Source organism: Thunnus albacares, chromosome 6 (genome assembly GCF_914725855.1).
Source record: "Thunnus albacares chromosome 6, fThuAlb1.1, whole genome shotgun sequence".
Lineage (NCBI taxonomy): Eukaryota > Metazoa > Chordata > Actinopteri > Scombriformes > Scombridae > Thunnus > Thunnus albacares.
Genome location: NC_058111.1, coordinates 21,257,649 through 21,800,337, shown reverse-complemented (window position 1 = coordinate 21,800,337; position 542,689 = coordinate 21,257,649). Strand labels below are relative to the sequence as shown.

The following is a 542,689-nucleotide window of genomic DNA, read 5'->3' as shown; positions in this document are numbered from 1 at the left end:
GGCTGCTGTAACGTTAGAGTCATCGGAGTCGTTGGAGTCACCTGAGGACAAGTGTAAATGACAGTCATTAGAGTTGTCACATGAGGCCAAATGTTCTCTCCCCATGTGCACAGACCAACGTCCTGGCTCAACTTTGACCCACCGCACTTGCTGTAACTGTGCACACTCACAGTTTTCCTGTGTAATGAGGGATTATTAACAGCATTAAGGGCTGCACTCACTTTTGTTTTCCCTCCAGATAAAGTGGTAGCTAATCTTGATAAACCGTTGGCCTGTATGATCATCTGACTGATGATCATTCGTTGCCCCATTAGACCTATTTTTAGCAATGTCATCGTGTTCAGAGATCTCAGCAGTTACTTTGGTGAGTACAATGTTATCATAACACATGGTTAGAGGTACACATTTTTTTAAAAGTCAATAGTCTCAAAAGAGTCTTTTTCTGTGTGTTTTATGTTCACGTCCAGTCGGCCAAGTTCCTCAGGACTCCTGCTGCAGGTGTCATCCATCTTGAGTTAAAGGATAGAATCACAATTTTTAAAGTTTGTCCTAAAACCACAGTCAGGTTCACAAATGATCATTGAAACAAGTTTTTCTTGCTGTAATCATTCCCTCTGTTAATACTGGCCATTAGAAGATCCCTTCATAATGCACTTACAATCTTAGTGATGGGGGACAGAATCCACAGTCCTGCAAAAATGTATTTACAAGTTCATCTAAAGATTATATGAAGATTCAGTTTCCCAAATTAGTCAAATCACATCAATATGTCTTAAAGTTACAGTCTTTTTAGGGCCACACTCCCTCTTTTTGTTACAATCCTTCCACTGCAGCTGAACAGGAAAACACTGTCCGTTGAGACACAAAATTGATTTTTTTAGTAATTAGACTGTAACTGTGGTGGATATCCACTTTATTTGACTAACTCTAACTTTGGAGGGGATCTTATAATGGCCAGTATGAACAGGAGGAATGATAACAGCGAGCAAAACCTCTTTCAGTGTTCATTTGGGCACCTGACTGTTGTTTTAAGACAGACTTGAAAGATCCTTTAAAGATCAACTCCACTTCTCAGTCACTGTCCAGATCACTATGCTCTCTCTTTGTATGTGCATTTGTATCAGTAAAATCATTCTCCTCTCTTGTCTTTTCTACCTTAATCTCTCCTGCTTGAAATTCTTGCAGTCACTTCCGTAGTCCTATAGGTGAGAGGTCTCCGCACAGCTGCTCCGGGTCACATGCTTTGTCAGATTGTTAACACATAATAAGCCCATGCACTCTTGTAAACATCAAAGACGGCCTTTTTTCCCTCTGCAATGTCCCCTCTGTTGTTGCTTTGAACACATACAGTATACCATTACTACTGCTGGTGTGAGACGATGGAGCATTTCTTGGAAGATCTGTAAATATTATCTCTCTGTCACACACACACACACAATGCACACACACACTTCTATACACACACACACACACACAAAAACACACACATATATGCAGCCAAGGCCCTGGCATGTATGAAAAGAACTCTTTGATGGTGCAGCCCTCACTCATTTGCCGTTTGAGTTGGCATTGGCAGAGTTCTCCCGTGGTCCCCTGGCCCCAGTACACGCGTGCACACACACACACACACACACACACACACACACACACACACACACACACAAACATGCACGCACACATGTACACACACAGCCCTGAAAGCTTCATGGAGCCTGCAGGGAGTCAAACTGCTCTCACCTGTTGTCTCTGGCAGCCTAAGAGGAGACGATTAGCGCCCAGCACTGACAATATGCTCTTTGTTCCCCTCTTTCTCTCACTCTCCCTCTCTGCCATCTCATACTCGCAGTCTGTCGCTTCTGCCACTGCTCATTTCTCCCTCTGCCTGGCCTTCTGTCTTCCTCTGTTTCCACCTCTCAATGTCTCTCTGTCACTCTTTGTCTGTGCGTCCATCTAGCTTGCTTACTATTTCTGTCTCCCTGCCGCTTTCCCTCTCGCTGCCTCTATCCGTCTCTAATGCCCTTGTGGCCATGGGAGCAGTGTGTGGAAAACAGTTGAGCACTTTATCAGAGATCATCGAGGTAATCCCTTGCAAATTCGCTCCGTGATGGCGCTGCGCACATGTGCTGCAGAGATCTCATCACCGGACCAATCATAATGGCCAAAGCCAGATTTAACTCATTTTGCCGTGCCTTGATATCAAGATTTGGAGGTCAAATGTTTTAAACATTAGAATCAACGTGCAGTATGAATCAGACTCCAGAGAAATGTGTGGTTCACAGCACATGTTCCATTCTGAATGCATTAGCATGTATTAGTGAGGCCCGGTCATCCTTGACTGGCATCTGTGGGTGAGAGGGTATAACAGAGCGGTGCATGTGTCCTTCTCGCCAGGAAGAGCATAGAGGCCGCAAACAGCTATGGTGTGACATTTCCATCGGCTGGGTCACAGACGTACAGCTGTATAAAGTGGCCTTTATGACCAGAGGGGAAGACCTCTGTGAGATCTGGGTAAGTTGAGCTATAGCGTTCCTCCGTACATAGAAAACATAGTGGACAGCATTGAGGGGATGGGCGAGGTGCAGAGAGGAAAGGCGTGTCTGTCGGCTCAGTATCAGCTACACTTAAGAATTAAAATAGCATTCTTAAAGAGTCTCCCTGGTTTCAGACTTATTCAGTGCTGTTAAAGGAAAGAAAAACTTACCCAGTAGTGTTTAAAAACAAAACTGTTAAGAATTAACCTTGCAGGTTTGGGTCATTTTTGTTTGGGAGTATATTTTTCTCATTTTGAATTACTGGAAACTATAACTATGAGAGAACATAATGCTGAAACTGTGACATCAATAGTAAATATCAAGTTTTACATCAGAATTGGGGGGGAAGTGGTTTCTTTCTACATTTCTGAACAATTTTGTGACCAACTCTTTATTACTTTTTGATTAGTTTTACACTGTTCACACAGAGGAGGAGAAACATATATTAATACAACTGATTGAAAGATGATTGCTGAAGAAGAAAAAAGACGATCTAAAAGATATTTTTGAGCTAATAATGTGGACACTGTGTCTGTGCTAGTGATCTACGCAGTCTGTTAAAAGTATAACCACTGAAATATATGAGTTTTAATATAAGTTTACATATACCTGCAGGCACTGTGCATGAAGCAAAAACATGAAGAAAACCCAAAGACCATTCCAACTTTATTTGTTGTTTATCTGGCTGTTAGCATGGAAGGTTTTGTAGATAATCTAGACCAGTGGTTCCCAACTTTTTTGGCTTCTGACCCCTTAAAATAAAGCAAAGTCTACCAGGGATCCCTCATTACATGTTGACATTACATGTCATACATGCATGTCTACTAGTTAAATGAAAGAGTTTTTTATTTGAGTAACTTTTAGAGGCTTGAGTTCAAATACAATAATTCACAATAAATAAAGCAAAAAAATTGTGTGTCAGAAATGTTTTTTTCTGTTGACCTGTCCTGTCCTATCATCTCACGACCCCTTAGATTAATCCAGCGACTCCTCATGGGGGCCTGACCCCCTGGTTGGGAAACACTAATCTAGACCAACGGTCTGACGCATCCTGAGATGATTCATAAGTTAAGAAGCATGAAAAAATCCACATTTCTGTTCATTTTTCTGGCATTCATCAAATCTTTGCTTTGTTTCTCTTGTGAAATACTGGAGGGTTTTATTTCTTTACAGCTCAAGAAACTGTTTAAAAAAAAATAAATCTGAGAAGGCAACATCTCTCTGGTTGAAGTACTCACAGCTCACAGACACATGCAACCTGTGATAAGAAGGTATTGTTTGACTATAAAAGGTCACTGACTGTAAACCGCTGCTCTATAGACACATGTAGCATTCATAAACAGACCCAATCATATATTAAATCAGGTCAAGTGAATTAACACATTCAAAAAATGACCAAAGTGTTCTACAGAAAAAGTAAAAATACATTTAGACAATTAAAATGAAAAAAAAGATAAAAAGCTTGAGTCAAAAGAAACACTTACTCAACTAACTGTGCTTTTGTTTCTTTTGGCGCGTCTAAAACAGCAGCATAGTGAGTTGGTTTAAATTGGCACCGGTGAGCAGCTGGAGCACAAACACTACCTGTCAGCTCCTGGAGGCTTGAATCGTCCTGCTGTGGCAGCCTGAGACATGTACGTATGCCCTGATGCTGACAGCATGTTATCAAATGTGAAGTAATCCATAATGTCCTATGCTGGGATGTCTTTCTAGCTGACAAAAATGCCCTTTTGAATTCCCCTGACAGAGTGTGAGCTGTAGGGATGACCCCAGAGCAGAGACAGAGAAAAAAATTGTATCCGAGCCGTCTCTCTGTAGTTCTTCCACTATCTATTGATGTCAGTGTTAGGGGATGACAGAAGAAACTCGGCTGCTTCAGCTGGCTGCAGAGAGCATTGGCAAGTATTGTAGAAGATACAGACCTGCCACCACTATGACTAATACATGGAAATACGGTTCAAAATCAGTCAAGTGTTCCTTCAAATGGAGCATGTCTCTGGGCTTCAGGGTTCTGGGAACATCAAACTCCTCAAACTTTCAAGAGATGCAGTGATAGCAGGGGTCCTAACTATTGAAACACATCAACAAGTTTCCTTGGAGGCGACGTTCAAACCACCTGTAAAAATGTGGTTTTCACAGTAAATGATCTGGAGGCTGAGGCTACACAAGAGGAGGACTGTCTAACCTCAAGAGATATTTTTAAAGCTGCATGGGTTATATACCTGCTACATGCTATGAGTATAAAGACAGATTGTGCTGAATACTAATGTGGGATTTCTAGTTTAAATGTAAAATTGGAGCTCTCATTTGCCAGTGCACATAATTTAAGTCTACTACAGCACTGTGAGATTAAAGCCACTATGTGTAGAATTTGAAAATTTCTGATTTTACTGCCCCCAGTGGTAGAAAACTGTTAGGGCACGTCAACTTTGCCTGACAAACTCAGACTTGCAAAAGCAGTATCTTCTTTTAAATCACTTTTGAAAACACATTTATTTCAAAAAGCATTTGAATAACCTTTATTAAATATTTAATTTTAGATTTATTTTTTCTAATATTGATTCTGAAAATGTATTTTCACCTTACTCCTTCATCCAATTTGGGTAGATGTGTCTGCATGTGGTTGGTTGTGCTTGTAGAGCACTTTGTAATCTCAGGTTTTGATAAGTGTTATATAAATAAAGTTTATTATTATTCAATTTCATTATGGAATGAAAGATTACAGTGTAGATATGTGACAGTTTACAGTAGACAGCTGGTTTTTACATGGACCTGACCAATGATTGATAAAATATGTAACAGATAGACTGCACAGTTTTACTGAAACTGTCTCATCTGCAAAAAAACAAAAAAACCCAACATATTCCAACAGAATAATCTGAAAGTTGCTATATTCAAGCATTGTACACACTGATACTTTAACGGTTATCTGGTGATATTCTATATTTTTCATTTTGTTAAAAAAAAAAACCCATCAAAAGACAAATAATTAAATGATTCTAATACTAAAAAGTATTGTTTGTGTTGCCAAAGTTGCCAAATTACTATGTGCCATAGTCCACTGTTGTCCAAAAACTATTAAAAACAAATCACTCAGCCACACTGCTGCACTGGGTGACATGTTTCTTCATCACCATGAACTCACACAATGTAGTTTATTCTGAATCATTCTTCATACATCATAAATAATCACTAAAGCACCAAATCACTGCCCCAATGAATGCACTATTTACTCCTGTTTGAGTCACATTTTGCTAAAACTACACTGAAGTTTGAGAGAAAAGAGCTGTTAGAGGAAATTATTTAGCCTTTTTAAAAAAAAAAAAAAAAAAAGAGAGAGAGAGTGTTAAATGGTGACTTGTTTAAAGATTTACGTCAAATGGGCGTAGCACTGCTGAGGAAGTCAGGAAGTCTTGAGAGACAGATTAACACACTTTTTTGATTTTGGTATTTTAATAGGATTTGCTGACAATTAGAAAAATATTGAAAGCAACCAGCCTTATCCTTTAAATCATGTTTTTTATTTGAATCCAGCAAAAAAGGATTCTCTACATAAACTGCAGTCTTTTTCGTCTGAAGTGGAGCCTCATTGAGTGCCATTAAATGCTACTTTCTGCTGTCGCCTAAACACTGAGATACACAGGATTTGTCTGTCAGCATCAGTTGTCTCATACAGTTTAGGGCTAAGCCATGTCAGCCTTTGTCAAACAGGCGTATCGGTCATTACCGCATCTCTATATCTAGTGTTTGTGGGTTGGACTGCAGATGGACGACACCAGGAGAGGCAGTAGTAGCTCAGACCTGCTCAGTAACAAACGCTGCCCCTGTGAGCTGTTAGGAATACGGCCATCGCTGTGCTTTAGGGCTTCACTGATGGGACATGACAGATTGAGTCCCCCCTATGGATTGGGGCCTCCCTGCTCTCAGACAAGCTGGAGTTTTATTGGACTTCACTATGCCTCCCTGTGGAACCACGTTGCCCAGCAAGACCTGGACCACTCCAGCCCCTGATTGGCCAAGAGTCCCTCAGCCGTGGGCCAGGGCTCTCTTAGGCCAGGGGAAACAGTTCAGACACGTGCTGTAAATCAACAGGCCAAACTGTTCAGACACGTGCTGTAAATCAACAGGCCAGAACAATGACACCCGGGGAAGCTGAAACTCTCCTGTCGGTGAACACGCATCATAACTCACGTCTGCTTAACCTGCATCTACACACACAGAAACAGGGCTTGGTCTGAAAGGGGAGTCAGTGCTCAACTCTCGGCTGAAAATCTTGAGCCAAACTGAAAAAGTTACATTACCTTATATGCACTAAATCGGTCTTATGTGACTGCTGAATGCAATGTGAAGAATGTTGCTTTCAGAAAACACAGCTATCTATCAGAAACTCACTTACAATATTAATGTTTTTCTCAATCCTCGAGACACAAGATTCTCCATCCAACAGCTGTGATAGATGAGGCATTCTTGTTAGTACAATTTATGCTGAGAAGCGAGAGCAATCAATATTTTAGATCTTCCTCCGTCCTACTGTTGAGACTGAGAGAGTTTGCTGTGCTGGCTGGAGCTTTATAGGATCAGGAACACAGTTAAGTACATTATTAAATGTTGACAGACTAAGCCTTGGCTGATTAATGCCCTGCAGTGGCAGCTTTCCCAAAATCATATCACTACACTGACATGCTGAGACAATGTATGTCCCTTGAGAGGCAGAATATATTCATCCATATGCTTAAGGGAGATGTCAGTGCTCATATTTATTGCTCTGTCCAGTCAGTATTAGTGTTATTAACAGGTTTATCCCACAGTCTAAGGGCATAAAATAAAGAAACTACATTGTGAATTTAGTCTGCACCTTTACCAAAGATAAGGAATCATTTCATCCAGGAGAAAAAGCATGTCAGGAAGCCTCCTAGTATGCACAGAGGCAACAGACTTATGTAGATAAGTCTGATTTCATGCTCTGTTAACGCTCTTCGTGTGGTCTGCAACTTTTGGATGTTGTCCCACATTGTTGTATAATCAGTTAAGAGATACAATTTCACAAGTGAGTGCTACAAGTAGTGTGTGAGATTCTCCCCAGTGGGATAGTTTTGGAGGAACAAAGTGCTGAACATCAGCTTGATGTTACCAACAAACATGCAGCTCAAGACAAAAATGACTACAAACCTGACTTTATTCTTCTCACCTGTAAACCGTATCTTAAAGGATGTGGCTGGAAATTTTCTCTACATTCCACATTGTTTAAAAAGCTGTAAACACTGTAAACTGTATGTCTACGTTACACTGAACTACTCTCCTGAGAGTTACAATCTTATCGCTGTTTTTTCTTTGAGACTTTGGAGACATTTCTTAACAAACTACCATGACCACAATATTCATCATGAAGGAGCATCTTTTTGTTGTTGTTGTTGTTGTTGTTGTCGTCCCCTACACTCCTTCCCCCTTTAAAGTGTCTTCTGGCATTTGCCAGGTCGTCATTGTAAATAAGAAACTGTTCTTAATGTCTTGTCTGGTAAAATAAAGGTTAAATAAAATAAATGTCACCCAGTCCAACAGTGTTGCTCATAGTTCTTGGACAACAATAGAGCTCTACGGCACAGACGAATAAGATATTTCAGGCTTTGGATACACACACAATACTTGTAAGTAGGATCAGTTTATTGTTGGTTTGACTCTGCCAATGAGATTTGTTGACAATATGAAAATATAGAAAATTGCCAGCCATATCTTTTAACACAGCATGCTTTTATCTAGATTTCTACACACTTGTGAGCTTGAGAGTTACACCATGTCATCAGCAGAAAATGGACCATAAACCAAGAAAAGAGTCCTTGGCTATGTGATGAACACTGAGTTTAATTTATTCTTTGTTCAGCTCTCCATCAATAGGAAACCCTAACATACCAAACCACAGTGAACAACATTGTAGAGGTGATGAGTGTCAGAAAATATATGATTCCCTCTCCTCCTGCGTCGTGTAGGGACTGATTTGAATTATATCGCCTTCTATGTGAATACCTCAACCCACAGCTTTGGGACCACCTTGCAAAGGTACGCCGCCCTTTATATTGTTCTATAATGTCTTGTATTTGTATAATTAATGATCTAAAACATTTTCAAGCTACAGAGATCTAATTGTTAATCTCGGAAATGCAAATAACAAAGCAAAAGTAGCCAAAAATCAGACTAGTAGTAAACTGTTTTGCCTGGTCAACACTCAAAAATAGAAGTTTTTAAAAACCGGTTAGAGATATTTGCACACACAGTCCTCCTTAGCAAACAGACAACATAAAATTCCTGAGAAGTCTCACTGGAAACACTAAAAGCCTTGTCCGTTGACCATATCTCTCACTCCTCCACACGTCAAATTCATTCAAGGTTTTTCTTTCATGCCCACTGCACCGAGGAGGTTGTTATGAGTCAGAGTTACCGGCTTGAAACCTGAACATCAGAGTTTTAGATCTTTATTATCTCTGAGATCAGTTTTCTGGTGTACAGTTTAGCATAGGGGCGCTTTATCTCACATCATCCTCCCTACAGTGTGTCTCCTAATCTCCCCCGTGCCTCAGTGTCAGATGAGGGCATGAAGCACACAAAGACAGCAGAGTTAAAAGGCATAAACCTCATTTCTCTGCATAGCACTGATATAATTACAACCAGATTGATTTTGACTGAATTCAAAACACTCGAAAGGGTCACTGCTCAGACAAGCCGGCCCAGAAAAAGACACCTCTGGTATTTTTGCTACTTGGGACATGTTTACAGAAAAAACTTGCAGTGCACTTATTCTTCTTTGACGCACATGGGAGGGTTTTGGAGTCGAGGTGTTACTGTATTTGTTCCACAAGCAAGAAAGATTAATGAAGCAAGGTCACCTGGCAGATAGTGAGTTTTTATACTCTTTGCAAAAATCAACAACCCAGAGTGGGTAAATGCACGGAGAGACGCCCGCTCTTGAGCTGAATAAAGGTTTTCTGTAGTTTTATCTGGTCGGAAATCTAGTACAGGGATCCAACTGTAGCTGCAATTGTCAATAGTTCCCTTTGGACTGGGCACGGGTAATTATACACCATTTGATGTGGACATTTTACTTATTCCACAAAAATACAAACATTCTCTGTGCAGTAAGTCAAAATAGGAAAGATTTAGCCAAATGTAAACTTAATGTGTTGTTTTTCCAGCTCCTAGGAGCTCTCATTTTTGAGAAAAAGGGGGTAAGGTGAGATGGGATTAAAATATCAAATAGGCTTTTGGGACGATTACAAAAGAAACAGGATTTTTATACGTCCTCTTCAGCAAACCAAAGTAGGCTGTGTCTGTTGGCGGCTGGTGAATGTGCGCTCTATGTTCTGACAGACAGAAGAATGAACTGCTTTATTACCTCTGCTCTGGGCTGCCAATCATTATAGGTGTCCCTCACACCACTGCAAAAACAACCAGACTGAAACGTATTAAGATATATATTTCCATTTGCACAGATATTCATTGTCGTCTTGATATTATAACCGACTAACAGAGAATGGATTTTGTAATCTCCAGCTTCATGCCATGCACGTCTGTCATGCAATATTTTCAGTTTATTTGCCATGGAAAATCCACATCCTCCCCCATCTTTTTCACCTCCTTAGTGGGAGCTTCAACCGCCTCTTCACTCCACCCACTCCCAGCGTCACACTCCCAATCTGACTCAAATCCCAGCTGATGTTTTATCACCAGACTCGCACCAGAAAGAATCCTGGAGCCAGCTGCTATCAGATGGTTTTGGTCTCTGCCTTTCTTCTAACTTTCATTTCCAGCGTTGATAAGCATCAAATACTATTTTCAACAAGTCTTCATACCTAAAGGACAGAATAGATCGTTTGTCAGCATAATCCACAATGACCCGACCGTATCAAATGGTCTTCATCAGCAGATGGAGTTTGCTCAGTTGTCATGGAGATGAATCTGTTGATATGTGAGCTCAGTAGCTGTTAGGATTACATGATCCAAAGCACCTTTAGGACTTCCTCTCCATGTTGGTTTACAAATTAAGCATCAAAATTCATTTTTGACCTTTGATATAGTAGTTTGACAAAACAACTCAAGGTCCATGTACTAGCTAATAAGCTCCGGAAAAAAGCTAGTAAGTGGACTTTGAGTCCATGATTGTTTTGTCCAACTATACTATAATACTTTGAGTATGAACAGCAACATCCTTGTTTCATCTCCCAATGCTCTGCTATCTCATGAAGAAATAAAAATGCCCCAAAAATGTCAACAAAAAAAAAGATACACCAAACTACGTGGTTCAGATTGGCTGTTGGTGTGAACTGCAGCCCCTTGTCTCAACATCACATGTGTTGTTCCACCAATCATTCACCACCTTGCACTTCATGAGCTGCAATGCAGTCCTACTTTATGTGAAGATATCTGGATGAGTGATGGTAAAGTTACAATTCACTAAAGAAAAACTGTACATTTTAAGGAAAATGGTATCTAGATTTATTGGCCATATCACTTCAGTAAAACCATCTCTTGTGCCTGCATTGCTAAGTTTACTCAACCCATATCTCTTGGAATATGTCCATATTGGGCAATTCTGCACCTTGCATACCAGCGTTCAGAGCCAATGCAGGGAGCAGAGTGCCCTTAATTTAGTGAGGCAGAGCAAAATGTTTTTGTTACCTAACTGGAACTGTACCTTAACCATAGTTTATTTGCCATATTTATTCAGCGTTAATCATACTGTTCTATACTTGCCGTGAACTGAAAGCCAAGAACTTTAGAAATGTTGGCATTGGGTGTTTTCAAATGGTTACTTTCTTATAAGGTGGTTTATATGTTGTGATTAATTGCTTTATTAATGCTTTATGGGTCATGAATAAGAACAACATTTGGGTTACAAGTTTTTTTTATCATAACTGCAGGCCTGATGGCTTATTATGAAGTGAGGATTACCCTTTATAAATGACTTCATCACTTTTTAATAGGCCATCAAGTCTGCAGTTATAAATGTCAGTAAGCCATTTATAAATTGTCTGGGGTGTCTTGCTTTATGTAAGCCATCTAGATTACTTAAAAAGATAAATAAAGTTTATTAGATATGTTTCACAACCTGGCAACTGAAAAGCTATTATTTATAATAGCTACTGGTCTATAAATCATTAATATTTATAAACTGTTAATAAAGCAGCCACTACTTATAACTTACAGAGGCTTCATAAGCACTTTAATTAAAGGTGATGCCAAATATAGCTTAAAAGAAAGAAGTTTGACAACAGCTAGTGAGTATTTTTAAATCTTGCAGCTAGTCTCTGAAGCATCCATGGAGGGTAGGATCATTCTCCTCAGGGGCCTGTACTTGCTTCACTGTAGCACTGCTGGCACAGGGGCAGTAAGGTGATCTACAGGCTATCAGCAGGCCATCAGTATCATCTGGAGTATCTGTGTCATCTCTGGCATGTTCCAACCCAGGAGCCAGATTCTGTCTCCATTTCCATTACTCCATCACGAAATCAAAGATGAAAGATAGCTGCGTGCCCGGAAAAACAGACAGACAGTCCAACATCGGAGAGGAGAAGTGATCTCCTTCGTTTGAGTTTTGCAATTAAGTCTTTGTTTAATCCCTGGCTGCTCAGTGTGTTTCCATATGCCACCCAAATTCCATAACAGCGCTGCTTTATGCGGCGGCGTACTCTGCCAGCACTTATCGTATCAGCACACGACTCAAGGGAGCCAAGTGTTTGTTAAACCTCACATTTTCAGGCACGCTCAAACACAAACTCATTCTCCATCAGTCAGTCAGATGGCATTGGCCTGGTCTTGCATAAAACAAAAACCTCGAAATCTTAGACAAGTATCAGAACAAGGCACAAGTCTGTCTAGCCTGCCCCCCCCCCACTACCCCCTTATACACACACACCCCACCCGCTGACCCCCACCACCATATGCCAAAAATTATCATACAAGTTTCTCTTTGTATCCATATTTAAACATGATGGAGAAGAATTGAGCCTTTATATGAGGGGGAGGTTGTGTGTTTATCCAGCAGCGCCAGCACCAGGAAACAAGAGAAAGCCCCCATTGCTGCTGGTGGAAGCAGGAAAGGGTCGGAGACTGCGGGGCTGGCGGGAGGAGAGGTGAATGGAGACGGGAGAGAGAGAGAGAGAGAGAGAGAGAGAGAGGGGTAGAGAGAGAAGGAGGAAGAAGGAGAAAGAAACTCTTTGAGTGACAGTAATTTAGGAACCTGGACTTTTTATGATTTTCCTGCTTTTGGGAAAACATACAGACTTCTGGGTACAGCACTTGAGACCAAATCAAAGACGTCTTTTACCATCAAAAAGTGTGTGTGTGTGTGTGTGTGTGTGTGTGTGTGTGTGTGTGTGTGTGTGTGTGTGTATGTTTGCATGTCTGTCTATTTGTTTATAACATGCACAGAGATGCATGTAAAATATGTACATAAAGTCACAGAATCACCAACCAATCGCTAAACAAATCTTGGAGAAAGTTTTTCAAATTTCAAGAAAGTGAAATTTGTTCAATCTCTTGTTGAGAATAAGATGTGAACATGAGACCACTTTCATATCTGTAAACTAAAAATGGGAAAACACAATCCGACACGTATATTTTGTTTAGCTAATCTGTGCATAAAATTAGGCGCCAGACTTTTTCTTGACCAGGAGAAGTTGCTAGGCAACCAGCGGAGAACACTTCTGTTAAGCAAAATAAATATAACATGTTAATTAGTGAGCATTAGAGATGCTGGTTCTCCAGATTTTGTAACCTTTGGCCAGAGCCAGACTAGCTGTTTCCCCTGTTTCCTGTCTTTGTGCTAAGCTAAGCTAATCGCCTATGAGCTGTTAGCTTCATATTTAGTGTACAACTATTAGAGTGGCTAGAGCTGAATGATAGCTCGAATTCATTTGAGTTTTTGTTTTTGCATGATATATAAAATGTGAAAATCAGGAAAATGGATTATAATATGTATAAAAAGGTTATTTTTAGTCAAAAAGTACTGTAGACGGTAGCTGGCTAAATTAGCCAACCTTAGTAAACTGTGACAAGACGTAATTAGTTACATTCAACAACACTTTAGTGACTCCAGGCGACTAATTGTCTCTGGCTATCTCAATGTAATATTCACATCTATGAGAAGGACAGACTGAAAATGACTCTGCACACTGTGCTCTGTGCTCTCGGTTTGTGTTAATTTATTAGGTATCATTTCTGGTTACAAGAGTTGAAGTGCTGGGAGTCAACTGAACAGTTTCCAGATCAAACTTTGTTCACTTCGTCTCTACCTGCCGGGTAGCTGACGCCAACCAGCCGCAGTCTGCAGATATCAGGCTGATGTCTTGTAAAGAAACACAAACAACAGCAGATCAATAAGTGAGCGGACCTTTCTGCTCCATCTGTACTGAAACTGATTATTTAACTGGAGGTGCTCTACTCAGTTGAGGCATCTGATACTGGCAGCCAATAGCTGTGTGGGATAACCTGTGTTTTATGTGTAATGATGATAGCCTTGCAGGTGGTGCAGGTCTTTTATTATTCTTGTTCAGCTGTCGTAAAGAAATATCATGTTTCAAGCCTGCATTTTTCAGACAAACATAAATCGTTTGCTTGAAAAACATCAAGACTTGATTTTTTGACCATATTACCCAGCTCTAAGAGTGGCATTGATCTTCACCTCATCTAACTCAACAAGAAAGTGAATTTCCCAAAATGCTGAACTATTTCTTTCTAGCTTTCTGTGTATGCATTCATGTGCAAACACCATGCTTATTTCTCGACATATTCAGTATGTTCTCATCTTTCAGTATATCCTTCATGTATTTGGCTAAACAGCAGTTAACTTTTTTATGCGTAGTTCTACCACATGAGGCTCACACCATAGTTGTAAACATTTAGATTTATTAGATCCTGTGTCCTCAGGCATCACATGTTCTGGAGTCCCATTAAAACTTTTAATATCATCATCTCAAATGAAGAGGCATCCTCCTTGTTATTCTTCTGTTATTTCCTTTAAAGCAGCATTGAGAAAATAAGATCATAGCCTCTTAAAGCCATGAAGATTGAATGATGAAGAAATACTCTGGAACTGCGTGCCAGCACGTTACTGAGAGGTGAACATGAAAATGTAGGAATGCAGGGGTTGGTAAATGGTCCTACTGATGGATCTGTGTTTTCGCTGTGTCAAAATGGGCCGCCTCATGACCCCTCTGGCCTTGGTTCCATGTTCGGGCCGCTCAGGAAGGCCTGAGGTTTGGAGGTTTCAAACCACAACGACCTTCTCGCTCCTTTCGCTTCATTTTTGGGCTTTTTATTCCGAAATGAGACACTGGATAAATTACGTTGACTATGAAGGGCCCCCTTGTTCACTTACAATAATAAAGAAAGGATACCCTGGTGGAGAACCGTGCAGTAATTTCGCCTGTAAGTGTGTGAGTGTGTCTGGCCTCAAGAGTTGGCTGAGCGAGACAGAGCGAAGAGAGGAGAGAGCGGGGGAGAGCCTGTCTCATTTCCTCCATGATGGATGAGCCTATTAGCTGTCCAGTGTTAGCGCAGGCTTAGCCTTACACCTCGGCCGCCATTGCCTCGTGGCAGACGCCACAGCAACCAAAGGCAGGAGGAAGGAGAAGAGGAACTGCTGGAGACGACACGAGAAATGGAAATATTTCAATGAACCTGGTGCACTTATCTTTCCTTTCACATGTGTGTTGATGTGGTCGTTTATGACAGTTTGACACTTGATGTATATTTGTCGTTTATGTTCCTTTACCATTTTATATTTATGATTGTATTTAGGCACATTTAAGTCCTGTGTTATGAATGTTTGGTTTCCTGTCAAACATCAGCAGACTTTGACAAAACCGCTTACACTCAAGGTCCATTTACTCGCTTTATCTGGAACTTTTGTCAGACTTCGCACAGACTTCATCAGCAATAAACATATTAAAATAAACATGGACACTCAAAAGAGACGGTCAGAGAGATGACAGAAGAATAACAGTAACAAAGTTATCACAGAATAGGCACCTCATTTAAAGTTAAGGTGAAAAGCTGAGTTTTAAGTTTTGATTTTAATGTCAGCAGGGTGATTAATCCAGAGAAAGGAGGCACGTTATGAAAAGGCCCCGCAGCCCGCTGACTCCTTTTTAACTAGGAGTTCTGTATTCTGAGAGAAGCGATAAATGAGAGAGAATAACTGCTCCGTGTGTGCAGTATTTGGTCTGACAAAGTCTGTGTGACTGAAAGTTTACACAATAAACCGGATTAAGCATCAAAGTTTATTATTGACTAAAACAACCACAATTCATTGTCCACTTACTATCTGTTTACAGTGCTTTCAGTTGTATTACAAAGTCATGACTTCATCCATATCACTTCTAGGACTTTCTGTCACGAAACCACAACAGTTACTGAGCTTGCATGTAAACAGATCCATCTCCCTGACAACTGAGTAATTTCATCTGCTGATGAAGACCAGATGATATGGTTGAAAGCCCATAAAAAAGTTGGTAAGTGGACCATGAGTTGGGATTGTTTTGTCAAAAAAAAAACAAGTGTGTTTGCAAGTGCACCCTCTTGTTGGTGGTAGGAGGTAACTACGTACAGTTACTCAAGTATACTACCTAAGCACAACTTAGAGGTACTTTACTTGAATAAAACTTTTTATTACCTTTCAGTTACCTTAAGTTGCCTTTTTATACTACTTTATACTACTACTCCAATACATTTTGTAGGCAAAGATTATACTTTTCACTCTTCTACATTAATCTATGTTTTTGACAGCTTTTGTTACCAGTTACATTGCAGATTCAAATGATTAATACAGAAAACAATCAACCAATAAATGACACGGTAATATTATAGACGAGGACATCCAGCAGTGTATAAAGTAGTTACACATAGCCCCACCTTTATTAGATGCAACATCAAAGTACTGCTTACATATGAATACATCCATAATATAATAATATATGTCCTTCTGAAATGGGCCATTCTGCATAATGAGTACTTTTACTTTTGGTACTTTGAGTACATTTTGATGCTAATATGTACTTTTACTTAAGTAAAACTTTGAATGGAGGAGTTTTACCTGAAGCAGTGGTATTACTACTTTTACTTAGACCTGGATTAAGTGATTTTTTTGGCCACTTGGGGGCAGCCAAAATAAGTTGACATAACATCGTCTTTTAAGTAGATATGTTGCACTTGTTAGCAGTTATTTCTTTACACATCCTGCAGTTACAGAGCAACATTATTGTTAATTTTGAGCCGTGTTTCCCCAACCACCTGGTTGATGAAAGTCCAATATTCACTCTCTTTTTGCTCTGTTTTTGTCTCCACCAGCTCCTGAGGGAAATATCTGGCTCATAAGCTGCTAAATACTCCACTATGTTCACCAGCTGGTCGCTAACTGTGTCTGTTTGCTGTTTGGTGCTGAGCAGGTAGTGTACAGTGGGTTTTTAGAGCTTTTTCTCTGAAAACAGCTTCCTACTGCAGCCGAAAACGACACTATGAGGGCGGTGAGGGTGAATCAAAACAGCAAAGTTGTTGACTGGACAGCTAAACAATGAAACTTCTTATAAAGCTCCCTAAAGTCAAGAGGAGCTACATAGTCAGGTGATAATTCTCTGTAGGTTCATCGCTATGAGTATTGTTAGTATAAAAAATATTGATTATAGCCGCTTTAAGTAAAAAAATCTGAGTACTTCTCCCACTTCTTCTCGTGGGAGTTTTGGTATCTCTGGAAAATATTTTTCTCCCAGCTTAAAAGGCCCTCACACTTCTTGTCACACAGAAATGTGTAAGCCGTGTAATTAATAAAGTTAGAAGTGAGACTCTATTCTCACATTTAAGTTACAACTTGCAGACTTTGTCAGATATCACGTCTGGCAGCAGCAACACATTAGCACAGAGGATCAGTCCGTCTCGGGACACATTCTTATCCACATTCATAGGAGCAAATGCACATATGCAGACATCCCACCCCTCCACACACACACACGCACATACATACACACACACACACACACACACACATCTCTACATTAACACATACACACACCCTTCAGATGTGGACTCTTTCCAGAGGAGAGTCCACCTGATTCCCTCATCCATCCACAGGTTATAAATAGGACTCGTTTGACGTACCAGCGCGGAGGCTTTCAGGGTGGGCAGATGGGGTTGGGGGAGGAGGGTTTTTAGAAGGCGATGGAGGGTCAAAGATAGTTGATATCCCTGTGCTTGTCCTCTAACCGCTCTCACTCTCTATATAACCCCCCCACCCCACCCCACCCCCTTCTTCTCTCTGCTTCAACCCTGCCAGCTTTCTTTCACATGCAACTCTGCACTCGCTTTCTTTCTTTTTCTTTTTTCTCTCTCTCTCTCTCTCTCTCGGCCCAGCATGTGTTCTCCCTCACTCACTCTGTGTAACATGTGTCACTCGCACTCTCTCTGGCATGCGCTCTATCTCTCATACACACTCACTCTCTCTCTCTCTCTCTCTCTCTCTCTTACTCTCCAACTGACAGCATGTAATTGAAATGGTCAAACACATGAAAACATGACAAATGGCAAGAGGTATTTGTGCCTCATCATCATCATTGCAGAGTCTCTCTTACGCACCCCTTCAGCCGGAGCTCGGTTGACAGCTTGTAATCGAACTGCTCAGACACATGGCAAATGGCAGGAGATATTTGCGCTTCATCATCATAATTATAAAGGACCCCTCCTCCTCTACATATCTGCACACTTGGCTGCGGCACAGAATGAGTCAACATGTGTTAAAATATGAATTATGGCTCTTTGGCCTGCACATATTGTATTTCTCAACAGAGAGTCCCTGAGAAACGGGATATGCAGATTAGCGAGATTAAAGAAGATCAGTTAGATTAAGTCTAAGTGAATGGAGAACAACAAATTGATTTTAAACCCGTCTTAAATCTGAGCGTATAATTTATGACTCGCATTGTTTGATCACTGCTGATCCACATCTGAAGTGAAACAAGCCCGGAGGATCAAACTTCCTGGTGCCATGTTGGAGGTTTGTGCTGGTAAAAAAAACAAGAGATAACACAGGAATCAAGATTAAAAGGGAAGGTGACATGCTGGGCCGCCGACCTGGGTTTTATCAACAACAGTAAGTCCCGACAGTTAACAATGGTTAGGTCACTTAGTGTTGCCCAAATCAACCATTACTCATTAGATATATAATAGAGATTTATAAAGCACTTGCAGAGCGGAGACTCTAAGCTACTCTTACATCCTCTTTTTTTAACATATGTCAATTGCAGGTCACTTTTATGAGATGTGCTGTTGAGATGTTTATTTTAGCTTGTTCCAGTGCTTTCAACCACATATAATGGTAGAGCACATGATAACTGAAAGCTCAGGAGAAAAAAAGTTTGTAGGTGGATCTTGTTTTTGTCAAACTGAATAAAACTTCATGCTCAACTTTTTTGTTTACTGGTTTTTGTGTCTCACTGTCTCTGCATCTATTGCAGTATCAGTTTATTTTCTCATCATCACAAGAGATCATCACACGTTTTTTAAAGATTATTTTTGTCCGTTTTGCCTTTGTTATTTGATTTTCTTATAAAATATCTCCCGATCATGATATATCCTTTTAAAATCTTAAAATAACACAACTTGTATTATCTTGTGATTATGGAATAATCGTTTCATAAACTCATTGTAACCTAAAATAATTGTTTTGATTTGCAATAAGATTTGGTACCAAAACCGTCTGAGGAGGTTCAGTTTAAAGAAGAGAAAAAGAATCACCTGATACTTGAGCAATATAATATGCTGCTCAAGGATTAATCTAAACATTATTTACTGCAAAAGTTGTATGATAATAAGGATTAAGAAGCTAATACAAAATGAAAAAAGTGCTTACATCTACTAAACAGCATTACCATTTATAGTTTAAAAGAAAAGTTTAAACTGATGACAGGAATATATTATACTAGAGGTAAAAGTCACAAGTTTGATTCAAGTTCCTCCAATTTGTGGTGTTGATGATTCCCTTACGCACATGATTGAAAAGTGATTAGATTGAAAACCAAGAATGGATAGAAACACCTGTACTATTTATTTTTCAAAGAGCTGAAAACATACAAGATATTGTGTGGGATGGCATTATTTTTTCTTCCCTCATTTATAAGAAATTATTTTTAAAACATTGGAGAAAAAGGCAGAAGCCCTTATTTACAGCCCTTATAGACATAGTAAGAAGTGAAATATTAAGTATGGAAGAAATATGAAGCCCTATAAGATCTTGTGGCAGAGCTGAGGAGTGTTGGCACCAGTTGGGACCACAGGACAGAGAACTAAATGCAGCGTGACATCAACCTATGATATGTCCCTATTATTTTATACAGTTTAACAGGAATTATGAGACAGCTTCCTCTAGTTAATGAGATATTGTAACCAAAACCTTGTGCTGGAAGGCATGAAATTGAGTAAAAATAATTATGTAAAAAAAGGAATAATTATTTTGTGATAATGAGAAAATGAAACCTGAGAAAGAAATTCACAGATGTCCCTCTGTAACACTACACCACCCTGGTGGGGGATCCCTCCCTTAACTGAAAGTCTAAAATTGGTGGTGTTAGGTAGTTGAGGAAAGACTTTTTAGCAGAGCTTTGTTGTGTTTTTAACATGACTTTTGTGCTTTGATTTGTTTCCTTGTTTGTGTTTCATTCAGAGTTGCATTCATTTGCTTTTTTGATTGATTTTTGATGAGTCACATGAAGGTATTCTGGTTTTCTACACATGATTGTGATGAAATTTGACAAAAGTTGTGTGTATTGCAGTTATTACAGCTCAGTATTACAGTACAAGATTGCAAAGGTGTTCCTGATATTTTGCCCACCACACATTGATCACATTGCACTGTCTATTTGTGTTGTGAACTTTTTTTGATTGAGGGATCAGTTGAATCACGATCCAAATAAAGAGCAGCGGTTTGGGTCTTTTTATTTCACAGCGCAGCACTAACCATCGCTGGCAGAGGCGAAACCATAGCGTCCTGCTGCTTTGTTGCCGCTAACTCATGTTGATAATGATTTGATAACACAACACTACAGACAATTACACGCACAGGAATGTCAGCGGAGAATGCGACGTCTGGAATATCAACAACTGCTCCCTGCTGCCAAATGCATAATCAAGTTGTTTTGGTATCTACCAGCTATCTAAAGCAGCCATCTTTCAGCTATCCTAAGCAGCTATCTTATGTCTCTGTCCCCTCCGACATCAGACGGGGACAGGACAGTGAGAGGCAGACAACACTGGATACACTGATAGCGCAGGGGTCTTGTTTTCCCATGTGCGTTGCCAGGATGTGATGTATAAATAGGCACTAGGCCTGCTTGTGTGTGAGTGCAGGCTCAAGTTATGTGACTATAGCTTGATAGGGGCTGTATGTGGTTGTGAACGGACAGCCATGGTGGGTCGGAGCTGTCGGTGTCTTCTCATGTCCCCGAGATCTAAGAGGCCTCTCTCAGGAGGTGGTGACGGGCGGCAGAAGGGCATGGATTCAGAGTATTTTGGTGTTAATTGAGCTTATTGGCCTGCTATTCACAGCCTTGACATGTGATTGATTTAAAGGCTAGCGTGAGACTGCGACAGAGCTGACCTCTCCTGTGGCGGCTCCTTAGATATGGCCTCGGCACTGCACAGCTGTGAGGAAATAATCCTCTCCCTTCATTTATTCTTTTTTTTTTCAAAGATGAGCGAGCAATCTGCCCTCGTTCAGTATTTTATTGGTTTTTCCAACAGTACAGAGAGAAGGAGAAGGGAAGGGAAGGAGAAGAGGGAGAAATGAGAGAAATGAGAGGGCCTGGCAGGGGCTGGGACTTGAACCTGTTCACCATGGATGGTTTTCATACTGGTGCACTAGTTAGAACAGCAGCTATTAAACATGAACCAGGACTCTGTTTATGATTTTTAAAAAAAAGGTTCTGTAACTAAAATCCACCACTATTGTCTAAAACTGCTGGATTTCGGAGGGTTCTTCTGTTACTTTTAAAATATTTGCTTTGATTTTGGTGTAATAAGAATGCAAAACCATTCTCAAGCCATTTGGGTGAGAGGATTTGAAAAATTAAAGGAAAGAAAAATGACACTGTCACGTCACAGTTAATATAAAGCTACTTCCGGCAGCCGCATAGTTTAGCTTAGCATAAAGACTGGAAACAGGCAGAAACACCTGGCTTGACTCCATCCAAAGATAATAAAATACACTTTTTAAGCAGCTTTTAAGAAAATTAACACATTATATCTTGTTTTGTTTAATCCGCTGCCATTTTATGAGGGTTTTTGTGTACACAGCTTGAGGCTGAAGCCGATGTAGAAGTACCTTAAAGAGCAATGCCACTGACAGCCGCTACATGTTGGCTCCAACTGACTCACATTTAAGAGTCATTATGGTGTCAAATGCTAAATTCGGACCGTCTAATAAGTGTGCTGGTGGTCATTTTGGAAATGATCGCTCCATTAATAAAATTTGAAGACTTACAGTAGCTTTAATGTCGGCCATATGGGCGTCAATTGACAGCTGTGATTGACAGCTGGCTCACCTGCTGCTCTGGGACTCGCAGTCTACAGTCTATGGTTTCCAGCCTTTATGCTAAGCTAACCTGTTTGCTCCAACTACATATTTACCGCACTGATATTAGAGTGATATCAATCTTCTCATCTAACTCTCAGAAAAGAAGCCAATAAGTGTATTTCCCAAAATGTCGAACTGTTAGTTTAAACTGATGTCAAAAGTCCAGATATTGAAATGATTTACACTGTTTTCTCAGTATGATCTCAAATGCCCAGAAAGCAGGAGGTTTAGTGATCATATTTGAAATCCAAGTAAACCTTTCCATATTTTTTCATTCTGTAAGTATAGTTTCTAAAGCTGATTGACAGGCCTTGACAAAATAAATAACAACTGCAAGTGTTATTTCAAGTCAGATATGCTACTTGTTCCTTTAACCTTGTTCACTTCACCCCCCCCCAACCCCCTTCAGTCCAATTTTAGTCCTTCCAGCCTGGCTGACAGTCTAAAGTCGTTCACTAGCTGCACTCCCATCCATAGTGAAATACAATCAATCCCAGCACTTACCAGTGCAGGACGCCTGCATGCGGAGAATTCATATTCTGGGAAAGTTGAATATAACATCTTCTCCAGTTATACAACCTTGGCAAACAAGCATTGTTTCTTCCACTATCCACCCACAAATATTTGAACAATTCAAACAACAAAATGTCATTGTTTAGGCTCTTCTCCCCTAAAAACTTTATCTTTAAATATTTCTAAATCATCTGACCTCACTTTCCCTCTGCACAAATCTTCAACCATTCAAAACGCCCCCACCACCCTCTCCCTCTGCCTCTCCACTACGGCTGTATGACCACGCAGTAGTATTGCTTTCAACTGCATTGCTCCCCAAGGACATCCAAGAGTGGACGTGAGTGTGCCCAGAAAGTTCAGCCTTTAAAAACAAAGCAGAGACTTTTAACGGTTGCAAATTGAGCTCTTCAGCTTTAGACTTCCAGTGCAAACACACATATCCCCACATATCGCGTGCAGACATGCATATACACACACATATGCGGCAAAACACAATCACATCATTATTTTATTCCACTTTGGACATGGCTAAACAAGGGTTGTACATTATAATCCATATTTCCTGAACACATTTTTATCTTTCTCTGCATTCCCTGCTAATACATACTGTATATAAACTTTCAGGACACTGTTGATACTTTCACAAATCCCTCTGACAGGAACTGCGAGACCCCATTTATTTTCGAAAATCTCTCAAAAATGTTTTGCTCTCTTTGGCACCTCACGCTCAGGACATATTTACAGTGGATATGTGTGGACACACAGTGAGTCCAGCTGAACCAGTGAAAATGTTGACATTCAGACTTCATGACCTCTCAAAAGTATGGATAAACATCCTGTAGTTGAAACGCAGGGATACTCTGAACATATTTAATTCACCTAAGTTGGAAGTTCTGTGAGAAAAAAATATATGTGGATACATCACTGAGGTATATTGCAAACACAAATATACACAAATCCTGAAATACTTTTCTTCCCATTGAGAACACTTGGTGGATATTTGCTCTTCGTTGCTGCTGTAAACATCTGTAACTCTATTTTTGTGTTTCTTTGTTTTGTTTGGTTGATGCTTCAGCTGCAGGACTGAAATCCTATAGCCCTCATTCCCACAGGGGCCATTTTGAACTTATGTCACAGTCAGGGTGGATAGTTCAGAGTAAGTAGATGCCAGCTGTTGTGTACCAACTGTTTAACTATTATGTCTAGACAACCTGTTATTATTCTCTAAGACTTATTTAACCTATTTCTCAGTTAAAAAACACAGATAGTTAGAATGGATATATGCTGAACGTGCAAAATAATAGGGACCCTTGTCTTTTCATGGAGTACACTGATGTAAATGTCATGTAAAGGCTATTATTTACTTTCCCTTCGTAAATCTGTATAAGTAATTGGCAAGATTGCAGTTACAGGGGTTTTTTTTAGTTTTGAGCTGCATAAGGCACTGTAAATATGGTCTTTTTAATACATGCAGGTAATTATAGCCAGAATCCAACATTTCCAACTTGGTAATGTCATTAGAAAGCGTAACCATTTTTTTAGACTGGTGACTTTATTTCTTAAAGAGCAACTATAGTGAAAAACCTGGCAACTTTTACCACATATGCTCTGACTTTCAAAGAGTTCAAAGAGTTTAACTGATGTTAATCTGTGTGTTTTTATGGATTTTACAGATTGTAGTGAGAGCAGAAAGCTCCTCACTGAGTCTCTCTAGAACCCCGACCATCTCTTTCTTTACCCGTAACATAACTATTTTCAACTTTATGTCTAAACTTAACCATCTAAAACTAAACATCTAAACCTTTCGGTTTGGCAGGCCTATAACATACTGTTACCACCCCATAATAACCCTGGTGGGATCCTAGTGATTTGCACTGCTTCTGGTGTGCGTCAGGTCCCCCCTCACACTCTAAACAGGGGACTGTAGGAAATATATCCTATTTATATGAGGCATCATCTGGCAATTCATAGAAACTTTTTTAGCAACAAACATCCACTGTCCTTGGAAAAGAGTTGGCAACACTGTTGAAATGTCGCCTGTAGCCAGCTGGTAGCTGAGACAGACGACTTTTACATTCAACCAGTTGTTGTGTTTCCACAATTGTTGTTTGATTTATATGAATTACACACTCAGTCCTGAACTAATGCTAGTTTTATAAATATGTCAGTCTAGATTCAATGTTTAGCTACATGATATATTCTAATACTATAAAGTATACACCATGTACTTGTTATAGGTTGACACAGTAGTATTTTGGTAGCACAAGAACAAGAAATTACTACTAAACTGATTGTTTACTGTAAAGAAAAGATCTGCATGGGCTCATGTATATCTGCAAGGCTTTGGAACAGCACTACCAATTTAAAATCTGAAAACTTCCCAAATAGCTGCAAAATTGTTTTCCAAGGATCTGTTACTTTTATTTCTGTGTTTCGAGCTGGTATTTCACTTTTTTCCAGCTGTGAGTAGCTCCATAGCTCCTCCACTGCTGTGCATTGCACTGCGGGACCATCAACAAGACACTCATAAATCAAGTGGCTCTAGTATCCATGCTGGCATTATTAAGTATACTTTGCACAGATTCAAGTGTGAATATAGAACCAATGAAGGCAGTGGATCTAATAGCTGGATTGTCTTGGATACATTCATATTCAAAACACTGTTATAAATAGTAAATAAATAGTTATTCATATGCAAATGCATTTCGACAAGATGTTTGTGACTTTGTGATGACACAGCACCATCATATACTTGTTTAATTTCGGTAACGTTGGCTTTCTGAGGATATGACAGCGATGTCATTCTTGCTACCTGCCCCAAGCTGTAAAGGACATTATCTCATTTCAAAACACTGGAGGATGAGGAACGCAGATGGACTGAGGTGATGAATCAGTCCCATTCACTCAGTCACCTAATAGCACTACATAAAATTACATAACAGTAAAACCGGGACATGTGTGCACCCTGTTCTTTCATTACAACAAATAACAATTTCAAATTGCAGATTTGGAAAGAAGCGAACAGTGTCACTTAAACAGACACCATATAACTCTGCAGCTGTGATTAGAAAAACAAGAAAACTAAAAGTCCAACGGCTGCTAACTTTCACTCGTCTCCTGTGTCTGCTCATTCTTGTAGCACGGCATAAATTACAGATTATTACTACACAATATGAACAAAGACATAATTACATGATCCAAGGCTCAACAATTCACCATTATACTTGCTGTCAAAGGCAGTACACTGGGCCAGATATATTGCTTTAAGTGTGAGGTGTCTCTTATTACATCCATAACAATCTCAGACAGCCCGTGTCTCTGGGATAGTAATGTCATGCCGGGCTGTGGCAAGGCTCTCCCATTGTTCTCCACAGGATGTTTATAGCTTTGTGCCTGATATATGATAACCAATAAGTAAGAGGTAGTAATTACAAGGCCCACACTCCAACGGATCGCCTGATGAATGCGTGAAATAAAAGATGGGGGCTCTTTGTGGAGGCTAGTTATTACAAAGACATACAGAGACTTGACGTGCGGCAGCATTGTGTGCGAGAGAGAGTGAGTCAAGGGGAGAAATAAATAGCATATATCAATTTCTTCCACCAAATGGCAAAGTAAATAGCACTGACCTTCTTAAAACAAATCAGCTGCAAGCCAAAAAGGTCCAAGTCAAAATATTCAGTTGCACATATTCCTACTCTTTCCCCATCCTCTGTTCAGGTCATGAAGAAATAACAAATTTAGGTGAAAAAAAACACACACAAAAAAAGCACAATGGACTTCTAGAGCCCCGGACACAGAGCAGCGGTGCGGTCAGACCTTGTGTCTCCTGTGTTAATCAGCAGCACTGTGCAATTGATTCTTTATGGATGTCGCCCCAAGGAAGAGGAGAATCAAAAGCCACCTAAACTTAATGTACTCAGTCGCTCATTTATAAATAGACCCAGTAAGTGGAGTCACTATGGATTAAAGGGCTACTTTGATAGTTTGAGAAATACTGTACGCTTACTGCATGCTCTGTCTTGTTTGAGAGTTACAGCAGATGAGAAAGATCGATGCCACTCTCATGTCTGTACAGTAAAAATGAAGCTATAGCCAGCAGCTGGTTAGCTTAGCTTAGCACAAAGACTCGAAACAAGGGGAAACAGCTAGCCTGGCTCTGTCTAACAGTAACAAAATTCGCAACATTTACAGCAGGTTATGTGCCGAACTATTTCTTGGCTGGGCTCGGTCACTCCCTGGAGTGTGTCTTGGCAACCTCATGGTCATGACAATTTACTGCATCCAGCCAAGAAATAGTCTGGCACATAACCCATAAAACCACAACGTGTCATTGTCAGAGTGAGGTTAGCTGTTTCCCTCTATTTCCAGGCTTTGTGCTAAACTAAGCTAACCAGCTGCTGAGTACAGCTTCAAATTTAGCACTCAATCATGAGAATGGTATCAATCTTCACATTTAACTCAAAAGTCCTTTAAGTAATAAAATATACAAAACAGTTTTTTTGAGCAATTCAAACATTTCTACAAGTCAGTTTGCTTTACTGAGCTCTTAGTTTAGCCATCACAGATGCAGACTGAGGGTCGATTAACCAAAATCGAAACTGCTTCATGAGTCAAACCATGATCCACCAGTGCTCCCACCTTAAGAGGCGTTGTGACTTGGATACTAATGTGCCCTGATATGTGCTGCTTACCTTGGAGAGAGATACCTCTCTGATAATAATCTGAGGCCTTCTAAGGGCACACTAAGGCTTCTCCGGGACCTCTGCAATGACCCCTTTTCTTTGAAGTGTGAACTTGAAAAAGTTCAAGTGGGGAGGCTGCTGAGTAGTTATGGAACTTCAGTCAAAGCATTTCTACTTGATTCACCAAAAGCCTCAGCGCTGACGTACAATGCGATATCATCTCAGAGTCTGGAATGTATTTCCTACCCCGCTCGATCAGGCTTAATTTGAAGTTGGAAGCTTTTTTTCTTCTACCTGACGCCAGATCTGATAAAGCAACACACACAGCCTTCATCTACCTCAATTTGTCTTCTAGAAAGCATAAGAAGAAGAGATTTCCTTTCATAATGCAGAGGTATATTTCGCAGTCTGATAACGTAAAGTACACTTTTAAGTGGCAGTATTTTCACACCTCATTGTACAAGATCAAAAATTGTGGGAAGAATACATTGGTCTTACGGGAATAGTTTGACATTTTGGGAAACACTCCTATTTGTTTTCTTGCCGAGTTAGACGAAAATATCAATGTCATTCTCATTTCTGTACGGTAAATATAAAACTACAGCTAGTAGCTAGTTATCTTAGCTTAGCATCAAGACTGGAAACAGTAAGCCTGCACGTTTAAGCTTACTAATTAACATATTATATCTTGTTGTACAATGACAATTAATGGTTTTACAGCCAGATAATAGTCTATCTTTTCAGATTTTTGTACAGTTTTTGTACAGACTAAACTAACGAGATATAATGTGTTAGTTTTGATCTTCAGAGGTGCTGTTTGCAGATTTTGTTACCTTTGGACAGAGACAGGCTAGCTGTTTACCCCTGTTTACATTCTTTACGCTAAGCTATGCTAGCTGTTGGTTGTAGCCTAATACTTGAGGGGAAAAATATGAGAGTAGTATCAATTTTCTCATCTAACTCTTGGCAAAAAAGTAGATAAATGTATTTCACAAAATCTCAAAATTTCTTTAAGAAATTTGGATTTTCTGTGTCTCAGTTCATGTGCAATAGGCTACCACAGCATCGTGCTTATTTAACACGTTCAACATGTCAGCATTGATGTAAATTTTAGAAACAAGTCAGTGTCTGACCAGACTTGAGCAAAACTGTCTTCAACAGACAGTTTTAACACAGGGGCTAATATAGACAGTATGCAGTTGACAGCCAATTCAGTCCTGCAGGGCGAGAGGCCAAAATCCTTGAGTTCCACCCCTGTTTGAGAAAAGATCAAATACTCAGTGCAACAGCTGTGGAGCTGTAGGCTCTCCCCATTCAACCACTAGATGGAAACAATAGTCCTCTGCTCAGCACAATCACTGTTGCATTCACTTGTTGCATGTTAAGCCTGATTCTGTGCACTGTTTTGTCTTTTTTTTCCCCCGTCATGCCAATTCAAATCATCTTATTTATGGATTCATTATGTGTGTGTCTTTGTGTTTTTAGAGAGACCATCATCAAGCGGTTCACCTCCAAGCACTTACCCAGGCTGAAGTGCCCCTTAGCAAGGCAGTAAAATCCCTACGAGCAGCAGGAGTGCTTCTCTTTAGAGGAGAGAGCTTGTCCTGCAGGGCTCAATAAAGTTTCACGTTATACTGCATGAAAACATTAGAAGAAATGATGACAGAGTTATTATGAGTCAGCCACTGTAAAAACACCACTGGGACTATCATTTTACCAAAGGAGCGCATTATTTTCTGCAACCTGGAGAAAAATAAACTACTCACTGCTTGACTCAGAGCAACAGAAGCAGAAGCTTTTTCTTCCATAGTGCCAATAATTAATAAGTAAAGGATAAAATTCATTTCAGCTCAGTGAGTACTGTACTTAAGCCCAACTCAGAAGTACTTGTACAATGCTTAAGTATCTACATTTTGTGGCACTTTATACTTCCAACCCATTACATTTCAGAGGAAAACTGTACTATTTACTCCACTATACAGTATATTTCTAACAGTAATTTTGCAGCTTAAGATCTTAAAAATCTGCATTAAGTATATAAAACATGAGTAACTGATATATAGTAAATTTAACCATCCAACAAACATTAAAATGCTGCTTTTATGTTGATGCATCCAGCAGTGGTGTAAGTAACAAAGTAGGATACAACTGTACTTGAATTTGAGGTGTTTTTACTTTACTTAGTATTTCCATTCATTACACTTAAGGAGGAAATACTGTACTTTTTACTCCACATCATTATCTGACAGCTATTGCTGCTCACATGTTAATACATCAGTAATAATAATAATAAAATGTTAGAATTGTCACTGTTATGAAATATAACAGTGACACAGGCCATCGCACTGCTACGTACATAAAGAGTAGAATACTTTTACTATTAATACTTATATGTTTTGATTATACTTGCATACTTCCACTCAGGGCTGGATGGGTAAAACGGGCAACTGCCCCAGGGGGCCCATAGCTCATTTTGGCCCTTGGACTCCCTTACAATCCAGCCCTGCTTGTATAAGTACACATTCAAGTGCAAGACTTTTACTTGTCGTACTGTAGCAAAAGATGTGAATGAATGAGTAATAATACTTCAAAAAAGCCAGGGGCTCTTCTGCAAAAAGAGCAGTGGTGGAGAAAGTATTCAGACAATTTACTTAAGTAAAAGCAGCGATACCACACTGTAAAAAATACTCTCAATTACAAGTCCTGCATCCAAAATAAGTAAAAGTATGCAAGCAACATTAGCTAAAGCTCAAAAGTATAAGTACGCAGTGCAGAAAAATGGCCCCTGTGACTGTTGTACTATTGAATTATTATTACTGATGCATTAATGTGTAAGTATCATTTAGTTGGTTGCAGTAGAGCAAATCTGAATTGATTTATAGTCTGTACTTTTAGGTAGTTTAATCTATAACTGTGAAACATAGCCTATTTATGGCTCATCAATGTTTTATATCATAAGTCTCAATCTGTTTAAAAAACTAGTCACTATGGCTGTGAAATGAATGTAAATGATGGGTAAAAACTACAGTATTTTCCTCTGAATCGCAGTGGAGTAAGTAACCTGAAATGTAGAGTACTTAAAGGCTTTAAAAAGAGAGTCGGCTGCTTTCTACTTCTGCTTTAATGCATGCAGGACTTTTCCCTTTAATGGGGTAAAGTAAAGGCTCTGGTGCTGTCTGAAAACTCACAGCAGAAATAGAGGTATTTGACCATCCTCCAGCATCTGTCTGATAATTTTCCTTGTGTGGTGCGCCGGGTGAAATGTGGGCGTCACGGAGCGCCCACCTCCCCCCCCCCACCTCCCTCCCTCCCTCCCCACCTCCTCTCCTCTGTGTCTCCCTGACTGGAGTCCCACTGAGCGGCTCTCAAACTTCAGTGTCGAGCCCGAAAGCGGAGGACGAAGAGCCGGAGCCGACAGACAAACCGACAGACAGACAGTCAGACCCGCAACAAAACAGCACCAACAAGCCGCTTTCATATCTCCTTTTGTTTTTCCCCCCAAAAAACGATCATCAAGCTTCGGTTTAAGGATTTACGCGCAGCTCTCGGAGTTTGATTTTGATGATTTTTCCTCCATTGTTTGTCGAAGTTTCCGACTGTCACGTTTCAGTTACGGACCTTTATCTCGACTATCTGTGGGATTAATCGTTTTAATTCAACACTGACAGATATAAACACTCATCTGCTTCGTGTGTGCAGCTGTTTTTCGGAGTGTTTTCTCCTCTAAAGGAGCGCTAACGGTAAGGCAACATTTGGACCACCATGGGGAAATAGCGGGGATCTCTCTGCAACCGACCCCGTTGCTTTTTTGACTGCTTCATGCTCATTTTTTAAAGACAGAGCTCACTTTTTTGACTAGAATAATGAGCATGGATGGTTGTCCGTTGAAGGTGGTGATTTTTCTGTGGTGTCTGCTGGTGATTTCTGGCTCCAGCTTTGAGATCGGCTCCTACGACCTGGAGCGAGGCAGACCGGCCAAGTGCGAGCCCATCGTGATCCCCATGTGCGAGGGGATCGGCTACAACCTGACCCGCATGCCCAACTTCATGGACCACGACGACCAGAAGGAGGCTGCCATCAAGCTGAACGAGTTCGCCCCTCTGGTGGCTTATGGCTGTGATGTGCACCTCCGCTTCTTCCTCTGCTCCCTCTACGCCCCCATGTGCACGGACAAAGTGTCGACCTCCATCCCCGCCTGCAGACCCATGTGTGAGCAGGCCAGGGAGAGGTGTGCACCCATCATGAAGAAGTTCAGCTACACCTGGCCGGACTCGCTGGACTGCTCCAAGCTGCCCACCAGAAACGACCCCAACGCTTTGTGCATGGAGGCCCCCGAGAATGAAACCAGAACTGAGGGCAAGAAAGGCGAAGGCATGCTCCCGGTGGCCCCTCGCCCCAGGCAGCCGGGCACCAGCAGCGGACGCTCACCGGGCAGCATCGGCTCGTGTGAGAACCCAGACAAGTTCCAGTTTGTGGACAAGAGCCAGTCGTGTGCTCCGCGCTGCTCCCCCGCCGTGGATGTCTTCTGGTCCAGGCAGGACAAGGACTTTGCTTTCATTTGGATGACAGTGTGGTCCATCCTGTGCTTCATCTCCACTGCCTTCACCGTCCTGACCTTCCTCCTGGAGCCGCACCGCTTCCAGTATCCCGAGAGGCCCATCATCTTCCTCTCCATGTGCTACAACGTCTACTCTGTGGCCTTCATCATCCGCTCGGTGGCTGGGGCTGAGAACATCGCCTGCGACCGAGAGCACGGCGAGCTGTACATCATCCAGGAAGGGCTGGAGTCCACAGGCTGCACCATCGTCTTCCTCATCCTCTACTACTTTGGCATGGCCTCCTCTATCTGGTGGGTCATCCTCACCCTCACCTGGTTCCTGGCAGCGGGGAAGAAGTGGGGCCATGAGGCCATCGAAGCCCACAGCAACTACTTCCACATGGCCGCTTGGGGTATCCCCGCTCTGAAGACCATCATCATCCTGACAATGAGGAAGGTGGCAGGGGACGAGCTGACAGGGCTTTGCTACGTAGGGAGCATGGACTCGGGGGCGCTCACCGGGTTCGTCCTCATCCCTCTCTCCTGCTACCTGGTCATCGGCACCTCCTTCATCCTCACCGGCTTCGTGGCTCTCTTCCACATCCGGAAGGTGATGAAGACCGAGGGCACCAACACGGAGAAGCTGGAGAAGCTCATGGTGAAAATCGGCATCTACTCCATCCTCTACACGGTGCCGGCCACCTGCGTCATCGTCTGCTACTTTTACGAGAGGCTCAACATGGACTACTGGAAGCTGAGGGGGCTGCAGATGAAGTGCGGCTCGTTCAGCGGTCACAGCAGCGACTGTTCGCTGCAGACGTCCGTGCCAACCGTGGCCGTCTTCATGCTGAAGATCTTCATGTCGCTGGTGGTGGGCATCACCAGTGGCGTGTGGGTGTGGAGCTCTAAGACCCTGCAGACCTGGCAGGGCCTGTGCAGCAGGAAGCTGACGGACAGGACTAGTAGCAGGAAACCCTGCAGCGGCGTGAGCTGCGGCAGCACGCACTGCCACTACAAATCTCCTGCTGTGGTCCTGCACATGGCCAAGACTGACCTGCACTCAGACAATCCTACACACGTCTGAGACAGAGCGTGCACTGACACACACACACACACACACACACACATACATACTGCCAAATGCAAACACATTCACTGACACACACACTCAAACACAAACACACACACCTATGCCCTGTGTAAGGAGCTGCTAAAAAAAACACTTTATAAGAAGAAGAGTGGTTGAATTGAACTGTCAGTTACTCCTCTGCTGCTGCCAAGGGACACGCAGGTACAGGATGAGAAACTATCCATAAACAGTATTCAATGCATAAAGGGAAATGTTCAGTATTGTTACCCATATTTTTCTGTTCCTTAGTGTTCTGTGCAGTAGACATGCCCAGTGTTGCAAAGCAAAAAAAATACAAAAAATGGGAGGCATCTTGGGAAATATTCTCCTCCATGAAAGTGGCATGATTAGCTGTATAAATCTGTATAAATGTTTTATTTATTGTAAATATATTTAATTTAAGTTCACCTTGGCTCTTACCAGATTATTGTTGTTTAGATGCATTTATTAAAGGTCAAGGGAAATAAGGTGCCTTTTATGAAGAACTCTTCTGGTTCTGGCCTTTTGGAGGATAATAAATTTGTGGAATTCATGTTGAACTCTCTCACTGCCTGGTGTTGTTGTCATTTCAGTGAACGTCTCACAGTGTCTCATAACGAATATTTAACCGTTTAAACTGTTTAAATAGTCACAAATGATTGTTCGTTTCAGTCTTGTTCTGATTTCCTTCCTAACCCCCCCCCCTTCTCTCCCGCAACACTGCCACCAAATGTGTTGTCTTCCAAGTGCATGCTGCTTCCCAGAGGCGTCCCCAACAATAATCCTCAAAGAGAATCACTGATGAATAGAGTGACAAACCGTGGCAAGAATTAATGTTTGCATCACCGCCTTTAAAATGCAGGAGCAGCTTGCGGAAGAATATATTTCATTAATGGCTGTTTTAATCCTTCCCGAGAATCACTGTTGTTGCCCCCTCGCTGCTCTATTTGATCCCTGTGAAAACACTCAGCACTTTGATCTGAGAGGACAAATCTGAAGTGGATTTCAGCCTTATTACGTGGTTTCACTGACGGATTTAAGTTTAGCACAGGCACTCAAAACTGTGGTAGATTATTAACTTAATATACATGTGTTTACATGTGGTTTATAGTTGCTTGGTTGAATTTGCTTATGCTACTGACTGAATAAAGCCAAATTCCACTACACGGAAGATCCAAACTTCCATATTAAAATATGTGAATTTCATAAACTAAGCCTGTAAGATTTGGCTATAAAAAAACAAACTGTGTACCATTAATTCTTCAAGTCACTGAATCACTGACTGATTCAGAGAAAAACTATGCATAACATTATTTTCATTAAATAAATACCCAACGTTGGGTCTTGCAACTAACTTCTCAGTAATAAAGTCCATTTTATTATGCACAAGAGCCACCATGTTCTCACATGGTCCATAAAAAAGTGAAAATAAATAGCTTTTACATTACGGGACTTTAACAATTTAAGTGCCAGTGTAAATTGCAGCCACACAGAGCAAGTCACTTCACAAGCAAAACACAGTGGAAATTACAGTGTTTGACAAGCGGTGGAATTGATTGTTTATTATGTCTGCGTGTAATTGTGTGCTGTGTCACTAACAGCAGCAGCAGCAGCAGCACATGGGAGTGATAGCATGGAAAAATGTGATGACCAGGAGCTTGTTTTCATATGCAGCGTCATCACATTACTGGAACCTCCGAGTGTGAAGCAGCAGGCGTGTGCTCAACTGACATCTCCAGAGGTTAAAAGTTGTTTTGTTTTCATTTTTCCACCGTTTACATTCCAGCAAATAAGATTCATGTTCTACAGCCCGCGCCACGAACATGTTAGGATTCATTTACTAAACACACACGCAGGGCTAGATCAAAGTTGCATTGTGTCTCTGTAGTAAATTAACCACATTTCCACTTGTGTGAATCTGTTCAACGCCTGAGTTAACTTAAATTACTTATTCCTTCCTCCTCCAGAACAAGATGTGGGTTAACTACCAACATCCTCTCCTTTTTGTTTTCATTACTCAGCCATTGTAGATGTTGTCCATGGCTTGGCAGGCGAGCGCTGCGAATCCTGGACTCTGACACTGTGTGGATCACATTTAACTATTAAATAGGGCTGTTTTGCTTGGAGAGCGCTCGCGGCCGGAGTCTCGGCTGGTGGTGTTTCAGCCACATGTTCCAGTTCATGGGCGCCTGAACAGGGGCGCGTGCTTCCTCCCCAGTTTACACTCCAGTGACATGACCCAGAGAGGCCAAACACTTGCTGTGTGAGACACAAACCAGCTTGTCCCACCTGTGCTGAGCTCCGCTGATTAGATAGGAAGGAGGAAGCTGCAGAGGGTTGAGGACATGGGGGTAGTGCAGAGGGCAAGTTTGTCTTCATCCTTCTGCAGCAATGCTTTATTTCACCTTTTTTTTCTCTTCCTTCTCAGCATTTCTTTTTTCATTTTCCTGCCTTTTCTGCAATTTTTTTTCTATTTATTGCTGAATATGACTACGACAGGTTTTAAAAATTACAAAGATCAACAAAAAATGACTTGTTATAGCAGTAACAGGATGTCTTTGCTCTGTTTCTTTTTCCACAAATATGAATTCTATCACTACATTTCCAGGTCACTGGCAGCTATTTTTAGCTTCTCTCTTTTGCAGAGGAAAGGAATCACACAGCACTCAGATAGAGGCAAGAAAAGAGGTTCATTCCAAAAACAGAGTTTGTTTGAGCTGTGGTTCCTTTGGCGCCAGAGATGTGGCTGCCGGGAACACCTTCCTTTCACACACACGCTCACACACACACACACACATGCACACATGCACACACACACACACACCTGAGGTCTGCAGTGCTGGAGCAGTGCCAGCCAATCAGCACCAGGGTTGTTGTGAAGAAGAAGACCCCACCCCATCTTCCAGTAATGTCCAATTTCAGGAGTAAGTAAGCTCAGTCTCGCTCGAAAGATTTAGTTTGGCTGAGTCTCCACGCTGTTTTTCTTCTCTTCTGGCTCAGAAGGTTAAATAGTGTCAGTCAGTCGCACTGAGCAGCTAGTTTGTCTGGGCCAAAAGTGAGACTACTCCCAGAAAAGGCAACACTTTTCCTTATAGCTTTCTCAGGAATATTTCATTGTGTTGACCGTGAGCCGAACAGTGTATTTATTGATTCTGTAGCCATACAGAACAGGAATATTTACACAGGATTTATACAATTTGTTTTTTATAAAAAGGCGTAAAAACACCTCAGCAGTTATCTCGCTTTAGCTGCTGACACCATGTTTTTGTCTGCTGAGGAGAAATCCGTCCATCTGGTCATGGGTCTGATTAAAGGCGATCATTATGGCATCAATGCGCCTCCCTCATAGACTTAAACCCCTGCCCACCCCTGAGGGGAAAAAAAGAGAAAATAAAGCATCCTTCATTACCCTGCCCTCCCTCCTTCTGCAGTCCCTCACCCCCCTTGAGCACTATCCCTTTCCTGTGCTGTTTTGATGTGTAAATGAGCGCATTGAAAACCTGCAGGCCCCCAAAGAGATGCTTTCCATGAAAATACGGCAGTCAGAGAGCACCAGAGTTCACACAGCTCACCACTCCTCGCAACTGGACTCCAATCAGACACCCAGTCCACCGCTGCTGTCTAGCCTGTTATAGCAAGACACAAACACACACAAAATCACACACACACACACGCTGACTCATATGATTATGCTGACATAAACATTCACATGGTGACCTCTGAGATGAATCCGCTCCAGAGGTAAAAGCACACGGGCGAGTGTGAGAATTTGGCTTTACAGTGACTTTTTGTTGAAATGAGGATACAGTGTCAAGTGTCTGAAGTGGCTGAAGAGATACAGCAGCTGAAATCTTTCCTGTAGCATTTATCACGTCAATGAAATGAAAGCACACAGTGAGAGATTAAAAGTTTTATTGTTTTGGAGTACAGAGGATTGTTCATTGTCTTGGAATTTCAAAAGCACAACAGGGGAAATACTTGAAGGTTTTTTATACTATTCAAAATAACACGTTATAATTAATAGCAACACTTCTATCAGGAGATGACGTACAACTCAATAAATCAAAAATCCTCTTTGTTTTCCCTCTTCATTTTGTCTGTGAGCCATCTTTCAGTATTCATTTTTCCTTCTCAGATTACAGTGTTTCTGGTTGCTTTTCTAATTTTTCTAAAATGATCTAAAAACGTCTAAAAAGTGTCGCTACCTCGAAACAAGATTTTGTAAACTGCACCAGAATAAAGGTGACACTTGACTCTGGAAAGTGTCTTAAAACAAGGTCTTTGTATTAGAAAGACAAGAGATAATTTCACCCCACTTGCAAATTTTGTTCACTTACTTTCACAGTTTTTTTTTTTTCTGCAGTGTGGATATTCTAACCGCACTTGATCTGAGTTGAAGGACGTAACTTTTCAGTCTCAATCTCCAGACATCATCCTTTCATCTTGATCTGAAGAGGTTAGAGACATGATGACTGGAAGGAATATCTGCCTGAGTCTAAATCAGAATGAACTTTTTGCTGAATGTTTAACTCAAAAGAAAAAGAGGTTTAAAATTGAAATAATGCAAACATACCCTCCAATTAAAATGTGTTAGAACAAGCACTGCAGCTAATACAGTAAGCAGTTGCACTCGAATTACATATATTTCAGAAATGTAGCTGGTGCTTTTGATTAAATGAAAAGTTTTGCTTCCTCATCTTAACAAGGAGCCTGTGGGTCATTTCCACACACAAATGATCAAAAATAAGAAAGAGAGAAAGAGAAACTTTTTTTACATTAAATTTTCCTACAATACAATCATAAGTAGTCATTTTACTGAATGATCCTAATGACTTGTCAGGGCAGCAGATCTTCAGCAGCTCACATGCTAAAAACACAACTTTTCAGATTACACTTCGACACCCCCTGCCAGCACTTCTTCACATCTGAGCTGTTTGTTTTGGAGGGCAGCACTGGCAGTCTTTGATGACATCTTGCACCGCATCATTTATGGTAAGTCACTTTGGAGAAAAGCTTCTGCCAAGTTAACGTCCAAGATGTCAAAGATGCAGAAAGGTCAAAATGGATGTAAATGTGTTGCAACTCAAAGTGCTAACAACGAGAGTAAAGGCCGGGAAGATTATATTACAAACACAGTTCAGGAGGAGAAAGTTTCAAGAAAAAAGTTTCCAGCTTTTCGCTGTATCTTTTTTTTTTTTTTTTTTTTAGTGTTTTTTCATGTCCTTTGATCAATAAGCAGAAGACAGAGAAGTAAAGCTTTCTCATCCCTCTGTACTCATTCCTGTGCTCTGTCTGCCTGTGGCTGAAGGAGAGATGAATCAGTGAACAGAGGGAGGTTCCACCGCTCGCTCTCGCTCTCTGAAGCCAACAGCATTGCTGTGATCACTGTTAATCTCCTTTGCCACTCTGTTGCCATCTCCTCAAATACATTCATCTCATTTCCAATAGTGTTCACGGCCTCTTCTTCCTTTCTAATTAGGCACCGTCAAGATTTCAGAAGTCACCCTTTGGTGTTCTGCAGCAGGCGAGATCGCCTTTGAGCTAAGGGGTCAGTGATGGCAAGTATTTGTTTGAGGGTTAAATCACAGCAGGCCTTTCATCATTTTGTTATGTTGCACGATCAGAGGCTTGGGATTATGTAGGTCAGACGTTGGAGAGTGAGAGCGCCCCTTTTGTAGCTGCCATTTTTATTCAGTTGCTAGGCAGCACCCGCTCTAATCTCTTGTACCAAAGAGTGTCTCCCCGGAGAAAAAGAGAGGGAGCAGGAGTTACAAAGGACGCAAAAAAAATGTGAAAACAGCATCAACAAAGAACACAAACCCGTGCAAAGACTGCTTTTAGAAGCACTCTAAAGGGAGGGAGTGGAAAAGGAAAGGATGTGGGAGTCTGAGCTCGGCCTTGAAACCTGCTCTGGCCCTCCTGAACATCTTTAAACCCCTGTGGTTTTGTTTGAGCCATTGACTGGATAACCAAAGGACGATCAACCAATCACATAACTGCAGTGCATCACAATGTTCATTCAACATCCAAATCCGCGTCGCCTTGCAAATGCAGGAAAACATAATTTCAGTTTAAGGGCACAAAAACTTAACTTTGGAGTTTAGCTTTTAAAAACACTTCATCTTAAATGAAAAATTGTTCCAGTGGAAAGCAGTGAAAGCAGGACAGACGATGTGAGTCACGATTTGACAAATGGTCTGTCAACGGGTACCAAAACAGAACAGAACAGAGCCACCCGGATCCATGGATGGGTCGTCTGGCAAGTGTGTCTGCTGTCACACCGCCGCTGCACCCCCATCCTAAATGTGCTCATGTCACGCTCCGCCATCAAAGGCTCACCCCTCGGCTCTGTGTTCTGAGAGAGGAGGCACAGCCCTCCTCCCCCCCCACGCACTGATCCCCCCCCCCCCAACCAGCCCCAGGCTCGGTAAGGATCTGCTATTCTCCCTTGCATTTCACACTCTTTGATTTGGAGTTTTGAAGTTTGTTCTTGTCTGCCTTTTTTTCCTCTTTTTCGACTTGGTTGTGTTTCATATTGACTGTCTTGATTCATGAAGTTTCTGGATGACGTGTGTTCTGCAAACTCTGAAGTGCTGATTCTGATGTTGCCTTTAATGACGTGTAATATACCTGCTTTTAAGCACTCAACTTAGTAAATTAGTGAGATTTGGTGCCAATAGGCAGATTGTCTGTTTCCAGAACTTTTATGCTAAGTCAAACTAGTTAAAGTTTAAGCTAAGCTAACCAGCTACTGGCTGTAGCTTCATATTTACCCCACAGACATGAGAGTGGTATCAATCTTCTCAACTAAGTCTAGACAGGTTGTTGCTAGATTGGATCAACCGGAGGGACGATTTGCGAATCTCTCGTGAGATTTGTACGTTTTGTGTTTCTTACCCTAACCCTAACCCTAATCCTAACCCCAACCACACTCGCAAGAGTTCGTCCCTCCATCTGATCTAACTTAGCATTTACTCTCTCGACATGGAAGCAAAGAACGTTTTCCCCAAAATGTTAAACAATTTCCTTTGAGTGTCACATTTACACTCATGTATATGCAGTAGACATGTGACTGAGTGAGTGGGACACATGTAGCAGTCTCAAACAGAGGAGTGATTTTACTCGACCAGACCATCTGAAGGTATAAAAGTCCTTTGTGAAGTAGCTCAAACGTTTGTATGGAGGGGTGTAATGGGCTAATTACGGAGAAGCTGTGTGTGTGGGGAGTATGGGGGGTGGAAACTGTTATAATAGTCCTGGTTTCTGCTCTCAGTTTTCTTCAAATGAACATGTTAATTAACTCACATTTGTACTTTTTAGCACAGTATAATTAACCGGTGAGGTTGCCCAGGTTTGTTTGTATTTTGTGGGCAAAATGAGACTGAAAATTCAACGGGACAGTCCGGGGCAGTTCAAACACATTTGGCCCAAAAATTTCCTATCATCAATTAAGCTCTTTTTCCGGCCAGGGCTGTTGACTCAGGCTGATCACTGTACATTAGCCAGTCCGTGTAGTAAAAGGAACCAGCTGGGGCCACACTCACTCTAACACTGGACCTTTTGTCAAGGACTCAGCCCCCCTACAAGTAAAATAAAAACCTTGTTGCATGAGAGATACTCTTTGTGTGGAGGCAGACATTGTTCCTATTGTGGCATGTCAAAGCTGACATGCCAGGTCCAACATGGTGCTGAATAAACTGTGGTTTGTGTACATACTGTAACTGTAGGCTGTGGAAAAGGAGCAAGGCAGCGGTCTGTGATGATCTTGGCAGCCGGCGAGGATTTGGCATGCAGAGCAAGAGCTAGAGCAGCAGCACCACATGCAGGCCTTTCCCTCAGGATAATAACTGCTTGTGGAGCAGAGAGGGAGAAAACCTGCAAGGATCAGCCTTCCTGTTCACACCCCATCATGCATGAGCTGGCAGGATCTTTGTGTTGTTATGGTCATGAGACATTTCCTGTGTGTGTTTTGGGGTTGCATCTGGGCTTGTTTACAGCCCAGGGTAGAGCCTCATTAAGTGGAACATGGTACTCGGCGGATGTGGGGGGGCTTAAGTGCCTATTAGTGGGGCCGGCCTGTAGCCCCAAACCAGAACCCAACTGGGCCAGGTGCTCCATACTACAGATTGGTTTCCACAACACAGCCAAACAGGACTAAACAGGGCTTACTCATTAGAAAAGTGCGCATCATTAATTTCGACCATAAATCCCCCCTCAACAACTCTGCATGTTTTATCGTCAATGATGATTTGTCAGATTGGACATCTAATTTAAGGGATAATGCTCACAATATTCCATATTTTTGTTTTTGTCAATAAATCCAATGAAAAGACCAAAACCAACAATTCGTATTTCTCCGTACTTTATGACTTCTATGACTACCCTGTCTGTGGCTCTGATCCCCAAACCCACTGGTTCCTGCTGAAGACATAAATCTTCACAAAAGGTCACAAATATATGGTTTCTTTTTTTTAATATAATTTTCTAAAACAGCTGGGCACTGTAGTTTTTACTAAATGTTACCAAAACAGCAGTGAACAGTGCGTTTGTTGGGGACTATTTTTAGCTGTGGATTAATACACATTTGGTGTTCCCATGAGTATTTAAGACAGCAGTATAGTGTTTGTGGGTGTGTGTGTTCATTGTAGGTGTGTGTTCCACCCAGTGGAACAGAATGGCTCACTGATGTGTTTTTAATCATTTTTGGACAACAATAGAGCTCTATGTCACAGGGGAATATGCTATGTCAAGCTTTGGATACACAGATAATACTTGTTAGTAGGATCGTTTAATTGGTTTTGGTCTTTTTATGGGTTTTGCAGACAATATGGGAAATACTGAATATCACCAAACATATCCTTTAAGAGGGAGTTCATTGAACGGTGTGAGCGGGGACACTAGAGCCAGAAATATGACTGATAACAGTTCGAGCACACTGAGGTGTCCTTGATTCATCCTTTTTCTGGTTGTGCATATGCAAGTAGCCGTTCCTCATTCATTTTTGCGTGCACAACTATGAGACCCTCCAAGTTCACAGGCCCCTCACGGAGCAGCGGCTACATGAATTCCTCTACAACTTCAGTGTGAAGTGTCCTGCAAAGACCAAAGCCTGGCAGCAGAGGACAAAGCAGAGAGGGATTAGAGTCCCCCGCCTTTCTGCTCATGCACACCCACACCGTGTAACACTCAACATAATCAAACACTCACCCAGTGTGACACACAACACAACCAAACACTCTTCTGGGGCTGTGCTACTAAAACAAACCCTGCGCTGGAACCCCAAGGGCTGAGGAGAGCGGCGGAGGAGCTAAGGAGGCGGATGTGAGGGGAGGCCAAGAACTCTGGGTGTTTATGCTGAACAGCCAGAGAGTGGGAAACGCACGGAACACGATCCCCATGTTTTCCTTACCCCAGCTAATCCGACAAAACGACAGAGGGAGCAGATTCCCTTACAGAGAAAGCTGCCACTTAGATATTTATCCTCGCTAAGGCAAACATCTGGCCCCGGCGGGCTCTTTTCATAGGGCGATATGAGTGGGTGTGATACTCGGCTACATTTATTTGGGTGTGAAGTTTTAATTAAAAGTGAAAGCGATGCCAGCCGGCCAACCCCCCCAGCTTTGTCTATCCTCAGCTTCATCTGAGCGTGGAATTAAGAGAGGGAGACATAACTAGAGAAAAAGAGACAGACAGATGGCAGGAAAAGAAGAAAATAGACAACGAAACGCAGAGACATCCAGAAGAAGAGATACAGACAGGAGATACAGAGTGATTTATCCGCTCAGGAGGTGCTCATGGTGTGAATTTCCCTTCTTACTGTTTGTTTTCAGTAGCAGTCAGATGGAACAGCCTGAGTTACAGACAAAGTGCCCGTTGCCCCCACACACAGAGAGGAGGGCGTATTGCTTACAGAAAAATCTGCTTACTCTCTAGAGTCTGGTTTTCCAGAAGCAACCATGTATGCAAGATCACCTCCATCAACTGGCTTAGAGCGCATTAAGGATCTTTCCAACCCAGAACCAGGTATCAGGGAAACTAGGAGACAATTCCTAACATCCATCCTGTTTTGTATATCTCACATGTTCCAGCATTGTCTTTGTCAGATGGTTGTCCTCTTTAGACGTATTATTGCACAATCAGAGCAGCAGTTTACGAGTGAGACTGAGCTCATATTGTGTTTACCAATCGCCTCCGGATACAAGCGCTGGGGCCTCATTTATGAGCTGGCACATGGATTCCCTCATCACTTTACATTAAAAAAAAAGCTCATTGTACGTACACCTTGTTTATAGGAACACAGGTAATAAAGCTAAACCTTCCATTTATCAGTTGTAATTGCCCCAGGAGACAGAAAGTGTGTGAATGAGCCTTGGTGCCCCTACGTGATAAATGTTCCAGACTACTTTTAATTAAAGCTGGAGCTGTTTTGCTGACACAGAGCAGGAAACTTTTTTACATGTGTCAAGTTCAAGTTTAAAAAAATAGAAATGTAGATTTCTGTATGTAGTCAAGATGAAAAGTTTGCTTACATTGTTTCTAGGTATTGTAATAATTAGTCATCAGACCTACCATGCACGCGTGAGGCCAAGATAGGAATAGTTTGACATTTTTGGGAAACATTTGCTTTCTTGCTGCAAGTCAGAAGATTGATACCAGTCTAATGTCTGTGTGGTATATATGAAGCTACAGACAGCAGCTGGTTAGCTTAGCTTAGCATAAAGACTGGAAACTGGGGGAAACAACTAGCTTGGCTCTCTCCAAAGTCTAAAAATACGTCTACCAACACCTCTAATGTTCACTGAATTACATATTGTATCTGATTTGTTTAAGCTTTAAACAGTTTAAAAATAACAAGTTGTGGTTTTACGGGGGGGTTGTGACTTGTTCTTGGCTGGGTGTAGTGATGTGTTGGAGTTTTGTTGTTAATGTCACTTTTTGTACACATTCAACAAACAAGATTTAACATGTTAAATTAAGCTTTACATGTGCTGGTAGGTAGATTTGGTTAAATTCAGAAAGAGTCAGGCTAGTTGCACAGCTTATAGATTGGAAACGGGGCTGTTTCCAATCTATAAGCTGTGCTAAGCAAACTAGCCTCATTTAGCAAACAGATACTGTCAGCAAGAAGGCTAATTATCTTATTTCCCAAAATGTTGAGCCATTTCCTTATGGTATTAGATTGGGATTACGTGCATATATGATCAGATAAAACTCTAAGATTGAGCTTCCTTTCACTCAGCAAGGGCGTAGGTTTGATTTTAACTTTGAGCAGGGACATATTTTGTCGGACGGCCAAAATAAACTGTGCGCTTGCTCTCTATCTCTCTTTTCTCTTTCATATGCACACGTACACACATAAAAAGCTTGACTCTGCAAAATGTTTACTATATTGACTATGTATTTGCTCATATAACTTGCTTGAAACAGGACTTGTATCATTATTTTTCTTCTGATTTTAAGCAGATATTTACGTTTAATTTGATTTATAAAAAATGGAGACTAAAATGAACATTTAAGATTAACAAATGATAGATTTTCACAATTTATGTTAAAAGTAAATCACCTGTAGTTAATGTGCTACTCTGTTAAAAAACAACTATCTGCTGTAAGACATCTTTAAATTTCATCTGAGATTCTGCAGCTCTGTTCTTGAGTTCTTCAACATTTTGTTGATTTTGGCAACAAATCAAGTTTCCTTCAACCAAATATTGGATTCATTACAGAACATCTATATTAGATCAGTGAATACTGACACTTCAGTTCTTCTGTAAAAAGGACCTGATGACTTATTTCCACTTTTCGCCAACAGTAATAAAGTTGTTTGATAAAATGACATCATGTTTGAGCGATGATCACAAATGAGCTAAAAGACATTAAAAACAACACCTTGAATTTAAATATAATATCAACTGATTAATGTTAGTTTTGTCCAGTGGAGATATTTTTAACTCCATGATGATTGAAACATCGACTCTACTTCTGCCATGAAGTTGGGGGTTGCCAGATCATCAAGTCGGTATCCCCATATCCACCTTTCACTCTTAATTAAAGCACTCTAAAAAACACAAACCTGGCAACTCTGCATAGATCTTACCAGTAATGTTATGTGGAGTCAACTTGAATGACAAGATTGTTTGACATCAGTACAAATATTTTTAGGGACAATTCAGCAACACCTTGACATTGGTAGGGACATGTCCCTGCCGTCCAAACCCAAATCTACACCTGTCCTCACAAGAAAAAAAAATCGGAACAGACATAGAATCGGAATTCAGCTGGCAAAAATGACCTATAGTTACGTTTATGCCATCTAGCGGGCTGTAGTAATTATGACCCGGGGAAATGGCATGGCTCAGATGGGAGGTTTTTCATATTAGGAGGAGGCGGGTTAGGTGGATGGCTAGATGGATGGATGGCAAAAAGTGGACTTAGCTGCAGGAGACCACTATTTGCTTCCTGTGTCCTGAGTTGGGACAGTTTTTTGTGATGTTTACTTTTGCCATGATGACGAAGGTTGCCAACTTTAAGGAGATAACTTTAACCCGCACCATATTTCAAGTGATCATTTTAACACAAACCATGATCCTAACAAAGTGGTTTTTGTGCCTAAACCTAACCAGACCTTAACCACAGCGTTATCACACCATAAAACATCATTATTTTTTACAATTAGGCCTCTTGCCGATAGGGGCAGAATATTAGAAAACGCTCCTATGGGTCGGTCTGGAGTGCAGGTACAATTGACCTTTGTGGTCATTTCATATGAGGATGTGTTGCACAAATCTACTCCCAAGCAGAACAGACTTTTTTTCCCCCTGATCATTCAGTTTCTTTCTTGCACTTTTAGACTCCAACTCCCAGACAAGCCATATTTTATTCCTTACCTTATTCTTGTAAAAGCTAAAACTAAAAAATGTTTTGGTAGGATCCTCTCACACAATTATCCTCGGGCTCATTTTCTTGAGTCTCTGAAAAAAACACTTTCCTCGGGACGTATCGCTGACAGATGTCCAGCGCATGGATGAATTAATGAGTTTCACCCCACCTGACTGTCTGCTGCGCTCTTTGCTAGAAAGAGTCTGGCCTATCATGTGTTACCTGGCCGTGCTCTCAGTGTGAGAGGATGTTAATTGGCGGTGAGGCGCCAGTCTCTCCCCCACCCCTACTCTGGCGTCAGTCAGTGCCAGGAAAGGTGGCATAAAGCCTGGCCTCGGAGCACTCCAGACTCTGTGGGTCCAGAGGGAACATGAAGGCATGATCCAGTGTGTGAAGGCCATCCCTAAAGTGTACACCTGGCCTGAACTTGTATACTTGAATGGAAAACCTGCCCCAAGCGCAACACAGGGAACTTTTTCTTTCGGGAAAACTTTGAATAAAAGGGTGAATTACTTTCAATTTAAAAGCCAGAGTTGCTCAAAGAAAAACTCCTGTCTCCTGCTTCAAGCCGTGCAGAGTTCCCTCCTGGCTGATTGGAGTTTACCCAACATGTGCGTGTATGTATGTATGTATGTGTGTGTGTGTGTGTGTGTGTGTGTGTGTGTGTGTGTGTGCGTGTCTCTCCTGGCTCCTGTCTGCCGTCCGTCTGCCTCCCCTGGATTGGACTCCTGTCGCCTTCGCAGTGAAGGGCCACTCAACCTGGGTGGATATTCTTTCCCTCACATCTGCTATGAATTTACCAGAGCCAAGCCATTCAAAGGCTCCTTTATGGAGCCGTCAGCAGTCCTGTGACTGCTTCCTATTAAGACACATGCACACTTAGTACGCATGCACACCTTCACACACATACATACAGTTCACACAGGTTGGTACTTGTCTTTTTTTAGTCCGTCTTTCTCTTTTTCTGCCCTATTGTTGTTTTGTCACAAACGCACACATACACCTCCAGTTTCTTACTAAAACCAAGAATCTGAACTTAAGTCAGCCCCAACAGCTGCAGCCTTATTTCTTCTTTTTTTTTTTTTTTTTTAAAGTGAATCGCCCGTGCATGGTGGAGCGGTGCAGGGGTGGTTATTGGGCCATTACACACTTTAATCTATTTATTGCTGTCACCCCCCCCCTCCTCACTAGGCATATGCACACTCCAGAGAAACATGAGCTGTGACAGCAGCAAGGCCATCGTGTAACTTTAGATAGATCTGATGTTGAGAGAAAAGAGAGAAAATTTGAATGTGCATTAACTGTATGTGTCGTGATCAGTGTTCAGTTCTGCTAAAAAAGATGCTTTTAGGGAAACAGAACCTGGTCTGGTGTGTCAGATTTTATTCTACATTTGTTATCTTCAGCTAATGAAGCAAGATTTTGAGAGGAATAAGAGACAAAGATGTTCACCAGTTCTGCTTTAAAAAAAAAATCCTTATCAAGGACATAAAAACATCAGGTAATACTTAAGATTACTAACTGCAATGTACAGCTTAATTATTCCCACAGTGTACCAGTACAGCAGGTACCAATACATACATGCAGGGAACCAGGGATGAAAATATGAAATTAGGGAATAAGGGGTTAACTATCTGCATAGGAAGGTAAAAATGATTTATACTGTAGGTATTTTTAACTAATGTGTACCTATTCTAACATTATGGGGTACATTATGACCTACTGAGCAATGATTCAGCATTTGGGAGGAACTTAAAGAGAATTACCTACAGTATAAATTCTTTTTAAGTTCACACATTGTTACCCCCTTATTCCCTAACTTCACATCTTGTTCCCATGTACCGACATGTATGTAGTGGGGGGAAAAATGTATCAGTAGCCTACATACTGTACTGATACAGCATTAAATTACAATTCAATTGGGAATAATTAGGCTGTACATTACGGGCTGTAATCTAAAGTGTTACCAAACAAAATGTTTTAAAATCATTTTGAATATTTTGATCATCATTTTGAACTTTGGACAGACTGGCTGTTTCCCTCGTTTCCAAACTTTATGCTAACCTAATCGGCTGCTGGGTGAAACCTCATGTTTAGTGTCATTCAAAATAAAACATTTTGTAAAAAGACACATTTTCTAAGCGTAAATAAGATTCAGACAGAGAGGGTAAAACTGAATTAAAGGTAGATCTGTGTCAGGTGCATGTGTTGTTAGAGAACTCATTATAATTTAGGAATATATTTTTTAAAAATCACTCCATGTACCTACTCAAAACAGTAGGAGGAATTTAATTGGCTTTCTATCATCCACTGCTAAGCTTTACAAAGAACTCTGAGATATGTATAAGCCTATTCAACATCTTGGATCAGTGGCTTGACTGAACGGTAAGATGAAGCCTCAGTATGAATCATGAAAGGCCTCAGCCCACTTATTACGTCTACAAGTTTGACTGCCTTTCATCTTCCCCGTAGCGAGCTCATCCAATTGTTGTTGCTGCCATATCTGGATCCCCGAGTTCAAAGAAATCCCTGGGTGATTCTGAGATTATTCTCTCTGGTAGTTTCTCAGTTTGCCTTTAACATTTTTTTTTTTTTTTTCAGATTTGTGCATTCATGTAAATCTTAAATTAACATATTATTGATAAAGAAGGGATACCCTACATTTACCTGTTTGATGAGAAGCCATCCGGAGCATATAAGCACTGCAAGCGGGTCAAGTGTGCGTCTTGGCACTGACGTGTGCGGTTGCAGTCGTAGCAGAAGAGGATGTATGACTGATATGTAAATGCTGCTGTTTGGAGTCTGGTCTACAGGAAGACTCAGACTGTTTCAGGCGAGTGCAGGATCCCCTTTGGGATGAGAGCTCTGTGCTCCCACGAGAAAAGCCATCCTCTGAACTCCTCTGTTTCTGCACTCACTCGCTTTTCCTCCCCTCTTATTTTGGTTATATCATCAAAGGGAGAGGACGCACATCAGTGGAGAAAATTGGGGTAGAAGGCTCTGTTTTGTGTATAATGCATTAATAATCATTTGTACTTGCACTTAAAGCAGCAGGGAGAGAGAAATTTAGGGCATGTCGCCGCTGCGGTCATAAAAGTTGATTTTGGCACTCAGTTTTCAGGTCACCTTTATGCTCTCTGAATGATTATGTTACTTCTCTTTCCCCTCTCTGTTCTGGCAGACTGTCAGGATTTTTCTGTCTCTTTCCCCCTTGTCCTCGTTTTCCCCGTGCGCGTTCCTGCAGCTGCCAGTGTGATAGACTATTGACTGAGCTCATTCTGAAGTGTGCCACGATATGACATAAATTGAGTTCACGCTTGCAGCTCAAAATTCCCTTCATGCACCGCAACACCAACTCCAGCAGGAGAGCCTGACTCACTGTGTCATGTTGTGTGACGGCACTGGTGGGACAGATGTCAAAAATGCAGGAAGTAGGTTTTAGTATAACCTCATCTCAGGCTGAGGACCCGTTCAAAATGTAGAATGATATTTACAAAGATTTGTTCCCTGGAGTCATCCAGGATGAAAGGTAAAGATGGGTGACAAACTGATGGAAAGAGCAACTTAAGAGTGTCGCAGTAGAGTCTCTGCCACTCTGTTGGAGCGATGAACACAATTCTTCCGGGAGATATTCCTTTATTTGGTGTTTTCATGGCGGTGATGGAGAACGCTGTCTAACATGCCGCACTAAAATCTCTGAGGTTCAACTGGGCTGAAATCTGGTGATTGTGACAAAGAACAGTGGCAGATAAACAGCCAACTTTCAGCAAAAAATATTTAGACAAATAGTTTTCACTTATTTGTTTGCATCAAACTTTGGTTTGGTTTTTCACAAATCTGCTAAAGACAAGACTCGTCCCCAATAAATATAACCTTGTAACATCTAATACTGGCTCAATGTGAAGAGGGAGGCAAACTGAAGGTACTAACTAATAAACATACTAGATGACTAACACAAACACTAACACTATGATCCACTTAATTTAATGACACAATTTCCCCTTGAATTCATACACAGTTTATTCACCTGGCTGTGGCCTATTTGACCATATCAGGCTTGTTTCTCACACATTTCACAACACAAATAGGTTTCTCTCTGACAGAAATGATTACTGAATTTAAACGATTGCTGAAGTAGGCCACTGTTTACCATGTGTCATAGGGCAACACAGACCATACGTTTGCCAATATTTCTTTTTTTTTGTCAAATGAGTATAAACATAAGCTGCGGTAACATTTTTAGCCCTCAATAAGAAACATAACATTTATAAATTAAACTTTCCTTTTGAATAATTGAAAGAAATTAAGAAAAAACACTGAAAACATACAGGCCTGTGTTTCCACCGTGCCACCCAGTTAACAACACAGAAAAAACTGGCCCATTAAGTTAAGTTTAAGTTAACTACTGACCTCATCAAACCATTCAGCGACCCCACATAACCTGTATGGAAGCATCTGCATTTGTTATGTTTCTCCACTCATTTTTAGGTTTTTTCTAAAGGTATGTAGAGGTTGAAAAACACTGAAATTCAATAAACTGTGTGTCAGCTAGGGCAAGAAATATATTTTAAAAAAAATAAATTAAAAAAAAACAAGAAACAGTTCATTCACTGAGGGGAATTTTCTTGGATGCATAAACAGGAAATATTTTCAACGGTCAACTCTAAGACTTTCGACATTTTGGTCCATTGATCCAATCAGTCAAGAAGACATTACTCAAAACTCAGCTTTTTATAACTCAGCTGCTTTTAATGTTTCCTGTGCTACCTTGTGTTTTTAGTGTGTTTTTAATTATCTAAGATCTTTTTTTAACTTGTTGTGTAAAGCGTCTTTGAGTATCTTCAAAGTCGCTCTATTAATAACATGTATTATTATTCTTATAATTCAAAAAGGGACATAGGGAATGTAGAATATGAAATAAACAAGGAAAGATGTTACATTAAACTAGCTTTATGAATGCTTGAAACACTATAGAGGATGTCATTAGATTAGATTAAAGATTAGTATTAGTGTATTTGTTCACCACTGTATGAGCACTACTAAAAGGACAAAGGGAGCATAAAATAAACCACTATCGGATGATTCACCTCTCCTGTAACATGGTCACAGTGATGTCAGATTGGACTTGCAGCACATCATGTCTGCTGGAATGAGAGTGTGAAACACACTTGTTCCTTCCATGCCAGATGCCCTCTGCACCGACTTGGACCTGAGGTAAATATTTGCTGGGTGGGTTGTTCCGCTCTGCTCCCGTGCACACACCCAGCATGTGGATGGCTCTGTCATACACTCCTGCTGTCAGTTTGCACAGGGTTCAAAGATTAGTCTGAGCACGGCCAGTGTTTGCTTGTTAAAGAGCGAAGAGAGCACCTGCTGCTGCTCCCGCTTTGACCTGTTGAGTCAGACTTTGTGATATAAAAGCGGAGACCACTGACGGTGCTTTTTAAAAAATAAATCTCTATTATTTCTGAATGGATATTAATTTATCCAGACAAGTAAAATCAATGACACATGTCCTGAATTGACCTTGTGTTGCTCAGTAATTTGTCCTGTCAAACCACATCCATTTGCAACAGCAACAAGTTAAACACACACACAGTGAATTATTTACAAGTATTACTTAAACCACTGAAACATGCTGAGAGACAGCTTTGGTCTGGGCTGTTTAAAAAAAATCATCATCCTGAGATTATGTTTCTGTGTTACAGGTACAAAGGAGATCATTTGCACTGAGCCACCACATGATGTTTAATAGGAATTAGTTTATAACGTCTCGTCTTTTGAGACCCTCCACATGTCCGAGGGAAAGCTTTGCCTAGAGTGAAGACCTCCACACCCAACTTGACCTGTTTATTAGAGGCTGCACTTCCATCAGAACAAGCTTTAGTGAGAGAAGACTGGCCAAATTCTTGCTTAAAGAGCAACTTGCAGGTTGAATTATAGTTTGCGTATCATGAAAATGATATGATTTTATTAGTTTAAAGAGGACATATTATGCACATTTGCAGGTCTATGTTTTTATTCTAGGGCTCTACTGGAATATCTTTGCATGAATTAAAGTTTAAAAACTCCTGATTCATCTTATACTGACCCTTTACACAGCCACTCAGTTCAGCCTCTGTCTGAAACAGGCTGTTTTAGTTCCTGTCTCTGGCCCCCCTCCCGATGAGCCCACTCTGTTCTGATTGGCCAGCTCCTGGAAGCCGCCCCTCAGCAGACATCCGCCAGCTCCTGCAGTTACGTCAACAAGTCATGAAACAAACTATAGCAGTAGGATTTCACTACTTTTTCCTCATTCTTTACTTGAAACGTCAACTTCTGAAATACATCTGTACATGTTCGAGCCAGAATCCGATCCGAAATATGTGAGTGGACAATGCAAACAACACATGGAACAACCTCAGCTTAAACCTTAGCAACCAACAACAGACCTGCGCAATGAGCTGACATCAGCTTGTCAGCAAGGTAGAAAAAAACATTGCAAATGAAGCATTAAGAGCAGGTTGAAGCCCTGGTTTTTGACTTATAGGGAGCATTTTACATACATTCACCTCAAGTTTTGGAACTATGACCATGTTTAACAAAGATATCCAACATCATAACGGAAGATAAATAACAGAAAATCACAAAAAGCATGATATGTCCCCTTTAACGAGACATAAAGGCAGAAATTTTTCATCATCGTGAATAAGTGTGTTGTGTCTGAGCCTCAGCTTGATAAGCATCCCATTGGGTTATGTCTGACCAGACATATGAATAAAGTTGTGAACTCACACCTGGTCCAGTTTGGCAGTAACAGATTATTTCTGCTCGAGAAGAGATGATAAAAAGGTTACAAGAAAAGGCGGAAAGCAAATATGAGATTTGTTGTCAGCTAAACCCTGAATTAACTGTCTATTCACTGTATACAAACAGTCGACACTACTGGACAAAACTGGAGCATAATTCAAATTATCTTAGTTAACTATTCTCAGTCACAATTATGTTACATACTTACATGAAAATGTTGGAATGTGACTATGTTTAGTAATTTTACTCGTGCTGACGGAATTGTACTGTATATGGATTTTTGTATGGTTTTATTTGATCATGTTAAGTTATTTTATGTTTATGTTGTGATGTTTAAATCCATAAATATAATTAAATAATTAAGAGAGCAGGGTTATCAGAGCAGGTCAGTGTTTTTCTCTTTGACAGAAGTCAAACTGGCTGCTGGAGTCCGAACCTGTGACCTGACACTAAAATGATGACAGCAGACCAGACTTATTCTTTCTCTACATTAATACAGTCACAAATTCAAAATACTGTATCAAACATGTGCGATAAACACATACAGCTGGTATCCAACTGTTCCAGTTACATTTTTCACGCTTCACATCACAAATTTAACCAACATGTGAGAAACAAGTGTGAGAACAGTGCTGTAGTCTTCAGTCGTTCGAGGTCAAAAGTTCATCTAACCTGAGACAAGAACGCACAACCTTTATACTGTGGAAAGAAAAGCAACACAAAATTACTGACAATACAAATTTTTACATGAAGCAAGACCATAAATAAGATATAGACAATACAGTGCATTCAGAAAGTATTCAGACCCCTTAATTTTGTTATGTTGCAGCCTTAAGCTAAAATCATTTCTATTCATTTTCCCCCTCAAGCTACACTCAAAACCCCATAATGACAAAGTGAGAACAGAATTTCAGAAATTAATTAAATTTATTAAAACTGAAATATCACATTGACATAAGTATTCAGACCCTTTACTCAGTACTTAGTTGAAGCACCTTTGGCAGTGATTACAGCCTCGAGTCTTCTTGGCTATGACGCAACAAGCTTTTGACACCTGGATTTGGGGATTTTCTGCCATTCTTCTCTGTAGATCCTCTCAAGCTCTGTCAGGTTGGATGGGGACTGTTGGAGGACAGCCATATTTAGGTCTCCCCAGAGATGTTGGATTGGGTTCAAGTCAGGGCTCTGGCTGGGCCACTCAAGGACATTCAGAGTTGTCTCTAAGCCAATCCTGCGTTGTCTTGGCTGTGTGCTTTGGGTCATTATCCTGTTGGAAGGTGAATCTTCGGCCCAATCTGAGGCCCTGAACGCCTGAGCGCTCTGGACCAGGTTTTCATTAAGGATATCTTGGAACTTCGCTTCGTTCAGCTTTCCCTCAACTCTGACCAGTCCCCCAGTCAGCTTCTAAGCTGGGATGGTATTGGGCAGTTGATGAGCGGTGCCTGGTTTCCTCCAGACATGACGTTTAGAATTGAGGGCAAACAGTTCAATCTTACTTTCATAGACCAGAAAATCTTTTTTCCCCCCTCACAGTCTGAGAGTCCTTTGGGTGCTTTTTTGCAAACTCTGAGCAGGCTTTCCTGGGTCTTCCACTGAGGAGAGGCCTCCTACTGGCCACTCTGCCATAAAGCCCAGATCGGTGGAGTGTGGAAGTGATGGTTGTCCTCCTGGAAGTTTCTCCCATCTCCACACAGGGTCTCTGGAGCTCAGCCAGAGTGACCACTGGGTTCTTGGTCACCTCTCTTACCGAGGCCCTTCTCTCCCAAATGCTCAGTTTGGTCGGGTGGCCAGCTCTAGAAAGAGTCCTGGTTATTCCAAACTTCTTCCATTTAAGAGTTATGAAGGCCGCTGTGCTCTTGGGAACCTCCAATGCAGCAAAATGCTTTGTAGCCTTCCCTTCCCCAGATCTGTGCCTCGATAAAATCCTATCTCTGAGCTCTGCAGGCAGTTCCTTCAACCTCATGGCTTGGTTTTTCTGATATGCATTGTCAGCCATGAGACCTTATATAGACCGGTGTGTCTGCCTTTCCAAATCATGTCCAATCAATTGAATTTACCACAGGTGAACTCCAATCAAGGTGTAGAAACATCTCAAAGATAATCAAGAGGAATGGGAGGCACCTGAGCTAAATTTCAAGTGTCATAGCAAAGGGTCTGATTAAAAACGGGTCTGAATGTGCAAAAATTTCTAAAATTCTGTTTTCACTTTGTCATTATAGGTGTAGATTGATGAGGGGTAAAATGAATTTAAACGATTTTAGCAAAAGACTGCAACATAGCAAAATGTGAAAAAGGTAAGGCGTCTGAATGCTTTCTTAATGCACAGTATATCTAACTATGCCTGCACTATCATTTGTGCTACGTGTTCGTGCTGCATGTCAGCATATACAGTCATCGATTGCCTTGACCTGAACAGGGAGTGAAAGTTGGGTGATTAATGCGTGTCTCAGCTATGTTTCACTGCGTAGGATGCACCGTGTGAGGAATGAACAATCACATGTTTCATGAGTTTGGAAAGACCCTGATAGATCCACCGAATGTCCAAAAGTTAATCTATCATGCCTGAATTGTATTTTGTTCCAGTTTTACCACAAATTCTTGAATGCTAAAGACACTTAAGAGTAAAGTGATACACTTCTCGGAGTTCATTAGTTCTGCATTCAAATCACGCAGAGTTCATTTTAGGATATAGCACTGTTCAGTTGGTTTTGGCTCCATTTTCCTAAAAGAGTCAGCAGTTCTTCTAACAGAAATAACAACAAAACAGACAGAAAGCGGTGATATCTCTCCAACAATCTGCCATTAACTTCTTTTCTTCAGGGTCAAGATCATGGACGCGCAAACCTCTTTCTTCTTTTAGGACTCCAAATGCTGCGGTTACAAAGTTTTAAGGGATGGATGGACAGAAACGTCAAGCAGCATTCTTATCTTTAAATTACTTTTTAATAGGGGGATGATTTAAAATGTAATGACGCAAAACGTAGCATTCCAAAGTGAAACATCATTTTAGCTTCATTATAGCTGAATGCAGCTGCCACCGTGCTCGCCACTGTCACTAATCAAGTGCAACGTTTCCACTGACTTTTAATGTCTCTGACCTCTTCTCTGATCCATCTTAGCCTCTTACACCTGTTGCCAAATTACAGATGGCTCACTGGCTGTCAGCAGGTCACTAGACATTTCAGAAGATCTCGCTGTCCTGCTTGCACTCTCCTCTGCTCCGGACATCACAGACGCACACTTCATTTTGGCTGTTTAACCATGGAACTGTGTGGTTTTCCATAATTTACCTTAAAGGGCAAATTTCCTTGTAAGGAGCTCCTTGTGAAACTGGCTTGAAATCATTATTTTGGTCCATAAACAACCTTATAAACCACATTCAATGGCAGTCTAGACACTGTAATGGCCTTGCATAAATATGTGGTGTTTCTGGGGTGTACAGCTTTCTACTGGCCAAGCTGGAGTTGTTCATTCTTCAAATTTGGTCAGGTCAATGAAATAACGATGTTGTGACGTGAGCAACATCTTGAAAAATGTCCATAACCACTTAATGTTGCACTTTATAATGACAATATATTGTAATACTGGATCAGTTGTGTGATTGAGCCCAACGGCAGCCAACTTCCACCTTTTCCGCAAAAGATTTGCACAGAAGTAACTCATCCCTCTCTGTGAATAATGATCTCATTTGTGACAGTTTTGGCTTCATCGCATCACATTTCCAGCCGATTCTGCTTTTCTTTGATGATTCAAATGTTCTGAGAAAGAGTCGACACCAGAGAGCAAGAGATCCGTTTGATATTTTATTAAAAAGTAAAGAAGACACCAGTCAGTGGTCACGGCTAGCCCGTTTTCCTCCCCATTCGCCTATCACAAGGTTTACATATGGCAGTGATGTCTGTCTGACCTGGGGACACTCGTAAGCTCAACACAAAATAAAACAGGGAGAACTACGGTCTTCGTTCATAGCCTTTATTGGAAATTCTTTACATGTGAATCCTCTGAAAACCTGCCCGAACCCACCTTTAGAGACTATAAATATATATATAAAAAAGGAAGTGTAAAAGACTTTTGCAGTTCCTCCAAGAATAAAGAAAGCATTTACAGTCAGGTCTCATCTTGAGAAGGGCAGTCACTTTTTTTGCTTGTTGGTTGAAATGTCAAGCAATTATAAGAGTGATTGTAACGATTGCTGATCATGTCAGGAACAAAGCCGAATTAAAACAAAACAAAAAAAACTGAGGGGAATTAGTGGCAAAGTAAAATCAGTAAAGTCTCAATGATAACAGCACTAGAAAAACACAGGAGAACAGCACAGCACAGACAGAAGAGGGCAAACCAACCACTGCATATATATATATATATATATAGATAGATATATATACACACATTGCTGGCAACCTCACCAATAAACTACACAGAAACTTCTGCACGTTCAAAAGTGTTTGGAAAGGTTGTTTAGTGGGTGTTGTGTCTGATTTGAAGAGTTGCTGCAGCAGTTTTCCTGCCCTGTGTGACTTTAAAGTAAAGCAGCTTCGTGTTTACTCACAAAATTACTCCAAAACAGCCCAAATTTATCAGATCTATGAAGCTCCCACACAAAGCAGCGACAGCCGGGTGTTAAAACGGTGTCACTGAATTACCTGGGAACTGCTAGGAAACAGTTTTCAAAGTGCAGGAGTAGAGCGCCACCTGGTGACTCTGCTGGGAAACCTTCATGAGTCTCTGAGGAGCTGGTTTCACTTTTACTATATGTCACAAAAATCCATTTAAATGAACAACAAGGGGCGTTTAGGGGTTTGCTTACAAAATGCACAGGCGACTAATTCAACTATTTCTGCTGCGACAAATGTGTAAAAAGAAATATCTGACATGTTCTCTGTATTGACTAGGAGAGCCCCAGTTGAACCTTGCAATTTATTGGATGTGATTAAGATCAACTAACAAGTCTCATTTACAATACCAAATAAAATGTGCAAAAAATATCAAATATTCAAAATGCCCATTTTCTTAACAAACATCACATTTGTTGTTTTTAAACACTGTTTACAAATGTTTATGCACATAATTTCAATAAAGTGTGGTCCTGCAGCTGCTGGCATAATAGTTGCACTTTACACAAAAAGGAGTGCAAACTGATGGAGGATTGAGGTACCGGTTCTTTTAAAGTGGCAGGGCACTACAGAGGAGGAAGGCTGCTCAGCTCTACACCAAGAGTCGGGTCGCTGTTTTTGAAAACACCTTGGCACCGAGAGCTGAGGTGAAACTCATGTCTAGTTGTGTCTCGACCCGGCTTTTGACAAAACATCTGAGCTTAGGCTGGAAAGAAAAACTAGAACTAGTAAAATCCTATTATGTTTATCTATAAAGTTGCATTTGACCAAAAATATTCCTGGTGGCAAAATGCTTTGTACTAAGAGCGATTTTCAGGTGACAGGAAAAATACATATCGGCCATCAGCTTTGTTTTTTTTTTTGTTTTTTTGTGTGTTTTTTTTTTAAGAAAGACTTTCTGAGTCTGCACATAGGCTTTCAGCTACATCGACACCATCTCTTTAACAAGAAGTTTAAGTCAGTGAAAACACGATGAGTTGTAACAGAGATGTGGATGGGACAGACGTTTTTTTCAGTGAAGTGATGGCTGTGACAGACCTCTGATTACACTCCACGAGTGTTTGGGGAGAGTAAATGTAAAAACAAAGCAGTTCATGACAACATTTTAAACATTTTTAGTCAAATTAAACACTTGTGTGTGTGTGAGGTTGTCAACTTGGAACTGAAATTCAAATCAAAGAGTCTTAAGAGCTATAAGGACCTCTCCATTATCTCAAATGTCTCATTTTTCTTGGTTGAAAAAGAAAAAAAAAAAAAAAAAACAACAAAAAAAAAACATCACCAATATTTAACATGTTACAAATATAAATCAGTTTTCTTTTGTCATTTTTCAAAATATGAACATAAATTCAATAACACAAAAAAAAATGTCCTTCTGAGGATTAAGTCCCGCTGGCTGAGGGAGGAGGAGATGGAGGGCTCTTGATCATTTTTAGAAGAGCGGGACAGAAATTTTAAAGCAAAGAGAGAGACGACAAAACGAAACAAAACAAAAAAAGCACCCTGGTCTTCATGAGCGTTTTCGTCTCTTGGAATGTCGCTGGCTGGAGCGCTCGTCGCCACTGCTCGCCCCCCCCGGCATCGTCCTGGCCCTCCCGCTGCCGAGTTCTCCGTGTGTCCCGCTCGCCGTCACTATCCTGCTCCCTGTAATCCTTCCTGCCTGAGGTGGCAGAGGTCCGCTTACTTCTCCTCCTGCCATCATCATCCTCCTCCTCCTCCTCCTCCTCATCCTCCTGTTCTTCCTCACTCTCGCTCTCCTCGTCTCTCCGTGCCCGACCATTTCTGGTTTTCTTCCTGTTTGATTTGCCATTCTGCATCTTCTTCTTCGGTTCTTCTTCCTCCTCTTCCTGCTCCTCCTCCTCTTCATCTTCCTCGTCTTCCTCCTCCTCCTCCTCCTCTTCCTCAGATGTTGCAGCTTGGCTGATGCGTTTACGCGAGCGCCGGCGGAGGTAGCTGAGGCCAGGCAGCAGCTTCTGGAGCAGCTCGGTGAAGGACTGCTCCGTCTTGACCATACAGGAGAGCACGGTGCTGCCCTGCCGGTTGTACTCCTCCGCGTTGGAGAAGACCAGTTTTATGTCTTCCAGGAAGTCCTGGGCGTGCCGGTACGAGCCCTGGCTGCACTTTCCGAGCATCGTCTGGAAATCCATGGGCTGCGTGATGATGTCCAGGTAGTCCTCGGCCTCCTCCGAGGATACAGGCTCCCTGAGAGAGGAGCAGAGCATGAGATAAGGACAATGTTGGAGACAAGGTCACAATAAGTCTTAATATATTTAGGAGACCCAAAAGAGTTAGGATTAATAATCCTGCAATACTGACGTTTTTAGACTAAATAGCAACAACCTGTTCACTCTAATCTTTCTGTGACTCTTTGACATATTGGTATTTGTGACATAGGGTGTAATAATAATAACAACAACAATAATAAATTAATATATTTGTCTCATCCTGAAAGATAAGCAGTGTATTTGATCCTTTGAGTTGCTACAAATGAGACAAACAAATCACATATCAGGGCTGCAGACAGTAAACCTTTTACTTTGCTTCTGCTTCTCAGTAAAGAATCTGCCCAGTGCCATTTCAGATTTTTCACTAGTTGCACCAGTGACTGATACATAATAATCAATGTTTGATTTGGGTCTCTGCTGTTGCATACTGGAATAATTATAATTGCAATAATATTGGATTGTAAAAAAAATAATCCATGGGCCAGGTTTTGTGAAATACAAACCTTAACCACGTACACACTGAGGGATTGAATTGTTAAGACATAATAAATAAAGTCTCATCATCATCATCATCTTTGTTGTTATTAGGGCTCCAGCGACGAAGCTTCGCTGCGGGAGCTCTATTGTTTCTGTTCTCATTATTATTTTTATTATTTTTCTCTGGTAAAAAGTGTTTGTGCAGCAAAAACCGTAAGACCTTGAAACACCAAAATTGGCAGGTGGGTTGGAAATTCCACCCACTACTCAGGCACATAAAATGACACTCATTGACCTCAAGGTGGCGCTGTAATAAGTTTACGTTTTCTCAATTATCTCGAAAAAGGCTTAGAGTCAAAATTCTTTCATCATTTTAATCTCTCAAATCATCTACATCTGATCTTCTGCTCAAAAAATGTCAAAATGTCAAATTTCGCCATCTCGTCAGAAACTGCTGGGCCAATCATCCCAAAACTGATTCAGGATCATCTACAGACTTCACTGATCTTAAATTGTTATAGAAATTTCGATACGTCAGTCTGTTTCAGTTATACATGCCAATTGATTTTTGTCAAAATAGATACAAATGCAGTCATGTGAAATCCTCACTGAGGGTCACAAGCTACATCAAATGTTTCTGAAAATGGATTTTATTTTTTTTTATATATATATATATATATATATATATATATATATATATATATATATATATATATATATATATATATATATAGAGTGATGAATTATTTTAAAGAAAATCAAGAGTTTCGCTTCTTGTCAATTAAATAAGAAACAAGCATCCAAATGCTCGCAATCTGCTTGGATCCCCATCGTTGCTGCTTGGGGCTATATTTATTATTATTACTGTATACGATAAAAAGAAATTGTGTAGCCACCCTCAGAAAACTACAGCAGTAAGAGACCATTAGTGGAAGCCTACAGGTACAGGTGGAGTGAACACTGGTGACGCAAGGAGATTTTATTGGCCAGAATAAATGTAACAAATGACTCAGAGTCAGATGATCTTTCAGCAAAAGGAGAAAAATATTTTAGTCCAGGAGTAGAACAGCAGTCAGTCAACTGCAGCAGCGGAGCAAATAGCAGCTCTTTACTTTAAATAGTTTCAAAAATAAACTCGAATTTAATTTTGTCACTTGTCAAAATTTTGAACGTGGTCATCTGCGCCGACTGTACATTCAAACATACAGTTTGTTGTGTGCTCACCTGAAGGGCCAGCTGTAGCGGAATTTCATCAGTTTCTTCAGGATTTCCTCGCATCTCTCCAGCTCCAGCGCCTGTCTGCGTACTCCTGATTGGGAACTCTGACGCACCTGCAGAAACCGCACACACAAGCTACAATTAGTACAGAACAGTAACAAAATCTAGTTATATGAAATACAGATCCACTCTCTTGTTCGTGTATTCTGTTATTTTTCTAAGAAGCAAGTTGTGTTTGGTGTTTCATACCAGTTCATCGATGTCTGCAGGGCTGTTGGGGCCGGTCCTCTGCTTGCTGCTAGAGGACGACTGTTTCTTAGATTTACTTTTTGAACTTTTCTGCCGAGAAGAAGACTGCTTGTTTTTCTTCCTTGGTCTCACTGTAGAGAAAGGGCAAGGAAATAGGAAGACAAGAAAAAAGTAGAAAGCAAGTTAAAAAAAAAACAAACAACTCCTGTAGAAAAACTGTTCAATTTTATTAACCAATCCTGACTTAACCGTGAGAGTCGTTAACATTTTGGATATGCTGAAATTCTGCTTGTGAAATCCAGGAAAAGTGCCACCATGCACATACAAAGCAGACGGTCACACAATCACGCTACAAATGACAAAAATAATCACTTCTTAGATGAATTACAATCCTCTCTTGAACTATTAAGCATCAATGCACAAATCTTCGTCATCATTAAACTTGACGTGCGGGCCTGAACTGACAGACGGGATCATCCTGCCACATACTTTAAGTGAAGCCAGAGTGAGACATGGCTTCAAAGCAAGATCCAGACCTGCGCTGTGCTACATGACAACACACAGACAATAGAGACGGGGAGAGGACAGGGCCAGAAAGTCCCCGTCAGCATTCCTCTCATTCCCAAAACCTCAGCACCAAGGACCCATTTTCCAAAACAGTCTCACTTCTTAAAACCTTTATCTTTTTGGAAAATTTATTTTCAACAGGCTTGCAGATCTTTCAGTATTGCACTGCTGAACAAACTGTGAAACAAAAATAACTGAATCTCTGTGTGTGACAACGCTGCAGCTTATAATGTGTAGAGCACTTTGGTGATCTGTTGTGTATATTATGTGGAGGTGCCTTGTCGTTTTTTGTTGGTATCGTAGTTGTCGATGAATTTCTGAACGGACTAATAAATATCTATTATTGATGACACCGGGATTCAAATTTTGAGTTGGTCCCTATATTTTGTCAATAACCTGAAAAGGCTTTATGATTTCCTCTCACTGATACTCACAGCTGTGCCCCATGGCTTTGTAGTCATTCTCTTCCTCATCCTCTTCATCTTCCTCAGAGTCATCCTCTTCAGACTCCTCCTCGTCATCATCTTCTTCTGTGTCTTGGTTATAGTTCCTGCAGAAGAAGACAGCACATGAATGACATGAGTGTTAATTTTGAGGTTGTTGGGGGGGGGGGGGAAGAAGTAACATGAACTCTAATGTTACCCGAGCAGCATCTTATATGGACGATGGAGAACAGTGACAAACCACAGTTACCTTGAACGGGAGCCACGTCTGGCCACAGTGGGCTGGCAGGCCGGGCACAACCACTCGCCGGCAGGTATGCGGTACAGCGCAGGTCGCAGGCAGAACAGGTGGAAGGCCTTGTTGCACTCGTCACAGAGGATAAGTTTCTCGTCGTCACCTTGAAGAGATCAGAACCAATCACAAGACTGAGCTAAAAGGAAAAGCTTTAATGTTCTGGTCTTACCAAGAAATCACTCAGTATCCTAACTTTTCCTGCTCTTCACTCCCTGAAAACGTCAACAAATATCTCGCACAATTCTGTGTTGCTGTGCAAGTGTCCAGGATTTTATCTTCCATCTTATCACTACAGTTTCACCTGTTGGCCTGCGGAGCTGCCAGCGCTGTATGTAGACCTGCCTGACACTACTAGCCTGTCTTGCTCTGTGCCTGCTGCTGCACCGTTTGGATCTGGGCCTAGACTCCATCAGCTGCAGCACAGATGGACGCTGCCTGAGCGCTAGACAGGGAGCAGAAGATTGGTTGGGTTGTGCGGCACCGATTCACTCAAACTGTGGTCAAATGCTGACATATAAAAATGTCAGCATGCCGTTTTCAGTTATATACACCAGTTGTGGTGTGGTGTGTAGTTTTATTGAGATGGTTTATTACATATTAGGTATGTAATATCCAGTCGGGAAACGAAAACCATGTTGCAACAGAAATCTTCCTGATGTCATGATGCTCTGATTGGTTGCAAATAACCTGTAACGCACGTTTTATTAACCCTTTTGTAAGACTAGATGACCGAGACAGAGGTCGACATTTGTAACATTCCGTACCTTTCCTGCGACAGACTTTGCAGCGGGCGTTCTCTGCAGACATGTCCCACTTTATGCAAGCGTCCAACATTCCCAGCAGCACATGCATGCGGGAAAAGGTCTGGGCCTCTCGGATAGCCGTCTTCCACTTCTCTACCGCCGTTGCTACCTAAAAGGAAAAGTTCAATGTATCATTTTTAAGAGATTACTCTGAGGACTGGAGGCTACTTGAGCTTTTTTATGGATCGTGTCACTTATGAAACACATACTTAAAACAGAGCCAGAACACTAACTCCATTTTCTTACCTTGGCCTCCTCCGCCAGCCTCTTCTCCTCATCAACCTCTTCAGCTTTGCTGCTTTCTTCTGCTCCTTGCTTTTTCTTCTTTTTCTGTTTTGGAGCCATGAATCCCTGCAGGAACTTTTTGATTACACAGGCCTGAATGGTGATGATGCACTCTCCAAACTCTTTCAAGCTCTCCTTTTCTTTCAACTATATTGAGGGGATGAAACAAACAAACGGTTATGAATTATAACTACAACATTTCATGCGCAGTGCAAACACACGAGCCATCAAATCAATGACAAATTTGATGAAACATCAGCTATTTCACGAAACAATGACAGACAAAATCCAGGTTTCAATCACCTATTTTACTGACAGACTAGTCTACGTAACCAAAATACCAAATCATTTTAAATCAAATCTATGCTTCATGCGTACAACCTTGAAAAGGACGCATACATCAGGTATTGATAGAAGGTTGCACATGATCACTCAACCACAACATAAAGACATTTCTCACTAGCTTCATGTTCTACATTGATCTTCACTCAAGACTAACATCATATATTTCAGAGAAAACCATCACCTGATCTTCGATGTCGACATTGTCATCCAGGTATCCCAGGCCTCCCTTCTGGAGTCGCGAGGCTACTTCCTGAATATCACTGCGCAGGTATTTGAGCAGCTCTGCGTAGCCATCACAGGTCCTGAGGCCCATTTTGCCCTTACGGGTCAGATGGATGGAGTGGAGGATGTCCTGGTACCTGAAACAGGGAAGGAACAGCTTTGTCTTCAGCTTTATATTCACTCCGTCACTGCCGCTGCTGCTGCCTTGGTAAAAACAATATAGTCTATTCTAGATGGGAGACTTTGTGCTACTGTTCTTGTCAATGTTAAACCAACATTGTAGATGCCTTGTATTCAATTTATTTTCAATCTAATCTTTTCTCCATCCTAATACAAGTTTATCACTTAAGTTCCAATACAACAAATGCCAATTTCAAAATAAAGGCTTTTCTGTTTTAACAGGAAACAGAAAGATTAAGTTTTAAACATCTGTTGAATCACTTCAACAGATCTATGACAGCTGGTAAAAATGGACTATGCTTCAGCAGTTCAGTAGGAATGGATGGTTTCATGCTTGTTAAACTAATTATAGTGAGAGTGCATTCACCTGCTTTGTATCTTTGTCTTCAGTTCACTCTCTCTAACCCCCTGAGGATGAAGACTTTCCAGCAGTTCATCCAGCTCAGCTGGGTTGTCACATATGAACCTGTATTCAGAAGTAGGACAGTTAGTAAGCAGAGGAGACTGTAAAAGAAAAGCATGGAATTAATCAAATGAAAAAGAAGACGACAGACAAAGAAAGACAGAATCTCTTACCAGAGGTTCTGTCCCTGTTTGGGAACTGTAGTTTCTATACAGACATCTGCTGCTGCTCCCTGCTGGGCGCCTTCACTAATAGCACCGTCTACACTTCCATCATCCTTTTCAGCTCCTACAACACAGACCATAATTAACCATCTCAAGAATTAAATATGTACATTTTAATGACTAAAAAGCTGAAAAAAAAAAAAATAGCATCAACACATACATTACTATTTATGTGTTGACACACAAGACTGCCAACCAAGAAAAACTACACAGACACCAATGTTTGAGTTTTAAAAACATCTGTAACAACATCAGCCAATAATCAATTTCACATAAACATAAAAATTTCATAAAACTTGATAACTTAAAACTTTAAGTACCATACCTTGTGAATCTTGAGTAGCAGCCGGCTCACCGTCCTCCTCCTCCTCCGCCGCCGCCGTCACTGCCGGTGCCTCAGGCTCAGCTGGTTTTTCCTCAGGCGGAGGGGTGAAGCTGTAGTCGATGCTTTCGTGCACCCAGCCTTTCTCAATGTACAGACCGGGAACCACATCAGAGAAAAGCCAGTATCTGGACAAAATCATAGAGCGACACATGGTTGTGATTGGCTAAATGTATTTAAGTTATTCTATTTATTAATTAAATAGGACATTTCAGCCAGGGGTCCTCATCAGTTGGCCAGTGGAAATAATGTCAGGTTCCCCGTTTGTGTGCAGCACTAACCTGTTATGATTTCTGTCTGTACCCAGTGGCGTCCTGCGCATCACAAGTCTGGCTTTGGTTATACCATCCTGAAAGTTCCTCTCTGCAGCAGCCCTCTGTTTACGCATGCGCTCCTCCTCAGCCTCCTTCTCCATGCGCTCTTCAGTGAGATAACACAAAAAATAAGAGTGAAGTATACCAACTTAAAAAATGTCTGACTTTTCTCTGAATGAGAAACAACTACATGTTTGAGTGCAACAAAGCTGCCAGTTAAACACTTTTCAAAAAAATCATACATTTTGATATTTGGGGGAAAAAAAGGCATACTTTGAAATATTCTGAAATAACTGTTCCACTTCCTGCTATGAACTTTACCTTTGTTCTGTCTGTCCATCTCCTCCTTCTCCTTCTTGGCTTGCATGGCCATCAGCCGCCGGCTCTTCACTGAGCTGATCATGTCCTCTGGCTCCGGCTCCGGCTCCACCTTTACTTCCTTTTTGCTCTCCTTCTTAGCTCCCCCATCTTTTTTCTTCTCCCCTTTGAGTGCATAAAAAAAAGCCAGAAAAACAATAAGAAATTATGTTTTGTTATCAACTCGTAACTGTATTTACATTTTGGGGACATTGATAAAAAAAAGACTAATGAAAAACTAAAGAAACTGAAGATTTTCTTTTAAAAATGGATAATAAAAGCATATTCATATTTAATGCATGTTTTGTGGGTATTATATAACCTTTACACTTCTAGTATGAAATCTTAATAATCGATTCACTACTACAGGCAGAGCTCTCTGATAATTCTTGCCTACCTTTGACCTCCATCTCCTTTTGCTTCTTCCTTTCAGCCTTCTTGCGGTCGTTGACCTCTTTGAGCATTGCCAGACGCTCTTTCCACAGCTCGGCCGATCGCTGCTGCATTGAATCGACGTGGTCTTCTACTGAGTAGGTCATGAGGATGCGGTGGCACAGCGCCACCAGCAGGTTGACCTTCTCCTCGGGGCTAAGTTCAAACACTTCAACTGTCTCGAGCTTCTCCAGGAATTCACTTGTCACCACGTCATCAAAGCCACCCAATGCACCAGCGTCCTCTGATCCCTGGCCGCTCTCCTCACCGTGAGCGTCACATGGCCGCAGACACAACCGAGCCAGCTCCGACACTGAGTGCATGGTGAGGGGGATCTCGGATAAGGGCATGTCGAGCTCACTGTAGCCTTCTGCCAGCTCGTCCTGCAACAGCGTCTGGAGCAGCACCACCAGCACGCGGTTCAGGTAGAGGAAGCCTGAGCGTTCCCCAGCCAGTGCTTCCATCAGTGCTACTGCTGTGATGGGATACTGGTCATCTGGCATCAGCAGCCCAGCATAGGCGTTAAGGAAGTCCACAACCATAGCCACATCGCCAAATAGGGTGTTGGGCAACCCCTCGGGCATGTCTACAAGCTTGAATGTGGGCAGGGTCTTGCCACCTTCGATCTCCTGGTCCTCGTATCTGCGTGATTGTTCTCGACGGACCAGCATCTCCTTCTCGCGTCTCTCCTTGGCTTTTTCTCGCAGTTTCTCTTTGAGTTCCTCACGCTTCTTCTTCATCTCTTCCTGCCTTTCCTCTTCACTCATGGCTGCCCATCGCTTTTTTTGCTCCAGCAGCTCCCAGCGTTTCTGCACCAGTTCCTTGAGCTCCTCGGGTAGTCTGCCCCGGTCATCTGGCGACAAGGTCTTTGCGGCCTTTGAGATGAGGGAGGAAAGTGAGTTCTTTTTATCCTCTTTGCCCTTGTTCTCCTTATAGTAACGAAGGAGGTGGAGAGCCATAGGGTGCAATGGTTTCCCCAGCTTAGGTGTACCCATGCCAGTACTACGGGCTCGCTTCTTAGGGCTGCCAGCAGGGGTGCTCTTAGCCAGATGCAGCAGAGTCATCTGCTTCATCTTTGGAGTTTTGGCACCAGCTTTCCCATCCTTTTTAGAAGCTTTGAGGACGTTGAGCTTCTTATCACCGCTCTTTCCAGTTTTCTTTCCTTCTTTCTTTTCCCCGGATTTTCTGCCTGATTTTGGAGTGGATGGAGTCGAGCTTTTCCCTTCTCCTTTTTTAGGAGTTCCCGAGTTCTTTACCTTGAGTGGGGAACCATTCATTTTAATTTTCTGGAAAAGACAGACAACATGGGCTAATTTAAGCAAAGCTTTAATTTTTTAGGGGATACCCCATAATCATTAGGTTAAGTCTTTAACCAAGTCTTCATGTGAATATACAAACCAGCTAACCTGCATGTGGCCCCAGATGGTAGGACTAAGGGGCATCCCCAGAGCGTCTTTCTTCTTCTTCCTTTTCTTCTCTCCCTTCTCATTTCCTGAATCCTCTCCAGGTGTGTCAGGGGTCTTCAGCTTTTTGCTAGGTTTACCCTCAGGGGATGTCAAGCTCTTGCGCTTTGCTGAGGGATTCTCCGCTAAAAACTTCAGACAAACAAGAGTGTGAGCAAAGAACAAGCAATATTTTTTTTTTTTTTTTTTTTTTTTTTTTTTTAAAATCAAATAATATGCAGAAAATGACCATGAGTAAATTACCTTGTGTGGATCAAGAAGAAAGTCACTGAATTTACTGGGCAGATTAAACTTTTTCACCAGTTCATCTTCGACCACCCAGGGGGCACTCTCTCCCATGCCCAGCCTCAGAGCGTAGTGCCTGATGAAGTAGCGCATGATCTCCTTTGTTGGAGGGCGCTCCGTTCTGTAAAGACTGTCCACTGGGACATCACTGATCACCTGCAACAGAAGTCAGAAAGATTCAATGTCATTTTCTTTTTTTTGAAAAAAAAGCTAAAAGTCTACATGAATCTTAACAGATCATGAACCCCATGTGGCATTTTAAAAGACCAGTTACAGACAAACAAATAATAATCACACAGAAAAACACATAAGTAATAGACTGTCATGGGTTACAAGACAAGACTAAAACTTATCTGGGACCAGCAAAGAAAAGTTTGGACTTTTTTTGATTTGTGACAACAGGATACCTTATCCTCATTGATGAGCTTCACGTCATATTTATGGGGAAGGAATTTGGGCATCGCCCATCTCTTCCTCTCTTCCTTCATGGCAGTGGGAAGTTTCCTTGGTGAACGTCGTGCTCTGTCACCTGATAAGAAGCAAAATATTACAGAGATTTTACTAAAACATTCAGAAAACAGCTGGCAAAAAAGTTAAAAGGTAAGCAAAAACACATGTAAAAACATGAACACTTTAGGTCATTTTCCAAAGATCATAACGTCCCCCATTCTTAACTTCATAAAACACTGCTAGCTGTGAACTTAAAAAAATACAAAGTAATATATTTCTACAGTAAGTCTGTTTTTTGTCCATGCTGTGCAACTACATTTTTAATGTGCTTGGTTGTTAAAGTTTGCACTCACTGAGACTCTCCCTCCTGTTCTCCTCCTCACGGGGAGGAGGTTCCTTCCTCTGGTTCTCCTGACTAGCGTTCTCCTTGTCGCTGGATGGAGAGTCACAGGCACCTTCAAGCTTCTTCTCCCCTGTCTCACCCTCTGAGTTTTCTAGGGGATGAATCTTTACCACCTTTGCTCGTAAACTTTTGTCCTTCCCCACCTGAATTGAAAAAAGTGTTGAGAGCACAAATGGTCATGAGCTTCATAAACAATGTTACAAAACAACCAACCTATGAGACAAGTTTACAGATTTAAAAGTCAAACTGACCAGGAAGTCACATTCTTCACCAACAGCGTACTTGGTGAGGATTTCCACCCATGCCATTTCAACCAGTTTGTCTAAAGACACTGTGTTGTGGTGGACCATCTCCAGGATCGGCTTCTCGAACCACTGAGGATATTCCTCCTGAAGCCTGCATACAGAAAATGGTCAATCATTTCTACAAAAAAAGTTTTAACAATAGAAATATATTTTGTGTGTGTGTGTAATATAAACTTGTTTCATGCAACCCCTTCATACTGTGCTAAACTTTGTTCAATAGAAAGTGAAACACAGCCTTTACAAACATGCTCAGCAACCAAGGCCACTGCCACGTCAGACATAAATTAATCATGGGTGCGGTGCAATCTATTCATCACGTGAGTTCTTTCACATTGTTTGGATTTCTTTGATGCTCCAGATTTCCTCTAACACTGCAATCATCACAGGGACCAGAGCATTACATAACAGGGCAAAAAAAGGGCAAGACTGGCCAGCAGGGGGAGTAAAAATCTGTTGGCTAATTAGACAAGAGCTTAAATACAGCTTGTGACCCTGAGTGACTTGAGCTCTGGGCAGCTGAGCATTGCTCTGTCTTTGCTGTGACATCTCTCTTGGCTACACATGGAGTTTGATCCACATTCCTCTCTCTGACAGGACATATACATGCAGTGTATGCACACCTGGTTGGTGATAAGTGAATTGTCGACAGTGGGGAAAGATTATCAGTTGAACTACTAATCGTTTTACTGTTTTTTTCCACTTCACAGATCACAATAAAGGAACCTTTACCAGGACATTGCAGATTCAAGAATGACTCAATCACACACCCTCTAAATAGAATGAGAGGAGGAGCACCAGATTTATCCAATCATAGCAAAGCAGCAAGCCTTGTGACCTTCACTGGAAGAGTATAGCTCTTTTGTGATACTACTGAGCTACTGTAAGAGAAGCTAATCTGCAATTAGAACGAAGTGTTCTTTTGTGTAAGTGCATCTAAATAACCAGCAGGAGTATAAATATCAGAGATGAACGAGAGCCAAAGTTTTGCTGGACATGCAAATCGACGCCATCCACTTCACTGTAACTGTATATTACTCACACATACACAGTTTCATTATGAAATTTACAGCCTATGCAAAGTCTAGATAGTCTGTACACTTTAAACTATAATCAGCAGAGTCGGGGAGTGGCTCTTATTTCACAAGCTGGATGGAAACGTGACTATAAAACACAAACTCTGGATTTAATACTAACAATTCGGTGACTTCTTGTTCCTCCTCCCATGCTTCTTTGTGCGTCAGCTGGTTGCTCCCGGTGCTCTTGCATGTCCAGATGCGCTCACCATACCTCTGCAAGCGTGCCTCATACTCTCTGTAGACATTTTGTCAAGGAAGTTACAATATACATGTGAAAACAACATATATCCCCCTTGCTGAGCTATTTGCTTAACAATCACGGACAAGCCACCCATGTTCCATTGTTAACCAATTAGTGTCACTGATGTCAGTGCGTTATAAAGAGACTGAGGCCAGGGGGCACCCACCATTCACAAACACTATCTCCATTACAAAAACTTCATGCATAGTTATACAATACTAAACAACAAAAAGGTGAGAAGATTATGTAATGAACAATGCAAAATAGGAAAAGGTTAGGGAGCTGTGAGAGAATAATGATGATCCACCAATGCTGGGGAAAAAAAGTACTGACAACATTAAATGACTAGAAGTTCTCTGTTAAAAAAAAAAAAAAAAAAAACGAAAAAAAAAAGAGTCAACAATCCTATGGGTAGTTGATGGGAGTTTGGCTGAGCCACCTCTGATGAACATAAAAGCATAAAATGAGGTGAACACGATTGCAATTTCTAAAAGTGAATGTAGATGAGTGTGAAAAAGTACACAGAGGCCTGTACTTTACATACTGTAGCTGTTTTTAAAAAGGAAGTTAAGAAGTAGACACTAAGTCATACTAACAACAAATCTGTACCACAACAGGAACCCCGATGTAAATACCATTTATAATAACAGCTTAGGAACACATAAAAATGTCTTTAAATGGCTACTTTTACCACTACGTGTGTCTCATCATGTAGTCATAACTGGCTCCATACTCTAGCTGACAGTTGCGGACCTCTGACGTTTAATGTTTTCATAGAAACGCCTAAACAAGAAGGTAAAGTTACCTAACTATTACACAAGAATCAACCCATCCTATCTACCCAGAAAAAATACTGTGTTGAATCAGCAATTAGTCGTGTCTGTTGTCCATCTCGTCAACTCCGACGTTGATAGCTGACTGTATCCAGCCGGTGAAGCAGACGACGGGCTATTGTGACATAATGGGACAACTAATGTTAGTTAGCAGCCTGCTAGCAGCTGACAGCGGGGCCGTAAAGGCTGAAAGTGAAATGACGGCTTTTAGCAGCTCTCTACGTTTCACTGAGCGTGATAATTGTGCTATGTGCCACACAAATTCACATTTTCAGCTAGCTAACTGAAATAGCCAGCTAGCTACAAAGAGCGGTGTCAATATAATGAGCTAGCAAGCCTGTCATCCAGGGTAAAACTGTGCACATGCGGGGAAACACCAAATCCAGAAAATGTCGGGTAACATCAAATAGTTAGCGTTAGCCAGCTAATTTCTGTGCATAGGACTGAAAGGGTGAAGCAAGGTAGACAAAGACATATACATCAGCAGAGACTGAGCATCAGCATCATGTTTTTAAAGGATACTCTTTGTTCCTGAAGGCCTCCTTGGTGTGCTCGATGATGTACACCTCCTCTCCCGGGCCTGGCGGCTCGGCTAGCGGCTTAGCTAGTGGGTAAGGTTTCCGGCCCAGAAGCGGTGCCATTGCAAACTCCACAAATGGCACTGGTGCCAAAAGATATAATCAGATCTTCTAGCGACAAACTAGCACAATAATATATAAAAGTATGTCCTTCGCATGTATCCAAAGTGCAACGAAATAATCAGCCTAACGATAGCACGTATCACGTTACCGCCGGCAGGCCCGGCGCTCAACGTGGAGCAGCTAGCGGAGCAGCTAGCCGAGGCAAAACAATAACAGAGCGCTTCTTGCCTCCCGCCTCACCGCAGCCGTCTCCTCTCCTGTAGCAGCGGCGTCATGTTGGGGTTTATACACAGTGTCTTGAGATACAAAACAGGTTGATAGACGATAGTTGGTAAACTTTTAGCTCCTCCGGATGAACGTGAAAGGATTCAAACCGCACCGAAATCAAACTCGCAGCCGAAGCAGGAGAGGTCTGGCGCGCTGTGCAACTCCCAAAGTCTTTGCAAACTAGGCCTGTTCTCGCGTAAGTAATTGTCTTTGTTGCATTTTCATACTGTCGGAGCTTCTTCGTATCAGGTAACAACGCTAACAACTCTCGCGAAACAGTAACCGGGATCAATCAAGAGGTTAATTCCTTGTCGAAATGGCGGGAGTTTTTAGTCCACCGGCACAATTCCGTCCACCCTCAGAACTCCGTTTCCCCGGCAGCAAGCAGCGTCGCACACACGGTCCGCCCCCTCTCGACGCTCATTGGCTCCCTCAGTGAAGCACCCTCATCGAATTTATATAACGCAACCTCTCATTGGCTGACATGGCCTGTCTATTGTCAATCTGGGACAGCCCCATTCAAATTTCCACGCCCACTCGATAATATAAATTAGCGGTCAGCTGATGACAATAAAGATTATATGATCCATTTAACTCGTTAAATACTAAAAACATATTGCAATTTTTAGATCTTATGTTCGTTGAGACTGAAGTAGGCTTTATTTATCTATGAATTATTACATCACCCATTGTCTGAGCTCCGTTTTGAATAGGTCTGATTAGACAATAGGACAACCTATGTATAGGCCTGCTTTCATTATATCACAGTCAGAATCTGTTTATTAGCCAGTACGCAGCATACAAAGAATTTGTCTTGGCGTTTGCTCCCACAAACACAACATAGAAGAAAATATAACAAAAGTAAGGTGATACTAATAATAATGTAATAAACAAAGTAGTACTAAAATCAAATGACAAATTTAAAATATATTTACAGAATTGAATAGTACTAGTTTTGAAATGAGATATAAAACTTGAAATGAATATTGATTGTACAAAGGGAACATGGACTGCGCTACGGACCAAGAAATGGTGACATGCAAAAATTAAATGTAACATGATATGTAGAGTGATTTGCCTCAAGATATTATGGTGAAGAATAGATTCCCAACAATGCAGCATCACTGAATTGAAATGGAAAATAGCATTTATTATGATTTACAAAACATCTTCAGTTATAAACATGGGCAAATTATATTATAAATATAAAAAAAAGGATTTTATTCTTGCATGTGATAAGCTAAAACAAGATCTGTTCCAGGAAGGGCATCCAATTTATATATAATGGCACATCTAAACATTCATCTGCATAAAGCTATACATTTAACACCTTTTCAAAATGTTCTGTAAAACTAAAAAAAAAAAAAAATGATAGGATTTGGAAACATGCATTTAACAAACAAAGATCTAGCAGTAAGTGCTTCTTTTTGTCATTTGCAGAAATGTAATGAGTAATATTTGCGTATTTAAGACAAGAGAATCTTAGAATAATTTTGAAAGCTTAGCTAATTTGACAACAACTGAGGACAAGTTCTGTGTGCATTTTGAGAAAGCGATTATAAATAAGCTATCTCAGTACAGCATTTTCTCCTGTGCAAATCTTCTTTAAAGGAGGAGCTCCTGATTCATCCAGTTCTTCCTGTTGAATGAGAATAAACATAATTAGACATGTTACATACAGTAAATATTAGCATGGTTAGTTTTAATTAACATCAATTATACTTCATGTACCTGAGACAAATATGATTTAATTTATATTTAATGAAGGAAAGTGCTGTAGTCTTTCTTTAAATCATTTTCAGAAAGTGAACCTGTATGTCTGGGGTGCTCCGTCTGGCAGCTCCTGATGAAAGAAGGTCCTCCTTGATCAGAGTAGGAGGCTCATCGGCCCCTTCCTGTCCAGAGTGAACTGGTTCTGCATTCACAGGGAAATCATGGCATTATATTACATTATATTCTCATTAATTCAGCTTAGACAGTGAGGGAATACAGAAAACATTGATAAAAATATGTAAATTAGTTTGTTTTTATTGTTCATAACCAATACTATCAATTAAATACAGCAAATTGAGTGAATAAATCGTTAAAATCAGGTTTTATTTGTTGGCTTCATTGGTGATTACAGCTGTGACTCCCTGATTTCAAACTCTAGGAGTAATAACATTATGTGCACTGACATCTATTGTGTGTACTTCTTTAAATTCACAGAAATAATGTGGTGCATTGAGTTAAAAGATGCTTGACAGAGCCATCAACATACCATCCACACTCTCCTGGCCTAGCATTGGTGGCTGAGAGTCTTCAGTTCGGAGGCTCGAGGTATGCGGAGGGCTGACCTGCTGCGAGCTGGAGGTGCTGCTGCTGTTATCCATCTTGGGCTGGTAAACGTCCGACAGAAAGCTCTGGTTGCTGTTTTCATCTGAAGCGGAGAGCACAGGAGGTCTACTGAACATCAGGTGACAGCTTCAACTCTTGCATGAGTTTGGAGATGTGATATTGTGTCTTTTAGCTTCTTGACATACTGTATGTACATCATTATGCGTACAGTGGTTCCAGTATTTTCACCAAGTAATCTTACCTTTGAAAATATTTAAAAACAGCCACAAGACCAGTGGTGGAAAGTAACTCAGTACTTTTACTCAAGTACTGTACTTAAGTATAATTTTGAGGTACTTGTACTTTACTTGAGTATCTCTATTTTATGCTACTTTATACTTCTATTCCACTACATTTCAGTGGAAATTTTGTACTTTCTACTCCACTATATTTATTTGACAGCTTTAGTTACTTTTCAGATGAAGATTTGACACAGTTGATAATATAACAAGCTTTTAAAATACAACACATTGTTAAAGATGAAACCAGTGGTTTCCAACTTTTTTGGCTTTTGACATCTTACAAGAAGCAGTGTGTACTCTAGGTCCAAAACTGAAAACAGATTTGTGTATCAGAACTTTGTTTTTTCTTCTTTCCTCCCCCATTAATCATCTCACAACCCCTTAGATTTATCTGGTGACCCTTTGGAGGGGCCCGGCCCCTAGGATGAGAACCACTGGACTAAACTAGCTAACTGTATATAAAGTAGTTGAAACTAGCTCCACCTCCAGCAGCTACAACAGTAACATGCTGCTTACACACTGATGCTTCAGTGTTAATAATGTAATATCATATATAATAATACATCAGGGACTTTTACTTGTAATGGAGTATTTTTACATTGCCGTATTAGTACTTTTACTGAAGTAAAGGATCTGAATACTTCTTCCACCACTGCACATGACTCACCAGTGAAATCCAGTAAGGAGTTAGTGTTTTCCAGCACGACATCTTTTAGTCCTCTGACATCTCCACCTGTGGATTTGGTGCGATATATCTGATAACAGAAAGTGGATTCTCAAATTAGACTATTTATTTTTTTTATAAGCCAGGTAGATTCATAAAAATCTGTACATGACAGAGACCCCCACCTGCTTTGTTTCTGTCACTGGCACCCACTTGAATATGCGCAAGGATGTGTCCCCAACTGTCACCCATTTCTTCTCCCTGGGGATGAAATGAGTTTGACTAATTTTAGACAGGAGCTCAGTTTAGGTGTAACACTATATAATCTGCTTTAATCTGTAGCATGACATCCAGTATACATGCTTATGTTTTCTCTGTCCTCAGCAGATATGGCAGCTAATCAGATATCCTACACTGCTCACTTATACCGCTGTGTACATGACATGAGCATTTAAAGATGATGAGAAAAGGTCGCACGGTGTTAATTAATTGTCATTATGTTGAGACTACAGGGCTGTCGTGTGATATGTAGCGCTCAGCATGTGAGGCTGTGGCCATATTGACAGCTCTCGGCGGAAAAACTCAGCTAGCCCCGCCTCTTCTGTCAAACGGGAGCGCTGATTGGTCAGCACCTCCGTCAATCATCTAACTTTTCCGACTGAAGTTTGTTGAGCGACGCAGCAGATATCAGCCCGCGGTGTACTAACACATTTCCCTCCATATTGTCACCCACACAGCTTACATACCATTTGCGCACTTTCTCGATGGCCGCCAGGACCTTTTTAATGTCATCTTTAGCCCGACTTCGGGTCTCAGCGCGGCCTGATCGTCCCGACATCTTGATGCTGTTATGATTCATCTACAGATGCATCCGAAAACTTCCAAGACCAAGCCCCAGTTCTCAGTTACAGTGGTAATCTCGCGAGATTTTATAATGTCTGGGTTTTTTTTCTATTTCAAGGTTCACCCTCCTTTATCTGCTCATACTGTAGGTACTGTAATGCTAGGATTAATACATTTGGTGTCTTTAATGATGTATTTTTTGATTATATGTTTATTTTTCTGAGTTGACATAGTTGGAAATTTCTGTTGACAGTATACTGTACAGTCTACTCAAGTTGCTACTTCAGTTTTGAGGCTGCTCTATACTTTCACCCACTACAATTCAGAAGGAAATATTGTACTTTTTACTCCATTACATTAAGCCTGTTTGACACGTGTAGTATTCAGATTAAAGGATGGGTTCACATTGTTTCAAGTCTGTCTTAAAACAACAATCAGGTGCCCAAATGATTATTAGAAGATTCCTTCATAACACACTTACAATGTAAGTGATGGGGGACAAAATCCACAAGGCCCCTCCTGTATGAAAATGTATTTAAAAGTTTATCTGAAGCTTCAGCCGCCCAAATGAGTCAAATCATGCAGATATCTTTCAACGTTACAGTCTTTTTAGTGTCAAAGTCCATATTTGTTACTATACTTCCACCACAGCTCAACAAGGAAACACTGTCCACTGAGAAACACTGAGGAAACACAAAGAGGGAATTTGATGCTAAAAGACTGTAAATGTGGCAGATTTGATATGACTAACTCAGACTGCTGAAGCCTCATATAAGCTTCAGATAAACTTTTAAATAATTTTTTGCGCAAGATGACTGTGGACCCCATCATTTAAGATTGAAAGCACATTTAAAGGGGATCTTTTAAAAGTCAGTATGAACAAGAGGAATGATTACAGCGAGGAAAACCTCTTTCATATGTGTTCATATGGACACCTTTAAGACAGACATGAAAAAATGCGACCCTGTCCTTTAATGTTTTTACGTAAACGTTTAAAATACAATGCATGAAAAATTAAACCTGTTGTTTCCAAACTTTTTGACTTGTGGCCACATACAACAAAGCAGTGTCTGATTTAAAAAATATATATTTTCAACCTTTATTTTACCAGGAAAACCTCATTGAGATCAAAAAATCTCTTTTGCAAGAATGTCCTGGCCAAGAAAGGCAGCAACATAAAGTTTCAGACAACCAACATAAAAACAAGTAATGCAGACAGACCTATTGTTAGTCATTATAAAATAATAATATCATGAATAAAATTACAGTAAAAGAGAAAATAAAAATACAACCTTGATACTTGAATTCGACAGAGAAACAGCAGCAAAGTGAGGCATTTAAAACCTCCCAGCAGGCCCACTGACACTATTTTGGGGCCTTGTCACGTTTCAGATGTTTATGAGTCGTTAGTAGTTCCACTTAAGTCTGATTTCCCCTTTTCACTTCTCAGGTTGCTTCACTTTTCATAATTGAAAAAGGTCAAACACATCACAAATATAAAGATCAGAGAATATTCCAAAAAACAGATACAGATTTGTGTCACAAAACATTGTTTCTTCTGTTTATTTCCTCCCCCATTAATCATCTGAAGATGTGAGCCTTTGGAGGGACCTGGACCTCTAGGTTGGGAACCACTGGACAGAACTACATAAGTGTATGTAAGGTAGGTAAACTTGGCAACACATTGATCAGCTAAAATGCTGCACATCATTAGCCTATTAACATTCTAACACTGTAATATATGACAATATTTCAGTCACAGCAGACACTTTTTAAAGAATAAGCATTACCTTTGATACATCTAGTGAATAATATTGCTGTATGTTAGTTAAAATACTTAAATAAATAATTAAAAGAGTTAAATGCAGGAGTTTTACTTGTAATGGAGCATTTTTACAGTGTGGTGTTGGTAGTTACTAAAGCACTTCCTCCACCACTTATTTTATCTCTGTGATTGTGACTGTGCCATCCAGAGATAATTTTCACAACCTGGCAACCTGAAATGCTTTCTTAATAGTGGCTAATAAGTGATTCATAAAGCACTGGTAATCATTATTCATTAACCATTAATAAAGCCATTGGTTACAATTTTTAAATATTGCATAAAAAGTGCCATCTGAAGTTGTTTAAGTGTGATTAATATTTTATATTTTATGCACTGGAATGAAAACTTCAGGTTTGTCTCTCTGCTTTTCTATTTCTTTGTATTAATTTTTCTTTACTACTGTGTGTATTTAAACAACAGCTTGGTTAAATGTACACCAGTTATGCTTGCTGGTTCCCATGTTTGACCAGCTGAGGGTAGCCTTGAGCTATGCAGCCATGCAGAGCAAACAAGGCTCCTCCTGTATCGGAGCTACTTCTGACTCATGTAACACCTGAAAAAGGAAATGAAAATCTATCATGTTTCTTTTTTTGTGATCAAATTTTTATCGCTCGTACTCCATCCTTTTAATATACACACTATGTAGATGTAGTAAAATAATAGTAATAGTATAATTGATAGTGATAGTTTAATAATATAACCACATATATCAACATATAGTGTATATTGTGTGCCCCACATTTTTCCTGTCAAACCAGCAAATTAGATACATTGTTGTTTGGTTGATAATGACAAGAAAGAAACATTACATTACAAACATTAAATAGTAATAATTTGGGGCGACAAGGTATTTCTAAGTAAGTGAGACAGAGTGGAAACTGTGCAAAATGTCTAGAACAACGTAGTCATTCATACAAAAATCTGTGCGAGGACAGGAAGTAAATCTCATATGGATGTTTTCTGGGGGTTGAATAAATTAAATGTATCATTTCCTATATCAGAGTTTTTGTAAGTATTGTTCTGCCAGCCACCATTTGCCTCTTTGTGCAGACTGGGTGTCTTTAATCCTCCCAAACTTTACCCCTGTTTTTTTTATATACATATATATATTTATATTTGTTGCTTTGGGTAACTTCCTGACACTTATTTCACCTGCGCCAAAGTTTCTCTCTCAGCTTTACATGACATGAAACATCTTTCTCAGGCCAGACTTACGTTAGACTTCACATTCAAAAATGAGAGGATCAGCCTTGTGTTTGTTGAAGCCACTTCTACAACCCAGTGTTTGCCATCTTCTTCACTGACACCGGTAGGTTTTTTTTTTTACTAATCTTGGCTTCTCTCTCTCTCTCTTTTTATTGAAACAAGTACACAACAAGTTTACAACACCTTGCGTATAAAACTTGTGTCTACAAACATGCCAGCGGGACTAAAAGTTGTAATAAAAATAGAAATAGTTGGCTTTTTTTGTTTGTACGTTCAGATATTGAAGAAATGTATTGTTAGATATGGACAGTCAGCTCTGAAAAGAATTTGGATTTGTGAATATAAAATTTGGTTAAAAATATTAAACAAATTATTTATTAATTCCTGTCATATTCACTTTCACTTCTCTCCATATTAACTCTCTGTAGTGATCACCTGTGCAAACAAGGAAATGGTCAATAAAAGGAGTGGACAACAAAGGACATAAAGTACATGTGAAAGGCGTTACAACACATTTACATCTCTTTCATTAGTTATGTTTTACATAATTTCAGGCAGACGTCAGCTGGTCAGTCAGTGTTGTTCTCAGAAACGTTATTTAACAGTCCCTAAAGAGCTTCTAAATGATCATGAAGAAGAGGACACAGTATGCTATGAGAAAAAATTGTTCTGATTTTATCTTCCTATATTCTCTGTAATGATGAGTATTGGGTGAAATGTTGGGATATTTGTTATTTTGTTGTTTTTCTTCCATGAAGGGTCTGAGTCAGAAATAGGAAACCTTTTCTATTGTTTAAGAATTGAATTTTGTTCCTTGTGTATTTTTTATTTTTGAAACTGTGACTCTTTAATGAACTTGTGGATTGCGAGTCCTTCCTATCGACTTAACTTTAACTAGTTAAAACGTAGGTGTTAAGTCTTACGTTTGAGGGCAAATAAATACTTCTGGTGTCTCTTCCTCCCTCATGAAACTATATCCAGAGCTCCTCATCTGCTGGAATGCAGAGACGCTCCAACTGAAACTATTGTGCTTCACATTTCCAACCAGTCTGTCAAACTGTTCAATCAGAGTTTGGTTTCTAAGTCGGCTTCGGTGTTCCTGTGTGGACTGCAGCCACTTAATGTCTGATGTAATACATGTTGTAGTTTTTGTCTTCTTGTTTGTGTTTTGTCATTTATGTGAAACAGTGTACGTCTTGAAACAACTAAAAACACTAGCTTGTCCACCATAAAAGAGAGTATCTAACTGACATTAAAAACTGGATGGCTGCTAACTTTCTTCAGTTAAATCCAGATAAAAGTGAGATCTTTATCATTGGCTCTGACAATAGATTTAAAATCCTCACTTGGCCCCTTTTCCAACAACAATAAGTCTTCTGTCAGAAATATTAGTGTTTGAAATTTGTATTAAGATTGTCCAATCCTGCTTTTATCATCTAATGAACATCGTTAGAATCCGTTTATGTCTGAGCTTCAGAGACACAGAAACCATCATACATGCTCTCATTTCCTCATGTTTAGATTACTGTAATGATCTCCTAACTGGCATCAATCAGAAAACAATTCTCCAAATTATACAGAGTGCAGCAGCCAAACTACTAACAAGAAAAGAGATCATATTACGCCCCTCTTAATGTCTCTACATTGTTTACCAGTTTATACCAGAATCGATTTAAAGATTTTACTAATGACTTTAAAGCACTTCATGCGCACTTCAACGTGCCCAACGAACTCATACATGCAAAATCAGTATCTTCATTTCTGAAAACACATTTCTTCCAAAAGGCTTTTGAGTTATCTCTTTTAAATATTCCATATATCTTCACATTTCTTATTTTCATTTAGTATGTTTATTTTTATTGTTTTGCTTCTAAAGATGTTTTTTCTTCAACCTTAATCCCTCAATTTTGAGGAATATGTCTTTTGTCATTTGTGTCCTTGTGAAGCACTTTGTAATCTCTGGTTTTGATAAGTGCTATATAAATACACTTTATTATTATTATTATTATTATTATTATTATTATTATTATTATTATTATTATTATTATTATTATTATTATTATTATTATTATTACGTAAATCAAAATCCAATTATGTGTGAGTTAATTATGACAATAGGCTACGAGTTACAAGAAGACTGAAGTCTTTAGTGTATGAAGATGACTCCCTTTAACAAACAGCTGTGTTTTCACGCTCCAGATGTTTAATTTAAAGTTGCAGCAGACTGTGGCTTTTATAATGAGGGCTTTATATTGGGAGTGGAAGCGGAAGTCGCGCGCTCCTCTCACCCTGGCTGACTTGACTCCTCATACATGCTTGACTCTGGTGCCGCTCAGGCTGCTCCTGTCATTGACTGGGGTGTTGGACAGAAAGGCCAAATGGTCCAGTGAACGGGGCGACAGCATGGACAGCTGCCCGCCATAGTTAATGCAGCTTTTATTATTTTTTTACACTCTATATAGCCTGTTTATCGGCTGAAAGTTTATTTTCCTTTCCCCGCTGCTGTGTTTTCCAGTCACAGACGACAATGGATCGAGTGAAAAGCTCCATGCAGCAAGTACCCAACGCTATCCCCAAAGTGATCCGCCGGACAGGAGGGGCCAACAGCCTGGAGCTGGAGAAGGAGAACTTTGAGAGAGGGCAGGTATGTGAGCGTCTTATTCAATTAAAATCGTTTTCCTCAAAGCGTGAGATGAAGGTGCTGTCTGAGAGGCGCTTTAAACGGTGGGAGTATAATAATCATGTCAGGACGTTTGCTGTCAGCTCCTAAATTAAAGCATGCATTGTGAGATCATGTCTGAAGTCAGGAAAGGAGCGCAGGACCCATTAACATTTTTGTACTTTTAAAATGTTTTTATTCAGCTTATTTTCACAGTAAATCCTCCAGTTTTGATACTTACTGTGCCTGATCAAGATCATGGCTTATTTCAGTGGTAACTTTCACTGATGTCAGTCTGTGATCAGCAGACATACCAACGAGTCCACTGTACAACAACAAAAGAGCTGTTGAAATGTAGGTCAATGGCCTTTTGAATTCAGATAACTGCTGTTTAGCCTATCTGCTGGATAAACCGGACCAGAGTGAGGCAAGCTGAAGCTCGGTGGGAGCAGCACCATGTATGACAGGCTGTCAGTGCCTTATGGAGGTCACTGATGATAAGATCTGGGAAGTGCATCACTTTCAGGCCAAATAGCTGCTTTCCCCCCCTGTGTTTTATGTTTAGTTTCAGTGTAAAGGCTGCTGATTAATAATAAATACTTTGCATGAAGGTCTCTCCCAGTGAGCATATGTATGTATGTATGTATGTATGTATGTCTGTATGTATGTAGGCTGCTGTTATGCTGTGGTGCCTGCTGCTTCCTGCCTGGTGGTCTCCCCTCCCCTCCCCTCTCCCCCAGACCAGGCACAGGGGAGGGAAAGTAGGTCAGATGAATCAAGGCAGACAAACTGCCGTGGTAACGCTGCAACATGCTTCTCCCATTTACAGCGGCTGCTAAATTGAACTGTGCAGTGAGAACAGCCTAAATGTGCACAGCAGGTATTTGGCAATTCTGCGCCTAGATGGTCGCAGCCCCCCTGCCCCACGCCCCCCCCCCCCCCCCACGCCTCTCCCATCCGGGACAGTAGCAGTGTGGATTAGAGGCAGGGTGAGACGCATGCGTGGCTTTATGTGTTCCGAGCCAATCCTGGTCACTAGGTCACTGTCAGGCTCCTGGGATCACATCCTCTGGAAGCGACATAATAGATGAACATCTTCTCGTGCCTCGTCGGCGTGTGCAGTTCTGCTATCATGAGGCCGCTGGAGTAGGATTTTGGCTCTGACAGTGTCTTGCATATTTAACACTCTCAATTGTCTGAGTCCACTTAAATGAAGCAAAGAGCTCTGCAGTTGATCATCAAGGCGAATCAGCTCGCTGCTACAATTAAGGAGGGTTAAAATATTCATGCAAGTTGAAACAAGCCAGAGTTTGATTTGCTGTTATTTTATCAGTGTCCTGACATGACTAAAGTAGCATGACACATTCATCTGGGTTGTTCTTGACTCTAATGGTGCCACTTTCCCCTCTGTAAAGCTGTAATGATGTTATGTCCTCCTGTTTTTTTTTTTTTCTTTCTCGTGGTTGATTTTTGACCGTGGGTCCGGTGCTGTGGCAGGCAGCGCAGGAATCAATGAATCTGCTGTCGACTTTACAGGGGATCAGCGGGAGATAATCTCATCTGATCTGTTGTGCTCTAAAGCTGCCTAAATCTGCAGTGTGGCTGGTTTTCACCTCCTCTGCTGAAAAGCAACTGTCTGTCTTAGACTTTTAGATTTTCTTTGCATCTCCAGCCAAAGTGCACTTGGTAAAAACTGAATGTTTATATTGATAAACCAATGTTAAATGGACAGTTTTTCCAGATTATTCATGTGCTAAAAAATGAGAAAAGTGTGCAAAAGTGGTTGTAAAGACATTTTTCTGGAGAGACGTATGTCAGCTGTAACAGTAGATTATACAGTATCTGTCATCTCGTCTGCAGTCAACATCAATATTCTGCAGTTACATGAACTGACAAAACACAGCGAGGTCTCTAGTTTCTTGGCTTTAAAGCTTTAGGTGTGTAAAATCCTGAGAACTGCTTGTCTATCTCTCTTAGTTAAGTTGGGTAAACAACCAGGGTGTGTTCAAAATCCTCTCTGTCACAGTGTCCGCACAGGGTTATAAAAAGAACAGAACAGGGCAGCCAGATAGCACACAGCGCTCGCTTTTAATGACATGTTTAGCCTCATAATAGCAGCTGACTCTTTAATTTAGAGTTTAGAGGGGGGATTTAACCTTTGGTGTGTTTGTCTCGGGCGTGTTTTGGTTGTGTGTTCTTTTGTGCTCCCAATAGCGGTTAGAAAAACCAAGTTTGTACTGAACAACACAGATTTTATAATCTTTATCTTAAGGCTCCAAAATGTCGGGGATGTCTACTCTTTCCTAGATTGCTAAACAGTCCCAGAGCTGGCAGAGGCCAGAGGAGGCTTTTCATTTGAAAGCTGGTGTAGGTAGTAATCTCTGGACCGATATGAACCATAATTAGTGCTTGTGGGAGGCTTCTTGGGCACCAGTTCCTCAGCTGGGACATGCAGTGTGAGCCGCTGAGTGACACCACATTGTATGTTACATAATTAAGGCCTTAAAATAAGACTGCCTGCCAGCCTCCTCCTTCTCCTTCACTTGTCCATATGGAGGGCTCGCTCTGCTGTTTGTATGTGAATGCATGTATGTGTGTACAGTATGTGTGTGTGTGCACCAGGATTAGGGTCCACTCTTTAGTGCTGTTTGGTGCCCTGGCAGCTGTGGAATTTAGGGGAGGAGCAGGGCCGTGGCCCCCGGGCACGAGCAGGACTCAGCAGGGCGGACGTAGACAAGCATTTTTTAAATCTCCCTGTCTCTCTGCCTCCCTTTCTCCTCTTGTCTTTTGTCTTTCTCATCGCCCTGTTGCCCCCCTCCTCACTCTACTCTCATTGTTTTGAGTCTCCCTCACCTCCTTTTACATCCTGCAATTCAAAATGCAGGGAAGTTATAGAGGGATATCCACATATATGCAGTACACACACAGACAAGCATGCAATCATGAAAGAGAGACCCATTAAAAGCACTGAGGCAGCAGAAACAGCAGGCGGTGGTTTGTGGCCTCATTGCACCGACTGGCCGTGGAATAATAGAGCTGGACATGAGTGACAGGTCAGTAAGTAGAACAAAGTGCACCGATGAGTTCCTGGCGGCGTTAACAATGGCTTTGATTTGCAGATTGTTTTGGAGTTTTCTTCTGTGTTGGGCAGCACAGTAAAAAAAAAAAAAAAAAAAAAAAAAAAAGCGGAAAGGAAGAGAGACAGAGATGGAGTGTTGCTTTTTGTTTCACATGCAGCCGAGGTTAAAAGTCAGACCGAAACCTACATCATCTGTGTTAGCGTGTGCTATGCAAATTAGCCTGCTTCAGTATGAGTGGCCTCACTTAAAATAATCATCCAAATGAAAAACAAAAACAACAACGAAAAAAACAGTCGTCAGCTGTATGGCGATATGGTTGAAATCAACATTACTGCATTAACAAGAACATCTTATGTTATTGATCTATATCAGGTGATGGTAAAAGTATGCAAAAGCACATAAAAAAATAATTAAACTGATGTTTTGTGATGCATTACATGAGATAGAACTCTTTATATGTAAAATAAAACTTTACTTTTTGATTTCTTGCTTAGAATCACGAATTTTGACAACAGAATTATGTAGAACGATCACCATGATATGACTGTATATCAGGATATAATTCCACTATAATTCAATAAATTATCATTTTGAATTGTTACCCAGCGCCAGTGCTGAATATGCCAGCTCACATGGGCTACTGCTAATTTATACAACATGTCAGAAAGAAAGTGAAATCTCAATTATGGCTAAAACATGCACACAGGGGCACAAGCAGAATTTCACCTTTTGTAATCATGTAGTCTGATGTAATGCAGCAAACTGCCTGAAATCATTCATAAGTGGAATTAAACACTCTTGTAGCACGTACAGATGATGCAGACGTGGGTGGTAGGTTTCAGTCTTCTTCAGTGCTTCCTTTTTGTATAACCTCATACATAAGCAGTGATTATGTGGTTTTTCCACCCATCTGATAAGGAGGCTGATGTTAACACCCTCACTCCAAAATATTTAAACACTACAAACTCCAAACTGTGAGCATAATTCTTCATTGTTTTGCTTTTTTTTTTTTTTTACTGGAAACATGCATAGCTATCAATGTGCAGTATACTGCATGTCGTAACCTCTGGATCAGTCTTGATTCAGGGAAGAGACACCTACGCAGGAGGACTTTACCCCCTGTGTCCAGGGTTCAGCTTGATTAACACAGACCATGTTTTGTCTTGGCAACACAATGGAAACAATCAAAGGACTTTACCTTCATTAGTACAGCTACCTTTTTCTTTTTACATCTTTATGGAAAAAATACATCATCATTATATGTCATGTTGAAGCAATTCAGTGTTTCCACAGTTAGGAATTAGTCACCTTTTTGAATAGATTTCTTAGCTTAAATAGAGACTTAAAGACTTACATTTTTCTCTTGCTAAAGCAACAAAGAAACAGCTACTTAAAACATACTTTTGCCAAATTTGATGTCACCATTTCATGAAGAAATGTGTGATATTTGTCTATAAAGTGAACATTTGTTTCCAGCATTAAAGGGTCAAGTTAGCTGGAACTTGATTTTGGGTTGAGACGGTCGGGGAGGAGCTAACACAGTGTAGACTCTGAACGCACAAAACAAACAATGTAGCTATATTAAATTGCACTTCTGCATAATCTGTGTACAGGATCAGAATGAACAACAGGTTTTTTTTTAATACTTAATACACCTGAGTTATGAGAAGAAATGTACTTTAGTTCATAGGTAGTAACACTTCAGAAAAAGGTTCAGAGGTTTTGAGAGTCTGAGTCAAATGCCATGCAGGCAGAGACAGAGTGGGACTGTTGTATGTGAGAAATGCTCTGTGACGCTGCCCTCGGCGAAGGGCCCACGTCGTACCAGGAAGTGAAGAGCCTCTGTGGAAAAGAGCTGGCATTGTCTTGAGACAGACTGTTTATGTTCAGCAGCCTGGAGGTATAATGTGCAGCCCCGATGGTATAATGAGCAGCATATTGATTATTGTTGCCGGCGCGGCCTCAGTTGGTCAGCTGATGGCCTGTGACTGTATAGAAAGGCCTTTTTAAAACTGTGGCTTGGATGAAAGATGGACTTAGTGAGCGTATTGTCTCTGGTGGGATCAAGAGTAACATCATTATCCTTTAACAAAACCAATTTTCATTAGAAATAAATAGTAATTTCTTTCTTTTAAGCCCCATAATTGGATGATTTAATATAAACACAAACTCAAGAAATTCTCAAATATAAGTGACATATCAGATAGCTTCTAAGAGATTGATTACAATTGATTACAGACATTTCTCAATACTCAATACAATGTGCAGCTAGGAACGACATATAATCCATATATGTATATATAATACGTATATACTGTACACAGTATATGGCTCTGCTGGTCAACCTTGAGTCCTTCCATCTACATCTCACACTTCATGTCCTGTCATTGAGAAAAAGCCTTTCCTGGATACTGGATGTCTCTGACAGTCTCTTGCTTATAGATCAAGGCCTTCGTTGAATGCCGGAGGAAGAATTCATTTTGTGAACGATGGATACAAACATCCCACCTACACAGAGAAAACACTGTCTCTAAGGCGGGGGAGGAAGTCAGCATCTCTGTCTCAGACTGGGTCCATATTTAAGTTTAAAAAAAATCCAAGAGTGTAATTTTTATAGATGGGAAAATATAACTTCAGCTGTAATGGCAAACAGATGTGACTGCTCTATTTTAATTTCTGGTTTGATACATGTAATATATTTTATTTAAGTAACACTGTAGAAATTTACAAAATTGATGTTTTATAATGCGTTTATAGACTAAATTCACCAGGCTTGAAAAAGTTTATAAATGTGGAAAATGGGGTGATTTATAGAGTTTTGCTGGTGGATGAAATGTGTGTAATGAAAAAGCTGTAAATAGAAAACATGCTGCATCAGGCTCACACACACACACACACACACACACAAAGATATATTTTATTGTTTTTTATATTTTGTTATTATATTTTATATGTCTTTATATATATTTATTTATTGTTTTTTCTGTAATGGAGCTTCACAGTCAAAGTATTTGACACAATTGTACTTTTATAACCAGAGTGACAATAAACATCTTGAATCTTGAGTATAGACGAGTTTGGCTGACAGTCTCAGGGAAACCAGATGGGGGCATCAGTTACCAAGAATTGCTCTGATGGTGAAAGCTGAGCTTTTTTCCCCCCTTTAGAAACTTGCTCATTTCAAGGCTGCATGTGTTTTCCAAAACCACAATATCACTGCAGTCTGGATGAAAACATAAACATGCAGGTATTGACATCCGAAACAGGCTTCAACTGTGTGCTCACAAAAATGTTCCATCACAGCATTTTCTTTGTGGTGTTGGTAGGGCTGTAACTACCTATTAACTATTATTTTCATTATCGATTAATTGATTAGTCATTTGGTCTTTAAAATGTTAGACAATGGCGATCACCGTTTCCTTAAGCCCAAGATGCAACCTAAAATTTCATGTTTTGTCCCAACCAACAGTCCACAACCCAAAGATATTCAGTTTATTATCATGGACGACTAAAGAAACCAGAAAATATTCACACTTAATAAGCTAGAATCAGAGAATTTGGGCATTTTTTTCTTAAAAAATACTTAAATGATTAATTGATTATCAGAATAGTTGGTGATTATTTTTCTGTTGATCGACTAATCGTTTCAGCTCCAGTGGTGTTACCTCAGTAGCTATTTACAGTCACAATTTGTATACAGGCGTGTGGTTTTGTCGTGGTGTTTGTGGTAACTGGGGGGTGAGCAGGATGCGGTGGAGGTTGAGTGGTTCCCTCAGCTTTTTCTTGCAAATGACCCTTTAATCCATCACCTCAGAAGATGTTTGCCTCTCTGCTGCAGGTGAGGTGCAGCAGTCGTGATCTCACTATCTGTGCAACCTCCTAATGAGAGGAGCAACAGTGGACGTTCAGCTGTTTTTTCATTTCCTGGACACCCCCCCCCCCCCTCTCTCTCTCTCTCTCTCTCGCTCTCTCTCTCCCCCCCCTCCCTCCTCCACCACCACCACCTCCCCTCTTGCAGGACCCCCAGCGGGTCCCCGGACCCCAGTTTGAGAACCACCGGGGTTGTTGAGCCATCCCACTCGGCAGCAGGCCCCATGCTACTATTGTCTAAGAGGAGAGCGGGCTATTTGCAAAATAAAGATAGCCTACTGTTCAGCTCGTAGCCGCTATGTGGGCTGACACATGGGCAGGGTGATTTGAAGGGGAAGCAGCGTTGAAATGTACGACTGTTACCGGCGGAGCTCCGCTGTGTTTGTACTCCCGGACAGCTCGTCTTCTCGGCGGTCGGATGCTGGAAGTGGTCGCCGATAAAGGGCGCACGTACTGGGCTCGTAGAGAAAGGAGAAGGGACGCGGAAGGAAGGAACGAAGGAAGCATTTTAATACCAAATCGGGACACATGTTGAGCTAACGCCCCCCCTCCTTCTCCTCCTCTCCTCCCAAATGCATTTGTTGCCTCAATCGCCTTCCCGTTACTAATTACTCCGCGTCAGGATAAAGCAGCGGATCTCGTCTCCGGCTCTGAGGATCCTCGCTGTGTTTGGGGGGGACCATCATGGATCTCAGTAAGATTGTAAGTGCTGGACAACATTTGTTTTCTTTTTCTTTCTCTTAAATCGCCGACAGCAACAGACAGACCGAGGCTTTGCATGTATTTTTTTTTTTTTGAAGGTGGGGGTGGTGTCCAAGAAAGTCCTGTTGCGCGCGTCGACACACACGCACGCACGCACACACACCAGGGGCTGTTCGCGCGAATACACGCAAGTTATGCTCTGTGCAAGCAGGGACTTGTTGTTGCATTGGAAAAAGGAGGTTGTGCTCCAACAATGGGATTCTCAGTAGAGTACTAAACCCAAAATCCACTGAGCATGTTCCAAAAAAAAAAAAAAAAAAAGGTAGCACATCTCAAATTTCCAAGAAGGAGGACAAAATAGTAACATTTCTCTTGTTTATTTGGCTGACATCACTTGTTGTCTGTAAATGTTGCAGCTAAATGTGGCTTTGGGAAGTTTGTTTTTTGTTGTGGAGAAGAAGAGCATGAAGGTCTGAGGAGCAAGCATTTATTCTAGTGGTTTGCAGGGTCCTTGAAGGGGGTCTTGGCTAAAAGGAAGAACAGTCCACTGCAATGTTGTGGAAATCATTAGAATGAGACCTGCATTGTCATTGCCTCATCCTCACTTACAGTGTAGACAGGCTGTTAAAATAAACCAACAACCAAAACCACCACTAAGAACAGGTTACTATTATTATTGTTGAGGCATTTTGCAGCTTTAACTGGGTCTATTTTAGGGTCCGAGACATAAAAATGTGTGAAATGTGCGGCTTTGTTGCCCCAGAGCTCTCCAGCTGGAGGTGAGCGGTGAAAGTTCAGCTAAAATGTGACATGAAAGTCAGTTATAGACGGCGTTAATGTCTGTTGCAGACAAACTCAAAGGCAGACCTGCTATTGTATGCTCACTGTATACACAAATTCAAGAGTGTATTAATAGTCCAGTGAGATGATAGATTGTCTTTATCACAGCCAGACTAAAACAATATTTAACCATGTGGACTTTAGTACATATTTGCAAGCTAAATAATCTCACACACAGGGTATCTTGTGCACATTTGTCTTGGCTTTGACTCGATGTGCTGTGAATGATGCGATAGAGACTTAACGGGCGGACAAAGTGTCCAGAGTGTACTTGAGCAGGTGCACATAAGCCAAAGCAACAAGACCAGCCTTTCACTGCCAACATGGATTGGATGGGTGTACTTTTAGCCCTTGTGTAGGTGTGGGGGAGGGTGGGTGGGTGATAAAAGCACAACCAGAGTCCTCTTTCCAAAGGGAGACTCTGAGAAGTTTGTATGGAGGAGATACTGTGAGGAACAAGAAATGGCGCAGAATGATAGTAAAAGAGGCATCGGATGCAGGCAGTCTCTTTTGATAAGTGAAACAGGAAAATCGCTCTCTGATCACTGAAAGAAATCTCAGCTGCCTACATGAAGTCAGTCGGGGCATGTAGTGCAGACATGGCGTAGGAGTAGTGATGGAAATTCTCCACCAGCGGATCTCCATTAAGCTGCAGTTTTTTGGGGTTTTTTTTCTTTCTTTTAGAAAACCTCTCTATGTTATCAGGAAACTGCTCAGCGCTGTGCATCTAACACAACTCCTCAAGGCTGTTCTCACACAGTGGTATGAAAACAAAGTCCAGTAAGATGAAAGACTCTCAGCCAACAGACTTTACATTCCCATAATGCATGAAAGTTAGTGATGCACAGTAGAGCCTAATGGATTTAAGAGGATGGAGGAACTTGATTGCATCAAAGCTTTCTTCAGAGATGCATGATGTTGCCCTTTTTTTCTACAGATATCAAACATACAATCATTTTCAGTGTGGCTTTTAGAGTGGTGCTCATACTGACACTTCTATTAGTTGACTCTATCGAGACCTGTTTATATTGCACCTGTGAGACTTTGTGTGCAGACAGATATCTATAAAAGTTAGTCAGGACCCGTCGTGATTCATCACTGAACACCACTGTGAATCCAAGTGTCAGCGATCTCTCTACCTCAATGACCTCAACTCAACTGCAAGACGTGTAACGGTTATTTCAGGCTTCCTTTTCTTGCATTTTTGGATGCATTTTTCCTTTTTATGTAATAGTTAGCAGTGGAGACAGACAGGAAATGTGGAGAAGACATGCAACAAAGGTCTCCAGCTGGAATAATACCGGGAAACTTGCAACTACATTATATGCACCTTAGCCCTTTACTGTTCCCCCCTCAACAAAATAGCTTTTAGAAGCACACAGAGAGTTAAATATTAACTTCATTCATTAAACATTGGCTTGTAACAAGTAAATAAAAACAAAAATACATACTAATTCATTTATGATCAACGAATGATCATCCACTCATCAGATCAGCTCAGGCATTGTTTCCATATTGTGCACCACCAGTGTTATGGATTAGATATGACACATGTATAGAGTAGTAAACTGTTTCATCTCTCAAAAACAGGTCTATATTTCAAGAGTTTCACAGCTGTGGGACGGTTTAATTGGTGTCAGATCACTACACAAGCTACCATCGAGTCCTTAAGGAAAACACGCCCACATGCACACACACACACACACACACACAGACAGCCTCTGTGTGTCACGCATGTTCATTGTTGGCGGAGTGATGAGCAAGTGGGCCGAGCAGCCTCACCGAGCTGCGCAGATGTTCCTTCTTATAATGCGTCTTCGTGACATCACCGGTCCTGCTAGAGGTAGAGCTTCTTATTAGGAGAGGCTCATAAACCTGCCATGGGGGTGTAGGCCTGAGAGTTTAATTATGCTGGAGCACAGCCTTCAGCATATACAGTATGTGTGTGTGTCTTTAACAAGCTGCTGTCCTCCCACCTCTGCCCCCAGGAACAGAAGCCCGGTGCTCTCAGGTCACAGACTCTAAATATCCCGAAGCTCTATGTTTTCATGCTTTTTAATGGGCTCTTAAGAGACAGCGTCATCCCACTGGGCTTATCTGCAGCATCAAGTGCTCTGTTATTATTGGGATAGATGCTGCACAGTGCGTTCTGTGTAAAACGAGCCCCTGGGTACAGACTGACAGGCTTGTATGTGCCTGACAAGTCAATTCAATCCATCAGATGTCATGCTGTTGCACTTAAATATGATTAGGCTGTGATGCATGGCTGATAGATTTTACCTATGGGTAGAAATATTAATTGACAATGCAGATTCTGCTCAGTACTTCTCACTGTGTTGGTAATGATGCAGACTTGCGTCGGTTGCATTCAAGTGAGGCTTGTATAACACGACCTCTGTGAGTTTGTGATTTTTTCCTTCTCACAGCTGCGTCTTTCCCTCTGTTTTGGTCGAGCACATGGGAAAAAATAGCCGCTCTAAAAAAGACCATCTTTTCCACTACCTTCCTCTCCTCCTCAGTGCCAGCCGGGCTCCTTTCAAGAGGTGTGGAGTGACTGTTCTATGAGAGCGGATGTTCATGTCAGATGCAGCACGTAAAACGGTCCTTAAACAAGCAACACAGAGGCCTCTGTTCAGTTCGGTGACCTTTTGAATCCAGTGTGAGTTGCACTTGGAAAAATGTTTGGGCTCAAAACGCTTTTCCACTTATTATCTGATTTTTGAATGCATCTCGTAAATGTGCCGTTTCTTGCTGTTGTAACTTGTGGTGAGGGGTGTGTGTGTGTGTGTGTGTGTGCGCGTGTGTGTGTTTGTGTGAAATGTGCCGGGGTAAGGCTAGCTTTCGGTTTCAAGTGTTTATTTCGGTCATGGATGTTGTACCAAGAGGGGAGCTGTATGATTTCTGAGGAAATGGACATGTATTTTTAGCTGGTCAAACTTTCCTGTAGTCTAATATCATCAAAGTACGAAAGCAATACTGATGTAATCTGGCTTAAACAAACCTTGAACATAATCAGAAAACATTAAAGCTGCTATAATCTATATTTTTATTCTTAAAATGGATCAAATTACTATGTGAATGTGTAAGGATCGCTCACAGTGATGAATTAATTCATAAATAATCATTACCCAACTTTGGGTTGACTGAGGTTTTTAGCTGAAGGGGGAAAGACGGGGGTGGGTGGTGGAGCTGGGCATTTTTCAGCAGGCAGGCAGGAAATGGGCAGTGCAGGGTGTGCCAAGACAGGAAGCCTGACTGAGAGCCTGTAACCCCCTCCCCACCACCACCACCGCTGCTACCACCACCCCCAGTGCGTCAGCCTCGGTGACCATGCCTCCACCACTGCACCTCAGCATTTTACAGTGCTGCTGCATTCACAGGCAGCCCTGTATGTTTCCTGTTTTCATCCCTTCCTCCATCCCTTTCTCCGTTTACCCGCACAGTAGCTGGACAAGCAGCAGTGTTGCTACTCGCCTCCATGTTGTGAAATCTGAATCACCAATCAGTTATACTGATACCTCAAGAAGATAAGATGCTGAGGTGCAAGCATGCCAAAAACATGAGGAACAAGAGGAAGCTCTGCACACTTTGTCCAATGCAAGTATTTAATTGTAAAGTCAAGCTTTTGGTCTCCTCTTCATCGGGGCAAATGTTTGATAAAAGTGAATCTTAGTGCTTCTAATGATGTCAAAGCACATGCAGTCCACAGTTGTTGTTCCCAAGATTGAAATACAGCTCCAAGCTCCATATGCAGTATATAACATATCACTAAAACTGAAGAAAAATCAATACAGAAAGCAGTCAGGAAGTCAAGGTAATGAAAATGCATGTCTGAAGCAATAAAAGGGGCAGGAAACATACTCCTAAATGCAGTACCTACAACTCCCAAACACATCAGTTCACTCAATCTTTAGCAAAATGCTCATTTTAAAGTCCACATTAAAACTTCAGGATGTACATCTAGTGCTCTATTTGACAAACATATACCCTGATGAAGATCTTGGCTTTATGATTTAACATTTATCAGTAAGGAAAATGCTACAAGAGCCAGTCAGAAATGATCATTTGATAAATGTGTAGCTCTATTCGGGTTGCAAAGTCTATCATGGGTGCTCCCGACTCCGTGTCCTCCTCCCTCTAGACCTTAATGACTGGGGTCAGTTAATCATAGTACTGTAACTAAGATTAATCGCTCCACTCCCATACTAAATCATCAGGGTCACATAAGGATACCTCCTCCGCCTCCTCGGCCATGAGAATCTAAATCCATTGAGAACAAGCGTTTCCGAATTTACTCTGCCCCCCTTTCATTTGGCCCTGGTGAGGTTCTCCACAGTCATTTTCTCATGATTGAACACTACTGGCTGCGTCGTTATTAACATTAACATAAAATGTGCCACAGCAGAGACAAAAACTATCCAAGAGCGCTGCTGTCTTTTCTCTGCCACCATCATGATGTGATGACATATCTCCAGGACTTGCATGGAAATCAAATTTCCAAGGCATGCATTAGTCACATGCTCTTGCGACTCGGTCAGAGGGATGGCGAAGTGAGTTAACGAGTGACGGTTGTTTCATTTAGGAGGCAGAAGATGCTTCCTCTCTCTCTCTCTCTCTCTCTCTCTCTCTCTCTCTCTCTCTCTCTCTCTCTCTCTCTCTCTCTCTCTCTCTCTCTCTCTCTCTCTCTCTCTCTCTCTCTCTCTCTGCGCTGGCCCTTCAGTGGACACAGCCAGGCTACGATCAGCATATCAATGCCCTGCTTTCTACAGAAGGGGCCGATTGGGGCTTGCCAGGACTGACTTAACATGCTTTCAACACTGTATCAATAACACTTTGTTTGAAATGAAAGCTGTCGAAAAAAAGACGTTTCTGTAGATACCAACATGCAAAAAAGCAGTTTTGTGTTCAGTTGGGAAAAATCTTTATTATGACTGTGTTTAAAATGAGAGATGAATGAAAGGAAGACATGAGGGAGGATGTGCAGAAGGAAGGAGTGTAGCCCACCCCCACCCCCCGTGGATGCAGTGACGTGGATCTCAGTCCAAATAAACCAATGAGAGACCCCCCTCAGGCGTGATCTTTGCTCTTTATCCTCATAATCGCTTCGCACCTCTGATTTTAATGCCTCATCGTTTCACTTCGTCAGCTGGTCTGCGTGGCCACACTGCGAGGAGCTAATAGGCTATTGATGCATCAATGCCAGCGAGCCACCTCAGCCAATGCCAGGAGTCCTAGGCAGCTGGCCCTCTCATTCAACCCAAACACAAAGTACAAAGTCTCACTGTGGGCTAATTGGGTCATCCTCATGTGGGAACCAGTTGCACTAGGAGTTTCTCAATCATCCCTTGATTTGCGTGTGTGTGAGTGAGTAGCAGAGAGAAAAAGGGGAAGCAGAGTAACTTGAATCAACACACCCATGAAAAAAAAATAATCAAAAATTGATCTAAATGTGACATTAATATCTAAAACATCACCTGATATCAAAACTTAAAAACACCATATCAGTGTAGTATAGTGGCCATCTTCACTGCAGTGACTCTTCTTGTGAGGATTGTATGAGATGATGTCATGGTTGTTATTTTGACTGATTAACAACCAGAACAGTGACAGGAAATGACACAAAAGTCACTTCCCTATTTCTGTTAATGCAAGGCAAAGGGTCAACACCACATTTGGGCTAAACTACACACTGAAACAGATTTTTGATATAAGCTGTGTTGGAGGCAAGGTGTCAAAAAGACGCCCTTTGATAATTGTCCTTTTATCTTGTACTGAAAAAGCTCTGGCCAAGTTTATGTGCTTGTGGTGGAAACCATGCTGGTATGATTTTTTAAGTTGTGTTCACACACATTCAAACTGTTAACTCAAATGCAACAGGACTCAAATGGGGTTTAAGTTCTCAGGCATCATGCTTGATTTCAGGCATAGAACAATTTTAAATTCATATCATACTTAATTCAATATATTGTACATATTTCCTCCTGGACAACTTTTCAGGCTCAAAAAACTTCTCTTGCTTTAATCCCTGAATGCTGGATCATTAACTTGGGTAGTTTGGTCCGTTTGCACAGGTGTGAATGATGCCAGTAAAATTCAAATAACTACACAATGTGGCAATATTTAACTCACTCCTCTAACAACTGGTAGTGTTTTATATTAACGTACATGCATTGTTGTGGGTATATGGAGACATATGTTCACAGTCTCTCATGTTTGGAAAACCTTGCATAACCAAATAACCGAGGGCCAAATCCAGCCGCAGATGTTGAGCAAAAAACAAGTGAATTCCTGATCTTGGAAACAAATAAATCTTCGAGTGCCACCTACTCATCCAGCTTTTTCAGTAGCTTTCCACTCGATCTCTTGGTCTTCATCATGTTCCATCCTTAGATCATGTGATGACAAGATTGTGAAATGGGGTTGAGAGCTTTTGGAAAAGGTAGTTCGTGGACCTTGAGTTGAGATTAAACAAGTAAATAACAAGTCTTCAATTCAATTCAATTCGAAATACTTTATCCCTCAAGGGGCATTTTGAAGCAATCAGGTTTGGAAACACAAACACACTCAAGAAGTCCATTCACACATGTAAAAACATCTAAAAATGTAAAATATGTCAGGAAAAGATGTTGAAAGACACAACGGTTAAGGGCGAAGGCCAATACGGAGAGATGGCCAACAATATCCAACACTGCAAAGACACATTATGTCAAAAAATTGAAAGTGTAAAAGCATTAATCAATCTATAGTCAAAGTTGAGTGACCATCTCTTAAAATAATAAGTCTTAGAAGCAAACATCCGCCTGTTTGTTTGACATACATACACGTAACCTGAAATGCTTTTCTGATGCCATCAGTTTAAAGTAGTCATAGCGTCATTAATAATCTTACATGCTGTTTTAAGGTGCGTCACGGTGTCTCTGTGTTTTGCAAATCATTTTATAGGTTAATGTCACCTTTCGCTCGGTTCTTGTCTGTATAATGACGCTCTTATCACAACGCTGTATGTGTTCTTACAGGGATGAAGATGAGATAAGAAGGTAAATCACTGTGAATAACACTAACAAGGACTTGATTCCAAGCTGTACTTACAGAGACATTACTGGAATTATGCTAAAAGCTGCCAGAATCTGCAGTAAAAACTAAAACTTTGTCCAATAATTGATCCACTAGTGAGTGTGTGGTTTTTGTTGAGTGCAGTGGCTTACTTGGAAATAAGAAGTGATAATGAATTCAAACCACATGCTGAAATTCAACTTTTCTCCTGTGGTTTGGACCAGAGGAAAACACCGCTCGCTATGTTTGACCTTTTACAGTACTGACACACATCCAGAGTCTCGGCTCATGCTGATGCAACAGGACAGGTGTTGTACACGTTTTAATCAACATCCTGCATGTTTAATGACAAATAACGAAAGCATGTTCAGTCATCATCCGTACAACACGCTATGGTTGACGTCTCATCGTTGGCAGGAATATGAGCCGAGCGCAGACGGTGTGGAATTTTTAATGTCAGATATGTTGGAACAGCAGCCAGCTCTGCATTGCTCCGGCTCTAGTCTGTCTTCATTCTCCTTTCTGCTATAGTGACTCCATCAGACTCGCAAATTAGATTTTTGTGAACACAAAACTTGTGTTTGCCAGCTTGCGCGGCCTGGTGATGATAGGTCATGCAGATTACACCTTCATGGTGTGTGAGGGGATGTCTGAAGTGTCATTGTTTAGACGAGGCAGAAATTTGAACCAGATTAGGGTTTTTTTTTCTCTAATCCTGACTTTGTTTTTTGTTTATGGATCTTGTATTTGAAGGGATTAAGATTATTAATAAAATATTTTCTGGACTGAGATTCAAAACACCTGGTAGCTTGTTGGTGTCTTCGCTGTTTGGATGTGTTGTATCAGAGAGCTGTAGTAGATATAGTCATTCAGGAATTTAATCATTTTTGCACACTGATCCTAGTGACACTGCTCCCAAGTTGTCCCTTCTCTCCTTCCCTTCATTCCTGCCTCCTTCCTTCCTCTCCCCTCCTCCTGGCCCGTCCTCCTCCTCCTCTAGTGATTCCTCACGATGAACTTCCAGTCCTGACAGCTCACATACTGGAAGAGGAGGAGCAGACTCAGGACATCTGTGGGAAGTGAGATTACGAAACAGGCCTCCTGTCCTCTTCTGACCTCAGCTGCCACACTCACAGTTCATTATACCGTATCGACAAAATGCATGTTTGGCTTTATTGTCTCCACATCAGCATTTCAGGCACACAAAACCTAGTTTTGAGTTGAGAGCTCGGGATGTATATTTATTTTTTTTTCCCCCTTTCATGTGCAATGTGATATGCCAGCCAGATGCTGCTGCAGAACACCTTGTTTTGAAAGCCATCTGAAAGGGCTTAAGCTCTCAAAAAATGCAGACCTGGAATTTATCGAAGGGAAAAATTTGCAGGTTGTTTTTGAAATGTATTTCACCACACAGCTTCTCTGTTTAAACGCCTGACACTTAAGAACATGTAAAGGATTTTCAGCCACACTATTGGTGCGCTTGGTCGGTGCGCTACGTTGGTCCAGACTGAAATATCTCAACAACTGTTGGATGGATTGCTATGAAATGTTGTGCAAACATTCATGGTCTCTAGAGGATAAATCTAATGAGTTTGGTGATAATCTGACTTTTCCTCTAGCGCCACCTTGAGGTTCATATTTGTGCGTCTCAACAACTGTTGAATGGATTATGAATTTTGTTACACACATCCATTACAACTTTATAAGTTGGTAATAACTTTGGTAAACTAGCACATCTACTAGCATGGCTGTAGACCTGTAGTCTTGTTTATACCAGGCTGTTTTCTTTGAGATGATATTTTCACTCTATAAAATAAATAAACTAAAAATGAAAAAGACTGTTCAGGTTTAAGCAACAGCTGTCGCCATTTCTTACCGAGGGGAGTCACTGTCAACGTTACCATCTCTGCTGCCGCTAACGCTACCATCAAAACTACTGATGGTCGTATTTCAGCCTGTTAAAAACAAACACGACTACCGCAATGTGTCTCTGTGATATGGGTTGAATAACACTTTAATTTGAGTGGTTCAGTTTTAGCTCGGCCTTCACCTCACAGCACAGACAGACTGCTCTCATCCATAAGTGAGTGATTGTTGGTGCAATCTGCCTGCTTCCAGACGTAATATTAACATGTTTACCAAACATTAGTTCCTCAGAATTGTGAATGCGGGCTTCTGGTTGTTTTAGTGTTTTCTTCCTGTCCTCATTCTGGAAAGAAACAGTAGCTTATTTATTTATTTTTAAGACTTAACTAGAAACAGGATGTTTTCTTAATGGGAGCATTAGAAGTGAAATCACACACTATTTCGACATCCTGCCCTCTTACACGGTCTTCTGCTTGTCTGTAATTTGAGATGATGACTGCAGGTAAAGAGAGATGTGATGGTGTATGTCTCATTTCACCGAAGCCGGTGGAGCTCATCAAAAGGAGAGAGGAGCTCGGGCTTCTCGGCTGCTGCCTTGAATACCAACTCTGCAGAAAATGGGTCAATCACCTTTTACTCAAACTTTGCTGCTTCCCCGCTCCCCAGGTGGTTAGAAAAGGAAAAGCAACTTTCTGAAAGGTGGAAGGGTGTCAGGTTTTGAAATGAAACGCTTGACACTTGAATGTTTTTATGATTTTATTTTTTTCCTGTTAGTAGCGTTTAAAGATAAAAAAAAAAAAAGGCTGTGGGCTGACTTATGTTCTCTGTTTCTTTCCTCTGTTCTCCTCTGCCCTTCCTTTCCTCCTCTCTACAGGCTGTCAGCATCAATAAGGCCATCAACACACAGGAGGTCGCTGTCAAAGAGAAGCATGCCAGGAATATCCTCATATTGTCTGCATGTGTGTATGTGAGGAGAAGAAGTGTGTTATCCAGATTCCCGTATGTATGTGTGTGTGTGTGTGTGGAAAGTGGAGTGTTCCTTCATGACTGGAGGGTTATGTTAGTGCAAGATCAAAACAACAAACTTAGTGTAACCCCAGCATCTACATGTGGCTCTGCTGCAGAGCTACTTTAGTCATGTGTGATACAGAACACAAAGCAGACAGAGAGGAGTGCTGTTTACAGTTTTCCTCCATTTCTGTTTCATCAAACACACTAAAAAGCTCAAATCTAATTTAAAAATCCTGAGGAGAGGGGCCACTAAATAGAGTGTATAAGCCTCGTTAGTATGATTTTTTTTTAAATGTATTCATTGACCTATGTTATTGGTGTTTATGTTGAAAATGAAAAAGCTTGTAATTTGGGTTTTAAAAATAAAATTTCCAGTACAAGCGCTCTTCAGTTTAACCATATTTTATAGACAGACTCAGCAGCTCGTTTGGCTTTTCTCCCATCTTTCTCTTCATGTTTTATTACCAAAACTTAGTTGAAACTGGCAACATACAGCATATCATATGTTTCCAACTACTGCAATTTAAAGTAATCAGATGATGATGACATAAAACTTGTGGAAATCAGTTTAAACAATTTTTTAATTCTGGGGTTTTTTGGAGTGATGATTGGTTTTGGAAAAGAAAAGGATGATTCTCAAGTATATTAGAGTTGTATCCATGTGAAGAAATGGAGAGTGACAATAAAAATAGACGTCCAGATGGGGTAATAGGGAGAAAAATAAATTGGGGGAAGGAAATGACAGAGAAAAAGAGATGATGATGTAATATTGGTTAGGAGTCATACTAAAGCCACAGAGAAAAATGTCATGCCCTGTAAACCAGCGATCCTTGACTGTCCCTGTTACCCTGCATCTTGGGCACCCATCATGAAAAAGGTGCCCACACTTTCTGGGCGGCGGTCAACCGGCTTCCTCTCTCCAGCAACGCGGTGCTGTGCTGGAAGTTCTGCCACGTCTTCCACAAGCTGCTGCGAGACGGACATCCAAACGTACGTAAAGACGACATAACACCATTTCCACTCGCATATCAGAAAACATCTTACCTGTCGTCCCCCCCCCCCACAGTAACTGGTTTGAAAATCTTAACAGCCATCCACTCAATACTCAAGCTAATGATATGTTTCTCTTCATCTACATTCAGTTAACTATACCTGCTCCTTACTTCTCTCTGTTTCTGCTTCCATCCTTCCAGGTGATCAAGGATTCCATGAGGAACAAGGCTGATTTAACTGATATGAGCAGGATGTGGGTAAGGAAGGACACACAGATTATTTCATTGTGCGGTCACAGCACGCAGTCATGAGTGTGAGGAATACACTGACGACTTTGTATCTTGAATATTAAAAGATGAAACATGGTTGAATAACAGGAGGAGTTGTCATTATAAAAACCTTTTATTTCCATCTTTAAAAGGAAAATCAATACTCTAGTTGTGCGACGCCTCTGGCCGCACCTCAATTGTGATGTCAGAACATGTTTTTGCTCTGTTTGGCCGAGCTGGCCGTGCCGCCTGTTAACGAAGCGGGGGCGGTGTGGAAACCTGCTTACATTGAGCACAGGCAGCATATGAGGAGGCAGGTATGACGTTTGATCTCTATCAGCTTATGATCAAACAGCAGCTGGCGGTGGACATAATATCAGCTTTTCACAGATGTTAATGTTGGCAGAGAGTAACTTATCCATTTGAATTCAGCCACGACAAGAATGCGTTTATTAGTCTGCGTTGTGTATGATGCTGCCGCTACATGTGGTATCTTGTTTACGTGCCGCGCAAAACCATCTTTCCAGGTCAGCATAAGCGGCACGTGCCATTTTCTATGCCGAATTGAAATGTAGAGGAAATCATAGCCAACTTGGTTTTGGAGAGCCCCTTTTGAAAGCAAACACCTGCACTGACGTCACTTATTGGAGCGCAACATGTCTGACAGTTGGACGTGTGGCAGCACTTTTCTGCTGTGTGTGAATCACATATAATTAAAAGGGAGCTCGTGTTTTGGTGAGTAAAGCCACCAGCTGTCCTCGTTGTCGTGGTCATCACATTACAGCACATGATTCTGTCTAGTCAGCCTGCTGCCGTTGGAGTGGAGTGACAGACAATGTGACTGTCAGAGCTCACAACACACATGGCCTGCCAGCTACATGCTGTGGCAGTAATATTATATAAGCTAGTTTCTAGCTTTTTCTGTGTGGAATCCCTGCTCTCACCTGTTTTTTTTTTTCAATGATGGGACATGCTTCCTGTATAGATTTAAAGTCTGATCGGATACAACGTTTGCATTGAGTCTCCTTCGAGTATTGATGCCGACATCTCTGTTGAAAGTGACGGGGTTTGTTGTGTAAGCCTGCATAGACTCCATCAGGCCGCTGAATTTCAACAGCCGCTCTTCAGTTATGTGTCAACGTTGTCTTGGGTGGAGATCCTGTAATTTAACCTATTCCTGGATTTACTCCGCCCCAAATTGTTTTTTCATTAGTCAGTTTTTTGCTGATGTCATCAGGCAGGAGGATACAGGAAGTTTGGTCCCTGTGACCGGGGTTGTGGCCTCACTTTCCTGTTGTGTCATCGCCACCCGCTCTCCCAGGCTCGAGGGAAGAGGAAGTGAGAAGCAATTGGCTGCATAGCTATATGGCAGTTCAGCTTTATCCCCCGCTCTCAGATCCGAGTTATTTTCACACAGATTAAAGTGAACTGTACCTTCTCCAAACTGAGCTGTGTTTTTCAGCGCAGTAGGAAGACAGAATCGTTTTACTGCTGTGGTGTAGTTCAGTCCTGCAGTATGTAAATAGCTCGCTCTTTGCGTGTTTATTGAATGCTGCCTTCAGCCAAAGTGCCGCAGTAAATTTCCTTGAAATACCAAAAGATTTGCTTCCTCGGTAACCAGCAAACTTGCAAATCTTCCAGGAGGAGGAGAGATTGTTTCCTACCTTTTATCATGTCTTTTTTTTTTCTCTTGATGTCTCTCTCTCACTCTCTCTATCGCATCTCCCTCCTCTTCTCTCCCCCAGGGTCACCTGAGTGAAGGCTATGGGAAGCTGTGCAGCATCTACCTCAAACTGCTCATCACCAAAATGGAGTTTCACATCAAAGTGAGTTGGCCTGGCCTATAAAACCAAGCGCCAGTCTCCCTCATCACACATTATCTTTGTCTCAGACTCTCTTTTTAGTGCCAGAGTGTCTCTGCGGGGGGCCTGCTTCATAGAAAATTCTGGCTTTTACACTAATGGCCTCACAAGAATCTGTAATGTAGCCTTTTTATGAGACAGCTGAGCAACAGTGGTGGAGGGACCAACACACAGTGTTGATGCTATCACAGGAAGATGTGGTTAGTTGTTGCTCTGCTGACGGCTGGATAAGTCTTACCCAAGGGTGAGGGTTGTCTTTGCCAAGACGCCACTGGAGAATCAAAGGAATTATGTGACTAAACCCTTTGATCAGCTTTGATTTCACCCTTTCTGTGCCCAGTATTTGCTAAATTTGTCTTCATAGTCACTTACACGTCAACATACTGATTGATCTGTAAGCGGATCTAAAACAACTGTTCAGCCCACAGAGGTAGAAGTAGTGCACAGTCTCTCCTCACACACTCGATAAAGGTCAATTAATCAACAATCAGCTCCTGTAAACACAGTCTCATATTAACTTTTAACCTACCAAGAGCTAGCAAGCTAAGAGGAACGTCTGCCTGGATCCTTTTTACTTGCAAAATAATCATTATCTAATGTTTACTTGTACAGCACTGTGCAAAAGTTTTAGGCACTAAAAGTAAAGTGAGAATGCTTACAAAAATATTGCTATAAATTGTTTTCAATTTATCAATTAACTTCTTACAACGTTGAGTAAATGAAATCAATATTTGCTGTGAGCAGCTTTAAAACAGCTGCAGTTCTCCTCAGTACACTTTAACACAGTTTTTCATGGTAACTTGCAGGTAGGTTGTTGTAACCACCCTGGCTCTGTGGGGGCCATACCATACCATCTGTTGCAGGACTCATCATTCTTCTTGTCGCTGAAAATAGTTCTTTATGACTCTAGCTGTATGCTTGGGGTCATTGTCATGTCATGAATAAATTTGGGACCGATCAGACACCTCCCTGATGGTATTGCATAATGGATAGGAATCTAAACATCCAGGGTGCTTAAAACTTTTGCACAGTAATGTATATTCCATAGAAATATGGCTCCTTAACTGATAATACCTTAGTGAGAGGTCTTTTCAAGAAAAATGCAGGCCTATATGTTTTGTTTATTTCTTTAAATTAATTTGAGAATTAAATAGATTCATAACACTGCTTAGGATTGTAAGTGAAGGCTAACAAAGTTACAGCTTATTTTAATACTAAATTGGCTAGAAATCACTTGTATGCAGATATATGATCTCTGTTGCACTTTATTAGATTAGAGACGTATTTTATGAGCTAATCCACTTGCAATAAACAGTGGCCTGCTTCATGAACGGCTGATTGAAAGTCTGTTGTTGACTTAGATTTTCTGTTAAACTGCCTCCTATTTGTGTTTGTGAAAAACAACAATTGTAATTAAAGCAAGTGTTAGAATTCACACATTAAAATTAAATTGCTGGTAGGTTTATGAGATTTAATTTCAGCACCATCAACTGTTCAAATAACACGGTGCAACATGGTTTTAATGCTCTTCTCATGTGGGGGCAGTATCAGATGTAACAAGGTTATATTTTTTGGGATTTACACAAGCATTATATTTATTTTGTTCTCTACAGTAGGTTTGTTAAAAATGATGTAAAACTTTTGATGTAATTGTGGAAGTCAAAACTTCAGCTTTCATCAGGGGCCAAATATATTTGCTGGAGGGCCTGATTTGGCCCACAGGCCGCTATTTGCCCAACACTGCCTTATGATGTGTAAAATATTCAGTACAGAGAAAGTTACATCTGTCACCTGACCACAGGGGATCTTTTTTCGTCTCTTTGGTGTCCTCACACCTGCTCACTACAAGGAAATAGCATTAAATGTCAAACAGTATCAAGCTAGTTAACCGTGTAGGCAGAGAGAAACAGGTATAGTTTGCAAGTTTTTATGCTGCAACTTAAATCCATTGTGACAAGCAGCCAGTCAACAGCCTGTTTGATACATAACCAGGGTTTAGTTTTGATTGGATCCATCTGGTGGGACAAAAAACACAGTAGTGAACACATACAGTACATTTACTTGAGAGATTCAAAGGGTTTCATCTTAAAAACCTACCGGCCAGCAGAGGTGGAGGAAGTATTCAGACCCTTTACTGCAGTGTAAAAATACACCATTACCATTAATAGTTGTGCATTGAAAATAAAACTTAAATAAGTCACTTAAAGACCGCACCCACGCTTGTTTTAAGACATAAAAATACTCTGATGCACTGCACTTGAGGCTTCCGATTTCCACATCACACTATGGTAAGTTATGTAAGTTGCACATTGGACCACAACTGGTCACAAAAACAGGTTGTGACATCACAAATCATGCTTGTAGGTTCACACCTTTAACTCAGATTTAAGATGAGCGCAGATGAACTTTCCACTTTCAGCAGATGAAAGTTAAAACAGCCTTCAAGTGTCAAACTCTGCACACACATCATTCTGCACAGTGAAGCTCAAACATCCAACTGAAGGCACAAGAAGAAAAACTTTTTTTAGTGTAAATAAGTATTATTGGCCCATGTTATTATCATACCAATATATATCAGATTATTTGATTATTATTACTTATGTATTTACATGTAGCATTTAGCTGTTGTAGTTTTAACTAATTTGAACCATTTTTTTTATATTGTTGAATATTTTAATCTATAACGGTGCATCATTGTCATATGATTTATATTAAAAATCTCAATCTGTAAAGCAACTAGTTATTAAAGATGTCATATAAATGTAGTGGAGAAAAAAAGTACAATATTTCCCTCTGAACTGTAGTGGAGTAGAAGTATTAAATGCTACAGTAATTACATAAGTACAGTACTCGAGTAAATGTATATAGTTATATTCCAGCACTTCAAGCACAACAAGACAAATTTTATCAGCATGTTATTGGGATGAAACATCAGCTTCTGCCTGTAAACGGACTTGTGCTCGTCTCAGATGGACGTTGGGGTCGCTGAACTTGTTATTTGAGCTTAAAGCCGTCCTCTTGTGGTCTTCTCTTTCAGAACCCTCGTTTCCCCGGCAACCTGCAGATGTCAAACAGACAGCTTGACGAGGCGGGAGAGAATGACGTTAACAACTTGTGAGTGTGGCCTGTCGGTTGCTTCTGCTGTTGTTGGTATTAATATGGTTATCATCGTTGTGGTTATAAATGGGGTTTTGTGTCATTTCTCAACTACGTAGACAAAAGTGTGAAATGAAATGAAACCGGATGAATATTCTCATCATGATGCACCAGAGCTGACGTTCATGTTACAAATGAGCCACATGAAGCTATTCATCAAGATCAGGATCGCTGTTCAGCACAAGCTGGTGGAAAAAACAGTTTGACAAATTCAAATGGTGAACATATTCTTGTATTTTAATGAATTTAATAGTCATGTTTAAATGTTATTATCTCATCGAAGCTTATTCTTTACACTGCTGTAAAATCACAAAGCTGAGATAAAAAGTCTAATTACATCTAGAGCAAAACAAAAAAGGTTTTCAGAGACCTGAAGAGGTAAAAGTATCTTGTATTTCACAAAGGAAAAAAATCAAACATTTGAGGAATGTCAGAAAAAAAAAAACATTGTGTAACAGAAAGATGTTTTCTTTCTTATCCCTTTAATCTACTTGTGACCGCTCCACTTTATTCCATGTTGGGTAACCGCTGTATTAAGCAGTTACAGGTGCCTGTTATGTTAGATATTTCACTGCAGCTGTGAGCATGACTCAGCCAATCAGAGCACACGGAGGCATTTATCCAGCGTTGAGCGTCTGCCTGAGCGCCGTGCTGTTCAGGAACAGGGAACAGAAAAACAACCAGCCTTCAAATGGAAAATCCCGACCCGGGCCAGAATATGTGCCTAAACTGGAAATCACGTTTCTTTCTTGAAAACGGACATGTGTGTCTGCTCAAAAACGTGTGATTTATTTTTTCTCTATCTTTCTGTCTGTCCTCCTCCAGCTTCCAGTTGACAGTAGAGATGTTTGACTATCTGGAGTGTGAGCTCAACCTCTTCTTGGGCGGTAAGTTATTCTGGTCCGTCTGACTGTTTGCTCTGCGCTACCAGCTGCGCTTATCTGAGGCAAAGCACAACGTTACACACGGGCACACAAACGCACAGATTGATGCACATGAGTTCACACTTGACAACAGACAGGAAGAACACAGTCTGAGCGATAGGTTCACATCTGTAACGGGGCACAGAAATAGACAGTTCCACAGACAGATGTGGACTGATGATATCAGCAGTAACGTCAGAGCTCCACCTCATCTGACTCAGTCTGCTACAAACCTATTAGTGGTTACGTACTGGAGCCCTGTTGTTGTCTGAGTGAGTCATCCCAGGTCTCTTAAAGTATGGACGGGACTAAAAATAGACAGCCGGTATGTGACCAGAGGAAATGCTGGAAAAGCTGCGCTCTCCTCCATTCATAAATGAGCAAGAGGAAATTACATTCTGGTTTCTATTTATCATGCCCTTCACTCTGCGTCCTGATGATGACTATCTCCTCCTCCTCCTCCCCTTTCTAGAGAAATGAAGACATCCACTAGAATTTAATATCAGCATTAGCGTCATCTCCGTAAACTCATATCTCAGCCTCAGTGTTCATGTTAAAAAAGGCAACTTTTCCTTCTCGTAACTGTGGTATTTTGAGCGACTCAGATGCTGGATGTGATCTTAAAATAATAAAACATTAGAGTCTGTGTTGGGTGACCTCACACCCTAATTTCAAAGGCCTTGTCAGCTTCCTCCTCTGGTCTGGTGTATTTTAAAAGAATCACGTCATTTAAGGGGTAAAGAGACCAGGCCTGAGGTGTCTGTGTGACTGGTTGTGTTTCTTTGTGTGTGTTTGTGTGTGTGTGTTTTCTAGTTGTGCAGGAAACCACACCTCTGCAGTGCACAGAGGCTCTCAAGCTTTAGGGAGGGTGTGAGCAGGGCGGCAGGGAAATGAAACAGGGGCGTAATGATGGTAGAGAGAGAGCCAGGGGGAGTCAGACAATCATGTTAGTGTTCAGGTTTCTGCTCCATTTTAAACCCTTTTTTCCTGCCTTTTTTCAGTAAGCATGAGTGAATGGTGTATTGCTGATTAATTGTAGTGGCTGATTGAGGCAGTGAACAGAGTCCGGCAACTTAATTGATTAACGAAAAATTCATGTCTCTCTGTTTTTGCCTTAATAATCACTGATGTGTGAATGTGTGTGTGTGTGTGTGTGTGTGTGTGTGTGTGTGTGTTGTTCCTGGGTGTGCATTTATTGACTGGGTGTGTGTTTCTCTCTCCACTCCCAGTATTCAGCTCTCTCGACATGTCTCGGTCGGTGTCTGTGACGGCGGCGGGCCAGTGTCGTCTTGCCCCCCTCATCCAAGTCATCCTGGACAGCAGCCACCTGTATGACTACACCGTGAAGCTGCTGTTTAAGCTGCACTCATGTGAGTGACACACACCTCTGTTGGTCAAACTGCACAACTACAGGCTCAGTAGAAACAGCACTCAGTTAAAGTTGTTCAATGTTTCTGGTGAAGAAGTTTTTTATCTCCAGTCTTGGTGATTTGACATGTGTTGACTTCAAGCAAAAGGGAAATGCCACCTATTTTAATAATAATTAACTTACAGTACATCACAGTTTCGTTAGTCATTTTTTTGTGTTCCAAGATTCACTAGACTCTCCCATCTGCGCAAACTCTTTGTAAATCGCTCGTTTTAACCTGTTGAATGCCACCTCTTCATGAGGAGGCGAGTATGTAGGATTTTATTATAGAGCATAATCAGCGCCCTTGAATTACCATATAAGGCTTCATTCATAAAAATGTCACCCAGGAGTAAAATGAACACTTCGGAGCTTCAAAGGCAGCAGACAAAAGCATAACAAATTTTGCAGGGTCAGTAGTCATATCTCGGGAAACAATTAGAAAATATGATTACACTACCAACGACAGGTCATTAGAGCAGAAATAAAAACAGAGTGGAGGTCAGATATGCCGATAGGAGGTCAGTTATGCCAATATGCCAAAATATACCAATTAAATCTCAAAAATCTCTCTAAAAAATCTACTTGGCAAGCAATGATGATGATAATATGGTAAAAAGAAATTTTATTATTATTTATTTTAGTCAAAGAACAAAGACTATAATACTCATACGACAGGTCTGGACCACTCTGAATTTTGTTGAGAAAATCGGTAAATGCCACAAATTCTCTTAAATCACTCATACGCACCACTTAAATCTGGTCTGGAGTGGCTCTTGCATGAGGCCCAACCTCTGTTAATCAGCATTGGATTTAGCTGATGAGTTTCTAGCTTTACCTTCAGCTCTTAAACATCTTCAGGTGTAAAAATAATGTGTTAGAATACTTAGAATGGGTGACGCTTTTCTTCAAAACATTCAAAGACGACATGCTCTTCTCTGATTTTAAGAATTTCTCTGACCCCTTGAGCTCATGAAATCTTTCACAGCTCAGCTGCATGAACTCTAAAATGCATCTCAAAAAACCTTCTCTCAGTTTCTGAGAAGCTGGCGTTTTGTAGATTTGGAGGCTTTCACCTGACAGTTTTGATATATTCATCCACAAATCCCATCATCCATGTGTGCACTCAAGCACAGATATATTCGTTTCACCTGAACACTTTACATGCCCAAGCACTGATGTGTGTGTGTGTTTTGTGTGTACTTGCAGGCCTTCCAGCAGACACTCTCCAGGGCCACAGAGATCGCTTCCAGGAACAGTTTAAGAAGTATGAACTTCCACTCGCAGTCACACACACACACAGGCAGAAAACCAGTCAGTCACAGTTTCACTGGTACTCTCTGTGTGTGACCCAGAGGACTGAACTTTTAGTACCATGTTGAATGAATTTTCAAAGTCTAAACCTCACTCTGATTCTCTCACCATTCCCCTTTTCCTTGTGTCTGTGCTTATCTTTCCTTCTCTCTGTTTCAGATTAAAGAGTCTGTTTTATCGCTCCAGTAACTTGCAGTACTTCAAGAGGCTGATTCAGATCCCACAGTTGCCTGAGGTGAGGACTGGCTTTCGTAAATCTTAACTTTTTCCACATATTAAACACACCTAAGCTCCAGGTTGACCCATTAGGGCTGATTCAGGTTAACCAATCAGTTTAATCATTTTCCATTAAAAACCTCTGTTTTTTGATAGTATAAGTTTATTTGCCAGTTATTTATAAACCTTTCAACTATACTTGATTGGTGCTTTTGGGAAACTGCATTATGCATGTCCCTCTCTTAATGCTGCAAAAGTTGAAAAACATTCTTATATAATAAAAAAATGTGTGATTGTTACAGAATCCTCCTAACTTCCTGCGTGCATCGGCTCTGTCGGAGCACATCAGCCCCGTGGTTGTGATCCCGGCCGAGTCGTCGTCCCCCGAGTCAGAGCACGTGGTGGAAACAGACGACCTGGTGGACACCGACGTCCCTGTGCTGCCGGTAAATAAACCAGACAAGTATCTCTGAATGGTGCCTTCTTAAATGCAACCCATCTGTTCTGTGAGCTGCTGTCTGGCTGTGTGCTGCCATAATCAGCAATCAAAAAATTCAGAGGGATGTTTTGATTGTGGGAGTATTCAGAAGGGAATAGATGCTAGCAGGGAATAGTCTCCCATTTGAAACAGCATATTTGTTACATTCTTGCTAATCCTACTATATTTTTGTTAGCATGTCATGATATTGACGTTCACATAACTGGCTGTTGAAGCTGAACTTGAGAATATTTGTCTTCTTATGTAATGCGATTATTAATTTTGGACCTTCAGAGCAGTCCAGCTGCAAAACACCTGGATGATAGACAGTGCATGAGCTGAATATTGTTTTTAGCAGTGAATTCATAACCAGGTGTGTTAAATGTAGTTCATTAGATGACATGGAGCTACAGGAACATATATTTGGATATACAAACTCCAGTATGTAATGATTCAATGACATCAGGACATGTTAAGTTTTACCAGTATTAAACATTCTCACCCAGGCTCCTGTGGAGACAAAGTTTGACGACCTGTTTGGCACCTCGGCTGCTATTGACCCATTCAACTTCAACAGTCAGAACGGCATGCGCAAAGACGACAAGTAAGGCTTGAAAATGTTACATTGTTATATGTGTATTTGTATTGTATAGCTGTCATAACAATTACAGTTAAAGGAGGAGAAGAGAAATTATTCTTACATACATTTGCACCAAAAAATTAGGTACACCTGTCTTTTTTACATCTATTATCCACTGATCCCAAATTTACTTTGCCGCACAGATATGGGTTTTCAGTTCACTACAATACAAAAATAGAAACAAAGATCATTAAGCGTTTGATTGAGGAGAGATGTTTTTCTGTGTGCATCAGAGACCGTCTGATTGAACAGCTGACCAAGGAGAACAAGGCCTTAAAAGAGGAGTTGGTATCTTTCAGGCTGGAGGTAAAGAGAAGAATTATTTCCCGTTATTTATCTCAGACTCATATCTCAACAACAACAAAAAATTCATCACCTTTTTCTCCATCTCTGTCTCTTATTCCTACTCTGTTCCCTTTCCTCCCTCCCTGCCTCTCTCTGCATCCCTCACCAGAGTGGTCGGTTGTGTCAGGCACTGCGCGGGCGTATCAATGAGCTGGAGGCGGAGCTAGCGGAGCAGAGCCACCTGAGACTGCAGGCCGCAGGGGAGAGCGAGTTCCTGAGGGCAGAGCTGGATGACCTGCGGAGGGTACGAGAGGACACGGAGAAGGAGCAGCGGAGCCTGACGGAGATAGAGAGTTAGTACTTCTATCAGCTCGGCATTATTACATATTTTTACTGTATTGATACAATTCAAGTAGTGTTGAATAAAATGTAAACACAATGGATGCTGTCCCACTTTTACAGAACAGGGACATGATATTAACTTTCTTTGGACACACTAGTCCATTAAACGTCCAGTGAAGACTTCCTGCTTCGTGTTTTATCACCTTCATTTTCTGATTCTTCCATCTGCTCCTGGTTATATCAGTGACTCTACTAAGTAGTGTGGGCTGCAGATTTGGAAGTGTAGATGTATTTCAAGGGTAGGCTGCTTCCTCTCAGAATTTAAATTATTTAATTGTTCCAGTGTTGGAGAAAAAAAATCTGTCTGTACTCAAAATTAAGACCAGAAACTAAACAGGGAGCAGCGATTTAAAAACACTCATCCTTTAATTTCTCACAAGAGACAAAAAAGAAGTAGAAAACAATAAGTGGTGATTGGATAAAAAGAATTTACCAAACTAGGCCTTTTATAGCTTTATTGCAACAACAGTTTAACTGCAGTTTCCTCACATGCTTCCGTCATTTACTGTCGCTTTGCAGAAAAAGCTCAGGCCAATGAGCAGCGCTACACCAAACTGAAGGAGAAGTACACAGAGCTTGTTCAGAGTCACGCAGACCTGCTGAGGAAGGTGAGAAAAACAGCTCTTGCATCATAAAATGTTCATAAAATCCTTCCCTTATGTCCTTGTGTCCTCCTATAAAAACTTTGAAGTTAAATTAAGTCCTGTCCCTGTAGTGTCCTTTTTATATTTCCTCCAAGCTGAAGGTCCAGCCTCTGTCCTAAATTATGTTGGTATGTATCTCTGCACGTCTGCATCTGTGTCCCATGTGCTTCTGTGTGTGCAGAACGCAGAGGTGACCCGGCAGATGACGGTGGCCCGGGCAGCACAGGATGAAGTGGAGGAGGTGAGGAAAGAGATGCAAGAGAAGGTGAAAATCGCCCAGGAGGCTGCAGACAGACAGGTGAGGATGACACACATTTTATATAAGCACCAAACACGCATACTTTGATAGTGACTGCAGGGAGCAAGTAACCATAGCTTTGACAGGGAGGAAAATACGAAATAATCAGGTAAAAGGTGGATTTTTGGGGTAATGCAATTATTTGGCTATAAAAAGACTTTGGCATCTTCTTGGAGAAATATTGTCTTTATGGAGCTTTAAACTTAAAGATTTTGGTAAGACTAAGATATAAGAACAACACAAGCTAACTCACTGAGTGTCAGAAAGTCCTACACACTTTGATGGAGACCCAGCCGACGGTAGATAATGTCTGACATTTCTCTAAAGGTTTTGGAGCCGGTTGTACCAGCTGTTCATAAGTTGAAACTTATCCTCATTATAACGTCAGTGTTTACTAAATGGAGATTCAAGCTTCACTAAATCAAAACCTGTTGCATTTATTTAGATTGAAGAGTAAACAAGGTAATAATGGTCAACATATCTGACATGACACTTAAATTACAAAACTCAATTCTAATATTGTTGGACCAAATAATGACAGTTAGCTTAGCAGATATTTTAGTTTTTAGCAGATATTTAGTTGGCTTAGCTTAGCGGATATTTCCCTCTCACTGTTAACTGCATGAATACTACTCATTTTAAAATGAGTATGCAAGTATGCAGATATAGATAAACAAATTCATACCTACATTCACCAAGGATTAAGTTTATTTTATCTTTTGGCCCCTAAAACTGTTATTTTTTGTAAGTTATGTTATAGCTTGTGATGCTACGGTGACTTCCTGTTTACATAGCTGATTGCTTCTTATTGGGCAGTGCTACAGTTGTTTCCTAGCAACCAATTTACACATTACTTAAGTCTTTACCAGCTAAGACATTTCTTAAGTTTTAATGGTGCAAACACATTTCTAAGAATTTAGGAAGGACTTTACGCACAAACTTAGTAATTAATTTACAAACAGCTGGTGCAACCCAATCCTTTATGTGTCCATCGTTTTTCTTGATGATCTCAAGCTGAGCTGATGTGAGTTACCTGAAATAACCTGAAGACTTTTTTTTTTTTGTCTAGGAGAGGGATCAGCTGCAGCAGCTTCAGGAGCTGCAGAGAGAGCTGGTGTCCAGCAGGGCAGACCTGGACTCCCTGAAGACCATCATGGCCTCATCACAACAGGTCAGTCTTCCTCACAGCTTTACTAGACTCCTTACACAACACGATTATCGTGAATCTGCAAAAAAAAAAAAATACTGGACTACTAAATTAAGTCTCCAATTTTCTGTTCCATTAAAAGGAAAGAATACCGACTACTAGGAGAAAGTGTGAAAGGATTAATGATGTGATATTTTTTACCCTGACTAACAGACCTTGGTGCTCCTAATGGGGTACAGTCTGGATAAAATGTAATAATAAGCTTCTTCCGTAATACACTCTATTATATTCAAAAATGACTTGAGAATCTCACTTATATCCCACTTTTGTATTAGATCCATGTGTTTGTGAAACCACATGGATCGGCTGCTGTCAGATGTCCATATGAGCAGTGAAAGAGGTTTTCTTCACTGTAATTATTCCTCCTGTTCATACTGGCTATAAAGAGATCCCCTAATGCGTTTTAAATGTAAGTGAGTGCATTAAAAAGTTTGTCTGAAGCTTATATGAGGCGTCAGCAGTCTGAGTTAGTTATATCAAGTGGATATCTGCCACATTTAGTCTTTTTAGCATCAAATTCCCTCTTTGTGTTTCCCTGTTGAGCTGCGGTGGAAGTATAGTAACAAAAAGAGAGTTTGGCACTAAAAAGACTGTAACGTTGAAAGATATCTACTTGATTGGACTCATTTGGATGCTGAAGCTTCATATTAGCTTCAGATTAGCTTTCAAACACATTTTTGCACAGAGGGAGGACTGTGGATTTTGGACCCCATCACTTACATTGTAAGTGCTTTATGAAGGGATCTTCTGATGGTCAGTATGAACAGGAGGGATGATTACAGCAAGAAAAACCTAGTTCAATGTTCATATGGGTTTTAAGAAAGACTTTAAGAAAATTGTAAACCTGTCCTTTAACTTTTTTACATGTTATCAACCAAGAAACATGAGATCCAAGTAATATTATACACAGTATACTACATGTCATATACCTCACTATTCAGACGTGGCATTAACAGATCCTGGATCCTGATGATGGTGGAAGTGTTCCACCATCATCGAAAAACATTTTCCTATCTGTCACACTCACACAGTCCTCAAAACACTCACAAAACTGTCTTTGTGCTTCTTTTAGACTTCATAAACCCTGTCTGTCATCCTCACTGTCACTCCCGCCATTTCACTTTTTGTCTTGTTTCTTTTATGTCACCTCCCCTCTTTGTCCTCCTCCAGCACCCGTTTCAGAAGCTCACACACATCCAGTTTCTGACAGAATTGATGTGCTAATAAATTTCCTTGACATCAGGGATTGAATGGATTGGTTTTCAGCGTGGAGGGGGAAACAATAGCAAAACTGTTTTCACCCTCTACTTTTCTTCTTAATCGTCTCTCCTGGCCTGCGTTTGTCATCTCTGCACAGCTGAGCCAAGTGGAGCTCGCAGATGCCAAGTTGATGTTTATAACAGGCGACTGAAGGCATCTATCTGAAAGAGGAGGCTTGAATGAAAACACAGAAGCAGTCAAATATTTTCCAAACAGCTCCGTTGGTTCCTGTATCTTATCAAAAGTTAGCAAAAGTCGTTTTGCTGGTGTATTTTTGAGATAATAATTGATGCACCGTTCTGCGTCCCCCTCATCCGTCTCTCAGCCTCCCACTTTTTCTGTCCTCCTCCTCCATCTCTGTAATCTCCGCAGTTCTTTTCACACACATCCCACGTTATATCGCTCTTGTCACGTGCCTCCAGTGTCCAGCTCTCACCAGCTCCTGCTGCACAGTTTACATTCATAGTCATAATTCTGCTTCTCCTTCATCTCTCAACATTCCTTCTTCTCTGTCGGACCTGCTGGCACCCAGCCTGCAAGTCTCTCACCTGTTTTTTTTCTTACTTGCAGAACACTTTAATGTTTTTTCACAGTCCTCCAACAGAGTAACACAGTTTTCCAGCAAGCAGGATGATCTGATGTTACTCTGTTTGTTTCATGTTTGTTGCATCGCTGCTGAATTGCACAACCGCAGCTTCCCGATGTTCGTTTGATTGTAAACTCAACCTCAACCCAAATCTCTCTGGAGACGGTACGCCTATCCGCAAACTTAAATAGAGGCAACGTTGTTATGATCAGTGGCTGAAGACAAAGTGTTTTTTTTATTGTGAGGTCAGAGCGCTTGCATCATGCAGTACCACATCCTGACGAGTCATGACAGCTACGTATTATCCAAACCATGTCTTCCTGTCTGATCATTGTGCCTCTTTGTTAACTTTTTCTCTTTCTGTATCTTTTTCCTTTTCTCCATGTAGTCAGGTGAGGTGCTCATTACTCAGCTCGCCACCCTGGAGTCTACGAACGCGGAGCTTGTCCAGTTCTTGTCCAAGGTGGAGTCGGAGCTGGTTGTACGGGGGGAGGAGCTAGAGCGAGTCCAAAGCTCATTGGCCAGTGAGAGGGAGAGCGGGGTGAAGACAGCAGAAGCCCTGCAGAATCAGCTTAATGAGAAGGTTAAGGGTTGAATGAGCTTTTTTAATTAACTTTCTTGATTAGCTGTAATAAACCAAGCAGATGATGTATTTAGCGTCAAGTGAGAGAATCCCCAACAACAAAGTCAGCTTTTAATCACGTTCACCCCCCCCACCCCTCCACTCCCCCAAATATCTTCATGAGTGGTGTGATAAGTTCAAATGTGTCTGCATCCACAGGAGAGCAGGGAGCAGGCATTAGAGAGCCAGCTGGTCGCAGCTCGCTGGTCCAGTCTGCAGGGAGCCGTGGAAGAGGCAGAGAGGATCATTCAGGACTCGCTGGTGCAGATAGACGACCCGGCACACATCAGCTGCACCAGCTCTGCAGGTCAGACGCTTTAAACACCCACACACATTTTTCTGAATGTTTTAACCCCATAAAACACAGAGCAGAGCTACAGTAATGGGAGAATAATTATGATTCGGTGCGCATGCTTACATGTTAATGTCTCTCCATCCCTGCAGACTACCTAGCATCCAGGTGTAAGGCCTCTTTAGACTGTATGGACCGGCTCCATTCTGCCAGAGAGGCCTTCGTGGCTGACAGCACAGGTGAGACGACTCTGTGTAGATTCATATGATACAGACACATCATATGTTATGATATGTAATGAGGTTATGTAAGAAGCTCGTACAGAGTAAGTTATTTTAACTCATGCTGTGGTGCATTTGATTCATCGTTTTGCTCCTCAACCTTTTCATGAATAGTTTATTCATCTGAACAACCACAGACCTTCATAATATTGCAGCTATTTGTAAAGCATGAATACTCAACACGGGGAACAACCTCAGAAAAAACAATTAAAAGTAGAGGTCAGCTATATGTCTGTCTACCAAGGTGTTATGAGAATGGAAAAAGTGTTGTCATTCCCCCAAGAAACATAAGGTTGACATCATGTATGCGCTTCTGTGTTTTAAAGTGCTGTAATCAATATTTTATTATAAACATGGATCAGATGACAGCGTCTAATGTGAAGGAGGTCACTGGTTTTGACGAACCCACAGAAAATGTTACCCAACTCTGTAGTTCCCCTCAGTTCAACGGAGTGTTTTAGCATCTTTCAGCTAATCGTTGTGGTTTTACAGCCCAAAACTTTACTGCTTTGATTCACTCTCACCACTCTTATCTGCATGGTTTTCAGCAGCAGCTGGCAGCTGTTTTCACTCTAATAAACCCACCAAACACTACCTGCCTGGCACCAAACAGCTAGCAGTTAGTGACTAGCTGGTGAATATAGTAGAGCGTTTAGTAACTGTAGTAATGTTTCCCTCAGTAGTTAGTGGAGAGCAAAATTGAGGTAAATGATAGTGACTATTGGACATATAATCATCAGGTGAATGTTAAATGAATGCTACTGTTGCTCGGATGTGTACCTATTGCACCTGTTGTTGGCGTCTGTTTGCCAACAAGTTCACCAAGACAGTTTTGTAAAGGGATAATATGTCTTTGTTGTGTTTACAGCTTGTTTCTGTTGCTTTTTTGTGGCCAAAAAAATGTTGATGCATGTTTAAGATAGTATACGGTATTGTCCTTCTTATGTAGACATGCTAAAATTTCAAAAAGGCCACGTCAGGAAGAGGAAGAAGAACTTTTGAGATTGAGGTTTGAGATTAATTACCCGTTTCCTGTTTTTGTTTTTGTTTGTTTGTTTTTGAGCAGGTGTGTCTGAGCTGGTTCGAGTGGTGACCCAGTGTGGCCACCTGGTGGGTGACACCATCGTTCAGGGTAGTGCCACGTCTCACATGGTGCCTGTGGAGCAAGCTGATGGTAAGTCTGTGTGCGTGCGTGCGTGCATGCGTGCGTGCGTGCGTGCGTGCGTGCGTGCGTGCGTGCGTGCGTGCGTGTGTGTGGTCTGTCATAGGCTACTTTTGGGGACAAATGTCAGACTTAAGACCGGTTAATTGGAGACTGCTTGTTCAGTTGGGGGCAAAAGCCATGTCCCCATTTGGGAAAAAGCTGATTTTTTGGGTCAGTGGTTAAGGTCAGGGTTAGGGTTGGGCGAGTAGTGGTGATGGTCAGGGTTAGGGAAAGTCTCCAGGAAATGACTGTAAGTCTATGTAATGCCCCCAAAAGTGGTTTGACATGTGTGTGTGTCTCTGAGATAGAGTGAAAAGATTGTCATCTCCTGTTCTCTCCTGATGTTAATCTGGGAGGAGTCGGTCAGTAAACCCAGACGTGTTCATGTTCTGACGTGTCTGCGAGTAGTTCATGTCTCTTGATGTGTTGCGTGTGTACAGTCAGGTTGTGCAGTATAACAGTCTCTGTTGCTAAATTAACGCAACTTTCCCACATGAAAATGTGCCATAGACCGTGCCAAAAAAATTCCAGAATGTTCCCAAATGAGGTTTGCATTCAGTTAGTCAGAAGAACACAAGTTGATGTCGTTCAGACAGTAAAGATCGATGTAATCTACCTCAAACATAAAAATGGGCACTTTGGAAATGAAATTATATATTTATGTTAATGGATTTATTTTAATGACATTATTGACTGATTTCATTTGGTGCTAACGTTGGGGTGAAAGTTTATTTAATAAAGGCTTGTTAATGGAACTCAAGTACAGTTTTTTTCTTTTTACATAACTTAGAGTCCACGGTTCTCATGTTCAAAATTAGCACTAAAATATAGTTGTTTCTCAGATATGCAGTATGCTTTTTTTCACAGGAAGTGATTACATGACTCTTCATGGGTGGTATTTTTTTTTAAAATCACATTATTTTACTTATCTTGTAGTTTTTCCCAATTCCTGCCATTTTACCACAATAAGAATACATAAAATGTTGCAAATTGTATGGCAATTTTTGAGAGAAGCTGTTGCAAAATCAAGCATTTTTGGCTGCAATAATCACAAAAAAACTGGAAAATCCTGCAGGGACTGATATAAGCTAACAGTATTGTCTACATGTTTAATTGGATATATTGTACAATTCATTGTAGTGTTATGAAAATAATCTCTTGTTGAGTCTGTCATAAAGCCTTGTGCAGTATCAATGTGCATATCTGAAAGTCCTGCTGCAGTTCTCACATTTAACTGCATTTAGAAATAGTTCTTTAAATAGTCTTCAATGCAGAGTTTCAGCCAAAACATGCACGGATAAAATAAAATTGCTGACTTCATATGGAAGTAATGTTTACAGAGTTTTCTCTCTTGGTAGACGTTGGCAGGCTGGGCAAGTCTAAACATGCCCAAATATAATGGAGCTCTGGCCAGCAGCCTTATTACTGCAGCAAAAAACAAACATGGTGAATTGAAACCGGGTCAAACTGAAGCGACGTCAGTTGCTTTGACTCTGGGAATCGATATAGAACACTTTGCTTTGACCCTGTCTTTATCCAAATGTTTGCTAAAACATCTGAATGCAACATCAGAAAATTTGTGTACAGTTTGATGCAAATCAGCTGGTTGACATGCATTTTCAGATTTAAATCTGAAGAACGGGCAGACAGCTGCTGCAGAGGTAGTTTTAGCCTCCTTCTTCCTCCCATTAGAGCGGCACGTTGCCTGAGGGGACGTCAGCATAATTAACACTGCAGCTGCAGCTACTAGTGGCACTGTTACACATCTGAGTTTACATAATGTGATATTGTGATAGAAAATATCATAGTATACAACAACTTGAACACAGCAAACCAGATTTATTTGTGGTATCACTGTTTTTCAGCATGTCTTTATATATTTTAATGACAGTGATTTTAGCAGTTGATTTTATTTGTAGAGCAGCGCCAAATGACAACAGAAGTTATCTCAGGGCACTTTTCACATAGAGAAGGTCTAGACCGTACTCTTTATTTTAGAGACCCAACATTCCCCTATGAGTAAGGCACTTGGCGACGGCCGCAAGGAAAAACTTCCCTTTAATGGGAAGAAACCTTGAGCAGAAATGGGCTCTAGGGTGGGCGCCATCTGCCTTGACTGGTTGGGCTGAGAGAGAGAGGAGTGGGAGAGGGGATAGATACAGAGAAGCACAGCAACAACAATAACAAAAACAATAATTATAATAGAAATAATAGAAATATGACTTGTAATACTAGTATAGTATAGTGATAGCAGTAAAGCCTGAATCCGCCCTATGCTTGTCTCTGTCCTTTACAGCTCTGTCAGAGAGTGTGAAGGCATGCGGGGCCGAGGCTCTGGCTCTGCTGGGCCAGATGAAGGAGCAGGACAGCCTGGCCACAGCGGACAGCTGCAAGCTGAAGGCAGCTCTGGAGGCCATCCTGTCCACTGCAGAGGTGGGTACTTCTTAATATTTGCACCCAAATGTTTGTGAACCCTGTGTGCTGACACACAAAATGGGTCACAGTGTCCCAACAGTCATTTGATGTTTTAATTTAGATGCTGATATAAGGTTAAAAGTTTTAATAAGAACTTTTTTGCCTTGATACTAACTTGAGTCTCTCTTCGGTTCAGAAACTGCGTCCTCGGGGTTTGGAGCTTCAGCAGGGGGAGCTGGGAGATCTAGTGGAGCAGGAAATGGCTGCTACGTCCGCTGCTGTGGAATCAGCTGCCACCAGGATAGAGGTACATGATGACGTTTGTGTGTATGTCTAATATACTCATCCGGTGGCAGCTGTATATTTAAATAGGCTGGCTGTGGTCATATGCGTGCTGTGTGAGAACATTGCCCTGTGTTTCACTTTACAGCAGTATTAACATCAAAGTGTCTGTTTTTGTCCTTTGTTTCTCTGTGTATCTCAACAGGAAATGCTCAACAAGTCTCGAGCCGTTGATACAGGAATCAAGATGGAGGTCAATGAGAGGTAAAACACAGATTAGAGGCTGGGTTTGAGAGCTGCGAGGAAATGGACTGGAATCACTTTTTTTTTCCTGTTACTGAACAGTAGATTTTAGGTTGAAAAACAAACAACAAGCATAAGGACTGCTTGTGTAATGTCTTCCAGAGAGGAGTTTAAACCTCAGATCAGCTGAATAATAATATATGTTTGCATAAACTTTGGCATCTTAATTAACTTCAGGAGAGAGAAAATTTTGAACTAGTTCTACTAAGATCATTATGCTTACAAGAATATCACATTTTCCTGAAATAGAAATACAGCCGACCCACAAACAAACATTTCTACTTTTTTATGGCTTTGTCTTGCTTTCTTTCCTCTTTATAGCAGTGTGGTTGGATTAAAATTAAGGAAGAAACCATATCCAAACGAAAGTGGCTGAACAAAGTAGCTGATTCATCTGTCAAAAATAAATGCGAGCCAAGCCTCCAATTATTTGTTTGTGAAAGAGCTTGACCACAAGTTGTAAAAGATGTAAACAAAAGGCAATGAAGCAGAGAAGAAAATAGAGATGCTTTTCCACAAGGCAGCACAGCAGTCACATGATACTTCTGGTAGTTTGCAGACGTTCACACACTCGGGGCTGATGTGCGAAGAATTTCATCAGTTCAGCCACAAAGCCTGTGAAGTCTGAAGTCAGTGTGGCACATAATGTTTTCCTGCGAAACTGCTCTTTCATCCCTACAAACCTGCGGAAATGACTTTCTCCACTGTGTATTTTATAGCTCTAATATTTGTAACATCACTAAATCTCATTCGTTTTTTCACAGGAGCCGCTCTACAAATGTTATCATGTTACAGAGATCTTTATTTATATTGTGCTGCTAACAGCTCCAGGAAGTTCACAAATCTCTTGATTACATTATTGGTCTGATGCTTGACTCTCTGCTTCAAACGTACACCATCAGAGTGATTTCTTCACTCAAATCTTCGCTAAACCATCCGAGGCTAAAGTTCGATTTTAGGGATTAAATCAGATCAATACAACTGCTTTTATCTCATACTGATGTAAATATGCATCTCATCCAGTAATCAGTTTTATAACTTTTCATTTTTGAATCCTAAAGACAAAAAGAGAAGGATGATTATTCATCTAGTCTGTGAAATAATTGTGTTTGTGTGCAAATAAAGCCAATTAAAATTGCACTTTTCTCTCATCTCCTCCAGTGACTTAATTATTAATGTTAAAAAAGAAAGTTGTTTTCTCAATAACTGCATTTGTAAGAGATAATTATGAAAAGAAACAAACAACCACTGCTGCTGGAAATACAACATTGAGAATTTAGGTCAATGGTGCATCGGTCGTTCACTAATTAGACGCAAAGTATTGAAGCTGTAACTACAAACCAAATAGTGAGAAGGCAGGCTGCTCTCTGTTTTGAGCTGTATCTTTTAAAATAAAGCAGATGTGTTCTAGGTGGGAAGATTTGCCTTCAAGATATTTGTAGGCGCAACATTTAGCAGGCGTCATGATGTTTTGCTTCCTATCAAATAGAGAGATCAGCATTAGCAGCTGCTGTAGGAGAGCAGTGTATCACTGTGTATCCTCTGCTCTGTCACCCCCTGCAGGATCTTGGCCTCCTGCACAGAGCTGATGCAGGCGATCAAAGAGCTCATTCTGTCTTCCAAAGATCTGCAAAGGGACATTGTGGAGAGCGGTCGGGTGAGTTAAGCTGGTGTTTTTCATGGTCTTTTTTCTTCAAGTTAAAATCGAGGAAGAGTCGTGCGTGAATATTTACAGATTACTCACCAAGTTGTGGATCTAGGACTTCAACTAATGATTATTTTCATTATTGATTAATCTTTCAATTATTTTCTCAATTAATCAATTCATTGTTCGGGTTATAAAATGTCAGAAGAGACAGATGAAAAATGACCGTTGCAATTTCCCAGAGTCAAAGGTAACGTCTTCAGATATCTTGTTTTGTCCGACCAACAGTCCAAAACACCCAAATATTCCATTTACTATCACATATGACAAAGAAAAGTCGTAAATCCTCACATTTGAGAAGTTGAAAACAGCCAATTGTTTAGCATTTTTGCTTAAAAAATGAGTAAAACAATTAATTGGTTATCAAAATAGTTGCCAATTAATTTTTGTCAATCAACTGATTGATTAATGAACTAATCGTTGCAGCTCTAGTTGGATCATCAGCATAATTTCTCTAATTTGAACATCTAACTGCTGCAAACTGACCTTTTAGAATTAGCAGCTGTACATTTTGAATCTTTTAATAGCAAAATTTGATACGAATCAGATCAAATCTTTATTGTCATAAGCAGTCAGTTGCACTATATAATAAAATTTTTACTTTTCTTACTTCGTAGATAATTAAACAGAGCTGGGAATTAAATATAAAACTGTTAAATTTTAAACTATAATCACACTATGTACAAACTTTACAAGATAAAAATTAGAATTAGATTAAATGTAATTAAATGTAAACATAATTTGTAAAAAAAAAAGTAGAATGCAGACTTCTTTACAAAGCAAATCAATGTTTGTTACGTGTATGTATTATATGTTGCATGGTAGAAGATTGTACTAGAAGCTCATTTTTCTAATAAAAAACAGAGAATGCACCAATGAAAAAATATATCAGTTATTCCTTACAATATAATGCAGCCCAATGCAACACTACAAACTTCCATCTCAAAGCTGACCAGAGTTTCTGACTCACAACCAACAAAAACTGACTAAAAGTATCTTCACAAAGGCTCTTTATATAACAGGGCCGTCGTATTGGATTTCATCAGATTGTAGGGATCTTCAGGATACAGTATCTGGCCCCTGTGCTCATTCCTGAGAGTTTTTAAGCGTGTCATGAAACTATTTTAACGTTCCTTCTTTTGTCCACCAGGGGGCAGCATCCATGAAGGAATTTTATGCCAAGAATTCCCGCTGGACTGAGGGCCTGATTTCTGCCTCCAAAGCAGTGGGATGGGGCGCCACGGTCATGGTGTAAGTGCCAGTCCTCCCATGAGTCTGTGTAGTGGGAAAGTTTATTGCAAAGCAGCTGTAATTACTCTGAGAAACGGAAATGTCCTCAAGAATGAGGAGATGATCATTACCAGGAAATAAAATCACAAAACACGAAATCAGGATGGCCATTCATAATTCTGGTGTTTCTTATTGCATTTAACTTTGACATTCAAAAAACATCGAATCAGTGAATACCCTGCGTTTATTTTGCTCTGTGTAATTTCAGGGATGCTGCTGATCTGGTGGTTCAGGGCAAAGGGAAGTTTGAGGAGTTGATGGTGTGTTCACATGAGATCGCCGCCAGCACAGCGCAGCTTGTGGCTGCTTCCAAGGTGAGCAACAAATTCAAGAACTACATTTTTCACAGGTATACTGATCTTATAGAGGCTTAATTGTGTTAATGGAAAAATAATCCTGATTGGATGGTCTAAATTGATAGTTTTTTTGCTGAGCTAATACAATAGGAACAATGCCAGTATATCCCATGTTGTAGATCTCATGTCTTGTCTTGTTGCTACTTTCTGTCTCCAGGTAAAAGCAGACAAAGATAGCGCCAACCTGCACCGTCTGCAGCAGGCATCCCGTGGCGTCACTCAGGCCACCGCAGCTGTCGTGGCTTCCACCAAGTCTGGGAAATCCCAGATTGAAGAGACAGGTGAGCGAATTTCAACAGCTGTGCGGCTAGATGTTTGACTTTGTAACTGACAGCTGATTCACTGGTTTATTTATTTGTATGTTTAAACTGTATTTGATATTAGAACAAGTATTATAACCAGTTGTTAGTTATTCTGATTTAATTCCTGATTTCTTACCAAAATGTTTAAATAGAAGTTACAAGAAAAGTTCGACTTTTTCTTTGAGAGTTTGAACATAATTAATTTGTTGTACAGATACGATGGACTTCTCCAGCATGACTCTCACCCAGATCAAACGACAAGAGATGGACGCCCAGGTAAGCAGCACAATACAACTGAAAGCTCTGTAGTTATGTAGTTAGGTTGTTTTTAACTAAAACAAATCAAATAACTTTACTCAAGCTTTCTGAGAAGATTACATGAATTGAAAACAAGCTAACTTTTCTCGTCCGTTTGACCCATAAAATTAGAAAATGCTATTTTAAGAATGAAGGTTTAGCTTTGTGTTGTTTGTTCAAACATCCACATTAGACTCTAAAGGCACATTGTTTTTCATCCATTGAGAAGCTGAACTTTAAACCCATATGAATACTTCTCTCTGTGTGCCCTCGCTTCCCCCCACAGTGGAAGAAAAACAAAACAGAAAGGTCTGGACGTGCGCACACACACGCTCCATTGTTGTAAACGCACACAGGGCTCAGATGTGAAGATTATTTTTAGTATATTTTCAGTAGTCCAGCTCAAGCTTTTGTGTAAATAAGGATTTATAACTGGGTTTTTTGAGAAGCGCCCAAGGATACGAGGAAAACTGGAGAAAATACAATAACCCACCGAATTTAGCCTAATTCTGAAAAGTTAATTGTATATTTAAAAAAATCAAAAATCAAAGTTATGTAACGCTAAAATAGTTCAAAATATATTTAGAAATATCTGATATGACCCACAAAAAGATCATTTTATGAAATAGATCAATGGCTCAAAGCTAATGAGGTTAAAAGTTAGATGACTTGTGGAGTGGCTTGTAATTTATTTTACAATTCTTTGAATGAAGATTAGTATTAATTGGAGCACAGAAAAGGCCAGTTTGTTCCCTCCCCGTCTGTCCCCATCTGACCCTCCTCTGACTCACAGAAATAATGATCAGTTTAGGTTTTCCATGGTTGGCGAGGGGGAAATAAAAGGCTACATAGAAATGACAAGTGTGTAATTGTCCTCTCCCCTGTGTCTGTGTTTCCTCAGGTCCTGGTTTTGGAGCTGGAGACGCGTCTGCAGAAGGAGCGAGAGCGTCTCGGTGAGCTGAGGAAGAAGCATTACGAGCTAGCTGGGGTAGCAGAAGGCTGGGGCGAGGAAGAGGAGGGTGAGGACATAGGACAACAACTATACATACAGTAAATACCTCAAAAATATTATCAAAAAAGATTAAAATCTGCATTTTCCTCCTCCGCAGGCACAGGTTGAGACCAGTCGTCCCTCTCCCCTACCAGAAGACTTGCTTCTGTCTGCCTCTTTCTATTTATACACACACATTTCAGTCTCTTTCTCCCTTCTTTTCTTCTCTTTTTTGTTTGTTTGTTATTCTAAGCCAAATGAAAAGGTGCTTCTTTTCTAAACCTATTTCTCCATCTGCGCCTGGAAGCTTCCATAAGGTCAGTACCAAGGGCTCAGCGACGGGGGGGCGTTGGAAGGAGGAACCGATGGATTTCAGGAGTCGCGAAGGAAAACGACCCCCACTGCCTCTCCCCCAGGACTGTGTTGGTATAAGGCGGGCATGAAGTCGATCCGTTCTACCAATTATTTGTTGTTTTCTTCCCTGGTTCCCATTTTTAACAACGGCGCTCCGTCGAGGAGTTGCAGCGGAGACGCAACGAGCACAAGTTCTACTCAAGACATCCCAGGATGCACTGCACAGGGGCCAAACTCGCAGCAGCAAGAGGGGAAATGAGTGACTGTCTGCCCCACCCCCTGCCCCAAAACCATGTCTCTGTGTAACAAAGATGACATGCATGCTCTCCTACTAAAACAAGTGTTTTGTTCTACGTTGTGAGCTTATAAAGCTATGGGAGCCTGAGCTGCTCTTTATCTGTTGGTGCAGTTTGACGTCTTTGCTAGTTTCTTCCTCTTCTTCTTTTTCTCACTGTGAGTTATCACCTATTAAGTCCACACCGCTTCACTGACTGGTTTACTGGACTTTCTGCCTTTCACCTCCTCACCGTTGTAATGACCGTGACTGTTAACTTTCATTGAAACTCTTAAAACCACTCCAAACTGTCAGCGTGCAGACGAGTCGGGGAGTAGTTTCAGAACAGGAAAGTAGCACAGTTGTTTTTGTTGGGTTATTTTTCGAACAGTCCTCCTCCTGTGAGGTTTGAGACCACTGACTACCTCATGCTACATCTTCAGAGGTAGTGGTGCATCACAGGGAGGTCTGATGAGTAGACATTCGGTCAATTTTTGGACATTTCCCCCTTTTCAGCGGTTAAAGTTAGTAAAGGGGGTCAGGAGAAAACACTTTGGGGTCTACTCCCTTTTCTGTTCAAAGTTTTTTTTCTCAACGACAACAGTTAGAGTCTGGCAACAAACATAACGTTGAAGACCCCTTATTGGTGCATATTTTTAGATATGTCAGCAGCAGCAGCTTTGCAGGTGGAGCTGGGATCCAGTCACATAATGAACTGCTACGCAACGGCGTTGTCTTCTGACAGACAGCGAGTATCAGTTCCTGGAGACGTAATGACCCTGCCAGCAGGAACAACCGTGCTCCTGGTGTATTTCAGGAGACAGGACTGCCCGCTAAGTCAGATAAAAACGTTGGATCTCTTTTAAAAACAAACTTCACGTCAGCTTCGAGGAGCTCTAAGGCCATCCAACAGCACACTTTTGTTCATGAAACGTTGAAAGATTTATCTGGTTTATCACATGATCCTGCCTCTTCAAGTACCCCGCAGGACTGACGTTGGACTGCCGTTTTTGTAAATCCTTGACTAAACTAACAGTCTGTATTTGCAGGACCACAACGGACTCTCATACAACGAAATGCGCAGCACACAGACTGCAGCGTTTTCAATAGCTTCCTCAAGACCACATAGCTGTGTATATAACATACAAGCCTTCTACTGATCTTTTGCTTTCATCTAATCTGAAAAGCAACTGCATCAATGTTTGCATCTCTCCGAGTAAGGATTCAGTTTAATTGAATTAGGGATACAAAATGGTGCAAATGAAAATCACCCATAACTAATATAAGTCGTTATTTTTTTCCATAAGAGGTTGTTATTTAACAGATTTTCCTACTGAGGCTCATGACTTGTTGCCAGTGGACTTTGTGAGACGACTGACCATGCCTTTGGTTTACCATGAGATGAGTGGACATCCGTTTTTGAACCCGACACCTTTACACTTTCTTTCTGTTTGATGACAATAGCGGTGATGATTCTCTTGGAGTTCGTCTTTCTCCGTGTCTTAACATACTTAGTTTCGACGCTCAGCTTCAGCTGTGTATCTCTAAAAAAGTTGTGACACTGGGTATTTAACAGACACTGGTCAAATAGTATTTGCCAATAATTCTTTTAAAATGTCTTTTTAACCGTTTGGTGCAGCAGATGGGCGAGTCACAACACAGTAAAGTAGTTAAAAATTTATTACTAAATAGACGTTGAAATAATTAGACACCACCCATCTGGTGCTCCAAACAGGTTACAGCAAGTATTATTTGCAGTACTGTTGGGTCCAGGTCTTGTATTTAATAATGATTTTAGCTGTGTTGTGTCACTTCTTCCACGCCTGGGCAAAACGGTAGCTGATTTCATTAGAATAAACAGTTTAAAAGGAGGACACGTCCTCTCTTTATGCTATTTCATTCAAGTGTCTTGAAAGATGAATTGAATGCACCTTGAGTGATGATTGGTTGTATTTTTGCCCAAATATTCTTTATTAACCTCTCTCTCTCTCTCTCTCTCTCTCTCTCTCTCTCTCTCTCTCTCTCTCTCTCTCTCTCTCTCTCTCTCTCTCTGTCTCTCCCTCTCTCTCTCTCTCTCTCTCTCTCTCTCTCTCTCTCTCTCTCTCTCTCTCGCTCGGGTCTGTGTCTGTAGTCCTACCAGCTCAGCCAGCCTTTCAAACTGCCTCACACTGTAGTCAAAGAGAAACAAATACTCACATAGCAACATTGAAACATGTCTTTGTATGATATACTAAAACTATGTTGGTGGGTTTGTTTTTATTTTTTCAGTTTTTAAAATAAATATTTCAACTCGTTAATACAGACTTAAGTGTGACTGTGGTTTTATTTTGCATCTGTGACAAAAGGAAGAAGTTATTTTCAGATGATTCAGCTCGAGGAGAGCACACAGTTATGTTTCTCTCCTCTCACCTGGTGTTTTCTGTTTCTCTGCATAGTATTTATTCTGGGAAAAGTTGTATATTACGTAACAATCACTGTTCTATTAATCCTCTTACCTGCTGATGCAACATGTGGTGAGAAACCTCGAGGAATTCTAGGAAAATAAATGGATAATTGCATTTCAGCTGTTTTGGGGAGAGGATATAATATGTATGATAATGTGATTTCAGTGCAGACACAATAGGATGCTTGTTTGTGTGTGCGTGTGTGTGTGTGTTTGTGTGTATGGAAAAGAAAAGGTGGGGTGTGTGTTAGGTCAATAACTGTCTTTTACAGGAGTAATAACCTCACATCTATGTCAGAGCAGAGCTAATGCACCTAATTGATTTTTGGGGTGTAGATTCTTTTCCAGTAAAAGCATCGACTCACGCAATTTAAAGTGCTTTGTTGGCATTAAACTTAAAATATCAAATTAGAGTCAAAAAGTGAACTTTCTTTGTTGCTCGATCTACAACCAACCTACCTGCTCCTCCTGCAGTGTATATGAAGTACACACACACACACACACATATATGTCATAGCGTGACAGGCATTGCAGGAGACTTGAGAGTAAATGAATCAGTGTAATCTGAAACCACTGTGCTGAGATTACAGAAATCCCTAATCTGGGGTAAAGTGTGCTCCAGGATCAACCACCACATCTTCTGATAAGAGTCTTATTTCCTCGTAACTGCAATGCAGCAGATTCCCACTGAGACAGTAACATACAAAAATAGAAGCTACACACCTAATGGAAGCAAGTTTGTGTCTTCCAAACTCTGTTAATAATGTTTCTCACTTATTTCACCAGTTTTGCATCTTTTACCACACCGCAGCTTTAAAATGAACCTTTTCTTATTAAAAATGTGTCGCTAATCTCAGCAGTAATGGAGGCTCTCAAGCAGAGAGAATTGATATATTTTGAGTACTATAATGGTTTTTGACAAATTTAACCCCTTTATATCACCTCAGACTGAGCAGGTGTCCTGCAGGATTTTATTCCTCCCTGGCAGTTAAAGCCACACCTGCTGTCAGGTACAGACAGACCAGGTGTTCCTCGTTAACTGTCAGACAAACCATAAACCTGCAGGACTTCTGACCAAAAACAGCCGTAATTCTTTCTTGGTTTGGTAAATCCAATGAGCTCAGAGCGTTTAAGCAACAGAGAAACTGCTGCTGCAGAGACGCAGGTAGCTTTAAGTTATTAGTGACGCATGAGATGTGAGGATCAAACTAATGTCGCTGCTGTAATCCAGTGGTTGTCAGGTTGTTGACAGGTGAATGAAAACCAGCAGTGTTCTGGGTCTCAGACCAGGGACTGGTTTCATAAAGTCACACTAACAAATACTTCAGATAGATGTCCAAGTTCATCAGATATAAAAAGAAAAAAGAAAAAAAAATAGTTCAGAAGTATCTTGAGTGGGAGTAATTTAAAAAATATTCTGGGAAAATCAAGGCTCTTATCAAACTAATAAACATGGCTGATTGAGCAACAGCTTCAAGCTTTGCTCTGTATATGGAAACTGTCAAAATATTAGAGGTTATCAGACAAGTCAAAAAATATAACTGAATACATCAATGAATAATTATTGTTAGTTAAATTATTAAAACAGGGAATAGACCAGTGAATTAATAAATGCCAAATAAATAAACTAAGAAGTTGAGTAAAGGAAAACTATTAAGCTTTATCTTTATTTTTACACTCTATTTTCCAAGCTTTGTTAGCTGTTTTGAAAGTTTAAGCTGTGATGCAATTGCAGTGTGTGCATTGACCAGTTGATGTAGCTTGTTTTATGACAAAAATGTGCCTCAATCAGCCAGAAGAAGCTGAAAAGGCTGCTGCTCATTAGCTACAGCTAGCTGCAGAGTCCTCCTGATGTCACACACCTTAACCAACCGTAGAATAGAAGTAAAATAGAGTAAAAGAGGGTAAAATCAAGTTTTGATTAATTTTATCACTGGTTGATGGAAAATTAAAAGTAGAAAGCTTTCTATTTATTTTTACAGACATTTTATATTATTTAACTAACAATATTTATGGATGTATTCAGTTAAATTTGCGACTTGTCTGATAACCTTTTACCACTTTATGTTGTTGCGGGGCTCCATACAGCACACTCAGCAGAAAATCTCCATGAAAGTGACTTTAGGAGGAATTCCTCCTAAACTCACAAGGACATTTTGCTCAGAGAAAATTGCACAAAATTAAATATGCATATCCTCCGATTACTTATGTCTCAAAGAGCATTTTGCCTCCTGAGTGGATGCTTCTGATTACTATTACAAATCACAAAATGAACTATGTACTCTACGGTTTGATAATTGTCAGCATGTGGCTTGTTACAATGGAAACACACACCTCTAAGTGTATGTTTGCTAACTTGTTGGGCCTAAAATAGTCTTAATTGTTGTGGTTTATTAGCCTAACTGGAAAACAGATTTCTGTGCAATCAGCCCCTGGTCTTCACAAGCAGAGCCCACAACGAGCACTTCTCTGTTCTCTTCTCCTCTGTCAGTATCACTTTATGTCCACACTCAGCAGTGAGATGGTTACCTCTGATCAAACGTGGAACAATATGCAGTGGTGCTGTGTTTTGCTGTGTGCTGCTGTTCAGTCACATGGGTAATGTGGTGGGTGGTGCTTGTGAGAAAGTCAGGCTGAGCTATTTATAGTCTCTGCAGTCCTGGGCTGGGCTGCCTTACAGCAGGTCTCCTGGCAGCAGCGGCAGCGTCTGTGTTTGTCCCCCCCCCCCCCCCCCCCCCCCCCCCCTCCTGCTCTCCAACACAAGCAGGATCCAACGGGGACCAGCCAGCCTCATGTATAAATGCTTTCAATCAGCAGGTACACCGGCAGGTACAGGTGATTGTTCAAAGTCACCCATGTGTAAAGAAATGTACTGACAGATGGCTGCACAGGAGGGAATAAAGATCTGATTTATGAACTTTGCTTCACTCATTGCTGCTGAAACAGCATATACAATATATAGCTTAATGCAATAATATGTACAAAACTGTGTGAACCACCACAATAGAAATTCAGTATTATCCCTACAGGCATTACAATGTTTGTTACAAGACATTTGATAGATTATACAGGTGTTCTTTATATTGTGTCCACTCCTTGTACATCAGATTAGGAAGCCAGTCAGTGTTGTCCTCTGTCCTCTGATCACAGCCACACAAACAACTTGTAAAATGTGAACTAAAAATCAGTTTTTTCTTTCTTTTTTTACCTACTGTGTTTGTTTTATTGTCTATAAAGGTTTGTGTTTGTTTTCGATGCCTTTTTCATTTATCCCAACCTTTGTCCTAATGTTAGATTAGTCTGGTTTTTCCTGTTTGTTTGTTTTTTACCGACCGCCTCCCATCCTTCCTATTCCACCATCCCTGAGCAGTGCTGTCCAGAAGTGTTAAAGAATACTGCTTGTGCAATACATCTTAACTGTCCGTCCCTTCGATGTAAGACATCACCGGTCTCCAAATCCTTTCAAATTCCTGCAGTCTGTCAGTAAGTGGAAGGTATCAGTCAGTGTTACGTCTTTCTTTTTCCAGAACAAAAGAATAATTTTCTTTGCACAAAGCAGACTGTAGGACAGGAGGTGATGCTGTGTGCTCTACATTCAGACACACCTTGGAAAACCAAAAGTGGATCTGGTTTTACTTGGACTTTAAAAATCCTTGAGAGAAATGCAAATATCGCAACCCAGAATTCTTGTACTTGCGGGTTTAAGGCATGCTATGATTCTGCTTCTACTTGGTCACATTTCTCACAAATTGGTGACATTTCTGGAATGACTTTATGTAGTTTTCTCTTTGAGTAGTGCAGCCTGTGTAAAATTTAACAATGGCTGCCGTTAATGGAACACATTAACATACTTCAGACCCTCGTCCCAGATTTTGTTTCAGAGGCTTTTTATGTGGACAAGAGTATCATTTCACTGCAAAAAAACTTATTTTAATTCCAACATTTTATCAAGTCTTTCAAAACACATATTTTCTTACAGCAAGTGAATAAATCTTGCCAGTGAAGTGAGACCATTTCAACCAGTTTCCAATAGAAATCAACTTGAAAAAAAAGTCTAGTATCTTGAAACTGGAGAATATACAAAGAATGAAACTTGATTATTACAAAATACTCAAAGGTTAAATTATTGGATTGAAATCACTCATATTACAGACAGAAATGACTCAATAATAGGGAGATTTTTACAGTGATGACAAAAACTTTGAATCATCTTTGTCAGGAAAATAAACATTTAGACCAGACATCAGAAAGAGATAAGGATCTATAAGTCACACATTTCTATTTCAGTGTAAACCACAGTGTATGGTCACATTATGAAAACATTAACATCATATGATTTGTCGCTGTGGTTGAGCGATCCGATGTTACATTTGTCAGCAGGCCCAGCATTTCCTAGCAGCCCTCCTGACCCCTCAGACTCTGTCACAACAAAATAACAGTAACATGATCGCACACCACCAAACTTTCAGCTCTCCAAGAACATTTTTGGCTGTAACATGCAGCTTGTTGAGTCTCGTTCCCACCAACGTTTATTTATGTTTTACTGCACACTGACTAAACAATACAGACTGGGACTGGACAGATTAGAGGTAGAGAGATGAAAAGCACACTGCTCACAGTATTTTATTCACCTAACATGCTCAGAGCAGGCATAAGCCAGACTTGATCCCCATGAAAACAGCTGAATTATACAAGCTGTCGAGCATTTCACCAATAAGGCAGAATTACTGCTGAATTAGAGTGAATAGAGTATTTTCATCATAATTACTTCTTCAGCAGCTGTTTGCCCCGTAACATCTGATGATGATGATGTCATGGAAATGCAGCCCACAAGCCTCAGACTTCTGATGTTTCCTGAGACAAAAGCTGAATGTTTCTAGTGTCTCACTCTCCATGGCAACCAAGATCAACAACTGCCCCTTTTGTCTGATTAGAAATCCTTAAAATTACATATTTTGCTTCTCCCTTGTGTAATAATCCAGAATCTATGAATATGCAAGTAATGGTTGACTACTGGGGACTGGTGTGCCTGCATGTCATTCTCTGTTTCTCACTCTCCTTGTTTCCTGACATCTCTAAACTGTTGCTGCCCAATAAAATGCCCAAAAATATATTTTAAAAAAAAGGTTTAACTGCTGGACTGGACTACTTCACTGAAAAGTTGTATACTGTAAAGGAAGTTGTATACTTGACAACAATTGGCTCCAAACTAGACTTATAACGTCACAAGTTATGCTCACCTTAAGCTCAGATTTAAGATGAGCTCAGAGAAGCTTTCCCTCTTCAGCAGACGAATGTGAAAACAGCCTTTAACTCTGCACATACATCATTCTGTACAGTGAAGCTCAAACACACATTTTTGTGTTGAGGGGGCCTTTAAGTCAGTCCTTCTTGGTCAGATCCAAAGTAAATAATACTTTTTTATATTACATTTTAAGCACAGTTTTCTGAAGTTTTTCCCTTTTTTTCCCCCCGGACTACAGTTTAGTCTTTTGTATCTTTATTTGTTTCCCCAAGTGTGCAGATGTGTATCAGTGCTTTACCACAACTTAAAAAAATATTGGCTGCACAGTCACACAAGTGAAGTCTCTTTCCTGACTGCACTGTACTAAACTGCTGTAAAAGCCAAATTGTAACAGTAAGGTACTGTTATTTCTAAATACAGTAAAATACTGGAAATTTTTATGTTTTTTTGAGCCAAAACCAAGAATGGACATTAACAGTAGGCTACTGTAAAATTTGATGGTAAAATACAGTATTTTGATTTTTGCTACCGCAGTAACAAACCAAAAGGTCAGTAACAACCTACTGAGAAAATAGAATAACATTTGGGGATCTGGTTATTCAGTTAGTGACAATGTTTAATTTTTGCTAACATTAAGTTGGTATAATCCTAGCAAACACCTGGCAGGCACAAGAGAGCATTTTTAGGTAGTTTATCTTCAGCAGGTGGAAGTTTGAATTACTGGCATTTGAACAGTATTTTCACTGCTGTTTGCAAGTCTTTAGATTATGACTGTTTTCTCTTGAACTACATATCAGTGAATGCTAACGTTAGACCGTCCTGGTCTATACCTTCACATGCATTTCATAATTAATAATAGCCTAATATATAAATCACATAACAGCTGAAGTTGATTCAAATATGTTACCAAGTTGGTTAAGATATGTTAGCTGTTGAGCCCCAAAACACAGAGTGATCATATTGGTCTCAGCTCAATCCAAGTTTTCAGGTTGTAGCTCAGTTACTGATATTGTAGTTTGTTACCAAGCTGAACTAAAACCTCGGACATAATGGGTGATTTCCAGGTAATAATATTGTTCACTCACAGTGAGTGTTATGTGTTGTTTTCAGGGATTTCATTGTGATAAACCTTGAGAGGTGAACAGAGGCCAGCAGGGAATTCCTAAAAAGACAATCAAGCTCACATTGAATCCTCATCACAACCCTTCTGAAGAACTTGATGTCACTTCATAAAGATAAGTTCGGTGTCCTTGTTTAGAATGTTTATCTCCCATTCAAGTGTTTCTCTTTCTCTCTGTGCTCTATTTTCATTCTTGTTTCTGTCTCACTCAGTGAGCTGTGAGCCTGGAAGCCTGGATGTCGACCTTCTGCCAATTATAACAGAGGACATGTGAAGGCATTACAAACTGTTATCCTGAAACCTGTTTATGTGTGCTTTTATATTTTTTTATCAGTAGTTTGCAAAGCAGTTGCTGTTTAGACTTATGACTAAGTTTTGCTGACAGCTCAGGATATTACAATTCACAGGTTTACATTGACCCCCAGTGAAAGGTCATGAACCTTGAGAATTATTTTTTCAAACACACTTAAATATACTCTATACTCATATTTGAAAGCTTTTGAATAAATGTTCAGTTCCATAAAGCTGTCACTTGTCTCATCCTCTTTTGTGTGTTTTAAATGTAAAACTGGGCGAATCTTATTACTGGACCATTAAGATTGAAGACACATTGTTATTTACAATATGTGTCTGCAATTTATAGTTGTTTTCATTAATATGAATAAGAAGAAAACTTTTCAGTTGTTTACTGTTAACATTTACAGTAAGAAACTGTTAAAGTAGACTACAATAAAAATACATTATATTACTGCAGGCCAACAGTATCAAACTGTAAACAACACTTTCTACAGCAGAATACTGTAATAATTTTTACAGTAATTAACTGTAAAATTACAGTAGTGACACTTTAAAAAATATGGTAAGCTGTAGCTGCCAGTGGTTTACTGTAATTTTACAGGGAAATTTGTTACAGTGTGTCCATCGAGGGAAAGGGAGAAGCTGTGGATACTCTAAATTTGTTCAGATTTCAGAGATGATTTCACCTGGTGGATCCTGGGCATGAGTCCTGCTGGAGAACCGCTGATGAATTTGTGTGACTGAAAGATACCTGAAAGAAACAGCTGTTGTATTGTAAAGTCATCTGAATGCTCTGACTGTTTATTGAAGGGTTTGTCTGAATAAGAGTGTCAGCCTTCTGAACAGCAGAGTGTCATCACTCAGGCCGCCCTCACTGAAGGCCTTTGAATGCACTGTTTTGTGCTCGCAGTCCAGCGAGGCCGGCCCCGGCCTGATTTTGAGTGCCTGATACAGATATGAGGTCACAGGATGAGGGAAAAAAGCCTTCCCCTCTCCATTGAGGGCTGTGGGCACTTCTACCCGAGTAAACAAACAAGCAGACGGCACTTTGCTTCCCTCAGGGGCCAATGATTCCCCTCACAGAGAAGGAAGAGCCACAACAGCAGCTCTTAGACGTTGGTGTAGACAATCTCCTGGGGACGCTTCACAGCCTCCATCGATCATCAATATCTGGCAATTGTGCCACTTAGGTGTATAACAGAACGCTTTAGATGTGAGCTAGCATGTTTTTATTTACTGAAACTACCATAAAAAAAGTTATTCAGAGCTCTCAGGAAGCAGCAGTTGTTGTTCTTTGTGCTATGAGTCAACAGACTTCAAGGAGAATGATTAAGTATTTGTGTTGTCTGCACGATGCAGCTGGGAAAGTAAATTAAAGCAATTAATCAGGCACAGAGGCATCATAACATGGCTTGTGGCTGCCATTTGTATTGTGTTTTTTCCCTTAGCAATAGTAAAGTGTGTGTGTGTGTGTGTGTGAGACTGTTTGTTAGTTTGTGTATGATGGATGATTGCTCTGTGAGCCATTAGACACTTCTGTGTGAGTGTGATCCTGAACTTCTGTATCTGTGAGGACAAAATGTTTCCACAGCAATAAGAGGAGGAAAAGAATTTAAGGTTTGGTCTTCAGTTTAGGATTAGATCTTAGATTAAGGTTAAAATGTTGGCGAAAGGAGAGAAAGGAAGATCGAAATGTCAAAAGCTGACAGGTTAAAGGTAGAAGGCACAACAGGTGACATTGTAGCATCTTGTTTTATTGTAAATAGTTAATAAAATAAGTGTTTAGATATATGGAGTATTAATAAGGGGAAGAAAACTTGGTCCTTAGTTTCAAATTGGAGCAGAAAAAGTGAATTATACTTGTAGTAATTATAGTGTACTATATAGTAAATATAGTTATTGTTTAGTTGTTTGACTACTGTAAGGGATCATGACTAACAATTAAAGAGTATAAAAGAAAAAGAAAGAGGAGATTTATTCTTTTTTTTCATGCTTCTTGCTTAATTACTCTCACCTTGGTTATTTTTTCATTACTTTATTTTGTTTGTGGAGCATTTCATGCATGTGGGGTTTTTTTTAAATCAGTATTTCTATATGTATTTGAATTCTCTGAAAATTGAAATGTACTTACATAATGTTTCTTTTATTGTTTGCTTCTATCTGCTGTATCTCCCACTATACCTCCCCTCAATTATATATATTTTTTAAAAGCATAGTATAGAGCACCGTGGTAGCTGAATGGTTACTGTGTACATCATTTAACCGCAATGTCCCTGGTTCAAGTCAGGCAAGGGACCTTTGTTGCATTGTCATACCCATCTCTCTCTCCCCTTGTTCCTGCATCTTTGTCCGTTTTTCCAATAAAGGCAAAAAGTGAAATGAAAAAAGTCGAATAACATAGAGGTATTCAGATCCTATACTTAAATAAAAGTAGCTGTGCAACAGTATAAAAATACTACATGTAACTTAAGTAAAATTACAAAAGCATTAACAGCAAAATTCACTTAAAGTATGAAAAGTAAGAGTACTATTAGAGTATCATTAAGTCATTATGGAGTTATATTATTATGTTATTACTACTTTATAATCCCATGGGCAGTTTAATCTGTACTAATGCGTCATATTTTTAAAAAGTGATCATATGTTTTGTGTGTAAAATCTGAATAGACATAAATGTGGTGGAGTAAAAAGTACAACGTTTCCCTTTGTGTTGTAGTGGAGTTGAAGTGGAAATATCAAGAAATGGAAATAAGCACAGAATTTGAGTAAATGTACTTTCCACCACTGAAAAAAATGGAGATTAACCAGCTATATTTAGGGTCCTCATGTGTATGCAGATACAACTGTGTGTGTTTGTAAGTGTGTCCGTAGGCCAGAGGCAGCATGAAAGTACAAGACCCAAATGCCATGTCAGGATGCAAGTCCTTATTTGCCCTTCTGTCTTTGTAAAGTGCAGTGTGTGTGTGTGTGTGTGTGTGTGCGGCGTGTGTGTGTGTGTGTGTGTGTGTGTGTATCTGGGCAGAGCAGACTGTATGTTGTCGTCCAGCAAACACGTCAGTATCTGTGGCGTCGCATGTCTCTGCATGCAGAGCTGACTGTGTGTTTTTTAGACTGTTCCCAGGATGGTCAGAAGGTTTCTGGCATCATAAACATGCTAAATTAATTAAACTGCCTATACAGACCTACAATCGCAGGTTTCAGCTGCTGCAAATACCATAAATGTGGGGAACATTATCTTTAAACCCTACACGACCCAGATGTGATCTTTTTCAGCCGTCACAACATATGTGAACATCTGTAAAATCTAGGTCACACGGGGTTACAGATCACGTTTTTCTGTGGGGAAGGGGTGATCACATTGGTTGCTTTGTCCTGCTTTGCCCATCTTACACATCACATTTAATCATTACACATGTATAGTAATCCAGACAGTCAGCCCCCCGCCCTACTTTTTGCATCGAGAGAGAGAGAAACAGACGTAAACATAGACATCAGCACAGAGGCAGTCAGGTCGGTCAATCAAAGAGACAGTGGAGGGGTGGGCATGCATGGCAGACCCAGACAGTGCATGACACCGACTCCTCCGCTGCTCTGTTTTAGGAAAAAGAGAGAGAGACAGGGTTGCTAGGAGACCTGGCCCAATGCAAACATGGCACCATCTGCTGCAGTGAGATTTGGAGTGGGTTAGCCAAGTCGGACAGAGAGAGACCATCCCAGGAGGATCAGTGGAAACAACACTACAGGGGAAAGAGAGGATAGCAGAGGGCAGTGGGAGGAGAGGAAGGGTGATAATGAAAGATGAGGGGGAGGAAAGGAAAGCAGAATGAAGGAGAGGAGGAAAGTAAGCATGACGAGAAGCTTGATTAATGTATGACTAACAGGAGTGACTCTCAACCCACCCACTCATAACCCTCCTACGCACACATTAACACACACATATATATACATATTCAAATTCATTCCAGTCTCACAGAAAAACATTGTGAGCATAATTATCATGTTATTTTCTGTATTAAGGTGAGATAAAGATATGATAAACGCTGGTGGAGGTGAAACCAAGCTACTGCTACTGCTGCTGCTGCTGCTGCTGTTGTTTTTTTCCCATTCCCCCAAAAGTAACAGATGATGCACTTGTTACCATGGGGACAATAAAATGTCATTATCACATATCACAGTTCAGTCGCAGCCTGGTGAATTCACACAGCCACCTCGTAATTACTGTGAATGAGTCATTTCTGTCACCATTGCTGTTATTAGCGGTGTGTTTTAACTAAAAAAGCAAAAACAAAATGTTACCTAAGGTTCACACAAGTCATCTGTGACTGTGATCATTTTAGTAAAGGGACTCTCCACAGATTTTACACATGAAGATCAGTTTTCCTGGCAGAAAGAGAAAGTCTGTGAAAACAGTTGTATAATATCTATTATGGCTCTGAGGGGAGCTTTTTTAAAATGAGGCTATGTAATGTTTGAGAGAGGAAATAACACATTATTCCTCTTACAGATGAAAAGTTGAGTTCATAAGCAATAAAATACACCTTTGTCCAATTCAATACACTCAGCTGTTTTGATGCTACAGCCTGCCAGCCATCAATGTTGAGCATCCTCTTCAAAAATCTGTCTCCTGTGTGTCTCCCTTAATCAAAGTGCAATGCTATATCATTAGACCAGTACCAAGGTTGCATGAGAAGAAACAAACAGTATATTCCATACAGATATCAAGGTGCATTTTATTAGATGAAGATCCAATGATATATAGTCAACATCAGCATCCTCCTTTACAAAAGACATTAAAATTGAAACATTTTCAGTAAAAAAGTAGTATTGTACAGCCAATGTGGGGTACCAGAGAGAAAGCATGACATGACCTAAATCATATTCATTCATCATCTTATGGATCATAGATAAAACACGATACATTAACATTATTTACAGTCTGTAACACAGAGGTTGACATGAATGGTAATCCTCCTGGTGAATACAGTAAATAGAATATATTCATATATTAAGATCTTTTGTTTACAAAATCATAATGCATTATATATATCACAGAGAAAGGCTATCCACAACCTTGGCTTTCAGCTATACACACCCCCTTGTTTTGCAACACATTGCCCAAGCAAAATGAGATCTTTTGTTTGGTCAATTTATTGTTGATGGGTGGGTTCTTTGGTTGTGCTGGGTTTTATATCACAGCCTCCGACTGAGCAGTCAGCTGCTGTGTGTTACTGAAGAGTTACTCTATTTACGGTTTGGTTGTAACTGGAGAGTTTTGAGCAGGGCAACTTTTAGGGGCAATGTTTGCAACAGCAACAGGGAAACAATGTGTGACACACAGGGCAACTAATTTCACTTCCCTTAACCAGGATCACATTTATATCTGTAATGCTTTTGTGTCGCTGCAGAAGTATTTGCGGACGTGGTTACTAATTGTTGTATTAAAGCACAAGGTTTCATTGCTTTTCTTTTCACGAACACATGATGAAGACTGACACAAAACTGGCCAGAGTTTTTAGCTTGTGCATGCAAGAAAGATGCATTTCCACAGGATGGAGGAAGTAATGGATTCTCTCATATGAAAATAACACATTTCCATTAGAGAATAACACATTCAGCACATTAAGTAGGATCCTGGCCTGAGCAAAGGAGAGTTACCATCCATCAAGGTACCTGAGCAATGTTACCCATTAACGTTACCTCAAATATTACCCAGGTGTCATAACAGGGAATATTTAGTAAGCTAAATGAGGTGGGAAAAATAAGAAAAAACAAGAATTATTATCTAAAACTGGAGCAAAACCTAAGTAAATAATGTGTTGGTGCATTAAGGACAAAAGAATAAGAAGTCTGTCCATTACATTGCGCCATAATGTTGCCCAGTAGGTTTGTTATAGTGTTTTATTCTGGTCAGTTAGTGAAGAACTAGTGTGACAGCAGTTAAACAGCAGTCATCCCAGACTGAAAGAGAGCCTAAGAGTGATGGGTATTACCTTTTATACATATGCATCTACAGTACACACCTCTGTGGTCATGTGAATAACATGTAACTTCATAAAAAGTTATCTTTTTTAACGTTGCATTTTCCCTCGGCCCATGAATCCAGTCATGCGTTGCGGCCATTTGTTTAACAGTTTCTTCAAATCAAAGTATTTGTTTGCAGCTGACCTACAACAGTAGAAAGACGCTCACAGTGCTCGCAAAACCTTTGGGAATCCCAGCCAAAGTCGTCCACCTGAGACACGCTTATGTTGTGTAATTCTATCTGGCCAAGTAACAAAGGTAGACCCAGACATACACGAAGCGGATCAGCAGATCACTTTACACGACTCGGTGTATCGAAGGGTGAATAAAACCCAGGGGACCTGCCTTGCTGCTGCGAGGGCAAATTCCTGCGAGGTTTTAGGACAAGCCGGTGGCTGTCTGTCTGTATCTCTTTCGCTCTCGGCCCACCCTGCCCCGTCCTGAGCTGCATCGCTGGCAAGGCATGGAGTGGATCCCAGCCAGAAGCCATCAAACCCACTGCATAATTGGATCAGGATCTTTCCTCCCCGCTGCCCCTCCCTACATGTTCAGTGAGCGGCCTGGTGGGCGGCAATCCCTGCACCCACCCCATCCGCCACAACCTAACGCCCATGTGCTCGGGCCTCCGTGCCAAGCCTCAGCGCCAGGCCTCATCACTGGCCCAGCTGGCATGGCCCCAATCAGCTGGATTTGCTATAATCATCTTAGGTCATCTCATTCACATTGGGAACAGAGCGAATGCCCGTCAGCTCTTCAAGCAAGGCCACTGAACCCCACCAGGGTTCATCTGGTCCTTCTGGATACATTTCCACTGAGTGACCTGCTAATAACCGGTTTATTGTCAAACAAGTTAGAATACCTCACACACTGACGTTCCTGCAGGTTCAGAGGGAGTGTTGCCACCTTTTTAAGAGTTATCAAATCACGTTTCAGTATCAAAAAGAGACCTTTTGTCTCATCTACCGTTGCTGGCCAGTCACCTAGTCCTGCTAGCTGCGTACAAGCCTGCCTAGTCTGTCTCTCTCTGTCAAGCTGGGATGTCTGGGACCTTGATGTATGTGTGTGTGTGTGTGTGTTTGTTTGTGTGTGTGTGTTTGTGTGTCTACATCAAGAGGTGTGGTAGGGAGGGATGGGCAGAGAGTTACAGAGGTTAATGGTAAATCAGCCAAACCAAAGTCACACACTCACCCACCTCACACAACCTCCCTCCCTCCCATCCATTTGTCCGTCCATCCATCCATTCACCCAGCCCCCTCCCCTCCCCTCCGCTGTGGTCGTGTCCCGGCTACTCGTCCCTCAGTCCCAGCCGTTGTCCTTGATCATGTGGGCCAGCTCGATGATGAACTTGCCCTCTTTATACTTCTGACTGCTCTCAAAGGCATGTTCCTGGAGGGTGTGGCAGAGGACAGAAGAGACAGAGAGACACCATTTAATTCAAATGACAGATAGATAGAGAATAATAATATGTTTAAATCACTGACAGAGAGCAGGATAGTGTAGGATAAGACACAAGAAGCACAAAAAAAAAACGTGCTCAAGACAGTCTTTCTAGCTGCATATAAAAATCCTTGACTCAGTCCTGGCATGTCTCTGCTCTTGGCTCTATGGAAGCTGCTTATATAACCGTCAGTCACTGAACACTGCAGAGGAGTCTGCAGAACCAAAACTCTAACCGGGCTGAAAGTCCATACCTCACATTGGCAAAAATGTCTGTCTAACCACTAATATTCTGGCAAATCCAAAAGCTGACAGGTTTGATCCTCGAAACAGCCAGCAGAGAGGTAGAGTCTGCTCTAATTTTGCAGGCAGCAACATGCATTTCGACTGTTAGGCGTCTAATCCAAAATTCCTCTGGAAAATAGGAATGAGATTCATAGAAAATGCCAGAAACACAAAGTCTGAGCTACACAGAAGCTTATTAGCTCAACTCAGTGTTGTTCTTGTAGGTAAAATACATGAACAAATGCCTCAACTGACACCATAATTGTGAATTTTCTTCACATATCTAAATATTGAATGTAGTGGCTACTGAGATAATGTAACTCAGTAAGTCGAAAGCCCCTTTAGACATATACCGCGTTACATAAATGTGACGGCAGTTTTGGTCTCATGTCTGATTAACCGCATGAGTCACTTTTATGTAAAAGTCAATCGTACTAGGTCGGACCTAGGAACATCTCTGCCGTCATATTAACGTCAAGGCTACGAAGGCACACAGAGAGAGATATTAAACACACATCGAGTTCCAACTTGTTAAGAGCTCCGTACAAGTAATGAGAGCTAAAAGACCAAAATTCATGACACCGCAGTTGAAGTTGAAGTCAACCTCCAACTTGGATAAACACAGAGTCAATTTCTTTTTCTTTTTTTTCCAAGAATTGTGGGTCTCAACAGCTGATTTCTCCTCCTCTAATATGTGTAATTGTGTTTATTGTTTCAACAGTAAGATTTAAAAACAGAGGGCATCTGTTTGTGAATGTCTTAGCCATGCTGATCACATGATAACACTCAGCTGGTGGTGGTTGCCTGCTAATCCCACCTCATCTCTATCCAGTTCCACCTCCAATATCCCCATATTTGTGTGTTTTTCTGGCCACAAAACCGTAACTGACAAAGATGGTGGTGAGCGGTAAACCCAAATCCAAATTTGAAAAGCTCTTTTTGGAAACCCACAGGTAAAATCACTGAAGATATTCCTGTTTTAAACTATGTATTTATTACACCCCTTTAACTAAACATTTCATATATTATAGCCATCATTTCAACACAGCTCCTATTTTTAAAACTGTTTGAAGGGCATTTTTTTAAGCACAGTTGCTCATCAATGATGCTTTCTACTTACAGTCCATTAACAGTCACATGTGAGAAAGCAGACAGTCACTGTGAAAACACAGAGAGTCACAGAGTAGGCCGATACAAATGTTCTTTCACTGTGGAGCGTCTGTACCTGGTTTTGTCTTTGGCTATTTCTGTTCAGAGCTGCAGAGGCACGTTATCAGATTTCTCGGTGTAGAAGTGCAGTAGGTCAAGCCTCCCCACAGAACTTTGATGACTGCAGAAAATCAGCACAACTGCAACTGATATTAATGGCAGCCCTCCATTAAGTCCTATTTGGTGTCTGTGTGCTTGTGCACACATGTGTTTTCTCTGCCTTGTGGGGTCCTGACAGGAATAGAAACTACCCAGAAAAGTAGCTACTTGTGAAGCTGCTTCACCAGGTGTTTACCAGGCGTCATAAGGAAAATTGTTATTTTTATCCCGGAAGGTTAAAGAGCCACGTTTAAGGTTAGACATGTAACTGTGAATGTTACAGTTAGAGGTTAGGTAAAGAGTGATGGTCAATGGAGCCCTCTCAGAAGCCAAACAACAGGGATATTGTATATGTGTGTGTGTGTGTGTGTGTGTATGTGTGCGTCAACCTCTAAAGGATACAGTCACGTGCCCTATAGTGTAAACTCTCACCTCCATGCTGACAGGGTTCACCAGTGACAGCTGCATATGCTCAGCTTTGCTGATATATGAAGACAGCTAGCATGTGTGCATCATGTTCAGTTCACCCTGACATAGGAGCTAAAATACCACCTGTACTAAAGACACGCTGCACGTGTATTTCGACGTGTTATATCACCGCTTTGTGTTGAATGTATAGCTCTAATATTAGCCAAAGCTACACAGCGAGGCTAATAATGTTATTTTAACTGTAAGTGTTAAAATCCACAACACTGCCAGTTTTTATGAGATTTATCAACAATTATTAAAAGGGACATATCAGGCCTTTTGTGATTTTCTGTTATTTTTATACTGTTATGATGTCAGATGTCTGTTAAACATGGTTAAAGGTCTAAAGCTTGTAAAATGCTCCCTGCAAGTCAAAAGCCGGGGCTTCGTTTGCAATGTTACCTCAATTTCCTCCTTGTGATGATTACAGATCGTTCATACATGCCCACAAATGGCCATCCATTAGTAACCTTTGTTGCTAAGGTTGTTCCATTGGCCAATAGAGCCCCAGAATATAAATATAGACCTGGAAATGTGCATGATGTGTCCCCTTCAACACTAGCAATGACAGTTGTGATGAAAATCAGCCATATAAAGTAGACATCTGCTATAATAATAACACTACTACGATATCGGCTATAAAGTCAACTATAATAAAACCTAAGGCATATACTGCATGTATAAATGCAGTATCAGATGTCTAAATCAGATGTCTTTTACTTCCACAAAACATCAAAAACTCATCACAAGTCACATAAGATAAATAAAGACTTCTCCTTCTGGTCTCCATCTGTTCTGAGCAGTCAATCTAATAACTCATTCAGCCCAGAGCCGTACCGCTGCACTGACCCTGAGAGAGGAGGAGGTCCCAAATATAATTAGGGTGCACACAAAATTAGGGTGTGCTTTAATAACAACCTCTCAGTTTATCGTCCTCTAACCATGGATGTAGTTTGTGTGCTGTGCATCAAATCAGCCAAGGACACTTACGTATTTCCATCCCAGGGTCGTCTTGCAGTTCTCACAGTAGATATCTGCTACAGCGTGCAGACCCGTGAGCAGAACTCTCTCCTCCGCAGGGCCACACCCGACGTTCACCCTGAGAGAGGGAAAATCAGTTGGGGAGGGGGGGGGGGGGGAGAAAAGAGCGAGAGACAACAGTTAAAAGAAATTGCTGTGTGTAAGTGGCTCAAGTTAAACTCGCTCAGTTGCATGAACTGTATAATGTGCTCCAAATGAGTCACTGCCTCACACCCACTCAACACAGCGCATACAGATAGGGCACCAGGCTGCGGAGCACAGATTCAAACAGCCTCATTTTCACACTCAATTCAGCTGATAATGACAGCGCTCCGAGGCACACTACACTGGCGCTTCACAAACAATATAACTGCCGTGTTTTCCTGGCACGTAACGTCAGCTGCAAAGCCGTTTGCGAACAGGTGGGTGTGAAAAACAACAAGAGAGGGGACACTCACACTGAGTTGAACAGGTAGGCTCTGCCCTGGCTGCCCTGGAACGACTGCAGAGACAAGATGAGACAGAGATCAAAAGGCTGAAATAAGAATCCACCCTTTCATTTTCTGCTTGGTTTCCATGTTACTTAAATAGAAGGTATTATTTTAAAACCTGTAGACAAAATCTTTATGAATGTCTACTTTAAACTGGTGTGTCGTCTCTCAGTTACAGCATGGTTGACTAATGCATAAGTAGCTTTACCACTAGCGATGTAGTTATTCTCTAGCAGGACAACAAACAAGCTGCTGCAGATTTATGTAGCGCAGCTGTGTTACGACCGGCAGAAGGTCTTTGTGTACAGGTGAGCTGTGTTTTCATAATCGTTCGTGGAAAAAGTGATAGTGCATTCATAATCCAATTCACTAACCAGCTTATAACATAATCCATCCACAGGAAATTATGAGTTGGCGGCTGACGCAGACATACAGGTGTGTATTTTTATAACGCCTCATCCTCTCTCCACCTTTTATCATTTTCAACACTTGTCCTTTAATTGAATTTAACACTTGTAGATTATATTCTGTAAAATTAAATGCACTGTGAATTGAAACACTATAAAATAAAACACTTGTCTCTAAAGAAACCTACTTTATGTGTGATCTAATAACACACACAGATCAGTTTCCAGGGGCAACCAGTGTTCGGTAAAATGAGCCGAGTCACTGGAGTCACTGGTGCCACTGTCACAGCCTGGTTACCTTGGAGATGAGCTCGTCATGGTTCGCAAGGTGAGCTCGGCAGTGGATGCAGCTGTAGGTTCGGTGGCAGCTCGGCAGGTACGCCTGGAAGGTCTTGGAGCGTGTCATTCTGACCATGGGCGGGGTTGGCGGGCGGTGCAAGAAGGGACTGCCAGCCCAGGTCGGCTCACAGGGGAAGCACCGCAACACACAGGTGAGGGCCGTGGTGGGCGGTGGGTCGGGAGGCGAACACCTGAGCACGGGAGGAACAAAAGAGTGGCTAATGGTTACATCGGTTGTGTAACAGCTGCTTTCTGAGGCTGATGTTGCAAACTGAGCCACAGGTGTATCACTGCTGATGGGATTATGCAGTCCTCTGTGGGTTTAGGGAATTCTCCCAACCTGCTTGTGTGTGTGAAAACCTTAAAAGCCCCAAAAAGCTGCGATGTGATGCATTATTCATGAGCCTCTGTCCAAGGCTGAGTCACTGCATTTCACTTTTCAAGTTTCAAGCTGAGAACACTTAAAGAAAACCTGCTTTAAGAGATAACCATGAAACAGACCTCCACCACGTAAGAAAACAACACCGAACATCTACCAAGTGGCCAAATATGAGTCCCAACTGGTCGAGGGAGCAGTTTAGGCTCCAGTTACAGGTACAGACTGATGTGTGGCTGTTTCCATTAGTTCAATCAGCACAGACCTTTTCAATACACACAGCTCACATTCTGTGTTGAAGTCTACGAGGCTGCGGAGATAATCTGCTTAGCCTAGCACAACTGCGAGGCTCGCGCTATACTCACTCCATGATATCCAAATAGACCGAGCCCTTAAAATACTTCTGCTTGGTGTGCCCTGGTGACTGAGAAGATTAGTGAGCTGGCCTGGGAACCCATCCCAAAAGGCTCTAGGACCAGAAGCATGTTTTGACGAACTGTACAGGAGAAGCTAAATGGTTAAGGGCCAATGCTTTCTATTGGTGCAGTAATCATGTTTGTGTTGAGATTTCAGCACACTAAACACATCCTATCAATCACAGAATGTAATCTAGTCATATTCCCCACTGCTATACTTTCCATAAAGATACAGAGAAGCCTCATCAAAACAAAGAATATGCAACTTTTATCGTCTACCTGCCGACTCACCGACCTATCTTTCAATATTTTATAGAAAACATGACCTTTCTAACTAAATAAAACAGGCAGTTTTATACTTGACAGGACTATGACTCTATAAGACGAGTTGTTTCATCACCTTCACCACATGCTGTCCTATTCTGTCTCCTCTCCTTCCTGTCAGTCTTTAGTGAACCATCTGGAAAAACTAATAAAATACTGAATGGGAGCAGGAGGCCTCTGTGAGTTTAGGACAAACAACAGAGAGAGAGAGAGAGAGAGAGAGAGAGAGGCCTCTTTACTTTGCTGCTCTGCAATATGATTGTTTTTACTGTTGGACGGAGGCTGATAAAGGCTCCAGTGCTAATGGGAAGGACCGGGAGGATAGAAATAAATAAGGCAGTGAGATGTGCCACTTGTTTTCTCTCTGACTCGGTGCCAGCGGCGTGGGATCGGGGCACAAAGACACGCTCAGTACAGTTGTCAGAGTTGACCCCTGACACACATACTCACACACACACACACACACACACACACACACACACAGACTGATATTTAACCCAAAGCATGTTTTATCCTTTCGGTCATTTCAGGACTGAGGACAAGGACGAAGTAACCAGTCCTCTAAGATTTCTTTAAAATATTGAGTCCTGCCATCCAGAATCATCCCTGATACATGATCAATTATCTTATTTATTCAGGACTGCTACAAATATGATATTAGAGCTGAAACTATTGGTTGATTCATCGATGGAAATGAATCACCTAACTATTTTGATCATTTATTAACTATTAAAGCAAATTTTCAAACAAAAATCCAAACTGTTGGTGAGGATTTGCTGTTTTTCTCTGTTTTACATCATTGTAGACTGAAAATCTTTGGGTTTGGGACTGTTGGTCAGACTAACCAATACATGTGAAGACATCATCATGGGCTTCAGGGAACTTTGACAGGTATTTTTCACTATTTTCTGACGTTTCATAGATCAAACATTTAATTGACAATGACACTATTCATTAGTTTCAGCCTTATATGTGATGAAATTTGCAACAGTTGCATCAGAGCTGCCTGATTACAGCTCAGTGATTAGTCTTAGGTACGGTAGGTAATCTAGGAACAGAAGCTTCAAACTTAAGCTTCAAATTTAATTACATTAAAATCTTCTTCTTCTTCTAATACTGCATTTGCCACAAGTCACACGTGATCAATGAACTGGCTAAACACCTAAAACGTGAACGTGCCATATGGACAAGAAGCCGTCCATCACAGCCACAGCAAGGCCAAACAGAGAAGCTGTTGTTGCAGTTAATGTTGACATATAGAGCATCATGCCGTTAATGTGCCCTCAGCAGACCAACAACAGCAGGGTCGGATTATAGTATTGTATATAATACACATCTTCTGGTGGGTCATATATAATCCATGTAGAGTTCTCTCTCTCTTTCTCTGTGAGTGTGTGTGTGTGTGTGTATATTATCTGCAGTCGCTCTGAAGTGATGAATCACTTCATTAAAGCAACAACAGCAGTCGGACGCTGCATGTCAGCAGCTTTGGATAAAAACAATATCTGTTACTGCTGTGATTATTATAAATAGATTCAAAAGCAGTCACTGTGTAAGATGTTAAGAGCCTAAACAATAAGTAACAATAAGTAATAACTATTTTGATTAGGGCTGCAACTAACAATTCATTTCATAATTGATTTATCTGCCAATTATTTTCTTGATTAATCGTTTTGTCCATAAAACATCAGAAATCAGTAAAAAAATGTCACAATATCCTGGAGCACAAGGTCTCATTTTGTCTGACATACAGTCCAAAATCCAAAAATATTCAATTAACTACAATTGAAGACCAACAAAAGCAGCAAATTCTCATATTTAAGAACCTGGAGCCATCAAATATATTGCCTCTTTGCCTTTTGCAAAATATGACTTAAATTCCAAATATGACTCAGCTCCTGCGTCTCAAGTTGCTACTTTTCTCTGCTTTGTGTCTATTTTAGACTGTTGTTCAGGCAAAACGAGACATCGACTTGGACTCTGGGAACCTTTTCAGGAGCACTTTTTAACTATTTCTTAACATTTTATTGACCAAATCATTAATCGAGAAAATGATTAGCAGATTGATTGATAATGAAAATAATCATTAGCTGAAGCCCTAGAGATGTTTGGCCATGATATCTTTTTGACACTGTATAATATAATAATAATATATATAATATAATATAATATAATATAATAATACAACTGAATTATGATGTAGATTAAAAACTTCATTGAGACAAGAAGGCAACCAAACATACAAACGAGAAATATTTAATAGAAAGCATTTGCAGGCTTTAGCACCACATTACACAGATGAAAATGTACTGGAACCTGTTCAAGGCTAGAGTATAACGCTGGTTGACATTTAAGAACAACTTCTAATTAGTTTCCAAGAACAGGACATGCTTGAAAATAATTTTGCAAGGAAATATTGTGTTTGTGGGAACAAGGCTGCGGACACAAAGAGTCAACCCAGGCTGCCTGCTTTGCACTAAAAAAAAAAACCCCTCTGACAGAATAACAAATTGCATAAATGATCAGGTGACTAGAGAAACTGATCGCAGAGCCCCAGACAGGCTCCAGCAGCAGAAAATGTTATCAAAACAGACACGTCAGGAGTAAGACTGTCGGCAGAACTGCTAACAAACACATAACCTCAGTCTGTGTCGTCAGTGTTTGTCCATATTCTTATCAGTTTATCTTTCCGTCTGCCTGCCTGTGTCTTCACTCTATCTGCCTGTGTTCCTCTCAGCCTGTTTGTATATTTATTTCTTTTTCTGCTGTCACTCTATCTATTCATCAGTTCTGCTGCGGGTCGTTTGAGGTCACCGAGCTGTCCATTCTGGTCATTTCTGGGTGTCATCACAAAAGGCTATGTGCCACGAGTCTCACCAGCCAAAAGGGCCCTTGTATCCTAACAAAAAAACCTTTGTTATGTAACGGACTGCTGCCGCCGCTGTTGCTGTTTCTGACAATGATCGAGAGCAGGAGAAAGACAGAGGAGAAGGAAAAAAAAGAAATATAGAGGGAGTGGAGAGATGTGAGTCAGACAGGGACAGAGAGTAAGTTAAATAAGCAGAGAGAGAAAGAAGAAGAAGTCGTGTGTGTGTGTGTGTGTGTGTGTGTGTGTGTGTGTGTGTGTGTGTGTGTGTGTGTCTCCGCATTGGATGAGCTGTGTGTCCAATACTGCCCACAAGCTGCACCGACACAATTTCTGTACTTGATGTACTTTCATCCTATCCTCCATTCAGTGTTACACCAAGGCCAACAGCATACAGCAGCATGACATCACTGACTGGAGGAGAAAAATAAACTCCTCTCTGCCCCCCTCCCCCCCCCCTCCCCATATCAAATCTCACTGATGAGGCGATGCTCCTGCATCCCAGGTGTGTGTGTGTCTGGTTACTGTTGCCATGCTTTATCTGTACTTGCTTCTAATTCTCCTCTGTTGGTCTTTTTAATATCCTGTATGGAGAGGAAACACTTATTTACATACTTATTCCTGTATATTTCCTTTAAGAATGGACAAGTAAGCCTTAAGGAAACACTCTTTATATGCTCATATATTCATATATAAAACTCATATATTCCTCATTCATATCATTCTCAGACCTGTGAATCTGTATGTGCAACACATTGTAAACAACTTTTGTTTATGTATGCGAGTCCTGTCTGTAAAGGATCACCTTTCAAGGCCTGCAACTCTCTGACCCCCATCTTCGATCCCTGTGTATCGACTCCTCATATGATCAATAACTATCTGCGTTTCAAGCTCCGCAATGAAAACAGATCACAAAGAGTGTAAAGGTTGTGATTTGATAAGGGCGTCTGTTCTTAAACTGCAGCATTTCCACCTGCCAGCTGAACTGTCACTGACTTGTGGAGGACAGCTTGAGGGTTTACAGTATGTGTGTGTGATAGAGAGAGATAGAGAGAGAGAGTGTGTGTGTGTGTGTGTGTGTGTGTGTGTGTGTGTGTGTGTGTGTGTGTGTGTGGTTATTGGTATGAATCAGGTCACAGGCAGTGGCGCACTTCATCTGGGGCAGAACTTCAGCCACCACACGGAGCACAGATGGCAGGGATGCCTCAGCTCAGCAGTGCTGAACACACACACACAGACACACACACACACACACACACATACACACACACAGACACACACACACACACACACACACACACACACACACACACACATACACATACACAGACACACACACACACACACACACACACACACACACACACACACCCCACTCCTGAAAGGCTTTCGCATCTGCAGATCGATGAGAATCAGGTGATCCCCTTCAGACTTTATGATCACATGATAACCCGCATTGATCCCCAGTGACGTTCATCACAGCCAGGCGCGCGCACATGGGATGATGGCGCATACGTGCAGGACAGTCATCACAAACAACATGTGTCCTAATAATAACAATAATAACTCATAGATACTGTAGCACCACTGCAGAGTAGAGCTCACCATCCCTACCACGAAGAAAACATTAGTCCAGACATTAAAAACAGTTGTGACAATAAACTCATACATGTTGCTGCCACGATACAAAAAACATAAACTTGTCATATTATAAGAATATTACAGTGTACCCGATAAACAGTCTATGTTAAAAGTTGCATCGATTACTAAGTATTGGACAGTCTGTAGAGGCTTAAATCGACGCTGGAATAACATTCATAGAGCGATATGAAAACAGTGCGTAACAACAAAATGCACCACACTGAAAATAACGCAGAAGACATCATTTTACCTTTGAAGGGAAGAAAAAACGGATCTCCACGTAGACTGGAAAATGTCGCACCTCCTCGTTTTCCTCGTGGCAGTGCCAATCCTAAACCCCCTTTCGCATTCCTTCCCAGGCAAATTTCCTCTTCTCTCTCTCGGCCCTGGCAAGTCCTGCAGAGACGCAATGTTTTGACGCGCAACGATGCCCAGCAGAGTTTCAAAGAGGAAGAGAAAGAGAGTCTGGAGACAGCCAGCCGGAGCGAGAGGGTTCACCCCCTACTTACTTCCGCGTTCGTAGAATAAACGTTATACAGTTAGGAAGGAGTCTTATTTTTAGTCAGTTTCTGTCCATTGTCGGTTTTCTCTGATTCTTGTAGACGTTTAGCAGCGTGACTCTGCACGTCTGTTACTTGTAGTTTTGTAATACGTAGCTATACTTCTAGCTGATATGAGCAAAAACCCGTGTCGCGCATGCGCTGTGGCGAATAGTTAACGTTATGAAAATGCACAATTTGATGCATTATTTATTGTATTAATTAGCTACCTTGTGAATTATAGAGCCATCGTTATCGTCTTATTACCCTATTAATAATGTACCATGCTTAGTTTTATAGAAGTTTGTTTCATATTGGAACACAGAAAGCTAGAAAAATAGCTAATATACTCTTCTGTATCACTTCTTGTTTACTTTAAAATTCAGTAGTCGGAACACTGAACGTTGTCACCTAATTTTTCGGGTTATTTTTCAAAACGACAAACTCTACTGTTTCAGATCATATGAGCGCACTTCGGAGGACGTTAACTATCTTGACAGCCGAGTTTACGATCTTTGGCAAACGTTACACTGTGACTCGAGGAATAAATGACAGGCGTATCAGCCAATCAGCAAACAGATACGGCATAGCAACACCACGCTTATTGGTTGCGAGCAGTGACTAGCAACCAATTATTCTTACTGAACTATCTAGAAAGAAAGTATCTGAGAGAAGTTTTATCGATGATAATATTGTAAGAGAGGGACACAAAATACGTTACCGGTTCTTGTAAAAAAAAACAAAAAACAAAAAAGGTGGGAAAAAAACGTCTGTGCGAATGACTTTCAAGTCACAAAAGATGGTCAGCATCATCATTTTTTCTGATACTGAGAAAACTGAAGTTACTCCAGTCCACAGCGCCACCTGCTGTCTGTCTGTATTGGAAAAGTGATGTTTTTAGATTAATTAAACCGTGCAGTTGTCAACAACATTAGAAATCAGTTTTTCCACTATAAATACACACCATTTATGACAATATTTTAGTCTTTATTGATATAGAAAAAAATGTAGTTTTTCAATAATCTCCCATTGAATCTAATAAGGAGATAGTGGAATAAGGCATTTTGGTTGAACCAAGCAGCCAGGTCCCACAACTGGTTCTGTTAAAGTCCCAACAGCTCAACAAATAATCACTTGAGCATGCAAAACAAACATACACTCAGTACAGCACAGATAATGTAATCAAAACATTGTACAGAGTATATTAATTGCTGAAAGATCTGTAATATGATTGGTAGATCACAAGTGTTTCTCTCAAAGAACAATGATTCTGAATGAACAATGTAAAATTATCAGGTATAAAATAAATATCAATCACTCACACTCACTAATAATAAAAATGTCTGACAACAAACTGAAGAAAATCAAACCACAATACGGTTTTGATTGTAAAATAGCAAACATACAGTACATTCAACCAATCTTACATTCATTACTGACCCTCGCTGTGTGGTCACAAGTTTGGATTAGAGCGCGTCAGCAGTATGATAATCTTAATGATCTTTACACATTCAAACTGTGACACCCCACAGCGAGGGATCAATAGACAATTGCTGTCTTTAATACATTTCAATTTCAAATCACTGCAATAAAGCAATCAAACAACATGCATCAGTGCCTCTACTATCTTGACAATAAAGTTTAAAGCCCACACATTGTGTCATACTTCTTGAATATGAAATTAACACCATTTATGATCACATTAACACAGGTGAAAACTCATTACTAAAACAAAAACAATTAAATATTCTCTGTTGTGCAAATTGCTCTCAGATTAAATAATGGACAAGTGACGCCCCAGTCAATTCGTTTGATTCAGAGTAATATCTAAACTAAGCAGCTATGACACAGCTATGCAACCCATTGTCTTTAAAAACAACATATAAAAACAGTTTTTACAGTACAATCCAGTTAAATTTAACTTGCCGGTGCCAAAAACTGAAATACACACCAGTGGCGCCTCAGTACTCACACTGTCCATGTTGATCTGAAACCAAAACTCAGTGTAACTAAGGGGCTTGTGCCTGCACGCTCTTATTTGTAACACATATCAAATGTTTGGCTGCATGTGGCGTCTATAAAAATATCTTACAACTGAGTCAATTTGTATATTATTGATGTGCTTAGTAACAGATTGTAAAAACGAAAAAGAAAAAAAAACACTTCAAAGCATTATAAAGCAGCTGCTAAATTACTATTATATTAATTAATTAATAATACAGCTGCAGCTAATTAACATTACAGCTGCATCTGCTGGTGTTTATGCTAGCACAGTACTGCAAACTGTCAGTTACGTACTTGAAGGCGTTCGATTATGGAATTCAAGACTGATAAGACTTGCAATTGCCATTTTGTTCCATGTTACAGGTGTACTTTAAAGGATCATGTGGTTTTAAATAACTGTGAAATGCCAACACAAATCTCATACTGCTGTGTGTGTGTGTGTGTGTGTGTCAGTGTCTATTTGGGGACAAAGAACACAACTTAAAGGAGATAATAGCATATAGCAAGTACAGTTTGTGTCCTTTATAAGAATTTTAGGATTTAAAATACATGGGTTTGTGCTACCAGTGTGACGACTGGTTCCTCAGATCAGTGCAAAACATGACGGTGATCCCTACCGACTGTAAAACAGTGTGCGAGTAGCCCCGCTGGAATGCATGCAGTAAAAGTGGACGCGTGGGGGGGCTTGTTTGGCAGGTCAGTCAGGTTGAAGGATAATCACTGGTGTGTGTGTGTGTGTGTGTGTGTGTGTGTGTGTGTGTGTGTGTGTGTGTTTGGGGGTGTGAGGTAGATTTTGGCAGGTCACTGGGGCTTAGAAATGCCATTCCGGTCCATGAAGTCTTTAAGCCTGGTGGGAAAATCTGTCATAACTCCTGTGGCTCCCAAGTCAAATGCCCTCTGGAAGTCCTCCTCGTCGTTCAACACCCAGATGTACACCTGAAACCAGACGCAAGACTTGTACGGTTAACACACACACACACACACACAGCAGTGGACGTTGCACAAGGCTCAAGAATGCTTCTGTACTCGATTAGCAGCCACTGTAGCCTATTTCCGAACATGTAGGAATCTTGGACATTTCCCAGTAACCGCTCTTAACTACGCCATTACACTTCTGCAACTAGGTCAAACACTGAGAGGCTGACTGTTGTTGTTGTTGTTGTATACTATGGAAAATTCTTCTGTGGTTCTTAGAAGTAAAGATGATACAGAGGAACGCATTGACACATAATATGGACCCCATCACTCTTAACTGTCAACGTTCGATATACTGGTTTGGAGCTCCAACAAAGTGCACATACATTTCCTTAAAATAGAGGTAGTTAATGTCATTATTATGCCTTCACAATATACATTTATCATTTTTGCATCACCCATGTATTCAATCTTCCTTATAGAAAACTTTTTTTCTCCATTGTGAGGAAAGCCACAGAGGGCACATCGTGGTAGTTTTACCTGAATTCCTCTGGCAGTTAGATGCTCAAACAGAGCTTTCCTCATCAGCAAGCTGCGAGAACAGATATAAACACTCATCAGCAGGGAGAAACTGCAAGTACAGCAAGTGTTGACCAAAGATTCAGGACGACCAAGACTGTACAAGTTTAGTTGTAAAATTGTAAAAGTGTCGCATACGTATGTGTAATTTCATAATGAGGCCTCAGAATACTTCACATCAGCACTTTAAAAAACAAACACGTGTTAATTGTTCAACAGAGAGAGAAATACAGAAATAGTCACATAAAAAGAAATGTTTTAACTGTTTAAAACTGTGAATTAAAGACACCCACAGACTCAGCCACTTAAAATAAAGGGGATAGAGTTATTTCCAATATTCAGACCGATGAGTGACTTACGTGTCTGCAACCCAGGTGATGAATCGCTGACTCTTAGTTAATCTGTCAGGATCCTTTAATCTGCAGAATCACACAGAAAAGTTAAAGTGTTAGAGAGTGTCACAGTGACACTTAAAAAAATGCATGAAGTGGTAGGACATTTTCTAGTATTCAGAAATATATTGATCAATGCTTTTTCACTTTTTGCATTACAGGTTACTGGAGCTGCAAAAATGTCCGTTACTAAGCAAAATGTCCACTAGTCAATTACAGCCCACAACAACAGATGGAAACACAGACAACACATTTTCTGGGGACTGCTGAAATTCTGTCAAGGAAATGAAGGAAATCATTAACTTCAGTTGACGTAAATGAAGTAGGCTGGGAGAAAATGTACACAACAAACGTCACAGACACTTATTCGCATAATAACTTGTTGAGCACATACAACAGATTGATGAAACATGTATGTACAGTAACAGTGTAAATGTATGAGGGTGAAATGTTCCTCTAACCGGCATTACGTGATCATTTAGTACAACATAAATACTGTAGCAGCCTTGACAGAAGTGTAATAAAGGAAATCACTTAATCCTTAATGAATGTTCAGCACGCATAATCTGCTCTATGACCCTGATCTTTATGAACCTCTGACACATACTCCAGGACACGGTGTGTGAGTGTTTCTTTCAATGTCTTAACCAGTGAGTGAGATCATCTTTCAAACAGCCTTGTGGCTGCAAACAGACAGAAAGGACAAACTGCAAAAACTCAACCAGTGACAGGAAGAGAAAGAGCGCTGAGTACAACAAACCCAGGAACCGCAGGTCCCTTGTGCAAATTTTAAAACCTTAACAAAAAATTTTAAGCAAATTTAACTACAGAGAACAACGTAATATGATGTAAGTTTTATCATTTCATAGGTTCCAGAGAGCTAAAACCTATCTAATCTGTTTTCAAACCATCTTCCATCTTTATCACTTACTATTTTAAAAAAGGACACATGCTTATCCAGATTGAATTTGTTTTCTATTAAGTTCTCATCTTAGGAGGAAATGACAAACAATTCCTCACATTTTGATAAATAACTCTTAGCACAAAATCTCAAGGCCTTCATCAGCTTGTAGTTTAGTTCAGAGCTTCAGTGATATCTACCCTGTTTCTGTTCAGTTTGTCTCTGGAGTCAGACATGATGATGAAAGCCACAAGATGCGTATGAAAGCTTTGGAAAATTTCCAGCAAGTGGACCTTGTGCTAGAATGTTTCGTCAAACTACGACTTTCAAAGTCAATAATGAACCAGCAAACTCCAAGTCCACACATTGTTCACTCAGAGAAACAGCAGGTGGTTTGGGTTTTTTTTTTGACTATAAATGGGGATCAAATTGTCGCATTTATTGAAACTCTTGCTAACGGATGGGCAGCAGCTAAAAGTATTAATGCCAATTGAACCTTTTAAGTCTGATTTTATTCTAGTAGTTTGTGATAGTATGTATGCACTAAATGTCTTGATAGGTTTGTCCCTGTTCAGTCAGAGTTATAGTTTAATGATGTGTCCTAGTCTCACTAAAACCCATTTCAGGACTTGAGCCTCAATTAAGGGGAAAAAAGTTTATACCCATGTAAACCAAACCCTGATCTTTGACCCACTGCTATCAAATGTTGTGTACTTTCAGATTGATACTGATTACATCTGGTAGAGTGTTACAGTTGTCTGACCAACTAAAACTGTAGAGGACATCTGTGTCATGTTGTACAACACCCTGTAGAGTACATTTACATGTTTATTTCTATGTGTTTGTACACAGTCTATGGTGTATACCTACTTGGTAATAATAGAGGGCATTGGGATCTCCAGGAACTGCTCCTTGAGGGGAACAAAGGGGAGAAGGCCGGTGTAGAAGAGGCCTAGCAGCTGTAATACTCTGGGAAAGCTGAACAACACTGGAATACGAGGGTTCTACAAAACACACACACACACAAGCAGGATTTGGGGTCAGTTCCCTTTCTAATTCAGTCTCTCTAATTCAGTGATATGTGAAAATGAGTCTGTACTTTCAGAAGGACTCTTGGGACGATTTGTCTGTCAAGAAATTGATTTAAGACTAACAAACAAGCGGATACAGAGTTATTTATATTTAAATATCTCCATAATCAAAGTTTTCTCTACAGTGAGTGAAACTATATTACAGATTGGTAGCAAAACATGCACTCTTCTTCCCTCCTACAGGAGCTTATTCACCCAAATATTACATAAAAATAATATTATTGCTGGTGGCAGGTTCAGTGGAGATTCACTTTCTGAAATGACTGGAACAAATGTAAACTAAACACATAATTCTGTTATGGAAACAACACCGTCTGTAAGTGAACAATGACGAACAACCTTGCATGATATCTGTCTAAATGTAAGGCCATGTATCTCATGTCAGTGTACCTCTTTGTAACACTTCTTCACAATCTGGTTGCTGGCGTTGCCCCACACAGTCAGATGCTCTCTGTCGTATTTGATGACCAGCTCGGAGACCTGCAGGAATAATAAGTCATCATCAAAAAAAATCCATACAACACATGGTGCTGTACACAAAAATTATGTGAGCAAAATGAAACAGAAATCTTGTTATCATTTCATGTTGCCTATTGCTATTGCACTCAAATGCTGCCATCTTTCAGAATTTGGCTACTGAGGAGCATAAAGCATATTAACAACCTTTCAAGTCACTCTTGCCTTTGTAATTTGATGTACTTTCTGTTAAAAAAATGAATTTTGGGACAGTCCTGGTTGATCGGATGGGAGCTTTGTGTTTCCATGTTTATAAGGATGAATAAATTGAACCTTGAAAAACGCCAGTGATGGTTCCTCAATGTCTGTTTATCTACAACTTCTGGTACACAATGAGGCAGCCATTGATTGGCTTTTCATGAATTATAAGTTATGGAATCAGTCATTATCATGTGTGGCTGACAAAAACCCCCAAAAAAGAGCATAACAAGATTGCTTTGCGAGAGATAAAGCGGCAAACACACATACATACACACACACACAAACCTTCTTGATGAGTGTGCTGTTGTTGACCTTGATGTCAATGTTGACAGGGGTGTTAGGAAATGCATCAAAGATGTCCCTGAGGAGAGGGATGCGTTTGTCATCTCCCCCCTCGCAGAAACACTCTGTACAGACAAGGACAAGTTGAAAACACAGTCAGCTCCAGGTTGTGCTGAATATGACAGCTGGGGGTGTATTGGTCAGTGACTTCAAAATAAATTATCTGACAAAAGTCAACTGTCATCTAAATACACTCACAACATGGATACTTGTACTTTTAATTGTGTATTTGATCCTATTCACAAACATCACATAAATTACTGAAAACCCAGAACACACTGACTACTGATGTTGCTGAGCATGTGTGTAGGTGATGTTAGCTTTGAAATGATTTCATTAGTCACGAGTATGAGATGCTCACCCCTCTGAAAAGTTACACCCAGCTTGCAAAGGTATGGAGGGAGCTCCTGCAAAGAGCACACAGCAGTCAGTGGTTGACAGACAAAAATACAGTGTATAGTCAGAGTCTGTCAGGTCAAACACAGAGGCGGCGTAATGAGTGTGACTGAGGGGTTCAGATTAACGACAGCCAATATGAAGAAGATGAGAACCCCGCAAGGACACGGCAGAACAAGATTAATGTGAAGAAGTATGTGCTGCTCTGTGCTACAAGGCCAAAGCAAAACAGAGAAGTGAACAGTAGTTCCACAAATCTCATTTTGGTATCAAATTATATATGTCATTTGACACCTTTTGTTATGTTCTCTGGCTTTCAAACACACATTAATTACTTCATTATGTGAAGCTCATAAGGAAAACATATATCTGAGCTGGGAAACACTCATTCTACAGAACAGCAAACCTAAGTCAGCAACAATTAATCCACTGACTCGCTGAGAATTTCTGCTGGATATGTTTTTCTTAAATCAGGCAAAGGTTCACCATGTGACATAATCAGGTGACCGAGTAAGGTTCCCACCTGATCAAGGCACATGATCCATCAATACTGTTACCTCAAGAATACATTCTCAAACATAAAAAAGTAATTATAATATAATTTTCAGAAATATTCTTGGTTTCTAGTATTTCGCTTGTTGATTTTAACTACATTTACACTATGAGTGAACATATAAGTGTTATGATCAATTTAAACATTTTCCTTTCAGAGGTTTCCTAGAAAGAGACGAAATTAGAAAATATTAAAAAAAAAAAAAAAAAAAAAAAGTAGTTGTTTCTCCGTCAGATATAGAAATGGAACGATTAAAGAGATATTGCAGAGCAGCGACTCACAGCGTAGGCCATGTCGGCGATGTAGGCGTTGATGCCGGTGGACCTTTGCAGGTTGGCATCATGTGAAACCACAACCTGTTCATCTTTTGTCAGGTGGCAGTCCAACTCCAGCATGTCTGTGCCAAGATCCACAGCACTGCATGAACCAACACACAGCACACATGTATGAGTATACCTGAAAGACGTCACTGACTTTCAGCTGTAGGCTCACCACTGAGGTCAAGAAATAATCACCAGCAATGATATTTGGACAAATGTTATAAAACTTAGATCACACACATTTAATAAAATCATGAAGCAGTTCACTTCCATTTAATAAACCAGCCAGACATACAGGAACAGCAAGGCTGGATAAACCGATAAAGACAGACAAACAAAACAGGCAGTGGTCACAAACCAAGCTCAGATGACACACACACACACACACACACACACACACACACACACACACACGCACAAGCACCAGTTATGATTCCCACATGCATGCAGAAACCAAATAAAGGGCTGTGTCATTATGACTGAGGTTTCTACTCACTGCTTGAAAGCTGCCATGGTGTTTTCTAAGTTTTCACCTGCTCCTGCAACACAAAAAATAAACAGAGTGTGGTACAGTGCCCTCTCCTTATATTTCAGTACACAGTAGCACAAGAAATCATTTTTGGTCTTACAGTGAACTCTTATTCTCCACCATTGAACAAGTGTCCTCCTGTAAATATTTAGGCATCTATTGTGGACATAGCCTCATCTTGTAGTGAAGCATGAGACCAGGACCACTGTTGTCTCACCTCCACGGTGGGAAATGTGTCTGCTGAGGAAAGCCTCTCGCTTCCTCCGGTGCAGAAGAGTCGGGCATTTCAGCAGCAGGGCAGAGGTGAGCACATAGCCCGTTACCGTCGACAGGACATAGACAGCGGCACACATCTCCAGTCAGTGTGCTGGAAAACAACCACAACCCACTCAAAGTTAACATCTGCAATGAAGCAGGATTTTAAAATTAACTCGCTGTCTGTCTTCTCAAAAAAAAAAAGACATACCGAGTTGAGTCTCAGTAACAGTAAGAGCGGCTGTCCCTAACAATGCACAGTTGCAATAAATACAATAACGTACTAGCTAAATTAGGCTAATGTTAGCTGAGCCGGGGGTCGTACATACAAGATTAAATCTTACCTTTGTCATCAAATTGTTTTGGTTTTCTTTGTTTTCCGACTTGATTAATCTAGGCAGTTCCAGTATGTTTTAGTTAATGTCCAGGAATCTGTATAGCTAGTTACTTTTATGTGAAGATAAGGTGATGAATTGGCTTCTTCTCTGCAGTAAGCTTTGAGCTGCACAGCTGTCACAACAGAAACACTAACCGGCTGCCGTCAGTTGGTTGCGCATGCGCCTGTCATCACCGTGACGACAACAGTCACTTCCGGGTAGGCAACTGGCAGTTATGTAAAATTGGCAAACCTGTTTATTTCTGTAGTAATTTTCAGCCGTAACTTTAAAGTTCAAAGCTATATAGTTGAACACAGTGGTCCAACTTTTCTGACGTTTCTGTCGTGCTTATTTTATGTGCTGTGTTGCTTTGCTGGTGTCTTTGATAAACCAAATCTACCCAACAGCGACATCCCACCGCCGGCCGGACTAACTGTTGAAACATTTTGTACTGGAGAAATTATTACAGCAACGTGGTTATTGACCGGGACCTGCAGTTTTTTGTTATTTCGTTTAAATTTAATTCAACCAGAAAAATGAATGGATTGACCTAGTTTACAATATATACACTATAGAGAGAATTACATTTAAACTAAGAGCTAAGATTTATGTCTTAGATGAAAATTGGTCAAAATTGCTTACCCACGTGTCAACTATAAGGCTTGACCTTGTGTAATAATAAAACGCTCACATTTAGGACATATCTTCTAATTGAATTTTTGTTCTTCCATGTGCAGAATTATATGGGTTGACTTGATATAAATATGTACATATATACATATTTTGTTACTTGTTTAAGAGATGGATCCTCCCTTGTGGTTTGTTTGTTTAAGGTGTGTGTATTATGTCTGGGTGGCACCTTTTGGTCCTATGTACCACTTTTGTGTATATGTGTTCTTTAAAAGTTTAATAAAGGGAATTGTACAGTATCAAGACACTGACTGTGCGTCTATTTCGTGCAGTCTCTACAGGTAGAAAGGACACACACACACACACACAAATACAAAATTACCATCACATTACACAAGCAAGAACATTTCCATAGACACCAGCCTCTATGGTAAAGTGAGTTACTGCTCAGTCCCTTCATTCACCCACCAGAGGCTGCTAATGTGCTGTGTAAGTGACAAAATTTGTCGAAAGAGAAAATATGCACAACAGAAACATCTAGCTGTCAGGGTGCTCAGTGAGCTATGGCAAACATAAAAATGTGGACATCTAGTCTTTCCATTGTATGCAATATAACAACAATAACCACTGTTAGCTCTGTGAGTGATAACTGAACAATGTGATAACCAGAGAATTACCACATAACACTGTCCAGATTGAAATGTTGCACATTTGTACCAGTCAAAGTTCACTTAAACCGCAATAAACTGTCTACAGAGATGTGATACACGCCCTGAAGACTAATACTTCAACATAGCATTATGTGCAAGTCATTTCTTTTGTCAGAATAGTGTGTGAACAGTTAAGTGCTCACAAAATGCCTCGAGGTTTAACAGACGTTCTGGAAGAATGGAAATGTCTGGAAGAAGAGTATCAACATGCTCAGGTAAGAAACAGATCGTAATCAGCTGACAATATCAAATTATTCACATGGGGCAGGTGTATCAATGCTGAAGTGTTACTCCAACCTGATGATGAAATGTTAAAACTAAAAAAATATTAATAATGCTAATGCTAATTCACCATATTCCAAGGAAAGTTAAAAAAATACAGCAAATATTCCTTTTAATCTACACATCCCTTTGCTTTATGACATAAACTCATGTCATTACGTCATCCAGGAGACACACCGGATGTACTTACAGAAACTGGATGAAATATCTAAACTACAAAACAACTGCTCTTCCTCCATTTCGAGTCAGCAAAAGAGACTCAAGGAGATGTCCCACCTTGTGAAAAAGTAAGTGTCCACACACAAATTTGCATGGATACATGTTTATTGTCATATATGCAGATAAATACAGCACATCAGGCCATACACACATTATACGCTCACAGACTCACAGGGAGGAAGATAAGCTTACTGATACGGACAAAGTGGACCCTCCTCAGCTGACACTCAAATGACCCTCAATTGACTCACATGTCGTCATCTGCCAACGATATAGACTTGTGCCCTTTCATCATCCATCAGATGCAGCAAAGGACTATCAGAAGAAGATGCTAAGACCTTGGATGAAATAAAAGAGAAAATGAAGATGCGACCAAATGCTTTCTTTGAAATGAAAGCTTTCCTTCCCAAGAAAAATGGGTGATGACTTCTGTTCATTCAAAAGCCCTAAAATACAACTTCATGTCATTACTATGTTTAAAATACAACTTAAAAATACATTAATTACATGTATTACCTTATGTGAAGTTAAATAAAGTGAAAATGAATATTATTGTTTTATGTTACAGACTGTATCTCAGTCTGGTTCTTGGAAATGTGAACGTCACTCTTCTCAGCAAGCAGTCAAAGTAAGCACTGAACCTTAACCCTGAACATCAAGTGAAATGATTTATCACTATCGCTCCAATAGCCACTTTAAATCAATATTTAAATTCTCCTTTATTTCCATGATTCAAATTAGGACAGAACAATTTTCTTCGCTGATGATATTCTGCCTATTTTATTAGTTTTGAAAAGCCCGGTACTATAAATTGTGTCCTGATTTTGTCACCTCCTTGTCAGATTTGCCTACAAAGATGAATATGAGAAGTTCAAGCTGTACTTCACTGTCATCCTGCTGCTATTCTCCTTCATATGCTTTTTCTTTCCGAGCTACAGGTAAGTATCAGCATGTCACTTCACGGCTTCTTCATCCTCGTCAGTTACTGTGGGTTTGTTTACATGGACGCTGTATGTACAGTATGTTTAAATCCAGCACTCATCTTTTGTTTAACTTTAGGTTTCTTGATGCGATCCTTAATTTCCTGCTGGTGTGGTATTATTGCACTTTAACTATCAGGGAAAGTATCCTCATCAGCAATGGCTCCAGGTCAGCCCAACCACAATAATCATAAATACCATATTTTTCATAAATACAACATGTTCATAGTAAAGTAATTTGCCTCCTTCTTTAAGCAATTCAGTTTGACTAGGTGTAAAAAAATACAATCTAAATATCTAATAATGTGTCCTGCATTACAGAATCAAAGGCTGGTGGGTTTTCCATCACTATGTCTCAGCTTTTCTGTCTGGTGTAATGCTGACATGGTGAGTAGAGAAGAAGATTAAAAAAACCCAAATAACAAACGAAATGAAATGAAATACCAACAAGAAGCTTGCCTATGATTAATTTATCAACATTTCTGTTCATCTTAAAGAAAAATCCATCCATTGAATTGTACTTTTTGCTTTAAAATGACAAATGTTCTCCCTTTTACATCTAAGGCCTGATGGGAACCAATACAAGATATTCAGAAACCAGTTCCTTGCCTACTCCTTGTATCAAAGTAAGGTCAAGTACTTGGAACATATTTATGCTTCAAGCTTTTCCAAAGTCAAACCGAAGCCTGATCAGTATTGTCTTCTGGGTGCTTCTCTCATGTGGAACACACAGGTTTCGTTCAGTGTCTGCAGTGCTATTATCAGAGTGGATGTCTGTACAGACTACGAGCCCTGGGAGAAAGACACAACATGGATCTGACCGTGGGTGAGATATACACCGTAACACGCCAAGGACACTGATGCCCCATCAGGCATGTATCGGTTCCTCGTGCTATAACAGATGTAAGAGTAAAAAAAAAAGAAAATTTAAAGCCTGTTTGCTTTCTGTTTTTAGAAGGATTTCAGTCCTGGATGTGGAAAGGGCTGACGTTTCTTTTGCCCTTCCTGTTTTTTGGTCATGTGAGTACAGTCGGTGAAACTGAGACACTTTGCAACTACACTTGTGAAATTTCCTCAAACTAATTGCTTAGTTTGCATTAAAAATAACACTTTGTCATGGTTTAGATTGGATTACACAGACTAGCTGATAAAAAAAAAACTGCTGATGTCATTCTAAGGCTCATATTTAGGCATGATTTAAGACAATGTTTAGGTTATTGGTGCTTGCGCAGTTGAATACTATGTCCATTTCACTTTTAAACAAAACAAACCCACAAGTCCTCATGTTTTGTCTTATAGTTCTGGCAGCTCTTCAATAGCATCTCTCTCTTCAGAATGGCTCAGCTCCCAGACTGTAGAGAAGGGCAGGTCAGTCCCCAAGTTGTACTATTTCACCGTGTTCCTGCTTTTATAACGTTAAACAAATATGAATTTATTATGTGAAACATTTGTTTATACTATACACCACTAGAGGGCTTATTACAGTGTCTGTGCAATGAGTTCTCATTTGGTTAAAGATATTACAGACACCTTGTTCAAATAATGGTTTTGGTGTGTATTTTTCATTTCTCTTAGTGTAGATATGGCTTGAGCCTAAAGAATTTGCACCAGCATGCTTGGATGTAACTCCAGCTGACTACATTCCCATTTTGTCTCCTCTATGTATCCAAAAAATGATTAATAAAAGCTATTTTGCTTACTCATGTTTTGTTCTCTATGTTCCTTATGATGCCAGGTCATGATGTGTGGTCTCTGCTTCCTTATTCTGTTCATGGGAAATTTCTTCACCACTGTTGCTGTAGTTCGTCAGAAGCTCAAGAGCAGGAATCAGAAACCAAAGCATCTGTGAAACATAATAAAAAATGCCAGAAATGTTGTCTCTTATGCTCCTGTCTGACTGAAAACTCATATAATCACTGCTGCTATCATTAACATTATTTGCTATAATTAATATGCTGTCAACAAAGTCTGCTGGCTATTTTACAAAACACGTACAGTAGGAACGCAAAAATAAATCTGTGTTATAATGAATCACTTGCCATTAAAAGTTAAATTATGCTCCACAATGCTTCTGTGTTTTTGTCTTTGTTGTACTTTTACATATTTTGTGTTTGTACCTGCATGTGTCTGAATATGTTTCTTCTTTTGGGCTTTTTATGTGGTTTAATTTGTATTGAGTGTGAATTCACACTCAACCCCGCAGGGACTAATGAAGTACAGTCCACATGATCACATTATGTTACATTATATTATTCTGTTTACATAATCATAGAACCAGGGGTGGGAAGTAATTAAATATTTACTCAGTTAAAATTAGTATTTCAATTTTATGTTACTTTATACTTATATTCCACTACATTTCAGAGGCGCATATTGTAGCTTTTACTCCACCACATTTAGAGCATACAACTATAGTTCACAGCTGTAGATATAGTTATTTTGCAGATTAAGTTTTGATGTACAAATCTGGTTATGAGCTTATAAAATACAATGTGTTGTTATAGATTAAATGAACCATAAGTAAAATAGTTAAAGATCCTCTTGAGACATGTTTTAAGATGTATATAAAGTACTCTACTTTGAATAATAATTTCTGTCTAATATAGTTTTCCACAAAAAAAAATATCTTGTGAAAATCCTTAAAATGATATCTGTTCCTTCTCTCTCATCAAAAATTTCAGAATCTAGAAATATGCAAATAAGTTTCATTTCAAAAGTTTAACTGTAAGACACAAGATGTCTCTTTGTTCACTGTTAAGTCCTTTGTTAGTGTTTGTGCACTGGAGGCTTCAAGTTTCCACATCACACTTATGTAAGTTGCACACTGGACCACATTAGCTTCCAAAATATCTGTGATGTCACTAATCATGGTCATAGGCCCACCGCTTCAAACTGGATTTTCAATGAGCACAGAGAAACTTTTCTACTTTCAGCAGACAAATGTGAAAACAGCCTTCTAATGTCAAACTCTGCACATACATCATTCTGCACAGTGAAGCTCAAACATTCAACTGAAGGAACAAGAAGAAAAACACATTTTTTTTAGCTCTTCCTTCACCGGTTCAACATTAAAATCAGAAATAATGATCAAATATTATACAACATAACACTGACAGGGGCCCACTCTGTTGCATAATGAGTGTTTACTTTAGGTACATTTTGCTGATATGTACTTTTACTTAAGTAAGATTTTAAATCCAGGAAAAATATTTTTATATAAGAATATTTTACACTGGTTTTGTGGTAAAAACCTGAACACTTCTCCCACCACTGCACAAGAAAGCTGAGCATGCAGACACATGCAAAGCTCACAAGGTTGTTGGGTAATCTACCATGTGTCCTTAGCACTCTGGACATAAACACCCTTTAAGTTGAGGCGAACAGCTTTGATGAGTTTGGCTGTCAGACTGTCACGGATACAAAGAGTCTGTCCTATTGGCTGGATTGCATAACCGTGACCCTTTGCCTGCTGCACCTTCAGCACATTGAACAAGCATAGCAGCCAAGTTACATGTGACGTTACGTTACAGACTAGTCCAAGTGAAGACACGTGTCTGCAGAAATTAAAGACAAATGTGCTTATTCTCGACAGCCAATCGAAGCAGAATTGCCTCTAAAAAATACACACATCTCAAGCTTATCAGTAGTGGGAAAAGTGAGAAAAATTGCTGGATACGACGCATTTAGCCTTGAAGTTTTAAAAAAGTCCCCCCCCGCTGCCAGGATCGAGTTAGTTTGACCCGGCATGGCGTAAAGTTTCCTTCCGCATTGTGAACAGTGTGAAGCTGACACAGAGGAGCGAGGCGAAGGTAAGCAGTGGATTAATTTCACCTTGATTGTTATCACATCGAGTTTAAGTCCGTGGCAGTCCGCAGGAGTTACAGGTTAGCAAAAAAAGACTCGCACGGTGGACTAAAACCTTCAAACACGGAGGAAATGTTCAGCTTTAGTTCAACATTAGCTTGACAGAAGTGCCGACTCCGGTGCGAGTTACGCAAACTGAGGTTAACTTATATCTGCTGTTAGTTTTCTCGGCGTGTGTATCTCAAAATACGTTGTTTTGGACATACCGTGTTTTAGACAACATTATTGTGTTTCTAAACTAACTAGTTTTCTTCCACGGTGTCATGCTTTCAGCCAATATTGCCACGGTCCAGGGAATAGTCAGGGCCCTAAATCCATTCCCGCCGGCTATCTTTGTAATTTTTACTTATTTTATGCGTCATTTTATTAACAGGCAACATCTTTTTCTTCATTGACTCATTGAGTGACTTAATTCCACTGGTTAATGCACAAGACTAAACTGAATGACACAAACGCCGCTGGTAACTAGTGCCACCTCTTTGACTGTTACACAATTATTTGTTTTAAAAGCAGAAGAGTTGAATTTCGAGGATGAACTCTAGTGAACTCCGTCCATGTCAGATTCATTGATTAGTGCCCTTTTTAAAGCTTCTTTCATTTGACTTAAATGGCAACTATACACTGTGTGCCCTTTTAGTCAGTCTGGTCAGATCAGGGAGTGCATTAGGCATTGATTAGTAGATGGGTTAATATGACTGTACTCACTCAGTCCTAACATATAATAAATTATCGAGGATAAAAATATTAAAGCTAAAAGCTTATCTCCAATGTGATCCTTTAAAGGAAAGAGGGGGTAGGATGGCAGATATTCAAGTCAGGCAAGACCGACTAAAACATGTGCAATAACAAGACACACAGTCAAACTAACCAACAGATAGAGATGAGCAATTAATGGAATTTTTTCTCAAAATTACATTATGACATTATGGCAATTTTCAAATTGCAGAAGGCACAATATTTGTTTAAGGCAAAATGTGCATTAAAATACCATTTCAAATTAAATATTGTCGTGCTGCAGAGATGTCCTGCCTACACATCGTATTCTAAACATCTTTGTTTTTGGTACAGATCCCCACAAAAACCAATGAAAATAAGAATAATGATGTATAAATTAGCATTCCTTCTGATATCGCAGTTGCAATATCAGTCAAAATAGTCGCAACTAGATAGCTTTTCAAAATTGTTCAGCCCTACCAACAGACAGGCAAAAACAGAAGAATCACACAACAAGCTAAACAAACTCATGATTGTCTTTCCATCAACTATTTATTTACTAAAAGTTTAAAACCTGCTGTTGCTTCAGGGAACTATGGGAACCGTTCTAGAGAACTGCAGCATTGTATAAAAATAATCACATGCAACTGTGTTTTTCATCAAATTCCTCATAATCCCTCATAATTCACTGTTGATAATTTTGCCTGCAGGACTCTTGAATCTGAAAGGAATGATGTTTGTTAAGAGACCTGAATAGCTGAGGTGAACTTTCCTCAACAGCCAAGCTCTTCTCAAGAAAAATTTCACTTCTTTTGACAGATATTTTTCATCTTTTATGTTTGTAATGTCTTTCAAAGGGCACACAACACTGTGTGTGAAATCTACAAGAGAGAAAATATAATTACTGAATTAATAAGTAGCTATTAAAATAATCACTGAAAGTTGCCTGGGTTGCTTTTTAGTGTACCTGTAGCTATTGATGTTTATGACGTTAATTGTGTTTTCAGTTGCTTCGGTGTTAATTGACCCTGCTGGGAGATCACTAAGCAAAGAGGTTGGTGTGGAAAGTACATAGCAACAAACAGAAGACACTGATGCTTGGTATGTGACACAGTTTGTCCTGTTCTCAACTTGTTGCTTGTTTCCCCAAAATGATCGGACTTAACATGAGTTGGCAGTTTGTTTGAAAAAACATACCTAAAACTAATATTTCTGTATATGTGATAAAGCTATAGCTCTCAGTATAACCCAGTAACAGGCATGAAGTTGAATCAACACCTCTCTAAAAAAGTTTAAACAAAAGCTGATCATAACCATCATGAAGGCAGGGTTTATTGCAGTTTTAGAGTGTTGAGTTTCAGCCAGGTGTGCTTTAACTGACGGTTACGTGTATTTGTGTTGCTGCTGTTAGAGCCTCCAAGATTTTGTTATAGCTGCCAATATTGCTGCCAAATCTCCTCCAACCTCACTGTCAGTGGTTTAAAACGGCGTTGTTTTGCCTTTCAAAATCATTAACAGTTAATTATGAGGAAATTGGATGAATGACACAGTTGGGTGTGATTATTAGAAACCTTTGATTACTTAATTGGCTGCTAACACGCTGGTAAAACTGCTGTGTAGCTACTGTCAAATAAATACATATAATAAATAATAAATACAAGTTTTCTGACGTGATATGAAATGCTTGTTTTAGTGATGTCTGAATCTAACGCGCATTGCCTGAATGAACTTACTGGATAGTTTAATAATGTTTTTATCTGTCTTAAGTGTTATACCTCATGAGGTCAGTGTGACGTCTGTACTTAGGGGTATTGGCTCACAGATACATCTGTACAGTGAGTCAGCAGTCCAGTAGTGTGTGTGTTTACAGGTAGCTAAAAAAAAAAAAAAAAACTCCGATCATACTGTTCTGTAGTTGTAGACTAGCCAGCTTATAGGATTAGAGAAAACCTGATCTACATGTTTTCTCTCCATGAACAAAATTGAAACATGAGAGCTCAGAACACGAAGTCCTCTCGTGCACAGTGTGAAAAGAGCTGCCGATACATTGCAAAAGTTTCCTCAGGTATCGAGAGCAGTGGGCTACAATGTCGTTGTATGTAAAGCCAATTGTCCAATAATGCTTGCACAAAAGCAGTCATTGTATGGTATAGCATGTAGAATATGGCTCACATCTGTTAGTGATCATATTGCTCTGTGCAGTAGCTTAACCAGTTTTATGCCAGAGTCTCCGGTTTTGTTAAATTAGGAATTAATAGCTAATAGCTGAGAACTGAAACAGATTTTAAATTACAGATTTTAAATTACAGTTCATTGTCCCTTTGATTTATACTGAACACATTCATCACAAATTGTGTAAAATAGACAAAAGCAGTAAAGGGCACATGTACTCTAAACTGTAGGGCTGTAACTAATGATTGTCGTAGAAATAAATCTGGTGGGTAGTTTTTATTTTAATCTTTCTTTTCATTATCGATTTAATCTGCAGATTAATTTCTTGATTAATAGATTAATTGTTTTGTCAATAAAATGTCTGTAAATATTGAAAAATGACCATTATAAATGACCCACAGCCCATGTTGACGTCCTCAGATGTCAACATGACAACATTTTTTTTTTTTTGTCTGACCAACTGTCCAAAACACAAAGATACCCAGTTTACTATCATGTTTGACAAAGAAAAGTATCAAATTCACAGATTTGAGAAGCTGGAATCAGCAAATGTTTATTAGATGTTAATTTTGCTTTAAAAAAGACCAAAACGACAATTCAATTATCAAAATAGTTGCAGATTAATTTTGTTGATCAACTAATCGATTAATCAACTAATCAATGCGACTCTATAGAATAGAAAAATAAATGTCCATCCCCAGAGTCAAAACTGATGAAAGCAAACTGCTAATTTAGACTAACAGTCCAAAAACTCAAAGGGTTTATTATACAATGATATGAGGCGCTGCTAATATCTGCTATATTTACTTATAAAATAACGGATCATCAAATTATTACATTAGATTAATTTTCTGTCAAGTAATCAATTTAATCATATGTGTTTCATAACTATTGAAGCGTTTGCTTTTTTTTGCTTGTGAGACTGGTCTAACAGCATTGTTCTTTCCCAATGTAGAGTGTCAACATGGCAGATATGGACCCTGAGACCACCACCCACACCGAGCCCATGGTGGACGAAGAGGAGCCTCTTTTCAGCAACCTGGACCTCTTCCTCTTCTCCCTGATTGTCGGTCTTGTCATTTATTGGTTCATGTCCCGCAAGAAACCTGAGCCCATCCCTGAATTCAAGAAGCTCGATACACCGTGAGTACACCCATCAGAGTTTTAACTGATCAAATCTTTTTACAGATTTTAGCTTCCATAAAGAGTAATTTATGCTTCTTATCTTTCCACACACAAGTTGAAATGTTGGCTTTTAAACACTTATTTTTACTTCACTTTCATGCACTATGGTAACAATAAAATGAAGCATTTTTATACCATACTTATGTAAAACAGTTGTTGGAAAGAGTCATCCTCCTCTGCATTACATTACCCTCCTTTTGTGAAGTGCTAGCTCTGGTCAGCCATATTGTAAACATTATACAGTACATACATGTTGATGCGTACTTAACCAGCGCATCCAGACAGCTAGACATCCGAAGTTTGTCTTCAGGTATTTGAATCATAATCTCAGAATCTCATAGGTAAGGGTTGCCTTGCTCTTGGCCTTGTCCTTGACTTGCAATCTGTAGCACTTCTTATTTAATCAGTAACTGGTCGTGATGTAATCTATCAATCTATGGAGGCACCATATTTACTTTGGTACACAGATAATTTGTGACCCTCAAATCGTAAAAGAGTGACTCTGCATTTAGCTTTTGTCCCAACATTAACAACGTGAGTCATGTATGTAAGTCATTATACACACATTAGCGCTACTGAAAAAAAAGCTTCTTATCACCTCCACTTGGCAAACATGACTTGAACTCTTGCCAGGCCAAGCTCTTGAGTAAACGCTCATTGGGGTTGGGGTTAGTTGGAGGCATTTAAAAGTGGGAATTAGTGTTTTAAATCCACAAGTGACATCATACATGTATTTTGCTATCAAAAAAAAAAAAAAAAAAATCTAAAGCCATAATCAGTTTTTCTTTTGAGATCCAGTCACTGCTACAGACGGTGTGTGTAAAACCTATAAGATATGACGTTTTTGAGTAAAAATGACATCACTTACTTTTTTAACCATTGTTTTCTTTCATTGTCATTGGACATTGCATATAGGTAGCTCAGTGATCTGATTGCGTCTTTGTACTAACCTGCAGCTAGAAAGAAACAAAAATTCTCCAAATCCATCAAATTCTGCATACAAGTTGTTTCTGTAAAGCCCTTGAAGCAAGTGTGTGAGAGTGCACGGCTTAAAGCTCTTGTAAATGTTCCACTAGGAGCGACCTTTGTTTTCTCTCTCTCTCTCTGTCTCTCTCTCTCTCTCATGTCAATGCCTGCAAGCTTCCCCTGCCCTCTTCCCTCTCCTCATCACTTATCAGTGGAGTGATAGAGGCTTGGCTCGTTTTCAGGAGGCTCTCCTTCCACCGGCCACATTTTTTTTTTTTGTCCCTCCCCAAACCACAACACAATTTCTTTGGTCACCGGAGTAAAGCCACAGGCCAGTAGCAGCCATGCTCACTGTGTGGCTGAGGTCTCGCATGGTTGTGTGAATGGAGATAGTGTTGAGCTAGGAAGATCCTGGCCATTTGTGTGAAAACAGGAGGTTGGCAAGGAGGAGGAGGTGGGGGGGGGGACCCTCAGGGAACATGTTTTGCTTTGGGAAGAGTGTGTATCTGTAGAGGGCGGGAATACAGGAAGAGAACAGAGCAACACAAGCGCCAAGCTGGTCTCCCCTCCCCTTAAAGGGAGCAGTGATTACTAACTGTTATGAAGGGGGCGTAGTCTTCCATGTCTTTCCTGTGCTTTTGTTTTTGGCCCTGAACCCATTTTGAAAGTTCCCTGGAGAGCGAATGAGGAGGGCGAGCCAAGCTCCTTTTGTGAGTCCTCTCCAAAGGTGGAAAGTTGAGGCAAAAGACAAGAAACCCTTTCTTTGCCCTGAGTTACTTTTTTTTTTTTTTTCATTCTTCTTTCCCCACTCCCCTGTTTTTCTTTTTAGTGTGTGTGCGGGCTGAGCTGCTCTGCCATTGGAGTAGGACCATGTCACAAATGGAATCCTTTTATGATAAATGAGGTTGCCATAGCAATGACATTCCCCTCTCTCCTCCAGTGAGATGGGGGCGGGGGGACACTTCAGAAAAACTACCATTCACAGCCCCCCCCACCCCCCTCCTTCTCTACACCCCACAACCCTTCAATGGTCCACTGAGGAGTTGCTCTGATAACTGGCCAAATTCTCAGAATGGATCTTGTAGACTTTTTCGTTCCTAACACCTTTCAGACCGGAGAGGAAAAGGGGGCGGGGATGAGGGGGGTGTGGGGTGGGGGGGGAGGCATTTTCAGACCCAGAGTGTTTCAGTGTGTGTTTGTGTGAGTCAAAAGTGTGGGTCTGTAGCTCGGCTACATTTTATGGGAAAGTCAGTTTCCCACCATTGTGTCCTCAGCGGTTGCCAGACACTGACAGGGCTTGTAGGCTGCTGTGTGCTCTGTGTGTGTGTGTGTGTGTGTGTGTGTGTGAGTTAGAGGAACAGACGCTGCTGGTTTCAGAGAGCAGCACAGGAAGAGGCAGAGTTCAGATCGTGCTGGAGCCTCTGAGGTGAAGGCAAGGCAGCTCTTAAAAACCTGTGAGCGCCTTTCTGGACTGGTTTTTATTTTTCCGTCCTGTGGTTGTGGAGTGTTGACGTCCCGCTTTTGATATTGAGCGTGGCGGTTCCCGGCGTGGCCTAGCCAGTGGTGCTAGTGGCAGCGGTGAGCTACAGGGCTTCATGCCATGGGCTGTGTCTTCTCCCTGCCAGAGGACAGGAGAGATGCTGCCGAGAGGTCAGTAAAGTGTTTGTTTTATTGCTCCTTGTGAGGCACAGCGAGAGATTTATTTTAATGATGCTTGCTTGACATTGTCGTAAACATTTCTCACCAGACGTTGTTTAATCCTGATGCTTAGTTTGATAGCTCACACCAGATTTAGTAGTTTTTGAATGACACCTTTTGTAAGTTATTTGTAAGTGTTAGTCGCTGGTTTCTATGAAAGACTGGCAAAGAAATGGTTTCAAAAGCTACCCAATGTTCCCATTATGTTAACAGATGGTGATAAAATCAGCTCGTCTACAAAAAAAATTTGATTATTGCGTCCTCTGTTTTCTTTTTCGTTTTTTCTTTCTCTACAAGCTCCTCAAACACTGTTAGTCAGTCACTGCGTTTCCTGCCTTCCTCCTGATTTAATCAGTAAACATGGCATTATGTTTCATTTCCATTTTTATTGGGGTCTTTAAATGGAAAACACGTCTCTTGATTGTAGCATCATAAGATCACGTGCATGTGTGTGAATGAGCCTGTGTTACAGAACAAGACCAAACCAACTTGTTTGAAAAGTTTTAGTTCCTGGATGGATGAATGAATGGAAACTTCTTTTTGACCGTATATATACAGATGATGAGCTCTGAACAGTTTGGACTAAACTGTAATTGTTCAAACGATGAGTCAACGCCAGCATGCACGGGTTTGTTTTCATGTGGGGTTCAAGACGTCGCTGAAAGGAAAAGATGTTAAAGCTCAGGGGCCAATTTTACTGAACTGGATAAGAGCAAAGTGCAACATCTGCAAAACATGGATTTCAGTCAATGGGCTTGTGTTAGCAATGCAAGACCTTTTGAAATGACTTTTTTAGAGCTGCATGCTGCATCCCAACAGGCTACTTGGCCTTTAATTACCTGCATTAGTTTAACTAAAATCTGATATGAAAATCTAATGTTATTAAAGTCAAGCCGCCAGCCGTAGCAGAGGACTTTATTACGGTTTTATGAAATGGCTGAAGTATGCCGAAACGTCTGTCTTTTGTGTTCAGCCATGTAATTTAATAAAAAGAGATTTGAGAATGTTTTTTGACTTGTGTTTCAGGAATGCCAACAAAAACGTATGATTGGCTCACCTCTACAGTAATGTTGGTCCGTTTTGGACAGTAACTAGTAGATCCACAACACTAGTGATGTGTCATCAGCTATGATTTGTTCCCTTTTTGTTTTTTCCTGTAAATGTTTGTTCTTCCTATTAGAACTTTGTACTCTACTGAGATATAAAAAAAAGTAAGCCAACCAGTTTTCAGTTAGGGAACTGACCAAGTAGTAATTACAAATTCTGTTTGAACAGTTGTTAATGAAATTGCACTTGATAAAATTCTAATCAATGAATGTATCTAGATATTAGCACACGATGCTAACGAAATGTCTCAGAATTTCACTAAAGATTGCTGTTAATTTAGAGTTAAAAAGTTGGGGAAGTTTATCAAATATTGTGTCTACTTCTTCATCTAATGTTGATGTTGTTTAATGTCTCACATGCTCAAGATACCTGTATTTATTGTGACAGTATTCAGATACTACAAGTTATTTAGTAAAATGGCTTGTTTTCTAATGATACACAGAAAAATCCTCCCTGTTAAGTGGCTGCGGAGCCGATGAGGCTGTCTGAGCTGATGATGACCGTTTAGACAGATCCTGTTAAATCTGTCAGGAATGCTTGAGCTAGAGGGCAAAGGCTTGCTTTTAAATTTCAATCAGGAATTCACTTCAGACTACAATCCGTATAAACCACGGGGGCCAGTTTTTATGGCGTGTTCGGCATCAGTCCCACATGCCTGCACTCTGCCCACTGCTGTTCTCTTGATAGGTTCCTTAGGTTGTAAATTTTGGGACTAAAATGTGTGTTTAAGACAATATAGAGTCAGATACCAGTGGTGTTTAATGCGTTTACACCTCATATAGACAACTGGTGCAGTTAAGACAAAAAGAGCACAGTAAAATCTATCTCTGGAAACAAAAAATATATTAATCTTGCATACTATTTCTGCTTGTAGTCATTTGTAGTCTTTTTATTTGCAGACAGAATTGCAGCTGTCCACTCAGGCCTTTGATGCTGAATGGAGCGGCATTGCCTTTTTTATTTGGTGTGATAATAGATTTTGCATCTTGTGTCCCTTTTTTTTTTTTTTTAACCAACACTGTTTGTACATGTTGTTTTGATCTGTTCTCATCCATTAATTCCTGGAAACATGAATCAAGCTTTTGAATTACCGTCAGGTGTAAACTGTAGTGATTACATATCTACCACTTGACTCTCTGCAATAGTGAAAGTTTCGTAATCTCTGCTTACGCTCAGTACGTGCTTGCATGTTTGTACATGAGTATGACTAATACTTGCAGGCTGCAGAGTCACTGCTCTGCTACTTCCTGTTACATGAGGATAACTCTAACAATGACTAGACAAATTGTCGCCCAGCAGTGGGAGTCACACATTTGTTCAGATGTTATTTAAAAGTCTGTTCACATTATAATTTGTTGTCTGGCTGAAATCAATAAAACAATATTGATAAGAGGGTTTTTCAGATATCATTGTCTATCAAAATATGGCAAATGTGTGCAAAACCACATCAAACAATCAAAACTGATGTTTAATGTAATGAAGCAGGTAGAGCTGCAATGATTAGTCAATCAATCGATTAGTTAGTTGACTAAAAGTTCCTTTGAAAAAAACCCACATTTTTCCCGCTTACCTCTAGTCAGTGTTCTCATGCAGTTAGTTTCAGTTTTATGCAAAGGCAGATATATCAGTAAACTGAAACCATCTACATGGCTTGATACCCTTAAGAGTAAATGATAGATTTTTGTGATTTGGATAAACTGACCCTCTAAGTTCTGCTTATTACGCAATGTGTGGTTATCGGTGTTGTGTTTATATTTCTCTAGTCAACTATTAAATAATTTGTCATCTGTTTTTGATAATTGATTAATCTTTTGAATTCATTTTTTTAAGGAAATGATGTCCACATTCTCTGATTTCAGCTTCTCAGCTGTGAATATTTTCTGGTTTCTTTAGTTCTCTATGACAGTAAAGTGAATATCTTTGGGTTGTGAACTGTCGGTCGAGACAGAACAAGACGTTTGAGAATATCATCTTGGGCTTTGGAAAACAGTGATAGAGATTTTTCACCATTTTCAGACATTGTATGGACCAAACAACTAATCGACTAATGGATAAAATAATCGACAGATTAATGGATGATGGAAATAATTGTTAGTTGCAGCTCTAGAACCAGTTTCAGCGTTGTGCACCAGCGAGCCAAAACTTAACATGTAACACAAAAGCTCTTGTTTTGAGCTGAACTGCTTAAAATCAGCAGAAACTTGATATACCACAACATGATCACATGACCAAACAATGCAGTTTCCCTGAAAGCCAGTAAACAATAATGCTGACTTATTACCCAGTTCTCTGTTGTTTGGTTTGGTAGTGTTTTACCTAAAATGATTCAAATGTCAAGCTTGGTGTTTACCTACACTGTCGGATTATTACCTGCCTCAGTTTCACTGGTTTATACTCTTTTCTCACCTTTGATTTATAAATAAGAAGCAAATCCTTTTAATTGGCCTAACTTTAAGTTCCCAACTCTTCACTGTTTGGTTCAAGGTAGAATCTGCAATCTCTAGGAAAACAGAAAGGTCACGTCAGCACCAAAAGTCAGGATGGGAGCCTGCAATCCATCATGAACTTATTGACAGGTCACTAAAAACAAAGACTGACACTAAACCCAGCAGGAAAACAGGCCTATCCAATTTCCAATTATGATTGAGGGACACAAAAAGATTAAGTCAAATTCTTAAAGTCTGGTTATATACCTGAAGCATTGAAATGATAAAGAGCTATTTTACCCTGCGGCTATTTCACTTATGAATGTTAGTTATCTATTATGTCAAAGAGCAACATGCCCAACAACCTCATCACTTGACCTTTTACTCTCCATTTGAATTTATGTTAACAGTAAGATATATTTTTGAAGAAATACTGTCACCACTGTTGACCAGTAGCTTGTTGTTATTATGTTCTTTATGTTAAATTATTCTGATTACAGTTACTTAACAAGTCAAATCTGGTATTTTTCCCCCCAGAACACCCACTACGAGAGAGACAAGTTTCATCGAGAAAATGAAGAAAACGGTAAGTGATGTTGCTTTCAACAAGCAATGTGTTTTTCCCCCAGTTAACTTCACCCTTTTCATCACTTCTGTTTCAGTCGTGTTTTGTATCCACTTTTTTTATTTTTCCAACAAAGATACACTGTCCAGGAGCAGTTTTGTTGTTGCTGCTGTTCCAAAACATTACTCAGTGTTAAGAAATCATTTTTGAAGAGTGTGAACCATTTGGACTGACAGATACGTTGTTACATGAAGTTAATGTTGTGTCCCCGATCCAACTTGAAGATGTTTTACCTGTTTGGAAACCTGTTTTATCTGCAAGTCGAAGTACCTCAGTACCTCGACAGCCTGCAGCCCATAGTTGAAAAGATCTACATCCAGTAAAATACTAAAATTGAGTTTTCCTGCTTTTTGGCTCAGTGAATCAGGAATATGGTGTGTATAACAGTCTCCCTGCTAATGCGACTACATGCAGTTCTAGTTTTAGACCGACTGAAGACTGTTTTGACTTTGATGGTCCTCTGTTTCAAGCCAACCCTGGGAAAAGACTTTGGTTTTGAATCATGTGGTTTTGCAGCAAATAGTTCAGATACCATGATGGTGGCAGAAAAGAACTTTGGCCCCCAAGGCTATTTGATTTAGTCGTTGGTTTTCTTTGTTATGAATTATCATGGCAACACTGCAGGCAAGTATTTCATGATTCTCACAAATGTGTGTACAGATGGACCTGTTTTTTATGTAAAGATAAGATATGCATTGTAGAAAAGCATATCTTAAAAATGTAGGTTTGTTGTAATGTGCCTCTGCCTGGAAATGAAGAATAGATTAACTGCATCTGTTGTGAGTTATATAAAACAGCCTCCAGACATGAGAGACGGCTTAGCTATAATTATAATTGTGGAAAGAAGTTTTTACATTCACCATGTAAATGCTTTTCTGTTAATTTATTACCAGGGCAAGAACATCATTGTTTTCTACGGCTCCCAGACGGGCACAGCGGAGGAATTTGCCAACAGACTGTCCAAAGACGCTCAGCGCTACGGCATGAAAGGAATGTCTGCCGATCCAGAGGAATACGACATGGTAATTTGCATCAGTGGAACAACATACAAATCACAAAAATAAGATTAACACAGGTCCTTCTCATTCTTTCATATGATATTTAGTGTAATTACCAGAGAGTTATGTGTGAAGTTGTCATTAAAAATAGTGTCACTGCAGTGCAGGAAAAGCAGTCATCCACTTTAGTGGCAATTGTTCTGAATAATTCAATAATCTGATTCTTTGTTCAGACATGAGACTATAATTAGTTTGATTATGAACAGTTTGTTATAACTGCCAGGGTAATGTGATTCTCTAGCTAAATAAAGTCCAGGTAAGTGAGTCCACAAAGATCCAAGGACAGCACATGCTCAAATCATTTGTGTGTGCTATTTTAGTCATGATAATGCAAAGTACACAATGTTATGATCTCTGGTGTCTTCAATAATGTGTTGAAACACTGTAATGAGAATAGGCATAAATAATATACACTGGTTTGTTAGTTATAAGTAAAACCTCAATGCTCACTGTCTGTGGTGCTGGTGTCCCCCTCTGCAGGGTGAAATGTCCCGTCTGTCTGAGATCAATAACTCCCTCGCCATATTTTGCATGGCCACCTATGGTGAAGGAGACCCAACAGATAACGCCCAGGACTTCTATGACTGGCTGCAGGAAAATGATGATGAAGACCTCTCTGGACTAAACTACACGGTGAGTCTTTATTCTCTGCAAGTGTATACGTAAAAGATTTTTTCTTAAAATACTTCAGAAACAGTAATTGTACAAGAATATGCCTTTTTCACAGCAGACATTTTGACCCGTCATAGTAGGAAATGTCCCAGTACACAATGACAGTGAAGCAGCGTGCACAATACCAGCACCTTGAAACTGAAGCAGCTAAAGAGATTTCAGTCATGATTCATTTAATTATTTACAACTGTGCTTTACCTACTGTGACATGTTTCGAAATGTCTTCTGCAAGAAAGGCCTCTTGTGTTGGTGACGGCAGTTGAAACAACTTTAGAAGTTAGATGGCGCATTTGGTCGCTCATGAAATTATGTATGTATATATGTATATATGTATGTATGTATGTATATATATATATATATATGTGTGTGTCTGTGTGATTGAGCTTTAATGCATGTAAACTCTAGTTAAATGTGATAAGTTATAATGATTTAAGCTAGTTGATCCCAGATTACCTCTAATAGAGTGGTGAATATACATATGTACCTACATTTTTAAAATATGCACATTTACTGTATAGTTTCTGTTTTACTCACTGCGTACACTCCTTCACCACACTGCTGGAAAGATCATTTAGCTCTTAAAGAATGCAAATGATTTCCCTTTGAGATTTTTTAGAGGTAAAGTTACATGGAAATTTGAATAGCGAGTTTGGACTGGTGGGATATACAGGCTGGATTTGCATTACTCCAGTAATAAACGAATGGATATGAGTCTCCTCCTTTTTAAATTCAAATTTTGTTCACTATTGCTGTTCCCAAACTTGTTTTTTTTTTTTTTTTCCTTCTCGTATGAGTCACGCCATGTCAGTTTGCATGTCTGTCTTATTGATATTCAGCGTTTCGCTAGCATGAGCTGCATTGGGCTTTGTGTGCATCCTGAAAGAAAAGGCTTTGTGCGTTGTCATGTCTGGTCTGTCTCTGCTTGTGTGATTGTGTCATTGTTGGGGTGCAGCGCCCCTGGCCTAATTTGAGTGAAGAGCTGAACTGTGGGAAATCTAGTTAAATTCTTGGGCACAGTCACGTCCTTCACTCCATATTTAATCCATTGTCTGTCTTTTAATAATTCAAATTCATTAAGTACTCTCATTTCCAGTTAGCTGAAACATGACAAGACAGGCAATTAAACTAAGGCTGTTTTCTGATGAGTTTTGCCCTGGTCTGTCTACAGGTATTCGCTTTGGGCAACAAGACATATGAACACTACAATGCAATGGGAAAATATGTCGACAAAAGGCTGGAAGAACTTGGGGCAAAGCGTATCTATGACCTTGGTTTGGGAGATGATGATGGCAAGTAAGTGACCCATCAATCCTCTGAGCCAAAAAAGAAATGATGACTTTCCATTTTTCACTGAAATTTACGCAAGAAATGTTGAAATCTAATGAGCTGTGAATTTTAATGATTTATGCCCCTCAGAGGATCAACCATTTGCATCTTGAATCTCCTAAAGGAGTTTTCTTGTGAAAAAACAAAAGTTAGCCTTATCTTTTTCTTAATTTGTTTCACTTGAAAGTAAAAAAAAGGATCATCATTACTGCAAAATGTATGTGGTTGTCATTGTTAATGAGAAGTCTTAGTCGACCTTTGGTTGAATGAGTCAATCTGCTGTCTCACCTGACTCTCCTGGTTTTGTCTTTCAGTCTGGAAGAGGATTTCGTTTCATGGAGAGAGCAGTTCTGGCCGGCCGTCTGCGAGCACTTCGGAGTGGAAGCCTTGGGAGATGAATCAAGGTTTATTGATGATCTTTGCTTCTTTTTTTATCATCTAGATGTTTACTCTTCAATTATATTTGGTATAATCAGTTATAAATTGTTGCATTTTACTCTAAATCATTTTTACCAGCTCTTTTATCCCAAAAAGTTCCTTGTGTGAGGATCCTGAAGGGAACATTAAATGAAAGGGGACTGCATAATGATGTGTACTGAATCAAAGTCAAATAATATACATTATTGTCACTGTCAAATGAAAGGCTCTTTCCATTAATGCCAACATTTCACAGCCATAATTTGAGATTCACAGCTGTTTCCTTAGTAGAATTTCCTACAGCACTTAGAGGAGTATGAACTCCTACTTCAGTTGAACTTGCAGCACAACCCAAACTCTTTTTTTAAACAAGCATATCTTGACTAAGACTTATGATGTTAACATTATATCTGAATCATAGTAAACTCCACCCATCTGTGTATGACATAAACAAATGCCAATAATCATGTGTAGGAGTTTTTTTTAACCCAGGTTGGCTTATGTCATTCTTTAAAAAAAAAATCAGAAACAAGTGTGACACCATTCTAACATCTATTGTGGTGTATGAAGAGGTTAACTTTAAGCTGTTTCCTCACACAGCATACGGCAGTATGAGCTGAAGGAGCACACCGACATCAACATGAACAAAGTGTACACAGGCGAGATTGGCCGTCTGAAGAGTTTTGAGGTCCAAAAGCCGTAAGTACTGCACCAGAGACAACATTCACTACCAGAACTCATTCTTCACTGTGATGCTGTCTGCTCAGTCATCACTCACATTTCACCTACATTTATAACCAGCTGCAAAGTTTACCAAAGGTCATTTTGTAAAAATGAAGCTTTCTGCCCCCTAGTGGATGTAGAAAACACATTTTCACAGCCTTCCTTTAACCGAACCTTAAAGGCATACTCTGCAGGATTTGTCAGTTGGTGTTTGTAAACACAACATTCAAAGTTGGCCCCTCCTCTCCGGCTCAACGACACCAGAGCAAGATAGAGTGAGAGAGAGAGCAGTGGTGGTCGGGTAAGCTAGAGAGTGAATGAAGAGAGAGTGGCCATGGCGAGAACAAAGCAGTGAATCAGATAAATAAAACATTACTTTCTTATTATTTCACTGCAGTTTAGGGCTGTTGGAACGAATTTTAGGAGTCTTATAATTCAAATAGTAAAAAATGATACAAATCAAATGCTGAAATTACTGTTCGAATGTGGGTTTTTTTGTTTTTTTTAATTTTATAAATGTGTTGGCTAACATTAGCGGAGTGAGACGTCTGTCCTCCCTCCTGTTTGGGCTTGCAATACACTGATGGAAACCCCACATCTGATGAATCACAATATCTCTTTTAATGTGCTAACGTAACATCACAATCATCAGAAATGGCAGAAAGCAATGCACCCATGGAGATCAGCACTCCTGATCAATGGACTTGCAGTGCATCGAGACCCAAATAACACATCACGTATTGATGTAAATAAGCGCATACTGATGTGGTTTTATTTATATTTCACATAAGTGTGTAGTTTAATTACTATGATCCAGTACGATGAAAGCTTATTTATATTTTAGCTAACGTTACTCATTTGGTGCCTAACCTTAATTGTGACTTAGCAAGAAAGCTATCACCTGTTTATTGGTAATATTGGATTGCCCTCTATTGGACAGAACGTATAACAACCATTGGTAATGCATAAGCCTGTGTATGCGGAATTTGCTGGATTTGGTGTGAATGCAGCCGAAGCGCACGCTTCATCCTGTCCACTGTGGCCACTGTGTGTGTGTGTGTGTGTGTGGCTCAGCCCCGCCCTCAGTCAAACAGAGAGCAGAGGAGAGAGACAGAGACAGCGATGTAACTTGGTTGCTACGCTATGAGTCCCAACCTCACACCCTGCATCCTATTATTGGCTTGAGGCTACACACCCACTACCCAAAGGCTGACGCCCAGAAACGTGTCGAACATAACAAAATAATGAGAAAATACAGGCTGAGGGCAGAGTCTGTGTAGATAAATACACTCCTAGTGGATCATAAGTGATGATTGAGAGGGATTATTTTTGTTGTTTTTTTTAGGAAAATCCTGCATAGTTTACCCTTAAACAAGTCCTTAATGTATTGAGGAATAGATCTTAGTTCTTTTTTTTTTTATTCAAGTTGGATTTTACATGTTTTTGTGATTATATTCAGCCCTGTGTAATTTTACATTTAAGTGATGTTCTTTTATTTACAGGCCCTTTGATTCAAAAAACCCTTTCCTGGCACCAGTCACTGTCAACCGCAAACTCAACAAAGGTGGTGATAGGCATCTTATGCATCTTGAAGTAGACATAACAGGCTCCAAGATCAGGTGAGAACGGTTGGATTCATCCACTTAATTTCTGATTTAATGTTGATTTTATCACTATATTGTTTTCATTTTTCTAACGCCATAAGACCAGATTGAACACTCTGATTCTTCTTCCATTTTAAAACTTCATGAATACAGGTCAAAGTCTAAATGTGTCACATTGTCTGATTTCAGATATGAGTCAGGAGACCATGTCGCTGTTTTCCCCACAAATGACTCAGCGTTGGTGAACAAGCTTGGGCAAATCCTTGGAGTGGACCTTGATGTTGTTATCTCTCTCAACAACCTTGATGGTATGGCATTGAAAGCACCTTGACTTTACTAGTTCGTCCCTCACACGTCTCACGAAATCCTCCCACGATATCTACACTTGCAGTATCAGCTCGCGTATTGCGCATGAAATGCATGTTGTTAAATTACTGCAACTCAAGCGTTATTGCTGTAATATAAAGTGCTGACTTTTGTTAAGAATGAAATTAATTTAATGGATCACAAAGGTCATCGGATGTACTTTGTAATACAACTAATAATTAAGGCTACTCCTGTTCAGTGTTCATCAGCATAAATACATCAATATAAAGAACACAATCTGCTGATTTAGTCACTTAATAATCTCCTGCACAGAGGTGTATTGTGTTAATGTTCTTAACAGATATGCAAAGTATTGATGGGAACAGAATGATATGCCAATAAACAAACCTGTCTATGACTAGATGGTTTTTATGAATGTTGGTGATGGTGAGAAGCAAAAGTCACTCTACACAGTACATCTGCAATTTTTGTATCATCAGTAGTAGCAGTAGTAGTAGCAGTAGTAGTATATTGATATTTGAACAACTGATACACATTTCTAAAATTTGATAAACATTTATAACATATAAGTGTTGAGATGCCAGAAAAATCTTTTCATTTTATTTTTCAGAGGAGTCCAACAAGAAACACCCTTTCCCCTGCCCCACCACCTACCGCACAGCCCTGACTCACTACCTGGACATCACACATCCTCCTCGCACCAACGTCCTCTACGAGCTGGCACAGTACGCTTCTGACCCCAAAGACCAGGAGAATATGCGCAAGATGGCCTCCTCCTCCCCCGAGGGCAAGGTCCGTGACGGGTGGTGAACGGTCACTGGTGGTGTTAAGACAGATGGTTTAACCCTGAAGTGAAAGTTAACAGCTGTGGTTATATGTCACCCATGTCTGAATAAATTTAAGTTAACCGGACCTATGACGTATACCGATTCATGTACTGTAATTTCCAATTGTTAGACTTAATGTTGTCGTCTTTTCATTGGTGTTTCACTACAGGGGCTCTACCAGAGTTGGGTGTTGGATGTCAATAGAAACATCCTCGCCATTCTGGAGGATATGCCTTCCTTGAGGCCTCCCATTGACCACCTGTGTGAGCTGCTGCCTCGTCTCCAGGCTCGCTATTACTCTATCGCCTCCTCCTCAAAGGTAATTGTTTAAATCGCTAAAGAAGGACAGAGTTTTAACATTTTTGCAAATATTTTTTGATATGGATATTGTCTTGACATACTCAAATCTGTTTGTTCTTAGAGTTAAAGCAGAGTAACAATCAGTAACTGTCCTCGGTTTTGTAGGTTCACCCTAACAGCATCCACATCTGTGCCGTGGTGGTAGAATATAAGACCAAGACTGGCCGCATCAACAAGGGAGTGGCCACCAACTGGCTGAAGAACAAACTGGTCACTGACAACGGCCACAAGTCCACTGTTCCTATGTACATCCGCAAGTCCCAGTTCCGCCTGCCCTTCAAATCCACCATCCCAGTGATCATGATCGGCCCTGGGACAGGAATTGCTCCCTTCATGGGCTTTATCCAGGAGAGGGGCTGGCTCAAACAACAAGGTATTTAAAGACACTGTGGGCCACGGTGTCTGTTGTTGTTGTTGTTTGTCTGACCTTTTACAACCTTATGTCTCCACAAGGACAGAAAGATGAGGGAAGAGACCTCCAGACATGTTTGTCATTTCTGTCCTTTTGGTGTAGTGTGGTCTACACAAGTGCCCACAAAAATAGAGAAAGCTGAACTTTTTACCTTGTGCTCTTTTCAGATGGATACAAATAGTAATCAGTGCTTTAATAGTCAATTTTCAGTTATTAGCATTTTCTGTCACTAGCAAGTATGTAGCTAATAATTCACACATCAGAGAAACTTGTTAGGCATACAGTCGTACACAGTTAAGTTACCTATATTTATTTGATTAGTTTGGTAGTTCATAAATGTTGTTTAAAGTTCTTACAATAAATAAAACTGTTATTCCTGATAGAAACATCTCTTTAACAATTCAATGAATCAATCAAACATCATTTAATATTTTCATACAGGTTAGTGCAATTCAAAGTGCTTCACAGGTGACTGACAAGCTGATATAAGACAGAACAGTAACAGTAAAACAAATTGAGACTAATGCACACAAGAAATAAAAATTCTGAAAATGTAATAAAAAAACAATAAAATAGATTTAAATGATGATAATAATGAAACAGTAAAATAAAAACTAGATAAAATAATTTAAAAAAAACAATGACAAATAAAATTCTTAAGAGGGAAGACAGACACTGTCAGTCTGAATAAAGTATTAATCTTCACACAGCCAACAAATACAAATGGGATGATTAATATATGATATATAAGTGTGATCATTGTATGTGCAGCTGTGACAGACAATTACTTGATTTATATTAGATTATAATTTCAAAAGTGGAAGAGCTCAAATGCAGTAATCAACAGCAAGTCCAAAAAGTAATCAACACATTGTTTTTGTTCCCGTACAGGAAAGGAGGTCGGAGAGACGGTGATGTTTTTCGGCTGCAGGTATAAGAATGAGGATTTTATCTACCAGGAGGAGCTGGAGGAGGCAGAGAGGAATGGAGTTCTATCAAAGCTGTTCGTTGCCTTCTCAAGAGACCAGGAGCAAAAGGTATGCTCGTCTACCTCACTGCTGTTAGTATCCCTTACCATCAAAGTCAAATCTGCTGGGATTAGAATATACTTTGGTATCTGTTGGCAGTAATCATTGAAGAGTCACTTTAGGTACAAAAGTTTTTGCTGGAATCTTCTTATCACTAGAATTTTTTAGGAGATGTTGAATCTAAATTGTTGTAGGCACTGACTGGTTAATGATACAGTATATGGGAACAAAAAATGGTTATCTTTACGTTATTTAAAGGAATAATTAAATGCCTTGTTCAGTTTTGACATACAGCGCATTGAGCTTATTGGAAAAACGGTGTATTTCATATGTCTGTGTTGATGTGATGTTTATGTGCGTATGGACCTTTTTAATCATTTATGTGTGCTAAACATGCATAAAGAATCGCTGCAACTACAACAATGTTTTCTTTTCTGTTCTATAAAATAAAGGTGTACGTGCAACACCTCCTGAAGACACATAAGGAGCACATCTGGAAGCTGGTTCACTCAGAAAATGCTCATATCTACGTCTGCGGGTAATTAATATGTTTGATTCATTCATTTATTCATTTTCCGAAGTAGTATTTTTTATAGTTGTAAATAATCAACAAATAATCTTTGTGCCAACTGTCTGAAATAATGTTAAATTCAACCATTTGATAAAAATAAACTCTTTAGTGTGTTGGCATCTCCTAGTGGGGTGATAAGTGTTTTCACTGATGGTTTATATACTGGTGTTATTTAAGAATCAAATGCAAAGAAGTTTCACCATGACTGAGGTGAACATTGTTATTGGTTTATTTTAGTTCTTTTTAATTAAAAAGTAGAATCACCCTGCAGCAATCTAAACTGATCCATTTCCTACCATAGGGATGCGAAAAACATGGCGAAGGACGTGCAGACGGCCTTCCACGAGATCGCAGAAGAACTGGGAGGCTTGACGCGTACCCAGGCCACAGATTACATCAAGAAACTGATGACCAAGGGACGCTACTCACAAGATGTCTGGAGTTAAAGAGCCTCAAAAACCCAGCTTCACTTGCGCTACTCAAGTGGTTGTTTTTAATTTTTATTTTTTATTTTTACTGTATGTCTTTTATCAGGACTGAATATAAAAACATTAAACACTTCATACTCACCCTGGTTCATGAAGAAGATCATGAGGCAGACCCTACCTCAGCAGGTTTTGTTTAGAAACCCATTCAGCAATCTCAAAGTATATTTCCTACTTATGTATACTACATTATGTATCAGGACCACCAGCTTGTACGCTCTGGGGTCTTCACTTGAGCCGTGGTCCAAGACCAAAAGTACATTTAGTCAGTCTGGATCACAGGACGTGGAAAGAGTGGTATAAATGAATGAATCGGTGTAATTGGGTGTTTTACTGCAAATCTGGATGCTCTGGGATTAGATTTAGCTGATTAGATTAAGAAACCCACTGGCTCAAAATTCCTTAATGAATTATGTAGGTTTACTAGAAAAAAGAAGCACAAAAGAGTCATCGTCTCAGATTTTCACATTTTTTACTGCTGAGTCAAACAGTTCGGCTGTCATCAAAACTGATGGCAACTCTGAGTAGACAATCCATCAGTTTTGTGGGAGAGGGACTCATTGATCCCAACCCGTGGTTGTACATATTATAATTCCACTGTGAACATGAAGAGTTCAGATGAAACAATGGAAGCTCATTCAATTTGCCATCTTCAGATGTTTGTAACTTTGAACCAGTTGGTTTTAACCGTTTGTAGACTTAACCCCAGAGCAAATAACCCTGCATAATACTGTATGTCTCAGTGATACATTGAGCGTTGTGTGTCCGTGTTGCAGGCAGTTTTCAGTATGAACATTCAGAGAAGCTTTAGACATGAAAGGGTGCTGACATTGAACTAGTTTCTCTCAGAGCTGATCTAGTAGTACTTTTGAATGTACTTAAAATACATTAAAATGTTTCAGAAAATGTGTAAAACGTCTGTGAGGAAACTGGTGTAACAAACTGGCATCATAGGTACAATATATGTTTACCTTTGTATTTTGACAAGGGATTTTGCCTTTTATGCATAAGTTGCTGTTCATTTTAAATCGGTAACCTTTTGAGAGGCACAAAGTGATGCAAAGGGGGAAAAAACATTTATTGAAATAAACGATTATGTATTTTATTTCCCATAAGCCTGCCGCTAAACATAATCAAAATGAATCTATAGGTACCCTGATATTTTTGTAAAATGTTTAAACATTAGACTTGCATCCAGATCTGGCCTTCCAAATGGCATTTTATTTTATATGCATTTGACAGCAGAGGAATATTAAATGAGTTGGTCATGTGACAGTAACACTCAGACATATGACAGCCACCTCTGTTTGGCAATTTTATATGTATATATTTTTTTATTGTCCAGTAACATATGCATCACTACACAGAGAAGATGACCAGACATATCAAAACATTTTTTGTGTGTCTCCTAACATTTTGTCTGTCAGTGCTCATCTCAGTGTGTTTTTTTTTTTTTTGTGAATACGAGGAGTTTGAAGAGTTCAGCCAACCTGTTAAAGAGCAGCCTGTGCCTTTTTAACACTGCCTTATGCGTTAGGTTAGGATTAAAACTATGATACTTGTCTTGTTAACAGTTTTTTTTTTCTTTCCCTGCTGAAAGTTTCATAGAAAGTCTAATTAATCTGAGACACTTTACCCAGCGTTGTCACTTTTTCTCATTCCATTTTATGATGTGATTATTTGATTGTATCAAGGCATGCATTTTTTTCAATGAATAAATTTGGAATAATTTGTCAGGTTGATGTCTGTCTTGTGATGAAATAAGGTTATATTTTGTGAGAATTGTTTGGATACAGTAGTCTTTTTTCGTTGAGAATATTAATAAAACACTGTAAAACAAAAGTAAGCAGTGCAGGTGTTCAACAGCTTGCACGCTATAAAACACAACCTATATTGTGCAAACTGCAGTGTGAAACACACTTGGGTCACATTGTTATCTTAACCATCTGCCATTTGTTACCAATTCCAACTTCACAGCACCATCACTAATATTAATGAGGCTGTAATGTTGACAGATAAATATTACATAGTAGTGTTTTAATTGAATACACAGCTGCTCTTCTAATGAGATACTTACAGTGACTACACCAGCAGCTTGTCCCAAGAGGCAGATATACTGACTTATTGAATTATCTACTATAGTCTGAGTAAAAACAAGAATACCTTCAAATCTGTTACAAGAGCTAATTTTAAAAGAGCTGTTCTGGATCATAAGAAGTCATTGTATATGAAGATATATTTTTATAAAGTGTTAACATTTTGTGGGTCCAGAGATTTATAGAAATCTGACCCTGGTGGTTATGAAATGATCAGAATCAACTTTATTGGCCAAGTGTGTTTACACATACAAGTAATTTGACTCTGGTTTCTAGTGGCTCTCTATGTGATAAGAGTCATAACGTAGGCTTGTTTATTACAAATGTATAATTACAAATTTTATACTTTGTATGGCCTCTTATGTGGAGAATTGTGTTTTACAAGTTAGAATTGTTAAAAACACAATAAAGTGTAAAAAAAAAAAAAAAAAAAAAACCCACCAAAAAACAGGTTTTTCTCGCTGTAATCATTCTTCCTGTTCATATTGACCATTAGAAGGTCTCTTCATAATGCACTCACAATGTAAGTGATGGGGGACAAAAATCCACAAAACTCCTTCTGTGCAAAACTGTATTTAAAAGTTTATCTGAAGCTAATATGAAGCTTCAGTCATTCAAATCTTTTAATAGCCAGTATGAACATGATGATTACAGTGAGGAAAACCTCTTTTACTGTTAATATGGGCATCTGACTGTTGTTTTAAGACAGACTTGAAAAATTGTGAACCTGTCCTTTGATGAAACTTATAAACAACTTTCACATATCATAAAAAATCAATATGGCCTGAAGATCAAATGTTAGAGACAGAGAATATATTTGACCTCCCCCTGTGTACTGGCAACTTTCATGTAGATACTGTATTTGCTTTAAGTTGCCTAAAAACTTCTTTCTTCTTCTGTTGTTAATGAAATGAACACAAGGTTGTTGCTGTACGTCTGTATCTCTGTTCTGATGCTTCACTTCAGCTGCAGTTTGAGGGAGTGGAAGAATATTTCCAGTGGAAGTATAATAAATGTGGGGTGTTGTCTGTTAATACTTGGTGTACTCAGGCTGTATAGTAATATTTAGGGAAGTGTATATTTTCTTTTTTTGGAAAAGCAGTTTTCTCCTGAACTCTTGGCTCATTAAACTGCCTGCTGCTTATGAGAGGAGCTGCTGTGACTGGTTTTAAGAAACACCATTTCCCATAAACCCCAGATTATCGCAGATTGAATGTTGACAGTTTGACACAATGTGACAGCAGGGCAGAGAGGACCGAACGGTGAGAGAGCGAGATTACAGACTATCAACATTAGCAGAGAGTCAGACACCAAGTTATGATAATGTAGGTACGTATGTTGCTATGGTGGAATATTTTCATGAGATCAGCATTTTTTTCTATGCTAACAAATCAGTGTTTAACTTTGGAAAAGGTTTCAGCAAGTTCTGTAGTACTTCTGTTCTCCAGAAAGACTGTAAGAAATCTGCGATGAAAGATTGCATTGAGTCACTGGAGCTGAGAATAAGAGGTCAAAGACAGTTACTGTGCTTTTGTTGTATTAATTTTGCTACTGTGCATCTCAAGCAAACTTCACAACCAGACAAATTCACATCTGCTCATGTTCTGGATGCAGAGGGGATTCCAGTGCCACATCTGGGGCTCTGCTGTTGTGGGCTTGGCTCTGCTCTGCTTGCAAGGTTATGATGAATTGGAGAAGCCAGTCCGCCTGTGCTGTTAATGAGGACAACTCAGACCCAGCCTCCTTCAGTCTGTGTTCTAGCTCTTGCTTCTTTTGACTCCATTTCTTGAATACACACACATACAGCATGTCAGCACTTGAAATGGTCGCATTTGTCATTTTTATACAAATATGTATTTTGTAAGATAATATAGTCATGGACTTTCTTACCTGTCTGGACCACTCCAGGATTACAGAGTTAGACAGGGGCCCCTCAGTGTTCCCATCCCGCCGTATGAACACATCCCCGTGCTCAGTCTGATAGAGGATTGGCTCACTGAAGGCTGAAGGTGCTCTGAAAGTGAGGCACAGCACCTTGAGGCGAGGTGCCTCCACCCCAGACTTTACCACAGGTAGGAAATGCAGGCTGTAGTTTCGGGGAAGAACAGGAGGCTGGAGACGCTTTAGAATCACGTCCACCTGTAGGCGAGTCTCGTGCTCCTCTTCATGGCTGAAGGACAGGCCATAAACCACTCCGTCCTCATTCACCCCGACAACCAGACGGCCTCCCCCGCTGTTCAGGAAGGCACTTCCATACATAGCAACATGTCGGAAGAAACCATTCTGCATGTAATTTCCTGAAAGAAGACAAAACAATTTTTAACAGGATATAACTTAGCGGTAAATTCCCTTGTAACCTTACCTCTGCCGGCCATGAACTCAATGTTGCAGCTGTCATTAATAATGTGAGCCCCGTGGTAGAGCCACTGGCAGCAGGTGATGTCCTGTTCATTGGTAGACTGGATGTCAGAGAGAGAAGGGACAAAGCAGAATGGGACAGTTAAGTATCATATTATTACAAAAAAATCATACACTGTATTCATCTCTGTATTATCAAGGTCATTGGTAGAGGCCGACCAATACTGGGTTTTGGAGGCCAGTAACAATATTAATACATGAGAATAATAAACATGAAATAAATGTAAATGAACTAATATTCATATGCACAACACATAACATAAAAAACATTTTGTGATAAATATGTCTGACTAAATATATCTTACAGTTGAACAAAACACTATGACAGTAATGTAAATTTTGAGCACTGAAATTATTTTAAATTATTAATAAAAGCAGAAAATTCTATAAAAGATCAATTGAGAAGTCAAATATTCATATAACTGCTGCCACTAAGATATTTCTTGCTGTTTACTACTTTCTTTTTTTTTTGCATATTTCTTTTTGCCAACACACACACTATATGTGGCCTAATATCAGCTGATGTTATTATCTTGCCAATGTTCCCTGCAGCTCTCTGATTCTGTCCTCATCTCACCTGTACTGGTGTTCCCTGTTGACCAGTCTGGTTCTGGGCTGCACTGTTGCTTTTTTGCCTTTGGGTGCTCTGTGGATGAGGGCTTGAACAGCCAGAGCATCTCTTCTTTTGAACCCATTTGAAGCGCCCCCATCTCCAGCCAAGAAGTCTCCATCCCCGGGAACGACCGGCTCGCTTCCTTTTCTTTTTCTTAGCTCCACTGGAAACTGTCCTAACATGAGCTGATGTGGACGGTGTCAGGGAGGCAGAGGTCCCTACATCGCTCAACGTATCTGGGTTGCTCATCTTTCCGTTAACAAGATTCTGTTAGATAATGTGCACAGTGCAAAAAATGGGGAAAAAATGGGGAAAAAATGTGGGTCTTCTCGTTTTTAGGAGAGTAGACTATTTAAAACCTTTTGTATTTCAGTTGCTACAGTGTTTAAATGATGCATATTCCAAAGTAAATTTGAAAAAAACAAAAACAATTTGTGTTTAGATTTGTGTAATCAAAGTTAGAGGTTGGTTTCCAGGGCTCAAGATTGATTTAGATGTGTATTCTGCTGTGTGCACAGTGCTTGATGGTCATTGTAAACACTAATTATATACACATATACACATGCGTTGAAGCAAAGGCGGTCAACAGGGGCCCTCAGCTCATTTTTGCCCCAGGGCCTCCTGGCGGGTTAATCCGGCCCTGGACCCTCAAAGTGTTATTTACAGAGAAATAGAATTTAGCCACGTTTCTTAAATGCCATTTACTGACTAAATAGTAGAATTTACACAAGCACATCTTCACTGAGTGAGTAAGTGAAGCAGAACACTGAGCACAATCACTGTCTGTTGTGCAGCTGTAACACTTTGCCTGCAGTGGTGCTCTTTCAACATTAAAAAACATCATAAGAGCAGTATAAGCACATTGTAAGTGCATGATAATTACTATAATCAGAGCATAATATCGTTAACACAATATGTAAGAGTGCTGGGGGTACAGTTTGATTTCAGTCAATGAGATGCTGTTAAACAGCCACTTGAGGTCAGTGTTATTCTAAATTAAGAGCCATGTTTTCCCCTGGTTGTGTTGATGTCCTGAATCTGAGGTCAACACATATGGGCTATGAGGTTCAGCCATATATTCCTCCACCACTGAGATGCTTTAAGTGCCAAAAGTATGGCCATGTAGCAGCAATCTGCAAAGGCAAGCAGAGATACATAGGTGTGCAGGTGAACATGAGTATGAGAAATGCAAAGAAGGAGCTAAACTCAAGTGTTGTAACTGTGGAGGAGAACACAGCTCAGCCTATCGAGGGTGCAAAGTCAGCAAGAAAGCAGCAGAGAGTTAGTCTCCCAGGGGATTACATATGCAGAGGCAGTGACGAAAGTGTCCAGGCAGGCAGATGCCCCTAAATCAGTGGGAATAGAGAGCAACAACAGACCCTGTGAGGGATGTGACAAATTTGCTGTAAAGGAAGATCTGCTAATTGTGGGCAAGAGCGAGTTTGTGTTGTTTATGGTAGATGTGATAAATTGTTCAGCGCAGATGAGCAGGAAGATGAAAAAGATCAAGATCATATTGAAATCAGCTGAGAAATAGATCGGGATTAAAGGACTAAAATGGGAAGCAGTGGAAGAAATGTTAGATGGAGAAACTCCTAACACTCAGACATGAGCTGGTGGCTCTTCATGGTTTTAGTTATTCTAAAGTGGAATACAAGAAGCCTTATTGCTGATGGACAAGAATTTGTTCCAAATTTATCAGACAAGCCTCATGTAATATGTATAAAAGAGACATGGTTGAAGTCACAATGGAATTTTGTTGTATATGATTAAACAGCAATTAGGAATGATAGGAAAACCAGAAAAGATGGAGGAGTGGCAACATTTGTGAAGAATGGGATGAGTTATGATTTAATTAATATAGGAAAAGAACAAGACTCAATTATAATTTAAGTATTGAGAGTAGCTTAGTGATAGTCAATTACTGTAACCCTTGTAATAGACTGAGCTCTGACATATTGAATGCTGCAAGTGGGCCGACACAAGGGGAAGTAGTATGGTTGGGGATTTTAATACGGATGCAAATGGGCCTGTAATAGAGGAGTACATAGATTATAAGGGTTTAGGAGCGACCTGCTCGAGGAGATAAGGTTTGCAAAATCAGTAACTTTTTAAAAATCACCTCCTAAAACCCATTTCTACAGACTTGCTTTTATGTAATGTTGTCTTTCGATCATCTTTCTATCATCTTTTAATCTTTTTATCATCTCTCTGTTGTATTTCATTGTCTTCTACTGTTGTCTTCTTATTGTTGGACTTGTTATTGCTTTCTTTGCTTTTGTATTGTACTGCCTTTGCTTTGTCTGTCAAAGCACTTTGTAAACTCTGTTTTTAAAGATGCTATATAAATAAAGATATTATTATTATTATATAGTGTGTATTAATGATGGAAAAGGTACAAGACATAATAGTATACAGAATAGATCTGACACTCACATCCACTGTAATTGCAGATATTAGTACTTGGGAAGTTTTAAACCTGTCAACAGTAGGCACTGATCACTATCCAATAGTAATCAAGATTAGAATAGAGATACATCAATATGGAAGTTGGATAAAGCTGACTGTGATGCATATAAAAGATGTGGAGGAAAGTCATAAAAAGTTGGTTACAGCCATTTATATATAATATAGTTGTTTGTTTTGAGTAGGCTATTGTAAACTGGAACCCGTTAAATATACCCCGGTATGGTAGGTGGCGGTATGCACATATAAACTGGTGTTGCAATCCGCCAATAAACGCGAAGAAGAAGAGGAAGAAAGCCCGGCGCTGTTCCTGGTCGTTTAGTTCACTTCTGTTCTGCAGCGCTGCGTAGATTTAAACCGGGTTTTTTTTAATCAGCTAATCAGAAGAAACAGACATCAGTGATTTTTAAAACAAGTATATATACCTGCACAGAATGGCCACTGGTAAGTCTATATTTCCTGTATTTATGTGTCAGTTTTACTTGCTTTGTTTGTGAATGAGTAACGTAAAGTGGGTCGAATATGCTGGAGCCAAGTTAGCATTAGCTCCCAACCGCGAGGCCAGGGCTAGGGCTCCGTCTATTTCACGGATTTGACAACTAGCATCAGCAGAATAAAGTTAGCTTTATTTGGGGGGTGGTTTAGTAAGCTTACAGTGCGGAGTTTATTTCTTAATCACACTTCAGCTCTGTTTTTCACCCCGCAGTTACTGCGTAGTTCATTAAAAGAGTTACAAGCGGCGCAGGGTCGGGCCTTGTCGGGCGTCTTTGTTTATACCGCTACCGCTATTGTTTCTCCCTCTGAACGGGGAACATGCCGGAGCAGATGTATCTTCAAGATAAATCGTCAATATTTGCATTTAGGCCGTTTTTCTCAAAGCGAACTGTGTGCGTTGATATGGCAGCATAAAAAAACGATGATATGGTTGTGTCGTTTCAAGATTTAGCCGAAGCCCAGACCAAATTGACCGCCATTTTCATCACATTGGCGTGGTGAGGGGCCTGCTAGCGTGTAGCTGTCCTACTTTCACCAGCCTTCAGACCAGTCGTACACCGTTAGCTGATTTAGTAACCATCTTCTCTAGCACGCAGGTTGAAGTTCTTTTGTTTAACCTTTTTTTTCAAACGTTAAATCATTGTTTTCTCACTTTCAGATTCAGGCTACGGCCAGCATGGTGGCTCACAAAGGTAACGAGGATAACATTCAACGCATAACGTCAACTCTGATTAATACAACGTATTTTTTATATATATATATATGTAATGTACATCTGTATATATCAGCCAAAGGTTTGGAAACACTTTTTCATTCATGTGAATGCGAAGGTGTGTCTAAACTTTTGACTGGTACTGTGTATGTGTGTTTAGCCATTTAAAGCTAAAAACATCACACTGTGTGGAGGTTCTGAATGAATTTAAAGTTAACTGCTTTTTATAATTGTAGCTATGGATCATATGCTGGTCAGCAGAGTGGACAGGTAAGACCCTTCCTAAATTGGTTAGTTAATTGTAAGTATTATATTTCCTGTTGTTGCCTCTCGAATACTGACTGTTTTTTCTGGTTCGCAGAGTTATGGACAAGGAAATGGCAGTGGCTCTTATGGGGGGCAGAGCTACGGTAATTATGGTCAGCCGGCTGTGACACAAGGTATAAATTGCAAACAATAAAGGCTAGATTAACTACTGCACTGATGCCTCCGTATTTATTAAAATTCCCACCCAAAACCTAACCTTCAGTAGACCAACTTTGTTGTTAGATTACCTCAAGGGGGTTCAGACATGTGTGTTAGATATATTCTTAGATATTTATGATTGAGGCATTAACAGATCACACCAGAATATGGGAGTTATTTAAACTTATTTTCTATATTTCCTTCACATGTCATTGATATACCAGTTTAAGGACCTCTTGTGTCTACTGTCAAACTCTTGACTAAAATTAAGTAAACAGTAGATTGTTTTGTCTGTATAGTAAGAAATGGGATGTTTCTGAATTTTGTGAATCCTTCTGTCTTGACAGACGGCTACAACCAGTCTCAGGGAGGCTACGGTCAGCAACAGAGCTATGGAAGTTATGGACAGGAGTCATCTGGGTAAGACTACTGATATTACAACTTCACCCTTCTTGTGAGCATGATTTCTATTTACATTGTTTGCCTCTGAACATGAATAGTGACATGAGACACAACCTGTTTATTTTACCATTTGGGTCCTCTGTCGTGTTAACTGTAAATATTTTACTGAAACCACTTGAAGGTATGGTGACAAGTCATCGTCGTCGTCATCATCATCATATGGACAAGGATCAGGGTCCTATGGGCAGCAAGGGTCCTACGGTGGTAATCAGGGACAAGGATCCTATGGTGGTGGTGGTGGTGGTGGTCAGGGCCAAGGAGGAGACAGCTATGGACAACAAGGATCTTACAGCGGCCAGGGAGGAGGAGGAGGTGGTGGTGGTGGCGGCAGCAGCTATGGAAGATGGAGTGAAGGTAGGAAGAACTGGGTCTTGAAATAAAATAAACTATCTGTATTCTGTATGATGAGATGTCCCAGTCCTCATGGGAAAAAATTAAAAACATCTTTTTTTGCACCAGGTGAAAGTGGTGGTCAGGGTGGGAGGTATGGACGTGACCAAGGAGACCGTTCAGAAGGAGGTGGCTACAGAGGCAGAGGCCGTGGTGGCTATGACCGTGGCGGTTATGACCGCAGTGGTGGATATGAGCGCAGTGGATACGACCGTGGCGGAAGAGGTGGACCTCCTGGTATGGGGTAAGTTGCACAGTGCCACTGCCCCCAAGGTACTTTTATTCACTGTAAAATATGAGACATGACTTGTTGTCACTCAACACATCATCACTCATCAACTATAAACCATCAACATAGATAATATTATCCACCCATCTGCTTTGTGCTCCAGATCACCTAACTCTGGTATATATTTTTCAAAACCTGATTCATGTAAAGTTGTCACATATCACATAGGTAATATTCACCACCTCTCTGCATTGTGCTCCAGATACCTGAACCTCAGCCTTTTTTTTTTTTTTTTTTTTTTTCCCTCCAAAAATCTGATTCCTCTGAAGTTTAACAGATAAGAGACATGCTGGTGTTAATTCAACATCCATCTTAAAATGAAACTCACTTCACACTCCATAAGTGGTGAATAACAGTCAGAGATTAGCTTGTTTGACCACTGAGGATCTGCTCGTCATCATTGGGGTATTAAGTAAGAAATGGCGACACAACACGTCTGCTTAAAGCAGGAGTTTCATTGGCACTAAGTGACCCAGCCGAACAACATCATGCCAGACAAAGGGCTGGTTTTGTCCATTCTCCGACCAGTAAAGGCCAATTCATGCTTTTTGTGTCTGTGGACGACTGTGGTCTTGCGGACGCACACACAGTTCCATTGATACTTTTTTTTCGGAGGTCCACGAACACAGACATGTTCCACATGTGCCCGCTTGTAAACAGGGTTGCAGTGTGATATTTTTCCAGAGTTGTGAAATCCAGTCTGTTAGTAATACAAACCGCCGTGCAGTGTTTTTCTAATCAGGCTTTAAACCGGACTTGCTGGATTGTATTTCGTTGTCTCACCAGCACTTTAAACAACACGCCCACACCAACACAGCCCCTTGTGGTGTTTTACATGGCGCTGTTTTCAGTCTGAATGCAGATGAGGAGTTCCTGTATGTTGCTGAACAACTAGAAAAGTGACAGCTTAATGAACAGAAACTCAGTACATACATACAGTAGACAAGACAATGATTTGTTTGCTTTTCTAGCATATGCACAGTTGACGCGCTTGCTATGCGTACACTCCACATGGTCACAAATTCAGGGCTACACGGACACAGGCAGATGGTAACATTTATGTCACTCAGACCCTTGCAGCCATGTGGGCGCCGAAAGTATGAATTGGCCTTAAGGGACATCTCTTGTGTCAGTTTCAGAGGCTGTTTACATCAGAAATGAGGTAGTTTTAAATAATATATTGAAAATTAGGAGCTCAACATAAACGGCTGCTTCTGTGAATAAGAACAGTGCTGTAGCTGATGGTTAAAATGCATAAATGTGCTTTCTTTACACATGGAAAACTTGTTCACCACATTAAGATGCGTACTATGATAAACCACCTTTTGCACTGTTGTAAATTGGACTCTTTCCCTTTTTGTAAGGACTACAAAATTAGCTCTTGAACATTTTTGAGGTTAGTTATTGGATCAGTTGACCATCAGTTTCTGAGGTGAGCCAAAAAGTGCATTTGAAATTAGTTTCACTTTTTGGACTTTTGGCTTTTGCTACAATTTGAAAGCTCTACATTGTCTTGTCTCCTAGTTTACATTGTGAATTTTACATAACTGGAAACAGTTGTTTTGTCTTCTTTATTCATGTATCTTTAAGATCAGTGAAAGCCAAGTAATGCAGCTTTTCATCACATTTGGTAATTTGACCCTTGATCCAAACAGTCAGGATTTTTGTTGTACTGTTAACTTTTTAATCAAAATTAATCTCCAGCAGCCATACTTTGTCAATTACCAGAAGCTTATTTTTGGTCTGTCCTTGTGCTCCGAGGATCACACAATAGTTTTTGAACAATGGAAACTCCATCGAAATGCTGCCGTTACACCTGGAGCCACATCTGCAACTGCTTCACATTCAACAGGTTTCATTCAAGTGTTGTATATTTGACAATGGCGAACATGTGTGTTGTGTTAACATGGATCTACATTTTATACTACAGGTGTTCAGAGTGATTGAACTATAACATGGACCTCAGTTAAAAGATCTCATATACGCACTCAGTGGAAGATTGCTCATCAGTTGCTATACCCCTTCACACCAATTTGGCCCATCATGTTAAAAAAAACAAAACAAATTCAGCTGGTTTTCCAGCTCTTGGTATCCAATCTGGTCATGTTTTATTTAAAATTTAAAAAAAAAATCAAATCAATTAAATTCGGTGAACTTCTAACTGGTGACCCAGTGACTTGTGATAACTGTTTACACTCGTCTGCCTGATTGTTCAGTCAGAGCTGCCTAGTTATCTGTCCACTGATCTCTAATGTCAAAGACTAACACATTCCTCGTGTGAGACATTTCCACCGTAGTCGCACACCCTGGCAGAAGTGCATACTGATGGGGATGTAGGGGAGCTTTGAGCTCTCAGTTGGGACAAAGGAAAAGCCATCATATCTCCAATTTTTCCTCTGCAGAGGTGGTGACCGTGGTGGCTTCAAAAATTACGGTGGTAAGTGACGAGCATCAGAACTGTGTCGGTGGGGGAGGAAAGAACTTGAGTTAGCAGAAAAGGAAAAAAGAGGGGGATTTAAAAAAAAAAAAAAAAAAAAAAAAAAAACTCAGTGAATGCCACCATTTTCATGTCCAGATCCCAAGGGACTCCACCTAGTGTTCTTAGCAGGATTTCTCATAAATGTCTTCAGATATGGTAAAGAAAGAAAAACATGGAGCCTGAGTTGTAAAATAATGGTATTGTTGCATGAAGGTGAGAGTTGATTGTAAATGAGAGGTGTTCCCAGGACGAAGAAGGAAAACTTTCTAAAACTGGAGACATTTTGGTGGTGGTCAAAAAACAGAACAATTGTGTTCTTGTGCAAAGGTGTTGGTATGTGATGCAACGGTATGAAAACACCTGTCAGAGAGCGAGCTGTAAACATGGACTTTGTTTAATTTTCTTTATCATTATGCACTAGTAGGGATGAAGTTAATAATTTGTATGGAACAGTACAGATGATTAAAGATTTCTTGCTCAAGTGTTCTCTTCCATCCTCTCCTCTGTTTTACAGGCTCTCGAGACTACGGCTCAAGGGATGAACCAGGTAAAGAACGTCCCCAAGACACCAGTTACATTACCAGTTAATTAGGATTGCACTGATTAGTCAGTCATAATTTAAAATCTGTCCATAGCTGCTGTAATCAGAGCAGGATGTGGTTATCCTTTTAATGGCCGGAGCAAGTCTTCATGTTTTTGTTTTTTTTGGTATTGTCATAGTCTCTTTTAAAGTGAAGTCTATGATGTTAAACTTAGTGTCAGAGTTGATTATGTATTTATTGAAGTCCCTCGGACAATATTTTGGCTGATGGGGAGGGGGGGGAAATCAGGTTTATTTAGTAAATTCCACTGTTCTATCTCCTCAAGAATTATTATATAAAATGTGATCATTTCTGATGTCTTCTCTCCATTTTGGTCTCTTCCACAGCTGGGGAGCAGGACAACTCTGACAACAACACCATTTTTGTCCAGGGACTGGGAGAAGATGTCACAGTTCAGGAAGTCGGCGATTTCTTCAAGCAAATTGGAATCATCAAGGTATTAAATTAGTCTCTTTGCATGTTGTCACTAATTTCCTTTCCTAGATTGATTAAATTTCACCATAATGCATCCTAATGACTGTCGAGGCTTGATTCAACAGCAAATGTATGACCACCTCTTCTTTTTGTGAATGCATGAAATGAAGTATTTGTCAGAGCTATCACACTGCTGTTTTCATTCAAATCTTGTAAAGGATATTCTTTTTTTGTGTTTTGTAACTCTTTTTAAACTTTGAACCAGTTCTTTTAGAGATTGATTGTGTTAACTGTTTAAATGCCTGATATCTGGGTCTAAACTGGTGTAGAAATGATAAACGCAAGCACTGAGAATCAGACGTCTTCATTTTGTGCTTTCAGGTGAACAAGAAGACTGGCCAGCCAATGATCAACATCTACTCTGACAAAGTCACCGGTCGGCCGAAGGGAGAAGCTACAGTGTCATTTGATGACCCGCCGTCTGCCAAAGCTGCTATCGACTGGTTTGATGGTAATAGCATTGCTATCCCGAAGCTTTGAAATTCTCTAATTCTACTGATTCAGCATCCCTAAAACTGACACTCTCTTCTCATTTCAGGCAAGGAGTTCCAGGGCAAATCCATCAAAGTATCATTTGCCACCCGCAGAGCTGAGTTCACACAGAGAGGAGGAGGTGGAAGAGGCGGGAGAGGAGGTGGGTAGGAGGTGATGGGAGCTGGCTCAGGGCTCAAATAACGAACCTTTTTCAATCGTCTAGCTTCTTAATTGAACTGCTTTTTGATCGTCTGTCAGGTTTCAGAGGTCGTGGTGGTGGAGGCCCTAACTTTGACATTAAGGGAGGAGACTGGCCGTGTCCCAACAGGTTTGTATGAGAAGGTTTCATGTAACTAAAGCTGTTTTCTCATATGAGTTACCTTTTCACACATGTACCACACAACAGGAGATTGACAGTGTCAAGACGTATTCTCACCTACTGGAAATACACAGTTTGGTTTAGTCGAGGGATGAACAATTAATCAAATTTTTATTGAAATTGCAATATGGCATACTGCGGGTTTCAAATTGCAGGAGACACAATATCTGTTACAGGTCAAATTCGCCAGCCGCATGATGGAAACGTTATCAAGGTGCCCACTCGCTCAATGTGAATTCACTGCTGTATTCACACATGGGCTCAATCGAACATTACACGGACTTTGTGCTAAGGAGCTGGTAGCGTAAAGTACATTTAATGTCCAGTTCGACTGATTCGGTCATTTGTGTTCTCACACACAGCTTCTCCGGATAACTTCAGGATTGCAGTGCATGTGTGAAAGGGGCTCCAGAAATATACATTTTATAGAGTGACAAAACATTTGTGAAGTTGAAAGGTGTGGATAAAAAGGTCATCTCATCTCTATTCTGTCCTCAGCTCTTGCGGCAACATGAACTTTGCACGGCGGCAGGAGTGTAACAAGTGCGGAGCCCCCAAACCAGGAGATGGAGGATACGGAGGTGGAGGTGAGTACTTTATACGTCATTTAAATACTGAAGATAGTTGTGTTGCCAGAATCCCCCAGTGTGTCCTCCATAATCCTGTATGACTGACACCAGTGATGATTGTTTGCAGATCGTGGAGGCAGAGGTGGTTACGGAGGTGACAGAGGTGGCGGCTTCCGAGGTCGTGGAGGTTTCCGTGGTGGAGACCGTGGGGGCTACGGAGGCGGCGGCGGCGGCGGTGGATTTGGAGGAGGCTACAAAATGGGAGGAAGGTGGGTTAAAAAACAAAGATTCTTTTGTCTTTTACATGCATACATTTACTACCTGAAGGCACACTCCTCGCACCTGCCCATTCAAGATTTATATATGATTAGAGCTGCAACGAGTAGTATATTAATCGATTAGTCCATCAACAACTATTTTGATAATCAAATAATTGTCATTTTTCTAAGCAAGAATGCCAAACGTTTGCTGCTTCCAGCTTCTCCAGTGTGAAGATTTTTTTTATCTGTCACATATGAAAGTAAACTGAATATCTTCAAGCATCGGGCTTTAAGTTGTAAGGGATTTTTTTTTTTACTGTTTTCTGATATTTTATAAACTAATTAATGAAGAAAACCTGCAGATTAATTGGTAATTAAAATAATTGTCAATTGTTAGATATGATCAAATGTATGATCTGCAGTTTGCTGTGTGACCAGAAGAGGGCGGAAATGAGACTAAGTCTGAATTTGTAACTTGATCCCAGATCTAAACTACATAATAAAGCTGAGCAGGGTTTGTGTTTAGTGTTTTCATATTGTAAAGGTGACAAAATGATCTGCTGATCAGATTTTTTTTTTTTTTTTTAAATCTCCTTATCATTCTTCCACAATGTAATACACAAAGGGTACAGAGGATTTACTCAAAACTACAGAATTGGCAGTGACATCCTGAAGTTTACAATGACAGATGTATGATTTCTGATTAGTGTAAAATAATTAGGTATGTTTTTTTGTTTTTTTTTCTGGCATTGTAACTGCATAATCCTGTAAATATTATATAGTAGTACTGAATACATTTGGTCAGTAATATGTAATTGGGACACAGCTCTGGTTTAAAGTACACCCACAAATATTTTTATTTTTCCTCCCATGCTCTCTAAATTCCAGATCAGATATTTAGTTTGATTTTAGCTCCCAGGCTCTTTTTAAAAGGATAGTAGTTCTGGCCAAGGAGCCATTTTAGCCATTTTCCCTGCTTATAAAGAAGCCAACGTGTAAAATGTGTCTAGTGTCTGAATATGAATGCAACAACCTTCACTTAACATTTTTGTGCAACTTGAGGGTCTTGGATATTTGCACATTTTAATTTATTGCTACTTACTGAAGGTGAAGTGGGGCTTTAGTCAAGGAGGTTGTTAAAGGAAGGACGTTCTGCTTTCATTTACTGATTTTTCTAAAGCGGGATGGCGTGAGCGGAGGAGAAATGAACACCATATTTCACCCTCGTCTTTGTTCAGATGATGAGGCTTATTTTAATGACACAAGTGGGTGTTGATCTTAACGATTCATCTTCTTTTTTTCCCTCTTCAGAGGTGACCGCAGAGACGACAGACGAGAGCGACCATACTAATCGTCGAGACGGACACCGTTCCAGCCCTTGAGTTCGCCAGCGAGGGAGGGGCTCCGTCGGGGAAGGGGATATAGATCAGACATTCTGATTTTTGCGTACCTTTTCATAGCCCGTGCATCCCCAGCTATTACTCTTTCCATCTGCGAGTGAGGGGGAGGGATGTGTTGAGCTACTGTGAGAGGGGCTTTGGGGCTGATTGGCAGTGTTGGCATGTGGTCAGATGTAATTTTTTTTTTTTTTTTTTTTTTTGTTTTGTTTTGTTTTCTTTGTTTTATTTCTTTGTACATCTTTTTAATTTTCTCTCAGATTCTAGGTGCAGATGTTTTGTGAGGTAGTACCATTGTTTTTGTATGAACGGAATAAAAATGTTGTACTTGGGCTCTTTTTTTTTTTTCTTTTTTTCTCCCCCCAAAATATTAATAAAAACTGTGATCTTTTCTCTGTGCTTTTTGTCGGTTTTTATCCATCATTTGCAACACTGAAGACAAAGAGATATCAGTTTATACAGCAGACATTGACATCCCTTTTTAAGTGAAGTGTATAAAGTATGGAGAGCCTGCCACGCTCTGCCGGTGTTTTGCCCTCAGCTGTCGTGCAGGCAGGCGGACACAGAGGGGCGGTGCTGCCCCCCCCCCTCCCTCTCCAACACTGTCTGCTTAAACAGGCTCCGTCAGTCCTCGCAGGGATGGAGATGTTAGGCGAGCAGCAGCATGCTCCTAGTCACTGACAGCGCAGGAAAAACTAGCAATGGAAAACATATCAGGAACTGAGAGGAAATGCGCGGTGTGGTGATAGTGTGGTTGTCCCGCAATGAGCCGCCGACCTCCGGAGCCTGTCAGTGGAGCAGGACGGGACATGAGGGCAGCGTGGATCCTGACTGTGAGCGCCCTGATCAGCGCTCAGACTGCCGGAGGATCTCCGCTGCTCCTGGATCCTGAGGTGAAAAAAAAGTCGTTTTAGAATTAGTAGTTTTTTAGCAGGTAGATGATAATACAAGTTGTTTAGTAACAATTATCAATAACTGAATTTAAAGTAGCCTAACTACACAAACTAGTTAGAGCGACCAGAGGATGTAAAAGGTGAACAGTGTTTGATGAGAAATAAAAAAGTAACCCAAATGTTCTGTTTGAGGTCTTGGAGACTGCTTGATGCTTCACAACTTTGCTGGTTTGATGAAAGATGCTTATAAACATGTTTCTGAACGTCTCATCAGAAAAGGTCACATTAGGTTTGAGATCTCACCTGTAAAAAAAATGGTTGAGTACAGTGGATGTTTATATGCTTTACATCTAATTGGTTTTGATGTACTTTGTATGCAGCATTACGGCTCCTAAACCCAGAATAAGCCAATTTGGATTTCTTTTAATGGAGACTTCTCTGTGGTCTAATTGACGTCAAACATAAGCCAGGTCACTAAGTGAGATACTAAACATTTCTTTGTCTGTGAATGACTCCTGACATATAAAAGGAATATATATTTTTCATGTATAGCCCATATAACATAAAACATGATATATTTCCTCATTTGTTATTTCTGTGTTTTGTCACTGTCTTCAAATGTGCAAGCTCAGTTTATGTCAAAAGAAAAGGGTTACCACTTCAATACTTGCACAATTTTGCATTTTAACAAGGCTAGAAGAAAAGAAACATTTAAAGGAAAACATGGTTGATTGGTTGCAATAATTATAATTTCTATACATGCAACAGGGGGCTCAGTGGGACAAAAAAATGAAATTATGGCAATTTCAATAAAATACAAAGGTTCAAAAAGGACATTGAACCCATTTAAAAGAGAAATATACCAAAGCTATATTAGAGCGATATTAGAGAAATTTTCTTTAAGGCTCTTGTACTTCTATACAGTGTTAAGACCATGTTAGTCATATAGCTGCATATATAACATACAAGGAGACCAAGCCCATTTTAAAAAAAAAATAGAGCTATTTGTGTCTCAGGGGATTTTGGATGTTACAATTTAATTGTCCCACTATGGTTTAGGACTGCTCTAGTTTAATTTGACAGCTGTCTTTTCTGGCCATCCATAGACACACACACACACATACATATACATACATACACAGTTCACATTAAAGCTGTGAGAACATATAACATTATTACATGTGTTTCCCCAACATTACTTTTGCTCTTACATAAAACAATACCCTCCGGCGTTTCTTTATGTGTTTATAAAGGGACATTTTTGTTGCACATTCCTGTTTGGCGGAGCACATCTGTCATCGCTTCAATTTTAATTTCCAACCCACTTTCACCACATCTGTAATCATAGCTGCGCCCGCTGTTGTCTGAACACGAAACCTGCTAGATAGACACGAAGGGCTGTGATAGAAAGATCATGATATTAAACTACCAGCATAGCTTTTCTCAAACCAGTATGCATCACCATCTGTTGTCATGTTCCCTGTTGGTTCTTTTTTTCCTCTTTACTGTATTTTATAGGCGTGAAATGTCTGAACTATTCTCTGCTGGCATGCTTACATGAAATTCTTGCTAAATAATAGCTATAAATTTAGGGACACTCCAGTGGTTTCTTTTTCTTATGGGTGGTCCAGCTCTGTACATCCTCTTTGGCAGCCTAAAGCAGATACAGTACAAATGGAAAATTATATTTGTGCATTTATGATGTGTTTTTTCCTCACAGGAAGGTATGCCTCTCTGGGGTTTTACCAGAGTGTGTTCTTCCGAGAAGCATTGTGAGATCTATAAAATCAACAGCTGTGATCAGAGTTCCTAAATGTCACTTTACAAACTTTAAAATATTATAAAAGGGCACCTGGATGCAGTAATGACCAGAAAATAGTTTTGTTCTGGAGTTTTCTATCAGCTTTATGTTTCTTGGGGGAGTCTTTCTGATGCAGTATTAACAGATATTATAACACTTGCAGGTTTTTCTGGAAAAGTATGGCTACCTTCATGAGGACAACCACATCCACAATGCAGTTGAGATGCAGTCAGCCATCCGGTAGGTGAAACAGCTGTTATTCATATATTGTAAAAATCACAATGGACCACTAAAAGTCTTAAAATGAACGTAATATGACGCATTTGTTTATCTTTACACCTTGCTGATGAGAGCTAGCTGGTTAGGTTCATCGGGGGGAAGGGTGAGCTCGGTGTGGGACGAGCCCCAGGGCTGAACGTCAGTGCAGGACAGTAAAACACACCCTCACCTCTGCACCGGGAGACCTCTCCTGAACCCTCTCTGAACCATCCAGGAATTTCAAGAACCTCGCCCTCTGGCCTGTATTACTGAATGTACTTCAATGGAAACTGATTGAAAAGCTCTGCCTGTACCGAGAGCTTGGGCTGATGGTTGGGTAGTACACTGTGTACGTTTGACAAGCTCATGCGCAGCAGTTGAAACTGCTAAATCTGACAACTTTAAATCACACTGATGCCAATTAAATATCTGCTGTCACTGGTAAATAAATAAAGTAAGTAAAAGTTGCAATTTACTTGTTATTATCCTCAAAATGTTTTAAGCTTTTATCCTCAAAATTGAAATTATAAATGGTTGTATTTGGCAAGTTTCTTTTTTACAAATATTTGGTTCAAAAAATATTTTAAGGATTATTTGTTTTCAGGAAGAAAAAAAAACGTCAAATACCAGTGCACAGGTCAGTTACATTGCTATCTCAGTCTCTCTCCTCTGCTCTACTGTTACGTCCGTCAGCAGCTCTCAACGAGGGGAGTCACATCCACCTGCTACATGATGCACATTTCCTAATTTGGACATCACTCCCAGAGTTGGGGGTGTTCGCCAGAGATAAAGCTGAGCTACTGACACACGCAAAGTGCTTACAAAGGACTCTCCATGACCTGTTGTTCCCCTTCTCCTTTCCACAAAGTTAGGTTGTAAAAAACAGGCAATAAATGAAAAGTACAAAGCAAGAATCGCCTTTGAAGTTCTTCCCTACACATCACATGCTGTCCTGTCTCTGTGTTATGGGTGTATAAATAGGTAGAGGTCTGTATGCAATGAGGCGATGAGTAATCATCTTCAATCTCCTTAGCTGGAAGGAGTGGCGTGTCCTTGCTAGAATTTTGTACTCCCTGCAGCTGCAAACATAGAGCTTGTAGGCCTGGTCCAGCTTCACCAGAGGGTCCAGGTTTATGAGTGATTCCTCCAACACTGTCCAGTGTTTGGAGCTGTTTGCAGGCAGGCACATGGCAAGAGACTGCACCATTGGCCTGATGCCATCTTGTTCCTCAACAGCCTGCACATCCTCCTCAGGCTGGACGGTTTCTTCCTCTGGCTTGTGAGGTGCTGGTGGTCTGTGCCACTTTGGCACAGGATCTTCCAGATCAGGACACTGTAGACTCTTGGCAGGTTGAACCTGGAAAGGATCTGGAGCTTCTGCAGCTGTGCCTGCGACATGACATCGTTCATGTGTGTTAGCAGATTCCTGAGGTGGTTGTAGTCCACAAAATCACCATTCATGATTAAGCCAACACAGCTGACAAAGGTCACCACTTGCAAAAGTATGTCCCCACGATGTCCTATTGGCAGTCGAGAGAGGACCTTCTCCATCCATGGCATTCCATGGTCCCTGTATTTCTCCAGGGTCCTGGAGTAGGCAAGGGAACGCCTTTCGATTTCCATGCAGGCCGGAGAAGGTTGTTGGTCCCCTAGGTGGACCTGGACAAAGTCCTTTCCATTCCACCACACCTTCTTGGTGCCCCTGACGTCCCTGAACTTTATAGCTGGGAAAAAAGAAACCTTGTTCTCCACAAAGCCTTGCAGCAGATAAGATTCCACATCTTTTCCAGCTCTCTGCACCAGGATGCAAGCCCTTGCAAATGTGTTTGGCGCAGGAAAGCTGTCCTTGGTAGCCAGATCTTTACAAAAGTCCTCCAGGGACAATGCAACGATGAGTCTACCTGGTGGGAAATCACCACAGACACTTGAGAGGGGTAGCTCTGTGTTTCTTTTGTAAGGATCTAGCAGCACTCTGATGAGAGCCGCACCAGTCACTGATGGTGCTGCATCAAGGACCTGACAGAGGGAAAATACACTCTTTGCGCATCTTCTGAAGCGTATCTCATGTCCAATGATGGAGTGGGGGAGTTGTTTCCTCAGAAGTGGCATTTGAGTGAGGTGCTAGGCCCAGGAACCCCCTGTGATTGGTCAAACTTTTGTCACTCACTGTGTTTGTGCCCAGGCTCGCACTGAGCTGAAAGTCCAGTGGTGACAGAGGCCAGCCATCGAACAGCTCTTCCAGTGCTAATTCACACTGGAATGCCTTCCAACTGGCATCAAATCTTGCCACTCCTTCACTGGTGTAGTTCTCCTGTCTGAGAGTGTCAGTCAAGTACCCCATCACCTTGCGGAGAACTAGGAGCAGACCCTCACCAGAAACTGTGTCCTTGAATGGCACAAAGATAGGACACTCCGCAATGAGAAAGTGTAGTGACTTGAAGTCAAAGTGGGCCGAAGGGTCAATTAACCTTGGGATTTCTATCTTCAAACCTCACGACCTGTTCAATGTGGCATCCCATTTGACAGACAAGTCTGTACTGCAGGTCCCTCATGTGATTCAAGTAGCTGATGGCCCTTGAAAGGAACTTTGATATTAGGAGTGTGACAACCCACATGTAACAATTGCACCATTCACAGGGTGCTTGAATGGCATCTGAACGTATGCATGTGGGGAGTCCACATACAGCTGGACAAATGTGTCCTTGCCTTCTTTTCCAAGGACACCCATCAAGTCATAACTGACATCCAGCCCAGTGTGGTCAAGATTTGTCTGGAAGTTTGTGGTCTCATGCATCCCCAATGTGGAAAATAATGTGCCTCTGAGAACCACAATGTCTTGCAACCCAAATCGGGAAAAAAGGACATGGTTGCTAGCGGAGCGTTAGCCGCTGCGTGACCGGAGGGAAGCACAGCCAGCTAGCCTCTGCTAGCCTCCCAGCTAACATTAGCCCCGGTTCCGCATGTTGATCCAACCAGAGCACTGAGCCCCGGTTTGTTGTTCAAATTAAAGTGGGAAGAAGCAGTGGGTCTGACGGGCAGCTTGAGTGAAGTGGAGCCTGCAGAGGAAGCACCGGGACCATCAGGGTGAAACAGACTGTGGAGGGAAGCACAGTTAGGCGGCGGAGGAGATGGCAACACATTGGCCTCTCATAATCGGCATATATGGCTGATAACGATGACGTGCCGATAATATTGTGCATCCTTAGTAGTAATTGTGACATCCTTTTGATTCGTTTATTGCAATTAAATCATAGCAAAATCTAAGTTTATTGGGTTCATGCCACTTTAAGGTCTGTAGTTGTCCTCTGGGAAGTGCAGTAAATAAACAGATTTTTTGGGGGAGTTTTGTGAGTTAATGCAATTTATCAAAGCAAAACGAATAGAGAAGAGTTGATGTTTTTGATGTATTTCTCAGTGTTTAGAGATAAGTGTCTGTATGAATGTTGTTAGCAGGAGGACTGAGATGGCAGGCAGGCTGAGCTTCAGTAACATCATTGGCTGTATGGGGAGAATAAGCACAAATGGCAAAACCGGCGCGAGTAACGTGAGGCGAAAATTTGCTTCGTTGTTTGGTGTGAACACAACATAAAGCTTTAGCTCAGTGGTCAGCGCAGTCGTCTATTGTCTGGGACACTCCAGTTCAAGAGCAGGTGTGGGGATCTCCTTCATAAGGTAGTTTATTCATGAACACTTATTGTAATACTTTAATTTTCTAAAATTAAAAGCGTAATGAAAACAAAATCAAGATTTTTAAGCCTCTTTCCACTTTTATTCAAATGCAAGTGCAAATAATTTTGCTGCCTCAACAAATACAGATACAAATATAAATACTGGGCTCTCTGCACATCCCTAATATGGACATAATGAATCTCCAGCTTTATGACTCCACAAGTTCCTCAGAAACACAGATGGATTCCATAATCAGGAATCTCAGTCTGGGCAGGGAGGAAGTTGGTATATTTATACCTCTGTTGATTCACATGCTGTATAATTGCCATGATCGAAAGGCCAAATGCTTGTTCAGGAAGAGCGTCATGCAAACATTTCCGGTCTTTGTAGGGAGTTCCAGTGGCTGTCCCGTCTTCCTGTCACCGGTGAACTTGACAGCGCCACCCTGAGGCAGATGGCAGAGCCCCGCTGTGGGGTGTCAGATGAGGGCAGCCAGCAGATCTGGGCTCAGAGGGTCAACACCATCTTCACCGGAGGCAGTGTCAGTACAGCAGGGCGAGCACAGCGCCGCAGGAAGCGATCTTCAGGTATTGCATGTGCGTGTGTTTATGTATGAGGTCACCATGTTTGTGTGACCTGACAGACATCTTGAAGCTGTGATATCATTCCTGATCTTGCATGTGGAGGTTTTGTGTGTCCTGTGGAGGAGTGGTCATAATAAGCCAACACTTAACTGGGAGGGTCTCCCTTCGTAAACTAAAGCACTAAATAGAGTTGAAGGTTGTAATTAAAGCTGGTGGAGTGTCTGATGTTGCACACGTCACCCCGGATGATTCCTGCTTTTAACTGCAATTATACACGTCTGTGATTCCTGTGCATTGTCTTTACAGGGTGAAAATGTGCAACTTCAGTTTTGTTGAGTGTTTTTTTTTTTTTTTACTTTAATTGAGGGAATACATGCTCCTCTGTGAGTTGGGAAGTCTGATGAACCTTAAGTCAAAAGTAATGTGCTGCATGGTTTGAAAAACGCTTGCTTATTTAGCCATAAACAATGTTGTTTTTCTTGTTTTATAAAATAATGACATTTGGGTGTGTGAGAGCTTTCTCAAACAATAGCAACACTGTATATGCTGAGCTCCAGTTCTGATTTCCAGGCACAAATCCAGCAGATGCTTTTAGTTTCAACCAGTGCTGCCACTTTGTGTAGCTTGATTGTTCCCTTAAATTCCTGCAGAAAATTATGGAGAGTCTTTTAGGATATTATCCTAATTTTCTGAAAGCGTTCATTGATGAGCAGATCACTGCAATTTGAACCGGCTAAAGACTGCCGGATTTAAAGTGTTTAACGGTGGTTAAGAGTGGAACTAAACTGCTAAATTGCCAAATTTCTTGCAGACTCCATGAAGTAATTGAGCACCAAGTCATTCCCTTAAAATATCTTTTTTCTCCTCCTCCCTCATTGAAAAATGCAGAATCTACAAATATGCAAATATTTTTCATTTCAGAGTTTAACTTCTTGACACAAGATGTCTCCAACTTCTGAGTGTTTTGTGAACTGGAGGCTTCAAGTTTCCATGTAACACTTGAGAAAGTTGCCTACTGAACCAGGACTGGCTCCCAAACTGGTTGTGATGTCACAAATCCCGCTCATATGTGTACACACGTTTAAACTCAGATTTTCGCTTAGAAACTTTCCACTTTCAGCAGGTAAATAAGAAAACTGTCTTCTAGTCTCAAACTCTGCACAAACATAATTCTGCACATTGAAGCTCAGACATCCAAAGATGAAAGAACAAGTAGAATTTTTCAATGAAGGAGGACTTAAATATAATTTTTGATCAGATTACTGCTTCCACGAAGGAGGTAATGCTTTTGGTTCTGTGTGCACCCTGCTATAGAATAACAGGTATGTATGTGTGTCTTTTAGACCTTTGTTTTCATGTCCTCTGTTCTCGTTGTCACTCTTTTCTGCTGTCATTCTCCTCACATCTCCTTTGTGAATGGACAGCAGCAGCAGTGTGGTGACAGCAGCAGGAGAAGAGTGATGTTTTCTGCTCTCTCTCTCTCTCTCTCTCTCTCTCTCTCTCTCTCTCTCTCTTTACTTGTGCCTCCAGCCTCATGATGTGTGAAGCCTCTGCATTCCTGCCTGTCACTGAAAAGGTTGGCTAATGTTCAGGGAATGCAGCGGTGGCTGATGTTTGCCGCTGCCTCTTCATGTCGGTACCTGACATGTTCCATCTGGTAAACACATCCACAACTGACTGACTGGATTACGTTGTTTGCCGAGCTTGCTGGCTATCTCAATGGCCAGATATCGCACCGCCTGAATGACTGGATATCTTGTTGAATGACTGACTGTTTGGCTGGATTACAGCCTGTTCTCGTGTAAGAAAACAACTCTCGGCCATTATTTTGGTCCCAGACATGACTCATGTGACAGGCGGCAGTAGAATTACACAAAGAGATGCGTTAATGGCAGATACTTTTACACCCTCAGGTCAAACCTCTTTCAAAACTGGCTTCATACATCCACTGATGTAGTTTAGCAATGTAATAACTTTAGGTGTGAGTGTGTAGCTGTGTAACCACCGCCCTGTACTCAAACATTAGTTTGCTTTGCTTACAGAAGCAGCAGATATGTTTCTGCGTGTTGATTGAACAACGCTTACAGGAAGAGTTTCATGTTTGGTACATTTGGTCTAATAGATTCAGATCGTTTAAAATGCCAGAAAGCGGAGAAAGAGTATTTAATGGTAAATAACAAATGTTTATTGTGTGAACTCTCTGAACTAATGAGGCGATGGCTGGGTGCATGCACACAACCACAACAGAGAAGGAAAGAAGATGACTGTTAAGGTGCCCGGAATGTGAGATACTGTGAGATGGATCCTATTGATGCTAGTATCAACACACACACAAGACTGAGTGTCAGTAGTATCGATGTTTTAGGTATTGTGACTCGACCAATGAATTTCAGAGCTGATGTACTCTTCTCATGCTGGACTGTTCATCTATTAGTGGTCTTTTTTCCCTGCAGTTACAGTTAGATACCTAAAGATAAACATGACACTTGCCTGCAGGCTCTGGCAGAACGCAGATGAGACAGATGTTATTTACTCACAGCAGTGGCGTGATGTCATTTTATTTTGTGTGAACATCGCTGCCTCTTGAGTTTGACCTTGACGTGTGGTGGAATCTGAATGTCGTTCCCACTGATATTTACAGAACTGGCATTCCACCACCCTTGTCCAAGATAAGTGCTATAAGAGCAATGTGAGGTGCGTGTGTGTGTGTGTGTGTGTGTGTGTGTGTGTGTGTGTGTATTTTTCAGAGGTGTGCACTTATGGATCTGTGCTCGGCACTGAACACTGTTAACCACTTAGTTGCCATTTTTTTAATAACATATCTCTTATTGTATTTTGACACTATTTCAATAGATCGGAGTTCATGGATTTGCTTACTAGAGCTGCAACAATTTCTTGATTAATCGATTAGATGATCGACAGAAAATTAATTTGCAACTATTTTAATAATCAATGCCTAAAATTCCTTACAGCTTCTCCAGTGTGATGACTTGCTGCCTTTCTCTGTTTCATGGCATTTTAAATGGAAACTTTTTTGGTTTTGGTCTGTTGGCTGAGACAAAACAAGCCACATGAATATGTCATTTTTGGCTCTTGATGAGCATTCTTATCTACGCTGGTGGCATGACTCTATGGATGACAATGTCGGTTCACCACTGTGCCTGGACTGAAGTATCTCATATCATATCTACTGTATGAACTGGCACACAAGTAGTTCCCAAAGGATGAATCCCACTGACTTTGGTGATATTTGACTCCTCCAGGACTACCATGAGGTCGACAGTTTTGGTTTTTTAGTGAAATGTGTAAACAACTATTGGATGGATTGTCATGAAATTTAGTGCACACATCCATGTTTCCTTCAGGCTGAAGTCTAATAACTGTCATCATCCTTAAACTTTTCATTAAGCAACACCATTAGGTCATAAATTCAATTTGTCCAATATTTTTTTAGTGCTATTTAGCAAATATTAGCATCCTAACCAGCTAAACTAAGATAGTTAACATGGTAGCTTTGACTGTACTAATAGCTGTAAATTCTCAGTCTTGGTCAATATTATTTTACAATATTATTAATTCAGACCAACGGTTAATCAAGAAAATAATTGACAGAGTATTGATAATGAAAGTATTTCCTTGTTGCTCACACTAACTGCATGTATTTCTCTCCTCACTTTCCTTTTTGTGAATTGTACCTTCACATCTGACTGACACACACACACACCAGAGCCAACTGTGTGTGTGTGTGTGTCAAACAGCCTGTTCGACACCAGCAACAAACAAAATCTCTCTGCACCTCCGCAAACAATAACTCTGTCTATCAGATGATCTCAGTCACTTCCTAATGTCTGTGATAATCTAGCCTCCCTACACTGCTGCTGTGGATGTTAATTATCATGTTAATTGCTTCCATGAGGGAAGTCGTGGAATGTCTTGTGTATCTGACTTCCTGGCTTCTCTGCCGTCCTCGGGGACCTCTTACTCTGTGGCGGTCTGGGATGGAGAGAAGGCGCCTGAGCTCTAATGGAGAATACTGGTCATGTGGTTACAGCTCTGATGCATATAGTTCATCTGGGAAAGAAAAATCAAGCTTGGTTGGGAAAGTCAGGGAGACTCCACTCTATGAAGTATTAAATCATGTGCAAAAATCAGACTCATAAAGGAAAACAGGTTGTAATGACAGTGACATCACTCCTGAGGTTAAATAGTTACTTTCTTGTATCTTTCTTGATACATGCAGTGCTTCCACTCTTTCTGCCTAAAATTTATGCGAACTGTTTACACAACCTTAAACTTTACACTTGTAGATTGTTGAGTTGCAGCTGAAGCACAAATTCTGTTTGTGTGTTTACTCACACACTGTTGTCATTGCCAAACCCATGTCCTTAATGGCTCCAGATTTCCAGATATTTTCACGTCTCTAGGGTGCTATTGAGGTCTCTCTGCAATTCACAGTATGTAGTGCATACACTTTGTTTATCGCCCCCATCTTTTACATGACTCTCTCTCTCTCTCATGCTGTATATTATTTAAGCGGGTACAAATGGCATCAAAATAATTTGAAACACAAACACGTCCACATACCCTGTGCAGGGTTTAATGACTGGGCAAACATGTGTAATGCAGGCATGTGTGCAGACCTCCCACTCACATTCGGCCTCAACGTCGGGGCAAACACATACATCCACTTCATTTTTAAATATTTTGACAACTGCAGGTGTGTTATCTTTCCACGTTTTTAGTTAAGCCTCAAACATCAAAGTACGTGTAAATCCGGTGAAGTCATCTAAAGTGCTGAACCTACTGCTCACTCTGCTTCAAATGAGTTTGAATCTAGCAGTCATTCTGTCTCTGACTCTTTTATGAATCACTATGAAGTACAATGTCCTAATTCACCACTGCAAAGGAACTTTTACTTGTCTGTCTGTGTCAGAAAGAGTCAAAATCTTAAAGATTTAAGATTCAAATTTTGTTCTCAGATCAGCCTCGAGTCAAGAAATGTTAGGTTTTCAAAGTAAACATTTTCTCGAAGTCTACACAACTTCTTATCTTGTGTTCACCGACTCTTTCCCAGCCTGGTCCACTTCTCCACATCTACTCTGTACAGTCAGAGCGAGCGGCCAGCCTCTCCAGCTGCCTCTCCCTAAAGGTTCATATTATCTAATGATTGTTTCCTGCATTTGAGGCAGCCTCTCTGTCTGCTTGTCGTGGACGTGTGCTGCATGGCTGAGAGCATACGTGTGTTTGCTTTGTCTCCAGATTGCCACACTGTGTAATCCTACATACTGTATATATGAAGAGATTAGAGCCTTGTAAATTAAAGAACACCTAAATGTATCCCCCTTCCCTCACCTTCCCTCTATCCCTGAACAAATGTGAGATGTTTGTGACATTTGCAATTACGTCTTAGCTGGGAAACCACAGACGTGTGTTGAAGTAAATTGTTTAGTCAAGCGTGTGCTCATAGTGCTTGATAGTTTACCCAGCTGTGAGCTAACACACTTAACGTATCATTTTGGCCTGTTAGATGTGGAGAGGCTCGACTCTTAAACATCACTGTTAAACATAGGCTATCTGGCATCCGAATTTATAATACAGGATACGCAAGATGTAAATACATAACCACTGTTTGTGGAGATCTTTTCAACATACTTCTACTAGTGTTAAACAAATGATGACACCACTGTAGACGTCAACTGACAAAACCAACAGAAGGAAAAAAGACTAAAACAAATAATTGTTGCAACCAGGGATTATTTTCATTATTGACTAATCTGGGGATTATTTTCTCGATTCATTTCTTGGGTCTGTATGTATCATTTCTGAAGCCCAAGAGGACATATTTATATAGCTGGTTTTGTCCAAACAACAGTCCAAAACTAAAGACAAACAAAACTAAATTAAGACAAAGAAAAGCACAAAATAGTCGAAACTGGGTAATGTTTGGCTTTTTTGCTTGAAAAATGACTGGAACAATAAAACTGACTCATTAACTGAGGACTGGACAGTGACCCATGAACGACACTGAGGAAAATGGACCGCATACAAGACAAAGGATGCGTCAGTGAGAAAAGGTCAAAGGTTCAAAAAAGGAAAGAAAGATTAGTGCGTCTTATTTACTACTTTTGTTATAAATGTAGTTTTGTTGTGTTTTTGTTTAATGTAAAGTGATTGAATATAAATAAAAAGTTTTTGAAAAATGACATGAACCATTAATTGATTATTAAAATAGCTGCTGACTAATTTCTGATGATGGACTAATCATTTAGGCTCTAAAACAAACTGCATGGTCACACTGTATTTGTACTTTTATTGAGTTGTGATCTGAGTAATAAGAACATTAAAAGGCTGCTTCCCTCACTTTTGACTAGAAGACTGAAGATTGATTTCCTTAATTTCAGTCCAGTGTCTCACTTAATAAGTTATTTTATTTTGTGTTCCACAGGGTTGTGATCCATTAAAAAGAGATTTTTTTGTGATGTTGGTGCAGATCATCTCCTGTATCAGTGATAGTGAAACCAGGTGTGCATCATTAGTGACTTAGCAGCACTGAGTTGTAGGATGAAGGTAAAAACTGTTCTGCAGTAAATGACATTCTGGTAAAGCTGGAAGATTCACGGATATGTTTGTTTGTCCAGAGATAAACTGTGATTGTCAGCAGTAACAGAGGAAGCTTAAATTAATGTTTTGTTTCTTTCTGTGTATTTTTTTTTTAAACTTTGTAACGGTCGAGCTCACCAGAGCAGATGGTAGAAGACCAGTTAGTGGTGTATAGCAGCAGGAGATTTTAGGAGGTTTTAGCTGTAAAATTTGTCCTCTTCTTTAATTTTAAGTTGGTTTTGTTGAACTATTCCCTTGTGTCTTGCATTTGTTTATTCACGTTTTTATCACTAAATGCCACATTTTTTGGATGGGCTTCCGCCTACAGCCCTCCTTTCATCCATGACCCATTTAAGTTTTTCAGCACCAGCCAACATCAACTCGCTTTTATAAGTTGTGGTGGTACGAGAAACAATTTGATCTAAATGTAAAATAACCTACATTCAGGTGTGGGATTTCAGTTCCCTTTGAAAATATTAAGAGAAAAAGAGGTCATGGGGACAGATTTAGACTCCCAAATTAAATTTTTATGAAGTTAACAGAAGCAAGGAATAAATGGAGTATGGTTAAGTTGCTGGCAAGGAATTCTAGAGTTTCCCCTTCATCCTACTTTTAATTACTTAATCCATACTTTAAGTAATTCAACATTACAGTATCTATCTTTCTAGCAGAGAAGAAAATACCTCATGCCATCCAAATACTCAACTCTGGTTACTGGATTTCTTAAGTTTTCTTGCCTATTTTCTTGCTCACAGGAACGTTGGCAGGATTTTTCTTTTGATTATCTGGTGATTTCAGCTTATCTAGCTTTGCACTCAGTGTACGTCTCTGATTGAGACTATGAGCTTCATACCTGCACATCTCATATCTCTGTTCCTGTCTCTGACTGTCTGTGTGTGTGGGCTGCTCTTCAGCTGAGAAGTGGTACAAGCGTCATCTGACCTACCAGATCGTGAACTGGCCACGCCACCTGTCTCCTGGCTCGGTGCGGCTGGCTGTGCGTGCTGCCTTTCAGCTGTGGAGCAACGTGTCAGGCCTGGTCTTCCAGGAGGCCCCTGAAGGACCCGCAGACATCCGGCTGGCCTTTTACGAGGGAGACCACAACGACGGGGCCAGCAACGCCTTTGATGGACCAGGTCAAGGACAACCACACAGTTGCAGTCAAAGCTAATAACCACAACAAATTAGCTTCAAATATTGTGTGTGTGATGGTTGTTTTGTGTGTGGCTGGTCTCAGTTGTGATCTTGTGTGTATGTAATTTGTTCTCAGGCCTCTCTTGCAATCTTGGTCCCACCAACACTTCCTGAATAAACAAAGCTTAACAAGTTCTGCTGTTTATGTGTACACAAGAACCTGATTATTGTGAATAAGCCAGATTAAGGTCTGATGACACACTCTGCGCTAACCCTAATTCCACAATAACAACAGTTTACATGACATGGAAACATTATATTAGTGCCACACATGGAGGAAACCTATCAGTGTTTGATAATGAACTAACAGAGCTGAACTTTAAAGTGTGCAGCTGGTTGCACGTATAACTGAACACATGATTCTGAATCAAGCCATAACTATATCTAGATTATAACTAGGCTTTGATATATATGGTGCAACACTTGTCAAACTGTGTCCCTTCCTCTCTGACCTTCAGGAGGAACTCTGGCTCACGCCTTCCTGCCTCGCCGCGGGGAAGCCCACTTCGACATGGCGGAGAGGTGGACGCTGAACGGACACAAGGGACACAACCTGTTCATGGTGACCGCCCATGAGATCGGACACACTCTGGGACTGGAGCACTCCCCCGTCCGTCATGCTCTCATGTCGCCGTACTACAGGAAACTGGGCCGCAGCCTGGTACTGAGCTGGGACGACATCATCGCCGTGCAACAACTGTATGGTGAGATGATGTAACACTCACACCTCTGGTTGATTGACACAAACTAATATTATCTGTTTTACTTTTTAATTCTTGTCTACATCCAAACATTTCCAAATGAGGCTTAACTGGAGGGAAATGTTTTCTTTGTTCAATGGAAAGTGTGTGGTCCTGAGGTCAGGAGGAGTGTTAAACTTAACACCTTCACTGGACACACACAGATATTTTTACCACTTTTTCTCAGGTTAAAAGTCTGTCGGGGTGAAACGAAAGCACTTTTAGTGGTAAGATGACAAATGTCTCACTGTCTGGCCTCAGGACGGTGCAGTAAAGTTGCATTTTTAGAAAGAACTATTACTGAAATACGCAGAACTTATTAGATGAATTTCTGACTTGGTATGAAACCAGACTGTCTTTGAGGAAACGCATAAGTGGAGTCATTTCTGCTCTGTTGCCCATTAAATTGTGAGTCATGGCACTGAGCTGTGAAAAGGCCAGAGAGGCAGCCCTGAAGGCCACCAGCTGCAAACACAGAACAAGAAGGCGTAGACTGGAGAAACCTCTCCTGCAGATATTAAAAATCTATGAAAGAAATGAGAATTTGATTAGTTGCGTGACACTCAAAAAGCTCATATAGACAAATTGTTAATTTCCCAGCACTTCGTCTACACACATTCAAACTTCCAGTGTTCTTGGAAAATAAAGCTCAAAACTATGAATGTGATTAAAAGCTGGCTGCAGTCTTTGTGAAAGAGATTACTGAAAAGCTTGATTTACAAATCAAGACAGAACAGAAAATGTTTTATTGTATTCTTGGCAGACATGGAAAAACATCAGATCACAAATATTAAAAGAAACTCTCTTTGAGTTTCAGTTTAATGTGTCTTAAAAAGAAAGAAAGCAGAAAGAGATGAATCTATCAGTTTCACTTCTGTGGCCTCTGAACTGCTGGGAGAAGAAGGTTTTAGACTGAGAACAGCAGAGGTGGTGTGGACGACAAAACAACTCTCTGCCCTAAAGACACACGCACACACACAGACTGAGTGATTTCATCACTGACAGGACGGCTGGTTTTTTACCCAGTGGCCTGTTTTGTAAATTATTATCTATCCTCTCAGAGCTGCACACACAGTGTTTACCTGCGAGTGCTGTCGGCTCTGTTGTGATAGATTACTGGTGTTGTTGTAGCGTGTGGGAGCATTACATACTGTATCTCTTTGAGTAGTACAAATATTAGTTTCTGTTTACTGTGAGCGTGTTGTCCCTCCCGGCATGTGTGTGTGTGTGTAATGTGCTGCTCTGCACAGTTCTTCTATTGCTCATGTTTTTCTCTGATGCTGAGAAACTGATTTCACTTGTTTGCACCAAAACTAGCTACTTCAACTCGACCCTCTTCTCTGATGGTTTGATGCTCTGAATCTGCAAGTGAATGAAGTAACTTCATTGCTTTGAGCCCTTAACACAGGAGTAAAATGGCTGCAAAGGGCCGTAGTCGGCCATAGTTGTGCAGGAATGTTTGCATGGCTGCAGGATGGTCACTTGAATAATTCAGCTCTGAATTTGAGATTCAGCTCAACAGACGCTTGCAGTCAGGCTGCGTCCAGCTGCCTTTTTCCTCTGTTTAATATCTTGAGGAATCCCATCTGCTCTGCCTCTGGAAATATTCTGGCTTCGGTTTCCTAAAATGGTATTTGCCTTCCTTTTCTCTTCAGGGTCTGCCTGATTCACTCTGGATTAAAAAAAAAAAAAGCAACTGACCACCCTGCTGCCTCAGCCAAGCCTCCTCTCAGACACACGTTTTCATTTTCAGCTCAGTTACACTCAGTAACTTGATGCCATTTTACTATACTACTATTAGATTAATTGCCACTAATGAGCAGCAATTAGAACAGATGATTAGTCTTTAGTTTGCATTGACCTGCACTATAAGCTGAAACTGCTTGTATTTGGAAGTGAAAACATTTTCTTGCTTTCCAACACACTTCTCTCTGATAACTTTTTTTTATTGCCTCATAAAAAAAAAAAAAAAGTTATCCAGGATTCGGGTGGGGTTCAGGAGGAATTTAACTAAGTACAGCATGTTTTTCTATCAACCTGATTTTCACCCTGTGGCAGTAATTTCTGCAGCTGCTCGCACGTAAATGTCAAGAAGCTCCAGAAACAGATATGGACAAGAACCGCAACTGACAGGACTACCAGCGCTGTCAAAATGCTACATCTGCTTAAAGATATGAGCTTTAGGCAGTGTGTGTGTGTGTGTGTGTATGTATGTATGTATGTATGTGTGTGTGTGTGTGTGTGTGTGTGTGTGTGTGTGTGTGTGTGTGTGTGTGTGTGTGTGTGTGTGGGAACCCTCCCCAGTGTTGGCATTGTGATCTGATAAGAAGCAGATGTGAGCAGTCTGAATATGTCAGTCTCCAGAAGTCCTGACCTCCGCTGATTGCTGTGTGACAAGAAACATGAAAACCCTGCAAGCATGACACATTAACCAACACGCATGTGGTGTTTCTGCCTTATAAGACCATGTATGTACAGTATGTATGTACAGTTAATGTGTCCAAACTTTTGACTGGTACTGTTTGTATGGTGAGCAGCTACACTTAAGATGACTAACAGGAATAATATGTACAGACTCAGACCCACAAATGAAGAGTCACTGAACACCAAACTAAAAAATAACTATTTTTTCATACAATACATTATGTTGTACACACACTGTACTATATGATAGATGTCTGAAAGCACAATAATCATCGTCTACATGTCCTCTTGTAAAATAAAGCTTTTTTCGAGGAGGCTTTTCTCAGTGTACTCACAACTCTGCACAGACTTTAACAGGAGGCTTAATTCTACTGTGTATAAATACCTGTAGTGGATATTTACACATGTACATATCTTACAAGTAGGTACTAAGTGGACCTCCAGTTAAGGTTGTAAAATAGCTTGTAAAGGAGTATTTTCCATTGTAGCGTTTCTGCTCTTACTTCTGTAGAAGATGATGAGTCAGCGTGAGGAGAAAGGTTTTGTGTTTTGAGTGGAGTCAGACATCCAGCGCTTATCAGCTGCTCCTACATTCGTACACACTGGACACACACTACAGTGTTATCCATGTGTTATCCGCTGTGGTGTGTGTGTGTTTGTGTGTGTGTGTGTGTGTGTATCTATTTTTCCTGCAGTCTTGATTTTATCCTCCTCCTGCACAAATGTTTGTTCAGCTCTATGCAAACAAAATGGCTGTAATCACATCTAAAGCATCGCCTTTTACTCTTTGATTTGCTATGTTGTCCTTTTCCTTTTGTATTCGTTGAATCTCACATGCCAGGATGATCTGTGTTATGAAGCTGTACATGCCAAACATAAATAGGCGGACTCTTGTTTGGGTGCTAAAAATTCAATGAGATTGTTTAAGGTTTGAGTGGGTACCCTATCTGCACTCTTTGTTTATTTCCACCAGTATACATCAACCCAGCCACATCCTGTAAAGGACAATTTAAATGTTAACATTATCCAAGTCCTGTTTTAGGAGAACTCTCCACTGTTTGTCTTTCCAGGATCATTGGTTCCCATGATGTCCAATTTAGAAAATACTTAAATTGCTTTTGGCTTGGACGATAAGTTAGACTGTCTGTCTGCAAAGCTTTGTTTGGTCACAGTATGTTTTCTCTGTATAACCAAATGATTCGAGAGAAATTTAAACACAGCAACTTTCTCAAAGAAATCACATCATCCTTCATGGTTTTGGTTGCTGCCTTTTTATATTCACTGTCTTTGTTTCTTTGTCCTCAGGTAAGCCACTGGGCGATCATCCTGTGCGACTTCCAGGTCAGGTGTTGCACGCTGCACTGCAGGAGTGGGAGTTCACAGAGATCCACGACGGGCATCAGACCACAGGCCAGCCTCTCTACTGCCGGGGCGTCTTTGATGCCATCACTATGGGTGAGATCCAAATGAAGTAGTGTTAGAAAATAACATTCAGCCACATCCTCCGTGGTTGAATGTTGAAAAAAATCAGAAAATAAATGTAAGATAAATCCTGCAGAAACAGCAATGAATCCTGTTATTTATCTCTTTGAAGCTGTTGGATGAGGCCATATGAAATATTTCTTCAGCACTATCTCGATGAAGCAAAACAGGAAAAAGAGCCGTTTCATTCTCTTCTTCAGTAGTTTTAACTTGAGGTTTACTTACTAACTTTTTCCAAAGCTTTCATCCACATCTGTCTAAACCATGATTACTGAACAAACTCTTATCTCCTGATGACGACAATAAAATACCGTTGAAAGCTTCAGAAAAAGTACTAAGTGGACCTCCAGTTGAGATTATTTTGTCAACTATTACCAAGGTCAGGAATGAACTTTGAAGCTCAGTTTATTCTTGTTCAGGGTCCTTTCCCAGCATGTTTTGGGCAAAAGTAAAACAACATCCTGAACAGGTTGTCAGCCTCGCTTATTATTAAATCTGGTACCTAAACTGTGTATTTACCTTCATGTTTTCCTGTTCTGTGTGTGTGAATCCAGATCAGAATGGGACGGTGCTGGTGTTTCGGGGCAGTGTGTACTGGACAGTATCAGCTGAAGGCAGTGTGAGCGGCCCGCTGCCTCTCATTCAGCGCTGGTCTGACCTCCCTCTGGCCATCGAGGCCGCTGCCTTCTCCCCGCTGGACTCCAAGTGGTATTTCTTCAAAGGTACGGCTTCACTGAGCTCATTAATGAGACTAACACTTCCTTTTTAAGACTTTCCCTAAACATTTGGCCAACTTCACCTTTCTGTAAAAGACCCAGAATAGATTCTATTGTGTCTTTTAAAAAAGTGAAAGTGCTATTTAAAGATTTTACTGCACTGCAGCCTCAGCTGTAGATTTAAATAGTTTCACCTTTGTGCTAGTGACGTGTTTGCTAAGTCTAACTTTCCTGCTTTGGGCCAAAAACCTGACAGTTTCACTTATCTGCTAAACACAAAACAGGTTTATGTAAAATGGAGACGCTTTGCTGAGGATTTCATGCTACATAAATCATGTCCACCTTAACATTTGTTCTTTGTGTGTGAACTGTGAAAGACACTCACTATCACTTTGCTCTAATACATCATAAGCAGGTTCCATTTCAACAACAGCTAACGTGCCAAATAATCTTCACCAAGACACTTAAAGTCAAAATACTTCTTCATTCAACATCTTTGGATAAGAGACTAAAATAAAAGTGCTTTCTGTCTTTTTTTACTTTACTGTTTCAAAACAGATTAACTTATTGTATTTCTGTGTTTTGATTGAAACCTGCTGTGAGCATTGTGATATTAAGCACTTGATACTAATGATCAAATATGATGTGTTAAAATGTAAATAATTTTTGCAGGACTGATGTAATAACAGTGTTATTGTATGGCTTAGAGGGAACTCAATCCTCCTTGTCTGATGGTTTGCAGGGAAGCGGATGTGGCGCTACACGGGCAGCGTGCTGGACCCGGGCTTCCCCATGAAGAGCAGCGAGTCGGGGCTGCCTCGCCATCCTGACTGTGCCTTCTATTACGCCCCTCTGGGTCACATGGTCCTCTTCAAGGGCTCCCGCTACTTTGTCCTCAACCTCAAAACTCTGCGCCAAGAGCCCTACTACCCCCGCAAGCTGACAGATTGGAACGGAGTGCCACAAGGGACCAATGGGGCGCTGACCCGTCCAGACGGGCGCCTCTACCTGTTCAGAGAACAGCGGTTCTGGAGATTTGACCCGGTAAAGGTGCGAGTCACCAAAGAGGGTCTGTGGGCCAAGGATCTGAGCTGGACTGGCTGTAGCAACACTCCTCAGAACAACAGCATCCTTTGACCAGCAGAGGGAGCTGTATTCTTTAGATAAAGTGCAATGAGTTGACGTGTACTGTACTGCAGAGGGGCTATCTTTTTTTTATATAGCAAAGACCCACATTTAGATCATGAGTTGCAGCCTGGTTCATTAAACTCATGCCATGTAGGGGCTTCCAAAAATAAGCCCACACATATTGAGGCACATACAGTATTTATACTGCAGAACAATTCATAGTACTGTATATGGATGTGCAATTATAGCCTTGTTAATAGAGTTTGAATAATAATAATAGGACTTGCACACTGTGAAGTGAGCAGGCTAGAAATGCTTTGTTAGATGACACTGCAGCTGGATCTGTGCTTTTAAAACCATCGTCTTCTCTCTTGTAGCATTTGCACACTGACAGAAAACCTAGAAATGTGTTTTTTATCATCTCTCTAACAATGACAGCAACATGTAAGATGTATAAACCACTGTTACTTATTTTGGCCTGTGATTGTGCTCTCTCCCATATACTTGCCGTAGATGTTTGAATGAGTAACCAGACTAAAGTGACAATTGTTTCAACAATGCGATGCATTTTTAAAAAAACACTTGTAGAGAGAAAAAATCATTCAACTGTAACTGTGAAATGTTTCCACATTCAGCCAAAGATCAAATTCTGTCTGGTTTGGGGCTGAAGGCTGAACAGCAGCAGTTTGACAACAGTGTAATTATGCATCTGGGAAACATTCACTTGTGACCTTTTTACTCCACCAGATTGTTCTCTTTTTCCATCACTGCACACAGAGCGGATGTCTGTCAGTGCAGATTGTGTTGTTCATCGATTACTCAGCTCACTATTCAGCACAGTAATCCTTCAGCTAATGAATTCTGACATCTGTGTTACATCTGTATTGAATCTTAAAACTTTTTGTCATGTCAGGACCACAGACATGTTCACAATCTGTTGAGCAGGAGCAAACCAACACAAGCTTTTAACAGATTCAGGTTTATCTGTTTAGTAGGTTAATTTAGAAGATCCACACTTGAAATGTGGCCAAACAGTGACCGATGAGGTAACTGTTGTAGAAGAGATGAGTATGACCTGTGTCATGAGATTCAGTCATTACATGCATAGTATTTCCCTTTCCCCACATGATACAGTACAATTAGTCATGAGTATTCCTGATCTATTGACAGCTCTATCAAACACTGTACAAAAAGGTGTGTTTGACTACCATCTGTTTAAGTGCAGTACTTCAGTTTTCACTTAATCTCTCACTGTCTGCCAATCCCTCAGTTTACTGTGGTTTTACAGTAATTAACATTTCTAAGGTCTCAGGCTTTGGACACATTCGGTCTGTTTGAGACACTTTACATACTAATGGTTACATCAATATAAAAAAAATTACAAAAATGTTTCTGTGAAGTCCAAATATTATCTTTAAATTCTTTACAAAAATCCTGTTAACTCTAGGATATGCGAGGAAAAAGATGTGAGATTACAGTAATTCGTAGTCCACCACTTCTACATTTTAACACAAATCTAGAGCAAAAATCATCTGAAGTGCAATTGAACAAATGTAATCAAAAGCCAACGGGCTACTTTTACTAAGTAAAGCTGAGTGATGGTGCTGCACTGTGGAGAGCAATCAGACTAAATCAGATTTCTAATCACGATGATCGCAGACATAAAAGAGCCTCCATGCTGAGATCATCATCCGTCTCAAAGGCAATCGAAAAATAAGACATTAGCTTGCCTGGGTGGGTGGGAGGGAGTGACGGAGACGTAGACTGGCACTAGTACCCTGACAGTAACACATACAGTTTCCTACTCACATGGCTACACTTTAACACAATAGCTGCACAAACAATAAGTTGGACCTAAATATATAAAAGTAAATTAGACATTCAACAATATTAATACCTGCACTGTCTTCAAAATATCATTCACCATGTTCTGCTCTCTTGGCAGATCTGATGTTGTGGGATTTTGCTGTTACAATTTGTCGATTTATGGTACAGGTCAAACCATTTTAAGGATTTACAAGATACTTTCGACTGGAAAATGTCCCCCACAGCTGAACTTTGGTTTCCTTTGTCAAACTATACAGCTCTGTTTTCTTGTATACCTTCAGATCTTCTGTTTAAAGGGTCTCATCTTGTCCCACCTTTGCTGCAATCTCCTCCATGTGCTACATTTTGAGATGATGACTGTGATTTTTACCACACGTGCGGCGTAGTGGCAGAAATTCAGATGAAGAACTCATCTACGGGCTCCTCATTGTTTCTGTGTGATGACAGCGGCTTGGTGCATTTTTCAGCAGTAGTCCTGTCTTTCTGCACCACTGTCCTGCTGCCACAACCCTTCATGGCTTCATTCATACAACCAGCAGAGCCCCATGTCCTGGAGGGCCCCTGAGGGCGTTTGTTTGTTCGTGGCAGACATTCACTCAGTTCCTTGGCTAGACCCTCAGCACCTGAAGCCCCGACAGCTGCAGGTCTCTCTGAGTGGAGAGTCATCCAAAGGTCCATGGAAGAAGAGCGAGTAATCGCTTTGACTGCTGTGTCAGAGCGAGGCGAGACGGGGACTCCTGTGTCTACGTTGGTCTCCGGCTCCTCCTCGTCCTCTTCCAGAAGGAGATGTGAAAGAGAGCGGGTGATGGAGGGGCGCAGAGGAGAGTCAGGGTGATTGGAGGTCGAAGGCAGGGCTGGGCTGCTGCGCTGGGATGAGTAGCAGGAGCTGCCTGGAGGGGTGCTACAGCAGCTGCCTGATCCCAGGCTCTCTGCTCCACCACTTCCGTGAAGCTTGTCCAGGACTGGGTCACTGCGCGGTCTGTGACCTGCCAACAAACACAGACACATCAAGTTATATCACAAAAGTGAAAATCACAAACCTTTTCCTGATGTGATACACTGTTTTTGAACATGAAAACTGCCTGGTGTGTTTCTTACTGATGGTGTAGAAAACTAATGTTTTAATATTTGTTTGATATATGTTTAAATTAAAGCAGCTATAAACAATATTTTTATTGACTACTTGTATACAAAAAAAATAAAAAAATAGAATATAGAAGTCATTCTTGGATTTACGTGATACCCTGAAAGCTGTCTAACAGCTATAAAAAACTTTCCAACCGCTATACATTTGAAATATCAACACTTCACACTTGGTTCGCAAATTTTCCAGTTCTCAGAATAAGTCTGACTCATTAAGAACCCGGAAGAGTAGAATAAGCCTCCCACATACAAATGATCGTTTAATGCACTGGCTATCTGTGAAATGACTGACGGGAAATTTTAAAAAGAACAAAATCATTATATGTAACTAAGTGACCTTTGGGTGACAGTTTTGGGCTCTGATAATTTAGAGACGTGTCTCACACACTAGCATTGTGTCCTCTCCTGATGCTTCTTCCCGCAAGCTCCCAATAATGAATCTGTGACAGGAAAGTACCGTCTAATATATACAGCAGGTTTGACTGAGCACAGCATCTCATGATCACAGTTTGTGCTTTCTGAGTCCTCACCTTGCCTGTGTGTTTGCCAGGGCAGGGGAGTCGTGAGGTTGCAGGGCGACAGGCTGTGGCCCTGTCCTGAGCTCCTGAGCGGCATTCCTCGAGGGGACACGCTGGGGCAGGTCAGGGGGAAAGCACAGGTTAAGGGTCGCGGAGGCTGAGCTGGGGTTTTCACCTGCCGCACAGAAGGAGAGGAGGAGAGGGATTATGATTTATAACAGGACTAGAGAGATTTAAGCAAGTTAAAGGACTTTGACAGAATTAACATCCACGCATGTAACATATGGCTGATTTGACAGCTTAGAGTTTTTCTGTTAAGGACGGTAACCACAAGCTTTTTTGATCATTACCACAGGAAGTATTTTTTCCTCTCTATTGTTTCAGTCAACACTGGTCGTTTTGTGGTGAACAGCCTGAAGAAATCTGACTCTGTTTGGCTCAACAAGATTTTTTTTTTTTGATTTTGTTAGGCTTTGTCTCATCAGCTTTGTGTCATGTGAAATGTTTAATAACTTGAGATACTGGCATCAATCAGTAGGATTTCAGATACAGGGGTAAGAAAAAGAAGATTAACCCTAAGAGAAATTGTGTTTAACCACAGAGCAGTCAGTCACATATCTTGGGTTTTCCAACACAATTTTTTTTTGAACAAATAAATCTAATGTAAAATAGTCTAAAATAAATATGTGCCTGCATCTGTTCACATTAACTAATATAACAAATTTAGTCAAAGAAGATTCAAATAAAAATCCCCGCGTTATTATATATTGTGAGGATTTTTATCATGCAATACTTTTTCAAATACATTTTGAAGAGTAAAACATTTATTTCTGAATTTGAATCTGAATTAAGACAAATGTTTTATTCTTCACTATGCAGAAAAGACAAATAATTTGTCTGTCTGTGGTTCATTATCACATTGGACTGGTATCTGGGTACAAAGACTTGCATCACATTCAAATATGATTGGAATAACATGCAAATCTGACAAAATATGATTTGCATCACTTGCAGTGTCATGCAAATTATGTTTACATGCAGCGCAAAAAAAATATTAAAGTCTTAGTCCTCCCACTTTTTGTTTAACATATAAGATACATATGTTGTTCATCATACATTCATGTGACTTGCATGCAATATTTTTTTCTTCTTCTTTTAACTAGATGAGTGGTAAAACACATGAAACTGAAAGGCATTGCATTTCATTTCCTGTCCTTTTCCCTCCAAAGCAAACTGGTGACTGTACTGAGGAAGCTGGCCAGCAACATGTGGAATACAACATTTTACACAAAGACTCTGCTCTTTAGACTCTGCATGCTGTGAGATAATCATAGAGTAAACCTTCCAGCTGAGTGCTGTGTGTTTACAGTTAATGTAGGGCTGCTTCTGACTGAAAGCAACCACTGATGTATGACAAACCTCATAATTTAAACTGGCATAAATCAATGAACAGCTTTTCTTCCATTCACAATGACCTCACATGTTAAATAAAGAAAGAGGCAGACTAAAAGGTTTAAAAAGACACACAACACCAGTTATTTTGCTGCATGGACGACATACACTTTTTTAAAAAATGAATATTTGGCACATCTGGCAACTTATACATCAAAACCTTTATCAGGGTAAAATCAGGTATGTGCTCTATGAAGCTACCTGGAAGAGAACTTTGTTTCCATCCAGGTCTTCCGTCTGCCAGCGTGTGGTGCTGATGGGGGTACAGGGGTTGGGCAGCAGAGGGACCAGCTGGCCGATTTCCTCCACACTAAACTGTAGCACAGCAGAGCTGCACGGCTCCACCCGAACTCCTGGTGACAACTGCTTTAAAGCAAGCTGCAGGCACAGCCCTGGCTCTGTGTGGGGAGGAGCAACAGACAGAAATATAGCACAGCAGAACAGAAGGGAATGTGTTGAGGGAAGCTTTATTTAAATGTCTTATGATTGTTTTTTATATTCAGAAATTTAATCTTAAACATTTTTTTGTAAATAAGTTTAATCAGCCAATGGTATTGCTAGAATGTAAATGTTGCAAAAAACACACAGAAACACATGAAGACTTGCCAATGTGGAGGGTGAACCAGCAGAAACCTGTCTTCTGCTCCTCTGCCTGTTGTTGCAGCACCGTCTCATACAGCCGCACAGCGTCCTCATAGTTGTCATATCCACTGTATAGTGTCACACGCAGTATTTCTCCTCCACAGTGCACTGGTCGAACCCCCCACACAGGCATCCCTGCACCCAGGCTGTAAAAGTCTCGGCTGGGCAGGAGGTAGGGCCGCAGCAGGGGGTTGGATGGGGAACTGCTTGAGGTAATGTGGATTCCTCCGGTTCGGCTGCCGCAGCTCTCTGTGTGATGGTAATGCCAGGGCGGACGCTGGAAGAAATCCAGCACTTTGAGGATCCGTTCCTCTCCATAAGCCTCATGGAGGAAGAAGGTAATAGCCAGAGAAGGGTAGCCTGAAACAATTTTTGGCAAAAATTTATTCCTAATCAACTTAAATAAAAACAGATGCAGTTCTAACAAGGGAAGATACTTGTGGGATGAAATGTTTACACCATACAAAGAAAAAAATGTAGTATTTAACAGAGTGCAACAGTTGAGGGGGTCGCTGACGTGAATAGAAAGTTAAAAAGGTTGACATGTCTGTAAACATGTCTTGTTCTCACATATGGAAATTATTATTTTCTCCGGCAAGAAATAAATACACCTACAAAATGTGCAATAAAGTTAATTTAAGCTTGACAGGGTTTTGTATCCCGCCAATGAAATACCTGGCACATGTGTATGGCAAGATGTATAACAAATGCAAGACCACACACCTGCCACAGGACTGAGGCGAGTGTAACTTCTATATGGAGAAGCCCTCTCTGACACATGGAAGATGCGGAGGCTTGGGCAGAGCCAGCGGAGAAGGCGATCCAAGGTGTGCTGCAGCAGCAGTGAGTCTCCAGGGTTGGCCAGCAGATGCAGGTTCATTAGCAGGGGCTGCTGCTGCCTGACCCGCCTGGTCATGAGCTCAACTGGGGTCGCGGTCGCGCACGCGCACGCACGCACACGCACACACACACACACACACACACACACAAAAGGACATGAAAATCTGACAAAATGGGATTTGCTACATCATACAAATCATGTTTTGCATGAATCACAGTAACAGATGTTGTTTGTTAAGCTTTAAGTCTTTCTCTTTGTTAAACATGTGAGGTTATTGTTAAAGGAAAAGCTTCTACTTGATTTATGCTAGGTTAAATCATGAGTTTTGGCATGCAGTAAGGCTACTGAAAGGCACTGCAATTACTAGACAAAATACACGACCTAATGAAGGCTAATAAAGAGTTGAAAGGTGCTCTCATACAAATACTTTTTAAAACAGGCGACAGAAGTTTATCTGAAGCTGTAATAAAAGTCTAGTATGAGGGGCACTTTTGAATTACATTACATTAAATATCTGTTTACTCGTTATGGGTGGTATGACTCAGCCTGTGAAAACAGTTGCGTCTGTGGCCCTGGAGGAGCTGAGAAAATCAGGACTACTAAAAAACCCTGATTATGTCATCAGGGTTGTCTCAATTAGGAGAAAACTAACTATTACTGTAAAACATGTGTTAGAAACTGGGGGCGTGTAGTTTGAAAGAGGGCATTAACCAGGCAAGAGGAGTTGAATGAAAAGACGCTGTTGAGTTGCATTATGGGAAATGTAGGAACCATTGTTTATGGAGCTTGAGCCATGTTATGGACTAAATAGTCATATCTCTGCCTCAATTGAGACCATTTTTATTAAAGGTTCACAATTTTTCAAGTCTGTCTTAAACAGTTAGGTGCCCATATGAACAGTGAAAGAGGTTTTCCTCACTGTAATCGGTCCTCCTCTTCAGTGTAAGTGATGGGGGGCAAAATCCACAGTGTGTCCACACAGTCATTTTGTGCAAAGATGCATTTAAAAGTTTATCTGAAGCTTATATGAGGCTTCAGCAGACTGAGTTAGTCATATCAAGTGGATATCTGCCACATTTAGTCTTTTTAGCATCAAATTCCCTCTTTGTGTTTCCCTGTTGAGCTGTGGTGGAAGTATAGTAACAAAAAGAGGGACTTTGACACTAAAAAGACTGTAACGTTGAAAGATATCTAATTGATTTAAATAATTTGGGCAACTGGAGCTTCAAATTAGCTTCAAATAAACTTTTAAATCTATTTTTGCACAGAAGGAGGACTGTGGATTTTGTCCCCCATCACTTTACAATGTTAGTGCATCATGAAGGGATTTTCTAATGGTCAGTATGAACAGGAGGGATGATTACAGCAAGAAAAACATGTTTCAATGTTCATTTAGGCAACTGACCGTTGTTTTAAGTGAACTCGTTCTTTAATAGTGTCTTTCTTGTGAGTAGCGAGTGTCTTGTCTTTATGGAAGTGGCCAAACGCTTGAATCGCTTGAACTAACAAAACTACTGTACGAGTGACGAAACAAACAACACTTACTGCCAGATGTTGACATCCTGCTGCAGTCAGATCTAAATATGACACAACAGGAGAAGAACATGAGTCATTACTCCACACAGACAGGAAAGAAAAGACCAAATCTGTCTCCATCTTGTGGTGATAGGTTTGGAAAACTGCCCCTTAGCTTTGGTCACCATGACAACACATTATCTGTTGTTAGCTAACATAAGCGTTAAAAAGCCAAATTATGGGAAAATACTATAAAGAATAAAGCAAACACAAACAAACTTTAGCATAGTGCCTCAGAAGTTGAACCAGTACTGCTTTGAAGCCTCCATACCATCAGAATTTACTGTTTTGGACAAAATTAGCTTCTATTGTGGCTACGGGTAAAAAAAAGCGAAGTTGGCTAGCATTAGCCTGGAGCTAACGCCGAGACAACCGTTAACTCACTCGGCAGTTTCAGCTCCGGAGTCCACGTTTTCATCGTCGGCTCTCTTTAACACCGCCACTCTCCGAAACATCGTCCAACACACCTTTACACATGTGGTCGAGTGTTCCGGACAGAAAGTCTGAGCGGCGGCTGCAGTCCGGTGAGAGTGAAAAGCATCTTCGTTTGATTTCTTTCCACAGCTCCCAAAAAAAAAAAAAAAAAAAAAAAGGGACTCTTGCTGCTGGGACGCTGACGTCACCAGGCAACCATACACCGTTAGGTTAAAATATAGACTGTGTAATTTAGAGATAAAAGGATGAAAAAAAGCTCAAGTTGCCTCTGTTCTAGTTTAGACTACATGGTATGATGCACTATGTTTAAGAAGTTACTGAGACTAAATTGTAGGCGAAAGGGACGAACAGAGGTTGTGCTAGTTTAAATCTAAAGCCGCCTGTAATAACAGCTGAGCAGATGGCATGCGTCTAACAATGTGGGAAGACAAAGGACCACGGTCCAGACGGGCTGGCCAGATTTAAAAGTGCAGGGGACGTATGGAGGGGAGGCTCTAAACCCTGAAAATTAAAGACGTTGTTTTGTTAAGACCCTGTTAAGAGCCTTAAACTCTTGTTTAGCCCGCACCCCCTTTATATTGCAAGTGTATTGGTTTCCAGGATATGTGAAGTGAAAAGCCCTATACATGAGAGACACTCAGCAGCCAGATTATTAAAGGTTCACAGTTTTTCAAGTCTGTCTTAAAACAATAGTCAGGTGCCCAAATGAACATTGAAACAGATTTTTATCTTGCCATAATCAATCCTCCTGTTCATACTGACCATTGGAAGATCCCTTCATAACGCACTAGCAATGGGAGCCAAAATCCACAAGCCTCCTGGGCAAAAATGGATTTAAAAGTTTAATTGAAGTTAAATTATTATGAAGTCAAATCAAGTAGATATGTTTCAATGTTACAGTTTTTTTAGTGCCAAAGTACCTCTTTTTGTTACTATACTTCTACCGCAGCTCAACAGGGAAACACAAAGAGGTAATTTGATTCTAAAAAGACTGTAAATGTGGCAGATATCCACTTGATATAATTAACTCATACTGCTGAAGCCTCATATTAGCTTCAGATACATTTTTAAATGCATTTTTGCACTAAATGACTGTGTGGACACACTGTGGATTTTGGCCTCCATCACTTACATTGAAAGCACATTTGAAGGGGATCATTTAACAGCCAGTATGAACAGGAGGAATGATTACAGCGAGGAAAACTTCTTTCAGTGTTCATATTGGTGCTTGACTGTTGTTTTAAGACAGACTTGAAAAATAGTGAACGTGTCCTTTAAGTAGGTCCATACAGTCTATGTTTATACCTGGCAAAAAGTTATACAGTCTAAAACAACAGCCCTGTAATAAATAAAGACCTAAGGTTCAATATTGAAGATGCCCTCCAGACATGTTTACATAATACAAATAAAAATACTGTGCTTTGAATAATAATTTCTGTCTGATATGGTTTTTCAACCAAAAAAAGTTCTACTTATATCTACTACTTCTTCCTCATTAAAAAATCCAAAGTTATGAATATGTAAATATTTTTCATTTCCAACGTTTAACTGCTGAACACAAAATGTTTCCTTCTGAGTCCACTCTTGTATGTGCACTGGAGGCTTCATGTTTCCACATAAGACTTGTGTAAGTCGCATGCTGGACCATGATTGGCTCCAAACTAGTTGTGATGTCACAAATCATGCTCGTAGATGCACGCCTTTAACTCAGATTTAAGGTGAGCACTCTTTCAGCAGTCTTCTAGTGTCAAACTGCATAAACATCATTCTGCTCTGTGAAGCTCAAACATCCAAGTAACAGTAAGAAAAGCACATTTTTGAATGGAAGCAGACTTTAACTAAATAAGACATTATTAAATAAATAATTGCACGAAGAAAGGCAGATATAACAAGTAATATGACCATGAGATTGTGAAATAATCCAATAAATGTTTAAAACTCAGCTCATTGTTACTGCTGCTCTCGTCCGAATGAGCAAACAGCTCAACTGACCTGGAATTAACCCCAATACTATCGATGAAAGAACATTTCATAATAATGAGCTGAGTTTTAAAAATGTATTGGATTATTTTACAATTTCATTATTATATTATACATTTTGTCCATATTTATTCATATGATTGATTTATACATAATGTCTTTTAAGACTTTGGGGCTTCATATTCATTGAGATTATGATGTTTAATTTGTGGTGAGACAGTTTTAGGTGTTGATTTCACTTTATGGTCATTATGGAGGTTTTAGTTTGTGGTGTTTGTAATATTTTGTCCACTCTCTTTATACATTAAAGTCCTCATCACACAGGTATAATTGTCAATGTTTATCATATATATTATTGAATATTATCTCAAATGTATTAATGTATAAATAGGTAATGGTCAGACTGAAGCTATTTTTTATCACTTCATATACTAAATCAAGACATTGTATTTCATAAACTGACACATTTTCTTTGTAAAATATTAATCTCTGAATTAACTATAGCTGTAAAAAGATGAGTTGCATTATGAAAGTAAGTAGTAAGTAAGTGATTATCAAAGTAAATAAGAGTATAAAATGTTAATTCTCAAGTACAAATACCTCAGAATTGTACACTAGTACAGAGCTTGTGTAAATGTACAATACAATACTACAGCTTACAAACATTATGACTTTCATGAGGGTAGGATATATTGCCAGGCAGTTGTACTGGATTACATTAGTTTTAGCTAGGTGGACCTAATGAACTGGCAACTGAGTGTATTTTCCTATGAAGATTAGGATGAAAAGAAAAAAATGTTGCACTTAAATCTCAAAATACCACAGTAAACAAAGTACTTCAGAGGCCTGCGGAGTTCCTCTCGTGAACACGGGTATTTTGACTGCGGCTTACCATTTACATTAAGCTTTAATTATGGTTAGAGAGGCGAGTATTTCTGACAAGGCCTTCTCATGAAAGATGTAGAAAAGAAAGAAAAAAAAACATCCCTTCATTTTTTTATTCTACATTTAATATGATGAAAACAAGGCCCTGTACAATCCACCTTCGCAGTGAGTACAATAATTATTTTACATTTGTACACATTAGAACATGGTGCTAGACTGGATCCACCCGTTCAAAATGCAGTCGAGAATGAAAAAAAAAAAAAAAAAACCTCTTTGAAACTTGCTCCACAAGGAACCTTCCATTCAAAGAGAGGAGATACTTTTTTGGCCGATCATACAGCAGGCCTGAAGTGAAAAATGTGTCATGATAGACTGAAGACCATCTATGGAGCTTTTATGTGCGTCTTGTACCCCTGATTGATCCGTTAGATAAAAGCATGCTGTGAAGCTACAGCTCTTGATCTCTCTAACCGCTAGTACAGACCTGGCAAAATATTGTATCAAACAATGGCATTAAATACTTCAGCTATGTGAGGTGCACTAACAACCTCAAAAAACAGACATATTTGCAACATAAATTAAGCACTCTTCATGTTTTCTCAAGTACTCAAAATGTATTTTACTGCCGTTGTAAACCAGGTCTGTACCAGTTAACACTTTGTTCTCTTCTTTAAATTTAAAATCCTCTAGGAGGACAAAAAAAAAAAGAAAAAGAAAGAAAAAAAAAAAAGGCCAAGAGTGTCTGTCAACCTGTACAGCCATCATTGTGCCACAAAAACACAAACATAACACATTGACATAGACATTTAGAACAGGGGAGTGAATTCAAATGTTTTCTTGGTCTCCATGTAGCCGTGTGTTTGCTTAGTAACATGTTTACGCTCGCTCTCGATCCTCTGTTGAGATCAGCACGTAGCTAAGTGGCAAACAGGCTCACGCAACTCTCTCCAAAGGCCACAATAAACATGAGTTTGTACAAAACTAGATCCCCTCCTGTCTTTTCTCTTAGCAGAAGAAATCTAATATTGCTAGAAAACTTCCTCATCTTTTGCATGATTTTTTTTTGTTTTTTTTTTTACACAATTTTATGGAAGAAAAGTTAAGCTTCCCAGTGTTTCCCAGAATCAATGATGAAAGCATTTTCCAAGTTCTTTCAAACGCATAGCAGTCCACAGAAAACAAGGCTCGCAGTTTTCTCTCAACTCGATGTTAGCTTTCACTGAATTCACTTGTTTTACGCTACGTAAGTGTACACTTTGCGGTCCTCCGGTGTTCGTGCCAAATATTCCCTCTCAATGAGTCCTTCAATGCGCTTCTTGATGACTACAGGACTAGGGAGGAATCGTGCTCGCAACTGCTGCGTGACCTGTGGAGAAACCAAACACAGTAACAATCAGAACACCATGATCACCTTATTTCGTTTCATTGTCTGTTCATTTAAAATACTGAATTCTGAGAATATTTGTAATGTCAAGACTTCCTTCATTAGATGTCTAGGGAGTTCAATATCTACTTCATTCAATCCCAAAGGCTCAACTCTTGTACTTCACAAAATTTGCCACTAGGGGGCTCACTACAGGACTGACACTGTGCTAATGTGGAAGTGTAAAATCACAACAACAAATTCAGGTGACTGACCTCTGCTACTAGGATGTTATGCTGCATCTTCTTTCTGGACTTCATGATGCGTACTATGGCAGCTTCGATCTCATGCTTCCTGTCGTCGTCCACTTTCTGTCGTGTCTCCTTCCTCTCTGGGTCCGACTCCCCCTGTTTAGCAGCCACTGAGAGGTGCACAACAACGACAACAACAGGAAAATAAATGTAACAGCCAAGGAGTGTGACTAAAGGAATTTAAGGCACTTTTTAGTAAGTAAATGCTTTGAACAATTTATAAGGTGAAAACTTCATGAACTTGATTTTTTGTACCTGTCTGGATCTTGACACGGTGCAGCTTGGAGGTAAACTGGTCATTGACTGTAAACACGTGGCCATTCTCAATCTCCTTGGACTTGGGCTCTTTGGTGAGAACTCTCTGAGTGGGTTTCCCACAGGCCAACGACTGAAGCGCTCGCACCAGCTCCCTCTCTGGGATATCAGTCTCCTGCTGGATCTCCTACATGGTGGAAAGATCAAGAGATTAAGATATAAGAGACACACAGTCATGAATCTTGAATTTATATTAAAAATGCAGACAAATGTTTATGCAAAAAGTACAATTCTCACTGAAAGAAAATAATCTATACCCAAAGTATATGGATTAGAGAGGAGACAAGAGATGCTGTAGATGTTGATAGTAGTCCAGTTAGGTGATAAAACATTTTTATTCTTCTAAAATCATCTATTATCAGCCAACAGACTGTTGTTTGTGTTCTTTGGCATCAAATTTTGCTTCTGTGATGCAGGTGAAACCATTACATACTGCACCACTGTGAAGGGGCATTAAATTCTGTACCTCAAAGACGGACTTCTCTCTGTTATTGAAAAGCATGAGGATGGTCATCTGGAAGGTGGAGACCTGCAAGATGTGCTTCCTGGTGTTGGAGCCTGTTACCTGGGCGCCTCCCACTCCGACCTCTGACCCATCCTCCTGTTAACATGTTGGGACCAAAGATTAAAATTTAAAAACAGATTCACAGATTCAGAATTGCCTCGCACAACATGGAAGGAGATCAGACTGATGGTGTAAATACTTCGAGAAAATTACCATAATTACTTGGAAAAAAAATGACACTACGAGCGCAAATTACTACACAGATCATCCTCAGTAAAACATATGCAGTCGTTTTAACACTCATTTGTAACCATGTTTATTTTCCTGTTTACCCCAATGTTAAAGTGAGAATGAGATGTCTATACTTTGTCAACAAAACATTGATACTGTGGAAAACTGAAAATGCACTTTTGACAATGAATATTAACCTTGTTATTTTCCATTGCACACTTAAGACTTTTCATAAATCCTTAATAAAACAAACTGCTCTATGGCATTGATGAGAATACAGTATTAAGCATCTGAAACATTCTGGTTTTCCCCTTTAAGGGTGCACGTACCTTTTTGATGGGACCGTAGAAGGTGGCATTTAGATCTGCAGAGCCCATATGGTGCTGCAGTGTGAGTTGTCTGCCGCTGTGCTTACCGAGATAAAACCTACAAGCAGAGTGGAGTCACACTAGTTTAATGTCTATGAATCGTCAATGTGCCTTTATCAATCAAACTCAAGTATTGGTACGTTCTGCAACAGGCCCTGCAAGAACCAAATACCTTGTTTATACAACATGACAGCAACTTATGACAACTAAAATTTTTGAAATGGACAAAAGCTTACAGGTTGTAAGTCGACCTCTGGTCAGCTTCCAAACCCTACTGTGTTTTACTGACTTAAATCTCTTGTTTAGATCACACAGATGCATTTTTGAAAGAAGAATTGGACTGAAACCAAAGTGCAGCTATAAACCAGACGCACACACACACACACACACACATCAGCAATTAACTTGTGAACAACAGACAAACCTTCTAAAGACTTCGAATGCATGTCGCGGTGAAGGTGGGATGTTGCACTTGGGTGTTGCTGATTGTGTTGGCCAGTAACCTGTGGTCAAGACTCTCACAGTGAGATCAACTCCTCCAAGTGACACCTGAAGTTAGAAAAAACAGCAGACACACAGTCAGGATTTTCAGACTGCACCCATGCTGATGTAATTGCACTCTGTAGCTTGATGTAATTGTGCACTGATTTTTAAATCGGTGCAATTAGAGGTTCAGAAACGGATAAAAAGATGGAACTTAATGAAGAGAAGAAAATAACAGAAAATTACAAGAGAGCATTGACATGAATTAGGTACATGTGCTGTTTATCTGAAAGTGATCACTGTGTTGCATCTTTGCAAATTCAAACTCTCTTAACTTCATTTGCATGAAGATTTAGATGAGTTTAAAGAGCTTTTTAGCTATGGACTCAATAGTTCACTAATTTACTACAACGTGCTAAACATAAATCACAGTCTTCAATCTACAATAACAACTAAATGCAGCAATAATGTTGGCAATGGTGACAAAAACCCACGTGACAGCACAGCATGAGCCAGAAATTAGCACCATGTATTCCCAGGGCATGGATACTTAGGTGCATAATTATATTTATGTAACCGAGCAACGCAGCAATGCTCAGTCAGTCAAGCAGCCGTGTACTGATTACAGAGAGCAAGCGGGCTCATTATTTCCACAGAATTAGTTGTGGTGTGTTGTGTTTTCTCACCCCAGTTGTCTGTAGATGTTGTCTAAACTCATCCATGGTGGTGTTGGAGATGCTCATATCGCGGAACATGCCTTCCAGTTTAGAGGTGAACTGACAGCCGCACTCGGTCTGAGTAAAGAAGACCAGAAGGATTACAATCTTTACCGTGAGAGTTTAGATTCCCAATAACACGATCACACTGATTATCTCAACACATAAACATATTTTAGTATCAGCTGACTCACAGAAAAAAATTACAGTGACGTAAATGTAGAAGAAACAAAAATAATTTGGGCTCATCTATAGGCTAAAGGATTTTTATTCCAACAAAATATTGACTGAAATCTCATCTTTTTACTCCAAAGAACATAACGTGGTTACATCACACTCCTGCTCACCTTAAGCTTAGAGATCATGTTCTTCTCTGAGTCATCAGAGACGCTCTTGTTGGTGAGCAGCCTGCGAGCGAGGTGCTGCTTGTAGTACCTCTCAAACACATCCTTCTCCTGCATGAAGCGGAACAGCACCATGGCCTTGTCCAGTATAGACTCCACCTCCTGCTCTGTCAGCTGGACACAAATAACAAAATGATACAGGTTACACAGGATGGTCATATTAGGGTGATATGTGGTTTGGTGTAAAATCAAAGGGGTTTTATGTTGCAGTGTGGAAATAAATCCTCAATAAGCAGGTCAGTGATATCTGTCAGTGTGTCCTAAAATAAAAATACAGATCCAGCAGAGAGCTCACCCCTTTTACTCCTTTCTTCAGCTTGTCATCAATGAAGAGCGAGAGGTACTCAGGCGAGCGAGAGTTGAGGTTAAGGAAGTACTCAAAGTCGCCAGCAATCGTTTGTTTGAAGAGCCGGTCATTATTAAAAGATTCCTGGAGGAAACGGTCAAAACGCGACTTCAGGTCCAGCAAACCCTGTGGGAAGGAGGCAGGAAGACAGGATTGGGTGGGGATAATAGAGCACTAGTTTGCTTTAGCAATAGCTCAACACACTAATTACAGCTTCAATAAGAGTGACAGCAAAGAAGAGCAGATCTCATTAGAAAAAAAATGGCGCCGCTGTCTGTTAGAGTGAGACTAGGAGCGTAGGTGTGGAACTCAAAACCAGCAAGACTCAAAAATGAACAGACTTTAAGTGCGTTCCCTCTAGTCGCCTCAATGACTTCATGTGTTAAAAGAGTATAGTGCAACAACACAGTGTGGTTTGAAGGCAGAGACCACAATGGGTTGTGGCCACAAACATGGGGTCAGAGCAGTTATGGAAAAGCATTATGATCACAGCGCTGCACGTATGTGTCACATACTGAGCCAGGGGATTTCTTATGATAGCCTTTAACAAGATTAGATGTTAGTGTGTCCAGTGTCTTTTTCCACTCTCATTGATCCTGAGAATATGTGGTGCTCTTAATGAAATGATCAACTCTGAATCGATTGAAAAGTTTACCATGATGTTCCTGCAAATTCACGAGACTGAGCAGAAACACTGTAATGTCTCCTGATGACCCGTCGTCTCACCTGGATGTAGTCTACGGGGTTCTTTCCTTCTCCCTCCTCTGACACAAGAGCCTTGCCTTGCTCCCGCAGGTATGAGCTCATACACTCGCACATGGTCTTCAGCCCATTGGGAACCCGACTAAACAGCTTGTACATACACGCCAAATCTGTGGATGGACATGCATGAGTGCACACACACACACACACACACACAAAATCAATTTCCGCTGACTGAAAAAGACTGAGCAGCTGAGATCTACTGCAAAGGAAGTTTATTTGCGCAGAGTGAATTTAGAGTGAACCCATCATCACTGAAGCTGAAACACTACAGTCCTAGTTTCACTAAAATCTAATCATCAAAATTAGATTCCGTGCATCATATTAGTTATATGAGCAAAGAGCAAAACACAAACACGAAGCACAACTCCATCCTCATCACTGTGACTGATCCAGTGAAACATCTACTGCAAGTGACATTTACAAGGTTTATTAAAGAGAGTTAGAGATTTAGATTTCCATATTTTATAGAGCAAAGCATGAGCTTTCACTGTAGCTTGTGAGGATGTAATTTTCACTGCTAACAGTGACACCGAACTGCTAATCACAAATGACCGAGCACTTACCATCTGTCTTGCCATTCTTGAGCATGTGGACCAGACCCGAGTTCTCCATCTCTACGATGGTCTTCATGTGTTTGGAGATGAGCTCTCTTTCCACCACCTTGACGATGGGCTCCTCTGTGGATTTATCCAGGCAGTGCATAACCCGCTCGATCTCCTCATTAATCCTGGCTTCCACCTTCTTTATGTACACGCTGGCACTGTTTTCTGCAAGGAACTTTTGGCTCTCCATCTGAGTGAAAAAAGAAATGACAGTGAGCTGCAAGTGACAAAAATGTTTCTTGAATTCCTACACATGTTTTGGGACTTCATGGATCAGGTAATTTAGATTAATTTATAGCATGTTGTACCTGAGAAAAAGATGAACTCTAAAACCATGTGTTATTTATTGAGCACCATCTTTTCAATAAATACCAGCAGAGAAAAAAAAAACTACTGTGAAAATTAAGCTGTAAACATAACTCATTGCACATCAGCAGCAGTCTACAGTGTATATCCTATATAGAGCCGTGGTGTAAATTCCCTTTCACAGATGTTATAGGAATCATCTGTGTTTCTACAGTATTTTAATATTCAATAGGGATCAAAATAAACAATAAAGGGAGAGAAACATTGTTACACAAACCTGGAAAAATTCTGCAGACATTTCTAAGAAAGGTGCCTCAAAGTCTTCTTCATAAACAGATCTCCCTTCAAGGCCGAGGATCATTAACATTTGGCAGGCATTTCTGATGGCGCCCCTGATGGAGACAAGAAGCACAAGATTCAAGATTTGAACTGAAAAAAAAAAGAATTCAGTAACAAAAAAATATCGAGTATTGAGGCTTTAAGACTGCCAGATGACAATATTTACAGTCAATTAACTGTATCACAAAAAAACCCCTCACACCACAGTACATGAGGCTTGGAAAAAAGAAATCTATGTTTCTAAATGTCCGAGGCTTTGTCCAAATTAACATCCCAGTAGGTGTAATTGCAACAGATGTACTTGACAGCTCTTTTATTGTTTATGCCAAAAGCATGCTCCTCCTGTCCACCTCTGATGACAAATGATGAAAGGATGTGAATACTGTTTTATTCCCGATTGATGTGCAACTGAAATTAAATTAAATTGTCAACTGTATTAATATATGCATCTTCAAAATCAATTGCTGGTAAATTAGGTAGTCATGCAATCAATCCTGTCTGTGTTTGTTTGGCTACCTGTCCACCACCTCCCCCTTCCTTTCACGTGCGATCATGTCCAGCAGGGTTTGTCGTAGGTGGTCTCTGATACAGCCGTAGCGAACAACCTGATCCCTAAAGATTATAAGACCCAAGTTGTAGACATTCTCTACATTATTCTGCTGAACATACACCCGGTCCTGTGGGAGAAAAAATACACGCACACGAAAACACACAAAGAAGAAGAGTTAATGTCCTGGACAACATTGGATACATGCATTTTCCCCTCACATTATTGCCCGTGTCTTTTATCTACTTAAATGTGTTTCTGTCATTATTTTATTATTTATTATTGTCAAACTGCATTAGATTCAATCTCCTATCGGCTCCTCATGTTCTGTGCGAGTATGTTGTAATTGTGGTTGGTTTAATTTCAGTGTAACACCCTAATCCCACATTTCGCTTTCATAAATCTCACTCATGTATTGACGTAACAGTTGTTATGACCAGTTAGACTGTTAACTGTTAAGACCAGTTGTTTACAGAGTGACATTTATAAATCAGACCTGATGTTCTTCGCTCCACAGTGACGATTCAACAACAACAGCACTATAAAACAGTTTCAGATTTATTGTCAAATACATATAAAACTGTAGCTGAAACTGTACTGGTGGATCTCTTTAGTCAGAACACATGTGGATAACGAGGACCTGAAGCATGACTTGAGCCAGTTTTTCTAAAATAAAGATCAGTATTCACTGTCATAGTTCTGTTGTGTTCTTCTCACTCATGTGAGCCATTATTTAGTCTGAAGTTAAGACTTTGTGACGGTTTAAATGTATTCAATGAAAATCTCAGGAAACATCAGCTGCTCACCATGTACATCAGGATGTCTCTGATCATCACCATCGCCGTCTGATGGTCATTCCATGCCTGATTTAGAGTTTGGAGGAAGTTATTGTTTAGAGAGTTCAGGACATCTTCTCGTACCTTTGGGAGAGACAGACAAACACAGATGCATGAGATGGGTATATTACAGCAAGTTCTGCAGTGTTAGTGACAACAGAATACTTCACAAAGGACAGAAAAAAATCAAATAATAAAAAAAACACCCCTTCATTAAGCTCTAACTTTGTAATTTCTTGCTCATGCAGTCTTTTATTGTGATCCTACTTTGCTGTTCCTTTCATACCCTTTCTCTACTACTCAGGCACACAACAGCTTGATAACAGTCACACTGCAGTGTGACTCAGCACTGTAAACTGTAGAGTAGATTCTTAAGGGCACACCGACCTCCGCTTTATTCTCCTTCTGTACAGAAATGATGAATTATCACCTGTGTTCCTATTATTACATGAGATCAACCTCCACAGACGCACTAACTGCTTCTTCACATCCAGATCAAATGATGAGGTGTAAGGAGGAAGCAAATGTATAAATCTGAATATGACTTTCAAACAATGACACAATGTGCACACTCATGGGTTACTTAAAAAAGTCATTATGAAGCTGCTTTTATGTTAACCACTTCTGAAAATATCTAATTTTTCTGTGGTATATCAGAGTGCTGCTTCATTATATTTAACAATAGACATATTAAAATGAAATAGATAAGCAAAGCTCTTCATCTTCTCTACAAATGTCATATTAATTCTAAAGTTATATCCAGAAGGATGTGAAAAACAGGGCAAGAAAGCATAATAATGTACAGTACCACAGACTGTAAATAACAGTAGTTCAGTAGTAGTTCCTGTGGTTTCTGACTAGAGATTATGGAGTCAAATGACTGTGTTTACAGTTGTCGCCATGTTTTTGTAGTTGGAGCAGCCAGACCGCTGGACAAGGATGGAAACAGTAGAGCTGGTGAAACATGATTGCAACCTGCTACAGAAGTCTGCATCATACTGTCTAAACTATTATTCTAAAAGACAGAAGGAATGTCTGATGCTAGTTCAATTGGATTATGTGTTAATTAAAACAGGTTTGTTGCATTTTAAGCAGCTTTCCATGAAAGTGATCTCTGGATCATTAGATAATAAAAACACACTCAGGTGTCAGTTCTCCCTCCTTTGATCTGTTGCTCGTTGACATTCCCCGACCGCTAATTTACTATGCCTGCCAAGTTGAGAATGTGCATTTAATTAAGATGTAAAACCATCTGGCTGTTATTCAACAGCAGCCTGCTGAAATATTGCTCACTGAGTATCTTCACAGAAGCATTCACTACAGATATCATGGCCAAGAGATGAGGTTCGATTTCCACACTGACATGGCCAATCATGGCTAGATGTGTTACTGATTATGTACAACAGCTTAAGAAAAGCATTTACTGATGGCTTCTCTTTAACATATTAAAATGAATTCAGAAACAAATTAATCTCAGTTACAGGATCAGCACTGGATTTCCATCCCTTGTGTAATTAGTTTTTAAACAGATAAAATAATCTTATTCACTCATTTGGCATTTCTATTCATTTATAGTGGATTTCTCCAGGTAAATAAATGTTAGAAAAAATGTTGTCAAGGTGTCAATCAAAAAAATACTGATTTCCCTCCCTGAAAAACAACAAAAAGACAACTCTAGGACCCTACCCACAAACATATGCACTTCCTGTGCAGTCATCCATTCATAGGAATGGGGAATCTATCAAAAAGGAGGTCTGAGTGATCCCTAAAGAGTCTTGCAAATCTCCCATCACATTAGAGAAACAACCTCTGAATCCTCTGTAGGTTTCCAACTTCATTAAACACTCACTCGCCCTCATGAGGCTGCTCATGAATGGAATATCGCATGTTTTCTGCCATTTTTTCTTTGTTTGAAACAAAGACAGTAACACAAATATGAAGTTCATGACAGAGTCTGTTTAGCACCAAGAAGGCTACTGAAAAGAGACTCCATCTTAAATTTAGCTGCATAATTCAACCAATAGCTCTGATTATATTTAGATATGATTGTGGTAATTGCAGAGTGACATGAAGACCTACGGGTCAGTTTGTCACCACAGACTTTAGCAAGATGAGCTTATCTTAAACATGAGTACGTAGCGGTAATGATCTTTTATACACTTGAGTTAATACACCAAAAACAGGAGCATAAAGCATGAGCTGTAATTCACTCTGCAGTGTGTCTAACCAAACCTAGGAGGAACACCTCGCTGTGTGTTAGAAAGAAGCACAATCACTTGCCTGATGATATGTTTATGGTTTAAGAGTTGCTCACATGTCTACTAAGGTGTAATAACCTTGTCATGAATGCAAACATCTGAATAATCTGGTCTTATCAAAATATACTCTAATGTTCTGCAAATGTGTTTGCCCGTCATCTGTGTTAGTCTTACTTTGTTGATAAGGTGTTCAGTGACGACCTCCCGCAGGCCCGTGTAGAGCTTCTCTCCGTGTTTGTGGAGCACCATCGTGTAGGCGTTCCTGTACAGCTCCTCGAAGCTCAGCCCACTGTTGTTCTTCCTCTGAATCTCCTGGATGGCATTCTTCAGAAGGTCCCAGATGTTGTTGACGTACTTCTCATCCATCGTCATCTGCAAAAGGTAGCTTAGGTTAAATAAGATCACCTATGATTGTTTGCAGCAAGACTTAGCACTGAAAAAGCCTCCACATACAAACAGACTCCTGCCTCTGAGCAGTTTTGTCTTTAGATTCTTTCAGCAGTGGACATGTGGGTACACAATAAATGGTCTACCAGGTTAGTTCTCCTTATTAACTACATGCTTGGTTAAGGTCTACAATATTTCCTAATTATCAATGCACAATCTACAGCAATACCCCTACAGCTCTCCTCCCTCTGCTGACAAACATCTTTACTCTCTGTGCAAACATCTGTTAGCTTGTTATACCGCAACATATACTGGGAAGGGAACCTTTTTGCTATAAACTGAAACTCCAAGGCGATATGCATTATATGTATTGCCCTCCACAATTTCCACCAAACATATGCTTCAAAGTATAGATGGCTAGGATTAGAGCCATGTTTGTTGTTTTCCCTTGAGGATTCTTTCTGACAAGGATGCAGAAGTCTTACTAAGCCTGAGAGGAAGAAAGTAACCTGGAAAAATCAACTCAGGGCAAAAAAAAAAAAAAAAAAAAAGGTCCCATGAGCTGCCTTGCATGAAAAATTCCCAACACTGTTAACAGCTCCAAGAAAAGCTGCTATCATGCCAGCTCATTTGAATCTATAAACAGGAAAAATCAACAGTGGCTGCACCTAATGACTGTTTTCCTTATCGATTAATACACTGATTATTACATGACTGATCAATCCATTGTTTTGTCTATAAAATGTCAGAAAATTTTGAAAAATGTCCATCATAGCCTCACAGAGTGTGTTGTTCTGTCTGTCTAACAATCCAAACCCCCAAAATATTCAGTTTACAATTGTAAAAGGCCAAGAAAACAAGCAAATAATCACATTGTAGAAGGTACAGAGAATTTGGGATTTTATGCTTCAATCGACTAATCGATCAACTGACAAATCGTTACAGCTATCAATTAATGCAAACTCACACATCTAAAAAGACTGAACATGAGTGAACCACAGCACTAACTGTTATAAGTACTAACTTAAAAACAGAAATGTAACAACTAAGCTGATGCTGTAATACTGAGCATTAAGTTTCCTTTAATCACAACAGTGTCGTGTGTGGCTGTTAACACCTTTCCGTTTGTTTTGACAGATGGATATATTTAGATATCTGTGGTGAGCTGTATCTTAACCACTGGTAAAAGAATACAGATCATTACCAATTAAGGTAGCTTCAATTTTGATTGGGTTGAATTCTGTCTCTCTCTGTCTCCAATTTACTTTTTGCTTTAATCCAATTGAACAGTATAAATTGTTGAGATAGTGACTGGGAAAACTATCCCATAAAGGGTATTATGTCAGATGTTGAATTTCTACTTTAGACAATTCTGACATCATTAGCCACATCCTAAGTGTCTATGAGGAAGACAAGGGACTCCTGATCAGAGCGATCTTAGCCAGAGCAACCCCTTATGTTGCTCTACGAGCATCTGCATGTAGAGATTAGATGCAAAACGCTATTCTTTATTCTTTAAATAGGACCCTCAATTTGTCTCATTTTGATTTAAGAATGTCCATATTTGTGTAATTACTCAACTGGGATTCTGTTTTGCATATTTCTGAATGGGAGATGAGGTTCGATTTCCACACTGACAAAACCTGATAAGTCCTCATTGGTTCATTGTGCACATTGAATCCTACTGTAACTCAACTTTTATTTAGATTTCAAATGCAATTTAAAAGCTGCTCAACTTAATTTGCACAATGTGGTTGGTAAATTTGTTTGACTTGTCATGCTTTAGCCAATGAATGGGGAAGGCAAGAAGAAAGGATTTATCCGCCACAGCATTCTTGTGGGGTTCCCAGAAGACAAAGCCATGTTGGCCGAAGAAGAAACCCCTGGTGAGGAGGAACAGTATGTGCCTCTTCTCTGCAGACAAGCCCAAACACATGTAGAAGAGCTGCTCTAGCAGCATGTCTCTGTCAGGACTGGACCACATTCAACAGGCTCACATGAGTTGAGGTCCTCCCTGTATTAACACCAGGTAACTAGTACTCAGCCACTGTCACACCCCTTGAAATCCACCATTCACAGGCTAGTAAGCAGACAAATATCTGGTTAATGTACAGTCTCACTCAGCCAGTCACACACTGGCTGGAATTCAATTTTATGCAGAATGAGGTCAGTTCATAAATGAGGTCTTTCAATGACTTGCAGACAAAGGGGAGTGCCAGGTGGACGAGGAGAGCACTCACACAATTTTAACTCTGCAATAATGACAGAAACAGGACTTTATTAATATATTCATTCATGCAAACCTAGAACTAGGTTAGCTGGTTTGTTATTTGTTAGCATCCATCTGCAGCTGTGGTCACGTCGCTGCTTGTTTTTTTTTTCCCCCTTTTTGCATGCAGTTAAAAATCTACCTGGCTTTCAGTGCATAAAAGTCACATTACAGCCATGAAGACACAAAGACGTTTTTATAAATAAAGACAAAAGCAGTCAAGACAACAAGTGTCAGGAGCCAGAGCTAATGCTAGCGCAGGCTATGTCGACACATCCAATCAACGAGCTAACGTTAAAGGAGTTGTGACACAGTTAAAGGAAACAGACAACGAAAGGTGATTGTTTAAACTTCTCACTGAGCTGGTAATATTTACAAAAAAGCCTCTTAAACAACCGACCAAGAGTGGGGGCAACGGGACATTTGTTTACGGATAGGCAAGTCATATCTGCTAGCATGTAGCCAACCGGCCAGCCGAGACCACGGCGCTCGAGTCACCGCCTGGCCGGCTGGCAGAGCTCCTCCTGCGGCGTGCACTTACAGGAAAGGCCCGTATCCTCATTTTGGTGTCCTTCTTGGTGCCGCCTTTGCTGAGATTGGACATGGTTGCCTCGTCCGTGGGCTCTGTTATTCACATGAAGGTGTTCTCCAGGGAGGGACGGGGAAGGGAGGGTGACTACAGGTTTGTGGAGCAGCCCGACGAGCTTTCACTCGACCTCGTAGCTCCGCGTCCCGGCACCTCAAGTTTATTGTTGACAGCCGAAAACGCCAGTTTTGGTAGTTCTTCATACAGCAATGGCGGACTACCTGCAGTTCTCATTGCGCAGAGCTCGCGCACTCCAACTCACGCGAGAGATCGATAATTAGGGAACATTTTGCTTAAGATTTCCTCCAGATGTGTCTTAAGATGTATAAAATACTTTACTTTGAATAATAATTAGTGTCTGGCAATCTTTTTTCCACAAAAAACTTATTCTTCCTTAAAATGACATCTACTCATTCTCCTTCATTACACATTTCAGAATCTATAAATATGCAAATATATTTCCTCTCTGAAGTTTAACAGCTGGACACAAGATGTCTCCTACTGGAGGCTTCAAGAGTCCACATCACACCTGTATACGTTGAATATTGGACCAGGATTGGCTCTAAACAATTTGTGATGTCACAAATCATGCTCGTAGGCTCGCCCCTTAAAACTGGATTTTCAATGAGCACACAGAAACTTTCAGCTGATGAATGTGAAAACAGCCTTCAAGTGTCAAACTCTGCACATACATCATTCTGCACAGTGAAGCTCAAACATCCAACTGAAGGAACAAGATGAAAAACACATTTTTGAGTGGAAGGGGACTTTAACTTTACTTGCACACACACATATTACAAACAGTTCAACAAAAACTGATATAGGGAACATTTATGTAATTGTTTTATTTAATTACTCTATTGTGTAGGGTCCAGTAATTCTGCCTGTATCTGCTGTTTTCTACAATTGAAACAGTGTCTCTTTAGTGGTGGAAGGACAAGTTCACAATTTTTCAAGTCAGATGCCGATATAAACACTGAAAGAGGTTTTCCTCGCTGTAATGGTTCCACCTACTCATATAGGCTATTAAAATGTCCCCTTTAAATGTGCTTTCAATGTAAGTGATGGAGGCCAAAATCCACAGTGTGTCCACAGTCATTTTGTGCTGAAATTTGTTTTAAAGTTTATCTGAAACTTATATGAGGCTTCAGCAGTCTGAGTTATTCCTATCAAAATGATATCTGCCACATTTAGTCTCTTTAGCATCAAATTCCCTCTTTATGTTTCCCTGTTGAGCTGGAGCTTCATATTAGCTTTCGCTAAACTTTTAAATATGTTTTTGCTTAGAATGAGGCCTGTGGATTTTGTCCCTCATCACTTTACATTGTAAGTGCATAATGAAGGGATCTTCTAATGATCAGTATGAACAGGAGGAATGACTATGGAAAAGAACAACAAAAAACCCCCCAAAAAACCCTATTTCAATGATTGTTTGGGCACTGTTGTTTTAGGAAAGACCTGAAAAATTGTGAACCGGCCCATTAAGTAAAACAAGTAACACAACAATTTTAAAATACACCATTACATGTAAAAGTACTTATTATGCAGAACAGCCCCTTCCAGGCTGTTCTATTTTTACATAGACTGTATATTTTAATATTATTATCACTATTATTAAAGCATTAACATGTAAGCAGCATCTTAAGGCTGAATAGCTGGAAGAGGCGCTGCTAATTTCAAACATGTAACCAGAACTAGCGAATCATTTTTACAAGATGATCATATGTTTGTGTGTTAAAATGTATCAGCAAAGTAGAACTGTGAAATAATTACAGATAGAAGTGTCGAATAGTTGGAGTGGGCTGAAAATGACAAATAATTATTATTTTAGCCTACTTTATTTAAGTAACATAAAATGGAAGTACTCAAGTAAAGTATATGTTCCTCCAAACTGAACTTAACTTCATTACTTGAGTAAGGTTACTTAGTTCGTTTCCACCTTTGCTCTTCTTTTTTCATTTTTCTCCTCTTTCTTTTCCTGTGCTCACTACCATTACTATTGTATGGTAAATGTTTTTCCTAAATTAAAGATTTTATTTCATTATTACTTTTTAACTGTGGTCATATAATTTGCTGGTGTGAAGTCCACCACTGCAATTTACTTCATGTCTTGTTATGAGTCTTGTTTTTGTTCCATATTAATTCAAACAGACGTTATTGTGTTGTTATTGGGCTGTAATGTGATGTGATGTGATGTGTGTTCAGCTGCAGCTTTTGGCACATAAGCGTTATGTAACGGTATGTCTGGGAGGTCATCTGCTTTTAGGTGGAAATTAAATTGCTGTTGAATTTTTAAATGAGATGGTCAAATTCTGTTGTGACTGCATTATTTGGTGTTTTTACTGATGTGGTATGCACCCTGATGAACTCAAAGATTTATTTATACTTTTCCTCTTCTCAAATTCAAAAATCAAGTGTTACTGCCACATATAATTCATATGTTTTCTTACAAACTGAAATACCTCCAATCAGATTTTGATTGCGATGTCAAATTTGATGCTTTCAAATGTCATGGCTTACCTAACTTTGAATTTCTCACCCTCATAACTGTAATATATTCTGTTTTCAGCAAAGTTCGTCGTGCTTTATTTAGTAGGGAGTAAATTGATTAAATCCAAAGTATCTGTGAAAAAACACCATTTTAAACACACTATCAACTGAAGAGCCTACGAATTTTACCCTCATCAAATTAAATTATATTAAATTAAATGATGCATATTCCCAAAACAAATTTCTGTTAAATCAAATCAGGCAGCAGTTTGGTGCTTTCTGGAGCTCTTAACAAAATATAATTTGGGCATGCCTTCACTGGAGCCTCAGACTAATAAAAGCTGTAGATATTGTACAAGGAAGTTTTGATATTTTTACTTCAAGTACATGCAGAGTGTAGAGAGAGGAGACAGTGCTGGTTGCTGTTTGAAGGAGTGAGTAGCAGCACGTAGTAGATTTTTGCCCCCGGGGCCCCCAGTGTGTTAACTTGGCCATGCTTATACAGCATCAGCATGTCGGACGGCTGATGGGATCAAGGCAGATGCCACTATGATGACTAAATCAGTGTCACAGAGCCCTGTGTCACCTGATCTAAGTACACAGCTCCAGAGCTGTTTCTAGGCAACCAAGTAAAATTTCATGGTGGGTTTTCAGTGAATGCTGTGTGGTGCACATTTAGAGAAAGCAGTCAAGACGCTTTTCACCAGATTTATTCCAAGAAAGAAAAAAAAAAAAAATCTAAATTTCATCCATTTGTCTTCTTCTCTAAAATGTCCTTGTTCATTACAGCTGAAGAAGAACGAGACCACCAGCACTCAGAACTCAACAAAACAAATAATTAACAGATGACTGGGTTTAGTCCTCAGTTATAAGTATCATTTATACATTTCAGATTAGATTGGGTTCTTATTTGTGGTAGTGTATCATATGTATATCTTAAATACACATATAGTTTCCTTTCATCGCCTCTGTCTAAAAGTCTAAGCTTGGAGTTGTTCAAAAATGAAAAAAAAAGAGAGAGAACAAGATGCAACCACTTTAAATACATTACAGAATTGAAATACTTCCCATTGTAATAATGACAGACAATCAAGTAACATTTTCTTTCAAAACTTTGATATTTACAGCAATTATACTTTTGCCACTTTTTAACAATTATGTCACAGGTGATCATTACAATGACATTACATCACAGGTTAGAGTCCCGCTGCTCTGTGATGATGGGGAAATAGATTGGGTTTGTACTTCCTGGATGAGCCGCAGAACCGTTTCAGAACCGGCGGTAAAGTTTTACATGAAGTCAGCCCTAGTCGTCACTCCTCCAACATTAGAGAATGAAAAAATGTTTGGAGGTGTGCCTGTTTTTCTCTTTGCAGCTCGGCCAGGAAGTAGAAAATGTTTGCTTGGCACATACAGCCATGACTTTCTAAAACAAACATAAAGGGACAGATACACACTCAGAATAGAAAACCGTCCTAGGTCTGAACTCTCTGAAGCATTTCAGGATTAGTCCGCTGATTTTTTTTCAGTGGTAACATCACAATCTAACTCTGGAATGCCTTTGGGACCTCAGACCTAAAGTAATAATTTAACAAGAGGCATAGGTATTTACATAGGAATCTATGCAACATCACAGAGGCAGACACTTCATATTGCACATGAAAAAGGCAGGTACATATGAAATAGTGGCTTAAAAACAACAAAAATGGGAAACCACGTGTGAGAGAAAGAGCCTTTGAGAGAGAGAGAGAGAGATGCTCTTCTACAAACACATCTGTATGCCATTTGAAAACTTTACAGTAGAAAATATTCAGACCAAGGCAGATCAAACGATTTCATCCAGTCGTGCTAATGCATATCCCAATGTAGGTAACACATACATCAATCCGCTTTGGCCAACCAATTAACCTTCCTCTCTAATGCACCCTCATGAGACACTCTCAAAGAAAAAATATATATTTAAATCCTCTGATTGCAATATTTTTGCTTTCATCTACCTTCGCTGTCATTATCAGGGCTGCACAAGAGGGCAAACGATTGAAGAGACTCTAGCAGATCACTTGAGGTTTGTTTGTTTGGTGTAGCCAGCTTTGTGAAGACTGGTTATACCAAACATTTGTCTCTTGATCTTAATCCAACTACCTCCACTCCGTTCTCTCTCTCGCTCTTATCTACACACCCACACGTCCATCCACTCATTCGCTCACTAACTCTCCCCCGTCAACATGCAGCCTACGTACATTTTTGTCCATTACAGAGAGTTTAGCATCATCTAACTATTCAGTGGTCATCTTACACTAACACCGCAGCATTTCCTATTTAAAATAAGGTAAAACTGAATATGGCATATTTTAACACAAAACCCCACGGTCCCAAAACGAGGCACAATCTGAGAACTTCATTCTAATTTCCTTTGGGATACAACAACTGTTGATGCTTTCAGGAAAGAGTCATTTCTATGATGGCTACATCTTTAGTCCCTTTTTTAAAAAATAATTTCCGGGTGCATTGAGAACTAACATAAAATGTGTCTGCCTGTAACGTCCACTGGTGGCTGTATAGATAACTTAAACTAGAAAGGAGTGAAAAGACATGACATCTGAGGTCTTCACATAGGTATTTCACAAATATACATCTTCTGGGCATGGTGATCATTCAGTCAACACATTGATACTCAAACTATGTCTATAACAAATATACAACATACATACTAAACAGACTCTTTATTTCAATTTCCATATATTAAAAGCTCTAAGAAAGGCAGCAAAGATGCGCAATAAGGCAGATCCATATGACACACTCAATGACACACTCCATATAACACGCTCTACTCTGGCACATTTACACAACAGATGAGACGGATCTTTTAAAGGGCTTCGGTTGCTCTCTATCTAAAGTGTTTTTATGAGGAAATCAATTAACTCAAAAGTAAGGTTGAAAATTGCAAGAGATGGCAGGAAAAATAAATTGAGGATGGGTTTTATGTCATGAGTGGGCTTTGTGTGAGGTGTAGATGCACAAGGTGTGTGTGTGTTTTTTTTAATGTTTTCTACATGGAGTGGGGGTGTTATGGCCAGGGATCTGTGACTCTGCAAGTGATCAGTGATTGTCAAATTGTCCCTTAAATCCCCCAAAATGAGGAAAAGTGAATTGATGATCACATGAAAGTTAAAATGTTGTCTGAGCAAATAAACAAATGCTCTCTTCTACAACTACATGGTCATGGATGAATTAAATATATACTTTGAAGAGCTGAATACAAAAACCTTTTCTGATGGTATAAAAATGGACTGCATTAATTTGTTAGCCATGGAGAAATCAACACTGACGCAGATAAAAGGAATAATACATGAGGTGTCCATATAGCATGCATTCATAAGCATCAGGTGAGGGACTATGGCAGCTGCTTGTGTGTGAACAAAGCTAAGCCATTTAAATCAATATAAGCTATTATGAAACATTTTACTCAAAGTATAGCACTTATCTCACTGTTACATGTTGAAGTAGTCTTTTCCATAAGAATGAATAGTTTTTTTTTCCTGTCTTGTGTGTCTAAACACAATGTGCATGTACATAATGTGTGTCAGTGTGTGTGTGTGTGTGTGTGTGTGTGTTTTTACAACATTAATCAGGATCAGTACTGTATGAATGAACTTGTGACTTGTGGTAAAAACTTATTTTTCCAGTGTAGCTGCTGAAAAAGATAAAGTCACCACCTTCTGCTTTCCTGAACTGGAGACACAAGCAACAAGTAGCATCTAATCACTGAACCGGCTCAGATGGATCCACTTGTTTCAAATCACTTGTCGGATTCAATCAGTGTGAAACTTTGTCCTGTTCATTCTGCATGGCTGCTAAGCATCTAAGTGATTGACAGCAGAGAGAGACCCCCTCCCTCTTAGGTCGCTAAAAAGGTATCCTCAGCCTCTTATTGGACCACAGAAAACTTCAGGAATCGTCGACAGGCCGCTGTTGTCACTGACCCTTCCCTCCTTCGGCATCATCAAGGCAACCGTTGAGGCAGTGGTCGTCACTCCCGAAAGCGCCCTGGGACTGCAGTAGCTCATATTCCTGGTCCAGGAAGTCTAGGCTGTTGTTGCTAGGCAACCCCCGGATGGTGAACTTGTGGGACACTTTGGTCCACTGCTCTCGATTTGCCGCCACTCTCTCGTACAGCTCAGTGGCCCCAGGAAACAGTTCAGATAGCAGCCTGACAGAACAGAGGGAAGTGGTGGCACATGAATTAAAGATGACCCTGTTTATTATTGTAATAGCGTACTTTGTGAAGTGAGGCTTCTGCATGATTATTTTACATAAGAGGATTTTCATTGTCCCAGTTTGGGAATTTGCTGATTTTTTTCAGTCCTAAATAAAAAGGTGTAGATGATAATTTCATTACATATTCTTTGGACTTCAGTTATTCTAATGTAATGTCTTGCATGTCTTATTTTCAAGTATGTTATATCATATCTACTTTTAACACAGCAGTACAGACATATTAATAAGACATATTATCACACTATAAAGTCAATATGGTGAACTTGTTGGAAGACAGTTGCCTATTTACACATCCAGCAGACACTGAGCAACATTAGCTTTCATTTGGAGTCATGTGCCATCTGACTAATGTGAGTCATATTCACGCTCCTTTTTGCTCTGTTTTGCTCTCTGCCAACTCCTGAGGGAAATATCTGTCTCTTTAGCTGCTAAATACTCCACTATGTTCACCAGCTAGTCACAAATTTTGTCTGTCTGCCAATTGGTGCTGGGGAGGTAGCGTACAGTGAGCTTTATCAGAGCTTTCGCGCTGACAACAGCAGACTGCTGCCACTGGAAACGACACTGATGAGACTGAATCAAACAAATCAAAGTTGCCAGTTCTCTACAGATGAGGGGAACTGTAGAGTTGGGTCTCTATGGGTTTCTCATTACATCACATTATTAGTTGCATGATCCATTTTTAATATGAAAAAAAAAAAGATTAAAACAACTTTAAATAATTAAAAACAAAATATGCGGAATAAAATGTAAATTCAGTTCTATATTTTTGTGAGATTCCTCCTTGACTATTTTCAACTGGGTAGCAATATGCTAAATTAAATTTGTTTGTCTGCGTGTAATGCTTTTCATGTGGGGACTGATTACAATCGTAGTCACAAAGTGATCTGTGTTTAAAGGATCCAGGGTTGAGAGGATGTGATGTATCAGCTTTCGGTACGCACTTGTAAATGGGCATGGCGATATGTTCCATGAAGCTGATCTGTAGCTCTGGGATGTACGCTTTCTCTCTGTCCATCATCTCACTGGGTCTGTTCCCCATGGCTTTTTCCTGCACACACACACACACACACACACACACACACACGATACAGACAGACATGAGTAATGAGTTCACTATTGTGTAAAATGACACAGACTTCCTCCACTTGCTGAATAATTTCACATTTCATTTAACAGCCGGTACACAATGACACATACCAGATCTCCTTGAGAGAAGAACTCTTTATAAATCAGCTCCTGTTGATACACAGAGACGGACATCTGTTACTGTTCACATAGTTTCATATTCATAGTTACATTTACATTTATGTGATGTGACCAATCACGTCACATGTCTAAAGTATTAAGCAACAAGCATTAAACTGGAATACTCCTTTAATGACTGAGATATAAACTCTGACATTTTTGGGAACCAGGTGTCAGGTTAGAAGTTTGAATTTGAAAGTAATTTAACTCTAAAATGAGCATAAACCGATTTAAAAATAAAATATCACAAGCCACTAAGCCTCAGGTTAGACACTCATGCATCACTAGTGCATTAAAGTCTGAGTTTTTGGCTTCAGGGGAGAGTTGCTCATATCTGAAATTATTTATGGGACTATGCTGAATCATGTCAACGCTGTAATCTGAGATTAAATGGCATTCCATTAAAGATCAAAAAATTTTTTTTATATTATTGCCCTTGTGTATTCTGGCCAATGAAAAAAATGTACCAACTGAGACCTAATAAAGAAACTGTACCATAATTTCCTCCCCTGGATTAAACAGAAATGTGTTTTCAATTTTGGGAAGGAGGATTATATTGCATTTGCTGTAGGTGTTAGGTGTTTGGAGATTTAGGGTGTTGGATTTAGGACAAGGGTCAGGGGTTTGGTATTAAAAAGGGGGCAGACCAAGATTAAACATAATCCTATAATGGAGTGCAGTTCATTGAGTATCGTGAAATATAGACTGAAAGGTTGTTTCCTATTTACAGCTAAACATCTCATAATCTCTATTGTCCTAGAAATGGGTCACTTTTACTGTATAGTCACCAGGAGCTCCTAAATCTTTAGGAATGTATTGCTGAGCTGCTGTAACGTAGCGCTAGCAGCTCCTGTCGTCTGCTTCTTTCTACTGCATGTCAACTAACAGGAACAGTGCCTGTATTGTCTGAAACTATTAACATCATGTCAAACATTTCTGATCTTGTTTGGACTCTCCAGAAGCTGATTTAAATATCTGGAGCAGAAGCCATAATTACAACTATTGCTTCTATTACTGTAACATGTACCTCATTCTCATTACTAAGATTAATATTAACATTTATGTTGCCTTACAAGGCTAATTGTAATACCAGTGTAGTACATTTACATGATTTAATGCAATGTATATTTGTTTAAACTGTAGCACAAACTCCATATGAGGCTGTTTACAGGAGTATGACCTAAATATCTATCTATGTAAGTGCTGTTACACCCTAAAATGTAAACCTGATATTCCCTTATATGGTCACAAATGGATGTACAGTATATGCCAAACCATTAAATCAGAGTTAAGTCTTTTTAAGCCTTCATATATTTGAACTGACAGCAATCTTGCGTGTGGTCTTCCAGCCCTTAGTTTGGTCTGACAGGTCACATGACGTCATCAACAGGCACAGCAGCATGGAGCGGTGGGTTGTGCTTTTTGGATCGTATCCGTCTGAAGCACACGTGTACACACACACACACACACACACACACACACACAAACAAATTACTTCTTTATCTAAACAGCATTTCAAACATGTATGTTTCTTTTAAACTATAGATAGATGCTTTTTGAAGATCTGAGCATAACTATTACTTAAATCACTAGACAAGAACTTCCCACCACCACTATATAAACTTCAGACTGAGATGTTAAACTGATTTGAAATAATTTTTATATTGTAGTCACTTATAGCGTTTTAGTGTCCTGTAGATGTCCAGCCACAATGTGCTGATAGATAGTGATTGCCACAACTGGATGTGTATTTGGTTAAAGGAAATGATTTTTAATGGCATCTTGACACCAGATAGTTTCTATTCAATGTTTGCTTCAGTGATTTATGTCCAAGGTAATGACAAGGTACACACTCTATGGTGTGAAGCAGTTGCTAACTCATTGAGAGGTTTTTAATGTCCTTGAATTACTTGAACAGCTCAAAATTGATTCCACTAAGGAGACATCCACTCAGGATAACTTATAATTGGTTGCATTCAGGCATGACAAACCACTGGCCAGGAGGTTACAGCCAATTATATTACATAAAAGTGCAGTAAGCAACTTGAAAAGGGTAAATAGTCCAATAAAAGTAGAGGATTATTAAGAATGTCATTGATGAATAGTGAAAGTTTGACCTCAGAACTCTGCAAAATAAATCACGCTGGCTAAGAAGCAAGTCATCCTGCAGCGGAAATGGGTCGATAAATACACAATCCATGTACTTGTCGGTGATTATTAAGCCAGAGAATGGACATACACTATATGAGTTTACTTGTAATCAAGAAAGATCATCACAAAATTATCAAAATGGTGAATTTTTAATTTACAATACAGTATGCTGTTAAAAATGTCTGTGTTTTATAAGGTTTGTCTGGGGAAATCAGGTTTTTCTAACCCTAATTACCTGACTTGAAAAGGAAAAGGAGAAAACAAAGGAACCCCAAAACACTGAATCCCAAATTGCTCCCGATGGTCATGCCAGCACCTTGCATGGTAGCTTGCTGTTATCGGTGCATGTGTGTGTGAGAGAGAGTGGGTGAATGACAGGTAAATTGTAAAGCACTTTGGATTAAAATTCGACAGAAATGCAGCTATTTACTATTTTACTAAGAAACCCTGTTCAGGGTTGTGAGTCAAAAGCAAAAGCACAGATCTTTGGTAATGCGGCTGTGCATACTGAGCTACTGGTACATAACATACCATCAGCCATCTTCTGCAAGTCCTTGAAAATGCGGAGGTGGTGAGCCAGGTCTGTAGCCAGAATGATGTCTCTCATCAAATCCAGCATGCGCTGGTAGTCCTAAGAAACAGCAGATAGCAGAATATAGTAAATTGGATTTAAAAGCGAGACAGTATGAAGACATCTGTAATGTGTACATGTCAGATTTTATGTCTCACCTTCCTGGAGAACTTCTCAAAGATGTTGCAGCCTTGAGTGTTCAGAATGGCGATGGCCTGGGCAAAGTGATGTCTCTGTCGATGGTAAATGTATGAAAACATTTAAAAAGGGTGCTTCAAAAAGGCTGTTGAGTCATGATGCAATGCAAAAAGCTAAGCAATTTAGATGCCACCCACTGCCTCCCACTGCTGCAAGGAATTCAAGTTTTATTTTGGCCACTAGGTGTCGTATTAGGACACAACAATATTAATAACTCACAGATAGTTAAGTTCATCAATTATGAAGGCAGAAACCAATATAACCTGAAATAATTGTACTTTCTTAGTCTACACAGTGTGTACTATTATATATGCATTAAGATTTATATAGGCACAAATCTCCCATGTTGTCTGAAAACATGGTTAAAGCTTTGTTAGGTTTCCAGTGAGCTCTCCCACATCGCTGTGATGTAACTGGTTGTGAGTTTACCTCCATCACAGATCCCTCTGAGCTGTAGAGAGCAGCCAGCACAGATTGCTGAAAATAAAAATCGACAGAGAAATGAAAAATGAAACACAATCCTTTTAGTGTACATGTCGTATTGATTCAAATTGAAACAACATCCTCCAATAAAATACACGGTCTCCTATTCAACTGTACATGTCGGCTCTAATATGAATCTTCAAACAGCAGAACAAATGATGAGCGACCTTTGCCGCATAAAGACAATTGGCGTGTGTATCGTTTAGGTGCTGGAGGGTTATACATGATTAGAGTGGAACAGAGCAACATGCTTCCAATCACAATGACATCTTTTGTCTCATTGAGGCGAATCCACAGACGCAGAGATGCAACCCGACTCTGATATTGCTGACAAACAAAGCCTTGTTCTTACTGATGTACTCCATCATGAGCATCGAAAAGTTAATTTTTACTCTACATTTTTAAAGTGCAGGTGCAGCACTGCTCTACTCTACATGTCCAGAAGGTTTATTGTATTTATTTTAATATATTCTTCTCTCTTTTCTCCCTTTGCATCAATCCTGATGCTTCATCGTATGCCCTCTTACAAGGCAAAAGTATATCTGTGCTCTCACCGAGGCCACTTGGAAAGAATTGTTGGTGCCACGGTGGTCCAGGTCATGGCACATACAGGAGACAAAGAGAGCTAAAAGCTCTATATCCCTAAAATGAGAGAAGACAGTAGGATCATTTTAGCAACATAAACAACGCCAACATTAGATTCCTGAAGTCTTTATAAGTTAAAGCGAGAGGAGCAGAGTGTTGTATACTCACTCGAGGTAGTTGGACAGCCCTAGGTTTTTGTAGAGCAGGTAGCAGAAGTGTGAGACAGAGAAGGCGTGCATCCAGTTGTGGTACGGAGGGTCCCTGTAGCCTTTCTTCACCATCAGACAGAACCTGTCACCAAGACAACAGTTTATCTACAACTCAACATGTCGCAAGTGACATATGTAGTCTAAAGTATCTAATGTAGTGCTACATTATGGTGATGAAGTGTTGCTAACCCATCTATGATAAAAGAATAATTTTGAACTATAATTTTCCATTATACTGATCAATCCTGACCAAAATCTGGTCAGATGAAAAAGCTGCTTATGTCTCACTTGCCAGGGTTTGGTTCTGTGTCTTATAGTCAAATAGGACAAATGGAAATTTAAAAAGTCAACCTCAGAAGCACTATAGTGAAGGACACACACATACACACACAGGCTCTTATATTCAGTACATGGATTAATGGAGTTGTCAGACCTGGCGAGAGTGTGCAGGTCGATCTTGTACGTGTTGATGAAACCCATGTCTTCAAACATGCTGAGGACGCACTGCAAACACACACAAACAGGATCGGTTACATCAGTTATGATTTTGTGTTTTCTTTTGTCTTTTCCGCTCTGTTCTCTTCTCACTTTTGCTCTTCCTCACCCCTCCCCCTCTTCCTTACCATGGGCGTGGTGTCATCGGGCAGGGAGCGCGGCGTGTACGTGAACTCGGCAAAGCAGGGGTGGATCTCCTTCACCGGTTCGATGCCTGTCACCAGCAGCTTAGACACCTCTTCCTCTGAAACCTGGAACATACACATACTGAATGATATTGAGTAAATAATATTGACGTTGCCATTAAAAACAATACATCTGTGAGTGAGAGTGACTGAGACGTGCAAATATGGATTTACCTTCATATGGTACTTCATCATTTCATTGGCCAGGTGGGATCTGAACTGAGCTTCATGGACTTTCTTGTAGAGCAGAGACTACAGAAACAAGACAATATAACAGTTAGAAACATGTACTTTACTGAGTATTTCAACTATTATTGTCATAGATGGACACATGATGAGTTACGGTTCAGCATCACCGAGAAACATGGCCTTGAACAAAATCCAACATTTTCTTGTTTTTCTTTTTTTTTTCCTTTTGACTCTTGCAAAGATTGTTGTTGTGGGCTCACATTGTGTTTGATCTTTCACACCCATAAGGAGATTGATTTTAAAGTGAGGTAAACTGTTTTTTGTAACAACAGTTCCAGAAAATTGAGTCCCAGCACCAGTCCCAAACTTTGCCTCCTGCCTATTTTCAGTCATCCAGCTGAGTCCATTTTTGCAAAATCTGCTTGGGTACATACTTCTGTATGTGCATATGTTCATCTCATATCATCTTATCTCAATATCAAATCCAAAATTCATGATTGTGAAGTGTACTCTAATTTTCAGAGGGCTTTTCCCACTATCAAAGCCTTGTGGCCACTGTACAAAACAATATAACTCAAACTGAACGCTGCCAACATTTCAGCGCATGAGGGAGTTTCTCTTTACAACGCACAGCATACACACACAGTGAGCAGTGATTAATAATGCATTTGGTCATGTTTAAATGATTTATGAGCTACCTAGAAGGCAATTATTTTCCCAATCAAATATCTTTATAGTTTGTAGATAAACTATCGAGTACCTGCAGTCATTCAAAGGTCAGACTCTACAAGAGGTACTTAGTATGAAGGTGAATCGGAAATGCTGAATAAAACATCGTCACAGCTGTACTTCTGTGCCTCAAATTAATATAATGTTATCTGGCACATTATGTAAAATCTTTTATACAGAAAACCTGCCATTATCAATACTGTTTCTGCAAACATACAACTGTCAATTATTGATTACATCATCACTCACATTTTGACTGTTGTATAGCAGAACTGAGGTTATTGCTGATAGATTTATGAAGTATTGGAAAAAGTCATCTGTAATCTCTTTATCCTTTCTCCGATCAGCATTATTATCACAAACGTCTACATCATCATCTCAGTAAGCGCCATGGAGTAGTTCAGCTGAATGTGTGTTAATGGCTTTGCTGCAGCCTTACAATGCCTAAGCACTACACCATACAGTAAAAGCTACTCAGTTCCATCATGGACCACATCGCTTTAAATTTCCCTTGAGACTTTTGCTCTACTCTACTCTGTCTTGACTGTGCATTTTGCTTCCACTGAACTGATCCCATTTTGCAAGACAGACATCGATCTTTTCAGTAGCACTAAGTACAGACCTACAACTCTGTTTTAAGGAGTAAGATACTCCTAATGATGGATAGACTATAAGCGCCTTTCTTTGCAGCCAAATTAATCAAAGAGGATGAAGGTAAATTGAAATAAATTATGAGCTACCTTTAAAAGCAAGCTTAATTTTTAAGCTTGCAGTCGTGCTAATGATCAATGATGGTTTACAACGAGCCAGAGTGTATGCAGGTAAATGTGGGAGAAGAGACTTACATGGGCAATGCTGATACCACAGTAGATAGAGAAAGCTGTGGCCAGATCCTCATCAAAGCGGTTGAACCATGGCCCATTCATTTTATTCACCAACTCAGCCACACCGATCACCTCTAGAGGAGAGAGAGCAAGAGAGGGATTTAAAGACAGAAAGATGGAGAGAGAAGAGGAGCGAGAAATGGACGGTGAGGCATTGAGGGAGGCAGTGGGTTGAGGAGGGTAACGAGGGCAGGACAGAGAAATGGACGAGCAAGACAAAGTTGATGATGAAGAAAAATGGAAAGAAGAAGATGAGAGTCAAGGACAGGAAAATGAGGTACAGAATGCAACAGTCAGAGGTGCAGAACAGACATTGAATCAAATAGGTCTGCTAGCTTAAATTTGTTTCACACTGTAGCTGCACCTTATTGCGCATAAAAAGATCTGAATTTTAACTCTCATAACTGTCTGAGCTTCAGTTTTCTATAGAGAGACAAATCTAAAGTTTCTCTACTTGGGCACACCAAGAAGTCAGGGGCACCGTTAAAAAGTGAGTTTTCTGTAAGTATAGAACAGATAGTTGAATCTCCAAAGTGCTCTCTAACATTTAGGCACAAGGATATGATGTAACATCTCTCTGTGCTATTCTGGGACAGCACCTGTGTAGAAAAGTAGCTTAGTTTTTAACAGGAAAAAGGAGGAGTAGGTATGTACTGTAGAGGATGATAATGTGGAATCAGTGAAATGAAAAGTCAATATTGGTCTTTATTTCATTATCAGTAACCTAGTTATTGCATTATCGGACATTACAGGGACAACTGGACGCCTCCAATTACAGACAGAAGAGTGATTTCTCTGCCTGTTTTAAAACTTGGTAGCTAATTGACTGTTGGTGGATATTATCAAAATGTTGGAGTTAAAGCAGTGTGTCTGTTCTTACCGTTGTTCTCATCTTTGATGGGGAAGCAGAGGATGTTTCGAGTCCTGAAGCCGGTGCTGTCGTCCACACCGCGGTAGAAAAGAGGATGGGAGTAAGCGTCTTTAATGTTCAGGATCTGACCTGTGGTCGCCACGTGACCTGCGATACCCTGATCTGCTGGGATGCGGAACTCCTTCTGTACTCATACACACAGATACACACAATTGCTTATGTCATCTGGAAACAGGATTAATTATTATTTGTTGTCATTTTTGCCTGCATTTGATAGTTGACAGGAGAGACAGGAAATGTGAGGAGAGAGGAAAGATGACCAATCAGGGTGTGTTATTTCAGGTCTGGATGGGGTCTTTTGCTGCATGTCATTCCCCATTTCTCTCTCTTGTCATTTTCTGTCTGCATCTACTGTAAACTCTCTAATAAAGGCATAAAATGCTCTCCAAAATACTTGACAATGTCAGTATATACAACCAGAATCAAAGTGGTGAAGTGGTAAGCCACAGAGAAAAAACAACAGTAACAACAGATTTAAAGTGAGCATCTGTTTGTGAAAGCTTGTGTGTTGTACCTCTTCATCACTAACCACGCCCCCGTCAAACACCTTTGCCACCAACTCATGGCTGAGGCGATCCAGCAGGAACACTGAACAGCTGGAGAGCAGAGAGAGGGAGAGAGTTAGAGAGCGGGTTATAGAGGACGAACGAAAGCAAAGAAAATGAGAGCATTTTATCTCATTTCATCTCAGGTCATTTTGTAACTTTAATAAATGAGACAAGTCTGTTAAGGACAAATTGCCGAGATAGCCTTTGCAAATGGAGATAAAGACATTCACACTATACACACAGACACATATGCATGCTGCACACACACTCACTCTCTCAAACACACACACACACACACACACACACACTGAAACATCCCTTTGAAGATGAATCAGAGGGCTTACATCTCTGCACCGCTGAGGTTCCTGGCCTCCACTATAATTTCCTGTAACAGCACTGACACATCATCTGAAAGAATTAGAGAGAGAGAGAGAGAGAGAGAGGGAGAGAGGAAACGAGGGTGAGAGGAAATAAAAGGAAAACAGAGGAAATACAAGGAATACAGCAAAGCCCAGATAGACAGAGAGAGATCCCACCATGAGCACTGGTGGATCAGCTGCACAGGCTGATAAGAGCTTCTGTAATCAACAGTTCAGTACAGTGAGAGGCTATTTGCTTTTCCCATGGATCAATTGTTTTGTACCTGCAATCACGATGATTCATCAATGACTTATTCTACTGTTGCTGCTTACCGTTCTAGATAAGAATCGAAATGACTCTGTGTAATTACAGGATAGAGAGGTGGAGCCATCAATTTTAATGCCCTTTTGATTTTATGGTTATGATCCTAGGTGTAATCACTTTTAGGGTCGGTAATATCTCATTCAATTACGTGCACCATTCGTTTCATTAGGTGATCACTTAAATATCAGCCATTAATGCAAATTGTCCTGCAACGTTGCCTCTTGACAGAGACAGATAGACAGACAGACAGACAGAGAAAGGAAAAACTTACCCAAGTGTGTAAAGAGATTCTTGGCCACTTGTAAGAGCGCCTATGTGGAGAAACAGTGGACACGGAAAGCTTTTTAAATGGCAGCCTCATGTATACTTATGTATGCATACAGTGTGTGTGGATGTGTGTGTGTGTGTGTGTGCGTGTGCAATACCTGGCACTCCACTTTGAGCTTCTGTTCTTTCTGGAAGGCCAAAGTTGAAGTGAGAACTGTTGAAGTGTAGCAGAAACAGTGCTGGATGGCGTGCTCATCTGCCTCTGTGTGTCTGTGATGGAGAAGACACACACACACACACACACACACACACACACACACACGCAGTTGAATGGTAAATATGAATTTCGGCAGAACTAATAGGCTGCTGTGGGATTTCGGTACAATGGATATTCATGATCGTGATAATCATAAATATTTTGCATGACCCTGCATTGCTATTAATACATTTCTAAGACACGCAAAGAAATTCAAAATGCATATTAAAACTCAATACAGATGAAAAAAGAAGCACCTACAATTGTGTGTAAATGAATATCAGAGGAAATTAATAGAACAAACCCCTGTTTTCTGCAGGTAATGACTGTGGCTGTCACTCTCCTTCCAAATAAAATTATGTGTGAACTCGACAGGGTTAAGCAGGCAAATGAAGACTGATGGATGGAATAATCTGCAGAGTTTCTGACCACAGTGATGACAGTAATTGCCTGCAGTTATCTCTTCTTGTCTACAGAGGGCAGTGGCACATTATTGTGTTGATGTGAGGAGCAAAGTACGGCTCCAGGACTCTCAGGAATCCTAGCAAAGGATGCAGGATTTGTACCCAGCCTGGAACAAGGCCTGGGGAGGGAACTAAAGTTCACTCTGACAATAGGTTCAAGTCATCTGTGACTGACATTAAGGAAAAAGTACACAGAGCAGAGGGCTTCAATCTTGTACGTCAGGTTGGAGAATCGTTTTCTGTGTTATTAGCTAGAGGAAATAGTCTCCATTTCTGCAGTGAGAGTGAAAATCAGCAGGAGTGCGTTTCCAAAGACCAGTCAGACGCACACAGTGACACTTTCCTCAAAGAAACTGGTGTTTATGAGAAATAATGTGTGTTTTGGTCTTGTGTATGCTGACGTAGCCTTTGGGTTGGCTGCAGTTTCTCAGAGGCACAGATAGAATGAGACCCTTTCTTTCTTCATTAATAAATCCATCAACCTATGACTACTCTGGCTTCGCTCACATTGCTGTAAACTTAAATATCAACACAAAACCTCATCCTGGGCTCAGTCTTATATATCATTGAGCTCCTAAAATTCTCATACTGCTATGATGGGGCAAATGTATTGTGAGATCATGATTTTTGTCATGTATTCATCATCTTCAGTATAATTCTGTTTCTTTTTGAGACTACTACTGTGCATTTTCAACCTGCTCTGCAGTAAAACAAGATTCACTGATGTTTCTGATGGTTTGTGTGTAGTGGTTTTTATCTTTTGGCACCTGGTTATGGTATCTAGTTATGGACTGGTTACTGATGGGCCCAAACATGCCCAGAGGCAGAATATGTTTTCATGCACCTGCGTCATGGGCTACAAGGCTAAATTATACTGTTTGGAGGCCAGGCATGCATGCAACTTCCAACAAACTCTGCATATGAATGCACAATCTATATGATGAGGGGAAGTATCTATGAGCTATACGGCTGTACTAAAATCTGGATGACTGTACTCTGAGCAAAGGGTAGATTTATCACATTTTATGCACAGTTGCTACCATAATCCTGTTGCTGTTACTATGGAAATGATATGCCAACTCTGTCATCAGTGCCACTGGCAGAGAGAGAAATTGTAGGACATGATCCTCTCTCATCTATCTTAGTCTTCAGAGAGAGAGAGAGTGTGCAGAAGATTGTATGAGACCACATACATGTGACGTGTGTCTGAATCGGTGTAAATGTGCTTGTAGTTAGAATAAAATAATAAATAAAAGAGAGATAAAATACACAATCTTCCAACACTTTAACATGAGTAGATACATGTGCTTTCTGACAAAAAGAGGGTCAGAGATAGATAGATAGATAGATAGATAGATAGATAGATAGATAGATAGATAGATAGATAGATAGATAGATAGATGTTAGCAGCAGATGACAAACAGATAAACACATTTCTTAAACACATAAAGACAGACAGATAGCTGGAGTGTTCACAGACTTCTGTATTCAGGAGATAGCAGCATTGCACCTCGCAGCACACACACACACACACGCACACACACACACGCACATACACACGCACACGCACGCACGCACACACACACACACACACACACACACACACACACACACACACACACACACACACACACACATACATACACACGCACACAGGCACACACACACACACACACACACACACACAAATGCATGCCAAGACGTGGTGCCAAACCAGGCAGCCAAGCCACCCGCTGCTGTTAGACTCATGACCTGACTCCAGCTCATCACATAGCCATCTGCATGGTTACACACACACACACACACGCGCACAAACAAGGTGACTTGACACAGTCTTCACTGTCATGGTATCCATTCATGAGGGGCTGTGCGGTAAATTCTGCTGGTTAGTGCCAGATTTCGTTGGAAATAGCAATAAAAACTTGATGAGCCTGAACTGTTGAGCTGGAGCGATCAGACTACCCATCCCAACATTAAGCCGCTGTCAGATAAATCTTTGAATCTATCATGAGTCAGCGTTTTAGGAATTAGGAAAAGCTAAATCATTTTAAAATATACTTCAGCAATAAGCCATCAGTGGCTAAGTTACAGTGAGTGTCTGTTTTCACCCTAAGAACTCTACTCTGCATGAAATGTTTCAGTGTGATCTTACGGTTTATGAGGCGTCAACTGCAAATGTAAGACACACAAGGTTAACAAGAGCTTATGGTATGAACACAGTCATTTGCATACATACATACATACCTCTGCCCACCCTGCTTGTTGAACGCGCACGCTAGTGCCACCACCTGACCGGTGGCCCTGCTCGCCACTGGGACACAGAGCATGGACGAGATCTCACAGCCCAACATACTGGACAGCTGTCTACGTTCCTCCTGAGAGGAAGAGAAGCACAGAGAGATAAGATCAATACACACACAGAACAAACAGACAAACACAGAGTGAGACAGATAGATAGATGTCTTCTTACAGCACTGATGTCCTGAAGAGTAATTGACTTCTTCTTCTCGACAACCTGACCAAAACGTCCAAACATCAGCTGCAGAGAGAGAAAAAAAAAGAAAAAGAAAGACAGGGTGAGTGAAAGTGAGGGATGCAAAGTGAAAAACAGTGTAATGAGGGCAACAGACAGGAAGAAAGCAGAATTGTTGAGTCCCTGGAGATTTTTTTGGGGGGATAAAATATATAAATAAAGGTTGTTTACTCTGAGTGAAGTCTATTACCTCCCTTGTTAAACTAGCACAAATAGCCCATCTAGACTGTGTTTTCTTATGCCCTAATATTTCTCTACACCAACTATTATCAAGATTTCATGCATCATTTAGCCTGGGGTGCACAGTCTATTCACACCATAATGGGAAACCTGTTTTAAAAAATGCTACATCTGCAACACAAGCAGGGACAGGAGACTTAAAGTGAGCCAAAGGAAGTGATTACTTCTCTTGCCCAAATTTCATAATTATAACCACTGCCAGGGATTATAAAAGATTACATGTGGGAAGTTTATTCTATCGTGTCAGTCAAAGAAACCTACATACAGGGGTGTAACACTTGCATTAATGGTGTACTCTGTTAAAAATGAAAACAAACCTCCCTGAATTCAGGACGTTAGACTGACCCACAGCCCCCAGTGTAAGAAACAAATAAGTGCATAAATGGAGGAAAGAATGAAACCTATGAATGAGTAAATGTTGTGACTGAAGGCATGAAACAAATCAAGCAATACATATACGAGCAAACGACTTAACAGGGAGTAGTGATCACAAACAGACAAATAAATAAATAAAACTAAATGAAAAAATAAACTGATTAATATTTATATTAATAAATAACTGTTGGTCTCACCGGGAAGCTGATCTCCTCCTCTAGGACTTTGTCTCCAACTACCTAAAGGTCAAAGAGGTCAAAGGTCACAGGTTATTCAAATGTCAGTCAAGTCATTGCTAAAAAAGATGGCATTTATATACTGTATGTGTGTGTGTGTGTGTGTGTGTGTGTGTGTGTGTGTGTGTGTTAGTGTTTATGGGGTAGGGAGGGAGATGAAGAGAAAAAGACAATTGGTGTGTTTGTGTGTGTTCTTTTTTTTAAAACAAATGTGTATGACAGAGATAGAGAAGTGGAGAATTGTGTGTGTGTGTGTGTGTGTGTGTGTGTGTGTGCGTGTGTGTGTGTGTGTGTGTGTGTGTGTGTGTGTGTACCTGGCAGAAAAGCTGGTGGTTGTCCTCAGACACCAGCAGCAGACAACAACACTGCGACTGGGTCTGCTGCTGCAGCTGTAGAGACGCACAAACACAATATCAGTCCTGAGATATAATCACAAAATGTCTTTGCATCAGACCTGGTCAGATTGTTTTTTAAAGCCTCAATTCAAGATTCTCTGGAGCGTGGCCTAGGTGTGAAGATAAGATTAGAGATCAGTGGACAATGTGGAGCGAGAATTCAATATCATTTTTATTACCTTGCAGTAGCATTAAATTGTGAGCAAAGGCTTATTAGTGTGATACTTGTTTCTATAATTTAAAGAAAACACATTTTAAACATCTCAAAATATGTTATCATACTGAAATAGTGAAGGTGAGAGGATTTACTCAACTATACTTATGATTAGTAATGATTTTCAAATGGTTATACATTATTCTGTAATGGACAGCCTGACTTTTACATACATGAAAGCACACAGTCCCTACATAAACAAGACAAAGTCACTATTAGGTGTCTGCATGTGTAAATGACAAAGTGTGTACACAATGAGCATCTCTGCTGCTGCTGTGCTCTGTATGACTTGCAGAGTTGCAACCAATTTCCTGCTGCTATGTGTGATGGGAAATGTTTCATTCATAGACTGAAGTGCACACACTAACACACACACACACACACACACACACACACACACCTGTATGCATGCTGACACAAACACTGCAGGTATATAGATGAGCACACGTACATGCACACACACCCACACACAGTTATAATAGTGGCGTTTCCTCACACAACATTCTTCTCTGTAATCCACAGAGCTGGATGGAGAACAAGCAGGACAGGAATAAACACAAGCCACTGCCAGCACACTCGCCCCCCAGTCACACACGCAAGCACTCGACATGCACACACGTACTCACATACACACACATCACAAACCTGCACACACATAAAGCATGTCGTTGCACCTACATATAATAATAAGCCCCTCCACCCCCTTTTCCCAAATACTGTTAATCCCATAAGAGCCGCCCCGAGCACTTCCCACCAAACTGACGATTCTTCAGAAGCAACGGTCTCCCGCTCCTTTTCCTCCCTCCCCCCTGTCCTCCCTCTCCCCTCGCCCCTTTTTACAACTGTAACAATAAACAGGCGAAACAAATCATGTCGGATTCAAAATACATTTTAAAACCCCTCCAGACTTTTGCACCACCATGCCTCCCTCCCTCACCCTTCCTTCAGATTCAGGAAAAATACTACAGTTGCATCAAAGGATGACTTTATACACGCAGGCTGCGCTGCTTCAGCAGAGACGTTTGACCCCATGGATCTGGTCCTGTAGCGTCCAGGTAGCACAGGGGGGTGTATGGAGGCTGAGGTGGGTCATAATAACTGCTTAGATTTGACCATTCTCACAGAAAATACTCAGATTTTTTAAAAAGGACAAATTAGTTTACAACAACTTTCCATACATATTTTCAGTAATTGAAAATTAAAAGAACAATCTGAAAAAAGCAAAAGTAAGCCGCTGATTATGCACCAGAGTCCCTTTAACTAAGTAATCATTTAGTAAAAACAATTAAATTACCTGTGCTTAAGCTGCAAATGTTATTTGTAAAATCTTATTTCCAGATTTTTATATGATTATAAAAATCCAAATTGCCTGTTTTTAATAATCAAGACAAACACCAATTAAGTCCCAGACTTTTTGTTTTTCATGAAAAAAACATGAGACCAACTAATAATCTACTAGAGAAGCAAAAATATTTTGAATCTTCAAAAATTATTTCTTTGGCATGAAGTATATTAGGGCTGCAATTAACAATTGTATATCATTTGGTCAATAATAGTTCAGAAAAAGTAAAAAATATAAAAGATTATGTTGAAGTTGTAACCAATAAATCTAAAGTTAAAGTGCTTCCTGTTTTACCAAAACTCAGTATAAAAGTCCTTAATGCTCAATAGTATGAAAAAATAATCACAAGTGCATCTTTGTTCCTTTGACGTAATATAACCTTCAAGTCTCCAATATTTTACTTTATCTCTTTCAATCTCATATTGCTTGAATCTGTGAATATTTCCACACATTGTTATCAGATTGCTTTACATACTGTAGCTGAAGCCTGATATCTGCTCTCCTTCCTCATTCTCACCTACAGCTCTCTTCCTTCTCTGCAATCAATCACCTCTCTCCCTGCTTCCCTCCTTTTTTACAGGGTGTATCATATATATGGAAGGGAAAGCTGCATACTGTGGGGAGATTGATGAAGTAATTGTGTGATAAAAAGATTGTGGTATAGGTAATGACAGGAAGAAGGGAGAAACCACTGTGAAGGATTTCACGTTTTGCATGTACTGTACGTCTTTAACTCAGTGTGCGTGTGCATGCGGGAGCCTATGAGTGATCTCAACCACTTACATAATTGATGACTTTGAGCTGGAGAGAGGCTGCATCAAGGTCATAGAGCTCACCTAAAAGAGAAAAGGGAGAGAGAGAGAGAGTGACGGGGGGAAAACCAGAGAGGAATAAGAGCAGATTGGCAATAAGAAACACAGGAATGCAGAGCATGTACGCAAGTGGACAGAAAGCAATCCGGTGAAGGATGCGTTGAGACAGAGAGGTCGGGGAAGGGTGAGCAAGAACGAGCTAACAGAGGGACTAATAATGAAGACAAGACTTAGGGTGGAGGGTTATCTGGACTGCCGATGAAGACAGAAGAAAAGAACTGGACAGAGGAGCAGGGACACAGAAAGCAGGGCGAGATAGAGGCTGAGGAAAAACTGAGGAGACTCACATTTGTTGACAATTACCCACGAGTAAACAATGTTGATGTATGTGTGTGTGCATGGGCATTAGTGATTCCCGTTCCATTATGCATGAGATTTTGAATAGTGTTTTGGCAAAGCGTTCTGTTTTCACACTGTAGCTGTCACATATTCCTTATGCCAATGACGGAGTCCATCTAAATTCATAGAGCTTTTTATCCAGATGTGCTTACTCTATTAACATACCTCACCCCGCATATACAGGTGTGCGCCTGTGCCATTATGTTTGCATTTGTGTTTGCAAATAAAATGAAGGAAATGTAAGATGTATGTGTGTGTGTGAGTGAAAAAAAGAAAAAGCAGTAGGAGTATTTAATGTAACATATTATCTGTGTGTTTGTGTGTGTGTGTGTGTACCGCAGAGCTGTAGGATGTTGCGGTCCAACTCGCAGTAGTCCTGGTCTGAAACGTTGAGGTGCAGCAGTGCATTGTGGGACTGTATGGGTGAGGGGCTAAGGGGAGGCCTCTGGTAGGATGTCTGAACAACCTGGACGCGCACACACGCCACTGAGGCCTGTGACGCCACGTGTGCGTGCAGGAAAACGCACACACAGACACACACAAATTCAGTAAGGATTAAAAAAACATTAAGGGAGAAATTTATTAGACTAAATACTGTCCAACAGCAATAACTGGGGAGTTCCTTGAAGTAAACACCACCAGTTAAACACACATTTTTGGGGAGATATAAAACATCCAGTAGGCAGTAGAATGTTTTTGGAGGTTAAGTGCTCAATGATGGATTTTTCTTTTAGTGATATTCATAAGGTCAATCTAGGACTGAGGGGGATGATATTAACTTTCTTAAGAAATAGAAAGAAACTTTCTGGATTTATGATGTCAGAAATGTACAAGTATGACCAATGAGTTTATAGATAGGCTGTCTTTTACTGTTAAACACCCTGATGGAGGCCCTGTGCCAAAATACATGGATTAAATAAAGAATAAACTCTTCCAGTAATACAGCTAATGTTGCCAAGTTGGTTTTTTTTAAATGGAACGGAGACAGACAGAGAATCAGAGGACTTACATGTTTTTCCAGCATGTTAAGATGCAATTCATCTTGATCAGATAGAGGATTGCAGCCCACCTGCAACACACACACATGACAAAAAACAGCTTAATATTATTCCAGTACTTTACATGAGTTTGACTATAGCGGGCTGTGCTGTCTCTGCAGAGTTTATTTTACTGTAAATATCTACCTTTTCATAAAGGAGGAAGCACTGAGACAGGAACTGATTGTTTACTTTATTCTTTAATTTATTGAAAGCCTATTGTGATGCTCTTGAAAGCAAGGACTCACCAGTAAGACAGCGATGGCCTTGCTCCGCTCCTGGTCCAAGATAGGGATGACAACAGCTGAGAGGAAGAAAGAATGAAACAAACAAAGAAAAAGAAAAAGAACTCATTATTAATAAATAATGCACCGATTCAGACAAAACAGATTCTTGGTGCTTTTATTGCCCTTTCATTGTCTTTTTATGTCCTTGTCTCACTCTTAATCTTTATTCTTTTTTAATTATTTTCCCTGCATGTTCTAATACTAATAGAAATATGCAAGGGAAACGAACATGGAAAAAATAAAGCTAATGTCCTTGCACAACACTGTTTATTCTCTTTTTATTTTCCTGCTCTCTCTCATTGTTATTTTCATTACAGCAGATAACAACAGGAGATTATTATGGGAAAAATAAGTTGGATCGTTGTTGGTGAGTGTTGCTGGATGTGTGGACAGCAGACAACAAAACAAACAAGACGTGTTTGCCACATCGCTACCAAACTAAGTCTTATTTCTACAACATATTCATCAGTGGTATTTATTGATCCAGAGAGTGCAGCGTGGTCATGCATGCTTTAGGATATTTCTATGATTACATCCCCCCAGGATTTTTTCTCCTGCATCTCCCCTCTCTGCCTTAGAAAAACAAAACATGTTAATTTAAAGAGGAATGCAGTGTCTATTCATTCTGCTCCATGTGAACTCTTCTCATTTTTTCTGATCATGGACCTTTCATTGCTTTTTTTGGTCTCTTGTCCACAGTTGTTGCCCACGCGGTTCCATATCTCTCCCTCGGCAATCATCATCTCTTGTTCACTACTTCTCTCTACCTCCTTTGGTTTGTTTTTTCCTCCCACGTTCTCACATCTCTCTGCTCCTCTGCATCCACCGGCACACACACACACACACACACACACACACACACACACACACACGCACACGCACACGCACACACACACACACACACACACACACACACACACACACACACACACACACACACACATACACACACTCAGATGTTGGTCCATTTGTCTGTCCACCAGCATCATTCAAGCTCTCCCTACTCAGAAATAAAAGCCCTTTAACACACACACACACACACACGCACACACACACACACACACACACACACACACAAGCTGTGCAAACACACACACCTCTTCTGTGTGCTGGTAACGGTGCTGCAAGGCAGATTCTGTATTTCTCTGGCAGTTCGGATGAAGGAAGGCCGGCACACTGACACCGCTTCAGCTGGTCCGCGATACTCCTAAGACAGATGGGTACAAGTTGAGTTTGACTCGGGTTTGAGAAATAGAATTACCTTCATTAGTCACAGCGAGAAATAGAGACGGTCTGTCGGACACTGGGGACACAAAGAGGAAGAGGGGATTTGAAAGACAGTTGGGGCAAATGGAAAAACAATTGCCTTCATTACAAAAACAGACACGTTGTGTTAATTGACACTGACCCAAACAAAGAAAAAGCATGAATAGACCTATTATTCATTGTAAAATTATATGAACTCTACACAACCATTTATGTTTATGTGTGTGTGAGTGTGTTCACATGTGAAGCCAGGTGTGATGGTGGCGAATGTGTCTGTTTGTGTTATATTCAAGACAGACGGCAGCTTTCTCATGCTAAAACATGAGACGAGGATTTATTTATTCTGGACCGACTAGTTCCAGTGGACACAAAGACACACTAATTTGCAGGCATTCACAAAACATGCGGCAACATCACTGCACGCGTCAGTGAGCACACACACACACACACAGACTCTCTCGCACGAATATGGAAACGAGGGACAAAAGGAAGGAAAATAGTTTCACTCATGCACACAGGTAAATTCATGATCTATGTGCTTCACATGATAATCTATTGAACCCTGTGGCAGCGACTCGCACACACACACACACACACACACACACACACACATAGCAACAGTCACTCCATTACATGCACACAGAGTCTGAAATCCCCTCAAGCCATTGTGGCCAAATCTCTGCATGGTGCATTGATTTATAAGTGTCTATTTATTTCAGTTCACTGAGGAATAGCCCACTTTGGTCAGAAAACATTCTTATTGTAGTTTACTATTGCGGCAAATACCTTTGTGTAATGTCTTTGTTCAGAGCAGCTTTCCTGCACAATCATCGAGTCAATTCATACTGGGATGAGCAAAGAGCAAAAAATCTCCTATTGGCAGTAAGGAACAACACTATAATTTAGTGTTATCTGTGCATGTATGACAATATATGAATGAGATGATAAAATTTATGTTAAAACGTCCGGTTCCGCAGTGTGTAGATAAGATACTGATAAGGTCACTTAAAACTTCAAATCTGCTTGCTGTGCAGAAGAGAGGCTGCAGGCCAGCGAGCAGCATTTAGCAGCAACAATACCTCCAATTGAATAACATATAGGTCAAGGCTGAGGTGGTGGGTGTTGTGTTTACAGTTTGCAGTGTGGAGACTAGTGACATAAGTTAGCAGCAGAGGCAGGAAATACATGCATGCAGCTGGACATTTAAAAGGACTAATCAATGTGTGTGTGTGTGTATGTGTGTGTAGGTGAGCACTCACAGAGATCAGCTGATAATTAATTGATCGGAGTGGTGCTAATGGCTTTACATTCCTGTCTGAACCTACATTATGAGCTTCATTTGTCATAACTGCTTAACCATCATTAAGAGACACTGCAGTTCCTAACAGCTGATGATGTGCTAATGTGCAAAAGCATCTGGATTGATTTCTGCGAAATCTGGATCATTATGTCTTTCTTGAGATATACGTATTTAGTTAAGGTACTGTAATGTGCAATTTTCTGGAGTTTTGTAGATGACAAATGGTCAGACGTAAGTGAAATCATTCCTCTCTGGTTTAAGGAGCTCAGGAGGAGCTGTATTATAACTCTCTATGTGTTTGTCCATATGTTTGCTCATTCATGCATTTTAGAATACAAAACTCTGTAGGGGAATTGCAGTATCACTTTATGTACTCTCTGAAACACACAAATTGCAAAAAGTCAAATAAAGGAAAACACAGTGACTCAAAAGAGGGAATATGAGAATGAAAACTAGATGTTATCATAACAATGAACTATTTATATTGGATTGCAGACCACCCTGTTCTGAGGTCACAGGTATTGTCTGAGGGCATGTACGACATCAAGCCAGTTACTCATTTACAACCATTTTATACTTGTTTAGTAAAGGTGATATATATTTCAGTCTCATCTGTTGGCTATTAGAGTGTACTGGTGTTAAATTTAGTCATGTTAAAACGAAAAGTATGAGTAACTGAAGATTTTTAATCCAAACTATTACACATTTTAATGATTAGTACATAAATGCATGATGATTCTTACAAATTGAATGTTGTCATATTTATGTAAAAGGGCAAAAATCTTATCGTCAATTATCTGCAATCTGTCAAAAACTATGAGTAGTGAGTTCCACAAAATGGAAACAAGTTTAATATTTTAGACGGATATTGAAACAAAACTAAAAAATGTATCTCAACAGTTGTGCAACTGCATTGTGTAAGTGCCTCTATTCTGTATTTTTCAAACCTTGAACTCTGTGTGTCTGCTTATTGCAGTATTTCTAACAATAGCTTGTTTGGCTGTGAGACATCAGTTATCTTGTGCACAACAAATAGTTTAGAGGATAAACAATAATGGAAGCTGCCTTGGTTAAGGTTGATTGTGTATTTGTGTGTATGTGTGTGTGTTTATCGAGGTCCAGTTAATGGGTTTGTATGTATTAGCGAGTGGGCTGGAATGAGGCTCAAACAAAGTGGCCTTCTGCTTCTCAGATGGGTTTGTTGAGTGTGCGTATGTGTGTGTGTATGCCAAGGTCTTGATAACAGGCTTATATAAGCAGGTGAATTGGAGGGAGACAAAAGTAACAAAGGGTCCTGTAGCTCTTTTAATATCCCTGCTACCCTGCTCTACCCTGCACACAGCACTGATGAATCTGTGTGTGAGTGCATCAAGTAGTATGTGTGTGTCACAAAGTGAATATGTGTGCGCATACATGCGGTCTGTGCTCTTGTCCTTGCGTGTTCGTGTCTGCATAAGCATGTGTGTGTGTGATCCCGTGTTTGTGAGGCAACGAGCTGTTGGAAAAAAGGGTTCTTGTCTGACAGACAGTTTCATCAATAATGTAGTGTTGGTTTTTGCCATCGCCTGGGCAGCAGTCGCAGTAGCACATAGGGTTGTAGAGCTTCAGAGAGCACTTAAGAGAGGAGAGGATCGCCGTGTCTCACTGAGGGACCCCGGGCACTGTCACCTCAGCTATTAGCCCTGCAACGCTTCCAAGGGGAGAGGGATTGAAGGTGAGACAGAAAGAGGAGCGTCGGGAATGGGAAGGGGGGAGTAGACAGACCGAAACGCAGCCGGGTTAGTGCTTCATGGCTCTTTGGGGAGAGAGAAGGCTGAGAGGAAAAAAAGGGTAAAGGCAGACTGATGCAGTGGGGTGGGAAGGTGGAATAGCAGATGGCAACAGAGGGAAAGAGGCTCTCAGAGAGATGAGATACACAACAGAGAGATGTGTAATAAGAGGGAAAAATAAGGGAGATATAGGGAGAGTTTTTAAATGCGAGAGCAATAGAGATGGAGGGAGAAAAGACAGTGTGGTAAAAATGAGAGGGTAAGAGAGACAATCTGGGATGATGATGTAATTATGGGCCGCAGGGTTCATATTCATCCAGGTGACACCTGCTTTTCACACAGAGAAAACCACTGTCTCCGTTTCCCCTCTTCATCTCTCCCTTGTTCTACTGCTTCTCTAGGTGTCGCTGCCGTCAACAACGCTGCAGAAAATGAGCGCGCAGCGGCGGTGAGACGAAACATCTGCAGCTTGCTGCATAGAGTCACGTGCGCACACACACACACACACACACACACACACACACACACACACACACACACACACACACACACACACACACACACACACACAAAACAACACACCTGATCTTTCCCTCCTGTGGCAGTTCATGTGGCAGGTCATCAGATAGTAGCCTCAAGTCTCCCTCCAGCATGTAGACGCATACACACTCCTGGAATAAAACACACATATACATGCACAATCATTTCTAATATTAATCAGATTCTAATTAATTTCATGAGTGATGAGCCTCATCCATTCGCAACAAGGCCTGGGCCTCTGTTCCTTGGTCTTATGTCAGGACTGAGACATTTAGCTCCACCACTCTGAATACTAACAGGAAGCCTTTTTTTGCAAGTAATAAATCAAGGACATTTCAATTATGTTCAGCTGTTTGTGCAAATGTAGAATTTGCATGTGCGTGTGTGTGTGTTTGTGCAAATACCGTGCTGGGTAGCAGCTCCTGTATGCTGTCTCGAAGGGCAACTCGCAGCGAGCGCGCGTCGACAACCGCCGCCAGCCGCAGCAAAGCATCCTGAGGAGGGAGACAAACAGATGCCCTGATGTCTGTTTGCTTGTTTGTTTATGATCTCAATGTGTGGCTCCAAAAACCCGAGGCCTTGTCTATAGTTTTGTCTTTCTGTAGGCACAAGGTTTATGTTGCAACTGCTCTTCCCCAGATATTTAGCTTGGCAGGCTGCAACGGCCTCCGAAACAATATTTAAACTGTGTCACACTCAGTAAACGTAAAGCAATCTGTGCCTGTTGGAGGCACTTAAAAATTAACTGAAGTCAGACGTCGTCAGGGATTACTGGAGTTAGTTTTGCTCTTCAGGACACGTAATGCTCTTGTTTCATTTTGGCACTGTGAAAACCAAGCACTCGACAATTCATTTGTAGGGTTTGCTCGGCGGATGATTATTCATGAAATGAAAAAGTGTGTGGCGCTACTGCCAGCAAAAATGTCATGGTTCACAAATCACATAACATATATTCGCTTTTTTTTGGTTGCTGCTGTTTTTGAAGATTCAATAAAAGCACTTTCCTTGACAGAGAGTGGTGGTTATCGTAATTAGATTTGACCTCTGATCAGTCTGATCAAATTCAACAAGAGCCAATCTACTTTTATCTCTTATGACTTTGATTTATCATCTTTCCACATCAAAAATCACAACACCCAGAAATCCTAAAGACAAAGAAAGAAGAAGTCACTCCTCTTCACAGTAACTGTTAGTATAAAGCGTTGACTGACCAAATACAAAGACAAAAACTCAAAAAATGGGGATTACGGTGCACACTTTTGAACAAAGCACTCATAGTGCTCGGCTGTACACACAAAAAGCAGGCAGAAGTAGTTGTGTGAGGAATGAAAAGGGGAAAAGTTCAAACGCTGCTACTTTCTCATCTCTGCACACCTGCCCAATTGCTGTGTGAAGTGGGAGTTGGATTGTTGGTTTCAGAAAGTTACAGGCTGTCAAACACAGAGACACCAGCTGACAGTCTGGCAAGCACTTTGTTTGAAGCATACTGACGCTTTCAAAGGGACAATATGACTCAAAGGTGAGAGGACTTTGTTTTCTTCAGGTGCTCTAAAACGAGACGGGGGTAAAGGAATAGGAAAACGGGAGAACTGATCTGAGATAACAGGGGCAGCTTATATTCTATGGCCACGCATGATTGAGTTTGTGCCTCAAGGATTTTACATTTGCAACCTTCCATAAACATTAAAAACATAGGCATATAGAAACACACCATGTAGCGACCACATCTTTATCAGATGAGAGCTTCTAACATCCCATGTGACAGTTATAAATTCCAACCGGAATATTTACACTCTGCGTGCAGTCTACTTAAAACCCTACGAGTTCCAGTTATCACACTGCATTATTATTACATGTAACCGCAGTGTAAATAAACATCTCGGCGGGACTTCAAAATCTGATCAAAGCCTAGAAAAACAGTGGAAGAAATCTCGGAGGCTTAAGACGCCGCAGATTTTAAAACTGTGTACTGAATATAAATTGGAAAGAGGACGATAATGTTGAAAATATAGCCCGTGACTGCGGGATCATCCTCTTCTCAACAAAGCTGTTTGTCGCACAGCGCAGCCAAAGAGAAGAGCATCTTGTCCTTTTTTTGATTTTACGATACCACAATGGTATCTCGAGCTGTGCCTGCTAGGGGGCATATGTCCATATGCCACCTTCTCTTTTATTTTTCCTCTTTCTTTGTCACCCTCCATTTACTCCTTTCTCCTCCGCCTCTCACTCACATTCAGTCTGTTTTCGACATGGAAGACAAGGGAACGGGGGAACGGGTGGCGGTGGCAGCGGCGGTGAAGGAGAAGTGGGGAGATGCTGGTGGAGGAGGAGAGAGGGAGTTGGGTCAAGGAGTGAAGGAGGAGAGGAGAGGAAAAGGGAGAGATGGAGAGAGAGTGGAGAGTCTTGTCATGCCTGAGCACTCAGTGTTGGTTATTACATATGATTAAATATGATTAAATGCGATTAGCTTTGATCACTCAATCAGCCTGCCAGAGTGCTGTTGTAATGGAGTTGGAGCTCTGCCAGCAAATGTGTGAGTGTGTGTTTGTGTCCGAGAGAGAAAGAATTTGAGAGTGTGTTGCATCTTAAGCCGTGGATCTTGAAATATTTGCGCAAATCCCGATAAGTAATGTTTGATCGAAAGTAGATTTAAGCAGCAGACAAACAACAAATGTCTCCCCTTCCTCCCAACTCTGCTGTCAAGAACTCGTCGAGGATAGACGCTGAAACCTGCCGTCCTTTGTGTGTGTGTGTGTGCGTTTGTGCACACGCGTTACTATCAATAAGACGTATGCCTTGGTAAATGTCAGACTCTGTCTTATGACCTTTCACAATCATTTCTCGCCATAAACCTCAAACCATCTGTTATATTAATTTACCTGCTTCTCCACCCATCATCATCATCTCTCTCTCACACACACACACACACACACACACACACACACACACACACACACACACACACACACGCATATGCACAGAAATCCAACCACCCACTCACCAGTTTCTGATGCAGAACTCATGACACACATGCATTTTTTTCTTTAGCTTGTAGAATAATCACTGCTTTAACTTTTTCCCTTATTTTTTTATTAATGAATTTTATTTTTAACATAATGTAACTTTGTACCATTTTTCTTCTCTTTTATAAATTTACTTCCATTTTGTGACTGTCAGGTGAAACCCAAAATATCAGTTTTTCAGAAACCGAAAAGAAAAGCCTTGACTTTTAAAATGATCAATGCACTTTAAGAGGTTACTCAGTGGGGATTTGAAAGGGTCACTGCAGGACAAATTGCATAGAGGACAATGTAATCCTTCAGTTAGTACAAAACTGAAGCATGACAGTTTCCAAAATTTTGAATGAAAACAGCAGTCATTTCATTACACTAACACGATTTGTTTTTCCCCTAATGCCATTTCAATTTATGTGAATTTGGCCAAAGCTTTTATCTGTATTGAAAATGACATAACAGAGTACTTTTTTTTAAAAGTCGAGACTCAAATCCCCGCCTATGACCATGTGGAGGGCCATTATGATAATAGTGTATATTAATTATTTTCATTTAATTATTTAATTTTAGAAATACTTTCATACATTCGATATTCATTAATGTCATGTATAATTTGTTACTCGTTTGATGCAGAAAGTATTGTCCAGCTGTAGTATGCAACAAGATGAATAACCACAACTAAAATGTTATATTTCTATAAATGTCACACTAATGCATGCTGTGAATTATGGGACTTGTTTGGCATTGTCTGTCTGCCTCTTCTCCTCTAGTTTTACCCATTACATCCCATCTCACCAGTCTAGCTGGGCCCCTAAATTTTTACATTGATCTCCAGGTTTCTCCTCCTGTCATCAGCATGTAGTCTTTGCTGTTGTCTTTATCTGCAGCATTTCTAATCACGCTGAGCGCTCTGACATTTTGAAGGTCACCTGTGATCAACTTAACCAAAACACAGAGCCCCCCCCCCTCTCACACACATAAACACACACACACATACATTTTCCATGTCTCTGTTAAGATACAGTACTGCTGGTGTCAAATAGTCAGGCCAGTTACTGTGGCTCATTGTCCAACTCACTGGTTCTCCTCTGTTTACCACCTCACATTTTGCACATCGTACTCATCACATAAAACTGTAATTGACAGAGAAAATTGAGGACAGTGATGTATGGATTATTTACAGACCGTCATCAAGAGGACGATTCATTGATAATGACAGTATAACAGGCTAACGGTAATTATTATTAATGATCATATATTCTATCATACTTCCCTGTTTGATTTGTACTTACTACAAGTTTTCAACTGTAGGCAGAAAGGTATTAAGTTTCCGAAGTGTGCACTCCTCTCCTGCAGGAGTTACGCTCAATTTGCTCTTCAGGAGGACTCTTAAGCCTAAAACATCTCTGTGAAGCTGCTCCGCGGCCAGCATGAAAAGCCAACAACATAGTGGTCAGCCCTCAGGTATAATGGTATGGAAATTAGACTGTAGTGAAGCAGGACTTGACTGTTGAAGAAAATGCCGACCTGCTAATAAATACTGTAGGTAAAGAAGAAGAAGAAGAAAAAAAAAAAACAGGAGCAGGAATTTTATCCTCTCATTCAATATTTTCCCTGAACTACAGCAGACATAAATCAGAGTTAAAAAAGAGGGAGGCAGACATTTGGAGCATAACTCCAGGAGGAAAACTCACTGAAAAGTTTAATCAACTCTGTCTACATGGACAGAGCTGTAGCAAGCATAAAGCCAAATCAGCTCTGTGTAATGTCGAGATAATTTCCTACTGAGCAGAAGTAGGCCAGATAATGTTTGCACATTCTTTCTAAGGTTTTTTTTTTTTTTATCCTGCTCTGGCTGCTTGGTGACTTGGGGTTTTTGGCACATACAGTAGAACAATACATTAGTTTATACTTTATATTGTATGGAGCTTGACAGTTTGTACCGTCTGATTTCTACTGTAGTATTTTCAGGCTGGTTTAAACAAAATGACTCCCCACAGCTACTTGACCCAGCTCTGCTCGTCAGTTTTCATCTTCAATGTATTTTCGCTGTCTGGTGTGAAACCATAATTGCACAAATACTTATACAGTTGTATTCTGCAGCGTGGGGTCTGCTCTCTTGAGGGGCTCCTCATATCAATCCAGGAACAGCAGCAGGCAAAAGGTTCAGCAAGAAGCTGATTTGAGCCCCTGAGGAGCAACCCAGTGAGATATGGAATATGCATGATGTGAGGCGTAAGAAAAACGCTACTGCAAATATATATTATGAACAAGGAATAATAATAAAATGAGGCTGGAGTGAAAGCAGCACAACCAGTTAACAACATGGTGGCATGTAAGAGTGAATGAATGAGGAGATGACAAGTTAAATATTGTGAAATTTCATATAGTTTGGAAAATTTACCTCCTAAAGCGAGAAAGGGCTTTTATATGAGATGGCTATTATTTCTAATTTCCCCTGTTTTATACAGTAAGCACATTCTATTACATTTCATCAGGAAGCCTCCCTGTTTTCTGATCTGTTTTCATTTGCCATGTTGATTATATGTTTGTTGTCAATGCAAACTCAACACATCTGTCCTCCATCTGTTTCAAACAACATAAAATGCTTCAAGCTGATGGAGAATAATTCTTTCACCCATGTCTATTATTTAAGATTTCACTCATTTCCAATCATATATCTGAGAACTGACTTTTCTTTAACAGTTAAGGCGCATACTCTGTGTTTATTTGAGTTGATCAGCCTTGTGTGCATTAATGTGGCATTACCGGCCCTTTTTTTGAAAAACTAGCCTTGACAATGAGAATAAAGTGAGACACAACAATGTCCTCCTGTTGTGCCCTCCCAGCTGTCTCCTCAAAACTATAATTATCATCAAAGTAAATCACGTACTCTCCCTTCGATCAATAAAAATCAGCCACTTCCACAGCCACATGAAAAATAATTCTACGAACAAGAAGTTGTTTATCAGTTCACCTACCACCAAAGCTGGTTTTACACCGAATCATCAAGACATTAATAAGATCCTTTAGGAAAATAAATGTCCTTTGAGGATTAAAGTTTGTGCCTCAAGATTTCTGGCACCTAATGGGAACCTGGTTAGTCTTCATACTTCCTTTAAGTCATTGTCCCAGGTGTCTATTGTAGGTAAATTCCATTAATCTTAGAGAAAGGGCAGCACAGGATATGAGTTTTTCATTCCACATTAGTAAATGAATTCAGTTCTGGATGGCTGAGTCAGAGTTAACTCGACGTGAAACACTCAAATATTCACACATTTATTTTTCAGGCTTTTGTTTTCATTATAATTATAAATTACGCCCAATAAGTTTACAAATGGTTTCAAATGTGAAACAGCCTCACATTACTTAGTGCTTAATCATACTTGTGGATGTATTGAAGGTAATGCATTCATTTGAGAAACAGATTTTAGATTAGCCAGTTAGGCTGAATACTAATATCCTCAATTGGCCACATTAGATAAAGACCTAGCTTAGCTAAAGACTCGACCAGGAGGATTATTTTAAGGAGCTAATTGGAGCCTTTAGGGTTACTCCAGTATTTCTTATCGCCTGCATTGTTCTCAGAGCTGTCTAACTCAGTGAATCAAGCCAATTTGCATTTCAAGAGGTTTACAGTTCGACCTTGATCTAACAGCAAGAGGATGAAGGGTAATGGCATCCCACTTGCAGATGATTAAAGGCATCCTCCTTCATGCCTATAGATTTTTATGTAAAATCAACAGTTTACATGCTCCGACAAGCCCCTAGGTGCCTTTCAGCAAATCACTAGCTTGCCCACTCCCTCACCTGCTGCATGTTTACACGTGGATGTTGAGGTCGACAGTGGACATACCGTTGACGCTCTTTAACATTTGAGTGAAGTGAATTTCTGATGCGCATCCATCAGTTGCTGAGAAAGAGAGGAGAGCGAGGACGAACACATGTAAAAGACTGAATTAGTGTGTCTGTCTGAGTGTGTGTTTGAGAAAAAGACAGACGGAGGCAAGGACACACACACACACACACACACTCACATGCACATACACGCTCAGCATGGCCAGAGGGAGGCTGGTGGTGTTGCAGTGGGTCCTGGTTGTTATTCCAACAGAGCTGGGTCTCCAGTAGCATCACTAACATACTGGAGACACATGCACTGTAGAATACAGCCAAGCCATGAAGATGGGCCCCGCCGTGCACATACACACACACACACACACACACACACACACACACACAGCGTCCCCGTGATATTTCCAATGATAAAAATCAAAGTGCGGAGCAATCTTTTGACAAAAAAATGTCAACACAGTCAAACAGAGATTCACAATTCACTAAACTAGCTAATTAACTAACTTGTATGTCTTTGTATGTGTGTGTGTATGTGTGTGTGTGTGTGTGTGTGTGTGAGAGAGAGAGAGAGAGAGAGAGAGAGAGACAGAGAGAAAAAGTGAGGAAGCAAGAGACAGAATTTTGAGTTTTGAGTGAAATGTATTAAACTGAGACCAGCCAACGGACCATAATTCATAAATATTTCCTCAGGATGACTCGGGGGAAGTGGATGATAGACAGAAAGAGGGAGAAACAGAAATTCAGACCAGAAAGTACAAGTAGAAAGGCAAGAAGAGACAGACTAAACAGGGCAACTCAATCCCATAAAGACATAAAACTGCTCGCTGATGAAATTCACACCTTGCTAAGAGGAGAGAGACAAATCGCTGAGGCATTGCAAGAAAGTTTGGAGAGAGGCCAAAACACACAGATACAGAAGATGAACCTGCTAATACAAGACTTTACAGTGATTAGATTAATTCACTTTGGTTACTTTACATCCAATCTGTGCTCTATGGTTACTGTGCTCTTATAATAACAAGCTACGACTCCGCGTATCACACTTTTTGGTAGTTATACCAAGACTTTGTATCTTAATTAAATACTCGCAGCCAAATTTCATATGAGCTCATCTATAACAAATCATATAAAATTGATTTGAATCAGACCCACATGCAATAACACTGGGTAATAATATTCTGGCAGAAATTAACGCCTGCCAGTCCAAGACCACTTCAGCTTCTCCAGAGATAACAGCAGACAGCTGTTCTCATCTGGTCTCATCAATATGAAATTTTCATTAAAAAAGAAAAAGAAAGAAAGAAAGAAAGAGGTAAAACAGAGCGGCCTCTTGTACCAGCTAAGCTCAAATGTGGCTTTGTTTGAATGTAGTAACCTTAGTAAAACAAGCTGCACCATACAATTTAATTACAACATAGTTAAGATACAAAAGTTACACGTCCCCCCTGCCCCCTCCTCTAAGTCGATCCTTATTAACTGTTGTCACAGTGGGGTGGGAGCAAATTGCTTAACATCCCCTGACATTTATGATGACACTGACCTGCACACTCACTGTTGTGTTACACAGTTAGCATTAATTGGATTAAACGAGGGCTGAGGAGTGATTTTATGCTGCACTCACTTGAGACAGGAATTAGTGCTGGCACCACTTGTAACAGAAACTAGAAAAACTCTTTAGGCGTTGACTTTGGCACAATAATTTAACCATGATGGAAGGTTTTCTTTATGTTTTTATGCATAATTCGGCTATCCTCACCTTAGTAAACATTTAAGTACAAGAAAACAATTAATAAGTGATTGTTGAAATATAAATGAGGACAACAACATGTACCATTTATAGTTCACGAGTGATAACATGCATCACTTTCTCCTTTTTGATAACACAGTCTGTTTTAAATATCTTACTTTCTATCAGTCGTCAGTAGTGGCTTTCTATCCTATTTTATTCAAATGCTGTTCTAGATGAAATATCACGCTGCCACAATATTTTGATGATGGTCAAATTAGTTAAGTTGTAGCGTAAGCAGAGAACAAAGTGGTGAGTTACAACATAGCAGTTAGTGTTGACTGCGTGATTAATAATTAAATTTAGTGGCTGTATGTGTGTATGTGTGAAACCTGGTTAAACTGTTTTGCTGCATCTTCAAGAATTAATCCTCCATCATTATGTTTAAAACACCATGTTTGATACTTTTTCTTACTGGCATTTTTGTAAAAATACCAATGTATTATATTATGTTATATGCAGATTTCCATTGGTACAGTAAGCTGTTCCTGTATCTGAATGTAATGCATGCACAAAAAGGATATAAAATGATACCAAATCACTAGCAAACTATCAAGTCTTTGTTTAAAATTCAAATTCAGACTTAAAACATTTATTTCTGCTTGTTATTTTTAGCTTAGCCCCACTGTCATTGGTATCTTATTGATCAAAAGGAATTTGAATTTATTGAAAGGATAGCCCCTTGAGATGTAGCATATATAGGTCATATAGAAACAAATACAAAATTATAGAACACATACAAACCAAAACAGCATTGCATAACAAACATATACTGCAAATACACAGATACAGACAGCACGCTCACTGTCTCACTGTTGTACAAGAAATGGATACAATGACCCGGATAATGAATTAATTACATCAGCATAAAGTGCAATTGAAGCAGTTGGATTGTAAGTACACACCAATTAAAAGCATAAACAGGTTGTTTTATGATGAGATAATAAAGATGTCTTAAAGCAGCGGAAAGAGATAATAGATCTCAGAAAATGAGGAAGATTATTCTAGTCAGATGGAGCTTTGTATTGGAATGACCTGCATCTGACTTCTTTGAAAATTCTGGGGACAAAAAACAAAAAAGGGATATTACACGTGTCTGAGTGGATATTGAGATCTACATGGAACCAAAAATGGTTTCAAATAGGAAGGCCAATTAAAGTAAACACATTTGAAGATGAACTGAACCCAGTGAAATTGCCTGGAATAATTATGTGTCCAGCCAGCTAATTCTGCGTGCAACTGTTTATTCCTGCTGATGAGTGTCTGTGCGAGTAAATTAATGAGTCATTTTGCTGCGTGTTTAGATGTGTGTTATGTCTCCTTTTGTTTCAGGTGGTGACTGAGCAACATCAGCATCCTTTGTACTGTGTGACTCTTCCTCTGTCATTGCCTCTGGTGGTGGTCATTGTCTGTGGTGATTAAAGCGGCACTAATGTTCCTGCGTTGGGTGTCATCCCTCCAATTTACACTGATGATGACGACAATGACGATGGTCACCAAGTTGGTAGTGATGCCCCTTCATTATATCTGAAAGTTTCACCCTGGTGTTCTCATTTTTTGTGTTAATGCACGTTGTTAAATTTTGTTAAGAATGTTTGATCTGCATCTTCCCATGAAAGGATTGCTGTGTTTTAATAGTTTTCATGTATTATTTGTCAAACTGGTTATAGGCTACACAAATAATAAACTTTTTATAACACCTTAAGGTCCCTACAAAATGTTTTTGTTAGTAGTGATGCAGTAAAATGCTAAGCACCTTGTCTGATTTAAATGGCTCTGATTGTCATCACAGAGGGACTGGCCTCCTCTCAAATGTCAACAACTGCCAATCAGAGCTGTCTAAATATCATGGCCATTCCAAAATTACCTTGTGGAAACGCAACAGACGTGTTGTGTACGATAACACCTTTGTTAGAGATAATAATACCTGAACTCGCCTACTTTCTCTCAGTCTATCAGCACTGCAGTGAGGAGCTTTTTCAAAGCCCAGGGCAGGAAACAGGGAGACTGATGGGAGTGCACTGGAGGAAAACAATGGTTCTTTCTCATTCACACAAACTCTGGCAGGGCGGCCACAATAATGGTCTCCATTCTTCATCCTCATCTACTCTCTCATTTGTTCTCAACCTTTCGCTCATCTGTATCCGATTCACGCTCTTCCTCTCTGTCGCTGTGTTCCCTCTAATGGTTTGCATAGTCTCAATGTTCACAGTCTCCACCCCTACCAGTTTCTCTCCGTCTCTTTGTCACCTGTCTGTTTCACCATTTGTCCCTTACAGTACATCTCATTATGTATCTCTCTTTCTCTCTTTTCTTGCTCTCTGGCTCTCTGCTGCAGGTGTGCAGGTGTCGTCATATGGCTGTTGTTCTATTTTAATCTGACTCTTCTGTTCAGGAACATACACCCACATGCTCTCACCATTCTCCTGGCTCCATTTCACTCTCTTTTCACTCTTTTTCCTCCACTGGTTTGTTACCCTGCGCAAACTTCCACTTTTGGCTCAATTTCTCTCTCTATTCTAGCGAACGTTTTTCCTCCCTTGCTGTTATCATCTATGTATCTATCTTTCTATCCATCTAAAGAACAACATCTTTGCAGCAGAATCAAAAATGCCTGGACTTTCTGAGGCGTGCTCAGACCAGGCAACAACTGTTGCTGCCCAGGGAACTGCTTGCATAGTAGACAACCAAATCTCCATGGATACAGATATCACAGTTACCACGTAGTTCACAATGCAGCACTTGATAATGTCAAACACAACTCGATGGCTGTGAGTGTGTTTCAAACATCCAGCACTCATTCTGCCTCCACATTTGCCTGTTTTGCTTTCAAAAACTGGTTCCACTAGTAGGTTGTTACACTGAAATTACAGTGAAAAAGATGTTATGATGACACTATTTTTGCTTTATTTTCTTAATACTAAATACAGGTTAAAAAAAAAAAGAAAACATCTGATATGTGTATTTGAGTGTAGTTAGTTGTGTTGAGTTTATGAGCTGTTATTAATTTTCCAGAGGAATTTTCTTGCAAGAACTTTTAAACCCAAGTAAATAGTATCCTCCATATATGTCAAATTGTGTGCTTGCCTATAGATGAAGTTTACATTTTGGCACATTATGTTATGTCATGTTATGTAATTTTTTAATTCTTTCCTTTTACAGGAACTTAATAAGTATTTACAGTTACATATCTGTTTCTTTCTGGTAAATCTTAGAAACTTATTGAACCAATAAACAAATGTTATGTTATGAATGTCGCTGAATCTCCCCCCACAAAAAAATTTGAAATACTTTTATTTTATACTTTGTACTGCACAACTTCAGCTTCTCAAGTTCTTGCTGGTTTTGTCTCTGCTTTTGTGCTTTCTCCAGCTTGGCTACCTAGATGTACAGCAAACGGCTGCTGGAATCAGTCATGTTTGAAAATAGTTGCGGAGTTGGAAAATCTGAGCGTCTGAGTCACAGACTGAATCTGTTATGTCACATCACTCATGGGGACGTGTGGGGCTTCAGAGGCGCTAGTAGCGACCCATGGGATTTGTTTGGCAACAAGTAAAAGAGCCTCATCTGAACCCGTCTTTAACTATGAGGTGTGATGATTAAATTGATAAGAAGCAGCTGTTTCTTAGAAATAACAGACTTGGTGAAAACTGAGTGATAAATTAAAAAGGCTTTGAGGTGATTTAACACTCTGCAGAATAAAAGGAAAACTGCTAATACCTGCTGTTTTCCTGTTTTGGGGTGTTTGCGTTTCTGATGTCATGTTTTCTCTTATCTAACCTGAGGCTGATATTGGCATGTTCACATTAACCTGCCAGCTAGATAATAACTGCAACCAAAGATATGACTGGTCTCTGCTGTAGAGAGATATGTAAACGAATTACAGCAATTAACAGACCTATAATTTTCAGTCTGGCTGTAAAACGTTTAGCCATTATTTGCTCACAGCTAAATCTCCAAAAGATTTCCACAATGGCTGCCAGGACATTTGTGACACAGCTGCAAATGCTGCAAAGTATACATCTCCCTTCTGAGTCTGTCTTTAACTCACTTCATTATCAACACTACAATCTCCTGTTACAAGAGAAAGGAAGTCAGGAATACCTTCACACACGCAGAGACGGAAAGAAACAGAGAGGTGTATTCCCTGTGTTCTCATGCTCATCTTGTTATTTTAGCCACAGAACCTTTCACCCGACTCCAGCCTTCTGTTTACCATGTCACTGTGTGAAAGGCTGTGTGTGTGTGTGTGTGTGTGTGTGTGTGCACATGAGATCCAGCTTCAAAGTGTACACCTGGGGCAGGTATTGTACATGAATGCAGCAAATTACTAATGAAAATGTATTAATTGAATTAGAAACACGCTGTGATTAGTTCACACAGACAAACACACATAAATGGAAACACGCACAGGTGCAAGCTCACAAAAGCTCACAAATGTAATGACTGAATAATTCATACACAAACATAAACACATTTAGATGCAAAGAACACACACATACTGTACATATGCACAAAGGGACAACTACCAAGGCAAGCACATACTGTCCAAGGTGACTAATTTGATTTGATATGATTGATTTTGTTTTGTTGTACTGTCTTTCACGACTAACAAGATTTAGAGGCTTTGTGTATTTGTGTGTGTGTGTGTGTGTGTGTTTTTTTTTCTATGTGTATGTGTGTGTGTGTGCGTGCATCATGCCATTGTTTAGGGGTAGAATAAATTTCCTGTTAGAAATTCCAGGGTGGACTCCCTTCTGGGAGCTTCCCTGTTTATCTGTGCAGGAACACAGACACACACACACACACACACACACACACACACAAGCATGACAATACAATGCCTCAGTCCCCCGATGTTATATCTAATTCTCCTTGACATTACACTCACCTCTCCTTTTCCTTTCTTCCTCCCTCAACCCCCCTCCCTCCATGCATCCCTATCCATCTTTTCTTCTTCTGGGTCATCACATGTCCCCTTGGCCCATCCCCTCCTTTCCCATGACCTCTTTTCCTCACCTGTGTCTTTCCCCTTTAAAAACATCTTGGGTCACCTTGAGCTGTGTGTGTGTGTGTGTGTGTGTGTGTGTGTGTGTGTGTGTGTGTTTGTGTGTGTGTGTGTGTGTGTATGAATCTGTGGTGGAGACACCAGGACTAGTAACTGCACGCTGCACTGAAATAGAACAGGGTTACTCCCCAAAAAGTATTTCTGAGAAATATGATGCAACTGTTGTGGTATTTGAGAATAACTGACATAAACAACAGTGACATTTGGCTTGATTTGACCTGTGCAAACACACTCCTTAACCTTTCATTTGAATGCTGATGAAAAGGTGTGTTTGAGATGATGGGAAGTGGTTGTAAGGATGAGGGGTTGGGCAGTCTTCCTGTTCATGTAAGCCATAAATCTCTGCTACGCTTGTGTATACACATATCCTGAAAAAAGGGAACTAGGTTTCTGAATGAAAGAAGGATAGGATATGGAGAGAAACTAAAACTGAGAGGGACTGAGGTGGTTTCAAGGTGAAAGCAGGTGTGAACATGTTAGAGGAGTGAAAATGGGTAAGTAGTAAATGATGGTGTTGACCCTGAAGGCAGACACGTCTTACCAGGGGACAAAGTCTCGGTTTGTGACACATCATATTTAAAAATGGAAAGATTACGATCATTTCATCAGCTAAGGTGTAGATTTTCATATCACTGAACCAGTGTTAAAGCAGATTTAATTTTAAACTCTATTTTCCTATTTGGTATAATAATGTGTATCAGTTCTGCAGATAACATGGAGACTCATTAAAATCAGTCTGCGTCTGTTCCAGTCTGACTCCACCAATGCAGACTGGATTGAAATAAATAAGTTTAACTGATACTGTACATAGTGTGTGTACATCCTTTAGATCCACATTTTTGTATCTGAACACTAAATACTTAAAACATCCGCTCATTTTTCAAGCTGCTTATCCTGTTCATAGATGCGCTGGGCGAGAGGCGGTGTACATCCTGGACAAGGCTAAAAACACATTGACACACATATTGTCAGGCTGAGCACAGCTTCTCTAATGAGAACACTTACTGTTTTCTTTGTTTATATCATTGCCATATCTTACCACTAATTGCCATTAGTGGTAAGACAAAATAGATATTTGAAGATGTCACCAGGGGCTCTGGGAAACTGCAATCAGCATTTTTTTCACTGTTTTCTGAAAAATTTAATAGACCGATTGATTTGTCATTTTATAGGGAAAATCATTTTGTTGCAGCAATTCAAAGTTTCAAATTCACTTGACCTGCATGTCTTTGGATACTGAAACACTCAAAGGAAACCCACCTTGACATGAGGGAAAAAATGCAAACTACACACATAAAAGCCTGAAAAAGAGATTCAAACGCTGGACCTTTTGTGTCTTGTGAGCTGGCAACTGTGAAGCCAGCCATACTAAAATCATTATCTACAGCTCACTGCTGAAACATCAGCTATGGAATAACATCTACACTACATAACTGTCATCCTGAAATGCGCCTGCCTTCTTTGCAAGTTACTATACTTTTTAAACTTAAACTTAATCACCTAAATGTATATGTCTGTCAGGGGTGTGTGATATGCTCCCACACCTTCATCAGATTAACATTTTGGTTCAATGACACCTGTACAATTGTAATATCTGTAATAAATGCATGAACTGTACAATATAGTGGAGCTGGTCTGTAAAAGTATGAAAGTTATTTTGTCAATGAACACACATGAAGGTGTCTGTATTTTCCGCATTATTCTGTTATTGCTGCATATTTGTTCCAAGTATTTTGTTTGATCATGTTGAAAGAATCACCAAATTAGCAGCAGAGTGAACTTGTGCCAGAAACAGGCGTGGTTTTAAGATGTATATTTCCAACATCTAAGACCCAATTTCCACCAAAATACCTACAGCTTGCTGTGTGCTGCCTCATTTGACTGAACCTCCCACCATTTTGCGCTTCCCCTCCTACCAGTGCTCTGTGCTGGGAATCCAAATACCACACAGATGGGCAAATCAAATTTCAAGGTTGGAAAGATACCCAACTATCAGAGCACTACTTGTGCTGGTCATGGCGTTATCTTCTATCCTTTAAAAAACTATCTAAAAAAAGCTTTTATGTGCATATCTCACATTACATTCTACCATAAAATTGTTTGTGATTCCCATTTGCAGTTCTAATACATGATACAGACAAAAAGATAGTAGATCCAAAACACACTGAAACAAACTATCTCATTATTCAGCACCAATGGAAATGACACAACTGATGTACACCCTAGCTTAGATATGTGTTGGCAAAGAGTTTGAGTCAGGAAAATAATTATAGCCCCGATAGTATGAACATAATATGGAACAAGCCCAGAAACCGTAATTACAAGCTGGTAAGATGGGTCTATTACTGTAATTGAAGTGAGCTAATTTGTTGCCACTCTGGTCTTTGGATAATTAAACAATGTCTGACATCTCAGAGGACAGATTAATCAAAGAAAAATGTATACTGTTGAATTCTGTAGGGGGGTTGTGTGTTATTTATCCTAAACAAAGTCATAAGAGATTGTTTGCACTGTAAACATATCTCACACATCTGATTATTTCATGCAAGCGATTATCAAGTCAGCAGCACAGCAGCTCAGATATTCGCACTTCTCATATTCTGTGTATTTGTGTGGATTTTGAGTCCCTGCTACAGTGCAAAGACAAGCAGGCCAGGTGAACAGGAAACTATAAACTGCTTGTAGGTGAGAATGTGATTGTCTGTGTATTCACCCTGCAATGGACGGGCTACCTGTCCAGGTTTTTATTCTGTCCATGCTTTTATCTCATCATGTCAGGTCTTTGGTGTTGGCTTGTTCTCCTACTTCAGTCGGTCAACAATGACCTGGCTGCAGCTGGTGCGGGCTGCTGCTGCCAGGTTTTTGACAAACACTCTCGCTGATTCCACATCACCTCATGACTGGCCTCTTATCATTGGCTCCCAGTGAAACACAGATTTGATTTCAAAATCTTTTTTATTTCACACAAGGCAACAAAATCTGGCTCTAACATTACATTTACGGATTTATTGAGTCCTCACATGACCTGATGGGTATTATAAGCTGAAAAAAGCCATCAGTAGTGATTGTACCTTTACAGCTTTAACCCCCACATCTGGAATAACCTCTACATTTATTAGGCAGCAGCTAACAACTATTTTCATTATCAATTAATCTTCGATTGATTCATTTTTTGATTAATTCATTAGTTGTTTTGTATGTAAAACATCAGAAAATTGAAATAAAATGTCAATCACTCTTTCCCAAAGCCCAAGATGCAATCTAAAATGTCTTGTTTTGTTCTGACCAACAGTCACAGCTCAAAGATATTCAGTTTACTGTCACAGACTGTAGAAACCAGAAAATATTGGTACCTGGTACCAGAGAATTTTGACATTTTTGATTAATTAATTACAAAAATAGTTGGTGATTCATCTTCTGTCTTACTGTGTATCTTCAAAGGTGCAACAAAAATTACTTTTTTTCACTGAGACTAATCAAACTACATACCTGGGACAGAATGATGTATTCATCATTCATGTAATTATGATATTTTTTTGTGAGAATCCTACTTTAGCCAGTGAGAAACAGAGTTAAATTCATTATTCACCAGCTGCCGTTTGAGGTGAAAAGATTAGCTGCTGTCAATATTTACACAAAACAGTGTTTTGTTTCATTAAACCATTGTCCTTCACAGTCCATTGTGTTTGCTATACTGAGTGAAGCTGTCATCTCCCATTAAAGAAAATGTTGCCAACGTCTTGCTGCCCATGTATCGTCTTTTATGAAATGAAGAGGAGGAGAGGAGAGGAGAGGAGGAAGATGGGGTAATGGAAGGTGATGGTGGTAGAGAGAGAGCATGTGATGAACACATGTAAAGAGGAGGAAGAGGAGGAAGAGTGGACAGCAAGACCTATTTATAATGAGGCTAACTATGTGCTGACAATGGGGCACCAGACACACGATCAATAGTAGCCCCAGAGGTCACACACACACGCACACATGCACACAAAAACACAAACACACACCCAACACAAACAGCATGACAGTGTGTAGCTGCTGCCTGAGGCCATAATTCTGACTAAAGGATTCCTGCCACAGAAACACAGACAGAGCAGACTGGAGAGGAAGCTGTGGCAGAACATAAATTACTGATAAAACACGCACACACACAGAAACAAACACACACATCCCAAACATATGTCTGATTATATATGTGGAGTAACAATGAAGAAAAAGTTCATGTTTCACTACCAGCTTAAAGGATAGGTTCACCGTTTCTCAAGTCTGTTTCAAAACAACAGTCAGGTGCCTAAATGAGCGTTGAAATAGGATTTTCTTGCTGTAATTATTCCTCCTGTTCATACTGACCATTAAAAGATCTCCTTCAAATGTGCTTTCAGTGTAAGTGATGGGGGACAAAATCCACAGTCCTTGTTTTGGGCAAAAATGTATTTGAAAGTTTATCTGAAGATAATATGAAGCTTCTGAGTCGGTCAAATCAAGTGGATATCTTCCAAAGACTTTTTAGCATCAAATTTCCTCTTTGTGTCTCCCCAGACAGTGTTTCTTCATTGAGCTGCGTAACAAAAAGAGGGACTACTAAAAAGACTATAACTGTGAAAGATATCCACTTGATTTGACCACTTTGGACGGCTGAATCTTCATATTAGCTTCAGATAAACTTTTAAATACCTTTTTGCAGAGAAGAAGAGCTTAAACTATAAGTGCATTATGTTAGTATGAAAAGGAGGAATGATTACGACAAGAAAACCTGTTTCAATGATCATTTATGCATCTGAATATTGTTTTAAGATAGACTTGAAAAACTGTGACTCTACCCTTAAAGGAATCTTCTGCTGTAGCTGAACAAGGCGGCAAAATTGTGCGTCTGTTACACTGACCGACTCACTGTCATGTGTGTCTGTTTGTTAAGTCTGTCACATGTTGGGTTCAATTCGAGTAAAGAGCAGGAAAAGCTGTAAATCTGACATTTAAATGTGTTGCGCTGACTAAACGTAAAAACTTAATATATTAAATGTAAATGAATTAAATGAAGCAGTCTGCACATGCGTTCAAACACTGACACACAAATTCTTGCACAAAACCCTTGGTGAGGTCCACTTAGCTGATTGGACGGGAAGTGATTGATAGGGAGTTTAGTGATGGATGGCAGCTACTGCACAACCACACATAATCCCACACAAACACACACACACACACGCACACACACACACACACACACACACACACATACACACACACACACACACACATTGACACAAAGACAGTGAAATAATAAAAACTAATATTAATATTTGTTGTATCTTGCCCAAGGCTGCCTTATCAGGGACTTGCAGAAGGCTATTTTGAATTTCAAAATAACTACATCTCCTCTGTGTGTGTGTGTGTGTGTGTGTGTGTGTGTGTGTGTGTGTGTGTGTGTGTGTGTGTGTGTGTGGCAGTGACATTGTATTAAATACAAGTTTAATTCACAGAAGCCAAACAGAATTATTCCGTTCACTTGTCACAACTGAACAGCATCCTGCAGAAGTCAGCTCAAACACACATTTTATAACATGAAGACACATTTCCAAACACATTTGACCTGGTAAATGCTGGAAAGACTGCATTTGTTGTCCAAACTATCAGGCTGCTGAAATTGCATTTTCACATTCTAATAGAGGTGACAAAGAAGGCACCTTTTCTGCTTTTGGGATTACACTAGAAAACAAACATATCATCGTTTACTTTTCAAAGCTGCTTTAGCAATAATAATTTAAAACTGAGCATACCTGGAGCAGGCACACGTGTGTTGTATTTTTACCACATTAATTCTTTGCCACAAGCATACTCACACTCAAGGTCAAACATTTGAACCCTGTTATCGTAGCCATGTTACTTACCTGTGTTAACATCAGTGTGTCCACTGGTATGTATGTACTTGTGTGTGTGTGTTACCCCTCTTGTTTGAACTGCATATATTGTCTTCAAGCACGGTGAAGTTAATGTGTTTGAAGAGCGACTGCACAGCCGATTACACATCTGCGTCAAAAGTGTGTATTATATGTCCTTCTGTGTGTGTGTTGGCGTGAATCTTCTGCAGAGTGTCTGAATATATGTGAGGATAAGTAGTTATGCTACTATACTCATTATACACACACACACACACACACGCATAATTTTAAACAAATCCTGGGGGAAAGACGTGATTCTTTAAAAAGAACAAGCAATGAGGAGAGAAGTGAAATAAAGTAAAGAAGCAATCGGAGCAATCTGTTAAATCAGTGATTTAAGTCTCAAAGAAACAGCTCGCTGCAATGCAGATAACACACACACACACACACACACACACACACACACACACAAATACATGCAGTACTACTCACAAAGATACAAAATCTAGTACGGCTAGATGGAACAGCGTGATACTCGACCCCTAACCCTTGCTGAAACTTAACCTCAGCTGTAATCAATTCACCAATAAGACTGACAGAAGGCAATAGTGTAGACGTGAGTGACAGGAGCAGGGAGCAGAGTAAGAGCGATTGAAAAGAAAAGGGAAGGGGCAGAGCAAGAGAGAAAGAGATGGAGAGGTGGGAGAGGAAAGGACAAAAGCAGAAGCAGGTGTTGAGATTAGAAGACATAAAACAAGACAGGAGGTGAAAACAGATGGGCAGGAAGTGATTGATAGATGGCGGACAATGGAAGAGAAAGAAAACATAGGAGGAAAAAATGGGTGGGTGAGGGGTAGAGAGAGACAGAGAGTGTGTGTGTCGATCTAAGTTAAAAAGACAGATGGGGGAGCGGAGACTGACGAATCCATGGGATTAGAATATATGGCAGGTTCAGGTAGATCGAATTGGGGTGGAAAAGGTTAGAGGAAGGAGGGATGAGGTTACAGAAGGAAGAAAGACAGAATGAGGGCAAAGGAAGAGAAGAAAACAGGGTGAAGAAGGTGAGACAGGAGAGAGTTAGACTCCAAAAAAGAGAGAGCTGGAAAAAGATGTGAGATACAGACTCCTTTCACACCTGTTATTAACATTTTTGGATACATTATCTGGGTGATGACATTGTGATTCTTCCTGCATTGTGATCCGATCTCAAATTAGGCAGGAGGTTGCTGCTTAATGGCTTTTCTTTTTCAGCGGAAGGAGTCGTCTGTAGCTCTTTGCCAGTTTTGGTTTGTTCAAGACAGTTAAGTGATCTTTCAATTTTGTTGGGCGGATATTGTTCTCAAGAATGTGGCCAAGCTGAATATCTTGCACTGACATTTGGCTGAGATCCAATCAGATGTGGTTTGATCTGATCCAAATGCAATTAACATGTGTTTTTCCTTGTCCAGATAAGATCCCCAGATACAGACCGTGTTTTTATACCAGTTATAAAAGGGGTATTACCGAGTGAAAGAGAGAACAGAGAGGTGAGTGACTTTGAGAATAATGAGTGAGGGATTAATGACCGAAAGAATAATGGGCAGAAGTAGACATGAGATGACCTACAGTTTGAACTTTTCTGAATGTTTTGAAGTTAAATTAGCTGAAATCAAATAGAGGAAAATTATAATTAGGGTAATTTAGGACAGATGTGAAATTTGTGTTAATCCTGTGACTCCAACATAATGTTATGAAAGGAAAAAAATAACTTAGAGAACAGCACGAAGCAGCCATTTGCATGCCGAAATGGAAAGCTTACAACTATATGACAATGTACTTATTTTACAAATAGTGAGAAAACCCAAACTGTCTGTGTGTCAAATTTAATTGGGTGTATTATTTGTTATATGTATAATGAGTATACTCTTGCATGCGGAGTACTTTTTTTTAGAATTAAACTGGATTACAATTGTATTAAAGTGCATTAAAGTGCATTCATATTTTACTGGCTCTTTGTACAAAGTGACCATGAATTATGAGCAGTGGCTGGCAAAAGCTACTGATCCATGATGTCACTCCTTTGTTACGTCTGCAGCTGCTAAGATTTCAAGCTTTTAAAACAGGCCAAGCCAGCCCAGGAACACTGTAATCCCCCAGGCCCCTCTGAACTATTCACTGTGCACTATGCACTTGGTTTCATTTTTCTGCTTCACAAGTGACCATCAGTGCAGCACTTGAAAGATACGGAGCCCCCCCTGACGTCATGTGTTAAAGAAAATACTGACGTTCTGGCCCTTCCTGCTCCCTGTGATCACATATATTGTTAGTGCAGCCAAATTCATGATATAGTTGTTCTCATTGACATATTTTTCTGTTTCTGTTGTCAGATAGTGGAGTGTGAATTTCGAGCAGGACAGAACAGAGGTTTAATGGGCATAAAACATGCACAGATAACAATCCATTCCCATGGTTTACTAATCTGTTCACACAGATTTCCATATCACAATTTTTTCTCTAAATTTTGCTCCATACAAAGGTGCAAGAAGTATCTGAAAAGATGTTAATAGTGATGTAAAGTTGGAACTGGTCAGTCGCCATACACTCATTCTCCCTTTTCTTAGCTGTTACATGCAAATTTAAGCTTGCCAGGCAGTGTGGCACCTCACTTGTGTCAGTTTGTGCCCCTTGTTGGCTTGGATATTGTTAGTGTAAAACTTAAAAGTGTTGGTTCGACACTATGATGATATGCAGGTCTTATCTCTGCAGCACTGTAGGAGATATCTTACAAGACATCAGCTTAAAATTTGTAAGCAAAATCGACTGCTGATGTTTTTGTTTCCCACAGCTGCCACAAGATGTTGGAAAAGAGCATCATCTAACTGATAACACCTTTAAGTCTTCACCTCCTGCTGCTGGAATCGCTGTAATAATCAAGAATGTACTCACTCTCGCAGCTGGGTGTAAAAATCAACACATGCAATTATGACATAATTTTACATAACATTCCTCTCTACAGGGAAGTGTTTATTATTTATGTTATTAAGTAAAATAAGTAATTTGGCTGAAGAAAAAATGCATATGCATGCATGTGTTTGTGTGTATGTATTGGGGCATCTCTCCTCCAGTCCAGCTGGTATGTGACAGTGCTGCCATGGCAACAGAGGAAAGCCATCACAGCCAAAATGTCTGTTAGCAGACTTGTCGATATGATTGTCCTTCTGTCCGCCTCTTTCTTTCTTGGTCTCTCTTTATCTCTCTGTTCATCTGTCTATTTCTGTCTGTGTGATAATATATTAATCAGAGATATATTAATTTGCCCATCTGTTGATCTGTCTACCCTTCTGTCAGTCCCTCCATCAATCTTTCTGTTCATCAGCCTCTCTATTGATTCATCCTCCCCCTGTCCCTCTATCAATCTTCCAGTTTATCTGTTATCTATCTATCTATCTATCTATCTATCTATCTATCTATCTATCTATCTATCTATCTATCTATCTATCTATCTATCTATCTATCTATCTATCTGTCTATTTGTCTATCCATCCATCATAAATGAACTTCAGTGTTGTGATATGTGGGTGTATGCGTCAGTCTCTTACCTTACAGAGGATCATCCCAGAGCACCAACAAGAGGAGGAGAGACATAAATGGGAGAGAGAGAAAGAGACAAAAAAGGATAATTATTATTAAAGACTTGTGGGAACATGTGGGAATCAGTTTTATGATATTATGTGAGGGGCTTTGAGGTCGCGCATCTTCATTATGAGACACAAAAATGCTCACAATGTCTTGCTATCATGTAAACAAGGCAGAAGACAAATATTATCGGCCAATATAATTATTCATTTTCACAAAAGTAATGTTCTGGACCTGAAACTGATGTTTCATCTATAAATTGGCTGGAAAATTGGAAAATTGTTTACGAGACATTCGTCTGTAACTGACAAGCAGGCAAACATTTTAATTAAATCATGATCTTAATAATACAAATATTCAGCAACAGAAAATGCTCTTTTAATGGTGGTTAGCTCATGAAAAATTGTTCATTCTGGCACAAAAAGTATGTTCAGTGAGGCTCTTTAAAACATACTATGACAAGCTCTCAGAAGAGAGATGTGACCCCCGTTTTGAGTCAAGACCCACAGTTAAAAAAATATCACATAAACAACATGACATTGTGTAAACGACGGTGTAGCCCCCCCCCCCCCTCACCCAAAACGCCTCATTTTAGCTTAAGGTCAAAGGTAACAGAGCGGAACCGATGAAGAGGTCATCATGTTATCACACACACTTCCACAATGGTGGGAACACCGCCCACTTCCCTTTGACCTTAAGGCACACGTACATGCCTGCACATACCATATAAACACACACTCACGCACTGTGTATAAACAGCTGTGTAGGCAATCATGCTGTACGTGTGAATATGTGATTAAGTGGTAATTAATATTATAAAGCCAAATGTTGGCACTTAATTCTGAAAAACCAGAGCTTTCTGTCATCTTAGATTCTGTGTGTGTGTGTGTGTGTGTGTGTGTGTGTGTATACTTTGATATGTATGTTTATGTGTGTTTTCAAATGTGTAATTTACATGTGTACTCACACTACACTATTTATTTGTGCATTTTTCTCTATACATGTTTACTGTGTGTTTGCACCTTTCCTTGTCTTTGAATGTCTCACTGCAGCTTCATCACCTAAAGCCTGTTGTGAGTGAGTGTGTGTGTGTGTGTGTGTGTGTGTGTGTGTTCGTGCTCCTCTACAGAAAACTCAATACGGCAGGGTCAGCTCTGCAGAAAATGGTCCATTGAGCAGCAATTGCATTCTGCTGCCAAGGACTCTCTTGCCTTTTCTATGGAGCTTTACGTAAAACCGCTGAGCCCACACACAAACAAAAACACACCCGCACGCGCGCACAAACACACACACATACACACACACTCAGATACACACTTGTGGAAGAGAGGATAAAGGGAGAGACTGAGAGCAAGAGTGGAGGAGGTGTGACTAATCTTCTCTTCCTCTGTTTGGAAAGACTGGAGGAGATGAGCGAGGGCTGTAAAATCATTTTGACGGGGAGGATTAGGGCACACACTCACACATGCACACACACGCACTCTCACTCTCTCTCTCACACACACACACACACACACACACACGCACACAGGTATGCTCGCTTTCTTACACCTACACAGGCCGTCATCTCTCTCACTGTTACACACTCTAACATGCACATAGATCCTCACTGGCTCTCACATGCACAGCCATAAAATGAGCCAAACTCCAGATTTTTCTCTCTCACATTTGTTCTAACACACCTACACACAGATATGCTCGCGAGCTCCTACGCAAACAAATATACAAAAGGCCCCTTTACACCTGGCATTAACATGCGTCTCCTATCCAGATTGTGTCTAGATCTGATGCAGCAAGATTATATTTACATCTGCCATGGGAATCAGATTTTTCCTTCGTCTGCCATAATACAGTTTGTCACACCATCGTCACTTCCCCTTGTACTAATAACACCCTGAAAGACTCCATGTCATTCAATTTTCATGTTTTCAAATCTACTCTGGTGCAGGATCAGATTACTGTTCTTTGCGTAAATGTGGTTTAGTTGAAAACTCAGCTGAACCAGTTAAACTGAACAAATTTGAGGACTGAATCAAACCAAGCAGAACAGCCACAATACTGGACAATTTTTGGCCGACAGCAGCAGCTCTTTTAATTCAAACTGCTGAAGCTGCAAACTGGCTTGAATGGATGAATTTCAGTATTTGTTTAGTAAAGTCAGGTTGTGACGAGTTCACTGGAATTAGACTGAAACTGCTGAAAAAACACAGACTTTGGAAATGAAAATGTAATAAACTTTTGATTTTCCTTTCATATTTATTTACTCCAACAAATATTACAGTTTTTGGGAACACATTAATCAAGAATTTGTGAATTTCTCCTCTGGGAATCAATAAAGTCTTATCTTAAGAAATTGATTCTTTCTCACTGTCACTACTCTTAAACTCACTGTCCTCACTATCGCCGCTATCACTGGGAAAATATGCTAACCACCATAATAATGTACTTATGTCCATTAGTGCCAGTGAGTATTACACTGCAGTAGTTTTATCATTTTCAACTACAATACACCTCTATGGTCTGTGTAACACTTATTAGTTCAATTTTCCATATAAAAAATGAAAAATAGAAAATTGGAAAACTGAATTAAAGTTTCTAAAATTGTATTTTTCATTTGTCGAATCAATGTATAATTAAGATTGTAGAGTTGTTTTTCTAATTTTCTATTTGTGGACTGTTGGATAGAAAAATGGAAAATTGAAAAATAGAAAAATCTGAGAGGTTTAATTTCTATTGGTGTCTCGGGCTGCCTGAGAGTGTGAGGTATAAGCGCCCAACTCAACTTAAGTCTGATTGGCTGGCGGGGGCTGCTTGTCTCGCCTATCTTCACGCCTGCATTCAAAGATTACATCCGGTCATGGCCCTGCACAGATCCCAAGTCCCAGACTCCAAGTTGCCGCAGTTGTTAATTACTTGAATATGCTGTTGAACTTACTGTTGAATATATTGTGTGGAATGTTGAGATGTTTAAGAGGATTATTGCCTCAGATTGTTTAGCATTAAACAAGTTTACTGCAAGATGTGCCCTTTGTGTGTGACACAAAATCATTTGCAACATTAATCTCTACTAGACTGGACTTTAATCTCAAAATCATCTTCAGGCTAAAATGATCTCAGTCCATGAAGTTACAATTGGACTAAGATCGTTTTAGCCTTGAGATGCTTTTAGGAAATGGGGCTTTGGTCTGCAACCATACTCTGAAGAACTGCTTTTCTATTAACACTGACCAAGAAAGTGAGAATATCAGTCATACATGTTTGTGTAAACTGAATGTTATTAAGTTTTTCTAATTTAACTTGTTACAATATGGATTAAAAACAGATGCTTTTGAACTCAGAACAGGATTAAAGAAAAGACATGAGACTGGAGGCATCATTTGAATTGTTTGTTTTTTTATTGAGCAAAAACCTGTAAAAATCAAAGGCTGTGTCTGCATAATACTGTAGTTTCACCTGAGAAAATTCAGACAAATCAAATATTTGGTCTGAAGTGTCTTACAGAGGCTGTAGCAACTGTTTTCAGTAGCTGCCTCATTAAAAGAAGTATAAAAGACAAAAGATGGGTCACCTCTGCAGCTACCGGCTAAATGATGGACAAACTTGTACTGAAACATGTTAATAAAAACAGATGTAAAGGCTGAGTGTTTGTTGCAGAGGAGCGCTGAGGATCTGCAGGGAGCAGCTGACCACATCATCCTGCACAGTCAGGGAGCAGGATGACCACATCATCACTACAGGACACATGTGAGGGAAAAGAGGGATTTTAATTCACAGCTCAGATCAGACATCACTCAGCTGCTGGAGCATCTACACACAAACATTTATAGCACCAATTCCTCCTGATTCACTGTGTGCATTTACCTGAGCTGATCTTTATAATGACTTCTACAATCTGACTTTGTTTTTTTATTTCAATCTGTGCAGCAGCTGCACCTGCAAGTGTTTATGAAGCATGGACACACTGCATAACAAGTCTAATGTTTGCTACGTAGGCTAGCATATTTAGCTTTTTCGTCCAGGGCAATACAGGAAAATCACTATACATGGCTCTCAAGCTAAATGCTGTATATTTACATAAACACAGAGTCTCTTTCATGAGTTGGCGCCTCTGCCAAATATGCATTTAGAGGGAAAAACCGATGAGACTCACCTGCAGTGTGATCTGTGCACAGCCATGACTGGATATAATCCTTGAATGCAGGCGTGACGTCCCCATCAGCCAATCAGACGTAAGTTGAGTCAGGCGCTTGGACCTCACCCTCTCAGGCAGCCCAAGACACCAATAGAAATAAAACCTCTGATTTTCAATTTTTCAATTTTTCATTTTTCTATCCAACAGTCCACAAATAGAAAATTAGAAAAACAACTCTAAAATCTTAATTACACTTTCATCTGATGACAAAAAGTACAGTTTTAGAAAATTGATGTCAATTTTCCAATTTTCTACTTTTCAACATTGAGCATTGTATTATCCTTACAATTACCCTTCTGTAATGACACAATGTTACCTTGAGGCACCAAATGGAAAATCACATTTTAGGAATATGTTTAAAAATAAATATGTCTTTGAAACATCAGTAATGCTTCTTTAGAAATTCATGCACATGCTTGTATTTTTTAAGTTATCATGATTTAAAGGTGTTAAATAGTCAAATCTATCTCAAAATGCAACATTAAACCCATTTCACCTCCTTATATGATTCATCAGAAACATCAGGTATTACATTGTGAAGACTTTTTAGCTGCCTCAGGGCAATGATATGCAGTATATATCTTTATTATAACCAAACTGCATCTGCTTACACTGCACAGAGATATGATGTTTACAGTTTGCTTACAGTCAAATATTGAAACCAAGACTGCATATTGTATTTAGCTGCACCAATACTACAAATAGACATACTCCACATGTTGTGTATGTTATTTGATACAGATTTCAGCCTGACAATTTTGTAAAAATTGAAAATAAACTTTTGCGGGTTTGAAAGTTTGGCCACATAGCATGACTTTATGAATTTGGAACGACTGCTGAGTCCGGAAGATTTTAGGAGGTTAAACTGTCATGAGACACAAATATATTCACAATCCATTATTCACACATGCAAGCACACTGACACACACACATGCCCTTGCATCCTGTCCATCTCTCAGTGCCACAGAAAGACGACTGTTGCCAGGATACAGAGGCTGTATGTCTGTTTCCTGTCGGATCAGTCAAAGGAAGAGAAATACAACTTTCTGATCAAGCTGTCACTACCAGTCACATATGTGTGTATGTGTTTGCTTGGAAGCACTAATTTGTATTTAAGAACATTTGATTCCGTCTTTCCCCTTCCTCTACCTCACATTAGACAAATGCCAAATACATAATTAACATTTATGCTATGTTCTCTGGCATTGCGTAACCTAATTCAGCTGACATTTGCCACGAAGCTAAGTCAACATTTTTCCAACTAATTTTCAACCTTTGTGGGGATGTTATTTCAGAGTTTTATATTTTTTTCCACCTATACGGCAGATATTTCAGCTGGGAAAAATGTGAAAATTATCAAAAAGTGGTGTCATACACCTCCCTATCATTGCATGTGTATTACTTTGTTAAAAATAAGAGTTTTACATCAAATTTATGTTGGAAGTGCAATGAAGTGATTGAAAAAATAAATGATGAAATGAAATGAACGAGAGGAAAAATGGTGGGTTATTTTCTTGCAGCAGCCAATATTCATAAAGAATTTAGCTCTGCGTCAAAGTGTTATAACGTTATAAAATAAACCCACCTTCAGTGCACAAAATATTACAGACCACTCTCAGATAGAATTTCTGGCAGGCGGACTCTAAGCTCCCCCATATAAATTACGATGGTTATTTTGGAGCCTACTTGGAATCTAACCTGACCTGACCTGAGAGAGATGAAGGAAAAGGAAGCTGATGATAGAGGGATGGGAAAACAGGAATGAAAGATGAGGTCTGGCATTCTCATTTGTGAAAACGATACAAGAACACTCACTTCAGAAAGAAAAAGAAAATACACATAAATACCCAAACAGGTATTTTATGTGCTTTACAGACTTATGAACATCACATAGACACACATTACACGTGTAAGATTTCAAGATACTTTGTCTTGGCTGTGGTAGAAAAATCATTACATCTGGGCATAAATTTTTCCTTGTGTTTTTGCCTGGGTGCATCACACTTTTCTGCCCATCTGCTGAAGCTAACCTGTGAAACACTGAGTACAGCACATACTCGTGGGTTGAGGTTCTTGCGACTCTTTTTCCAAATGTTTCCCAACTGACTTTAAGGTTTAACTAGAAGAGGAAAATATTTCACAGTGAAATTGCATCCAGCAGTTTAAAAGTGGTTTTCAGGGTTCTTATCAAGCTGCAAAGCAAATAGAAAATCTTTTCTCCAGAATCTTAAATTGATAAGTGCAGGGTGGGATGTAATTTTTTTTATAAAAACTAGACATAATATTTTCATCAGGTGTAAGGTCAACCTTTAAGTGGGTAGATGTGCATGTAATCAGGTGAAAACATCTCAAAATTATATTTCATTTTACATTTTAAGTTAATAGTGAAATGTCTCAACAACTATTGGATGGATTACCATGAAATTAATGTTCCTCTCAGGATGAAATGTAATATCTTTGGTGAAAATTTAAAGTCCCCTTTGGGGCCATCATCAGGTCAAAAATTTAATTTATACAATACTTTGGTTTATGACCAAAAACCTGCAAAACTAAAGACTTTCCCATCAGTTTCTGCTGTACTTTGTGTTTACTGTGTCTGCTAAGTAGCAAATGTTAGCATGCTAACATGCCAATCTAAGATGGTGATGATGGTAAACTTTTTACCTGCTATACGCATTGTTACTATGAACATGTTGTCATGCTAACGTTAGTACTTAGCTCAAAGTACCACTATGCCTGCTGTACAGCCTCAAAGAGTTTGTAAAGAAGAGGAAGCTGATCTTTAAAATGCTTGTTCAAATGATTCACACACATTCAGATTTATAAAGGTAACATTTAATAATGTAATTGTGCTTCATTTGTAAGACAAGGTTGCAAGCATCGTAGCAAAATGATTCGGATAACAAACTATTGACGAATTCTGATAAATATAATCAAACATACTCAAACAACTTGCCTGACTATACCTATTTTGCTAATACTAATACAACACATAGTTTACTCTATGTTTGCTGTGTTCAGACAGATGACAGTACTGCATTAGAAAACACAGAACCCTCACTCGTTTCAATGCAACCACTGCAGTGGAACAGCAGTGAATTCACAGGGCTTTGGTGAAAAAAAAAAGCATGGCCAAAAAGTTTAACCTGACTCAGTTTTTGTGGCAAAGAAATGTCGACGTCATTCAGAAAGGTGCTGTGTTGTGCAAGAGCACATCCTGATTACTTTGTAACTTGAACGTCACATTTCTTCTGTTTACCACACAATCATCATGACAAAAGATGAAATGATTGTCACTGTGATATCTCTCCAGAGCAGCAAATTCCTACCTCATAGTGTTATAAACTGTAGAGCAGTATCTTGGCGTATGATAAGCTAAAACTCATGGACCTATTATTCAAACTGGACTTCCTGGGTGGTATTTCATTGTCTCAACCATACGTGAAACAACAAGCCCTCACCAATGTAAGCATTTTTGGTCTAAACACACCATAAGAGATTTTAAATATCTTTGTTTTTTGAAGCTGAGGTGAAAAAGCAGATAAAGCCTCTGTTTTTGCACCAGTCATTTGCTGACGTTGTGCTCCGGTTTCTGCTTTTTCTTTAGAAAAGCTGTATGATGGGATGAGTCAGACTCAAGCTTTGAGACAAATGTCTCCAGAATTACGAAGCTGTCTTTTGTATTTAAGAGGGGGGGGGTCTTCCTAAATCTTCTCTGTGGGCTGGTTGGGGACATTCCTCCACACTCCAAAGATATTTTGGATTAATTTAAAATGGATAAGTGGAACAACAGGATCAAAATGTTTCAACCAGATTCTAAAGAGTGGGTTGAATTTGTGTAGGAAATCTTCGAAACTCAAACACATCTCAATACAGTGCTCGCCGCTCCGATCGAGGGTTACTGTGACTCAGAGGTCAGTGTAGTTCACTCCACTTGTAGAGGAGCTGCTACTAATCTTTTACACCCACATAAGCCCCGCTTGCTTTTAGATCTCTGTGCAAAGGAGGCAGCGACACAGAAGGCGAAATTAGGATCTGCAGAGCAAATGTAGGAACAGTCATTTACATAATAACTGTATCCATCAGAACGCTCCACTGAAAGGAAGAGAGCGCTGATTAATTCCTCCCTACGCCTTGATTTTTCTTTGTTTGACTGACACACAAAAACACACAATGACACACACGCGCACACACATACACACACAGACACACGCACACCTTACACCTTATTATGCTAAGTATAACCTGTCACAATGACATCCATCATTCCACTACTTATTCTATACATTTCTGCTATCTCGTTCTCTCCAGTCCATTCTGTTCCCAAGGTGACGGCAATTTTACATCCCTATTGGCCGTTTCTACGGTTACTGAGAGATGACTAACTGTAACAGGTGCCCTTTTTCTATCACAGCCCTCCCTATTCCCTCCTCACACTCTACTGATATGATTTTTTTTAAGAGGAAAGAGGGATTTTTTTTTTTACAGGCATTTTAGCTTGGTACTGTATTATCACACCGTTTAGCTGATGCTCGCCCAACAAGTGCGAACAGCATAACAGTGATTTGAGTTGTCTTGCAATAGTCAAGCACAAGGTAAAACAAAGCAGTAGACAGGCAGATGGGAGTCAGTTAAAATATCAAGTGGATCAGAAGTACAGTTGGTGTCCAGAACAGCAGGTTGTGAAGAGAAGACTCTCACATGGTAAACAGGGATATACTGGGACAAAACAGTAACTCTGGAGCCCACAGTCAGTGTTGTCATTTTGATGCAGATTTTGGTCTTCATTTAATTATCATTAGTGAGTGATATGGATAAAATCTTAAATAATAGATGTCATTTTAATGTACTGAATATTGTGAAATCAGTACAACCAATTAATACTAGTTTTTGAGGCTCATATCAATCCTGATATTTGAATAAAAAAAACAGTAATGATATATCGACCGGTTGTCTATTTTTTTTTTACATAAACACATAACATACATAGGGCTGCAATGATTATTCTTATCATCAATTAATCTACAACTATTTTCTCCATTAATTGTTTTGTCTACAGAATGTCAGAAAATAGAGAAAAATAACGTTATAATTTTCATTTAATGTTCATAATGACATCTTCAAATTTCTTGTTTTGTCCAATCAACAGTCAAAAATCCAAAGATAATCAGTTTACTATCATGTGTTTGAGAGGCTGCAACAAGCACATGTTCCCCATTTTTCTTTAAAAGACTAAAATGATTATTTGATTATCAAAATGCTGATTGATTTATCGATTGACTAATTGATTAATCGACTTATCGCTGCAGCTCTAAACATAAACGAACATTTTTGACAAGAATCCTTTGAATTGAGTTTTAAAATAATTGTGACCAAGGTGTACACTGAGTGGGATATTGAACAGTTGAAAAATAAACTTCAGTGCAGTTTGGTGGAAAAACTATATAATGGAGATGTTGTTTCTATATTAAATCAAACATATCTTAAGCATTCCTGAACCGCAACTTCTTATTTATCAGCCAGCATATACAGATACCAATATATATGTTTCAATAAGCTACTCTGATGGTAGAAAAATGTATATCATCTCATTATATACAGTACTCTGCAAAGGTTTTAGGCACTAAAAGTAAAGTAAGGATACTTTCAAAAAATGTGGTTTTATTTGTATTTATCAGTTAACTTCATACAAGGTTCAGTAAACAGAAGAAACCCAAATTAAATCAATATGTGTGTGAGCAGCTTTGCCTTTAAAACAACAGCAGTTCTCCTCGGTACACCTGCACTCAGTTTTTCAAGGTTGTTCCTGCATCTTGGAGAAGTTTCCACAGTTCTTCTGTGGATTTTGGCATCTCAGCTGCTTCTGTCTCTTCATGTAATCTCAGACTGAATCCATGATGTTGAGATCAGGGCTCTGTGGGAGCAAAACCATCTGCTGCAGGACTCCTTGTTCTTCTTGGTGCTGAAGATAGTTCTTCATGATTCTGGCTGTATGTTTGGGGTCGTTGTCATGCTGCAGTATGAATTTGGGACCGATCAGACGCTTCGCTGATGGTTTTGCATAGTGGATAAGAATCTAAATATTTAAAGTGCCAAAAACTTTTGCACAGTACTGTATATCAACTTATCACACAAACCTAGTTATCATATAAAACCAATTTCCCTTCTTAAGTAATGGTATCATTTTCTTTCAGACTGTAGCACAAAATTATCTAATAAGTGTGACTTATGTTCCTCCGAGCAAACCTCTTCTTTTTATTAGTCTTCAGACTCTATCAGCACTTGCTTCAGGTTTTAATGTCAAACTGACAAAAGCCCTCTTTGTTTTGCATTACACAACACTTTATAAGTACGAGTGCATTCTCACCAAATTGAAACATTAGAATATTCAATAGGTTTCCTCTGCTTTATGCATTAGTGGTGGAGTGTTATTCATAAAGTGTGAGAGCTGGCTGTTTTTTTTTATTATTGGATTAAGCAGAAGCAGAACATCTTCTCTTACCTAGAGCATATCGTTTTTTGATGTCACATTGCTCCCTCACCTCCTTGTCTGATAATCAAATAAATCTAATCTGTGTTGTAATGGAAATCTATACTCTTATATTATAATGTTTTATGATTATTTGCACATGTGTGAAACTTTTTTTTACGACCTGCAGCTTTCAGCTCCCAGCAGATGGATGCGGAGGCAAAACTCCTCCAGGAAGAAAATGCTGATAAGTGAAGTCAAAAGACAAACTGTTGTATAATTAAACTGTCAACGTTGTGTAGTCTAAAGGCTCATTTATGCTCAACATTAAATACGGATATGGGCGGAGCCTTCTGTGTGTACTCTGTGTTCATTTGGTCTGTATTTGTGCACATTTTCTGAAAGCTTACAGATACAGATGAAACAGAGCAGTACCACTGTAAATCATGGTGGCAGCATAGCCAATAGTTAAACTGAGACCAGTGAGACACATCAGTTTCTCTTATCGGTAATATTAGGAAGAAGAATTCTCCGTCCACGTCGTGATGTATTTAATGGCCTAACAGAGCAGGTTCATTTTAAGGACCCCCTCCGCCATCGCCATGTTTGTTGTTGTCAGAAACTTTTGCCTCTGAACTGCCCTCTAGTGGATGTATTGCTTAACATCTATGCCAACATAAAGGATGTGTGGAAGTGTGTGGGCAGTGATGGTTAAATTGTTTGAAATGGACATATTTATTTTTGTTTGTAAAGGGAGCATAAATGAGCCTTAAGGGTCTTTGTTGTAGAACTTTCTGTGGCTGGTGTGGCTGTGATTATACGTAAATGCATGTGTTTTACTTCACTCTTGGTCCCTCTGTCAGTTAAACTCTGAAATAAAAGTCGTTCTTTGTGAATCTATCTTTATTACAGAAATCCCACAAAAGTGTGTACAAGAGCGTGTCAATGTGTGGTATTTTATTAAAAGTTTGAGGAGGATTTTTACAGCGCATTTCATATATTGTCCATGAATATCTCTCAACCACTACGAGCAGCCCTGATGCTGTCTCTTCTCTCTCCGCTCCTCCCCTCCTTTATCCCTCTCTCCCGCTCTCATGCGCCCACTCACTGCCACTCACACTGATAGACACAGAAAACCACACAGATGAAGTGAAATGAAATGAAAAATGATGAGAGGATGAGATGAAGAGAATAATAGCTTGTGTCTCAGGTTGCACACATGCTTGCACACGGTTTTCTGTGGAGAAATAGCAGCGTTCCAGTGTAGACTTCTAATTCAAATGATCTTGTCGTATCAGCCGTGGACACTCTTGCTTGTTCTTCTCTTTGTTCGCCATGGCAATAGCACATCTTTGCTTTTCCACTAAAACTCTCACACACATGCACATACAGTACATACACAAAGCCAGAGCACTTTTACACTCCCTAAGGCCTCCCTTAAGCGAAGCACACATTTCATTCACAGTTGTACCTCTGCTTCTCCCTCTCTCCCTCGCTCTTACACTATCTTTTTCAGTATCTCTATTCAGTGTCTGCAGGTAAAAGCATGTACAGCTTAAGACTAACCTTTAGCACCGCTAGCATACACTGAAATGTATAGAAAGACTGACAATGCAAACAGACAAACAGAGGTGGTTGAGACACAGAAAGAGGAAAAAGATGTGGCGTTGCATTGTCCTCCTCGTTCTCTCAGATTTGCTTTGCCTGCTCCTTCCCTCCTTGTTGTGGGGTGGAGTTTGTGTCTACTGCTGGCAAATTTTCACGCCTACATGCCCTTTGTTTGAAGTGGATTGTGCTGATCTTGTCCCCACAATTTACTGTGGGCTGCAGTTTTACTTTCACTTTGATCAGTGTCAGCATGAATCATTATGGAACAGTGAACAATGTACCCCGAGGTTAGAGGACTATTAAGAATCTGACAAAATAATTACATTGTAATTTCCTTCAAAAGTGATGCCTACATTTTGTTGAGCGGTTTCCCAGTCACGCACAGCTTCACCTTGCCTACATTCATGTCCCTAACTTTATCTGCTGACTGTTTTTTAGTAGATTGTTTGTGGCTGAGAAGTTGGAGTTGGAGGCAAATCTGGGATGGAAAAGCTGCACAACAGGAGACGTTACTGTAGCTGAGAGTTGTCTGCTCAGAAATATAAAACAGCACCTACTGGGAAATGAAGAGCCAGTGACACATAATTGTCTATGGATGTAATACAGATTTTACTTTGAGATCTCAAAAAACAGAAGACAGGAATTGATTAGAAAAATGTTGGGCTGCAACTAATGGTTATTATCATTATCAAATAATCTGCCAATCATTTTCTCTATTAATTGTTAATTGTTATGTCTATTGGATGTCAGAATAGTATGCAAAATGCTCATATTAATTTCTCAGTGACCAAGGAGATATATATATATATATATATATATATATATATATATATATATATATATATATATATATATATATATATATATATATATATATATATATATATATATATATATATATATATATATATATATATATATATATATATATATATATATATATACACATATATATATATATACTCACATTGCTTGTTTTGTCTGACCAACAGTCCAAAACCCAAAGACATTCAGTTTACCATCACATATGGCAAAGAAATGCATCAAATCTGTATATTTCAGAATTTTTAATGTCTTAAAGATTAATCAAACATCAAAATAGCTGCTGATTAATAGTCAATTGACTAATCAATTAATCGACTAATTGTTTAAGCTCTAGAAAAACCAAGGTTAATATCCATAAAAAAAAAATATCTATCTCTATCTCTTTTTCAGTTATACTGATCTATTCAAAATCATGTTAAGTGCTCGTTCACCCACTCAGACTCTTCTGATAGTTGAACAGTTGTCTTGATATGTTTAAGAAACTGCAACTTTCTATCTTCAGCCTTTTAGGTTCATTTAACTGCTTTTGGGGGGCCGTGTACCCCCCTAAAAGCAGTTAAATGAACCTCGGTGAAGCCTCATCATCTGTCTTTTTTGCATCCTCCCAAAACAGCTGCATCTCCCCATGATCACCCAGTGAAGGGTGGACAGATGCACTAAAAGCCAGAGTGAGACACAGAGACATAGCGGGAAACAGAAAGAGAGAAAAAGGAGATGTCGAGGCAGACTGATAGAGGAGAGAGATTGGCAGGTGGAATAATGTCAATAACGGTGGCAGAAACAATGAGGGAGATCAGATGGCTCAGTGCTTTCTGAAAAGCATGAAAGATTTAATTTCCTGGTCAAACACGCATGGCAGCATTTAGTAGCTGAGGGCGAGAGTGCAATGTCACTAATAATGTTTTATCAGCCTCAATAACCAAAACAAACTGTGAGCGATTCACTTACACACACCCAAATGTATTATTGAAGTTAATACACACTGCACTCTCACCCACCATCAGTCCACCAACACACACACACACACACACACACACACACACATTGCACTGCATCACTTACCCCTCTTTTCTAGTGCAAACTGACAATTTGCCTCTGTCATTTCCATGGTAACGCAGAAGAGGATTGCCTGTGGAGGCATGTCGACATGTCTAAATATACTCACTAGCGCACACATGTGCACACAAAAGGTTCACAGATAAAGGCACACACACACACAAAGATATGCACAGATATCTTCTCTCAAAGAACACAACTGATGAATGTAAGGATTTGTCCTTTTTGACTTTCTTGGACCATCTCTATTCTTTGCTTTGCATGTTTGAATCAGTGTGTGTGTGTGTGTGTGTCTGTCTACAGGAGCAGGCAGTATAAGTGGTGTCTTATTGGGAAAGGTCATTTTCTTGTTTGCCATGCAGACAGAAATCCCAACTGGCAACAGAAAATTTAATTTGAAGAATACAGTTTCAGTACGTCATGTCATGTAAACCCTGTTGAACTGTAGGTCTGAATAAACTCCCAGTGGATGGACGTCACCACCTTTTCGACGAAGGCACATGTTGTAACGTCTTTGTTGTGTATCATTAGTCTTTAGCTCCTACCAGCATTTAAGATGGCAGCATGATTTAGCTCCATTCTGCTGATCAAATAAAACAGAGATGGAAACAGAAAGAAATGGACCTGACAACAATATGACATCCAAACAATAACAACACAAAACCGTCTCTTCCTCCGTCATCTTTCGTCCTCTCTCTCTGTACATAACCCTGACCACCTTCTCTCCATATGTCTTTGACTTTCAGTTTGATGACTTGAATTAAATAGTCAATCTAATCCCTGAGGGGACGACATAACCTCTCCTCTTTCCCCCTTTCTCTTCTATCCTCCTCCCCTCTGTACACTCAGTGAATACCAAGTTAGAAAGACAGGAATTCATATTTTTTAAATCAATATTGAAACTGTTTTGTTGCAAATTAATATGTTAATTCAACTGTTCTGCTGAGTAAAATGTAGTGCAAAGAAAGTTGGAGTGTCAGATGTGCAGTTATAGTGTGTCCTACATTTATACTGGTATGTGAGAGACCAGGTTGAAAAGGAAGTTATGCACTCAGTGTCACAGCATAATGATTGCCTGAAAGGCAATTTCAACTTCTACTTTCACTTCAGTGTCCAATGCATAAATTGTGCATTAAATGATTCAGTCCCACCAACTTCCCATTTTGCTTGAGACAGACTGTTTCTTGGTTACACACATCGGGACAGATAATTGGAAAGTTAAGATACTGGATTTGGGCAATTTTAATCCCTTAAGAGTTACACTTAATTGTCTGAGTACTGAGTGGGAGATTTATATTCTGATTGCAGGGGATCTATTACAAAGCATTCAGCCTGAGTTTGAGGCAAGTTGAAAGAACACATGGTGTGTTACACCAGAGAAATGAGAATAGAAAAATAATTCAAGTTAAATGAGTTATATACACAACTAAATGCGTGTGTCAAGCTGAGGTGGAATCGCACAATTTCGGTTCAATCTTTGTTTTTTAGAGTTTGTATTAAGAGTTTGTTGCCACTGAAAAACAGGTACAATTTAAGACAAACTGACACAGTGTCGTTAGTAATGTTCTCACTTGTGCATGTATTAGTGTGTGCGTGTGTGTGTGACAGGCAGCAGCTGTGGCGTGTGTTAGCGCTCCCTGTGATTAAATCATAAATAATTAAAGCTTTGAAAGAGACAGAGAGTGAGGGAGAGGAAGAGAGGGAGAAAAAGAAGAGGAGGGAAGACAGGAGTGAGTGTAATTACGTTCTCTGGGGGTGTTCATTTGATTGTTGAAACAAGCCCTGAGGTAATGCATTTGTGAGTTCAGACGGATCGTTAGGTTATGTCACTCAATCTATTCTTTTACTTTCTGTCTTTCTTTCTTTCTTTCTTTCTTTCTTTCTTTCTTTCTGGTTCAAGCAAATCAAACCCTGGCTAATGCTTCAGGCAGAGACAAAACTGATTGAGCGTGTGCAACAGAAAACATGAAATGAACAAAGTGGAATGAACTTGCTGAATCCAATCTTTTGTTTTGATTTGCTTTTGTTATTGAGTGACTCTGATAGCTAGGTACGTGGCTATCATGAAAACAGTTAAACATTAATACTTTGGTGGATCGATGGTAAGTCTGCGATCTCGTGGAAAGTCATGCCAGTCAAACCGCACTGAAAGCACAAAACTGTGTAACGCACAGTGGTGTAACAGCGACCCTCTTCATATCTCTCTTTCCCTTCACCTCTCACATCACTACTTCATCTGAGTATCATGCGTCACAGCGTTGGATGTAGCTGTCTGATGTTCGATATTTCATCCAGAATACAAATGCTGAAGCAGTGTTTCTTGTCCTCGTCTTCTCTCTCCGAAGTTCCCTGATGGGACACTTCTCTATTCCCTCCCCAACATTAAATCTGCAGTGCGGAACTACATCCATTTCATTCAAGCCCTTGCCAAAAGAGTTCATACAATGCTGATTAAGCCTATCACCGCCAGACAAATCTCTGTATTTCACAGCATATGGAGTTTTTAAATATCATGTCAGGCGCGACATTCCCGTGCTGGACATTCTTCCATTAATTGTGCGGCTCTTCTAGACTTTCCAAATGTTATCGGACCAAATGGATCAAATTCTAATAGTGAAACGAGTAATTTCATTGCAACAGTAGGTTACAGCCAGTATGTACTGGTCATCAGGCATACTGGGACAAATCCCGGTGGGTCAGTGGACTGTCAAACATATCAGTTTTTACCGGCCCTCTCTGTGCCTTTAATACGGGGTCATCGGGGGTTTATATGAGAGCGTGCTGCAGACATTCACAGCCCAGCATCCCCCTTTACTCCCACTGCCAGAAGGGGGAGACAAAAGTCCCACAATCCAGCTTTAACTATCTCCTCTCTGTCTTTATTGTTGCTTCTTGCACTCCCTTTCAGACATACAAGTCACCTTCTTACTTGCACCTTTGTCTCATCTTTTTACTCCGCTGACTGTGCAGAAAAGGCAAGGTGTGTGCTACTTTACATCACTCTGCTCTGCCTTTTCACTGTCCCACCTTTTCTCCTGCACCCTCATTCTGCATCCCATCTCCTTGACTTCTCATTTATTTTCATTCATTTCATTTCATATGTCATTCATTCTCTCTCCTTGTTCTGTCCTTCTCTGTCTCTCCCCTCATCTCTGGCAGTGCTTTCATTCTCTGTAATTACTGCCATTACCTCTGAGGTGTACATTTATTCCTGCAGGAAAATCTACAAGTACTTGACAACTGTCAAAAGAAAAATTATGTCTCTGAACTAAGAAACACAATGAATCACAATGTGATTCCAAACAAAACATGCATGTAAAAGAAAGAAACTCTCAGACAAAGGAAGCAAACAAAACAAACTGGCACAGTAAAGAAGACAAAAACCATTTTTTAGACAGTGGTGACGGATGCAACAAAAGACTCGAAACTGTCTTTGAGAGCACTGAAGAAATAGTGCACAAACAGAAAGACACTGATACTTATTGAGCCACCAGTTGTGCCTGTTGCAGGAAGCACCCCCCCATGCACCAACACACACACACGCACACAAAACACACACATCTTATCTATCAGCGTGAGAGTGAGTGGATCCAAAAGGGACTCTAATTATCATCCCTGGAAACCAACAGAGAGATGTATCACCAAGTGCTTCATCTCCCTGCTGGTGATAGAGACGGGAGATACAGGAAAAAGTAATCGAGGCCCAGTAGCTCTGATATGAGCAGTCACTAGGGAGCCGAGCCGGACGTGCAACTTTGCGTGTTTCAATCTTCCAGACAGACATTACAAGCTGGTCCCCGAGGAGGGCCATTTTATGGTTCTCTTGGTTTGTAGGAGACAGAAAAAAGGGAAAATGAAAGAGAAAGAGGAAGACATGGGGAAGAGCAAAGCTAGTATTCAAGTTGTGGAGGGCTTAAAAGATTGATAATGATGGTTTCGCTTGCTTCAGTCCATTAACTACAAATCAGCAACACTTTACTGCCAAGTAACTTTTCTGATTAATTTCCAACCCTCCAGACAGCTATTGGTTTTTCTTTCATTTGAGTACCTTATACCGTGAGAACCGACTTGCAAAGACATGAAACTAGTAATGAAAGGAAATATTTAGACTGCACTATTTCGGGCAAAATATAACTTTTATAATATAACCATCCAACATCTATCTTTTAAGTAAACAAAAATCCCTGGAGGCTTCAAAGGTGGCTGTAGAGTTTAGTTTATATGTACAGTACCAGTCAAAGGTTAGGACATATGCTTTTTCACAGAAACTGCAGGCTGTGGTTTGCTTGGATTTGTGGTTGTTAATTGTTTTCCAAAACTGACAAGTTTTCATGAAGAGAGTATCACAACATTCAAAAATGTTGACCATTGCACACCCACACAGGTGTTTTTGATTACTTTGGCTAATTAGACCTCTGGTCAGGTCATAGCTGCAGAACATTATTTCAGTTGGGGATGCGGAGGTGCTGACTATTAACCAGACAAACCAACAAGATTGGTCAGGATCTAATGGAAATTAATGTTCTGTGTTCTTCTACACATCCAAAAGGTCAGCAGTTACATACACACAGTCCAGATTCATACAGGGAAATCGTTTGGAGTAAAGCAGCTGTCCTGAGCTCCATTAGAGCCGTCTAAAAATGTTATTTCAGAAGCTAAAAGTTTAATTCTGTTTCCCCTGGAGAGTTTCCTCTGTCCTGTGAAGTTTATAACCACAGTTTTTAGTTTTGCTGCTTAAATGTCCCATGATATTTGCTGCAGTGACATTACTGCATGCATGGAAGCCTTTGCAATTACTGAAAGCAGCCTCTCTAATCTTTAATGGGGACCTATTATGCTCATTTCAGCTCTATATATTTATTCTGTGACTCCAGTAGAGTAGCTTTGCATGATTCACAGTTCAAAAAACTCCTTATTTATCTTATACTGGCCCTTTATGCAGTCATGTTAAGTTACTGCTGATGAAAACCCAACACTTCCTGCTTTACTGCTTCATATTAAAAGCTTTTAAATGACTAAATAACAGGAGACTTTTATTGTTAAGAATTTACAGGAAATTAAACGTGTTAATATTTGGAGCTCTTTGTTGAGCAGATCAGTTAGAAATAATGCAAGGGGAAATAGTATAAGCAGAAACAGACACAGTGATGATGATGTTTGATGAAGAGCTGCAGATGACCAGCACACCTCCAACAGGTAAAAAATTTATTTTACTTTGTCGCGCTGTGTAATGGAAAAACACTGACAGTGTGCCACAGTTTACATTTTTAAATGTATCAATTAATAATCATGAGAAAGACTTTTGAAAACACTCAAACATGACTGCTTGTTCGTAATAACACATAAGTAACTTTAACTAAAGAATAAATCTGATTATATGTTCACTGTGATGGATTACTTATCTTGGGAAAGTGTCTCTGCAAATGGATTTTCATACTGTGCCAGCATGAACTGAAACCAACTGCCTGGAAGGTACTGAATTGATCTTGTTTGCTTCGGAAAATAAAAAGTATATACCACTTGCACTTACTGTAATGGAACCAAATGTACAAAACTACCTGATGTTCCTTTAAAGAGTAATGACATTTCTATTCATAAACACTTTATTATGAATATAAAATTTTCCTTTAGGGACTTTAGAGGGCGTTACAGTTGCCTTTTCACTACCCACATCTCAATTCTCTGAAAGTATAAAATTATTTTCCAACTCATCTTTCTCTCTTCATCTGCATCTTCAACTTGATGAAAAGTATAGCTATTACTGAAATTAGTAAAAGATGATGGCTTTTACCTGAATTCAAGTCATTAGTTTGACAAATGTACAGTATGATATATCATACATACATCAATTTTGCTACAGCTCATTACCTTAATGTCAGTATCTCTGCATTATGAAAGATCTTATTCTTTTTCACAAGTGTTTTCACAAGTTACCGACTGTGCTTTAAAAGTACCTTTGCACTAACCAGTTTTCTAACAGGTTTAGGATGGTAGAGTTAAATCTTCCTCCAATATTTCCTGCATTACTCCTGCACATGCCTTTTTTTCCTCTTTCCTTCATCCCTCTTTCCTCACATCTGCCTCCTGTTCCCCCGTCTTCCTCACTCTCCTTCTCCTACTGAGAGAGAGACTGACGTAATCTGGCAACGTGGTAAGATTGCTGGACCACCCTCGACAGACTGGCAAAGTCCACCTCTACTAAAGACCTCATTAGCCCTGGCAACAGAAATACACACACACAGATAAATACACAAATGCAAAACACAAACACACATGGATACACCCTGCAATGCTCCAGGCAGAAAAGCTGATGTTTTATTCTAACACCCAAGTGTATATGTGAGGAGTTTATGCATGCACTCTGCATGCATATGTGTGCTTTTGTGTGTTTTTCGTTTGCCTGTTTACATTTGTGTATTTGTCCTCTTATGAAAAATGTGTTAGTGTGTGTCTTTTTATAACCTCTGTGTATCGTTAGAGAATACCTTCACACCCTCAGCCCGACAGATGCTGTGGCAGCTACTGTTGCGCTGCGCCTCTCGCTCGCTCTTGGCCTTCAGCCCACTCATAGACAAACACAACCACAATATACCGCACAATCTCACACACATACACACACACACAAGCACACACACCTCATTCGTGCCTCATAATTCATACAGCTGTAGCCAGAGGGATAGACTGGGGATTGAGGAGGCAGAGTAGGGGAAGTAAAGGATAAGGAAAAAGAGAAAATGGAGTGAGGTTATTAAAAACAGATGTATTTACTGATATATAATTGCCACCTGAGGTTCCTCTTCATTAATCTGCCCTCCTGTCTCCTTCCCTTTCTCTCTCTCTCTCTTCCATGCTGTCTGTCTGTGTTGTGGTGTCAGATCCCTCATCCATATTCAGTGCTGAGGCCATCTGTGTGCCTCCAATGGACCAGCCTGCCGGAGTCTCACTGCCAAGCTCACAGCCAGCCAGTGTTAAAAGAGAATGCTGGTGTCGTTTTGAGTTAAAGTACAGCCCATTTGCTCCTGTCTTAGCATTTTGCGACACATGTCACATTTAATCACTCTTATTTTGTTGCTTTTGTCAAACCTAGCTTGAAATGACTGTAGCTGCCCTCCCAGCATGAGAGAAACAGCGTAAAATGAGATGTGACAAAATCTGCAAATTGATTTCTTAGCGGACACTTGTGTCAGGTGGTTGTGCTGTATCACAGAAGGCTTCAGTGATTGGTGTACCCTGCAGCATCATTCACAGACTCAAAAAACAACAACAAAAAACAAACAACTCAGGGAACGATAAAATAGCAAATAACAACAGAGCAGAGAAAATGACAAAACGCATGCTTTTTGCTAACATGGAAGATCCAGCTTGGGTGAAAGCTGTTTCTGGTGCTGTATAAGAAATAAGAAAGGCAAATGGCTGCTTGTGAATAAAAGAAAACAAGCCCAGATACCTCCAGTGATTCTGATTGTATGCAGACTCCGGCACATCTAATGAGTGATCTAGCGAACACAACAGCAGGCGCTAAATCACTCATGGTAGTGAACCACTACAATAGCCTGCCTTCACTGTCTTCCATGGTACCAGACAATAAAGAGATATGGACACGCGTACACATACACATACACATATATCCTACAAAAAAGTTGCAGAACAGATGCCTGAGTACAGGACCTCATGGGAATATGTGTGCTATTTTCTAAAAATCTGGGAGGAAAAAGAGCATTTCTTTCCTGCCTCTATTCTTGTTCTCCAGCTGTCGCTTCCATCCCGTTTACATATTTCTGAATTTCCACTTTTCACCCTGGAAAACACTTTCCATGCCCTCTAACTTTTACTCTGTCCTTTTCACTCTTTTTCTTGCTCTCCCTCGATTTTTTTTCTCCATCTCTCTGCCAGTTCAACACGTACCCACTCTTCTTGTTATGAAGCCAATTAGTGTAACTGAAATAGTTTCCATGGCGACAGAGGTGCTAATAATAACAGACACCCCCCACAGCAAGGACTGGTGAAGAACACACACACACGGTGCACACACATGTATGCAGGCACACACCACAGTGCATGAGGAGGAACATACAACAGATAACAACGCGCAACAAAGACAAGCTGTTGACTAATTTAATGTATGTATGTTTATACCTGTGTATCTATCAAGGTCTGCATGCTTAAACAAAATGGTAAAAATATATATATTTATACATATTTCCAGTCGTTACTAGGGGCTGAATGATTGAAGGGTAGCAGATGGGGAGCTACAGAGGAGTGTAAGGAGCAGTGTACAGTCAGTGCGTGGTGTACTCCAGTGACATTGATAGTCAGTTTGATCTCTGATGCTGAGTTCAGTCGTTGACTTGATGTTGAGTATGGAAATATATTTACCACTCATTCATGTAGATTTGCAATAAGCAGAAATAACATATTTCTGGGAGGGACTAATCCTCTGTTGTTGCACCAATTTTCTAAGTTTATCGAGTAAAGGAACTCCTCTTGGACTAAAACTTGACTCATTAATTCCATTGCTGACTGGACCAAATTAATGGTTCTGACTCACCAAGTCATCATAATAGGAATACTGCCGACACAGACCTGACTGATCATGTTGCCTCACATATTTTCTTAAAAGTTGGACTTGAATACACAGCAAAGGCAACAGAAGATGGTTTACTGGCTGCTGATATGTTTATTCGAAATATTCATTTGTCAATAGTCTGTATTTGTACTCAAAAGAACACTGCAGAGAGATGAACAAAGCCAACTTGTCAGCCATTTTCATGCCACGGTGAATCTGTCTGATTAGGCAGTCTCGTCATGCTCAGAGTACAAATTGAGAATATGCTTGACAGGACAAAATGCAACTGGTACGGTAAAGTTTTACTTCGTTTTGCTCTGGTGCTCTCAGCTTGTGGTCTGTTGCTCGTAGAAGACGAAAGCAGAACGAAGAGTTGAAACTAACTAGAAACTGCAGTAATTGGGTGAAATAACATATTCACTCTCCTGCCTGTGATGCCTATTCCACATGCTGAATTAACTGAACATCTGCTGATGTGTGTCCGACTGAAGTCAATGGTTCTCAGCATATCACAAAAAGTACAGGTAAAGGTTGACAGTCGACTGTAAGCCTAATGTGTAATTATTACATCCAAGTCAGGAGACTGTTTGGAAAAATCTGATCAACCCCACTAAATTTAAGAAGCAGATAACATTTCTGTCATGCCCTAGTGTGTCTTCAAACCTTCTCTACTGAAAGGAACACGCTACTGGAAACGTTAATGCGAATTTAATACCAACTGCATTAGTTTTATCAATGTCTGCTTCAGGGTCTCATTGCTTAAATTCCCCTTCTGTTATCTCTATTTAGTACTGACTCACCAAGGGACCCTGTTCTGCTCAGACCTGTTCACAATGAAGAGATCTGTAAAAGCTATTGATCCAAAAAAGTCTCCTAGGCCTAACGCTTGGAACCCAATCTTTTTAAGGTTGCTGCTGATTAGATTTCTGAGCCCACTGCTCATATTTCTATGTATTGAGAGGAATTTATTTTACAAACAGAGGAAGGCAGCGTTTTGTGCTCCTCTTATTATATCTACACAACCACCACCTTAACGCCACACTCACAATCCTCAACAGGATATAAAATAATTAAAAATAATTGAAATTGATAATTGATTAAAATTTAATTCATTAAACTGAAAATTATTTTTTAATTTACCATGAAACTGAGGTCATTGCACACTGCAGCAGCTATGCTGGTAACGACTTTCATTACCATTGACTTGTGCAGAGAATCTGCTGATCTGCATCTTGCATTTGGCTCTGTTAAGTAGACTGGTGCAATAACAGATGGGTTTAGGAGCTACCTTGCATATAAAACCTGAAGTGTTTACACAGGAAGTCACAAAAGAGCCCTCATGGACAACACTTGTGTGATCCTAGAGGGTTAGATTTCATAAGAAATAACATCGGGAAGGACATGCGACTTTATGCAGACAATGCAGTATTCTACCCAGGTGTCCTTTCTCTGAGTCCGTCTGGGAGTGTCCCCCAAACTGCCTTTCGGTATTGTTCACTTACATCTTGAGATATATATTTGTGTGTTGTGTGGGATGATGATTGTACACTAAAAATCTGATAAAGAAAGAAACAGTTCTCTTCATTTTATAACCAGCTTAGTGATGTGGATAACAATCTACACTGTTAAATGAACAGAGTTTTACAAAAAGAGTGACTATCATGAACACGTTTGAATATAATCATGTCTTTGAAGAAATTTGTGGTTATTGTGTGCATTTTTTTGGTCATATTTCCACATCTCCATAAATGTGTTTCTTTTCCCTACGATATAATTGTCAAGTCCCTTAAATCCTGAAAAAGAAACTATAAAATTCTTTGACTCCCAAGACTAAATTTTGACTATCTGTGTGTCACTCTGACAATTTGTGTCCAGTTAAGACCAACTTGCTGCTCTGGGATGATTGGTTTCATGGTTGACTGGTTTCATGGCCATACTGAGTATAATCTGTGTCATCTCCTGTCACCTATAGCCACCTGTTTTTTGTAATGTGTCCCTGTGACTGCCCATAAAGTTGATGCTGTCTTTTATTAAGAGTTAGTTAGTTAGTTTAGCTTCATTCATTCAGGAAGTCTCATTGAAATCAAGATCTCTTTTGCAAGAGAGACCTGAGAACAGGATAGGGTTAGGGTTATGAAACATATCAGCCAGTAAAACTTTGAGGTCCCCCAGAGGAATGAGTGTCTCTAACTTCAACGTTGTGTTGCGGTTCATCCCAGTAGTAAGGTGCCAAGTACTGGAAACCAGTTGAGTTTCCAGTGTTTAGTTGTGTTCTCCCCAGTCCAGAGTTCATATGAGGAACTTTTAAAGCCAGCCTGTCCTGTGATCTGGTGTCATGGTAATTAGCCTTACTTTCTATTATTAGAGTTACTTTTTAACTTTTGCACTGGCACTTTTGTAATATATATTTTAATCGGAAGGGACCTCTTAGTTAAATAAGAAATGTGGTGACAGAAGGTGAAGTCAGGGCAGAGGTAAATACCCAAGAGTCTGAAACCACTCTTCTGTTCTGTCAGAGAGAGACAGGCAGAAAACACTGCAGGTTCACACTCTGAGCAAATGCCAAGAATACTTATCATGAGGTTTTATGACCTGCAATATAGCACCTTTTTAATCCCCTTTACGATACTCCTACCTCGCTGCATAACCTCTACACGGAGGTGAGTTTCCTGCACAAACAAACTTCATTTAACCGCATTCTAACCAAATTACAGGAAGTGTTTTGTAATAGACAAGGATATTTGTGGGAAAATCTTAAAACCCTAATTGCCAGCTGGTTTGATGAAATGCAGCTTTTCACGTACAAAAACCTCAATTTAAAATACAACATGTGGATCCACATGGGACTAGAATTACTGGAGTACCAATGAGCGTGTAGAAAATACATTTTAGGTATTTGGTGGGCTAGTACTGAAGTAAGGAGAGAAAAATCTGACTCATACAGCATACATTTTGCACAGGATTAAAACCACTGACTGGTGCATGCAATATTAAAATCACCAAACTTCCCCAGAGAAATAAATCCTGACTGAACGGGGGCTGGATGGAGCCTCATGTTCCTGCAAATTCATAAACAGTATTTGTCATTCAGTTTAAGAGTTTCCTTGAATGTTATCTGACCTTCCTTGATCTCCTTTTCTGTCTCCACTGTATACTCTCATTTAAGAAGCAATTGATTGAAAACTATATATTCCAAAAGTGGTTTTCTCTGTTGAGCATCTTTGAGAGATCAACAGACAGACACAGGAGAGGCGAGAGTGCTTAAAATGAAAATGAGAGACAAATGGGGCTAAGGGACAAACAGGAGGACGGAGGGAAGAGAAATGATGGCATGGAAGGAAAGACGGGAGTTGATAAAAGCAGAGGAAACGTATTAAGTGAGAGGCCAAGGGTCTTTAATAGTGCTTTGATGCTGTGGATAAATGCCATCATCAACAAATAGAGTGCATTTAAATGGATTTGGCTTGGAGGTGCGTAGTACGAGAGGAAGAGACAAAAGAGAGAGAGAGAGGTGGTCTCCCGAGGAGAGAATGACGCACAAAGCAGACCAGGATCAGAGTGACAGAGCAGCAAATAGACATATCTCTCTCACCTTATTTCAACTCCATCATTCATTCCTACAGTCTGTGGAAGCGAAGAAACAAAACTTCTGCAGCCACAGATTACAATTTATGCAAACATGACTGGATCTGTGTATGCATGACCCCTCTTATTTAGTACACACACAGTTGATTCTTCTTTTGAGCAAGGACAATTTAAATGTCTCCTGATGTTGAAATTTGATGTTGAAATTTTTGAAGAAACATTTGTCACTGTCACTGCTTAGAGTACTGTATGTCTGTGTACAGACAAAATTTAAGGTGTGTTCAGACTGAACGCAAAGCATCTTTTAGATCTGGTGAACAAACGCAAGTTTGTTCAAAGCAGCGCAAACTGAGTCAAACACATGTCCGAGCGAGTAGAAAATTTTTCAAGACAGAAAAATTCTGATTTATCCTGGGGCTTCGTCGATCTGCTTCATAAATGTGCAGAGACAAAAGGAAAAAAGGAAAGACTTGAGGGAAAAGAAGTGAGTCAACTGGAGTTCCTGGTGAGATCTGAGATCAGTCAATAGTGTAAGCTGTCATACAAACACACAGACACACTCTACACACACACGGTTTGTGTATACGTTGTTAGCTAGCTACAGCTAATGTCGCTAATGTCAGTACAGTACATGTACAATGGCTGTATTGGGCAAATAAGAACAGACTGTACAAACTGTCCAGCAGCCAAATTTGTGTGAAGAACGCAAGGCAAACATTTGCTTTGAGTTTTGTCTTAATAAACCTTTAGATTTGAGTTAGACTTGAGTCACAAATCTGAGTTCAGACTCAGAAAGGACTTGCAACTCTGTTTTGATTAACACCAAGGATTTGAGACTTAACTTTGTTACTTTGGCCTTTTTGATGTAAAACTACTTCATTAAAATAGTCTAATAGACTTAACAATCAGTCAGTTGTTTTCCAATCATGTAATTATGTGCACTCAGCCTTTACTAGACCAGTGCTTTGTCAATAGTGGCATTACTTACTGCAACAACCAAATGTTTAAATGCAACGTTTTAACTCAGTTGAGTGCCAGTAATCAATCCAAAGTTGTATTGTGGTTGCACATTATTTTGGGTTAAATTGTCTTAAACTAAAAAATGGTAACTTAAATATTTCAAAACACATTAATTGCTGTAAATTTGCAGAAAAAACAAAGCAGCAAGACGTTCAGCACACTTCATTTTCACTGGTTCAAAAAATTATTACTTTCTCATTGTTCGAACTGTTTCTTGCTTATTCTGTTTATTAGACAGCTGCTTTGCTTTAACTTCATTAAAGCTGCCAGTTGCATCCATCTGGCACCTCTAATGGCAGGCATTCAGAGTAAAATGGCACAAGTAAAAAGTAATCCATAAATTCATGTCAAAAGAGAATCACAAGCAGAGGCCTCTTTGGAGAATACTGTAAATGAAATAAAGCTTATTTTCTCTCACAGGGTCAATGTTATAGAGGGAAGTACACATTATGCCCAGAGTCATCACATAGTTCCTCGCTTCCACCGATATGATAGCTGAGCTGCTGTGGAGACAGTTTGAGGAAATTGTGAATCCTATTTTCTGGAGAAGTCCCTTGACGGCTCTGCAGCAACTGCGGCTCAGACACAAAGCAGCAACAGATTTACTATAACAAACAAACTCAGCGTGCTTTCCACGTGACAAATAGTTGCCTCCTCAGTGTACACAAACTCGGAGGCTCACCTTCTGAAAAGGGGACCTGGGCCCCTTGAAAGCAAAATTATTAATGGCATTATAGCCAGTTGATCCAAGACATATCGGTATTACATTACAGTTACTAATCCCAGTAACACTTGGTAATTTTACTCTTAAGCATGCTAGCTGTCTTATCAGGATTAATGGAGGGGTGATATCACTGAGGTCTCTGCGTTCAACTGACAGACTCACAGTTATTCCACAGTTGTCTTATCAACTTTGTGCAGCTGAGATCAGGACTTCTGGAGAGCTGTGTGCAGTCATTGAGGATATGCTAATGCTAGCTGTTGGATGGCCCGTAAATCCTTCCAAACTGTATTCTGCCTGTTTGTTAAAAAACAAACAGGCATTTTCTATTTCTACATGTGGTAAACACAAAGGATGCAACGTTTGGGGAGGAGGATTTTTAGTTGTTTAGAGAGAGCTCTAGAGAGGACCTTTCGTGTTTTTCATGAGTTTCGTGGCCACTGCAGGTTCTCCTACATGCTTGGAAGGGGAGGTTGGGGGGAGGAGTATTTATTTGGTTGCAATCTCCAACCTCACTGCTAGAAGTTCAAAACAATTATTGATACTAGCTTAGTTATGGATCTGAGGTGGACTCCTCTGATGTGAATCAGTCACAACAGGTTTAGTTCTATTACTTTAATGATTTCTGCATGTTCAACACCACTCTTTAGGACTGCCATTGTCAACAAAATTCTATAAATGTAGCGATGAAGTCCTTGTACATGTCTAATAAAGAAAATGAGAGACTACGGTATGTTGTATTGTCAGTAATATACAGTATGTTAGATTCAACCCATATAACACACTAAACAAACAGCCCCCTGTAGACTTGAAAGGTGGCTACTAATGGTTGGCAACTTCATAGTATGTTTAATGAGGTTTAATGTTGGAAAGAAATGCATCGAAAAGCCCATGAAAAACTTATTCAACCACTTCTGCAGTCTAATCCACCTACCATCTGTATGCTCAGAGTGTTCCACTCTGTTTTTTTTAATTATTTTAAGGAGGTGATACTGAGGGTGTATATTCAGTGCAATTTTCAAAATTATAGCTATAATCAGACTAAAAGCCATTTCCCCCACAGCATGAATAAAATGCTTTCATTTTATTGAATAAACCTGCACCTTGAATTTTTTTTTTATATTGAAAGTCACTGTTTGAGCTCTGCGTGTCACAGAGGTCTGCAACCTGAATCTGGCCTGTGTTTTCAGGACATTTTTATTTCTTGTTTTCTCCATTCCTTCCTCTCTTCTGCCATAAACAAGAAAAGCTGAACCTTCTCTCTCTCACCTGGATACTCTTATATATCTACAGTAACTGTCACTTCCTCCATTGACTCCTTTTACCCTCACTCTTGACTCTTTCTTTCTTGCTTGCTTCATCTCACCCGTGTTGATGTTAATTCGCTGGTGAAAGGAAAGGGTGAGGGTGTCAGCGAGGGGAAGGCTTTTACTCCTGCGCAGCCTCCCAGAGGGGAGGACAGCTTTTACCGCTGGACCAGCTGCCGGGCTCAAAGAGTCAGAGTGTCAAAAGACTGCAAAGACACGCACACACAAGCGCACACAAGGTGTGTACACGTACACGACAGGCACACACAACATGGTGAACACAGTAGTAGACGCTGTTGAAATTCACACAGGCAAAATTATGCATGAACACAAAGACACAGCTGTGGAAGCAGCCACACAGAGATACACCCTTCTTGTTTATTCACACACTATTTTTAATTTACACCCTGTTATATTTTTCTTTTTCATACAGTGTGGCCTCCATTTTAACAGGGCTTTCACAACTACCGTTGCAAATCACAAGGTCAATGGACAAGGACAATAACAGCAAAACCCAAATTAAACCTGTTTTTCGGTTCATGTTTGAGCAACTACAGTAAATTAAAAATAGATTTATTATCATTTTACAGATGAAGAGGGGCATAGTGTCATTCTTGTAATAATCCAATTAAATTTGTCTTTTGTTGTTGTCTGCTGTTGGTTGAACGTATATTCACATTGCTTATTCACATTATTTATGAATATTTGGTAACTGCTGTATATTACATGTGCCATCATATTTTTTTTGTGCTCATGACATAATTTCTCTCCAAAAATGTTACAAATCACTGTTGAAAAATAAATACTTTTTTATAATGTGACAACCCTATGGTTAAGGTTTGGTTAAGTTGCACAAAAAAACACTTGAGCTGTGTCTCAAATCACATACTTCTGTTAGTACACTTCCATGTAGTACACTGTGTACACTATATATTACTGGCGTAGTGCGCGAATTTTGACAGGGTAGTGTTGTCTCAAATCAAGCACAGCCGTTGTGCACTTACCGGAAATGACGATCGCAAATTAGCATTAGCTAGCGTTAGCATTCACGTTATCGTTCGTGCAACCAAATCATTACAGACTGCTAAATTAATCCAAAAATCATACTGATGGCTTATATCTGACAACAGTATAGTGGTGCTTAGTGCTAAATGGTCCCTCCCCTTCCACTACGTAGCCAAGATGGCGACCATTGAGGGCGAGAAGTGTCGATAGTTCCACACTCAACTTTTTGACTTTTTTGAGTGCACCATCCAGGGACTCACAGTGCACTGCATTTCCCATACTTCTCAGTGTGAATGCACTTAAGCACTCAAAATGTTAAGTATAAGTACAGAAGTATGCGCTTTGACACACAGCATTGGTTTGGTTTGAACCATGAAAAAGACTTCTTTAAGGTTAGATCTTCATTGTCATGGTTACAGTAAAAACAATGTGGTTCAGGTTACGGGAAATGAACTGCATCTCTTGTGTCGTACGGTATTTTGTTGACCTCCTAACCACCCCGACCTTGTTCCCACATGGACTTCGTCACTATATATATTTACGCCATCTGATTTCCTACTTTGTTCATAATTACTATTGCGGCTAGAGGGCTTCTGTCATTTGAACGTAAATATATATTGTTTCGGGGCACTTGCATTTACGACTGATCCTGTCATTTTTCTTGGGAGGACAGTCAAATTATCAAATGAGTCGGTGTTATGCTTTAAACAGACTTGGTCATCACATGTTTATTCAATACTAAATACCAAATTTTCACCAAAATAACCAAACACTTTATCTTGTGCTGCCAAAACTGCTTGGATCTCCCATCTTGTTGAAACTTTTGACCTGCCTGTGTGATATATGTTTTGTGCTGGGCTAAAGATGTCAGTTTCTGTTAATTTTGCTTTCGATGGTCCGACACCCATTAACCGGTAACTAACTGGTTAATTTTCATATTTTAAAAGTTGTGATATAGCTTTTGTTTGTGAGAGTTGTCCAGCAGTCAGTGGTTAGAGCTAGCTTGTCTGCGCTGGTTAGCTAGACTTCAAGCTCATCCTTCCTCGCCTCAAAGTGTTTTCAGTGCATTTAGTCACAGTAGCTCTCGATGGCATAATGTACTCAGGTTTGAAGTATGGAACTAGCTCTTTCAATCCCTCTCCCTCTACCACACTGATTGGCACCTATGTTGTTATTACAGATAAGACCATAGGGTTAGCATGCTACAGTCCATTAGCTGTGTGACTTTATATCTGCGCCCTGAAGTCTTTCAGAGCACACAAACACTGTAAACACACCTGTCACCTGCTCAGCACAGTGCTGTTAAACCAGAGTCACCGCAGCTACACCTTATTTTTATACAGTCTGTGGGCTACACACAGCACTACACTAACAATGCTGGTCATACTAACTAGCTGCCATGCAGGTTGATAAAATAAATCCCTCATGTCTCTTTGTATCTGCAGGTTGGTACTCCTGACAGTGTCGGAGCCTCCATGTGAGACACTTCAGTAGGTAAATGTGTGATTTTAAAACTTATTTCAAGACTGTGCTCACTCTCAGTCCTGCAAGGCATCGAAATTTGGCACCGATTGATCTAACAGGAATAACATGAAGTAAGGAGTTCAGTACACAACCCTAGTATGCAAATTATCCTATAGATCAACATGCGTAACCAGTCAAAAATATTCTTGGTGGTCAATTGACATCACTACACTGGACATAAATATACTAAACATAAGGGAAAGTGTGTTTATACCATCTTCTAGCTCTCCCTCTGTTGCTCGAACACATACAGAATATATGGAGCAGGCCTTGCTGCGAAGGATGATGAAACTTCAAGAAAAGTTGGAACTTTCTGAACTCATACAGAAAATAGACCCACACACCTACACGCAAGACGACTAAATCAGTCCTCACAACCACTCTCTCAGCATATATGAGCAGTATCTGAGGCTGCATATACTGAAAGTGTGCATGTGTGTGTGCGTGAGCATATACTGAAAGTGCGTGTGTGTATGAGTGGGCGAGTATATGATCTCTGACATGAGGCACTGAAAAGAATCTCACAATGAAAAAGTGCTTGCTAACTCATAAAGAGCAAAAAGGAGAATGGCTGAAACCTCCACATGCACACCCACACAGAGCGCACACACTCACAGGTATACATTCAGAATACACACACAAGCATAAGCACACAAAGCAGTCCACAATACAGCACTGATATCTAGATAGACAGAGAGAGAAAGAGAGCTACAGATGAGGAATCATGTTTAGAGAAATTGCCTTAGGCTGGGGATCAAGCAAACAGGCTCTGTGTTATGTGTTATGTACAGCAGTGCATTAAAGGGCTACTGTACACTTTAATTATTGAACAACACTTTTCGTCTCAGCTGAATTATGTGTCATTGTTTCTGTTGCACCTAAATAATGTACTCAACTTGACAAACACCTTACGAGTCGCTCCCACCTCCACACACAGACACACTTTTTTGTCACACCTTCCTCATCGCCCTTTTCTTTCCCCTTTCTGTTTTATGTCTCTATCTCTGATGATAGGAGGCCTAATTTTTGAAGAAATCATCTCACTTATATAACACTCACAAATATAACACAGGCCTACTTCAAATTGTAATTACTTTCTGGGGTGGCAAAAAAAACAAAAAAACAACCCTTTCAGACATTCAGGCTTCATCAGAGCCTGTGGCTGAATAATCTCTACACACCCTGATGAGAGGGTGGCAGAGGAATGAAAATATTCTGCCTGCTGTGGACAATTATTAAACACTGACGTCCATTATTCTGGTTTCGATTCAGCGCCGGCCCTACAATTTCTGTTTCCTGTCTTGAATAACACATCTTCACTTCCCATCGCCCCCACATCGACACATCTAAGTGACAGTTGCCACAGTGATAAACAGCATTGAGGAAGAACAACAACCTGATGGAAAAAATGGATAAGAACCGCACAATACACTTCATTCATTCTCTCCTCTCTGTCTCCTTGTCCACTGGTCTGACTTTCTACATATTTCTGATTTTTTTTTAATGATTTTCCGTCTTTCTCTGCAGAAATTTCTCTCGATTTCTTTCAGTTTCTGTCTCTCTGCCTCTCCCACCCACTCCTTCTATTTCTTGCTTCTCTCTGTGTCTTGCCCAGACGTATGTGTGTGTGTGTGTGTCCAGGATTTTAATGGTAATGACATGTGAGTAGTGTATTTGTGTGCATGTGTGTCTGTCAAATGGAAGAACAATTTTAATGATTTCTATGACATGGCTGAAGGGGTCTAAAGGCTAATGAAGAGATTGCATGGTGGCTCAGGTCGTCAGAAGGGGACCACCTATGTGTGTGAATGCTATAGATATTAGGTATTGGTCCATAGGGGTCCACTGATGAGACTATCTAAAATGTACCACACACACACACACACACACACACACATACACAGTAACTAACCCAATGATCAAATGAAAAAGGATAGTGGATAAAAAAGAGGAGATTAGCAACTGAAAAAAGAAATCAATCAGTTAACCAGTAGTGAGATCGATGGTGTGGAAGATTCAATCTGAATTAGATTGCTGAACAGATGAGAGAGAGATGAGAGATGAGAGATGTGATGGGTGTTCTGTTCTTAAGAAACGTGGAAAGACGGGATGCCCTACCGCACTGCATCATTTTCCTTAACTATCTGTTAGCTAGTGATGTTTTTTATTCATATTTCAGGATTACAGATGTTTTTTACTGACATTTAGTTAAAACTTTAGTTAAGTTTTATTCTCAAATGTGTGTTTTATCTACAGTTGTAATGTATTAATTATTACTTAGATATAAGAGGGGTTTTGAAATGTTATCACCTATCACCTGGTATTCTTATCTTTCAACCACTGCAGTCAAGTAAGAACTGTTATTCTCAGTGTAGCTCTTCACAACACAAACTGTGCTGCAAAAATAATTAAAATACATTTGAATTGAGGTCAAAGAAAGATGATGTTGGTGATTCCAGAGCGAGCGGATTGAGATGAAAAAGGAACGTAGAAGCAGACACATGCAAACGGGCCTGGCTGTACAATCAAACCACTGAAATTAGAGGGCGATTACACATTTTGGTGTGAAACTCTGTGAAACTTTGCCCTTCTGTGCATGTTAATAGTTTTATATATTGCATATCTTGCCTCAGGGAGATTTGGCTCCAACTTCTCATGTAATTGTATCATAACTTGCCCTTAAACTGTGCTGCTATGAGCGAAGCATAGCAATGAATCTTCAACTTAGAGGAAAATGATGTGTTGATGTCATAATGATTAGATGAGTGTGGAGGTTCATGCTTGACCTTAGGACTAGTGAGTGAACCTTGAGTTTGCTAATTTAATAATAAATTAATATTTTATTAATTTATTTTATTATATTAAATGGATTAATATTAATAATAATTTGATGAGTTATACCTTGTTTTTCTTGTTTTTACAGACACACTTTAAAAATGTAGATGGGTAACAGTGGTGCATTTTTTCTCTGAAATACATGTTAATGTAGTTATTAAACCTGTTGCTATTCCACTCAGCAAATAAATACTTTAATACACTGTAGTCCTGCATTAATAAAAGAAGATTTTTCTGTTAAAATCAAGATATGCTAAATAGTCCTGCTCTATGGGCCCCTGTGCTCATAAAGCATGCGCTTCAGGGACTTCCACTTGCTGAGCCGGTTTAGCCCCCCACTAACTTGAATGGGGAAAAAAATAATTCAATCATGCAGCTCCTCTAGACTTTTCAAATGTTATTGGACCAAATGGATCAAATGCTGATAATGAAACAAGTAATTTTTCAGAGGTTGCGATGCTCAAAAAATATATCCACCGTTTTACAGCTGCTCCTTTTCCCATGATTGTGTGTGGGAAAAATGACTTTTGGGCCCCTGACGGACCCGAAGTTGTAATTACACAGTGTGGCCATTATGTCAAATTGGCTTCAAGGCCTGGTGCACTTGCTGGTAGCTTGTCTCAGCACAGCAGTGAGGCAAGCGCATACAGCTACGGTAATACCTGAGTCACCACCTGCACTGCTTAAAGCATCTAAATGTTGTCACACAGCAGCAAAAGTAAACTTTTAACACAGTTTAAAGTTGTTTTGTTTCTATTTTTTGTATCGCTGGCATAACATATAGAACAAAGTATGCGGGAGAAAGCAAGGGCTTTTTTTAGTGTTGGATTTTAGAGAGCGAGTATACGGCTACTTCCCGGAGGCAGTACATACCCCTACAGACCCAATATGTATCAAACCCACAAATGAATCAGTACTTTGAATTCGTTCCTTCAGTTTTATGCCAGTTCTAATGCTAAATGATTGACTGTTTTTCCTAACTTGACCTTTTATTCTTTATAATCTTTACCTCACATCAAGAGTCTCCAACCTTTTTACTTCAAAAGCTAATCAGAAAAATGAAATCTGTCAAGAGTTGCTGCTTTTTTTTTATTAGCGACATACAGTACATGATGACAAGACACCTTGTATTCAGACTCAAAAAACATCTCCTGTCTTCTCCTCAAGGTCCTTGGTTGTGATATCCGCATATAAAAGCTGATTGTGACAACATAGAATGACATCAAGGTCCAAGCCTCATCTGCAAATCATAAAAAAGGCTGAATATGTGAGATTTTGTATACAATTTGAGGAAATTTGACAGCAAACTACTTTTTTGACGTCTAGCCTTCTTGACACTGTACGCAGTCTAAACTAATTTACAGACTGAGTCATAGGAGACTCAAGAAAGCACGAAAAATTACAAATAATTATACTTTTCATGCAAACACTTAACAAACAGCAACACAGGCAGTTTCCTCCAATAAAACCAGTCCCTAAATATTCAAAATCTCAGCTGGAACGATGTTCCATCACAACTTTTACTCCCCCCGATGGCACTGTGGTGCGTTCCAGCTCATTTCCACCTCTGACATCAGCTGGTAAGACAGCTGTTGCGCCATTATGATTAAAATCGACCATTATACTGGATGAAATAAACAGGCGAATCTCGCATTGACATTGACTGGTGAAAATAAACCGGGCTGGCGAAAACATTTTGCACCTGCTGTATGTGCAGTTAAAGGTTTTTCCATTAGCCGCTTGATATTTTGATGAAACGGGATGTGGAAGGAAGCAGAATACAATAGTCGTTGTGGGAGGCAATAATGTGTATGACGTCATTTAAGTCTGAACTTGAAGCTCAAGCAGTTTTCAGACTTTGGTATTAATGTTGAAGTCATTAAACGAGCTGAAATCAGACAATGTGGAATACGTTCAAGCAGCTTTATGAGCAGACATAGAGAAAAACAAGGATTAAAAAAACTGACAGTGCATTCATTTCATCAGAGGGTTCAATGCACTTGAATGCACCAGAGTGTGCTGGGGAACGGGGTTGTTTAAAAGATAAGTAAGAGAAGAATGGAGCAAGAGAGAATGATGGAGAAGAGCAGATTTAGAGATTGATAGAGGAGGAGAAAGACAGACGCAGCAACAGAATGGGAAATAAAACAGATGGAGGAAGAGAGAGATGGAAACACTACGGAGAAAGTGTTGTAATTTAGAAGAGGAACAGGAGGGAGGAGAAGAAACAAAAAATAGTAAGGGGAAATGAGAAAAGATGGAACATATGCAGAGAAAGTTAAGGGGAACATGAAGATGAATAGAGAGAGAGAGAGAGAGAGGAAAAATGAGCCATTTCAGCCAAAGAATTGTGATTGAACAGACAGAAGAGAGCTGAACAAAAAGAAAAAATATGAACGAGTGGGGGGCGGGGGGGGTTGCAGAAACCGGGGTGACGGACAGACAGAGCGAGGAGGTAAAGACAAGAAGAGGGGAGAGATGAGGGGAGGGATAGTAGTCCTGATAGATGAGTAATGTCAGGTTCATTTCCTGAGGAGCAGAACAAGACAAAGCCCATTTAATAACTGTCACACACACACTCTGGAAGTGGACTGGGTGTTAGGTGTGTTGTCTTGATAAAAGATTTCAGAACGCAGCAGAGCTACAGAGTGTGGTTAGAATAGATAACATGTCATCTCATTCCCCTCTGATTTAATGGAACAGGCCTGCTGTTTAGCATGCTGCCTTCTGTCTTAGTGCGTGTGTGTGTGTGTGCATTAGTGTTTGTGTGTGTTTACCATCCTCAGCCCAGGTGCCAGCAAGTTTAAATGCATTTGATCAGAACCAGAATGTGATTTTGTCAGCATAGTAATAAGGAGCCGTAACAAAATATCATAATAAAACACCGTAATGTGATCATGATTATTATATTACAGGACATTTCTGTTTGCTTTGTCTGTGCCTCCCCTTTTTTTATTGTGATCTATGTATACAGCAGCTGCCAGCCTGTCTGTCTGTCTGTCTGCCTGCCTGCCTGTCTGTTTCTCTTCCTGTACACGTGTGCATTTTACGTGACTCACAACTGTCCTTAAGTCCATTTCTCAAGGGAGCAATACAATTGGTGGTTTAATCAATGGCCACCTGTCTGCTATTGGCTAATCAATGCCAGGGTAAACATTAAGATTAGCTCTTTGGAGGAGGCAGATAATTGACTGTAAAGGCTTGACAGACGAGTGATGTATACTGTAAGCTTGCATGCTGGGAAGAGGACACAGAGACACAGATGGATGCAGAGGAGCAGATGGAGGAATAGACAGATAGAAACAGACTGAGATGGAGGAAGTTAAAGAGGAACCAGGGAGACGGGAAAGAAAGGCAAACAAACGACACAGACCATGGATGCAGGGATCATGGAAAGGTTCATTGATCTTTGGTTAATTGGCTGTTTAGTTAATTAACCTTGCTAAGCACTTTGGAGTGATACCCTGCTTAACACTTGGGAGACAATCAGCTGCACAATTTAAGTGCAACCACACATGATGCTAGCTATTGTTGGTTTAACTAGCAAAACAGTTCTTCAACTATTTGTACAAAAAAACTTCTGATAACTTCCTGCGTGACAGACAATTTCTCCCAGTATCATGGCAAAACTTGTGCTTGTGAACTTTCAATACATTGTGAGGAAAACATAATTAAATATGACTTGAGGTGTTTGTGAAACACCTCGTATCCTCACAGTTTGCTTTTGGATAGTGTATTTATCATGCCAAAATAAAATTTTGGCATGACACATAAAATGTGACCTGACAATATCAAGACGACAACAGTAGAAATATGTTCCAATCTTGGATGCTGCACATCTGTGACAGATGTCAGCTGTTTATGTCTCTCAGAATTGAAGAAAAATAGTCAAAGTTCAAACAATGTTACAGGCAGAAATCAATCATAGAGAAGTAAGATCTTTTTTTTTCCAACAATGCAATACAGCTGCAAGGCATGTTTCAGTTTGCTGAGTAAGGGGTATGTCACTTTCTGGCATTTGGTATTGTTGTTATTATCACATTTTTATTGCTGTTGTCACTGCTCTCTGTCTACATGTAGAGAAAGGAAAAACTGTAAAAACAACAACAACAACAACAACAACAACAACAACCAGGGTACAGGTGAGCAGCTGAAAGGTATTCAGGGACATTAAGGAAATCAGTAGTAGAATAGTATAGTTTAAGACAAAGTGCTTATGCCACGGGAAGTTAATTACAGCATTTCATCAAACAAATCCCTGGAATTCATTAAGTATCTCAGATTGATGAATGGCCGTACTAAATAAGGTGAGAGTTTGAAATTTCCTTAAGCAAACAACAGGTACAGTACAGTGATATATATTCTGATCTCATTTGATGATCATATGACTGTACACCTCACTTCTTGATGAGGCCTTTGGAAATATTTTCAGTAAGCAACTTGCATTCTTTAAAATCCCACAAAGGGCTTGTTTAAATGTTTGCAAGACCAGCGATGGCAAAAATAATTCACAGAAAGTGAAATGTTATTTTGGGGTGTGAGATCAAAGTGAAGACAAAGCAGCAGTAAGTCTTCAGGGGAAACATGTTTTGGCGCAACATAGAATAAAAAAGAGATATCCCACAGTGGGTGAACAGAACAGTAAATACTATAAAAGCTTTTGTGAACTGGGGATAAAAACACTCATTGTTGTGTCAATCAACAAAAGAGGAGCAAACTTCATATTGATTTAATTGAAAAAATAACAATAATGTAAGTGGACATCCTGGTGGCTTATTAAACTATTTAGGCTACACACATACTAGATGGGTGTGGAACATTTTTTGTTTCTTTCTTTTTGCTGTGTCAAACACATTGATTATCTTTTAAAGTGTAGTAGACAGCCATTTACAGTGTAACCCATAATTTTTTTTACATTGTAACAGTGGTTTCATGTGTGTTTCATGTGGACAAAGGTCACCTCAATTTAAGGACATATGTCTCTAACCATAACAAAGTGATAATTGTACCCTAAACCATGAAAAGACCATGAAAGATAATGAAAGTGGGGTTTTTGCTCAAATCTAATTATTTTTTAAAGTGATTTGTAACTGTTTTGGAAAGCACAGACAAATGTCCTGCTGATTACCGCCAATAGAGGCGCCAGATTAGAAAATGCTCCTATGTGTGGTTCTGGAGTGCACCTGGCCAAACAACGTATTTGGTCGTTTAATTTGGAGGACTTGTTGCTTTTCTGACATGCGCAGATGTTACTGAAACCACTGGGGCAATGTCCAACATTTGATGACAAAATCCTGTTTGATAAATGTTATGTGTGTTTGATGTAAGATAATAGACAAACAAACTGCTTTCTATCTACAGGTAGTCGCGCTGAAAATGATGACTGGTACACAGCAGCAGGACACAATATGGAGTTTGCTGAATCATAAAATCAATGGAGGAGAATAATACACCTCTGTTCAGTTTCAAAGGGTCCATTGTTTCGTCTGTCAGTGTACTGAGTGCATACGCTTTTTCTTTTTCTTTTTTTTTTACCTGCTGACATGCTCTAAATTGAGTTTTCTCTTATCTGCTTTTTGCACTCTCAGTCAGCAGATATTACATGAATTTTGAACTCAATCTTCAAGGGCCTCTGCAAATACTGTGATATTGATTTGAAATTGATTTTGTGGGACAAAATTCCACATATTAACATTATATTCTGCAAATGTGCTGTGTTCAATGCGTTTGTATTCAGTCTCCTACTCTGCGTCAGCAAAATAAATGACAGTTCTATCAGAGCTAATGTGCTTGCAGATAAGTTGCAAAAATAATAGTTTTAATTAATTCTGAAAAAAAGGTCAGACTTATGAATTACAGTGAAAAACCCATTTACCACCCAACACTGATGTTTAATTGTGTGAATAGCAAAAAGTTTACTGCTGATGGCACTGACAGCATGATAATGAGGTGTCTGATGTGTCTGAATAGGAAAGCCAGATGACTGTGAGGTATGTGAAACTGATTGCACATTTAAAGTACGCTTGCCAAAAACATATCCCTCTTCTTGCTACTTAGTTTACTGGCTGTCAAGTCCATCGTTTTCTAGCAGTCAATAAGGGTTGTTAATTTTATAAAAGATAGAACAGGTGACATTTATAGAGGTGATAATTGCAGTATAAATTCACAGCCTTGCTAAGGTGACTGAGAATCATGATTGGCAGTTTTGAATCGTTTATCTGCATAAATGCTAATCAATTATGTGTCTCTTTGCTGTAGAAGAAATCTTTGCCAGTTAATGTAGTCACAATTCCACCATGTTCACGCTTATGACTGACTTAATTATGTAAACTGAACCTACAGTAGATATCGACAGTGTAACACCATGCTGGTGAAACGGGGGAGTGTTTGTATTGTATCTGACTCTTTACATGTCAGTAATAGGGTTCGGAAAGGGGAACATTATCTCTATTTCAGTCAGGACACACTAACATCAAGATTTTAAACATTTATTGTAGCAACATGCATTTTAGTTTAGCGGTTTGACTCTGCTCATGTGATTTCAGCTCAAACAAATCTGAGCAAGCTTGACACAGACTGCCCCTGAACTCACAAACCCCCCCTCCAACAAACCCTGAGATACACAACATTTGATGAACATGAACACATTAAAAAGAAATGTTCAACATCACAAACACCTGAATGGACAGGTGGAGGCTGGAGAGGTGAAGGGAGTTAAATTCAGAACTCAGCATTGTTGTAGGCAGACTGAATGAGCGCCAAATGTTTATGCGGACTGCCTATTGAGAGAACATGTAAACTGACTTCTGTGCCTGCCTGAACTACCGAGAGGCTCCATTCTTGTTTGATTTGCTCATGCTTTGGCAGAAAAATGGGTTGTGTTTTCAGTAATCTCATAAGTAATCATTTGTGTGCAGATGATTTAGTTTACAGTGTCGTTCTTCAGCAGTTGTAAACATCAAACTGAATGCCAAAAACAGTCATGTAATGAAAATTAGATCTAAAGAGGATAGAAACACTGCATTTCCTGAGATCTACCTGAGTGCAGATTAGGGCTGCAACTAATGATTATTTTCATGATTGATTAATACCTCAATTAATTGAATAAGTTGTTTGGTCTATAAAATGTCAGAAAATAGTGAAAAATGTCGATCACTTCTTGCCAAAACCAGATGCAAACTAAAATGTCTTGTTTTGCCAACAACGTAAAGATATTCAGTTTGGCAGATTAAAGAAACGAGCTAATCGCATTTAAGAAGCTGGAGCTAGAGAATTTTTGGAATTTCTTCTAAAAAAATTACTCAAAACAATTAATCTATTATCAAAATAGTTGGCGATTAATTTTCTGTCAATCAACTAATCGTTACAGCTCTAGTGGAGATTCTCTAGAAGTAAGAGGTCAGTCACCGTAGACGTCATTTTACAGATGAATCGACAATGTTGGAAATGAGTAACATGCTTGTTCAAAAATGCCACAAATACTACTGATATCAGGGCTGCTGAGGGCTTACTGTACGCCTCTGTATACTGCACACCTGTGGTGCAGGTATAAAAAGAGCAGCATGCAAAGACTTGCACTTGCTTACAAAAATGATGCCATGAGGGTGTTAATGTATGTTCCAAGATGATAGCGATATGTTCCTCTGCATAAATGTACCCACATGTCAGGCACCGATAAGAAACTGTACGATGACTGTACTGTGTGTGCAACTCTAAAGCACTGGTTCATCCCACCTTGGTCTTGATGGAGATGATGGTAGCTTTATGTGATAGCCAATTTCTTTAATATTTTTCTTCACACCTTTTGTTTTGTATCTTTCTCTTCCAAGGACGTCTGGAATTAAGGTGAAGTGAGCGTGTTCATTTGTTGGGAGCCCATTGGCGCTTTCACTAGGTTCATTTATTTTTCATTTGATATCACAGCCCTCGGGAAGCATTTAGTTAAATTAAAGTGTGGATGTAAAATGGCAGGAGTGGAAAGAAAAAAAATCCTTCTTCTGTTTTCCTCTACAGGGTCAAAAAGGATTAACCAATGCTGGAACACATTAGCAAGGTTTTATGCCATTCAATCTCCTCCACAGCAACGCCTGCGATTATTTTTACATGTTAACAGAACGGTCTGTTAGTTTGGCTCCTGTTTGTAAAATTATTTACATTCTAATAAACATGAATGCTGAAACGACCTATAATATTGTTTGAGTGCGAATGCATTCAGTAATGTTTTAGAGAAAAAGAGGCCAAGCAAGGAGCCTAACAAGGGAGAAAGGACACAAAGTGAAGAGATGGACAGAGCGTCAACATCACTCTGACATTTTGGCTGCGTTCATGTAACGCTGAATGACACATTAGACACACACACAATGTTCTACATGTTTGTCGAGTGGTTCAGCAGTAACTTCGATAAAAGCCTAGCCCCTGTTACACGACATGGCAAGAGTCTTCAGAGGAGCGACCGCTGCTAAGAGAAGTTCGGAGTATCTAGTTGTCAAGGAAATGTGTGTGATATGTCTTCACACTAAAAAGCTGAAAAGAAAAACATAAGATAAAGAACAGACAGCGAGAGCGAAAAACAGTGAGAGGACAAGAAGGAACATTGAGACTGAGAAAATCAAATATGACAGTTTAATATGGAGATGCCACTAGTTAACTTTTTTTTTTGTTCACAAGCTGCCAAGTTGCATCATAGAAGAGCAGGCAGCAGAGGCATGAAAATCTCCAGTGTCTGTCAGGATCAAATGAGTTCATGTCTAAATTAAGTGTCAACTGTGGGTTGACAGCGGTTTGACAAAATAACATTGCACTGAAAGAAGGATCTTTTTGAAGTTGATAAATCATCTTTGCATTCATCAATCGCTCTCCGACGTGTAGCCTCTTTTCCTCTCGTCTGTGTTTTGTATATGTTGCCATGATTTTCCAGGCGGCCGATCTTAACTTACTAAATCATTTTACTGCCGTTCTGCCTACTACACCTGCAATTTAGGCACAGATGATTTGGCTCTTTGGAGTTCAGCTGGCTGTCTCGTGCTGCTTTGAAAACTCACATATCAAAGTGCTGATTGCCAGGCTGCTTGCTGACAAAGGCTGCTAATTAACATTCAGCAGTATAACATGGCTTACCCTGTTAGCAGTATTTGTAATTGTAATTTATTTACTTCAAAGTTAAAGTACTTTTTTATGAAGTATACCATTTTGTGTACTCCCTGTGAATAAGCCACCTTAACTGGACCTCAGCAATATTGCTCTGGTCAATCTACAATGCTGTGAAAGTAAATAGAAACTTTTTTTTTAGACAAATACTGTTCAAGGTTTCTGCTGGCTGCAGAAAGTCAATTTGAAGTCTTTTATAATGTTATGTAGGAGTACAATTTAGGGTTGATTTTCAAAAAAGACCACAAACAAAAGATGTAAGAAATGTAACCTCACAATAAAACAGCTGCACACAATGCTGGGGACACAATGTCAAAATGTTCAAATAAAACAGATGCAATGAATACAAAGCATACCAACCTAATTTATCTCACATTTATAAGAATCTGTTATCACAGCCAACTCTTGGCTCCATAATAAGCAGGTTACCTTTCATGTTAGGTAAACATCATGAGGAAATTCACAAATTTCTAATCAGAATTAATTCTCTGAATTATGTCAATAATTAATCAAGGTAGTTTCAATCTGTAAACATCTAAATTATTTGTGATGTGAATCTTTTTGCTGGTTCATTTATTCTGAGTCAGAGCAGAAAATAAGAACCAACCTCAACCTTGAGCTTTGTGACAACATGTACATAATTCATGATATACAGAAATACATCTATAGAGAAATATAGTGCTACAATTTCACACATTTTTCAACCCTACAAATCTGTGCATTATCATTGATACAGCCGTCATAACCTCTGCATCTACACCACAGGTGACAGCAGCTAAACCCTCAGGCACCGAATCCTTATCAAAATACTATATAATGATTCCTGTGCTGCATGAGTTAATCTGTAGAGAAACCTTCATGCAGTTCAAATGCCGATGGTGATGCTTCAATACACATGTGGAAGGCTGCTTCACCTCCCATCCCATCCCACCCCCATTCAAACGAACTGTCAGAGCGTGTGCTGCGCTGTAACACAGAAGAAGGTCTTCCTTTCTTACCTGACATTTGGCATGACGCGTGTGACCGACGTCCCCACCCACCATATCAAACAAATCATCCCTCGGCAATATGAGTGAATGAGTAAGTGATGCGTCATCTGCAAAGAGTTATAGATCGCTGCAGGGGTGCAGATGACTGACTGCAGATGATTAGGCATGAATAAAAGAAATTACATTTAAAAAAGTGGAGGATGTATTACTGTATATTCAAGGATGAGATATTTATACATTCACAACAACAGATATTCTTGTTGAATGGAGAGAGTACCGGCTTCTACAGAGAGTTTTGCATTGTGGGGTAATTTGTAGACATAATGTTGCTAGGCTAGCAAGTTTCTCAAGTCCCTAAATTATATCAGCCCCCAAGTGTTAAGTTATCACAGTTTATCTCATGGGAGACAGCTCTTGTAATGTGTTTTGCCGAGGAGGAGTGAAAATTAGTCCAAAGAGTCTCCTGACGTCTTTACAACAGAAACGAACTTGTGACCAAGTAATTTATCATGTAGCAAAGAATTACTGCTGTCACTGAATGTGAGGAGCTCAAACAGACAACCGCTAACTCCCAGAGAAAATGACTCTGACTGCCTCAAGAGCCTGACAAGAAAGAAAGTGAATATGTGACTGATAAACATGCTAAACAAATGTGGGATTAGTATTTCATGTTTCAATTTTACAGGAGAAAATGCTTCAAGTTGAGGACTCTCTGTTAGTATCCTGGGGAAACTTTTCTAGCATGACTAATCTGAAAGTGGGGATGCTGGTGATGCTGCAACTAAAGCCGATATTTAGTACAAGCTCCATACAAGAACCAATTTTTTGGTTTTATTTTTGGGGACCTTTATTAGACAGCAGAGTAGAGAGAGGAGGGAATGACTTACAATAAAGGTTCCAGGCTGGAACATAAATTTTGCTATTTTACTACTAATAGATAGATAAAAATTCACAGATGCATGTTTATATGCATATAAATATTCATGAAGAGCTTTGCATTAAGCATTTATAGTTTGAGATAGTATATGTTCAAGTGCAAACACATAAACGTTTAGTTTTATAGAGACATCTGGACATCAGTGTTTGTTTGGTGTTTGGAGGGCAGATTTTTACATTGAACGTCCATAGAGATACAGAGGCTCATATTTCCCTTTCAGTTAACTGTCAGTTTCTCCACAGGGATATCTAAAAGCCACTCACATGTCTCTATGTATCCCTCTTGATACAGCTGAGCTTTTAGAGTAAAAGGTACATGAGCCTGAGGGATGCTGACCTCTGTGCCTATGGAAAATTTTAAGTGTAAGTTTGAGTGCATGAATGTGTAGGTGTGTATGTGTGTGTGTGCGTGGAAATGGAAGGAGATCAATCTCCATTATTGGAGCAAATTGGATCAATAAGTAAGTCAGTCAACCAATATCAAAAGAGGCAAGTATAAAGTGGTAAAAACACACCTACGTGAACACACGCACACAAACTTATGCCAGAAATACACAAAGGTCAATACTGCAGAGTGGCACAGGGCAAGAGAGAACACTGTGTGGGTGAACCTACTGTACCCACACTCACACATGCACACAGGCGCACACACATTGACGGACACAAACCCAAGTGTGAGATAGTCGGAGAGAAAGGGACACGCCCCTCTCTTTTAGTTCAATCCCCTGGGGAAATCATATACTGACACCTCTTCCCTCGCTGTTCTTTCACCCACTTCCTCGGCTCTTTGCTTTCTTCTCTGCCTTTTATTCTCTCCTCTATTCAAGTGTCCATTCAGTAATGCTCTATTACCACAATGGAAGGAAGAGCAAATTGAATAGGACAGAAAGAGAATGGCGCTAAAACACACAAACAACCGCAGAAAACACAGCGAGATGTTTAGAGGGAAATGAACCTTTACCTTTAGTGCACCTTTATCTATCTATCTATCTATCTATCTATCTATCTATCTATCTATCTATCTATCTATCTATCCACCCTGTTGACAAACTGTGTATTACTCATACTGCCTCTGCACTCACGTCCTTATCTAACTTGGCCTCGCTGCTGGTGAGCCACTGCAGCGATGCCAGATGAAGAGAAAACCATCTACTCTTTTTGTAAAAGGAGCGTGGGCAAACCACCCACCTTAAGTTTTAGATTCAGCTTTACACATTGGCTTAGACAACAGCAAAGAAACATTCCAATTTTTCTTTAAAAATAAAGGTAAAAAAGCGTTGATTTTCTGTTACATAGGCAGTGGGAATGAAGGGAGAGATACAGAGAAGGAGAGATGTATATTCATATACAGTATGTACTTCAGTCCTGTGGCTATAATCGTTCCTCATCCGCTACTTTGTGAACTACATTTGCTTTTAGCCATTTTATTTGAGTGTGAAGTATACATTTAAAAGTATAATGCATCATTTTGCCTTCGCTCCTGGGATTACAAGTGTGTCAGAATTCTCAAATGACTACTATAGTAAACCACTGAAATGGTTCATTATCAGAGACTCATTTGCATTTTCTCTCTTCACTTCTTACCACACCTTTTTTACAATTATAAGATTTTCTGATCTCTACTTGTTGTTAGAGCACCTCATTTATCGTAACAATTGTGATGTTGCAGCAGGAAACATAACAACTTGTGTGAAGACAAAAACTGAACAAGAAGAGCCTGCTTTGTCGCCATTCCTGCCTCAGCCCTGTGTCTCCCTACCTGTTGCCACTTCTCCAGTGGCTCTCTCCCTCTCTCTCCCTGTGTGTGTGTGTGTGTGTGTGTGATTGGAGACAGGTGTGCTGGAGTCAGAGCAGAGCCCCACCAGCTGCAACCCGTTCCATAATCGATACCTCAGCCCTGCCAGATCCACGCTGCCAGATCGTAGCCTCTGCTCAGTCAGTCTACGCTTCAAGCCATTTCTCCTGTATTTATGAGTTTTCTTGTTGTTGCCTGTTTTCCCTAGCCTGACCCTGTCTCCTGCTCCCTGCAGTTCCGTCTGCTCTGGCTCCCGTCCCTGTCTCCTGTTCCCTGCAGTCCCGTCTGCTCTGGCTCCCGTCCCTGTCTGCTGTCCCTCGTCTCGTCAGCCCTGCTTCCCTGCCCTGGACTGGACCCCTGCTCTATCCAGCTTCCACTGATTCCGTTCCAGATCTGCTCCCCTTGCCCCAGCCTGCCTCAGCTCCTGTTTCCCCAGCTACCAGTACTAGTTTCTCCTTGCCTGTATGCCTTGTCCTACCGTGTCCCTGTCTCCTTGCCTCTGTGTGTCTGCACTTGGGTTCACCTGCTCCACCCCCACACAACATGGCTGAGTATTCATCATGCAGGGAATAGCGCCTGAGCAAACAAGTGATTGACAAGCTTGTCTATATAGATTTATGTGTAGGGGACATTTTCTGCCTTGAAAAAGTGGCACAGTTGGAATTCATTATAACTAACTTAGTTCAAGCTGAACACAAGTGTTCTGTCTGTGAAGAAATTACAAACTTTTAAATCTACCTTTCGAGCCTACAGAGACATGTTTGATACTCGGAGGAAAAAGAGATTATGGGTGGAGTATCACTTTAAGAAATGGAAGAATTATGCAGAACTTCTGTTTAGTCTTTCAGCCTACGTGAGGTGAGCAGTGACTCATCAGTTGTATTTTCTTCTGTTTTGCCCGAAGCGAGTGTGCCTTCTGACAAAGCCAACTCACAATTGCCCTTTTCTCATTGTAATCTGGCAAGGCTATGGGTGAATTAGTTTGAGATGGCATTTACTGTTAAATAGGATGTACAAGAGAAGAATAGAAAGATTTGTCCTTCACTTTTACATACCAGTAAAATTTCCATCTCCGTACTGGACGAACACAGCAACTTTTCATTTGTCCTTGCTTGCAGTTTTTAAAGTAGAGACCAAGAAAAACAAACCAATAGCTTGTGGAAATGTCAAACTTCTCCTAAGCAACTTAAGACATAAGACATATGGCAAGCAGTTGCATAAACATGATTTATTATATATTTGCCTTGCTTAGTTTCACTCTTTATGAAGATTGAGCGTTTCAAGAAGGAGCATGTCATGTAACGAAAACTGAACCATCTAAATGCAGTCTGGATTACATATATGGACGACTGCAATGAAAGCAAACATCAACATAAAAGTTATGCCCATGGAGGCACGAGCTACTCATCAACGTTACAAAATAACTCTTGAGGAGATTTGATGATTACCACACTTACAATTTATGTCTGCATACAGTATGTACAACTTTATTGGACACCCAGTAAATCTCACTGTGCTCAAGCTTTTTTACTGCTACAAGTGCAGACGGGGTTCAGTGATGAAATAACTTCATGTCATCTTTACACAGAATCTTTTAGCAGAGGCAGACTTGCTTTTATGGGAGTACAAATTCTCTTTGTAAAGGTTAATTAATTGTTAATTAATTATATATATATATATTCATAAGCTTGTGTTTTAATCATTCACCTTTATGTGCAAGGGTGTTGCAAAATTGTTGTTTACCACCACAGGAATACAAAGAATGAACTATACTGCTGGGTTGGTCATGTGATCCAACACAATTGACCATGTTCATTGGTTGGAAATCAGCAATCCTGTGGAGCTCTGAGTTAACAGTGACAAGGGCTGCAGTGAATAGGAAATTGGACAGATTTGATATTTTATTATATACAGATTCTTAAAATATGTAATGTTCAAAGGAAAAATGTCGCACTACTTGGAGTTTAATAAGTCAGCAGGGGGCTTGTTCACCAGCAAATATACAACCACACTGTATATTTACCTGCATATAGATACATGCAGAGAAGTGCAGAGATGTGCATGCAAACACACACACGCAAGGAGAGAGAGGAAGAGCTTACTCGATACCCTGCAGGGATCCACTTGAGATAAAATTCAGCTGCACTGCATACAGTCCATTTATCAAAGCAAAAACACTAACCCTTACACATGCATACACACACGTACAGCGGCTCTCAGAGGGGTGTTGTGAAGTGAAGGTGCCCTTGTGTCGGTGGTCATTTATCAGAATATGAGATTCAAAGTACCATGGCAGGTGAAGCCAGTGGTCGCTGCTTGTGTAAATTTCTTCTCATCACTTTGAACCCTACAGCATATAATACCACACCGCTGTGCCCTGGTAATGTAAGACAGTCTCTCCCCTGTGTTTGGATTTGCATCCTTCAGGCACAGTGAGCCCTGCAACAGGACAAATGCCACTGCAGTGAGAGAACGGATCACATAAACAAAACAGCTTTAGTCCAATATGCCGTGAAGTCTGCAGCAGGTACAAAGAATTAATGCTTTTTATTATTTAAAAAGGTTCAAAACATCCGGCATGAAACAACAGAATTCGGATGCTTTCAACATTTCCAGACTGACTAGAGATCAAGAGCCGAAAGATGTTTTGTTTTATTGTTATGTAAATCAGAAGCAACAGAATAGATCTTTAATATCTAACCTTTGTGATTAAATTTTACTATTTCTCATTTTAAACATTCTTTGTTGGGTTTCAGACGGTAAAGATGTGCTGATATAAGGTTTCCATGACTAAATGTGTATTAGTATATATATTGGTATAAAAATCACTGAAGACTTAAGTCTTAAGTCACATTCACTGTACAAAGTTGCACAATGAGGGCAATTAAAAATTAATATACCACAACCAGAGCTGCAGTGGTACGTAAAACAAGCCAAACCAGCAGAAATGTTTTGACTCTAACACAGTGAAAAACCTGAATGATGTGATCTTGCAGGAAGACAGTTGCAGCAAATAAAGATTATAAAGAGATTTTAGTCTTGTTTTACAGTGGGATATATAAATTAGGCTGCACCTGCTTCAAGCTAGTGAACTGTTGCAATAATCTACTTGGTGAAAACTGCAAGAAAGGAGAGCTTGGTTTCAGAAAAAAGATGCACATAAGGGTTGATATCTACTGACTTTTGTGGTCTTTTATTCAACACATTATTAATGATTCATCATGTTTACTGTCGGATCTCCATTCCTCTGTCTGTTTCTTCTGTCTGTCCCTTGGAATTAGCACCAGTCAGTGTTTTTGCTGCATTGGTGAGGGTTTGTTTTTTATCATACATCGCGACAGGTGGTGCTATTTTACTGCAATGTCTGCTCGGTACTCACCAGGATCAAATGGAGGACCAAATGAGCGACCCCTGAATTAAAACGACTATAGAGATATCTAATATGTTAACAATTTCTTAGAATTTGAGAATGGCAAATTGCATTTCTTTGCATTTACCTACTTGTGATCATAATCATAAAGCTTTAACTGCACAAACTCATGCAAAGAAACATAAATCAATTGCTTGCACTTCAGATGTCATGTTTTACAGGTGAAACCATGGCATCATATATGTCCATAGAGTAATACTGTACTTTTTCAGGTCAAATGCAGGAAATGAAGCAAAGTCTGCAAACCAACTCACACACACTGCTCAAAATGGGCTGTGCTCTGGATCAGCTGATGCAACAACCAAGCTCACCAACTGGGCGATCGATTTAAGCTGTCAACTCACTGCACATTCTTCACTGCTGCAGCTACTACTCAGGCGTGTGACGCCTTACCTGTTATCATCAAGTCCCTTAACGTTTGTAATTGAAGAATGGTGTTGGGAATTGTGGAACATTATGGATCCTGCTCCCAAGAGTTTAATTCAAGCCACCGGTGATCAATGCAATAAAAACCAAGAGGGGGAGTTCACACATGGTGATAGTGATAGGTGTTTTTAGAGCTCTATACAACCACAACACTGTAGATCCAACAGGTTAAAGGATACTGCATTTTTCATGTCTGTCTTAAAACATTAGTCAGATGAACATTAAAAAAGGTTTTCCACCTGTTCATGCTGACCATTTGTTTTTGTAGTATAAAATTTGTGTTTCCCTGCTGAGTTGTGGTGGAAGTATAGTAACAAAAAGAAGGGAATTTGTACTAAAAAGGCTGTAACTTTAGAAGGTATCCACTTGATTTGACTAATTTGGACTGCTGAAGCCTCATATTCGGATGATGTAATATATTTTTGCACAAAACAAGGACAGTGGATTTTGTCCCCCATCACTTATATTGAAAAGCCTTTAAGAAGGGCTCTTTTAGTGACCAGTATGAACAGGATGAATGATTACTGCAAGCAAAACTTGTTTCAGTTTCCCCTGACTATTGTTTTAAGACAGACTTGAAAAACTGTAAAGCTATCCTTTAAACAAGGAGAACTGAATATCTATCATCTTCATACAGACATGGTTCATGTTTCACTTGTAAATTGTAAATGATGTTACTGTTATGTTTATGTTTGCCTGTCTTCTTTCTTGCCACTCTACTTAATTATGTATGCTCACCAGAGCTATGTATGTTTTCATGTTAAAAGCATGAAATCTTTGCCCACAGCTTCACTGCATTTGTTCTAAATGTAAACCATTGATATGTTTTTGGTACGAGGTATAACTGAGGTGTCACCTATATGAAAAACACAGGTTTTCAACATATTGTTGCTGCAGTGTCTCAGTACATTTAGTGACACTGGATATTTAACAGAAACACTGCTCTTGCTGAATTTGAGGATCATCATACAGCGGTTATCTGGTGGTGCAAAATGAGTTACAACTCATTCTCCCTGTTATGGCTGCTCAACCATTTGGACTACCTACATAGTACACTAGTCTGCTGCTGCCATTGGATATAATTAGTTTCAATCTTAAGTGTACATTGCTCACTGACAATGGGCTCCACTGCTGCATGAGCTTTATCAAGCTCTGTATTTGCTGTTTACTGCTGTACAGCAGACTGCTGGTACTCACATTAGCAATAAAAGCAGAGCGCACAAGAAGAAACCATACCATACACATGGACTGTCTCATATGAAGCTGAAATGACCACCGTCAGATCTGGAGGGCAAAATCTTTGGATTTCTTCAAATTGACAATGTGGGATATTGGCTTGGTCATGAAGGGGGAGCTTCACTAGTTTATGGTGTTGAACTCTGACTGTGATAGATTCAGTTATGGGGGAATTAATTGATTTCTACCTGTTATTGGTTTTTGTTGGTTTTAAATTTAGCTTTCCCTGGAGCCAAAAATATATATTTACATGTAGTTTTACATTTACATGTATACAATTATTAGTTTCTTTATGTGAGTTGATGGGTTGAACTCAAATGGTGTAAAATAAATGGAGGAGAAAATACGTTTTTGGCTCGTATTTAATTTTCCTAAGAAGTCTGTCAGAGACTACATCACTATCTCAGCTGCATGCCCTGTTGTTTTGCCCTTGAGCGAGACAATGAACACCTACTTGCTCACCTGCAGTATATCAGACTACATCAAAGGATACAAGGTAAACATGTACAGCTTTGAATGCAATCACAAGAGAAAGAGGTGGAAACACAGTATAAGAGCAAGGAATGAACTGTTTCATCTGAAGCGTTATGAGTGTACCAGAACAAGAGGTAAAACTGTGATCTGGCATCATAAAAGCAAATCTTTGTGATCAGATCAGAATAACAATTCCATCACAAGGACGGGCATGCACACGTGGGCTTGCCAACACATGCACAGTGCAACTAATGCAACAGTCATCATAATGTACTACCTTTTTATACCCTTGAGGAAGTTTGCTTTTCATTCTCCTCCAGCAGTGATGTAAGAATACAGAGCCTCCTTTCTGTCCCCAAACTGAAAATTATAACACTTCAAAGTGGTAGGTAGATTAAAGCTACTCCGTCCAACAGAAACACTTTCACATCATTAAGGCCAATCTATCTGGGGCGCGACTGTATGGAGCCCTTGGACACACACACCCGCACACATACACGCAGAAATAATTGCGTACATTTGTTTGTTCAGTTCAAATGGCTTTTTTTCACCTCAATATACGCTTTGGTGAGCTCTGTGACCATCTCAGCCCGTGCTCTGAGTGCACGTTCATGAGTTTTCCACGATGGAGGGTGAGTTATGTTAGTTTTGTACAAATACTACTTTTAATTTGCACTATCCAGTCATGCTTACTTCAGAATGTCATAACATGTGCCCCATATCATGCGCCATGAAAATATTGGATGAAATTTACTGGCTAGCTAACCTTAGCGAACTGTTAAAAAGCTAACTTTGTGTTACACAGATGTTTCCTCTCTTGTCTTGCAGCCCAAGGATGTGAATCTGATCCTCTCTAAAATGTGCTTAAATGTATGTCAAGGTTGATCATACATCTGTCAACATAAAATCTGTAGTGGATTGTTGTTACTAAAACATTGTGCCAAGAAAAAGACGAATTGCCTATAAAAATGTGAATTCACCTTTATGATTGGAGACATTCCACCTGCCTTTTTGCCTTCCTGTTTTTTTAGTTAGTGAATGGATTGTATTTTTGTTTTGTCTCACAAATGAGTGAAATGCAGAAGCAGCATGAGAGAGAAACATGCATGAGCTTACACACACACAAAGTGAAATCTTCATAAAAGCAGGGTGTGAAATATGGGGGGTCTTGGGGGGGGGGGGGGGGGGGGGTATCAGACAAACTACACTGAATAATACATACATTCAATATAGGTTATTGCAGATGTATGTCATATATGAATGTATACATAATATTCTATTAAACTATACCTATAATCTGTATATTTGGTCTTGCATCTGCATACATGGAAATAATTCTTGTGTGTGCCTTGTAAGCCTGTATGGACTGAGCATCTTGAAGTAAGATAGGGCCCTCAGTTACTGTTAATGACATGTCATGACAAACACTAATATATCCAAATTATGAGACCCAAGGAGTTGCAACATGCACTGCCTCTGGTGATTGCACCGACTGAAACGTAGTTTGGTGAGGAGTTCCCAAACTTTTCCATGTTAAGGACCCTCAAATAGATAGAACAGAAACCTTTTGGTGTGGAACCCTGACAAGAGGTATCCTACCCCTGGCAATAAGTGAGGAAGGTCGAGTGTATTTGGTCTGTGACCTGGGACATGATGGAAATAAATTGCACTTATTTTTATTGTAGGCTACTCTATATGATAACCTGCGTGCGCCTTTGTAAGAATGCAGGGCAAAAATCCTGAATGATTTTGGTTTGTTGAAAATGAGAACTTGGACTGAGTGGCAAAATGTTTTATTTCTAAAGCTTGGAAAACTAGACTGAATAATACATGCATACAATATGAGATCAGTTTATTTGATGCATGTCAAGTATGAAGGGATACAGAATATACTATTCATGTTTTCCTATCATTTGTATATTTGGCCTCACACCTATATATGTGGAAAGTCTGCTTCAAGATACTACATTGATATCAGAATACAGATCCCTCATCTGAGTAGATTTTTGACATAATTTAGTCCATCTAAATGTCACTATATTTTAGCACTATTTAGTTGTACATATTTTCCAGTATAATGTTATGATGGTTAATTTAAGAGTTTCTCAACAGTCAGGTAAAAGTTATTTGAAAATCTGCAGGGAAGTCTAGTCGTGGTTGCAGCAGTATAAGGAGCACAAATCTAAGTGTATCTTCGTAAATCTGTGTTCACAAAAAAATAAAAAATCACCTCTGAAGTTACAATTAGGAGCGAGGTCTCCTGTATATTTAATCTTGGGGTTCAGGCACAGATTAGATTAATAAACAACTTTTTAGGTTTTGCTTGCTTATCCAAAAAAATGACAAGACAACCCAATGCGAGCCATGAGAACGCACATCAGACACACAACGCTCTGTGATACAGGACGTAAGGCAAGAAATACCAAGTTTTTAGGGGAGTTCCGAGGACACACACCTGTCCCCAAGTATAGCTTCTGATTAAAAAAAAAAGGTGAACACACTTGTGAATACTCACACAAACTGTACAGACGCACACACATCAAACACATTAGTAAAATCTCAATGCTGAAGCACAGAATGTGTTAATAATGACAGTTATGAAACAAAAACTACATTCGTATTGACACTCTGAAGAGCAGAGTTTATGAAATCTGTATAACACATTTATTCTATTGAATTTTGGTGGAGCTAGACGGTCTCTCTCCCACAAACACACAAGCATGTAAGCACCACCCCGATTCCCTGACAAATTAATCCTCACATCTGTTCTGCTGCAGACTGAGAAGAGATTAACCTGCTGCTTTTACTGCCTTATTGGTTCACACACACAATCAAATGACCGCACACACATACATGCATACAGCAGACACACTCCTAAATACTATGGAGAACATATAAATGCAAGAGTTCACAAAATTTCCCACATACATGACTGTGCAAAGAAACAACTAAGCATTTGTGCATAACTAACATTTTGTCAAAATCTGTTGAATCAGAGGATAAGAGTCATGACATCACCAAAAACCATTTTGTGCAACCAAAGAGGCAAAACTGCAAACCTCTCCCTCCAAACACACCTTTGAGACCTACACAACATTATTCTTTCAGACAGATCCTGCAGGTGGCGCTGCACATGCTGCATGCTCAGCAGCAGCCAAATCACAGACTTTACAGTATTGGTGTCACTTCAGCAATGAGCCATCGGCAACGAACCATTTACATAAACACACAGGATGTACGAGAGGAATGCAGCTGGACAAGACTTTCAGCAACATAACCTGACTGCAGAAATGCGTATGTAGAAAGCTGACTCAGAACCAGAGACAGGTAGAAGCATTAAACACACACACACACACACACACAAACACACACACAAATATGTAGAAATACACACAGACACACACTGGCCTGTATAACTAGAGGTTGATTAAATAAAACAAATCCAGCATCGCAATTAAACACACAAAAAACTAATTATTACATTTGAAATTCATGTGATGGAGTTGTATTGATAAATTGAGATACACAAAAAAAACACATGCACACACACACATATGGAGAGTAAAATACACAATTACAGTACCATATACTGTACATTTATGTATATGTACAGTATATTACCGAGTATTTATTTTCAGCCAGATTTTTGAGCCATAGTTTGTGAGGTTAATTATCTTTTTCATGTATGAATGGCAATATTTGTATGTGTGTGAGTTTGTGTGTATGTGTGTGTGTGTGTTGGTTGGGGAGTGGGGGGTGTCAATGTCAGTGTGTGCGTACATCCGTTTAGGTAATTGGATCTGAGCAGAACATGTCGACACTGGCTGCAAATCAAACATTTTTTTTTTCTATTTTGCTATGCAAAAACACACTCTTGTACTCACTCTGTGCACAGAAACACACACACACACACACACACACACACACACACTCAAACTGATCCTGCTTGATGGCACGTGTGGGGATACGAGAGAGAGGCAATTTTAAATTTTAGGTATTTGCTTCTATGTCTCAAATCTTACAAACACAAAATATGTTGGGGAAAAAAGACCAAATGAGGCTTACTGCTAGAAGTCAAATACATAGAAGCCTAAAACACACACATACATACACACAGTCAAGTATTTAACACGCAAATAAGAGATGATTGTGCACAAGCTCTCATCTGCCATTCAAATAAAAATGTCACTGTCTTTAATTTCCTCCCTTTCATGTTTATGGCTATTTTATGTTTTATCTTTCCGTCTTTTGTCTGAGCTCCCACACACGTGCAGACACATACACACACACATACACACACACACACACGTGTGCGCACACACACACACACACACACACACACACACACACGTGCGCGCACACACACACACACACACACACATACACACACATACAGAATCCCCAGGCAAGTATCTCACAGACTCAATCAACAGAGAAAGACAGAAAGCTGCAGAAACAGGAATTGAAACTTACCTCCTCTAGACAAAAGTTCATTGTTCCCAAAAACAAGAACGTTGAGCAAATAACAAGAGAAGAAGACAGAAGTGTGTGTCTGAAAGTGTGGCAGAGAAGGAAAGACAGACAGCAAACAAGACAGGAGGCGCTCAGAAGAAAATTCCTCCTCAAAATGTTTGAAACTGATGTCATAAAGGAAAAACCTGGAAGGTAGAGATAAACTAGAACCTATCACAGTCTACCTGTAGTTGTTATAGACTGGACAAAAGGAAGAGGATGACAAAAAAAGAAAGGAAGAGGGGAGAGAGAAGAGGGCAGAGGGTGTGAGGCTTATAGCATCCTGTTTTTCAGACAGTGTGGAGAGAAGAGAAGAGAAGAGCAGAGAAGAGAAGAGAAGAGAGAGAAGAGAAGAGAAGAGAAGAGAAGAGAAGAGAAGAGAAGAGAAGAGAAGAGAAGAGAAGAGAAGAGAAGAGCAGAGCAGAGAAGAGAAGAGAAGAGAGAGAAGAGAAGAGAAGAGAAGAGCAGAGAAGAGAAGAGAAGAGAAGAGAGAGAAGAGAAGAGAAGAGAAGAGAAGAGAAGAGAAGAGAAGAGAAGAGAAGAGAAGAGAAGAGAAGAGAAGAGAAGAGAAGAGAAGAGAAGAGAAGAGAACGTGGATCCTACCTGGAGCTGTTCGGACAGCGTGGTGGACTGTCTGGTCGTCAGGGCTGGAGCTGAACTCTCCTCGGGACGCAGAAACACTTGCTGACCGCGTCTGCAGGCATCAAAAACAACAGTCAGGTCGTGTGTGTGATTTGTCTCCTGTGCACACATGGAGTCAGCTGTTACAGTCTGGGTGATAAGCTGCTGGAAAAAGAGCATTCACACACACACCAACTTATCTTTTCCCTGAACTGAGGAGTGCTGGAATTCAAAGGTGTGCGTGAGGGAATGTAGGGGAAAAGGTGTGTGTGTGTTTACGTGTGTGTGTGTGTGTGTGTGTGTGTGTGTGTGTGTCTGTGTATGTGTGTGAAGCCCTTACAGGTCCTTCCCTTTCTTCCTCTCGAGCGCAGTCATGTCATCTCCACCTGTCGTACGCAGAGAGAGCGCTGGAGTCACACACACATTTGCACACACAGCAACGCACCGATGCACACACTCGCACCGGCTAGGCTGAGACACACACTGGCGCGCTATCACCACAAGCTGCAACGCATAGAGCCGGAGAGTGAACACAGTCCCTCCTCCTGCTCTCTCTCTCTCTCTCTCTCTCTCTCTCTTTCTGCTCTTCCTCTGGGTCTTACTGCCTCCCTCAACCCTCCCCGCATTTCAATTTCCTATTGTCAGTGTGTACGCCAGCAGGATACACATACACACACATTATACTACAGGTACAATGTGGACCCACTTTGACCTCAAAGGAAGCAGAGCCATTATCAGCCCTTTGTGCATATGTTTAGGTATTTGGAAGAAGACTCAGCTTTTCTTTTTTCTTTTTTTTTTTTTTTTTGAGCAGATTTTCACCCAATTTCCCAACCCATTTTCCTGACACACAACCTCTTGTGGTCATGCAAATTATCGCATTGCAATTTGCATCTCATCTCCTACCAACAACTGAACTACAATGTTTGCACTGCAAGGAGCATTTAATATAATCCGTTTTTCAGATTTAGTATACAAATTCATAATAGACCACAATAAATTCCTGGAAAATAAATTCTGTAACAACCAGCCACACAGACAAAATATATTCATAATACATGAAAGATTTAAAAAATTTAGAGACGATCTTCCACCTATACAGCTCTATACATTTAATCAGCGGACATATTCATCACACAGGGTCTCATCTGCTGCAGGAAGTGTCCCTACATGCCGCTGACAGCTGCCTCTCAGAGGTGACATCAGCAGTGACGGGACATTTAGCATGGAGCTGTACAACAGGTTAAATAGGACTGTCTAATGTAGTATGTCAATCTGACAGCTAGAGCTTCAACAATTAGTCAATTAATCGATTAGTTGATCAACTTGACAAGTTGAAAATTAATTGCCAACTATTTTGATAATCAATTAATCGCTTTGAGTCATTTTTTACGAAAAAATGCTTAAATTCTCTAGTTACAGTTTCTTAAATGTGAATATTTTCTGGTTTCTTAAGTCTTCTATGATGGAAATCTAAATATCTTTGGGTTGCATCTTGGGCTTTGGGAAATAATTAACATTTTCACCATTTTCTGACATTTTATACACCAAACAAGTAATCAATTAATCAAGCAAATAATCGACAGATTAACTGATAATGAAAAAAATTGTTAGTTGCAGCCTGACTGACAACAAACCACAAACCAGTCATTCACTAAGAATAAGGTTGCAAGCCGCCACACACATATTTCTAGAGCAGTGGGATCAAACCAACACAGGTAATTCATATGATTTGGGTATTTGAGTGTTCATAATGTAGCTCAAGATAAGAACACTGTCCTGCATGATGCTTTCCAAAACGGTGATGTTAAAAGGACATCTTATGAATGTAGATCACTTAAAAGGGTATCAACTGAATATATTTGAAGCTATCACAGGTAAACAGTCTCGGTGTTGGATTACAGCCGGCTGAAAAAAAGCAACCACTCTAATTCAAATGAAGTGAGCTGCTTCGGTTCAAATGCTGGAGATACTGAGTGGGAAGATACACTTCATTGTTTGGAAAAACAATCAAAACAAGGTACTGTTGTGCCGTGTTTAGCTACTGGAGGCTGAAATTGCCTGAAATAAATGATGGATCTTTGAAAATTTTAAAAAATGAACCACTGAAACAGAATTACATTTGATCAGTGTCTTCATTAAACATCTTATACATATTTAAAAAACAATATATATATTTTAACATAATTTACCATGTACAACAATGTCACTGATAGATTCTGTATATGCTTGCAAATTCACAAATCTGAATGAATGTAGATTTTAAAATACATTTCTGTCGGTTTGAACAGTGCTTGAGGAGGTAGAAGTACAGAGAGGTAGATTTCACAGAGGCAGCTAATGTCAGAGGTTGATACTTGATTCTTGTGCTCAAATATAAAATGCTGTATTATCTCAGTAAACCCTGGGACCACCTGTTTTGTAAACATGGTGGAAGGTTATTCCAGTACAGCAGAACCTCCGTCTGTATTGACCAGTGTTGGCCAATAGCAGCAAGATACACAGAAAGATAATCAGTTCATATTATCTATTCTCTACTGTGTCTGCAATGGATCTAGCTCACATGAACACACACACACACGCAGGCACACGTGCACACGCGCACACACACACACACACACACACACACACACACACACACACACACACACACACACACACACACACACACACACACACACACACAGGTAGGAGAGCAGGTCCTTACATGCACAAACACACTTAAGAAAACACACAAGCCAGCAGGAAAGTACAAACACATGCCTGAAAATAGGCTGGTTCAAAGCGACTTCTCCTCAAAGTCTGTCTGTCCTCATCTGCTGTGGACTCAGTGATCTAGATCACCTTTTTAACACACACACACACACACACACACATACAGACACAGAGTGCTTCAGACTGCTGCAGTTCAGCTGAATAGAGTATTGATCCCACGTTGGTGATTAAAACGGGGACTGTTGTTGCTGCTCAAATGCAATCAACACACAAACGCACCCTGTGATCACTTACTCAATTGCCCTTTTACACTCAACGCACACACGCACTCACACACAGAGTGAGGCAGCATGAATAACTACAGTGCAGTGAAACATAATTAGCATGGACCTGGAATCTGATGAGGATACAGCAAATAACCTTGGACTGTGTGTGTGTGTTTAGTTATATGATGACAAGATGCACTGTTGTTGACTATGATGTGGTTTTATGTGTGTATATGATGTCCATAAAAAACAATGATTGAAAGTGCGTATGTACAGAAACTGTGTGTGTGTGTGTGTGTGTGTTTGTCCTGACTCCCATAAAGCAGTGGAGTGATTGAAAGCTCTAAATGGTGAAGGTGCACTCAGGAGAATAGGGCTAATCTACATAATGGTGGAGCTATATTAACGGCTTCCCAATGCGTGCACATATACACACACACACACACACACACACACACACACACACACACACACACACACCTGGCTGTCAAATGAACCTCATCCACAACACAAATAGTTCTCCTCCTGCTGATCTTACTGAGCCAGTGGAAAAGGACAAGAATGAGGACAACATAAAATGTTGCAAGGAAAAATTATTATTATCTTTATTTGTATTATATCAGCTCCATATTTAACTGTATCATTAAGAAAATGCACATTCATGTGATCGTACTCACTGATTAACAACTGATTTTGATAGCACAACCTTTCAGGCAACACTTCTCAGATATAATAACATCTTATTATTTATCTTCTCTGAAGATAATCAGAGGGGGGAAAAAATCAAGGGAATCAGCAGGTTTTTCTAAGCAGCATTCTCTAAAACTAATCCTCCATGACATGAACCATTTTGATTGCCTTTCATTATTAGTGTCTCTTTCACTGCAACTTCACCCCAGCTTGAAAGAGATCTGCAAATCCGATGACACCCTCTTCTACAGAATAGTGGTCCCAATCTTGAGGTGGCCGCTTCAGACATGTGCTCAGCTTGATGAGCAATGTGCATCTGCGGAAATGCTTCTGCTGCACGAGGAGCCGGAAAAGCTGGAGAGAGGCGGTAAATGATCATGCAGTAGGAGAGTAAGGTGTAGATTGTTAGATTGGATCAGGGATAAGTATAAGAGGCTTTGCTGAAATTTGGGTGAATACACACACATGCAATGGACCCAAATTCACCCAGATAATACTCTTATGCCACTATGCACATACCACTAATGCACAGTGTGTTATTGATATCTTACTGTGCACCATAACTACCTTTGCACATACTGTACATTACACTTGTATGCTATTATTATTTAGTTACATGTTACATATTTTTGTAACACAACATTCTTATATTCTTCACATATTATGCACATTATATTCAGGGCTTTCATTCTTATTCGTATTAAATTATTCTGCACAAATGTTTTTTAAAGCTGTAAACACTTACATATTATCACCTTTGACTATAATGGCAAATGTGTTTGCAAACAGTTGGGTATTTAACATCTAGCAGACACAGATCATCAATAGCATTTATTTGGAGTTTGACCTGATGAATGAAAATCCAAGATTCACTCTCCTTTTAGTTTTGTTTTGTCACTTTTTCTATGTAAACTGCTGCCTGCTGCTAAGACGACCACAACAGCGTTAAGTGTTCCCAGTTCTTTATTTTCTGCACTTTTAAACAAGAATGGTATCTATCGATCTATCTATTACGTACTGACTTGGTATTTTTCACAATTCAAGTAGGACAGTGAAGTTCTGTACCTTTATAACAGAGTATTGTGGTGTTGTTTAATCATGTCTACTGTAAGTCTATAGGTAGGCATGAAGCTGAAAAAAACAAAGGTTACTTGTGTGACTCCTGCTGACGCCATCAACACTGAAAATCCATGCACTCTCAGAACAGTTAAGTGCCTTGGATGAAAAGCACTCACCACATGGTGTACAGTATGACTAACGGCTTGGAGAAGAGTGTGTGTCTGAGCATGTGAGCATGAATATTACTTAACCTTATTGTTACTCGTAACTAATTTCCTTAAACAACACGAGCAGTAAAACAACAGCAGGAAAGTGACAATGACACGCCCTGCTTTGTAAAGTCACGTAGACACACACACACACACACACACACACACACACACACACACACACACACACACACACACACACACACACACCACACACACACACACACACACACACTAACAGAGAGCTGTACTGTTTGTATTGATAATGTGGCACCCTGGACATTTTAGGGGCTAAGATTATTTGCAGAATTCTTATTGTATTAGTTTGTGTTATTACCTTGGTCCCTCTCTTACATAATTTTCTGGTTGTTATTATTTAAAACGCTTTGGGTCACTTTGAAACAGGGGAAAACTCATATGCTTTCACCTTAAAAAGTTGTAGGGCAACATTCATTTTCACCAGTAGATGGCAGTTAGTGGTATGTTAGTGACTGGTGCTGTACGGTAGAATAAGTTTGCCCAGTCGTATTGTAGGACAGTCAGGATGGCAGCAAGGGAAGTCAATATTCATCAAGACTGTCTTTTTGTTGTATTTACAGTATAATAAACTCATCTGACACCTGGATGGAAACTGTCCTCATTCAATGTGTAACATACTTTGGCGAGATAGCCACTTGGGACTGTTAGGACAACAGAGAGTCCTCTCTCAAGAGATGAACCATGACAAATTGAGACGAACACAAGACAAAGATGGAGGAACTCCAGGATGAGATCAGTGCAGTGTTGTGGACCCTTGGGAAACCAGAACTCATCAAGGTGTGTCAGCATCTCAAGCGCAGGGAACCAGCAGGGGAGGGATTCAGAGGACAGTCCCATCAGGCCCTGATTTGGCTAGCAGAAAGCACTTTGGATGAGACTGAAGACAGTGAGGAATCTCATGTCTTCCAGCAGCTTATTAGTGATTTCTAAGTATTCATACAGTCATTACAAGAACATGCTATACACAAAGTACTTATACAACAAACTGAGCCGAGTGAAATAGAGACTGAAACAGAAATATACACAGCTTCAGCAGGCTCAGACAGAGGCATGTCATGTTCTAGGTGAAGACTGAAGCTTTGTAGACCAAGTTTAGCAGTAAGACAGTGGTACGAGAGAGGGAAGTCAATCAGCCTGCACCCCTCACAGCATCAAAGTGACTTTGAGAAAAGATTTCCGGATCTGGGGTTAGATAGGGGAGGCTGGACAGAAGAACAAATTATCTTTCACCAGCCTGACCAACCAGATCAAGACTGGGCTTAACAAGGGCTACTCAGAGACTGAAATCATTGAGACAGTGATTAAAGCAGTAAGCCCTGGCCTTCACCTTCAAGACTTGCTGGAAGCTTAAGCTTAAGCAAGATCTCACACTCTCCACATTAAGAACCATACTGAGAGGGCATTATAAAGTGGACTCATCATTTGACTTGCTCCATGGACTCATGAACATAATCCAAGACCCCAAAGAGTCTGCTCAGGGCTTTTCATTCAGAGCAATAGAGCTCAGAGAGAAACTGCTCTGGAAGTCTGGTGATGAGGACGAAGGGGAACAGTTCAGCCCAGACTTAAGTTCCTGTTTAAGTTTAAGTTTAAGTTCCTGCACTTAAACTTAAACTTAAACAGTTTAAATTCCTGCACTCATTAGAGACTGGTCTGTTTAATGTTTACATTCAATTGGTTAACATGGGCACCGAAAAGGAAACTGGCTGCGCTTCATGACACTTCCACATCCAGTCTGAACCTGGCGTTAGCAACCCCAGAGTTACAGATGAGGTTCTGATAGAAAAGACAAATGAGGCTGCTAGTTTGGAGTTAGAGTGAGAAAATGAGCTCAGGAGAAATATTAAAGTCAAGTCATCTATGGTAAAGATACACACAGAGCTGGTGGTGGAGTGGTGGGGGTACTCTCCACAAAGAAAAAACAAGGACTGCTAAGCTTATTGAGGGCTGATGTTCTTGAAATGAAGAAAATTCTCAATGAGACATTAGAAGGAACAAAGTCACACCCAGCCATCACCAGCTGCAAGAGGATGCCAGGTATGCAGAGAGGCTAAGTCGATGACACATGTAGTCACTGCTATCACTGTGTGTAGGAAGGCAATTTTTCTCATGGCTGCAGGCAAAGCAGATCGACGCAGGGAAATGGGAGGGGACTGCTGAGCCACCATTCTCCAGGTCCCAAGTAAATTGTGTTTCTCTGCAAAACACTCCCTCACCTTCACAAAAGCCACCAAGTGATCACACAGACATTCTGTTTACCACGCCACAGCCAGACAGTAGCGAACCCAGAAGTGACACACCTACCGGCTATGTGCCCTCAAAACGCCAAACCAAGCTCATCAGTCTCATCGGGAGAAGATGCATAGTCCAGTGCCACCTAGACAATGTACTAGTTGAGGCTCTATGGGACACTGGAGCTCAGGCAAGTCTCATCAACAATGACTGGCAGAAATAACACCTCCCACACAGCACTCTCAGGCCACTTGCTGAGCTTTTGGGGACAGAACCACTGGTAGCATTGGCTCACAAATGGGAGTGAAATTCCATATGATGGATGGATAGAAATAGAGTTTTATTTGAACTGTGACACTCCAGAAGAGACACTCCTAGTCCCCATTTTAGTATCCACTGACCCCAATACTGCAGATCAACCCATTATTGGATAAGTAGTGGGTAAGTGGGGCAAACCGCAGCCAAAATCAGAGAACATCAAGAAAATCAACAGAATCTTCTCAGTGTCAGTAAAAACAGCTAAACCAACGCTAAAGTTAATATAGACACCAGATCCAAGCCAAAGTGTGGTAACAGACTAGAGTGAAATGTTGGCAAGTCTGTGAAGTGTTATCGAGTCTAGTTACAGTAGAGAATTCATCGTAGTGAGGCGAACTGGTTTATGGATCTTGAAGGGAAAATAATGGTTACCCTCCACAAGACTTAGTATTGTGTTTACCCCCCCCCCCCCAACACACAAACATTATTTTTCTGGTTATTGTTATTTAAAATGCTTTGTGCCTTTTTAAACAGGGGAAAACTTACCTGCTTTCACCTTAAGTAGTTGTATGGTGATATTGTGATATTCATTTCACCAGTAGATGGCAGTAACAGCAGGTAGTGACTGGCGCTGTTATCACTTACAGTAGAGACAAGTTAGCCCAGTCATAACATAGGACAATCAGGATAGCAGCAAGCAAAGCCAATATTCATCTCAGACTGTCTTTTTGTTGTATTTACAGTATAATAAACTCATCTGGCACCTGGATGGAAATTGTGCTCATTCAGTGTGTAACAGTAACCTATTTTGGCAGTGCAGTGGGTTTGTTAACCTGACTCTACTCAGAAAGACACAGCACTGAAATAATAGAATTGAATACAACAAGCATTAATAATGTTGCACGGTGTGTACACATCACATATTGTATTTGCAGCATGTGTTGATAACGTGTATGTGGCCACAAGTTATTTACAGAATTACACTGAAAATCTTAACATTTTTGACCATGTAGAAAAAAGAGGTCATTGTCTGGAGGAAACTGCAGCTCAGGGCCCCACTGACACAAACTTGCTTATACTGCAAGGCACATATGAAGTCTCTTATTCCTAAGTGGTAGGTATCCATTTTGTGTTTAAAAATTCATCAGTTGATCAAATGATTTGAGTGTCAAAAGCATAGGTCTTGAGATGACTCACTCTCAGGTTTTAAAGCACTGCAGATTGTGCTTCATTTAAATCTCAAGGTAGGTGCGTGGGCATCCTGTCATGTCACCTTAAAACTGAAGCTCTTTCTGTAAAAACTGTACCTCCACCTCTAAAACAACACTGTGTCATGACCTGCAGAATGTGAAAAATACAAGAAATAATAATCTGTCTAGCTTCTATTCATCAGAAATCACAAAGCTGCTTCACGTCAACATTTTGAGAGGCTGGTTGGTGGTTGCTATGTGAGTTAGGACGTTGGCAACCTGAACAATTTATAAGCCAGTTTCCATACCAACACGCACAGTCTCCTAACTATAGTCCATCTCAGCAGCATTGAGAACTGAGTAGAGGCAGTTGAGAGGATGAGGAAAATGAAAAAGAGGAGAGGAGAGGAGACCATACTGATGTTTAGAAATCTCACCTGCTGAGCAATACAATAGCACTACCCTGCTATGCCTGATAGTGTGTGTGTGTGTACTGCGAATATACTTTGAGCCAAGTCATTAACTCAAAGTGTATTTGTCTGTGTGTATGTGTGTGTGCGGTTGATATGAGATATATACTTATCAAGGACATAAATTTCACCCAGCAGGTGAATGAAAACAGCAAGTTAATCATATAATTTCAGCCTGATTGATGGTTCACCGCTACCACTGCTGATACAATTGGAGGCTATTCAGCAGGTAGCCTGTCTGATATCTCCAATGTCCATTTAGGTTTTAAAGCTGTGTGTGAGCTGAGTGAAACACTGGTTTGCTTGTTAAGAAAGTGGTTAGGCAGAGGTTCAGATACAAAATGCGGGAGTGGATCTGTGATGCTTCAAGGCTGTCAATTTGCTAAGTGTGTTGAATAATGATGACGAAACTGTCAGGGAGATTGGTAGAGATTATCTGGTTTTTGAATACAAGATGTGGCAAAAGAGGGCAAGCCAGCTTTTCTGGGCTTCCAGCAGCAAAATGGACACATGCTTTGCCAGCTGTGTGGTTTAATGAGACAGTGACCTCCGTGTAAGAACTGAAGTGACCCTGGACTGTTTGAGGTCTGACTCTGAAACTGTAATTACTGATCCTTTGATCCATGTGAGGGTCACTGTCACTCACTGCTAATGCACCAAGGCGCTTAGTGGATTCACAGCAACAACTCTAGACTGTTAAAAAACTTTACAGACTAAACTGGGAGACACCTAATGACTAATCACTCTGTTTTTAACGAGATGTTTAAGACCTGTGCAATTAACGTGGACAAAATCATTTTTACAGCTAAAGCCTCATTACAGGTCCATATTCATTCTCTCTCTTTGGCTTTCTGGTTCACTCCTCGTGTTTGCATGAAAATCTCTAACTGATTCCCCATTGCAAATTTTGAATGAATGTCATGTGTATGATTTAGAGCAGCAACTAATGATTAATGTGCTGATTATTTTCTAGATTAATCGTTTTGTCTATAAAATGTCAAAAAAATAGTGAAAAATACAAAACTTAAAAATATAAATTTATAATTTCATGATGATGCCTTCAAATGTTTTGCTTAAATTCATGCTCGAAGCACTAAATTAATGCTTAAAGGACTAAAACCATTATCCATTTAAAAAATAGTTGATGATTAATTTTCTGTCAATCAATATATCGATTAACCAGCTAATCTTTGCAGTTCAGGTATAATTTACTTTTTAAATAAAGTAAAATTATTGACATCATGTTATTTAGGGACTAAAGTTGTGCTTCTTCTTCAATAAAAGTGAAACATTTTGTGATGTCTGTTCAAACTGTGCAACAACCTTAATTCATCAGATTCTGTTGAGTGCATACTGCTTGTGTTTATATTTGGAAGTATCTGTTTCTAGGGCACCCTCTATGGGTTTATGGTTGTAACTAATGGCATTACTAATCATAAATACATAGACTCATGTTTTACAGATCAGTTATAAGCCATGTACTGGCAGGTTGTAAAAAATCTCTTTGGCTGGGTTTATTCTGCTCCAGCCTGACACTTGCATCATTTTAGCTTAAGTAGCACTTTAATTCAGTTGGAGCACCCCACAAATGGATCATTGGGCTGCGCTGCAGAGCATCTGAACCAAAATACATTAGTTAGCAACTTACTAACACAACTGCAGATTTGATGGATGGTGGCAGACTTAGACCCATTACCAGTTACTTTACTAAACAAGTTTCTTACTTTCTAATAAGCAGTCATGTCTGCTGGTATTTATTATTTATTATTAGTTAGTAATGCAATTTTCTACTACTGAACTCAGACAAAACTGAAATTATTGTGCTTGGCCCTAAACACCTTAGAAATACATTATCTAATGATATAGCTACTCTAGATGGCATTATCCTGGCCTCCAGCTCCACCATATTGAATTTGGGAGTTATCTTTGATCAGGATATGTCCTTTAACGCCCACATAAAACAAATTTCAAGGACTGCCTTTTTCACCTACATAATATTGCAAAAATCAGACAAATCCTGTCTCAAAAAGATGTAGAAAAATTCCCCCACGCATTTGTTACTTCTAGGCTGGATTACTGCAATTTCTTATTATCAGACTGCCCCAACAAGTCTCTAAAAACTCTCCAGCTGGTCCAGAATGCAGCTGCACATGTACTGACTAAAACAAAGAAAAAAGAGATTACATTTCTCCCATTTTAGCTTTGCTGCACTGGTTCCCTGTAAAATCCTTCTCCTCACCTACAAAGTCCTTAATGGTCAGCCACCATCACATCTTAAATCTTAAGAGCTCATAGTACCATATTATCCCACTAGAACACTGCACTCCCAGAATGCAGGCTTACTGGTGGTTCCTACAGTCTCCAAAAGTAGAATGGGAGGCATCGCCTTCAGCTATCAGGCTCCTCTCTTGTGGAACCAACTTCTAGATTGAATCTGGGAGACAGACACCCTCTCTACGTTTAAGAGTAGGCTTAAAACTTTCTTTTTTGATGAAGCTTATAGTTAGGGCCTTGGATCAGCCCTTCGTTATGCTGCTATGGGCCTGGGCTGCCGGGGGACTTCCCATAATGCACTGAGCTCCTTTCTCCTCCTCCTCTCCATCTGTATGCATGTACCATGAATGCATGTTACTAACTTGGCTTCTTCCCTGCAGTTTTTGTGCTTTGTTGTCTCACAGGATGAGAGACTTTGACCCCCTGCATTGGCTTCCTGTAAAATCCAGAGTCCAGGTTATGGATGGCATGGTCCTGTGGGTGTTCTGCCTCGACTCCCATGCCTATTATTACTAGTTCTATTGTTATTATCATTGTTTCTGTTATTATTGTTGTTGTTATGCTTCCCTGTGTCTCTCACCCTCCCTCCCTCTTTTTCTCTCAACCCAACCGGTCGAGGCAGATGGCCGCCCACCTAGAGCCTGGTTCTGTTTGAGGTTTCTTCCTGTTAAAGGGGAGTTTTTCCTTGCCGCTGTCGCCAAGTGCTTGATCATGGGGGAATTGTTGGTCTCTGTAAATTAAAGATTACGGTCTTGTCCTGCTCTGTGTGAAATGTGCCCTGAGAAATCTTGTTATGATTTGGCACTATATAAATAAAATTTAATTGAATTGAATTGAAAAATTGAATGCATTAATAAAGGGGTTTAACAACAATACATCATGTCTGTGGTTGTGATTGTTAGTTAATAAGTGAACTTTGGCTCTGCAGCCCTTTTCCAGGAGGTAAGTGGAAAAAATGATCGACCAAAGGGTCCACCTGATGAACTTAAGAGTTTGCTAATTAAACAAAGCAAGTGTCTGATGGAGGATAAACACAAGCCAATGAGACTTTTCACAACACAGCGACACAAATAATGTTTTTTTCTAATAATTTAAAGCTAGTCTGCAAAGCATTAGTGAATTTATTGATACTAATAAGCCATTAGTGAACCCTTTACAAAGGGCGCGTTATTTGAGAGTCCCTAGCCCAGAGATCAGGGATGACTATGATGAAGGCTAAAGTACATGCAAAGTACTGTTCAGTGTCTGCACTTAATTCTCCATATTTGAAGAGGCAGCTCCTTCCTGCACTCTTAAAAGCTTATGGGTGGTACGGAGAACATGACCTACTCAGGAGACAATTTGTATTTTCCAGTGTTCCAAATAAAAGATGAGAGCACAAATAAAAGCATTAAAATGTGTGTTTGTGTATCTGTGTGTTTGTGTGTGTCTGTGAAATAGAGCTCTCCTCCTGTCGTAGTGAGCTGCTTCCTTCCTGATGTGCTGCTCAACAATGTTCAGGCATACACACCGGCACAAAGACTCACACACACATTTCCTCCCTTTAGTGTTTGGTTATTGCCGTTCATGTCAGAGGTGAGTGGGAAACAGTGGGCAGTGAGAGGAGTCAGTGATAAATTCCAGAGGATGGGGAAGTGAAAGGGAGATAGTGAGATGAAGAAGGAGACGGAGAGATGGAAGGAAGGCGGCAAACCTGCTAATGGGAAGTTGAAGGTTGAGGGGGAGGAACCTGACCCTGTCGATCATCACCAGTGCAGCCTCTGGTAATGTCAGCGTCAGCTAAAAAGCTAAAAGGTGTCAGAACTGACAGGCAGTTGTCTACCTGAACAGATGCATGCTGACATGCGCTAAAAGCAGTAAAAAACCCCCCAAAAAAACACACAAACCAAGTGGAAAGTGGGTGAATGCTGCGAAAACATCTCCAACAGTGAGAAAGGTAAAGAAGAAGTTAGAGCAAAGTTAAAAGATGGGGAGACTGAAAACAAAGACAGAACAAAAATGGCGATGGAGAAAAAAGGAAACAGCAGCAGCAATGGCAGCTGTAGAAAGAAACAGAAAAATAATAGATGGAGAGAAGTCATGCAGAGGCAGTGGGAGAAAACAGGAGAGACAGAGAAACACTGCATGAAACCAACAAAACATCATCTTCTTCCTTCTCACTCTTCTTTCACTCTTTCTTCTTTCTTTCTTTTACTTTCTTTCCCAACAACTAATGAGGTGTAGGCGACAGAGTCCAACAGTTACACACTGCTCTGAGCACTCTGTGTGTCTGGGAATGCAGACTAAATATTTGTGTATTTGCATGTGTTTACATGTGGAGGAGCACATGATGTATGTGTGCGTTTGTAGTAACTAGATGGACCAGACAGAATGTCTGGCTATATTATTACCTCCATGCCCTCTTTATTTTTTCATTTCTCTGATTTAATTGGTTCCTCAGTTCCAATCAGAATGAAGGACTGAGACTATCTGCTGCGAGCCAGTGTTGAGCGGGCTGAATAGATGCTACAAGTGGTAATGACGATGACAGCATGTGTGTGCTTTTCTGTGTGCATGAAATAACCACACTGACTCTGATTTGTTGCTATGGCACCCCATCTTCCTGAGGTGCAAAAATCACAGAACAATTTATAACCACATTTTCCTCTATATAATGAAGCAGTGAATGCACTGACCCTGGTGTGCACACACTGACAAACGCACACACACACAGACTTGCCACAGCTTTATCCTCTGAACGAGCAATGTCGACCTTTGGTACAGACAGGTATAAAAGAGAATAATTGTATTTTCTGAAGGGAAATGTTACTTGGTTATGGACACATTACATAGATGGATGTTGTTTACTCTACAGATTGTAAACCCCCCTGAGGCAAATTTGTGATTTGTGATATTGGGCTATATAAATAAAAATTGACTTGAAATAGACTACAGTACAAAAAACTAACAAACAAACATCCTACAGTACCAACAAAGTCAGTTTTAGGCTGTCACCGTCTAATTTTGTTAGAGAGCAGAGAGTCAGATCTGTTTTGTAGATTAAGGAGAAAATTATTCATGTCTACAAAACTGACAGATTCATGTGTACGACTGTGGAAATATCAGACGGGAATTCTGTCTCCGAGTTCTCTTTATGTGTAAAATACTGATGCAGGACGCTTACAGCACAAATAGAGGAGGGGGAGACAGACACCAGGATGTTGTTAGAGTCTGTAATCCAACTGTGAAGACGTTTATGGCACCTCAACACCTTGAGATAAAACACAAACAAGTGGTATTATAGTTGGTAGTATTAGTAGCTGTTTTGGAGGTTTTGATTTTATAGCATCACAAGATCTTTCTCAGCAGTTGTCACGTAATTGCAGATACTCAAATTTCTGTTTTTGAGCGCTTCTCCACCATGTCAGCTTAGGCATTATAGGCATCACAGGCAGTAATTCTGCAAATAATACAACTATTTTAATTATTTTTGTCTTGTCACTGAACTGATTAATTAGTCTGTGAAAAATCAGACACAAGACAAATATCCATCACAATATACCGTAGCCTCAAGGTTTTCATCATAAGATTTCTCATTTATTGTGTTCTCTCAAGTGCTCCTTTCATAACCATATGGGAAAAGGAAATAACAACTGCACGTACTCTTTGCAGTTTTGTGATTATGATCAGAAAATGTTTGGTATTTTTTCACTTGATAATTGACAAACCAGATCATCTTAATTACAGCTGAATATTACTTTGATAATTGATTGAGTCATTTTTTAAGCAAATGTGCCAAAAATCAGTGTGTCTTAAATACAAATATCTTCAGGTTTTGGTTATCTTCTATGATAGCAAAACAAAGCTCTTTGGACTGTTGCAATATGTAGATGTCCACTTGGATTCTTGGAAATTCTGACGGACAAATGTAATTATTTTTCTGACATTTTATAGACCAAATGATCAATTGGGTACACAATGAACAGATTAAATGATAACTTTTTGAAATATCATGATCATTAGATGCAGCTCTAAATTGATTATCAGATTTACGGTCAGTTAATCTTCTGTTGCTTAAATAGCTAATTGTTCAAGCACATATGGATGGCCTGGCTCCAGTGTAAAGCTGAAACTCCTCTGCTGTGTGAGACCAAGTAGACCCAGAGAAGAGAGTAATGACAGAAAAATGTAAGCAGTCACTGACAGAGGATACGTGGCCAGTTCATTAGTTTGACCAAGACAGAAATGGAGCAAGTCCTTTGAAGCTGTGACGCAGGCACACAGTCAACAGGTCAACACAAAGACACACTATCTCAATCTGAATACACAATGGAAATTATGGGCGTGCCAACACAGACACACACACACACACAATTCATGCCATGACCATGAATGACAAACACGTGCATACGCCCTCAATACACATCCACACCCAAATAAACAGACCTAAGTCACACACATGTTTGACCTTGCTCATGTTTGGCCTCTTCTTTCCTGTTTTCACACTTTTCCTCTTCCTTCTTTCTTTCCTTCCTCCAATTTTCCCCCTAAATTTTTTTCTTTTTCTCCTCCCTGATCTTCTACTCCTCCACTCCTCCCTTCAACAGCTTTTTTTTTTAGGCTGCGTTTTGGCTGTAGGTTTGCAATGTCAAACAAATCAGTGCTGCTGTCAGAGTGCCCCCAAGTGTACAAATATGAAAACTACACTCAGCATATAGAGTAGTTGGACCTCCTGCTTAAACTAGAGTTTCAAATCCATCTGGAGTGGTCAGAGCTGCATTTAAATGCAATGTATACCTGGAATCTATTTCTATGTTTTGACAGTGTTTTAGTCTCCTTTTATCTTGGTTTCTTTAATGTGAGGAAAAATATGACAGTGCGGTGAGTGGTTGCATTTAATCCAGATAATATGAAGCAGTAAATCTGTAACCTTGAGTGGTTGTCATTAAAGAATATCCCCACTGCACCTGAACACACCGTGCTTTAGTGCTGCAGCAGCCACTTCTCATCTGGATTATTGTCAGGTACAACTGCACCGCTACTTCTGCTTTATGAAGACTGAAGACCAAAATGGTTTTCTTGACAATTTCTCTCCGGGGCACAGTAACAATACAGCAGCCGCAGCAGAGCAGAGCACAAATGAAGAGAAACTTGTGCACTGACTTCATCTGAACGCCTCGCATCAATTACAACATCACTCCACCTCCCAAACACAAATTTCAGTCTTACAAGTGTTTTCTTCATCTCTTTTTCCTCCACACACTTATACATCTCTGTAAGGAATACCAATGAGCTTATTGTTTCCATTTCAAAGAGAAGCACGGGGCCTAAAGAGGGTAAGAATTAAACATCACGTCTGTCCCCAAAAAACAGGCCAAATAAGACAAAGACAGGAAACAGAAAAACAAGACAAGAAAGAGGGAAGTGCTAATCCATCGAGAGGCTACAGTGCCAAGTAGGCCAGATTTACAGTACAGTATGTTGGCACTCATGGTGGGCAGGCATCCTTTCTTTCTTTCTCTCTTTTTTCCTCCCTCCTTCTACTTCTTTCAATCCAACTAATCTCATCATCTCTCCGTTCATGTTGCCGTCTTTTCGCCTTAGTGGCATTTTCCCACTGGTGACTCTGATTGACTTTGACATAAGTACTCGAGTGTTAGATTTTGTGTGTGTGTGTGTGTGAGTGTGTGTGTGCGTGCAGTGTGTATGTGAAGACACATACATACTGTAAGTGTACGAATTAATGCGTATGCAGCTCATGTTTGTGTGTGTGTGTGTGTGTGTGTGCTACAAAGGATCAACACCCTCTCAGCAGGAACTTGCTCCAGTGGGGAATCTTCAGTGACAAGAGGTTGGTACCAAGAAAAAGGCCATATGTAATGCGTATGTTTACATGTGTGTGTGTGTGTGATCATGAGTTTGAGTTAGAAAGATGCACAGTAGATAAAATCTTCTATCACAGAATATTTAATCATATATCCCAATAACGATACATGTCATGATACAAAATCATGAAAATCTATGGAGGTTGGGAACTATTCGCCTAATACATCTCTGACAGTTGACAAATTTATATTCATATTAGTTTACATCATCCAACCCTAGTTTGATTATTGCACTGGATGAGAGTTACTGCTGGTACTCAGTAGTTTACCATACTCATTTTGAGAGTACTTTCCCAATCCTGCACAGCACAGAGATTAAAGGATAAAAGAAGTGATTCCGCTCCACGATTAAAACACTTTATCTCGTGATTACAGGAGCCAGGCCCTTCAACGTTTAAGCACTGACAAAGTGTGATAGTGAGAGTGGATGAGTGTGTGTGTATGTGTGTATAGCGCTCCATCAAGGCATCTGTGCAGTCTGACCAATCTCCTCACCACTGCTGAAGAAATCAGAAATCATTTTCTCTCCAATTTTCCTCACCTGTCATCTTTCCCATCTTTTTCCTCTCTGCACCTCTCTATTTCTATCACGCTCTCTCTCTTTCGTTCGCAACCTTGAAGAAGTAAGTAGAGCCAATTCTATTTTCTGTTGTTAACACAGTTTCCACTTAGATGCTTTTTGCTACTTGATGGAAAAGGTAGAAAGTGATTTGTTTCTGCCTTTTGTGACCCTCTCCGATACATTCACTTGCCTCAGTCCCAACACCTGTTTTTAGAAAGACACTCCGCTCAATTACACACACACACACACATGCATTAACAACAGCCACAGAGTGCACACATAAATGCACCCACACAGGCATATATGCACTCGCATTCCAGTTCTGACCACATGGGAAGCACTGCCATTATCAGCAAAACGGACATATATTTAGAGTGACAGGATGATTACACTGGCACATGCGCACACAGACACACACACACACACACACACACACGCACATGCACGCACACACACACGCGCACATACACACACAAACACACACATGCACACACAACAAAGATGCACTGATGCAAACAATATCATTTCACAGCACACATCAATATGCCACAAAGGTCAGCCTTTACTTCTCGCTCTCTGTCTTTAACACACACACACAAACACACAATGGCACACATGAACATAAGACATATATATACACAACCCTCCCATGAACACATACACACACACACACACGCACACACATGCAAACACCCTCATCTTTATCACAGTCACTGATCAAGGGGATGAGAAAAGCAGTACTAGAAACCTGCTGTCACCATGGTAACATGGTCATAACATCCTCCTCCCTGGAAAAATCAGACCTCATTCTCTCTTGAATTCTCTCTTTTCCCCCTCTTTAGGTCTCTCCTTTCCTCCCGTCCATCCTGTTTCTTCATCTTCTTCTAGTCCTCCCCTCCCCATCTCTCTCGACCCCAATCCTTTATCTCTCCATCTGTTTCTCTGCGTTGTTGTCACAACTCCTCGCTTTTCCAACTTTCCCACTTAGCACCTTTCAGCCTGCTTTTCTCTTTTTACGCTCTCCTTCACCCTTTTCCATCTATTACATGTACTTTTCAAGTCTGAAACAAAAGAAGCAGAGCTGGAGACAAACGTGACAGCAAAACAGACCAAAAGACAGCCAGGAAGACAGAAATTGGAAAAGAAGGATAGACTTTCAAAGGGAAGGCAAGGGAAGTTTTTAGAGTAAAATCCAGAGATTTCATGTGCACCTAGTTCAAAATCGGCAGTCACAGTGACACTTTTAATGCCACCCTTGCCAAAATGCAATACAATGCAGAGTGATACAATAATATGCAATACTCTATAATGCAATACACTACTTAAGATGACAGATTTGTGACTGCTTACAGGACAAAATTTTTATTATAACGTGACAGAAGGATGGTGCAATCATTCTGCCTGAAATCAAATTTTTGATAGTAAAACATGTAAATGAAGCAACCTTAGATAAACTATCAAGCACAGCATGGTTTATCAAAATATGTTTCTGTAATCTCTATGTTCATAACAATTTGTAATAATTTTCTTTTAAAAAGAAATCAGCAGAGGAGTCATGTGAGGCCACTGAAAAACATGGCCGCTTCAACCGAAGCTCCCAAAGGGATAACCAGATTACCTTGAAATTCGGTAGATAGAATACTTTTTATACCATCAAAATTACAGCTGGGGTTTCTCATTTAGTTTAACTGAATCTGAATTAAACACCAGTGATATTCAAAGTCAACAGCGACTAACTCCAAGACCAGAGCTGCAAAGCAAATGCTGAGCTACGCTAGCATGGCAAGAGAAATGCAGCATGCCAAACAAGCAGATCCCACAGCCACAACCGGGAACGGGAACTGAGAAAAGTGAAACAAAACTTTTGCCTGCCATGCAAGCTTCTTTGGGAAAAGCCATGGAAGAAATTGCCCAGGTTAACAAATTACTGACAGTCCTGCAGGCCAATATCAAACAAATCAAGGACGACAACGCCAGGCTCCAAACAGATGTCGACAGCTTCCCACAAAGGTTAGAGGTAGCCGAAAGACGGATCTCACAGCTAGAGGACGAAAACAACAGCTTTCATCAAATAGCTGATAAGAACTCCAGAAAATGTGAGGAGCTTAATACGGCTGTCCAAGATGCTGCTAACCGTGATAGGTGCCAGAACCTGAGGTTGGTTGGACTAAAAGAGAAGTTTGAGAAATGAATGCCGGAGCCCCGTACCAATGCCTGATGACAGCCGCCCTCCCAGGTCTATCATCATCCGCTTCTTGAGCTACTTGGAGCGGGAAAGCGTGCTGGCAGCTACAAGGGGAAAAAAGAGAAGTGGATAGGATGTCGTGTGAGGAGGTTGCAAACTGTCTTTCTTCCCAGATATGAAAAGAGAATTGGCAGAGAAGAGGAAGAAGTTTACTGAAGTGTGGAAGAAGTTGCATGCCCTGGACATATGCTTCACCCTGGCAAACCCATCAGAACTGCATTTCATTTGAAGGAAAAACGGGTGAAATTCGATGACCACGATGGAGTTTCTGAACAAAGAGACCACTGAACACCTGCCGAATAGACTGAGCTGATATGGAAAACATGTTCAATAAATGTTGACATTTGAAATACTGAACTTCTGGTAGAGGTTAAACACGACCTGGATTTAATTTTTCTTTCTGTCTTCTTTTGTCTGTGAGAAATGGATCCACAAAAGGACATGGAGGACCTCCACTACTATTTTTGTTGAGAGAGAACTGCTTTGCTTTATGATATTTTATTTAGGAAGAAAACTGACATGGACCAGCTCTGTCATTTGTACTGAAATGAACAGACAGGGACTCTGGCAGACAAGGCTCTGTTTTGCCATTCTGCTTTGAGGGGTGAGTAGGACCCAGTGAAAAGTGGTGTCCATATTTTATTTTATATCTGCTAACTTGTGTAGATAGCCATGGCCTGCTTTACACTTTTTTTTTTTTTTTAAAAGGTGGATCTTTCCAGCAGATTTGGTTGCAATTTAAAATGTTATTGATGACACATTTCTATTTTGATGAGAGGAATTTGGGAGGTTTGAACGTGACTCACTGAATGAAATGTGCACCTTGCGCAGTATCAGAAGATAACAAAGGGGAAGAGTTCAATGGATTTATTTATCTATAGCTTATAGGAAGACGTGATTTATTCATCACCAAAAGCATCCGTTTTAACTAATGACCTAATGTCCGCCTTCTTCAACCTAACAAGAGGTTCAAAGCAAGCGAGTTCCTCTGCTTTTTGTTTAATTCTCAAACCACGAGCTGCAGCACTAAGAGTGGACTCAGGCATTACGGGCGTATGGGGTGGGGGTTGTGAACACAAATTATTTCTGTATGCAGATGATACCTTATTACTCAAATATGACCCTGGGAACTCTATACCTTTAGTGTTAAACACGATCAAGGCATTTTCGGAAATCTCTGGGTATAAAATGAATTGGCATAAATCAGTATGTCCTGTATCCAGAACATGTTTTTCATCAGCCGTTTCTACTTTCCAATTCAAATGGACTCCAGTGAGCATGAAATACTTGGGTTTCAGATTGGGTGCAGATTTGGAGAATATTATTGAAATCAATTTGCTACCATTACTTCAAGAGATAAAAAAAAGAATCCGGAAAGGTGGAAAGTAATTAATCTCACCCTGTGGGGCAAAATAAATATTAACATGGTGGTGACTCCACAATTTAACTACATATCAATGATGATACCACTAATTATACCCAATAAGAGACTTAAACAATATAATCAAATTGTCAAAGATTACCCATTGAATGGGAAAGGGCCAAGGATCAGCTTTAAGAAGCTGTGTACTCCTAGGGAAATGGCCAAGTTGGCTGGGCACTGGGCAGAATATGATGACCACTTGGATTGGATAAAAATAGAGAAGTCTATGACGGCTCCTTTTAAACCTATTTGGAACAGGCCAATTGCTCGGTTTCCGTCCGCTACTTCAACACAGGTGTGACTGAGTACATACATCAACAACATAAAATAAACTAACATTCTATTATACACAAATGTTATAAATAATAAGTACTCTAATAGTAAATACATGTTCTTTTCTCATTTCACGTAGCCTTAAATAAGGGCTGCATTTAAAAATAAATGTGCATCCTAAAATAAAATGGATTGACCATATTGGACTTTTCAGTTTGGATTTGAGTGGGTACGTTTGCTCAAAAGATTTATGCTTTGTCTGTACTGGCGCTTCACAATCACCACGGTCTCGGAGCACATGAGACAAACTGGTTTTAAACTGTCTGTGGAAGTATTTACTCTGTTTTACGCGCGTAATGATGGTCAATGTGTATTGGGCTTTGAGTGCTTCCAAAACACAGGTGATCTACACTCAACAATGTACCTGAACGCCTCCTGTGTAGTCACTTGCTGCTGCTGCTGATCTGCTAAACAAGCTGCTAACGCTACGCTTTCTGTCTAGATACAGGGTAAGAGTGTCCATTCTTGATTAAAAGCTTTGTTTTCGCTGTCTATTTCTCTTTTTAGAGCACTTTTCTCCGACTCGTGCCCTTGGACAGAGTGGAGCGGCTCGCTGATCACAGGTTTATTTAAATTATATTAATTTTAAACATGTCACATGTCCAAATTGCACCAAATTCGACACTGCACTCCCTTGGGTCCCCAGCCATACACCTGCCAAGTGTGGAGTCGATTGGATGAATGGTTCTCAAGATATGCAAAGGACAGACATAAGTACATACAAAAAGACATACAGAGATTCTTTCCTTTAGTAGAGAGATACTAGGAGCTAGTTGACCAGTTTAACTTGAAAGGGAAGGGAAAATTCTGGAAATACCTCCAATTAAGGAGCAGTATAGGGAGTTTGCACAAACTTAACAGGAGTTTAGAGGAATCTAATGTGACACAGAAGCTCTTTGATTTACCGAACATGCATAGTAGGACATGATAATGGGGAGGAGACATGGCATGATATAATATCCAGTACTGGCTAGGCCACAAGAGATATTAAACGTAAATTTACTCATTACAAAATTGTACATAGATACTATTATACTCCTCTGAAGTTATTTAAGATAGGCCTGATACAAGATAGAAAGTGTAAGGAGGCACAGGGTACATTGTTACATGCTACATGGGAACGCTCCGTGGTTCTTCCCTTTTGGAAGGAAGTGCTGGTGAAACTTGGAGAATAGATAGAACAGACCTTACCGGACTCCCCTCACTTATGACTTCTTGGTAATAAAACACTTTTACCACAAGGTGTCACCAAAGTGCAGTTTGGATTAATACTGACAGGTTTCATTACCGCAGCAAGACTTGTTTTGCGCAATTGGAAAAACACCAAAACACCAACACTCAGTCACTGAATGGGTTAAATTTATGACTAAAACTGCTTCCTTTAAATACTCAATAGCTAGAATGAACAATACAAAAGGGAAATTTAAGCAAGTCTGGGATCATTGCTTCCTGTACATTAAGGGCTCACTGCATTAAAAGGTTGTGAGAAAATCAAGGGCTAGATATTATCATGGCTGGAACTGTATGATGTATTAATATCGGTACATATTAATGTGAGTGGGGTTTTTTTGTGTATTGTTTGGTTTTGTTTTCCCTCCCTTTTTGGGTTTGTATGTTTGGAAAAATTTGTATAATATATAATTCATTTATGAGTCATATGTATGTAGAATGACTTAAAAACTTAAATGACAAAAAAGGTATCAGCATATTTCAAATAATCTATGCACAAAAAGATTTTATACTGCCAGCATTGAACTGGACCACACTGACTGCAGGTTAACAGCTGATCTATGTGCTCTATTGGGATGTTATTCATAAAGAAAATGTACCAGCATGTTCAAGATAAACCACATTGTTCCAGTGGGAACAGTTACTTCCAGTCTGCTACTCAGAGGTAAGTCTGTGTTTTCTTTGATTGAGGGCTGGGAGACACGTGATGTGTGTGAGCCTTTGCTCTCCCGCAGGAGGGCTGACAGGTAGTGAGACACACGAGTCTACAGAGGGAGAAAACTCTGGAGGAAACATGAGAGAGAAGCATAGCGCAAAAGCCTCTCTCAGATGCTAAAAAAATGCAAGTTGTACATGTCATGCCAGGTTTACCAATACACTGAGGCCTGTATATTGAATTATGTGACTCCCTCAAACATTTTCGTGATAGAAGTCAGTGTAACTGTTTATTGAACAACAACATTGGCCTGGGATATGAGTTGAGATCAGTGTAACATCCTCTTGGATACACTAGGAAGTAGCGTGACATTACCCAGAAAGCAGTCAACAGGGTGACACTTCCAAGCATACCAAATCTAATCGATTTTGCCTTGCTCTCAGTTTGATTTGCATACAGCGAAATCTGAGACAATGCAACTTTGCATATAGCAAGAAAAGGAAGCCCTTGCTCTCAAAACACTTTTTTCTCAATTATAAATCAAAGTCCTGACTTGCAGACTGACATCCTCTCATTTTTATTTTTCTTTCACTCTGTTAACACCTTTGTGCAAATGTGAAAATGGTCGGTTTCTATCTTTCAAACCTTTTAAAGAGCCAAATACATGGGTGTATAAAGATGCAAATGGTCCATTGAGAGAACACCTTCCTTTCCACACAATTCTGAATAAAACATAGTTTAAAAAGGCCAATCTCAAAAGGTAAAGAATTGAAGAATTGAGACTGTAACAGCATTCAAGCTGACAGTGACGGCACTAAACGCTGCAGGATGTGTATTCAGAGGGCAAAGAGTTGCTGCAAAGGCGAGAGTGTACGTCACACTGTTGTTGCCGGTGTGAAGTCCAGGGCTTCAGCTGTGACTTTTTCTGACCTCTTCACAGAACCGCTGCAAACCTCCAGGAATCATATACAGTATGACTCACTCTGAACACTCAACACTCTGCTTACATTTGGATAAACATGATAAAGATAAACTTGACAAGCAGAAAGCTCAGAGACACATCCACATTAATCAATGAGCCATTTCTTCCTATATTATACAATTACTTCCACATATTAGAGTTAATGTGATGTAGGTAATATAGATGCATCCATCTCCTTAGGTAACCACACATTATGTAGGTGGGTTGAACTGATTTTAACACCACAGAGAAGATGATATTCAAATTTTGGCAGTTTTCAAAAATAAAATATGAAAAAGTGCATGATGGCGCCCACTTCTGACACCTCCTTGCACAGGGGTCGTTTTCAATTAACTTCAACAGAGGAGGATGTGGAGAGAGGGCGGCAGGGAGAAATTATTTGACTGTCACTCTGCTCTGAGCTAAGTTGTGGATTCGGATGTTGAAACTTTTTGAAATGTGTGTGTGCGTGTGTGTGTGTGTGTGTGTGTGTATGACTTAAGTCACTTTCAAGGACACACACCAGACTTAAGACTAGTTGACTGGGGATGGTTTGTGCAACTGGGGCCAAAAGCCGTGTGTGTGTGTGTGTGTGTGTGTGTGTGTGTGTGTCTGTAAATCAACATGTAAATGTGTATGTATCTGTATTTTTCTTTGTGTCTGTGTGTGAACAGGCTGATAAAGGTTTCACCTAAACTCTTTCTCAAAGCCAGAAAAACTGTCTCTATTTTCCTCAGTTCATCTTCTCACTTTCACTTTTCTCTGCTTGGCTCTCCTCGCCCTCTATGTCTCTTCCTCTTTCCCCTCACTTCTCTCCTTTAATCCCCTCACCCACCTCACTCTGGTATGTACATTTGCTATTTAATTATTTAGCTGACAGTCTTATCCAGAGCGACTTACATCGATGCAAACAGTGGAATAAGTGAAAGCTCATATGCAAACATCAAGTGGCAGCTTTGACATGCTCCTTCACACACCCTGACCTCAGTACAGATAAATAACAGCAGGCATCCCAACACAAAGCACACTGTGTCTTTAAACTCAGTATCTACCCTTCACTGTACAGAAACCTCCTAATAAGGATGAATTACTGTTTTCATCAATAGAACAGTACATTAATAATAACCTCTTATTGGGCTTGATGCCAAGAGGCCACTCAGTGTGGCTGAACTGGCCCAAACCCCAGCTTTATGTGTATGTAAACAGTGTCATCCTAGACACAGAAAATGCAGCAGATAGTGTGATGTCTGAAGGGAAAATTTACTCCAGCCCAGCACTAATTTGTGCTTCCAGTAAGGCACAAGTCCTCATACCTACATGATAAAATAGGCTACTTGTCAGTGTATGTTCCAAAATCTAGTGAGAATATTTCTGATTTGTTACCAAAGTTTAGGCAAGTACAACTACTTGTTTAAGGTTATCATGGTTATATTGTCAAAGTTATACATTCTGAATGCCCAACCACCTACCCATTCTTCCTCCATAAGAGGCTACAAAGCTATAATGACACCACACTCTCATCACAGTCATTAGCATGACCACAAGAGGTTGCTTATCAGGAAAGAGTTTGAAGAAATATTGTTGTTATTCTGGTGGACAATATCATAATGCAACATGTGCACTGAACAGGTAATGAATGTTATTTTTCATATTATTAGCAATCATTATCGTCTCTAAAACTCTCCCTGTTGTGTTTTGTCCACATAACTCATTTTATAGATGTGAGAATTACCGATGCGGGACTCCACAGCAGTCACTGATGACACAAAATGATGATGATTAGTAAGTGTCTGAAATCTCAGTTTACTGCCCATTATTGATTAAGCTATTAAGTGTGTTTTACAAGTGATTTCGGACACAGCCTGCAGTTTGCTTTAAGTCCCTACACAGCCACACAGGTATTTTCAGTTAATCTGGCTGATTAGACCTCTGCTCCTGAAGTTGGAGGTCTGATCAGGCAAAATAAGTGAAAACACGTGTGGAGGTGTAACGTGGATGTGTCGGTGCTTTAATGCATCTTAAAACTAGTTGTCCTGACTGCCATCACTTTCAAGTTTTACACCTAAGTAATTAACTTTTAATTCACCAGTGGGACCGTAGCTTAACACGAGTCCCACTTTACTGTTACTATTACTATTATTTATGTGTCAGCAGTCATAGATGAATGGCCGGTGCCAGGGTGCTGAAATACAGACTAACTCGTCATTGATTATTGATTATCACAAAAATGATATGTATGCACGTGTTTTTTGTCTAGACTATAACATCATGTTTGAGTGTCCATTCAAGCAGCAGTTAAAGGTAGAGTCAGTCATTATGGAGAAAGATTGTTGATATTTGAACTAAACACCCAAACAAATACACCCCTTGCTTCATGTTCCTTCAGAAGCTCCGCCCCCAAATTCATGGACACGCATTACCAACACAATGACCGAAAGAGAAATATGGCAGAATACAGAGCGATGCATCATCTATAGAGTCATTTCTGTTCCTCTCATACTTTATCATGAATGTCCATCCACACTCTCCGCCTCTCTGCAGCCTCCCCACTTCTCACATGACCTGCGTTCAGCTTCTCTCACAACAGAAACAGATTCAGTGTAAAAAACGTCCGGGGGTCTCCATGCGATTGTCTCAGACTCGTGTAGATTGATACGTTGAATAAAATGGAAGCGTATCTGTTTCATGAGAAAACGCTTTCTATATGAATTGGCCATGGCCTCTCCAGTTCACCAGCCCTCCCCCACCATTCAACAGGTGCTGGAGACGGGACAGGTGCTCCAATGATTTCCCCCTGTCCTGTGCACGAGCCCCCTGTTACTGACTGGCTGGAGTACTGTTATGTGGCTCACTCCGAGCCACTGTGTTTACATGCTCATTTACAGAGCCAGTGCTGTGTATGAACACCAGACAGCTAACAGACTGTGAGGAGATATTCTGTGAATTTGACAAAAAAATGTATTGCATTAGAATCGCCGACTCTACCTTTAATGTGGTGGGTGGTTTATTACTTTCACTGGTGTTTAATGTTGAGTCTTAGTTTTAAAGTCAGACTGATGCATCACACACACACACACATAATGTAATTTTTGCTAATGGCACATTTGGTTTGGTCTTAGGCACTTAATCGCCTACTGGTAGCGCACTATGCTGAACAGCAGTCTGCCTATTTTCCTTTGTCTGCAGTTTGTAAACATGTCTGTAATACTTTGTATCCCCCCATGTGGAAACATAATGATCCCAACATTAGTTTCATTCTGCAGCTCATCCTGTGAATAACCAGATTTATGCACGGGAACATTTCATAATTGAGCAATCTGTCTCCAAGATAACAAAGCAGTCACAAAAAGAGAACTACACTGTGTTTAGTTTTGAAAGCTTACTTACAAAAACATATTGTTCGCCCGCACCTGTACCGGATCTAAAACTGAGAAAACACAACACTATGTGTACAATAATGTTTAAACCTAGCATGTTATATTTGAGCAACATTTACTAGAAGATACTATTCTGGGTGTGGTAGTGAATATGGGCATCACAGGTCAGATTAGTTCACTGTTTAAAAAGGCCACATGGACACAGTGGCAACAGACTCCCACAGGCTGCAGTGATCACATTCATGAGTCAATATGTGCCTGCAAAGAATTCGGATAGTGTGCACATCAAAACAGCATACACAGGAAAAGGAAAGGTTGTTCACACATACTGAGAATTTCTCATTTCTTTGCTGCATACATAATCTGCTTTTTGCTCACATGGATGTTTGCTTAATGAATACCTTGTAGCTCAAAATGTTGCATCAGTGCATTTTTGGGAGCTTGTAACTTTCATTGAGAGGACAACCTCTAATTTTCCTCAGTATGTGATGGCTCAATGAATAAAACACATGAAAGAGCACTCTGAAATATCAGGGCCTTGATGTCTCATAATTTGAAATTTCAACATCATCTGAATGTTTGCTTTTGGCCCTGATAAAAAAAGTACACCTGAACACTTACTCAAAGCCACAAAATTTAATCAGATAGGACAACATTTCAATCCTACTCAGATCAGGTCTAAAAGTTTGTAAAAATGGAAAACACACATTTTTATACATCTATGCAGTCTAACAAGCTCTATGATGACAGGTGTGGTTAACCTAGGCCTTATCTCAAAAACATCAAAACATATATAAATATTACATGAGATTTATCATCACATATGTTGTGTAATAAGCTAGAGGAAAGGGAACGTAAAATTCTTGTACAAAAAAGGGTCTTAATACACTGGTTTTTGCCCTGAATGTCCTCCTGCTGATCAACTGTCATAGAAGGAAATGTCATCTATACATTTTCCATCTTTTCTTTGCTTTGAATCATCTTAATACAAATTATATTAACAGAAATTAAGCCCACCAGATATTTATGTACATGTAAATACACACACCGCCCATGTAATCTTGCTCAAAGCTGCAATTATGTCTTCACACGTTGAATCTGACCTTAAACCAATTAGATGCATGAACTGCCCACATATACTATACTATTACTACTCAGCCTGCTCTCACATTGTTGATAATACAGGGGGATAAACGCATGCACACACACACACACACACACACACACGTATGATATAGTAAAAGCCACACTTCCTCTCATTATAATGAATGAATATACCAGAGAGGAAAGGTGTGTGAGCATCTGTTTGGCTGAGTAAACAGTGTGGTGGTGTTTGGAGCGATAAGGCTTCCGGTCGTCTGTTGGTTTAGTTCCTGTGTGACACTGGAGATAAGAGAACAAACCTGTGTGCTTACACACGCATAAATTTACACACATATGATATAACACACATTAACACACAAACACATACACACAAAACTAGGTTAAAACCTCAACCCATGTCTGGCATACTACATCTCTCTCTCTGTGTCACACACACACAAACACAAACAAAGGACAACGCAGTATGCTGTGATGTTCACAAACTAACATTTACAGCACACATCACTGAACATGTGGGCTGAATCCTGATGGGAAGTGACCTACGAGGTAAAGCAGCTAAAACCATAGACTGTATTAAAATAATAGATGTAGCCACCGTGACGTCATCCATTGGTTTGTGGACTCACATTTTGAAGCCTCGAGTTTGGCACATGGATGTATTATAAGAACTGGAAAAACTGGCTGCAAGGCTGAGCGGCAGAGCCCTATCCAGCTCTTATACTAATAATATATAATAATACATCCATGATTTGGCATTTTGACCGTCGCCATCTTGGATTTTTGGAGCCAGAAGTGATGAGAAGTGACCATTTTTGGACAAGAGGGTGGAGCTGACTCTAAGGCTAGCTGCTAGCTTGGTTAGCACAGTGCATATACAGTCTATGGTTAACTGTGATAATGGTAATGCCAATGCTAATTTTCGCTAAAGAAAAAGAGGCTTAAAACCATTTAAACAAAATGTACTTACCAGAAAAACTGAATAGCTGACTCCTTAATGGGTCTTTTAGTACAACCAAATGCTGAGCAAGACTTTTTTTAGGCACAAAATGTTACAATTAACTTTCATGAACTTTAAACACTGAAATAGCGACGGCTATAGCTACGGCCACACCTATATTCTGTGAATCTGGGCTTACACCATGTTTACATTATCTAACCAACGTTGTCACTGTGGTAGTGACTTGTCAATCACAACGTGGCCACACCCTAACGCATAATCTGCTTTATCATCGAATTTAAATTAAATGGAACCATAATTTAAAAAATGAACATCACACTGTATTGAAGAAGACTTGAAACTAATAAACTAATTAGGAAAGTCTTTACTGAGGTAATAAATCAAGTGAGAAGTAGAGTCATTTTCTCATAGACTTCCATACAATCAGACTTCTCTTTGGAGCCAGTGGTCGCCCCCTACTGGCCATTAGAAAGAATGCAGGTTTAAGGCACTTATGCATTGGCTTCACTTTTCAGACCCGGAGCTACCCACCTGGCTAAAACACAAATCTAGTACACGGAGGAAAGCAAGACGACCAAAGACACTACATGTCAGTTTTAATGATAGACAGAAAAGTTGAGTTTAAACTGAGATCCAGCATGATGCTGCTCTCTACGATGCATGCAGAAAAAGTGAGAACTCCACAACAGTAACATATTATTCTGTAGTATCTTTTTATTGACAAAATTAAAAGGAACCCTCATTAAATAACTTTAAAAAAGCATGACACTCAAACTACCAGTGATGCAGCTTTTCTAAGAGTCAAACAAATTGAAAACTCTGAGTTATCTAACAAACACGTCTTCATATTATCGAGTCGATCAGTGTCAAGCACTGAAAGTTGGCATCAAATGTTTTATCACATTTCCATATTCTTTGATAAAAGATTTCCAGATTTAAGTAATAACTTTGCCAATAACTGTATGTACTATATTATTTCAACAAAGTTCTTATACTGCTGCTTGTGTTAAGACAACTACGGCTGCATTAATCTGCCAATTATTTTCTCTATTAATCATCAAACAATAGTGCAAAATGCCTGTTATAATTTCTAAGATCCCATGGTGACCTCTTCAATGGTCTTGTTTTGTCCCATCAAAAGTCCAAAATACAAAGAAATTAAGTTTACTATCATCCATGACACATTCACAATTGAGAAGCTGCAATGAGCAAATATTTGGCATATTTGCTTGAATAAAACGATTATTCCATTATCAAAATAGTTGCCGATTAATTTTCTGTCAATCAACTAATCATTGCAGGTCTAGACATCAATAAACTGTTGTATTTTGTTTGAGAAGTTTGGTTTGTTTTGGAAAATGGACAGAAAAGGATTTTAATTTAAAGAAAAAGGACGTAGTTATACTTTTCTAAGTAAGTATTAAAAACATATAAATGAACATTGTTTATCCAGCCTTATTTTCATCTGACCCATGTGATGTAAGACACAAACTTGCCTACAGTGTACCACTCCATGAGGTGTAGTCCAGGTCATAATCCGGCATGACGTGTTTCAGAATTAGCTCATCTGACTTGTATTTAAACTAAAATAAGATTTGAGATCTCAGGTGGTGTTACTTGGATTCAAATCCTTCTAAACCCAGAAATTACTTCACGGTATGAAAAGCTGAGATAAATTAATTGTTACGTTAAGATGATCTGCACCTGAAAGAAACAGTAAATTAATTGTTACAGTGAACGCTCTTGTTTTGAAGATTCAAACAGCAACTCAGCAGTGCAATTCAAATTCAGTGCAAACTATTGAGAAGTATGGTCAATTATTCCCTATCAAGGTTGAGTGTTATGTTCTCTGTTTACATTAAAGGAAAAAGAAAAAGCTGAGTCTCTCATTTACTAACAGTAGTATTTTTCTGTTTGTCAAATAAATGAAAATGAGACAAAAATAATACGTTACACGGGAGTCTCATGAAAAATCAATGACCACCTGTTAGCAACAGTGCTGTGTTTCACCGGTGACATCATAGGGTAGCCATTCATTTAAATTCACCAAACGTCCTGAGACTTGAGTTTGATTACTTACATTATTTTTTTTAATTAATTTGTTTTCAGCATTTTGGCCAGTTTGGTGTTTTGTTTGTGCATCATTCAATATTGCAGTATGACTTATTATTATCAGTTATGACTTATTTTGTAAAATCATAATGACCTCCAATTTAACGGAGAGAAATTATGTAATCATTGCTTATTAGACAGCAAGAGCAGGGCAGAAAGTGGCAGACAGGGAGGGAGAGAAAATATGAAAATGACCGAGAAAATTGAGGAATATTAAAAAAAATAAAGGCGTCAGAAAAGCCAAACAAAATAAAGAAATGAGAACCAAAGAGAGATGGAGAGATGGAGAGAACAGGAGGTGAAGAGAGAGACAACACAGAAGACAAAGAGAGAAGGAGACAATGGAGGGAGGGAGAAAAAGGAGGAGGCCACAAGCAGGATTAATAAGCAACTGCAGAGCGATAAAACGAGGCAGATAACACCCACACGATGATCTAAAAGACACACACACACACACACACACACACACACACACACACACACACACACACACACACACACACACACACACAGACAGACACACTGCATAGTAAAGTAAATGGAGCAGAGGCTGCCTCCCGAACAGATAGGAGGAAAGAAAGTGTGAGATGAGGGCTACCGGAATTGACAGAGTGCATCCATAAACACACACACATTGACACACGCACACGCACATATACTACACATAAAAGTGCGTGCACACACCAATATCCACAGACACGTGCTGATTATACGTGCGGATATGCTGACATTTAATCCGGTACCCCTTACAGTGCTAACATGATTTTCCATGGCAAGGTAATTAAGCAGCCCAGCAACCTGTAGACTCTTTTCCCTTTTTTTCCACTCATTCACTCTTTCTCTCTCTCTCTCTCTTTTGTTTTCTCTCTCACTCACCCTCTTTCTGACTCACTCACACAGAAAACACTGTCCTGAACACACAGACACGATTTAATGAGTCCAGTTTAGCTTTATCTCTTTAACACCGTCCTATTCATTAACAATGACAAAAGGCAAAACCTGCCCGAGGGCACCGTGTATGTGTGTGTGAGTGTGTGTGTGCTTGTAATAAAATCTCTAGTTAAGCAGCCAATTAGATCCTTCATCTTTAGACTGAGTGCAGTAGCTTACTTCTCTTATCTTCCTGCTCATCTCACTGTACAGCAGAATATGTGAGCGTGGATGTATCTTTGTATGTATGCATGGATGTGTGTGTGTGTGCGCGTGTGTGAGACCCTCTGCGCATGACTTTTTGCATTAGCGTATGCGCAAGAGCTACAGCATCTGACATCGTCGCCGTGATATGTGACAGCATTTGAAGAAGCAGCAACTGGAATGACAAGACTCAAATATAATGAAGGTCAATGAAGGTTAATAGCAGCCCACAAAGGCCCTAATAAGACTTTATAGACAGGGACGCACACAAACACATACACACACTCTCCCTCTGACTCACACACACACACAAACACAATGACATTTCAGAGGTTAATAGTGTGTTCAAATGCCTTTATGCTCCCAGTCATTTGTCAGCATTACCTTTTTAAAAGGGACAGTTCACTGATATGCGAGGGACTGGCATTTTACACAGTCAGTGACATTCATTATTAATAGCTGTCACAGAATTATGAGGCGTGGCAGGGAATAAAGAGAGAGACGGGAGAGAGGGGAGGATGTGCCATCATAAATCAGTGATCTCCTCAAAATCCTAAAATCTGTCATGAAATTAAAATTCACTGATCACTGCTTTTCATACAATATTCATAACGCTGTCTCTGTAGCTTTGTTAATCCTCTCAGCCATCAGGAGGAGCTCTAGCAGCAAACCAGCAACCTGATGACTGAGATTATAAACTCATAGCATATTCAGACATATTCAGGCAAACATTTATTTCAACGTGATATGAATTTGCCTGTGTAGCTCTGCTCATGTGAAGCACTGGAACAAATCTGAGTAAATGACTAAACAGTCTCACCTTGAGGTCCACTTTGTAGCTGTTCTGGAGTATTTAGTGTAAATATATCACATGAACTTCAGCAGCTGGAGTTTGCCCGGTTTTTGCCCCGGAATTGCAGATGTTCAAATTTTCATTTTTCCTGAAAACATTCAAGCCAACATGGACAAGAAATCCTTAAAAAAATGTAATTTGAACATCTGTAATTCCATGACAACTGGGCAAACTCCATCTGCTGATGAAAACCATGTGATATAATAATAAATAATTATACTAATAATAACAATAATGTTTATTTATATAGCACTTATCAAAACCAGAGATTACAAAGTGCTTTACAAGGACAAAATGAAAAAGCAACATAAAAACAAATGCAACAAACCACATACAGACAAATTTACCCAAATGGAATAAGGGAATAAGGACCTGGATCCTGGACCTCAAACTGCAAGCAGGTTGGCAAGGGGCAAGTAATCCAGCGTTATAGCCTGGAGCTAGACCATAAAGTGCTTTAAAAATCATATGTAAAATCTTTAAATTGATTCTGTAATAACCTGGTAGCCAGTGTAAAGACATTAAGAGGGGAGTAAAATGATCTCTTTTCTTAGTTTTTGTTAGTTGGCTGCTGCATTCTGTACAATTTGGAAAATTGTTTTTTGATTAATGCCAGTTAGGAGATCATTACAGTGATCTAAACGTGAGGAAATGAGAGCATGTATGATGGAAGTAGGACTGGACAATCTTAACATGAATTTCAGAAGAACAGCTAGTACTGTGAATGGACCCTGAGGTGAAATTGCATAGTGGACTGTTATTTCAAATGTCAAGAATCTACTTTGAAGCTCAAATCTGACGCCCTTTACAGAGCATGGGATGAGAACATTTGAATGGACGAGAACACAAAGAGAAATCTCAAAAAATTGAACCTTAAGTCTGATGCTGAAAGAGAGAGAGGCTTCAGAGGTGAAGGGTGTTAAATTGTAAAGCAGCAGGTAGTGCAGGAGCACTGGTGTGTACAGAATGAATGAGTCAGTGCCAACCTGATTATATGGACCAGTTAAGAGATGAGATCATGGTCATATATGACTGGATGGTATATGGAACATACTGTACGACTATAAAACAACCTCCAAGCCTGCCTGAACTATCCTAGTGCTGCATATCATGAATTTTGTGTTTACAAAGATCATCACTGCAGCACCAGTCAGACCAGCAGGTTGGATGGATGACTGGTTCAGGATGGAAACCACTGTGTGTAGCAACTCTGATGTCCTCTTGTCGGTCAATTAGGTTTCTCTCCTCTCTTGTCTAATGGGTCTGTGCATCCTTCCTGTTGGGAAGCTGATGGAAGACACACCTAGCAGCTGGCTTCACAAGATCAACATGGTCATCATACACACAAACACACACACACACACACACACACACACACACACACACACACACACACACACACAGGAAACAATTTGGCAGTTCACTGGGTAAACCGGTGGTTATTGGACAATAATGGCCACCATCAGCTATTACAAACACCACCCCTTCCAACATCACATCTACTGTATAACTGAAACCATTAAGAAGTAATATACCATGACCACAGAAAATACTGGTTTCTGATTGGCTGGAAGGTGCCTGTTAAAATTGTGTATCAGGACACCTCAAACATTGTTCCAGTAGAGAGTTAAATCATGTAAATCAGAGCACAAAGTTTAATAAACTGCAGGTAATTATAGCAACAACATTTATGCTTTGCATGATACATTACCAGCTAACTCTGGTAAAATGGAGCTAACTCATGACAACAAACAGTCTTTACAATATGAATGACAACTTGAACACTCTGCTTCTTTTATTATCTGAACTCAAGTGTCAATGTTACAAGCATATATCAGGACACTTCAGAGTGTGTTATCATTTAAGTAAAACAGACTAAAGGACACATTTATTTAATTTTTGTTTAATTAAATGTATGTTACTTTTTTACAAAAATATTTACTTTTGTATTTAATGTTTATTTTTAAGGGGGCATAAATTGACCATTGTCTGCAGCATTTACAGCCTAGACAAGTTTGTAGCACTCATCCCTAGTAGGGCTGCAGCTAACCCAACCCAAAGACATTCAGTTTACTGACACAGAGGACTAATAAAACCAGAAAATATTCATATTTGAGAAGCTGGAATCAGAGGATTTTGACTATTTTTCTTAAAAAATGTCTTAAAACAATTAATCAATTATCAAAATAGTTGGCGATTAATTTAATAGTTGGAAACTAATTGATTAATCGACTAACTTTTGCAGCTCAAACAGCAATACAATAAAAGTGCCATAAAAACACACCTGAACATTCATGACAACATGTCTGATCCCTCTCAGGAGTTCCACAATACAGTAAAATCCAGGCAGGTCATCTTACAATTCCACATAAACACACATAAATGTTCATGTGGTGACCTCTGAATACAGACCACAAATATTCATTATCCACTATTATCCGCCTCCCTTAATCCTCAACCAGCTCTGATAATTCCAAGTCTTGTATCTTTAGGTATAGAAAAATAAATGTTAAGTAAGTTTATTTCAGGTAATATAAGTCAAGCAAAACAAGTATGGAAGGAGGTAAATAAATGAGACAAGACGAGAATCTAAATATAACATCTTTAAACTATTATAAATAATTGTAACTGTATCAAATAAACTAAAAGACGTACATCTGTCAGACAAAGACACAGGAGCATACAGGTACACGAGACAGGGTGTACACTAAGGAACTTAATTATTTAATATCACACAGTGGAGCAAGACCAGAATAAACCATCACTTAAACTGACGTCTCTCAGACAATTTGGTTGACAAGTCACTCTTCTTAGCACTATTTGACTGCTGTGAATTAAACAAAAATGTAATTTTGGACTTCCTCTGTGGTTTGGAGCACAGGGCAAACAACATTCATTAATAAGTGTGATTATTTTTTTCTGCACACAGGCCCAAGACCTTGAAAAGATCATATCTGAAGTGCCGGACATCTGTCACATGCTTTCTCTCTCCTCCCTTTGTCTATCTTTTTCCACATCTGGCTTCTGGTCTGAGCGGTGCGAAGTGAGGACATGTTTTTATTGAACTCCTCGCTAGCACTGTTGATTCATATAGAAGCAGCTATTTAATGTTCAGACTATCTGAGACACTAATCTACAAAGACAAGACCATGCACTAGTTTGATATCTTGATTTTACGCTGGCACTGGATAAGTCTTGTATGCTATACCTCAGGCCCCGGTCCAGAAGGTTATCTCTCATGATTTCCTTATATGTAGAGGGACTAGATAAGGTTGTCCGCTGAGCCCTCTCCTGTTTGACCTCACCATCAAACCACTTGCAGTTGCCCTAAGGGGTGCCGAGGACCTCACAAGTATTGATAGGGGGAGTCAAAACCACAAACTGTCTCTATATGCGGATGACCTAGTACTTTATCTGTTTGACCTAAGCATCTCTATTCCTAAGACATTAGAAATTATTTCTAGCTTTGGTTAGATCTCGGGTTATAAAATCAACCTTACTAAGAGTTTGCTCTTCCCTGTCAATGACCAGGCTCGCCAGATGTCATTTGAGGCATATCCATTGAAAGAAACTCATGACTCTTTTATATATCTTGGCGTATCACTAACCCAAACCTGATTTATTCAAACATAACTTTAAACGGGACCTTATCTATTGATCAGCACGTCCTTTATCTCTAGCAGGCAGGGTTAATTCTTTCAAGATGCCCATGTTCTTATTCTTGTTCCAAACAGTACCGGTTTTCATCCCAAAGTCCTCTAAGGAGCTAGGTAAGTCCATATCTGCCTTTATCTGGACTAAGACTATCCCACATCTGGAGAGGCAGAATGAGATTGGAGGCTTAGCACTACCAAATTTCCTACAATACTACTCGGCGACTAATATTCACAAACTAATATATCGGTGTCCTACGAAGGCAATGGTGCATTGTGGGTCGAAAAGGAACAACATTTCACCCACTCTGTGTCCTTTCCTTCTTTAGTATGTGCGCCATTACCACTCAGTAAACAGCTCCTCACAAATAACCCCATTGTGAGTGACTCACTATGAATATGTTCCCAGTTCAAGTCTCGCTTTAAGCACAGACAGGCTGTACCCTCTCTACCAATTGTGGATAATGCACTCTTTCCATCTTCACTCATGGATTCAGCATTCAAGTAGTGGTTCAGGAATGGTCTAAAATGGGTAAAGGACCTTTTTAAGGACAGTATGTTCATGTCTTTTGAGCAGTTAGTGAGTGAGTGCAACATCCCCCACTTGCATTTTCTCAGGTATTTACAGGTGCATGCCTTTGTTAGGAAGTATTTCTCTTCTTTTACGTTACTCCCGCCGAATAGTTGAATGTCTCTCATTTAACCATATTAGGGCGGCTTGGGGGATGGGGGGAATTGGGCTATGAGATCTCGGATAGCTCCTGGCAAATGGCAATTAAGACAATATATTCAACTTCTATTTGTATCAGACATGGTTTGCTTCAATTTAAAGTGTTGCATAAGCTCTACCCTCTAGGAGCAGGCTTGTCAGGATATATCCAGTTGTAGATCCAACTTGCTCCCAGTGCCATCAGGCTCCAGCCGTCCTCTATCTTCTATTCTCAAGCCATTTTCTTATATAAGGAGATCAGCCCTGACCATGTAATTGCAATCTTTGGTGAGGTCCCTGGCGAGGTGGTGGTATCTGTTGCCCAGTCAGACGCCACAGCCTTTTCATCTCTATTGGCCTGATACCTTACACACAGGCGCAGGGTTGGGGATGTGACGGCATATTTAAAGCTTGAGCAGTTGAAATACTCAACCAGGGTATCAATCCGGGGATTTTATAGGCAGCCTTTTTTGGACTACTTTGACTTGGAATTCCCTGCTAGAGACACTGAAACATAGGATTATGACTTAACTGATTGCCAATCTTTGTAATACATGTTGTTTTTTTTTTTTTTTAATCATTGTTGCTTTTATTTTCTCTATATCTTATGGTTGTCATTTGTGGTCTCATCGATTGTATGTTTTTGCATTTAAATAGCAAATAAAAATATTTGGATTATCTTTTCCCTCATCTCTGATCAGCTCCCTGTTGTCCACCACCCCTCTTTCCATTTTGGGAAAGGCCATCCAGTGTGTCCCAATGAATAAATTACTGCTGGGACCTAACAATACAGTAACACATAACAAGATGAAGAGAGAAAGATGCTGAGAGACTGATGGGGAAGGATGAGAGAGCAACATCATCTCTGGGAGTGGGAGTAGAAGTAAGCGAGGGAGAAGGAAGAGGGAAAAAATGGGGTGAGGAGGAGAGAGAGAGAGGAGTGAGATGGAGTGAGAGAGAGAAAAAAGGAGGGAGGGAGGAGAGAGGAGGCCCACTTGGTCTCAGTTGTAATGTATTATGTATCAGAACGGGCAGACCAGCAGGAAAAAGCATATGAGGAAGTGTATTCTCACATGCTCCAGTGTCTGTGTGTGTGTATGTGACATGTGAACAAAAGGGCTTCATGCATAATAAAAGCATTCAACAGAACTTTGCACCACTTTCTATTAGTGCTTATAATTGTTTTTTTTATTTTCATAAAGTCTAGAAATGTATGAGTGTTTATTTGAATTATTAAAACAAGGTTACCATTTGCGTCACAAACAATTCAACCATTTTTTGTTTTTTCAATGACTTACACCTGCAATAAGTGATTTTTTTTGTCGCATTGGAGCAGCAGAAACAAGCCAGAAACACAATCCTGATAAGCCTTTTAAGTTGATATGGAGACCTTGTTAGCAAACAGTTCCTTATTTTCACATCTAGCAGACACATATCAATATTAACATTCATATGAAGTCATGTTTCTGTCTTCCTGGTGAATGCAAGTGAATTATAGACTCTTTTTTGCTCTATATTTGGTCTCCACTAATTCCTGGAAGAAATATCTGGTTAAGATACTAAATACTCCATTAAGTTTACCAGCTAGCGGCTAACTTTGTCTGTCTGCTGTTGGGTGCTGGGAAGGTAGTGTAAAGTGAATTTTTAGAGCTACTTTTTTAGAGCTGTCTGTTGTGACTGAAAATGACATTGATTGCCATAAAACCAAAACAATGGGCCGGAAGACACCAAAACGCTACGTACAGCTGTGGGGAGCAGCAGAGTCAGGTGATAATTCTCTGTGGATTAATCACTACAAGCAACACTTTTCACATACACATAGTCATTAGTCAACTTTTACAATAGAAATATTGATTGTAGCGACTTTAAAGTACTCAGATACATAATCTGAACCTCATTTGCATTTTTCCCCATTCTTTCTCATATATTCTTTTATCAGATACATACTCTGAGCTGTGCTCTTCACAAGAAGACTTAAATGACTGTAAACTGCAGCAAACCATGTCCCCAAGCAGCAGGAAAAACAACAACATTTGGAGGCAAGAGAGAGAAAATCTGCATGACTATCAGTTGAAATTGATCAGCTCCTTTATAAAATCCAGGTATTTTTCAGTGAGTCATGGTAAAAACATAAAAAACAGCACAGAAAATCAGTTAAGTAATAACTTTCATCCTTCGCATACACAAAAGTAAAAAATTGGCTCATGTATTAAGGTTGATAGAAGAGGTGTAACATGCTGCTAAACAGCACTGAGAGTAAGAACAAAGAAACAGAGGAGGTGATATGTGAGGGATAAAGAGAAAAGGCTGGAGAAAGATAAAGAACAGAGAACATGTTGAGTTTTGATGTTCTGTATTGATGTGTCTGACATGAAAAAAAATGAATAAAAGGGGCAAATCTACCACATACATACACAACAGCAAATCCAGTAAAACAACATTTTGACCAGGGAGAAGTTGAAAGATACGTGGGTGCAGATTGAAACAGATAGAAAGAAATTAAGGTGTAAAGATGAGGACAGGAGGACAAAGAAAAAAGAACAAAAACAAAAGGAGAACGGATGTGGGCAGGACAGAGAAAAATGAGAATAGGGAAAAGGGCAACGTTTTGTTGGACTCATGACTAAACACACACATCTGAATCAGTCTGTTACTCATTATTCTACTTGTCCACCAGTCTGTCTTCACACCAGTTTCCACACATTTGTTGACTGGCCCCTTATCTTTCTGAGAGCTGCTCTCTTGTAAGAGCACAAACAGAAACAGCTATCAGGAATCATTAAAGCCACTAAAATCTGCCTCAATAGATTTATAAAACATAAACAGTCGCGTACATCAGAGACATTTATTGTATGTCATTCTGCAATAGAATTAGTATTAGTATGAGTTTGAAACGTGTTCACTGAAATGGCAATTAAAGTGGTTTGTTGTTTAATTTACTGGATAATTGTTTGGGTGTTGTAGCAGATTTCATTTGATAAATGTGTCAACTCTGATTTTCGCCATGTTTCACAGACCAGATGCCGTGTTTGGCCAAGAAGTCGACAAATTAGGTTGATGTCTTGCTCACAATGCGTGATGCAGTCTCACTGTGCTGATATAACTGTGTGCATACAAAGGAGTATGAAGTAAGAAGTGTACAAAGTAGAGCAAAACCCAGTGTTAATTTCGTAAAGGAAAACTATGATGAGACACCTCTAATGTCATTTAACACTAACTGTGTTAACTGTCAACACGCAATGTTGTTGATGAAAAAAAAGACAAGACTAAAATGTAGTTTAAATAATAAAACTTTACCAAAATCTCTTTATTTTTATTGACAAAAAGAGGAGACAAAATATTATAGACTGCTTTTTTTTCTAAATTACAATCCAAATATCCTGTTCATTGGATGGCATGTGCAGCAGTTCTGTTTCCTGACTACATCAGAACAATGAGCACAGTGAGCAGGACATCAACTAATTTATTTATATTATAAGTTAATGTAAGTTTGTCATGTACTGGTTTTATTGTCTGTATAGCTCTCATTGTTTTATAGTAGTTTTAAAGAGAGTATTGGGCCCCAGTTGTTGAATTGTGTTGGTTCAAAATAAATATGCAAATCAGAACATGTTCTCTGTCTGGATGTAATATTCCTTAAATTGATACCATCAGACCAGACACTTTCTGCAAAGCTGCATTCTTAATCATTCCAACCTGTGTTTTTCATCAGATAATAAGATAAAATGTGAAATAAGTTTGACTCAAATGACAAAAAAAATTAAAGCTTCAAGCAGCAATGATCGGGCCCTCACACCCTTGTGCACGTCGGGGCGTGGTGCAGTCGAAGGGCTTCTGTCACTCGCATGTAGATGTGTTCAGAACTGGGCTGTTTTCAGACAGTGCAAGAAGGAGATAAACATCACTTCCTTTGTTCACTATTTTGCCTTCTGCTTGGGCTGGTTACTTGAAATTTCATAGGTGGCGCTATGGAGCCAGTTTGCATTATTGATTGAATATTGTCATGTAGACGTGTTCAGGCCGGGACTCTCATCAAACATGGAAAGTTTGGGGCAGATTGGAGCATTTACATTAAATTTATAGCAATTTCCTCTGTCATGGCGAAACATCAAAACTCAACACAACGCCACAGCCGCACGCTTCAACGATAACTAAATCTTTTAAAAACTTTGATCACAAACTAGTCTAGATGACACACACTGATTTCGAAGTCATTATGATGAATTCTGTAGGAGGAGTTTGTTAAAATGTAAGACATGCAAAATGGCCAAAATGGACCACTAAATTCAAAATGGCCGACTTCCTGTTGGGTTTCAGCTATGAGTCCAAGAGACTTTTTTGTGCGCCCTGGCATGATACATGTGTGTACCGATTTTCATATATGTAGGTTTAACGTGGTGCGGGGGCTGCTTCGTTGAAATATTGTAGGGGGTGCTGTAGAGCCATTCTGCCACACTTATGCCAGCCACTGATATGATATTATAGACTGTAAGACCTGCCATGTGTGTGCAAAGTTTTGTGAGTTTTCAAGCATGTCTTGGCCCTTAAAAACAGCTTCGTATTTTGTGGTGAACAATGTGTTGCCATGGCAACAGCTTTTGATGAAAACTCAAAAGCTTCAGGAGTTATCATCATCAAGGTCTTACACCTTGGCTTACCAAAATTTATGTGTTTCTGACTAACCTGCTAGGAGTAGTTTGCAAAAGAGTGGAGCTTAAAACTTCCTGTTGCCAGTAGGTGGCGCCATGACTGTTACTAAATATGGGCCTTTACATGTGTTCAGACCAGGACTCTTAACAAGCATATGAAATTTGGAAAAGATCAGACCATGTCAAATTTCATGGCGAGATATCGAAATTCGCTGCGTCGTCACCAGCTTCATAATATACAATCTCCAAGGTCTTGAGGCTATTCTAAGTAAATTTGAGGTGGTGGTGCTATGACTTAGATCCAGTATTGACACATGGATGTGTTCAGGGCGGGACTCTTTTCAAGCACAAAAGGTTTGGATCTCTTAGGATCATGTATGCCGGAGTTATGGCCGTTTCATTTTTCATGGCGAAGGATCGAAATTCACCCCCCGGCCACACCCCCTTCGCAACTCACCATTTTGGTAACTTTTCATCTCCAAGGTCTGTAGATGATACTGACTGAATTTGAAGTTGCTGAGGTCAAATCTCTAGGAGGAGTTTGTTAAAGTATGAGGGCTGGAAATGACCAAATTGGCGTCAAAATCGCAACTTTGATGAAAAGTTGAGATTGATGAAAGATGAAAATGGCTGACTTCCTGTTGGACTTAGGGTATGTGTCCAAGAGACTTTTTGGTGCGTCTGGTCATGATACATAAGCATACCGAATTTCGTTCTTCTACGTCAATTTTCCAAATTTTCTAGGGGGCGCTGTCAAGCCATTTTGCCCCGCCTTTTTGCGAGACCCATAAAATATCAATTTTTTATGTATTTTTTGTATTTTGTGTGTATGTGCAAAGTTTAACAACTTTTCGTGCACGTTTAGGCCCTCAAAAAGGTGTTTGTTTTGGAAGAATAATAATAGAGAAGAATTATTGGTTTTGGCTAGACTAGACTGAAATCTTTGTAACAGTCAAAATTGTGAAATGTACCTTTAAGACATCCTGTGTTGCCTAGAAACAAGAGAAGCAACATCATCAGACAGCGCCTTGTATTCTTTGAGTTAGTTGGGTGGCACATATGCTGTTAATGGACAAATATTATTGAGCTCCTGATTTTCTTTTTGCCTCCCAACTCAAGAGCAACGTTTTGCGTATGTGTGGCCTCTGTTTTGTTCATGTATGATAAAATAGTAGCAGTACAACTGGGCTTGGTAAGGTTGATGTGAATATTAGTAATAAACGATGAGCACTGTGGAAACCAACACGGGCCAAACTGTTATATGTTCAATATAATCTGATGGCTAAAGAAGACTAAAATGTCGACATTTCATTGACTAAAACTTAACTAAAATAGTTACGTTTTTCTTTGACCAAGATAAGACTTTTAGTCAACTACAACTTTACACCAAATGACAAACTTAACACTCGCATCCTCCTAAATACAAAATACAAAATCAACAGCTGGAGCCACGTATGGTGTGTTCCCTTTTCAGCTTTGTTTCATTAAGTGCACCTGCTTTCCAAATGTTTCCAAACAGAGAAGAGTACGAGGTTTTATCAAATCTTTTTTCCATTCCAGCCCAGAAACCTATCCCTTTCTGACAGCCGGTCTATCATGTGGATTGAGACAGCGGTATGATTAACTGGGCGGTAGAAAAATAACAGGTCAACGCGGCACAAAAACTATCAACAAACATGAGGCGGAACTGCTTGATTCAAAGAAGGCCAGCTCCAATCCACCTCCTCATTACTGGCTTCAAATTGTTGGTGACATCAAAGTAGCTTCCCAGACTGCTCGCTCCTCTCCGGAGAACACAGAGGTTAGAGCTATCAAAGATACACAAACTCTCTCCATATTGACTTTGATGTTGAGAAGGAGGCTGCACCTGGAGACATCACCAAAACTATGACACACATGTACTCCTGTACTGTAAGCTCTGTGTGGCTATAAACAAACCAAAACTTGGGCAGACGCACACATCTGGAGACATGCAGCATCCCCAATAGTAACACACAGAGCTGTAAACACACACAGATGTTGCACACACGAAAAAAACCAACAGGCAAACGTTGGCAAATTCCTGCAGACTTCTTTCATATAATTTCTGGTATTTCTTTTAATGTGTTCATGTACAGCTGTATGCACATGGATGTACATTTACAGTGTATTTGTGCAGACATGCATGAGGGCACACATGTACAAACATCCCTGCCAGACTCCCTGCTGGCAGAAAAAAAAATGTTCATTTTTTGTTCGACTTGACTTGAAAGGGAAATTTTAAAAAAGTGAAAAAAAAAAAAAAGACATAACAGAAGACAGAATAAAAGAGACAGAGAGAAGAGGTGCCTGTGGGCAATTACGACTGTGTGTGTCCGTGTGTGTCTGTGTGTAGACTAGAAGCATGATGGGACTGGTGTGAAAGGTGACCAGTTTGGGTCATTAAAGACACAGGAAAATGGGGAGAGACATAAAAAGAACCTGAATGAAAAAGAATCTGCCAGACAGACACCTTCACACACACACACACACACACACACACACACACACACACACACACACACACACACACACACACGAACATGAACAGACTGAAGATACACACCACTCTAATTTATCTTGACAGTAGAGCAGCAAAATGAGCATTAATGCTAATAAGAACTTCAGATTCAAACTGCAAAAGTCTGTTATCATCTGTGTGTGTATGTGCTTTTTTTTCTCTTTTTTTAAGATGACTTTTTAGTATTTTTACCTTTATTGGACAGTGAGTAGTGAAAAGGAAGACAGGAAACAAGGGGAGAGAGAGATGGGTATGACATGCAACAAAGGTCCCCGACTGGAGCCGAACCAGAGATGGTGCGATTATGTGACATGCACAGTAACCCTTCGGCTCTGTGTGTGTTTACTGGTGTCTGTCTCTATTTGTTATCCTTTAGAGATTATAAGAGTTTCATAGGCGGAAACTGTCAGCGAGGTCGCTCCTTAGCATGTAATTAGCATATTATAGTGCTGCTGCTTTAACAGCAAATCAAACAGAAAAAAATACAGTCTGAATACAAATTTATTCATCCCCCATCCTAGACATGAGACCATGTGAATGTGTGTGTGTGCTTGCATTTTAGTGTGTTTGTAACCGCTTCTTTACCACACATATGTGGCCTTAAGCGGAGTGTGTTCCTACTGGAAAACAAGTAAGGGTCAAGGACAACCTTTGTGTGTTTGTCTGGGAGCAGTTTATGGTCTCTTTGCTACTGTATTACATGCTTGTGTACTAAAATGTGACACAATAGGTTAAATAAATGAAAGCACTCGCCAACCTTAAAAGACTTAAAGTTTTTACTCTTTGTAACACACCCATCTGGATTAAATTCTTGCATTATATGATTTTTATAATGTGGCGAGGCCCAAAATCTGGAGACAGTTTCAGAAGTTCAAAAAACAGACCCAAAGAAGTTCAGTTTACTATCATCTAAGACAAAGAAAAGCAGCTAATTCTCACAACTGAGAAGCTGAAACCAATGACTTTTGCTGGTCTACAATAATTAATTGATTATTGCCACTGTCACAATTGATTTCCAGCCTTCTAGAAGGCAGGTCTTATCTATTATAAGCCATTCACAGAGCAGCAGAATAGAGGAAGACAACAAGAGAGTGGTGTGCTGCTGTTTTGTTGAGACAATAAATGATAACCTTCATCCATGAAGTATTTTGGTTTAGTTTCTGTCTGTACGGTGGCCGACAAGGGCAAACACGCTGCAACTTAAGAAAACACAAATCAAAAGCAAATTAAGAAACCATCCTCCTAAATTTGACAACACATGCGCAGCATTTAGGAAATGCGCAGCAAATACCACAACACAACGGAAGTGTTTCCAGAGAACACTTGTCACGTGTCAATAACTCATAAGCGAAATGTTGTTAAAACAAACGAGGACTCTTTCCTACCGTAGTAAGATAGACAATGAGCTACAACCTTAATTTCACCACAACAAGCTGTCCTCTGAGCTGGACAAATAACATTGTTCTCTCTGTACAGCCATCTGTGTTGTAGTACAACCAACAGCAGACCGTTGTTGTGTGAAGCGATTTTGGGGACACTACACTGTATAAGAGTGAAGTTTATTAACACATATACATCCCGCTGTCTATGTGTTTTCAACTTATTAACTGTATCAATGAATCAATAAAAACAAACACTGTCAATTTCTTCACATGGAGCAGACATGCAAACTATTTTGGTTCAGTAACTTTCAGTTAGCCTGGTGAAGGCAGTTTGTCAGGTCGCTGTCCTCTCAGATCCCCAGGAGCTGCAGCTGACAGACGGCTGCCTCTGTGGATAAAGACGCTGAACGCAGGTCAAGTGAGAAGTGCAGAACTGCAGAGAGGTGGAGAGTGTGGATGGACTGTTGTGCTCAACACTCACTCACTAAATACTGATAAATAAATATAAATACTATAAATAAATAGAGATAAATATTTAAGCTGCTGCATACTTTTTACATAATGTAGCTAGTTATGTATTTATTTATTTATTATGGACCCAGCAGTTCATTCCTGCCCTGTGACCCGAAAACAATTTCATCCACTCATGGCTCCATGGTTTACATAATCATGTGTGTACATTTTGGGACAAAGACCTGTATTTGCCATCTCTTTTTGGCACTTATGCTTTCTGCTACCTTAAACGGCTACTGTAATTTTTACACATCCTGTTGTTAAAGTAACTGCATCAAGCTTCTGTCACAGTTCAATTGTAAAACTTGATTTACGCTACTCTATAAAACTACTCTACTGTAAAAGCCACCAGTACAAGCACTTAACATTTCTGTCCATCTGTGTGTGTTGTGAAAGTGACTGAATTCAAGAGCACTTTGTGACAGTGTGGTATACGTGGTTGGATTGGAGTTTACATAATGTTCACTCTGTCTTCTCAAAACCACCAGTTCTCTCTGAGAGGACTCCCAGACATCTTTAGTCTCCCACCGTTATGTGACTCACTCATGTGCAGACTGCTGATCTCAGCTCTGTGGATCTGTCTGCAGCTCATCACCTCTGCTCAACTTATCCTCTCAGCATACTTCCATGTTGTGCTCCACTGGATGAAAATACTGGGCGTTATCACATGCTATTTTCCTCGGTTTTAGCAGCTGTTGTATCTGTCTGCAGCATAATTTGTATAGTTGCATTTCTATTATGTTTGTCCATTAATATGTTTTAATGTTCTGCATCTAACAGGATAATATGAGTGTGTGTGTGCATGCTTGTTTGTGCATGTTCAAATGGACATGATGAGTGTAGCTATAGGCGTGTGCCCGTGAGCCTTTTCTGGATCTAAACGAGGGAGCTGAGCCGGATACTACACACACACAGCCGATGATTCTTGTGCTTTGTGGATATCTTAACCCGAGTGCCAGTTATAGGACCCAGCGTTGTCTCCCGACCCTTCATTTGACACACTACAACACAACGCATTCATTAAATCAAATCAAAAAGGAATTAATTTCTTCCAACCTTGAAAATGACATTCACGTTTCTTCCGGTCTTGTTTACTGCAAGTCCTCGTGCTCTCACTCTGACTAAAAAGCCAAACATCCGTCTTCCCTGCTCAGCTTGTTCAAAATGCAGCTGCCAGGCTCCAAACTAACTCAAAGCATCACTGCTCGAGCTTCACTGCACTGGTTTCCAGAGGTTGATATATTAACTCCATATGAGCCACAACAGTCCCTGTGATATTCTAGCAGGGGAATTTGGTGACCAGCTTGTGGTCGGAGCTCCATCCGCATAACTTGAGTGGGATAGGTGCTAGATACAAAAACCAACTGAAAATATACAAGGAGTATCTGAATTGTCTGAGGAAGACCTGTAGTTGGTCAAAACATCACAAATAAAAGTAAAGGGAGTACTTCTTGTATCTAGCTCTGTATTCATACTTCCTCATTTTGACAACTTGCTGACTGTCATGCCTTTACCCTCTATATTTTATTAGTTCTGTTTTATTAGTTAATTTTGTGTCTTGATTGACTTTTCTGTTCGTTCTCCCCTGACATGTGGTTCAACCGTTTCCTGCTGTGTTAAGCAGCCATACAATGACACTGCTGGGTGCGGTCTGGTTTGTAAAACACTCATGTTTCAGAAAGTGATATGCAAACAAATCTATTATTAGTAGTAGTGGTAATAATACACTACAAACCATCAAAGCAATTTGATATAAAGTTTGCATAAGATGTGACTGTAGTCTTTGGTTGTCAACGTCAAGATGAACAGTTACAGTAAACTGGGCTGTCTAGTTTCCGGCTACAATCACAATAAAATTTAATGAAGAGTGTCGTTAGTCGTTAAGTTATAAAAACAGCACAAATGGTTAAATTGGCTGTACACTGGTGTTCTCCAGTTCAAGTTCTATCCTCAAATGTACTTGCCATATCCAGTCTGAGCAAAAGTTTGTTTCAGAGTCTGAATGATAGTAAACACAGAAACTAGCCACCTGCAGCAGCCATCATGGCTAAATGCATAGAGATGTATATTTGGGGCAGCTTGCCAGCCAACCGAACCGCCCTTCATATTCATCTGCACACACCGGTTTGTTTATGTCTGAGGTTGTGGATAGCTCAATGTCTGCTCTTGCTACAGAAGTAGTAACTTAGTAGATTAAATAAAATGGTTCCTGTCTGCAAGTTTCCAAGTTGCAAGGATAAAATGACAAGATACACACAGAGCAGTTTTCATGGACTACCGCTGGATAATAGACTTACATACTGTAATTCCTCACACAGTTAGGTGTTATAATCATATTTTTTTACTGTTTGGTCCAGCTGGCCTCGTTCTTTTCATGCAGTTGATTTTGTGGAGGTGAAACAGTCTCCAGGACGACAATGTTGATAAATGCTGTATATCCATTTGTAGTAGTTACACAGCTGGGATCACTCTCATCCGTGGACACTTCTAGATTTTCCGAGTCTGGCAGCAACAGGTCTGACTCTGCAGAAAAAGTTTTCCTCATCACTCTTCAGGAGAGCAGTGACTGCAGGAACACCACGAACACCAGCAGTTTCTCAGAAGAAACCGTTACTGCCTTCATTCTTCATTTTTCCTTCATTTTTTCATTTGTTTTATCTCCTCTCTGTGTACTCTGGCTCTAATAAATACGGTTTGCCAGTCAAAGTAAAATGATTCACAATTGTCCTCATAATAGACCACGGGATCACCCGTCATTGCACTTAGTTTTTTTTAGTTTCCTTACAGTCTAACTGCAGTGAAAGTCAGGCTTATACATGTAAACAAACCGGTGTGCCACAGGCAGCTAGTTTCTATGTTTACTTTCATTCAGACACAGAAACAAACTTTTGAAGTGATTCATGTAAACATCATGTTTATTTGGAAAGATGTAAGAGTCTCAGCAGCATGCCCCGATGTCCGTTGTTGTGTACGATTAACGCCTTTGTAAATTTCCAGAATCTCTATAACAGAGCTGGAGAGAGCACATTTCGCATGACACATAGACCCACAATGGCCAATTGTGGCCTGAGTTGCCTTTGCAAAATTCATTTTTAAATTAAAATGTAACATTTGATGCATCCAAAAGTGCTGTACATCTGTTTGGACCACAAAACACTCCACTGTCAGTGGTTCACTGCAGCATCTCCTCAGGAAAAACAACGGAAGAAAAAACCCCAGCCTTGTCACATTTCTCACACATTTGTCACAAAGCCTTTAAAGAGACACACCTTTGTGCGTGCACGCACACACACACACACACACACACACACACACACACACGCAACATGCTAACATGAACAAATGTATTGATTAACGTGTAAAAAGATAAATATAAGGAGAGATCAGAGGAAGGAAACACTACATCTAGGACTGATAGAATATAATACCCTATATGTAGGATAACCTGTGACACCATTAGTTGCCAGGCAACCTGGACTACTCTTTGGATGAAACACCTGCCCTTCACCTATCAAGCCATCTCGGCAGTCTCTTCCTCTCTCCGTCACACCTGGCTTCTCTGTCTGGCAGGAGGGATTTCAAGGGTGGTGAGCTGGAAAGTCAGGATAAAGGAGTGAGAAAATAAAAAAAGAAAGGAAAAATGGATGGATGGAGACAATGACGCCTAAATGAGGTGATGACCAGAATGGAGAATTAGTCTGTTGGAAACAGTAACAAATGAGTAATACAACCCTCAACAGCAGGAACCATAGAAAGACTGTGAGGATAGATAGATACACAGTCAATAGTTTATCTGTCCATGTGATCAGAATAATCATCAGCATGTTTCCATTTGGAAATCAGCATAAAAAAGCTGCTGAGTGCTAATGGAGTTTATGTCAAAATACTGGATGTATAATAGCCTGCAGACAGCAAATACAATCAGCCTCTTGTGAAAATGATTAGATACATTATATAAAATACAGTATGTGTGTGTGCATTGTTTATGTATGTGTGTCTCTACGGTCTGTGTGTTCATATGCTGTTGAACAAGTCATTTCATTCAGAACTACAAGCATCACAAAACCCCTGAATGTCCCAAATGCGAAACTTATAGCCTGTCAGTGGCTTTATCTCTGTGTGAGTCAATCAATAGGGCCGATCGATGAGAAAAAGCCCTGCAGTCAGAGCAAGAGGAAGCACACGGGAACACATTCCGCTACTCTACTGTAAAGACCGAGCACAACAATGCAGACAATAAAAGCCAATAATAACTAATGTAACAGCATCAATATAATATTGGTCAACAAACAACTAGAGAGCGAGAATAATGGGGGGGAGCGTGTTCAGAAGAGTAAAATCAAACAGAAAACATCTACAGCTTCTGTACGAACAGCATAAAACAACTTTAAAAGCATCCGCAAAATCAACAGAAAAAACAACTGTGGAACTGTGCAACACATGAGAAATATCAGTAATATCAGCAATAAAAAAATTAGAAAAGATTAAAAAACATCTACCAATGCAACAAAAATAATGAGACAGTCTACAGAAGACAGTAAAATTAAATTAGTTCAGTTAAACTGAGTCATGGGATTCACAGGATTGACCACAGTGATGTTTTAGTCTCCTTTATCTGCACAAAATGAACAAAAAACCTTGTTTGTTTGTTCTTTAATCTCATCTTGCTACACTTCGAACTTGCCTCCCCCCACCCGAGTTGAAGAGCTATGCGAAAGGTTATTTTGTGTCTGTGAATATGACATTGATAAGTAACGTACTCCAGTCATTTTCTGTCATTTTAATCTTCCCACTTCTTTTCAGTGGCTGCTTCAAATAGTCACTTTAATTCCACATACAGTATGCCACTGGAGGATTTACTCTTACAGTACTACTACTAAGTTTGTAAGTGCAAAAAAAATGATAAGAGATCAAACACTCGGCAATTCTGACACTCATGTATAAACCCTAAAGTAGTAATTAATATGGCAAGTGTAGAAACTTTGTGATCCTCTAACTGTCTCTGCTTTCTATACTGTGATAATAACTTTGTGTCCCCTGCAACTTTACAACAGTTCAAAGACAGACACACACATGGCTGCCTGCACAAACACATTCGTAAACCCTTCTAAAACTAAAATAGATGTTCACACTTTAACTGAAATGACCTTCAAACTAAAGTAGTTCATGCATTCAGGCATTGTTGTGTCACATCAGCACAACAAACCTTAAACACAAACTTCACAAAGACCACATGTGCTAAAGCCGGATGTCAAACCTAATTTGCTGTATGATTTCTCTTTGGCAGATTACGCCACATTTATTCAAAGTTAGTTACTCTTCAGGCCTTAAGTAAAGATGACACACACACACATGTACACACACATACACACTATCAATGAGGTCTCGCCACATACAAGGAGGGGTTCTTGATACAGTTTTCTAATTAAACCAAAGCTCTATGTCCCAAAAACAGCTGCCCAACCTCCCACCTTAATCTCCTGAGGGAGTACACATACACACACGCACGCACACACACACACATACACACACACGAACACACACACACGCCAGTTGTAGCCGCTGACAAAAACATCTTCAAAGACACTCACACTGGCTGCCCATTGGATCACTGACAGAACTGTACACATACATACATACTGTACACACTTTTATACACACACACACGTCTGCATGCACACGCACACACACGCGTACACACACATACACACACACAGGAACACCTGTCTGTGGCAACAGTCCATAGAGATAAGAAGGCTGACAGGAGCTGCTGGAGCCAAAGCTGGGAACCATGGGAGCTGTCATGCTCATTTCCCCGTGACACCTCCAGGTTCACACACATGCATACACACACACACACACACACACACTTGTGATGATATTGTATTGACTTAAAGTCATTCCCTCGAGGCTTATTCTTACTATAACCATACTATAAACTGTACTTTAAACTGTACTTAAACCAAACCTTCCCCCTAACCTCAACCCAGCACGAACCTGCTGTAGATTTATCTTAAACCTGCAACATGTGAAACCTTAAGCTTAGCATGACTGTAATTCTAGCCTCCATCTTCAAAATAACTCTTCCTAATAAGGTGTGAGAAACAGTCATCACAAGTGACCGGCTGGCAAGGTTTTCTATTCTTGTGTGGAACCATAAGAATAGAAAAACCCTGGAAACTCAACAGAGAAATAAATAAGTACAAAAAATATAGTAAATGTTTTAATTAATTTCCATGAGTTGCTGCATTATTTTTTACACACTGTAACACATCACAATCAAATCAAAAAGCAGGAGGACAATACTGACTGTAAAGTTAATATGTTACAGATATAGTAGAAGAATTGTGCCACAATTAGATATAATAAAACAATCACAGCTGCAGGAAAGGTCTGCAGGTGTACCTGACTGTAGGTTTTAATACACTCCTGTCCTTCAGACCCTTTCAGTGTTGCAGGTCGTCACCTAACCTACCACATACATGAAATGTCCCAAACTACAATTAGACCAACTTTAAATGGTGAAAAGTTAGTTATATAATCTAACTACTCTGTTTTGTGTATTACACTGCAGCTGCTTCACCATAAATAGAGTAGAATAGCAGCATGAAGTATGCCTGCTATCATATTACCAGCAGGGTTTTGGTCGCATTTCTCGATGATAACAGCTCACAGCTTTATAGATTATCTCAGTTGTACATCAAATCTAACGAGATCAACACTCTGTTAACAATCTGGTGAATTCAGGGGGTGTATTTTTTGTCTTTGCTTATGTGTATGTTTAGTTAATTTTCTCTTGCTCATCTAAAAAGTTGTTACAGCTTTGCCTCCTTGATTTTCCACACTGGTTTGAATTTCATCTCAACTAGGGAACAGGGGATTTGCTAGAGATGAACACAGCTCCTATTTATCACAATAAACAGCTATTAGTATAGTGCATCAATCTGGAAAAACTTGCTGGAGAAACTAGATGACCTATATGATGATTTGTATGTGTTTTGGGAAATCAGTGGTGGATTAAAAGCCAAATCAAGAGGAACTAAACAATATTTAGCTATAACTAATGATATAATGGATTTCCACTCTGTTAGTGATGGAGACAGTTGTATCACATCTAATTACATAGATTACACTCTGTTTAACATTAATGTTTAACAGCTTGTTGGCATCGCTAAATTAATGCATCCATCTCCTTCCCTCTGGCTAACACACAGAGTAAAATACAGGCATAGTTATGGCATTTAATTGAGTACAGTGAATTGAATCAGTTTGGTGCAGTAACGTAGCTAAAAGTCCTCACTACAATCTGAGTCATGTTTTTGTGTGACATCTTTGGGTTGTTTCTTCTTGATTTAATATGAATATACACTCGTATCGTCCTGGCCTATCGACTGCCAGAACATCCAGAAATAACTATGGTGATTTTTAACAGTCAAGCCTTCAGATGCTTTGTACATGTGTACCTTAATGTGTACCTACTACATTAAGAAAATATTCTAGATCACGTTTCCTGTACCATTACCTATTAAAACTAAGACATTTTACTGCATTTAACTTTTAATTTAAAAGAATGGCATGTGGTTTTCCCTCAGATGCACTGGTTACTGGTTTCAAATTCATACAGGTGAATCTAAGATTGGTTCAGATGTGAGTGTGTTTATGCGTCAGCCCTGTGATGTGAATCTTTTAATTTATTTCTATTCAAGGAAACAGAAGTACAACTGCACACCTTTGTACAGATTGACATACAGAGTGCAGTATAATTTCACCCTTGGAATGATACTTTGAACATCTTTAAATGTGGGTGTTTATGTGTGCACTTACTGCATGTGTTGGCTCAACTATGCATGAAAATATTGTGAATCCATGTAAGTAGAGATTGGAGAATAAAAGATTTTATCTCGTATTGGGATAAAAAACACTTTGAAAGAATTTCTATTATCAGGATAATCATGTATATCCTCACATGAATGACTTGAAAAAGCTGTGTAGCTCACGTACAGTCGTATATTGATTTCCTGATTTATTTTGAATTGCCACAGGATGGAGCCCGTATCTTTCTAGTCGTTGTTTGATTGATTTGATTCTCTGTGATGCAATAAAAATATTTGTTTCTTCACACAATATAAGGTAAAGTGATTCCAGTATGTTTTCGTGCCATTTTAAGAGATTTAAGCATATTATGATGATTATCGGGATAATATCGTGAATCCTAATTATTTTGGCCAAGATAATCGTGAAATTTTCATACCGTCTCATGCCTTCATGTAATCAAATGAGTGAGTACAGTAAACTAAAGAGCAGTAGAGAAGTAAGTGTTCCTCGCTATGTATTTACAGTTAAGGTTATCTTTTAATGTTAAAGAAAGAGAGTCTCCTGGATAACTCAATGCTTCAACTTCCTTTTTGAGAAATCAAGTGTTTTTCTTCAGAAGCACAAAGGACACTGAGTCTTGGCAATCAAGAGAAAATCATTGCTCCACAGCTGTTGAATTCAATCAACACCCAGTTTTAGGTTTTAAATGAAAAGATTCAAACTGCTGAATATATCAACAATGTAGTTTATTCTCCATCTGCCATTAGCGGCTACACTAATTAAACTTTAAGCTTAGTAAGCGATTGGATGTCTGTTAGACACTGTACTAACGATCCAGCTGAGGGAGTTTCACAACACTTGAGATTTGCCAGTAACATTTTATTCTCTGTGTGGAAAAGGGTGTCGATATGTCAAAAATGTTTCAATACTTAGATTACATCTTTACTGGAGAACAATGTTGTGGCTTGGGATGTTTTCGGTGGTTCAATTTCTATTATTTTCCACAGATGTTTATATGAATGTAAAACAGTTAATGATAATGTAACAAGTCAAATAAAATATTATTAATTATTTACTGTTGGTCTCCCATGTAAACATACAGCCTATTTGTAGTGTGACTATGCTACAGACTGTTATTTTCTTCTGGACTCCTGAATAGAGACGGGGAATCAAAACGCAGATAAATCAGTGAATTGAAAGCTTTGAAGCCAAATGTTTTGCTGAAGCACGCACGAACATGTGCAAAAGCATGCAAACACGACACACAATGATTTCTCTCTGCTTTCTCTTTGCTTTTCACTTTATCTCCCTCTTCTCTCTCTCTCTCTCTCTCTCTCTCTCTCTGAATATTTTAGTATTGATGAGCCCATTACTGATGATAACACAGTGCAATGTCAGCATCCTTTCTCTCTCTCTCTCACATGCTCACTCATCAGGAGTCGGGTTACAACTCTGCTGCTTCTGCTGCTGCTGTGTACTTCTCTGTGTGTGTGTGTGTGTGTGGTGGTCATGGTGGGTGGGGGGGGGGGGGGGGGGGGGGATCTGACTTCCTGGCGTCAATCCAGTGAATTGCAATAAATTTTCATGCTGAAGACCATTCACTACATGCACACCCGCTGGCATGTGAACACACACACGCTCTACATACAGATTACAGGGGCGATGCCTGTTTGCTGCTACATGTACAATGATGCAAGATGCTAACAGCAGATAAACAAACAAAGTGCATTGGATATGAATGTGTCCTCCACAAAAGGCTGTTTAGAACACACAAAAAAACACATGAAGGCGCTCAGCATCAAACGCTGCAAACAGACAGCGAACGGGAGATCCAAGCTTGGACAGAATTCATGTGTGTGATTCCTGAAACCGTAGAGCTCGGCTCATATTTCTGATGGTGAATAACAGGCTCTCAAAGTTACAATACAAAGATCCAAGACTATGGAAAACCACTACAATGATAAAACAGATATTAGTGCAATATAAAGCAGGGATAACACCACTAACCCTTTTTGTAGAGTGTATTTCCATTTTTATAAATTATGGAATAAAATATAACATGGAAGGTAGCCTAAATGGTTTTATCAGTTATCAATGCTCAATCACAAAAGCATTTATATCCCAATGGGTACAGCCGCGACATCTGCTTTCATGTATTTTTTGACAGCATCACACCTCATGACCTTCAGTGATCATTGATGCTAAGTCTGTAAGTCAAACTGACTGCAGCTTGCGGGAAGCAGGTGAGATCAGCTACTGAGACTAAACTGTGTGTCAGAGATCAGTGACGTCCACCTGGCAGATTCATTACTCCCCAACAACTCTGGTCATTTTCTCTTATTCTGGCCAACAAATGCCCAAAAGAAAGAAGCTTAGTCTTTTCTGACACTGGTCAGGTGAACAAGAGCCATTATCCTTCAGTGATTCGCCTTATTGGATTTAAACCACTAATGAAGGAGGGGATCAAGGGAATAAAACACATTAGAGGAGGATTTTTTGGATTGTGCAAAAAAAAGGGGGGGTTGAAACTTGATATCAGGAAGCCGTCCCGAATATTTTGTGCATTCTAGTGTATAATGGCATCACAATGTTATTATCCACAAATGATCTGCTATGAGAGAGAGGAGGAGGGAACTAATAGTATTAAAAATCACAAAGTATAGGCATCAAGACATGTCCAGAGGGAAATTCTCACTGTACAGTATATGTACAAGCTGTTTGATCAGCCACGCGTTTTGATCACAATCGCTCGACTCCGTCGGCAGCAGATGCGTCACTTAATATGAGAGCAGCCACTGTGTGTTTACATAGCAAACCATAATTTCAAACTGGTCAATATGAGGAGGACTTTAGTTTATGAACTAACATTTAACCAAACACAGAGTGTGGTCCCTGACATTTAAAAGTTCGTCCCTCCAGACAGGTGCCGCTGAGAATGACAAATACGCAGAGGGTGGACGATATTATGCAGCACCATACAACAACATCACAACTAATGGCCTCAACAGTCACTATAAAGTTGAGTCAACACCTCTCTGACACATCCTCAGAACATAATAAACTGTGTAAACTTTGCATTGGATTATTATGCGTAATAACTGTGTCAGCCAACTATTATCTACAGCATGTATATTTACTGTCCTATGAAAATCTCCTAAATATCAACTTTTCTTGAACTAAAAGGAAAAAAAAAAAAAACAGCCTGAGGGTCAAGAATGAGCTTGTTTTAAGATTTTTGATGATGTGTTTCGAAGATGACCCAATGGGATTTCAAGGGGTTTTATAAGCCTGAAAAGTAGAAAAACTGCATATACCATTTATCTTCATGTTTAACTAAAAACTGATGATACAAAGGGGGGCCACTTTATGAAAGGTTTATGATTGTAGCTTACAGTTTTATTTATGGTTTATAAATATAGTGCTAAGGCTCTAAAGACCAGTTATAAATCATTAATAGGAACTAAATTTGGGTTAGCAGGTTGTGAAAAATCCCTTTGGCTCATGTTTATCCTTCTTTTTGGCAATGAAGCAGTTGCGAATCCTAGTATTTAATTAGCCTAATAAATGCTTCATAAGTTGGTAATAAATGGATTTTGGTCCAGTTTCTGTGCTTCCCTTTTCCAGAAATGGACAATCAGAAGACCTGGCAACCCAAAGTTGTTGTTATTTGTTTCTTATAACTGAGAACAAACATTAGTAAATGATTTATTAACCACCATCAACTTGGAAACCCTTTATAAAAGGTGCCTTATTAGAAGGTGGTACAACAGAGGGTGTTGCAGGATAGTCAAGGCAACAACAGAGTGGGTCAGTGTTTGAGGACATGGTGGTTTGTTCTTACTCAGCCCTTTAAAAACATTACAGCATAATGATTTTCATGGTGAGAATTCAATCAGGAAGGCTGTCACAGCAAATGTATCTGTCCCATCAGTAATATTAGAGGAAGAGGAGTCTATTATGAGACCCTGGAAGATGCAAAGGCATGATAAAGTCACTAAACTCTGTGTAGAGCAAGTACTGGACACACTGTGGGAACATTTTAGTGATGTTACAGTGTGTTGGTGGTGAGCTCAGTTCACATGGGGTCTTCACTGCTGCTGTCAGGGGGAATATTATGACACCCAGCAGGTCACACTCACACTACTACACCAGCACCAGTCTGTATTTGGCTCAACGCTAGGCGCCATGTGCCTCTCCAGACATTCAGTTTGTGCGCTGTGTGAAGTCGCGAGAAGCTTCAGGACACAAACACACAACAAACCCAACACACACACTCATTACATACTCATACTGCACTTACATCTCTGAGGACGGTGGCTGGCTACGGCAGAGGAGCGCGTGTCCGCACGCTTGTCCCATGGCGCATCCTGCCTCGCGCCTCCCCGGTTAACCCAAACAGCTGCAGTCAGGGGGAACCTGGCGGGTGAGGGGAGGAAGAGAGGGGGGAGGCAGCCGCCTGCGTGTCTGTCTGTCGGGCTGGGAGGGGGTGACGGAGGATAGACGATGGATGGATGGATGGATGGATGGGTGTGTGCTCCTCTCGCTGTCTCTCCCCTCTGCCTGTGTCCGCCTCTCTCCGGTCTGCTCTCCGCTGCTGTCTCCTCTCGAGCTCTGACAGCGCGCGGGGATTGGTCGAGACCCGGTAACTGATACTTGAGCTGTGGTGAGCGAGGATATAACGACTGAGCAGAGAGAGAGAGAGAGAGAGAGAGAGAGAGAGAGAGAGAGGGAGAGATTCAACTATAGCTTTCCCCACATGGACGCATCAACAAACAAAGACGCGCCAGTCAAACAGCAGCTGATCCTGGCACGTCACTCCTCGTGCGCTGAAAAAAAAACAGTCTTCCTCAGGTTATGCTTGCTCTTCATTGAGCGCGCGTCTAATTCATCCGTGGAAATGAAAGTTGTGTTGTGGTGAAAATTCAACTTTCACGGTGTATCTTCACACCTCAGCTGCGCATTTCCACACAGCTCCCGCCTTTCCTCTGAATCCTGCTTCACATGTACTCTGCTGTGTACCTGTGACAGGACAGGACTTGAACTAGTTTCCTCCTCTCCCGTCAAAAACAGAGATCCTATCAGTTCACTCTGGCGGCGTTTCATTATAAACCACATGTTGCACTTCACTCTGGTGTGTCTATCACGCAGGTCTCAAGGTCCAACACAGATCCTCACTACCTTATATGGCTTCTCCAGTGTACATATAAGGAAGCAGCAGGAATTCAGAGCAATGCATAGTGAAACACAGGAGGATCCTGCGCGAGATGTGTGTTGTTATATGCAAAGATGACATGAGATTCATATATAGACTTAAAATACTAAACCCCCTGTACAGCTACAGTCCACCTATACAGGTGTTTTCAATTATGTGCCTGATTAGACCTCAAACTCAAGACTGTATGAACATGTACAACTTGTGATTGATTGACATCTCTGTCACTCTCCTGTTAGTTCTGTTGCATCTGTTCATCATCATCATCATCAGCGGCAGCATCTCAGTATTATTAGTTCATGGACCCCAGGAAATTCCTGCAACACCTCCACCCAACTTCAACTTGAGCTAATCAGGCATAAATGCAAACACCTGTGTGACTGTGCAGTGCCTTTATGTAATTAGTCAATGTATAAGAAGACTGGTGATCAATATCCTGTTACATAGTTCTGTTTTTTAGGTTTTGGTTGTATGTTGCCACATTTGAATGCTGATTTCACCCTCAAATGTTTCTTTCAACTTTTCGTGGCACAGTAATATATCTCCTTGGCAGTGTGCACTATACTGTTACCATTTTTTATTATTCTTCTGGCTTAATTTTGGGTGAGATCAGTTTTAAAAAATGGCTTTAAAATGGTCCAGAAAAGTATTTTAACTTGATTAAAATTGTATAAGTGTACAAAACTGCAGCCTGATTAGCCCGCCCTTGATTATAAAAAGGGCACATTTCAAGTCAAACATTTAGCAAGATAAACACAAGTGTAACTAGTGACCTGAACGTTGGCTCCAGTTCATTAAGTGTCTCAGTAAAACTTGTCAGTGAGCCAACATGCACAACTGCAGGACCATTGAGCTGGCACACCTCAATGCAGCTATTAATGTCATTTACTACACCTGTGATTTTTCTGCTATGGCATGTCAAAATGTCTGCAACAACTGACCAACTATTGCAGAAAGTTCAGAGATCTCCTGTTCACTCTGATGAATCTCCTATCCCAAGTTTCAAGACTCTGCAAGTCGATTTTTAAGTGCACTGATAGGAATGCAAATGTTAATGTTAGTTTGGATTACAACATGAAAAACCACTGGAACAGTATTTAAGCCGAGCTATGCTTTATTTCTAGTGATTTGGACATTAAACCAAGAATGCATTTTTTAAGAATACACGTGATATGCCTTCAATACTAAAGATTTATTCCACTCCTTGATGAATTGTGTCTTTGTGTAACAAATAGAAATGGAAATCAAAAAATGAGGACATGACTTCGATGTCTTCGATGGTAGTTACAGTCCTGCTCGGACTACATTTAGACTTCAACAGAAAGTGTGTATTTATAATTTGTGGCATGTGGATAATCTCCATATCACTGTCTAAACAGATCAAATGTGATTTAAACCAGACTATCTTGCTGTAATAGAGGAAGACCAGAAGGAGCCCAAAAATCAGATCTGTTGCGCCTGTGTAAATGTGTTCCTGCATCTCTGTCCAACCCCACAGTTCTTTATGTGTCCAGATACAGAGTTGTTGATGTAGATTGTACTCAAACATCACAGTTATTTTAAAAAGCCCTTTGGTTTTTCTTGGTCTGTTGTCACGTAGGAAACCACCAGCCTGAGGCACGTGGCCCTTATTTTATGAAACACTGATTTAGGAAGTACAGAGAGGACTAATGCCATGTGTCTGAGAAGCTGTGCAATTTTAATGGAGGCGTCTTGGGTCACCCAGCAGGAGCTGTCAATTACAAGAGAAGACAAGACAGAGGGAGACAAAGAGAAACTGAGAAACATGGAAGGAGAGAAAGGGAACAAGAGAGTGTGACAGCAGACACGAGAGGTGAGAAAGTAAGAATAATGCAGAAGTGAGGATGAAAGAAAAGTCAGGAGGGGAGAACTGCAGGAGAAAAAAAGAGACCGTGAACCTTATTATAGCCATGACAAATTTGCCCATGTCTGTGTGTATGCGTGTGTGTGTGTGTGAGTGTGTGCACACATGTCACATCTGGTGTGTTGGCATACAGATCTATGGTACTCAGCTGTGTCTAAACATGTATTTGTGTGTGTGTTTGTCCGGCAGGACGCTTGTGCCTGAGGCCCAGATTCAGATCTGTCAGTGTGAGCTCTAACAGATCGTCCATTGGGATTCGGGTCAAATAGATGTCTGCAATTGACACTCATCACCAGCTGGGGAAAGTATTTACCAGTGTTTTATAGAAGAAATGCAGTCCTGTAGCATCAATAAGGTAATGACAGCAGCTGAATGAGAAACAACCCCAAATTTATTGTGCAGAGCAAGAGAAAGCTTTGAAAATCCTTTCAACATCATGTTAAATAGACATGATAAAAATTGAGTTAAACATTTTGTCTCAAGTTTTCCTGTTCATCTAACAAGATTAAAGAGTCTTACAGCCATGCTAGCAGCTCTGTGAGACTGTATTTAGACACAAGGGTGTTTTGAGCTAAATGCTAACATGCTAACAATGATGTTAACATTGCTGATGTTTATCAATTATAATGTTTACCATGTTCGCCATCTTAGTTTAGCTCGTTAGCATTCGCTACTTAACACTAAACTCAACGTACAGCTGCAGCTGATGGGAATGTGATTAGTTTTGCACATATTTGGTCATCAAGAAAAAGTATTGGACTAATTAAAATTTTACCTGATGATAGTGCTTATTAGAAAATTTAAGGGATCACCATAGTTATTACACTTTATACTGAGGGGGACATGAATGTCTGCACCAAATTTCAAGGCAACCCATCCAATAGTTGTTTAGACATTTCACTTAAAACCACAAATATCAACCTCATGGTGGTGAGGAAGCGCCAGGAGATCACTGATTAGCACAACCTTTACTGCTAATCCATATTTTACTGGATAGGTGCAAACTTTGACCTGCAGGTGTCACTAGAGGAGACGACAGGGCCTCACCAAAGTCAGTAAACTTCATCCTCTGGGGAACATGAATGTTTGTACAAAATTTCACAGCAATCTATTCTATAGGACCAAAGTGATGGTTCAAGCCACACTGCTGGTGTAATATTGTAGTTTTCACTGTTATTTCTTCAAAGGATCTCAGTTGGTTTCAGTGATCACAGAAACTGTAAAATCCTGGAGAAATTTGGTAGACCTTTTGCACATATCCTGTGACACTACAGAGGGATAGTGTGAGGTAGCAGCTGTAATGTGACAGCAGTGTCTGACCGGTGCTCTGCAATAAAGTGCAGTGAGGCTTGTTTTTATGAGTGGGGAAATTCCTGTTGTTCCAGTTTGTACTCAAACACACAAAGCAGAGCTGCTGCTGTAAATAAATTGATGAGAAATGAGTGAAGCAGCCAGCTACCCATTAATGTGACCCTGAACAGTCTCCTCATTAAAAACTGATTTGTTTGTTACATAAGACTAAAATCAGAGACACTGCAATCCTCCCAGAGTCCAAATCAAATGTGTTGAAAGTGAAAAGTACTGAAATATATTGTTTTAATTCAACAATAAAAGGCCAGACGCAGAGTGAGATGTGCTTCATTTTATGGCTCAGAGGGATCAATATCACTACCAGGCTCAACACTTGTGTTGAGTGTCCCACAGCAAGGTCTAATCAAGGTCTGTGAATCAGATAAGGTCAAGACAACAGCAAGACCAGACAACTTCACTGACATCAATGCAAAAGTTTAGTGACCGTGAAACTAAAATCCCTCTTGCTGTGATTCAACAAAGCCGTATAGCGAGAAAAAACTGTCATGCATGATGATGATTAAGTTCCCCAGAGTGTTGCTCTCACCATCAGCTCCTTGAGTTGATTACATCAGAACTTGATTAGAGCTTCAGTCCTCAACCTGGAGTGTTTACTGACATTTATAGGCAGCCAGATCTACCAATCGTTAATACTTCCTTGAATTTGAAGGTGCCGATTGAACGGACGCTTAATTATTTATGATCCTTTCCCTGCCTGTGGCTTGATTGGTAAATAGCTCTCTGTTGAGCCATAATGTCAATGGTAGTGCTACCTTCCAACAGGCTGCAATACACAGAAACACTAGGAGCCATAGTGCCAGCAGCAGACATATGGAGTGGCAATATGCTCGTAAATAACATATTGGAGTATAACGACAAAAAGAGGAGGGGTAATTAAAGAGTCTTGAAAGCTGCTGGTTTATTTCACGTCCTTACCTGTCCTTCACGTTGAAAGATTTATCCACTCCCTCAGTTGGAACTGGTTCAAATCACACACTCTGGACTCAACTAGGAAAGGTTGGCAAAGCTGCAAATGTGTTTTCTGTGTGTATTTATTTTTTGTATCGCGTGCTTGCTTGACTCAGTCCACTTCCCTCTATCAACAAATACATACAGACATCTCCCTCTCGATCTCTGTGACAGTGTTATTGCTTGATTCTGGCAGAAAAAAAAAACAATCCTTACCAGCAAGCTACATTACCTTGTCCAAACAGCACAAGCCTGCACCTTCTCTTTTCACTTCATCTTTCACTTCGATGTCAGGTTGGTAACAAGCAGCAAATAACAAGCAGCAGCATTCCCTTTGGTCTACTTTGTGGAGGGAAAGAAACCAATTGTAAGGACACAAGGAGAAGTTCAGAAGACTGTCCTCAGCAGGAAAACAACAGCGTTGGTTGTTTGTTCAAATGATTGAATTAAACTGTTTATATTTCTTGTGGTCATGCAAATAATGGCTGTAATCTCTCTGTATTGGCTACTGAGGGTTAGGGTTAGGGGGTTAGGGGTTAGGGATAGGGTACATTCATTTGCTTATTTTTGAAGCTTTCAACTATGAATTTGGTAGGTTGGGATGTATAGAAGGGCTTACAAGGTGTCTTTGACACCACAGGCAACGGTTTGCATCCCTTTTCCTACAATGTCAGCTTCTTTTAATCGTGTATTTTCTATGGATCACATGACTACTTGTATGTGAAAGGTGTCGCTTGTAGTGATGAATCCACAGAGAGTTATCGCCACACTCTACAATTCCCTTCCGCTCTACAGACCTTTATAGCGTCTTTCCACTAATTGTTTTCATTTTCTGGCCCACAGCTTTACTGTTTTGGTTGACTTTCACTGCTCTCATTGCTTTGTTTTCCAACCACAGCAGGCAGCTGTTTTTCAGGAAGAAGCTCTGATAAGCCCACTGCACATTACATCCCCAGCACCAAATGGGAAAACTACTAGCTGGTAAACATAGTAGGGGTGTACCTGAATACAAATATGTTATTCAGCAAAGCACAAATAGTGAGGTTTTTTTTTATGAATATTTGTTTCATACAAATATTTTAAAATTATTTGTTTTCAGGAAGAAAAAAAAAACTGTCAAAAAAATGTCAAATACCAGTGTGCAGGTCGATTACATCGCTATCTCAGTCTCTCTCCTCTGCTCCGCTGTTACATCTATCAGAAGGTCTCAACGAGGGGGAGTCACATCCACCTGCTACATGACACACATTTCCTTATTTGGACATCATTCCCAGAGTTGGGGGTGTTCACCAGAGATAAAGCTGAGCTACTGACACACGCGAAATGCTTACAAAGGATTCTCCATAACCTGTTGTTCCTTTCTCCTTTCCACAAAGATAGGTTATAAAAAATAGGCAATAAATGAAAAGTGCAAAGCAAGAATCGCCTTTGAAGTTTCTCCCTATACATTACATGCTGTGCTGTCTCTGTGTTCTGGGTGTATAAATAGGTAGAGGTCTGTTTGCAATGAGGTGATATGTAAAGTTTTAGCTCAGTAGTCAGCACAGTTGTCTATGATCTGGGAGACTCCAGTTCAAAACCCAGTGTGGGGACCTCCTTCATAAGATAGTTTATTCATGAACACTTATTGTAACACTTTGATTTTCTAAAATTAAAAGTGTAATAAAAACAAAAACAGGATTTTTAAGCCTCTTTCCACTTTTATTTGAATACAAATACAAATACAAATACTGGGCTCTCTGCACATCCCTAGAACATAGTGTAGCATTTAGCCGCTAAAGAGCCAGATATGTTTTGCAGGAGTTGGTGGAGACCAAATCAGAGCTAAAAGGAGAGTGAATATTGGACTTAAACTGGAAACATGACCCCAAATTAATGCTAATGCTGATCTGTATTTGCTGGATGTGTAAATAAGCAACTGTTTGCTAACATGTAACAACTTTAATAGTGAAAATAATATGAGCTGTGTGATTACAGCTTGTTTGCGCTGCCCCCAAGTGGCCAAAAAATCAGCTACTGCAGTTTTAACCAAGTAGTTTTAGTTTCCTAAACTTAACCATACTTTAAGCATAGTGTGGAATATGAAAAAACTGTTGTATAAATCATTTTTACAACCATTGCAAGGGGTTGATTTGGATTGCACTGATAAACAATTTGAACTTTAGGACTTGTTGGAAATAAAATAAACTGCAAGCAAAGAAAATCAGCTTGTGTTGAGCGCACATTGCTTTCTGTTCCGTTTCAGACATTTCTCATTCCTATCTATCCCTCCTTATCTTAATCCCCTCCTTTCTCTGTCTGTATTCCCCTCCATACCTCCTCCCTTCATCCCTGCTGCGCTTGCTTTAATACCTTCCTGTAACCCACCATCCCTGCTCCTTCCTCCTTTACTTCCTTCCTCCCTCTTCTTCCTTCCTCCATTCCTCCATTCTGCCGTTCGCACCACACAAATGCGTCTTCTTACTGCTATCCAAACACGGAATTAACTGGAAACCCTGTAGGCTCTGCCATCTTCAGTTGATCTTTCGTGGGTTTATCACAGAGAATTGTAGCCCAGTGTTATCCTCTGCCCAGGGCTGAGTTTTCCCAAAACTAATTAAGCCCCCTCTCAAAGTGCTCATCCACCACATTTGGATTACCTTGCTCCACTTCAGGGCCAGCTAGCTCAGGGCTAAAAACACTGTCAGTCACCTTGAATGTGCTTGTGTAAAATAGTCCAGATAGTTGGGGTACACTGGTTCTAAATTACATTTTAGCTTCAAGTTAATTTCAGCAGCTTCCATAATGAACAGACAAGTAACTTCCAGTTTTAAGGTATATGATGACTTTTGAAAATACATGCATGTTTATTTTTGTCAGTCACATTCTGGCTGTATTGTAGGCGTGTTCATGGTATGTACTGCAAGTGCATATTCCTTCGTATTTCAGTACGATCTTTAACAGCATTAACATTACTCTGCTCCCTCTAACTATGCTGGAGAACATCGAGTTAATTACATTATATCAGAAGATACAGGGGGAAATAAACACTGAGGAAAGTAATGCCCGGCGCGACATTATACAACTCCTGTGAACTGCTTTCTGTGTGCATATTTTAATAATTTCAAAAGCCAAGCTGCTTTTGATGCATAACTTATCAGGGTATCAGAAAGGGCTTAAAAAGTTTCATTGCAAATCAAGCCTCAGAGCTTGTAAACTGTGCTAAATTAAAGCACAAAGCAGGTCATAGGGACTACAGATTATTACTGCTGAATGGTGGCTTTTTGTATTTCCATGTTTTTTCATTGTCACATTGTTGATGTAAGCCTGTGCTTTATATGCTGTACAGTTTTTCAAGTCATTGTCATATAATAACATTGAATGGGAGGATTAGAGTCAGATGCAGCAGTAAGGTCACAGCTTCATCCATGAGTCATACACTGAAGCACTTACCTGGTCAGGACCATTAGTCACTCTGAACTAAAGAGTCCCTAAAATGTAAACTGTTGACTGACTGGTTTGTGTTGGAGCAGGGAATCTTAGGCATCATAAAAAGATGTAATGTCATACAGTACTTCATTTGAAATGGAAACTTTTCTGAGGCGATGTTGTGGAAAAAATTGCCAACACTCTCCAACAAAACCTACAGTGTTTGAGTTTTATGTCAGCCCAAAGCCAGCTGACCACAGTTGGTCATGCGCCGAACCCGTCGCTGCCACAATTCCTTGTCGTGGGTGTTAATGTTCATTTTCACAGCACAAGGGTTCATCCTTTTATACTCGTCGCCTCTGTCACATGAGCAGCTCATTTTTTGGGCTCAGCCAGAGGCGCTGCACCACATATTGCGCTGGGCTTCAACATATTATCAGAGGAATCGTTTGAACCCTTCAGGGGTTGAAACACAAAAGCCCAGCCATCACTGGGAACACACAGTCTCGCTTTAAAGTTGATTTAATTGTGGCTCTACATTCCCCTCGACGGACTGAGCAGGTTTAGCCTCCGACAGACATTCAAGAGCCTCAGATGGTTTTACAAATGCCTAGAAGACAGACGGAAAAAGGGACTTGAAAAATGACTTTACTCTCCAGGCCTACACAAAAGCAATTTGTCATTCGTGTGTTAGTGTGTTAGAGGGGGAATGAGTGTAACTGCTCCATCAGCTGGGAGTTATGGTCACTCTGGCCTGTCATAATATCCTCTCTGACTGCATGCCCTCGGACTGTCATTCCCATTGAGTTTGTTGTGTGCATGTGTGTGTGTGTGTGTTTATATGTGTCAGAAAGTAAGATGTGTGTATGTGCGTGTTTCAGGGTGAGCCAGATGGCTGCTGGCTGACTATGCAGCATGAATTAAAGGAAATCATATGAGACAGTTGTGCTTATCTTTCCATTAATACATTTCAAAAAGAGTGCCTGGTAACGCTTCCCCCCATTCACACACACACACACACAAGTTGCCTACATGTACAGCCATGTTATGAGGGCTTTGCAGGTTTAATTCTTATTATAGGGACAGTGGAGAGATGACAAGAATTGAGGAGAGAGAGTGATGGGGACTGACATGCAACGAGGGTCCGGATTTGAACCACTGATGTCAAGTGTCTTAACCAGTAAGCCCTATTTAATGCTTTTGATGTGTTTCACAACCTTGTTTCTATGCTCATTCATTAATTTTCTGTTAATGCTACAAGATGAATGTCACAAAGGCAAATTAATATGATTACATTACCAAAATTATGTAAACAAGTAACAGAACTAATTATATTCCTCACTGTACTGGTCATCGCTTTGATGGCACATTTAGATATGTGTTTAACCCTGTCAGTCCCAGCAGAGCACCTTAATCAACATCCACCAATTACATGAGGTTTTCTGTTCTGCAGCAACCACAGCTGCAGCCTCTCTGTTCTGCCAGTTTTTCACTTCTGAGTCCATGCCAATTGAGCTTGGAAGGTCTCTTCGGTCAACAGTTCCTTTGGCTCTTTGGTTGCCACCATGACAAGCACCGACCACCTTCTGGCCACAGAGTGAGAGCAGCTGCTTCCATGACAAAGGTTTTGAACAGGGTCCGACTCCAATGTCATTAAGTTTGCTGGGAGATGAAAGCACTCTTGGTATTCACTGCAAACCTTCACTACGTTTGGGCCTGCCGGGCCTGTCAAACAGCTTCCCAAAAACCTGATGCAATTCATCCATTGACAGTCCAGTCCCTGTTTCACCTGCATGTCCAGAACACTCTGTGTGACTGCAGTCTGATAAAAGAAGGTCATTTATTGAGCTTAGACTCAATCCGCTCCAGTACAATGAAAAGTCAAGAGCGATCTTGGTTTTACAACATAATTTGTTAGCAGCATTTCAGAAACAGAAAGTCATACTGGAAGGTGTTCTGTGTATTCAAAACTGGTACAGTATTTGATGCATGTGATCAAAACACAGCCTGTGTTTTCCTGTCTGCAACATACAGTCACATTAAGGCAAACCTTAAACTCCCTAAGAGGAAACTTCAAAGGAATAGTTTGACAATTTGGCAATAGTTAGATATCACTCTTTCTGTCTCTGCCTTAAAGTCCCCCTCCACTGAAAAATGTGTTTTGTTTTTTGTGACTTGACTGTGATGTTTGGCTTCACACTAGAAGACAGTTTTCACATCCATCTGCTTTCTCTGTGCTCACCAAAAATCTGAGTTTAAGGCATCTACCTATGAGTATGATTTGTGACATCACAACTGGTCCATTATGAAACCTACACAAGTGCAATGTGGAAACCTAAAGCCTCCACTGCACAAACACTGAGAATTGACTTTTCAGTGAAGTAGGAGACATTTTGTGTGCAGCAGTTAAACTTTTTAAATGTTTATTTTGCATATTTATAGATTCTGGATTTTTCAATGAGGGAGAAAGCAGATGTCATTTTAAGAATTTAAAGAAGGTAATTGAACTTTTTTTGTGGAAAAAACATATCAGGCACAAATCATTATTGAAAGCAGAGCATTTTTATAAATCCTTATAAAGTATGTAAGTCTCATTATTGTGTTAAAGTTGCCAGGCAACCAGTTGAGATGCTGCATAGAAGCATTTATATATGTATATATATATATATGAGTGTATGTGTGTGTGTGTGTATATATATATATATATATATATATATATATATACACACACACACATATACATATATACATATATATACACACACATATATATATATATATATATATATATATATATATATATACACACACACACATATACATATATACATATATATACACACATATATATATATATATATATATATATATATATATATATATATATATATATATATGTATGTATTTATTGGTACCATATACAGTGTTAAACATAAATGCTACCATTTGATGTACTGTACCAGAGTTAGCTTATAGCTCATTTTCATCTGCAGTCCCTTAGGCAGGTCACAATTAAAACATATAACAGCACAATAACAGTACAAAGCAAAAAGCAAAATTGAACTAATAGGATAAACATCAACTCCCCCTTAAACCACAAACTGTCTTTTCACATTACTGTGTGTGTACAAATTAAACAAATTAGATATAAAGGATTAATTAGTGCACTTTAAAGCTGTTGGATTTTGTAACTTTGGATTAAGAGGCAGACATGAGACTAATCTTCTCATCTAATTCTCAGAAAGTAGGAAATCCAAATAAGTGCATTTCCCAAAAATATCAAACTAGTTCTTACACTGTGCAGGAACCAACTTCACTCATATTGCTAATCACAGTGGACAGCTCCTGAATATGAGCGAGTCTAACTTAATACCTCACACACAACTCAGGCAAGTATCCTCCATGCTCTAAGAACCAATTTCTGTTACCGAGGCCTAAATCTATCCCTAAATATTGCTTTGTTTACATTTACATAAATACTAGAAGACCAAACTGTTACAGCAATTTAGTCTCTTCCGTATTTTACATTCCCCTCAATCCAACAGTATCATCTGTATCAAATAATAAAAGTAGGGATTATCCCTTAAGTGCAAAGCGACATGCATAAGCACACCACACAGACACTCAGGCATCAGACTCTCACACAGATGGTGGCATTTGTTGGAAATAGCGATTATGTTACTACAGCTTAGCAGCAGCCTGGTGCGTCACGCAGCCACGTACAGCACTTTAGTGTATGTGCACGCGCTCACCCGGCACACGCACAGTGAAACGAATAATGAAGCTGGAGGAGAGACGGATGAGTGTGTTGGTTTTGCAGAAGAGAGAGAAATGAGGAGAGAAAAGAGGATTATGCTACAACATCAAAAGTTCTGTGCACATTAAAAAACTGGCGGTGAAGTTTGGGGAATCATAATAGGAGTAGACTGTGGAATTATTGTAGCTTGTGTGTGTGTCTGTGTGTGTGTGCGTGACTTAGAATACAATCTGTGTTATTTTCAGCCCCTGTAAATTGTATTTTTGATACCATTCGCCTCCCCTTTTACTGTGTGCAGAGTTGAGTCCTTTTCCCAAACAGCTTACATAACTCAGAGAGCATAACCTAGGACTAGACACACACACACACACACACACACACACACACACACAGGAGAAGGCCCTGTGGGTACATCATCTGCACAGTCTCTCTATTTTCTCTCCCTGTGCCCTGAACAGCACCCATGCTGCTTTGTGCTCAGAGGGGTGATCCTAACTGTGGACATATGATGCATGAAGGCCCCTCTTGTCTGTGCCTCTTAATGTCTTATTTTTCAGCACTGTAGCTCAGCAACTGTTACAATGGTATCGCTGGTTATAATAATACAATACACACAGGTGTGCATGAACATACAGATAGAGAACTAGAACCGCAGATAAAGCTATGGCTTGGTTTTTCACTCTGTGTGAGACGTTTCTTTAAAAATGTAGGAATGTGCAGGAATTTGTTTTATATCTGTGACATACAGCTGCTGACAAATTCCTGTGTGCACCTCCAGACTAACACTGTCCATACTATCCATGTTCATTAGCATCACAAGATATACTTGCAGTCATGTATGATTATCTAAGACTGTAGCTTTATTACACACATTAACTCCTTCCCTACAAAAAGCATGTCAAATTCATATTTTCACATGTAAAAATTTCAAATGTGACTAATGACAACTTGTAAAATGTCATTTCACATGTGATAAATTCACATAAAATTGAAATTGTTTCTTACATAAAAAGAAAATGTGACTTCACACATGAACTGTCCCAAAAACACACAAGCCCATAAGTGGTTTATGTCGTTTTGTGAGGTTTAAAATCTGGTTTACAAGATCAGAGTTTTATAAGGCCGTCCCACTTCATCAGATGGAGCTGTTTTGCTGATGTTAGCTGTTTTGAGCATCCTCTTATGCACATTTCTCCAAAAACTCAGTTCAACATGGTTAGTATCTTGGAAAACTCTGATTTGACTTTAAAACAAAGTTCAGCGAGTTTGAACACAGTTTGTGCACACAACATGAGTTTGTAGTGACAGTTGCAGCGCTAGAGTAGGGAAGGCCAAAGAGGGGATTAAGACATCAGCAAAATACGCAAATTCAACACTGTAATGTGTTGTCAGTGTGCCCGAGGGAGCAGAAAAAGAGAGAAAACAAGAGGAGATAAATGAGAAAAAATGATAGACTGTCAAAATGTTTAAAGAGATAAGTTGTATTTGTGCCACTGAGTCAGGAGAGAAATGTGTTTACTGGCATACAGATGACGCCACTGCTGCTACAGCTGCATTTACAGTAGAAAACCGTGACATCATCAGCCCTGCAGCGCTGTGTGTATGTGTGTGTGTGTGTTAGTGTGGTTTCATCATGTCAATCAGGTTTAATTAAACTGTACAGTGATTAAGGGGCAAATTCCTCAGTCTGTCGGTACACTCTCCCGCTTCACTCTCGCTCATAAATACGCACACACACACACACACACAAGCAGTGACTAGTGGTGCACTAGCCCACAGCATCTTTAGAGTGACTAATCTACCATTAGCAGTTGTCTCCCAGGCCCTCCCTTCCTCATCCTCCTCTTTTTTCCCACCATCCTTTTCACCACTCCCTTCCTCATCCTCTCCTCCTTGTGCTCATTGGTCATTTTCAGCTCAAGGGGTTCCCTGATTGTTGGGTTGTTTAGCATATTTTTTGAAAAATATCAACGGTGATTATGAAATGACAAAATCCTGGAGTATGCTCCAGCTCTCTTCGACCTTCTTTCCAGGCTCTTCTTAAAAATGTTATTTTTCTTTCACTATCTTCTCCTTTCTCCGCATTCATCACCTCTTTTCCACTGGGCCTTTGTTTCACCGTTTCAACCCTTTCTCTGTACTTTCATGTCTTCTTTTCAATCATCCTCTCTCCCCCTGTATCATCTCTCATCCATTTTATCTCTCTACCCATTGTGATTCTCTTTCTCTCTCTCTCTCTCTCTCTCTCCCTCTTTTCCCTTTCTGTAATTTCTTCTCTTCCTCCTCCTTCCCCGCCACCACCACCACCACCTCCTCCTGAGTCCCTCCATGGTGATTGTATCTACGAGATAAGCTGGGTGTCAGACACGAAATGTTCTCCAATTTCTCTGTGTCTGCTGCTGGTGAGAAATGGGCAGACTGAAAGATAAAGTCAAAGAAAGACGGAGGGGGGAGAGAAGTAGGAGATCTGAACAGACAGGTAGATGGGAAGATAAAAGCAGATATGAGAAAAGCATATGGTGGAAAAATACAGAAATTCATTCATATTGTTGTTTATCTGCTTGTTATTGAGAACAAGAGTAGAATAAATTAAAAGAATAGTTTTTTGGAAATTTGGTTATTTGCTGTCTTGCTGAGAGTTAGATGAGGAGATGGATACCACTCTCATGTCTGTGCTGTAAATATGTTGCTGGAGCTGGCAGTTGGTTCGCTTAGTTCAGCTCAAGTTTTGGAAATAGTTGGCATGATTCAAAATAAAAAGAATATAATCAAAAAACACCTACCAGCACCAGCTAAGAATGTCAAATTGTTGTTTTTACACTTTGGTTTTTGCACAGATTTAAAAATTGAGATATAACATGAAAGTAAGGTTTACAGGTGCTGTTTTTTTTTACAGTTCGACCAAGCGGCAACTACCACGGCGTTGAGACTGAAGCCAAAGTGGAAGTACCTTAAAGTGCAACGCCACTGACGGCCACTACATGCTAGCTCCAAAAAATTCCTGCCTCCAACTGATTCCCATTCAAAAAGCAGTCTCAATGGTCTCAATCTCTAAATCCAGGCCCTTAAATAAGTGTGCTGGTGGTCATTTTGGAAATTATTGCTGTATTAATAAGATTTGAAGACTTACAGTAGCTTTGATGTCACCTGTGTTGGCGTTGATTGACAGCAGTGATTGACAGTTGGCTCATCTGCTGCTCTCCTTGGCTCCAGGATTCACACGAGTCGGATTATTGTCGCAATATTTCGATAAGTTTAATGTTACTTGATTATGATACCTGCCCAAATAGGGACCTTCAAGCAGAAAAGACTGTGCTGACCATAAGCAGCAACTCTGGGGGTGCTTTCCATTTGGCTAACGTGTCTCCTCGCTTCCCTCACACTCTTTCTCACATCTTAGCTCTTCCCAGCGAGGATGCATGAGAAAGATGTGAGGACAGCGAAATTTAATTCACCAAACAGGATGTTCTCACTCACTCCAGTGTCATTTTGAGGATACAACTACGTATGACACAACGGAGACCGGGGGCGATTGTAACATCATCAAATTGCATCAGTCAGAAATGAGACAGAACCGTGAAACTCATGATGCTCATGGTTTCTGCCTGCCAAAGGACAAACTGATGTCTCATACTCATAAGTTTTTCTGCCAATACACATTATTTTGAGATTTTTCATCAGTATTTTCCTCATACTGTCTTAGCCTTTAATGTCTATTAATTTCAATCTGTCTAGTTTTGATGACCATTCTGTTGTCTAACATGTCAAATGTTAGCTTTGACCAACAGGGTCACTCATGTCATGGGTGGTACGGTTGGGGGCGATTGTAATGCTGTGTTGCAATTGACCCTGACACCGTCAAAATGGTGTTGGCTTAGTAACTAAGCACAGATGGGAGCAAATAGTATTTATGCCAAACTGTGAAAGTGACTGAGATGTGCCCTGCCAAACTCACTTCACAGAATGATAAGAATAAGATGAGAGAATAAGATTTCCTCCATTTGTTTCAACTCCCCATGCGATTGTGTTCCCATTATGTCAGCTGTCAGTTTTCCAGTTGTTGTTTTTTTAATAACTGTTGGTTATAGTTTTTTCTGCTTTCTTCTCTAGAGATAATCTCAGCAGGTCGGGAGCTTTGGCAATTCTATAGATGATCAAGTTGAGATGTTTTTGTTCGAATGGTTTGTGACTTACTTCAGTTTCTTGTCAGCTACACTGACTTTTTAATGTTGATGAGGGGGAAACCCTTTTTTGTGTGACACAGTTTCTGTTGCTTATTAATAATAAATTGTTTCTATATTTGTATAATTACATAATTACATAATTAATTAATCAGTTTTAGTGAAATGGAATCAATTATATCTATCTATCTATCTTTATGAAGGTATTATGTGTGTTGTTACAATCACTCCTACATGTGGGAGAAGATGTAACATTTGACTTCTAGTGTTTCAATCAATATTGTGACTCTAACATTGCTTGTAAAAACATTTGATGACTGTTAATAAGTAGAACACAAATACAAGTTTCCTATATTCAAATAGTTCAAGAGGTTTTTGAGTAATGACATCAAAACCAATTGTTACAATTGTCCCCAGTCTCCCCCACATCATCTTGACTGCCAAATATGAAGAAATCAGACACCAATATGTAGAAATTATTGAATAACAGTTTAAAAGGAAAACACCTGATAACTGCTCCAATTTTTTATCATTTGATTAGCGTCTGGCTGTCACAGAATATGATAGTTATATAGATAGAATAAATAGACAATTTAATTCTGTTAATTACTGAAAGAACAGAACGGATGTAAAGATGCAATAAAAACAGCTACGGCCTTCAGAATATGTTTAATTAAAAACATTGCTTATTTAGTTTGTGAAAATCTAATGTCCTTTTCAGGCTCAGGAAGATATTAAAGGAGACACTGTGCAGTGTCATATTTTCCTGAAGGAGCTTAGACTTGACATGGAAAAGAAGAAGAAAAAAGAAACCTTTTGGCTTATGTTTTTTATGATTAATTCATGATTCAAATTCTACAGACATGTAATTTTTATTTTATGGATAAATATGATATATAATATGATTTCATTCCTGTTCCTCAGGTAGTTTTCCTGATCTGCTGTATTACACCAGCAGCACGACTGTTTACTGTCCCATCAGATCAGCTGACCAATCAATAAACACATTCAATCAAAGGGGTGTTGCCCTCCATAAAAATTTCCCTGTGGTTCCTCGCTCTAAGTTCCTCCAGGAGGCAACAACATGTGGTTTGTCCAAGTGGTGATGCTGTCCCTAGCTGTCCAAGATGGCAGAAGTCCAAGAAGCTAACTGTCTCTTAGCTGTAGCTTCATATTTATAGTACAAACATGAGAGTGGTATCTTCTTGGTGAGAAAGCAAACAAACTATCCATTTGAATTGTTAATATCAAAAGCTGCAACAGTCAAAAGCACACAGCACACAGTCAGAATAAATCGCAGAAAGTTCACGTATCATTAGTAAAAGACAAGGATAGCCACACGTTCTCAGCGTAATGATCAGGACTTTTTATGTTGGTGGCATGCACTCTATGATCTGTTTTTCTCAGTTAGAGGTGACTAAGGAGCAAGCAGAAAGAAAGCAAACACAGGAGAAGATGGAGGACAGGCAGAAGTAATACCGTAATAACCAAAAATAGCCTGTACACCAAACCCTTGAAAGTGATATTTGGTTCCTGTACCTCTCCGATAGACAGTCATTGTCTGATTGATTGTGCAGAAAGGAGAAGAGGAGAGTGGTTGCCATGGGGACGGGGAGAAGGGCCTTTTTCCCTTTTTTTTTTCCAAGGACCAGTATTTGGTGATAAACTTGAAGGGAGGGGCTGGAGAGCGGTAATCAGACGCAGTGAAGCATGATGGCTGAGGAACTGAAGAAGTGCTGCAGGACTCAGGAAGTGTCTGTGTGTGTGTGTGTGTGTGTAAGTATATGAGAGTTTGTGTGTTTTCCAGTCAGCTGGAGGTGACTGTAGACAAGGTGTTAATGAAATGTATGAAAGGAAACTGTTCAGATGAACTGCATCCAGCTGAGAGATGCTCCGCACGGCGCTGCAGAGCCCTCTTAGGATCACACAAGTTCACTCAAACTCCATTTTCATTTCCAGTCGCAGCCTGCTGAAGGGGCTTCGGGGATAACAAGGGCTACACACACAAACACACACCTGGGAGCTGTAAACAACAACTGAGGGTACAGAGTAGAATAAGGAGAGCAGCGTATATTCTTTTTATTTTAGTATCAAAGGAAAAAAACACGCTTACATCACTTCATGCCTCATTCTGTAGCTGTGTGCTTTTGTCACACTTCTTTAAGATTTCTGTAACCCTCAAAGAAGGTGTATGTACTCTACATTTCTACATAATAGTCAGAGAGCACAAGGTTCACTGTCGCTGCTCAGAGACCTAAAAATTACTGGAAATATGGGCTATTCTGAGATTTAAGATTCTTCTGCAAGATTTTCACATCAGATGCTGCATGTGGATGAAGAATTAAAACACATTTTTATAGACTCTGAATGCAGTCTCTTGTTATATTGAAAGCCATGTTATAGATTACAGTCATCATTAGTTTGTTCTGATTGATTCTGAATTGGCAGACAGTGGAAGGTCATCAGTGTGATCTGGTTCACCTGGGACTTCCAGGATATAAAAGCTGGCTCATGTGCTCAATCTTTCTCTCCCTTTACTACAGCCAGAATCCTCTCTGCATCAGCTTTTTCTTGCTTTTGCACCTGCAACACCTCCACAGCACATTACCCACACATCCATACATGGCTTGTCATGGCTGATGACGCTGACCTGCCCACCCTATTGTTTGTTTGTGTTGACTTTGGTTTTAATAAATTACATTCGTTTTAAAGGACAGGTTCACAATTTTTCAAGTCTGTCTTTAAACAACAGTCAGGTGTCCATATGAACAGTGAAAGAGGTTTTCCTCGCTGTAATCATGTTCGTACTGACTATTCAAAGATCCCCTTTAAATGTGCTTTCAATGTAAGTAATGGAGGCAAAAATCCACAGTGTGTCCACACAGTCATTTTGAGCAAAAATAAATTTAAAGTTGATGTGAAACTTATATGAGGCTTCAGCAGACTGAGTTAGTTATATCAAGTGGATATCTGCCACATTTAGTCTTTTTAGCATCAAATTCCCTCTTTTTGTGTTTCCCTGTTGAGCTGCGGTGGAAGTATAGTAACAAAAAGAGGGACTTTGACACTAAAAAGACTAACATTGAAAAGTATCTACTTGATTTGACTCATTTGGACAGCTGAAGCTTCATATTAGCTTCAGATTAACTTTGAAATCCATTTTTGCACAGAGGGAGGACTGTGGATTTTGTCCCCCATCACTTACATTGTAAGTGCTTTATGAAGGGATTTTCTGATGGTCAGTATGAGCAGGAGGAATGATTACAGCAAGAAAATCATGTTTCAATGTTCATTTGGGCTTCTGACTGTTGTTTCATGACAGACAAAAAATTGTGAACCCATCCTTTAAAGTTCACAGGGCAGTTAAAATTTGATCATTCGATGTGATAAAAGGCTTCAGAGTAGCTACTAAATGGACAGTTCGACATCTATGACTTATGATTGCTCAATTTAAAAAAAGGGGGTCGTCACAAATTTTGGCTTACTGTAAAATTTGAGTTGCAAAGTTAACTCTTGACTTTGAAAGCAGGATATTTTTGTCTGTTTATTTGATGACTGGACACTTTGTGATGTGATTATTACTCAGTGTCAAGCCGGACATCCCGGTCGCATATATAGACACATATAACCACAATGTTCCTGATTCAATTCCAAACAGAAACCTTTGTGACTGTACATCTCCTCCTGCCTGCATCGCTATATCTAACTATCCATTCAGAATAAAAAGTAGATTCAAGCAGTGATGACATAATTCAAATGGTAGGAAATGAGAAAAAAAACCATCCACAAATTTGCCATTTTAATCAATTTTGGATTAATTTAGATATGAGTATCAACAGTGTAAATAAACATGCTGCAGGCTAACTGTGTGTTTGATGGGTAAACATGTTAAATTCAAATAATGTTCAAAAATGATCTGCTTCATCAGTAATTAAAGTTGGATTTAAACATAATTTCGCTCATTTGTGGATTTTGTTGACTAGCTGCAAAGTCTCTCGGGATGAACTCCCTCCTCTCTCGTCTCTCCAGTGGCTGCTGTTTATCTTCTTGCCATCAGGATCTATCTTGTTAAGACGTTCTCTTCGGTACTGACAGCAGCAGCCTAAAAAAACAGTGTCTCCCTAACCTTCCTCTAAATTCTCAAAACCCTTTAACTGAGGTGAAAGGAACATTCACCTCAATCACAGTGATAGGCAGTGTACCCGACAGGCCAGAAAACCATGACTCACACATGAGACATTTAGAGTTCAGTAGCATTTTTCATACAGCAGTCAGCAACACAATGAAAATCATGCTGTGTCATCATAATAACTAAAAAAAAAAGCTCTATAATATTGCTTTTAGGGAAGATTTTACTTTCAGTTTTGCTACAGGGTCACTTGCTGTTTCTGCATGAGCTACCAAAATAAGTTCTGAGTGGCTTTGACTTTTTAATCCCTCATGTCTCATTATCTTAATCTAAATTACAAGTTATTCAAGGATCCAGTACATGACAAAGAACAAAAAGCTCAGCAGAAGGTCGATGTACGTCCCCTCTCACCTGCACACGTCTCTTCACACGCTTTCAATCTCCCTGACAGCACGACACCCACAAGCACAGCCTACTAATCTAGTAGAAAAAGAAGCAATATAGTAAGTAAGTGTAACATTAAATAAAATACAATATGACCTCTGATAGCAGTGCTTTTTATAGTCAAAAAGCTGCAAGGACCGACACTTTGATGTGAGCGGTGCTTACTTGCTTGCTTGGTTTCCTTGACAACAAAAGACAAGAGATGAGGGTTTTGGAGGCAGAACGGATTTTGTGAGGAGAAAATGTATTATGAATACAAAGTGAACAAACAAGTTCAATCGATTGTACCTGCAAAGCCTGACTAAAGCTCATCAGTGGTGGATTTAGAAAGTTTTACACAGCAGGTTCTGGCAGAGTGAGTGAGGGCAGGGAGCAGTGTAATTATCCAGATCTGGACTGATGCCCCATGTAGTTACACACTGCAGGTGAATGAAGAAGGTGCAATGAAGGGCACTGAGCATGATGCCTAAATGTGTGCACAGGTTAAAACCCATGCAGGATTAATGGGCTATGAAAACAGTTAAACCCTTGCTGTTGTGGAGCAGGTCAGGGAAACGTTTCCTTTAAACAGCACTGTATTACTTTCAAGAGGGAAATCAAATCAAACTTCCATTTTTGGAGCCTCTCTTGTACAAAATTACAGTAGAAAATGTTTCCCGTTATTGGGAAGAGAGGAAGTTAACCAGACAAAAACGGTTATCATGTGAATAAAATTTTAAAAATGTCATCTGATGATATAAATACTAAGCTGGCAAAGATCCAGCAAACACATCAGTCTGGTTTCTAGACAAAAACAGACGACCATTTGCGGAGCCGTTTATCCCATCTCTTTCCCTTTTAAAGCTGCATGTGGGTCCATTTTTAAACTTCTAAAGCTGAATTGATTTGTTATTCAAATCAACGGTTGATGAACTGCGCAGGCCATTTCCAAACATGTCTTGAGATAAATTAACCCAAATTCAAAGTGGCAAGTCGAGTGGAAATTCACTGGCTCCATCAGATCCCACAAAGATTTGCTCCCTGATTAAATAACAGCACTGGCGGCCAAAACACCCCCAAACCCATTGAGTTTTCTCCCAGTTCTGTTTGAAAACTGAACCTGCTACACTAGCTGAGTTTTAAAAAGACACTCAAATTAATGATGTTAGTGCTGTATTAGCTGCTGTACTATCCAGTCTGAACTCTTATCTTATGCTAAAACTTGTGATTAGAATAAAGCGAGTGGGAAATGACAATTTAATGCAAATGGAACTGCAAACCAATTATCTTTCTTATTAATGTTCCTGCTTTAGTTTAGTCATCTGTGTGTCGACTCAGTTCTGTGGTCATTTTTGAGGATGCATATTATTGTGACAGTGTTGTAGATGTTCCTAATATTTTGCTCATTATAATATAAACTACAGTCATAAAATTAGCATAGAATCCGGTCTCATTCAGTAGATAACAATTTCAACATTAAACATTTATCTAATGATATAATAATAATAATGCTTAAATATATCATGATAGAACATTTTATAGGGGTTTCTATTTCTTTTATCATATTAAGTTCCTGTTAAGTGTGACATGTTATGTATCTCAGATGGGTTTTCTTCAGCCAGTCTGAGGACTTTTTGGGGACTCTATTATGCACCACAACAAAATCAGAGAGTACTTTTAAACAAATGTTGACAGAAATTCTGTCATTGTGGACTCAAATCCTCAAAGCTTATTCACTGCTGCCTCGGTTCAGGAGCTACCATGTCCTCTGATGCAGCCCAGCATGCAGTGAAAGCCAATTTAAGAGTCACTCTCTCACGCTGCTCTTCTTGTCGTGTGCTCTGAGTGGAAAAGAAGGAAATTGGCTCACACAGGTGCATGTCCAGATATCTGCAGGACACTGTCGTCCCTCACATTGTTTGCCTGTTTCAGGATTGCTGCCATACTGTGCTTAATGAAAGTTTACATTTTATTTTTGGGAGCTGGCAGGTGGGCTCAGGTCCTGGCAGTTGGGGCGCCCCGCTACGCTATAGGTCCTCTCCTGAAGCTCATTTCCTTAGTTTTGAGTTTATCTCTGTCTTCCATTCGTGCACCTTCTCTGAACCACTCATCTGTCTCCATCCTTCTGCTTTATGCAACTGCTGCTATGACCTATATAAAGGCCATTTTACTGGACGTGCGAGTATGTTTAAGCATCCTCCTGTGTGCGTGTTCTTCCCCTTTGGGTGTCCTGTGTGTGTGTGTGTGTGAACGGTATAGTGAAGGTCTCCTGTGTGAGTCCCTCGCGGGGCTCTCCGGTGTGTGTCTCGAGGTACAGAGTGACCCTGATGTGTCAGCTCTGCTTAGAAGAAAGAGCGGAGAGCTGGTGGACACCATGACTCACTCACTCACACACACACGTTTGTGCAGCTATCCTTGTTGGGACATTACATTGACTTCCATTCATTGTGGACAGTCTAACTCAAACCCTAAACCTAACCTTAATTCAAACCTTACCCCTAACTTTAACCAGGACCTCAGAAATTACTTTTAACCTCATTAGGACCAGGCTTTGGTCCCCATGAAGACTACTGGTCCCAACAAGGTTGGTGTTTATACTGGGAAAGGTCCCCAAGAGGTAACAAAAACGTGTACACACACACACACACACACACACACACACACACACAGGAAACCTCCTAAGGGCCCACCCTATGATCACTGTACCCTCCCACACACTCCTGACATTTTTCCTCTGAGCACATCTATAGGCTTCCATTATGGCTGCAGCATGACATTGTCATGAAACCCGCAGGCCAAGCAAAAGTTTCTGTCCTTATATATTTGTGTTTACAGTGTATGTACACGTGTAATGTGTGCGTGTTTGCAACCAAGATTATTTTTTTCACAGTTATCCTGTTGGGCAGATATGAGATTGGCTGTGTGTTTGTACATACATTTCATAAAAGCAGTGAAGAAAAACAAGTGGATCACCAAGAGGAAAAGCAGAGCCGGAGGACATTAACCTTTTTTGAGAGTTAAAGGAACTCTGTCTGTTACATAATTATATCCATGTTCAGAGACACACAACACACAACTAGCTGAATGTGTTTATTAGAGTTTCAGAGATGCAAAAATCAGTTAAATGCAGAGGAGACAGTAGAGAAAGCATACACTGCGTATGTGAAATATTCACCACCACTTGTTGGACTTTTTATGTTTTACATTGAATCACAATGGATGTAATTAGGACTTTTTGACCATGATTAACATAATAAACAAAAAGTATTCATCCACTTTATCACTGTTGCAACCAATTGTTTTCAGAAGTCGCATAATAAGTTAGATGGAGGTCACGTGTCATTTCAAGTTAAATACACTTGAATCTGGAGGGTCCAACAGTTTGTCTGTTTCCGGGCAGAAGCTGTAAAAACAAAAAGGAACATTTAAAAGCTTTCTGTGACAAGTTTACAAAAAAGAGCCAATCAGGGAAATCATACAAGACAATTTCTCAGAAACTAAACATACTTCTGAGTGTGGTAACGTCCCTCTTTAAAAATTGGACAGAATATGGCACAGCTGTAAATTTGCCTTGAGCAGAGTGAGAAGAACACTGTTGAGTAAGACCCCCAAGAGGCCAGTAGACACTGAAGGAGCTACAGGAGAAGAGTTGAAGATGAGAGGAGTTGATGGTGAGCTCATGGACATTAAGGGGCGAAAATTTATGCCAGCAACTTCAATTTGTAGATATTTTTCTCTTTGAAGAGTCTTTTTTCCAATTACCAGCGTCAAGAATGCCTACGAACTGTACATCCACTGTGATAAATGTTGTAAAACGATAAAATGTCAGAGACGTAGTATGAATACTTTTTATAGGCACTGTAATTACGATACTACACAGTGGAGACTTCTCCCAACTCCTGCTGAGGTCTGGGCTGTTGGGCAGCTACACACACACACACACACACACACACACACACACACACACACACACACACACAATACACACACACAATACACACAATACACATTTTTACAAGCTCTGTGCCAAAAGGTATTAAAAACATTTAGCTGAACATCTTAATGTCTCACCAGTAGAGCAAACATGTTCTACAGCGCAGCATCTAGCGTCCTCTGCTGTCAAAATAAATAAGAAATCTTTACAACAGTACAGGTAGCATTACAAGATAGTGAGATCGGCAGTCCAGTGCAGCTGGTTTTCGACAGTTTAATACAGTTAACATAGATTGTTTTATGAATTTCCTTTAGACAAAATATACATTTTTGGGTTTAAACTAGAAACAATTATGAAAGATGATAACACACTAAAAGTTGATGTTGTTTCAGTGCTCACCAAATACTGTTCCCCTGTCTTTGACAAATAAGGTTATTCCAATGCAAGTCATTCAAAATCCAAAACTCCCTAAACACTGTTGGTAAATCTCTGCCCATGCACTGTAAACCACCTCAGACTATCACCTGTGCTTCACTTTAGTAAAGGGCCTACAGAGACGAGGCAGTGCTGAGGATTGTGGGAGAACAGGATGAAGAGACAGAGCTTAAACAAAGAGCAGTGGGACAGACGAGACTACTGATAAGGCGAAGACATTGTTTTGAATACGTAAATGCGGTTTGCAATGTGACCTACTTAAGGTGCACTCAGAATGAAAGATAATGATAAATTAAGTACTTCTCTTATTTTATCACATATTATGACAAAAACCATTTTGTCCTGACCTGCGACTTTCTTCTTTTTATTTTAAGAAAAGAAATGTTTTTCAGCACATGCCCCTCCTTCATCCACTTTTCAAAAGACACACATACAACTTGTCCAAACACACAGTCACACACATACTGTATGCACACTCTGACTCATTTGTGCAGACAAATTGACAAATATGCAACTCTGAGCAAGGTTTTGCACATTACTGGCAAATGCCCTGCGGTGTAACAGACACCGATCCATCACCTGACATTTCTCTGCGTCCAAATCAGGAGACTGCCTCCTATGACATCAGCTTTGCTTACAATAGCAATTATTACATTTTGAACTGAAGGATTTTCCCGACAATTCGTCTGTGAGCAATAGTACAGAGAGAGAGAGCTAAAAACATCACAAAAATATAAATCAGAATCAGCAACAACTGCATGTCAATAAACTTCTATTTTCTATAAAAAAAAGACTTTCTAAGCACTCAGTGCTAGTGCCTTAGAATAACCTAAGTCCTTTCTGAAAACAAACACAATATAGGATTAAAGGTTTCTCTGCAGCATGTATTTCATGCTTCTGTCCCATAATGCAATGCAGTAAATGCCACTGACCAATGTAACAGTGGAGTGTTGAGCGCACATTGAGCTGGAAGCGATTGAGGAAATCTTCATGGTGATTGTAGTCCATCAAACTGTCTCTTTTTCGTTTTTTATGTACATCGAGTCAAGTAAAATTCAATTGTGCGGGAAAACCAGTGTAGCTCGTATTTTACAAGTGATCTTGTTTAGTTTTTGGTCCAGTTCATATTCAAAAGTGTCTCAGAGTCCGTCATTCTGGTCCGTACAGTCGCACAATGATGATGTTACTGGAATGTTGAGAGGGCGTCTGATGAGGCTGACCATCTGTCCTTTAAAAGACAAGACATCCAGAGGGTTAGTGTTCACATCAGAGTGTTCAGATCCTAAACTTGTTACTGTATGCATATAACTTGTATAAGTTTGTATTTTCACTTAGTGAAACCAACATGCAGCCTTCCTAAGGTCAAGTTTCAAATTTTCATCCAGACTACGAGTGTCTCGGAGCCATGGCAACCAGATATGAGGCTGCTCGCAAGATGTGGACTCAATAAGCAGCAGTCAAGAGAGCCGATAAACACAGATATGTAGCCTGAGATGAGGCCTGGTAGATAAACCACCAGGGCAGCTTAAACCGAGCGATAATGTCAATTTCAGGATGCACTTCACTGTCCGCATGAAAACGTTGTGCTTGATGAAGCAATATTTTCCCATATTTAAACTGACTGACGTATTTTTCAAAATTCATTGAAAACTACATGTAGAAATTGTGAGTTTCTAACCTAAAACTAATCCGAGAGTGAAACTGTCTTACCTTCCTTACAGCAACCATTACCGAACATCTCTAAAGAGCTGAAAGATAAACAACAGAGAGGTTATAATACAGGGAGAGAGACAGTTGGAGAAACTGGGGGATGAAGATAGTGATGGACTGAAGATTGGTTATGAAGAATGTGTCTTGAGTTGTCTCATACATACAAGCAAACACACACACACTGACATAAATCGTCAGTGTTCCATATCCATTTATTTTTTGGACGTATCAACATGCAGTGAACTTCTCTCTCTCTCCCACCTCCACATACACAAACATCCTGCATAAATCCCGCTTCTGCTGCTGCGGCCCCATCACCAAAGCAATCACACTTCCTCTCACACTCTCAACAAAAATGTTATCAAGTCAATACTCTCAACATACGAGAATCAATAAAAAAAAACATATCTGGAAGGCAACAACACAGCAACCCTGAAATCATTGTTATTGCCAATGGAAGTAACAGCAGACTGAGGTGAATTCTTATGTGCTGCTGCAGTCTGCTGCAAACTAATGAGAGGTGTGTGACGGCTACAAACAACAGGAGGAGACAACTGCATCAGCATATTGTGGACATCTGGTCCCGCAGTACAAAGACTGAGTGCTGAGTGAATTATTTTGGATTGCTGCACTCCGTTTTTCTATGAAAATAAGGGAACAGATGGAGGGGGGTGATGATGATGTTGTTGTACAGGTCTGGTCCGATGTCAGTGCGTTTGAAATGCAGTCCAACTAACCTACAGTGATTATGTTTGTCAAATTCTTGCCAAGTATACAACTCTGTGAGCTGATATGGCAGCAGTGCTGTGAAACACACTGTTAGCCATAGTTTGCCTTCAGGCGTGAGTTCCATTCAGATGTGTTATTCTTTGTTTCTCTTGTTTTTTTGGTGTTGTGAAGCAAGCTTTGGCAAAGCCTTACCAGAATAACTCGTGTTGTGACTCTGGTTCAAACCATTTGAAATATGAAGATGCTGCAGTCTGCTCCTCTCCACATTGTCTGGATTCTTAAAACATTTTTAGACCCTGACACAAATTAGTAATTTATTCTCGTCTCCTGGAATCCAGCCTCATGAAAACACACACTTGTGTCTCACAAAGAAGCCTCTTAGTCTATTTTTGGTCTAAACCCACAATTTAAGAATCCAGACCCATGATCATTAAATCAAAGATAAATCACAGAACAGAGATTATTGATCCTGCACAGGTGTAACCCCCAACTCTTGTCCTTCAGGAGGGAATAACAAAAAAGAAATATAAATATTGAAAGACCACTGAGTGTGCATGTTTTTTTACGAGATTGATGTAGAGTTTTTCATGCACGATCTTATATCTTAAATATTTAAAATGTAAGTAGAACTCTGAGTTCTGGCCTCCAAATGTAAAGTACATGTTACACAACTGGCACAAGATCTGTGCAGATTTCTTCTGATGGTGAGGATCAAGGTTGAGGGTTTGGACCCCCTGTTCAGCATGAATGTCTCTGATTAGCCAGCAGCTTCAGATTGAGCTGCCAGGGTGTCCTAGATTAGTCCCAGTGATTGGTAGGTTGACTCACAGCAAGTGCGTCTTGGCTGAAAGCTGCTACGCTGTTCCGCATCTCATTCTCACTGCCACGCAGCGGTATCAGTGACACGTTACCATGACGCGTATCCGGCAACACGCGGGCACTCCGCGTCTGCTGGAGTCCGTCCTGAGGCCACACGTTGCCGTCGTTCTTTGATGAGGAGTGGACACGGACAGAGAGAGAGAGAGAAAAGTGACATTTCAACACTATGACAAACATGTTACTGTACTTTTCTGTGGCTGACAAATTATAAAACTGCTGTTATCACATGACCAAAGTCTGTTAATCAACCTTGAGTTTTTAATTTTTATCAGATATGTATTCCTAAGGTCAGGAGTGATTTTTGACCCTCAGACAGTAAAATGCCAAGATTCATGATTTGTGTGTGTGTGTGTGTGTGTGTGTGTGATCGTACCTGGATACTGAGAAAAGTAGCATACCACTCCCTCATTTCTGTATGAGTGTCACAGCAGAGATACCTGTGAATAAATAGAGGGTGAGGGAGACAGTGTGATAAAAATCAGGAGGTACTGTATGTGCATGTGTGTGTGTGTGTGTGTGTGTGTGTGTGTGTGTGAGAGAGAGAAAAACACAGAGAGGCAGTGAGGTATTTGGAGAATAAGGGAAATGTGGAAAAAAGAACCAGAAAATGAGAGAAGTAGGCAAGATCTTAACTAAAATTGACACATTCTCTCTTATGGCACCCGGTGGCAGCGCCAAGAGCGTAAACAGTGAGTGTGATTTTTTTTTTTTTTTTTTTTAAGATTATTTTTTCAGGCTTTTTGCCTTTATTTGACAGACAGTGTAGAGACAGGAAATGTAGGGCGAGAGAGAGAGAGAGAGAGAAAGAGAGGGGTATGACATGTAACACAGGTCCCCCAGCCGGGAGTGTGAACCAGTTATGTGGTATGCGCCTTGACCATTAGGCCACCAGGGCCCCCCGTGAGTGTGATTCCTAATTTAAACTCCCAACAAAGAGAAACACTGATTAGGACCTTCAGCGTTTGTGTTTGTGTGTGAGTCTGTGTCCGTGAAGAGTGTGTATGTGTCTCTGTAATGTCTGTGTGTGTGTGTGCGTGCATATTTTATGCCACTCAGGTTGCCGTTGCATAGCCCTCTGAGTCATCAGCCATGCTGTGGTGCTGAATAAATAGACTTTACTTTATACAATTAACACTATTATGAGCACAGATTTCGTCTAAACAATTATTCAAGTGCTCTCCCCCGAGACACAACAAAACACTGATACATGCAGTGTTCAGAACGAAACAGTCCACAGAATAGAGTACGCCACAGATATCAATTTAGCTACAGTCAGGAGATATCCCACACATGCCAAAACAGTTCACACACATACACAATTGGGGGCACGGCTTTTGTCCCCAATTGGAGAAACCGTCCCCAATTAACTGGTCTTTAGTCTGAAATGTGTCCCCTGAAAGTAGGATAAGTGTGAGACCCAAACACACACGTACACAAATACACAAAACACAGCTCCTCCCTCTCCCAGGTTTCCATCATTAGGGCCAACAGAGCTCATTAGTGCTTGTTGGGATTCAAAAGAGGACAGTCACTCTATTCTTGCACGCATACCTACGGTAATAGTACATGGTAATCTCCTACAATGCATTTTACTTTTCTATGCAATTAACGGGGCTGCTAATGCAGAACATTATCAACTGCAAAAGATTATGGTTTCTACAAAGCCACAGAATAAAATTGACATAATATTCTGAAAATTCATCAGTGTCCCTGTGAGATTGGGTACAGCGACTGCAAGACTAGGCTGATAAAATAGTGAAATTAATAAGCGTTTTTAGGTGATAGAACAATAGCAGGATAAAACTAAGCATCATCAAGTGCAAGGACTGTGAGACTGGGAGGGAGAGGTTCAGTCAGCTTCTTCATCCATTAATATTTTCCGTGTTTCCACTTTCTGTTTTATCTCTAGCCGCTCTTCTCCTCACCAAGTTTTCTTTTACCTGCAGTAAATGCAACATTTCTTACTCAGTATACATTATCTTCCCTCGAGCGTGACACTTTGCTTCTCTACCTTCCGCTTTCTCCCGTTTCCTTCTTTATCTTTCTTCCACACTCCCTTCCCTCCCTCCGTTTTTCTTCCTCTCAGGTGTGTGTTTTTCGCCGTGAGGGATGCGACGACGGAGCGTAACCAAGAGATGATACTGCCTCAAGCGTGACGAAAACAGCGCTCCCATAAGAACAATGCTGATGTCTACTGCTGTTGACGGTGTAGAGCCTACTGTAACACGGACACACACGGAGCACGTACATGGATGAACACAGAAACAACTGATCCACGCGTACACACTTGCACAGGAGGATGTACTCTATATGTGAGCAGACTTGGATTAAAATAGAGCCGTTGCTACAGGTGTACTCATGTGTGTTTCCCTCCTGGGTGGAGCCGACCTTTCATATGCCTTCTTCTCTAAACTCTCACACAGGGATCTGACCTGTTTTCTCAGTGAAACCTCTAGCTCTCTCTAAAAGTTGCTTGTGTTTACATGCAAAGGGAAAAATGTGAGTTCCTGCTTGTGATAAGGACAGCAGTAGACTAGAATATGTTCACATACTACTGCAGAGAGTTGAAAGCCGTAGTGGTGTAGTATGTTGCTTTAAATGTCTTCAAATTTGACAGGACTAAATAACTTATATTCCACAGTTCTCTCTACGTCATTGTAAACTAGTAGGGAATCATAGCCATGATATAGATGGATCAAATTATTTCCAGTCTTGTTGCCTGTTGAAACTGACAACGTGTAAAGGACAGTTATGTATCGTATATGAGGCTCAACATGATGTACATACAACATTTAACAGCTACTCACCACTGCTGTCTCTCTGGCTTCTCTTGTTTCTTACTCTCATAGACCACTGTCAGTCCCCAACTACAGACAGAGAAAGAGACAGAAAGAAAAAAAAAAAAATTTCAACAGAAGGACAACTGTCAGTACGCCAGTGATTGTGATTTTTGGGCTCAGGTTGCCCCCTAGTGGTCTCTCTGATTATAAGTCCCCAAAAGCTGGTAAAGAAAATTAGAAAATTAATCATTTAAGTTAGGCCATTATATTCTTTTAAATTATCATGCTCAATAGCAAGTGAAGTTACAGAAGTGTACTCACCATGTGGGGGCACGGAGTTTCTTCTTGATACCCATGTATATTCTCAGATTTTTCACTGGCCAGTCACGTTCTGGGCGGTTACTCTGGCAGACAGAGGAAGAGAGAAAGATGGGAACAGAGTGAATGAGTCTGTGGCAGACTGATAATAGACAAAGAGTTTGTGTGTTTGTGTCTGTTAATCTTACTCTGACTTCCTTGTACATTCTCAGAGAGGTGGAATTGAGGATGAAATATCGATCATGGAAACTGCCGGTGGTCAATCCCAATCCAAGGATGCTTCGTTCCTCTCGGAATTTCATCATCCCGTGTTTGGATGGATCAACTTTATTGGCTGGAGGGCAGAATGAGGATTTAATAAGAATGCAGAGGCATAGCAACGCAGTGATTTAGAGAGAAAAAAACATTTTGGCAATTGATTTGTGTGTTTACCCAGGTAGACGATCACTGCCTCCATAGCGAGGTGTTTCTTGATGAGCAGATGGGAGTCAGTGCCAAAAGAGTGAAGGATGGGTAAGACTCGCTCCTGATAGTGCAGCGGACGTTCTGAGAGAAACACATGACAGAACAGAATCTCAAGTAACCTTAAAATCATTTGTTTAAATGATGAAGAAGAACTGTAGCGTTATTTAAGAACGAGCAAACATGAGCTTTTGAGAAGCGTCACTCTCAAACAACGCTCTTGACGACATGATTCACAGTGTACAATATTTTTTGCAGCTATTAAATTTCTTTGTTTCTATTTTAGAGAATGATGAGATGCAGACTTGGCTCACAATAACGTCACCTTATATCCTCTAATGCCTTCATATCAAACTAAAAATGCTTTTTGTTGTTGCAATGCAATCTGTGGTAAACCACTGAGTGACAGAATTCCCCTTGGCTCTACCCTTCGCTCTTGTAATTTCCTTTCCTTTCTAAGTATCATTTCTTCATCTCTTCCTCAAACCGGCAAGCTGGTATTTTGACCAATGATGGGAAAGCTGCCAAATGAGTTGAGTGTTACTGGCATTTGATGAGCGACCTACAGGCTTCCTTGTGGGGAACTAAATTGGCCCACATACCAGGAACAAAAACAAACCACCACACACAGTCAGATTGCTGAGAATGATCTGTTTGCCTCTAGAGTTTGTGTGTCACTGTGATTAGGTCAGGCTGCAGGTTGAGTGACGCACAAGCTTTGCATCATTGTGTTTGTTTCACTGTGGCTCTTTTCATCTTCTTCATGTTAATTTTACACAGTTTATATTTGGTCATGTGAACCTATGTTGCTTTGAAGCCAATCTGTACTCGGAGAAGAAAGAGTAGACGGAAGAACATAATAAAGACAGAATAATAGAGACATATTTGTGGCCAAACAAACGAACATCATCTGCATTCATTTAAAAACTGAAGAGATGTAAGCTAGTGTTTGACAGCTACCGTCCCCTTCTCCCTCTGTCTTCCCATCTGTCTCACCCATTTCCTCCTTGTCGCTGACCTCCCAGCAGCTCCAGTATTCTTTGTCTTTAACTGGGATGTTGCGCCGGTCCAAAACCTCACATGTCAGCTCTGCTGCTGTCATGGAACCGGGGATCTGAGGACACAGAGCACAATTTTACAGTTTTCAGCTTGGCAACATACTAATTTATTGTATGTTGTTTTTACTATAGCACTTATACCACATGAGAGAAGAGCTGGGTGCCAAAAATGTCAAATGTAAATTAATATTGTGTCATTTAGTCCACGTCACCTTGACATGTTGCTCTGCTGTGTCCATCTTTTCCTCCAGGTACACTGTACAGATGAAATGCCCCCCTGGTTCAGTACTCTGAAATGTCCAGTAGACACACACACACACACACACACACACACACACACACAGAAAAGACCGGAAAGAAATATAGAAGAATTAGAATAACAACTAAAGGCATACAGACATGTGTAACTACAGCATATATGTGCCTGCACATAAGCATGGATGCAACACCAGCATACAGATAAGGAAAAGCTGTGATTTATAAGGCTTACATTGCTCTGTATGTAAATTTTACATAATGTGTATGTTTTTATGGTAAACACTTGAATGAAGCACATGAAGCATAACAATGAAGCAGATCATGTGTGGTATAAAGAACATGAAGCACATTATTATGCAAGATATCTACACAAAAGACAGGTTAGGCCATTAAAGCTTGATTTGTTTTTCTAAAACTCACAGGAAACTTTGTGTTGAGCTTCTCTCGCACTTGGATGATAACGGTGATCTCTTCTAGCTGCTTCCTCAGCTGCTGCTCATCCACCTGCAAAGAAGTATACACACATTCATTCACACACACAAACAATGAATCAGTCATCAGCTGGCATAATACTTTAATTATAGCCTCACATCAATCTTTAGATCTTTAGCGGAAATCTCCACTGCAACTCATTGTTGCTCCTAAACCAGCATCATGATGCTAATACCACTGGCACAACGCTGCATTTTAATCTCATAAACAAAACCAAATAATGCAGTTAAGATAAGGCTTCCTGTAGATGGCTGTTTATCTTTCATGAGAACTAAATGTTAACAAAGACTTCAGGGATTTAATGCTTAACTCTTGATATCAGCCCCATCATTAGACATTTCCTCCCTCTCTCTCTCTCCCCGGCTTTCCTAATCTTTTCCCGCCCCTTTCTGTAAAAAACTTTTTAGGAACAAAAAAAAATAGTACCGTAAGAATATAATCTGATTACCAAACAACCAAAAAATGACACCACTTTAGATCACTCTCTAATTATATTTGATGGTAATGATACAAATTCAAACGAGTTAGCACCAGCTTCCTATCACCCCCCTCTCTAACAGTGAGGAGTGAGTCTGACCTCAAAGATGAGTGTGTAGTGCTGTATGAGGTCCTCTATGGCGCGGCCGGCAGTGTAGTCTTTCCCGTCAGTCTGGAACAGTGTAGGACCGAACACTATGGCCAGGTTATGGAGATTCATCTGGTTCAGCTCAGAAAAACGTTGCACACTAAAACACACACAGGGAAAAAAAACACATGTACGCACGGACATAAAAGAGATACAAGAGGATGTAAATGTATGCATGTGTGTTTCTCACCAGTAGAGGTGGTTGATGAGGGCTTGTAGTGTAGCCTTGTTGACACGAGGCAGTCTGTTTAGCAGCACTTTGTACTGGGAGATTTTCACATTTTCATCCTGAATGGCTGGAGGACGAGACAGAGAGACAAAATGATGAATACAGCGTAAATATAAGGAGAAGCAGGAATGAAACGGCAAGAGGGAAGACGGAACGTACAGGATGAGAGTGTAAGAGTGCAAAAAGTGAGAAAGAGGTGGTGAAAAAATGATCAGTAACAGGGGGGATAGAGATGATAAGAGAAGCAAAAGACACACAGATAGCAAATGGAAAGTGAGATTCAAAGCTTGAGTTAAAGAGCTCCTGAAGAGAGATTCACTGTAATGTAAACAAGTTCATTTGTAGGAGTTTAAAATTCAGCATTGCCACAGTCTTAATTACTGTTCTGAGTTCTGAGATTCCAGCAACTGATGCTACACCACCTCTCAGCGGCAAATATGCCCAAACCTCATTAAATTAAAATAAAATTATTTGCATGGTTAGATACAACTATGCGTAAGTGGAAAATGTGTTTTTTTCCTCACTTTGCTTTTTTTCTTACCAGCAGTACTGAGCCAAGTGCTTCCATTCTCAGAAGTGAACAGTCCTTCTTCCAGCTCCCTGAAGAAGCGTTTAAGTGTGTTGGAGACGTCGTCTACCTGGTGCTCTCCTTCCCTCAGACGAAGGCTGCGAGCATCACGACGGAATCTGTCGCACAGTGCTGCCACGCGGGAGTTCACACCGCTCTTACGATAGATCCCCTCAGACGTCAAGCCTGGATAAACACAGACACACAACATGAAGTTAAAAATTCAGACAACATACATACTGTAAGACTTCAAAAGGACAAACTGTAACACCATTCTTGGGTAAGAAGCCTTGATTTCCGTATCTCAACTTTGACAGAAGGATCATGTGCTGTATAGATAGATAATTTTGTTCTTACAGATTATTTCTGCTCTCTAGCAGCTGAAAGTTTCAGGCATACAGATGAGTTATTTCAAAAAAATCAACTGACTGCTGGAGGCAAAATATGGCAAAACAGCAAAATATCTGCTGTGACATCACTGATTGGTGGCCAAAAAGGCAACACAATGTTACCCAAAAATTAAGTTTTATATGGTTCAGTATGTGTTCTTCTAAAATGATTCAGATCACGTTTTGTCAACTAGAGGGTTTCTGGTCATTTGAAAAAAATCCACACTTGCTTGTTTTCTTTTAACTCATTCTTCTGTTAGCTGCTTCTGGTGCACTGAGTTGTGAGTGAAAACCCGTTTTAAACATAAGTGTTTTAAATAAAATAAGAACACTATTGACAATGTAGTTTCCTTAGTGCTGACTTTGACCTCTGGCTGGGACCAGAAATCTCAGGTCAAACGCCTACAGTTCTTCATCTGGCTCCAGTCATCAAAAGCTCAGGACAAGCAGCTGTATTATATTTTTCGGACCCGAAAGGTTTGAAAAATTCTGCACTAGATTGCAACATAAAAGACGATTATGTCAGAAGTTGTGTCATGTTACATGGAGGTGAGAACAAGGACAATTTTGCACTGTTTTCCCGGAAAGCTGACCAGAGGGATTAACATTCCTGACAGAAAAGTAGAGTATATCAGCATTATGTAGCCTCCCACGCACGCACGCACATATGGAAACACAAGTGCATACAGTTAATGAAGGGAAATGTAGCAGTGAGAAGAGGAAAAGGACAAACAGAGAGAAAGGGGCTCAAAAAAAAAAAAAAGAAAGCTGCTAGAAGGTGGGCAGAAGACAAAGAATGAAGAGTATGAGATAAAAGAGGAGACTACAAAAGAGAGGGAAAGAAAAGCAGCAAGGAGGGAGCGAGGGGAGAAATGGAGGTGGAACAGAGTTGTTTTGTTGTCTTGCGGTCCGTTGGTCTCTCCCAGCGCCAGACCTCCTGCTATTATAGTCACATGAGGACACACACACACACACACACTCAAAGTGCCAAGTTTGCACAAACAGTGACAACAAGAAAGATCAAAATCATTATACAGCAATGTAGAGATTATAAAAGAGCTCTTGTGATATGATGTGAATGCAAGCACGTATGAACAGGAGAGTTAAAGTGTATAAATGTGTGTGCTTGTGTGTAATCTCCTGTGACTCTTCAAAATGTATTTGTGTTGTGTCACTGTCTGTGTCCACTTCTGAGTTTCTCTCACCGCACTGTGTGATGTAGCCAATGCAGCTGTGTACTATGACCGGTATGTCTGTTTCTGTGAGCTGCTGCTGGCTCAGCGTGTCTCCTCCACTCCCTGCTGCTGTCTGGATGGCTGCACTCCAGCCAGCAAAGTCCAACTTTCTTTCTCCCTCTATGTACAGAGTCCTGAGAAAGAAGAGAGGGAGACAGAGCGGAGAAAGGAGACAACAACAGTCAACGAATGAGGAAAGAGAAGGAAAAGGAGCAGGAGAGAACATAAGGGAAAAGAAAAATATTAGAAATGTTTAAGAATAAGGATTACATTTTTTTTTAAAAAGCAAGCAGGCTATTATACTGTTTAAAGTGGTTTTGAGTTCTTGGTTTATTCTCCCCTCTCACCTGCCTCTCTCCACCAGTACCAGCACCTCATTGTCTTGTTGGATTGCTGTGAAACACAAAACATAGTGATCATGTTACTCAAGAGAGCAATTCTTTCATACACGACAAAGTTCACAATATGTCTGCGTCTCACTTACAGAGTTCATTCAGTTTGCGGAGGTGTATCTCCTCTCCCTGGCTGTTCTCCAGGTAGGCATGAAGCGTGGAGCCCACCAGAGCGAACCAACCGACTTTGGATGTTTGCAGGTTCAAGCCGTCTTTACACTTCAGCCGCCCGATCCGCTCAAAACCCAACCTGAGCAAAGGCTCCGCACTGGCTGGGATAAAGCTCTGCAAATAAAAGGGTTTCATTGAAGCTTTGTAATATTTTGCACATTAATTGTTGATTCCCTTCCTGTTTGATGATGCCTCTGAAAGGAGTTTTGTGCATTACTGAAACTCTCTGCTAAAGCCAAGACTAATGAAATTATTAGAGGAAAAGTGAAAGCTCTTGTAGTAGAGTGGAATGCTATGAACACAGAGTGAGTGGTGTGTGGAGCCACATACTGAAGTCACAATTTAAGTGCTGCACGACCCCGTGCATCACTCTGACAAATCAAGTTGTATGTACCCAATTTTTAGCAGACACATCTGCATCAATTTCAGAATGCAGCACAAACTGTCTTTCAGCAGCGGAAAGCAGAGAGTCAAAGTAACTGATAATTTTGCATCATCATGCAGCTGATAATTATCTCATCTTGCATGGAGTGCTGCTGTGAAGGAAAGTAAGTGACACAGGAAACAAGTCAGCATTAGCGAGCTCTGTCCTGACCACTAGGCAGCACTTCCTGCGTCAGCATATCTCAAACTGGAAACCTTTCATCATCTGTGTTGTACAAGATCAGAAAAACTGTACGGGTCTATCTAAATAGAAAATGGAGAATTTGTTTTTCTAGACCAAGAACGCTACTTTCCTATTCAACTGACTACAACATGCATTCGGTGGTTACCTTGGCAATGGACTTGACCCATTCCTTGTGGCTATCTGGGTCGTCAGTGCCAAACAGATAAAGACGCTCTGATTCTGAGTAGAGTTCAAAGGTATGGTCATACCTGAGGGTAAAAACAGGAGGGAAAGGGAGAGAAATGCTTTGTTTATGTGTACTGACTGACAGAAAACTGACTAATAACATAAAGATTTACTTTTATCTATATTATTTTAATTTTTTTGTTATTAATAATTATTTACAATAGTCAATAGAAAGGGTGTGTGTGTCTGTGTGTACCCATGCTTTTCAGACGTGTCAACAGCCAAACAGACTATCTCTGAAGCCTTTAGAGCTCCGTTGGGGTTTGAGTTCCTGTCACTCTCGTAGTAGCTAAATGTGCCATCATTCAACGTGCACCAGCGACGACTGAACTCTACATGGAAGAACAAATAAAGATTTAGTAAGCATAATTATACAAATGGCATTGATACTGTATTTTTGTGTGTTTAATGTCTGATGAACCTTTAACAACGTGGCTTCCTTTAGAAAACAGCTTACAAATATTCATTATTACTGTTCTTTAACACTGTCAGGTGGAGTGTATAGTGTTACACGGCATACTTGCATACCCTCTCTAGCCTTGCGCTCTGTGATAGCCCGAGCCATGGATGCAGTCTTGAACAGGAAGCCATTGTGAGACACACAAGGTGTTGCTGAGTAATGTACCGCTTCCATGTCCTCAACCCCCTCTGACCGTGGCAGCTCTGTAGAAAAAAAAAACAACTCTGATCATCTCTGAATCAGGAGAAATGTGTCTGATGAAGTGAAAAAGAGAAATGACTAACACTAAAAACACTTCTGGGTATGACAAAAATATGTTGGGTTTTATAATAATAAGAAATGTCATCATTACTGGTATGGTGACGCTGGTATGATAGTAGCATATCAAAGACGGTTTAAGGAATATGCACTGAATTCTCCACACAATCATTTTTAAATATTATAGTTATACAGACAAACAATACAGGCACAATCATGCTTTCTAAGCACAATATGAAGCAAATGTCATTTGCAACGTGTTATATACAGTAATATGTACACTAGAGCTGAGCAATTGTCATCCTGATTGTACAATATAATCATCCCAAGGCATTTTTTCACAGATTAACATTTGAGGATAGAATTTCTTAAAATATGTGTTGAAGATATTATGTTGACACAAACTAGATGACAATGCAGATAGACAACAATCTCTAACGCTAACAATTTCATAAAAACACTATTCGACCCTAATGAAAGTGTCATTAAAAACAAAGATGGTAATGCGAGTCTGTGCGTGTGTAGTCATACTCTACCTGTGTTGAGATTGTGGCTAAGTAACTCAGCCTGTAAGGGTTGTGAGTGTGTGTTGGCCAGGGAGAGAGGGGAGGGGCAACTGGCCATACCAGTTGAACAGTTTACATCTGCACCGCAGAAAATCAGGCTTAATGTCTCCAACACGTCGCTGCTCTGTACATTTATACACAACGCCTAGGGAGAGAGAGAGAGAGAGAGAGAGAGAGAGAGAGAGAGAGAGAGAGAGAGAGAGAGAGAGAGAGAGAGAGAGAGAGAGAGAGAGAGAGAGAGAGAGAGAGAGAGAGAGAGAGAGAGAGAGAGAGAGAGAGAGAGAGAATTATAAGTATAAGAAATACATGACTGAATGCTGTTGTACAAGAGTAACAGCAAGAGAATAATATGTTGCTCGTTGGCATAAGAAACAATGGCCTCCAGCCTTTGAATGCTGCTGTAAAACTTAAAGTCAAATACTATATGTAAAGGTACCATTTGGCTCTAGTGAACATACATACTGTATGTCACACATCAAAGTCCAACGAAGTCTGAACTGGCCTAATACTGTCAACCACCATTATAGTAAGATAAAATAAATACACAAATTATAGGAGTACTATTTGCATAGTGTTTGTAATACCATTGCACTACTATTAAACTCTGGTCAGGTTGAGAGGGAAAATACAATGGGGTAGGAAAGGGAGATGGAGGATTGGGGCATGAAAGTGAGACACTGAAAGAAGACAGAGGGAAGGAAGAGAGACAGTGTGTGGGGAGGAATCCAGTGACAGCGAGACAAAGAAAGAAAGAGATTAAAAAATGTGTAGGAATGATAATATACTGATAATAAACAGCTGACTTTTGTCCTACGCTCCTGCAGCTGCTGACCTGGATTTAATCATGTCATGTGATGCTCTGACAGCTTTTTGTTTCGAAGGAAACAGCTGAGGTTAAATTCAAACTGCACAACCCTATTATACACAGCTGTGTGTGTCTGTGTGTCTGTGTGTGTGTAGGCAGGCGTTGAAACCTGCAGTGGTGGGATCTCTCCTGAGCCAGCACCACAAACAACATAATCAGCTTTCTGATTGCTTTACTTTGGCCAGTACTTGTCAACAAGGTTATGTCTTTTACAAGTAAAAATTAATGCAGTCTTCTCTAGTAAAGTTGAAAATTAAATATTTTACTGTCCATAAAAATGTCAACTTATTATTAGGGGATTTATAGGGCCAGTGGAGGTTATTCTTATTATGATAAAACCACTACCATAGTCTTGTGCCAATTGTTGAGCACTCTCTAAATCCACTGCATGCACATTTAATAACAAAGCAACCTGGAGTCATTTCATAGTGATTAGTCTGTAAATCCAGGTGAACCTTTTGTTTCATTTTAGAGGGTCACTGGTTAAATAAACTCACCTTATAGCAAAAGTAAAACTACTTAGTCGGAGGAACTTATCAGTCTATATGCTGGTTGTTGTGTAGGACTGCACAATTACTTGTGAAGTGATTATTACGTTTGATTCATTGTCATGTTATATTAAATATACAAAGTACTGTTTGCTATTTCACCGGAGGTCCTATTATGGGATTTCCATTACATCCCTGTGGAATTACAACCTTTGTGCAATAAGAAGCTGGGACCGAAAACAAAGGTTAAGGTGTAGATGTACGCAGAGATGGTGGGAAAAAAAAGAAAACCCATCTTTTGGATGCACATCATCATTTGTTGAAAGTTCAAAACAAACAGATACAAACGTTAAAGAAGAAAATCTTCCCACACCCTGAACACAAAACCACCGCTTTAGTTCCTACAAGTGGATTATCATCATCATGGCAGATAATCCAGTTTTAAGCAGATGATGACAAACAAATACCGATTTCTGCACCTGAAAACAATCCCAAGGACAAAATCCCAGTGTTGCCTTTAGACTGTAGCTATGCCTTAAAACACATTTTGATAACAAACACTACAGTGAGTATGATTGACAGTATAGACTGGATGAGACATAGTGAGTAGACAGAGATCTATATTACTATAAACCCAGATTTAAAGAAAGAGGAAGGAGGGGGAGGCAGAATAGGAAAGATGTTATGAAAAGGAGGATGCAGTGTTTTTTCAGCTGGGGAACTAAACTCAGACTCATGCAAACACACCCACACACACACACACACACACACACACACACACACATACACACACGCGAGTCTGCTTTCTGTTAAAACCAATAAGCTCTTTTGGATCTGATTGACAAATTCCACAGCAGTCTGTCACAAATACAAAGAACCCCTCCTCTATTTAAGCACAACTGAGTTTTTACACACACACACACACAAACATATTAACAAAGATTAAAATTGCACAAGATAACCGCACACACACACACACAAATTAACAAAGATTAAAATTGCACAAGACACCCACCCACACACCCACCCACACCCAAAAGACACAGAGACAAACTGTATCTCTCTCTTCAGACACAAAGAGACAATTGGCTCTTTTATACAGAGATCCTGCATTATTATAGCCGTAAAGAAGATCCGTCATCAAGCCGCCTTTGCTCCCTGTCCTGCTGTGCCGGCTGTCCCTTTTTCCACAGACGTTGGTCCAGCTCTCCGTAGCCGGTTTATTGGCGGAGCAACTCTGTCCCCCCACTCTGTGTCTGTATCTTTTATACAAAACAGTGAGGCGGAATAAAGGCACAGCATTCCCGCCTTTGACAGGTTGAATAAAAAGGGGCTAATATCAAAGACTCAAAAAGTTGTAGTGAGGCATCTGGAGAGGAGCATCTTCTCATGCACATACACATGCAGAAAAAAAGTCAGGCTACATTCTGAGTAATTTGGAGGCTGGTCCGCCATAGTTGTTGGCAGCTGGTCTTTGTTTATAAATGACACAAATGATAAAAGTGATGTTTTGGGGTACTCTTGGCTACAAAAAAAAAAAAAAATCAAAAAGGAAATCCTGCTAAGAGGCCAACTTTCTGTTGGTTTCACTGTCTCTGTAAATGTTTCTTTGTGTTTCAACACATCTGATCACACTGTATTGTAGCAGAAGGGAAGGAAAACGGGAAAAACACAGTCTACCTCTTCAAAACTTTAAAACAGGAGTTGATGCAGTAAATGAGTGACTCCACCCGGGTTGAGGGGGAGAAACAAGTCCAACTATAGTGGCCAGGGAACAGTTAAAAGACAAAGGTGACAGAGTTCAAAAGATTTAATCCAGTTTTTGAATACCCACAATCTGAAAGAGTGTGAGTGTGTTTGCTTGGAAAACTGGATGTTTGGGAAACTCTGAGCTAGACAAGACTGTTGATAGACATTTTTATCATGACCTTTTTCTTTGCCCAGAATTTTGTCTTTTCCTTTGCCAGTGAAACAATTCAAGTCTCCTGCACTTGCTTCTTGTAATTTTTTGCCTCTTTTTGTTCTGAGAAAAAATTTAACTGGGTTTTTCACCATAAATTCAGATTTGACACAACCTGAACAACAAATAAAAACATATGTTTACCCTGCTCTACGCCTTTGGGGCTATGAAAGAACCCATTTGCCCATTTGTTGCCTTCCATTTATCTACTTTAACCAGCACATCACACTGACCACTTTGTTTAGCTGTATTGATCTACAAACCAGAAAAAAGTGAACAATTGAGATCAATCTATGCAAGCTAGCATTAGCCACCTACACCTTATCTGAAGAGATTCATTGCAGTATAGATACAGTATCTAGTTGCCAACAAGTACAGATCAGTGACACATTCCTAAGCCTGATAACAGTCTGTGTGTGTGTGCTTTCTAGTAAAACTGAACAAGCCAGCCCTCTGTCCCATGTGGATGTACATGTGAAGGTTTGTGTGCTGTATGTAGGTCAGCATACTGTGATGTATCAATAGCCTGCAAAAGTATGTGCCTCCTGACCAAGAGCAGTGAACCAATCGAAACAAAGTACAATGAGGAAATGGGTTGTTTGAGTTGAGACCTCACGCCCTCCAACATCTGCTGCCTATGAAAAAGAGAGTAATGTAATAACACACACACACACACACACACAAGCAGAAAAGAAGGGCAAGGGAATTCAAGAATCTGACCAAATTTCCCCAGAGAGAAAGAGAGAAATGGAGAGATTTTATCTGGGTGTGTCTAAAAAAGCCCTAAAATCACAGGCCTCCATCTGGCCTCTGCAGTTATATGGGACAGAATTGGAGGAAAAGAAAGAGATGAGAGAAACAGAAGAAAGAAAAATATTGTGAAAGGAAGATGAAAGCCTTTGAATCGGTCACATTAATCAGCGGCTGGTTGTGCTTGGCTACAATCTCGACATAATGCACACAGACTCCCCGTGAGTGCACACACATACGCAAACACATACAGCCTACTCCGCTTTGTCTGCTTTACCGTATACTCAACGTCCAGCCAAGAACACACCCACATTTAGACATGTGTACACATGTCCATATATTAAATCCAGATGAGGAGGACTAGTTTTTTTTTTTTTTTTTTTTTTTTTTACATATGTTCCATCATTACCTCACCGGGGACAGTTTAACCAGAGAGGGAGATGAGGAGGGAGGGAGGTGGAGGTGAAAATCCAGACAGTTGAAGGAGGGGAGAGAGAGGAATGAATATGAAACAAATGACAAACAGACACATACAGAAAAAGAAAAAGAGGGAGGAAAAGAAATGAGAAATAAACAAGAAAGCAGATCCCAACTCACTGTAGAAGACAAAGACGATTTACGATCCAAAAATCCTACAGTGTGAATGAGGAAATAAGGGTTTGGAAAAGGGAAAAAAAAGATGAGACAAAAGAATGAGCGACAGCAGGGAAGCGAAAGAAAGAGATGGAACTTTTCTTCTATGGAGGCCACTTTCCACAACAATCAAAAACACAAAAAACATGCCTGTAAACTATTTTAACTACTACCTCACAGCTTTGTCACCGCGCTATAATAACTACCAATAACATGTTGATTGTCACCAGCACGCGGTCAACAAACACAGGCTCGAAAACACTTGGATCAGTCCTTGGTAGCAGAGGAGAATGTGGTCGTCCAGGTGGGAACATACTGTATGGACTAAAGTTTCTTTATTTTTATGCTCATAATAAAAATGGGACATGTGATCTCTGATGAGGGATCAGCAAACAGTGAACTACTTTTACAATCTTTAGAAACAGATAGCTCCTTTTTAACTAATACAACAAAGCAAGGTACTGTAACTCAAACTTGGCACCACATGCATGCAAACGCTGACTGCCAAAACTTCTCTCAGTGTTAAATAACTCATTCCCATACATTTCTCTGCCAAACATCTTGTTAGCTCCAACCAACAGTCAACAGGCTTTTTCCATCTTCTCACAAACACATAAACCACCATAAACATCAAAATATTTTGTGAATCAGTGACTGTGATTTTTTTTTATTCTTAACATAACGGTGACAAACATACAACACAGTATGTATCCTGCAAAAACCTCAAAGATTTCTCACAAACCAGGTTGATTTTCTGTGTGACATTTAGGATTTTTTTTTACATGCATTAACATGTTTCAGTAGAGCAACATGGACATTATGTTCTTGAAATAATTCTGATGTCTTGCAAGAGAATATGAAGCATAATTAATGAATGGAAGACTATGGAAAGCATCAATAGTTGACTAACTGATAGAGATGAAAAGAAAGAGAGCATAAGGCTAAGGGGGGGGGGGACAAAGCAGAAAGGAACAAACTGAAAGAGGGAGAGAGACAATGATGTCTATTGACAGAGGTGAGCCTATCATCCACTCTGAGTAGACAGAGACCACATGCACACAAACACACGTAGACAAACACACACACAGTTAGCGAGAGCGGCACAGGCAAAAAATGCAAAAAAAAAAAAAAAAAAAAAAGAGGCACACAGACATGCCTACACACACATAAATATGCATGTTAACAGATCTCAGCCCACACCAGTGAACAACATACACACAATAACTCTAATGTGCACACAGTAACACACAACCACAGCACATCAGTCCTTAAAGTCTGAAATATGAGTTTGTTCAACTGCACTGAGATCATATACTGTCACAGATCCAAAGTCCACTAACCCATATATAACGCATATCTGTACAAGCACTTCTTGCCCTCAATAAGACACACATCCACATTGACATATTTTACAGGGCTAATACACAAGAACACACAGATACATAACACACTTTCACTACCCTGTCCTACAGCTCTGCAGCATATACAACCTTACCTGCAAGATTTCAGTTCCCTTCAGTCACTCCCCTGTTTGAATGCCAGTCGACAAACTAAGTCGAAAATGCAGAAGAAAAGTCTAGTTTGTGAAGATCAAGTCTTACAGAAAGTTAAAGGAATACCATCCACTTACAAACAAGAAAAAAAAGAGTCAAGAGTGAGGAGACAAACTTTCTTCAGCAGTCCCAGCCAAACAATGAGGGGGACGGGAGGAGGAGAAGGAGGAGGAGAGGAGGAGGAGAGGAGAAGAGAGGGAGAGGCGGAGTTACAGCACATTCCTGCTACAGCAGTGAGTAATGATGTCACATTTCAAGAAAAAAAAGGAAAAACAAAGAAGAAAGGAAACTGAAAAGTAGGGATAAAAAAAACAAAAAACAGGAGTAGATCAACAAACCTGAATTTAGTCCAAGACTTTTGCTCATACAGCACACAAATATTCTCACTGTTTCTCCCTCCTTAAAACACACTGCCTTACTGTCAGTGTGCTTTCACATAAATACATAGTTAACACTTTGCAGAGCCTACTATTTCTTAAGACACACCCTAATCGAAAGATTAGCGGAGCTGAAGAACTTTAAGAAATCAAGTAAAACAGGTGGAGCAGCAATCACTGAGGTTACTGTGTTTCAACAGAGAGGAAGTTCTGGATTTAATGAGAAAAAAATTCAAACAGTCCAGAAAAATCACAATCTCAAGAGACAGCCTTGTTGAGCAAGAGCTGTGGAGAGAAAGTAGTAACAGGAAAAAGAGATAGCCATCACAGAGGAGGACTGAATGAAGAAGGGAGGACCAGCAGCCGCACAAACTGTCTTCAATCAAAACAAACTATGATTGGTGTGTGTGTGTGTGTGACAATAAGTAAACTTCCTTTATCTCTTCTGCACATCCCACACACAGTGACTCACACACATACACACAAATGAGCTGAAATGCTTGAGGGAGGAAAAATAACTCACAGTCAGGTGCTAAATGTGACTCACTCACACACTCGGCATGTCTGAGAGCAGTCCACATTGTTTGTGATAAGTGGGTTAAGCAGCTAATGAGTGACCCAAAACACTAAGACATTCACTGCACACAGCGGAGCACAGAAAGGACACAATAGAAAACCTTCAAACCTTTTTTTCAAAAATCTTCCCAAAGGGTTTTACTGCTGAGTTTTACTGAATCATCATGAGCAGACACAGGTTTATAATCTCAGAGGTCCCACGGACAAGCACGTAAGGACATCCAGGGAGGGCTGCTGTCAAGAGGTAGTTCTTTGACAACGCTGTAATGTCTCCCTTCAGTGAGGCCACTGCTGATTCTCTCACGCCACTGGTATGAGCTTATATGTTTTGCAGACACTGGTGACTCAGAAGCAAGCCAGGAATTCACAGTTGAAACCTACATTAATATCACTCTAATGTCTGTGTTAACTTTACTTTGGCTCTGAATGTCAGTTATTAAGATTACTGAAATTGGCAGACCGTGCTTTACATGTTGGACTTAATCAGGGATTCAGCCCAATTTCGTAATCTAGGAACCTGCCCTTCACTCCAGCTGCAGTAAGTTCAAATCAGACCCTTGAATGTAAAGTGACAAATTGAGTTTCCCTGAATTAACAAGCTCGGAAATGAGAAAAAGTTTTAACCACTAAGAGAATTAACTGAAATCTGGCTAATTTATTGTCAGTGACTGGAGAGAATGTAAGACAACATACTTTCTATTTCAGACTTTTGAGATGAGTGTGCTGAGTTCTTCCACATCGCTTAAAAGTATGACAAAGATTAAATATTCTCCTTTAGTGCAATTTCAGGCTCTAAAAAAATGTATCTACATGTTCTATAAGACCCGTTTTGTTGCTTTTGTCTGTCTGTAACAGGTCAGTACAAGACTCCAACACTGAAAGGACTAAAACACACATATAGTCATTTCTTAGTCTTAGGATTTTAGTCATAGTCTGAGCTGTGAGAGTGCAGGTGTACAGTACAATGTATGGTGTGTGTATATGCTGGTGCACACGCAAACTCCAGTCACAACTAAGCCTGTGACCCCCTATGAGACATAAGCACACACACCACTGCTGGGAAAAATCTGCTGTAGGGCACTGCATTGTGAGGCAACAGGAAAACTCAATATGTTCAGCAGCAACGGGTGTTAGAAAGCGAATAAATGAATTAGGACACCATGATGGATTACAAATACAATTTAGTCACACTGGATTGCATAACCGACCATCTCTAAATCACACATAGTCTCTAAATCCTCCCTGTGTTTGAAAACCTTTCATAAGATATGTTGACCAACTCTGCAAAAATCCCAGTATATTCTTGTATGTTAATGCTTGAGTGATGTCTCAACAACCATATAGAAAATGCAGTGTGTATGTTCACGTTGAGATGGGAGGATACACACAGATGAAAGCAAAGAATTAAAAGGAGCGATATGATCTTACATTGTTGAGCTCTTTCTGGTTTCCGTACAGAGGGTGGTACTTCCTGTATTTGCCCTGGCGGTATTTGTTGGTGATGAAGCGCCGTCTTTCTTCACTGCAGCTAGATGGTGTCAGAGCCTCACTTGGTGGGACGTTAGCTGCCCAGAAACTGTTTACCCGCTCGTTGCCTAGCAACAGGAACACCTGCGTCACAGGTAGGGTTAAGGAAAAGTATTTCCACATTATTAAAGGTGCATGTGTGTAGAAGCTCTACAGTGGTCAAGATGTGCATCATTTTCTGACAATACACACCATGCAGTTTATTAGGTATACATGTCCATTATTAGTATTATTATATCTATTGCATATTGAGGCAGGTTACCAATACTTACTCCCCTCATATATGTAAATTACAATAATGCAGCAATACAATAATACAACGCCACCACTAACTACTGCCTCAGAAATTACCACGTAGCCAACACAATGTCAACACAAACATCACAAAGATTTACTACAGGGCTAGAGTTAAGACAGTATTACTTTGTAAAAGTGTACCAAATAAACTCTATCTGGGTTCAAGCAGCTGAATAAATTGCTCATAAATAAAGTAGTTCATGTTCCTTTAGGGATATAAATTTGGTGGTAACATCTTACATTTATAGCCAAAGATTGTGTGTTTATTACGCATAAAAACACTAAAATCCAGGTCTTATGAAATTTAAGATTATCTGTGTGTGTGTGTGTGTGTGTGTGTGTGTGTGTGTGTGTGTGTGTGTGTGTGTGTGTGTGTGTGTGTGTGTGTACCTGTACAAGCTCTTCTGTCCAGACCTTCCTGTCCATCTTCAGACTACGAACTTTAGAGATGCTAGGACCCAGTCCTCTGTGCTCTCCTGAAACACACGCGCACACAAGTCCATGTTGACATACACACACTGATTTTGAAGACAAATTACATCTAGACCAGTATTTCTCAACCTTTTATGGGTACTGGACCCCCTGCATATTTTGATTGGTCCTGAGGACCTGCCTCTAATACAAGCCTGCTTCATATGAAGGCCTGTTACCTTCTGCAGTAGAGCTAAATAAAGGTCACCATTTGAGTAAATACAGTATGTCTGTAAAGGCCATAGGATCTTTTTAAAATATATATTTTAATATTTCATGGACCCCTTGCAATTACACCACGGACCACTAGGGGTCTGCAGACACTACCAAAGAATTTACATTGATAAGAAGTGAAAGCTAATCGGTCGTTCCATTGCAACATCAGCACGCAGCAGCAGAGCTCCACCTACGCCATGTTGGACTGAAGGCGACTAACATATTATCAAAACCTTAATGACACCAATTAAACGTCCTACCTACAAAGTGCTATACAAAAGTAAAACAATTTTTTTCTATTCTAGTGTCATATATTTAATGCCTCTACTGAAATGGCCAGTGTTGAGCAATTCTGAGTGTTCCAAATAGAAAAACATGACATGACTGAGCAACTTTTTGCCCCGCTTCAGAGGAGCAAAAAGTGAGCAATGGACATAAATGGAAGCTAGAAAAATATAGGACTGTTGAGATTCTGAGAAACCAGGCAATCTCAAACTTTTTCATGTTGAGGACCTCCAACATAGATGCACAGTAGACCACAGACCCATGTTTGAGAGGATTATGTCTGAAAAAGTCCTCTCTAAGAAGATACATTCCCTGGAAGTTAGTGTAATATAAGTGAAATTAATCTATTTGTGCTTTTGCTGGGAACCCCTGCAGCCCTCTCAAGGACTCCTGGTGGTCTTTGGATCCCAGTTTGGGAATCATTCTTCTAACTTCTCAACTTGATAACCACATTATAAAGTGGATATAATTAGGGATGTCAGAAGAACCAATACATGGATACCACAGACACAGATACCAAATCAATACCAGCATTTAGAAAATTATATGAACACCAGTGTTTTTACTTATCAATGGTATCAACACCTCACTCTATAACTCAGTGTTATTATTCTAATATAGCCAGAATGTGTTTATTTAAATGTTGAAACACTGCAAACCAAAATAAGAGCACATAATCACACAGCTGTATTTGTTGTTACAGAATCACATTTCATACAGTTTCTCTAATTTGAAATGTTTTTGGGCAGCTTTGCTTTCTACTTGAATGCTACAGGCCAATATTCAATTTGTAACTTATTCTAATGCAAGCTGTAAAAGTTTCTGTTCAACTGTTAATGTTTATAAAAAAGTTTTTAAATAAAGGAGTGCGTCCTGCATGGGATTTCTGGTTTTGCCATGGTATTAAATCAGGTACTGGGAGTAGCAGAACTTCAGTGGTAATTATAGTATGATGACATCACTAGTATATACTGTGAGTGTCATACAATTTACTAATGACTTATTTTGGGAAATTTTCTATTGCGCTTCTGATTTGGCTGAGATATGCCGACTTTGGGCATGTAAGATGTAATGAATTTGAATGAATGTGACGGTGTTTTAGATCCAAAATGGCGTCAGCGCTACAGAAGCGCCATCTAGTGGCGGTTGTCAAAAAAGCACCAGAGTTTTGTTTCTTGTGCTTCTATACTCTTTGACACCACTGTGAAATGCTACGAGTTGGGCGCAGCCACTGTTATAAGCAAGGAAGTATTTTTTCGCCAGGCTAATTGATATTTGGATTACATCCTTTTCACTCTCATTGCAACACACAACAAATCTCCATATACTCCTAGTATCCTCGCACAATTCTTAACACATACTATTCAATAATGATATTCATTCAGATCAAGTGGAAATGGTTGAGTAATTTACATCCCTGCATAACATTCATGAGACAAAAAAAAAAAAAAAATCAGAAATGTATGAAGCTGCAGATATTCAAAAAAATTAGGACAATAAGGTCAAAATCCAGAAAACACTCACAAACGTACAAAGACAGATTCACACACACAAACCTGCGCATCGTTTGCAGACCACCACGCACAAGTTGATGGCTGCCCACTCCGGCTTGGGAGCCCCACAGTCAGCACAGAGACTGTTGCTAGGTTCCGCCCAGATCCGATTTGCCACCTCGCTGTTGGACAAGGCTTCACCTATGGCATTCCGCATGGCGTCCACCCACTGCTCTTTCAACTGCTCTGACTCTGCTATAAAACTGCGGACAGAAACAAACACACGATTGACTGTTAATGCCAACATGACAGTATCAGTCCAATGGCTCAGGAGTACACTGAGAACTGACTCTTATTCTGCTCTTGCTTTGCTAAATATACTTATGCTGAAGACTGGAAACCAAACACACATATATGCGCACACATACACACACACACACACACACACACACACACACACACACACAGACAGATTTGTGGCTTGACGCAGACTCCCATGTCTGAACCCTTCCTCTTCTCATCCGTCTAACAACGTGGTTGTTAAAATACTTGTACACACACACACACATAACACACACACAAATGAGTCAAATGGCTGCAGAGTCACAAAGTTTTCTATATATAATCACACAAATGAACACAAAAACACACAGTTTTTGTCTCCTTTCTGAAAGATCCACCACACATGCAGAGAGACACATACATGCAGTAAATTCACACTTAGACAGACACACACACACACACTCGGTTTGGACTCTTATACAAATACACAAGCCTTTTCAGATTTCCCCATCCTGTCAAGCTGAGCCGCTGCACTGCAGGCTGTGCACTGTCAGCCAAAAGACCACACACACCACACCAGCACATGATGATGTGCACACACATCCCCTTCACTCCTCTTCACACACACAAACACACAGACTCAAACAAAGGCCTTTTCACATTCTCAAAAGACGTCCAGCTGAGGACCCTGAGGATGGATAAACGGTGGGAGTTCTCAGTAAAACAACATGATCTATTTCCCATAAGTATCCAAGACTTACTCAGCCAATGACATTGAAGAATGAAGAATGACCATCTCCATGCATAACCATTTTTTGGAAAAACATAAAAACATTCCTGAGGTGAAAAATGTAATAATCTCTCATATTATAGACGATATGAACAGTGGATACCTACACAAACAACACGTCCAGGTCAAGTTTACTGTACAAGATAGAGTGTGAGTGTGTGTGTTGCCTTTGTGTGTACATACAGTACCTGAATATGCGGTAAGGTGTGGTGAGGTCAAAGCTACGACGATCGGTGTCTTTAACGTTTCCTACATTCATCTCGATGGATGTGATACCCACTCCTATACGGTAGTCCTGGAGAAAAAATATTTATACTGAACTGTGAATGGCTCCAACACATTTTTGTTTGAATATTATTAGATGTTAATATTACTGTTGAAGAAGACTGAAACAATCTACACTAGTTGAACTATCAATATAACCTTGAACCTAGACACTTAAGTTAATGTTAGTGACTTAGCTTAACCTTAACAAAAATATCAGCCTGTCATTTCAAAATTATAAATCTTTTATGCTACAGTGAGTGCCTCATGCAAAGGCAAAAAAAAGTTGACAAGCCTGGAAAATAACACTTACAGTATGTTTTTCTGTCAATTATGGATCAGCAAATGATTCTTAATCAACAAATATAACAAGAATTTTAAGGTACAGTGTAAAAAAAAAAAAGATAAACCGTTCATTATTATTTTCTCAGCTAGACACAATAGACACATATGATCCTCACCTCAATGGCTTTGTAGAGAAAAACCTTATCTGAAGCGACAACAGTATAAAGTTTGGAGCGTAACCCTCTAAGCTCCAAATAGCCCTGATATTCTGGGGTCAAAGGTGAACCAGGGCTCATGATACTGCGCCTATGGCGCCCCCCAGTGCAGTCCTGCAGTGCAGTCACCCATTCCTTTCTCTCAGCTGGATGTAGGTGCAATGAAACAACAAATGCAAAACCAGACATGAGTACATATAAATGCATTAAAACATGCATGAAATAATCTATTTGAATCTATATGAAGATACATACACATTTGTGTATGCATAAGACATAGGCAAAACGCATATCACAAACAGTAATATATAGTATTTTTTCTATATGTGCAACCATATAGATAGATGACTGGACAAAACAGACAAACCTTCAGTTTCAGCCCTGAAGATGAACGTACGGTTGTCTGTGACGACCTCAAACTTCAGCTCTCCCACACTGACCACATTAGTGATGAATGCCGTTGAGATCAACCCTTTAGAATACACTTCCTATAACAAACAGCAACAAGTCTTTGTAAAACAGACCAATATCATAACATACAGCATGGAGATAGAGTGTGTGTGTTCATGTTTGAGTGAGTGGAAAACTGAGTCTCAGTCTACTTCGGTTCATGTGAGAGTAACTGACGGATGCATGTGTGTGTTGTTACCTTGTCATTGTCAAAGTATCTCAGGTAGTCAGCATCTAGCTTTACCCAGCGTCTCTGATAATAAAGGGCCCTGTGTAAATGTGAGGACACACACACATAAACAGTACATTAAAAAGCATGAAGCACATAACCACTTTACTGTACTAAAAGAGGAACTAGGACCAGAAGTCATGCATTGTTAAACTGGGTAGTATTTTGATGTGTTGCTTCCATTAGATTGTGGGCTTAAAGCTCTACGCAAAGCCCGCAATACCTATTATTCAGTTTCAAAGTTATTACATGACCAATAGAATGAAAGTGGTTAAATAGTTTAGTTGTGGTTGTGGAGGTATAAAAACAGCAACACCAAACACAATTTGTAAATAGATAAACTGAAGACTGGTGTACGGTCTTTTGACGTTTGAAGTGTGATGAAACTTCAAGACGGTGCTAATGTCATGTACACAGCAGATGTTTTTAGATATGTTTAGCTAAACCTTGGTTTGTGTGTGCATGTGTCATTCATACCCTTGTGGTGGATTCTTGTCCAACCAGCCCATTTTGATGACAGCTGTGAGCTGAGAGCTGTCTTCTTTAGTGGCTGAAGCCAGTCTGCCAGTGTCTGGCAGGTAGAAGCTGCCTTGCAGGCTGTTGATGCCATCATCCTGCCATAGTGTATTACTTTGGATGCACAGAAATAAACACATAAACACACACTTTGTATGTAACAATATTAACAGAAAGAAACCTAAATAAAAATCTGTGCCTATTCTCTTAATCTCTCTGTAAAAAAAAAAGTGCCACAACCCATTTACTGAAACCAACACGCATAAGTTCTGTCTCACCATGGAAACAAGGGTCATTGCCTTAAAGTATCAGCAGGACGCAAAAAATATGTTTCAGTTTCAGTGGTAGTTTTTGTCTAACTCATAGTGATGACTATAATTGACAGTCCTATGAAACAAGAGGCCAGTTTCTGACCAGGTTTACAATCAAGCTGTACATAGAAAATAAAAATATATCTGTATATATAAATATGTATATAGTCAGGTCCTTAAAATCTGCTATTGCACACTTGCTTCTATATAATAAAATAATAATAATAATTGACTGTCAACTTACTAAGGGTAGGGATGAAGCAAGAACAATGGATCACCTTTATGCCTTTATGTAATCAAGGGTGACACAGGAATGTAAAGAGGCATCCCTATTTAACACTGACTAGGCATTTACAGTATAAAGGACATTCCCATTTAGACTGAGATTCCTGAGAGTCACTACAGAAGTACTCCCCTTTACATGACCTATTCACTTTTTTTTTTTACAACTACACAACAGCTACTTTCATTATAACAAGTTCAGTAGTAAAATTACATTCATTATAGTAATTCATATTTAAAAGACACATTGGTGCTTAGAATTTAATTCACCCGTGTCATTTCTACTGAATGAACCACGAAGGCTGAATTTGGGGTTCGCAGAGTTTGAGGCACACAGCAGTATCATGCTATTGTGCAAACAGATTAAACTCTCTCTGGATGAAATCGTTGATAAGTGGGCATTCCCATGGAGACAGTTGCATTGTTGCAGCTACTGCATTGTGTAATGTGATCAAGCCTATCTAGATTTACCTTTTGACACCATTTCAAGCTCTCTCACATTTTCATAATCACATTCTACAGTTTGATAACGCTGACAGAAAGTCCAAGACAGTTCAGTCTATGAGTCAGAATACTGTACTAAACGACATTATCAAGACATATAATTACATTTACTGACAACTTTATAGCACAAACTACTCAAGCATAACTAGTGTACTTAAAGATGAACACAATACCTAACTTACAAAAAACCAAAATGCAAATACAGTACAAGTCTGGAAGCTATTTGAGCAAGTAAGCAAATATGTCTAATTACTGGCAAGCACTCAAAAACACAACCTCAGCTGATTATAGAGGTCAGGCATGTACTGAATAGAAAGGTCAGACCTGTCTCTGTGGTTGGTGTGTTTCTATTGTACAGCTCAACTGCGCGTTTGTAAGGGTTTGCATAAAAAGTTTGTTTGTATGTTGATGCACAACTCACTCTTCATCATCCAACAGTTCATCATCGCTGCACAAAGAACTGTACCGCCCCTTTGATCGATTGGGCACTTGCAGGGACATATCCTATTGGAGGAGACAGCTGTCATTCCAATTATTCAGGAGGAGAAAAAGAAGTAAAAGAAGGAAACACTTACAATAACTCTACACACTCTTACCCTGTCAGATGTGTTCATTTGATGAACACTGGAGCAAAACAAGTCTGGATCCTCGTAGTCATCAGAACTATGATCGACTGAAGATGAGAACAAAAAAAGTTAGCTTTTAGCTGCTTGGGTTTGCGGTAAAACTTGCACCACACTAATACAGTGCAGACATAATCCCTTTTGTGTACAGATCTGATGTACTTTTCCTGACTTGGAACAACATTATTGCTCTTTGTGCTTCCTGCATACGTAATACACAAAGAAACATTTGATTTTGGATATTTGGGAGATTCAAAATTTTCCGTCTTACAAGTATTTAAAACCATATTGATGAATGTATCTGACAGGACAGGTGCACAAAGACAGTAAATCCACAGAATGGGCAATGTGTAACATCCATTTTGAAGATAACTTTACTTAGGTCACATATAACCCTTACTGGAAGCCACTCAGAAAAAAGGCGATCAGACAAGAAGAGGGAAATTGCATACAACAAAAGTAAATGACAGCAATTCTTCCTGCAGTTTCTCAAGTTCCCTGGTTCTGGAGTAGAGTGTTGATCGTGTTGATTCATGTTTAATCCATAGAAACTAAATGATCTGGGAAGGACAGCTGAGAGTGTGGTTGCACTAAACCAGTTCTCTCTCTCTCAGCAACAAGTTATTAAAGTTGAGCATCTAAATAACAAATATTCAGGAGAGTCATAGTCCCTCTGGCACACAGGACAAGGTAAACAATGTCAAGTTGAAACTCTCCCTTTTAGGGAGAGAAAAATACTATGAGTACAAACATCCATACAGAAAATGTCAGCTCCTTCACCACTTGTGCAGAGGCTGTTTCTATTAAGCACAGGAGCCCAAAGTGTTTGCACTCTTGCAAATGGTTAAACAAATGCAGGTGTCTGTGATAACATGGACAACATCAGTAATACTACAAGAAGGAAACAGCTGGTATTTCAGCTAAAAAATACATAATACAAAAACACAAACTGTCAAGGTGAAACTATTGGGGTTTAGCGATGCTGGCAATGCATTTGAAGGAATTATTGTTGTTTTATTAGCAAAGCAAAGTCAGGTTATAATTTCAACTTTAGCCTCGATGTGTCAGTGATGGTATCAAATTGACATAGTTGCTTTAGACTATTTTGGGATGATTTTAGATAAAAATGTAGAGAAAAGACTTTCAAAGTTTATAGCACAAAAGATTCTGTTCTTCCACTTATTCCAATGTGTGAAAACAGGAAGAGACAGTAAAGTAAAGTTAACAAGGAAGTGAGTAGCTCATGATAAAAACTTGATAATAACTAAATCGTGATAACTGTTTAATCAAAGATTCTTTTCACAAGATTCTGTGTGGTCAGTGCTATATGTGTCACTCACAACATTTATTGTTTTTCGGGCCAATAGTGGCACTGTAAAGCAATGTAAAAGATACAAAAAGTATCATTTAGTTGCATTAAACTGTTTAGTTTGTACAGTGACATAATGTTTTCCTTGTGGTGGGAATTCTGTTTAGATACCTTGACACCGCTTCTTGTAATTTCAATAGAAGTATTCTGTGTCCATTTAATTTCTTTTATTTTATTTACATGACATTTACCGTGAGAATGTAAATGCTACGTTCGCTGTGAGGCAACAGCCATGGGTGAAAGTGACTCACTCTTCTGTTTCACAACAGTAATGAGCGACTGCCAAGGAGGAACTTTGGAAAGAACAGTAATGTGACCTGGTTGGCAGACTACATCACTGATCGAGCCTGAGGTGAAGCGAAGCTTGAGAACTACCCTGACTGGAACCAGTTACCATGTAAACAATGCAGGTTTCATCATTCACAAAACATTTTTACATGTTTTATCAGACAGAAAAGGCATTCAAAAGTTTGACAGAATGCGTTTTCTGAGAAAATGTTTTCTGAGTGCAATAAAAACCACATCAGGTGTAACCTTCACTCACATGTTTTCCTTTTTCCCTAATCTCTTTAAGCCTACCTAAGCAGAGAAAATGCATAACATAGCAATCTTTCTTGCATACAGTATAGGTTCCCGTTAAGTTTCATTCAGCGCACCTGTCACATATAGTAAATTCTTGAAATATGTAAGCAGGTTAAGTTTAAAACGGAAAAACAAGAGAAAGCTTAAATAAAGATTAGTAAATTTATTGTGCATGCTACTCACTGCTCTCAGGAGGAGGCTGTGGGACCCTTCTAGCAGGCAGAGCCGGCTGAGTGTCGGGTTGAGTTGACTGTTGTGCTTTTTGTTGAGTTTGAGGTGTCTTGATCCGTGGTGGAACCTGTGGAGTTTGGTCTATCTGTATCTCATCGGCGGCTGCCTTGGTGAAAGGGGGGCTGTGGGATAAAGGTGTACAGGACAGGTCAACAGGGGTTTCTAGAGCAGGAGAGGAGTCTTTGGTCACCATGGTCACTTGAGGACAGGTGAAAATCCCACACAGACGGCTGATTCTATACATCCTCTGATAGGAAGAAGGCCTTTCTTCCTATCTCCTGTCTTCTGTTCTTTCATTCCATAGTTAAGACTACAAAGATAACTGCATTTCAGTTTTTCCTCCAGGCAGCTACTACCAAAAACAAAAAGGGTCTGGTTGCAGGCAGCAAAGTTACACAGCTTATGGTCAGAAGTTATAACTCACTAAGAACTGCATGAAGAAAAAGATAAAAAAAAATATCGAATCACTCTGGTAAGAACTCTGGTAACCAGATTCAGTCCACATTATAAACTGCCACTCTGGAGCCTGAGTTTCCAGTGGTTTAAGAATTGATCCAAGAACTCTCCTCCTATCCATGTCGTTCTGTCTCTCTACTTCTGGTTTCAGCAGCAAGTCTGAACCTGCCTGACCTGCAAGATACCATCTTGATGTAAACACAGCATACCTCTGGATCCCCTGTAAACACACACACACACACACACACACACACACTATGTGTTCACACAGGCATGTATGTGCACATACTGTAGTGACACATACATATCTATCCATTCATCTATTTTCTGTGTCTTATTCTGATCTGGGTTTGCAGTGATGGCAGGCTAAGTGTTCCAGGCATTCCTCTCCCTAGTTACTCCCTCCACTTGTTCCTAAGGGATTTCATGGTGTTCCCAGGCTAGATCAGATATGTAATCCCTCCAGTGCTTTCTGGGTCAGCCCTGGGATCTCCTGGGCTCCTGTCCAAAATACCTCCACAGGGAGTCGTTCAGGAGGCATACTTATCAGACGCCTGAACCACCTGAACTGTCTCCTTTCAATGCAAAGGACATGCAGTTGTATCAGTGCTGCACCAACATGCCTGCTGACCTCACACACCATCTTACCCTCACACTACACCTCAGGATTATTGAACCACAGTGCAATTGTGATATTAGCTGAATATTACACACAAATTGATCACACATTACCACAACCAGCTTATTTACTCATCTGTCAATTTGTAAATGTCATCCAAATATGCTATGCAGTTAAATATAAAACTCATAAATATGCTCATGATATGTTTTCTAATGTGAATACTCACAGCACCTTACATTTGTATTTCCGGTGTATTTATTGAAATGTCTGTCTCATTGTTGTATTTTGGCAGTTAGTAATGATATTTCTAAGTATCCAATAATTTCATCCTTTATACAAAGTACCAATTTAATATCTAACAATGTTTAGAAATATATATACAGTCCAGTTAGTAAGTATAAAAGTAATTGGACAGATACACAAGAAGTCAAATAAAACCATCAGATTTAATATTTTTTGGAAAATCCTTTGCAGTCAATGACGGCCTGAAGCCTTCGACCCATAGCCATCAGCAGACGCTTTACATCTTCCCTGGTGATGTTCTCCCAGGCCTTCACTGCAGCCACCTTCAGCTCTTGCTTGTTGTGGGGTCCTCTGCCTTTAGTCTGGTCTTCAGCAAGTGAAATGCAGCTCAGTTGGATTGAGATTGACATAGCCAGTCGAGGATATTCCACCTTTGACCTGAAAAGCTCTTTGGTTGCTTTGGCTTTACATCTAGGATGGTTGTCCTGCTCAATGATGAAATGTTTGCCAATGTGTTTTGATGCATTTTGGCTGACTGTGAGCACACAGATTGCTCCTGTATACCTCTGCATTCATCCTGTTGCTTCTGCCAGTAGTGAAATCATCAATAAACACTAGTGTGCCGGTTCTATTGGCAGCCATACATACCCAAGCCATAACAAAAGTTGTTTGACAGATGAGGTGTCATGCTTTGAGTCATAAACTATTCCTTTTTTTCTCAACATTTCTTAATCTAATCTAATCTAATCCCATCATTTTGATAGAGCTTGTTTTTTGTTCCATCAGTCCACAGAACTTTGTTCCAGAGCGCCACGCTTTCTTTTTATATGTTTTTGTGAACTGCAACCTGCCTCTCTGTTTTTGAGGCTTATCCGGAGTTTGTATCTTGTGGTGAATCCTCTGAGGCATGAAGTCTTCTCTTGATTGTTGACAGGGAAACTTATGTCTGCCTACATCCTGGAGAGCACACTTGACTTGCTGTGCAGTCATGACACAGGACTTGTGCTCCTCGGTCCACCAGGTTGTTTGACATTTTCTAGTTTTCCTGTGAGCATCTGCTTTTTAAGAATGTTCCCAACTGTTGATTTTAGAAAAGCAACTACGTTTGATATCGCTGATAGATTTTACTTTATTTCCAGCCTCATTATTATCTTCTTCACTTGCATGGTCATCTCTTTACTCCTCATATTGACAGACATCTCCACCTCAATCTAAATAGCTACTCTCAATCAATATTGAGCTCTTTTGTGCACAAACTAATGTTGGAACAACACACAGATGCCCAGAAACATTTAGTGGCCAAGTGTCCAATTACTTTGCAGCCTCTAAACTTTTAGCACTATGAGTTAAAAGGGCTATATCTCATGCACAGTTCTTTCGATATTGACATAAACCTACTCAAATTAAAGCTGAGACTTGGCACTTTAATGTAGTATCCATTATTTTACTTCAAGTTGAATGCGCTGAGTCACAGAGCTTGAAGAACAAAATGTGGAACTGTCCAAAAACTTTCCGTCTAGACTATATAGAAAGCATGTTATAACCATGTCGAGTACATTTGCTTTCTTTTTATATTCTTCCTCCTCCTAGTATTCTTTTTGTTAGTGTTATGTTTGGTCAAAAAGACAAATAAACTCAAAAATTGCGAAATCAATTAATTCACACATGCTTAACAGCCAGTACACACTATTTCCATGCTGACGGGGAAATCTAGAGTGAGCACACAAGCCTGGTTTCTATCCATCCAGAATTGTGAAAGTTCCTCTTTATCCCTCTGTCTTCCTTCTCATTACAGTCACAATTTTATGCTTACTAGCACATATTGGTCACACGTCAACACAAAACACACAGTACGGTTAAAGACCAATTTTAGCTTGAGAACAACCATATGGAAAATTGCATTTGCATATAATTATTTGCACCATGCATGAGTCAAATAGTAGTTAAAAAACACTTCTTTAAGCCTTAGTCACCGGATAGTACTTAATCATCAGTTTAGTGTACCAGTGTACTTTTTTCACTTTCACAACCTACGTAATTTGATGTCACTACAGTCAGCTGTGCACCTTGCTAAACTTTGACATGTTAGCTGTTGGACAGTAAAATATTCTCAAATAGTCGAGTTAAATGATCTGTGGGCTGATTCTAACACAGACATATACTGTTATGTTGCAAGTTTTAATTTAGGAGGCCCTTCAGGGTGGTAAACCATGTCTTCATTAGCCGTCAAAACAACATAACTACACAGTTTAAATGAATAGCGCACGGTCTACAGAACACTGTGGACAAGATACATTGCTTTTTTGTCGTTGCATTAGAAACACATTTTAGAGGTAGCTAACTTTAAATTAAATTCAAGACTCTAAATATATTAACTTACTTGTGTTTAATAATAAACCAATAAATGGTAACACAAGACCCACAATGACGGGAAACTGACCTGTTGACACAGTTCCTCCTTTTTCTCAGAGGAAGGGTGCAGAGATGGGTTGCTAGCTGGATGCTATATTTAACCTGCTCTCTGTTTGCTTATAGAAAACTGTAGGTTGAAGAAAAAATGACTGCTCTTTTCTCCTCCTTCACTGTGTGTATGTGAACTTACAATTCTGGAGGAATTTCTACACTTAAACCCAAAATGAAAATAAAAATGGACCCTTTTGTCAAGGATGAACAGCATTGTAAGCTAGCATATGTGTTAATTGCACGACTTTTCTGTCTTTTCAAGACCTGCAGTAAGCTAGACCATGCTGTGACACAGCCAACGCACACAATTCAAACTTTGTGTCTAAGATATAATAAGCATCTCATTATTGATGAGACAGCAAAGCTAGAGCACCGTTTCTTTCTTAGAGAACACCTGATTTCCACAAAGATAAACAAGCTAGCGGTGACTTTGCAAAATCCCATCTTACTGGTTTTGTATGCTCCACAGACTTTCAGCTAACACACCAACACATATGTCCATTATCTAAACTTGTACAGCCCCAGAACAGGGCAGTATATCTAGTCTCACTCAGGAACAGTAAAACATTAAGCTACCTTACTATGGTCAAGGTAAGCCAAACTCAGGGAAACGAGACAAAACTTAAACAGCACCTTAACCTCTATTCACTGACGACAGTTGTAACACAGCATAAAACATGAACACAGCAAAAAAAAGAAAGGCTTCCTTGTTTGAAACACTAAGAAAACAGAGTGAGGAGGGGGATGAGAAAAAGAGAGCGCATGCTAAAGACAAGTACAGACTGAGAAGAGACATGTAAAGATATGATTAGTATCAATGTTACCTGTTGTGACATGTTCAAACGGAGTCCTCTTCTATGATGATACAACAATCTTAAAACACACACACATCGGAGGAGATGGGGGGGGGGGAAGTAGGAGGAAATGGCCAGTGAAAGAAGATGGGAGGAGGCAAACCTCCAAAAACCAAAAGAAAAAAACACGCTGACAGGGAAACAAGAGAGCAGCAAGAGAGCGTGTGAATGTGTGCTGGTAGAAGCAACAAAAAGGCTGAAGGTTGTTTCTGGTAACAAAACACTCTCTTTCTATTTATAATTGTTTCTCACTCTCTCTTTCTTCCTGTGTCACTCACAGAGGATAATAAAGAGGAAAATTTTTAACCGTTTTGTGTTGTTCTCCATTGTGACTTCCTCCCTCTTTCTACAGCTAGTTTCCCTTTAAAACAGAGAGAGAGAGCATGCATATATTACTCATAATAGAACTCCACAGCCTGTGGCAGTTTCATTTTTTATCTTTGCTGGTGACGAAACACACAGGACAAAGAGAGAGCAACTAATTCTTGTGTGCAGTCATCAGGACCGACACAAACACAGATGTATAACAAAGGACTGCTACAGATTAAATAAACTGAGCCTCATCAGTGTAATTAACTCAATGTTAATAGTCAGCTGTTAAAGGGAAAATGCGTAACCTCTTAAAATCACTTAAAGTGCTTTGAGCAAAAACATTGATGTGCACAAGTGACTATGCAAAAAAAAAAAATCAAAAAAAATATCTTCAAATAACACTCTCACTGCGTGTGTGTGTAAATTGTTCTTTTATATTTCCGTATTCAACGGGCCACTGAGCTTTATGCCCACTCACTCATGTGCATCAGCCTTTAAGTTTCAGGAAGTGTCTAATTTTAATTTCAGGAAGTGTTTAAGAGGCAACAATTACATTTTTGCATCAAACTGTTGACATGAGGTGCATTTTCCCCATTTTGTCCAGCAGATGGCAGTGCTATCTTTTTAAAAACTAATAAAATCCGACAGGGGTGTTTTGACCATTTCCTATCATTTAAATTTCAATCTAATCATACACAAAAGACATACACGCACCACCAACAATTAGTAGAGGGAGAGGGGTAGAGGGAGAAACAAAAATTGGAAAACCTAGCCCTGCTAGAGCACAAAGGCCCAGAGATGGGGTCATCTTACACAGATTAGAAGGAGGGGAGAGTAACCAGAATAAAGCTATCTTAAGTTATCCTGTTATATGTTTTTCGCTAAAGTGCTATCATTACTGTCAGGCAATGTGAGAGGGGAAAAATGATTTTACATCCCCTGTGACCCACATATAGTGTACATGTTACAAACAGGAATTCTAGCGATAAATAAGAAAATGATGCCATGTAGAGCAGCATTAATGTCCACATAAAAACAGCCATACCTGTGAGTACTGGGAGACTGTGCAGGAAACCTCTGTGGGATTGGTGGAGCACCTTTAGATCCAATACCAACTTTAGGAGGGAGAGGTGGAGCATTTCTGTCTTCACTGGGAGAGGCAGTGGGGGAGATGGGTGACGTTTTTCTTCCTCCATCACTACCCAAATGCTGGACAGGTAGCTGTATGGCTAATGTCTGAGGCCGAGTTTCGGAGGAGGGGAAGCAAGGAGGCTGGAGAGGTGCTTTTGTGGGGGTTTGGGTAGGGGTGCTGCTGGGGGTGGAAGTCTGGGACACAGATCTACTCATTACAGGTGGGGCTTTAATTGCACGTCTGGCCTGTTTGGGTGAGGGAGAGGTTTGAGCAGGAGGTGAGGGACTCAGAGGTGAGGTGAAGCGCTGCGGAGGGCAGTTCGGGGTGCTTCGTGGTGGGACTGGGGGTAAAGCGGTGTCAGAAGTTGGAGAGATAAGGGGGAGAGAATCCACTGGAGCATTAGTGCGATACTTAGTCCTCTCTTTAGGCACAGGCCTCTCCCTCTCTCCATCTTCTCCTCTATCCCTCTCTTCTTCTTTTCCTCGTCTAGGTGCTGCTTGTTTTTGTCGAGGAACTGGCCTCTTCTCTCCTTCTTCTCCACTTTCCTCCTTCATCCTGGACACTTGTCTCTCCTTGGGAACTGGTTTCTCTCTTTCTCTGGGTGTAGGTCTCGATGTCTCTCCATCTCTTTTCTCACTTTCCTTCAGGACACTTTTTTCCTGTGGGATAGGCACAGGTCTGTCTCTCTGCAACACTTTGGACTGTCCTGTCTCCTTCAATTTCTGATCTCCATCTGTTCTCTCAGTGTGTACAAGGTAGGAGTGTGTATCAGATTGTGTCGAGTTGTGCGCATCACGATTAACATGTGTTTTGTTCAGGCTGGCCAGGATGCGTCTCTGGTGACCCGGCAGGGTGATGCCCATCCGCTCTAGCTGATCTGGTGTGAGGTTGCGACATTCTCGTAACGTTGCCAGCCCGGCGCTCTGAAATGCCTCAGAATACTGTTCTAGACGAAGCACACATAACCAGTCCCACACAGTCGTACAGGGCACAGACTGAGACATGACTGATGTGTGTGAGTTCAAGTCCACGTCCACTGACACGATGCAGACTTCAGATCATGGTTTATGCGATCTGTGGAAGAGGGAAAAAAATATGAATATATTATATGTATAACAAAAAGCATTACATACATTCAAATGCGCCCAGACTTGCAATTAATTGCAGTTTGCCTTTTTGCAGATGGCAGCTATATATTTTCATAATTAATAATCGTTGAGTATGGAAGTTGATTCTTGACCTTGGGCTCACAAGACGCGAAAGACCATCTTTGAATCCAGACAGGTAACAGTTACAATCTCCTTCCACATACTACCACATTTTTATAAGATATTCCACTCAATGACGAAGATTGAGAGATGCGATGGGAAGCACAGCTAGTAGGACCTTGAGTCGAGATTATTTTGAAACATTTGTAGTTTCCATTTCCCTGAAACAACTGTTATAATAGAGAGTATTCAAGAGAATCAAGTAAAAAAGCATGTCAGCTCAAGACAAGTTCCTAAAAGTGAATCATTGTGTGTCACTTGGACATTAGCCTGATTTTAGACCAGATGATGAAAAGCACTTCCTACCTACTGCGCTATTTTGAGAAATCCTGCATTGGGAAATATGTTACGATACAAGAGTACAATAACAATTTTGCTTCCTGAAAGAGAGACAAGTAATTGTGATTATAATCAAGACTGCAATGGTATAAATCAAAAAACTGGCCATTTTTATAGACTGTAAACAGCAGTGTCAAATTTATGTGAGATAAACTATGTTGTCAGGGTGGGTGACTCACCTCTGTGAAAGAGGAAGTTGTGTTAATGTCTAAACAGCAAGATCTCTAGGCAGTTTAGTTACTTTGATTAGCTGTGTGTCAATTTCAGCATTGCTTGTGTTCACTTAAGTGTATATACAGCTTGAACAAAGAGTGTGAGATTGTGTATCCAAAAAGTGTTCAGGTCAGAGGATCATATTAAATTTCAGTATGACTTTAGATCTATACTCCTTTTCTATAATGAGTTATACTACAGTTATAATACGAGGCCTTCTGATCAAACATATGTGACCATCTCAGGGCTGAACAAACACAAAAACACAATTACTCAACGTGAGGTTAATTCTTCTTGAACAGCCAACACATAGTCAGTACCCTAACACAATCACACAACAGACCACTATGAGAGGAAGTGTAATTGACACAGCAAGCATTGGTGCACACACAGCTTGTTCACACAGACTCACTAAATTCTTTCTACACCTCTCTAAACACACTTGAACACTGCGTAAGTGGATTCAAGATCAACTTCCAACAAAGTGCCCCAATCTCTTACCATTAGCACTCCCTTCACGTACCATCTGTGCTAGGTTTTCTAACACAAGACGACATAAGATATGAATACTATTTCATGACATTATTCAAACTGTCCAAGTATGAAGATTTCTGTTTGAAGGTCTCACTTGCAGATCAATCACAAGTCTTGATAAACAAACAGCGGGCAGTGCCGACTCCCTGCATTCACATGATGCAAACCTGCCTGATTGTCAGCAATAACTCAGTAAGGTCTGTTGGGACACATAAACTGGAGCTGTCGCAAAAATCTGCCAAAATGAATTTTGACAGAGCAATAACTTTATATCATACCTCTGAAAGCTATTTGATTACTGTCAGACTCACAAACGGCCCACGGACTTCACTGCATTTGTGTATATCTCTGCCTTGCACTTATGACCACAGGGGAAGCTGCTTATTTCCCAGACAGAGCCACAAACAGTCTTTCCTCAACACAAACAGATGCAGTGTAATGTGGGAGTTTTTGATACCTTTGATTACTTGATACATGCCTGTGAGAAAAACGATACATGTGTATTTGTTAGCTTTTTTTGTTCTTGCTCAGTTCAGTAAGTCCTACTAACAAGCCGCACACCCTGCTGGAGAGCTACTACTCTAAATTAACCATTTTTAGCTGGTAATCTGCAGGTAATCTGTTTGTAATATTTTAATAATATACAATATTTGTAAGAATCTTTCTTCATGAAGACAGAAGATAAGATAAAACTACATTCAAGTATTCAAAGGTCTGTTTTAGAGGTGATTAAAATGAATATAGTCTCAAGAGCTTAACTGCGCTAGCAAAGATATTTACTTACTCTTATCTCTCACAAGGAAATAGAAAAACATTTAAATAATATTCCGAGCCTGACTTCATGAGGTGACTGGAAGTGCAGGATGAGGAGGCTGAGTGAGCACACCGTAACCCGCACCATCCAGGCCAAGAAATACTACTCACCCTTGTGTGAGTGTGTTGAAATGAGTGCAATGCATTTCCTGTCAAATGTTTCCTCTAACGGGCCAGAGACCACAGGGCATGGACAGTGTGAATCTTGCTCTCTTCGCTTCGTCAGAGGCAGTTCCTATTTTTGAATTTGAGGAAGTCAGAAACCCTTCATTCTGTGAATTACAGTCTGATTGGTGTCAAGCTGTCAATTGGACTGTAAACCATACACCATACACTATAGCCTATATAAAGATGGACGTAGCAAGGCGTGACGTCATCCACTGGTTTGCACTGGAACCAGTTTGAAGCCCAGTTTGAAGAGTTGCTGCTTGCCATCTTTTCTGTCTGCGAACTGTCAGTAACAGCTGTCAATCGAAGCCCACACAACAGACATAAAACTTACTATTCATCTTTATATCTATTAACAGAGCAATAACTTCCAAAATGACCACCAGCACACTTATTAGAGGGCCTGAATTTAGAGACTGAGACCATAATCACTCGTTGAAAAAAATGTATCGACTTATATTTCAAGAGAGGAGTTGACGCTTTTTGAGTTGGAGTCTAGTGGAGGCAGGGATTTTTTGGAGCCAGCATCTAGAGACCGTCAGTGGTATTGCACTTTAAAGGATTTCCACATTAGCTTCAATTTGAAGCAAGTGGGCAGTTCTGGGTCTGAAAAGTGAAGCCAATGCGGAAGTGCCTTAAACCCGCATTCTTTCTAATAGCCATCAGGGGGCGACTCCACTATTTGCAAAAAGAAGTCTGATTGTATAGAGGTCTATGAGAAAATGACCCTATTTCTCACTTGATGTTCATTTTGTAAATTATGGTCCCATTTAATTTAAATTTGACGATAAAGCAGGGTATGCTTAGGGCATGCAGTGTTTCTCTTTTTTGTATTGTACAATGAGAACCCCCCCCAGGCCAAAATTTTTTTTTTAATGCCAAAAATAACGCCAAATATCCATTCATTTGGAAATCAATAGCGTTTGGGAGCCTCTGTAAAGCACTGTTCTGAAACATGAGTTAACCGCTGTGTCGTTGTCTGGGAAACTCTTGGTAGCGTAGCTCTTTTTAAGTAATAGGGCCATTGTGTAATGTGTGTGCGTATCGCGTGAGTGGTTGAGTGAGAGGAAAAGGTTAGCAGTAAGTTGTCAGTCTGGCGGTAAATGTACAGTACAGACTACAGTGTGTCAGTGAAAAAATGCTGCAGCTTGTCAAGACCAAGAAAAGTCACGTTGGTTGTTTCCTCAACTGCTGGAAAAGTGAAGGGGGATTAGCTCCAAAGTTAGCAACAATGGGTTAGCCTAACCTGAAGACGCAAAACAGCGAAATGGAGAACAGAGAAATATGTGGCTGCTGAGGTTTGCTCAGTGCGAACACCCACCCATTTACACAGAATTTCGCTCTTCAGCACTTAAAATCAGCCTTGTGTGGTTGGTGTATGTGAAGGACACCAAAATGTGCTAAATGCTACTATAGAGGGTGAGTTAAATTGAGTCTCAATTGTATCTCAATACTTTAAAGCATATCTTATCTTACAAGATGCTTTTAGGTGATAAAAACAGAACATTGAGCTTGATTTTGACATCCTGACAGGCAATCCTGTAGAGAACCCGACAAACTAAGGTCAGTGGGCTTAACACTGAGCAGCTACAACTGTGTGCAATCAGCAGAACAGTCAAAAAGAGATACCATGTTAATGAAAGGTGCGACGGAGGAGATACAGATGTAAACCCACGCACAGGACTTCCTATTCTGAAGACAAGAGGAAAACCAATGAGATACATGAGTTCAGGCAGGGTAAAAAGAAAAGTTGTTCAAAACAGCCCAGTGTAGGTGATGAACATGGTGGAATGATTACAGCTTCTCTTTCAATGTACATATGAGCATGTGATTATTGTTTTTAAATTGTTTTTAAGTGTCTGCACACTAAGACATTTCTTCCACAGTTACAGCAGCACAGTATACAACAGACTTCTAGTCTAGCATCATCAAAAGTGAAACAATACACCTTCAAGGAAAACCCCAGCTTACTTACACACTGAATCTTGTTTATTTTAAGCCCCTTTGTGAAGAATGTTTACTTGATTACCATTCAAATTATTCTGGGGGCATTTTTTGTTTGTTTGGAGTAAAATAGACAATCTGGTTAAAGGCAGGGATTAATACTAAATCGTAAAGATGGTGAATATCTCTTGATGACATGATCATGTTTTCCATATATTTGAAGTCACAAGGCATGAAATAGGAAAATAAGAAAGCCACTGCTAGGTGTATAAAAACTGAAAATTTGTTCTTGTTAGTGACCTGAATGTGTTAATCATGGGGCATTACAGGGAAACAGAATGTGCAGTATTTATCCTTAACTTGTGACACTGTTTGTCAGTCATCCATCATGTGTATAACAAGGCATAAGTGTACCAGTATTTTCCAGTGCTATTTACACAAAAATATTTCAAACTTTATGACCAAAATAACCACACACCTTTATTTTCAATCTCTGTGAGATTGAAAATTCAGCAAAAAATACAGGTCCAGTCTGGCCTTGAGGTCTTCCAAAGAACCCACTTTTATGCCCCATGTCCTTCAGTTGATCTGACCCCCGAATTAGGATTTCTGCATATATGGCCAGTTTTACATTGCACCTGTCCTAACTATGAACCCAACCCAGTAGATTGAGAATGGAAAATGTATTGGTGATATGTTTGCTACCTATCAAGATAAAACTTATAACAACACTTGTTGTAGGGACTTTTTTTTACTTGATGGCAATGACCCACTTCCTGTCACCATGCTGAGCTAGGCTAAACACGACCTCTGTACTGGGGATTAAATTGATCTTGATCTTATCATCTGACTGCCCGCAACACAGCAAACAAGCACATTTAAAAAAATGTCAACATGTTCCTTTAAACTGCTGAAATCAACATAGAGAGTTTTCAGAAAGCAGCAGGTGCTTCGTAAATTCTGTACAGTCAGTGTTCATCAACTGCTGACTTCCATTTCCCTAGGCTTTTATTTCATTTTCTACACTTTCCAACCCGTATTTTTGCTCTCTGCAAATTTCAATTCATCTATCTCTCCGTTCTCTCGCACTCTGTTCATCTCTCCCTCCCTCCGTCCTTCTTCTCTGCGCTCCCTCCCTCCCACTCAGAAAGCTTCCAATAACAGGGTCTCTGTGCTGCCTTCACAATGGAGCATTCTGTTGCCTGGGCAAGTACACACACACACACACTCACGCACAAGAAGGAAGGAAACACATGGTGGGGGCTCAATGTTGAGTCTGGTCACACACTCTGAAACAAGTAATCACCTAATAATATTGTGTGTGTGTATCGGTGATGGGGGGTGACTCAGGAATAGTGTTTCAGGTCTCATATCCCCTTTTAATTTAACATGAACACAAATAGCCAGGATGTTACGTTTTCTTTCTGTTTTCGCTAATGTTAGGTTCAATTCTGCTTAATGTCAGTGTTCTCTGTTTAGAAGTACAGTATAGTATTTAATTACCTGAATGCTATGACAAAGCAGTGAGATATAAAAAGGAAAAAACTAACAAACTAACAAACTTGATCCTCCACACATTGTCTCATTAACACAATAAAACATCAGTAACAACTTAGCGCATTATCAACACCAAAAACATGTCCGCCCTCCGCTCTTGCTCTCCATACAAACACCACAAGCATACAAAAAGCGATAAAGCTATAGTGTATGTGGTTTAAACAAGCCACAATAGCCTCAGTGTTTGTGACCACATCTGAACTTGTCTGGAACAGGAATAAACCAGAACTTAGTCTTAGCCTCATTTCTCGTCCGCCACACATATTCTTTACTCGGCCAGCTGCCATAACGAAGAGTCATGACTGTGAACTTCATCGTAATTGTATTGCAGGGGGCTTCAGTTCTCCTTGTGCATACTCCATCACCTGATTCCAGATATTGCTTAATGGCTAGCTGCAGGTGTGTATGGTAATATAGCTTCAGTATAATGTGTGCAGTATTAAAAACAGACTCATAGTATGAAATAGGATAAGCCCTTATCAAGATATGAGCCTAAATGAACTTTGTCTATGCACAACCCCCTCGCTCTGATGCCTCCATTTAATTTGCCAATACTAAATGGTATTTAAGTCAATGAATAAAAGAAAAAGTGCCAATAGATTCTTGCCATAGCTTGGATTTTTTTGTCATATTAATTTGATGAAATCACAAACTCAGCAGTACACTCGAAGGCCACATCCATGCATTCCGAGAAAAGCCTGAGACATTTGTATCAGACAGGATGCACATTTAACTGTCACTAAACACATACTGATTAGCAGTAAAGAGAGTGACTATTAACCATATCATGTTTTGTTTTAGGTGTTGGGTATGCAAAACTAATCATTATCATCAGCTAATCACAATCGGGTGTTTTAGTCATGAATATTAATATAATATTTAGATCTACACGGATATCTACCTAAACAAATACTGACTCCTTAGATACCAGAGAAGCAGTATGTTGTGTAGAGATATTGCAGTATGACTTTAAGAATTAAGAAAATGTGGACTTTGGTTAAATTGCACATACAACAGTGAAATCCTCATGTCATCACGGCTTCATACTGACCAACATGGTGACTGCACACACTGGTATTTATGTTGTAAATTACAAAACTACTTATCTCTATTGAGACATTTGACAAAGGCTGAAGAGATTTTCTCTCATCATGGCAGATGTCAAATGTACTCCACATGTCTGGCATCTCATGAAAAGGAACGCAGTCTAATATTTCATGCTGATATTCTAGATAATTTAGTCTAATTAATGCTTAACACTTTTTTAATTTACAAAAGCTGCTGCTGAATGGTGATAATGATGTGATAATATCTACTTTGCTGGTTTATGTTAATTATAAGCTATGCCATACTTATTGATACACTGGAGTACAGAACAGACTATATGACAAACTTCTGTTCACAGTCCCTCTATTTATTCAGGAAATGGTCCAAAGCAAGCTAGAATTTCCTTTCAACTATGTGTCACAGGGGTAAAGGAGAAGGAAGTGTTTTCTGATTAAATGCCATCATGATGATTTACTAACAGACTAGGAATGTGGACGACTTGAAACCTCCATTCTGACTTCAACAAAAATATCTTCATACAAGACAAAGAAAGAAATGTCCTCTTTGCTTCTTAGAGGATTGATGAGCTACATCTTTTTTCTACTTCAACAAAACTTAACAACAAAATATACATTTCTTTAGATAATAAGAATAGTATAGAAGAGTTAGAGGATTGTTGTGTAGCCGTGAAACATTTTGCATCTTTACTTGTCAAGATGCAAATCAAACAATCAATTTGGCAATATTTAGTGTCCTCATTTTAACTCAGGAACACGTCTGCTCTATGGCAATACAATGTTTTGCCAGTGGATGAATTCTATGTATCTATTTACCATTTGAATGTTGTTACACATTGCTTTATCTCAGTTGTTTGTGTATGAAAGTACATCTAGAGTACAAATGAGCAATGATGATTTAGCTGTAAATAGCGGTTAATGCTGTAGTTCCTGTACAGTTGCATCACATTATGCAGAGTGGACATTAGCGCATGGTTGCCGACCACAACTTGTTGTATTCTATTTTGTATTATTATGAAGTATCACAGCTTAACACATGTGATTGACACATGAATGAAACTCTGACTCTAACCACTCTAACTGTAACCACTGTCTATTGATACTTTTCATAAAACCATAATACAGGTAGAGCTGCAACAATTAGTCAATCATCAAAAGCTTAATCTGCAACTATTTTGCAAACGTTTGATAATTACAGCTTCTCAAATGTCTCAAACGATTTGCTGTTTTTTCTTTATATGACAGTAATTTGAATAACATTTTAGACTGTTAGTCAGACGAAACAAGCAAATTGAAGACATCAGCTCTGAGAAATTGCGAATGCCATGTTTATTCATTATTTTTAACATTTCATAGTCTAAAGAATCAATCAATAATGAAAATAATTGTTAGTTGCAACCCTGAATACAGGCAACAATACAATCAATACAATCAAAATATACAGCAAGCTACACTTTTGGGTCATAACATTTTTCCTAAATTGTTATGGCTATGGTGTTGGCAAATTACCTATTTACTAGAGCTACAGTGGTACTATAAATTGGCCGGGCCACCAAATGGGTAGATGTTCACTATCACAGATATATCAGCATATACATTAATCAATAAGTGAATTCCAGCCAGGGACCTCTGTCACTAATCATCCCCCTCTCTCTCTCTGTCCTCATGTTTCCTGTCTAGCTTTACTGTCTCAAAAAAAAAGCTAAAATGCTAAAGATAAATAAAAAATAAAAACCAAGGGCACCTGTCAAGAATCAGCACTGGGTTTAAATAAATCCCGAATCAGTAAGGCTCTACTACATAGACATCCAGCAGACACAGACCAACACTAGCATTCATTTGGAATCATGTGTCTGGCCACCTGATGAATATACAGTAAGTTCAATATTCACTCACAGTTCTTGGGTAGTGTACAGTGGGTTTATCAATGTTTTTTTACTGAAAAAAATCTGTTTGATATCACTGCTGCATATGCCGTAACTTTTCACTTACTTCACTTCAGTAAATGTGCTCCCTTGGGACGTGCAGTTGTGTAATCACCACAGAGTGATTTTCCTCAGACCCTCAGATATCAATCAAGGACTGCTGAATACACACATACACACACTGACCATGACTCATGTACCCACCACTAGACACACTGCTGCTGTCAGACCACTTTCAGTTAGAACTGAATAGTGACTCAGTCCTGCCAGTAAAGAAATGCATCTGAACAATGTCTTCTAGTGAACGTGTGTTAGTTAGAAACACATGCCTCTAACTCTTCAGGGTTCAACATTTCACAAGAGGATGTCTTTATGTTTCCCGTGGAAACCAACTACAAACTACAATATCTAACCTAGGACGCACATATCACATAACAAAGTCCATTAATGGTGACAAAGTCACCGGCCCGTGATCAAAAACGGTGTTTTGACCTCAGTGAGGATGGGTTCTTGCTCCATGACCCTTCCATGGTTGACCTCAGATTATTACTATAAGTACAAACTATGCGAACTACAAACTTACAACACAGTGGTTTGGACTGTCCATCACCCTTAACTGTCTCACAGCAGTAATATGTGTCAAAGGTAATGATGGAGGATTTGCATACATGTTTTGGCCCTTCATCCTTTTCATGGTCCAATTTTGTCTATTGCTTTTCCAAAAGGATTGACTTTCTGACAAGATATACATGCAGCAGCCAACTAAAACTACAAAATGAACATTAGGTTTAATTAACGCATGTCTAAAACAGTCTCAACAAAAGGATTATTAGGATTTACTGTATTAGACTGCAGTAGTTTTAGCAAGGTGTACCTAATAAACTGGCAACTGAGAGAGTGTCTCGCTACAATGATAATGTACATGCACTAACAACTGTCTATATATAATAACAGTCTTTAATGTGACATAGAGTAATTTAAATACCAGAAAGGATGGGTCATCCACTTCACTTTCAGAAACAATTTTGCTTCTTTGTAAATTAAAATAACTTCCTTCATCAAGCTAATCTCATGTTCACAAGAAGCACAAACTCTTCACCCGACATCTTTACTTGTAAAAATGTAAAGTTTTTAAGCAGAATTTATAACCTCAGCATAACGTCATTATAGTCAAAACCTCTAGTCATCACTTCTTGCTCAACTGACTTCTTCATTTAACCTGCGTAAATTTAAAGTCATGTTACTCGATGTGTCTACTGAACCAGTGAGATACTCCTCCTCTCGCCTCATTACGGAGTGATTCAGTGGCAAGTAATCATGTGAGTGTATGAGGAAGACAGAGAGGAGGACAGAGAAAAATGGACAGAAAAGTGGTAGACACGAGAGAAAGACGGACAGACAAAGCTTTCAGCTGCAATTTGATGTCAATAACCAGTAAATAATTCAGGACGAGCTTGCATCCTCAGTTGAAATACAATCTAAATCAACTTCGCATAGTTCGTCTGTTACACTGTCAGATGTAAAAATCATAGGGGTGAAAGAGATACTCACATCTGTGCCTTGATGAACAACAGCCTGCAACACTATATTATTTGTCTCTCAGTTTGCATTTGAAAGCCAAAAACAGAGAGTCAAAGGCTTATGCTGTAGCATTTTCCACTACTGGACAAAACAAGGTCAGCAGGGCCATGATGCTATTTTCGTTAGTTCCCACAGAAAAACATAATGTGAGTGCTTTTATGTGTTGCGCTCTGAAATGATGAATGGTATCTTTTCAAACCGGGAGCTTGATCCTTGCTATGCACACATTTACAAGTCCTATGACCAGCTTTTCCGGTGTACAGCGATGATAAAAACCATTGAGTTACACCAATTATACTGCAGAGTTGATGTAAATGTGGAACCAGACTGCTTACTCAGAACAGTCAGCTAGGCTACATCATTTTCATGTTCATGGTTCAAGTGCTGCTGCTGTGCCAGAAAACTGAGGTGTTTGCAAAATCTTGTATTCCGCAACTTTAAGGGTCTACTGAGCATGACAATCATGCAGAATGTACTCTATTTTTAGGCTTTTTACCCACATGCAAAGTCTTTGTCTACGACTGTACTTCACAGAAAGCATGTTTGAAATGAAAAGGAAACGATCGCAAAGAAACAGGAAAAAAAACACTATCATAGTTTCCACTGATCTTAATTATCTTATCTGATAGCATATTCAGTTTCACTACTGATCACGCCTTATTGCCTATGTATGAACTAAAAAAAAAAAGCCCATGCAGGTGTCCTATATAAAAAACAGAAATAAGTGGGTTTGACTAAACTACTGTAGGCTGTTGTATTATGAATATGCAGTGATGGGGAGTAGTTTCACTACATGTAATTAAACTAGTAGTTTCATTACATTTTGCAGTAGCTTGCTAGTCATTCAACTATATTCAAATTGGCATAGACATTTTAGTAGTTACTTTTTTGACATTTTGAGGTGGAGTTAGCAACTGGAACAATTGTGACTGGAGACTAATAGAAAAGAAATGAATTGCATTGATTTATTTTTATTTACCACTGCCTCTTCTCACTTGAGCTAGGCCACTCTGACCGACCCTCCCCTCTCCCTGTCATACAATAGATTCTGCTTTGACAGCTAAGCTGACAGGTGACCATTGTCATAATAAAGTTGGGAAATGGTCTAAAGAGTTCCAGTTCAAGATAAACAAGTTTTAAGTTAACATCTGCATTAAAAAGCAGTTTTACAAGTTTACATTTCTGCACTTTTTTGTCTGTTATTGTTTGAGTGAGAGGTAGCCTACACTATACTTAGCACTTAGTTTTCACTTTCAATTGAGTGGTATTTTTGCAATAATTTCTCTTCATTTTGTGTTAGCCTAAATGTTATAAATTTGTATTGCACTGCAGATGTTTTTACGTTTTTTATGAAGTAGTCTGGACTACTTTTTCCAAGTAACTTGAGGGTAGCTTTGCTGTAGTTCAACTTCTTCCAGTGTGAAGTCACTGGTAGCTTGTAAAACGATACTTTCAGAGTAGCTTCCCGAACAAACTGAATGTGTGATGAGCCTACATAAGAAACACACACACACACACACACACACACACACACACACACACACACACAAGACAATAACTAGGCCTTGATGACCACCTGTCACATGTCCACCTGCTTATTGACAGCTCAGTTCACAAATTATAATGTGACAAAACGGGCATATGATAAGCTTTCTGTCGACAGGCCGGGGGCAATTTATAAGTCCAGTTAAAAATCTCGATTAAATGGTCAATTCATGCATGCAATCAGCTTAAAAACAAAGAATTCCGCTGAGGATAAACAGTTTCTCTCCGTTTGTTTCTGAGCTGAGATTAACGACCAAACATTTAAATAGTTAAAACCAAGAATTGCAAGTCGAGAATTATTTCCTCCTCTTCTTTTTTTAGTGTCATAAGTTACTAAAAGCAGAACTGAACCTAGGTGTTTCACACAAGACATTTTCTATTTGGGACAATGGCGAAATTATTTATAACTGTCACAGCTAACAGTTACTGTTAACTCCACGGAGACAGGTCAAGCTAACGGTCAAGCTAACGGTCAGTGAACGTAACCTAGACAACGCTTTTTCTATCTGAACCACCGGTGTGTTTGCGGCGGTTTCTGCTGTTAAATTACTGTCTATTCCTATCAACTGTTTTCGGAAAGTTTCACCTTGAAAGAAAGCTTCACATTTTTCTCGCTCCCTTACCTTTTTCAATGCTTCGCAAGTGTCCGACTCACAGAGACACACTGACGCTCGGTGCTGAAAGTGAAGTTGGCGTCCACAACTTGCGACGCCGAATAGCGGATAACATTCTTTCTCTCACGGCTGAAAATCAGCATCAACTCAGAGGCATTCAGTGTTAAGCCAAAATAAAGCAGATATTCCAATTCCGGATACACCTTTCAAAATAAATACATGCACTCACGTCTAATAGTTGTGACGTTTTATTTTGAATGCAACAAATAGTGCATTTCCGGTGTTTTCTGGCTAGTTCTAGCTAACTTGACGCAGCAAAATTGCAAAAACTTCCGTACGGCCGTCATGTGACCACTGAAAAAGACTGGGAAGACTATTCTGTTTTCATGCAAATGCCCTTTAACTAGATATGATCCCACTCACTTCTAACCTGCCTGAGTTACAGCTCACACAAGGCTGTGTGTATCAAAAATATATATGCCTGTTGCAGGTTAAGTATAATTAAATTACCGTAAGCTAATAATACAGAAAATGAAAATGTAATCATTAACTCACTTTGGATTACATCACACACATTTCATTACAAAACAGACACTTGTACATACAAAGCCTATTTTTCACATGGGGCTCATAAGTGTTTTCTTCATCCTTAAAATTAAATAGAAGTAAATGCAAAACGTTTTATTGGCTCGATTCACAGAGCTTGATTTGCATTCGCTCACAACATCAATTAAAAACAGGTGAAGTGACTCACTCAAAAGTGTGTTGCACTGAACTCCAGTTACATTATTGGCCAGTTGAGAAGTCAACAAGTAAATATGTAATTGAGGTGGTATGTTAACAGTTATAATCTTGGAAAACATAGCACTGTTACCATGGACAGAAATCATTTTGAACAGACGTTATCTATGACAGTGGTGGTGATGTGGCATTCAACCCGCATTCAATCCGACAAGCTTCTTGTTTGTCAGTTGTAGGGTCCCATAGGAACCAGAAGAGGGCAACCACACATCAAGATACTGAGTGAGCCTTGTTAGTGGTGAGAGAATTTAAAAAAGCACGAAACAATTAAGGGAAAACTGCATTTACAGTAGAGAGGCAATGTTGCAGAGGGTTTGCTTTGCTTGCATTTCAGCCACAGCAGTCAGCAAGATGAAAGCAACTGAGAGGGGGAGAGAGAGAGAGAGAGAGAGAGGGGGGATGCTGGCATGCAATACATTATAGATCAAACTGGAATCCATAACGTCACAGCCACACCGTACATGATGTAGGCAACCAGGAGACTCCAAACATGAAACATTCATGTGCTAAAGATATCCCACTTGTGAGTTTCCATGGATAAAAAGGTCACATTTATGAGTGTGCTCTGTCCAACCTTTAATGTTCATAATCATTTCAGAAAGCTGAAGGGGAACTATGCTTAAAATTGTGACCTTTGTGTATCCGTGTGTCACATATGAGCATGTGTGTATTTTTTGTATCCCCTCATGACGCAGTCAGGGGCCCCGTTGCCCTGAAGATTGGTAGTATTTCAGCCTTCAGGAGCCTCAGTGAATAAATACACAGACTCTGTGACAACTGAGTGACTTGGCAATGTGTTACTCATTTTAGATTTATGGTAAAAAAAAAGGAAAAAGGAGAGGAAATAAAAATGAAATAGGGGGAGGAAGAAATAGGTGATGAGTGGTAAAGAGAAAACAAGGAGAAAAACTTTCAAGAGAAGAATTAGAGGGAGGTGAAATTATAGACAAAGGAAATTAAGAGCCAGAGGCTATAAAGAAGACAAAACGGGATGGGAGTAAATGGAGGAGAACAAATGGTTGAGGTTAAGGAAAAGAGAAAAGGAGGAGAGGAAAACACATGAGTGGCAGAGAACTGAAGAGATGGAAAGAACTGAAGCAAAGAGGCAGAGGATCAAAGGAGGATAGAGGACAGGGTGAGGGATGGGCCGAAAGAAAAGACAGAAGGATAGGAAGATGGGGGACAGAAAGAAATAGGGCAGAGAAGAGGAGACATTGCGAAATAGAGTAGGGGGAGAACACAAGAGATGGAAGGCGAGGGAGTGGGAGAGGAGAGGAGGAGGTGGGGCGGTGATGAGTCATCAGCCAGCTATCAGCCCTGGTGGGCTGGGTTGCTGTGGGGGTGGCGGTGTGACACATACGCAGAAACACACACGCGGAGGGATGCTGGCCGTCATGCTGCTTATATGTCTCCTCCTGCTGCGGAGGCGGGTGGAAGACAATACAGGGATGCCACTGGGACACACAGTTCAAACATACACATGTGCACACACGAGCCTTTCCTCTGACACACACACATAATGATGACGGCTGAGCAAGAGGCCTCATTAAGACTGAGGATGGATGGATGGTTATAAGGGCAGAAGGACAGCTGCAGGAAAGAAGAAAGGACAGAGACATATACATTTTATGCCTTCTTGCATCCCTCACATGCACATATTCTTTCCTTCTTCATTCATACTTTATTAGGTGGTGCATATGCAGAGGGGGGTGTTGTAGAAAGCGGAACATAAAGACAGGATGACATGCAGAAAATATTTTAAGCCATGACGTTACTGTATTATGTTGTTCCTCTTATACAGACACTCAAAGACACAGATACTGTAGCTACATGTGCTTTAAAATAATACTGTTTACGTGCATCCAACATGTTTAATGCAGACTTTAGCCCTACTCGCATGCCATGTCCTCCAATTAATCCATCACAGGAAAACAGAAATTGCAGCTGTTAGACACGTGCATGTGCAGTATAGTCTGATCCTGCATAGGGAAGAAGGGGCGGACAACCTGCAATAAGTCACTTCCTCTGTGACATGCAAGCTCTCATCTCTCTGTGGTGCTGAGTCGATCTCAGAGTTGCCATGCCAACAGATTGGGGGATTCCTAATTCTGATCCAGGCCGTTGCGCACATATAGGCTAGTGCATGCAATCAAATGAACACACATGCACAATTGCCAGTGGGTGAAAAACAGTTTATCAATAGTGTCATGGTGTTTTCTTTGTTTTAAATCATGGCAGGACAGTTTTAAAATCAATGGTGTGTGTGTGTGTGTGTGTCACTGAAACAATGTGTGAATGAGAGCAGATCAGCCAGTTAATCAGGTCAATGATTCTTTTTCCTATTTTAGCAACAGCACAGCCATACCAACCTGCAGGCCATCATCACTCACACACACACACACACACACACACACACACGCACACACACACACGCACACACACACACACACACACGCACACACACACACGCACACACACACACACACACACACACACACACACACACACACACACACACACACACACACACACACAGAAAAAATGACTCAGCTCACTGGTGAAATTTGAAAACCTCTGTAGGAATCTGTATTTAATTTTTAAACTCTACATACATTCATACATCTCAGCAGACAGAACGTGTGAGTGTAAAATCTGTGTGTGTTTGTGTGTGTTGTGTGTGTGTACATGTGTTGGGGTTTGGTTGGGAGTTACAGCTGCCTTCTGCACACCTGCATATTTATCATGTGCTTACAAAATGTGATAAAGACACATAACGAGTGACAGAGAGACAACAAGGGGAGAGAGACATAAACTGGGAGTGTGTATGCATGTCTGGGTGCATAAATGCAGTCTTAAACGTGAACTCTGCATGTGTATACAGGTATGTATAGTATGTTAATTTTTACATACAAATTTTGTTTGCATTGTGATCATTAGGGGTTGCACTTAGAAGTTTTCCCACTATTTAGACTACTGAAACAAGTGTGAGTTAAAGGAAGTTTGTATAATTCTGATATCCATTGTTTTGGCCTAAGTTTGAATGAAAGGGTGTGCACTGTCCAGTGTCTACATCAAGTTAATATGTAAACATTTAAACATTAATCTTACTGAAAATATATTTTTGCTATAATAATCTGCATAGCCCCCCCGATTAGAAAACGCTGATATATCCTTTAACAGGCATGAAAAATCACATTCACAGCCATGTTTTTGACTGTGATGAGTTTACTGACATGTAAAAATACGTAGTCTTGCAGCCCCTTGTGAGTGGGTGGGTGTGTGTCTGTGAGTGCATCTATGTTGCAGACGTTTGTATATTGTATGTACGTGTTCATACATTATGTATGCGAGTAAGAGACTTGAGTTGGTCGAGAATGAGTTTGTCTGTATGCATGAATGCTTACATGCATGTGACTGTTATTATGACTGCATATGCACTTGCATGTAGAGTATATATATATATATAGATATATATATATGCACACATATGCAAGTATAAGCACATATACAGTTACATACTGAATCACATACATGGCACATTTGTGTCATTATGGATGTGTATCAGGCATGCATGTATCCCTGCATTACTGTATGTGTGTGTGTGTGTGTGCATGAATATGTGTGTTGTGTGTTGTGTTGTCGTGTTGTGTGTGTGTTAGTCGCTGTCTTCTCTCTCCTGGGTCTCGGCCAGGGAGCTCTCATCAATATTCTCCAGGCTCTCAGCATGCTGGATGCTGAGCTCAGAGAGTGGGATGCTGGGTAATGTAGTCTGTTCGGGGTAGAGCCAGGGCTTGAATCCGGGGTTGTGTCTCTGCTTCCACTCTGAATACTTCACACAGGCTTTGTTGATCTTCTTCATTGCCTGAAAAGAAAAAAAAAGGATCAACAACACAATATAGACAACATAAACATTAAGTTTTTATAGATTTATATTGATCCTCAAACACTTCAGCCAACAGAAAGGAGAGGATGGCACTGATTGCCAGAAATAATTTGGACTTAAATGATTTTGTCAGCATTTATTCTTGGTCAACCTTGAGAGAAGACACGCTAGACTGACCTCAACAGAAACAAAGACTACAGAAAGAGAGGAAAATGAAAAAGAATGAAGATGGATGAGAAAAAGGATCATTAGAGATAGAAGGGAATTTATGGAGAGATGGAGATATCTACAGCGATAAAAAAAAAACAGGCAGAGAGGTAAAGAGGGAGATAGTGGGAAGTGAATCTGTGTAGAATTTCTTGCTCTGATGTGAGAGCCAAATCATCAAGTACCTTCACATTTCCAGACATGCAAAAGTAATTAGATGCAAATATGAAACCTTATTCAGAATGACTATTGGTTTAAAAAAGAAACCTTAGATGGTAATATTTTTTTATGTAGTACTATATCTTGAATTATGAATGAACACTAATACAATGTCACACCCAGAAGGAAAAGTCCTCCTGTATTTATTGTGTTGCAGTCATCAGCATTGTTATTTTCAGTGGGATTTGTACGTCTCACTGAGCTGCTGTTTTTCTGATTCTAATCATCAAGGGACTCTTCCATCCCGGGATGTTCTCTAGAGAATCTTTGCCCTATTTTAACAAATATGCACACGCTCTCACAGAGACAAACACACGAATACAGTAAACAGTGTCATACTGGAATGTGTAGGAGAGATTATACATTTTACACGTATAAGGTCTGCTGTGTGAAAAGTAACCTTTATGCACAGTGGCTGTGGATTAACACATCAACAAACACACACTCAAAGAATCTGTGTTAATCTGCAAATGACTTACGCGAGGAGCGAGGAAGTGGGAAGACTTGTTGACAACCCACTTGGGTAATGAACCTGCAAAGAGAGACAGAGAGAGCAGATAAAAGAAACAGTGAGGCACGAAGTGTGTGAATGAAAGAGAGACGGAGAGAGAGTAAAAGAGGAGGAGGAGGATGGAGAAGATATATAAAAAAAAAAAAAACAGGGATTTAGAGTTTGCTATATTACATGTCATGTCATACGGGATCAAAGTGAGGATTTGTAACCCAACTACTCTCTGCACTTCACCATATGCTTCTCACACACACACACACACAAACACACACATTACAAACGCAATCAGCACTTGCATGCAAGAGAGGGACAGTAAAGACGTGAATTAAAGGGAGAATGAGAGGAAAGGATTAACGAATAGAAAAAGAGGGCAAGTTAAAAGAGGGGAGAGGGACAGAGCGAGAGAGTGAAATAGACTCTGTCCTTCATATGGTTACTATGGTGACTCATTTTGACATAAAGGCAGGGGAATGAATCATTCATTACAACTTTGAGCATGCGTTAAGCACCAGGGTGAGTGTGCGTGTACCTGTGTGTTTCTGTGTGTTTCAGTCTTTTTTTTTTATGTTTGTACTACTACTATTCATGTATTGCTGCATGAGTTTGTCCCATTGTGTTTGTGCTGGTGTGAGTGTGTGTTTGTGTGTGTGTGTGAGTGTGTTATAGTTACCTCTTGGATCTACCTGGGCCATGTAAGTGAGGGTACAGTGGTTGGGTCCCTGGCTCTGGATCATGTAGCCAGTCTGAATGGACACAGCTCGCACCATGTCCTTTTTAGGAGGGTATTTCTGTTGGGACAACACACACACACACACACACACACACACACACACACACACACACACACACACACACACACACACACACACACACACACACAGACACACACACAGACACAGACACAGACACAGACACAGACACAGACACAGACACAGATTTCTTATTCAATGCGTGTAGCAGCTGCCTTGTTTTCTGTCAAAAGTGTCCTTGAACAGGATAAGGAGCCCTTCAGTTAGTTAAAGTTGCTCCTGACGGGAACGTCAGCTAAAATTACCTCATTTAAGCATCAATGTAAATGATTTTCATACACTCCTCCCAAAGTAAACCTCCTTCAATGAATGCAAACTATACACATATGCACCCACTGTTTCTTTTAATCAGAAGTATCTCTAATATCAGCAACACAATCCTAAAATCTATCCAATGGCATATAAAAGGTCTGCAGGGTAGACGCTCAAGCGTGTTTTCCTGCTGCCAGTCAATCTGATTTTCTGCCCCGCAGTCATATTTATGATGCAAATCCTGTCCACAATATCCTGTGAGTAACACAGCAGTAAAGGCCAGATCTAGCTCTCTATTCCACTGCGGGCTCCTTTGACTACATATCTACGATTATTATTCATGATGATGAAGTACAGTGCTGGTTAGCCTGTGCTAATTAGGACAGGCACACTGTGGAGCACTTACAGTAAGAAGCACACAGTGCAGCAATCAGCTTAAGAACCTTTATCACAGGAGAACTTCAAATTAATGCTTTATCTCTCACCTACTGTATGACTTCCTATTTTTGGTGCCTGTACTTCTCCACTAATAGATTACATTGCAAGTAAGTTTTTGCTGACAGAACACTGGCAACATCTGTGAATCATTACATCTGCAGGTTGCCAGGAAATCACCAACAACACTGTAATGTTCTGAGCTAGATATAGGGGATGTTTTTTCATAGGGAAGACTACAGGAAATTTGTAGCATTTCATTTTTAGTCACTGATGGGGTGACTCTCTACTATCCTGACTTTAAAGAATAGCTTGATATTTTAGGAAATACAAGAGTATTTGCTTATTCATACTGATTAAAAAAACGAGATGTAACTTGTTAATTAGTGATCTTTAGAAGCACTGGTAGGTGGATTTTTTAAGGCAAGACAGAACCAGGCTCACTGTTTTTGCCTGCTTACAGCTAGGCTAAGCTAACCGGCTGCTAGCTCTAGCTTCATTTTTAGCGTCAAACAAATGAGAGTGGTATTGATCTCATCTCAATAAGCTTCATTTCCTAAATATGTCAAACTATTCCTTCAAGTGATCCACCATACCAGGAAACTACTACATATCTTCTGACCTGGGTATCTGATGATCAATCAATTAGAAGAATTGATCAACATAACATTTACTTAACTTTGTTTTTCTGGCTTTTGTTTCAAACAAGCAATGGTAACTTGTAATGGTCACTTGTTATGTTTCTCCTATTCTGATTCTTGTTTCTTTGGTTCATTTTATATGATTAAGAACTCAACAGATGAACTGGTAAAATAGTCATTAATAGCTATTAGTAATCATTAGTATAAATATATGAGATGAGACTCGCCCACTAGCAAGCTTTGCAGTGGGATCAGCCACAGTTACTACAGGGCAGTGGCAACTAGACTTCAAAGGCTGATTGCTGAAACCCTTTCCAAATTTACGACGGAAAAAGCACTTGTTACTAATCCTGCGGAAGAGTGCAGATGAATGTCGCGTCAAATACAGGATAATTGGACAGACTCCAGGCGGTGACCGCATGAACTCAGCACTCCACTGGTATCCCCCTTCAGTTGCAGCTCCACAAGTCAAACTCTCAAATTCTACTGATTATCAAGAGTGACCTTGGCTAATCACACACACACAGCCGTGCACACACACACTGTCTATTATGTTCGTGACCACTGATTGATGCAGGAATGCGGAAGGCGAGGCGGAAGTCAACAGCTAACAGTCACATGAAAGGCCTTATCTTTTTGTAAACATTATATTAGTGAGCGAAACTGAGAGTGAGAAACAGAGAGGGAAAGGGAGACTGAAAGACATACTAGGGGAGAGGCAGAAAAGCAAGAAAGACAGACAGGAAAAAAGAAAAAGACACAAAAACCGCAGACAGAGACAGAGACAAAGACAGAGAAAGAGAGGTGGAGCTCAATCAATGAATTATAAATTAGTTGATCGCAACTATTTTGACAATTGATTTATCATTGAATTGTTTTTTTTCTAGCAAAGTTCTGGTTCCAGCTTCTCCATTGTGAGGATTTGCTGCTTTGCATCGTCTTATGTGACAGTAAACCAAATAATTTTTGGTTTTAGTCAGACAAAACAAGCCATTTAGGACATTGTGAAAGGCATTTTTCCACTATTTTCTGAGATTTTATAAACCTGACAATTAATCAATTAATCACAGTCAGCAAGTTAATAATGAAAATAATAGTTTGTTGCACCCCAAGAGAGAAGTGGTGAGTACAAGCTTTTACACAGGATCATTCTTCTTCGGTCTTCTTCATCCAGTTGGACAAGAAACACAGAAACGGAGCCAAACTAAAAGCCGAAGTTTCTGGTCTGATTCCAAACTGAAAGTCACTCACATGGTCCCAGTGTTCTCTAATCTGTCTGCTTGTTTTACTGGCCTCTTGCACTCAAATTAGTCGTCCTAAAAAAAGCACAACTGGAGGCCGACCTACAATACAATACACTGAACTGAATCAAATTAACTATCCCGCACTAAAACTGAAGCAGTGTCGGCACAGGGTACAATCTATCATCTCCCTGGTAAAAGCATCAAAGGCAGGAGGTATGATTGTGCTCTCAGTTTGGATGCAGTGGTTCTGTGTAAGATAAGTGACACACACACACAGAGTTTTAATACCTCCTTTCCACAAATACAAATGCACAACGCCCTTCAGCTTGTTAAACTGGATCAATGTTCATGTCAGCTCACCCAATGTGCACTCATTTCAATTTGTTTCACAATGCTGCATTAGCACTCCAGTGCACCTTTGAACGCACATGTACAGAGTTATAGTAGCGTGAATGAGCAGGGCCCCAGCTGTATGTGTGTGTGTGTGTGTGTATTCGTGTATACTGTATACTCACGGCATGTTTGACTGAATAGTTCATGATGATGTAATCTTTCCCTATTGGCAGCCAGGAGCGAAGCGTGATGACATCGCGGTTCCGAAGAGGATTTGGACACTTCCCTGTTAACAAACCGAAGAAAGCTGGTGAACATAGTATAGCGGATCAACGTGCATTTTACTGTCTGTGTGTTTCTGTTTCCTCTCACAGCCCCAAATCATATTAGTAACAAATCAATGCAGCTGTTGTTTACACAAGAGTGTGCTACATACATGAGTAGTAACCGACGTCCGCGTTGACTGTAAGTTTCCCGATATCAAAGGTCTCAATGACGTTTGTGTCCCATTTCCTTCTGTATTCAATGTCATGGAGAACGTCATACATGGTCTCAGCTGAGACGTCCTTACACACCATACGACACTGCGAGAGACAGATGGATAGAAAGAGAGAAATAGTGTTATAATAAACGGATGTATTTAACTCATATTTATCATAAGCACCAATCCTGTAATATATCTATATTCAATACATGATTTTAGAAGTTGCATTCCATAAATTCAAAGTACTGCACCAAAACAAACCCTGGTAAAAACATCAAAGACGTGCACAAAATTCAACATCCATACTTAACAGAACAAATAAATTAGGTGGATGTGTGTAAATGTACACACACACACACACACACACAGATCTGGCAACTGACATGTAAATGATTAGACATCAGATGGTCGAAGAGTGTCAGTGTCATGGAGCAGACAGGATGTGTGTGTGGTGTGTGTGTGTGTGTGTGTGTGTGACAGAGAGAGAGAAAGAGAAAATTAGGAGAGAGACACGTCACTGACCACAGATGAGTCATTACTAAACTTGAGCTTGTAAATGAAACAAAATACATTCGGTACAGGACAGAGACACAGTTGAATAGTCTGTGAAAGTCGAGGGGTAACGGGGGTCTGAACGCTTTTTTTTTTATTTTTTTTTTTTAGAGGCCATACACATCTACAAGTCCCCTGCTGTTTGGACAAAAGTATGAAGGATACACACAGTTTTCCAGAAATTAACTTGTCTCATCCTGAGATCTAGATTCAATACTTAAAAGTAGTGTTCTTACAGAAACAGGCCAGCACCCGATCTGGGTCCTAAAATCTACTTGAAGAAACATTAAAATAAATCATAATGACACATTTCAAAGCAAAATCTATAAGGAATCAGTTATATATCCGTACTTGTTGATTTGGAACAAGTTTGTGTAGGTGTGTCACAGCTTATTAATGAAACCACAGGGACTCGTGCCTATGTCAGGTTTGGAACAGATGCAGTAAATATAAACAGACATGTACATGTACTCTATAAGGAGAGGTCTGCATCCCTAGAGTAAAGCTGTTACTACAGTTACAATAGCCAGGGGGAATAAGTCTTAATGATAAGGAGAGAACAAAGGGAGAGGCATGTAAAGAGAAAAAAGACAGAGAGATAGACAAACTAGGACAGGTGAGACACAAAACACTAAGAGTGAGTGAGAGGCTGAGAGAGACTGTGAGACAAACAGAGCAAGAGAAGAAGAGCGAATGAGAAAGAAATGGACCGAGGATCCCAAATGATTTTAACTCCCAACTTACAAATCAGTCCAGATGGTTTAGAGCTACATCTCTCTTCTTTCCCTTGTTCCCTGAGGGCCTCATCTAAGAAAATGATCACTAATTTCACTCTACATTGACTGTTCATCTGTTTGAATAGGAGGCCTGCTCTAATTCTATATGCTAAAACAGTAGCAAATGAAACATTATGTGACTATCTTTGGTGTAGCGGCAAAAAAATATGCACAGGCCATTGAAAAACTTGCTCATTTGGAGATGTGCAAAATTCTTAACTAATGATCACTGACTAGTAATTCAGTCATATGAAAGAGTAAAATAAGATCAAGAGTCTACAGCCAACTGCAGAGCTTTGAGCTAAATGCTAATGTCAGCATGCGGACATGCTCACAATGACAATGCTAGCATGCTGCTGACTTGCAGATATAATGTTTACCATCTTAGTTTTGTTCATTTCCTCATTAATACAAGTGAGGCTGATGAGAACATCACAAGCTTTGCATAAACCAAAGTATTGGACGATTTAAATTTTTACCTGATGAGAAAAGTCAGTATCACTGAAATTATCACTGAAGTTATTACAATTCATCCTCTGGGCACCATGAAAATTGTGTGCCAACCCATCAAGTAGATGTCAAGTCAAGATATTTCATCAGATAAGGGGAAACTTTGACCTGCTGGTAGCACTAGATGAAAAGTCAGGGGCAATCCATCCAACAGTTGTTGAGATATTTCACTAAACCTGCCACTAGAACATACGATATCAGTCAAAAAAAAATAAATAAAAATAAAATAAAATAAAATAAAATAAAATATAATATATATATATATATATATATATATATATATATATACTCATTCCGAACATTAAGATCATTAAGAGTTAGTTCCACTGAGGAAAAATTACAGATGATGTTGGGAAATAAGGACAAGAAAGTGAGGACAGTGAGAACTCTGAAAATGCTCCAAGTGAGAAATCTTTTAACTTTTTCAGGCAAGGACCCAAATTAAGTGAAATGAATTGTCGGGGGACCACATATCATTATAACTCTCAATGACCCATTTTGTCTTCCAACCCACTTGTTAAAGAAATGTTATTTTACTACCTCTGACTCCAAATTGGACATGTAAAACAATGCCAGTATATGCACTGTATTGAGAGCTATGCTCACTTGTTGCCTAGTTGCTTTATTCATATGGTGCTTAGACAGTCAGTCTCACAGGGCTGCTCAACCAGCCACACTGTGAAACAAAAGAAAAAATGAAAATGCTAAATTGAAACGACATCCCCACAAACAAGGAGAACCCTTACTGAGAACAAGGAAATGTAGAGAGTGTGCAGAGAGCAGGTAAATACAGACTGACGCTGACAACAACATAAGAGACAGAATAAGGACACGTGGATGAATATCTGCAGGCGCAGGGCATCAGCGTTAGCTGGTCTAACCTCATCATGATCTCAATCAAGGTCATCAGAGGAGCTAATTCATGGCTCTGTTAGGAGGTAGACTGATACATGAACTTGGAGTCCGTTAGACTCCATTTATTCATGCTCCAATATCAGATAGCTCGCTCAAATAGACCGTAATCAAGTATGCAAGTGAAGTTCAAAAGATTCCAAGACAGACAGGAAGCAAAGTCACATAGGCAAAATAAAGCCACATACTATATGTAGTAGTATGTGTGTTGTCACATGAGTAAGAAAAGAGCAAATACAGATAACATATGCATGTATGCATCAAACTGTGCTAGGTGTGAGGCACAAAAAGATCCTGGACTGGAAAACTACCGGTCCCACCTATGGGCAGTTTAGTAGTTTTCCATTAACATTCAACTGACCTTTGATCACAAAGTCACTGTCACGTAATAACAAGTAGTCGTTAATTGAATGTTTGGACTGAAAGTTACAAACTTGGTAACTTTGCTGATGATGACCATGAGATGTGGTTGAAGGCTCAACAAATGCAAGTAAGCGGACATTTAAGTTGAGATTATTTTGTCACATATACTGTTCCAAGGTTAAGAATCTGCTTATTTCAGCTTTACATACAGTCAACAGTCACATTTTCCTGTGTGACAAGATGTAAAAGGTCCTTTGTTTTGTGTTTCACACTTTGGCTTGAAAAGTTTTTCCATTAGTATTTTTATTATTTTGAAGCCATAAATGAAAGCATAATGAAATGCAGCATAATTTTTCACAGTAATTATACTGCACTATCTGTAGCAACAAAGGTAGAAAATGGTCTGTTCTTCTACACAATCGGGAAGATACTGTACATAATGCACCAGGACAAAGCTGCTACTGCAAATATGATGACTAAGCTGTGGTGGAAGGTAACTGAGTACATTTTAGAGCTGCAACAATAAGTCCATTTTTACAGAAAATTAATTGACAATCATTTCTAAAAAATAAATTCATCCTTTTTTCAAGCAAAAATGCCAAATATTCAATGTCAGGGTTTTCTGCTTTTATCAGTTTATATCATTGTAAACGGAATATCTTTGGATTTTGGACTGTTGGTCGGACAAAAGAAGAAATTTGAAGACGTCACCTTGGATTGTGGGAAATTATAACAGGCATGTTTCACTATTATCTGGCATTTTATTGGCCAAATGACTCATTGATTAATCCAAAAAAAACAATCAGCAGATTAATTGATAATGAAAATTATTGTTATTTGCAGCCCTTGTACATTTACTCAAGTACAACACTTAAGTACAATGTTGAGGTACTTGAGTATTTACTTTTTATGATGCATCTTTACACTTCTACTAAATGTATTTGACAGCTACAGTTACTAGTTACTTTGCAGACGTTTTTTTACATCTAAATCATATGCTTATTTCCTACAATATGACTCAGATTCATTGGCACCCTGACCCTTAGCAACCAGGGCGCCCCACTGAAAATTAATTTTGAATGTAGGACTTAACTTGTAATTGTGCTATAACAACTTTTACGTAAGAATGTTGAGTAAAGTTTCCACTGCTGTGACTAAGAAATTGACGCAGGAGGAGGCCAGGGAGAAATCAGCATAAAAACAAGCTTATTGATTTTTTTAAAATGTGATTAGTGATTGTAGATTCAGCTGATACTGCTCTGTCTAAAATAATGAAATGCCTTTCAATTATTTAGAACACTTAAAACCTTTATAAATACAAAGCTATTACTCATCAACATTTCTGTGGATGTAGCACAGAGCGGTTGTCAGTACACCAGTATCAGTTTGGTCTCAAATTTGATATCTGTGTGTGTGTGTGTGTGTGTATTTGTGTGTACTTGCAGGTCAGAAAAGACCAGGGAGAATAATGGACGTTGTTGTATCCACAGGCAAACTGAAACAGGAGTAGGAGGTAGAAAGAAAGCCAAATGAAAAGGTGAAAGAAGAGAACTGATGAACAGCAACAGAATGAAGACATACGGCCAGATAAGTACATGTGTGTGTAATTCTATTACACACTAATTCAGTAAACTCAACAGATGAAGCAAGGAGACGGAGAGGATGGAGGGAGAGACAGAGAGGCGGGTGAAAGAGAGTTCAGAAAGATAAAACAGAGACAGAGGGAGACAAACAGGCGGACAAATAGGTACTCAAACAATGCGTGTGCGTGCAAGTCTTTTTTCAGGCCTGTCCGTACTGCGCCCGCTGCCCACTCACAATGACCTCTGACCCCCCTGCGCGTCCAACCCACTCCGCCCACTTTCTCTCCCTTATTCCCCGTCGCACCTACTCTTGTTCTCTCCCTGCCACTCTCTTTCCTTCCCTTCCCTCCGCTGCCTCCAACCTGTCGACTCTCATCTTTTGCTCCTCTGGGTGCAGATACATGATTGCAGAAGACAATTGTGAAAAAAAAAAAAAAAACATAAAAGCACAAGTGTGTGTGTGTGTGTGATTCAGAGCCGGGCTTCCCTCTGTGTCAGTGTGAAGAAAAACGCAGGAGTCTCCAGTGTGCGTGTGGCAGAGAGGCAGGAGAAGCGGGCAGCCATCTGACGACTTGTAAAACTATTCAAGTAAACAAAACCACCTACATACTAACACACACACACACACACACACACACACACACACACATATTGTGTGTGGAGTCATATTCTGACACATGATATCATGATGATGGTGAAGGTTAGCGTGAGTGATTACAGCCGTGATATAAAAAGTCATTATTGATGAATATGGCAGTGACGATAATTACGATGATAATGAGGCTGATAATAATTACACTGCTAATGATAATGATGATTGCCAGTCTGTTCTCTCTCTCTCTTTCTCTCTCTCTCATTCAGATATATCTGTTCGTCTTTACCACTGTTAATGCTATAGGTAAAGAGAGAAAGTGAAAAAGGAAGAGAGAGTGAGAGATTGGGGAAAAAGTGTTAAGTCTCCACACCCACATTAATCATTTGACATGCATCAGCAAAGATGCTTGCTTTCATTCCGTCTATAAATAGAAGAGCTGTATCTGTGGCATCACTACACACACACACACACACACTTATAAGCATGAAACATGCACATCGATAACCACACTTACACACTACAAATCCTTTTATCGTTTTGTCTATAGAGAAAAACCACAAAATTCAGAGAAATAAACGCACTCGTGTCACGTCAGAGTTTGGATGAAATGAGTGGCAGGTTGTGTGTTAGAAAAAAAAAAAAAGACAGGTACAGAGAGATAGAAAGCTGCACCATGCAAAAATCAAGCTCCTGTAACTGTCATATTTACATAAAGATAAAGTGCCAGTTAGAGATAGAAACCCCACCCGAACTCTAAATGTGTGTGTGTGTGTGTGTGTGTCAGTGTGCTTCTCTCTGTTTGCAGAGCTGTCGAGAGGAAACACACCTGGGCTGTATGAAAAAGCATGAATAAGCAGAACCTTACCCTTTGCGTACACACACACACATACACAAACACACACACACATTATACCCTGCTGATGAGGACATGATACACCTCTCCTGAAGCACACATACCCTGAGGAATTACACAGGCAAATGCGGCCAACTCACACAAAAGAACAGGTACAAAGACAGATAGAGAGGGGTGGGGCGTGGGGGAGCTGTGGTGTCCTCTGCACATGAAGATAACACCCGTATGCACACACACACACACCCATGCATGCACACACACATACATTACTTTATTTAACAAAGTAAACACCTGGTGGTTTGCTCACGCTCATCAGACCCGGATACACCAGTAAAACAGCAGGAAAGCACACACACAGAGGAGAGTGTGTTTAGCTTCTATCAATGTCCAGTATACAGCAGAAAAATGGATGCAAAAATAACTGACAGTAATTAGATTATTATGGAAGTTCTTTAAGTAACATTTAAAGGGTGTAAAGTGTGCAACCTTCCCAAAACTGTCAGCTGTCAAGCCAAATCAGTCTTAAAGTGAGAGTGACAACACTACAGGTTTTGAGCCAGTGAAGCACTAAAATACCAGTCAGTCAGGTTCAGTGCCAACATGGATAAGTAAAGACTGTAGTGCACACTGGGAAAATGTGTTAGAAGTATGATAAAACAATGTAAGGCTGCAACTAACGAGCTTTTTCATTATTGATTAATCTGCCAATTATTTTCTTAATTATTCATTTTGGCTATCGGTAAAAAGTTTTTAAAAAATACCTGTTACAAGTTCTCAGAGTCAAAGGTGATGTCTTCAACAGTCCAAATCCCAAAATATTCAGTTTATCATCATGTATGACATCTGAGAAGCTGAAACTAGAGAATCTTGGGCATTTTTGCTTAAAAAAAAAAAAAAGACTAAATTGATGATTCGATTATCAAATAGTTGGCGATTAATATTTTGTTGATCGACTAATTGTTGCAGCTCTAAAACAATGTCTTCTGTTACAATTTTCTGATCTATTTTAATATTTTCCAGGCTATAGGTTCCAAATGATGCAAGAGTCTTACAACAGTTCATATTTCTTCACGTTATTGATGTTCTTAATGGAGTGTTCTATGATTTTAAAAAAGGAACTGAAAGTCATATCAAACTCTCGCTTTGTATCTTCACACACGTGTGCAAATTCAAACTACCTCTATAATCACCTTTTCCCCTTCAAGAGAGCACAAGTGTGCCGTGAAGAGTGAATCTAAATTAGCTTTTGTTCTCTGTTCCGGAACACTAACAAAACATTATTAATGACGTGGTCAAAAATAACATGTTAGATGATACGCAGCAGTTTCTACATTTAAAAGGACATCGACACCCAAGACATTCACACTTAAGACAAACTGCCAGGACTGATAATTGACCTGATAACAAAGTTGACTCATTATGTACTTTCACATGCTTGTCACATTATCTTACCTAAACAATGATCAGGAGTGACCACATTTTTCCATCTACTGTCCCTTGTATTATTAATGTCTGGTTAATTATTTATTGTAGTGACAAAAGGCCACCACAAGTTATCAGAGTGATGTCTTCAAACAGTCAATAAAACTCAAAAATGAACAATCATATGAAACAGAGAAGCAGCAAATTCTCACATTTGAGAGCCTGCAACTGCTTAATAAACGACATAATTCATCACTTGATTATCATAAAACTCTTTGATACATTTTCTGTCTATCAACTTTTCAGCTCTAGTCACTTCTATAGTCTTTTGTGCTATTTCCTGGTGCGCTTTTGCTCATTTCCCTGTGTGTTAAATGGATGAAAAACTGTATGCAAAACCATTTCCAGACAAGACAATAAAGAATAAACCAGACATTACTGTACAGTTTAGCAAGCTGAGGCAATATACTGAACACTAACCACTATACAACTGATTAAAGACTTGGAAAATAGTTCCACTGGCAGAGGATGATGTGTCTCTCCAGAGAATTAAACCTGCCTCCAGAGATTACCTCCTGCTCTCACTTCTCTTTACAGTCAATGGGATTTCTCATGGTGCACCAGGCACATCATCACCACTGTGCACATTTAGAAATATCCTAGATGAGTGAATCTAACATGGCATGTGTTTCTTGTTGCAGGCACTGTTACTGTTACTGTATATTATTTCTAAAAAAACCCATGTTTATGTGTGATGACATGCGGGAAAAAGTGCAGTATGCTGTGTCATTTGAATCAGTTTCTTTGAAATGTAACTGGCTGTTAGTGGTTTGGAGAAGCCTCTGCTACCACAAAGGGATCATGCAGCAAAAAGCAGTGATTAAAGCATGTCAGCAGTTTGAATCCTATAGGAATAGAGCACATCCCTGCCAAGTGGATTATACAGCAGCTGGGTTTCTTTTTTTGCTCCCAGTCCCTTTATGCTTGATTCTGATCTAAACTTTATTTTGACATATTCTAGGTACTTGTTTTATAATCTGTTTATATGCTGTTATGTTTCATAGCTACCTGTGGGGGGGGGTTGAGCAGTCTCACCTTAATTTTGTGGACGGACTTCCCCGCCTCCAGACCCTGGGTCCACACCGTGATGCCCCCCTTGCTGTAGTTCATACTCCAGCCCTCCTCGCACAGACACTCCGCCTTGAAGCTGGCGAACGCCCGGTCGTCCGGGATGGTCACAGTGTGTCCAGACATGGCTCGTTACCGGCGGGTGAGGGGGGGGAGGAGAGGGAGAGAGGGGGTTAGGGGAGTGGGGGGGTGGGGGGGGGTCCAAGAGACTCCTGCTGGGCCCGGAGGAGACACGGTGAGCCAGCGAAAGCGAATGGAAAAGCCGAGAGCCAGTTGTCCTCCTCTTCTGTGGGAATAACTTCTGTAATTCAATTTCCTCCTTGCAAGAAGCTTTTATAGGCTGCACCGCGTCTTGTGATGATCTATGTGTGTGTGTTTGCTTGTGTGCGTGTGTGTCTGTGCTCAGGGAGGCACAACAACCGCAATCCGCCCCGCACAAACTAATCAAACAGAGGTGAACGCACAGGTGAGAGCGCGCAAAAATGAGGCAAACACGTGTCAAAAAATGAAATGAACGAATTAAGTGTGCGTTTTAGTTGATGGCGGTAATTTAATAAGTTTCAGTCCGGTTCAGCAGTCCTCTTCAGACAAACCATATGTTTCTGTGTTTCCGCTTCACACTCTCTCTCTCTCTGTCTATCCGTCTCTCTCTATCTATCTGTCTCTTTCCTTCTTTATCTATCTTTTCCTCTGCGTGTCTTTCTCTTTTCTCTGTTGGTGCTGGTTCTTCTGTGAGCTTATAATAATTTGCAGCAGCCCTCCATCGCTGCGTCGCTGCTGTGGCAGGTGGTAGAGGGGATGCGGTGAGAAATAAGAGGAAGAGGAGGAGGAGGTGGAAGGGGAGAGGAGGAGAAACCACGCAGAACAGGCAGGCGACGCAGCGGCGACTACATTGGAAACGCCTCCCTGTGATGCCTTTAGGTGCTCTTCGTAAAGCCCACTGCTCTGCCGAGTGGACATTTTGTTTGTTTAACTTATTTGATCGAAAATGAGGAAAGTGAAATGCTTTTCGTGGCTGCTGCTTTTTGGGAAAGCCATCTTTGAAAAGCTGCTTTGTAATATTATACAGAGTTATAGTTGAATGACAACTTTTATCAAATAGGATAAGTAACTTGCCTGTTTTAATTGATGTTATTATGGCCTATCTGGGTGTGTCAGTTAACACATAGGTATTGAAAAATATTTACAGCCACAACAACTGTGCAGCTTATAGCTACTATCTTGCTGGCTCTGTGCAACACCATATAAACACGGTAAGAAATGTATTTGTATGGCTTTTCCTTGTTTCAACTATTTAAAAGTGCATGGGCACACTTACACTGTAAAGGTACCCTATGATGTTTTTGACCACTAATAGTGCTATGGAGCTGTGGGTTTTTAAAAAAAAAAAAAATTTATGAGCAGGACTGCAGTTAACATTTAACATTAACATTTTTTGCATGGGTACACTAAAAAATATGTAAGTTTTTTTCTAATAAATGCTGTTGAGGCTAAGATTTTTTCTTTTGAACACACACATCCATACATTTTTGCAGGTGCTGCATTACAAAAGTCGACACAAAATAACAAAAAAGTACCTGCGCACTGCTATATTGTCCCCGGTTCTTCTTTAAATCCACATGAACATGACAATATTTCAACCACTGTGGGTTTTCTGTTTTCTTTCCCTTTAGTGCTAGCTTAATAATTTAGAATACATATTAGAAGTCCAATGTAAAATAATAGGATGCTGAGTCCATTTTGAAACAAAATAATTTTGGTTGCACCAACAGTAACTCGACAGTAGTGTATAAAATCCATCCAGTTGACATTATACAACTGTTTTCAAACATTTGTCCTGTACCAGTTACGGTAAATCTTACCAGTAGGGCTGGAGAAAAGAAACCAGTCACAATTCACATTTTCAAAGTTTAGCAAAACAGGTTCACATTTGGTATATTTTTGAATGTTAAAATGGCTTATAACCAGCTAACTCAGGATTTATGAGGAAGCTGTGCTGGAAGAGAAGCTCAATAAGGCCCTGTAGGATACGACTGCAGAACTGTCGGCACATGGCCACTCAGTTGTCTAAGCAACATAAAGTGGCAATATTGTTTACTCCGACCTGAACATGTAGGAAACTCTTGTCCAAATGGACATGAACAATCTGAGTTCTGTTCCATTTTGTTTGTGGCTTTGATATTCCCGACAGCATTTGAATGCAACCCGTGCTACCAGCCATACACCAGCACCTTTTTGTAAACTAGTTAGTTCACGGAGCAGCGGGGGCGCGCCTGGCTCCTGTGGGCTGACGTGTAAAGTATTATTGAGTCCTCATATGTCTTTCTGTCATGATTCCTCCTGAACTGATCGTAATAACTTCTGCAGCTCAACAAACATCACAGACTCACTGAATAAGTTGAATTGTTATTAGAAAAACTACAATGATACTCATAAAAATCTTTCAATAATGCAATAATTTTTGTTCCCTCATGTGCTTGCCTGTCTCTCTTTTTTTTTCTTTCAGCAGTCCCCCTCCTTTCATCTTGGACTGTGTAAACACATTATAGGCCTCTTTCATTCAATTTGATCGGTGGGTGTTCTCACGACATCTTGAGGCCTAAATAATCTGAGGTGCATCTCACATTTTTCTCTCCCTCTTTCTTTGTCACTATCACAGATACTTTTTTGTGAGGATAGACCAGGCAAATTTTCTCTGTGCTGAAATGTTTCATTTTATGGTGGTTGGCAGGTGCTGTGGTGGTTGGGTTTTTAATGAGTGACACCCAACTGTGTTGTGATGCAACAACCTTGCTTGTGAATGAAATCCAGTTACAGCTCCAGGTTTTCCAGCACTTCCCTGACCTCTGAACTCATGAGACGAGTGAGTGAAAGAAGATCTTCTTCCTGAGGATGAATCATTTTGTCATAATCGAAACAAAGGTACCTTAAATGACAACTCTGTGTCTAGACCAGTGGTTCTCAAACTGGGTGGCAGAGCCTCCTATAGGGAGGCACAGAGCCATAGGAGGCTGCACATGCACGGGGAAGGATGTGGCATGAAACCAAAGTTGAATAAACCTTTTTTAGCAGACATTTTGACCTGTCAAACACAGGTGTTAGTCATAACATTGCTAATTGCTGCATTGCATTGCAATAATAATGTTATTAGTACCACCTATGCTTTAACTGCCATGATACATCAAAATGTCTGCTATTGAAAAGGTCTATGAAGGAAGGAACAATAGTGCTCTTGTTGTGACAAGGCTATTAAGATTCAGGTTAGCAAGAGTTATTTAGACAGTTAAACAACATTTAAAGTGCATGATTGACACGTCTTTGAAAGGGAAGGAAAACTAAAACTGACCTATCAAGCAAACATGTGAGTCAAATCGAAAATATGAAGACCCCAATCATGCATGCAAGTTCCCTATTTTTCCCAGTTTGATGAAAGTTTCATTTGCATATACATCACAAGAGACAGTAACGAGAGACACGGGTAAAAAGAAACATGCCGTTCATGATCTTTTTTTAATGTTTCAATGAAGTTCTATTCAGCTCCTTTTGTCACTAGCTTGCCCAGTATTTTTACTGGTTGATAAAACATGGTGGTGGTAATGGGGGCCATTGTGCTGCTGTGCAACAAAAGTGAAATCCTACAATTAAACATTTCATGACAGACATTTTGATGTCTTAAATAATAATAATAATAGGTGTAAATAATATAAATTATGACTGCATTCTGTTCCCATAACTGAGCCATTGTTAACGAAATCAGGTGCACCTGTGTTTGCCAATCCATGTGGGACCCTGAAGTGTGAAGCTGACTGACTGAAGACACAAACAGCAGCCAGTGCATGATGTTATTGTTGTTGACATCAATAGTGAATGTTAATTTTAGGACTAATGCATAATCTTTAGAAATAGAGATAGGCCTAGACATGTTGGCAGGGCAGTGAGGGTAACTTTAGCCGTATTTGTTGGTGGGAATTAATGAATTGCCAGGTGTCTACAATGAAAAACCCACACTGACACCTCCTGTAGCATTTAGATGAGATAGTCTGATGAAGAGCAGGGGTGCTCGAAATGTCACCTTGGTGCAATAAATAAGTGGACACTGGAGCCCTGCAGTGTGTGAGCTGTTTATTTGTTTATTTCATTCCTGGTAAAGGTGCCAGTGGATTTATGATTGCAGAGCATGATGTCCTCTATGATTCATGTCTGGTGCGGCACAGTAGGCCCACTACCAGAAAAACAACATACCCACTTCATAAATTAAAGCCCTACTCCACTGTAGGTGGTCCTCTCACATATATGTCAGAGCAGTTCTGCTCGGATTATATTAGTCACAACAAAATGGCATTTTTAACTGTTTTTTTTCCTTGATTACACTGTGTCTTTAGTAGTAACCTCATCGTTTGAAAGCAGCAGGTGTAAATAAAAATTCCAGGCATAAACCATCACAGCTTTTTCAGCAATCTGTCCTCACCATGCCTCTTCTCTTAACTGATAAGCCGCTGCTTTACAATTATTAAATGCTTTCCATCATGTTCTGCAACATCTCGTGCTCTCAAACTGCAATTTCAATGTGACTTTAAGAAAATACAAACCAGCGCATTTATATCAGGTATATCACACAAGGTTTATAGGGCAGGAAGTAATAAATTTATGCAATGTTTCCCCTCAAGTTTGAGCTACAGTCCTGTTTTCATAGGCGTGTGTGTGTTTTGTTCCTCCTGATACAAGAACTGTTTAAATCATTTCAAGTCCATTGCGCTGTTTATCCTCTGTTCTCTCTTTTGCAGACACAATAATACAGATCAAGAAGCAACAAATAAACACATTACTTGATACTAGGGAGAAAGGAACAGGTGAATCAACAACATAAAGCTTATATTATTCACAGGATCACTTACACAGACAAGCATAAGCACCATTTTTCCTCTTGACATAAGAAAATACAAATGTGAGAGAAGAAAGTGATTGAGAAAGAGGCTTATTTGAAACATTAATATAAGAGCACTAAACCACACTAGAGAAAGAAAAAGTAGAAGTGTCTAAGAGTTTGTGTACAAAAAGAAGTAAATAAAGTTACAACATCAAACAAAAGAGGATGTACACTGACAAACTTGTACATTCAAACTTCCAGCATGCTTGTATGGATGACTGATGAATAGTTTTAGCCCTACATTTTAATGCAAATGTATTTTTCATGGGGTTGAGTAATATATTTCACCAGTCTGTGTCCCATTGAAGAAAATAACCTAAAGGTAAATTAATGTAGGCTATAATTTTTTTCAACAAGTCTCAAGATTGTGTCCTCAATTGAAGGCCGTGTTTGAACAGTCTTCAGATTATGGCACACACACACACACACAGCCACTTTTTTGCATTGTTCTTGGCGACATCTGGCGGCCACGACACACTGAGAAAGAACAAGTGCTTTGACAAAACCTGTGTCATCAAATTTGTGTCGGTGACAGTCCTTTTGTGAATAACAGTAGGCTACTCATACAAAGGAGGTGTATAGCCCACGACAGCCCCAGAAAACAATCGACAACGGTGCCCTGACATTCGTTTACAGTCACAAAACTGCGTGTTGAGGTGTGAAACCAAAGACAATAGCTGTCAAGATGATGTTACCTCCTATTTCAAGGCAGAAAAAATGCAGCCGACTGCTAGAGAAGCTCAAACTGAAAAGCTTTATCGTAAAAAAAATGTGTTCCTAGCACGGGAGAACGTATATACATGTCGCCATAGCAACAGGCACCGAAGTTTCCAGTAAAACGACATTTCCCAAAATGCACCGCGGGTTCTGGTGACATCCACGCTACGATGAGGTGAAACGGTTGTTTGCGTCTCGCTGGTTGTAATTAGTTCCATGTAAACTGAGGTTTAACGGCTGCTACATCGGCGTTAACGCGGTGTCCTCGGTCCGTAGGCTAACGGTTATCCTCTGAGATTACTGACAGACGGAGGGTTTCATCCTCCGTTTCGCTTTCGGTGAGTTTACCGCCATGTTATCATCCGTTCCCACCAGGCTGTTCGTGCGAAGGTCGCGCAGCCTTTCACCGTGCAGCCGCGTACTCCAGACCAGCTCAACCGGCGCCGCATGCCAGGGTATCCGGGAGACAGGGGCGGAGACCAACCGCAACCCCATCGTGTCCACCTCCCGCGTCTCCAGAAGGGGAATTTTAGCTGAGGAGACCGCAGGTACCACTGTGAACCCGTCGGTGCAGTACCACCACCTCGCCCCTAGATGGATCTCCAACCTGGAGAACCGCCGCAGCTCCTGGGCGGCTCTGGCCAGCAGAGGGCGCAATACCAACCAGTACTGGGAGGAGAGCGGGCAGAGCGGCGGAGGTGAGGGCCGGGACACAGGTGGAAGAGCCAGCCGGGCAGGAGTGGCCTCTGCCAGCGTGTTGTCTGCTGCAGCTGTGGCTTTCTGCCTGAAGAAAGACTCTGATAACAAAGGTAGTTACTATCTACTTAATCAGCTGTCATTATGTTGTCTGACTTAGAGTTGATTAGTACATTAGTAATAAGTCACCAGTTTAATTCAGAAAATAGTGTATTTGATGACACTTTTCATAAACATCTGCACAAAATACATATAAACAATAATAGTAATAATAGTACATTTAGTTTATACCGCACTTTTCATTCATTTGTAGTGAATCTCAAAGTGATACAGCATTAAAAACATACAACACACAACATAAAGAAAATAATACGAGATAAGATGAAAAAGCCTTCCTGAATAGAAATGTTTTAAGGCCATTTTAAAAAGCGAGTTTATTTGTATCGCACATTTCAACAACAAGGCAATTCAAACTGCTTTACGTAAAAACATAAAAGGCGTCAAGACAAAATGTAAAAGAAACACAATAATTATAAAAAAGACACATTTAAATACAATTAAAAGTAGTTACATAGAAAGTAAAAATATGCTGAAATAGAATAAGACAGATAAAACAGTAGAATAAGAGTTACAGTTCAGTGCGAGATATGAATAAGAAGCCCCCAATTTGATTTAATAAAAGACAGCGGCGATTGATTTAAAAGAACTGACAGTTGCAGCAAAACTCAAGTTTCCTGGGAATTTGTTCCAGATAAGTAGTGCATAAAAACTGAACGCTGCTTCTCCATGTTTAGTTTTGTCTATGGGGAGAGGTCTCGACGGTTCAAAACGTAGCAGATCAGAAATGTATTTTGACCCTGAACCATTCAGTGCTTTTATATATAAATAAATATAATACATTTTTACCTCCCTAGATTTGCACATTCCTGATTCCTGTACTCTGTTTTTTTTCCTTCTTTGTAATGTTTTCTGTCTTTCTCTGTTCTGTTTTTACAATAACAAGGTGATGCTCTCTTGGAGGCAGCAAGGACCAATAACGCTCAAGATGTGGCCAGGTACAACATACACATACACTGTTGTTATACTTACTCACACATTGTATGTTTTCATGCAGCTACATATTTCACATACCTCTATACGCTCCCTCACACATTATCTTGGACCATAGTGGAGCACGCATCCTTGGCTCTCTTCTTTAATGAACAATATGGTTCTAGGAGGCTACTATTAAACTGCCTGTAAGTGTAGTAAGAGTCTTCTAGTCAGTAAATAAACTATTTTTTTCATTATACATTTTTATAGCTTATTCGTTGTGCTGAATCACAAAAAATACTAATGTTATGGATCTGTAATTTGTGATGCTGTGAACAAAACTGGATTTTTGGACACCCCCCTTTAGACATAATTAGTATTTGCTAATGGAGATATCCGGTTTGAAGGCTGTAGTGGAGCTTTAGGGGTGATATTCACACTCTTCCTACATAAGAGAGAAAGGTAAACTAAATCAGTCAGCTTTGTTCTTGTCAGCTCAAACTCATAAAGATAAAAGTATTTTCTCTTAATTGCTATATTTTAAGGAAAGTATTAGCAAAATCAACTGAACTGTGTGATATTAATATAACATCACTAACATCATACCAGGATTTTTGTTATTGTAATATTGTGATGCAACATAAATATTGACTCTTAAATGATACATTTTCTGATCTCATTTGACATTTATTACATTTATTAGCCATTTTATTTACATTACCAATTATTTTATTTGACAGAAACGGTATGTAAAATAAATATATATGAAGATATTGAGGCAAAAATGATGAGATACTTGATGTAATCAGTCTCAACCAGGACTACATTTAACATTTAACTCTTGATAATTTCAATAATAGAGATACTAATGTTGGTTGCATCACTTTTGGTCTGATTTCATAGCTTTGTATACAGTCACAGATCACCTGCAGAGAGCAAGTGCCAGAAAAGGATCATTTACAGTTTTATCACATGTAGTTGTAGTCCCAACGTTTACCACTAGATGGAAGAGCAGGACTACATGTGCTTCAGTGTGTGTCTGGTGGATGAATGAGGAGGGTTATGCAGGATGGAGCTGACATTTGAGCAGTTTTTTATTCCTTTGGTTTTAGGCATTATTTTTCCTTTTCATAGTAATACCTGTTTTTCTTCTTCTAATTCACAAATTAAATTACACACATGCTCTGCAACTGATCTTACTGTTTCCCTGCAGACTCAGAGACAGTCAACCAAAATGGGTATGCCAGGAGGGTGGGTGTGTGTGTGTGTGTGTGTGTGTGTGTGTGTGTGTGTTTTACCAGGCCTATAGTACTTCTCGGTCCCATCTGTCCTGCTGATAATATTGCATTACAAATCTTGAGTGACTGTGAGAATCAAATATGAAGTCTGACACACTGTGCAGTCAGACATGCACACACAGAGTCCTGAACTTTGGTTTGGAAATCTCTTTGTGACAGTAAAATACTGGAGAGTCTAGTATGTAGTGCCTATAGAAACGTACAGCACACACACATTGCTCTACGTGTTGCGATTGTGATCATTTAACATCATATTAATGTTTAAGGTATGCATGTGTGAGCGACGTGTGTTGTCGTGTATTTGCATCCATGTACATGAATGTGTGCGGATTCATGTATGTCTCCATTCGTAGGCTCAGGTTACCTGTGCACATGTGGCAGATGGTGTAGGTGAGAGTGCAGAAAGACAGCCAGTCAGCAGGTCACAGATGTGTTAAGTGCTTTGGTTGAGTTTTATACAAGTGGTAGAGTGTCAGGGTGTGTCTGCTGAGAGGCTGTCGAGAGGATAGAGGTCTCATTTTCACTTGGGCTTTATAAAAGCAATTAAACTACAACTGTGGTGAAACATTTTATAATTTCAATGCAGCATTTTGACACTTTAAGATGTTTGTGAAGCTGATGTTTTTGTCGTCTAGGAGACATAAGATGAATCATAAAAAGCTGGTTCCAATGATGCAATCTTGAAGTAATGGCGATGTAATAGAAGTTGCTGTTAACGCAGCTCGGTGCTTATATTTCATACTTTTCTTCTGCCAGGATAAAAAAGCATGCTCTCCATTAAAAATTCCACTAATTAAGTTATTTTACATGGGTTAATCGACAGTACTTTTCCTTTTATCCAGTTAGGTACTTAACTTTCTGGTGAATTTTAAGTAGTAAGAGCTGCTCATGGTGACTTGATTGAATTGAGTGCTGCTCACTAAAACGTTCAGACGCAGCCAAAATAGTGAGCCGATCTCCTCTGCCCCAAACGCTGATATTGCAGGCAATGAAAACGGAACCAGCGAGCAGTGGAGCAGAGTGCAGACCAGACAGAGGCCACCGTGTTGACTGTAAACACACACAATGTCTGCCTGCTCAGCACAAGAGACGACAGACGGATCACTTACACACACACACACACACACACACTTCACACCAGTGCCTGATGTCGTACCCTCAGGCACAGAACTCAACACACACCTGGCTTATGCACACACACAGTAAGTGGTCAAGGGGCCGGTGTGTAGCTGTAGATAAAGACATGATGGGCTGGTTTGATGCAGGTGGTCTCATGGCAAAAGGATCCTTGATACAATCACTTAAACAGCTGGCCAGCCATATCTCTTGTCTTTGCATTTAAATAGAATGAATCCCTAAACTATCCACCATCATGTATCCGTTGCTGTTACAATATTAACAAAATGCTACAACTGTTGTGCTAACAAATGATACCAGTATTAGATGGGACTTTTTTAAGATAATTTCTACATTACGTCAATGTTAAATTTGATCACCTCTTTCTGTTTCTTTTTCCTCACAAGGCTGTTAAAGGAGGGCGTGGACCCAAATCACCGCCACCGTCTGGGTTGGACCGCTCTCATGGTGGCTTCCATGAACCGACAGCACAGGTATGTGTGTGCGTAGAGCCGCAACGAATGATTTATTATCATTATCAATTAATCTGTTGAAGATTTTTTTTTTCTTTGATTAAGTAGTTTGGTTTATAAAATGTCAGAAAATGGAGAAAAATCTCAATCACCATTTCTCAAAGTCCAAGATTCAACCTAAAATATCTTGTTTTGTCCTGACAACAGTCCACAACCCAAAGATATTCAGTTTACTATCATAGAGGACTAAATAAACCAGAATATATTTACATTTAAGAAGGGAGAATTTGGGCATTTTAAAAAATGACTTAAAACAATTGATAATCAAAATAGTTTGCAATTATTTTTGTTTCGGTCCACTATTTTATTAATCAACTAATCGTTGCAGCCCTATTTGTGTCTATGTTGGATCCTACTTTGAAAAATTTGAAGTCACAAACTCAGTTGTGCATCATCGGCGCTGAAGCGTCCACCTCGATGAGCGTAATATGCCACATTCATGTGATATTTTGGCATTATTGCAGCTGTCTGCATGAATTATTGTGCGAGTGTATGTTGTCCATGTCCCTGCTCTTGTTGTTACAGTAGGTCTTCTGAAGTGCAACTTTCAGAGTGACAGACGGTCTTTATGCCCCCCCCCTCTCTCTGTCCAACAAATTAAATTAGCCTCCTGGCCCCCAGAACACACACAACACAGAAAGGGGCCGAGGTTAAGGCCGGGCCAAATCCAATTTAAACAGATTTTTTTTTTTTTTTTTTCCTCCATCAGGACTCGCTGGTCACTTTTTTTTGTTCGAGGGCCTCATGTGAGCCCGTGAGAAACGTAATGTGGAATTTAAATATGACCATGACGTAAAATGAGCTTACTGTGAATCTCAGGGTTACAGATGCTTCTTCAAGGAAGGTCGTCTGAATTTATGGCACTAGAACGAAAACATATTAACCGTTTATGTTAAATACTGTGAGCTGATTGTAACAGACAAATCAAAGTCTACTAGAACATGTTTTTCTACTGTTTTCAGGTATATGAGAATATAACTATAATTTTCTAAACTTCTGTAATTTCTATTATGTGTTTATATATTTATCTAGAGTTTTACATGTACGCAGTTTTTCAAACTGTCTGTGACTCACCTTCAGAGACAAATACGTTCTGATGCTTCGATCATTTTACTTTGTGTTGATGTTTGAGATACAGCATGTAGCACCGTGTGTGCTGAGCGATCGTTGCTGTGTGACATGTATGTCATGTCATGTTTAATGATGTGATGTGTCTCTCTGTGAGTCTAGTGTTTTTGGTTACAATTCTGATGTTTGTGTCTGTACGCACTGAGCTTGTATGTGTGCCATTGCGCTGTCCTCTGTGTGTGTGTGTGTGTGTGTGTGTGTGTGTGTGTGTGTGTGTGTGTGTTATGAGTGCTATAACTCAGCAAGGCAGTGACACTCCTCTGTGTTTAATCCCGTCCTCCAACCCCCCAGTGAGCCGTCACTGCTGCAGGGAAGACAGAACATCGGTTCACACACATCACTCACACATCTCTCACATAGGCTCATATCTACTCACAAACACACATTCACACACACGCGCACACACACACACACAGGATGCATGTGTGTATAAACAGGCACACCACAGACAAGGAGAATTTAAATATCTTACAGGCGAACTGCCTATTACTCAGCCACACACAACTTTATTTGCAGCTGTTAAGTGAAAACGCAGGGAACGTCACTCATGAACAAGGTCTAGCCTGTAGCCAGAATGTCAACATGGATCTCATTGTTGAATTATTCCACCCCTCCCTCCCAGTGTATTTATATTTTCCTGGAGCAGAAGTGATAACTGTGTTTCCAGGGGCAGAAAATTTTTCTACACTGCCATTTCTGGGGAAACGGTAGCTTTCCTCTCGACCATTTATAGGTGTATTGCCAACCAGTTAGCCTCGCTTGTGTTCAGGGGTCAAGGTGCGGCTGTGTGTAGGAGAATCAGGGGTGGAGTAGAGGGGTGTGTTTAAGAATTAAGGGTGAGACATTGGGGGGGCGTGTGTTTGCTTAGCTTTGATGTGGGGCTAAATCGGGGAGGCGCAGGGCCGGGCCCACTGTTTGCACTCTTTAACACACAATACCCATCTCCATCTCTCTTTCTCTCCCTCCATCCCTCCCTCGATGCATTCACGTGCACAATGACTGCTCGGCCGAGTGTAACGCCTGTTGACCGTTCCGACCTGTCGGCCGAGTGACTCAATGGGACGGAGGGGGGGGGGGGCAGAAATGAGGGAAAGCGGAGGGATGATGGAACGAGAGGATGAGTGGCTCGTTGGGAAAGAGAGAGGGAGAGAATAGTTAAGCAGTGGGTAGAGTGATGTGGAGTGGGATTATGGGTTTGGGACCGGGATTAGCTGGGATATGGAAAAAATCACCAAGGAGATCCCAGTGAAATATTATCAGAGTACTGTGGTCGAGGTATTACGATATTATGATGGTAAATAGTCTAATTTAGTGATAATCATTTAGCTTTTATGGGATATCTTTGTTGCTTTCCATGTACTATCACAGTGCACTAAAGCAATATTCCCTCAGGTAAGCACCCATAAAATTAATAAATAGGGTAATAATAAATAGGTTTATATGGGGTGCCACAAGATTTGTTCTTTAATTTTTTTTTATTTTGCATTTTTTAATCATGTCTTAAATGTCCTTATATCTGCTTATAACTACATTATAGAGTGAATGCTAAATTGGGGGACAGAATCAAGTGTTACAGAAGAAATAAATATATAAAACACCATATTAAAAACTCTGTTAAACATGCAGTTATGTCGTAGCTGATTGTCATAGACAACACACTTGTTTTCCAGGTTCATGTCAGAAATAGTGATAGCAGAGCAAGTGATGGAAAGATTTTTCATGGTAAATAGAGCTCAAAGAAATGCCGATAAATCTCAGACCTCAAGACTGAACGTGTGCCACCCAAAAGAAAATCAACTGTACAGTGAAAGCTACCTGGCTATGCTGGACACAAATGTTTATTATTGTCTGATTGCACGATCAGTTTGGTTTTGCCATTTTGCTGTTATATCTGGGGAGTTAGTGTTATGGGGGATGCCATAAAAGAAATTCCTGTAATGGGTGCCATGCTTTAAAAAGTTTCGAAGCCTCTGTTCCACCCTTTGCCACAGTACAGCCACCTTATGAATTTTCATATAATTATCAACACATGAACAATTTTTCTCCAAAAAAGTGTATCAAAGGATAAAATATAGGAAATAGCGAGAGAATATCTCTATCTCCATAGAAACCACTGCATCATATCAAGACCGCAGTTAACGGACTTGGACGTGAACTTGCACGACTCATTTAGCAAAACAAAAAGTGACGGGTATAAATGGCTAAAATTTAATAAATAGCCTTAAAATGCTTAAAGAAATTAAGACTTTGAAAATTCTAGTAATATTTTACAGGCCGTGATTGTTCTTTAGTGATGATCAATGTTGGCTATGTTTCACACTTAAATCTGAGGACAAAGTAAATGTCATAATTTGCCAAAAAACAAAAACAAATTTTGAAGGAAACCCAGCTAAATAAAATCACATTTTAGCTTTTATTTCTTTAAAGCAAAAACGAAAGTTAGTAAAAGCAGTGAACACCTCTTCCTGGCTTCTAGCTGACCCCAGGTGTGCACCAAGTGAGGTGGGGTCAAGTGAGGTCCAGCGTCTGGGCCAGGTGGTCAGAGACATGGATGGTCAGTTCGGCTCGGGTGTCTATTATAGTGCAAGAGAGACGGAAGCGTCTGCTTCCTGTCTTCCCTCCAGGGCAGGATGGGAAACAAACACCAGCAGTAACACCAGTCACTTGTTGGCAAACCTCGAGCCCGAGCTGGAGGGTTAAATCTACCAGCCTCAGCACCGACTTGTTAATTGATCAATGGTTATTATTTCAACGTTGTGGTACAAGCATAGGATGGTGGTGGAGCAGGGAGACGGTCATTTGACTGGAGGTCTGGTTTCGAGCATCTGTTCTGTTTAAGTGTCCTCGAGCAAGATGCTGAAGTGCTATAAAATCCTGCTGCAATAATGACTTGAATCTCTAGACCAGAGGACAAATTTGCAAAACTACAACTATAATATTAACAAAGCACAAGGGGAGTCTATTAAGGGCTTTCCAATTCAACAAAATGCTGTCTTTATTTTGTGTTATGTGTGTTACTCAAACAGTAACTGAGGGTTGAGACAATGGACCCAAAACTGGCAAAGAAGTTAGTCAGCAGCTAGATAACTCCCTCCTCATTTAACAAACTTATATTTGTCACATTTCTTCTTTTGTTTAGCTACAACAGTAAAATAATCTTGCAATTTACAGATAATAATGTTTTGGTTCTCAAAGATTCAATTAGGAAGTCTGTAATTTCAACTTTTGTCCCACTCCTTTAAAATGAGAGTTTAACCTAATTAACCTCTGCATGCCTTTAGTTTGGCCTCAAATTAGTGCTGCAACTCTCTTCCTAAATGTCCCAAATAAAGTTAGCCACTTGATCATCAGTTGATTAGTAAAACTATAAACTGTTTTCAAAAGCTCATTAGTTTTAGCACCATCCTTTATAATTAAATCTCCCTCTCTTTCATCTTTGTAGCTTCACTTCCCTCCTTTCATCCACTCCTCCTCCTTCTCCTCCTCCTCTCTGCAGTTTTCCTCTCTTTATCACTGCGTGTTTACCTTTCTGATGCCATTAACCCCTTTCACACCATCTCATTTCTTCACACAGTCCTGCCCAGCCTCGTGTGACCAGCCGCAGTTAGTGTGTGCCTGTATGTGTCTCAGAGGATGCATCGACGTGTTTGTAGAAGTGCTTGCAAGGGTGAGAGGAGAGCCCTCTGTGGGTCACAGCCCCCCCCACCGCCCCCACAGCCACAGTGATACAGTAACAAAAGGGGACCCCCCGATAGTCCTTTATACCCCCTCAGCAAGGTCAGACACAAAGACCTGGCCAGGCTGTTCTCAGCCTTGCTCTCCCACAGGAACACACACGTTCTGTGGAGACGACCAGAGAGGTAGTTTGTTCTGTTCACATTTTAGTCATGTTAATGGAAATGAAGGGAAACGTCTCTCGGTTTTTCTTTAGTTTCACTGATATACTACAGAAATGTGTTGGGATGGTATTGGTATACTGTACTGTGTTCATTTTTGAGACTCTACTAGTATCCCAAACAGACAGGAATCAGATTCATTCATTCAGAGCTACAACAATTAGTCAATTAATCAGCTCGTTCATCTATAGGAAATTAATCAGCAACTCTTCTGATAATCCATTCCTTGTCATTTTTTTAAGCAAAAATGCCAAACATTCACCAGTTCTACCCTCTCAAATGTGAGAATTTGATGCTTTTCTTTGTCATATGTAATAGAGGTGAATATGTTGTGGCTGTTGGTCAGATAAAACAAGTAATTTGAAAGAAAGAAATTATATAAATATGAACAAAGTTTCCAGAATTTTATAGACATTTATACAGGTATAAATCAGACAATATTCAGCAGACTAATCAATAATTAAAATAGGCTGCAACTAACAATTATTGTCACTATCAATTATCCAACAGATTATATTCAGAATTAATTAAGTGATTAATCATTTTGTCCATAAAATATCAGAAAATAGTGAAAAATGCCTGTTATAATTTCCCAGAGTCAAAGGTTTTGTCTTTAAATGTCGTATTTTGTCCAACCAACAATTGAAAACCTGATCATAATCCCTTTAGGGTCGTGTATGAAGAAAAGCATTAAATCATCACATTTCAGAAGCTGAAACCAGGAAAGATTAAAAAATGACTGAAACATTTATTCAGTTATCAAAATAGTTGCAGATGATTGTCAGTTAACTAATCTATTAATCAACTAATCACTGCAGCTCTAATCATTAGTTGCAGCCTTCATTCTATTCTTTGACTTTATAATTTATACATATTAGTGCTTCAATCTGTTGTCAAATGCACAACATTTTATATTTTAAATACTGTTGCTCTAACAGGTGAACAGGTTGTTGAATTTCACAGCGTCATCTTTAAATTGGCTCTGTGGTTTAATATCAGAGTTGCTCGATCATTTATGAGTTCATATCTGCTTCAGCAGCACGGACGTCGGTCCTGTTACGTGGTCAAGTGTAGTTGCTCTAAAAACGGAGTCCACCTCATCCTGCTATGAGTAATCATTTTGCTCCATTTAAACCATTTCAGGCCTCTTGGTCCCCTGCTATAACCATTTAGCTGAAAATGATCCATCACTACCTCCCAGGCTGCATTACATAGTCACAGGTTTAATGACAGCCAGCAGCGTACTGGCAGGGTTCATGTTTCGGCCATCGCCCCCGTTCTCTCTCCCAGTCGCCGCACCCTGGCTGGTGATCTTTTGTGTGTTTGCGTGTATTCATATGCATGTCTGTGTCTCGATGTCAAAGCCATTGCTCATGTTCACGGTGGTAAATGTAAAGTTTGTGTGCATGTGTGTGTGTGTGTGTGTGTGTGTCAGTGTGTTCTGTAGACAGAGAGACGGTACCTGGAATGTCCGTCGGGTCACAGTGAGTGGTGTTGCCGAGGTACTCTGTGTTTGTTCTATAAGGCTGTACGCTCCAATGAAGGACTACACACAAACACCCACTACAACACACAGACCCCCTCCAACAGCGCCGGAAACAGGCCCGACCCCTTGCCCCATCAATGTACACATATGTACATGTTACAAGGCAGACAAGTGTGTAGTGAAGGAGGGAAGTGGTCATTGGAGTGTATCGACCATAATGGGACAGACTAGAAATGGAAGTGAATCAGGTGAAGAGTCGTGGTCAATTGAGGAATTGGATATTTGCGTCTGTGTACAGTGTGTCTGTTTTCTAGCTGTTGAGGATGGAAGAAATATTGTTAAAGGCTCAGAAAAAATCTTATTATCAGCGTTTAGACTTTTATTTTCTACTATAGTTATGGCTGTTTTGGTTATTCACAGGATAGTTTCCTGTTTTTCTGTTTTTATCAGTGCTCTTTTTATTGGTTTGAAGTGGGCGGGACTAAGTTGGAGAGAGCTGATGTCACACACTTCAATGCACCAATCAAAGTAGCAACAAATGAATCCAAATCTGATGACAGTTGGTGGGTTGTTTCATCAGTGTCAATAAGATCTGATCAAATCACACCCACATAGTCCTGATGAAGCAGATTAACAGTTATTGTTTTTTTTAAAGTTTAAACTCTTCATAAATCATAACTAAAGATGTTTTTATTTAACTTTGATGTCATGAATATTTAATGTTATAGAGATATAGTTAATATTTCAATCCAAGTTTTCAAGGGTCAAGGATATGTCTGGTTACATGAAGGATCCCAGTTTCACTAACAGACATGATGATGACCTCAGATAGCTACGTATTTAGCTGCTTAGGAAACCATAAAATGTACAGATTTGGGTTGAGTTGACTGATCATCTGTTGTGGCTGTTACTGATATGATAACTAACACTATTTAATTGCAAGAGGACAATAAAGGGTAACGGACCAGTTTTTACCCCACTACCAACAGCGATGTTTAGAGAGAGATATATTTATACATAGAGAGGAATAGATTTCTTCTCCTTATCTCCTTATTGACAAGTATGTATAGGCTACAAAGTCATTAGAGGAACTCATCTTAAATATATTGTTAGTTTTTACTTATTTAGAGCAGATCCCCATTTAGAAGCAGGTGTTGGACCCATAGCTATTGTAAAAACGCTCCACATTATCAGACATAAGTCTTGGCTGAAATTCCATTATCGGAACAATAGCAATTATTATATTTTTGTCTATCGGCCAATAATATATCAGCCATCAGCATCTTTGAGTTTTTATTATTTCTAATGGAAAAGGAATAATCTTTTTTTCTTTTTAACATCAGTGGCTGCAAATACAGAATTATTACAGTTGAAATGTTCGTCTGTGTGAATGTGTGTTTACACAATAGAGACCTCTAAGCAGCATTATTACATGTATATAAATGTGTGTGTGTGTGTGTGTTTGTGTGTCTCTCTTTGGGTGTTTTCCAGTGTGGTGAAGGTTCTGCTGGAAGCTGGTGCCGACCCAAACGCCGGAGATCACTTCAATAATGTTTATGACACCTCACGGGAGAAAGGCATCCACTCACTGGAAGGTAAAAAAAAAAAAAAACCCCAAACACTTTGCAACTGTGTACGCATTTGTCGTGTGTGTTTGTGTGTGCGGTCGCTATATTACACATATGAATCCTAAGTGTAGAAAGGGATATTATGAGACATTATAATTTGCATAAAGATTTGCATACACGTTTCATTTCTTGTGTATTATTTATTTTTTATGTTTTGTGACAAGTAGTGCATGTTTTATTTGTTTTTCCTCCCGAGCTGTACGCGCAGTCACACACAAACACATAGGCAGGCTGGCGCAGGCACACACACACACACACACGCACACACTTTTACCCCCCCAGTCTGTGTTGGGTTTCTGCAGACATATTTATATGGGATATGTATATTGCAGACATTTATATGGCTGTCAGGTTTGGGTCCACGTGGGGCCGGCGTAGCGTGGGGAAGCGTTTCCCAGACGCACACTGATGGATGGGCTAGGGGGGCCTGTGCGACGCTTTATTGGGTTAGCTATGATTATCCCACCCTGTCTCTCTCTCTCTCTCTCTCTCACACACACACACACACATACACACACAGACACTGCAGAGAGAAGCTGTCGTTGAGATAGAGAAGAAAAAGAGTGGGATGGAAAGAGGAAGGGAAAGACTGATGAAGGATGGAAGCAGAGAAAGAAAGAGAAAG

The 542,689-nt window shown here is 40.0% G+C and overlaps 17 protein-coding genes and 2 long non-coding RNA genes across 32 annotated transcripts in view; 8 read left to right on the top strand and 11 right to left on the bottom strand.

Annotated features, from left to right (window-relative positions):
- Positions 1-30,644: 30,644 nt before the first annotated feature.
- Positions 30,645-33,545, top strand: fzd9b (frizzled class receptor 9b). The gene has a single exon (XM_044355066.1). The coding sequence runs from the start codon at positions 31,199-31,201 to the stop codon at positions 32,954-32,956; it is 1,758 nt and encodes a 585-aa protein (XP_044211001.1). The 5' UTR covers positions 30,645-31,198; the 3' UTR covers positions 32,957-33,545.
- Positions 33,546-56,435: 22,890 nt separating this feature from the next.
- baz1b (bromodomain adjacent to zinc finger domain, 1B) lies at positions 56,436-73,037 on the bottom strand. 2 transcript variants are annotated; one of them, XM_044353653.1, is made up of 22 exons: positions 72,258-73,037; positions 70,780-70,896; positions 69,532-69,676; positions 69,231-69,423; positions 68,835-68,956; positions 68,386-68,583; positions 68,086-68,274; positions 66,645-67,935; positions 66,212-66,373; positions 65,858-65,996; positions 65,520-65,704; positions 65,144-65,258; positions 64,935-65,033; positions 64,347-64,524; positions 63,782-63,967; positions 63,497-63,644; positions 63,034-63,174; positions 62,688-62,835; positions 62,429-62,544; positions 61,428-61,558; positions 61,185-61,291; positions 56,436-59,460 (listed from the first exon to the last, which is right to left on the bottom strand). In XM_044353653.1, the coding sequence occupies exons 1-22, from the start codon at positions 72,374-72,376 to the stop codon at positions 58,713-58,715; spliced, it is 4,977 nt and encodes a 1,658-aa protein (XP_044209588.1). In that variant the 5' UTR covers positions 72,377-73,037; the 3' UTR covers positions 56,436-58,712. The 2 variants fall into 2 exon arrangements, with proteins under 2 accessions (XP_044209588.1, XP_044209589.1); XM_044353654.1 differs by lacking the exon at positions 63,034-63,174 and having other exon boundaries at positions 66,645-67,965; positions 72,258-73,036.
- A 735-nt stretch (positions 73,038-73,772) lies between these two features.
- On the bottom strand, positions 73,773-76,835 carry bcl7bb (BAF chromatin remodeling complex subunit BCL7B b). The gene is made up of 6 exons (XM_044353661.1): positions 76,672-76,835; positions 76,111-76,186; positions 75,929-76,016; positions 74,904-75,062; positions 74,455-74,558; positions 73,773-74,282 (listed from the first exon to the last, which is right to left on the bottom strand). The coding sequence occupies exons 1-6, from the start codon at positions 76,782-76,784 to the stop codon at positions 74,211-74,213; spliced, it is 612 nt and encodes a 203-aa protein (XP_044209596.1). The 5' UTR covers positions 76,785-76,835; the 3' UTR covers positions 73,773-74,210.
- Positions 75,014-130,092, top strand: hip1 (huntingtin interacting protein 1). Of its 6 annotated transcripts, XM_044353655.1 has the most exons (35): positions 75,014-75,099; positions 78,360-78,431; positions 79,798-79,902; positions 80,781-80,929; positions 82,315-82,443; positions 100,744-100,807; positions 101,728-101,870; positions 102,074-102,130; positions 103,888-103,968; positions 107,042-107,118; positions 107,986-108,047; positions 109,313-109,453; positions 110,701-110,758; positions 110,965-111,040; positions 111,324-111,467; positions 112,006-112,103; positions 112,373-112,445; positions 112,594-112,777; positions 113,346-113,434; positions 113,652-113,768; positions 114,838-114,939; positions 117,210-117,404; positions 117,603-117,750; positions 117,888-117,974; positions 119,083-119,190; positions 121,517-121,653; positions 121,832-121,942; positions 122,123-122,181; positions 123,784-123,877; positions 125,076-125,176; positions 125,424-125,529; positions 125,729-125,852; positions 126,088-126,149; positions 127,072-127,189; positions 127,280-130,092. In XM_044353655.1, the coding sequence occupies exons 4-35, from the start codon at positions 80,921-80,923 to the stop codon at positions 127,288-127,290; spliced, it is 3,165 nt and encodes a 1,054-aa protein (XP_044209590.1). In that variant the 5' UTR covers positions 75,014-75,099; positions 78,360-78,431; positions 79,798-79,902; positions 80,781-80,920; the 3' UTR covers positions 127,291-130,092. The 6 variants fall into 6 exon arrangements, with proteins under 6 accessions (XP_044209590.1, XP_044209593.1, XP_044209591.1 ...); XM_044353658.1 differs by lacking the exon at positions 80,781-80,929; XM_044353656.1 differs by lacking the exons at positions 79,798-79,902; positions 80,781-80,929.
- Positions 130,093-141,599: 11,507 nt separating this feature from the next.
- On the bottom strand, positions 141,600-154,766 carry ypel2b (yippee-like 2b). Its single transcript, XM_044353662.1, has 5 exons — positions 154,544-154,766; positions 148,630-148,861; positions 147,892-147,935; positions 147,404-147,512; positions 141,600-144,301 (listed from the first exon to the last, which is right to left on the bottom strand). Exons 2-5 carry the CDS (start codon positions 148,744-148,746, stop codon positions 144,212-144,214), a joined length of 360 nt encoding a protein of 119 aa, XP_044209597.1. The 5' UTR covers positions 148,747-148,861; positions 154,544-154,766; the 3' UTR covers positions 141,600-144,211.
- Positions 154,767-155,798: 1,032 nt separating this feature from the next.
- gdpd1 (glycerophosphodiester phosphodiesterase domain containing 1) lies at positions 155,799-164,350 on the bottom strand. 2 transcript variants are annotated; one of them, XM_044353277.1, is made up of 12 exons: positions 164,171-164,350; positions 163,789-163,938; positions 163,539-163,581; positions 163,004-163,139; positions 162,135-162,180; positions 161,717-161,838; positions 161,105-161,194; positions 160,494-160,627; positions 158,690-158,749; positions 158,292-158,343; positions 157,610-157,772; positions 155,799-157,579 (listed from the first exon to the last, which is right to left on the bottom strand). In XM_044353277.1, exons 2-11 carry the CDS (start codon positions 163,922-163,924, stop codon positions 157,638-157,640), a joined length of 954 nt encoding a protein of 317 aa, XP_044209212.1. In that variant the 5' UTR covers positions 163,925-163,938; positions 164,171-164,350; the 3' UTR covers positions 155,799-157,579; positions 157,610-157,637. The 2 variants fall into 2 exon arrangements, with proteins under 2 accessions (XP_044209212.1, XP_044209211.1); XM_044353276.1 differs by having other exon boundaries at positions 155,799-157,772.
- A 44-nt stretch (positions 164,351-164,394) lies between these two features.
- On the top strand, positions 164,395-169,018 carry LOC122983516 (ion channel TACAN-like). The gene is made up of 13 exons (XM_044353275.1): positions 164,395-164,421; positions 165,659-165,758; positions 165,994-166,112; positions 166,347-166,463; positions 166,613-166,672; positions 166,887-166,982; positions 167,104-167,193; positions 167,346-167,411; positions 167,589-167,650; positions 167,758-167,850; positions 167,980-168,044; positions 168,324-168,392; positions 168,760-169,018. Exons 2-13 carry the CDS (start codon positions 165,690-165,692, stop codon positions 168,871-168,873), a joined length of 1,020 nt encoding a protein of 339 aa, XP_044209210.1. The 5' UTR covers positions 164,395-164,421; positions 165,659-165,689; the 3' UTR covers positions 168,874-169,018.
- LOC122983518 lies at positions 166,132-170,653 on the bottom strand. The gene is made up of 3 exons (XR_006403723.1): positions 170,357-170,653; positions 168,725-168,867; positions 166,132-166,382 (listed from the first exon to the last, which is right to left on the bottom strand). It is a non-coding gene; the product is annotated as an uncharacterized LOC122983518 (long non-coding RNA).
- Positions 170,654-170,747: 94 nt separating this feature from the next.
- Positions 170,748-193,327, top strand: porb (P450 (cytochrome) oxidoreductase b). 4 transcript variants are annotated; one of them, XM_044353271.1, is made up of 17 exons: positions 170,791-170,833; positions 172,610-172,703; positions 174,730-174,917; positions 181,694-181,742; positions 182,675-182,803; positions 183,320-183,472; positions 184,680-184,804; positions 185,152-185,241; positions 185,855-185,953; positions 187,480-187,596; positions 187,771-187,889; positions 188,519-188,700; positions 188,905-189,054; positions 189,201-189,468; positions 190,399-190,544; positions 190,988-191,073; positions 191,408-193,327. In XM_044353271.1, the coding sequence occupies exons 3-17, from the start codon at positions 174,739-174,741 to the stop codon at positions 191,550-191,552; spliced, it is 2,037 nt and encodes a 678-aa protein (XP_044209206.1). In that variant the 5' UTR covers positions 170,791-170,833; positions 172,610-172,703; positions 174,730-174,738; the 3' UTR covers positions 191,553-193,327. The 4 variants fall into 4 exon arrangements, with proteins under 4 accessions (XP_044209207.1, XP_044209206.1, XP_044209208.1 ...); XM_044353272.1 differs by lacking the exon at positions 172,610-172,703 and having other exon boundaries at positions 170,748-170,833; XM_044353273.1 differs by lacking the exon at positions 170,791-170,833 and having other exon boundaries at positions 172,629-172,656.
- Positions 193,328-195,207: 1,880 nt separating this feature from the next.
- LOC122984116 (schlafen-like protein 1) lies at positions 195,208-197,113 on the bottom strand. Its single transcript, XM_044354432.1, has 4 exons — positions 196,683-197,113; positions 196,050-196,146; positions 195,578-195,984; positions 195,208-195,472 (listed from the first exon to the last, which is right to left on the bottom strand). The coding sequence occupies exons 1-4, from the start codon at positions 196,965-196,967 to the stop codon at positions 195,275-195,277; spliced, it is 987 nt and encodes a 328-aa protein (XP_044210367.1). The 5' UTR covers positions 196,968-197,113; the 3' UTR covers positions 195,208-195,274.
- Positions 197,114-199,469: 2,356 nt separating this feature from the next.
- On the top strand, positions 199,470-208,963 carry taf15 (TAF15 RNA polymerase II, TATA box binding protein (TBP)-associated factor). 3 transcript variants are annotated; one of them, XM_044353752.1, is made up of 16 exons: positions 199,470-199,628; positions 200,338-200,371; positions 200,628-200,661; positions 200,753-200,801; positions 201,204-201,276; positions 201,440-201,672; positions 201,778-201,952; positions 204,400-204,434; positions 204,991-205,023; positions 205,405-205,514; positions 205,874-206,003; positions 206,091-206,186; positions 206,285-206,354; positions 206,904-206,992; positions 207,102-207,243; positions 208,546-208,963. In XM_044353752.1, exons 1-16 carry the CDS (start codon positions 199,619-199,621, stop codon positions 208,583-208,585), a joined length of 1,353 nt encoding a protein of 450 aa, XP_044209687.1. In that variant the 5' UTR covers positions 199,470-199,618; the 3' UTR covers positions 208,586-208,963. The 3 variants fall into 3 exon arrangements, with proteins under 3 accessions (XP_044209687.1, XP_044209688.1, XP_044209686.1); XM_044353751.1 differs by having other exon boundaries at positions 199,471-199,628; positions 200,753-200,831; XM_044353753.1 differs by lacking the exon at positions 204,400-204,434.
- An 81-nt stretch (positions 208,964-209,044) lies between these two features.
- Positions 209,045-230,591, top strand: mmp28 (matrix metallopeptidase 28). Its single transcript, XM_044353750.1, is given in 9 exon segments — positions 209,045-209,430; positions 209,432-209,524; positions 211,489-211,565; positions 215,643-215,839; positions 223,351-223,572; positions 224,089-224,334; positions 228,100-228,249; positions 228,831-228,998; positions 229,735-230,591. Coding segments are annotated over 9 exon segments (1,617 nt in total). The 5' UTR covers positions 209,045-209,361; the 3' UTR covers positions 230,130-230,591.
- A 299-nt stretch (positions 230,592-230,890) lies between these two features.
- On the bottom strand, positions 230,891-238,955 carry LOC122983719 (protein FAM124B). The gene is made up of 7 exons (XM_044353748.1): positions 238,503-238,955; positions 238,089-238,120; positions 236,426-236,626; positions 235,667-236,062; positions 235,262-235,458; positions 233,621-233,783; positions 230,891-232,933 (listed from the first exon to the last, which is right to left on the bottom strand). Exons 1-7 carry the CDS (start codon positions 238,571-238,573, stop codon positions 232,344-232,346), a joined length of 1,650 nt encoding a protein of 549 aa, XP_044209683.1. The 5' UTR covers positions 238,574-238,955; the 3' UTR covers positions 230,891-232,343.
- A 3,132-nt stretch (positions 238,956-242,087) lies between these two features.
- Positions 242,088-255,603, bottom strand: cul3b (cullin 3b). The gene is made up of 16 exons (XM_044353747.1): positions 255,311-255,603; positions 252,288-252,485; positions 249,826-249,939; positions 248,989-249,149; positions 248,411-248,525; positions 247,789-248,017; positions 247,187-247,332; positions 246,410-246,586; positions 246,058-246,228; positions 245,681-245,788; positions 244,936-245,060; positions 244,473-244,569; positions 243,874-244,008; positions 243,348-243,534; positions 243,057-243,202; positions 242,088-242,784 (listed from the first exon to the last, which is right to left on the bottom strand). Exons 1-16 carry the CDS (start codon positions 255,371-255,373, stop codon positions 242,653-242,655), a joined length of 2,304 nt encoding a protein of 767 aa, XP_044209682.1. The 5' UTR covers positions 255,374-255,603; the 3' UTR covers positions 242,088-242,652.
- A 2,936-nt stretch (positions 255,604-258,539) lies between these two features.
- LOC122983717 (cGMP-dependent 3',5'-cyclic phosphodiesterase) lies at positions 258,540-427,595 on the bottom strand. Of its 2 annotated transcripts, none has more exons than XM_044353745.1 (31): positions 427,209-427,595; positions 367,418-367,508; positions 286,350-286,439; positions 285,988-286,076; positions 282,168-282,277; positions 281,032-281,087; positions 280,756-280,815; positions 280,083-280,239; positions 279,319-279,371; positions 276,899-276,973; positions 276,546-276,587; positions 275,671-275,739; positions 275,445-275,575; positions 272,639-272,750; positions 272,485-272,524; positions 271,874-271,937; positions 271,496-271,577; positions 270,931-271,105; positions 270,012-270,124; positions 268,423-268,500; positions 268,192-268,314; positions 268,002-268,072; positions 267,528-267,650; positions 267,329-267,416; positions 266,721-266,768; positions 266,252-266,326; positions 266,054-266,153; positions 264,696-264,808; positions 263,324-263,362; positions 263,068-263,174; positions 258,540-262,055 (listed from the first exon to the last, which is right to left on the bottom strand). In XM_044353745.1, exons 1-31 carry the CDS (start codon positions 427,265-427,267, stop codon positions 261,821-261,823), a joined length of 2,868 nt encoding a protein of 955 aa, XP_044209680.1. In that variant the 5' UTR covers positions 427,268-427,595; the 3' UTR covers positions 258,540-261,820. The 2 variants fall into 2 exon arrangements, with proteins under 2 accessions (XP_044209680.1, XP_044209681.1); XM_044353746.1 differs by lacking the exon at positions 427,209-427,595 and adding an exon at positions 367,776-367,911.
- LOC122983723 lies at positions 356,800-357,972 on the top strand. The gene is made up of 2 exons (XR_006403755.1): positions 356,800-356,876; positions 356,972-357,972. It is a non-coding gene; the product is annotated as an uncharacterized LOC122983723 (long non-coding RNA).
- A 23,704-nt stretch (positions 427,596-451,299) lies between the features above and the next one.
- Positions 451,300-505,259, bottom strand: LOC122983602 (arf-GAP with Rho-GAP domain, ANK repeat and PH domain-containing protein 1-like). The gene is made up of 34 exons (XM_044353527.1): positions 505,104-505,259; positions 491,443-492,603; positions 485,400-485,569; positions 483,239-483,315; positions 483,064-483,146; positions 481,507-481,659; positions 481,000-481,069; positions 480,718-480,838; positions 480,312-480,496; positions 479,775-479,881; positions 478,578-478,777; positions 476,440-476,525; positions 475,654-475,836; positions 466,994-467,168; positions 466,268-466,402; positions 465,936-466,071; positions 465,660-465,762; positions 464,808-465,000; positions 464,671-464,716; positions 464,294-464,457; positions 462,673-462,885; positions 462,093-462,198; positions 461,855-462,002; positions 461,206-461,289; positions 460,740-460,817; positions 460,466-460,583; positions 459,440-459,553; positions 459,196-459,341; positions 459,011-459,093; positions 458,717-458,776; positions 456,283-456,346; positions 455,859-456,017; positions 454,302-454,339; positions 451,300-453,819 (listed from the first exon to the last, which is right to left on the bottom strand). The coding sequence occupies exons 2-33, from the start codon at positions 492,531-492,533 to the stop codon at positions 454,319-454,321; spliced, it is 4,872 nt and encodes a 1,623-aa protein (XP_044209462.1). The 5' UTR covers positions 492,534-492,603; positions 505,104-505,259; the 3' UTR covers positions 451,300-453,819; positions 454,302-454,318.
- Positions 505,260-508,453: 3,194 nt separating this feature from the next.
- On the bottom strand, positions 508,454-524,489 carry stard10 (StAR-related lipid transfer (START) domain containing 10). The gene is made up of 6 exons (XM_044355261.1): positions 523,575-524,489; positions 514,866-515,013; positions 514,612-514,715; positions 511,386-511,503; positions 510,684-510,736; positions 508,454-509,757 (listed from the first exon to the last, which is right to left on the bottom strand). The coding sequence occupies exons 1-6, from the start codon at positions 523,731-523,733 to the stop codon at positions 509,551-509,553; spliced, it is 789 nt and encodes a 262-aa protein (XP_044211196.1). The 5' UTR covers positions 523,734-524,489; the 3' UTR covers positions 508,454-509,550.
- Positions 524,490-527,854: 3,365 nt separating this feature from the next.
- The window catches only part of clpb (caseinolytic mitochondrial matrix peptidase chaperone subunit B), a 35,230-nt gene continuing 20,395 nt past the window's right edge, over positions 527,855-542,689 (top strand). Inside the window, exons 1-4 of the mRNA XM_044354242.1 lie at positions 527,855-530,060; positions 530,951-531,002; positions 533,801-533,887; positions 541,928-542,031. Coding sequence (XP_044210177.1) covers positions 529,604-530,060; positions 530,951-531,002; positions 533,801-533,887; positions 541,928-542,031 — 700 coding nt within the window. The 5' untranslated portion in view covers positions 527,855-529,603. The remainder of the gene's footprint in view (positions 530,061-530,950; positions 531,003-533,800; positions 533,888-541,927; positions 542,032-542,689) is intronic.

Bases quoted from the DNA above. Each gene is read 5' to 3' on its own strand.
- fzd9b (XM_044355066.1), top strand. From the start codon at position 31,199: ATGAGCATGGATGGTTGTCCGTTGAAGGTGGTGATTTTTCTGTGGTGT.
- baz1b (XM_044353653.1), bottom strand. From the start codon at position 72,376: ATGGCACCGCTTCTGGGCCGGAAACCTTACCCACTAGCTAAGCCGCTA. The intron at 65,705-65,857 runs GTTAGTGCTGCA...GATTTTGTCCAG, and splicing joins ACAGACAGAAATCATAACAG to ATACTGGCTTTTCTCTGATG. The intron at 62,836-63,033 runs GTGAAACTGTAG...GATCTCTTCAAG, and splicing joins GCAGCTCCGCAGGCCAACAG to GTGACGACGAGAAACTTATC.
- bcl7bb (XM_044353661.1), bottom strand. From the start codon at position 76,784: ATGAATCATAACAGCATCAAGATGTCGGGACGATCAGGCCGCGCTGAG. The intron at 76,187-76,671 runs GTATGTAAGCTG...TTTCATCCCCAG, and splicing joins ATCGAGAAAGTGCGCAAATG to GGAGAAGAAATGGGTGACAG. The intron at 74,559-74,903 runs GTATGTTGATGG...CTGTGAATGCAG, and splicing joins AGGCCAGGAGAGTGTGGATG to AACCAGTTCACTCTGGACAG.
- hip1 (XM_044353655.1), top strand. The intron at 109,454-110,700 runs GTGAGTGACACA...GTGTACTTGCAG, and splicing joins GCTGTTTAAGCTGCACTCAT to GCCTTCCAGCAGACACTCTC. The intron at 121,943-122,122 runs GTACATGATGAC...GTATCTCAACAG, and splicing joins CAGCTGCCACCAGGATAGAG to GAAATGCTCAACAAGTCTCG.
- ypel2b (XM_044353662.1), bottom strand. From the start codon at position 148,746: ATGGTCAGAATGACACGCTCCAAGACCTTCCAGGCGTACCTGCCGAGC. The intron at 147,936-148,629 runs GTAACCAGGCTG...TTGTCTCTGCAG, and splicing joins ATGACGAGCTCATCTCCAAG to TCGTTCCAGGGCAGCCAGGG. The intron at 144,302-147,403 runs GTAAGTGTCCTT...CACACCCTCCAG, and splicing joins CGACCCTGGGATGGAAATAC to GAACATGCCTTTGAGAGCAG.
- gdpd1 (XM_044353276.1), bottom strand. From the start codon at position 163,924: ATGTGTGCCGCTGTCTATGTCCTGTCGACGGTAACGGGCTATGTGCTC. The intron at 158,750-160,493 runs GTAGGTATACAC...GTGATTCTGCAG, and splicing joins ATGCCCTCTATTATTACCAA to ATTAAAGGATCCTGACAGAT. The intron at 157,773-158,291 runs GTAAAACTACCA...GTCTGGTTTCAG, and splicing joins TAACTGCCAGAGGAATTCAG to GTGTACATCTGGGTGTTGAA.
- LOC122983516 (XM_044353275.1), top strand. From the start codon at position 165,690: ATGCCTCGAGGTTTAACAGACGTTCTGGAAGAATGGAAATGTCTGGAA. The intron at 165,759-165,993 runs GTAAGAAACAGA...TACGTCATCCAG, and splicing joins AAGAGTATCAACATGCTCAG to GAGACACACCGGATGTACTT. The intron at 167,194-167,345 runs GTCAGCCCAACC...CCTGCATTACAG, and splicing joins CTCATCAGCAATGGCTCCAG to AATCAAAGGCTGGTGGGTTT.
- porb (XM_044353272.1), top strand. From the start codon at position 174,739: ATGGCAGATATGGACCCTGAGACCACCACCCACACCGAGCCCATGGTG. The intron at 183,473-184,679 runs GTGAGTCTTTAT...GTCTGTCTACAG, and splicing joins TCTCTGGACTAAACTACACG to GTATTCGCTTTGGGCAACAA. The intron at 185,242-185,854 runs GTTTATTGATGA...TTCCTCACACAG, and splicing joins GCCTTGGGAGATGAATCAAG to CATACGGCAGTATGAGCTGA.
- LOC122984116 (XM_044354432.1), bottom strand. From the start codon at position 196,967: ATGAGCAACCCAGATACGTTGAGCGATGTAGGGACCTCTGCCTCCCTG. The intron at 196,147-196,682 runs GTGAGATGAGGA...TCTGACATCCAG, and splicing joins AACAGGGAACACCAGTACAG to TCTACCAATGAACAGGACAT. The intron at 195,985-196,049 runs GTAAGGTTACAA...GTCTTCTTTCAG, and splicing joins TGAGTTCATGGCCGGCAGAG to GAAATTACATGCAGAATGGT.
- taf15 (XM_044353751.1), top strand. The intron at 206,355-206,903 runs GTTTGTATGAGA...TTCTGTCCTCAG, and splicing joins GACTGGCCGTGTCCCAACAG to CTCTTGCGGCAACATGAACT. The intron at 206,993-207,101 runs GTGAGTACTTTA...GATTGTTTGCAG, and splicing joins TGGAGGATACGGAGGTGGAG to ATCGTGGAGGCAGAGGTGGT.
- LOC122983719 (XM_044353748.1), bottom strand. From the start codon at position 238,573: ATGTTTCGGAGAGTGGCGGTGTTAAAGAGAGCCGACGATGAAAACGTG. The intron at 236,627-238,088 runs GTAAGTGTTGTT...CCGCGACCCCAG, and splicing joins CAGGATGTCAACATCTGGCA to TTGAGCTCATGACCAGGCGG. The intron at 233,784-235,261 runs GTAGCTTCATAG...TCTGTGCGGCAG, and splicing joins GAAACAAAGTTCTCTTCCAG to GTGAAAACCCCAGCTCAGCC.
- cul3b (XM_044353747.1), bottom strand. From the start codon at position 255,373: ATGTCCAATCTCAGCAAAGGCGGCACCAAGAAGGACACCAAAATGAGG. The intron at 247,333-247,788 runs GTAAGTGCTCGG...GTCCATCCACAG, and splicing joins CAAGAATGGCAAGACAGATG to ATTTGGCGTGTATGTACAAG. The intron at 246,587-247,186 runs GTGAGACGACGG...TCCTTCCCACAG, and splicing joins ACCCCGTAGACTACATCCAG to GGTTTGCTGGACCTGAAGTC.
- LOC122983717 (XM_044353745.1), bottom strand. From the start codon at position 427,267: ATGGGACAAGCGTGCGGACACGCGCTCCTCTGCCGTAGCCAGCCACCG. The intron at 275,740-276,545 runs GTGAGACCAACA...CTCTCTCTGCAG, and splicing joins AGGAGGAGATCAGCTTCCCG to CTGATGTTTGGACGTTTTGG. The intron at 271,578-271,873 runs GTAAGCCCTCTG...TCTGCTCTCCAG, and splicing joins AACCTCAGCGGTGCAGAGAT to CTGTTCAGTGTTCCTGCTGG.
- LOC122983602 (XM_044353527.1), bottom strand. From the start codon at position 492,533: ATGTCTCAGTCTGTGCCCTGTACGACTGTGTGGGACTGGTTATGTGTG. The intron at 462,886-464,293 runs GTGAGAGAAACT...GTGTTTATCCAG, and splicing joins TGGCTACATCACACAGTGCG to GCTTGACGTCTGAGGGGATC. The intron at 459,342-459,439 runs GTAAACACACAA...TCTGCCCTCCAG, and splicing joins GGCAGTGATCGTCTACCTGG to CCAATAAAGTTGATCCATCC.
- stard10 (XM_044355261.1), bottom strand. From the start codon at position 523,733: ATGTCTGGACACACTGTGACCATCCCGGACGACCGGGCGTTCGCCAGC. The intron at 514,716-514,865 runs GTATGTAGCACA...GTTTGTTAACAG, and splicing joins GGACGTCGGTTACTACTCAT to GGAAGTGTCCAAATCCTCTT. The intron at 511,504-514,611 runs GTGAGTATACAG...TTGTCCCAACAG, and splicing joins ACTATTCAGTCAAACATGCC to AAATACCCTCCTAAAAAGGA.